The following is a 576,716-nucleotide window of genomic DNA, read 5'->3' on the forward strand; positions in this document are numbered from 1 at the left end:
GGATGATTCCTTTGTGCAGCATTTCGTCCACCTGTTCTAGAATTATCTTGCGCTCTGCCGGGGAGACTCTGTAAGGATTTTGGCGAATAGGGGGTACGCTTCCTGTGTTAATTGTGTGCTGTAGCCGAGAAGCTGGGAAATGGCTACCCGATCCATTTGAGGCAAAGTCGAACACTTGAGCAAGAGTTGTGAAAATGTCTTGCAGAATACGACGTTCACTAGATGGGAGGGATTTGTTGACCATGCCTTCAAACTCAGCACAATATTCAGACTTGTCTTTCGCGGCTCCTCTGAAATGGGAAATAATTCCAACGGTATGAGTCACATAATTCTCAAATCTCGCGAGTGTCAAATCAGAAGGAAGACGAAACGGCTCTTCTGACACGTTCACAGCCCAGAGGTATGCGCAACTATCCTCCGCCTCCACGACCGGAGCGTGGTACCAAAATATTTTTTTTCGCTCTATTCGAGACGTCTGGCTCGACGACTATTGAATGTTTACCCGTGAAGGATTCAGATGACTTCACGGAGAGAAACGTCGCCGTCATCGCAGGCAGCAGCACATCTTCCTTCAAGGCGAGAATTCCTTGATGAGTCTGAGGCATGTTATCTATTAATGGGGGGTAATGTTTGGCTGCAAACAAATTTCACTGGCACTAAAGTCTAAAGTCGCACCACACTCGCGCAAAAAGTCAACACCCAAGATAACGTCATGAGTGGCACGTCTCAATACAACGAATTCTGTCCTATAGCACTCGTCACCAATTACAACTGAAACTGAGCACAGGCCAACCGGAACTAAAGTTTCACCCCCAACTCCACAAAATGTAGTGTTTTTGTCCCACACAAACATAACTTTCTGTCGAAGGCGCTTCTTAAATGAAAGACTCGTAACTGACACAGCGGCATCAGTGTCAACCAAAGCATCCGTTTTAACATTGTCTACACACATTGACACATTGTTCTTTAGCATGACGATAGGTAGAGGTATGCGTGCAATTGACCATCCGGCGACCTTACCTCCATCGGTCGCACCACCTAGTTTCTCAGCGGTGGAGAGACAAAGCGGCGACGTGGGGATGGCGAACGGGGTTGTCGCTGCGGTGGGGTAGTGATGCTGCGATCGGACACAGGGGAGTCATTCCGTGCATGGCGTTGAGGGGAAGAGGGCCGATAAAAGGTAGCGGGTGGCTGCGGCTCCCACTGGACACCATTCGTGAAGCGCGGTGCTCGTTGGACAGGGGGTCGGGTGAATTGACGACGTGTGCAAAAGCGGAAGATATGTCCGCTGCCCCCACAGCCGTAACATACATATGAATAAGCTGCTTCACTGTGGAAGCCTTGCCGAAAATCATGCTGGCTTTCAATAAAAACCGCTTCCCTCTAGGAATGAGCTTATGTGCTTGAAAATAAAATTTTCTAATACCTTGCTGGACGTACACAAAGAAATTGGCCTGTAATTCTTCACGCAAAGCTTGTCTCCTGATTTGTGAATGGGTATCACCTTTGCTGTTTTCCAATCGTTTGGAATTTCTCCTGTCCTGAGACTTTCAGTAAAAATAATGAAAAGGTATTTAGCGCACCACTCAGCATATCTTAGAGAAAAGCATCAGGGATATCGCCTGGTCCGGAGGATTTTTTTCACGTTCAACTGCAATAGAGCCGAAACAATACCCTCCACGTTAATAATTAGGTCTGGCAGATTGAGATGGCTAGTTTGAGATTCGGAGACTGAGTGGCTGTTACTCAGGAATACAGAAGAAAAGTGCTCATTGACGGCAGTCGCTAAGAAGAGGGAGTCGGTAACAACTGTGTTGTTAAGCAGAAGTTTGTTAACCGGGTCTTTTTTTTCTGTGAAAGGTGCCTACAGAACTTTTGGGGGTCAGTGTTTAGAAAGTTGTGCATCTTGACATTAAAAAAGTGGTACCGGGAATATTTTATTTTTGAACACAGTTTTGCCCGAAGAGCCAGCAAAGCACCATCAACTTTATTGCTTGACCTTGAAAAGCGCTTCACGCGACGTTTTAACTGTATGATCTCGCGTGTTATCCAGGCACATGCCATTTCCAGCTTTTTATGTTTAAGCTTCCCGTACTTGTTGATACATTGATGAACCGTACTTTTGAATTCTAACCACAAGTCGTTCACACTAGTACGCCCATCAGTGTATTTTTTTGCAAAGGATTCATACGTAAGTTCAAGCAGGTCCAGAACGCTTTCATCCTGAGCATTGTTAAAGTCGCGAAACGCTTTCCCTGCCTGATGAACAATTACTGGTAGCCGCAATTCGCTTTTAAAGAGCACCGCTTCATGGTCTGATATTCCGGGAAAGACATCTGTCGAAAAGCCCATTTGACTAACAGGGTCCGATATAAATACCAGGTCAAGAAGAGAACTCGTATTTGCTGCAATGCGGGTAGGTTTCTGAACAACTTGGCTTAAGTTATAGTTGAAAGCAATGATGAGCAAAGCATCCAAGTTAGCACACAAAGTTTGAACGCACAAAGAATCCCAATAACGTTAGGAAAGTTAAAATCGCCGCAAACAATAACATGGCTATAGCGCTTTGTATGTTCATTTAAAAAGTCGTGCGAGTTGTCCAGTACAGAAGTGTCAGCATTCGGTGTACGAAAAATAGCACTAAGCTGAAAAAGACGGACAACAACCTAAACCATTTCAGTGTAGGTGTGATGCGGTATCAGCGTATAGTCAATGCCTTTATCAGAATAGTGACACCGCCCCCTCTTGAAGTGCGGTCGCGACGGACGATTTCGTATTGATCGGATGTGATAACTGCATTCGGAATTTCATCATGAAGCCAAGTTTCTGTAAGAACAGCGCCGTCAGGATCGTGAGTGAAGAAGAGGCTTTCAAGTTCGTCGAATATATTTACTATGCTTCTAGCATTAATATTAAGCATCGAAAAGGAATCCAAGGATGGGTGTGCTCTTAGTGATCTTGAGCTCTGTGTGTTACTTTGTGCGGACACGGTTTGGAAACAGACCACCACTTTGAAGCACAGGGAACTCTTTCATTCCGATCATCGTCCCTTCGATACAGTTTGCAGTTTATTTTAATTTTGTCAAACTTGAGCATCACCTTTTCATCTTTCAACCTTTGATTTTTCGTACTTTCCCAAAGCTTCTTTCGTATTGACTGAACGCGAGGGGAGAAGACCTTGGATATACTATAGCCTCTGCCTTTCAGATTTTTGCAGCTCTTGAGGATTTTCTCTTTGACCCTAACGTCAACTAGTTTAAAGATCTAACTAGTTTAAAGGACAAAAGTCAACTAGTTTGTCCTAAGATGGCTTCCCTATTCTGTGGATACGCTCGCATAGCCACATCCGAAGTTTTACACCGGCCCAAAAGAACATCCTAGCAGACCATGCTCTCAAGGTCTTGGGGCGTTTCGTCCTCGGTTTCCTTAACGCCAAACACAATTCGGTTGTTCCGCCTGCTTCCATTCTCTAGGTTGTCTACCTCCATAAGTAGACTGTCGACAGTTGTTTGAAGTGAATCTACTTTAGAGGTGTAGTCAGTAACCGTTAAGGAAATATCGTCTAGCTTCTTTTCGATAGCAGACAGTCTGGTGTTAGTAGGGCTTGATTTTGTTTCAGCTGTTTCAGATCTTCTATTAATGTTTGAAGCATTTCCTATTTTAAAGGACCAGGGTTTGGTTCCACGTCACCACACATACCAAGCACGTCAACAAAACAATGGTAGATTGCTGTAAGGAGCGGAACTAACGACTGTAGGCACGGCAGAAGCAGTAGGCACACATTGTCACTACGGTAAGAGTAAACAGGCTGTTAGTCTCTCACAGCAGAAGCTTCTCTTTTATATGATGTGGCTGGTAACGTAGTCGATGGTGGCGTGCGATGCGCATGCATTAGTGGTGTCCGGTTGCGCAGTTCTATTAGTTTGATGGTAGCGATGGATTCCGGTGAACAAATCACGCCGGAAACATGATGGTCGGTGCAGTTTCCAGCACTCTCGTAGTAGGCCCTCTCTGATGCTAGTTCCACGTTCACGAAAAACACGGCCTGGACAAAAAACAGGAACGGATTTGTTAGCTGCAAGGTTCCAACGCCGTGCCCACTGGCCGCGAGTCGGGCAGAAGCTTCTTTTTTATATGCTGTGGCTGGTGACGTAGTCCATAGTGGCGTGCGATGCGCATGCAGTATTGGTGCCCGGTTGCGCAGTCCTATAAGTGTGGTGGTCGCGATGCATTCCGATGAAGAAATCACGCCGGAAACATGATGGTCGGTCCAAACTCCAGTGCTCTGGAAGTATGCCCCCTCGGATGATGGTTCCACGTTCACGAAAAACGCGGCCTGGACAAACAACAGGAATGGATTTGTTAGCCGCATGGCTCCAACGCCTCTTCCGTGCCCGCTGGTCGCGAGTCAGCCAGAAGCTTCTCTTTTAGATGCTGCGGACCGCGTTGCCATCGCTGACGTTTCCTGGCACCTTCTAGCGAGGGTATAAAATCTAGCTTCTCGAGAATAAAACAGTTCAGCGCCGACCACAGTCTCTGATGCAGCCCATGGCGCGCCGGGGTTACCATATTCACATGAAGCGCAATGCCAGCCAAGCGATATGAGGTGAACGAGATGGTATGAATCTACGGCAGGCTGCGTGACAATAAAGACAAACTCTGAACACGTTTTACTTTCAACAATACTATTGGGAAGCCTATTCCTGTGTGCGGAAGCATGCGGAAAAAATGAATTACAGTAGGCATCAGTTCAACAGCGCATTTCAAGAACTTTCAACTCGTAACCTCATAGTTTAGAGATGACGTGGGGAGGGAAAAGGTACAAGTTCTTACTTATTCCTGAGACCAGAGTAAATCGGTTTTGTGCTAGTGTTTTCCAACGAAGGTTCTATATACTGCTGCGGAAGTTATAATTACCAGAAACAAATCTTGCAGCGTGGTTTTGGATGCATTCAAGCTTTTCTGTAAGATTAGAGTTCCGAGGGTCCCATACCGCGGAAGCCTATTCGAGTACTGGATGAACAATTTTATGTAAAGCCGTTTTTTTACTTTGTGGTGTGCTTTATAAATGTTACTTCGAACGAGATGACTTTTAGGTTAATTAATCAATATGGATGTTTCATGTTAAATTTTCTGAAATATAGACCAACAGATGTTTCTAATGTTGGACAATTTCAAGAAGTGGCGCGTCAAAATTATAAACTGATCTCCCAGGAAAGCGTTCACGGGTAAATAACACAAGTTGACACTTAGCACTGTTCAAAAACCTGCCCCACTTAGTGCACCCAGCAAGAATTTTGTTGAGATTATTCTCCAAGCTGCTAACATCAGAATCATTTTCTACATTCCTGTATATGGCACAACCATCAGCATATAACCTCACTTTGTATTCTAGACTTTGCATAATATCATTTATAAAGACTCAAAAAGCGAAGGCCCCAGAACAGACCTTTGGGGCATACCAGATGTTACGGTGACATGTGTTGATTTAGTGATGTATATTATAACGTGCTGTGTTCGCCCTGACAGTTAATTTCTAATTCAATCCACTATTGCAGGGTGTAGACTGAGACAAGGTAATTAATGTAGTAGCAATGCATCAGAAGCGGTGTTAAAAGCTTCCCGGAAATCCAAAAATGTGCAGTCTAAATGAAATGCAATGTCAAAAGAGTAAAAGACATCGTGAGAGAAATCTACCCGTTGAGTCGTACATGATGAGCCAGGCCTGAACCCATGTTGAGTATTTGAAATGAAATTATTGCTTTGAAGCTGTTTCATCACACCATTTTATATAATGTGTTCGATTGTTTTGTAACATGCGTAAATTGGCCTGAAGTTTTATAGCACACTTTTGGGATCGTTTTTATGAAGGGGAACGACGTAGGCCACCTTCGAGTTTGCAGGTAATGAAATGGTATTTAATGAATTAATAAACAGAGTTTATTGTTTATTGTTTAGTAAAACAATGCACTGAAAATGATTTTCTTTAAGCGCACAGAATATTGGCCTGGTTTACAGAGTTCGGCGTCCGAACAAAGATCGGGCTACGTGGACGTCGTATTGGCGAACTCCGGAATATACGATCAACTGGAGCTCTTTAACGTGTACTTTGAAACTGAAGTTTCACAGTATACGGCAGTCTAGCTTTTCGCTTCCATGAAAAATGTCATGGTGCCAGGATTTGGGTCAGCGAACTTGGATTAGGCAGTCTAGCGACCCGACCGGTGCAAAACCGTGACTAGTCCCGATGAAATAAACTGAAATAATTGGAACCGAGTGTACCCAAAAAGTTGTGAGGAGGAAAGAAGTGTTGTCATTATTGTTTGAATAGATAAGCGCCCACACAATTCGTCGTATTGGATGACTCCGGAAAATAGGAACATCTGGAGCTCTTTAATCTCCACTGACATTGCACAGTAGACGGCCGTCTCCCTTTTTGGTTCTATCGAAAAAAGCTCGGCGGCCCGGATTTTACCTCGCTTACTAGGGTTAAGCTGGCGATGGACTGGCCGATGCACAACCATCGCTGTCCCCCGGAAAGAGACTGAGATAATTGGCTGTGGACTTTTATAGTCCCCCGTCATAGCTACAGCCGTGAACCGCACGAAAAGAAACCCAGATAGTTTGCTGTGGATGCTGACCTGTCATGGGGAAGGCACTAGCCTTGTCTTAAGGAATTCTAACTGGTTTTGCACTGCTTAAAATACGCAACAACGCGCTCCCGAATAGCTTGCGACAGACCTCATGCCTTCGAAATACAGGCACGTCTGGAATCGTGCCTCCAAAATGCAGGCATGCTACTTTCAGCACACGCTGAGTTATTTGTCTTGGTTAAAGCAGACATATCTATGTCAGGTGGTTTAACAAGTGGGCGTGGCTTAGGACTATATGCAAGTGAGTACGTTTGAGGTAACAAAGAGGAAGGTAAATGAAATATTGAATAATCGAGTAGCAGGTTGTTACGAAGAAAGGAGCCATTAGCACGGCCGCGTTGCGCTATTAAAGGCGGAGCTAAAGTGCCTAAACTTTTTTTCACACACAATAACTTTCTGCCTTTGCCTTCATCATCATGATGTAGGTCGATTTCGAGAAGTCGAAAGAAGACTTCTCGTCATTGTCTTCTTTTATGTTTTTTTTAACGGTAAGCTTTAGTTTTGTGCAAACGAAAGCCGCTCACTTGAAAACATATGATAAGGCAATGCATTTACCCGACGTATCAAATATTCCCGTACGTTTAAGCTCCCCGTTTGTAAGATGTGGCAGTGTTAATAGATATACCGTCTGCTGCCCGCTCCCGGTAAGGAACCCCTCCCGCGTACGTGTACTGTGATGCTCGCTTATTCAAGACTATTTTTAATTTGTGCGTCAGTTTTCTCAAGTTTACTCATTAGCGTAGAGTCATGAGATACTACGTTAAAGAGAGTCCCGCATAGAATAAAGCATTGCTTTAACCAAGTCGCACGAACGTGGCTGCCTTGTCTAGAAGTTATGCGTCTGACTTGGCTTCCAAAGTCGCCGATAGATAAGATCCTAATCTCCGGTTTCGAATTTCAAATCAACTAGCTCGTGACCGCGGAACCTACCAATTACGAACTATCAGAAGCATGATCGTTATATACCTTTCTGAAGAATGGTGCTTTTTCACGCTGTCTCTTTGTTAGGCGACGTGATGAGCCCAAGTGTGCATACAATCGACCAGGTAAAGAGTCAAGCGCTTACCTATAGCACCTTACCTAGTAAGCAGGTTTTTCAATTGACTGAATGTTTACAATCGTCATAAAACAAATTGTTTTCGTAAATGCTTGGCTCAGCTCAAATCAATCATTGCTTTCCATCTGTTTAAACTTCAGATCTCATAAAATATCTGGTCACGACGGAAATAATAGGTGATTCAATCAGTAAGACCCAATCGTGTCAAAGAATACGCGAGTAGTGATCACTGCATCCCACCCTTCCACCACGTGGTCTCTGAAACAGTGGCACCTGACGGATTTCCAGATAGTATGCCCTCTTCTTGTACCCATTTAAGGGAAATGAAGAGAAAAACGTTCTTACTTCTCGCGATAGCCCTTGCGGGCCAGAAAGATGGAGTCGGCAACAACGCGCTTTCCACCTCCGGCGTCGCTTTGGGGCCCTGTTGCCGCCGCATCTTCACCCTCCGGTGGAGCGGCCTCCTCGCTCCCCTCTTCCGCGTGGACTGGCGCTGTCTCCCCAACGCCTCCTTCCTGGCCTTCTTCCAGATTCTTCTCCGCCTCATCGTCAGCCATCTGCATGTGCAAGAAGCATTTCAATGGCAAATATTTTGATGTCGATTATATGAGAACGTACTCGTTGCTGCCGGGGCGCTGTTGTCTACGAGGCAAGATACTCATGTGATGTCGAAGTTGCGCTGACCACTTCCTCACGAACGTTGAGCAAGAATCTTTGCAATGTGCGCACCGAATCTGAGCACTGAATTTTCGAGTCAACTAGTGCCTCGAGCTATACGTACAGTCTTTGTCAAAAGTGTAGAGCCGAGGGGTTCTGCTTTTTGGGCCACTTCGTGCGGCTTGTAATGCATTTCCAGGGTTCTGAATCTCTTGATGATAAGAAAATTTTTGTCCTGCCCTCTCCAATCGAAAGGACCTGCACTAACGCTAAATCAGCGCCTCTGCATGGCTCAAAAGCAGACTCTCCGGGCTCTACACATTTGACAAAGGCTGTACGTAGCCTGAACCGCACTGGAAATAAACTATCAACGGGGAACTAGTGGTTACACAACAAAATTTAAGTACTTGTAGCTCTAAAATGACTAGCGCCATACGTTTTGCTGATACCAGTAACCATACATCTCAAGGAAGACGGCGACCAAATACGGCAGGGTGCACAATTAACAGCTGCCGTAACTGCACTATTCCAGTAGCTATACATCATAACTCACAATTAACTTCCTTCGACAGCTATAGAAGCCACAATGGGAGCACTGGGTCACTTCATTATATCTCTTCTTGAAGCTGGGAAGTCCAATAAGGAGCAGCAGAAATCAGGTCTCTTTCACCAACACAGGCCGTGTCAAAATGTTCGTTCGCACAGTTCTTGCCCTGAGATGTATAAAAAGCGGGACGTGCCTCGAGATCAGATAGCAAGCAAACTCACTTGTGTACTCTGGTTGCCTTTGTCGATACTGGAAGAATGTAGCGCGGTCAGGTGTGATATGGCTCCTGCATTTAATTGTGCAGTGGTGCACGGGCACTTCTTCTTTTACGGCACTCGCTCTATGATTCTATACCGTGCGTTTGGCAACACGTCATCTTTTTTTCGACGCATTCAGAAACAGTTTCGAGTGAGAAAGAGGAAAAATCATTTACAGAACTAAAATGAATTTACCACAGCTCGATAGTCGGTTCCGCCCATCAGGGCTGCACTTGCTGCAGCTCACTTGCTAACTAGTAGACGATCCAGAAGTGCAAAATGCCGGGCTAGTTGGTATTGCATAATGAAATAAAACAGCGCAAGGAATGGGACGAAATACGAAGGAAAGGAAACAGACATGGGCGCTGACTAACAACTGAAATTTTATTCCGATGCAGGACACATATATAAGGTACAAAGAGGAGGGTGTAGCCAAGGCAATCCTGCACAATCACCGAAACAGTGCAGTCACGTCAAAGAGTAAAAACGATAAAAAGGCGAAAAGGCCGACAAGACTAAAAGCGATAAAAACCACGGTGTGAGAGGCCGGGACAGAAAGTAAAACCGGTAAAAACAGATATACACATAGCAAAAAAGGCAAGTAAAAGCATCACAATAAAACGGTAAAAACTCGGGACTAAAATCTAGGCACAAAGTGATTAACAAAAGTGGCAGAGAGGGGCATTTACGAAAACAATTATACATTTAACCTGCCTCTCAAATTCCAATTCTTTTTGCGACAAGAACAGAGAGGGTGTACTCACACATTGTTCCTTTGCGCTGTGGATTTCGAACGCTTCAGCGATTTCCCTGGATATCCTATCCCATCCTCTAGCAAGAATTGTGCAGCGAATGAAATCTCGATAACAGATTTCGTCCGGATCATGATCGTTACGTTTGCACTTTTCGCAGTGCATGGCGAGGTGCCCGGAAATTGCAATGCTGTTTACGTTGTTCCTGTGCTCTTGAAGCCTAATGTTGAGGCACCTGCCTGTCTGGCCAATGTATCTCTTCCCACAGGATACGGGCAGCGAGTAGACGACGCCGGTTTTGCAGGGGACGCGTTGTTCCGAATGAGTCAGCCCACATACACGGGCGCCCAGAGGTTTGTTTACCTTCGCGCAGAGGGCGGAAAGCTTATTTGGAGCTGAAAAGACGACGTCAACCCCTGAACGTTTCGCGACTTTTTTGAGGCGGTGGCTGACCTCATGAATGTAGGGTATTACGACCACTCTTCTGTGTTCCCTGTTGGACGCCGCCTGTGCGTGATATCGCCCTTGTTTCTTGGCCGCGGAACCAGCCGCGGACACCAGAATGTTCAATCTGGCGGTTGATAGGCGCTCGACCTGGTTGCTAAAACTATCCTGGAAATGATGTTCACAGGTCTTGTGAAGCGCATTTTGAAAACAAAGTCTTACTATCCCTCTCTTAACGAGTTTTGTATGGGCAGACATAAAAGGCAGAAGAGGTTTCTTACCCCTGCTTACCTTACGTTTCTTACCTTACGTAAACAGCATTGCAATTTCCAGGCACCTTGCTATGCACAGCAAAAAGCGTAAACGTAACGATGATGATCAGGACGAAACCTGTTACCGAGATTTCAATCACTGCACAATTCTTGCTAAAGGACGGGATAGGATATCCAGGGAAATCGCAGAAGCGTTCGAAATCCACAGCGCAAAGGAACAATATGTGAATACACCATCCCTGTGCTTGTCGCAAAAAGAATTGGAATTTGTGAGAGGCAGGGTAAATGTTTATTCTTTTTCATAAGTGCCCCTCTCTGCCACTTTTGTTAATCACTTTGTGCAGCGATTTTAGTCCCGTGTTTTTACCGTTATATTTTAACGCTTTTACTTGCCTTTTTTGCTATGTGTATATTTGTTTTTACCGGTTTTACTTTCCGTCCCGGCCTCTTACACCGTGGTTTCTATCGCTTTTAGTCTTTACGGCCTTTTCACCTTTTTGTCGTTTTTACTCTTGGATGTGACTACACTGTTTCGGTGATTGTGCAGGATCGCCTCGGCTGCACCCTCCTCTTTTGTACCTTATACCGGGTGTCCCAGCTAACTTGAACCAAGGGATACAAAATGATACACTTGAGTTAGGTCAGTGAAACCAATTGCATTCAACTGCCAGCCTCCTTGCGCACTACAGGCAGTTTTTTGTTTTGCAATGACTTAATTAGCTAATTATGTTAACTTTTCTAATTTAATAAATATCGACTTTAGACCAAACATGTGAATTGGAAACTTGTAGAGCACTTTCAGAAACCCCCATTCCATTAATTGCGTTAAAGAAAGTCTCACGTGTATCTTTTTTTCTGGGCTCAAAAGAAAGCCCGCGAAATACAAATAATACCACGTGACTAGCGCATTTGTGCGCCGCGATTGTGGTGCTCTCAGTCGTGGTTTGAGCGAAGGAAATTAGCGGCGGCCGTGTCTTGGCCCCGTTAAAGCGGCAGGCCGATCTGCCTGCAATGGCTTCTTCGCCTGCGTCAGACAGCCGGCCCACGTGACGATGCAAGTAGCGGTGAGAGCGGCGAGCCGACACCACGGAATTCTAACAAGGCCTGCTTCTCTCCCATCAGCGAACGTCACGACAAACGGATGAGCGATACGGTATCAGCCACTGAATCTGCGCATACAGGCTTGGGTAAAGGGGCGAGATGACATCATGTGACTCGACTAAAATTAGCGCTGCATCTTCATTTGCCGGTTCTTTATCGTCATCCGCTTGTCGTGATGTAAGCTGCTGCGGTGCGTAGGGCTGGCCAAGATGGCGACGGGCGAGCTCGAGCTCGCTCGAACCATCGCCAAACTTTCTGCCTGCCGCTGCAACGGGACAATCGGGTCACGGCCGCAGCTGATTTCGTTCGCTCAAACCACGACTGAGAGCACCACAATCGCGGCGCTCAAATGCGCTAGTCACGTGGTATTATTTGTATTTCGCGGGCTTTCTTGTGAGCCCGGAAAAAAAGATACACGTGAGACTTTCTTTATCGCAATTAATGGAATGGGGGTTTCCAAAGGTGCTCTACAAGTTTCCAATTCACATGTTCGGTCTAAAGTCGATATTTATTAAATTAGAAAAATTAACATAATTAGCCAATTAAGTAATTGCGAAACAAAAAATTGCCTGTAGTGCGCAAGCAGGCTGGTAGTTGTATGCAACTAATTGCACTGACCTACCTCAAATATATTATTTTGTAACCCTTGGTTCAAGTTAGCTGGGACACCCGGTATATGTGTCCTGCATCGGAATTAATTTCAGTTGTTAGTTAGCGCCCGTGTCTTTGTTTCCTTTCCTTCGTGTTTAGTCCCGTTCCTTGCGCTGTTTTATTTCATTAGACGATCCAGGCTCGTTGCTTAAGGTTATTGATGTGCAGGGGTGCCTCCCGCTTTTCGTCTATCGAGTATGACGTTATTAAGGATTTGACAGCTTGTGTTAGAAAGCTGGACGTGCTATGCACGGATGAGAGCAACCTGGCTATTGTGTGGGAATAATCTTGTTTTGATTTGCGAATGTTAGAAATTTTGTTTATATTGGCATCGTGCATTCTTTGCCTTCCCTATGCGCTGATCGCGAGCGTGTGCCTCCTCGAGGCGAAGGAACCGAAGTTTTCCTGTTGAAGCGGGCCTGCTAGTTTCCTGCCGCTCTGTGCCCTGTGACTTCTGTGACTCCTCTGTCGCGCCGTAACTTCTGATAAAACTTCACACCGTGACATCTGATTGAGTTGCTGGGTGCGCAACCCATGCTCCGAACACCTCCAACCAGCCGAGACTCCAGCCCTCAGGGATCTCCTACCATCGAGATTATGCCTACCCATCAGAGTAGCCGACGGCTTCGAGGTCTTGATCTCGAATTCGCGCCTCTGAAATTTTCTCGTACTGCGAGGCCGCAATCATCTTCTCTAGCACCACCTTCGGCGACAACAAAACCACCCACAACCACCCAATGGTTTTTTAGAGCTTTTATCTTGTTGCCTGACGTCTACTTTTGTTACTTTTGACAAAAGCATTTACCTGCAAAAGCAGGGTGTTTGCATTGGTTCTTGTATCGCACCGATTTTAAATGAATTATTTTTGGCTCGTTGTGACAAAGCTCTTTTTGAGCGGCTGGATGATCTTAAGATTTCAAAAGTGTTTCGTTATGTTGATGATTTTTTGATTTTGTTGGATACTTCTGTTTTTATTGACCCGTTTGACAGCAGCCATACGGAAGAGTTTATTGCTCTCGGGGACCCTATTGTCTCGCGGATTTTAGCATCTTTTGATGCATGTTTTAAACCACTCACATTCACCACCGAATTGCCCAAGCAGAACAGCATTAGGTTTTTGGATTTCCGATTGTATTTTAAAGATCACGCGTGTTGGGTGTATGAGCCAAGGGCCAACAAGCCTCCCCTACAGTATAGTTCGTCGCATTCTAAGCTGGTCAAGAGGAATATCGTGCTGTCCTTTTTGTCGAGTGCTATTAGAAAGTCATGCCAACACACCGTTAATGAGAGTCTTAGCTCACAGGTGGCTCGATTGGAGGCGGCAGGTTACCCCAGGCACGTGATAGTTTCTGTAGCGGAGGCCCTGTATCGCAAACGGAAATCAGAGGCGAGCCTGAGTAACGAGCAGACAGCAGAAAATAGAAAAGAAAGACATGATAAAGAGAAGGTAGCTGTCATTCCGTACGTGCATGGTTTCTCGCACAATCTGAAGAAATTTGGGCAGCGATCCGGAGTAAAAGTTTTGTTTTCGGCACCAAAGAAGCTGATGAGCCCTTGTAGGTTAAGTTGTCCCACACGTACGCAAAAACCAGCATGCAATATCAAACATAGGGATCCCTTGGTATCTTGCTAGAAGGATGTTGTGTACAAGATCCCGCTTTCGTGTGGTAGACACTACATCGGCCAAACTGGAAGATGTCTGAACGTTCGGCTGCAAGAGCCCTCTAAAAAGGTCGGCAATATTGCCATAGACGGACAGTTAGCTGCGCATTGCAAAAAGTGTGACAGCGAGACACCTTGCCAGCCTTTGTTTGACAGAACTATTGCTTTGTATCGCCACCGTACCAGCCTAACTAGGGAGATTGTGAAAGCTTCGCAGATAGCACGATCAGGAGATGAATGCGTCAGCAAACCGTCCGTGGCTCTATCAAATACTGAGCTGGATTTCTTAGCTCAGGCGGCACGTGCAGATGTTTTTCCTTCTTTCTTTTTGTGATTCTGAAGTGTATATATATATATGCTCCGCACCGCAATAAAGATTTGTAGAAAGTGCGCTATTTTCCTGTCCCCTCCTCGTCCTTTGTGATTTTGAGCGCTTCGCTGTGTTGACGATGAACCGACACGCCCAAACATTTTCCCTTCTGGAGTATATCGGAGGTTTTCGGAAGTGATCCCGTTAAAAACGGATCAGCTTATACGATCGAAAGTGAGGATAAGCTATTACCTCGTTTTTAAACTACGCGGCCCGCCATAGCATAAATGTGCGCAATTATCACGCGAGTTTCAGCTTATTTCTTGTTTTCACTTGTTTGCATATGCTACAGACTGGGTGCAGTGCTTTTATTTTTAATTTTTACTCCTGTGCTTATACACGCAGAGGGCCAAGCCAAGCAAATGGGTTAATTCAAACGAATTATGATTAGACTATAGAATGGCACTATCCTACACGCCTGCCACGCTATTTAGCAATTTTTCATTAACTTTCAATGATATGCGAAACTTATCAGAATATTTTTGGCACTAAACATCCGTCGGTTGTAATGATACTAGCCACTTTCTGAACAAAATTACGAGGCAAACACTGTGAGCAATTTAAAATAGACATATTTCCTTATATACAAAATTCATGAGGTGGACAAAGAGAAAAACAATATGGGCAAGCACAATCAAGAAGTGCACACAAACATTTCGTTATTTACAGAGTTCAATCACCACATGATGAATACTTGCGTAGTTTTCTATTCGCAAAGATAAAACTCGCCAGACTAAACACGCAACTCCTATCTTGCTCAGCAGTTTTTCTTTTTTCTGGTAAGCTGCTTGATCAATTACTATTTTTCCTGCGTTGATAAGCTGTGGCCTAAGCAACTTTTCTATGATTATATTCGTTGTTTCAGTGGCGTGGTCCTTTCTTTCTGCACACAGCTAGAAGAGAGCACCTCTTGAAGTAAGCAACATAAGCTAGCGACAAGTACGCTACACATGGAATGCAGCGATGTACGCTCCACTGGAATTTGTTATATTTACAAGCAAGCGCAGAAGCCTTAGGATTAAAAATGGGGAGGAAAACGAATGTCTCATCAGTTCACCAAACTGCAACAAGACCTTGCAGCTGAGAAACATGCATGCCTTTGACCACTCGAGCATATGCTCGTAACGTTGATTGACTACCGGCTTCACGAGTGGCCGTTAGGCCCTCAAAGATTACCACCTACACGAGGTAGTCTTGACGAGTAACTGTTTCACAAGAAAAGAAAACTATCTACATGAGCACAATGCGTAAATTCTAAGTAGAACGGAACGCATTATGTGAACGCAGCAAGAACATCAACACTCCGCTTCGGTAGTAAACACAACACTTAAATTGTGAAACATTTCGGACACACCTTGCGGTCAGTCTTTGCTGGAAAACCAGCTAAAAATGAAAGGCTACGTGACACGCTCGTAACAAATTTTTCGTCAATGTACACGCGAAAAAAACGAGAGAACCGCCAGCAGAGATACGCCGTGAGCGGGCTGGACGATGCATCGATGGATGGATGGATGGATGGATGGATGGAATATAGGAGCGTCCCCTTTGAAACGGGGTGGTAGCAGTAGCTATCATGCTCATTTTTCTCCCTATATCTTAATTATTGATTTAGAATGGTTAACTAGACCATCATTCTATTTATTAAATTTTTGTTCCTACCTTACTAACATTATGTCACTTCTCTGCTTTTAAGCCACCAATATTCCAGTCGTTTTTTGCTAGTTTCCACCGCCGGTTTATTCACCCGGCCACTGTTATCTATAAACCCCAGAGCTTCAGGAATGATTGCGCCTGCATCAACGTCCGGATGGATACCATTACATTCGAGTATAATATGCTCAATTGTTTCACTGGAGTTACCACATACAGCACATGCATCATCTCCATTGTTAAATTTCTTTTTGTAGTTGCGTGTTCTAAGTCACCCTGATCTAGCTTCAGAAAGTAGGACACTGCCTCTTGAGTTATCAAAGAAAGCTTCCTTCCTGATCTGCATTTTCCACTTCCGGTATAATTCCACACTCTGTTTGTTTTCCATCGAATTTATCCAATTTTTACCTTCTGTGTTTTTCACCTGTTGCTTAATGCTCTTTATTTCTCCGTCCTTGTGACTAGCATACTTACTAGTTAGTTTCCTAGTTCTTTTCCTCCATTGTGAGTCAACGTTTTTTAAGTACAGGTATTTAAATACTTTAGCTGCCCATCTGTTACTGTCCAATTTCCTCAGGCGCTCCTCATAAAATATTTTACTCTGAGCTTCCCGTACTTCGAAAGATGCCCAGCCCATATCTCCCTGTACCGCCTCATTTGTAGTTTTGCCGTGGGCACCTAGTGCTAACCGTCCAACGTATCTCTGATATATTTCTAATGTGCACTATAGGCGACGCATAGGCGTGCACTGCCGCCTGGTGGCGTCTGGAGGAACTGACAAACTTACAACATTTGGCTGGGGCGCGCGCCGGAGAGCGGCCGGAGAGAAACGCGCGCGAGGGTGATCTCGGAGGCCATGGCCAACCCACGGCCGGTCTCGAGGGAGATAGCGCGCTCTTTCTTACGGCCTTCTCAATCGCCGCGGGAGCAATGGGAACTTTTCTCCTTGAGTTACGCTCTCCGCCGCCACAAGGGGCCCGACCTGCTCACTGTTCACTCCGCATCTGCTTCAGCGGCGGCGGGTGGCTTTTGCCTGGTTTCGCGTTGTCGCTCGCTTGTTTCGTGGTAAGTGCAGTCCCGAATTGAAATAACACGGAAGGTAGATACTGCAGCAGCATGTCGTCAGAGTAATACACATGTGAATCGTATAAACGATGTGTATTTGTATAAACCATAAGGGGTGAAATGTCAGGACCTGCCGGTTGCAACTGACGCGGGCGGAGCGGAGAGCGAGCGCGCGTTTCCCCTGCGCGTGAACGGCGGTAGCAGAGGCGCAGCAGTGGGGCGGTGGCGACTCCACCGAGGCGCGGCGGGCGGTGGAAACAGACCGCATTAGCGAGGCCGTATGAGAAGAGAAGCACTCTCTCTCTCGAGACCGACAATGGCCAACCCACGGCCGGTCTCGAGGGAGAGTGCGCTTCTCTTCTCGTACCGTAAAGAGGAGGTGCGAGGACGCAAACTGGCGGAGCTTGTGTCCACACTGGCCTCACCCTCCACACCGACCCTGTTTACCCAACACGCGTAGGTAACTCCGTGACGCGGGACACGTGTCCGGATCTTACCTTCACTCGCAACATACGACCCGAAACTGGTTTAACACCGAGGAAACCCTCGGCAGCGACCACTGCCTTCTTAATACCGCGATCTACACACGCCCCCTCAAGCGTCCTACCACACAAGCCCACATCCCTAATTGGACTACCTTCCGACAAAATTTTCCCGCCACTACCAACATTGCCATAGCAGAGCAAGGGTACACCAACTGGTCCCGGTCACTAATGTCACACCTTCGCACACATGAAACGCAGATTCAGCTCACAGAGGCAATAACGGACGTGGATAATCACCTCATTCACCTCTGGGAAGCTCGCCGCAGCCTTACACGCCGCTGGCGTCGCCAGAAACACAACCGCAAACTTAAAGAACGTATTGCCGATATCACCCACCAAGCCGCCGAGTGCGCGGCCCAGCTCGCTGACTCGAACTGGGTGGATCGTTCCAATACAGAGGCCCGACAAATGTCTAGCCGTAATACATGGAGGGACTTTCGAGCTCTCATCGATCCTACGCAGACCCACACCGAAACCCAAAAACATTTACACCGAGCAATCCACTCTTTTAAAGGCGACACTATGCAGCTGGCACAATCGCTCCGGGACCGCTACTTGTGCACAGCTCGAGACCCCTGAGGATCGGTCTACTCCTACGCAGGCAAGGAGAACTCGGAGCTGGACAAACCTTTCCAGCTTCACTATATCCGGGCCAGTCTAGTCAAAATGAATAGAGGCACAGCGCCTGGTCGGGACAAGGTCACCGTCAAGCTTTTGGCGAATCTGCCTGAATCGACGTACCAGTGCGTACTCGAATACATTAACGCAATCTGGACAGGGGAAACCCCCTTACCCATCGATTGGAAAACGGCACTTGTGACTTTCATCCCGAAAGCTGGCAAACAAATAGACACGGATAATCTCCGCCCCATCTCTCTCACCTCCTGTGTGGGCAAACTAATGGAGACTATGGTGCGCGATCGGCTATCCGAGTATCTTGAACACAGGCACACTTTCGCGGACACCATGTTCGAATTTCGCCCACACTGATCCACACAGGATGTCCTTCTCCAACCTAACAGAGAAATTCTCAACCCATTCGAACGCCCCCACAATGACCGGGTTGTACTCGCCCTAGACTTAAAAGGCGCTTTTGATAACGTCACACACGAAGTCATACTGACCCATCTAAGTGAAACACACTGTGGCCGCAATACGTTCAATTATATAAGACAATTCCTTACAGACCGACAATCATACATCAAAATACAAGACAAGAAGCACGGACCATTTATGCTCGGCGCGCGGGGCACACCTCAGGGCGCAGTTCTCTCCCCGCTGCTTTTTAACATTGCCATGATGCGTTTGCCGGCCCAGCTGGCTGAGGTCGAAGGCGTGCAGCACGCGTTCTACGCCGACGACATCACCCTATGGGCAACGCAGGGCAGTGTGGGCGACATTGAAACCTGCCTGCAAACAGCGGCGAGCATAGTGGACCGCTATGCCCGGCGCTGTGGTCTTCAATGTTCCCCCCAGAAATCACAGTTTGTGCATCTCCGCCCCTCTCGGAGATGTAGTACACAAATCTCGCTGTCGCTTGCGAGCGGTCCAATTCATGAATCAAAAGAGATCAGAGTACTCGGCCTCTTCATCCATCACCAAAGACGCCCTGACACAACACTAGCCAAGCTCCGCCAGGTGGGGGACCAGGTGGGCCGCATGGTCCGCCGGGTGTCTAACAAACGCGGGGGGTTGCGAAGTAAAGATGCCTTGCGGCTGGCAAACGCCTTCGTAACCAGTCGAATCCTGTATTCGACTCCTTACCTCCACTTGCGGAATCAAGAGGAGGATACCCTCGAGGTGATCTTCCGAAAAATTATGAAACGTGCCCTCGACCTCCCAATCTCCACCTCCAACAGTCGGCTCATGGCCCTAGGGGTGGTGAACACTTTCAGGGAGCTTCGGGAAGCATATTTGATGAACCAATATACCCGCCTCACACAGACAGTGTCGGGTCGCCGCCTTCTTGCCCGGCTGAACATTCAACATAAACAATTCACAGAGGAGAGGCTCCGCATCCCAGAACTCTGGAGACGCGCCCTCAGAGTGCGGCCTCTCCCTGCCAACATGTCACGAGAAGACCATAATGGGCGGCGCCTGGCGCGGGCGGAAGCTTTGGCCCGTCATTATGGCAACAAATAAGGTGTGTTCTACGTGGATGCCTCGGGCCCCCATCTTGGGGGCTGGTACACGGCCGCTGTCGTTCACAACGGGAACACAGTCGATGGCCTTACATTCAAGGCCAAATCTATAACACACGCTGAAGAGGTAGCCATTGCACTCGCCGGCTCAGACCACACTTTTAAATATATCATCACCGACTCACGAGGGGCTTGCCGGAACGTCGCCCAAGGGTGGACCACCCCCTTAGCCTATAGAATATTTCAAAATTGCTGTCGGGACACGGACCCCGCGTGCCGATATCTCGTCTGGGCTCCTAGCCACCAGGGTCTTGCAGGGAACGAGGCAGCTGACGCAGCCGCCCGCGCGCTTTCTCTCCGGGCAGTTTCCTCGGGACTCGAATCGGCTGAGGACATCGATTCCAATCCGGCCTACACATTCAAAGATATTGTAATTTTTTATCAAAACTCGCATCGCAAATACCCTAACCCCTGCAAAGGGTTAGGAAAAGCGAACGAGAGGCTGCTCCGGCGCCTCTTCACTAGCACAATGCTGTGCCCGGCAGTACTTAAACATTTTGACTCACAATTCACTGGACAGTGCCAGTACTGTGGGGAGGTGGCTGACACCTACCACATGGTATGGGCCTGCCAACCAAACCCATCCCTTCCCCCCATCCCTAACCCTTCCCGGGAGGACTGGGAGGCGACCCTGTTCGGCTGCTGTGACCTACAGGCCCAAAGGGCCTTAACGCGGCGTGCGCGGGCGGCGGCAACCGCCAATGGGGTCCCTGACTAGGGTCTCCACCCATTATTATAAGACCGAAGCCCTTAAGGCTCCGCGTCAAACCTCCCAATATGAAATAAACGTTTTCACCACCACCACCACCACCTGCTCACTGTTCGCTCCGCGTCTGCTTCAGCGGCGGTGGATGGTTTTTGCCTGGTTTCGCGCTGTCGCTCGCGAGTTTCGTGGTGAGTGCAGCCCCGAAATTAAAGAAAACAGAAGGTAGATGCTGCAGCGGCATGTCGTCAACGTACTACACACGTTAACGGATATAAAAAAACACTGTCGTTCAGCAAACGTTCGACAAGCATGGCACACATTGCGGCATGGTAGCTACTTTTGTCTATTTTAATCCGAATTTTTCCCAAGCCTGTACAAGAATAGGAACAAAAAAAAAAACTGAATGAGAAGTGATCACATCGAAGATTGTTCAAGGCTAACATGACAGCAACTCGTCTGCTACAGCAAAACCGTCTTTAGCGCTAGATGAGAAACCATTCATGTAACACCGAAGATGAAAATAATTTCATAAAAATGTAATGTAAATTGCAAAATGCTTGCATGATATAAAGTATTAGTATAGCACTCAAAGTAAACATTGCAGGGTTGAGTTTTAAATGTTATTACACTTCATATATATTAGCCAATGTGTTGTATTATCAACATTATTTTAATTTTGCAAATAAACATTGTTTTATTGAAATTTTTACATGATATTAAGCTTGTTATGAAAGCAATAAAAATGGTTTGATATTCATGACACCACTTGTGCCCAAAGTGGTAAAACGAGGCCAATAAATGACGAAGGTGATACTCGATGCAGTGATCTACAAATGAGTTCACCTGCTATATCGAAAGTATGCAAGAAACTTCTAAAGCGTTAAAGAAGGACACTCTCACTGAACACTCATTTCAAGCCTTATATAGCGACCCATCGAGGCTCTTTTCGGGAAAGTAAGGTTAATGTGTGGAAGGGAATGACATATGCTACATGCGAGGGCCGTAACAGCTAGCGGCACATGACTACATTGTCAAGACGGACGTTTCATCTGAGAGCAAAATCAAGGCATTGAAGGAAGTGATGGCATTTCCTACTATTACATTTCCCACTGTCACATATTCCGGTTTACCTTAGGCCAGTGGATATATCGTTTAGTTCATCAACTTCGGGTGTGACGCTTGCGCTATTCGTCTTGAAACTAGCGAAAAAAGCAGCCCCATGTAGTACGCTCTTCTACGAGCACAATATTCTAGTGAACTGCATTATCCGAAACAAGAGCTTGTTGCCCTATTGGACAACCTTCTTTTTTTTTTTTTTTTGAAAAAGCTGTCGTGCACTTACTATACACACAAATGTTCTCGAAGTACTTATGATCCTGATTCAGTCAGCATTTCAGAATTCAACCCTGAGTTGCCCGAAAGGAATTGACAACAGCTATGTTATTGGGTCCGCTTCTTTGATATTTGAAACATTTCTCAGAATTCTTCTTTTCAATTAATTATACCAGGAAAGTGACAGAGAAGACAGAGAGGCCAACTGCTTTTATGTGCACAAGCCGTGCTGGAAGATTTTGAGACTGGATTTTCTAGACGCAGGTCGCATTTTGATGATTTGATGAACATATAGTGCAATGTGTAACTTTGAAGGACAATTTTTTATTGTTTGCCGCTCTTTTTGATTCTGCGTAACTGCTTATGCCGATTTCCTTGATTAAAAGTAGTCGCGAGACTACATATACATCTTCGGTCTTTCAACCGATTGATATGTTTTGAACAAAGCTAGAACAGCGCACTCCACTAGACAAGTGAAAGTTTTAGTATATGAGTAAATTGTGTTCTTTACTCTGAATCTGAGACGCGCCATGAATTTTTGCCGGTGCCTCTTCTGATCTAAACAAAAACGGTAGCGGTTGACAGAAACTCCACCCAACAGTTCACCATGCACTGACGTCAGGTCGCGCTACACCTGCTTAAAACATTCAAAGGCACATTGCATAGCCTGGTAAATTTATTTTTATACAAAACTTAGGGGTAAAAAATGTAGGTGTCCGAAGCTTCATTCGACCGTGCACGAACGCATCGACGAAGGAGCGCGCGCATGAGTGGATTGTTGACTGTAATTTTCTCCTCGTACACGATAAATGTTCGATGTTGATTACGGACTTTGTATAAACCATAAGGGGCGAAATGTCAAGACCTGCCGGTTGCAACTGACGCGGGCGAAGCTAAAAGCGAGCGCGCGTTTTTTTTGCGCGTGAACGGCTGTAGCGGAGGAGCAGCAGTGGGGCGGTGGCGACCCCACCGAGGCGCGGCGGGCGGTGGAAACAGACCCCATTTGAGAGGCCGTAAGAGAGAGAAGCGCTCTCTCTCAGTGATTCCAAAACAGCCGTACGGAATTTCGGGAGGGGCCGTCCGTCGGCTGCCGCCAGGAATATCTTTAAAAGCTACCGTCCAGTCCCTGGTAGGACGATAGGACTGGTATGGGTTCCGGCTCACTCGGGCAATCCCGGGAACGAGAAGGCTCACGAATATGCCCGAGGTTTCGTCGGCCGGGCGGTGAGCACCTCGTTTCCCGCGGGCGCGAGGGAGGGCTTGCTCTCGTTCCATGGTATAACTCGCCATTTTAGCCTGGGAAGGCGCATCTTCCCTCCACCACAAAATTCATTAAGCAAGGCCCAGGAGATACTCTGGCGCCCGCTATAAACCCGCTCCTTCCCCTGCCCCAAAGTTTATTCATATATATTCAAAGAGCAGGTTGACCCTGAATGCAAAGAGTGTGGCGTCGACGCTACTTTAGACCACATTACATGGGGGTGCGCGGCCTATCCGCCACCTGCCGATTTGCTGCCAGCTCATCTCTGGAGGAGTGGGAGGCCGTGCTGCGCTGCTCGGACACGGCCATCCAGGCTCGGGTCACTGAGTGGGCCGAAGAGATCGCCGACAGGACGCAACTGGCGGCCATCTGGCGCGGCCAGCAATCAAACTGAACCTCTTAAAGCCGATGAAATAAATGTTTTCCCATCCATCCATCCATCCATCTCCCTCGAGACCGGCCGTGGCCAACCGGGCCAGCTCCTGCTCCTGCCGCGCGCGGCGCGCCTAGCGGTATGACGTCATGCCATCTGCGTAAAGCGGGCGCGTGGCGCGCCTTTCAGCCACACCTTGCAATGCCGCCTGCCGCGAAGGCCGCTCGCCGAAATGAGCGGATGAAGCAACGGCGAGCTGCGGAGACCGATGAAGAGCGTGAAGAGACTGGCTAAGCAGCGTGTTCAGTATGCGGCTCGACGACAACGTGCAGCCTCTACTGCCGAAGCTACTGAAGAAACTTTAGAAGTACGCCCTGACTTGATGAGTATGCTTAACGCTACGGATAGTGATGCTGAAATGAGTAGTGTATCTGTGTCTAGTGCTGAACGTTTGAACGCGACTAAGCGACAGCGACGTGCCCAAGAAACCCCTGAATAGCGAGCACAGCGACTTGAGAAGGAACGTTCATGGCAGGCCCGTGCAGCGGAAACAAAGACGAAAACGACGTGCACAAGAAACTGCTAAACAGCGAGAAGAACGTCTGTTGAAGAAAAGATAAGTCGTTGATTGATGCTGCCCAGATGCAAGCTAATGGTGATGTTGAACAAGAGCGTCGAGAACAGTATTAAAGACGAGTGTTTCAGTCAGCCACGAGGGAATTCAACAGACGTTTCACGAATAACCCGCTTGTAAAACGAGTGTAACCAAGCTCCGCCTCCAGCCACACCCCCAGCTGAAGCAGGGTGTAGCCACAGGGTATTGCTTTCGCAACTACCAGGCTTAACCAAGCTAAGCCCCAGCTAATTGTTTTCGCTGGACGGTGCAGCTCGCACACGGTTTGAAAATCATGAGACTACTATCACAAAGTGGAGTTCCTTGAAGGACCAGTTGCTGCAAGCTTTCACCACCGTTCTTCGCAAAGAACGTGCCGAGCTGCTTCTACAGACGAGAGTTCAGCTCTCTAACGAGAGCGTCCTCGTTTACTTCAAGGACATGGCTGGGCTATTCCGTCGCGCTGATCCAAACAAGTCCGAAGAAAAAACTTTGCTATCTCATGATTGGAATTAAAGAAGAGATCTTCGTTCAATTAGTGCGATGTCCCCCAAGACCATCGGGAAATTTGTGTCCCAGACCACTACCATTGAGAAGGCGCTAGAGATGCGATCTAAGCCCTACGAGCGGCCGTCCATCCCTATTGCTGCCACCATCGCCGACACTGGTAGCACTGACGTGCTCCGCAAGACCATACGGGCCGTCGTACGCGAGGAGCTGCAAAAACTATTTTTGATGGCAGTACCCCCTCAAGTTTCCTGCCTTTCTCAGATGGTTCGGGAAGAGGTCAACCAAGTCCTCAATCCACCCGAGCTACTTCAGACAATGCCACCACTGGCCATAACCAACGCTGCAGTCACTCGTCGTGCCTTTCCACCTCCGAGTCAGTACCAAGCCGCCCCTGCATGTATTCGTCAAGCACCTCCCGCTCGAAGTTCTCTGGTGCGTCCATGCAAAAGCGACGTCTGGCGCACTCGCAATAATCGCCCGCTGTGCTTCCACTGTGGCGAAGCTGGTCACCTGTTCCGCGATTGCTATTACCGACTAATGGGTCTGCCGGGATTTAGCGCGGACGCGCGACAGCCGCAGCGTGGTGAACGGCCCCCTGCCAGTGACGCGTACTTGGCTGAAGCATCCGGAACGCCCTATGACAACTCGCGGTCGCCTTCACCGCCCCAATACTCCTCGCAGACACCTGCAAACGCCGGCCTGACGCGGATCCGCTCCCCTAGTCCCCGTCGGTAAAACCAGAAGCGGCAACCTTTGGAGGGAAGGTTGCTCATCGACGAAATTCTCAAGCTCCTCCAGCGCTGCAACCGGATTGTCACTCCATTTCACGACGACACGACGCGCCCCACAATGAACCGCTGCCTCGGCGCTCCAGTTCTCCGACGACACGAAATCAGCTAGTACCATACCGCAGCCGTGACCGGACCCCGCGACGTTCCGGCAACACCACAGCTGTAACCGCCGACCTGAATATTTCAGTGGACGGAACCGACGTGACAGCGCTCGTGCATACCGTGGCCGATTATTCTGTGATTATTGGGCCTTTCGTCGCCACTCTGAAAAAGGTGACTACACCCTGGACAGGCCCACAAATTCGTACTGCCGGCGGCCACTTGATAACGCCGACCGGTACCTGCACTTTTAGGGCAGGGCAAGAATAAACGTACTTGGCAACCTTCGTCGTACTTGTCCAGTGTTCCCGCGACGTCATCCTTGGCATGGATTTCTTAGCAGAGAATGGAGCCGTTATCGACCTGCAGACTAAGTCAGTGACCTTATCGACAGAGAACGCAATACACAGTGTTTCAGAGCTACCGACAGCACTGCACATTCTTGATGATTGCTTCATTATTCCGCCCCGTTCCAGGGTGATCACGTCTGTGGCTGCGAAGACACTGCGAAACTTTGAAGGTGTCGTGGAGAGCAAACAGATCTTGCTTTTCTAACGCAGTCTTGCTGTAGCCAGAGGAGTCGTTCGCCTCGAAGACGGCAAAGCAGATGTTTTTGGCGGTGAGCACCAGCATTTAAGCGCTGGGATTGTAGTGGCCCATATTTGCGGTATCGCGCATGTTCGAAAAGCCTCTGGACTTGCAACGCTGTCATTGACCGAGATGGAGAGGCCTACCACAGATTTACACTTCGATATTAACCCTGCGCTTTCTCAACTGCAGCATCGCCAAGTGTACGAGCTCCTCCAGCGCTATCGGGCGACCTTCTCCAACTCTTCAAGTGTTGGCACAACCGATCTCGCCAAGCATGGCATTATTGCGGATGATACCGTGCCACCTCTCACCGAGTGTCTCCGACTGAACACGCCGCTATCACCCGCCAAGTGAAAGAAATGCTTCGCGACGATGTCATCCAGCCCTCGCGGAGTCCATGGGCTGCACCTGTCATTCTTGTGAAGAAAAAGAATGGTACGCTGAGGTCTTGTGTGGATTACCGCCGGCTAAACAAAGTTACGAAGAAAGACGTCTATCCCCTGCCACGTATCGACGATGCTCTGGATCTACTGCAAAATACTGGCAAATAGAGGTAGATGAGAGGGACCGCGAGAAACCGGCGTTCTATTACTCCGGATGGGCTCTACGAGTTCGAGGCCTTTGGTCTCTGCTCTGCGCCGGCTTCTTTCGAACGGCTTATGGACACCGTACTTGCAGATCTCAAGTGGCAGACATGTCTCGTTTACCTTGAAGGCTCCGCCTTCTAGAATACGGGTCCGCGAGCGATGGTCTCGCCCGACGAGTGGAAAACCAAGTTTTTCTTAAAAACACCGGTATATTCCGGATCAACAGAAAAGTATAAAATAGAAGAGAAACAGCATTGGTCAAAACTGCGCTGGAAACATGCCGTCAAAGTGTGCGACAATGGACTATGCAGAATAAAACGGAACATGGGTCAGGGCTTCACCGCGACAACACAAAACACACTGCGGCGCGGATAGGGCCAACGCGCTGATGACGGTACAAAAGCATTGCTACTCGCCTGGCAGCACTCACGCTAACACTCCTAAGGCTTTCTTGTAGGCGCCGCTTCCATCTTCGTCTCGCAGAACTCCGCTCCATCGTTCGTGTACATCCCGCCGGCTTGGGACGCTCCCACGCTGCCCTTCTCTGGCCGGCCGCCCGGCGAAAAAGCCCCGAGCCATGCTTCCGACACGCTTATCTACCCTCTGTCTCGCGCCGATATCATGCCGCCACCGCTCCGGGCAGCTCGCTCATGCGTACTCTCGCTGCCCGGGCGGAAACCAACACAAAAAGAAAAAAAGCGCGCGCGGTTCGAAACGCTAAAAGGGGCTGTGGGGCCCCTCAACCTTGACGACGTTGTGGTCTTCGCTCCAAGGTTCGAGGAGCACCTTAGGCGTCTTGAAACTGTTTTGCAAGCCATAACATCCTCTCGCCTTACGTTAAAGAACGAGAAGTGTCATTTTGCTTATACGGAGCTCAAGTTAATGTTGCACGTCGTAAGCTACTCTGGTGTCCTGCCGGATCTAGAGAAAACGACAGCTATTGCTAAATTCCCTCCGCCCCAAGACCAGAAAGCTGTTCGACGATTTCCTGGCTTATGTGCCTACCGGTGCTACGTCTAGATTTCGCTCGACTCGCCGAGCCCCGTCTGACGAAGACAGACACGCCTTTCACTCGGGACACACCACAAGAACAAGCATTCAAAGAGCTTCAACACCGCCTACAAACCCCTCTCATATTTGCTCACTTCGGCGAAAACGCCGACACGGAGCTTCACATGCACCGATGCAAGCAGCATATAGGCCTGGGCGCCGTTCTAGTTCAAATCCAGGGCGGCCAAGAACGTGTGATCGCTTACACCAGTCGCTGTCTATCTAAAGCGGAATCGAACTATTCTGCAACAGAGAAAGAATGTCTAGCCATTGTGTGGGCGACGTCGAAATTCCGGCCATACACACTAAACCATTTCTCACCCTTAAGTGTGGAAACTGGCTTGTCCCCAGACTCTCACCCTTTCTTGCCTAAAGGGTGCAACCAATAGGGTGCAAAGAATAGGGTGCAGATACCGCCCCCTTAAAGAAGAGTGCCCAGATTAACATTTTAGAGGGTGCGGTGGTTGCACCTTTGTCTAAGGGTGCAGTTTTTCCTTCGCACCCTAACCAAATGGGTGCTAAAAGGGTGCTCCACATAGATTCAAAATTAAGCAGAAGCCTCGGATCGATGCGTGGTGGAAAATGTATACACAAATATAGAATTCTGTTGGCCCATATTCTTAGTTGGCATTGCCAAACTAAACTTATTGGTAAACTCCTCATCTATGCTGACTGGCAACCGAACACACATCTCTGCAATGCTTTATTTAGCGCAGCAGAAAGTGAAAATGACATTTCGGACAGGTCAGGGATGCATTAAAGCTTTGAATATAAGTTTTCATGCACCCCTGACCTGTCCGAAGTGTCATTTTCACTTTCCTCGGCACTGGGTAAAGCATTGCCGAGATGTCTGTTCTGTAGCATTGACGAGCAGTTTCTGTGTTTGTACCAATAAATTGTGGGCAAAAAGAATGCAAACTAAGAATATGCGCCCGCAGAATTCTATTGTGCATATACAATAATCCCAGGCTTCTAATTCAGGACGAGTCCACGTGTAGCACCCTATAAGTATCTAAAAATAAATATTTTCCATATATATAATGTTCTAGGTATATGCAATTTTGTGGAGGCAGAAATAAACATGTATACTGCTCCATTTGAAGGCCTATCTTTGCGTGCCATGGAGATGTTTGGCACCTGTTTGGACAAGTGTGCTGAGTAAGAACATAACAGGGCAAGGCAATTCCTGAAAACTCAAGTGAAATTGAGTGCAGCAAATGCAAATACACACCTGACAACATTTTAAGTTCTTCAGTCACATACAAATGACACCTACAGTTTTGGTAGTAAAGTTTATTCATACTATAAGCTAACTATTTGGTTGGTTTATAGGTTTGGAAATTTCAAATTACTTAGGATGGAGGAATGTTTGCAATTTATCCTAGTTTATATCACAACGTAAATTCATATCAGAGAAAAATAGTGCATCAATTATTTAGTGAACTGCAATATCTCCAACAAAAATGGCTAGAAAATGTGTAGATATACAAAAAAAAAGTTCATGAAAAAGCAGCACTACATACAACTCCTAGCACTTAAATATTTGAATGCATAATGAAACAAGAGGCGTTCTAGAACAAGAGTTAAATAGCCGGCAGTCATACTAGGTGTTAAAGATCATCTTGGTAGACAAAACAGCTGCCAGTCCTCTTTACTTGTCACAGAGAACAGCTTTTCACGGTCCACCTGGATATGCAGGGGTCGACATCTTCAATGTTTTCCCCAGAGTATATGCTGACAGGAGTAGCTGGAACGTGAGTCCTGCGGTAGCAATAAATATTGCATCGGTACGGATTGCTGAAGAGGTATTTTTTCAAACTCGCTCTTTTTAATGCTGCTGAAATGCTATCAATTATTTCATTGTAATACAAAGAATGTTAAATTTACAAATGGCTTGTTTGACATTTATGCACGCAATAGTTGTTTAAGCCAAATTTAAGTTTTTGGCAAAGGCCAGCATAACTGCAATTTCTAAATTGGCAGCTCACTTTTTCTAATTATTTCAAATTCTTTATTCTTTATTCAATGATTACCCCGCTTAGCCCGAGGGCGCTACAGCAGGGGGGTTACAGAGTGGAAAAAAACACATCTTCATTTATGGAGCACACGTGATGACCTGAAAGCCGGTTCCATTCACTGATGGATCGAATAAAAAGGAACTGGCATACATGTTAGTTCTGGCACGGTATTCCAAAATTTTAAAACAATGATCTGTGCGGGCAGAGAGATAATGTGGCCTATTTACTCGTCAATGTGGTTGTAATTTAAATTAAACGTTGATGAAAACGAACACGACACAATTACCTTGCCATCAGTAATCCGCAAGCTATTTAGAGATGTCACTGGATATTTGTTCTAGAGCAGAAAGGTTGCATGAGTGCAGGTGGAATGCTGGCAAATATGTATGCGGGTAAATAGTGCACATTTTAAAATTAACCTTTACTTGAAAGCAGAATTTCGGTTTTTTCATGTTGCATGACAGGAAAACTACTTGACCCGCAGATAACGTATGCCACCCGCTTTTGCTAACAGTTCATAGGCTCTTTGGCGCTTCTCTTGCTCATTATTTTGTCACCATAGCTCTAAAGGAAATATTTTCTTCTGCACAATACAATTTGAAATACTAGTGATGGCAAAGCTGATAACAAACCCTGAAGACAAAATGCCACTGAACCAAATGACGTTCAGTACCTCTCCATGGAATGTTTTCAGGCATTTAGATCAGTTTTTATTTATTGCTTTACTTTGCATGTAGATTAATAAGACTACGGTTAGTTTTTCGGATTACAGACTGCCTTTTGGGTGGTAATGGCCCATAAAGTGTGGCCATTACCTGCACATCTACATACTACTTATTTGTTGCAAGATGATCCAGTGTAGAACAAGAACCAGGTGGCTACATATCATGAAAGAGAATTGAAAAAGGGCCGCAAAAAAGCCTCAGTTTGCAAGCCAAGCCAAAAGTTTGACAAGAGGCTCGTATTCATCTGGACAGCATAGCATCACTGGCAGGGAAGAAAGAATCTTTTGCTTCCCAATAAGAAAACTGAGGAAGGGAGGTGAGGGAAAGAGGGGAGAACTAGGAGTGAAGAATGCTCGCTTGGGTATTATTTTATATCACCTTGGCATGGACCGACCCATCAGTCGAAAAACAAAATGAAAAAGTGACAGCAGCAGGGAAAACTACAGTATGGGGTAGATAATAACTCGACATCTAAAGCAGGTTCAATGCTGTCATGTTTCTAGAAAGGAACAGCTAATACAGCTGCAGTTAAATATTCAAGAGCCATCTAGAAATGCTTAAGTACTTGAATTGGTTAAGAAATTTACACACTTAATTGCAAAACTGAGCACTGCTTTTGAAAACTGTCAATATTCATCCCTACATTCTGGCACGACTTAATAAAGTGTTGCAAATAAACTTCGTATTATCCAAACAAGTTCTCTATTACTAAGAAAATTTGAAGCTCTAGGCTCGTTTGTTCTTCCTCCATATTATCTTAAAACCGGCCAAAATTCAAAATTATAAAAAAAGCACAACTTTGACTCCAAGTTAAAGAACTACAGCATCTCCCTTGTTATCAAAGTCGCATAAAAACAACCAAAATTACTTCATAAACCTCAGGTTCTGAAATAATTGCAATATGTAAACTAAAGATATAAAAATAAATAAACTACATAACACACGTTGTTTCTCTATAGAAGTGCTTATGGCTTCCCCATAAAGAGTAGGCATCAGAAGTCCGATTTAGTATTTGCTGAATTTAGGTACATTTTACCTCATGTAATATCCATTGCCTTATCAATGCTCGTAAAGCAGTTTTCTACTTGTTGGTAGTGTTGATGAATGCTTAAAATAAAATAAATTCGCTATTTCTGGCAATTTCGAGGGAGAACACAAGTGTCTGTTGATCTATCTCTATCCTGCATTTCTTTTGTTGCAAAGAGCTCTGCTATTCAATCTAGGTCTCAATTATATTATTTCATTTCTCCGTTATGACAAAAGTTGACAATACTCTATTCTTGAATACTATTTTTCTAATGGGCACATAGTTGCAATCATAACAAAGCACTTTGAAGCATGATAGTATAGCTAAAAGTTTATATTTTATTATAGCAGCGCGCGAATGAGCCGAGAAGACATGCATTCTTGTCGACAGAGCCATATAGCCCAGAAATAAAAGGCCAGACAACACGGAGCGAACCCGCCGTCCACCTAACTTGCAAAGCGTACGCAACCTGCAGTTTAGGTGGACGGTGGGTTCGCTCCGTGCTGGCTCGCTTTTTTTCTGGTCTAGATGGCTCTGCCAACAAGAATTCTCATCATCTCTTCTTATTCGGGTTGCTGCTCTAAAGAATTGTAAAATTTCACCTAAACTGTCATGCTGCAAAGCGTTTTGCTTACGATTGTAATTATGTGCACATTAGAAAAATGGTCATCAAGAATAGAGTATTGTCAGTTTCTTTTATAACGGAGAAATTAAATAATATAATTAAGAACTGGATTGAATAGCACAGCTCCTTGCAACAAAAGAAATGCAGGATAGAGAAAGAGTTCAGCAGACACTTGTTCTCCCATGAAATTTCCAGAAATAGCGAATTTATTCCATTTTAAGCATTCATCAACACTACCAATAAGTAGAAACTACTTTACAAGCATTGAGAAGGCTCCGGATATTACATGGGATAAAATGTAACACTAAATCGGACTTTGAATGCCTACTCCATAAGGGATAGCTTTAAGTGCTTCAATAGAATAGCAACATTAGTTCAGGTATATATATATATCTTTTATATCTTAAGTGTACATAGTGAAATATATTTTAGTACCTGACGTTTATAATCTACCTAGGATGGCTTTGAAGAGCATTTGATAAATATGCAGGCTGCGGTAGTTATCAAATTAGAGTGAAAGTTGTCATATTTTGATAATTATGAATTTTTGCTAATTTAATATGGAGAAGGAACTAACAAGTCTAGAGCTTCCAATTAAGGCATAAATCGAGAGGTAGTTCTGGATAACAAAGAAAAAAGTTTCAGCTGCAACACTTCATTAATAAAGACGTGCCAGAGTGCAGGGCTCAATATTAGTGTCCACCACAAAAAAGCTAACAGCCGAACATATCTTCAATATCTCTTAGAGCAGGAAATAAGAGTGAGTTAAGCAAGGATGATGTATTGTGTAAGTTCCAACTGCAATAAACTTTTCCAGATAAATTCCAAAAAATGCAGGCAGGCTCCTATGTGCGATCCAGGGTTTAGTTCGACGTCTACTGACATGCCATGTAGATGTATTAATTATGATAATCGGCAACAAATGTCACTGTCAAAAGAACTGATATAGAAAAATTAAGAATTGTTTACAAGTGTAAGTTTACTAACCTGAGTTGAAAAGCGTGACTGCATGACTTCTTGCACTCTGGTTGCACGTCCCAGGCAGTGGCAGAAGGGTGATGGCTTGCATAATATACCAGAGCTCAGAGGGTGAGCAGCAGGGCAGTTGACAGGCAAGAAATGGTCTGAAGCTGGATCCACAGCATGCCCTGCAGCTACAGCCGCCTTGTCCTTGTCAGCGATGAGTGGTAACATAGCAGCTCCAAAGTAGCTACACGTGAAGTAGACAAACCCGTATTAAAGAAGAGTAATCGGCAGTAACAATGGCACTGGCATGCCCTGAAGTGCAATCAGTTTGGCAAAAGGTATTTTGAAAAACATAAAAGTAACAATTACATATTCTGTTCAATAAGCAGTGACAGAAATATACTACAAGAGTGCGAAAAGAAACTGGAGCACATTATACAAATATTGATGTACCATTGTACACAATTTGCTCCATTTGCCGAATTCTTACATGAGGTAGATTTTTGCGTCTCAGAAACAAAAGTCAGAAATGGTATTGGCCACAATGCCTGCAAACGTTTAGCAGACATTTTTCAATGCACTGAGTGCCAGATGACACAGGCATTTCCAGAGTTCTAAATCATGCAGATCTTAAAAAAAAAAAAGAAGCCTGTTGAAGAATTGGTGTTTAAGAAAGCTGTTTTTTTGAATATCTTGGCAGAAACTGTGGAAGGAAAACAACTGATGAGATTTCATTTGCTAGGTTCATAAAACAGCATAAAATTTAAATGTCAATATGTTCTTTAATGTCCATGAGGGTGTCGCTGTGGGCTAGTCGATTGAACATTGCGCAGTTCACCTTTTTAGCAATCTTCAAAAACACCAGACGACATCTAGCATACTGAACCCATGATATTCAGACGAGTGAACATGGTTGTGTAGAACATTTTGCTTAGGTGTAATTACTCAAGTTGGGGAAGTTGCATGAAAGAACACTTGCCTAAGACAGAGTGGGACTGGTGCTTGTCTCATCCCCTCTGTGTGTTCTTTCAATGAACTTTCCCATGTATGAAGAGATGAGTTTGCCAGTTGTACAAGCAGGGATGCAACAGCTGAAATTGAACTTAGCAATTTTTGGAGTAGCGAAATTGTTTTGTAGCTGTAAAATGTATATTTGGAGGATCTCGCAGGAAAAAAATAAACTCCCTTTTGCAGCACGAATTCAAATTTTGGAGCCACTAAACAGGCCGGAAACCTTACTTTTGGCAACAAAAAAAGTGTGAAGGTGTGAATATTGGACCGTATGAATGTGATCCAAACGAAATCTAGCAAGAAATCTGGCGTGTACCTATTTTTGTAAATAAGCATTTTGTATTGCAAGGCATGCTATCATACAAAAAAAAAAGAAAAAATAATGTGAGCCACAAAACCAAGGAGGTCAAGATTTTCAAAATTTAGGGACTGAAAAAAGTAATAAACTTCATCCTTAGGACTATACCCACTGCAGGGCGAAGGCCTCTCCCATATTCCTCCAGTTAACACGAGAAAATTCCAAATAATGTGCATTCTTTTTTTCTATATCTAAAGCGGTTTAACAATTTTAAAATATCTCATCTTGCTCACAAAACTCATAAAACAATGTTTTACTGTCTACAAACTCCTCAGCTTGAGTCGTGCGAAGGCAGCTCCAGAAGAGCTCAATTTGAAGCCACGTCTGCGATCAACCTGAGCCCAAAGCAAGCGCAGTATGAAAAAAAAAAAAAAGAAATTGGATTCAAAAGCATACGCAACAGAAAAAAAAAACTCACTGCCTACAATATGGCCATTGTAACGAGCAAATAATTACAGTACTGAAACATGGGAGCCAGGTTCTTAGAACTGCTCCATGCAGTAGATGTAAGGAAAAAGAGCATAGAAACTAAACATTTGGCCAGAACAAGAAACAACAATATTGTCACAATACCTTACTGCATGCTGTTTGGCCTAGAATACAAGCTTCCAGCTTCTACTTGAATGCAGAAGCACCACCTGCAGATATCCATTCATTTTATTCCCCAACCGACGACAACACAAAATCTAAACCAATGAAAGCAAGTGTACAAACCACAAGATAAGCATCACAATCTAAATGCAAGAATTTATTTCCAGGCAAGCGGATACAAGACCCTCACGATAAAAACAGCTCATATTGCGATTCAAATGTAAAATCCTGATGCGGGAAATTAACACCGATTGGGCATAGTAAGAACTCAAAATAGTGCTTTGTAAATTATGCAGTTTAACGGCAGCAAAGGAAAATGGACTATGACCATACAGGATCGCTCAATAATATTTTTAGACATCAGTTAATCCGCTACGTGAACTTCAGCGTATTCTTTTGCAGATCCCATTCTTGCAGATCCCAAAGAATGGGATCTGCATAGGATCTTGCATCGCCCCAGTACTAAGCGACATTTTTCTTGCCAAGCTTGACCGGACACTCGAGCATTCGCTCATTAGCTCTACAGTTGCAAGAGCGTTCCGATATGTTGATGATTACCTTATTTTATTAGACTGTGACCCGGCTAGGTTCGCTTCAGAAGTGAATGACTTGTGCGCGATATTATCTGAAGTGCTTTCGCCGCTGGAAATTACGCATGAAGTGGCTGTGAACGATCGCATTAAGTTCCTTGATCTAACCTTATATTTTTCAGACTTCCATGGCTTTTGAACCTAGGAGTAAAAACCTTTACTTCCCTATAGCTCAGCCCATTCGAAGCTCGTGAAAAGAGGCATTGTGGCGTCATGCTTTCAAAATGCCATGAAAAAATCCTGTCCACACAAGATTGATTATAATTTCTCTAATCAGGTTGATAGACATGCAGACGCAAAATACCCACTTCATATTCTGGCGTCAGAAGCAGGACGGATTTCGAAAAAGCTAAAAAGGGGGGGGGGGGCAACGATATCCCTCATTCCGAACGAAATCTGGCAGTAATACACTATGTCCATGTTGTATCCCACAATTTGAAGAGAATAGATAGAAAGGCTGGAGTTGATGTTGTTTTTTCGGCACCCGTAAGACTGAATGGCTTGTGTGCGAGGGTAAATGGCCCAGATAAAAGATCAGAATCTGGTCATGAATGCAAGAAAAACCACAAGATGAAGTATGTATCATGTCAAGAAAACGTGGTGTATTCAGTCCCGTTGACGTGTGGTGGTTCATACATTGGCCAAACTGGCTGTTGTATAAATGATAGACTTAGGGAGCATGGAAACAACGTTAAGAACGCGGCCTGCTACATAGGTACTCACTGTCGTGATTGTTCATGTTTCCCAGTATTCAAAAACAGCCAAGTAGTTACGCACAAGGATAAACTTACACGAGAGTTTATCGAAGCATCTGAAATCATGAAGCTGGGTGATAATTGTATCAGAACTCCTTCCATAGCCACCTCGTCGAAAGAGCATAACTATTTCATATCGTATAATCGTTGTACACGGAGAAGCTGTTGCATGCGCACAGTGACTGGGTTGATTCTTTCCGCTCCTCTCTGTTTCCTTGTTTTTTCGATTGTGCTAAAGTATATATATTTATGCTTAGCATCCGGAATAAACATTTGTTGTCAGTTCAGCGCTGTGTTTGTCCATTTCTTCCTCTGGCCTTGCGCTGTTGCGCTGCTTCACTAGATATATTGGCGATAGCAAGGTAGCCTGGGAAACTACCGCCGGCCGCCTGTCGGTGAAAGGGTGAAAGCATAGAGTAACAGAAAGTTTGTTTCGGTTTCAGTTTCGTTACAAAAAAAAAGGAAGCTTGAGTGTATTCTGAGTTTATTGGTTTTTCTAGTGATGTATTTGACATAAAGGCATATTGGCGACAGTACAAACCAGAGAAATATCCAGGAAATTGCCAGTTGCGGATAATGTCGAATAACGACCTGCTGCCTGCTTTGCACTGAGTTTGAAAATTTTACGTGTGAGTTCAGATTGCAGCATTAATACCATTCTCACTTTTCAGTGATGGTTCAGCGAAGCCGAACAAAGTACGCATGAAATTTGTCATAGAACATCAGCAGTTTCAAAAACGAGGCAACTGTCTCAAATTTGTGATCGACAGCATGACAAATGAAGCGGCAGAGTTGGAACCCGAGTTGGAAGTCCGTTGTGCGGAGCAGTGTACGAGACAGTACGGGGCTGACAACGCTGCCTGTTAGATGTCCCGAGAAAGATCAGACGACGCAGAAAGCATTCTCTCTTTCTCCTTTCTAATTAGGGCTGCGCGTTTTAAAAGGGCTGTATTGAATGTGGTGTAATGAAATCGAATGCGGTACTTTAAAAACATCTATGAAATGCGTAATTCGAAGAGGCGCCATGCTAAGATGCACAGGCTGCAAGCTCTCTGCGTGTACGCACTCAATGTTCCGATTACATGTGACATTATCGGTGGCAAACGTGTATTACCGAGAACTTCGCAGAATGCCCATACCCAGTTGAATTAAGGCAATATCAAACCATGTTTGGAAGTGGAGGGCCCGGTACGCACATGCGCCTGACAGTTGCAACAGTAAATGTACAAACACGTAATTATACATATCAGTCACCTGACTTAATTTTAAGAGTAGCTTCATTCATTGTGTCGTATCACCCTCCAAGCTGTGGTTCATTCATTGTTCATTCTCGCCCAAATCTAAGAACTCAAAAACCTCACATTTTCTGGAATGAATGCAACATCCCTCCAATGTTATCTATTATTATTTCCATTCTCCCTAAGACATTTCTCACACTACGGTCAATTTTATAATCAGTACAGTTTTTATGCACTCTCTAAAAAGTATCGATTGCATTTAGCTACTGCAAATGCTTATGTGAATATGTGCATGCTAATTGCAATGCATTTGAAAAAAAAATTGAACGAAATACAGCTTTGCTGAGAAAATAAATATCCTATTCAAACATTCAATATTTTCTCTGGTTCCCGTCGTTGTGTCAATTTTACTATTTTATTTTTTTCGCGAAACATATTACAATACCGCTTCGTGATGAGTACAGCATTAGAATATATACTATGCTTTCAGCACAGATTTGTTGCCGCGCCCTTTCTGCGTCGTCGTTCGCACCCTTCTGGTAGGTGCCCTCATGTGCACCCTTACCGTAGGGTGCTTCCACGAAATAAGCTGCAAATTTGTGGCGCACCCTTTGTCGCACCCTTAAAGGTGAGATACTGCCAAAGTTTTGACTCCCGTTAATTTGGAACTGGGGTAATTTGAACTAGCTGCATGGGCCCGACCACTGCTTGTGTAAAGGGGATACATGTTCAAAAAGTGACTGTGTGGCGTACCGGTAGAACATCCGCCTCGCATGCAAGAGGACCGTGGTTCAAATCCCGGTGCCGCGCAATTCTCCACCGGAAGAAAAAAAAATCTGCGTGTCGATGGAATTGCATAAACAGGTTTGGGATGCGACCTGATGCCGGTGAACACCTCGGGCAACGCACTCCCTCACCAGAACACGAGTTGGCCACCCTGGTGCAGTAATTTGCCGCAACCTCTCATTATAAGCTCCACAAAACCCCGGCCTTCAGTCACCAGCGGCTGCGGAACCACTGACCACGGCTGCGGTCAGACCTGTGATGCCGCAGGGGGTGCTAAGAATTCCTGGCTCCGCTAGACAGGCCGCCATTGGAAAAGGACCCTGGCAACGTTTAATGCTAGAACCCTAGCTAGTGAAGCTAGTTTAGCAGTGCTGTTAGAGTAACTAGAGGGCATGAAATGGGATGTCATAGGGCTTAGTGAGGTTAGGAGGCCAAATGAGGCATTTACAGTACTGAAGGATGGGCATGTACTGTGTTATCGAGGTTTACCAGAGAGGCGACAACTAGGAGTAGGTTTCCTTGTCAATAAGTATATAGCGGGTAATATAGATGAATTCTATAGTATTAATGAGAGGGTTGCAGGCATCGTAATTAGGCCTAATAAGCGGTATAAACTGAAGGTTGTACTGGCCTATGATGACCAGGGAGTTGAAAGCTTCTACGAAGAGGTAGAATCGGCAATTCAAAAAGTAAAGACGCAGTATACTGTACTAATGGGCGACTTCAATGCCAAGGTAGGGAAAAAGCAGGCAGGGGACAAGGCATTAGGTGACTATGGCATTGGTTCTAGGAATAGCTGTGGGGAGTTACTAGTTGAGTTTGCAGAGCGCAATAACTTACGAATCATGAATACTTCCTTCCGCAAACGGAAGAACCGGAAATAGACATGGAAAAGTCCTAACGGGGAGACTGAAAATGAAATCGAGTTCATAATGTGTTCAACCCCCGCCATTATGCAAGATGTAGAGGTAATCGGGAAAGTGCGATGCAGTTACCACAGGATGGTGAGGTCCCTAATTAGCCTAAATCTGAAGAAGGAACGCAACAGGTTAGTAAGAAAGAAACCCGTCAACAAATTAGTGGTGAGGGGGAGGGCAGAATATTTCAAGATCTCGCTACAGAATAGGTATTCAGCTCTAAACGAGGATGGCGACATTACCCTAGAAGCAAGGAACTATAATTTCAGAGATATCATTACTGAGTGCGCGGTAGAAGTAGGCGGTAAGACAGTGTGAGAGGATACCGGTAAGCTGTATAAGGAGACGAAAGATTTGATTAAGAAACGCCAGAGTATGAAAGCTTCCTATCCAACAGACCAGATCGAATTGGCCGAGATATCAAAGCTAATCAATAAGCGCAAGGTGGCCGATATAAAGAAGTATAACATGGAGAAAATAGAGCATGCTGTAAAGAACCGGGGAAGCCTTAAAGCGGTAAAGAAGAAATTAGGTATACGCAAAAACCAGATGTATGCGATAAGGGACAAGGCGGGCAACGTCATCACAAATATGGACAAAAGAGTCAAAGTAGCCGAGGAGTTCTATAGACATCTCTAGAGTAGCCAAGGTAGTCAGGACCGTATTGAGACTGGCGGTAGGGAAGAACAGTCAGACGTTCCACCAGTGACGAAGGAGGAGGTCAAGAAAGCACTAGGAACTATGAAAAGGGGGAAATCAGCTGGAGAGGATCAGATAACTACAGATTTGCTGAAGGACGGGGGGGGGGGGGGGAGGGATCTTGTGCTAGAAAAACTGGCCACCCTGTTTACTCAGTGCCTGGTGTCATCGACGGTACCGTAATCATGGAATAATGGAAACATTATCCTCATTCATAAGAAAGGGGACTCTAAGGACCTTAAAAATGACAGACCAATCAGCTCACTGGCTTTTACGTATAAGGTATTTACTAAGGTAATCGCTAATAGAATCAGGACAACCTTAGACTGCAATCAAGCAAAGGATCAAGCAGGGTTTCGGAAACGGTACTCTACTATCGATCATATCCATACCATCAATCAGGTGATAGAAAAATGCTATGAATATAACCAGCCCTTATACATAGCATTCATTGATTACGAAAAAGCATTTGACTCAGTTGAAACCTCGGCGGTGATGCAGGCGTTGCGAAATCAGGGGGTAGACGAGCCGTACGTGAAAGTGCTGGAAGATATATATAGTGGCTGCACAGCAACCATAGCTCTGCATAAAGAAAGTAACAAAATTCCCATAAAGAAAGGTGTTAGGCAAGGGGACACAATCTCCCCAGCACTATTCAGGGCTTGCTTAGAGGAAGTATTCAGACACTTGGAATGGGAGCAGTTAGGGATAAGGGTAGATGGAGACTATCTCAGTAATCTGCGATTTGCTGATGACATTGCCTTGCTAAGCAACTCGGGGGATGAACTGCCAATAATGATTGGTCACCTAGACAGGAAAAGCAGAAAGGTAGGCTTGAAAATGAATATGCAGAAGACTAAGATAATGTTCAACAGCCTCGGGACGGAACAGCAGCTTACATTAGGTAGCGAAGTACTGGAAGTAGTAGGCGAATATGTCTATTTAAGACAGGTAGTAACCGCAGATCCGGACCATGAAAAGGAAATAACCAGAAGAATAAGATTTGGATGGAGCGCATTTGGCAAGCACTCGCAGATTATGACTAGCAGCTTACCGGTATCGCTCAAGAGGAAAGTATACAACACTTGCATCTTGCCTGTACTCACCTATGGGGCTGAAACGTGGAGGCTAAGCAAGACAGTTCTACTTAAGTTGAGGACAACTCAAAGGGCTATGGAACGAAACATGGTAGGGGTAACATTAAGAGATAGGAAGCGTGCAGTGTGGGTCAGAGAAATAACTCAAGTTACCGACATTCTAGTGGAAATTAAGAAGAAGAAATGGACATGAGCAGGACATGTAGTGCGAAGAGAAGATAACCGATGGTCGCTGAGGGTAACAAACTGGATTCCAAGGGAAGGAAAGCGTAGCACAGGGCGGCAGAAAGTTAGGTGGGCGGACGAGGTTAAGAAATTCGCAGGGGTCAAGTGGATGCAGCTAGTACAGAACCGGGTTAAGAGGAGAAATATGGGAGAGGCCTTCGCCCTGCAGTGAGTATAGTCAGGCTGATGATGATGATGATGACTGCCAAATAGGGTGTTCTAAGGGTGCGTTATGGGGTGCAAGTTCGCGGCGCACCCTTTTTTGCCCCCTTAAGGGTGAGAAATTATTTAGTGTGTACCTTTATGGGAAACCGTTCAAACTATTTACTGACCACCATTCCCTATGTTGGCTTTTAACCCTGAAGGACCCTGCAGCCCGTCTTGTAAGATGAAGTCTCCGACTACAGGAATTCGACATAACTGTCACGTACAAGTGTGGCCGCCTGCATTCGGACGCCGACTGCCTCTCGCGAGCCCCTGTAGATCCCCCCGCAGATGAAATTCCTCATGATGCCATACTGTGCCTGTGTTCAGTATGTGTTCAGGCCAACAGCACAGAGTGCCTCGCTGAAAGACAGTCTGCCGATCCCCAACTTCGTCACATCATGGAATATCTAAACGGTGCATGTAAAACCGCTCTGAGAGCTTTCAAGTGTGCTCTGTCATCGTTATGTGTGCGCGATGGTGTTCTCATGAAGAAAACCTTTTCCGCCAGCCAAACGCCGTTCCTGATTGTTGTACCTATGTGTCTATGTGATGAAATTTTACAAGCTTGCCACGATGAACCAACTTCTGAACATTTGGGAGTGATCCGCACGCTTGCAAGGCTCAAGGAAAAGTACTACTGGCCTCGACATAACTCAGACGTTTCACACTAGGTGAAAACGTGTCGCAGCTGTCAGCGTCGTAAGACGCCGCCGACTAAGCTCACCGGATTCTCGAAGCCGATAGACCCACCATTGAGGCCTTTCCAGCAGATTGGCATGGACAAGCTTGGACCATTTCCCCTTTCACACTCCGGTAACCAGTGGGTCATCATTGCTACGGATTACCTTACACGATACGCGGAAACCTCCGCTCTACCCAACAGTACTGCTTTAGAGGTTGCAAAGTTTTTCATCAATTGCGTTGTCCTGCATTATGGCGCACCGGAGACTGACAGAGGAGCCGCATTTACAGCCCGACTGCTGCAGCCCATTATGATTCACAGTCATACTGAACACAGGAAGGCGACACTTTACCATCCTCAAATGAACGGTTTGACCGAACGCTTGAACAAAACACTCGCTGACATGCTCTCAATATACGTCGACGTAGAGCTCAAAACGTGGGATGAAGTGCTACCACACGTTACATTTGCATACAATACGGCGGTCCAGGAAACAACGAACATGGCACCTTTCCGTCTGGTCCATGGCCGTTAGGTGACCACGATGCTTGATGTCACGTTACCACATCTAGACGACAACAGCAGACAAGCAGATGTTCACACCTACCTGCACCTCGCCGAAGAGGCCCGTCAGCTGGCCAGGCAGCGAATTCAGAATCAGCAACGCCGCGATGCCCAACGATACAACCGCCGACACCGTGACGCCCGGTACACAGCTGGAGACCGTGTCTGGGTTTGGGCTCCTGTACGTCGACGAGGCCTCAACGAGAAACTCCTGTGTCGTTACTTTGGCCCGTATAAAGTGGTAAGACAAGTTGGGGACCTAATCTATGAGGTCGTTCTTAATAGATTTAAAAAGCGCCGACGCTCTGCGCTCCCGGACGTGGTCCACGCGTAGTCGGGTCAACTCAGCTCTAAAAAGCAACGCATGCTCTTTGGCTGCCAAGGTCAAAAAGTGCAGAACGGCATTCACTGCGAGAGCATTTGCAGTCGAGCTGAGGATCTATGGCTGGTGCAAACAAAGCGACAGCTTCAGCAAAATGTTCGTTTTAATTTCAGCTGCTGCTAGTTTGCACTGCTCGCTGTACATCAACAAGCATGGAGTCTGTGTTTACCCATCGTTTGTGTAATTTTCTTGAGTCTGATTGTCTTGGAAGGAACAAATACCTCTTCAACTTCAAATCGAAATATCTCGGCAACAAATGTGTCTTGCTGCCGGATAAGCGACAAGACATGAAATGCTGCAATATTGATTTTTGCAACAACAAAAATGTGTCGCATACTCCAGAAAATCTGGAAACTATGGAATAATTTGGGCATGTATCTAACAAGCGGCAGGAAGGTGATGCAGCACTGCAATGACTGTCCGTCAGGTCACAGTGACATCACAAGGCCACATGATATGACAAAGTGCAGGTGCTGCCGCAGGGCGCGTTTCATGATATCAGGTTAAAAGGAAAACAACGAGAGCATTGTGTGACGAAAATACGCACCACAGCTTGCCTCTTGCAGTGTATAAGGGCTACCTGGAATCACTTGAGGCAAATTCTTGAAGCCTTTGCAATGAAAGATTAAAAAATTGCAGAGGTTCAGCTCTATTTGAACCAAGTCAAGATCATTAGCCATCGGCCGGTGCCGTATTTTTTGCTGCTGCTTCGATCTGAGCTCGATTCAGCACTTAGTAAGCTTCTCGGCGGTGGGCTCGTCTGGCTTCACGTTCGATGTCTCGGCAGCCCGTCTGGCATGGTTGCAGTCTCTGCCTTTAATGCAAGTGGCTTCCTCTATGCCCCACACTAGCCCAGAAATGTTATAAAGCAACAACCATAATATGGATGCACAAAACACAGAAAACAGCAGACAATGATTTGGCGCCGCGGCAAACGAAAGAACAAGATTATGCAATAGCTATCAGAAATGACATCAGTGTCTACTCTGCTGCAGAAATGTTGAGCGAAATTTTCTTATCAATTGGCCTTAATTGGCTATAAAGGGCATGTGACGTTTTCCCATGAAATAAGCAGTGACTGAAATTTCTCAGTGCTGTAGCGGTGGCGTAGCGGTAGAACATCCGCCTCGCATGCAAGAGGACCGGGGTTCAAATCCCGGTGCCGCGCCATTCTCCACCGAATAAACGAAAATCCGCGTGTTGATGGAATTGCATAAACAGGTTTGGGGTGCGACCTGATAACGGTGAACACCTCCGGCTACGCACTCCCACACCAGAACAGGAGTTGGCCACTTTGGTGCAGTAATTGGCCGCAACCTCCCATGATTAGTCCTATCAAACCCCGGCCCTCAGTCACCAGCGGCTGCGGAACAACTGACCACGGCGGCCGTCAGACCTGTGACGCCGCAGGGGGTGCTAAGAATCCCTGGCTCCACTGGACAGGCCGTCATTGGAAACAAACCCTGGCAACGTTTAAAGCTAGAACCCTAGCTAGTGAAGCTAGTTTAGCAATGCTGTTAGAGGCAGTAGAGGGTATGAAATGGGATGTCATAGGGCTTAGTGAGGTTAGGAGGCCGATAGTGGCATATACTGCACTGAAGGGTGGGCATTGTACTGTGGTATCGAGGTTTGTCGAGCTAAACTCTTCTTCCCCTTCATGGATCACTGCCTTGTCGTGGCGGAGGGGCTTGCGAAACTCGATGAAGTCGTAAGCTCTGCTGTGTAGGGCCAACCAAGATAGACAGGTCACGGCAGAGAGTTCTGACAAAATGTGATTCACTGGAGAAGGTAATGGCAACCCACTCCAGTATTTCCTGCCAAGAAAACCCTATGGCCAGTCACAATACCATTAAAGATATGGCGCCGGAAGATGAGCCCTCGGGTTGGAAGGCGTCCCACATGTTACTGGGGATGAACAAAGGACGATTCCTAGTAGCTCCAGGACGAATGAAGCGACTGGGCTAAAGCCAAAAGGACGCTCAGTTGTGGATGTGTCGGGAAGCGACCGGAAAGTCCGATGTTGCAAGGAGATATATCAAATAGCAGCATGGAATGTAAGATCTATGACGCAAGGTAAACTGGATGTCGTCAAGCGAGAAATGAACAGATTGAACATTGATATCTTGGGTATCAGCGAGCTCAAGTGGACCGGAATGGGGGAATTTAACTCCGGCGACCATTATGTCTTTTATTGTGGGCACGAATCCAAGACAAGGAATGGGGTCGCTCTCATAGTAAACAGAAGAATGGGTAAAGCAGTGCTACGGTACAACCCCGAAAACGACCAAATGATTTCACTTCGGATCCAAGGTCACCCTTTCAACATAATAGTTATGCAAGTCTATGCACCGACCACTACTGCTGAAGAAGCTGACGCTGAGAGATTTTATGCAGACCTACAATGCCTTTTAGACCGCACCCCATCATCAGACGTCGTTTTTCTCATAGGAGACTGGAATGCTAAGGTCTGGAGTGAAGAAATATCCGGAATTGTAGGGAAGTTCGGTCTTGGCGAGCCAAATGAAGCTGGGCAGAGGCTAGTAGAGTTTTGTCAAGAAAACAACCTGACCATAGCGAATACTCATTTTCAACAACACAAGAGGCGCCTGTACACATGGACTTCACCGGAGGGTCTGTACAGGAATCAGATCGATTATATTCTTTGCCGGCAGAGATGGAGAAGCGCTATACAAGCAGTAAAAACAAGGCCTGGGGCCGATTGTGGCACCGATCATCAGCTTCTTGTTGCCAAAATTAAGCTTCGATTGAGGAAAACGCAGAAAACTAGAAGGCCTTTCAGGTATGATCTGGATCAAATTCCATTAGAATATGCTGTGGAAGTGAGGAATCGATTTGAAGAATTAGATCTAGAAGACAGAGAGCCCGAAGAGATGTGGACCGATGTTCGTGATATAATACAAAAAGTTGCTACTAAGGTAGTTCCAAAGCAAAAGAAATGCAAGAAAGCAAACTGGTTATCTGAGGAGGCTTTGGAAATAGCTGAGGAAAGGAGGATGGCAAAAGTTATGGGGGAAAGAGAAATATACAAGGTTCTCAATGCGGATTTTCAGAAAATGGCAAGGAGAGATAAGAATGCCTTCCTGAACATACAGTGCCAAGCAGTTGAGGACAACAGCCAATTAAGGAACACAAGAGCTCTGTATAAGAAAATCAAAGATATCAAAGGAAGCTTCTGTGCTAAGCTGGGCGTGATAAAGGACAAACGAGGCAAGGACCTCATTGAAGTCTCAGAGATAAAGAAGAGGTGGCAGGAATACACAGAAGAACTGTACACGAAGGACCCGAAAGTGCAAACCTAACATAAGACAGTTATGATTACTGATCTCGAGCCGGGCATCCTGAAGAGTGAAGTTGAATGGGCCTTAGCCAGCCTTGCTAAAAATAAAGCTAGCATAATTGATGGCATTCCAGCTGAGTTGCTTCAAAACCTCAACCATGACGCTGTTAACATTCTGCATACATTATGTCAGAAGATTTGGACAAACCTGCAGTGGCCACAGGATTGGAGGAGGTCAGTTTACATCCCCATCCCAAAGAAAGGCAGATACAAAGATTGTTCCAACTACCGCACGATCGCGCTTATTTCGCATGCTAGCAAGGTGATGTTGAAAATCCTGCAAGGAAGGCTGCAGCAGTATGTGGATCGGGAGCTTCCGGACGTGCAAGCTGGGTTTCGCAAGGGCAGAGGAACTAGAGACCAAATTGCCAACCTTCGCTGGATCATGGAAAAAGCAAGAGAGTTCTAGAAACCCATCTACTTCTGCTTTATTGATTATGCAAAAGCGTTTGACTGCGTAGATCTCAGCAGATTGTGGCAAGCTCTCCAAGAGATGGGAGTTCCAATTCACCTCATCTGTCTCCTCAGGAACCTGTATGAAGGGCAAGAGGCCACAGTCAGAACTGGGCATGGTCTTACTGATTGGTTTCCGATTTAGAAAGGAGTGAGGCAAGGCTGCATACTGTCGCCCTGCCTATTTAACGTATATGCAGAGTGCATCATGAGGAAGGCCGGTCTGGACGAGTCTTCAGCTGCAGTGAAGATTGCTGGAAAACGTATCAACAACCTTAGATATGCAGATGATACCACTTTAATGGCAGAAAGTGAAGTGGAACTCAAGAGACTTCTGATGCGCGTACAAGAAGAGAGTGAGAAGTTTGGGTTTAAACTGAACATTAAAAAGACAAAGATCATGGCGTCTTGGCCTATCAAGTCCTGGAGCATCAATGGACAAAAAGTGGAAGCTGTGACAGATTTTCTCTTCTTGGGCTTCAAGATTACCTCGGAAGGAGACTGCAGCCATGAAATTAGGAGACGCCTGCTTCTGGGAAAGAGAGCAATGGTTAGCCTTGACCGCCTAGTAAAAAGCAGAGGCAATAGTCTGCCAACCAAGATCCGTATAACTCGTGCTATGGTCTTTCCAGTTGTGATGTATGGATGCGAGAGTTGGACTGTGAAAAAGGCTGACCGCCGAAGAATCGACGCATTTGAATTGTGGTGCTGGCGAAGACTCTTGAGAGTTCCTTGGACTGCCAGAAGATCAAATCAGTCGATATTGTCGAACATAAACCCTGACTGCTCATTGGAGGGTCAAATTCTAAAGTTAAAGCTCAGCTTCTTTGGTCATCTGATGAGAAGAGAGGAGTCGCTGGAGAAAGATTTGATGTTGGGAAAGGTTGAGGGTCGCCGTAGAAGGGGTAGGCAGCGAGCGCGATGGTTAGATGGCATCCTCGAGGCACTGCGGATGAAGTTATGTGATGTTAGGAAGATGGTGAAAGACCGGTAAGCATGGCGTGACATGGTCCATAGGGTCACGAAGAGTCGGACACGACTGAACGACTGAATTGAACTGATCGAGGTTTACCGGAGAGGCGAAAACTATGAGTAGGTTTCCTTGTCAATAAGTATATACCTGGTAATATAGATGAATTGATAATATTTATGAGAGGGTGGCAGACATCGTAATTAGGCTTAATAAGCGGTTTAACCTGAACTTCAATGACAAGGTAGGGAAAAAGTAGGCAGGAGACCATGTGACTATGGCATTGGTTCTAGGAATAGCAGGGGGAGTTACTAGTTGAGATTGCAGAGCGCAATAACTAAAGAATCATGAATACCCTCTTCAGCAAAGGGAAGAACCGGAAATGGTCATGGAAATGTCCTAACGGGGATGCTAAAAATGAAATTTACTTCATACTGTGTTCAGCCCCGCCATTATCCAAGATGTGGAGGTTATCGGGAAAGTGCGATGCAGTGACCATAGGATGGTGAGGCTCCGAATTAGTCTAAATCTGAAGAAGGAACGCAACAGATTAGTAACAAAGCAGTTCATCAACGAATTAGCGGTGAGGGGGAGCGCAGAAGAATTCAGAATCTCGCTACAGAATAGATATTCAGCTCGTACCGAGAATGGCGACATTACCCTAGAAGCAATAAACAATAGTTTCAGAGATATTATTACTGATAGTGCTCTAGAAGTAGGCGGTAGGATAGTTCGAGAGAATACCGGTAGGCTGTCTAAAGAGACGGAAGATTTGTTTAAGAAACGCCAGAGCATGAAAGCTTCCAATCAAAGAGACCCGATAGAATTGGCCGAGATGTCAAAACTAAGCAATAAGCGCAAAGTGGCTGATATAAGGAAGTATAACATGGAGAAAATTGAGCATGCTGTAAAGGACAGGGAAGCCTAAAAGCGGTGAAGAAACAATTGGGCATAGGCGAAAATCAGATGTAGGCGCTAAGGAACAAAGTGGGCAACGTCATCACGAATACGGACGAGATAGTCATAGTAGCCGAGGAGTTTTGTACTGAACTAGTAGCCAAAATAGTCAGGATCGCAGTGAGATTGGGAGTAGGGAAAACAGTGAGACGTTCCACCAGTTACGAAGACGAGGTTAAGAAAGCAATAGAAACTATGAAAAGACGGAAAGTACCTGGAGATGATCAGATAACTATAGATTTGTTGAAGGGCGGGGGGGATATCGTGCTAGGAAAACTGGCCACCCTGTATACACAGTGCCTGGTGTCATCGACGGTACCGGAACCATGGAGGAACGCAAACATTATCATCATTCATAAGAAAGGGGATGGTAAGCACCTTAAAAATTACAGACCAATAAGCTTACTGTCTGTTACGTCTAAGGTATCTATTAAGGTAATCGCTAATAGAATCAGGACTACCTTAGACTGCAATCAAGCAAAGGACCAAGCAGGTTTTCGGAAACGGTACTCTACTATCGATCACATCCATACCATCAATCAGGTGATAGAAAAATGCTCGGAATATAACTAGCCCTTATACATAGCATTCATTTAGCATTCATTGATTACGAAAAAGCATTTGACTCAGTTGAAACCTTGGCGGTGATGCATGCATTGCGAAATAAGGGGGTGGAAGAGCCGTACGTGAAAGTGCTGGAAGATATATATATAGTGGCTGCACAGCAAGCATAGTTCTGCATAAAGAAAGTAACAAAATTCCCATAAAGAAAGGTGTTAGACAAGGAGACACGATCTCACCAGTTCTATTCACAGCTTGCTTAGAGGAAGTATTCAGAGACTTGGAATGGGAGCAGTTAGAAATAAGGGTAGATGGAGAATACCTCAGTAATCTGTGATTTGCTTATGACATTGCCTTGCTGAGTAACTCTGGAGATGAACTGCAAATAATGATTGGTGACCTGGACAGGACAAGTAGATAGGTAGGCTCGAAAATCAATATGCAGAAGACTAAGGTAATGTTCAACAGTCGTAGGAAGGAACAGCAGTTTATGATAGACAGCGAAGCACTGGAAGTAGTAGGTGAATGTCTACTTAGGACAAGTAGTAGCCGCAGATCCGGACCATGAGAGGCAAATAACAAGGAGAAAAAGATTGGGATGGAGCGAATTTGGCAAGCACTCCCAGATTATGACTTGCAGCTGGCCGGTATCACTCAAGAGGAAAGTATCCAACAGTTGCATCTTACCTGTACTCACCTATGGGGCTGAAAATTGTTGGCTAACAAAGAGGGTTCTACTTAAGTTGAGGACAACGCCAAGGGGTATGGAACGAAAAATGGTAGGGGTAACATTAAGAGATAGGAAGCGTGCAGAATCTGTGAGAGAAAAAACTCAGCTTACAGATATTGTAGTGAAAATCAAGAAAAAGAAATTGGCTTGGGCACGACATGTAGTGCGAAGAGAGGATAACCGATGGTCGCTTAGGTAACAAACTGGATTCCAAAGGAAGGAAATTGTATTAGGGGCGGCAGAAAATTAAGTGGGCGGATGAAGTTAAGCAGTTCGCAGGGGTCAAGTGGACGTAGCTAGCACACAACCGGGTTAATTGGAGAAATATGGGAGAGGCCTTCGCCCTGCAGTGGGTGTAGTCAGGCTGATGATGAAATTTCTGATACTCTAGGAGTCATATTTCAGCAAATAAAGAGCTTCTGATGTTACGCGCTGCATGTGCTGCAGTGTTAACGAATAAATTAGAATGCTGTTTCGACAGCAAGCGACTGCAGGCAAGGGACATGTCTGGGTGATATTTTGGGGGGTATTTGTGGAAACCATATACCACCCATTTTTCCAGGGCAAAGAAATCGTGGCGTGAAACTTTTCCTAACAAATATAAGCAAATTACTTTGCTGGGCGTTTATTCTCGGCAAATAATACTAAAAGAATGTATGGAGCAGATCAGAACATGATTTCAGGCCGGGCTGAAAACCTAAACCATGCTGGAAATTACTGTTTTGCTGGGCTTGGGCCTGGCTCGGGCTTTACGTCGCAGGCCTAGGGCAGGCCCAGGCTTTCAGTGGCGAACCCAGGCCACGCTGACTAAAGCTGTGTATGTCTTCTCTCGGAGACTAGGAAATTCCAGCGCTAAAATCATTCCAATAGTTTATGAATAAACCACTAATTGTACATTGGTTGACAAACAATCAGAGAAAGCTCATTTGTAAACAGAGTTTAATCAGCACCACTCAGTACTTTGTCCAAGTAACTTAGAGTGAACACGCCGGGCAGCATTCAATGACACAAGCGGAAAACTTAAAAAGAAAAAGCCCAAAACATGTCGTGCATGGCACGGCCCGTTGGCAGGAGCACGTTCCTACTAAAGTACTTGACACCTCCTGCTTAGGATTTCTTCGCAATCAGTGAGCGAACGGGTAGCTTCTAGCCTTTGTGTTACCGCTGACGGTTGCCCATTTGAAGCCTCATAACAGCCCCATGGAGAAAGACCATCGATTGACAGCTCCACAGGCAGCCGTCTGTTCATACAACATTTGACTGCCCGCCTTCGCCCCCCCCCCCCCCCCCCCCCAAACAAAAAGGAATTTTTCTACGCTACAAGAAATGCCTTAAGGTAAAAAATTACTGCTTTAGGAATCTTCGGATATAGATTACTGCCTTAAGAATCTTCATAGACGCTACTGCTTTTCGTCTCCACAGACATGTGGCGATGCGGCCGTGATTTCTTCAATGAATATGTGAAATATTCTTCACCAAGCCTTTGCTTCTGTCTGTAGTCTAACTGTGCCCTTCTCTACCAAGAATATTTTGCAAGATTTGTCTCTCATCTTAATTTATTGTTATGTGCTAGTTAAGCAATACATTTTTAAGGCGTCTGCTCAGACTTTGCAGGTTTTGCGCGGGCCCTGTCATGGAAGCGCCGTCCGGGTCCGGGCCAAGTAATCATTACCAATGGGCTTGGAACCATGGACCTGGTTCAAACGTGAGCCAGGAAATGGGCTGGCAATTCCGGCCCGTGCAGGGCTCTAGTATAGAGTGTAAAAGACTAAAGGTACAGGAGAAAAAAAAGCACATATAAGGGGAATTCAGTAGCGAGTCGATTACTTCAGAGCACCACTACATGGCCGCCGTGCTAGTGTGGAGTTATCTAAACGGCATTTACGTCATCATTTCTGCTGTCTCAACAGACCTTGTCCTTTTGTCGTAACTGACGCAAACAAGGTAAATTTTCGTCAAGGGTACGCAGACTATCATCCATACAGCTGCCGCTTTTGTTTGCATGGCTGTACTGAACCTTGTGGATTGTCTTTCTTTGGACTTCCAAGGTTCTCGCTAAGAGAGAGGGGGTCACAAAGGTTCTGTGCTAGTTTCGAGCTTGTGCTGCTCAATCTGTATCACTAGTTTCAAGCTCGGGATGCTCGAGCCGTATCATAGCTAAGTAAGAGCTTCATCCCGAGGTGACTAAAACGAACAGCCTCTGGAGAAGTGGGCCAAGAACTAAAAAAGAATAGAATGAGCTTCGTCGCCCTAAGCAGCTAATCGATGGCTCTTGCCGTGAGTGCACTCCTTAGAGAAAGACTAAAGATCAAGCGCCAAATAGTCAGCAGCACCATAAGACATTAATTGTGCCACAGTCCAGTGCTCATCTTCAACCGTGCTAAATTGGCGCGTTCTGTAAGTGCATACCTCGGCACAAATTCCTGCAGTATGGGACATATAAGAACGGTAGGCCAACAGCCATAGCCTCCTCTATTCAACAGCACATAACCAAGAACATCGCACGCAAAATGGGCAGCTATAAATTTGAACATGGCGGCCCCTTCACTGGCAGGCTTTGTCCCCAACTGGACAAATCTTTTCACAGACCGGGTACTAGCCTTTCTGTACCGAAGCCGCAGCAGGTGTTCCAGGGTTGTTCATGATGCGTACGCCACAGTTAGTTCGATCGAACCCGTCCTCGCAACAGCAGCGCAGTCTCATTTACTACAACCAACGCCACGGCACAACCAACCACCGCAGGATGGGTGACGGGCAATGAGCGGTGGACCGCCGTGCCCCTAACCAGGGACGATCCAACCTAGATATTGCTTGGGATTCAGTGTGGCTGTCGAGCAAAAATCCAGGCAACACTGGAGTTATTCATGGCGAGTTTTAGTTGCTCTGTTGATGCTGCGATGCAGCAGTGTACAAGTCATATTTCGCGTTGCTCGTGAAGCCTATCCGACAGCTTGGTGCTATTTTGTGCGTTGTTTGAGCGCGGCAGCAAACCGCATTCCATCCGTTTGGCATAGCGGCAGCTGTTGGAAACAGCATTAGCGGCCAGGGTGGCTGCAAAGGACTGTACTCCGCTTCCGCAGGCTGAACTCAGGCACGGGGAGCTACCGAATGCGAAATACAGATTCTACAAAAGATGCTTTCGAGTCCTCGCCGCATTCATTTAACGTGAAGTGCGACCCATTTCATGCCATGTATTAACGCGGTAGCGTTAAGGAGCTCGTGTCGCAGAAAAGCCGGTGTCGTCGGCGGCGTTGGCCGTGAGCGATATATCCCGGCATGCACTTCATAAATAAACATGCACTTCATAAATAAAAAGCAACTTCCAAGATGGGCTGGGTGGGAATCGAACCAGGGTCTCCGGAGTGTGAGACGGAGACGCTACGACTAAGCCACGAGTTTTTTTTTTCTTTATTTCCGAAGTATACATGAATAAAAAATGGTCACACTTAATAAAACACTTCAGCTGCCCTTGAGCTGACGCGTGTGAGGTTAAAATTGCTTCAATTTTACCAGGTCATCCAGAACTTCTGCCCACTGTGGTGGGTCAGGGAGCGCGCAGATACATTCCCGTAGATAAACAGCACTTTCAAGAAAATTTTCACGCACACTGCGAATGTTAATATCTTTATGCCTTACTTGCATTCGTGTTTTCCACAAGCTGTGGAGGCCCAGAAGCATTATTAAATCATAGGGTACGTCTTCGTTCTCCACCGGTAAAATCCGGATGCCATAAGGGTTTAGTGGCAGCTCTTTTTTAATTGTTCTTTGTAGCACGTCCCAATAAAATACTGCATCCCAGCAGTCTAAGATTATGTGTTCGAATATCTCTGGCTTCTTGCACAGCTGGCAGTTTGTCATCCAAGGGACATAGATTCCTTTTTCGTGAAGCCAGGTTTTGACGGGTAGAGTGTTCGAGTGCAACTTAAAAAAGAACGTTTTTGCAGCCGGTCGAACTGGCATCCTCTTCACTCGTTTTAAAATATCCTGCCCTGGGCCTCCACGGTAAGGCTCCCGATACAAAGGTGCCGGCAGCATGATTTCCACTAGGTCCTTATACAGCTTTTTCTTGCCAACATTGTACAAATATTCACGGGAAAAACGCACTTCTAACAACTTGTAAGAGAGAACTACCTCGCGCAAATATCCTGTGACAGCACCACGCATGTTTTCACTCGAGGAGACAACAAATCCGGGTAACAGCCTTTGCAGCCGCACTTGCATGACTGTTCTTAAAAAGGTGTCATTTTGGTCGCGAAGAAAAAAAAAAGCGCGATACCACTTGGCGCAGAAACAAATGAATCAAACCGACTCCTCCGCTTTTTAAAGAAAAAAATAAATTCGTTCGCCTCGTCTTTTCCCAGGTCGAAGTCCAAAGAAAAACCGCAAACACACGATGAATTTTTTGAATGGCAGTTCGTGACGCACATAGAACATTCATTACATACCATATCTTACCAAAACATACCATACCAAAACACATTGCAGATGAACGCGCGTGAAAAGATTGACAATTGCCTTCCCTGCCATGCTTCCGCTTTCTCTCGCACTCTTATTTGTTTCTTCCTTTCAGTGTAAGCTAGGATCGCGGTAACATTGTAGGGGCACACCCAGATACTGCAATGGCAAGGAAGACCATTGCAATCGGGAGAAAGAAGCCGGTTCAGCATCCCCTAAGCCGTGCCAAAATCCGGAGCTTTTTTCCCAGTTAACCCGACATCTAGTCTGGTCACAAAACTTTTCAACAACGTTAACCACCTCACAAATGCTCTCTCTGTTTTTACAAAATACTGCAATGTCGTCCGCGTATGCAAGTAGCTTCACATGCACCGACTGAAGCTTGAAACCCGAGATGCATTCATTATTGAGAATGGCCAAGCATAATGGCTCGAGAAAGGCTGCAAAAAGCAGAGGAGAGAGTGGGCATCCTTGCCTCACCGAAGAACGCACTGCGAGACTGTCAGTGAGATCGCCATTCACTATAACACGCGTCGATCAGTTTGCGTACGCCATTCTCACTCCCTCCACGATTACCGAACCCAGGTTACAATGCTCTAGAATGGAGAAAAGGATGTCGTGTGATACGTGATCGAACGCTTTTTCCAAATCCAGCTGAATCATGGCAACCTGACTTCCAAGCGTGTCTACACATTCCAGCACGGTTCGTGCCACATGTATATTTGTGGCGATGCTGCGACCTCTCATGCCGCACGTTTAGTGCGGTCCGACTAATTTGGCTATTACACTCTGCAATCTCTTCGCTAAAACCTTCATGAAGATTTTGTAATCAACATTTGTCAGTCTTATTGGCCTATAGGACTTCACCAACAGGCTTTTCTCTGGATCATCACTTTTTGAAATAAGTACGATGTGTGACGTAGTAAATGATAATGGCACTAGATTGACTTCGTAGGCTTCTCTTATCACTTCCAACATAAGGCTGGAAAGATGGTTTTTAAATGCTTTGTAAAAGGTGGCGCTCAGCCCATCTGGTCGTCCAGGGGCTTTCCCACATGGGAGGTCATCTATGGCCTTTTCTATCTCTTGCATTGTAAAAGGCATTTCAAGGCTCCCTTTCACACGATCTTCGAGCGTTGGCATTAGCCGTAAATATTCTATTGGAAGCCCTTCGCTATGTTCGCGCGTATTACTCAGAAGCTCAGCAAAATGTTTCAGAATCGCACACTTTATATCTTTAGCATCGTTTGTAATCTGCCCTTCATGTCTTATTTGCCTGATTTCCTTCTAGCAAGCATACCTTTTTTCATCTGATAGCGCTCGCTTTGTCGGCGCCTCGCCAGCCCACAGTTTATCGCTTCTTGCGCGTATAACCGCGGCTCTGTACCTCTCATCGTCGATTCTTTCTAAATGAGATTTCACATCTCTTATTTGCTTAGTGAACTTTCCTGGCGCACAGCTTTCCATGCACAACAGCCACTCAAGTTGTCCATGAAGTTCCTTTTCTGTTTCTTTTACCGAATAACACTGCTCTTTTCTATTGCTTTTATCTTCACCTGCTCTTTAAATATTTCCCATTTATCTGCATGGCTTTCTTCATGCACCTTAAGACAACATTCCAAATCGTTCGTGATTGCCTTAATAAAATCTTCATCCTCCAAAATTTTCTCGTTCAGTTTCCATAGATGCCAGTTGAAAACAGATTTCTTAACCTTCATTCCAAAAGTCGCACTAACAAGGCAATGATCACTAAACGAAATAGGCTTTACATTATAGTCAGTACAAATTGGAACGAGATCATTAGATACGTACAGCCTGTCTAGTCTCGCATGGCTATCGCGTTGAAAGTGCGTGTATTCCGGACGGATTCCAGCAGAAAACACATTTCCAATGTCTTCCAAGCAATAGTCATGCACAAATACATTCAACAGTTCAGCGCCCTTGTCTTTCACTGATCTAATCTTCACTCGATCAGTAGCAGCACACACACAGTTAAAATCGCCCAATACAAGCAAAATTTTGTCACATTTCAAGTACGGCTCGACTGAATAAAAGAAGTTTTGACGATCACTTTCAACATTGGGGGCGTACATACAGACAGCACACCAAAATAAATTTGAGAACAAACAGTCAACAACCAAGAGTCGGCCACTTTCGCATGCAAATACGCAGTGTACGCTTATACCCACAGTATTGCGAATGAAAAGAAGGCATCCGCCTGATGCCCCCACAGAGTGACAAACACACACATCAAAGTTTGCATGGAAAACAGACACCATGCGGTCTGCATGGTCCTGAGATTCTATCTTCGACTCTTGAACGGCTAATAAGTAGATTTCATTATCTAGCAGCAGGCGATTCAATTGGCATTGCCGCCTTCGGGCTCCAAGCCCTCTAACATTCAAGGTTGCTACACGTAATGGGACATCTAGCTTAATTGCCATGCGTCTAGAGAAAAAGGCGCCCGATCCATGTGATGCCTACCTCAGTCGTCCATGTGGCTCTGCTTGTCCGAGGTTCCGAAGCGTACGCGCTCGTATCCGGCCTCCCAAAGGGATGTCTGAATGCGTACTGAGGCGTGCCTGACCACCGTACTTGCCAGCTTCCATAAACACAGTCAAAGAGCCACAGCCGAAAACAGGCTATGACGGCTGACGCACCCCCTGCACTCACATGCATTAGGTCACGTCCAAACTACGGAGGCGGTTTTCCCGCCTGCCGCGTCTCGGACGAAACGTTCAGCCGAGGCCTCAACGTCGAACGTCGAACCCCAGGTGCTTTCGATGGCGGCTCGTCACTGCCACCACCAGGCTGCAGATCCTCACCGGCGCTCTCATCATGGGGCCGCTTCCCAACAGGTAGGCCGCTTACTCCTGCGTTGAAGTCCATAACGTCGGAGTTAGGAGACTCCGCGTTGCCTTGGCTTTCGAGCACAGGTTCTCTGGCGTCCGCCACGCTGTTACTTGCGTCCAGCTGGGAACCATTCTCCACTGGTGCAGAATCCGCTGTCGCAACGGCCGTGGACGTCCTCCTCATTGTCAAAGGGGTCAACACCGGCCCATCATTCTTGCCGGTTGCCCGGTTGTTTTGGCTGCCTCTTCCGCGTCCGCCTCATCCATCAGATGCTCAGAAAAATCTTCGCTGTTACCAGGACCAGCGATGCTCGCGTAGCTGCGAGAACACTGCCCTTCTTCGTGGCCAAAACGACGGCATGCACCACAACGCGGAACCTTACACTCTCGGCGAATGTGGCCGGTACTTCGACACCGGAGACATAACGAAGGCCTTCCAGGTACTACGACGAGCGCCAACTCACCGCCGACGTTCAGCTGGTGCCGCAAGTCGTCAAGTTTGACCCCACTTTCATCTTCAAGGTGACAATCCTGGTAGTTGAACCCTTATCCGATATTTAAGCAACACTTGCTGTTGGGCTAGTTGGTTCAAATCCATATTTGGGAACACAGCGCGGAACAGGACGCAACACAAGAGAACGAAGGTAGACAGGACGGAGCGCTGAACTGACAACTTTTATTTCAAAAGAAAGAAGGTGACCTTATCCGACATGCCATGCGCGCGCCAGCGCTCCCTGGCCAATTCGGAAACCTTTCCATACGGCGCGAAGGCCACACGCACATCTTCATCCGGAACGTTGTGAAGTAACCAGTGGAGCTTCAGCCTCACATCCTGGTTGGCGGGATCAATAACGAGGCAGCGAAGTTGCTTCACACACAAGTTCAGCGTTTGTCCCTTGTCTTTCTCCTTTAGTCCTGTCTTTAATTTTACGCTGCCAAAATATGCACTCACCCACTCCAGCAATCTTCTTCAGAGCGTCCGCGTCTTTCAGGGTGATGGCCCAGACGTGGCTCATGCGATACGCCCCCATGGCGATAACGTCAGGGAGCAGCGAACGCTGAGCCAACGCGTCTCGGAAATCTTCCACCCGGTACGGGCGGGCCCTGATATCCGCGTGCAAAAAAACTGTTTAACACAAAATGCCTTGTTGGAAGACTTGGCAGAACAACCTGGTAGTCATTATCCTGTTCCATAGCCCCGTTACCGCGGCCAGACATGGCCGCTGAAGCCGCTCCTGCGGAGCCCTGCATCCTGCGTCCGTTCACTGGCGTGGCCGGAAACAGAATTTGATGCTTGAAAGCGGTACAAAAGCGCTTCTAGTGAATGCAGTGTTGCTTTAGAAACGTGCCGTAGAACGTTATACTGGGGTGTATATCGGTAATTATGAGCATGTTACTTACAGAAGTCGCAGTTAGTAGCGAAGTACGTTTCCGCTACATTTCTTCTGCGCTCTGCGCACATGCTGAGCCATCTTGCGGCAAACACAGAAGACCCCCTCCTCGCAATGTGCGGCGCTGCCCCGATACGTGGCGCGCCACTCGCCCTTGACGTTTCACCGGGCACCCTCACGGGTTGTAGAATCAAGCATCTTTCCTTTCTTTAGATCACTATCTTCGCTCACCCGCTTCTCCCCTTCAGGCCGCGCGGGTACCGGTGCCAGGATGCCCCAATACATTTGCCTTTAATAAGTTTTCTCGACGAGGTGCAATAACGCTATCGCGTTCCACTCTTGAAGGCGAAGCTTAAGCGTCCTCCAAATTTTTTCCTCTCGAGAGTGCATATTTAAAATTAACGTTGCGCAGCTTGCCTTCGCATTAAGAGCACGGGCAGCGTCCACCGCGGTTAGGGCGCTAACCACTGCTATCGCGTACCGAGCTTGGCTAGTGCATGCTTGTCAGTGGTGCCCCGGCGACTTACGGCGAAAAGCATACGATCAAGCTGTTCAGCTTCAACAATGTATACATTCAAAGTGGAACCACGGTTCAAGAACAGCACATAAAAGAAGTAGTGTCTAAAGTACCATCTGTCGACGTTTTTATGCAGACTTGGTGAATGCCCGGCGGCGCAACAACATCGTATCCCCGTACCGTCATAGCAGCATCATTTACACGACGTCATCACCATCAGCAGCAGCCTGACTATACCCACCGCAGGGCGAAGGCCTCTCCCGCATTTCTGCAATTAACCCGGTTCTGTGCTAGCTGCATCCACTTGACCCCTCCGAACTTCTTAACCCCATCCGCCCACCTAACTTTCTGCCGCCCCTGCTACGCTTTCCTTGCCTTGGAATCCAGTTTGTTACCCTAAGCGACCACCGGTTATCCTCTCTTCGCACTACGTGTCCTGCCCATGCCCATTTCTTCTTCTTATTTTCCACTAGAATGTCAGTAACTTGAGTTATTTCTCTGACCCATTCTGCACGCTCCCTATCTCTTAATGTTACCCCTACCATTTTTCCATTTTTCGTTTCATAGTCCTCTGGGTTGTCCTCAAGTAGAATCCTCTTGGTTAGCCTCTACGTTTCAGAACGATAGGTGAGTACAGGTAAGATGCAACTGTTGTATACTTTCTTCTTGAGCGATACCTGGTTATAATCTGTGAGTGGTTGCCAAATGCACTGCCTCCCAATCTTATTCTTCTTGTTATATCCTTTTCATGGTTCGAATCTGCGGTTACTACCTGTCCTGAGTAGACATATTCGCCTACTACTTCCAGTGCTTCGCTACCTAACGTAAACTGCTGTTCCTTCCCGAGGCTGTTGAACATTTCTTAGTCTTCTGTATATTGATTTTTAAGCCTACTTTTCTACTTTTCCAGTCTAGGTCATCAATCATTATTTGCAGTTCATCCCACGAGTTACTTAGCAAGGCAATGTCATCAGCAAATCGCAGATTACTGAGGGATTCTCCATCTACCCTTATCCCTAACTGCTCCCATTCCAAGTCTCTGAATACTTCCTCTAAGGAAACTGTGAATAGTACTAGGGAGATCGTGTCTCGTTGCCTAACACCTTCCTTTATGGGAATTTTGTTACTTTATTTATGCAGAACTATGGTTGCTGTGCAGCCACTATATATATATTCCAGTACTTTCACCGACGGCTCGCGTACTCACTGATTTTGCAATGCCTGCATTACCACCGAGATTTCAACCGAGTCAAATGCTTTTTCGTAATCAATGAATGCTATGTAAAAGGCTGGATATATCCCGAGCATTTTCCTATCACCTGGTTGATGGTATGGATATGATCGATAGTAGAGTGCCGTTTCCTAAAACGCGCTTGATTCTTTGCTTCATTGCAGTCTGAGGTTGTCCTGATTCTATTAGCGATTACCTTATACTTAACAGACAGTAAGCTGATTGTTCTGTAATTTTTAAGGTCCTGAGAGTCCCCTTTCTTATGAATGAGGATAATATTTGCATTCTTCCATGGTTCCGCTACCGTCGATTACGCCAGGCACTGCGTATGCAGGATGGTCAGTTTTTCTAGCACGCTATCCCTCCCATCCTTCAACGAATCTGTGCTTATCTGACCCTCTCCAGCTGATTTCCCCTTTTCAATAGTTTCTAATGCTTTCTTGACCTCGTCTTTTGTCACTGGTGGAACCTCTGACTGTTTTACCCTATACCGCCAATCTCATCACGGTCCTGATTACTTTGGCTACTCTAGAGATCTCTATAGAACTCCTTGGCTACTTTGACTATCTTGTCCATATTCGTGATGACGTTGCCCGCCTTCTCGCTTATCGCATACATCTGGTTTTTGCTTATGCCCAATGTCGTCTTTACCGCTTCACTTCAAGGCTTCCCCCATTCTTTGCAGCATGCTCAATTTTCTTTATGTTATACTTCCTTATATCGGCCACCTTGCGCTTATTGATTAGCTGTGATATTTCGGCCAATTCTATCTGGTCTGCTGGATTGGAAGCTTTCATATTCTGGGTTTTTTAATCAAATATTTTGTCTCCTTAGACAGCTTATCCTTATCCTCTCTAACTATCCTACCGCCTACTTCCACAGCGCACTCAGTGATGATATCTTTGAAATGATTGTTCATTGCTTCTAGGGTAATGTCGCCATCTTCGGTTAGAGCTGAATATTTATTCTGTAGCGAGATCCTGAACTCTTCTGCCCTCCCCCGCACCGCTAATTTGTTGATGGGTTTCTTTATTACTAATCTGTTGCATTCCTTCTTCAGATTTAGGTTAATTCGGGACCTCAGCATCCTGTGGTCACGACGTATTGTTGAGCAAAATGTCGAAAAACGGGCGCTCTCAGCTGCGCCGTGAACTAAGACGACAAATTCGCAGCACATACAGCAGTGCTTACGAAAGCGAGGCTGCCTGCTGGTGTGGCGAACGACGGCACTATCGCCGAGCGCTATATACTCCATAGTCGTCGCTGGGACTAAATTGCTTCGCATCGAGGGTATGTGCATCCGACAGCGCTTTGTAATTGCTCAGCGCTGGAGTAAATGGTTTCTCGTGGAACTGCCTTGCTGCCGATCCCATTTTATGAGTAAAAGAAAGATGTATATTTCGGTGACGCCTTAGCAGCGGAGCCAGAGTGCAGACGATGAGTAGCGCACCGCACCAGCGGCAGCTGGCTGTGTTGAAAACGTGTTTGTATTGCAAATATCAACAGCACAGTATGGGTCAGAGATCCACTAGAAACATTGTTTGCGGTCGGCTTATTCTTTAAGTGAAGAACAGATTATAGCACGCATTTTTGGCGCTGGCGGAAGAGATCCACCGTATCATTGGCGTGGAGGGCTTGCGGGAGGCACGGCCTGCCCGGCGTGCATGGTTACTACGGCGGAGGAAGTAAAATGGGCATCAAATGCGTGAGCCCGTCATTAGTATTTAGTCTAGCTGGCTTACACAACACCTTCATAGGCTAAATAAATCAGGTTAGACTGGCAAAAGGTGAAGAATAAACATATCACGGCCACACTCGGACTGTCGTTGCATGCTTTCCGCATACGCTCTCGACAATCATCTTGCGAATTCTTTGTTTGTGCAGTTCTCGATCACGCATTGCTGTACCGATGACACTACCCCTAAAAGGGCCGCTAAAAAGGTATTTAGATCTTTCAAACGACAATATTCTGAGGTGCAAGACCACTCTGCTATGCATGAAGCGTGCGAATGCACAGCCCACTCGGTTCCGGGAATCTAGTTAGAGAGCATTTTTCTCCTCTCTTTTGCTCTCAGTAAAACGGTCTATAAAAGGTGGAGATGAAATAGGCGTGTAGACGATTGATGTGGTTGACACGTGTATACCAGCCTACGGTACAGCGTAGAGTTGTGTGTGACTGGCCGATTTGAACAGGAAACAGGAAACTCATAGCCAGTGTATGAAACAAAATTGTGCCCTTAATTTAGCTTCTGGCCCTCACGCCCAGACTACACGAAGGGAAACTACTGCAGACCTTGTATTCCAAACATACCAAATCGAAATACTGTATAGAGAAAATTGAGAACGCTGCATGCTACTTCACAGATCATAGGGCAGTCTTCGATTTTGTCAAGCAAAATGAATAAAGAATGTGTATGCCCGATGTCTCTCACTTCTTAAGATACAGTGACCACTAGCTCCGCCAAAGAAACGTACCACTCACTACGTATATCCTGGCATAGCCGAGCTAAGCCACTGTCAGTTCTTCTTCACTTTTTTGCAATCATATGGCAGTGCGTTTTCTTATTCTTTTTGTACGGGACGAAAAACGAGGACCAGAAAACAAACACACACATGCAAACGAAACGCTTAGTTTATCTATGTGCGTTTCTCCCACGGACTTTGTTTTTCGCGCTGTGCAAAAGTCCTAACTCCCACCAACTTGCCCAGTATTCAGTTTGTTTTTTCTTTACTTTGTTATGTTGCCCGCCAATACTGCTTTCCCGCAAAAAGTATATTCCCACTTTGCTAAAATCGCTTCTGTAAATAAATAAATAAATAGACCTTGACCTGGAGCCAAACAATATATCGGCACGCAGGATCTGAGCCTGGGCTACAATTTCAATAGATGCGCGGTAACCTTTGCGGGATGTTACGACAACCTCTCGCGAGTCTTGGCATTTTGAGAAGGAGTCAGAGGCTGCGAAGGCGGTGGCAACCTTCTCATCGTGAGTTGGTGACCTTGCCGCCTACTGTTTTACCCTTGTAGGTGACCGAGGCTGTGTACCAACCTCTAAAGTTCGGGTCCGAGGCGTCCACGTAGACGACTCCTAGTTTGATTCCCTAATGGCGGCCCATGGCTTCCGCTCGCGCCAGGCGCGCACCATTCTGGTCCTCTTTGAACATGTTAGTGGGAGAGGCCGCGCGTGGAGGGCGCGTCTCTACCTTGCGGGATTGCGACATCTCCCCTTTCTGAGTTCGGTGTGTTGGATGTGAAGTTGGGCTAGAAGGCGACTACCCGACTCTGTCCTTGTGAGATGCCAGTATTGGTAGGTGAGGTGGGCCTCCCGAAGTTTCCAGAAAGGATTCAACCCACCTAGTGCCATGAGGTGGCCGGCAGAGGTCGAGACAGGGAAGTCCAGTGCTCACTTGATGATTTTACGGATGATAACTTCGAGGGCGTCCTCCTCCTGTTTCTGCAGGTGGAGTATGGGAGTCGAATACGGGATTCGACTGGTCGTAGATACGTTCGCCAGACGCAGGCCGTACCTGCATCATAACCCACAGTGCTTGTTTGAAACCCGGCGGCGCATGCGCCGCCGGGTTCCACCTGCCGAAGCTTGGCGACTGTTTTGTCGCATCGTTCTTGGTTGGGTATGAAGAAGCTCGGATTCTCCGAGATGTTTTAAGGAGGCCGCTTTGCAAAGAGAGATTTATATCGCTTGATTGTGCGCGATAGGCGCAGATGCAGGAATTCCGATTACTGCGGATAGCATTGGATTCTACGATTCAGTTTAACCATGGCGTCCTGTACGGATCTGTGTGGTCGTAATCCGTACGTGGTGCTCGCGAAAGTAGTGTGATAATCGAGATATTGAGACAACCGATCCTGCACCATCGTCTTTAACACTATTCCCATGCAGGTTCTTCTGCGTTTCCGTGCGGGTCTGTTTTGGGTTGCTGGGTTCCGGCAGAATAATAATATTATTATTTACATTCGTTGTTTCCCGCTCCAAAGAAACTGTTGACAACAGCGCCTGCGACTCACTATATCTCTCATCTTTATAATATGCAAAACCAGCTACAGCGACAGCATGCCCATTTGTTGATCGCCAACCGCCGAGCCCATTTCCTATTATAGCAGCCGCCTGATTGGTGCTTTATCTGGAGGCGGAATTCAGCTCACTGAGGCGTTTTTTAGGAAGCTCTTCATTTTCTTCCCATCACGACTACTTGACAATATGCTTCATGTATAGTGCACTTGATTTTACCGTTGATAAGTACACTGCGGCTACAGGCTCCTCCATAGCCGAGTAAGCGGCATTCAGAACTTTCTGTAATGTGGTCTGAAATTCTCGTTCAGGCCAGTTAGGATCGCTTGCTCTGCGTGCGCACCATACTAGACGTCAGCAGTAAGAGTGAGCACGTGCAGAAGCGTTACTTTATTCAGTGTTCGCCATCGCGGTGACTCCAACGACCCATCATCACGCAGCCCGTGAAACGGCCGGATAGGCACCATGGTAGTCCTTGACTATTGTGATCTCGTCCAGCAGCTGCAGGCCCTGCACGTTGAATGCGTATAGATTATTGGCGAAGCCGCTTTTGGCTCGTCAGTGGCTCGAGCAGGTACTAAGGGGCAGAAAAATATAACATGAAAATATAACATCCTTTCGGGCAGTGCCATACCATTTCGCTTTCCATTTAGGGGAGCTAGATCCTAGATTCATTTAGAAATGCAAAGAAATCCGCAGAACTACTATCTGGAGGATAACAGAATACACAAGATATCTGCAACCACACTTTGCAGGTAGCACTTCATAATGAGGTGCCATGCAACAAAATCAAGGAGCTATTTCTTATTTCATAGCACCCGGAACTAACACGCCCAATCCTAACCGTCTAGCAGAACGATTCGTTTCAAAGCGCTTGCATTTAGGAATAGTATATACGTCCTCTTGACAGGTAAACTAAGTTTCCAAAACATAACACTGAAATGATTTTCAGGCGTACTAAAGTAATGATCAAGTTCGTCGTTCTTATTCCGACCAGCCCTGGTATTAGATAGATGCAAATACAGCACTGCAATTTGTCATTCGTACTATAATTGTTGAGTTCACAAAGATTTAATACAAGAAATGATTTTCAGTGTTGAACATTTTCAAAAACGACGCTCTCTCCCAATGACGAACTCACGTTTTCCACAGAGAACTGCTGCAGGGTAAGGTGGGTGGCATTGTGCAGCTTCATCGCCGTGTAGCCGTAGTCGGAGAAGCGCACCGCGCTCCAGGCAGCCGGGTTCTTCACGAACGGGTCGAGCTTCTCCTGGCAGCCCTGCGGATTTTGATCATTATTGCCAGTGTAGGGAAAGCGGCAGTGATTAAAAGCGGTTACACGGAGTTTGACGAGCGACAGCTCACATTTGCCTCGTTTGCTAATACCACGTGCTCAGCTGAAGTCATCGCGCGCCCATCACGTGATGTCTGTTGTTATTAGCATTAATTACCATACAAGGTCAAATAATTCATGCGCTCATGCACAAACATAACAAGGTCACCCATACGGAGCCAAGCTGTCCTCTGGTCTATGCATGAGACCTAGCATTCGTTCTGAAAATGCAATAAAAACTAAACGTTGGAGCCCAAGAACCCCAACAGTGCCACCAGTCGCTGCGCCGGTGATTTCGTGCTAGCAGCATAGAACCTCAATCACTTCAGCTCAGGGCGTTGTTTAAAGGTCCACAGAAACGGTCACCAAGAAGCCACTGATAAACGTGTTCAGTGTGTAGAACGACTCCTTTTGAGCATTAATTCAAAGTATAACGCCTTGGAACAAAGCCAGCGATTTATTATTAATTTTTAAAACAACATTTTTTGAAATTCGCGCATGAAACTATTTTCTTAAACCGTGACGTAACGGGTGAGTTGACTGGCAAGGCTTGCTAGAAGCTGCCATTCGCTGCGGCCACTGCAGCCATGACGTCACGGACACACTTCCGGTAGCAGCGGAAGTCGTCTGCTTGTGCGCTCTGCGAGCTCTTTAGGCCTCAGGCGCCTCCTCAGGCGGTCAAGCACCGCACGATGGCAGCACCTCCTCGACAGCCGTAAACACCGCCGCTGTGGCCCCTCCTCCCGCATACCAACGACACAGCAGATCGTTAGCGCCGATGTCCGAAATAAAGCGTGCTAGGGTTTGTTGGCGTCTGGAATACTTAGCCGAATATCAAGTATGAAGCCCTGACCAGCCGCAAATTGCTGGTAGGAGCGATAGCCCTGATACAAGCAAGTTTCTGCTCAAGCCAGCTGCCGCTGGTACATTCCGGCTCATCCGATCTGCTCGTACTAGCTCTGCGATTAATGCGTCGGCAGAGTTAATCCTATAATTATTTTACTATGGCAGGATAGGAATCACTATAAGGCAGTTTCAGAAGTAGACGATTTACGACAGCGTTGATCATGTTATAAAGCGCCGACCGCCGCGGCTTCGAAGCGAAACAATTTAGGCCTAGCGACGACTAGGGACGGTCACGCACGGCGCCTTCGTTCGCCGCGCTCGCGCGCCCCACCCCCGCGGTAAAGTGTAACGTACCTCAGCCTGCTCGCGGCATCCCGTGCTGCAAGCGTTGCAAGCTTTTGTACTTTCATTACAGCTAAGGCCGCGCATTTGTTGACGTTAGTGTTCTTGCTGAACTTAAGAAATTGTCAGCCGGTCAAGGCCAAATACTCGCTGATGTACAGGAACTCAAAGATCAGATGCATTCTGTCGACCAAACCATTTCCGATCTGAGTAAGCGCCTAGCAGACCTGGAATGCCTCTTTCAGGACATTCCTACTCTAAAACTTGGCATAGAATCCGCCCAAGCCGTTGCCGCTGAGACTGCTGCTCTTGTTACCAACCTTGAGGCTCGAATAGACGATACAGAGAACAGGTCACGCCGCAACAACTTGATATTCTATGGCCTTCCAGACACCAATCCCCGCGAGTCATTCACAGAATCTGAAGAAATACTAATTAAGCATTGTCAAGATGTCTTAGAATTTACCTTGGAGCCCAGTCAGATAGAGCATCGCTTGGGACGCCATAACAAGGACCGTCAACGTCCTATTATAGCAAAATTAGCCTCTTTTAAAACAAAAGAAACCATTCTTTTCAAAGGCCGTATGCTGAAAGACACGGACTATAGTATTGGAGAAGATTTTACCCGCTCTGTTCAAAAAGCCCGCAAACATCTTGTCGCATTTGCAAGAGCAGAAACCGGACCGTTTTCTTTGCGGTACAAGACCCTATTTCTCGGCAAGAAACGCTACACTTTTGATGATGCTACTGAAACTGTTAAAGAAATAGCATAGCGCTTTCAGCACCGTCAACACTTATCTAATCCTCGCCATAACTCCCCTCGACAGAATATTTCGTTTTCGGTTATCTATACTAACATACGCAGTCTGCTCTCTAAGTGCGATAATGTATCCAGCCTTGTTTCTTCAACGGGCAGTAACCTGCTTGTACTGACAGAGACTTGGCTGACCGATAACGTGAGCGACACTGAAGTTCTGTACAACTTACCAAATTTCAACCTTTTCCGAGCTGATCGCAAAGGCCCCCGAGGAGTAGGCGTTCTTATCGCTACCAGCAATCAACTACAGTGTTCCCACATTCACATAAAATCCGACCCCGAAATATTATGGCTGCTTTGTCGCGCCACACCAGTATCTATACTAATTGGTGTTTGCTATAGACCCCCCCACAGTAACCCCGAATTCCCTCGAAAGCTGCACAACATCCTGAACAAACTTACAACAAAACACCCTAATGCACACGTTTTACTTTTTGGAGATTTCAACTATCCTGGTATTGATTGGAATAACCCTCATCAGCCTATTTTTAGACAAGATGAATCACGGGAATTCATGGATGTGTGCTTAAATTTTAATCTAGCTCAATTAGTAACCCAGCCTACACGCATCGCAGGAGATACCGCTAACATTCTTGACCTTATACTTTCTAGCCACCCTGACAGCCTCAATTCCATTACTTATCTTCGGGAAATTAGCGATCACAAAGTTATCCATGCGTCCTTCTCCTTCACTCTAACAACAAAAGAAACTTCCAAAAAAACAATCACCCTTTATAACAAAGGAAACTACGAAGCCATAAATAGGGAACTGGAAGCTTTTTTCCCAACTTTTCAGCGCTCTTTCCAAGAACAAACAATCCACGAAAATTGGTTGATGTTTACCGATAAAATGAACGAACTTACTAACAAATATGTTCCCAAATGCAGCTTCCGCGCGAATAAACAGAAACCATGGTTCACCAAGGCTCTGGGGAGATTAGAAAACAAAAAGAAACGTTTGTTCCGCAGGGCCAATCAGACTGGACAGGACTGCGCATGGGAAAAATATTACACCGCTGAAAGGACATACCTGGTTGCAGTAAAAAACGCCAAACGCTCATTTTATCATATTGACCTGCCCAACATACTAAAAGATAATCCAACTAAATTCTGGCAGCTTTTAAACCCGCCATCTATACGCACTGTTACCCTCACTGATGATTCCGGACGCGCTGTTTCCGATGATGAGTGTGCCAACATCTTTAATTCTGCTTTCGCATCTGTATTCACTAAAGAACAAGAACCGCCTCCCCTCACGACAGCAAATGACCAAAGAACTTCAATGCTTGCCGTTACTTTCTCGGAAGCCGGCATAACATGTCTTATTGATAAACTAAAATTGTCATCATCCGCCGGCTTTGACGAAATTAACACAAAGGTTCTAAAAAATGCTAAGATTTTATGCTTGCTTTTCTCGCAGTCGCTCTCTACAGGTGCCATACCCCATGACTGGAAAGTGGGGAAGGTCGTTCCGGTCCACAAGTCGGGTAACAAAGATTCACCACTTAATTATCGGCCCATATCACTCACCAGCATACCATGTAAACTTATGGAACACGTTATTTACTCTTTAACGATGAACTTTCTGGATTCAAATAATTTTTTTCATTCTTCGCAGCACGGATTTCGCAAAGGATACTCCTGTGAAAGTCAACTAGCACTTTTCATTCATGACTTACATGCTAACCTTGATGCTAACCTCCAAACTGACGCTATTTTCCTCGACTTCGCCAAGGCATTTGATAAGGTACCTCGTAACCACTTATTTTTGAAACTTTCTCGCCTACACTTGCATCCCGATATACTAGCATGGATAAAATAATTCTTAACTCACCGCTTCCAATCAGTCATCGTCAATAATCAAATGTCTAACCTCCTACCAGTCTCCTCGGGCGTGCCCCAAGGATCCGTCCTTGGGCCACTTTTGTTTCTAATTTATATTAACGACCTTCCTGAGAACTTAGATGGCCGTATTCCGATGTTTGCTGACGATTGTGTTATTTACAGAACAGTCACTAACACTTTTGAACAACAATCCCTTCAAAATAATTTAACTCGTGTGAAAGACTGGTGTAATGAATGGTTAATGACACTTAACACAAGTAAATGTAAATATAGGTCGTTTCATCGTCGCCATTACCCCCTCCTGTTCAGCTACAGCATATCTAACGTCCCTCTCGACCTTATCCAATCATACAAATACCTTGGTGTTCATCTTTGTCAGGATCTTACGTGGAATACGCATATCTCAAACATCATATCATCCGCTAACAGAACACTAGGATTTTTAAAGCGTCACCTACGCTCTGCACCTCAGCATGTCAAGCTCCTCGCATACAAATCACTAGTTAGATCAAAATTAGAATATGCATCTCCCATCTGGTCTCCGAAACAAGCATATCTGCGTAATTCAATTGAAGCAGTTCAAAACCGAGCAACTAGATTCATTCATTCAACGCATTCTTTTGATATCAGCATATCATCCTTAAAATCACAGTCCAACCTATCTACCCTTGCTCATCGTCGCTACATTGCTAGTTTATGTTTGTTTCACAAGCTTTTTTTTACTCCGAGCTACGACAGGAACCTTACATCTGCGCACCCCCACCACGTATCTCCCTCCGCACCGGTCATCAGCAGCAAGTGTCCCGACATCGCGCCCGCACCGCTACATTTTCTTCATCATTCTTCCCCCGGACTGCCAACGACTGGAACGGCCTTCCCCGAGAACTTGCTGCTATCACATGTCCATCTTTATTTCTTGAACAAATCACACGTGTACTTGCGCAGTGAAAATCTTGTATTTTTATAACTTACTTACTCATATATGTTACCAATTCTGTTTTTCATTTCTGTGCGCCCCACCCCTTATGTAATACCCTCTAATGAGGGTCTTTAAGGTATTAAAGTGATGATGTGATGTGATGTGATGTTCTGCTCAGCAACAAGCGGTTCAAACGATACTGCAGGCAGGACAAGGCTTTAGTACGCAGTCGCTGCGCTGTCGGCCGTAATCGAAGACGTCGGGCGGCACAGTAGACACCGCATATTCTATTCATTGATCTTTGATTGTGATACAGTGGGCAAATGAATAACTTTGTGAAGCAGAGCCGCTCGTATGTTTCGCGCACTCGGGCGCCGACGAGTAGCCTTCGTCAACAGACGCCGTCATAACCTCGAATAACGACGCAAACCGAGGTTGCCAAGCTCGTTTTGCGATAACCGCGGTTCGTGGTGTAACCATGGTTTGGTCCGCCGTGTAACATGGGCTAACCATGCATGGTTTCGCGTAACCGCGGTTACGCTGCGCGAACTGGCAAACTTCTCAGTGTGCGAGCGAGGACGGGCTGACCCGAGTACGCCAGCGAACGAGCGCGCGGCAACCGGAAGTTCGTCGAAGTGACGTATTTCTAGGCGGAGCTTTGAACTTGCTTGTGTTCTTTGTTTTTTTAGTACTCCCTTCGGCGTGCGAGTTGAGAGGGAAACTAGCAGGGGTAATTTTAGTCGCCGATATCTCTGGTGTTGCAGGCGCTAGATCGAAAATGTTTGCGGGAGAATGATGGGTGGTTCAATATCTATCAGTGTTATGGTGTTGTTTACCCTTCTTGGTGACCCATTTCTTTGGACCTTTAACGTACGGGGGAGGGGGGGGGGCGGCAGTGGAAAATAACACTACGGAAATAGTATGATCATTATCGTAGCTGCTCTCCCTAAAGCTTAAAGTCAGAAATGTCCACTGGCAAGGTTACTCGGACGCCGAATGAATGCTTCTCTAAAGTACAACGTGAAAAATTAACTGCGTGGTACAAACAGGCTAACTTAACAATAAACAATTGGTCTCTGTGAGATGATGTTTCCATTTAAGGATACAAACGTTGAACCGCGCGCTCGAAAGGAGGCTGCGCAGATAAGAATAGCAAGATCTCAATTGTTCGAGTCTGAATGCGGAGCATAGCGCTCCCGTTCAACGGAGATCCTGCCACTGGTGTGCAGACAAACTTAATTCGCTACATTGATTGCTACAATTTTGGATCCATCAGGTAAGTATTTATTGATACCTGCACTCCGATAGCCGGAACTCGGCGCAGACACTACAAGGATGGTTCAGCATCCCCAATTTAAGCGCCGTCGTTGTTGTTGTTGCCCTCATAAAAATTGGTCATAAAATATACGGTGATTGCAGTTTCTTAGATTTCTGAACGCAGAAATTAGATTTTAGAAATTTGAGCAAATTATTTCAGTGATGACATAGTTGAGGGGTAGTGCTAGGGCTTACTGAGCTTTATTTTAATATAATTATTTTAAATAAATTAGAGCACACGACTTCGTCGTTCACGCGTTCCCCGGTCGTGGGCATCTTCGAAAGAACACCACTTCGTTTTAGTGAGTTCCGCGGTTATACTATCCCCCTCGGCAAAGGCAACATCCCGTTGCGTGTTAGGCGTGAGATGTGGAATGAGAATAACACGGTTTAATGCGGGCCACGTGCACTATTTTGGAGGGGGCGGAAAATTTGGGTGCAGCGGTGTAATCGCATAGCTGGTCACTGGGCGTAATTACAATGACGACGTACGAAAGGTTTTCACGCAATCCCACACGGTGGCACGGGAGCCAAGACAAGAGGTCCAGGAGGATAGCGAGTATTACGATGGTGAGCGTCGTAGCGGCATTTTTGAGCTTCTTGGGAGCTTGTGACTAGCAATCTAGCTGGTGGAATCGGCTCGGGAGATGCTATCACTGGCATAAGTAGTGTCGAGGCCGGCTGCGGGAAGCAGTGTCAAAGGTCAGTACTCTAAACAAAAAAGAGAGAATGGAGTATACCCAGCAGTACCTAACGCGAAGAGTTTATGCCAATGTGAGAAATAGCAGGCTAATGTACCAGTCGCGGGGATCATTGCGGATACATTCATGACCCGCATGTCCGCGAGTGTGCGGTTGAGACGTTCCGCAAGGCAATTCGTCTGATTGTGATAGACCCTGGTTAATTTGTGACGAACAAATCAGGAACGAACTATTTCGTCAACACTTCGGGAGAGGAAGCAGCGGCCGCGGTCAGTAGTAGTTGACAGGGAGCCCCACGGGGGATTATGACATCGTGCAGGAAGGAAGTCAGCAACGTCGAATGCGCAGGTGGTTGGAGTGGCGTGCGTTATCATGTACCGCGTGGCATAGGCGGTGGCTGCAAGGGTCCGGAAGGCAGAGCGGGGGCTTCTTCCCGCGTTAGCAGAGGTCATAAGCGGTCACATAAAGTTGGACGGAGAGATAGAGTCCCAGCCAGAAGAAACGCCCGCGCACGCGGCTGACTGTGCGTGAGAGGTTAAGATCATCATCTGCAGGAACGTCATGAATTTGTTCGAAGATGGCAGAGCGTAGATGTTGGCGAATGGCCAGTAAGTGCACTGCGCCATCAGGTCGCATGTTGCGGTGGTATAGCGTTTTCTCATGCAGCAGAACAATGCCAGGGAAGAAACACGGTGGTCTGTGCTGAGGTGTTCGATGACAAAGCTGAGGCTTGGGTCCGCTGGTCAGCAAAGTGGGGCAAGTCAGATATACACACATGCCATGCGTACGACTCGTAGTCTGTAGAGGAAGGCGGATCGATCGGATAACGTTATATGTAGTCTGTATCCAGGTGGAGCCCACCGAATTTGTGGACAAGGGAAAATGTATACTCCTGCAAGCACAATGCCCAGGGGCCGAGGCGGCCAGCGGGGCCCTTGAGAGAAGGCAGCCGGCTCAAGGCGGATTGGTCGATAATAACAGTGAAGGGTCGACCAAACAAGTAAGGTCGGAATGGCCCAAGCGAGAACCAGGCACTTCCGTTCTGTAACCGAATAGTTCTGCTAAGCAAAAGGATTAAGACGGCTGGCAATCACGCAGTGTTGGCCGCGTTGTCGCGGTGCAAGAAGAGCGCCAATCGAATGGCCACTTGCGTCGATGCTATGTTCCATAGGGAGTTGAAATTGGCCAAAGAACGAGAGTTGCATGAGGCTAGAAAATGTGCTGGCCTGTCCCCAAGAATGGAACGCCTCTCTTCAGCAAATTGATGACGGCGTCAGTGATGGCAAGGAAGTTCGGAACGAACACACTAAACACGAAATACGAAAAGGGAGCACTAACGGCGTCCGCTTTATAGGTCATCGGAAAGAACTTCGGCTAGACGGAGCACTGAACCTTGTCAACCTCGAATCCACTCCGTCTGCTCTTCCGCGGAGCTCTGGCAGAGCTTTGACGGAGCTCTGAATCCACGATTCTAACGGTGTATAAAAAAAGAACGTATGGAGTTGAGATCGAGAAAGGCCGAAGTGTCGCTGTGTTCGGTAAGCATACGCCACTGGATAGTACGCTTCATTGCGTATTTGTTTTATCAGTTTCGCTTTCGAAGCGGCAAGTTTTGTTTTCAGCGAGAGATACACTCAAAAGCAGACGGCGCAAGCATCGTGTGGCGCAGCGAGAGAAGCCGATGGCGCCGACGGCATGCAAGCAAGCAGCAAGCAACGTAAGCCTAACATGTTCAGTTGCGCCGCTGAATGGAGCCCGGCCGACTGCGCGGTTTCATTGCAGCCTGTGTTGAAACAGTTATCGTGAACAGCGCCTTCGTGTTTTCATCCGAGTTCGACGTGAGACTGGGCGTGTAAAGACGCCAGCGCGAGTGACGCTATAGATCGTGTTTGACCGCCTGATGCGGACGCTGCTAGGGGCAGGCCTAGCGCCCTCAAATTGCTCCTTCATGGCGAGCTCGGCTAACCGTCCGAATTCTCAGCGGTCACTTTTGAAATAGATAGGCGAGCGGCGGCACCTTCGCGTCAGCCTCCACTGGTTTCCAAGTGCGTCTGCGAATGACAAGGCGCCTGCGCGATTTGTTCACTTGTGTAGACGTTGTGAACGGTGTGTTGGCTTTTGCTTCGCTCTGACTCCACGTCGTTGTGTGGGCATCGGTAAAAATTCTTGTGCATGCTTTGTCGCTCTCCTGACCTGCGGAATATTTCTGCCTTGATATGGCAGCCCTGAAGGGTATACTTTAAGCACAATCTTTTGTCTTTATAGGCGGAAAATATCATCGTAAGTGTTTTTGCATTTGTCTGCTTGGGCGGGAAATTTTTTTATTTATTTATTTTTTCGTTTTGCGTCCTTATCACGTCGAGCTGGCAGTCAAGGAACGCTTGAGGGTGCTACGGAACAAAGAGGCGTATTAGAGCTCGTATAATGTTTTAAGGACACGTTGCTTTTGTCATTTGCGTGATTATACGCCTGCGTTCAAACGAAACATCGTTAGGGCATTGTCATAGAAGTACGTACCTGCGTTAAGTTCTGCTGTGTACAACTCGCGCGCTCTGTGTAAGTCTTCTCATATGTCTGCACTGATGTGTGCTGTTGCCAGTGGAGATGGCGTTTTGGCATTTTTATTCAATTAAGCTATCTCAGGATTAATTATTTTTGTTTCCATGCATACATGTAAAGCCGCGTTCAGACTACGTGCGCAACGTACGTATCGTTCGTAAGGATCGTAAGCGTAAGCGCAAAAAACGTAACGTGTCTGTTCAGACTACTGTCGCATTGAGCGTAAGATGCGTAACGTCCGCAGCCAGCGTGGGCGTAAATGTCGGAGGACCCGCGACTTTTACGATACGTCTGTTACATGCGACCAATGCGCACAGCCGTTTCGGTTTTCCCTTTCCGGCCACGGGGCTTCCGGTCTCCCCAGATTTCGCGCGCAAATCAGCTAGTAGGCGACATCATCCAACGATGCTACTCTCCTGCAGTGTCTCGGCTCGCCGGTGTTATTGATGTTGTGTCAGTGATTGTGTCTCTCCGCAGCTTGATCATGTGCAGTGCGGAATCTTCTTCGCTGTGGAATTATCAGCCTCTCATAAAAAAAAGTTCGGCATAGGCTGGCTCTCTACTACCAGCTGAAATCGCACAGAGAAAAGTGAAAAACGATGCCTGGCTGCAAATTGCCAGTGCGCTGAGTCAAAGCAGTGAGTGGTTTATCAATCCGTTTTTTCATGTGCGAACAAGCTCTCAACAAGCAAATGTTTCCTCTAGTTTAGAAAAGTGTGGTTATGGAGGCGGGGGATGCCCACTTCATCCCCGTGCATTCTCGCAGCCATTCGGCTCCGTTGACAAGTGAGGGAACAGTTGGCCTGCAGGGAAAGGCCGATGCGGGGCCACGTTGTCGTCGGGCCGCAGAACGGAGCTGGAGCGGACTCATCGAAGTTTGAAAGAAGCTCACCATAAACAAGAAAAAGAAAACAGCGTCTTCTGAGGGGGGACGAGGTTCCGTGGACGTTGCCGTGTTTGCCGTGCTCCCCGGCTCATTGTTTGTAGTCAGTAGTACGACTTTTGAGTCACCGCCCCGGCCCTTCTCCGAGATCGCTCCGGGGCACTGGTAAAATCGCAAGTAGGGATGCAGGCGGACCACACGCCGGAACAACGTGCGAGCGGGGGTTGTCGAAAAAAAAATGCTGCTTTGCTCCTTTGACCGAGTGTTGCGGGGTGGCGGCATCAGACGTTTGCAAAGAGCGCGAGGACGGAACCTAGCGTGCAAGACCACTGTCGGACCATGCGGACAGGCATGCGCTATCGAAGATTTGACAAACCCATAATAGTCTTGTATTCGCCGTCTACGTAGGTTGAGCGCACAGACGATGATAAGCTCATTTTGAGCTTGAAGAGCCCCGACCTCCACTTCAGCCGCTTGCCAACCGGCGCCATGTTGAAAGCGGTGATTGGCCGGTCCTAAAGAACGTATCTTACCGAACGGCCCAGTGTGAACATGCGTGGTCTCAAGCTACAGAAACTGGAGTTCCAGCCGCTATGCGTACTGCGATAGATGCGATACTTACGACGGATGCGCACATAGTCTGAACGCGGCTTAACATCTGCAGCCATTCTCAACCTTCTTGCCTGATCGCCTAACTGGGTGCTCGCAATTGATTTGAACTGATCGCTGTTTTTTTAAGCTGCAGTCTTCGGGAAAAAATGTTTCTTCTGTGTGCCTACCCGAACTGCTTTTTGTCTCGCCAGGTGTTTCTGAAGCGTTTTTTTTTTTTTTTTGTGGCTTTCAAACCCATGGGTGGTCAAATTCAATTAGCTTTTTATTTATCATAGTGACTGTTTCCCGTGGAAAATTGCTTTTGCGTATGACACATCACTGAGATGAATTAAAATGATAAATGTCTTAGTTTTCTATCAAACAACATTGCATTGTATCGTCCTGCCCCTTCACACTTTTCTTTGTTCCATGTTAACTTACTGTGTTGGTGCGGAAGGTAAGGGGAGTTAGGCTTTGATTTTTTTTTTCTGAAATGCAAGTCCACAGTCCCGAGCATAAAATTGTCGAACACATTTTAGCTATCAAATTGTTATTACGCCTTTCCGAATGATAATTACAAAACACTTCATACATTTGTTACCTCATGCGGCTTGTACATTTGCGCGTGAAACAAAATAACAGTCGTATTTCCTGTGCGGAATGCATGAGAAGGTTTCGAATGACAAAGCGCGATGGCTAAAATTTTCACAACTTTTCATGCTTGTAAGGTAGTAGGGTTGAAAGTTGGACAAGTTGAATATGGTTCATTTTGTTTGCGTGTGCTTTCTGTATTCTCATTATTTTATTCTTGTGTTCTGAATACTGTTTGAAATGAACGGCAAATGTGTCTTTTTCTGAGTCCTGCAACTTTATCCTGAGCCCGGCCCTGTGCTTATTCTGTTTGCTGGCTTTTGGTTTACATTTTTGTGAACGCATGTTTAAATAAAAGCGCTTTTTACTTGATTTCTAATGGTATTTCCGCTGTTCCTGTTTTTTTTTTTTTTTTTTTTTTTTTTTTTTTTGCAGCCGGGCAGTAAGCTTGGTAGAGAGGGATCGTTAATATGGGATATTTAGACGGCAGCCATTGATACTACTGTTAGGTTCGATTGAATTTCGTAATTACAAAGCGTAAACTGCCATCATGGGCCTCGATTTGTTTCCGCTGAATACGGCGATAGGCTGCGCGTGGCTACAACGTCGTGGGTATGTACGGCATAACAATAGAGCAAAGCCAGCATTCAGGAGGATGTAAAGGCAGCAATCTGATGCTCTTTTTCGCTCTGTTCCTTGCACCACTGCCTCTTAAAGACGTTGGCAAAATATATCGAGTTGACATAGCGTACCTTCTAGGTTCTTTTGCGCATACCAAGTCTTACCAAATAGCGCAGTTTCGCCTATAATTTGCGAACAGCATGAGAACGCCAAGCGCATCATATCGCTGCCTACCTCTTTGAGGACGTCGGTGAGGCGAGATCGTGGCGCCGTGCATATACACGAAGCTGTCATGCACAGCGTATCCCTTACTCGACAGAAATGAACCCTTACACGTATCGGCTATGTGCTCTCTGCAACTGCGAAATTGATTCGAACCTAATAGCATTGGTGAAAGCCGCGGTAAAAACGTCTCATATTAGCAGCAAATGAACGTATTTTTCGGAGTGAACATCTGCTCTCTATACGAACCGTAAGTGCTCCGTATATTTGGCAGTAAAAATCTACCCCACATCACCTGCCAATGCATGCCTGAACTGATCCGACTTTGCAGAGTGAAAATCTACCCCAACTGAACTCCCCCGACCATCCGCAAGTGCTCCGTTTTTATTGGGGTAAACTTTTACTTTAATCCAGTGTTCTAAACCGAACCTCGTTTAGGGAGGACGTTAGAGGACAAGCCATTTACTCCGGCTTGGGTGGATTCGTGTTTAGTGTGAACAGAGTTCTATCCCAGACGGCCACTGACGTCCGACGGACAACCGAACTCGGCCGCAACTCGGCGGCCGATTTCGGACGTCCGCCGGAATTCCGGCGTACGTACGAAAACGGACGGTCGAATCCGTTCGCCCAGCGGACAGCCGCCGTACGTCCGCCACTGGATTTGCTTTTACACAGCTATGATATAGTTTGTAGTCGTCGTGCTCGTCTGAACTGCGTATAAATCAGTAATGCCGTCAAGTCTGCATTATATGATGCCAGAGCGAATCGATGCGATAGAAAGCGTTTCCATTAAACAGTTCTTTTTATTTTCCGCATGTTTCATCGTTGAATTCTTCCATCAAAAATTTTTGATTAAAAGTTAAATGACCATTAAACATGTTTCTATCATGATGCTTCGGTGAAATTTTAATCAGTGGCTGAATAGACGCAGCAAGCAGCAAGCTCAAAAAGAACGAAACCGAACCTATCCTCAAAAAAATCTGAAATGAGCCAATCCAATTCACCTGACAAGTTGAAGTTTAGTCATGGAAGATGGCTTCACGTTTACGTGTTCTGCTTTCTGCGCAGTTACAAATACCTACGGCTGTAATGCACTGCTAGCATTGTTTTTGCTGTGGCTTGGTGCGGCTGGCACACTTTGTTCACCCGCCGATTCCAAAGTAAGTATTTCACCGAACTTTTGTTTCTTTAGTGGAACTTTTCGATGCACCGATAATGGTGAGCTTTTGGGTAAGGAAACAGCTCTGTACAGCAGCCGAACGGTCGAGTGTTTTAGGCGAGACTGACAGGATGACTCCGCGCCGACTAACTAAAGTGCAGTCAAGTCTGAGGGCCATCTTTCTCGGCATTACTGGACGCTGCGCCAGTAAGCCGCGCAACTTCTCTGTCTCTGATGAAGGAGTGCCTGCCCGAGCTTTAAAGGAGTTAATTTGTTAACCATGCGCAACGTGCTGAGCCTATCGTGCGACATGCCTACACTTGTGAAAACGTCGCGTTTTTTTTTTTTTTTTTTTTTTTTTTTAATGGACAGCCGCTGATCTTTCTCTCTCGAGCTTTACGGCAACTACAGTTTCTAGAAGGAACGGCTGTAGCTACTAAATAACTAAAGGTTAGTACTCAGGACAGCACCTTGCGCATGTTGGTTATGCATGTGGGACCGAACCGCGCAGAACAACCGGACAAGGAGATGAGAGAAAAAAAAAGTCAGCACTTGTCTTTTTCTTGACCCGTTCTGCGCTGTTCTGGCACGAATTTAACATACCGCCGCCGCGATACAGTTGGGCTGTGAGCTCGCAACGCCTTCTTTTATGCAAAACAGGCATACTGGGAGGCCATGCAAGTCGCGGGCTCAAAAAAGAAACAGGAGTTCAGCAAAAGTGAGATGAAAACAAAATTGTTGTTGCTTTGTCCTGACAGATATTCAAAGGCTCCTCAGAACTTCGCTGCATTATTGACAGCGAGATAATGCCAAAGCTACACTAGAGCCATGCAGCACCTTATAGTGCACGATACTGAGCTTATGTCTCGCACTGAAAGTTCTTACCATGTTCTTAGATTATCATATTAAAGTAGCTTTAAACCCATGCTTGTTAATACAGTGATAGCCATAAATTGAATCTAGGGCATCATGCTCACATACAAGGCTTCTGATAACCGCTGGTCACATGATGTGGGCTATAGCAGAAACCTGTACCTGGTCATCTTACAAGCATTTGTGCAATTGATGCTTTTAATGTGTTGTAAAAGTTTTTGTGTTCTGTTTCTGTATGGGAATGCTTTCCTTATTGAAGGCTAACATTTGGCTTGCTACAGCAAAACCTCTACCTAGTCATCCTAAAAACAGCACCGCAGTTGGTGCTTTTAGTGTGTTGTAAAAGTATTTGTGTTCTGCTTCTGTATGGCAATGCTTTTCTCGTTGAAGACTAGCATGAGGCTTCCGAAAATTTTTCAGATGCCATTTGCTGTAGCCGATTTCGTTGGCCAACAGGAAGCAGCACTTTGAACATGGAAAACTGTCATCCACGGGGGAAAAACAGCAACATCCCTTTGCATTCTCATTTCTTTGGTATGGCTAAAAGTGAGTATTGTATCATTATCTATATTATTAATATTGAATCATGATTGTCAGTGTTGAAGTTGTTTGAGCGTGATGATTTTAAACACACAGGACATCCCTTCGACATTAAGGTTATAGCTTGTTTACATGTAGGATGTAGAACTGGTTTCAACAAACTTTATGCAGCAAATTCTTTTTACATTGTCCACCATGTTACTTTTTGTCATTGGACACAGTCGTCCACTCTTAGCTTGAATGGGAATGTGTGGCATGCAGTTTGCAAAATAGCAATGCATCCGTCACAGCCATGCATCAAGGCTAAGTGGCTTGTGCGTAGAGGGACCAGCCGCTCCAGCTTCACGTCATCTGCCTCTTTGCTCCGGTGTGCAGACGTGCATTGAAGCAAAGTGGTTTATGTGTAGAGAAACCAGGAGCTTCTTTGTCACATCTGGCTGTTTGTTACGGTGTGCAGATGCGCATTGAGGCAAAATGGCTGATGTGTAGAGGGATCAGGAGCTGCTGCTTAACGTCCTTCGCCTCTTTACTACAGTGCACAGCCGTGCATTGATGCTAAGTGGCTTGTGCATGGAGGGCCCAGGAGCTGCAGCTTCACGTCTGCCTCTTCGCTCAGGTACGCAGGTGCGTATTGAGGCAAAATGGCTTATGCATAGAGGGACCAGGAGCAGCTGTGTGGCGTAGTGTGTATATTTGCTATGGTGCGTATCGAAGTACAATGGGGGGCTCATGTGTAAAGGCACCATGAGCTGCTGCGTCATGTCGTCTGCCTCTTTACTATGGTGCGCAGGCATGCATCAAGGCAAAGTGGCTTATGCATAGAAGGACCAGGAGCTGTTGCTTCACATCTGCTATGATGCGCAGCTGCGTATTGTGGGTGGTGGTGGAAAACATTGCCATCAGATACAAATACAGGAGGTTACTCACTAGCTGACCCTGAGGGGGCCTGTCCTGACAAAAACAAGGGGTCCCTAATTTGGGACCCCAGTAGTGGTAGAGGGACTAGAGGCTGGTACTTCACGCTGTCTGCCTCTTCGCTACAGTGTTCAGCTGCGATGGATGCAGTGGCATCTCAAAAAGTGCATGCCACGCACTCGCATGTTCCGCCTGAGTGGACGACTGTGTACCTGCTATAGCTTTGTTATTCATAGAATAAACCTAGGACAAGTTGGATAAATTATAGCTCACCTCATATGCGGTCAGCAAAGAAAAGCCACTCCAGAAAATCTGATGCATTTACTGTCATAGGATTCTTATTCATATACATGCTACTGACAAGTCAGATTCTTCACCCTCAGAAATGCCAGAAAAATAACCAAGGGTGCGTCTGCAATAGTCTAGCTTGCTCTTTCTCTGCAGACTTGAGTCAGATGTGTGTTCCATTGCTGTGGGTGGGACAGGTGTGAATCTTTGATTTTAAGCTTGCAACAAGTATGTTATTGTAGTTTAAAGGCAAAACGGTGCTAATAATCGTAGCCCCCCGTGGCCTTTATCCCCTTTTAATAGTGTTGCTAGACACTGAATTATTAGTTTACTCTGCACTGTTTCTGTGTAGTTAATGTGCAGAGATGTACATATATTTATATGACTTGGAGTTGTCGAATTTGCACTTAGAAACATTGTAGCGTTATCTTATGTGTTGCTTTCATTTCTTTAATGATTTCTGTAAGGGATCGGTGGGTATGCGAGGCACCATTATTAGTCTGCTCTTTTTGGGTCACCTGTTCAATGCCCAGCTGTGGCCGTCTCCCACTTGCCCTCGGACAGGAGGCGGAGAGACGCGCACAGAGAGGCAGCTACAGCAGCTACAGTGCTTAACGGAAACGTAGGCAGAGAGGGAAAGAAGTCCCCTCTTCCGAGGACTTTGCTGTCGCAGTCGAAGACGCGGGGACAGGCAGTTTGTTCTCGTTGCTGTGTCATGTAGGGGGCTCATTTTTATTTAAGGAGCTTTACGAACAGTATACAACTAAGGGGTCCTTAGTACGCTGACTGGACCCATCACCCGGAGGCAGCACAGCTTTGAAACGAGCACCTCTTTTGGAAGAACTGCTTATCGTTCAAAGAAAAAACACTGTCAGGTTGAAGGGTGTAAGGCCCTCTTCCTTGTTGGGGAGCCCATAAAAGTGACAATTACTCAGTGCAGGCGCGCTGAGTGGGGTCTCGTTGAGAATTCTAACCCTGGATGTCAACAATGGTGGGAGATCGCGGTGTTGAAAAAGGGCAAGTGTGTAACAGTGACGGTATGATGCGGAGTGGGAGGATGTGGGTTGACTGTTCTGATGTGGTCCGCAATGGTGCTGACTCGGACGCCAATAATTGCCCTGTAAAAGGAGCCGCCAAGGATGCAAGCTTTGGGCAATGGTTGCGCACGTGGGACACCGTTTTGATGGGTTCTAATTTTTTTTTCTTTTTTTTTCCTAGGGGAGAGAGTCTGGCATGTGACCTAGTGAGCCAATCATTTCGAGGTCCATTCTCTAAATTCCGTTTGTTGTGAAACGAATTTGTTGTCCCTTTTGCATTGCTTGTATTAGGGAGAGGGTGAAGAACTTATGAAAGTGGAAAGACATGCCAAAATGTTTGTTAGCCAGTCATGTGCGAGTTCGTTGTCATCGGGGAGAAGAAATGTGGGCGGAGTCCCGAAGTTAATGAAACGGCCCCGCGGCCTGGAGAACTCGTTCTGAGCTAGATTTTGATCTCTTTACTCTTCGGCATAGATCATGGTTTTAAATACGTACATTCATGTATAAAATTTTCAGTTCATCTTCCTCTCCGTGTGCAAGTTGTTGTGGCCAGATGCAGTAAATTCACTATTTTCATTTCTATATAACGTGCCTTTCTGAAGATGGTGAGCTCTTTTGTCCAATCCTGTAAGAAAGCTGCAAAGCGCTCCCAAATCTTCCACAAAACTGTGTGATATCTTTAATACTAACTGCGGCTTGGTGTCACTCAAAACATGTAATTGGGGTAGATTTCTCCCCCCCCCCCCTCTCTTTTTGTTCATTCAAATGAGGACCAGCGGACACTAACTCTTGCTTTTGTAATGCCCTAGGCCCCGCCTTAAGGTAGTACTCCAATGTCAATACCATTTTTATAGCTATGGCTGTCCAACAGCACTAATGTCTTTTATACACTTCTTTTACTAATCTCTTACCCAAGTGGTGGCTTATACTGCGGGGGCGAAAGTCTGGACAGTATGTCTGTAGATTTTGGACTAGAATCGCGATGTAAACGAATTGTGACCTTATTTCTCTTGCACACATGAAAGAACTAACGTTCAACTTTCACATCTACAAGTATGGTCCGAGTTTCCTGGTCGATGTGAAAGTTATGTGCTTTGATTGCAGTTTGTGTAGTCCACACACTTGTCCCCGATATTACATAGGGGCAAATTAGGTGCCTATACAGGGGCAGTTTATTTGGCGCCCACTACCTTCCCCATAAAAACGCTACACTGTTTCTTGTGAACAGCTGGCTGCATTTATAAATACCATTATTTTTTTTGTAATTTGTTGTGCGTAGTTGAGAAATCCATGACATACATGCACAGCTGGTTGCCAGAATTATGCAACCATATTTCAGTAACTAACATCCATGCTGCATGCTGCCGGTAATACATCAGGAGCTTGTGGTTGTCAGCTTTTTGTGTTTTGTGTAACTATAAGCCTTATTATTGTAATGTCACATATAGCGCTGTGGGTAAATAAATAACTTTACTTTTAACTCTTGTAGAAGCATGAACACTGCGCAATCACTGCGGCGGGCTATGCTTCCACATTGGGCTTTAGCCACATGTCAAATGTCTATCTTTATTCTGCTGCAGCAGCTTGCATGTTATCAGATAAGTTACTTCGTCGCAGCTGCTCTAAGGAGACGCTTTCTAGACGCTTGTAGCCTAGATGTTGATGTCGATATACCCCCGACACGCCCAGGGAATGTCTTCAGTAGAGGGTACATGGAAACCAGCGAAATGTGCAGTTTACAGAACAAAAAGGTAACAATTTTAAATGATGTTATTATTGATCACTTCTTTTTAGAGCAGGAACAATGACTTTAGAAATCTGCCTGTTAAACCGCTCAAAATGCAGGTTTCTGCCGCCAATGCGTACCTGTGTAATACTGCAATGCTCTGGCTGTGCTTTATGTTCATATACAGCATCCTTTATGCTTAGTTTCTCTGCATGTGCACTCCATGACTTGGGCATTGCTGAGGGCGCATAGCAGCAAGCATAACATGCCATGTTTGGTCAGAGTGGCATGTTCAAAGAGTCAACATAAAAACATTGAAATACTGAATGCCAGGTTCTGGTCAAACTACGTTTGTGTCTTTTGTTATTCTGCATGGGTTTTGCTGCAGTTATATGACCTTTCTATATAGTATGTGACAGTTCTGAATGGAGATGCATGCGTTCAGTGCCATCTGGAAAAAGCAATTGAGAGAAACTGGCAGTTGCCCTTGGAGATGTGTAATCAAAGTTCAGCACAGATAACGTGAATTTCATTTTCCCTTCTATTGCAGGAGGAGCCCAACCTGCTCTTTCCATCTTAGGCCTGAAAGACCAGCAACAGCTGATCGAGCAAATGCACAGGATAGTAACTGCTCCTGGAATCCCGGCCTGCGGAGGCCGCTGTTACGACCGTGCATCCGCATTTGCGCGCTCTATTGTTCGCCTGTGGGCATGAATAAGTGCTGAGGATATGTGGTGATGGTCCATTGGCTCTAAGTGAGCCTGTTTCCAGGAATCCTGTTTTGTAAGCCTGTTTTGCTTTGTGGACAACCTGCAAATGCCAAATTGACCCTGTCAAGAGAACGTCTGGAAAAACACAAAGAAACGTCCCCCTGCGGGAAATAGCAGGAAGTGCTTTCTTTCTTTTGTTCACCCTTCCAGTCGAGAAGTGCTATCCTCCAGTGATGAATGCCTCCTATCCAAAGGAGACAACAGAGTGACATGTCCGCTGACGTGCAGGACAAGAAAGGAGCATGACTCATACGGCCATTAAGTGATTTCCCGGGAATGCAGGAAAGATTTGCAATTGTCGAAAAGGGACAATGCTGGGAGCCCTATGCGGCGCGCATGTGTACTTGGGTTTCTGAGAAGTAAATCCACTTGCCGGAACCAGCTGCCTATCGATTCTTGGCTGAAGAATAGAAATGTACCTCCTCGCCGTTCCCAAGCTTTTCCCGCCAACAAGTGACCAGGCTCAACGAAACAATGCCGGGCCAGTCAGTGCTTCAGACCATCAGTGCAGTGATGTGTTCGATTGGATGCCAATATCTGAGGGGCGTGCCCTGGATTTGGTTGGTCAGCATCTTCAGAGAGGGGCTGGACATAGGGGGTTTTAAGGACGCTGCAGAGCACGAAATGTCGCTCTGGGCCCTGGGTAAACGGCTCATCCAGTCGCTTCTCGCTATGAACTCTTAACGCTTGCCATTTTGCTGATGTACCCTTCTTTTTCGTGTAAATAATCTTGTAAATAAGTTTCTCAAAGTGCCATTAAACCTGCTTGTACATATTTCACCAACTTCGAAGATTCAATCCTACTTCAACCCCGAGTCTCTGCACGCTACCAAGTGAAGGCCGGGTCGACGTAGCCCCAGCGTCACGACAACTGGTGACCAGCGTTGGGATCTGAATCTACAAGCCACAACATCTGGTGATTCGAGGTGGATCAGAATCTACAAGCCACAACATCTTGTGATCGGAGGTGGCATCTCAAGCAACAAGCAGGAGCAACAATCGGCCAACAAGAAAGCAGCTCGGAACATCGATCGCATGTGTGGGTGAGTGCTTGGCTTTTCTTCTGATGTGGACCAGGTTCTAGAACAGGGTTAGATTTTAGAACTGGTAAAAAGTGTTGAAACGCCTTTAGGTTTGGTAGTTTGCACTGTTGTTTTGGAAGTAGCCGACACTCGGAGCGATCATGGACCTACAAAAGCTGCAGAAACCGGAACTGTTGCAATTGTGTGAGGAATTGGGAATTGATACAAGTGGTTTGGCACGAAAACCTTTGATTATAAAGGCAATCACAGATTTGGGAACCGATGATGAGGAGCTCAGTGAAGCATGGAACCTCATCGGTCAAAAAAAGGAGCAGCTCAGACAGCAGAAAGAGCGGGAAAAAGAGGAAAAGGAGCGCGAACGTGAGAGGGAAAGAGAGGAAAAGAAGCTAGACATTGAGCTCCGGAAATTAGAACTAGAGTTGAGCAAGAGGTCGGGCGATTGTCCCCAGCTAGCGGTACCTCGTCTCAACAAGGAGGCAGATTTCAAGATGTCAAAGTACATGCAGCCATATGTGATATCAGGGGATATCGGTCTGTATTTGGCTAACTTTGAGCGAACCTGCGAAAAACTGTCCTTCCAGCGAGACACGTGGTCTCAGAGATTATTGACGGTTCTGCCCTGCGAGGCAGCGGAGGTTGTCGCGCGGCTAAGCAAGGAGGACGCGGACAACTACGAGAAGGTCAAAGCTTGCCTTCTGAGAAAGTATAGGCTTAGCGCCGAGGCGTTCAGACAACGTTTTCGGAACGCTACTAAGTCCAGGGACGAGAGTTACCCTGAATTCCTGTACAATTTAAGAGTAAATTTGGGCGAGTGGCTAAAGAGCACAGATTCCTACAGTGATAGGGACGCTGTAGTCGAGCGAATTCTTTTGGAGCAGTTTTATAACTGCCTCCCAGAAAAAGAAAGAAATTGGTTACAGGACCGAGGCGAAATTAAGTCGGCAACTGAAGCTGCCGAACTTATTGAGGAGTATGCTTCGCGCCGACAATTCAGCAACCCAGCAGTGGATAGGCCCCGCAATCCCAAGTTCAGTGTGAAAAACCGTCAGGAAAGGCACTTTGCTAGAGTTGGAAACGAAGAAATGAAGGTTTCTTCAGGCAAATTCCCTAGAAAGGACGGCAGTGAGAAAAGTGGGGAAGTGACCAACGTGCAGAACACAAAGAATAAGCTTGAGGCTAGGAAGCCGCTCACATGCTTTAGGTGTAATGAGCAGGGTCACATTGCCGTCAACTGCCGGAAAGAAAAGATTGCTTTCTCGTATGTCAGGGACTGCGATGAAAATATGCAGCTTTTAGAACCCTACCTGCATGACCTAGTAGTCAACGGGAAGCCTTGCAAGGTACTGCGCGATTCGGCCGCAACGATGGATGTTGTCCATCCGGCGTATGTGTCGCCTTCCGACTATACAGGACAGTGTGCGTGGATCCGCCAGGTAGTGGAGGAACAGAGTGTGTGCTTGCCAATCGCGAACGTGGTCATCGAGGGCCCTTTCGGCAAATTGACAACCGAGGCTGCCGTTTCAGGAAAGCTTCCTAAGTGCTATCCGTATTTGTTCTCCAACAAATCGGACATGCTACTGCGAAAGAGGGGCATCCTTTTCGGAGACAGAGTTGTGCAAGCCTTAACACGTTCAAAGGCGCGAGAACTAGCTACACTGCTCATTCCAGAAAAATCCACAGCGGAGGAAACGGCAGTTAAAACAGTGGTAGATGCGGAAGATAGCAGGTCAGAAAACTTTGAGAGCGAGGCATCTCAGATAAGTCTACTTGAAAGTGAGCTTGATGAGACGCGGAATGAGGACGTTCTTGAGAGTAACCTCTTGCCGCCAGTGTCTAGTAATCTCACGAGACTTTTAAGTGGAACTCGAGAGGACTTAGCTATGGAGCAAGCCAATGATCCCAAGATACAGGAGATAAGAGAGCGCCACCGCGCCACTAAGACAGCAAAGAACATTTCTTTTGAGATGAGAAAGGGAGTGCTGTATCGCTTATTCAAGGATAAGCGCGGAGTAGAGCGGGACCAATTAGTCGTTCCCCAAAAGTACCGCGGAGACTTACTGCGACTTTCCCATGGCAGCTCGTGGTCATGTCACCTTGGAATAAGGAAAACAAAGCAGAGGCTGTTGCAAGAATACTATTGGCCTGGATGTTTTAAGGACACGGAAAATTTTGTACGGTCATGCGACACGTGCCAGCGGGTTGGAAAGGCGCAAGATAAGTGGAAAGCTCCGATGGTGTTAGTACCAATCATTACCGAGCCGTTTCACCGGTTAGTAATAGATGTAGTTGGGCCACTTCCTGTGACAGAGTCAGGGTACCGTTATATCCTCACTATGTTATGCCCAGCCACAAAGTTTCCAGAGGCTGTTCCGCTGCGCGAGGTGACGTCCGAGAGTGTAGTGGATTCGCTGCTGTCAGTGTTTGCACGAGTTGGATTCCCTTCCGAGGTCCAAAGTGATCAGGGTAGCGTTTTCACGAGTGTCCTCACCACCTCATTTCTCGAGCAATGCGGCATTAAGGTAGTGCATAGCTCGATCCATCATCCGCAGAGCAACAGCGTAGAAAGATGGCACTCTGTTCTCAAACGAGTCCTGAGGGGACTGTGCTATGAAAACAAGCGCGAATGGGATACCTGCCTGCCTGCAGCGCTTTTCGCTTTGCGGTCAGTGCCGCACGAATCCACTGGATTTAGCCCAGCCGAGTTGGTGTACGGAAGGTCACTGCGCTCACCTTTGCGAATGGTGCGCGAAGCCTGGGAGGGGCGCGGAGAAGACCCAACAGTAGTAGAATTCATTCTGAACCTCTTGCATCGCTTACATAACACTAAGGAACTCGTTGAGGCCAGCATGAAGTCAGCCCAGGCTCGTTCCAAGGTGTACTATGATAAGTCAGCCCGTCAAAGGACGTTTTGTATCGGGGACCAGGTGATGTTGCTGAGAAGTTCAAGGCAGAATAAGCTCGAAGTACAGTGGGAAGGACCGGCTGAAGTCGTTGCAAAGCTTTCTAACACTAACTACGCAGTGAAAATTCCCGGTAGGCGTAAAGAAGTGCGCATTTATCATTGCAATCTTATGAAGCCTTATGTGCAGAGGGAAGCCGTGGTAAATCTAACTTTAAACCTTCCCGAGGAGATGGGGGACAACTTGATTTGCCTCAGCGGAAAAGGAAGCAACGCTCAGGAGCTTCTCAAAAAGACGGAGCAGAGAGGAGAACTAAAGAAATCCCAGCTGTCCGATCTGGGCGAAATAATAACAGAGTTTGAGGCCTGTTTCGTGGACAGGCCAGGCAGGACTGATTTGACTGAGCACGATATTGAGCTGACTTCAGACGTGCCAGTGCGATCAAGGTGCTACCGATTCTCTCCAAGGCAAAGAGAAATTCTGGATAGGGAAGTAACTCGCATGCTGGAATTGGGAGTAATAAAACCCTCGGAAAGCGATTATGCTTCGCCTATGATCTTAGTAGAAGCTCCAGGTAAAGACCCTAGGCCTGTGGTAGACTACCGAAAGCTAAATTCTCTCACCAGGGATCAAGTGTATCCTATTCCGAATATTGAGGAGAGAGTAGAACAGGTCAGTAGAGCGGCATATGTGACTACGCTGGACCTTACTCGAGGATACTGGCAAGTACCGCTCACTGAACGCGCCAGCAGATACGCGGCTTTCGTCACTCCGACGGGCAGCTACCAGCCAACAATGATGAGTTTCGGGCTCAAAAATGCTCCATTTTGTTTTTCCCGACTCATGGATAGGGTTTTAAAGGGGTGTGAAACATTCGCGGCGCCTTATTTAGATGACATTGCGGTTTTTTCCGACTCATGGGCGGACCATATGGTACATCTAAGAGCTGTACTGAGCCTTTTGCGTCAAGCTGGACTAACCGTAAAGGCCGAGAAATGTTGCCTGGCAAGGGCGACCGTGGACTACTTGGGTCACAATGTAGGTCAGGGTTTCAGGAAACCCAGCGAGATTAAGATTTCTGCGGTAGCAGACTACCCGCGGCCGAGCACGAAGACGGAAATTCGAGCATTCCTAGGTCTGACTGGGTACTACAATCACTACATCCCTAACTATTCAGCTTTGGCTAGCCCTCTGACCGACGCTCTCCGCAAGACAGAACCGACAAATGTAGTCTGGGACGAACAAAAGGAAGCCTCCTTCGTAAACCTGAAGGCTGTGCTGATTAGCCGTCCGGTATTGCGAGCTCCAGACTATGACCGAGAATTCACGGTCCAGTGTGATGCCAGTGATCGAGGGCTAGGTGCTGTTCTCTGCCAGAGAGATGACGACGGTAATGAGCACCCGGTGCTCTACCTGAGCAGAAAACTGAGTTCTAGAGAGAGGGCTTATTGCGCGTCAGAGAAAGAGTGCGCTTGCATTGTATGGGCCATTCAAAAATTGCAGTGCTATCTTGGAGGGGCCAAATTCACCGTAGAGACGGACCATTGTCCCCTGGCTTGGCTGCAAACTGCGACATCGAAGAACAGTCGCCTTCTTAGGTGGAGCTTGATTTTACAGCAGTACAATTTTGAAATAAGATACAAAAAGGGGAAGTTAAATGGGAATGCGGACGCGCTTAGCCGCTCTTTCTAAGCGGTCCGAGATGTTCCTCACCATGTATCCAAATTGATAATCAGGTTTTTTTTTTTTCGTGCGCTTGTATATGTGTGACTATGTAAAGCAGCACGTTTGGTTTTCTAGGAATACGTGGGTCCTGAACGTCTTGAGAGTGGGCTTTTCTCGAACAACAATGGCAGTTTTCTTTTGACCTGGTCTCTTCAGACGGGAGCCGAGTGCTTGTTTAGACATGTGGTTGAGTTTCAGACAGCTCGAGCAATTTGGCCTACAACAATCAAGACAACGCGACAAGCAACAGCGAGCTTCAAGCGTTCACGTGCAGGCCATTAAGTCGTCTCTTCATGCAGCAGCGGCGACTGCTGCCCTCCGTGACTCTTCTGGCGGGGGAGGAGGCTGTTACGACCGTGCATCCGCATTTGCGCGCTCTATTGTTCGCCTGTGGGCATGAATAAGTGCTGAGGATATGTGGTGATGGTCCATTGGCTCTAAGTGAGCCTGTTTCCAGGAATCCTGTTTTGCTTTGTGGACAACCTGCAAATGCCAAATTGACCCTGTCAAGAGAACATCTGGAAAAACACAAAGAAACGTCCCCCTGCGGGAAATAGCAGGAAGTGCTTTCTTTCTTTTGTTCACCCTTCCAGTGGAGAAGTGCTATCCTCCAGTGATGAATGCCTCCTATCCAAAGGAGACGACAGAGTGACATGTCCGCTGACGTGCAGGACAAGAAAGGAGCATGACTCATACGGCCATTAAGTGATTTCCCGGGAATGCAGGAAAGATTTGCAATTGTCGAAAAGGGACAATGCTGGGAGCCCTATGCGGCGCGCACGTGTACTTGGGTTTCTGAGAAGTAAATCCACTTGCCGGAACCAGCTGCCTATCGATTCTTGGCTGAAGAGTAGAAATGTACCTCCTCGCCGTTCCCAAGCTTTTCCCGCCAACAAGTGACCAGGCTCAACGAAACAATGCCGGGCCAGTCAGTGCTTCAGACCATCAGTGCAGTGATGTGTTCGATTGGATGCCGATATCTGAGGGGCGTGCCCTGGATTTGGTTGGTCAGCATCTTCAGAGAGGGGCTGGACATAGGGGGTTTTAAGGACGCTGCAGAGCACGAAATGTCGCTCTGGGCCCTGGGTAAACGGCTCATCCAGTCGCTTCTCGCTATGAACTCTTAACGCTTGCCATTTTGCTGATGTACCCTTCTTTTTCGTGTAAATAATCTTGTAAATAAGTTTCTCAAAGTGCCATTAAACCTGCTTGTACATATTTCACCAACTTCGAAGATTCAATCCTACTTCAACCCCGAGTCTCTGCACGCTACCAAGTGAAGGCCGGGTCGACGTAGCCCCAGCGTCACGACACCGCCCACAGAGAACTCGATCATCTCCTCGCTAATTCCGAAATATTAGGTTTCAATAAATACCTTTTCCTCCACCACCTCCCCAAGGGAAGAGCTGTCACGGCCCAGGATAATTAAAAAAAATTATTCAAGTAGATTCTTAATACTCCAGTTGGCCTGCATTTTACCATGCGATTCCTTAACATAGATATTTTTTTAGTGTAGACTATTTATGCATGCAGTTTTTGCAATAAAGGCAAAAAAATGCTTTTTTTCAACCTCGCATGCTGGTATGCCTATGCACTTAGCATGTTTTCAGGAATGGTGCATTTGTGTAAAGCTCAGCTAGCATATGTGCCTCTTTGATGGAAGTTTTAATTGCACACTACTGTTCAGTGCTTTGTGTGTGAAAGTAATATTCTATTGTCTGCTTTACTCTCACGACAAAGGCATTGAGCACTAGTATGTGACTGAAATTTCCATGGCACATGCTTGCTGAGCTTTACACGAATGTTATTGGCAAGTTTTTACACGAATAGCGGGCCCTGCAAGCATGTTCCGGGAAACGTCCGAATGTCCGCCTCCGGCTGCCCGTCGGACGTCCGTGGGACGCGATCCGGATCCACGAACGATAGTCCGACGGACGTCCGCTGTACGTATATCGAACATAACCGGACTTCCGTCGGATGTCCGAAGGTCCGAAAACGGACGGCCGTCGGTCGACCGTCGGACGTCTATGGCCGTCTGGGATGAAATAGGTGACATCACGGGTGAACAGGGAGATGGAAAAGCACTTACAACGCGAACTTTCTCGGGATGTTGCTGGACGCAGGTGGCATTCCCAAAATGGCCAAACAGTTTAAGTTCTAAAAGAACGTTCATTTGAGTTAGATAGAACAGATAAAGCACAAGTAAAACCTACGCAAGACAATCGCCAACTTCATCTGGTTTTACTCAGTAACAAGGTAACGAATACAAAAAAAAAAAACTCAAAAGCATGAGCAGATTGCAAGAACACGTACTTGGCATCAACCAAAGCGTCCTAGATATGATACCTCGATTTTAAAAAGGCGTACCGAAGTATCGCTCACACACTCTTTTCCCTTCCTTTTATGTAGAACACTTCCAAAACATCCTGTGACTTCGTATCTTTGCTCCTGCCCAGAATCTTTATCTCCCTATGTCGTGGTTCACAGTTCTGCAGTGCAAGCATTTTTTTTTTACCCTCGGCACATGTTCTGTTGCTTGGTTATACACGAAGTATTCAGAACAATACTGCGCAAGATGCACACCTCCTAGTTCGTTTAAAGATCGGGCATGTTCAGCCGTGCAGTCATTTACGCACCATCGAGTCTGTTCCACATAGGCTTTTCCGCATGTCACCGGCACCTCGTATACCCCACCAGCACAGCACATGACGAACTGCTCTCCATGCTTTTTGTTGCAAGAGCTGTTCTTATATCCCGCAACGCGCACCCATAGCTGTGCAAGCTTTCGTGGGGCAGAAAACACGATTGACACATATTGACATATTGACACGATTGACACGCCGTGTAGATTCGCGACTTTCACATTGTGGGCAGCTCGGTGCCACTTCTATTTGCACGTTTTGTTTCTTGGCTCGCATGACATTTGAAACATGGCACATTTGAATTTATCGCGGCGACCAAAACTGCTTTAAGAGAATTTGTACTTGGGCTAGTTAGTTACAGTGCATTATTAATATTAAGGGCACGAAAACCCAGGGACAAACATTGGATACGATTCGTCCCCTCGTCGTCATTGTGTCGTCAGGTGTTTTGCGCGCCTTTACACAAAACCGCATTTCTTTGAGCTCAGTTGAAATCTGCCACGGCGGAAAAGTCCCATGATAGAAGAAAAGCGAGGGAGAGGTCTTTCAAACGAGGACGAGAAAACAATCTTCTTATCCAAGTAACATAAACAAGTGATCCACTTGAAGCAGTTGAATTCCATCATCCGATAAATATGACAGGATCGTTACAATGTCCAAAAAGAATTACCTTAAATTGGTTGCGAAGAAAGCACGCTTCGCAGTCTTATTTATCAAGAGAGCTTTGCCACTAGCCGCTACGAAGGCCGATGGAGGACGAGATGACGACCGCTGCGGAAATCCGGCGTGTTGTCGGCTCGAACCGGCGACCTCTGTTAAAGATGTTACTACTCGGAAAACATTATTTGAGACCTGCACTGCAATGGGCGGAACTTGACGCATACATTTTAAAGGCGGTCCAGGATCCAAACTGTCAGTGTCATCGTCGTCATGCCACTATCCAGTGGAAACAAAACACTGTACAGCAAATCATGTACGTGGTCTCACCATTACGCTCCGTATTTTTGGGTCTGCCAGCGCTTGAGGCTGTGAAAGTTATTAAATTTGCGGACTCGATCGGTCAGTAGCGCCGCAGCTGTCGAAGCTTCCTACCCGCAGCTTTTCAGTGGTCTAGGAGCGATAAAAGGAGAATACAAAATTAGACTAAAGCCGAACTCGACACCTTTTGTAATTCATGTTGCGCGTCGCATAGCCTTACCCTTGCGTGACTGAGTTAAGCAAGAGCTCGAGTGTATGGAGCGAGATGGCGTGATCCGCAAAGTAGAAGAACCAACAGAATGGTGTGCAGGAATTGTGCCAGTACTCAAACCATCTGGAGCGGTTCGTATTTGCGTTGACTTGACTCAATTAAACAAAAGCGTACTTCGCGAACGCTATGTCATGCCGACTGTGGATGATAGCCTCGGTCTTTTAGGTGGTGCGTCTTTGTTTTCGAAGTTGGACGCCAACTCTGGCTTCTTTCAGATTAAGTTGTCGCCCGAATGCCAGTTGTTAACTACGTTCATAACGCCAGTTGGGCGATACTGTTTTCAAAGACTGCCGTTTGGAATAACGTCGGCACCCGAGATCTTTCAGAAGAAAATGTCGCAGATACTTGAAGGAATTCCGGGCGTGATAAACCTGATGGATGATGTGCTCATTTTTGGTAACGACAAGGCTCAACATGACGAACGCCTGCGTCTAACTTTAGATCGTCTCACCAGTGCCGGTGTTACGCTAAACAAAGAAAAGTGTTCCTTTGGGGTAACTGAGATAAAATTTCTTGGCTGTGTGCTTAGTAAAGATTGCATCAAGCCGGATCCTGAAAAAGTTCGTACTATCAAAGAACTGGCGACGCCGACTAACGTGTCTGACGTTCGACGGCTGCTCGGTATGGCTAATCATCTGGCAAGATTCATACCAGATTTGGCTTCGAAAACGGCGCCTTCACGTCGCTTGCTTTTGAAGGGTTCCGAATGGAAGTGGGGACCAGCCCAAGAGCAAGCGCTGTCGTACGTCAAAGACGTTCTCTCTTCGAAGCGCGTCATGGCTAACTATGATGTAAAGTACCCTACGGTTCTTGCCGCTGACGCGTCATCATTCGGTTTGGGGGCCGTATTGATACAAGTTCAACCAAACAATGAAAAAAGACCTGTTGCATTTGCGTCACGCTCGTTGACGCCTGCCGAAACCAGATACTCTCAGATTGAGAAGGAAGCGTTGGCAATGACTTGGGCGGCAGAACGATTCGAAGGGTACATCAAAGGTCTTGAAATTTTGTTTCAAACCGACCACAAACCACTTGTAACGTTGTTGGGAAAATCACATTTAGATGTTTTGCCTCCTCGTATTCAGCGCTTTCGCATGAGACTTATGCGGTTCAGCTTTACGGTTGTGCATGTCCCGGATAAGTGCCTCGTTACTGCAGATGTATTGTCTAGAGCCCCGATTCAGGGAAACCAAATTGATGCTCATGCGCTGAGTATTGGCGAAGTCGCCAAATTCGTTTCGGACTGTTTGACAAATGCCGTCCAGGCTAGCCTTTTTGAACGAGTCAAAGCTGAACAAGCAGCCGATGAAGTCTGTCAAGCTCTCACAAAATTCAGCCTGGAAGGCTGGCCCAAGTTCTCATCGCTGTCGATGGTCTTGCGTCCATACTGGCAGGAAAGAGCAACGCTAACAGTCGCTGAAGGCGTGCTACTCAAAGGTGTGCGACTGGTGATTCCACAAAAATAACGCGCGGAGGCCTTGACGCGCTTGCACGAGTCACCAAGGAATCGAGAAATGCAGACCTCGAGCCAAAGAGTCCGTATGGTGGCCTGGGTTGAGTTGCCAGCTGAGAGCTTTGGTAACTGATTGCCCAGTGTGCGCGGAACACAGGCAACAAAAGTCGGAACCAATGATTCCGACAACCACTCCACAGCGTCCTTGGCAAAAGCTAGGTGTTGATCTCTGTCATATTGAGGGAAAATGGTATTTGGTGGTAGTAGATTATTTTTCTAGATACCCAGAGGTAGCCTTGCTATCTTCGACAAAAAGTGTCACTGTCATTATGCACCTTAAACGTTTCTTTGCAAGACATGGCATACCAGAGGTTGTCATCTCGGATAATGGAACACAATTTGTATCTCAGGAATTCCAGTCTTTTGCTCGCGACTATGGCTTCCGCACTGTGACGACGAGCCCCAGATACCCTCAGGCAAATGGGGAAGTAGAAATGATGGTCTAAACAATTAAACGGCTGATTATAAAAGCTAAGGACCCCTATCTTTCGCTTCTAGCGTACAGGGACACCCCAGGGCCACTGGGAAAAAGCCCTGCAGAGCTTCTGATGGGCAGGCGGCTACGCACAAGAGTCCCTGTCCCTCCCAAGAGTCTTCTGCCCCAGAAGGTGAGCCTGCAAAAATTTAGAGATCGCGATGTCACCCTCCGACAGCGGCAGCGTAGGTACTTCAATAGTCATCATAGGGCTCTTCCCCTGCCAGTCCTCAAACCAGGAGCGGAAGTATGGGTGACAGACTGCAAAGTGAAAGCGCGAGTCTTACGTCCTGCACAACGTCCGAGGTCGTATGTGTTATGTATGCGCACAACTGCAACTCTGCTTCTCATCCTGTAGCGCCATCTCTACGTGGCCGCCTCAATCCTAACAAGGCTCCAGACAGCGCCACCTACGTAACCGCGACCCAAGTTCAAATCCTGAATAAACCTTAGTTCCTTTTCTGTTCACAACTGGGCTGGTCCGTGTCGTCAGTCTCTAAGACAATAACCAACATAACATGGTGTCAGAATAACCTAGAACCCCGCAAATATGGCCAGTGTGTTTCTGCAACCACCTCCTCACTTCGAGCCCGGCGACAACCCGCACCAGGCATGGGAAGACTGGAAAGACGCCTACAACATCTACGAACTCGCATGTGAGTACGCCAGCAAGCCTCCCGCTACTCGCAAGGCCCTACTCCTCCATGTTCTCGGACCCCGCGGCCGCCGCGTCGTCCAGACATTCCCCCCTCAACCTCCGAGCGCCGACGGCGCGCAGACGCCGGATCAAGTTACGTACCTCCTCGAGCAGTTCGACGCTCTGTACAAGCCATACAAAAACGTAATACAGGCGTCGGCTGTCTTCAACAGCATGCAACAAAAAGCAAACCAACCGTTCGACGACTTTGTAACTGACCTCCGGAGGCAAGCAGAAAAATGCGACTTTGGAGAAAAAGCAGAGAGGCTCATAGGGGACCGCATCGTTGTCGGAATTAGAGACGCAGCATTGAGGGAGCGACTTTTCCGTGAACGGGACCTCACGCTTGACAAAATAATTACAACGTGCAAAGCAGCAGAGATTTCTAAGAAGCACGTAAAAGACCTGCAAGAGCCCAAGCTTGAAGTGCAAGCCATAAACAATCAGAAAAGATGGAACTCGTCAAAACAACCAGCTTCGAGGACCCCGCATTCGATCCCGCAGCAGAAGCAGCAACGCAAATGCTCGCGCGGTGGAACAACGCACAAGCCGCGCGCCTGCCCCGCTTACGGTCACAACTGTTACGCCTGCGGCAAATTCGGGCATTTTTCGAGCATGTGTAAACAACGCCAACGAGGCAGCAACTCAAGTCAGCGAATCGGGCTCCTTGAAGGTCCTCAGCAGCAGGATCAGCAACAAGAATTATTCCTGGAGAGCCTCGATCTCCTCAACGTAAACAGTGCCTCAGAATGGTTCGAAACAGTCTGCGTGAATGGTCACAGCATCATGTTCAAGTTGGACACCGGCTCCGACGTGAACATCATGCCCATGCATCAAATCAGAAACTGGCGTATGCAATCAGACATGAAGCCCACGCATGCACGAGTGACGACGTACAGCGGGCAGGAACTTCCTATATATGCTGAATGCCAACTGAAATGCTCAGCGGGCGAAAACTCCTGCATCTTGAATTTCCTCGTCGTCAAACAGCCGCTAAAGCCAATCTTAGGCGCCGACGCATGCAAGGCATTGCAGCTCATCAAAAGAGTACAGCCGCAGCTAACAACTGTAGGTGCATGCACAGCAACCCAGACCATAAAGAACGTACTCGACGACTTTTCTGATGTATTTGAAGGCATTGGGAAATTGCCTGGGGTGTGCTCTATACAACTGAAAGAAGGAGTGATTCCTACGGTGTCAGCTCCACGCCGAGTACCCTGCGCAATAGAGCACAAAGTGAAGGCCGAACTGCAACGGATGGAAGAGAACGGCATCATAATGAAGGTGACAGAGCCTTCCGAGTGGGTTCACCCGGTTGTCATTATTCACAAAAAAGATGGCAACGTAAGGCTGTGTTTGGACCCTCGCAACCTTAACGCAGCTGTGAAAAGACAGCACTATCAGGCTCCAGTCCCTGAAGAGTTATTCGCAACGCTGAATGGTGCTAAGATTTTCTCCGTTCTCGATGCTAAAAGTGCATTCTACCAGCTGGTCCTAGACGAGCCAAGCTCGCGCTTGTGCACTTTCACGACGCCCTGGGGACGCTATCGTTTCCTTCGGGTTCCATTTGGCCTTGCAACAGCTCCTGAACTTTTCCAACAAGCCATAGACAGGGTGTTTGAGCAGCAACCAATTGCCAAGCCCTATTTTGACGACATCCTTGTGGCATCAAGAAACCTTGAAGAGCATGCGGGCGACCTGAGACAGGTGCTGACCATCGCCAGAGCCAACAACCTGAAACTTAACAAGGAAAAGCTCCAGCTGGCTTTGACGTCCATTACATACCTTGGACACCAACTATCATCCCATGGGATTGCTCCAGACCCAGCAAAGGTGACAGCCATCGAGTCTATGCCACTGCTAACAAACAAGCAAGAACTGCAGAGATTTCTTGGAATGGTTACCTACTTGACGAAATTCATTGCCAACTTTTCGGAACTCACAAGCCCTCTTCGTGAACTACTGAAGAAGGATGTTCACTGGCACTGGACGCAACAACATACCGACATCGTTAAGCTCGTGAAGTCAAGGTTGATTACGGCACCCGTTCTTCGCTATTTTGATCCATCAAAGCCCGTGACAATTTCTACGGACGCCAGCTCCTACGGAATGGGATCAGTCTTACTGCAAGAAGGCAGACCCGTGGCCTACGCTTCAGCAGCTCTCACAGCCACCCAGCAGCAGTATGCGCAAATCGAGAAAGAACTGCTAGCCGTCGTGTTTGCGTGTGAAAGATTTCATTACTACACGTTCGCACGAGAAGTGACCATACAGTCGGATCACAAACCTCTGATCGGCCTGCAGAATAAGGACCTGAACAAAATGTCACCCCGACTTCAAAGGCTACTACTGCGCCTCCAGCGGTACACCGTGACTCTGAATTACGTACCGGGAAAACAACTAGCAGTTGCAGATGCCTTATCAAGAGCTCCCGATGGGTCAAAAAGAATGGAAACAGCAGATCACGACCCGGGACTTGATGTTTCAAGTTTGGTTCAAGCAGCTCCTAGCAGACTTCGCGAGATCGCTGAGGAGACATCACGAGATTCGACTCTTCAAACAGTAGCCAAATACATCAAAGAAGGATGGCCTCAAAAACTCGCACAGGTAGACAACAAAGTTAAACCATTCTACCATGTGAGAAGTGAGCTATACACAACGGAAGGCTTCGTGTGCTACGGCCAACGCTTGGTTATACCAGCCGCATGCCAGGCAAATGTGCTTCGCACGCTCCACCAAGCACACCGCGGAATCGTTGCGTGCAAGGGTTTGGCAAGCCAGAGTGTGTATTGGCCAACTCTAAACCAGGACATCGAGACTTTGGTCAAGAGCTGTTGCATTTGTCAATCACATCAAATTGGCAATCCACACCAGCCTCTATTGGACCGAGCCCTTCCTGATCGACCTTGGCAACAACTCGCCATGGACTTCTTCCATCTGCAGGGAAAGACATACCTGCTGATTGTCGATTATTTTTCCAAGTATGTAGAGGTTCGGCAGATGAGAACAACCACAGCAAGTTCGCTGATACAGGTACTGAAGGAAACATTTGCCAGGTTTGGCATTCCTGTGACAATCGTATCTGATCAGGGACCACCCTTCGACAGCGACGAGCTTAGAAAGTTCTTCCGTGAGTGGGACGTGACACACCAGCCGTCTTCTCCCTTGTAACCCCGTAGCAATGGTCAAGCGGAAAGAACAATACAGACCATCAAGGCTATGATGACTAAAGCAGCCGAGGAAGGCAACGACCTAGCAGTAGTGCTCCTTAACTACCGCTCCACACCAATACCAGGAGCAAAATCACCGGCTGAGCTCCTGATGGGTAGAAAGCTTCGCACATTCCTACCAACACTACCAAGTGCCTTGAAACCAAGCTTTCCAACTGAGGCTCACCAGAATCTTCTGCAAGAAAGGCAGAAACAACAACACAAGCATGCTGACCTGCACACAAGAAACCTTCCTCCGCTTGTTCCTGGCCAACCCGTATGGCTCCGAAATAGCCGCAACTGGACAAAAGCCACCGTGGTAAATGTGGGCCCAGAGCCTAGAAGGTACGCCGTGAAAACAGACACCGGAGGCATTTTTGTAAGAAATCGAATCCACCTGCGACCTCGAACGGCGGAACGTCCTACTGCCCAAACTTCGCCGGAAGACTACGAGGTGATCGACTCAAGCACTCCTCAACAGAACCTAGAATATCCGGTCCTTCCTACCCAGCCACTTCAAGTACCTTCTCGCCCACCTCATACTACTCGATCAGGAAGAAGGATCAAGCCTCCTGTACGTTATCCGAGCCCAATCAGTGACTTCAGATAACCAGGATATTCCGTGTGCAACCTTCTCAATTTTTTGTTAAAGAAGGGCGTGTTATGTATGCGCACAACTGCAACTCTGCTTCTCATCCTGTAGCGCCATCTCTACGTGGCCGCCTCAATCCTAACAAGGCTCCAGACAGCGCCACCTACGTAACCGCGACCCAAGTTCAAATCCTGAATAATCCTTAGTTCCTTTTTTTGTTCACAACTGGGCTGGTCCGTGTCGTCAGTCTCTCCGACAATAACCAACATAACAGTATGTAGTTAGAACTTCTACAGGTGCAGTTCTAGAAAGAAACAGGAAATTCCTGGTTCGCTTTGTTTCCCAGCAGAATGACTGCGAGGAAGAAGGAGAGAGAGAGAGAGAGAAAACTTTATTTCAAAAAGAAAAAGAAAAGAAGAAAAAAAAAGGGGGGGGGGCAGTGAGTGGACACACTACACAGACATATGCCCTTGGTGCAATGACCAGCCCACCGCCTACCATGTCACATGGGGGTGCACAGGCCCCAAACCTCCACACATAAACATGCATCATTCGGAGGCGCAGTGGGAGGCCACTCTGCAATGCTCTGATCTAGAGACCCAGCGTAGGCTGGTAACTCAGGCAAGAGCGGCAGCCCGGGCCACTGGGGTCTTGAAATGAAGGAAGAAGGAGGTAAATATGAGTTTCCACAGGCATATGATAGAGAGGTAGAAATGGAACAGGAAACTAATCCATCTAAGCCGAAGGCACCTGCCGATCCATCTAATACCTCCTTGCCACGAACTAGCCCTCCTGGATATAGAACACAATTTGGCCGTCATGTCCGACCGCCAGGCCGATATGGGTTCAGTAACTGACTGTTATTTTGTTTTGAGCATTGGTTGCATCCATTAAAAAGTGTTCATCCTTTGTTGGTGGCAGTGCTAAGTTTGTTGCAAATGCCAGTGTATCTTTTCAGAGAAAAGGGGAGATGTGCTGATAGCGCCTGTGCCGCGTCTGTAACATTGTCTGTCCGTGACGTCACTGGTCACATGTGTGCTTGGTATATAAGGATGCTGTTCGCGGGAAATAAAGGGTTGTTGTTATCGTGCCGGGATCGGGGCAAGTCTCAGTTCCTTTCTGCCCGCTGCCCGGCCGCGCTCGGCGTCCGGCAAGGGACCAAACGCTACACGGCCGCGCTCGGCGTCCGGCCAGGGACCGAAAGCGACACACTATACTCGACCGCAGCCCTCACGATGTGATCCTCGGCATCGACTTTTTAACGGCCCACTCTGCCCTGATTGATTGTTCAAGTAGCCTCCTTCGCTTAGACCTGCCTTTCTGCTCCAACCACACACATATCAAGCCACGCCTCCGCTCCGTCGACTTTGTTCGCCTACCGCCCGAAGCTGCCATGTATGTTCCTTTGGCCCCGTTTCCTGCTACTCCTGATGGAACATACGTCCCTTGTCCAACCACCGATGCTGTTCTCCACTGTAACGTCATCCTCCCTCACACTGTCCTGACCGTCACGGATAACAGAAGCTATCTTTCCGTCCTTAACTTCAGCTGCTCCGTCCAATTTTGCCCCATGGCATTGCACTCGCTGACTTGTTTCCGTTGGCTGACTGCGAAGTTTTTGTCCTCAAGCCTGTGCCTCTGTCTGAACCTTCCTTATCAGCTTCTCGTTGTATCCTTTTTACTTCCATGATAGCAGCGGATTTGACACCTGAGCTAGCCAGTGCTCTCTCCAATCTTTCGTTTTCGTACAGCGACATTTTTGATTTTGGGGACCGACCTTTGGGCCAGACATCTGTCGTTACCCATTGCATCAATACTGGTGATGCCAGCCTCATTCACAGAAGGCCTTATCGAGTCTGCCTTGCTAAGCGCCACGTGATACAGAAAGAGATCGACAAGATGCTGACCAACAATATTATTGAGCCTTCATGCACTCCCTGGGCGTCCCTTCTCATTTTAGTCAAAAAGAAAGATCAAACTTGAAGATTTTGTGTCGACTACCGCCACCTCAATCAGATAACTAAAAAAGACGTTTATCCGCTCCCGAGAATTGACGACGCCCTCGACTGCTTGCATGGTGCAAGCTATTTTTCCTCGATCGACCTACGTTCCGGCTACTGGCAAATAGCTGTCGACGAACCGGATCGAGAGAAAACTTCATTTGACACCCCTGACGGGCTATACCAATTCAATGTCATGCCATGTGGCCTCTGTAACGCTCCTGCAACCTTAGAGCGCATGATGGACTCGCTTCTCCGTGGCTTCAAGTGGACAACATGCTTATGGTTTTGTTTGGTTTGGTTTGTGGAGTTTAACGTCCCAAAGCAACTCAGGCTATGAGAGACGCCGTAGTGGAGGACTCCGGAAATTTCGACCACCTTGGGTTCTTTAACGTGCACTGACATCGCTCAGCACACGGGCGCCTTGCTTTTCGCCTCCATCGACAAGCGACCGCCGAGGCCGGGATTCGATCCCGCGTCCTTGGGAACAGTAGTTGAGCGCCGTAACCACTGCGCCACCCCGGCGGGGTCAACATGCTTATGCTACTTAAATGACGTTGTCGTTTTCTCTCCCACGTTCAGAAGTCCCCTTCAACGGCTTTCTACGATACTTGCAGTCTTTCACCACGCCGGTCTTTAACTCAATGCTAAAAATGCAGCTTCGGCCGCCGCCAGATCCAAATACCGGGACATTTGGTTGACGCAAATGGTGTGCAGCCCGACCTTGATGAAGTTCGTGCAGTCCGCGACTTCCCTACACCACGCAACACAAGTGATGTGCGAAGTTTTTTCGGGCTCTGCTCCTACTTCCGTCACTTCATTTGGAACTTCGCTGACCTAGCACGTCCACTTACCTCCCTTCAGCAGAAAAACGTGAATTTCTCGTGGAGCCGTGAGCAAGCTCAAGCCTTCACAATGCTCATTTCCGCCCTCACAGCTCCGCCTGTCTTGGCGCACTTCTACCCGTGTGCACCTAGAGGCGCTCTTCGTCAACAGCTCACCTATCGCGGTCGCTGCTTCCTTTCTAAAGTTGTTCATGACTTTTTCCGCTCATGCGCTACGCGCCAGAAACTCACAACGGCCTACCATCCACAAATGAACGGTCTCACTGAGCGCCTTAATTGTACACTGGCCGCCATGATGTCAATGCATGTTTCTGACCATCACCGTGACTGGGACATCTCTTTATCCTTCATAACGTTCGCTATAACTCCTCACGGCATGATACCGCCGGATACTCTTCCTTTTATCTACTCTTCGGCCGCGACCCTCTACTACCCTTCGACACCTGTCTCTTGACGATTCATCCTGCAGTTACGCTCCTGCTGCCCTCTCCCGTGCCGATGCCGCCCGTCATATTGCTCGAGACCGGCTTGGTGCATCTCAGCGTTCTCACGAGTACCGTTACAATCTCCACCAAGTGACGCATACTACCCTCCTGGCTCCCTCGTACTCCAATGGCTCCCAGCCTGATGTGTAGGCATGTGCGAGAAACTTCTGCCCCGCTACGCGGGTCCTTGCCGCGTCTTGCGGCAACTTACCGACGGTGCGTACGAGATTATGCCTGTGAACCTCAAGTCTCCTACAAACCGTCATCCAGAAGTCGAGCATGTCGCCCGTCTCAAACCTTATATCTGGCACTCACCTGTGCAGTCTACGCACCGAGACTGCGCTTCTTCTGGTGGGGGGTGGGGGGGTATTGTTACGGTGCACAGTCACGGAGACGATCACGAAGTACTCGGATAGTGCAGAAAGACGACGCTGCAGCTAGGATCTGGTGGTCCTGTGAGTGTGTCCCTGTATTTGAACTGTTGCGGCTACGACGTATCATCGCCTCGTAACATCTCGACGTGCCTCGTAACAATATATATATATATATATATATATATATATATATATATATATATATATATATATATTGTAGGGGTGTGTTTATTCGGTGAACCCAGGTGATTCCAGCCGCTCAGGGGAGACTCGCAGCGAAGCGTCAGGCGTGGCGAAAGAGCAAGGCAGCGAACAACTTCTTCGTCCTTGAGAGCGGCAGCACGCGACGCATGTCAGTGGTTATATCGATGAAGATTACCACACTACAGTTTCCCCCCGGGCAGAGAAGGAGCCATCCTGGCGACTCATGGTGCCGAAAGGACAGACGGATCGTAGTAGGGCTTGATTCGGTCCACATGAACTATTTCGCGTCCACGGTGACGCAAGTCCGCAGATGGCGTAACCGGCTCAACTACGTAGTTCACAGGAGATGTTTTTTGAAGGACTCGGTATGGACCGTGATACCGGGCAAGGAGCTTCTTTGACAGGCCGGCGGTTGTGGCAGGAACCCAGAGCCACACCAGGGAGTTGGGCGCATATGAAGGCGCCTCACCAGTGTCACGATGGTGTTTTTGTTGCCACTGATTTTCCTTTGTAAGCGAACGAGCGAGCTGACGGCATTCTTCTGCGTACTGGGCGGCGTCCGAGAGTAGCGTCGATTCAGAAACATCAGGGCGGTAGGGAAAAAGCGCGTCCATTGTGCAGGTTGGCTCGCGCCCGTAAAGAAGAAAAAAGGGAGAAAATCCGGTGGTGGTCTGTATCGCAGTGTTGTACGCGTAGGTTACGAAGGGAAGAACGTGGTCCCAGTTGGAATGAGCGTCGTTGACGTACATGGCCAGCATGTCACTCAGAGTACGGTTGAAGCGTTCTGTCAGGCCATTCGTCTGAGGGTGGTAAGAAGTAGCGGTGCGATGAATGATGCGACATTCTTTCAGTAGGGCCTCGAGGGCGTCGCACAAGAAAACGCGTCCGCGGTCACTGAGCAGTTCCTTCGGAGTCCCGTGGCGAAGAATCAAGTTGTTGAGAATGAACAAAGCAACGTCTCTTGCAGAGGCAGAGGGTAACGGTGATGTTTCAGTGTAGCGAGTCAGATGGTCTACTGCCACAACAATCCACCGGTTTCCAGCAGGAGTAGTCGGAAGAGGGCCATAGAGATCTATGCCAACGCGGTCAAACGGACGAGCAGGGCAGGGTAACGGCTGCAACGAAACAGAGGACTTCTGAGGAGTTTTTCGGCGTTGACAAGATTCGCAAGCGCGCACGAAATGTCTTACGAAGCGGTACATTCCACGCCAGTAAAATCGCAGACGTAGGCGCGTGTAGGTTTTCAATACGCCACCGTGAGCACATTGTGGGTCACCATGGTACGCAGCACAAATGTCGGCACGGAGATGACGCGGGATGACTAGAAGCCACTTCCGTCCATCAAGTAAATAATTGCGGCGATAGAGAAGACCGTCACGAATGGAGAAGTGGTGGGCTTGGCGGACGAGCGCTTTGGATGAATGACCGGGAGTAGGACTTGAGAGAAAATCCAAAAGTGCATTGATCCAGGGGTCATTCCGCTGCTCGGTAGCCATGTCGATAGTTGTAAGAGTCGACAAATCGTAGGCACAGACGTGGTCAGACGAATTATCTCTAGGCAATGGCGAGCGGGAAAGAGCATCCGCGTCCGTATGCTTCAGGCCTGATCGATAAATGACATGAATGTCAAACTCCTGGAGACGAAGAGCCCAGCGAGCAAGGCGACCGGATGGGTCTTTCAGAGAGGCAAGCCAGCACAAAGCGTGGTGATCCGTCACAACGTAAAACGGTCGACCATACACATAAGGACGAAATTTTCCGATAGCCCAAATAATGGCCAAACATTCCCTTTCTGTGACTGAATAATTAGATTCTGCCTTTGTCAATGTTCGGCTGGCGTATGCCACAACATACTCGCTGTAACCAGGCTTACGTTGGGTAAGGACGGCACCAAGCCCAATACCGCTGGCATCAGTGTGGATCTCCGTAGGCGCAGCCGGATCAAAGTGGCGTAGAATGGGCGGCGAAACCAAAAGGCGGCGTAAAGTGTCGAAGGCTTTATCGCAGGCTGGAGTCCAGGCGGAAAGGTCGGAGCTGCCGGCAAGGAGCTGGGTCAGAGGAGCGATGATAGAGGCGAAGTTCAAGATGGAACGTCGAAAGTAGGAGCAGAGGCCGATAAAGCTCCGAAGCTGCTTCAGGGAGGTTGGCTTCGGGAACTCTGCAACTGCGCGAAGTTTGGTGGGGTCGGGAAGAATGCCGTCCTTAGAAACTACGTGGCCTAAAATTGTGAGTTTTCGGGCGGCAAAGTGGCACTTCTTCAAATTCAACTGAAGCCCAGCGCCGGCGAGACACGTGAGGACATCCTTTAGGCGGAGAAGGTGAGAAGAAAAGTCGGCAGAAAAAACTACGATGTCGTCCAGATAACAAAGACAGGTCTGCCACTTGAGTCCACGAAGAACAGTGTCCATCAGGCGCTCGAAAGTAGCCGGGGCATTGCAGAGGCCAAAGGGCATAACGTTGAACTCGTATAATCCATCCGGTGTTATAAAGGCAGTTTTCGAGCGGTCATTATCAGCCATCGGTACTTGCCAGTAGCCGGAGCGCAAATCCAAAGAGGAGAAATACTCGGCTCCCTGTAAACAGTCCAAGGCGTCGTCGATTCGCGGCAAAGGATAGACATCTTTGCGCGTGATTTTGTTAAGCCTACGGTAATCGACGCAAAACCAGATGGAACCATCTTTCTTGGTGACCAAAACAACCGGAGAAGCCCATGGACTGTTAGATGGCTGTATGACGCCCCGGCGAAGCATGTCGTCCACGTTGTCAGCAATGACTTGGCGCTCAGAGGCCGACACGCGATAAGGACGCTGTCGTAAAGGTGCGTTTGTACCAGTGTCGATTGCGTGCGTAACGACAGACGTGCGACCCAGAGCAGTGTGAGGAAGGTCGAAGGCAGAAGTGAAGTTCTGTAGAAGAGCAGCGAGTTGATCGCGTTGTGCGGGTGGGAGATCTGCGTCAATAGCTTGTTGAAGAACATCGGGTGGTGTCGAAGCGGTCACTGTATCGCAAGAGCTGAGCACATTAACGTCTAATGAAGTAGGCGTTGCAGGAAGAGTATTTACAAGCTCGGGATCAAGTTCTTCAATACGACCGAGACACTCGCCGCGTAGCAGGACGGACGGGCACGAAAATGGATTTGAGACGTACATTGCACTAAGGCCATCTTCGAACTTTAGGACAGCAAATGGAAGCAGGAGGCAGGGATGGCGTGAAGCGGCGTCGGAAGGTGTGAAGAAGACAGTCGAACTAATAACGCTTTCACAGGAGAGTGGAACGAGGGCAGCAGAAAATGGAGGAATGTCTGTGTCACTGGCGACGAGGAGTTTTGCAGGCCGGGTAGGGACGTCACACAAGACGGTATCACAAAGAGGTAAAAAGGAAACTTCCGCGCGGGCGCAGTCAATAACGGCATGATGAGCGGAAAGGAAATCGTAGCCCAGGATGATGTCGTGTGAGCAGTGAGCCAGTACAATAAACTCGATGGTGTATAAGACGTCTTCGATGAGAACACGGGCTGTGCACGCTGCTGAGGGATGAATGCGCTGGGATGAAGCGGTGCGAAGCGAAAAGTCGGGTAGTGCGGTGGTCACCTTGCGAAGACGACGGCAAAGAGATTCACTGATGACGGATACGGCAGCGCCCGTGTCAACAAGAGCGAGTATTGCGACACCGTCGACGAACACTTGTATTACGTTTGCGGGAGAAGACGGAGGACTTGAAGAGTTCGAACCAAGCGCAGTTCTTGCCCCGGGAACTGCGACTGTTAGTTTCCCTCAACAGCGCCGGTAGAACGTCGGGGAAGCGGTGATGGTGAACGGCGACGAGGGGAAGATGATCGGCGAGAGGTATACGTTTGATTGTCCCGAGGAACGAACTCGGAACCGGGTTGAGTTCTCGGCGAGGGCTGGTCGGCGTCGTACGTGTAGTTCCAGGGGTCAGGGCAAGAAGGTGGAAGGCGTTGGCGGCAAAGACGGGCTACATGGCCCGGCAGCCCACAAGAGTAGCAAATTGGCCGGTTGTCTGTGGTGCGCCAAGGGTTCGTAGGGCGTTGGCGTACCCTTGGAATACGGACATGGAACGCCGACCCAGGCGATGGTGAAGGATGGTTGGAAGGGGCGGCCTGGTAGGAAACAGGTGCGGTTGGCATTAGCGGCCTGGCCGCAACTTGGGCGTACGTTAGTGGTGCCGTTACTTGCGGTGGCACGGGGCTGGTCGGAAGCACTGGGCTGGGCGAGAGCACGGAACTGGGCGAAAGGACATCAGCGATATGGTCTTGCACGGCACGCCGTATGGTAGGGGCCAAAGACGGAGCCATGTCAGGAGCCATGTTATATCGATGAAGATTACCACACTACAATATATATATATATATATATATATATATATATATATATATATATATATATATATATATATATTGCAGGGTGAAGGCCTACCACTTAACTCGGTCTTGTTGTAGATGTATCCAATTAACCTCATCGGCCCACCTAACTTTCTGCCGCCCCTGCCACGCTTTCCTTGCCTTGGAAGGCAACTTGTTACCCTAAAAGAATATGTTTTGCAATCTTTACGCACTACATGTGCTCTGACCATGCCCATTTCTTTTTCTTGATTTCCACTATAATGTCGTTAACTCTAGTTATTTCTCTGAACCTATCTGCGCGCTTCCTATCTCTTGATGTTACACCTGTAATTTTTTGTTCCATAGCCCTCTGCGCTGTCTTCAACTTAAGTAGAACCCTTTTCGTTATCCTCCACGTTTGAGTTCCACAGGTGAGTGCAGGTAACATGCAACTGTTCTATACTTTCCCTGAGCGATACCGGTAGATGTTAATACTTTACGGGTACTTGACAAAAGCGCTCCATCCCAATTTTAATCTCCTAGTTATTTCCCTTTCATGGTGAAGATCTGTGTTCACAACCTGTCCTAAGTAGACGTATTCGCCCACCACTTCTAGTACTTCGCTACCTATTGTGAACTGCTGTTCGTTCCCGAGGTTGTTGAACATTACCTTAGTCTTCTGTCTATTGATTTCAAGACTGTTCCTCAACACAGGAAGATTAGCCGCCTGGTTGCTTTTTTGAAGCCTGGAAGCCCCTCTCGAACTTACCTCATACCGGCCAATTGCCCTGGCAAGCTATGTTGGAAAAGTTATGGAGAGAATGGTGCTGGCAAGACTTGAGTGGTTTTTAGAGAGTAATGATCTTTATCCGAATATGATGACAGGATTTCGCCGGCGACGCTCTTCTATCGACAGCGTCATCGACTTTGTGGCGACAGTAGAACACGAAAAGCGTCACCATCGACTAGTAGGTGCTGTCTTTTTAGATATAAAATGGGCGTATGACACCGTCCTCCATGATGCTATTCTTGATGGACTTGACGACGTGGGAGTTGGTGGCCGGCTTTACTTGCGGATTGTGAGATATCTCAGTGGCCGGTCTGTTTACATGACTACGCCTGAGGAAATACTACACGCTATCAGGTCGGTCGTGGTGTTCCACAGGGAGGAGTCCTCAGCCCAACTTTAGTTAACGTTACGCTAATTGGCTTCGTGAGTGAACTACCAAATAACATTCACATCAGTGCATATGCTGACGACATCTGCATCTGGGCTTCTGGTTCGACGCGCCCACAAATACGTGCAAGATTGCAACGATCTGTGTCATCGACATCGATGTACTTACGGCGTCAAGGTTTACTTTTAGCGGCAGAAAATAGTGAAGCGATCGCATTTACGGGAAAATGTGTTAGCCGCTACCCCATTACTCTTCATGGAGTCGTGATACCGTACGTATCCAGGCACAGATTTCTGGGGGTAATTATCGACCACCGACTATCTTGGTCGAAACATATTACTATGGTGAAGAAAAGGCTAATTAATTTTCGCCATGTACTTCGTTTCATAGCTGGCATGAAATGGGGACCAACTGAGCGCTCCTTAATACGGCTTTACGAGACTGTTTGTTGGCTACATCCGGTACAGTCTCCCAGTACTCTCTAGTATCAGCATTTCCTGCTTGCGGACTTTAGAGAGCGTGCAAGCGCAGGCACTGAAAATATGCCTTGGACTGCCCAGATGCACCTCTAACAAAGGCACACTTGAAGAGGCACATGCTCGCCCGTTATCCGTATACTTGTCACACGAACCACTTCGTGTATATTTACAAGCACTTACTAGACACCGTTTTCACCCACTCAGCAAGATTCTGGATGTGCGGCCGGTCTGCAGTTTTACAAGTGCACGCCGCTGCCATCAGTTGCAAGTACCGACAGGATATGCCCTCCCATATCGTCCCGCCCAACCACCATGGACGATGGATAAACATTTGGTGCGCCTTCGTGTTCCCGGAATACTAAAGAAATTAATGGTGCCACTTAGTGGGCTCAAACAACTTACTCTGGCGCACATCGGGTCAGAATATCCTAATTATATTCACGTATACACCGATGGATCTGTGTCAGCACAGGTATCCGCTGCAGCTGTGGTCATACCAGCTCAGCAAACGACACTACATTTCCTTTTGGGACATACTTCAACATCAACCGCTGCTCAACTTGTAGCCATTCGGGAATCTATTCGCTACATATGTGGGGAGACACCTAAAAAATGGTGTATATTCACGGCCTCAAAGACTGCACTGCCAATTTTGGATAACTTCTTACACCGCACTGCCTACCAGTCCCTGGCAATAAACATTATGGAGCTCCTCACATCTGCCCAGCTCCAAGGTCACAGGATAATGTTTCAATGGATCCCTGCCCACTGCGGGCTCCATGGAAATCAACAGGCCGATGGTGAAGCGAAACGCACACTCAGCAATGGCCTCCAAACAGCTGTGCCTTTTTCAAGAGCGGACGACATGCCTTCTTACGAGTTGTACGAAGAATTTTACAGCAGCTTACTGGGCCCAGCCAGAAGCCCGACACATTCGTCTACAAAGGCTCGATCGAACATTGAAATTTTACGTTCCGCGTGATATTCCGCGTCATCAGAAATACATGCTTGTAACATAGACTTCGTTTAAATGTGGCTTTCACGCGCAAGTACTTGCATTTAATTGGACAGGTGGACTCGCCGGAATGTTCAATATGTGGCATCCCAGAGATTGTGGACCATATATTATTGGTGTGCCCAGTGTATGCGGGCGAAAGAAGTGTGCTAGCCGCTTCATTGAAGCGTTTGGACAAGAGGCCTTTGTCGGAGGAACTGCTGCTGGGAGCTTGGCAGGACAAGGGGAAGCGTGTCCAGGCAGTGCGTGCGCTTTGCCGTTTTTTGTGCGCCAGCGGGCTTGATTCGCGCTTGTGAGGCAAGCTACGAAGCCTGTATATATATTTCATATGCCTTCTCCCACATCGTCACCCATCATGGTCTTCTTTCTTCTCCCCTTCCCCCTTCCCCAGTGCAGAGTCGCAGGCCAGATTTGAATTATTCCGGCCAACCTCTCTGCTTTTCCTTGTAATAAATCCATCTATCTCGATCTTCAAGTCTACGTTTCCGCTTTTCCTATCTATCTTATGAATCATTATTTGCAGTTCATCCCCTAAGTTATTTAGCAAGGCAATGTCATCAGCTAATGGAAGATTACTGCTGAGGTATTCTCTATCGACCTTTATATCTAACTACTCCCATTCCAAGTCTGAATATGACCGGGAATATGGTGCCTCCTTGCATAACACCTACTCTCCTTATATATATATATATATATATATATATATATATATATATATATATGCGAGAACATTTAACGTACTTGGCTGCTTGAAAAATTATAGAGCGAAGGGTACGCTTCATTTAAAGATTAGAAGATATATATATATATATATATATATATATATATATATATATATATAATATTGTCACACACTCCCGCGTGACAATACGGGAAACTAGTGAGTGCGGTCAGTGAAAGTGAGATCGCAAATGATTCTAGCTTTCCTATGCCTCTGCCCGTTTCGATGTTAAAGAACCGAACTGAAGTGTTTGTTGACGGTGTACGTACTATGGCGTTGTTGGACACAGGTGCAACCATTTCTATATAAGCTTCGCTTTTAAAAACAGCCTTAGTCGTAAAATTATGTTTGGTTGTGATACTGTGGCGACATTGTGTGGGGTTGGTGGCGAACCGCTTAACGCACTTGGAGTCATGTTTCGTGAATCTTGTTATCGCCGGCCACACATTCCGAACTGAATTCGCAGTACTTGCTCGATCAACGCATGACGTAATTCTTGGACTCGATTTTCTGGAACAATGTGAGGCCACTCTCGACTTTCGCAACGGAGACATTTCTGTAAGCACTCGAATTGAATCTGCTTTGTGCGAAAATTCGCGGACCAATCCCAGCACGCTTTCGGTTTCGGACGACATAGTTATTCCTGCAATGTCAGCAGAGTTTATACAAGTTGTTAGTTCAAGCTGTGGCAGTGATGAGTTCGACGCTGTGGTTGAACCAGTCACCCTCAACTGCACGAAAAAAAGTATTCTTATTCCCCGCTGCGTCATATCCGTCATGAATGGCCATTCTTCTTTGTGGACGACTAACTGCTCTAACGAACCTTTTGTATTACCACGTGGTCTAAAACTTGCCAACTTTGACGAAGACGCTTTTAAATCAGTGGCACTGCTCAGCACAGACATTTCCCAGCCTACTGCATGCTCGGAAGTAGACAAGACAAAATTTCTTGCCATGATTAACAAATCCCTGCCAACAAGTGACCGTTACAGTTTAGTAGTAGTTCTGTCGAAACATACTGCGGCTTTCGATTCCTCTCGGGACTCACCACCACGGATTCCTATTTCCCGTACTCAGCACCGAATCAATACTGGGACTGCTGATCCAATCCGCCAGAAACCTTATCGTGTATCCCCATCAGAGCGCCAAACAGTCGAAGAACAAGTTAGTGATATGCTGCATAAGGGCATCATTCAGGAATTGTCTAGTCCGTGGGCTGCCCCTGTGATACTAGTCAAACAGAAAGATGGCACACGGCGATTTTGTGTTCATTATCGACGGCTGAATACTGTTACCAAGAAGGACGTGTATCCCCTGCCACGTATTGATGACGCCACTGATTGTTTACATTCGGCCTCCTAGTTTTCTTCAGTTGACCTACGATCAGGCTATTGGCAGATCCCCATGCACCCGGAAGATAAAGAAAAGACGGCATTCATCACCCGAGACGAGCTGCATATATTTAATGTGATGCCGTTTGGATTATGTAACGCTCCAGCCACGTTCGAAAGATTCATGGATACAGTTTTGCGCGGACTGAAGTGGCACATTTGTATGTGTTATTTGGGCGTTTAGTGATATTCGGGACTACTTTTTGTGAACACAAGTCGATTAGAGATTGTCTTGGAGTGCATTGAGAAAGCTGGTTTGGTACTCAATTCCAGGAAATGTCGTTTTGGAGAACGCCAGACTGTGGTACTTGGACATCTCATAGACAAAGATAGAATCAGGCCTGATCCGAAAAAGACCGAAGCTGTCACTTGTTTTAAACCCCCGAAATCGTTAAAACAGCTCAGGAGTTTTTGGGGGCTTTCCTCATATTTCCGGCGTTTTGTTCCGAATTTTACTGACCTAGCATATCCTCTTACTTGTCTTCTGCAAAAAAATGTACCTTTCAAGTGGACTGCCGAATGTGACTGCGCCTTTCATCAGTTAAACTTTATTTTGACATCAGGACCTGTACTACGCCACTTCTGCCCATCAGCTCCAACAGAACGTCACACTGACGCTAGCGCAGTCGGATTTGGTGCGGTCCTCATACAGCGCCACAATGGCAATGAACATGTCGATGAATATGCAAGCCATTCTTTAAGCAAGGCTGAGCGCAATTACACAGTAACTGAACAGGAATGCTTAGCTGTTGTTTTCGGTGTGTAACGGTTTAGGTCATATCTTTATGGATGCGCATTTAAAATTGTGACGGACCATCATTCCTTATGTTGGCTTGTAAACCTTCGTGACCCCTGTGGACGCCTTGCGCTGTGGGTTTTGCGCCTGCAAGAATTCAATTTTACTGTCTTTTAAGAGTGGTCGTAAGCACGGTGATGCTGACTGCCTGTCATGGTTGCCGCTTGAAACTACTGATTGCGTTGCGACAATGAGATCTTGGATGAATATATAGCTGCTACCTCTACAAGCTTCCACGATGTTGGTGAATTCAAGATTGCACAGAGAAACGATAGCGACTTGGCATCGCTTTTTGATGCAGCAAGTTCCCGGAACCCTCCGTTTTCATTCTGCATTCGTGACGGTCTACTATACAGGAAGAGCTACTCGTCAGTAGGTGCGCGGTTTCTTCTGGTAGTTCCTACAAGTCTTAGGTGTCAGGCTCTTCGGGTAATGGACGACGATGCCACAGCTGGACACTTGGGTTTCGCCAGGACATTGCACAGGACTAAGGAACGTTTTTATTGGTCGAAGATGCGTCAAACTACTCAACGTTATGTGGCCAGCTGCCTCCAGTGCCAGCGTTTCAAGCTTCCAACCTGCTCTCCCGCCAAGCCTCCTCTTCCTCTAATACAGGAACGCGTGAGTGGTGCGTGACACTATATATATATATATATATATATATATATATATATATATATATATATATATATAGATAACATGCGCTCATGATTTAGCTCAAATTGCAATTCAACCTACTCGTCTACAAGGTCTATACTAGACCTAGTTTTTGCGAGCCGTCAATATTATATGCACACTATATCGGTTGAAAAAGGCATTTCACACCATCACCTGGTAAGCGTGTCGATAGATTTAGTTAAGTTCACTTCCCTCAACAAAAAGTTAGCTATGTACGTTCTTTCAAGAATAATTCTAAAGCTGACGATGTTGCAGTGGTTGAACATATGGAAACATGTTTATTCAGTTTTGATGAAAATGATGATGTCTGCAAGCTGTGGGAGCGATTTGCGGGAATGTGTCAGTACTGTCTAAATACCTTCGTTCCAGATAAATGCAAAAAGGTTCACAAACACACCTTGGATGACGCGGAAGATTATTCAACTCAAGCGAAAACTAAAAAGTTTGAAGAAAAATAACCGCTAGTTAAGTCTAATTGTAATGCTTGCAAATAATCTTGAACATGCGGTTCGTGAGTCAAAGGACTTGTACTTAAACATAACGTAACCTAGTTTTGTTAAAAATGACCCAAGTACATTTTGGAATTTCCTGAGTGATAGCAAGAAACATATCTCAAAAATAACAGTGGGGGGAGGTACACGAACTGATCCGATTGACATTCAGCGAAGTTTTAATTCTATTCTCACTGTATATTTTCTGAAGCAGGTTTACAATACGCACAAAGCACGTCCTATTTTCCTGCATTGGAGGTGGACTTTGTTAGCCTCCCTGGTGCATTTGCTTCGGTTTTAGAATTAAAGCCTAAAACTTCTTTTGGTCTTGATAATTTAACGTTCAAGTCAAGTTAAGTCGTTTGATTTACATGAAAACAAAGTGGGTAGACCCGGACAAAAAAGTGGAAAAGATTTCACTTGAAGGCAGTCCGAGCCTCAGTGTACAAGGCAGCACAAAGGAAAGACAGCACAAAACTCTGGATAACAACGTTGATGTTAATTTGTTAGGAACAGCATAAGATGAGCTAATAAAATAGTTAGGTTACATTGTTTACAAGATAAAATATAGCAGCATGTACACATAAATATAAAAGAAAACTAAAAGAAAGATTTCGCGGACTGGCATGCTAAATCAGGAAAACAGAAAATTAGTTAACTTTGATGGAAACAATAATAGAATAACAAGACCCATGAGCATTATACAAACAGAAACCAGCAGACCAGCACAGACGCCGAAGGCATAAATATATATCCTTCAAAGCATTACGAATGTCACGCAGGCTGCTTTCTTCTGCACACATTCCTCTACCTAGTAATTTATTTAGTGTCTGCGGAACAATGAAGCCCAGCATTGAGCGTCCGTATTCGGTGCTGCAGAAATGAATGTACCAATGAAAATGATTACCAATGGAATATGTACGGACATTTATTTGGAGACTGAATAGGTCTAGGAATTTCTCTTGACAATTACGGATAGAATGTTTGTGCTTGATTGCCACATAATACTCCTAAAGTTTATGAATTGTTGAAATATTGAAATGAATAAATAGTTTCTTGGTGTGTGCATGGTAGTTTGCATTTGCTATGTGTCGGAGAGCTTTCTCTTGAAGTATGTACAGCTGTTCCAAATTCGGTTTCGTTGTATCGCCTCACAGCAAAAAGCAAAAATTCAAATGGGGTAAAACAGCGCATTTTATATTAAACGTTTTATGGATGGAGGGAGGAAATACCGAAATTTTTCAAGTATACCAACACATATTGAAAGGCGACATAAACCCACGTTAACGTTGGCGTCCTAGCTCATATGTTTGTTGAAATACACGCTAAGCGTTTTACAGTGTCCACAATTTCTATGCATGAATTGCCTATATTTACCTGAAAACCTGACATGATCACCCGATTGCGCGCATGGAAAATTACGGCTTTTTTTTTCGTGTTTAAAATAAAGAGTTTGATTCACTCTAGTGTTTCAATCCATCTAGAGTGATGTTTATTACGGGGGCTAAAGATTCATTACTGTTGCCACTGAAAAAGATACTAGCGTCGTCCACATAAATTATAAATTATAAATGTGTTTTTCCGAAGATATGCCGAAATAATTGCGAAGTTTCTTTTTGTGCTTGAAAAATCTCTGCTGTCATGAAAACTTCCGTTTGAATGGAAGACTGCTCGAAATGTTCCGGTCTTTAAAAAGGGGACTGCACAATAATACAAAATTACCGTCCTATTTTTTAACTTCCGCATGCTGTAAAATGATTGAACACATTATTGCCAAACTTATTAACAAATTTCTTGAAGAACACTCTGTATTAAGCGACTTTCAGCATGGGTTTAAAATGGGCTATTCTACAATAACACAATTAGTTATAATAGCACATACTTTTGCTAAAACACTGGATATGAATCATTGTGTCGTATTCCATATTTAAGAATTTTAGCAAAGCATTTGATGAAGTTCAGCGCAGAAAACTGATTGAAAAACCTAAGTATATTAATATTGCTACGGACGACAAGGAAGAAGAAGCGGGCAGTGGCGCGGGCAGGAGCGCTCGCGCTAGGCCCGCGAACATTCATTAAGCGTCATCTACCATCGCCATCGGTCATGTTCTGTCTGCTGTCTTCATCGGCTTACCGCTTCGTAACAATATATATGAAATATTATTATTATTATGAATTTATATTATCTCATCAATAGAGCGCAATTTGTTTCACTCGACGGGTGCAGCTCCAACTGACTCCGAGACACCTCTGAGGTGCACCAAGGAAGTGTGTTGGGGCCATTCCTTTTTCATATTTATATTAATGACATTGTTAATGCGGTTACTCTAGGAACGCATATTCACTTTCTTGCTGATGACTGAGTCGTATTCCGTCAAATTACATGTACGAGAGACCGAAATGAACTCAACCGGTGGCTTGAAAATGTTCATGTTTGGTGCAGTGAGTTTGCCATGGTTCTTAACATGAAAAAATAGTTTCTATGCAAATAACACATAAATAGAACCCGATTAACCACGTGTATACTCTTCGATCACCGACAATAAAGCAGGTTAATATCTGCAAATATCTAGGTGTAACAATAACCAGCAATCTTTTCTGGAACACACACGTGGATAACATATGCTCCTCTGCATTTAAAAAGCTGTTTTCTGAGGCATAAACTTAAAAATTCTGCTTCTCACGTAATACTGCTCATATATACGCTTACATCAGGCCAAAGCTTGAGTATGCTTCGGTTGTATGAGACCCATTTACTAAACTTAACATCTGTAAATTAGAAAGGGTTCAAAGAAAAGCTGTTAGGTTTATCTATTCGAAATTTAGAATCACCGATTTCCCCTCTGAGCTCATGAAGTTTTGCTAACAATATTGCCGCCAAGCCTTCAAAACTGTATTTGTTGTTTAATAATAATAATAATCTTTATTTAGTATATCGAAAACAGGATACGGAAACGGAAGCGCCGAAGCCACAAGTGGGCTTGTGCGGCGACAACCGGCAGCCGCGGCAATGCACGCGCTACATCCCTACTCCGTCAGAGGCAAAAAAAAAAAAAATAATAATAAAGGATAAAAAAAAACAAGGAAAAAAAAGATACATTTAGCACAACATATTATTAAAACTGCACTGATAACATTAACTTATTAAAGGTTCTCTAACGCTTGAACAGCAACTATCAGTGTTTTTCGGGTGGTCAAAGAAAATACATCGTCCGGTAGGTCATTAAAGATAGCTGGAACATAATAGCGTCTTGTTGCTTTACCGTAGTGAGTGCACACTCTCGGTTTAAGATAACGAGGAACATGTCTCAACGGTACCGGTTTCGTTTTTATGTGCCTGTATGCACTGGTCTAAAATATTTCAGTACTACAATTTGTTTAAAAAGATTGTCAAAAGAAGGCAAACCGGCTGTTCTAAACACACTGCTGGGCAAATTCTCCTGTGGCATGCAGAGGACGCTTGTAGAGATGTTTTTTAAAATCCTATTTACTCGACATTTCTATGTGAAAGAGCAGTTATAAAAACAGCACATACCGTAGCAGCCGCCGGCATGCGGCCTTATCACTTTGATTCTGGTAAGCATATCGATTCTGTATTTGTTTGTCAATGCTCGATGTCGCGAAATGCACTTTTATCAGTTTCTTTGTCGCGCAAGATGCGAAGAGATTTGTCTCCAAGATTACGGCCACTCGCGTATGTTTCTACAATGTTCCAGGTTGTTCTATTCACAGTTTGCGACGTTATCTAGATGGTGCTGAGCCGTCTTTAATTTGAACGGTGACGTGTGCGACACGCATTCTTAGTTCGACGATGGACGAGCACGTTTGTTGCTATCGCCGCCGCCGAGATGCTTAGTTCTTTTGCGGGTGCAAGTCAGCCCGATAAAGAGTTCGTTTCAGTACTATCCAGCCTGTGTTCTCTTCTGGTGTATACGGTCTTGTCACCACTACGTGACAATGTTGAATCACTTCGAACGCGCCGAGAAAAATATCGCCTTTAGTTTCTTTATTGGTTACTTAACCTCTCGAACATTTCAGTCAGCGGCATTGTTAACCCTGCGCGTCTTCGACCTGAATCTGTCTACGGGCTGTGCTTGCCGCTGATCTTCCCAGTCACAGTACCATCAAATGAACACCCATCCTACATTGGGTGGAGGCGCTGCTAACAAACCACAAGTTAACTTTGGATTCTTCGCAGTACTCATCCCCTCTATCCACACGCCGTACCCGACATCACATTCCCTCATTGATACCCTTTTTTGCGAAAACTTAGTTTTAAATATTAGTTTTTTCTACGGAGAACATCCAATTGGAATCGTGTTATGGCACTGTCAAAGTTTCGCAACCCTTGTATGCTCATTTTTATGCATATTTCTTTTGACTGTGTTCAGTATCTTTTGAATTTTCTTACTGATATATGCCTGTCCAGCTTAGACCATGAAAAGGATCTGCAGTATGTACTAAATACATAAATAAATAATTAAATAAAATAAATATCGTCTACATCCTGATTTCGCAATGCCTGTATGACGGCCGAGGTTTCTACTGAGTCAAATGCTTTTTCCTAGACAATGAATGCTATGTATAAGCTCTGGTTATATTCCGAGCATTATTATATCACCTGGTTGATGGTATTGACATGATCGATAGTAGAAAGCCCCTTCCGAAATCATGCTTAATATTTTGCTTGGCTGAAGTCTAAGAATGTCCTGATTCTGTTAGCGATTACCTTAGCAAACACTTTATAATGTGTTTGCTCAGTTATTCGCTGTTACACTTTCTGTTACACGAATAGTGTAACAGATATATGTAACAGAATATGGCATTCATGTAATTATTATGTATACCCCGTTTCATACATCAGGTGCAACGCAGCTAAAGCTACGCAAGTAGACAACGAGAAAAAAAAAAAGGCGTATCACTACGCGCTCGTTTTGTGACCCTGTGGTTTCTGCGGAAGCGAGCTCTATTCCGAGCATACACGTTTGCAATAACTTGCTTCGCGTGCCTGGACATCTTCGGAGTGCGGATCTAATAGAAAAAATCCGCTCCGAAGGGGCGCCTCCGACGACCTCCGGCACTGCATGGTTATACACAAAAAACAATACACACACAAGAGAATTAAACCAAGACGTTAACACGGATGATGCGCTTGGTCTTGGTTTAATGCTCTTGTGTATGTATTGCTTTTGTGTATAACCATGCAGCGCCGGAGGTCGTCGGAGTCGTATAGTCAACTAGCCCGCGGTCGCTGCACTACGCAGAGTGGAGGGCGCAGCTGGCAGGTTTGTGGGGCAGCGAAAACGTGACACGAAAGAAATTCACAAACAAAACATACAAATTCTCTGGAACCGATCCTTTCTCCCTAAAAAAGGTGCTTTTTATGAAGTTGATGGCAAATCTAAGATGTATTTAGCTTGCAGACAAAGCAACTATTATTTTCTCTCATCAAGAGCAAACACTATCTTTCATCGCGGACGCGGGAAGCGCTAACAAGAGCTGCAGCTTTGGAAGTTTTGCACTTGATGTATGAAACAGAGTATAGTTATTTCAAACTTTACGGCTGGATTCAAGTTAACGTGGATGCTGGAAAGTTTTTTTTTTTTCCATGGTCTATCCTATCGCCCCCGTTGCGATAGTGAAGATATGTCCGCCTGTTTAGCCATCGGCTGTCAACCTCCTTGCTGGTCCGTCGACATCATCAACTATCGCTGCAGGCAGTAGTCAGGCGACGTCCGTCGTCGTGGCTATAAAAGCACCGCACCTGGATCTCATCTTCAGTGGGCTTGGTGGCAGCGGCAACAACACAATGCTTAGCCGATGCTTGTTTTTGTACAGGCATATAAATGCCTCATACCGATCGGTCGATCGCTTCCTGTTACCTTGCCCACGTAGTCCCGCTTCACTTTCGTACGCTCTGCGTTGTCTTTGTTTAAGTGGCGATATAGAGCTTAACCCTGGCTCCCCGCTGAAAAATACTTATTTTGCCAGGATAGGAGATTGCCCGGTAACATGGTCTAGAAGCGGTTCTAGTGGCTCTCCAAACGCAGAAAATAATGTTCTCGGCGCTGTTGGGGTTGATGCTGCTGAAACCACCTGGGTTGTTGCCATGCTTTCGCAATTGCTTGAAAATCAGAAGAAACTTTCTCGTGATGTATCTGACACCAAGAAATAGTTTTTAGCACGTCTTGAAGATTTAGAATCTCGCATATCTGTGCTGGAGTTGTGATCCAGTAGTCACGGCCCTGAGGAGCCACGTTCTGAATTTTCTGTAACAAATGGTATAATGACAAATCTAATTGATAAAATACAATACTTAGAAAATCGTTCGAGACGTAATAATAATAATGTACATGGCCAGCCTAAGACAGAAGTGGAAACCAATGACACTTTGCTTGACAGTGTTCCTCAGCTACTCACACATAAACTGAGAATTGAATGCCCTCAGAACGAACGTTGCCACATGATAGGCAAAACGGGCAATGGTCGGGTTCGTCCGGTTGTCTTGAAACTCCAAGATTTTCGTGATAAAATTAGCGGTATGAAGAATGCCTCGAAACTAAAAGGGTCTAAATTTTTTATAACCGAGGACTTTTTACCTAGAGTGGGCGCCATTCGACAAAAACTGTGTTCCTCTTCGGCTTCCTAGGGCAGTAACGGTTCTTGTGTATGGGTACAATTTGACCATTGTTACGTTTCTCCACCGAGAAGTGGGACAGCTGACGCGACAACCGAATAGCAACAGGCAGAACCGCGAGCGGATCGGCCATTTCGACGCCGTTCATCGGCCGCGCAACGCTTCCTCCCGTCGACAAGTCTCAGCGTGTTCCTGCCACGCGCCAAATGTGTGTGCGTGCGTGTGTGTGCAAAAGCTGGCCAAGCCTGGAGATCGAGGGAAAGTGCGTCGCCCTCTCCGTTTCTCCACCGAGAAGTGGGACAGCTGACGCGACCACCGCATAGCAACAGGCAGACCGCGAGCGGATCGGCCATTTCGACGCCGTTCATCGGCCGCGCAACGCTTCCTCCCGTCGACAAGTCTCAGCGTGTTCCTGCCACGCGCCAAATGTGTGTGCGTGCGTGTGTGTGCAAAAGCTGGCCAAGCCTGGAGATCGAGGGAAAGTGCATCGCCCTCTCCTGTCTGCAGGAGGTGGAGGAGATGAGGTCGGAACACCTGCGATTGAGTCATTCGTCGTGAACCAACATGTTTGGCTCTCCTTTCATGTGAGGGTTTACCCTTTCCCTGTGAACTGGAAAAACTATAAAAAGCAGCGGCCAACTCCGCTGAGATAGAGACTACTTTGACGCGCCGTTGAGTCGACGCTAGACACCAGCTGTGTGAGAGTGTCTGTAATCTCTCCGGGTCAGCTTCACTGCCCGTTTCTTCATGATGTTGCAGTAAAGGTTGTTTCGTTAAAAGACGCCTCGTCTTTGCTGGCACCTTTGATGCCGTCCGCCGTCCACGGAGCCGCCAGGCCAACGCTACCGAGAGGCCGCGCGCCGCAGCGGTACGCTACCCAGGCACGCGACCCAAATGTAACAATTGGTGGCAGCGGTGGGATGACGACGACCAAGCCGTAACCGTGGTTGGAGGGACGAGCCAGGCGATACCGTCGTCCAACAACTGGTGAACAGCGGAGGAACGAGGACGACCAAGCAGTGACCGTGGTCGGTGAAAGGAGACAGGCCTGACCGAGGTGCAACATCTGGTGGGAAGAGCGGAGATGTCCCAGGCGTGACCCGTGAATCAAAGCAGCTCAGCGGAAAGTCGGAGCAGTGCAACGAGCCCTGTGTGATGACTGGTTGCCTGCAGCGGAACGACTGCGTTGGATTCTTGGCTGCGAGGTTTGGTGAGTGCGGGACTTTCTTCTACTGAGTTTTGCCAGGCTTTTGTTAAGTAGAGAACAGAGCTTGGTAATTGTGTTGTCGTTGTTGCTGGGTTAAGTGCAGCAAGGCAATAGTGGGCAGTAGAGGAGGCAGCACTCGGAACAGCCATGAATTTGGATTTGAAGTCGTTGCGCAAACCGAAATTGCTGGAGCTTGCGGAGGAGTTGGGTCTGAATTTGTCAGACAAACTCAGAAAACCAGAACTGTTAAAGGCTATTCTTGCGTTAGGAGCTGAAGATGACGAGCTTTTGGAATGCCTTGAGATCATTGACGAACGTCAAGAGGAACGTGAACGTAGAAAACGTCACGAGAAAGATGAACGTGAACGTCACGAGAAAGAGGAACGTGAACGTCACGAGAGAGATTCGTCAACGTAGAGAACGCCACGAGAAAGAGGATCGTGAGCGTAGGGAACGTCGCGAGAAAGAGGATCGTGAGCGTATGGAACGTCACGAGAAAGAGGACGCTCGCGTAAGGAAACTGATGCAGCTGGAGATTTCAGCACATGGAATGAGCGTGGAAAAGATTAAAGCTTTTAATGCCATTCATTGTAACAGTTCAAAACCGCGAGACGGTCCACCACCGTTCCTCATCGCCGAGGATATGGCAGAGTATTTGACAGACTTTGAGAGTGTCTGTAGACGTAAACGCTTCGAGCGAGATAGTTGGGCGCAGAAGTTGGTAGCTCTTCTCTTCGCTGAAGCGTCGGAAGAAACCAAGCGATTGGTTGGCAACCACTCTACAAATTATGATCAACTAAAAAAGTCGTTGCTGATACGATATCAGATAACGCCTCATGATCTTAGGAAGAGGTATGAGAGCGAGAAACATTGTTACAAGTCGTACTTTGATTTGGCGTACCAGTTGAAAGCCGCTGTAAGCGAATGGCTAGACAGTGCGGAAGTTCGGGAGCAAATCGAACTTGCACCGGAGTGTGAGAAACAGCTTGGGGAAGCGGCCGAGCAATGTGACCGCAGTAGCGAGCCGACCGAGCCTCGAACGGAAGAGTATCCTGTTACCTTGGTCGAGCCACTAGCTGAGACGGTTAGCACATGCTTAATCGGCGAGAAGTCCGAAGTGATGCCGTTAAGCGAGGTGAACTGCATGCCGACCCAAGTAGCTGTAGGAGATACAGTTCCATCACATGAGAGTGGGGAACTGGTAATAACTGAACCGCCTCTCAATGCAGAAGCTTGTGTAAAGCGTGGCGGAGAAGGAAACCAGCTAGAAAATGACAGAATTTCGGTTTCCGAAATCAGCTTCGTCGTAGAGCAGGGCACGCAGAAAAACGAAGTGCCGATCAGGGAAACTGCGCAGCCCGAGAGTTGTGATCAACCAGGGCAGACCGACGAGGAGTGTGCGTCCGCTGTAGAGAGCGAGACTTGCGAAGGCGACAGTGAGCGACCAGAGCAGAGTCAAAATAGTTCGTGCTCCGAAACCACGCTAGGTTGTATTCGCGAAGGCAACCCCAGTGCGAACGCGGACGTGGCACACATGACCCTCACGCAATCCGAAGCGCCCCAGCTGTCGAAGGAGCTTGATCGTGCGCCGGTTAACGCTGAGCGATGCGGCTCATCGGAGGACCCGTGTAACGTGAGTGGCGAGCCAGAGGAAATGCCTAGCTTGAGGGCTGGCATAAGCGGTTGTTCGGATTTGACTGAAAGTGAGTCAAGCGATGCAGGCGCGGCGCTGCCAGAGGAAATGCCTAGCTTGAGGGCTGGCGTGAGCAGTTGTCGTTCGGACTTGACGGAAAGTGAGTCATGCGCTGCTGGCCGCGAATCAGACGCGGCGCCGCACTTTGACCACTTTGACGACACCGGTGTCCTACTAGCTCCGGTTACCGCTAGCTTGCCAGAGCTCGCGCCGAAAGAAAGTAGGACTAGAGTATTCAAGTGCTGCCACCGAAAAACGCGGAAGGGCAGGCACGAGAAAGATTGCTGCCGTCGTAAGGAGAGCAAGCTCAAACGGTTGCAAAATGAAAGCAGAAGGCTAGTAATCCAGCGCTGCCGACGAAAAACGCGAAAGGGCAGGCGCGAGAAAGAATGCTGCCATCGTAAGGAGAGCAAACTCCAAAGATTGCGAAAAGAAAGCACAAAGCATGTGTTTCAGTGCTGCCGTAGAAAAAAACGGAAAGGCAGGCGCGAGAAAGAAGCGAGAAAGTTGAAGCTATCGCGAAAGAGAAAGCGACTATCCCAAAGGCACAAATGCGCCCCTGCAAAGAAAATGCGTGATTGGTGGGCCACACGTAAGGAGAGGGATAGATTGTTTAGAAAAATGAGCGACTCATGCTCATGCGTTTCTTCGCACAGAAACAGGAAGGTAAGGTTGCTCCGTGAAACGGACAACCGAAGTTTTAGTGAAAAAGGTGATCTCAATGGTAACGCCGATGGCTTAAGTCGGAGCCCATAACGTGAGAAGAAGCCTGTATTCACTTGTTGGTGCTTTTCTTCCTGACATAGGATTTTGAAGAGATTGCATTACATTATTTTTGTTTGAAGTGGTGTTTTTGAAAGCGCAATTTTCAAATTTGTGGACGCGTTCCAAGTGCTGCTAAGCTGCCCTGTAATGTAGATGGGGGCATAAGAGGGAAATAGTCTGGCAAAACTTAGTGAAGTTTGTGCCGTGCTTGCTGGCTGACCGGTTGAGTTTTTAGCGTGGTTGTGACGTTGTGGGTTGCCAGAAATCTCTTCTGAAGACAGGTTGCAGAGTGCCTTGTAAACACGGACTTGCCAAGGAATTCTTCAGGCTGTTTGGCTCAAGAGAAACAGAGTCGGATGACCCCGGCTAGCAGCAACATCCCGATCCCTCCGGACAGCGGATGCAGTCCCCTGCCCTTCGGGATCTCCCTCCCCCGGCGGGGCAGTCTGTTACGTTTCTCCACCGAGAAGTGGGACAGCTGACGCGACCACCGCATAGCAACAGGCAGAACCGCGAGCGGATCGGCCATTTCGACGCCGTTCATCGGCCGCGCAACGCTTCCTCCCGCCGACAAGTCTAAGCGTGTTCCTGCCACGCGCCAAATGTGTGTGCGTGCGTGTGTGTGCAAAAGCTGGCCAAGCCTGGAGATCGAGGGAAAGTGCGTCGCCCTCTCCTGTCTGCAGGAGGTGGAGGAGATGAGGTCGGAACACCTGCGATTGAGTCATTCGTCGTGAACCAACATGTTTGGCTCTCCCTTTCATGTGAGGGTTTACCCTTTCCCTGTGAACTGGAAAAACTATAAAAAGCAGCGGCCAACTCCGCTGAGATAGAGACTACTTTGACGCGCCGTTGAGTCGACGCTAGACACCAGCTGTGTGAGAGTGTCTGTAATCTCTCCGGGTCAGCTTCACTGCCCGTTTCTTCATGATGTTGCAGTAAAGGTTGTTTCGTTAAAAGACGCCTCGTCTTTGCTGGCACCTTTGATGCCGTCCGCCGTCCACGGAGCCGCCAGGCCAACGCTACCGAGAGGCCGCGCGCCGCAGCGGTACGCTACCCAGGCACGCGACCCAAATGTAACACCATGTGTTTATTGATAACGTTCGATGCGACTGAGATCATGCTTTCAATTGCTTGGTTGGGCCCTTTTCTACTCCAGATAACGTTTCTGTACAAAATGCGCTTCATCATCCTCGCCTTCAGTCAGTCCGTCTACTCATTCGAAGACCTCCCCACCAACCAGCCCTTCTAAATGACTCCCTCGTAATCCGGCGGATATTCCGGCGCTCTGGACACGCAAGCGCACTCACAAGACAGATATAGCAATCTCAGTAGCAGCATCGCAATCTCTCGTAATCTCAGTAGCCAAATCGCAATCTCAGTAGCCGAATCGCAATCTCAGTTGCTGTATCGCAATCTCAGAAGCCGTATCGCAATCACAGTATGAGAAGGCCGCCCCACAAAAACGAACGCGGCGCAACAAACACTCAAGAGGCTATAAAAACAAGGCATAGAAGCGAGTAAAAACAAAATGCAGCATGATAAATAAAAAATGGCAATGAAGAGTCAACAATGAACAAGGCAAAATTATGAAAAGGTGAAGATGCATGGAAAAAATCCAACAAAAAACAAGTCAAAACCATCAATGAGGCGAACTATAAAAGCAGGTGAAAGTTCATCAAAGAGGAAACAATTAACAACCAAAAATTCAATGTGAGCTAAAAACAGGTGAAAAAAATGACGTCAGTGAGGTGAGAATTAACAAAATGAGGTAACAATTAACAGCAAAAACTCAATGAGTAGCTGAAATCAGGTGCATGGATATCGTAAATGAGGCGAAATCAGTAGGTCAAAAAAAGAAACAGAGAAGTAAGAAAAGTCTTACATGGCTTGGGATGCCGAAAATATAGACCCGGAGAAGAAAGCGATCTCTTCTTCTAGGAGGGCTACTGAAGGCACGCTGATGCAATCTGCTGTTGGCTCTTAATTTCCATTTTTCATTTATCATGCTGAATTTTGTTTTTACTTGCTTCTGTAGTTCGGTTTTATAGCCTCCTTTGCGCCACGTTTGTTTTTGTGGGGCGGCCTTCTCGTACTGAGTTTGCGATACGGCTACTGAGACTGCGAGAGATTGCGATGCTGCTACTGAGATTGCTATCTGTCTTGTGAAATCGCTTCTGTTTCCAGTTCCTTCTGTCAAATATAAGTGCGCTGATCAAAAGCGTCCAGAATAAAGTTGAAAGTTCAGCGCAGTAATGTGTGTCCCTCGTTCTTTTGTCCTTGTTTGCCAGCGCTGCGACGCCATAATGCTTCACAACTACCACCAACTAGCCCAGCCGCATACCCTACATAGGAAACTCAAGTCGCATAAGCATGTATGATAAGCTGCAAGGCTCGACAATGTCTATATAATGCGCAGGTTTACAATGAGATATTGAATGGAAGAGTCTATGATAGGCCCAATCAGGAAACGCCACAGGTTTCCTAACCTTGGAAATTTTGAATGGATTAAGAAGGTTGTGTATATAATCTATTATGAAAACTTCAACAATAACCTTTTACTGGTGGTGACAAACTGGCTGTATAATGAAGCGATAATGGCCTGAACTATGGTCTAGCATTGAAAATTTATAGTAAGCGTGCCGAGGACCCAAGCAGAACCGATATTAGTGCCACTGCGTTCTAGCATTGTGCCATTGTCGGTGTGCTGCTTGGCATATAAATAGCGTTTTAAGAATCACTGATGATTCCCATTAATTCAAACTTTTAAGTTTCTGGCAAAGAATATAATGGCATATAGTGTCAAATGCTTTCGAAATATCTATATATACACCGATTGCTATGCTCTTACCAATAGCCTCGTCGGTATTTTAAGACAGGGATATATAGCAGTTCCTAACTTCGAAAACTGTGGTGATTACAGTGTCAATCTTTTCCAAGAAAGTTTTTATCCGACATGCTAAGAATTTCTCGAACAGGGTATAAAGGAATTGTGAGCAAAGATCGGTGTGTAATTTTCGAGTTTATCAGGGTTATCACCTCTATTCATTGAGATCACTTTACCGACATTAAACGCAGGGTAAGCAGCACAGTAAATTGCTTTGTTAATCAGGAAGGCCAATCCTCATGCCAGTCTACCGCTTAATAAGGGATATAGAAATTTCATCGACGCCAGGAGCTTTTCTTGACTGAGTTCGAGTTTCACAATAACTATGCCTTCATCAAGTGTAACATCTTCATACATGAAACAATATTCCTGTCGAGTTGGCAAGGTAAAATATTATTTATAGTCATGGAAGTTAGTTTCCTGCCAACGGCGCAGAAATGAGCGTTGTCGTGATTGGCTACAAGAGGCCGACGTTGTAGGTCATCGGGTGCGGGCAACGCCCGTCTTGTGGCGTAGGGTCAAAAAATAGAATTTATGGTATTCCCGTCCTTCTTGCAATACAAGAACTCCTACGATTTTAAGAAATGATTCTACGTCACAGATAGGATTGCAACACGTTAAAGTGTATAGAGCATCACCCAAATTTCGATTGCATGTGCGGGATTCGGGGCTTTTGAGCCACATACGCTACCTGACCCGCAGTAGGAATCCTTTTTTACTTCAACGTGGAATTCATAACTGTGATATAACGCTATTTTTGCAATAACTATGAGAAGTAAGGGGGCAAAAGAGCGCTAAGGGTTAACAGGCCACGAAAAGTGATATTCCGCTTTGAAGACAATCTGTTGTATACTTCATGGAGCAGAAAAGTAGAAGCTAACGAAAAAGGTATGAAACAGAAAATGGTGGATGGAATTTAAAAGGACCATAAAAATCGGAGGAAACGATACGTAGAAAACGCTCACTGGAAATAGGCACCCCATAAAATCTCACTGCGCGGCAACAATCTTTAAGCTGCCTTTATGAGCACTGAAGATATGACCGTTCAAAAATGATCCTTCTGCTCTCCCCCTGAACTCAGGCCACTGCGGCGTGCAAGAAAAAGAAATTACAAGAGTTCAACGCTGCTGAACTAAATATTGAGCGAAAGCATTAGCTGCGGGTGACCGAGCGTTCTTCTTCTTCTCTTTTTCTTCTTCCTCAGCCCACATATAAAGCTCCGCTTTAACCAAGCCGTATGAACGTGCCTTAGTGGCCTATAGAGGTAACGTGAATGCCAGGGTCCTAGCAGGCTGATTCTGACATAACCGTCCCGTGTGAAACGAGAGACCCATGTTGGCAGCTCCTGCCAGCCCATCTCTCGCTTTTGTGTCAAGTGGGGTGTGACGTCACGCGCTGCGCCGTGGCTGCGACCGGGCTACGCCGACCGCTTGAGTTGGTCATCATCAGCCTGACTATACCTACTGCAGGGCGAAGGCCTCTCCCATATTTCTCCATTTAACTCGGTTCTGTGCTAGCTGCTTGAGTTGGTATCTCAGCTCTAACCCTAGTGTCACGTGGGGCGTGACGTCACAGCATCACATGGGTGCGGCCGCTACGCTGACCGCTTGAGTTGGTAGCCCAGCTCTCACCCTAGTGTCACGTGCGGTGTGACGTCATAGCGCCACGTCGGTGCGGCCACGCCACGCTGAAGGCTCGAAACCTAGAGTAGTATTGCCAGGGGTGTGAAACTCCCTGTACCTCCCAGCGGCCACGAATTACAGACGGTAGCGCCAAACTTCCCATTATAGCGGGAGGGGGCGCGCAAAAAATGGACTTGACGGGGGAGGCCGTATAGAGGAGCGGTCCAAAAAAACGGTGCGCTGAAGGGGGTGTCGGTAGGTTGCTTCAAGCAGCGCGGGTCGCGCGCTTCGCCCGTGCCCGGGAGAACGCTCTGCCCGTGGATTTTCTACCGTATCGTCATTCTGCCGCGGCGCGACCGGCTCGCGGCAGGAACAGTGTGATGGAAAGAAAAACCACAAGCATAGCGCTCTCGAGGGCACAGGCGCTCGCGAGCAAGCATACCCGACCGCAGCAAGAAATAGCACAGAGAACCGCAGATATTGTTTCACTTTTTTATTAACTGCACGTGAAATACAAAATCAAAAGATGCGACGAGGTATCCCACACACACACACACACACACACACACACACACACACACACACACACACACACACACACACACACACACACACACACACACACACACACACACACACACACACACACACACACACACACACACACACACACACACGCACACGCACACACACACACACACACACACCCCGCCGGGGTGGCGCAGTGGTTACGGCGCTCGACTACTGTTCCCAAGGATGCGGGATCGAATCCCGGCCTCGGCGGCCGCTTTTCGATGGAGGCGAAAAGCAAAAGCGCCCATGTGCTATGCGATGTCAGTGCACGTTAAAGAACCCCAGGTGGTCGAAATTTCCGGAGTCCTCCACTACGGCGTCTCTCATAGCCTGAGTTGCTTTCGGACGTTAAACCCCACAAACCAACCAACCAACCAACGAACACACACACACACACACACACACACACACACACACACACACACACACACACACACACACACACACACACACACACACACACACACACACACACACACACACACACACACACACACACACACACACACACACACACACACACACACACACACACACACTTCACATAGCCAAAAGTTTACAGTAGTGTTCTGGGCTAACATTGTAATCTTGCATGCTTGCTTTATCACTACAAAAGAACCCAGTTTGCCGGGACTGCTTCTGTCAGCATGCGTACAGTTGATATGAAATTAAATAAATAATGCACATATTCATTCTACGCATTCCATATCATCAAAGCAATGTAGAAACATGGAGCAAATAATTGCGTTCTAGCTACCTAGTGGTTGGTATTTAATGCAAGTAGTCACATGTGCTATACATAACCAAAATGCACGATTAAACATTTACACACCCTTCCTGGAAGAATCGTCTTCTTCGAAACGCACTTACGTCCCTCCACAGCACATGAAGGTAACAAGTTCAACAACACGAACTACAGCGGATATCGCCGACTGTAATGGCCAGCACAATCAGCAGACGAGATGGGTCCATGGAAATGGATCTGCACGCAGACAAGTCTCTCGTCTCACGAAGGGGCGAAGAGCCAGCAGGAATTAGATGTACAGAGTAAAACAACCGTGACGAAAAATCGCGACTTTGGCCGATAAGCCAACACGCAAAGAATTCATAGCGCTAGGCTATGCAGACGACCGACGCAGACGAAGGTTCGAATTCAAATCGAGCGGAGTCGTAACGGTTGCAGCGGTTCACGCGAGGACGAAGCAAGCTACGCAGCGGAGTCGGCGGCGCCGTCACTGCGACGGGAAAATTTAGGCGCGAGGGAGAAGTCCTCCTCCCAGCTTTTTTTTTCCTCCTTTCGCCCCCGCTTGGGAGAATTAGACGGGACGGAAGTGCCCCTGAAGAAGTTACCAAGATGCTTCGACGCCTCATGAAGCCCCGTCCACCCTGATAACTGCAGCGGCCAATCAGCATGCACACGCAGCAAGCCCATGTAACGTCACATGAGAGATTTGCTCACGGTGCGCGTGTGAACGTGTCGCCCCAAATATTCGCGAGTGGTCGCCAGGAGCGATGTTTAAATACTATATGTGAATTATGCGTTACACGCAAATCCTTCAAATTTGACTAGAATAAGGACCACTTATATAGATTTATTGCATTATATTATCCCTGCAAGTAGCATTCTCAGGGGTCTTTTAGGAGACTGGAAGCTAGCAGAGTGGGTCAGGGAACAAGTGCGAGGTAATCATCAAGATGATGAACTGGTCATGTGTGGGACATGTACGGCGAAGAGAGGATAACCTATGGTCGCTAAGGGTGACAAATTGGATTCGAAGGGAATGCAGGAATGGCAAAACGTTAGGTGGATTGATGAGATTAAGAAGTTTGTAGGGCTCTAATTGCGACAGCTAGCACAGAACAACAGAACCGACTTAATTGGAAGCATAAAGGACAGGCTTTGCCCTGGAGTAGGCGTAGTCAGGCTGATGTTGTCCTCGACACATGGGGTAGATGAGTGAAACGATGTCTCTTTAAAGAGTTGGTCAAAAGCCTCCTCCTGTTTGAGGACTGCAAAACACTCGCACAGAGTGCTAAATGCAAGGCCGTGCAGCTGTGTCATGTGGTCTTGGACATTATGCATAAGATGGACGCTAATGAGTATGGGTCATATTCTATAGGAACAAACCAAATATGAGTGGTTTAATGAGTAGATGTGTACGCGAACGATGCCGCTGGAGAAAAAGAGCTCACAGGGACCAGTAGACGTACTAGCGCAGAATTAAACTGGTCTACGCAATTGCCAAATCTCGCTCCAAGCCTGGCATTGAACGCGCGCAGGAGTCGTTCGGCGAACTACGTCAGCACACATCCGCTATGTTACAAGTAGGCGCAATGGCGCCTTGTACACCGTATTTTCACTATAGAAATTTTTAAACGAGCAGACACCGTGTTCGCGATGAAACATCAGGTCTCGATTAGTTCCGGTGGCCGCCACATGCTGGCTCCAATTTCGCCTCCGGCAAGATTATGTTAATTTTCTGCGGTTTTTCGTCGAAACTAGCTCTGCCCGCCCAAAAGTCTTAATAGACACCTTTAGGAGACCGTGCTTCGTGCTGCAGTCTGCGTTACTGGAGTTGCGGAGATCCTACCTACAGAAACTCGCTAAGCTGACGGGCAACTAGCGCCATCTGACATCCCGGAAGCCATCTGCCACGCGTCGGGACCAATGAAGCGTGTTCGCACTGCCGGTTGGAGGGATCTCGCAACTCCAGTAACGCAGACAGCAACATGATCTGCTGAAGGTGTCTATTATCGCTGTCGCGTCATACTTCCACTGCGGTGTCCCCAATGTTCTCTTGGAACCCTCGAGGGCAAGGAGGAAGGAGTACGCTAGGTGTGCTTCCCTTCTTTCGTCGCTTTTGCCCACCTCTAGGCAGAGCCTCTGCAACAGGGGATCGTTTGCGACATATGCTTGTTTTCATGATCGGCGTTCCAGCTGGGGTTCCTGATGCTCCTGCTTAGGTAAGCGACTTCCTGAAGCCGAGCGGCTGCCGGCGGGCTGTTGCGCCACATGACAGCTGCGCACTGAGGAGAAGCATCGGCGTCGGACAAGTCTGAACCAAGGAGGTTATTAAAAAATTAAATAGCATTGTATAATCTGCGTTGGAGTAATGCGAAAGCACTGATGCTGCTCTTGGTTGTTTCTGGTTGCTTAATTCACTTCTTGTTTACGCATTTTATTCTTTGGTACGTTCAAATTGCGCTCCATTCTTTTCCTATGCACTTTTTCGGCTGTACTTCCGGTTGCGTGACGTCACATCCTTGACGTAATGTTATTTCACTTCTGTTTACCCATTTTAGTCTGATACTTTTAAATTGCGCGTCAATCCCTTCCTACGCCCTTTTTCAGCTCTACTTCCGGTTGCGTGACGTCACATCCTTGACCTCACCGTGATTGACATGTTTAACTATTTCAGTTTTTGGTCGCTTCAAATTGCGCGCGAATCCCTTCCTATGCCTTTTTTTAGCTCGACTTCAGGTTGCTTGACGTCCCATCTTTCACGTCACCTTATTGACTGATTTAATTAACTATTTTTGTGCTTAATACATTCATCTTTCATCATCATCTTTATTTACACTGTGAGGTACATGTACATGGATTATTAGTATTACAGAAGGAGGTCCCGAAGTATAAACTGTCCGGGGGACCTCCTATGACAGAATGGATAAGATTAGCAGGTAATATACTAGGCAGTAAAAAGAAGAATATACAGGCGTGCAGGGAAAAACTATAATAGAATACTAACAAGAAACAGTGCAAATAAATTCTAAATAAACAGGAACTTCAAAAAAAAAAATGCACAAATTACAGAAATTAGCGCATTATTGGTACAGGAATAAATAAAATGTAAACACGGAAACTATGATCCAGACAAAACATCTTTAGTTGGTGGAACAAAACAAGGTTGAAAATAAATATGTTTTTAATGAACGATAAAATGAATGAATAGTACGCTGTGCTTTAATTTCAGGAGGCAGTGAATTCCAAACAGATATGCCTGAGAAGTATGCAGTTTGTTTCCCATAATTGGTCCTCATTTTCGGTAGTAGTAGATTATGCTGTTCAGCAAATCTGGTGTTATTTTTGTTAAAAAGCTTGGATGACTCAAAACCACTAAGGACGACATGTTTATTACGCGTTTTGAAGATGATTGATGCCAACCTAAAATTAAGCTGTAGCGACAATGGAAGTATGTTAAGTGCGCGATAATAATTGAAAACGGATGCACGGTAAGGGCTGAAGGTAAGTATGCGGAGTGCTTGATTTTGAAGGTGGCGAACACATGAAAGGTGAGTGTTGTATGTGTTACCCCATGATGATATGCAATACGAAAGGTGGCTATGTATGAAGGAGAAATACAACATGCGAAGTGTAGGTAGGTCAAAGTAATGTCGGGCTTTAATTATTACGTGAATACCGAAGGCTGCTTTAGATTTAATGAATTTGGTATGCTGATGAAACTTTAGTTGATTATCTAGGACGACACCAAGAAATGTAGTAGATTCTGACGGGTAAATTGTGTCCGTGCCTAAATGTACCTGAAGAGCAGGAACTGCCTCTTTATTGCGTGAGTGAAAAATCATAAAGGTGGTCTTTTTTGGATTAATTAGGAGATGGTTATTTTGGCACCAAAGGTGAATACTCATAAGGTCAGCGTTCAAATTGGCGGTTACAACAGAAACATCGCTAGCGTGAGAAAAAATGGTAGTATCGTCAGCGTAAAGAATTGAACTAGAGTAGTTGAGGCATTTTGGCAAGTCAATAATATAGATAAGAAAGAGAAGAGGGCCTAAAATGGATCCCTGTGGAACACCGCGGTTAATTAGCTTAGGGTCAGAAAATGTGCCACTGAATTCCACAACTTGAAGTCGGTCAGTGAGATAGCTACGTATTAGTTTAAGAGCAGGACCAGAAACGCCAAGGCATTCTAATTTTTGAAAGAGAATGTTATGGGTAATTGTGTCGAATGCTTTTGTGAAATCTATAAAAAGGGCGCCAACAACGTAACCACGATCAAGGGAATGTTTAATTTTGTCAGTGAATTCTATTAATGCAAGTTCGGTGGAGTAGTTCGGAGGAAATCCAAATTGGTATGGAGTTAAGAGATTGAATTTAAGAAGATAATTTGTTAGCCGAATGACAATTAGTTTTTCAATCAGTTTACTGAAAAACGGTAGTATAGTAATGGGACGGTAGTTGGTTATTATACTGCGGTCGCCTTTTTTGAAAACTGGTACCACTTTTCCTCGTTTCAGCTGATTAGGAAAACTACCAGTTATAAACATTGAGTGAATTAAGTGAGCCAAAACAGGTGAAATGTCCTCGGCAATAAGCTTCATTTTAGCTGGGACAATCCCATCTATCCCGGGGCCTGTATTTTTTAATTGCCTAATGGTTAAAAGTACTTCGTTAGCAGAAGTTGGGTATAAAAAGAAAGAATGGGGGGTGCGGGTACACACTGGTGACTGTGAGTTAACGACAGCTGTGTCAGAACTGAAGATACGATTAAAAGCATTGGCCATATCTATAGCATTTGAGAAAGTGTCGATTCCATCGCTAAGGTTAGTCATGGTAGGTTCACGGGCAGCCAGATTTAAGCACTCTTTAATTAGTTCCCAGTTTTTACGCGTGTTGTTTCCATTAGCTTTAATTTTGTTTTGGTAATAAGTACGCTTGGCAGTCTTAAGCACAGCTGTTAGAGTGTGACAATACTTTTTGAAGCGGTTACGAAGTGCGAGGTTAAATGGCTGCTTTTTAAGTTTTTTCCTAAGATTATCTTTTTTGCGAATGGAACGCAATAACCCTCCCGTAATCCATGGATTTCGAGGCACGGAGAATTTCTTCTCCTGATTAAAAGTCGTTGTAGAAGAGCTAAGGCATTCTGTTATTAAACTGATGAACTTGTCAAACGCTGCATTAGGACAACTTTCATTCAGGACGTGGCTCCAGTCTGCGAGAGTTATATTCTGAGCAAATTTGATGTTATCAAGTGACTGTCTCGTAAGGAATGTTTCTTTAATGTTCCGAACACCATTTAGTATAAGAAAAATAGGAAAATGATCAGTTAAATGAGTATCAACCACTCCAGCAATATGAGATGAAATAATGTTCGTTAGAATGTGGTCGATAAGTGTGGTTGAGCCGCCTGGAATAATGCGCGTAGGTGAACTGATAAGTGATTGTAGACCATGACCAAGGAAACAGTTGCTATAATTCACGCTGTAGACGTCATTTTCGTCAATAATGTTTATGTTGATGTCTCCCATAATGATAATGTTTTTGTTTTCGTGATTTAGCATGGTAGGTATTCGGTCAAGCTCAGAGCAGAAATCAGAATAGGATGAGGAATGAGAGCGATATACTGTTCCGATTATTGTGTTCCTGTTGGAAAGGAATGGTTTGTAAACTTCTATCCAAATCGATTCACAACTGTCAGTGGAAAATACAACGTCATGCCGGCGATGATATGTTAGATAACTAGAAATGAAAATGGCAGACCCGCCATAACGGCTATCATGGCGATGGGCGTATTCTTCTCGGTAATTTTGAATATGAAAGAGTTTATCAGTAGCGGGCGAGAGCCAGGTTTCAGAAAGACATATAAGAGAAAATGCATGATCAGTAAGCGTTAAGAAATTTATTAAATCATCGTAATGACAGGGAAGGCTGCGTATGTTCAGATGGATAATAGATTCCGAAGAAGGAGCGGCGTCACGAAGAAGTGATTTGAATTCTTCGAGAGAATAAGATGCCGTAGTTAAGGGATGAAAAGCTAGATAGATTAGGTGAAGATAGAAAGGTCACTGTGGCTGGATGTACGAAAAACGCGACTATCTGCTGTCTTTCGGGCCTTGATCCGGCAGTTGTCCACCCAGACAAACTTCCAGTCTTTCTCTTTCTTTAGTTCACGTGCTTTTGCCAGCAATCGTTTTTTGTGAGGGGTCAGGTGGTCGTTAATAAGATAGGGTTGCTCAGTTCAGCGCTGAATCCAAAAGATTGTTACATTCAAAAGTAATTTTGCCTCTAGTTATTACCCTAATTAACTAACTGAACTAATTGTTTTTTCGGACACATTACTTCACCGTATATCAATTGACACCGCTCATTAACCTCATTTCACCATGTCACCGTACCAACTCGCCCAGATGTCTCTTCTATTACAGTAAACCTTTACCACTTCGCAATTTCTCACAACTGCTACGCACACTATTTTGCAGACACGTTCGGCGGACGCGGTCTGCGGACAGAAATCTGTGAAGTAGCGAAGTAATGCTTTCGCAATAAGAACTACTGGAGTGTCTCCTACACCAGCCAATGGTCTGAGGTGAAGCCTGCGGCGGCCATCTTGAGAGGAGCAGGAAGCGGCCAGCGAAGAGCTTGGGAGCGCTATTCGCTGGCGTTGCCGGTATGTTTGAAGTGCTTAAAGGATTTTTATTTTCTGATGCAACGTTACAGAGCACTACAGCAACATTGTGGGCTATCAGCTGAGCATTACTACACCCCTCTAAATTGATTTTACCCTCCTGGATACTTAAAAATCTCGCCGATATCAGAGCTGTGTTTGTCCCTTTCTTCCCCTGGCCTTGTGTCGCTGCGCTGCTTCATTAGATATGTCAGACCAACTCACCCACCAGTTCATATTGTACCAGTGAAACAATTCTGGAGTAAAATGAACGGAAGCCAAACGGTTTCCGCGTTTTGCTTGCCAACCCTCGCTACGAACAGCTCGTTGCCAATGTGTTAGAGCCTCAGGAGTCTTTGGAAACCAGGCAGAAAATAAACAGCCGCTATATACCCGCTTGTACACGCGCCGCAATGCAAGTAGTCGTAGACCGTCGACAGCGTCCTTCGAGTGCAGTGCCTTTCAGAAGGAGCGGTGGAGGTGACAGTCGCGTGTAGCTGCCAAATCCCGAGATTGTCTGTGACTGTAAATAATGTGTAAAGTCGCCTTTTGTTTACCGCATGTCGTGGACCATGAGACACCCGGAAGCGAATTGCCACATTCTGTCTTTGCCCCCTCTGCTTGCAGCGATTTTCCACTGGGCTAAGCGGCGTTCACTCTGGCCCTAATCCAAACTGATAGGCACAACGGTCTAAACATGTCTTCACACAGCAAAGCACACTTGCAAACTCACACCGATTATCAAGCCTTGATGCCACCTCTTTGTAATGCACTTAGATTTTTCGTGATTTTTTCCTTGCAAATAAGGCCGCCATTGGCAGGGCTACAATCTTTCAATGATCAGGTTAACAATAATGGAAATATAAACTATGTTGCAATAACATGCGCCCTGTACCACAAAAGTGAAGTAAGTTTTAGAAATCAAAATTGCTTACAGCCGATCCAGTAATGATGTGGACAGGAGCCCGAGGATTTGTGTATGGTTGCTCTGTACTTCCGTTGTACACCTGCGCAAAAAACAGTAATTCCTCCTGCTTACTTGATTACATCACGAAACATTACAAGGGTAATATCACTTCAAATGATGCCACCTTCTAGCTGGTCAAACCTGGCCTCTGCTTTGGAGACTAAAATACATCATCATCATCATCATCTTCAGCCTGACTATGCCCACTGCAGGGCAAAGGCCCCTCCCATATTTGTCCAATTAACCCGGTTCTGTGTTAGCTGCATCCACTGGACCCCTGAGAACTTCTTAACCTCTTCCGCCCCCCTAACTTTCTGCCCCATGCTACGCTTTCCTTCCCTTGGAATCCAGATTGTTACCCTAAGCGACCATCGGTTATCCTCTCTTCGCACTAAATTTCCTGCCCATGCCCATTTCTCCTTCTTAATTTCCGCTGGACAGGCCGCCATTGGAAACTGACAGTGGCAACGTTTAACGCTAGAACCCTAGCTAGTGAAGCTAGTTTAGCAGTGCTGTTAGAGGAACTAGAGGGTATGAAATGGGATATCATAGGGCTTAGTGAGGTTAGGAGGCCGAAGGAGGCATATACTGTAATGAAGGATGGGCATGTACTGCGTTATAGAGGTTAACCAGAGAGGCGACAACTAGGAGTAGGTTTCCTTGTCAATAAGTATATAGCGGATAATATAGGTGAATTCTATAGTATTAATGAGAAGGTGGCAGGCATCGCTATTAGGCTTAATAAGCGATATAAACTGAAGGTTGTACAGGCCTATGCACCTACATGTAGTTATGATGACCAGGCAGTTGAAAGCTTCTACGAAGATGTAGAATCGGCAATGCGAAAAATAAAGACGCAGTATACTGTACTTAATGGGCGACTTCAGTGCAAAGGTAGGGAAAAAGCAGGCAGGACACCAGGCAGTAGGTGACTTTGGGATTGGTTCTAGGAATAGCAGGGGGGAGTTACTAGTTGAATTTGCAGAGCGCAATAACTTAAGAATCATGAATACCTTCTTCAGCAAACGGAAGAACAGGAAATGGACATGGCAAAGTCCTAACGGAGAGACCAAAAACGGAAAACACTTCATAATGTGTTCAACCGCCGCCATTATGCAAGATGTACAGGTAATCGGGAAAGTGCGATGCATTGACTAGGATGGTGAGGTCCCGAATTAGCCTAAATCTGAAGGAACGCAACAAATTAATAAGAAAGAAGCCCATCAACGAATTAGCGGTGAGGGGTAGGGCAGAAGAGTTAAGCATCTCGCTACAGAATAGATATTCAGCTCTAAACGAGGATGGCGACACTACCCTAGAAGCAATGAACAATAACTTCAGAGATATCATTACTGAATGTGCGGTAGAAGTAGGCGGTAGGATAGTTAGAGAGGATACCGGTAAGCTGTCTAAGGAGACGAAAGATTTGATTAAGAAACGCCTGAGTATGAAATCTTCCAATCCAACAGACCAGATCGAATAGGCCAAAATATCAAAGCTAATCAATAAGCGCAAGGTGGCCGATATAAGGAAGTATAACATGGAGAAAATTGAGCATGCTGTAAAGAACGGGGGAAGCCTTAAAGCGGTAAGGAAGAAATTAGGCATAGGAAAAACCCAGAATATGCGATAAGGGACAAGGAGGGCAACGTCATCACGAATATGAACAAGATAGTCAAAGTAGCCGAGGAGTTCTATACAGATCTCTACAGTAGCCAAACTAGTCAGGACCGTAAGGAGGTTGGCTGTAGGGAAAAACAATCAGACGTTCCACCAGTTACGAAGAACGAGGTCAAGAAAGCATTAGAAACTATGAAAAGGGGTAAATCAGCTGGAGAGGATCAGATAACTACAGATTTGTTGAAGGACGAGGGGTATATCATGTTAGACAAGCTGGCCACCCTGTATACGCAGTGCCTGGTGTCATCGACGGTACCGGAACCATGGAAGAATGCAAACGTTATCCTCATTCATAAGAAAGGGGACTCTAAGGACCTTAAAAATTACAGACCAATCAGCTTACTGTCTGTTACGTATAAGGTATTTACTAAGGTAATCGCTAATAGAATCAGGACAGCCTTAGACTGCAATCAAGCAAAAGGTCAAGCAGGTTTTCAGAAAAGGTACTCTACTATCGATCATATCCATACCATCAATCAGGTGATAGAAAAATGCTCGGAATATAACCACCTCTTATACATAGCATTCATTGATTACGAAAAAGCATTTGACTCAGTTGAAACCTTGGCGGTGATGCAGGCATTGCGAAATCAGGGAGTAGACGAGCCGTACGTGAATGTGCTGGAAGATATATATAGTGGCTGCACAGAAACTATAGTTCTGCATAAAAATCGCTTCTCGGCCTTTTGGCTAAGATCAAAGTGTAGTATAGTTCTGCATAAAGAAAGTAACAAAATTCCCATAAAGAAAGGTGTTAGGCAAGAAGACACAATCTCTCCAGTACTATTCACAGCTTGCTTAGAGGAAGTATTCAGAGGCTTGGAATGGTAAAGAATAGATGGAGAATACCTCAGTAATCAGCGATTTGCTGATGACATTACCTTGCTAAGCAACTGCGGGGATGAACTGCAAATAATGATCGATGACCTAGACAAGAAAAGTAGAAAGGTAGGCTTGAAAATCAATATGCAGAAGACTAAGGTAATGTTGAACAGCCTCGGGAACGAACAGCAGTTTACATTCGGTAGCGAAGTACTGGAAGTAGCAGGCGAATGTGTCTACTTAGGATAGGCAGTAACCGCAGATCCGGACCATGAAAAGGAAATACCAAGAAGAATAAGATTGGGATGGAGCGCATTTGGCAAGCACTCACAGATTATGACTAGCAGCTTACCGGTATGAGGAAAGTATATAACAGTTGTATCTTACCTGTACTCACCTATGGGGCTGAAACGTGGAGGCTAACCAAGAGAGTTCTACTTAACTTGAGGACAACCCAGAGGGCTATGGAACGAAAAATGGTATGGGTAACATTAAGAGATAGGAAGCGTGCAGAGTGGGTAATAGAAATAACTCAGGTTACCGACATTCTAGTGGAATTAAGAAGAAGAAATAGGCATGGGCAGGACATGTAGTGCGATGAGAGGATAACCGATGGTCGCTTAGGGTAACAAACTGGATTCCAAGGGAAGGAAAGCGTAGCAGGCAGAAATTTAGGTGGGCGGATGAGGTTAAGAAGTTCGCAGGGGTCAAGTGGATGCAAATAGCGGAGAACCGGGTTAAGTGGAGAAATATGGGAGAGGCCTTCGCCCTGCAGTGGGTATAGTCAGGCTGATGATGATATTGACACGTGCATTAGAGCTAGAAGAAGGAGCGAAGTGGGACGAAAAAGAAGACGTTAAAGTGCCCGCCCGTTCCTGTTGCCCGCGTTCCTGACTCAGCTCTCCCGGTGCCTTCGTTCAGCGGTTACAGCAATTCTTTAGTGTAGCAACCGTTACACATCTGGTGGAGTCGTGCTGGGCATACGCTTCCCGACCTGCGTACGCCTACGAGATAAGAACACGGAGCTCACAAAGGTTCATCTGCGCCCTAGTCGCCGTCTCCGGGGCCAGTCACCTGAATTCGGACCTCTCACCACCCCGACGAGGTCGACGCAGCCTCGACCGACGGTCCCACCGGAAATGGCCACAGATAGTGCGTCCCCAACGCCCATCCTCTACCACACGCCGAGAACACCGCCATCTTTTCACGGCGATGTATACGAAGATGCGGAGGACTGGCTGAACACCTTTGAGCGGGTCGCCCGCAACAATGGCTGGTCCGACGGCTGTAAGCTCCATAACGTGTTTTTTGCGCTTGAAGACTCCGCTAGGACATGGTTAGAGAACCACGAGAACGAACTGTCCACCTGGGAGACATTTGGCATAAATCTCCTAGCTACTTTCCCCAACGCAGACCTCCTGGAGAAAGCGGAAGCTGCGCATCACACCCGCACCCAGCGCACTAACAAAAGCGTCCGCATCTATGTGGAGGACATGACGCGCCTCTTCAAGCGTGCTGACCCCTCCGTGGCCGAGGAGACAAAGCTTCGCCACCTCATGCGCGGGGTCTAGCAGGAGCTCTTCGCCGTTCTGGTGCGCAGTCCACCGCATACTGTTGCCGAATTTCTCACTGAAGCGACCACCACGGAGGCGACGCTCCTGCAACGAGCCCGGCAATACAAGGAGATGTTAGCACCCTTGGGCTCGCTATTTCTTCGATGCCGCTAGGGACTGACGCAGCCGTTTTACGTGACCTAATCAGGTCGATCATCAGGGAGGAATTACAAGCCCTCCAGCTGTCTCCCAGCGCGCCGTCTGTTACATCGCTATCTGAAGTCGTCCGGGACGAGGTACGCCTTGCATCGCAGCAGCAACAAGTCTCTGAGATTCCTAGAGAGACTGAGGTCACACCTACATATGCAGCTGTCCTCTGTCAGGCGCCACCACGTCTACGACGTGAACACCTCCACTCAAGCAGTGCAGCAGCCTGGTCTTTCCCGTGAGCCTGCTCGACCAGTCTATCAGCGGCCACGGAAATGTGATGTGTGGCGTACACCGGACCGGCGGCCCCTCTGCTACCACTGTGGTGAGGCGGGTTATCTTTACAGGGCCTGCCCATATCGCCAATTGCTCCTGCGTGGTTTCGCGCCCGACGATCCTTGCCCAGAGAACGGCGAACAATCATTCGAAATCGAAGCTCACCTGTCGGCTCGTCAGATGCCTAGAACATACGGCCGTTATCTGAATCAGTGACTTGTTTTTTTTTTCATGTGGTAATGTGGTTGCGCGTTCCTTTTTGTGTTTTTTTTGTTCTTCTCTCTTGTTATTTTTCCTTTATATTGCTGCCTCACAGGTAACAATAAATCATTTGGTTGTTAGTCAGCGCATGTCTGTCGTTCACGTGTTTCTCTCCCCTAGCGCTGTTTTACTCGATTCTTAAGAATGTACCAACCAGCCCGTATTTGTCCTCTTCTGACTCTAGATCATCGTCTCCTCGGCGTTATCGTTACCCAAGTCCTCGCTGAGACGCCGGCAATCCTGAGCGGCGTTCTCCCAGTCCAGGTCAGGAAAAATAATTCCAGCGGTCTCCGGAGGCAAGGCTGCTACTGTCGGGAAAACCGAAGGTCCTCCGTCGCCGATACGCCGAAACTCTGATTTCTTACAGTGGCAGGGTAGCGACAGCATCCGACCTGCTACATCTGATCTGTGTGTTACAATTGACGGTACTGAAGCTGTCGCTTTACTTGATACTGAGGCAGATTATTCGGTGATGAGCCAAGGCCTCGCCCAGGACTTCAGCAAAGTTTTGACGCCGTGGGTGGGCCCTAGCATTCGCACGGCTGGAGGTCACCTCATTTGCCCGGCCGGAAGGTACACAGCCCGAATCAGCATCCGCGGTTTCGTGTACGTCGGTGAATTCGTCGTCTTGCGCGAGTGTTCAAGGGATTTGATCCTCGGCATGACTTTCTACAGGCAAACGGTGCTGTGATCGACTTACACGAGGCGTGAGTCACATTTTCGGCAAAGCAATCCTTGGCGCATAGTGATAAAGAAGACCCAGGAGTGAACGCTCTGTGTATTGTCGAAGACGACTTAATCCTGCCACCATGGTCCAGTGTGCTGGTGTTAGTTAGGAACGACTGGTTTCACGACTACGAAGGTATTGCGGACAGTAACCCTTCGCTGTTGCTCGAGAAGGGACTGGCTATTGCGCTCGGTCTTGTCGACCTGAATGAGGGCTGTGCGACAGGTTTCCTGACGAATTTCACCAATGAAATTCAACACCTCGCGAAGAGAACGGCTGTCGCCTTCCTCCACGATGTAGATGGCTTACCGCATCTGTGCCCCGTGGAGATGAATCTTCATGACGATGGCGCAGCACACAACGCCCTTCAGAAGGTTAAAATCAACCCGGGTTTGTCACCTCATCAAAAGAATCTTCTGACGTCCCTGATACTTGATTTTAAAGATTGTTTCGCGACGAGCTCCAAGGTCGGACGTACGCCGGTAGCCAAGCATCACATCGTCATCGATTCAGCCACGCCACCAGTTTGTCAGCGTCCATACCGTGTTTCGCCTAAAGAGCGGGAGGCTATTTGAGTGCAAGTTGATTAAATGCTTGCAGACCATGTTATACAGCCGTCAACAAGTCCGTGGGCGTCGCCGGTCGTCCTGGTGAAAAAGAAAGACGGCACGTTACGATTCTGCGTTGATTACAGGAAACTGAATCAGGTTACACTAAAGCACGTGTACCCACTACCCAGGATCGATGATGAGCTTGACCGACTCCGAGACGCCAGGTTCTTCTTTTCCTTAGATCTGAAATGCGGATATTGGCAGATCGAGGTGGACGAGCGAGACCGCAAGAAAACAGCTTTCGTGACGCCCGACGGTCTGTACGAATTTAAGGTGCTCCCGTTTGGGCTCTGTTCTGCGCCGGCCACGTTTCAACGCATGATGGACACTGTTAAAGCTGGTCTGAAATGGCAGTTATGCCTTGTGTACCTGGACGACGTGGCCATCTTTTCGTCTAGTTTCGAACACCACTTGCAGCGATTGCGCATTGTCCTTCAATCTCTCCAGTCTGCGCAATTAACTATCAAGCCAGAGAAATGTCATTTCGCCTTCGAGGAGCTCAGTTTCTTGGGACATGTGGTCAGCGCACAAGGTGTTCTCCCAGATCCCGACAAGATTTCCGCCGTCTCCAGTTTCCTACGCCCAACCGACAATAAGGCCCTCTGACGTTTTCTGGGCCTCTGCTCTTATTACCGCCGCTTTGTTAAAGATTTTTCTCGCCTAACTGAGCCATTGATAGCCTTGACTCGAGGTGACACACCCTTTTTATGGGAGAGTGCCCAAGACGAAGCCTTCAAGGAACTCCGTCGCCACCTGCAAAGTTCACCGATACTAGCTCATTTTGACGAGAATGCAGACACAGATATCCACACTGACGCCAACAATGTCGGCCTCGGAGCGATCCTCACACAGTGGCAAGATGGTGCAGAACAAGTCGTCGCCTACGCGAGCCATACACTTTCTCGTCTGGAAAGGAACTATTCGACGACAGAAAAAGAGTGTCTTGCTGTCATCAGGGCTCTGAGTAAATTCCGACCGTACATCTACGGGCGACCGTTTCGTGTTGTCAGTGATCATCATTCGCTATGCTGGCTAGCCAGCATTAAAGATCCTTCTGGGCGTTTGGCCAGGTGGAGCCTGCGGTTACAGGAGTACGACATGACAGTCGTCTATAAGTCGGACCGGCAGCACCAAGACGCAGACTGTTTATCACGAGCACCCGTGGAACCGGCTACGCAAGACATCACCGATGATTGTCGTCAGCATCTCCCGTATGGCGCAACTTCAACGGACTGACTCAGAGTTGTCGCCACTCATTGAGTACCTGGAGGGTATTAATGCTAGTGTACCCCGTTTGTTTCGTCGTAGGCTGCGGTCCTTCACTCTACGGCGTGGAGTGCTCTACAAGCGCAACTTTGACAGAACCAGGGAGGCGTTTCTGCTTGTGGTGCCATCCCAGTTATGGCCCAAAATCTTGAGCGCTTGTCATGATCCGCCGGCCACTTGGGGATCAGTCGCACACTGGCAAAGATTCGGCTGAAGTACTACTGGCCCAATTTACTACCATCAGTGAGCAAATATGTACAAACATGCCGTGATTGCCAACGGCGCAAATCTCTTCCTGTGAGACCAGCTGGCATTCTGTAGCCTATAGCACCCCTAAAGACCCCTTTCAGCAAATTGGCATAGACCTCCTCGGCCATTTTTCGAAGTCGTCCACTGGAAAACGGTGGATTGTGGTCGCGACGAATTACTTGACGCGTTACGCTGAAACTGCGTCACTTGGAAGCGGTACAGCTGCTGAAGTCGCCGAATTCTTTGTCCACGACATAGTCCTGCGTCATGGGGCTCCTGCAGCTATCGTTACCGACCGTGGAGCTGCATTTACGGCTCGCTTCACTCAAGCTGGACTGAAGCTCACGCACACCAGCCATAGACGTACAACAGCCTACCACCCACAGACAGATGGCTTGGTGGAACGCCTCAACAGGACCTTGACCGACATGCTTTCTATGTATGTTGATGTCGAGCACAAGACAGTGAGACTGAACTTGACGTCACTGTCGCCACTTATGTTCAGCGCGCGGAAGAAGCGCGGCAACTGGCCACACAGTGTATTCACCACCAGCAGCAGCAGATCGATGCTGACCGCTACAACCTTGGGCGCCGCTACGTTACCTACAACCCGGGCGACTATGTGTGGATCTGGACGCCCGTTCGTCGCCGCGGGCTGTCCGAAAAGTTACTGCGCCGCTACTTTGGCCCTTACCTTGTTGTCCGCCACCTCAGCGACGTAACGTATGAAGTTGTACCAGCCTCGCCGGCTCATTCATCGCACAACGGCAAGCGCAGTGACGTTGTGCATGTGGTGCGAATGAAGCCCTACTACGAACGAACCTCCGACTGATTTTAAGTGCATGTATTCTACCCCGTGATGTCAGACTATTGGTGTAACTCTTGAACGCTTTCTCTTCCAGCTCTTCTGTCTGACAGTAGCAGCGCATCGGGGCGATGCTCCAGAGAGGGCAGTGACACGTTGACAAGTGCATTAGAGCTAGAAGAAGAAGGAGCGAAATGGGGCGAAGTAGAAGACGTTGAAGTGCCCGCCCGTTCCCGTTGCCCGCGTTCCTAACTCAGCTCTCCCGCTGCCCTCGTTCAGCGGTTACAGCAATTCTTTAGTGTAACAACCGTTACAATATTCTGAGCATTTTTCTAGCACCTGGTTGATGGTATGGATATGATCGATAGTAGAGTACCGTTTCCGAAACCCTGCTTGATCCTTTGCTTGATTGCAGTCTAATGTTGTACTGATTCTATTAGCGATTACCTTAGTAAATACATTATACGTCACAGACAGTAAGCTGATTGCTGTATAATTTTTAAGGTCCTTAGTGTCCCCTTTCTTATGAACGAGGATAATGTTTGCATTCTTCCATTTTACCGGTACTGTCGATGACACCAGGCACTGCGTAGACAGGGTGGCCAGTTTTTCCAGCACGATATCCCCCGTCCTTTAACAAATCTGTAGTTATCTGATCTTCTCCAGCTGATTTTACCCTTTTCATAGTTTCTAATGCTTTCTTGACCTCGTCCTTCGTCACTGGTGGAACGTCTGACTGTTTTTCCCTAAAGCCAATCTCCAAAATACATAGGCGCAGTTAAGCATTAAAGTGCCTTTCTCTTCTTTAAACTTAGCCAAAGAGGCGGGTTCGACGCGCTCCCTGGAAGCTCTAAGACAGGCGGACAACGCACGACTGCTGCAACATATATATATATATATATATATGTCCCAATTTCGGTGATACGGTGTGATGTACATGGATATCATATCCGATAAGGTGCGGTGAAATCGCTCAGTAAGACCGTTAGTCTGGGGATGGTAGCTTGAGGTTGTCTTATGAAGAGTGGATGACGCATGAAGAACTTCGGCAACGACTGTCGATAAGAAGGCCGTCCCGCGGTCACTTAGAAGGACCCGAGGAGCGCCATGACGCAGGACAGTTGATCGCAAAAAAAAAGCTACCTCTTCGGCAGAACCAGTCGGTACAAGGGCTGTTTCAGCGTAGCGTGTAAGGTGTTCAACGGCTGTTATAATCCAATGGTTACCCCCATCGGAGAGAGGTAGGGGATCATATAAGTCGATGCCGACTACGTCGAATGGCGTGGCGGGACATGGAAGGGGCTGTAGGAGGCCAGCGGGCGAAGAAGTCGGCCGCTTGCGTCGTTGGCACAGATGGCAGGAAGCGACGTATTTAGCTACGGTAGAAGATAGGCCAGGCCAAAAGAATCGTCTTTTCACGCGGTCATATGTTTTGTCAAAACCAAGGTGACCTGCAGTAGCGTCATCGTGGAAAGCCGCCAGGATACGTGGGCGAAGCGCACGCGGCACGACAGGGAGCCAACGGGTTCCATCAGGGCAATACACGTAGCGGCATAGTATGCCATCTTCGAGTTTCAAATTGCGAAGCTGTCGGCGAAGCCTAGCATTGGGCGGGTTGGAAGCGCCATTAAGGCGGTCGATGATGGGCTGACAGTAGGCATCAGCTAATTGCTGCGAGCGGAGTGCGTGTTTGTGCTCAGAATCGTCAAAAGAAACTGTTGTGATATGCGTCGGGGAAAGAGATGGTCGGCTGTGGTCAGAGGTGGAAATTCGTTGCGAAGAAAAACAGCAGGCTGATTCCGTAAGTGGGCAGCGAGAAAGAGCGTCGGCGTCTTGGTGTTGGCGACCCGATTTATAAACGACGTCGAAATTATATTCTTGCAGGCGTAGAATCCAGCGGCCAAGTCGGCCTGTTAAATTTTTCAGTGAAGACAACCAGCAAAGAGCATGGTGATCGGTCACAACTGTGAAGTGCCGACCATAGAGGTAGGGGTGAAACTTTTGAACAGCCCAGACGACGGCAAGACATTCCTGCTCGGTAATGGTGTAGTTTTTCTCAGCTGGAGTCAAGGTCCGACTGCGAAGGCAATGACTTTCTCACGCGAAGTTGCATCGCGCTGCAGAAGGACAGCGCCAAGACCGTGACCACTGGCATCAGTGTGCAGGATGGTAGGAGCACTGTCGCTGAAGTAGCCAAGAACGGGATCTGATGTGAGGGCGTGCTTTAGGTAGGTAAAAGCAGTGTTGCACTGTTCAGTCCACACGAAAGAGCTGCGCGCTTTAAGTAGTTCATGAAGTGGCGCAGCAATAGTTGCAAAATGCCTTATGAAACGCCGGAAATATGACGCCAGGCCGAGAAAACTGCGCAAATCTGCAGTCCGTTGAGGACGAGGAAAGTTCAAGACCGCGCTGATTTTATCTGGGTCTGGACGAATGCCCTCACTGCTAACCAGATGTCCCAATATTTTAATTTCCTTTTGTGCAAAGTGGCACTTCTTGGCGTTGAGCTGAAGGCCCGCTGAAGAAATACACGTCAGGACTTCATTTAGGCGCGTGAGATGGTCGTTAAAAGTTGCCGAAAAGATAACAATGTCGTCCAAGTAACATAAACAGGTTCTCCATTTTAGGCCCCGAAGTACCGTATCAATCATTCTTTCAAATGTCGCTGGTGCGTTACACAGGCCAAAGGGCATAACATTAAACTTGTAAAGTCCATCGGGAGTTGCTAAAGCGGTTTTCTCTTTGTCGCCTTCGTGCATTGGTATTTGCCAATAACCTGAGCGGAGATCCAAGGTCGAGAAATATTCGGCGCATTGGAGAGAGTCAAGGGCGTCATCTATTCGCGGCATCGGGTAGACATCTTTACGGGTAATTTTGTTTAGTGCGCGATAATCAACACAAAATCATACCGATCCGTCCTTTTTTTTAACTAATACTACTGGGGAAGACCATGGGCTTGTTGATGGACGAATAATATCGCGACGGAGCGTGTCATTCACATTTTCTTCGATTACTTTTCGTTCCGAGAGAGAAACCCGATAAGGTCGTCGGCGTACGATCGAGTTACCTTCAGTAATGATGCGGTGGTGTGCAACACTAGTCCGTCCCAGCGGAGGGAAAGTGGCATCAAAAATGGCTTGATGGGCTTGACGCAATTTCCGCAATTCTTTGCGTTGGTGCGGCGTGAGGTCCGGACTGATTGTCTTCGACAGGATCGGAAGAGAGACGTGCGATGAATCACGTTGCTGAGGTAGCGGGGCGGTGAGCACCATAACGGACTTAGGGTGAGCATCCACTATGCATGGCAGGGAAGTTCCTTAAGTCAGGACGATGGATTCACGGGATGTGTTCGTGGCAGCTACTATCGCTGAGCAGCTGCGGAATCGTACAAGACTTGATGGGAAGGCGATTCCACGTGCAAGATGACGATGAGATGGTGCGATAAGTACATCCCCGTCAGTGATGTGTTCCGAAACAACGGTAACAAGTTTTTCGCAATGTGGAGGCAATACAGTGTCAACTGCGGCAATGAGGGAATTACGTCCTTGAGACATGTCAGATGAAAAATCACTGTCTGTCATATGAATGACACGGTCGCCACAAGAAATTAACGCTGACGCGGTCGACAAAAAATCCCAACCAAAAATCACCTGATGCGCACACGGTGAAAGCACAGCAAACTGCACATGGTGGCGGACTCCGTCTATATCAATTCGAACTGTACACTTTGCTGAAGGATGTAGAGGGACATCATTTGCTCCACGAAGTTCAGGTCCATCATATGGTGTCGTTACTTTCCGCAAACGGTGGCATAAATCAGCGCGAATAACAGAAATTGCAGCCTCTGTGTCAATCAAAGCTTCGACCGGTAATCCTTCAGCTAAAATGTAAATCATATTGTACGGGAGATGAGGAGGACTTTTGGTAAGTTCGCAGAGTGCAGTTTCACCTCCGGAAATTGCATCGCTTAGTTTTCCGAATGACGGACGGGAACAATTGTTGCTGGTCGAAGTGGAGAAACAGAGCGGCGGTTTGGGGAAAGGGACCGGCGTCGGGAAACATGGGCGCCGCTTGGTTCAGACGAGGATACCGGTGGTGGAGAGGATCGACGAGGTGGGCTGTGAATAGATCGTCGCTGATAATATGCGGGTACGTCACTTTCGAAGGCGTCGTAACCACGCCGCTCGTTCTGAATGCGTCGACGACAGAAGCGGGAAATATGTCCTCTGATTCCACAGTAGTAGCACACTGGGCGAGAGGGGCGCCAAGGTGCGTAATAGGGCGGCGTAGGCTGAACCGTCATCACGGCGTTGATGTTGTTGTAGGGCGGTGCTTGTCGTGAGGGGGGAGCAAAAGGAGAAGAGGATGCAGCAACGTGAGCATAAGTCGGCGCTGTATGAGGTGCAGGAGGGTCAGGTGCGACAGGGTGGGTGATAGTTGCCAATTCTTCTTTAATGATGGTGCGGAGGCTGACGTCATTAGAAGAAGAGTGATCACACCCGTGCCGGCAGAAAGGGCTCAAGGCTTGGAGCTCTTCGCGGATTATCGCTCGAATTAGGGTTCGTAGATCGAAGTCAGTAGAGGGGGGGGGGCCAGTAGAGAAGTCGGGCTGCAATCTGGAGGACTGCAGCTGTTCGAGTCGTTGACAGGTCGTAATAATGGAATCAACACTTGATGGGTTCTGGGCAAGTAGGGTGTTATAAGCCACAGAATTGATTCCTTTCATGACATGGTGCACGCGTTCAGGTTCAGGCATGGTGGGGCTAATACGCCGGCAAAGTGCAAGTATGGCCTCTATGTAAGAGGCATACGACTCATCGGGACCTTGACGACGGGAAGCGAGCTTGTTCCTCGCGATTTCAGTCCGAACTGCGGGGTCGGCGAAGTATTGGCGGAACTGCTGTTTGAAGGTGGGCCAGTTAGTGGTGTGGGGCTCGCGGTTTTATAAACCAATTCCTGGCGACCTCAATCAGGTAGAAGGAAACGTTGAGGAGTTTTAAAGCGTCATCCCACCGGTTGTAGGCACTGCAGCGTTCATAAGTGTCAAGCCAGTCATCCACGTCCTCGTCGCGACGACCGGCGAACAGCGGCGGGTCGCGTTGTCGTGTGGGCACAGTGGGAGGCGGCAGTGTAGCCGAGGTAGAGGGTCCGGCCGGGTCGGGACTGCTCTCGGTTGACATAACGATGGTGGTTATTGCCAAACGGCGACCGGAACGTAGCTCCAGCGAAAGGCAGGGCACAAGGCAGTAAGGGGATCAAATTTCACCTCCACCACGTGTGAAAGAAGGCCAGGTCGAGACGCCAAAGTCGTGACGGCAAGGCAAGGTACGCCGTGTCAGCGTTTTAATCTGATGGAGAACCCAGACGCGTGCTGGAGCCGGCGCCGCGGGACGATGACGATGGAATGTACAAAAGAAAGAAGAAGATTATGGTATGTACAAATGAAAGAAGATCCGTGGAAGGCTCACAATATATATATATATATATATATATAGCTGATGGTGAAACGTCCATAAATGTTAAGACCGGAATAAAAGCAACATGTCACATTTAAGTAGTAAAACAGAAAGAACGACTGCAGAAGAGTTTGAAATCAGTTATGCCTGGACCAAAATGTGTATCACCAATGTAGCCCTCTCACGGCCTAAGAATGAAATTGAGGTGCTCCAGCTATCGCGATGAGTTTGTACAGACCAGCGGTAGAGCTTTTGATTTTTCATTTTGTGAAATCAATTTTTCGCACGTTCCGTGTCCCAGAGAGCGCATGTTTCTTCTTAAAACAAAACTTGTTTCACCCTTGGAACATAGTCAATTAAGACTGTTTTGTGTCTCCAACCCTTTCCGTAAAACCATCAACGCCATTACTCACCGAACTAAGTCTCGTCACTGGAATTCTTGAAGTTTATTTATTTATTCAACATACCCCTAAAGGCCCTCATTTGAGGGTATTACATAGGGGGAGGGGGGGGGGGGTCCGTGTAAAAACAAAACATGTAACAGGAACATTATAAAAAGCACGTGAGCAATAAACGGGCTAAATATAACTTGGGAAAATAATTAAGCACCAGAGGATACAGAAAGAGGCTATAGAAAACAATAGAATACAAAGTATAGGTTTAAGAAAAAAATAAGGCATAACAGAAAGGAACGTACTACAGCGTGTACGTATTGGCAAAAAAAGTACATTTCAAATGTCAACGTCGCTGCGGATGAGATCATGAAATATGGAAGCGTTAGATTCAATGGCTATGTGTGCTGGTAGATCGTTCTACTCTATGATAGTGTGTGGTATGAATGACTTCGCAAGGTTAAACCGTGAACCTACCTTGCGGTCGTACACCGGCCAAAGACGCTCGTACGAGTGTTCGTGGGCCCAGAACTCGAGATCGACTCCGTACTTGTAGAACAGGTCCTCCAGGCCGTACAGGTGGAGCAGAGGAATGCCCTTGCGCACCTGCAAGCACACACCCCGGCATAAACAAGGGTTCGACAGCTTTCTGCTCTAGTGGGCTTACTTCAAATTTCGCCACCGCAAATGCGACTTCGTAAATGAGGAAGCATTGCACGGGAAGAACGGAAGACGACGACGGGGTGGAAGAAGCGCTAGCTTTCAACAAAGCGCTTGGCCGATGAAGTCAGTGCTTGTCCTCGTACTCCGTTCTCCCTGCGCTATGCTTTCCCACTTGCGATGATTTACTAACCTGGCCAAGGCTATCCCTTCTAAATACGACTTTCACCCACGGTGCCACCTTTTATGCCAGTTATGATACAAGGTCCGGTCAGACATATAGCATAATGACATCTGTGCTTTCACGCGCTCGCACAAGTTCACGACGTCCTAGAAATACCTTGTGCAATTCTCGCCAACCTGCTGAGACGACACACGCAAGCGCTGTTCAGAGCGGAGTTTTCTCACAGCCGGACGGCCGATAACTTCAGAGAAACTGGCATTGAACACGGACCATGATGGAATTCCGCTTCATGGTTCCGAAATCATACATTTGCTACGCCGGTGATGTAGAAATCTACTTGTTTAGCTTGGTTTCCGCGTCCCATTTGTTGTAAGCGCTCATCCGCTCATAGGACTGAGCCAATTCTCGACGTTATGGTCGTTAGTGCCGCTGAAGATGGCGGGGTCTCGGTGTCTTCAGGCATCGCAGGAAGCGGTGACATGCGGCTGTGGAGGTTCAGGGTGAGAGAATAGATCTCACCAAGCACCGCCACCAAATGTAAGTTGGGGCTTTATTTTTAGAAGAACTGAACTTTAACAACTGACGCAGGCGTAGCTGCAGTCGCAGATCAACGAGACCCAGGCGAGTGAACAGGATAAGACCACGCGGTGCGAGTACAAGGTCGTCTTCTTCTTTACAGGTGTAATAAAAAGTACACCACGTTGGCTGCTTTGGCAGAAACAAGCGCCGATGTCTCCACATATCGAGTCAAATAGTCAAAACCTAAGATAATTCAGCAACGACCAATCAGATGAATTCCAATGTTGCCAAAAGGTTATGAAGGTGGCTTGACCGGCTGAAGAAGACCAGCCAGTGATGCTTCGCTTCAGATCGTTACCAAGGGACACAACTTACTACGTAGCGCTTTGTTGTGTGCAACCTTGGACAATAAAATAGTTGTCGGGCTCTCGCGACAGCAGAACAGCAACTTGGGCGAGCTGGTACTCATTCTCTTATATAATAGTGTATGGACACGGGACTAAGAAGGAAACGTCATGTGTATCTTTTCCTTTTTCTTAGTTCCGAGGCCATGCGCCGTTTTATAATAAAATCTCGCGAGAGTGCGAACTTCATCTGAAGTTGTCGTCATGCATCGCATGTTGGACGGCGCCACGAAGAGAAGCCGGTACGACAAGCAGCAGACGGGCACCACCAGCTGCGTAGTTCGTTTTGGAAGTGTTGTTGATTTTGAATAACGAATGATATTGTAGGTGCAGGTTTCCGGACGCTATCAAACAGCGGAACTAGAGCGCGGTCCTGACATTCGAGGTCAGGCAATAATTCGGTCACAGGCACCAGACAGTCGCCTAGATCATCTTCACTTGACGCCGTACCAGGAAGAGGAAATCGAGACAAACAGTCAGGGTCAGCTTAGCGGCGACCGCTCTTAAAGGACAGAAAAGTTGCATTCTTTTAGTAAAGCCTAACAACCTAGTCGACCAGAAGTGGCATGCAAGCTAGGGATTGACGGTAGATAATTATGTTGATGTGGCGACCGTAGAGATAGAGCTGGAACTTGTCAACAGCGAAGTTGCTTTCGGTTTTCGTGAAAGTGCGAATTGCATACGCGATAGCATGTTGGACCCCGTTTTGGAGCTGGACGAGCACCGCGCGGACGCCCGCGCCGCTTCATCCCCATGGACCTCGGCGGTAGCCGCTATATCCAAATGATTGAAAAACTACTGCGCAAAAGAGACATTTGGGTTATTGCACCAAGACCTCCTTCCGTCATTAACTAAGCGCATGCGCACCAATACACAAAACCAAAACGCAAAATTATCTCATCAGCCCGATTAATTCTAGCTTCTTGCGGAATAAGTGAATGGATGCTTCGCTTACACATTATCAGGAAATAATCTCGCTTCCCGCTCTTTTCTTTTCTGCGTTCATCCAATAATCTTAATCTGCCCGAAAAGCAGCGTATATTATTAATGCACCATGCTTGCAGGCCCAGCATTGTTTAGGTAAATGCTGTCAGCGTGCTGCATCTAAGGACCTGGTGTGCTCCAGCAATCTTTAGTTAATAGATTGGCCCGTCTGACCGACATACATCTTGCCATAGCTGAACGAAATCTCATAAATAACGTCCGATTTGCAAGGCACAAATTTATTCCTTTGGTTAATAAAAAGGCACTCAACAAGGATAGATTGGGGATGCCTCAGTTCGCAAGTCCAGTCAAGGTTTCAACAAGAGGGCTTGTCTTCGTCTGAGCCCAGACGAAGACAAGTCCTTTCGACAAAACGTTGGCTCGACCTGCGAGCTGAAGCTTCCCCCCTTAACACTTGTCCAGTTCTTTTTTATATCGCGTAGCCATCGTCTCCCTCTCGTTGTACCTGGATCTCGTGTGGTTAATGCCACACCTAGATTTGTCTTCACTGGCTAAACTGCACAAATGTGACAGCTAGCAGGGCGCAGAGAAGAGGACAACAACGGCAAATTTTTCACCAACTTTCTTTAAGCTGTCCGAGACCCTGTGAACATAGAGGAGAACTTCAATCTTCGTTCTCTCTGTGTATCCGCCTCCAGAAGTTTAGATTTGGGACGTAAGGTCTTCAGTAAGGACTCAGCCACTGCCCGAAGAAGGGCAGTCGGAAACCACGCAGACCGCAGGTGAACAATTTTAGCATTGAAGCTGATCTGCATCTTATGGGAACTAGACTCGGCTAACGAAGCCCTGAGACAAGTAGACACATTCTGCTCTTAACCAGCTTCGAATTGCACGAGTTAAAGAGCAGGAGTGCCTTTTTGACCTAGGAATGTGCTTCGCATGCGCACGCGCTTTGTTGATGAAGAAAGAAGGCGTGGGGGAAATACTCCAGTTATTTTGCGCTCGTCCTGGGCTCTTCTCTTGTCCCATCCTTTTCTTGCGCAGTAGAACATTGAAAATCCGATTCTCTACTCCTCTGGACACAGTGTCAGACTACGCGACGTATCGTTGTTTCCGGCCACTTTAATGCGTATACACTGACTCCAAGAGCAATGACACGTGCCGTCATCTCAGCGCACCATGACACCATGGCAAGAGGGCGCATGCAAAATATTGATCAGCTGGACGTTATTAATGTGTGGCCATCACCTACCAGTTTCAATGGACACAGGATGACATTGGCCCCTCATGTTATACTTTTCTTGCAGATTTCTCGCGAGTGGCTTTGCTTCATCTCGACAAGGCAAGTCAAATCATTGGACGCTTGACGCACTGACCTTCTACACAATGCACGCACAGGCGTAGGCAGTGCTTCAGGCCCGTTCATTGCGTATATAAATGGAGCAACGGCACAGGCAGCTATCTTTTTGTGCACCACCCGGAAGAACCAAGACTGAGGACGCTTGCCAAGGATTGATAAGCAGGACGTTATAAATGTGTGGCCATCACCTACCAGCTTCAATGGACACATCATGACTTTGTCACCTCATGTTATACTTTTCAAGCAGGCTTCCCGCGCGTGGTTTTTCTACATCTTGACAAGGCAAGTGAAATTATTGGACGCTTGACGCACTGACTTTCCACACAATGCCCACACAGGCGCAGGTGTTCTCTCAGGCCCTTTCATTGCGTATATAACTGGAGCAACGACACATGCAGCTATCTTTATGTGCACGCCACCTAGGAACCATGACTGAGGACGTTTGCCAAGGATTAATAAGCAGGACGTTATAAATGTGTGGCCATCACCTACCGGGCTCAGTGGGCACACTATAACATTGTCACCTCATGTTACGCTTTTAATGCAGGTTTCTCGCGCGTGGCTATGCTTCAACTTGACAACGCAAGTTAAATAATTATTTGCTTGACGCACTGACTTTCCACACAAACGCTCACACAGGCGTAGGCGGTGCTTCAGGCCCGTTCATTGCGTATATAACTGGAGAAACAACACATGCAGCTGTCAAGATACTTTGTTGGGCGAGTTGGTACTTATTAATCATTAATTTAAACAGCGCGAACACGAAGACAAAGGACAAGATAAAAGAAAGCCACAGTACAAGCCAGTACAAGCGCTGACTCACAACTATGCCTAAGCCCTTTACTCCAAGGCCCAGAAAAAACAAATATGAAGAAAACGAAACAATCACGTGAAACAACCCCTGGGTTTACCTGCTGCACAAAAAGTCACTCAAAAAAGACACCTCTTTGCTTGAAAGAGCAAGAGAAGTCTTGCTGACACATTCATTGCCCGTTGAAATAAAATATTGTGACATATATGCCCTGCATCGCTGGACGTTAAAGAAGACAAGATCAGCAACAGTGACACAGAAGACGAGAAAGTGGTAGCAACGTTTAGTTAGAAGAAGGTTGACGCTGCTGTGCTTCTGTGCTTTGTTTGCTGTATGTGTCATCCTGTACTAACCTTCGTGCACTAACCGTGCCACGTATCATCTTGGTGGAGGTGACTAAAGATACCCCGTGTGCAGACATAAATTCCTTCAAGCAGCGGAAAGCTGGATTTGCGCAGTGGCCGCCACCTACCTGGGATGACAACGTCAACAACGGCTACTATGACCTCTGAGGCAGCTCCTACCACCGCAATAACATTGGCGCAACCACTCGTCCTCACAAAAATACGCCGTCCTCCCATCTTCAATGGCGAAGACAAGACAGGTATTGACAACTGGCTGGATGAATACGAGAGATGCAGCAGGAACGATCACTGGGACGTGACCATTATGCTGGCCAATCTGATTTTCTTTTTGGCGGGAACCGCTCGCACATGGTTCCGAAATCACGAGCACGAGCTGGTGACCTGGGAAATTTGCAAGCAAAAGCTTCACGACTTGTTTGGGAAGCCCATTGGACGGGCTCTCGCAGCCAAAACCGAACTTTCGTCTCGCGCCTAATCCACCATGGAGTTCTACCTGGCCTACATTCAAGACGTGCTCGCGTTGTGTCGCAAGGCGAACAGCTCCATGCTGGGGAGTGAAAAGGTAGGGCACATCCTCAAGGGCATCGCAGATGATGCGTTCAACATCCTATTCTGCATGGATTGCTCTACCGTCGAGTCGGTGCTTCAAGTTTGCCGAAGATTCGAGCAGGCTAAACAACGACGCCTGCTACATCGCTTTGAGCACCTTCCGAACACGGCAGCTACATCATCCTGCGATGATCTGGCTCCTCTGCAAAAGCCTTATAAGTCCACAACAATGACTCGGATCGTCAGGCAAGAACTCGAGGCCTTAGCTCCTGCACCATTCCCATCTCCAGTGCCTGACATCGTGGCCATGATACAGGCTGTTGTCCGATATTAACCTGCCAACGTCGGTCTTTCCTCCAACCCCGTACCGCCCTCGTCACCATCGCATCCTGTTCCTGTAGTGGCTGCTGCAACCACTAGCCAAGCTCCCCAACGTCGCTACGTTGGTCGCAATCCTGCAGAGTGGCGCACCTCAGATGACAGGCCAATTTGTTTTATTTGCTGTCGAGCCGGCCACACTTCCCGTTATTGCCGCAGTCGCACCTTCCCCACTCCTCGTTCTTACTACAACGCTGACCGCCGGTACTACTACGGACCTCGACGCTTCCCTGCCCTACCTGAACAGCTCCGCCCCACATATGATGGACCTGGACACTTAACTCCTCACCCAGATGAACCTCACACCGAAGCCCTCTCAAGTGTCCGTCACTCCAGCCGATCTAAATCTCCACGGTCTCGTCGATCTCGTTCATCGCCGCCTCGTCGCAACTCCTCCCTATCATACGCCGGCGCCTACTCGGGAAACTAGCGCGTGCAGCGCCCGGGAGTGACGCGCATTACCGACCCGGACTGTCAACTCGGAACTGACCCTCGCACCCAGACATAACCTCATTGACATTTTTGTGGATGAAGTCTCGGTTTCTGCCCTTATTGACACTGGCGCCCAAATTTCCGTCCTCAGTTCCTCGCTCTGTCAACGCCTCAACAAAGTCCTCACACCCGCTTCCTTATCTACCGTTTGTGTTGCTAATGGCAACACAGCTACTGTAATTGGTATGTGTACTACGAGAATTACCATTGCCGACCGTCATATCCCTGTGCTATTTACAGTCCTCACCAGTTGCCCTCACGACTTTATATTAGGACTCGACTTTTAAACTGCACATTCCGCGCTCATTGACTATTCTGGACTGCTTCTGGACCTGCCACTCTGTCTTGACAAACAGGCCTGTGATACTTCAACGCTCCGTCTCCGCTCCTCTACATTTACTCGTCTGGCACCAGAAGCTGCAGTGTATGTGCTCATGTCGCCTTTCCACTCCGTTCCTGATGGCGACTACGTTGTCTTCCCCATAACCGACGTGACAATGCAGCGTAGAATCGCTCTCCCTCATAACATCGTGCACGTAGAAAATAACGTTTATATTCCAGCTTTGAACTTCGGCCTTTTTGTGCACGTTCTTCCTGAGGGCATTAGTCTCGCCGAACTGACCCCACTGTCTGACGTCACAGTTGCGGCTCTTTTCCTGACCTTACTGCTAAAGTGTCGACACGACACCTGCACCGTCCCCATCTCTGGAGGCCCGCATATCAGGAATGGTTGCACCTAATTTGCGCCCTGACCGAGCTACAGCACTTGCCAGTCTTCTAATTCGTACAGCGATATTTTCGATTTTGGTGACCGCCCCTTAGGACAAACGTCCCTCGTTACACATCGTATGCACACCGGAGACGCCCGCCCAAGTCACAAAAGACCTTATCGAGTCGCCATTTCTGAACGACGCGTCATTCAAGATGAAGTGGACAGGATGTTAGCAAAAAAACAATATAGAGCCTGTGGGATTCGGACTTGCTGCGGCTGCCCTTTGCGCGGCCGCCGCCCGCTTCCCAGTTGTTCTCCCCGTTCCCTTTCTCCCGCCTGAGGCGGCGGAGAGGGGCTCGGACGACTTGTCACTGTCGTTCGGGCCACAGCTCCGCCCTGGCGTCCCAGTGGCTGTCCTCATTGGCGCCTTTTGGCGGGAACACGGCACCGCTTCGACAGCCGCGCTCGCGCGACTGTCCGAGCGGAGCTGAGAGGGAGACCCCTCCGAGACATCGCAAGGTGCGTACGCAACTGTTCTTGTCTGCCGGCCTTTGTCCGCGCAGACCAGTGTGTACTCGAGTTCGTCAGCTCCGGGTCTTACCTGAGAGCGAAGCTCGAGCCTGTCGATCGTGATCCAACGATCCGCGACAGGCGTACCTTGCGGTGGTTGCCCAATCTCTCTCAAAGGAGCCCTTTGGTTACTGCGAGAGAGAGATCACAGCACGCCCTTGCGTGCTTGCGGCGCGCACTCCGTGTCACTTCGTGCGCGCAGGGGAGCCTAGCTCCTCGCGCGCTCCCTTGATACGGTGACTGCGTATGTGTGTGTATGTGCGTTTTGCATATATGTGTATGTGTGTGCGTACGTGCGTGTATGTGCGTTTGTAAATATGTGTGTGCGTATGTGCGTTTGTAAATATGTGTATGTGTGTGCGTGTGTGTGTGTGTGTGTGCCGCTGGAGGATGGCGTTTCAATAAACGTCTCCTTTGTGAACTTGGAGGTTGGTGTCCTTGCAGCGAAGTGCTCTCCTCCCGGTGGAGGTTGAGTGCGCGCTGCAGTGTTTCAGTGCGCGCGCGGTGACGGCTGATTGGGGCTTCGGCTCGCGCGACGGTCGAACCCGCGGTGGTTGGTGGCCTATGACCACGTAGAAACCACAACTGGCGCCCAACGTGAATTGTCCCTGGCTCCATGAGTCGTTGGACAGCACATCGGCCGAGCCGGTCGCCTTGACGATCAAGCTCATGCGCCATGCCTGCCGCCCCCTGCGCGGCACTCGGCAAAGGCACTGAAACACGAACATGGTTCTTCGGACCACCCTGCGGTGGGACCGTTGACCATATGCCTCCGCTGTTTCAGCTTTACGCCGTTGCGGAAGCAATGTGCGCGACGCCGCCACTGCCGGCATCTCCGCACAACAGCACCCGTACCCCGCTTGCAGTCATTTCTGTTCGGGGAACGGCGAGGCGTCGGCCGGGCTCCCTCTGGAAACCGCACCGACAGCGCGCTCAGTTGGCTGATGCGGCTCCGCGAGCTTGCGAGCCGGCTGGCGCGCCATTCTCTCTTGGTACAGCATTTCAACTTTTCGGTGCAGTATCTACAGGGGAGAACGAACGTGGTAGCTGACGCGCTATCCCGTGCCCCACTCGCCCGCGGCGGCGTCTTTACGGACGGCGGGCGAAGGGGGCGAAACAGCGGACGAGCCGCAGAGCGGCACGGAGGGGACGCCCGCAGACGGGTTCCCCATTCCGCTATCCGGGTAAGCAGCGCTTCGCAAAGCAGGCGAGGGTGAAAGCTCTTTGTGAGCACATCTGAGACGCCGATGCTAGCGGAAGTTTTGCTGCGAACCTGCGGGGGGACGAAACCAGGCTCTCCTTTGAGATGACTGGGATCGTTTTCGGCCATGAAGAGCTACGACGGTCCAGCAAAATGACCCGTTTTTGTCGCGATGTCAGCGACGGTCTCTGGGAGACGAAGCGCCGTTACGCTGCTTGTATTGCAGCGGGCGCAGCGCCGTTACGCTACTTGTATTGAGCGGGCGCAGGGGGGCACGAGCCAGCGTGTGTCGCGGCGTGCCCCGGGGATTCATGTTTGCTGGGCCATGACGGGCTCGCGCTGAAATACATAGCCACGGATGATGAGTCCATGAACCATTTGAAGTGGCTATTCCTCAATGTCTGAGCGGCGCTCTGTTGCGTTTTCTCACGACAAACCATTGGCTGGTCATCTGAATGGCTCCAAGGTTTCAAGAAACTGAGTCAATCGGTGACTACAGCCCGGCATGAAGCGCGACATTTTCCGCTGTTGCCGTTCCTGCCATGTCTGTCAAATGGAGAAGTCGAGGGGTGGCAAGCCACCGGGCATGACGAAACCAACTGACAGTGTGCGTCCGTGGCAGATGGCCACCTGCGATTTCATGGGGCATTTCCCCAGTAACAAGCAGGGGCTCATTGCTGGAGAATCCCCCTATGGGGAAAGCCAGCCGTGCCTACATTGCAGACCTGAAGGCCTATGCGTAACGGTCTGCGCCAAGGCACACCCGATGCGGTGGAACGCAGCCGTGCCCCGCACCGGTACAAGGTGAGGCGACGTTCACCTGTGTGATTGATGCCGGACGACGGGCCTTTTCCGCAACCGAGGGCATACCGCCTCACCGAGCGAGCTTGCTCGTTTAACCCTACCCGGAAGCAAGGTTGGTCTCCCCCTTTTCTGGCTCGCTCAGTTCCAGCCTGTGTGCTTTATTATTTTTTTGTTTTGTTTTGTGTGCCTCTGTTCCCATTTTTCGCTTTCTTCTGTTTCCATTCTTGCTTCTTATCTTGTAAATATCGTACAGTGAGTGCCTTCTTTTGTACAGCGCGTCTTCTCTCCTCTTTCTTCTTGAAATTGCGAGGGCTGCTCATTAGGCAGCCCCGACGCGCGGTTTTTTTTCGGTGTGTGTGGAAATGAAGTTGGGGCCGTTTGGGGACGGGGAGCATGCGATGCCCCTTTCACCCAAGGCCGCCGCGGTTGCGAAGGTGCTCGGGACAGGTTCGCCGCTGAAGGTCGGCATCACCCTTTGTTTGGTGTGTGAGTGGCTGTGCGTGTGCGTGCCTGGGCGTGGAGGCGACGACGTCGCGCCATGTGTGTTTGCCGGCGTGTGCGGAGCGCGGTGGAAAGGAAGCCCCGCGCGGTCTTTCCATGTGCGTCTTGGATCGCCACGGAGTCACGTACTTTCCACACCCGGGGCCCCTTTGGCGTGTTCGCTGTCCCTGCACCTAAGTGTACCACCACCGACCGAGATCGTTTGCAGCCAAGGATGAACGTTGGCCACCCAGAAGTCAACGAGCGGTGAGTCACCGCAGGCTCCCTGAGCTGCACCGACGAACTTTGGAACTTCTGTACATAGTTGTGTTTGTACATAGTGTTCTGTACATGATTGTGTTCTGTACATAGCCGTTGTTACTTAGCCTCCGGAACTTTGTACATTATTCTTCATGTCATCTTGTTCATTTTTTTTTGTGCGCCTTGCTAATGTTTGTCTTTCTTGAGTGTCTGTCTTTTCGAGATCTTTCTTGCTGGAACTGAAGTGTAGTTGACTTGTTGCGTGAGGATAGCATTCTTTTTGCTCATGCTTGGGACCTGCCGCGTGCTTTCACTGATGGGTAGGAGGGCAATTAAGGAGAGGAGGATGTGGGATTCGGACTTGCTGCGGCTGCCCTTTGCGCGGCCGCCGCCCGCTTCCCAGTTGTTCTCCCCGTTCCCTTTTTCCCGCCTGAGGCGGCGGAGAGGGGCTCGGACGACTTGTCACTGTCGTTCGGGCCACAGCTCCGCCCTAGCGTCCCAGTGGCTGTCCTCATTGGCGCCTTTTGGCGGGAACACGGCAGCGCTTCGACAGCCGCGCTCGCGCGACTGTCCGAGCGGAGCTGAGAGGGAGACCCCTCCGAGACATCGCAAGGTGCGTACGCAACTGTTCTTGTCTGCCGGCCTTTGTCCGCGCAGACCAGTGTGTACTCGAGTTCGTCAGCTCCGGGTCTTACCTGAGAGCGAAGCTCGAGCCTGTCGATCGTGATCCAACGATCCGCGACAGGCGTACCTTGCGGTGGTTGCCCAATCTCTCTCAAAGGACCCCTTTGGTTACTGCGAGAGAGAGATCACAGCACGCCCTTGCGTGCTTGCGGCGCGCACTCCGTGTCACTTCGTGCGCGCAGGGGAGCCTAGCTCCTCGCGCGCTCCCTTGACACGGTGACTGCGTATGTGTGTGTATGTGCGTTTTGTATATATGTGTATGTGTGTGCGTACGTGCGTGTATGTGCGTTTGTAAATATGTGTGTGCGTATGTGCGTTTGTAAATATGTGTATGTGTGTGCGTGTGTGTGTGTGTGTGTGCCGCTGGAGGATGGCGTTTCAATAAACGTCTCCTTTGTGAACTTGGAGGTTGGTGTCCTTGCAGCGAAGTGCTCTCCTCCCGGTGGAGGTTGAGTGCGCGCTGCAGTGTTTCAGTGCGCGCGCGGTGACGGCTGATTGGGGCTTCGGCTCGCGCGACGCTCGAACCCACGGTGGTTGGTGGCCTATGACCACGTAGAAACCACAAGCCTTCGAGCAGTTCCTGGGTGTCGCCTGTCGTCCTTGTTAAAAAGAAAGACAATACCTGGAGATTCTGCGTTGATTACCGACACCTCAACAAAATTACAAAGAAAGACGTTTACCCGCTCCCCAGGATAGACGATGCCCTCGACTGCTTGCACGGTGCCAACTATTTCTCTTCCATTGATTTTTGTTCCGGTTATTGGCAGATCGCAGTTGACGCACGGGACCGAGAGAAGACCGCCTTCGTCACTCCCGATCGCCTGTATCAATTCAAGGGGATGCCTTTCGGCTTGTGTAATGCGCGCGCAACATTCGAGCGCATGATGGACTCTCTCCTGCGCGGCTTGAAATGGACGACGTGCTTGTGCTATCTCGATGACGTCATTGTATTTTCTTCTACATTCAAGAGCCATCTCCATCACCTTTATGCCATTCTTGGCGTCTTCCGAAGAGCTGGCCTTCAACTGAACTCGAAGAAATGTAGCTTCGGCCGACGTGAACTCAAGGTGCTCGGTCACGTGGTCGATGCCCGTGGCGTTCAACGCGATCCAGACAAAATCCGTGCTGTAAGTGCATTTCCTACACCACGTTGTACCAGTGACGTGCGTAGTGTTCTTGGGCTTTGCTCCAATTTTCGGCGGTTTGTACCCAACTTTGCGGAGACGGCTCCTCCAATCACCAATCTTTTGAAGAACGACGCTCCATTTTGCTTGGACCAAGAACAACCCCAAGCATTTTCTGCGCTCATTGCAGCCCTCACCAACACGCCTGTCCTGACACACTTCAATCCTTCGCCACCAACGGACGTGCGCACCGACGCCAGTGGTCACGGTATTGGTGCCATACTCGCCCAACAGCAGATAGGCCGCACTCGCGTAATTGCTTATGCCAGTCGCCTCCTTTCTGCGGCTGAACGGAATTACTCGATCAGAGAACGCGAGTGCTTAGCCCTCGTGTGGGTCATTACAAAGTTTTGTTTTTACTTGTTTGGCCACCCATTCGCCGTTATCACCGACCACTATGCCTTATGCTGGCTTTCTACGCTGAAGGACCCTACTAGTCGCCTGGGCCGTTGGGCCCTCCGCCTTCACGAATACACTTTTTCTGTCGTCCACAAGTCTGGCCGACTGCACGCTGACGCCGATTGCCTGTCCCGCAACCCGGTAGATCCCCCACCTGAGCGAGTGCGACGATGACAAATATGTGTTGGCCATCTCTGACCTTTCAACATTCGCCATGAGCAGCGCTTAGACCCCAAGCTTTACAGCATTATCAATCGCCTCAGCACTGATTACCTTGATGCTACCCTCGCTCTGTTTGTGCTCCACAACGGCACCTTATACCGACGGAATATGCGACCAGATGGCGCCGAGCTTCTGCTAGTAGTCTCCGAACACCTGCGTACCACCGTCGTTCAACAGCTGCACGACGCACCCACAGCGGGTCATCTTGGCGTATCTCGTACGTACGATAGCATCCGCCGCAGCTTCTTTTGGCCAGGCCCCTATCGCTCTTGTCGTCGTTACGTGGCTTCTTGTGAGCGGTGTCAGCGACGGAAGAAGCCCTCGGCTATGCCTGCTGGATCCCTGCAGCCGATCTACATCCCAATAGGCCCGTTTTCCCGAGTTGGCCTTGACCTCCTCGGGCCTTTCCAACTTTCTGTGTCGGGAAATAAATGGATTGCGGTGGCCACGGATTATACTACGCGCTACGCTGTCACCCGAGCGATACCAAACCAGCTGTGCAACTGACGTGGCTGCGTTTGTTCTCAACGACGTCATCCTGCACCATGGTGCTCCACGCCACCTGCTCACTGACCGTGGCCGTTGCTTTCTTGCTCGAGTAGTGGACGAAATCCTTCGGTACTGCTCCATTAAGCACTGTTTTACCACCGCTTACCATCCACAAACGAACAACCTCACCGAACGCCTCAACCGCACGCTCACGAACATGCTGTCAATGTATGTCTCGGATGATCACCGTGACTCGGATATTAATTTGCCGTTTGTAACGTTTGCGTACAATTCCTCTCGTCTCGATACAATTGGCTACTCACCGTTTTATCTTTTATACGGCCGCGACCCTCCCCTTCCGTTTGACAGCGTATTTCCTCCCACCGCTAACGCCAGTTGGTACGTTCGTGACGCCATCTCCCGAGCAGACGCCGCCTGTATTATTGCTCGCCGCCGACTGGCCTCCTCCCAAAATTCTAAAAAACGGCGCCATGATTCTCGCCACCGGGATATCCACTACTCTCCGGGCTCTCTCGTCTTGCTCTGGACTCCCGCTCGTAATGTTGGGCTGTGTGAGAAGCTCATGCCACGAACCGAGATTGTTCATGTCGCCAGAATAAAGCCATGCTACCCCTGCAGTAGTTCGTCCTAGTGCGCACCGGGACAGTTTTTTTCGTGGGGGGTCATCATCATCATCAGCCTGATTATACCCACTGCAGGGCGAAGGCCTCTCCCATATTTCTCCGCTTAACCCGGTTCTGTGCTAGCTGCATCCACTTGACCCCTGCCAACTTCTTAATCTCATCCGCCCACCTAACTTTCTGCCGCCCCCTGCTAGGCTTTCTTTCCCTTGGAATCCAGTTTGTTACCCTTAGCGACCATCGGTTATCCTGTCTTCGCATTACATGTCCTGCCCATGTCCATTTCTTCTTAATTTCTACTAGAATGTCGGTAACTTGAGTTATTTCTCTAACCCACACTGCACGCTTTCTATCTCTTAATGTTACCCCTACCATTTTTCGTTCCATAGCCCTCTGGGTTGTCCTCAACTTAAGTAGAACTCTCTTGGTTAGCCTCCACGTTTCAGCCCCATAGGTGAGTACAGGCAAGATGCAACTGTTGTATACTTTCCTCTTGAGCGATACCGGTAACTGCTAGTCATCATCTGCGAGTGCTTGAAAATGCGCTCCATCCCAATCGTATTCTTCTTGTTATTTCCTTTTCGTGGTCCGGATCAGCGGTTACTACCTGTCCAAAGTAGACATATTCGCCTACTACTTCCAGTATTTCGCTACCTAATGTAAACTGCTGTTCCTTCCCGAGGCTGTTGAACATTACCTTAGTCTTCTGCATATTGATTTTCAAGCCTACCTTTCTACTTTTCCTGTCTAGGTCATCAATCATTATTTGCAGTTCATCCCCTGAGTTGCTTAGCAAGGCAATGTGATCAGCAAATCGCAGATTACTGAGGTATTCTCCATCTATCCTTATCCCTAACTGCTCCCATTCCAAGTCTTTGAATACTTCCTCTAAACAAGCTGTGACTAGTACTGGGGAGATTGTGTCTCCTTCCCTAACACCTTTCTTTATGGGAATTTTGTTACTTTCTTTATGCAGAACTATGGTTGCTGTGCAGCCACTATATATATCTTCCAGCACTTTCACGTACGGCTCGTCTACCCCCTGATTTCGCAATGCCTGCATCACCGCCGAGGTTTCAACTGAGTCAAATGCTTTTTCGTAATAAATGAATGCTATGTATAAGGGCTGGTTATATTCCGAGCATTTTTCTATCACCTGATTGATGGTATGGATATGATCGATAGTAGAGTACCGTTTCCGAAACACTGCTTGATCCTTTGCTTGATTGCAGTCTAAGGTTGTCCTGATTCTATTAGCGATTACCTTAGTAAATACCTTATACGTAAAAGACAGCAAGCTGATTGGTCTGTAATTTTTAAGGTCCTTAGAGCCCCTTTTTTTGTGAATGAGGATAATGTTTGCAATCTTCCATGGTTCCGGTACCGTCGATGACACCAGGCACTGCGTATACAGGGTGGCCAGTTTTTCTAGCACGATATCCCCCCCGTCCTTCAGCAAATCTGTAGTTATCTGATCCTCCCCAGCTGATTTCCCCCTTTTCATAGTTTCTATTGTTTTCTTGACCTCGTCCTTTGTCACTGGTGGAACGTCTAAATGTTTTTCCCTAACGCCAATCTCATTACGGTCCTGACTACTATTGCTACTGTAGAGAGCTGTATAGAACTCCTCGGCTACTTTGACTATCTTTTCCATATTATGAATGACGTTGCCCGCCTTGTCCCTTATCGCATACATCTGGTTTTTACCTATGCCCAATTTCTTCTTTACCGCTTTAAGGTTTCCCCCGTTCTTTACAGCATGCTCAATTTTCTGCATGTTATACTTCCTTATATCGGCCACCTTGCGCTTATTGATTAGCTTTGATATCTCGGCCAATTCGATCTCGATATCTCGGCCAATTCGGATTGGAAGCTTTCATACTCCGGCGCTTCTTAATCAAATCTTTCGTCTCCTTAGACAGCTTGCCGGTATCCTCCCTAACTATCCTACCGCCTACTTCTACAGCGCACTCAGTAATGACATCTCTGAAATTATTGTTCCTTGCCTCTAGGGTAATGTCGCCATCCTCAGTTAGAGCTGAAAACCTATTCTGTAGCGAGATCCTGAACTCTTCTGCAATCCCCCTCACCGCTAATTCGTTGATGGGTTTCTTTCTTACTAATCTGTTGGGTTCCTTCTTCAGATTTAGGCTAATTCGGGACCTCACCATCCTGTGGTCACTGCATCGCACTTTCCCGATTACCTCTACATCTTGCATAATGGCGGGGGTTGAACACATTATGAAGTCGATTTCATTTTTAGTTTCTCCGTTAGGACTTTTCCATGTCCATTTCCGGTTCTTCCGTTTGCTGAAGAAGGTATTTATGATTCGGAAGTTATTGCTCTTTGCAAACTCAACTAGTAACTCCCCCCTGCTATTCCTAGAACCAATGCCATAGTCGCCTACTGCCTTTTCTCCTGCCTGTGTTTTCCCTACCTTGGCATTGAAATCGCCCATTAGTACAGTATACTGCGTCTTTACTTTTCGCATTGCCGATTCCACATCTTCATAGAAGCTCTCAACTGCCTGGTCATCATAACTACATGAAGGTGCATAGGCCTGTACAACCTTCAGTTTATACCGCTTATTAAGCCTAATTACGATGCCTGCAACCCTCTCATTAATACTATAGAATTCATCTATATTACCCGCTATATACTTATTGACAAGGAAACCTACTCTTAGTTGTCGCCTCTCCGGTAAGCCTCGATAACACAGTACATGCTCATCCTTCAGTACAGTATGTGCCTCATTCGGCCTCCTAACCTCACTAAGCCCTATGACATCCCATTTCATGCCCTCTAGTTCCTCTAACAGCACTGCTAAGCTAGCTTCACTAGCTAGTATTCTAGCATTAAACGTTGCCAGGGTCAGTTTCCAATGTGGGGGGGTAATGTGACATATATGCCCTGCATCGCTGGATGTTAAAGAAGACAACGATAAGCAACAATGACACAGAAGACGAGGAAGTGGTAGCAACGTTTAGTGCTAGAAGTAGGTGGACGCTGCTGTGCTTCTGTGCTTTGTGTGCTCTACGTGTCATCCTGGACTAACCTTCGTGTACTAACCTTGCCACGTATCAATATGATTCCACTATCTCTCTCTCATCTTCTCTTTGCGGCGATACAAGATGCTTACCTGGTCAAACTTAGGAGTGCACTTCTTCTCCTTCTTCATTATTTCACGTGAATGGCAATGTGATACTAGAAACGTTTTGTCCTTGCCACTTTCCACGTTGTTTCGGTTTTCCTGCAGTCTCTTATTAATACATCGTCCTGTTTGTCCTATATAACAGGCTCCACAAGAGAGTGGAATCCTGTACACAACACCTGTATTGCAGCCAACAAATGAGTTTCTATGTTTCACCCCACATTCTTTCTTCTTCGATTCTCTTTCCCTCTGAATAGTCGGGCAAATCCTCTTCATCTTGAGCGGGGCAGTCAATGCGTTATGGACACCATACATCTTGCCTACATTTTTGAGACCATGTGAAATTCTGTGCACATACGGTACCACCGCGACCTGCCCCTTCTCACCCATGCTGGACAGGGATTTCAGCCTGTGCGTTCTTTTAAGGCTCTTGAGTCCCCGGCAACCTCCCTTATCAATAACCGACTCCCGATAACCACCCTTTGCAATTCTTGTCACTTGTCTTTCAAAACTCTTGCCCATGCCATGGTAACAATATTTTTTCAACGCATTTAATACACATGGGTTGATCATCCCATTCTTCCCTAATTTGGAATGCCCCGAATTGGAGCTTAGCAATAGATTCACCGATCTCGGGTTGTATTCCCAACAAACATGATCATCATCGAATTGAATCAACAAATCTAAATACTGTAACCGATCGTCAACTGGTTCTTCAACTGTAAATTCCAGCCCGGGTCCACACTCAGTAAAAACATCCACAATGTCCCTCATTCGTTGATTGATCCTTCACATTCTAAAAAGTCGTCCACATACCTGAAGGTGGAATGATGTAGGCCCTCCAAGTTATCCTTCAGGTGTCTGTCCACGTACATTAAGAAGATGTCACTCAAGACCGGTGCAACACTCGACCCAATGCATACTCCAGCCTTCTGCGTATACAGCTTGTCCTTCCAGCCTATGAAGGTGTACAATAATGAATGTGACTTCATTGACGCCTCAGGTGTATGTGTTGGAAGTTTCGTTGAACTTTTGAGGTTCTACCTGGAGTCCACCTTCATAGGCTGGAAGGACAAGCTGTATACGCAGAAGGCTGGAGTATGCATTGGGTCGAGTGTTGCACCGGTCTTGAGTGACATCTTCTCAATGTACGTGGACAGACACCTGAAGGATAACTTGGAGGGCCTACATCATTCTACCTTCAGATATGTGGACGACGTTTTAGTATTCACAGACCGTGAAGGATTCAATCAACGAATGAGGGTCATTGTGGATGTTTTTACAAGTGTGTATCCGGGCTGGAATTTACTGTTGAAGAACCAGTTGACGATCGGTTACAGTATATAGATTTATTGATTCAATTCGGTGAGGATCACGTTTGCTGGGAATACAACTCGAGATCGATGAAGCCCTTGCTAAGCGCCAATTCGGGACATTCCAAATTAGTGAAGAATGGGATGATCAACGCAGGCGTATTAAATGCGTGGAAGAAATATTGTTACCACGGCATGGGCCAGAGTTTTGAATGACAAGTGACAAGAATTGCAAGAGACCGGTTATCGGGAGTCGGTTAATAATGAGGCCAGGCCGGGTACTGAAGAGCCTTAAAAGAACACACAGACTCAAATCCCTGCCCAGCATGCGTGAGAAGAACAGCAAGGTTGCGGTGGTACCGTATGTGCACAGAATTTCACATGGCCTCAAAAATGTAGGCAAGAAGTATGGTGTTGACGTCGCATTCACCGCCCTGCTCAAGATGAAGAGGATTTGCTCGGCTATTCAAAGGGAAAGAGAATCGAAGAAGCAAGAATGCGGGGTGAAACAATAGAGACCCATTTGTTGGATGTAAGACAGGTGTTGTGTGCAAGCTTCCACTCTATTGTGGAGCCTGTTATGTAGGACAAACAGGACGATGTATTAATAAGAGACTACAGGGACACCGGAACAACTTGGAAAGTGGCAAGGACGAAACGTTTCTGGTATCACATTGCGGTATCACATTGCCATTAATTTGAAATAATGAAGAAGGAGCAGAAGTGCACTCCTAATTTTGACCAGGTTAGGATTTTGTATCGCCACAAAGAGAAGATGACGAGAGAGATAATGGAATCATATTTTATTTCAATGGACAATAAGTTTGTCAGCAAGACTTCTCTTGCTCTTTCAAGCAGAGTTGTCTTTTTTGAGTGACTTTTGTGCAGCAGGTAAACCCAGGGGTTGTTTCACGTGATTGTTTCGTTTTCTTTATGTTTGTTTTTTCTGGGCCTTGGAGCAAAGGGCTTAGGCATAGTTGTGAGTCAGCGCTTGTACTGTGGCTTTTTTTTTCCATCTTGTCCTTTGTCTTCGTGTTCGCGCTGTTTAAATTTATAATGAACATGCAGCTGTCTATTTGCACCGCCCGGAGTAACCATTACTGTGAACGCTTGCCCAGGATTGACTGCCTGCACGTATTAAATGTGTGGCCATTACCTACCAGCTTCAGTGGACACACGATGACATTGTCACCTGAAGTTACGCTTTTCATGCGGGCTTCTCGCGCATGGCTTTGGTACATCTTGACAATGCAAGTGAAATCATTGCCTTTACCAACTTTGAATGTCCTGAACTGTAGCTTAGCTGTTCTTGAGTTATACTCCCAACACACCCCTGTCTCATGGTATATGACCTTCAAATCAAGAAACCGCGTAGAACCAGTGTCCGGTAGCTCAAAAGTGAAGTGAAAAAGGGTTGGGACTATAACCCAAGAACTGCTATGCCGCTCCTAAGCTACAATTCAGGACATTAAAAGTTTGTAAAGGCAGGCATAGCGACTTCTTGTCTCAAATCTTCATTGGTGAAGTCGTGCTCTCATAGGGTTGAGGCCAGCTTCCAGGGGCAAGTTAAAATGCTTAGAGACGCTGGGTTTTCGGATTAGTGTAATAAAGTAAGAGAGCAAGCAAGAATAGTGGGGATTCCGTACTTACACGGAATTTCACACCATTTGAAAAAGGTTGCCGCAAGATATGATTTAAAGATACTTTTCACAGCAAAAAATAAGCTGGGCAACATCTGCAGTGCAGTACGAAGGAAGCTGGATTCCCGAGGCGCCCAGGCGAGGATGAAGTGCACGGTATCGCAAAGAAAACCGCTCATCGACTGCGGCACGGCTGTGGTGTATTCCATCCCGCTTTCGTTTGGTAAATCGAACATTGGCCAGACAGGCCGATGTATTTGTGGCCATATGACGCTGTCATCTCGATAGCGCCCCGACTGCTAACACGTGACGTCTACGTCACCCATTCCAAGTGTACTTATATCACTCCTTCCCATGAATAAACGGCTCTTGTTATCGGACCGCCGGCCTGCTTACACGGTGGCAGCGGTGCCCAGTTGAGATGTCGACGACACCGCCTCCGCCTACGACGCTGCCAGCTCCATCGACTCTCCTGCCGGCGCCGAAACCCCTGGATACGTCAGACGACGCCTGGCTTGGTTGGCGAACACAGAAGTGTGACGAACTTTGCCACTGCTACTCAATTGACCAAGCAGCCAGCCGATGTGCAGGCAGCAACATTTCTCGTGGGCATAGGCTAAGAAGACAGGAAAGCATTCAGCACTTTCAAGTTTGAGGCGGACGAGGACAGAAATGACGTCAAAGTTTTGATCAAGAAATTCGAGGACTACAGGCCAGCAAACAACTTAACCCTCCACGAATTCCGTTTTGGTTCGAGGGACCCGAAAGAAGACGAACCACTTAATGACTGGTTGATCGAGATGAAAATTTCAGCTAAGAACTGTGAATTTGGACTTCTAGAAGACCGCATGCTATGTAGCCGTATCGTTCTAGGTGTCCGAGACAAACGTTTGTAGCAGAAACTGTTAGCGGAAAACCCTTCTTACCAAAAAAACGGTAGAAATTTGCCGCATTGAAGAGCAAGGACAGCAGCACTTCCAAGAGATAAGCGCAGCAACGGGCGGAGCGCACACTACGATAGTGAACTCGGTTGCGACAGAAAGGAAGCTGTGCAGTAGGTGCGGCTACCAGATGCATCGTGGTGGAAATTGTCCAGCGAGAGGAACGATTTGCAGGAAGTGCGGTGCACAGAACCATTTTGCCCAGGTTTGCAAATCAGTTGGTGCCACGCATAACGCCAGCCGTCGGAGGAAAGAGCTGCGAGAGGTACGGGCCGAGATGGACGATTTTTTTCTTGCGGCACTAGCGATAAAATCGCTTGAAGTTGATAAATGGACAGCAACAGTTTACATTGAAGGCCAACATTTCACGTGCAAACTGGACACAAGAGCAAACTGTTGCGTTATCTCGAAAAACGAGCTGGAAAGATCACCTGCTAAGCCAAAGGAAGCCTGCAAGGTGACTCTAACAACATTCTACAGCACAGGCAAAAATCAAGCTTATGCTTCACGCTAACAACAAAAAATGCGAAGAGCAATTTTTCGTCGTCCAGCACTATGTTCCAGTCACGCTCAGCGGGGCAGTTGCAAAACTCCTGGGGTTTATATACCGCATACAGACAGTCGCCAGTGAAGAACTATATCCCCCAGCCCTACCTTTCGCAGATGCTTTCAGTGGGCTAGGACAACTGAAGGGCGTGGAGTACTCGATGGAGCTGAAACCCGGTAGCGCGGGAACCGTCGTGCTTGCTAGGAGGGTCCCCGTGACACTGCAAGTCAAAGTTCTGGCAGAACTGCAGCGCATGGTGCAGCTGGGCATCATTACAAAGGTAAATGAACCAACCGAATGGTCTAGTCCCATGGTGACCGTGGTGAAAAACATAGTGCGTATTTGCCTCGATCCAACCGCTCTGAACAAACAGTTGCTTCGAGAAAATTACCCCCTGCCAACTTTAGAAGATAGTTCCGCGGCTGTCTGGGGAAGATTTTTTTCTACGCTTGATGCAGCATCCGGATATTGGCAGATTAAGCTAACGGAAGAAAGTTCAAAAATCTGCACATATCAGCACGCCATACGGGCGCTATCACTTCCTCAAAATGCCCTTTGGAATATCGGCAGCCCCAGAAATTTTTCAAGCTCCAATGCATCGCTTGTTAGATGGTCTACCAGGTGTAGCAGTTGTAATGGATGATATACTAGTCTGGGGCACGGATAAAGATGAGCATGACCGCAGTATGACACTCTTGCTGACGCGCTGCCGCGAGTACAATCTGCGACTTAACCTTAACAAATGCACCTTCCTGCAGACGGAGGTTCGCTACTTGGGACACATCCTGACTACGCAAGGCCTGCGCATTGACCCGGAGCTTATCAAGGACATTCTGGAAACACCCGAGCCTAAAACCAATCAGCAACTGCACATTTTTCTCGGCACAATGAACTATGTACAGCGTTTCATTCCGAACACGTCTGTCCTGACGGAACTGCTGAGGGAACTACTGCGAAAAGATAACGCATGGGTTTGGGCAGAAAAACAACAGGCCAGCAATCTCTTTCTCTATGGAAGCACTGCGCCAGGCACTGATAGCAGCGCCGGTTCTTTCCTACTTCGATCCGAAGAAAGCAGTCACGCTTTCAGTCGATGCTAGCCAGTCCGGTGTAGGGGCTGTTTTGATGCAAGATGACCATCCCGTAGCCTTCTCGTCCAGATCACTAACAGAAGCGCAACAGCGTTATGCTCAGATTGAAAAAGAAACACTTGCGATAGTACATGGGTGCACGAAGTTCCATGATTACATTTTCGACCAAGCAGACGTCATTGTCCGAACGGATCACCGGCCTTTGATACCGATCTTCACCAAGCCCTTGAATCAGTGCCCGCTTCGTTTGCAGCGAATGCGCCTCAGCTTGCAGCGTTGCGCAATAACTTTGCAATACAAACCGGGTAAAGAGCTTTTCCTTGCGGACGCGTTATTGAGGTTTCCTAGTAAAAAGGCACTGTAAGAAGAAACCGAGCAGTTTCAAGTGAATGTGCTTGATTAGGTTTCAGCGTCGGAACACCGCTTGAAAACCTTGCGGGATGCTACAAACGAGGATCCGGCACTTACCATCATTCGTGAATACGCAGAGACTGCGTGGCCGAACCACAAGCAGGGAGTCCCAGAGCCGGGAAGGCCATACTTTACCAACAGGGAAGAAGTGCACGCACAAGATGGGCTAGTATTCCGAAGCAACAAGGTAATTATACCGAAATCGAAACGGGCAGAGATCATGCAGCTCCTTCACACAGCGCATGCTGAGCCGATAAGATGAAAGCGAGGGCCAGCAGTGTCATGTTTTGGCCAAATATGTCCGCAGATATTAAACAATTTTGCAAGACCTGCAAGGTAGGCCAAATGCACCATCCACGAAACTAGAGAATGCCTCTTTTGAGCCATGATGTTCCGACCCTGCCATGGGAGTCCGTAGGCGTGGATCTGTTTCATTATGGCGGCCGTGAGTTCGCCGTCATTGTTGACTTCTATTCCTTTTTCTTCGAAGTCCGAGAGTTTCGCAACACCACGTCTTATGCGCTGAAGACTTGGTGTGCACAAGTTTTTTCGGTGCATGGGCTGCCACAGAAACTGCATAGTGACAACGGATCCCCTTCAGTAGCTCAGATTTCAAAACTTTTTTTAAGAAAACTAGACATTGTCCATGTCACGTCACGTCCATATAATTCGCGTTTTAATGGTATGGAGGAAAGAGCTGTTCAGGAGACTAAGAAACTGCTCAAGAAGTGCTCCTTTCGCACACCAGATTTTGAAATTTCTTGCTTGAGTGGCGTAGTACCCCCCAGGGACCCGGTTCTCAAGTCTCTGGTGCAGAGGCTCATGGGACGGCAGACCCGGACCCTTCTGCCGATACCAACAGCTCACCTAGAGCCAGAGGTCATACCCAGCAAGGATATCCACGACCGTCTCCAGGCGATCCGGCGTGGACAAAAGATTCACTACGACCGCAGCGCCAGGGAATGTTCCCCACTGACGCCGGGACAACGCGTAACGACGTACGACACTCTCCAGAGAACCTGGTCTCCAGCTATTGTTCTAAAGCCAGCCGCGACGCCAAGATCTACGATTTTGAAGACTGAAGACGGCTGTGAAATCCGTCGCACAAGAGAGCACCTACGGGAGGCAGCACCCCAACCGGAGCCAGAATCAACCTCGCAGGGGCCTTCAGAAGCCGACCTCCAGCCTGGACAACAGCAGTTACGCAGGAGCACATGATTGCGTTGGGAACCCTGTTGATACCCGTTGCCCGATGAAACTTCTGGACTTTCTCATCGTTAAAGGGGAGCCCCGACTGCTAACACGTGACGTCTACTTCACACATTCCAAGTGTACTTATATCGCTCCTTCCCATGAATAAACTGCTTTTGTTATCGGACCGCTGGCCTGCTTACAGTATTAATGAGCGCTTGTTCGAACACCGCAGATCAGTAAAAGGAGCTGTGTCATCCAACCTTGAGAAATAAACAGTGCTACAGACTTGGACGGAAGTCAAGAACAAACAGGACTAGGACCTCCGTCCTAGTCTGTAGCGCTGTTTATTCATCATGTCACCGTGCCAACTCGCACAGATGTCTCTTCATTCAACCTTGCTGCTCATTTCCGGGAGTGTAAAGATTGTTACCCCCTTTACACATGACCAATATCTTATTCAGTCACCCAGATCGGATATGCAGAAAGCTGGTCGAGGCGTTTCTGATAAGTAAAGAGTTTGACGCGTGCGTAGCTACACCTTCTGTTACTCTTGTAGAAAAAGAGATTCACGCTCTACGTGAATATTTGGCGACGAGGTGTTAGCGGGCTCTTGTCCTGTAGGAGGTTGATCATTTTGTTGTGTTGACGTGTTTAGTCCTCACTTTACGCACGCGTACTGCTTTTAAAGGGCAACACAATGTGTTCATGTGTCTCGTCTTGATTTTATCTGTGTGTTTGGTTCGTAGAACTATACCTTTCTATGATTAAAAATTGAGTTGTTATACACTGTTCGTGTCGTCTCCTGCTCTTTTGTCTTGTGTTTCGCGCTGCTTTAAGATGAATCCAATCCACTCGCCCAGTTTTCTATACTCGTGAACCACGAGTATGCATATATTTCAAAACTCGAAAGAAAGCTTCAAGCCGTAGCATATACAAAGTATGAAAGCAACGCAGCCGTATTCTACGATGTGTCCCCCGATAAAAAGATCTACTTTCCCTTGAATATATGCTGTATTTCTTCCGAGAGTGACTCTAAATATTCCGCTAACAAGTAAAAACTCTAAAATGATACAATGCTTAAGGAGCGCTAAAACTAAAAATTAAAACTGAATTTGAAAAGTAGGGAAGACAATATTATTAAACAGGGACTAAAATTACAGCCCATTGTTGCTCAAACCCTAATTAGCTCTAAGCCCCAAAATGCAGGTTCTTTTCTTATTTTTCAAAACCCATTAATCCCAATATCATCCTTTAAAATAACTTTTGTTAGACATGCGACATATCAGTTTCTGTGTCATTAAAGAAAAAAAATGTGATGCTTGAAAACAAATAGAATAATGTGAAAAGACTGGTTAGTTCGTATTCGTATCATAATAATAAAAATTAAAGACCACTTCAGAATCTGCACTGGAGTAATGCGAAAGCACGGATGCTGCTAATGGTTGCTTCTGGTTGCTTCTAGGTACTTAATTCACTTCTTGTTTACACATTTTAGACTCTGTTACTTTCAAATTGCGCGTCAATCGCTTCCTATGACCTTTTTCTGCTATACTTCTTGCTGCGTGACTTGACATCCTCTACGTCACATTAATTTCTTATTTACCTATTTTAGTCTGGTACTTTCAAAAAGCGCGCCAATCCCTTCCTATGCCCTATTTCGGTGCTACTTCCGGTTGTGTGATGCCATATCCTTGACGTAACATTAATTCACTTCTTGTTCACCTTTTAGTCTTCGGTAGATCACTGCCTTGTCGTGGCGGAGGGGCTTGCGAAACTCGATGAAATCGCGAGCTCTGCTGTGTAGGGCCACCCAAGATAGACAGGTCACGGCAGAGAGTTCTGACAAAATGTGATTCACTGGAGAAGGTAATGTCAACCCACTCCAGTATTTCCTGCCAAGAAAACCCTATGGCAAGTCACAATAGCATTAAGGATATGGCGCCGGAAGATAAGCCCCCCAGGTTGGAAGGCGTCCCACATGTTATTGGCGATGAACAAAGAGCGATTCCTAGAGCTCCAGGACCAATGAAGCGGCTGGACTAAAGCCAAAAGGACGCTCAGTTGTGCATGTGTCGGGAAGCGACCGGGAAGTCCGATGTTGCAAGGCGATGTATCGCATAGCAACATGGAATGTAAGATCTATGACGCAAGGTAAACTGGATGTCGTCAAGCAAGAAATGGACAGATTGAACATTGATATCTTGGGTATCAGTGAGCTCAAGTGGACCGGAATGGGAGAATTTAACTCCGGCGACTATTATGTCTTTTATTGTGGGCACGAATCGAAGAGAAGGAATGGGGTCGCTCTTATAGTAAACAGAAGAATGGGCAAAGCAGTGCTAGGGTACAACCCCAAAAACGACCGAATGATTTCACTTCGCGGATCCAATGTCACCCTTTCAACATAACAGTTATCCAAGTCTATGTACCGACCACTACTGCTGAAGAAGCGGACGTTGAGAGATTTTATGCGGACCTACAATGCCTTTTAGACCGCACCCCCTCATCAGACGTCGTTTTTCTCATAGGAGACTGGAATGCTAAGGTCGGGAGTGAAGAAATATCCGGAATTACAGGCAAGTTCGGTCTTTGTGAACCAAATGAAGCTGGGCAGAGGCTAGTAGAGTTTTGTAAAGAAAACAACCTGACCATAGCGAATACTCATTTTCAAGAGCACAAGAGGCGCCTGTACACATGGACTTCACCGGACGGTCTGTACAGGAATCAGATCTATTATATTCTTTGCCGGCAGAGATGGAGAAGCGCTATACAAGCAGTAAAAACAAGGCCTGGGGCCGATTGTGGCACTGATCATCAGCTTCTTGATGCCAAAATTAAGCTTCGATTGAGGGAAACGCAGAAAACTAGAAGGCCTTTAAGGTATGATCTGGATCACATCCCATTAGAATATGCTGTGGAAGTGAGGAATCGATTTCAAGAATTAGATCTAGAAGACAGAGAGCTCGAAGAGATGTGGACTGATGTTCGTGCTATGATACAAGAAGCCTAGATAAACGTGCTTAGGGAGCTCGTTGTAGGAGAATAATTGATCTTTGTACTCGATATGTGGAGTAGCAGGGTGAAACCGGAGGGACGCAGTCGATGAGTCCTCAGGCCGCCTCGTGTGCGATCTCATTGAGATTTCGCAGGCCGCCCCCTAAGCTGCCCATGTGTGCCGGGAACCATATGATGGAGTGATCGGTGATGTTTCTTCTGCCTAAGATCCGTAGCGTCGTCCTGTCTATGCCTCCCTTGGCGAAAGCTCGAGTGCTGCTCTAGAGTCGCTGTATACAGTTGTGAAGGTCCAATCTTTTAGAGCTAGTGCTATCGCTGCTTGTTCAGCTACCTCTGGCTTCTTGGTGTAAAGTGTGAGTGAGTTGCGCGGACGCCCGTGTCCGTCGACTACTGCTACCGAGTAGGCATGCTTTCCCGGTACGTACGCTGAATCCACGAAAGCTGTCTGGTCGGGAAACTGTGCCGCGTCCGTAGCGAGGGCTTTGGCGCGGGCGAGCCTTCTTCCTTGATTGTGGATTAGGTGTACGTTTCTTGGGAAGGGGGACACTTTGATTGCTTCTCGCACGACTTTAGTAACTGCAGGACATTGTCCCTTTCTCTCATGGTGTTCAGGCCGAGCTTGGCGAGAATCTCTCTGCCCGCTTTGGTGCTTGACAGGCGTGCAATCTGTGCCGTGTGCTGTGCCTCGATGATTTCGGCAAGGGTATTGTGCACTCCTAGCTGTAAGAGCATTTCAGTGGAGGCATTATCGGGGAGCCCCAACGCTGTCTTGAAAGCTCGGCGTATGTGTACTTCAAGCCTTCTCTGATGTTCCTTTTTCCAGTTAAGGATAAGAGAATGGACCATTTGAATAGCGTTTTCCTCGCTCGGTACCCTGTGCCTATCCATTGTTAGATTCGGTCGCGAGTGCCGGGGTAGCGTACCGCTGCGGCGCGCGGCCTCTCGGTAGCGTTGGCCTGGCGGCTCCGTGGACGGCGGACGGCATCAAAGGTGCCAGCAAAGACGAGGCGTCTTTTAACGAAACAACATTTACTTCAACATCATGAAGAAACGGGCAGTGAAGCTGACCCGGAGAGATTACAGACACTCTCACACAGCTGGTGTCTAGCGTCGTGCCAACGGCGCGTCAAAATAGTCTCTCTCTCAGTGGAGTCGGCCGCTGCTTTTTATAGTTTTTCCAGTTCACAGGGAAAGGGTAAACCCTCACAAGAAAGGGAGAGCCAAACATGTTGGTTCACGACGAATGACTCAATCGCAGGTGTTCCGACCTCATCTCCTCCTCCTCCTGCAGACAGGAGAGGGCGACGCACTTTCTCTCAAGCTCCAGGCTTGGCCAGCTTTTGCACACACACGCACGCACACACATTTGGCGCGTGGCAGGAACACGCTGAGACTTGTCGGCGGGAGGAAGCGTTGAGCGGCCGATGAACGGCGTCGAAATGGCCGATCCGCTCGCGGTTCTGCCTGCTGCTATGCGGTGGCCGCGTCAGCTGTCCCACTTCTCGGTGGAGAAACGTAACACCATGATGCGCCCAAACATCCGGATCGCGTTTGCGATCTCTATCGTGATGCTGTCAAGCATCGCCCAGGTGGACCCGTTGCTTTGGATGATTATTCCTAGAATTCGTATTTTGTCGACCGTAGGTATGCGATTTCCATCCCTGTCGTGTAACTCTATGCATGGTGTGTGGTGTCGGCGCCAGTCGTTGGACGGGCGCCCTGGTCATGGGGGGTGGTAGATGAGTAGCTCGGATTTTCTGGAAAAGCAGCGAAGTCCCATTAACCACTCATTAACCTGTATATAGCGCTCTAACTAGTACAACTTCTGCCCCGCCGGGATGGTGCAGTGGTAAGACGCCCGACTACTGTGCCAGAGCACCCAGGTTCGAACCCGACATCGGCGGCTGCGTTTGGCTGGAGGCGAAACGAAGAGGCGTCCGTGTGCTGTGCGATGTCAGCGCAAGTTAGACTCCCGGGTGGTCCAAATTACTCCGTAGCCCTCCACTAACGGCTCGTCTTTCTCTCTTTTGCACTGTAACTCCCACCTTCCTCCCTTCCCTTACGGCGCGGCCAGGTATCCACAGAAAGAAGTGCGACAAATATAGGCGCCTTTCCTTTCTGTGAACCAGTTAATAGTATTACGGCACGGCACCGTCTCCGTGGCACAACGCTCAATCGTCATGTATACTTCTAGGTTTTGCTGATCACTGTCTTGGGTGGCCTGTCGCCTGCTGACACTTTCTGGCTCGCCGAGCCACCTCCCGAAGAACCGGCTGCCTTTCTGGACCAGCTATCAGCAAACTACAGCCTCCCATCAAGCCCGCTGCGTCAGCTCCCGCCAAGTCTCGCAAAACTGCTCGCTTTCGGCTGGCAACTGGGGACAGCATCGGCTCGCCCTTTCCCGCCTCCATATAAGCGCGCTCACTTCAACGCGCCTTCGGGTCACGGCACCGTCTTCGTGGCACAACGCCCAATCGTCATGTACTTCCAGGTTAGTTACAATGATGCTCAGTGTTATCGAGACGACGACGTTTATCTTGTAGCGGTGTCGTGCCCCCCCCCCCCCATTGTTTCAAGCGCTTCCGTGCTCTTGTTGGGTACCTTCGGCGTCTCTTGCTACTTGGCGGCGATATTGAGGCTAACCCCGGACCTATGACGAAAGCTCAGGAAGACAAGCTTGACTATCTTGCGGAAGTAGTTACGCGTAGAGGCGCTGGTCATGCAAGCATCCTCGAAACTGTTAACAAGGCTCTAAGTATTCATATTACGCTTAATACCGAGATGGAAGCCCTAAGCAAGCGAGTCCAGGAACTTGAGTCGAAGGTCGAATCGTCGTCAAATGTCCCTGCCGCCAGGAATGTTGATCAAGGAATTTATAAAATGCAGCACAAAATTGACAACCTTGAAAACCGCTCTCGTAGGTCAAACGTACTTTTCTTTGGTATCGAGTATTCTGATGAGTGAAAAATGGGAAGCCTCGGAACGTCTCGTTAGCGTCTTTTGTACCGAGATGCTTGGTGTCACTGCTTCTTCCATCGATAGAGCTCATCGGCTGGGTCGTTTTTCGACTGACAAATGTCGTCGTATAATTGCTAAATTTTATAACGACAGGAATGTAGAAGCAGTCATAAGTATGGGCTTCAAACTAAAAGGCAAAAATTTCAGCATTTCGCGGGACTATTCCGAGGCCGTCCGTTTCAAACGTCGCAAGCTACTGCAGCTTAGTAAAACGGTCACAAAAGAAGGCGACAAATGCGTCTGAGTTTCAACAAGCTTTTTATCAAACATGACATGTATGAATGGGACACTGATACTAATCATGCTGTGTGCGTCTCGCGGCGCAGTGCGGATTGACATTGCTCACGTAGTCAGTCGCTCGGCAGTTCACTACATTCTTCAAGCCAAAGTCCACCTACACGTGTGAACACTGTGTGCTTTCTTTACACTAACATCCGAAGTGTTTTGCCGAAGAGAGTTGCGCTATCATCACTCATTGATTCATGCTCCCGACATCTGGAGCCACTAGTTTTATCCAGGTGGGCCTCAATTTCACCGATTAGGGGCTGAGTTTCACCCGTGCATTGAGGCAGCGGCACTAAGCCTAACGACTGCGCCGCTCCCCACCGCCATGGGTTGCTCACCCCTTTTTCTCCAATATGACTTCTACCTTGCAACGCGGCTATGATCCGTCCGAAATGTCATGGTCCACCATTTCGACGGTCCAAGATACTGGTTCTTCAGTCTCACAGCCTCTAGAGAACGAGAACCTTTTCAAACTTGTACAACGAAGCTTCCAGTCCAGAAGCGGACGCTAGATGGCGGCCGACACGTCCGCGGCCTCCCAACCTCAAGCCAACAAGGAAGCTGGTGCGCAGCCCCACGCCCGTCCTGTCCAAACTGCTGACCAACCGAAAATTGCAGCAGGCATGCAATGCCGTCCACGACCCATGCCACACCCGCACCCCCAAGACATTGTTGTAATCCTCAATCCCCGCATCACGGCGAACTTGCGGAGTGTGTTCCAAAATGGCGAACTGGGAGCGGCGCTCCCCGCCTACCTTGGCAAGCAGGCGGGAGCCACTCTCAATATAATCCCGGCATGGGACCAAAATCTTGTAGTAGTGGGAACCCAGGACCCACCCACAGCGGACCGCCTAATTCGCGACTTCAAGTTGGATACCGACAAGGGCACCTCCCTATGCGTGGACATTTAAAACAGACCGCCGAAATCTGCCGAGGTGTGATCTCTGTGGCCAGCCAGGAGACAAGCAACACCCTGGAAGAGAAAGTGCAGTGGCGAGCTGGCGAGCTCGCAGAAGTACACAAGCTGGGAAAGACGAACATCGCGGTTCTCACTTTTGTGGGGAAGGTGGTGCCGCGTTTTGTGCATTACAATTCGGAACTGGCTGTCGTACGTGAATACAAGCGTACTGTGCCGGCGTGTGGGAGGTGCGGTACTATCGGACATCGGGAAAACACGTGACCTGCCCCGAACCCCTCAAAGTGCGGCCTGTGTGGTCAATGTGTGGAGCTTACTCAAGAATGTCCAGCTCCACATGAATGTAAACCGTCGTGTGTAATCTGCGGCTTGGCCCACCCCAAGGGCTCACAGGATTGCACGGCAAAATTCCGAAGGCTTCGTACGCCCAGAAACAAGCCTCGGCAACGTGGCGTCTTGAAAACGGACACACCTGGCAAAAAGCAAGGTCACGCCACTCGCGGAGCCAATGACAGCGCGGAACGCGGCAACCGCGCCGCCGGCTCACGTGACAGTGACGTCAACGATTCTTCCTCCCGTAACCTGACGTCATCAAAAGACAAGAAGAAGGCGCCCCCACCGCCTCCAAGCGGCAAGATTGACAGACACTTTCCGGCACTTCAGACAACCTCCTTGCTTCAGACGGACGGCGCTGCCGGCGCCCATGCCTCCGTGCCGCAACATAAGCAGGTCAGCAGCTGAGCATGGGTTACCTCCTCTACTATCCTTTCCTCAACTTCCTTCCCTCCCGCGGTCACCGGCGTAGACGCCGAGAGTCGCAAACAAATCGAGCTGCTCAGGGCACAGAACGAGCAATTGCTCGCTAAAATTCAAAATTTGGAAGCCAAACTCACAGCCGCGTCGAGTCCCTAGAGCTCAGACGCCATGGAGAGTGAGCCGGAGCTGCCGACCGCGTTCGCGTCAGCTATGGCCGCTATGGAGGCGCGTCTCGCCTCCCAACTGCAAAACAAGGTGGAGGCCGCCATGGACCGCGTCGCAGCCAAATTCTCGTCAATGGTTCCCGAAACTGTCCCCAAATATATGCAGGATCATCCCACAACAAGCCGTCGGGCTGGGAACCTTAAAAACACGTTCCGTCTTACAAAACCAGGCCGTCGAGCAGGGAACCTTAAACATATACCCCGTCTCTAAAAATACTCCCGCATTATTGCGGATCGGATAAGGAGGACTTCAACCCCGCACCTACTTCAGGTGCCGGCTCCGGGGTGGCGTCTGTACCAGTCTCACTAAATATCACTCATGGCGGGACAGCCTAACCAGCAGCCCCTCCCCCCCCCCCCCAAATCATGCCAATCATTATTGGTAACGCAATGGAACTGTAGGGGCTTCAGGATCCGCGAAAAACGCGCGAGTCTACGCCTCTACTTAGAAACACTCGAAACTGCCCGGCGTGGTCACCCTCCAGGAGCCAGGAGCGGCGGCCAAATTAAACAAACTACACGACGTTCCAGCGAGACCCCTCGTCCTGTCTGTTCGTACACAAATCATACACAGCCACAGAAGTGGATTTAGACCTAACATTCCCTATTTGTATGTCATGGTAACGATCTTACCCCTCCGCCGCTCAGATCCTCCCATGCACATACTGAACTTATACTGCTCCCCCAAACTAAAGCGAGTGACGTTCGCAGACATCTTTAGCCGTGCGCTGAAGACAGCGGGCCGAGACCCCCTCCTGATATTGGGTGACTTTATTGCCCACAGTCAGCTGTGGGGGTACTGTAAAGAGGAGGTGCGAGGACGAAAACTGACGGAGCTTGTGTCCACACTGGGCCTCACCCTCTACACCGACCCTGTTTACCCAACACGCGTAGGTAACTCCGTGACGCGGGACACGTGTCCGGATCTTACCTTCACTCGCAACATACGACACGCAGACTGGGTTAACACCGAGGAAACCCTCGGCAGCGACCACTGCCTACTTAATACCACGACCTACATGCACCCCCTCAAATGTCCCACCACACAAGCCCACATCCCTAATTGGACTACCTTCCGACAAAATTTTCCCGCCACTACCTAAATCGCCATAGTAGAGCAAGGGTACACCAAGTGGTCCCGGTCACTGATGTCACACCTTCGCACACATGAAACGCAGATCCAGCTCACAGAGGCAATAACGGACGTGGATAATCACCTCATTCACCTCTGGGAAGCTCGCCGTAGCCTTACACGCCGCTGGCGTCGCCAGAAACACAAGCGCAAACTTAAAGAACGTATTGCCGATATCACCCACCGAGCCGCCGAGTACGCGGCCCAGCTCGCTGACTCGAACTGGGTGGATCGTTGCAATACAGCGGCCCGACAAATGTCTAGCCGTAATACATGGAGGCTCTTCCGAGCTCTCATCTATCCTACGCAGACCCGCACCGAAACCCAAAAACATTTACACCGAACAATCCACCCCTTTAAAGGAAACACTATGCAGCTGGCACAATCGCTCCGGGACCGCTACTTGTGCACAGCTCAAGACCCCCGAGGATCGGTCTACTCCTACGCAGGCAAGGAGATTTCGGAGCTGGACAAACCTTTCCAGCTTCACGATCTTCGGGCCAGTCTAGTCAAAATGAAGAGAGGCACCGCGCCTGGTCGGGACAAGGTCAACGTCAAGCTTTTGGCGAACCTGCCTGACTCGACGTACCAGTGCCCAATCGAATACATTAACGCAATCTTGACAGGGGAAACCCCCTTACTTATCGATTGGAAAACGGCACTTGTGACTTTCATCCCGAAAGCTTGCAAACCAATAGACACGGATAACCTCCGCCCCATCTCTCTCACCTCAAGTGTGGGTAAACTAATGGAGACTATGGTGCGCGATCGGCTATCCGAGTATCTTGAACACAGGCAAACTTTCGCGGAGACCATGTTCGGATTTCGCCAGCACACATCCGCACATGATGTCCTTCTCCAACTTAACAGAGGAATTCTCAACCCATTCGAACACCCCCACAATGACCGGGTTGTACTCGCCCTAGACTTAAAACGCGCTTTGATAACGTCACACACGAAGTCATACTGACCCATCTAAGTGAAGCACACAGTGGCAGCAATACGTTCAATTATATAAGACAACTCCTTACAGACCGACAATCATACATCAAAATACAAGACAAGGAGCACGGACCATTTATGCTCGGCACGCGGGGCACACCGCAGGGCGCAGTTCTCTCCCTGCTGCTTTTTAACATTGCCATGATGCGTTTGCCGGCCTATCTGGCTGAGGTCGAAGGGGTGCAGCACGCGCTCTACGCCGACGACATCACCCATCACGCAGGCCAGTGTGGACATGGAAACCTGCCTGCATACAGCGGCGAGCATAGTGGACCGCTATGCCCGGCGCTGTGGTCTTCAATGTTCCCCCAGAAATCAGTTTGTGCATTTCCGCCCCTCTCGGAGATGCAGTACACAACTCTCGCTGTCGCTTGCGAGCGGTCCAATTAATGAATCAAAAAAGATCAGAGTACTCGTCTCTTCATTCATCACCAAAGACGCCCTGACACAACACTAGCCAAGCTCCGCCAGGTGGGGGACCAGGTGGCCGTATGGTCCGCCGGGTGTCTAACAAACGCGGGGGGCTGCGAAGTAAGGATGCCTTGCGGCTGGCAAATGCCTTCGTAACCGGTTGAATCCTCTATTCGACTCCTTACCTCCACTTGCGGAAGCACGAGGATACCCTTGAGGTGATCCTCCGAAAAATCATGAAACGTGCCCTCGATCTCCTAATCTCCACCTCCAACAGTCGGCTCATGGCACTAGGGGTGGTGAACACATTCAGGGAGCTTCGGGAAGCACAATTGATGAACCAATGTACCCGCCTCACACAGACAGTGTCGGATCGCCGCCTTCTTGCCCGGCTGAACATTCAACATAAACAGTTCACAGAGGAGAGGCTGCGCATCCCAGAACTCTGGAGACGCGCCCTCAGAGTGCGGCCTCTCCCTGCCAACATGTCACAAGAAGACCATAATGGGCTGCGCCTGGCGCGGGCGAAGCCTCGGCCCGCCATTATGGCAACAAATCAGGTGTGTTCTACGTGGATCCCTCGGGCCCCCATCAGGGGGCTGTACACGGCCGCTGTCGTTCATAACGGGAACACAGTCGATGGCCTCACATTCAAGGCCAAATCTATAACACACGCTGAAGAGGTAGCCATTGCATTCGCCGCCTCCAGACCACACTTCTAAATATATCATCACCGACTCACGAGGGGCTTTATTATATTAATATTTTTTGGTTTTTCATTCTTTATTTTTTATGTTTTATTAGATTTGTTATTTTTTATATTTTTAGTTATCTACAATTAATCAATCAAATATTGTTTTGGCCTTAATCACCAATCGTGCATCACACTTCCCATCCATTACCTATCACTTATCGATCGACTACAGTCCTCCGTTTTTCATGCCACGTTCCGAATTCTTCCGGCAATTCGAGATCAGCCGAGCCGCCTGTATTTTTTATCAAAACTCGCATCGCAAATACCCTAACCCCTGCAAAGCGTTAGGAAAAGCGAACGAGAGGCTGCTCCTGCGCCTCTTCACTAACACAATGCTGTGCCCGGCAGTACTTAAACATTTTGACTCCCAATTCACTGGACAGTGCCAGTACTGTGGGGAGGTGGCTGACAACTACCATATGGTATGGGCCTGCCAACAAAACCCATCCCTTCCCCCCATCCCTAACCCTTCCCGGGAGGACTGGGAGGCGACCCTGTTCGGCTGCTGCGACCTACAGGCCCAAAGGGCCTTAACGCGGCGTGCGCGGGTGGCGGCAACCGCCAATGGGGTCCCTGACTAAGGTCTCCACTCAGTATTATAAGACCGAAGCCCTTAAGGCTCTGCGTCAAACCTCCCAATAGAAATAAACGTTTTCACCACCACCACCTGCATCACTGGTAGCTCTTACCGAAACGTGGCTTAATGATACCGTTCATGATGATTGTATTTTAGTACAGGGGTCATTCTTAATTTTTTTAGGTGCGATAGGAACTCTCGTAGGGGAGGTGGCGTCCTTGTCGCTATCAGAAAAGAATTTATTGTTGTTCCAGTCACTGTTACTTCATTTCTCGAGTGCGTTTTAGTCTCAGTGCGGTGCGGAGCAACTAACATAACAATCGGTGTTTTTTATCGTCCCCCCGATCTAGTAACTGGCTTTTCGCAAGAATTTTCTCGAATTCTGAGTGAGATATGTACGCGTTTTCCCAACAGTAATTTGATCATCTTCGGCGACTTTAACTTTCCAAGCATTAACTGGAACTCATTAGCCGTCCCTCCCAGTAACACTGAAGCTCATACTTTTCTCCACTCCTCTCTTGATTTTTCGTTAACGCAACTCGTTCATTTGCCTACGCGATCCTCAACTAGTTCTGCTAACATTTTGGACCTTGTGTTGTCAACTGATCCAGACATCTGCTCCAACTTAAATCACCTGGATGGGCTTTCTGACCATGCCATTATAACTGGCAATCTTTCTTGCTCTTTCAACGAAAAGAACATAAAAATTAAACAAGTCCGATGCTACAATAAAGGCGACTATGTGTCTATTAATAATAAACTGTATTTTTTTTCCCTGGAGTTCTTGGATGATTTGGTATCTCGCTCTGCTGAACAAAATTGGACACTTTTCAAAAATACCTTCAGTGACCTTATCAATAACTTCATCCCAATAGTTACAATAAAAGAGAATAAATTGCACCTTGGTTCAGCCAACCGCTTCGCCGTCTAAGTAATAAAGAGAACCGCCTTTACAGGCAAGCAGATAAAAACAATCTTTCGAGTGCGTGGAAAAAATACAAAGAATGCGATAAGCTTTACCAAACGTCTCTCAAGTCAACGAGGCGCCACTTTTTCATTAAGGACTTATCATCTATGTTAGCAAATAACTCGCGCCGTTTCTGAAAAGTTATAGACCCAAATAGCAATCCCGATATAATTCTTACTGATAATGATGGGATTCCAGTTCCTGAAGCCCCCTGTGTTCAGTTATTTACCGACGCGTTCTCTTCCGTTTTTACTAATGAAGAAACCTCGTCAGCGCCCAGCTTAAATAATTTTCCTCACATATCAATGTCCGAAATATTAGTCAGTCAAACTGGTATATTATGTCTACTTAATAGTCTTAAGATTTCTACCAGTTCTGATCAACATGGCTTCAATCATATAAATACTCAAAAGCACATCCCACTCCATTTGTTCAATAATACCTGCTCTTTTCTCTCAATCATTATCATCTGGTCTCATACCTTATGACTGGAGGGTTGCCAAAGTAATACCGATCTTCAAAACCGATCATCGTTCTTCTCCGCTTAATTATCGCCCTATCTCAATAACGAATACTTTCTGCAAACTTCTTGAACACCTCATTCACAGTCAAATTTTTAGGTACTTGGAAATCAATAACATAATTTTCAAATACCAGCACAGTTTTCGCAAGGGCTTCTCTTGTGACACACAACTCACCGGATTCGTTCATGATTTACATTCATCCATTGATGTTGGTGGTCAAATTGATGCCGTTTTTCTCGATTTTTCAAAAGCTTTCGACCGTGTTCCTCATAATAGGCTTATACTCAAACTCAGTTGAATATTCACCCTACTGTTGTTACTTGGATTGCCGACTTCCTCAGCGCTAGACTTCAGTTCACCTCCATTAATAACTACAACTCCACTCACTCTAAAGTCACTTTTGAGGTACCACAGGGCAGCATCCTTGGCCCATTCCTTTTTTTAATATATATTAATGATCTACCCAACTCTGTCTTCTCGAATTAGGCTCTTTGCCGATGACTGCGTAATATACCGAAATATTTCTTCTATCACTGACCAACAATGTTTGCAAACTGACCTTGATGCAGTAACCGCATGGTGCACAGCTTGGCTTATGCCACTTAATACTTCCAAAACTAAGCTTCTGTCTTTCACTCGCAGCGCTCGCATTCCCACAACTTATTTTCTAAATAACAACTCTGTCGAACTTGCTACTACCTACAAGTACCTTGGAGTTCATCTGCAATCTGACTTAACATGGCACAACCACATTAATATACCTTTAGCATCCGCCAACCGCTCACTCGTCCTTCTAAAGCACAGCCTCAGACAGGCTCCCCTCCCCCCCCCCCCCCCCACCTGAAGAAATTAGTGTTCCTCACACTCATTCGTCCGAAGATTGAATATGCATCAGCCATCTGGGATCCTGAACAAGCCTATCTCATAGCTAACATTGAGTCCTAGCAGAACCGTGCTGCGCGTTTTATTTATTCTGACTATTCACGTACTAGCAGAGTCACTGCCCGAAAAAATCGCGCCGAATTAGAAGGCTTGTCTTTCCGCCGCAAAGTGTCCCGGCTAGCACTTTTCCATAAACTGCATCACCATGTATCGCTCCACCACGTGTTTTTCCTATCACCATCAGCCTTCTTTCCACGGCTCGGCCATCCGCACAAAGTTAAGCGCATCGCGTGTATTTCATCTGCATTTGCGAAATCATTCATACCACACACTATCATAGAGTGGACCGATCTACCAGCACACATAGCCATTGAATCCAACGCCTCCACATTTCACGATCTCATCCGCAACGACGTTGACATTTGAAATGTACTTTTTTTGCCAATATGTACACACTATAGTACGTTCATTTCTGTTATGCGTTATTGTTTTCTAAAACCTATACTTTGTATTCTATTGCTTTCTATAACCTGTTTCTTTATTCTCTAGTGCTTAATTATTTTCCCATGTTATATTTAGCCTGTTTATTGTTCATTTGCTGTTTGTAATGTTCCAATTACATGTTTTTTTTTACACGGAACCCCTACCGCCCCCCCACCCCTATGTAATACCCTCGAAAGAGGGCCTTTAGGGGTATGTTGAATAAATAAATAATTAAATAAATTATTATCCCCCGCCGGGGTGGCGCAGTGGTTACGGTGCTCGACTACTGTTCCCAAGGACGCGGGATTGAATCTCGGCCTCGGCGGCCGCTTTTCGATGGAGGCGAAAAGCAAGACACCCGTGTGCTGTGCGATGTCAGTGCACGTTAAAGAACCCCAGGAGGTCGAAATTTCCGGAGTCCTCCACTACGGCGTCTCTCAGCCTGAGTTGCTTTGGGACGTTAAACCCCACAAACCAAACCAAACCAAATTATTATCTACAACTTCTCAGTTACAACTGCTGCGGACACGATTTTTCGGACACGGTCTGCGGACAGAAATCTGTGAACGGAGTAAGTAATGCTCTCGCATTCTCACTTACAACTGCTGCGGACACGATTTTTCGGACACGGCCTGCGGACAGAAATCTGTGAACGGAGTAAGTAATGCTCTCGCATTCTCACTTACAACTGCTGCGGACACGATTTTTCGGACACGGTCTGCGGACAGAAATCTGTGAACGGAGTAAGTAATGCTCTCGCATTCTCACTTACAACTGCTGCGGACACGATTTTTCGGACACGGTCTGCGGACAGAAATCTATGAACGGAGTAAGTAATGCTCTCGCATTCTCACTTACAACTGCTGCGGACACGATTTTTCGGACACGGTCTGCGGACAGAAATCTGTGAACGGAGTAAGTAATGCTCTCGCATTAATAGAAGGCGCCGCACGGAGGCCTGGATCGGACTCCCAGCGGGGTCTGCTTCGAATAGGCGTGAATCGCCTGGTGACTTCATGACCGGTTGTGACTTCATTGTGAAGTCACATACTTCTTGACGTCACGACTTGTCATGACATCATATTCGATCATCTCTGTCGTTATCTTCATAACTGTCACTAAAACCTAATATCATTATCGATCACTATCTACCACTAACTAGCACTGGCGGTCTCAATGGATTGCGCGCTTGCAAGACGCTAGACGCAAGATACGCTTCTCATGTGCCCGGCGTGGCTGTTAGGATGAGACAGGTATAGTGGGACAGGACAGACGCCGAACACCGCATGAGGCATTGAAGGTTTTGGCCTTAAAAGGAGAGGCGCAGTATCTGGCAGACTTGATAGAAGGGAGATGGGAGCGCAAGCGCAGCGAAAGAGGTCCCGTATTGAAAAGCTACGGAGTAATTTGGCCACATTGTGGCCTTTAACGTGCGCTTACATCGCACAACCCAGGGCTGCCTCTTCGCTTCAGTTAGGTTTCGCGGAAAGGAAGGCGCAGTATACATTTTGGTGAACGCAACAAAATCGTGGGTACACACACTTATGTCAAGGTCACTTGAAGGCCAAATTTAGTGTCACCTGCTATACCTAGCGTAGTGACTCTTTAGCTTTCAATTATAAAGTGGTTTATAACATAGAGTTTCTTACTCTTACCTAGAGGGAAAGCTGTGCTGCCGTCTATCGGCGTTTACATGGAGTTTCCAGACGGCCAGTTCAGCCACCATGGGCGCTCAAAGCATCATGGGCCGGTGAGCTACCGAGTGCAGAACAACAACTTTTGGCCAAAACTAATGCAAAGATAAACGTTGTTCTACCGTAAATAATGTCCTAAGATTGAATATTGTGACTATAAATTATAAAAAGAGAGAGAAACAGAATGCCAGTGTAAGATTTATCCAATATAAGCGATGGCCCTTTCTCCTATTGGCTTAGTTTTGAGCAGCACAAATACCAATATTTCACACTTAATAGGCAAACTTTGAAATAGAAAAATGTTATGAAAATATTTATCGTTGTGCCATCACTTAAGGAAGTTTTTAGTGGCATTTCGGGAAACAGAAACTATTTATTGGCGACGTCTGCTTTTGCGCCTTCGCTACTATGGCTTTCGCGGTCTATGTACGCACCTTCAGATGATGATGATAACGAAAAAAAAAACATTGCAGTAACGCCACTCCACGTACTCGAGAAAAACCGACTGTCCCGCAACAAGTAGCACACCGGCCCATGATTCTTAGCGCGCCCATGGTGGCTCAAGTGCAGCGCCCTCAGCTTTCCCTCTAGTTAGTGTAAGGAATTCTATGGTTTATAAGAAAGGAAAGGCACTGCAACTGTCAAGGTGACTTGAAGGTGTACACTTAAAAGTCCGCGACTGCTGCCAGAGGTAGCGTAATGACGCTTTCGCTTCTAAAAAGTATGCCAGTGTAGAACTGGCTTGATTTGTTTATACGAAGAGAAAGGCGCGGTAACTATCTCACTTTGTTTCTTGTGGACACCTCAACTGCGCCGTAAAGGAAGGAAGGAAGGTGGGGAACTAATTTCTTTATAGGAAGGGAAAGGCACGGTAACTGTCTGACTTGTTTTTCTGTAGATCCCTCAACCGCACCGTAAGGGAAGCGAAAGTGGAAAGAGAGAAAGGGGAGCCGTAGTGGAGGTCTACGGAGTAATTTCGACCACCTGGGGATCTTTAACGTGCGCTGACAACGCACAGCACACGGAGGAAGGTGGGGACAAACGCGATGTCATCGCATGGTGAAAGAGAGAGGGAGAACTTTTTCTCCTACAGAGTGACTATATTCCTCTGTTGGGGGTTAGAACCGGAAGGTCGCACAGTCGCCTTAGTTGCAGGCCGGTAGTTCTTGGACCCCGGCGTCATCTTCGGCCAGTCGAACGATTTCTCTTTGGGCTCTTGGGTCTGCGCTTCGCAGAAGGGTCTCCCAGGTGTATAGTTATGTTTTAGCCCTGCATGGTGACTTCGCGCATTCTCAGATTATGTGATCTAGTGATCCCCTTTCCTTACATAATGAACATAGGTCTGATCGTATTTCCGACCATATATGGTTGACTAGAACTGGGTTCGGATATGTATTCGTCTGTAGCTTTCTTCATGCTATTGCTTCCTCTTTGCTTAACGTGGGGGCTGGTGGTGGTAGAACCGGCCTGCTCAGTCTGTAGTGCGTGGTTATATTTGCTATATAGTTCATCAAGTCCTCTTGTTTGCCATGCTCCGGTGGCGCTCCTCGAGTCGGGCGTGTGAGATCTCGAACTAGTTTGTGCGCCGCCTCTTTTCCGGGCACGCCTGCGTGTTCTGGCATCCAAACAAGGGTTACTTCTCTTTCTATTGGCTTTTGATCAAGGATTTTAGCCGCGGTCGTCACTATGACTCCTGCGGTGTAGCTCCTAATTGAGCTTTCGCTGTCACTGACTGTATTTTGCCTCGGTCTGAGCAATAGCCAGTGATATTGCAGCCTCTTCCGCTGCCTGTATAGATCTTGTTTTTAAAGATATTGCTGTGACAATTTCGCGCTTGCCATTGACTACGACTGTATTCATTTTTTCTTTCCCGCACTATGCAGCGTCTACATATACAATTCAACCTAGAATTTATGCCTCGAATCTCCGTGTATGCGTTTCTGCCATTTTCTCTCGTCTTTGCTTATTAAATTGAAGGTGCATGTTCTTCTGTAAGGGGGTATATGGAACCGTTTACGGTCATCCCCTCTCATTTCCTCTGCATTGCCCCAGTATTCCTTCGGTTGTATATCTATTTCCTTCAATATGTTCCTTCCACCTTTAGTTTTCTCTAGCCTTCTTTGTTGCGTAGCTAGTGTTGCCTCAATTATTTCATCTGATGTGTATTCCCAGCAAAATTGGCCTGTCCGTGGATGTACTTGTCGGGAGGTGTAGTGCTCCTTTAATGCTCTTTCTAATAACGCTATCGATCCTATGTTTTTCGGCCTTCTTCAGGTCTAAGCATGGCATGGCATACTTGACCCTACTTATTACGAAAGCTTGTATGAGCCTTAATAGGTTACTTTCCTTGAGACCTCCTTTTATTGCGAAAGCAATACTACTTTCACTTTCAAGCCGTTGCTGTGCGACGGCGGTGCACATGAAATGACCTTTTGCATGACCTCTGTGTGATGTCACGCCTCAAAGCTGGGCGACCAACTCGCGCCGTCCGTGAGAGACAGCGGTGCGCATTAACGGCGGCCTAACTCCCGCTCTCTCCGCCAGGAGCGCCACAGATGTTGTAACGTTATACAGCTGTATAATGCGGCTACCGACTCGCGCCCTCCGTGAGAGACGGCGGTGCGCATGACCACGATGCCGCCTACTGCTAAGGATGCTTTCGCAACCTACCGGGCTTAACCAAGCTTAGCCTCTGCCAACGTTTTATTGACTATTCTCCTTATAAGGTTTGTTGTTTGTATGACCTGTCCTTCCAGTTTCTTTATCGTTGCTCCGTTGTATCCGTTTGTTTGGAGGATCATTCCTAGCACCCACATTTGATCGACTTTCAGGACCGCTTGTCCCTCATCCTCTATATTTACGTCCACTTGTTGTTTTTTTTTTTTTTTGCCTTAGGTCCTTCGGATTGTATACAAACAACTCGGATTTTTCTGAAGAGCATTTCATGCCCCTCTCTTTTGCATATTGCACAGTGTTGTTTGCCGCCTCTTGCAATTTGTGCTTGATTTCCGCATCGCTGCCTTCCTTTGGTTGTCCAAACGGTTATGTCATCCGCATATAGGCTGAATTTTACGTCTATTTTCCTTACCTTTTCTGGGAGTCCACGCTAGCTATGTTGAAAAGTGTGGGCGATAGCACCGATCCTTGTGGTGTGCCCCTGCTCCCCGGTTCGAATATCTGAGATTATATCCCTGGTATCTTATTTTTGCTTTTCTGTCTGTTAGAAAGTTTCTTATATAATTATACGCATACATCCTTTCCTGTACGTTTAGTTTCACGAGGACCTGTGGAATAGCATCGTGTTTTACACTGTCAAATGTCTTCTTCAGGTCCAATCCTAAGATAGCTTTACCATATTTTGATATTGTTTTACTATATAATAATGTATCCTGAGCATAATATATTGCCTACTAAGATGTTGCCTGAACCCTATGACCTTCCGAGGCCTTAGCTCACTCTCCTTTATATATCTGGTCAGTCTTCTCTCAATCACATGCTCCAATAGTTTACTCACACGTGATGTGAGTGATATTGGTCTCAAATTATTGACCGTCGAAGGTTTTCCGGATTTGGCTATTAGCACTATCTCAGGAAATTTCCACTGTTCTGGGATTTCCCTTGTTTCCCAGACTCTCTGCATGAACTTAGCTCCACTAACGAGTCGTTATCCAAGTTCCTTAGCATCTTGCTAGTTATTCCATTCAGCCCTGAGGCCGAATTTGTCTTTAGTCTACGAATTTCTGCCACCACTTCTGCTGCCGTTATGGGGGCACCTAGTCGCTGATTTGAGTGTCCTTTGTAGTTTTCTAGTTTATCTTTCCTTACGTCTGCGATATATTTGCCTTTTAGTTCTTTAAGGAAGTCATCATCGCTGCCTCCATGATGGTGCCTAGCCCTTATCAACTTAATAGAAGTTGGCGTTTTAGTTTTCGCTGGCTCTAGCAGGTGTCGCATTATGCTCCATGTCTTAGCCATACCCATTTTATTTTCCATTTGATTGCATCTGTTTCCTCAGTTTTGCTTGCATAGGTTTTGAGCGTAGTGTCCTATTTCTTTGTTAAGCTTCGCTATTCTCCTTCTAGACACCGCTCTCTATTTTTGTTTCTTAGGTCTTTTTTCGAGACTCTGTTTGGCTTCCCACATGTGCAATAGCCGGCTGTCTACCACCTCTGGAGTCTCCCCCCCCCCCCCCCCCCCCCTGTTTAATTTTGTTGCGCTTTGGACGTCTCGTTTATGACTGTCACACCATTCTTCGATGCTGTTTATGGGTGGAAGTTCCGCGGCGGTTCTACAGTCTCCAAACATGTCCCACTCACTGATTTTGTTTTTATTAATTTTTCGCGCTTTCGGCCTTCCTTTTATATTATTTACTGTGATATATTGGTTGCTGCCTAGGTTTAATTTCAGGTTGCACCACTCTAGACCTTCTACTTCTTGGACAGTATGAGGTCCGGAGACGTGTTCTTGCTGACACAGAACTGTCTGCTGATTACACGAGCTGTAGCTACGTGTCTCGACATTTAATAGTGTGATCCCTTTTCAAGCATACAAAACATGTATCATAATATTGCGGTACGTCGGAGAGGATGGATGGATGGGTGGATAGGTGGATAGATGTATGTATGTATGTATGTATGTATGTATGTATGTATGTATGTATGTATGTATGTATGTATGTATGTATGTATGTATGTATGTATGTATGTATGTATGTATGTATGTATGTATGTATGTATGTATGTATGTATGTATGTATGTATGTATGTATGTATGTATGTATGTATGTATGTATGTATGTATGTATGTATGTATGTATGTATGTATGTATGTATGTATGTATGTATGTATGTATGTATGTATGTATGTATGTATGTATGTATGTATGTATGTATGTATGTATGTATGTATGTATGTATGTATGTATGTATGTATGTATGGCATCTGTTTCCGAGATTGTAGAGCACGTTCCGCTCGTTCGCGCCTATCCAGGCTGACATACGCCTCTAGGATAAGACGGCGGAACTGAGGCCATGATGTTAATGTGCCTTCCGGTTCTCATACCATGTCAAAGCATGGTCTTCCAGGCAAAAAATGGCATTCCGTAGCTTTAAGTTGTCGTCTCACTGAAAAAAGGTTGCGACTCGTTCGAACTGAGTTAGCCAATCCTCAACGTCTTCATGCGCAGTACCATGGAACGATTTCGGCACTCGGTGGTTTTGAAGGTAAACAGGAGTACCTTGCATGACCAACGCAGTGCTTTGCGTGGCTGGCCGGAGGCTCGTTGTTGAAGTGGACCGCAAGGGCCGGTGTTCGGGAGGAAGGCCCAGGTTCCTCCGGCTGACGCGATGAACTGGCGTGTCCACAGGCAAAAGCTCGGTGTCATTGGTTTGCGGAGGGGTGTGCGACATTGCGAGGACAATTACCCAGCGGCTCCACCAAAACTGTCACGAAGACAGGGGTTTATGGGAATTGGCAACAGGGCCAGATACACACAGTCAAGACAGAGGTTCACGGGAAACGGTGACACAAAGACACAGGCACAAGAGTCCACAGTCCTAGCTAGCCGAAGCGCGCGAGAGTCTCTAACTTTTTCGTCTTTCAAGCGCTACCTCAAACCGTCAGGTGGCAGTATGTATGTATGTATGTATGTATGTATGTATGTATGTATGTATGTATGTATGTATGTATGTATGTATGTATGTATGTATGTATGTATGTATGTATGTATGTATGTATGTATGTATGTATGTATGTATGTATGTATGTATGTATGTATGTATGTATGTATGTATGTATGTATGTATGTATGTATGTATGTATGTATGTATGTATGTATGTATGTGCAGCGGTGGCGTAGCGGTAGAACATCCGCCTCGCATGCAAGAGGACCGGGGCTCAAATCCCGGTGCCGCGCAATTCTCCACCGGATAAACAAACAGCAAAAACAACGCGTGTCAATGGAATTGCATAAACAGGTTTGGGGTGCGACCTGATGCCGGTGAACACCTCCGGCAACGCACTCCCTCACCAGATCAGGAGTTGGCCGCCCTGGTGCAGTAATTGGCCGCAACATCTCATGATTAGCTCCATAAAACCCCGGCCTTCAGTCACCAGCGGCTGCTGAACAACTGACCACGGCGGCGGTCAGACCTGTGACGCAGCAGGGGGTGCTAAGAATTTCTGGCTCCTCTGGACAGGTCGCCATTGGAAACTGACCCTGACAACGTGTAAAGCTAGAACCCTAGCTAGTGAAGCTAGTTTAGCAGTGGCTGTTAGAGGAACTAGAGCGTATGAAATGGGATGCCATAGGGCTTATTAAGGCTAGGAGGCCGAATGAGGCATATACTTTACTGAAGGATAGGCATGTACTGGGTTATGGGCGTAATCTGAAAGATCGTGACTTGGCAGATCACTTCATCCACTACTTTGTAAACGCTGCACTACCAATTTGTACTGCATCAGATGCAGTTTCCCTAGCTTATAACAGTGTTGAAAGCATATTTCTTGATCCTACTAATGAAAACAAGATGCACAACACATTCATGGCCCTAAATAACAGTAGGTCGTTAGATGCCGACGATATTCAAATTAAATCCGTTAAATACGCATTAGAATTCTGAACATCTCATTTAGTTCATATTTTCAATCTGGTACATGAATCTGGTATATTTCCCACTGCTATGAAATGTGCAAGGGTGTCTGTATTATTTAAAGGAGAGGCTCATAATCTTGTATCTAATTACAGGCCAATTTCCATACTCCCAGTGTTTTCTAAGGGATTAGAAAAGCTAATTTTTTCTCGTATCGCAAACTTTTTTGACAAGAAAAGAATTTTAACAGACTCACAGTTTCGTTTTAGAAAGGGTCGCTCCACTGAGGCTGCTTTGCTAAGCCTGAAGGAAATAATTTTGGCAAATATTGATAATAATTTACTGACAGCAGGCATATTTATCGATTTCAGCAAAGCGTTTGACTCCATCGATCACAGTATTCTCATTAATAAACTTTCATCTTATGGAATTCGTGGAACAGCTTTGGTTCTACTGCAATCTTACCTGGTAAATAGGCACCAGTGCGTATGCATCAATAACGAAAGGTCATCTCTCTTACCAATAGTATGTGGCGTACCACAAGGAAGTGTTTTGGGCCCCCTTTTATTTAACACTTATATAAATGATATTGTCAACATTGACACCTCAGTTCGATTTGTGATCTATGCTGATGATAGTACCCTACTTATTGCTGCGAATAATATCAGCCACCTAGTGTTAAAATCTAATAATGTCCTTAGTAAACTCTCAGCCTTGACCAAAGCAAATAAAATCAAGGTAAACCCAATTAAATCCAAAGCCATTATATTTCGAGCTAATAATAAAGTAGTTCCTCCCCTAGATCCATTCATGTTTCAAGACCAGCACATAGAGATAGTTCACGAGCATAAGGTTCTAGGTGTATACTTTAGATGGGACGCTCATATAAACGATTTTCTAGAAAGCACTCGACTGTTACTGATGTAATTTCACGTTGTCACACATTGCTCCCCATAAGTGCTAAACTACAAATTTACTATGCTCTGTTCCTTTCTCATGTTAACTACTGTACTCTAGTATGGGCAACAACAACTACAACAAATATGAACAAGCTTCTTGTGTTGCAAAGAAACATTATTCGTCTCATCGTAAACTTAGACCAACATCAAATGTTCAACCCTTAACAACATCACTTAATATGATCCGCGTGGACAATATTTATGAATATCGTTTGTTACAATTAACATATTTCGGTTCGACAGGTATGGGTAATTTCTTGGTAAAACTTGCATCTCTTGAACACCGCACTGCAATAGTAAACACTAGATGCACTGACACGTAGTCTCTAAAACATTTTAGAACAAACTACAAAGTACAATCCTTGGCTCATAATCTTCCCGTTTTTCTGAACAAACATAAAAACACAGTTGGTTTTAGTCCTAAGCAGTTAAGAACCTACTTCGTGCATATATAATCTATTCATGCATGTGTTCTTTAAATATCATACTCACTTTTACGAACTTTCTGCATTGAGCTTGTTCCATTGTTTTCATCATTGATCAACTTTTATGTTTTGTTTTCATATCGTGCTGCAGAGATATACATTGTATAATACTTTTGATGTCATGGTCATATTGTTAACGAACTTTTGGAATCTGCTGTTTGCTCCTGCTCTGTTGTGTACCAGTTTCCTGGGCCTCTGTCAAGCTGTTTGTAAGACTTTTAGCCCAGGCTAAATAAATATGATTTGATTTGATTATTGAGGTTTACCGGAGGCGAGAACTAGGAGTAAGTTTTCTGTCAATAAGTATATTGCGGGTAATATAGATTAATTCTATAGTATTAATGAGAGGGTGGCAGGCATCGCAATTAGGCTTAACAACCGGTATAAACTGAAGGTTGTACAGGCCTATGTACCCAGATGTAGTTATAAGGACCAGGCAGTTGAAAACTCATACGAAGATGTAGCACCGGCAATGCGAAAAGTAAAGACGCAGTATACTGTACTAATGGGCGACTTCAATGCCAAGGTAGGGAAAAAGCAGGCAGGAGACCAGGCAGTAGGCGACTATGGCATTGGTTATATGAATAGCAGGGGGGAGTTACTAGTTGAGTTTGCAGAGCGCAAAAACTTAAGAATGATGAATGCCTTCATCAGCAAACGGAAGAACCGGCAACGGACATGGAAAAGTCCTAACGGGGAGACTAAAAATGAAATTGACTTCATAATGTGTTCAACCCCCCCCCCCCCCCCCCCCATTATACAAGATGTAGAGGTAATCGGGAAAGTGCGATGGAGTGCCCACAGGATGGTGAGGTGCCGAATTAGCCTAGATCTGAGGAAGGAACGCAACAGATTAGTACGAAAGATGCCCATCAACGAATTAGGGGTGAGGGGTAGGGCAGAAGAGTTCAGCATCTCGCTACAGAATAGATATTCAGCTCTAACCGAATATGGCGACATTACCCTAGAAGCAAAGAACAAAAATTTCAGAGATATTATTACTGAGTGCGCTGTAGAAGTAGGCGGTAGGATAGTTAGAGAGGATACCGGTAAGCTGTCTAAGGAGACGAAAGATTTGATTAAGAAACGCCAGAGTATGAAAGCTTCCAATCCAACAGACCAGATAGAATTGGCCGAGATATCAAAGCTGATCAATAAGCGCAAGTTGGCCGATATAAGGAAATATAACATGGAGAAAATTGAGCATGCTGTAAAGAACGGGGGAAGCCTTAAAGCGGTAAAAAAAAAATTGGGCATAGGCAAAAACCAGATGTAGGCGATAAGGGACAAGGCGGGCAACGTCATCACTAATATGGACAAGATAGTCAAAGTAGCCGAGGCGTTCTATACAGGTATTTGCAGTAGCCAAAGTAGCCAGGAGCGTAATGAGATTGCGGTAGGGAAAACCAGAACCAGAAAACCAAGAAAGCATTAGAAACTAGGAAAAGGGGGAAATGAGCTGGAGAGGACAAGATAACTACAGATTTGTTAAAGGACGGGGGGGGGGGGGGGGGGGATAGCGTGCTGACCACCTTGTATACGCAGTGCCTGGTGTCATCGACGGTACCGGAGCCATGGAGGAATGCAAACATTATTCTTATTCATAAGAAAGGATACTCTAGGGGCCTTAAATATTACAGACCAATCAGCTTACTTTCTGTTACGTACAAAGTATTTACTAACGTAATCGCTGATAGAATCAGGACAACCTTAGACTGCAATCAAGCGAAGGATCAAGCAGGGTTTCGGAAACGATACTCTACTATCGATCATATCCATACCTTCAACTAGGTGATAGAAAAGTGCTCGGAATATAGCCAGCCCTTATACACAGCATTCATCGATTACGAAAAAGCATTTGACTCAGATATGACCTACAATTAGCTGATCTACAATCTACAATTTGCTGATGGCATTGCCTTGGTAAGTAACTCGGGGGATGAACTGCAAATAATGATTGATGACCTAGACGGGAAAAGTAGAAAGGTAGGCTTAAAAATCAATATGCAGAAGACTAATATAATGTTCAATAGCCTCGAGAAGGAACTGTAGTTTAGGTTAGGTGCGAAGCACTGGAAGTAGTAGGCGAATATGTCTACTTAGGACAAGTAGTAACCGCAGATCCGGAACATGAAAAGGAAATAACAAGAAGAATAAGATTGGGATGGAGCGCATTTGGCAAGCACTAGCAGATTATGACAGATTGTGACAGATTTTCTTTTCTTGGGCTCCAAGATTACCTCGGAAGGAGACTGCAGCCATGAAATTAGGAGACGCCTGCTTCTGGGAAAGAGAGCAATGGTTAGCCTTGACCGCCTAGTAAAGAGCAGAGACATTAGTCTGCCAACCAAGATCCGTATAACTCGTGCTATTGTCTTTCCAGTTGTGATGTATGGATGCGAGAGTTGGACTGTGAAAAAGGCTGACCGTCGAAGAATAGACCCGTTTGAATTGTGGTGCTGGCGAAGACTCTTGAGAGTTCCTTGGACTGCCAGAAGATCAAATCAGTCAATATTGTCGACCATAAACCCTGACTGCTCATTGGAGGGTCAAATTCTAAAGTTAAAGCTCAGCTACTTTGGTCATCTGATGAGAAGAGAGGAGTCGCTGGAGAAAGATTTGATGTTGGGAAAGGTTGAGGGTCGCCGGAGAAGGGGTAGGCAGCGAACGCGATGGTTAGATGGCATCCTCGAGGCACTGCAGATGAAGTTATGTGATGTTAGGAAGATAGTGAGAGACCGGAAAGCGTGCCGTGACATAGTCAATAGGGTCACGAAGAGTCGGACACGACTGAACGACTGAACTGAACTGAACTGGGCAGATTATGACAAGCAGCTTGCCGGTATCGCTCAAGAGGAAAGTATACAACAGTTGCATTTACCTGTACTTACTATGGGGCTGAAACGTGGAGGCTTACCAAGAGAGTTCTACTTAAGTTAAGGACAAATGAGAGGGCTATGGAACGAAAGTGGTAGGGGTAACATTAAGAGATAGGAAGCGTGCAGAGTGGGTCAGAGAAATAACTCAAGATTACTGACATTCTAGTGGAAATTAAGAAGAAATGGGCATGGGCAGGACATGTAGTGCGAAGAGAGGATAACCGATGGTCGCTTAGGGGAACAAACTGGATTCCAAGGGAAGGAAAGCGTAGCAGGTGGCGGCAGAAGATTAGGTGGGCGGATGATGTTAAGAAGTTCGCAGGGGTCAAGTGGAGGCAGCTGGCACCGAACCGGGTTAATTGGAGAAATGTGGGACAGGCCTTCGCCCTGCAGTGGGTATAGTCAGGCTGATGATGACAATGATGTATGTATGTATGTATGTATGTATGTATGTATGTATGTATGTATGTATGTATGTATGTATGTATGTATGTATGTATGTATGTATGTATGTATGTATGTATGTATGTATGTATGTATGTATTTATGCATGGATGGATGGATGGATGGATGGATGGATGGATGGATGGATGGATGGATGGATGGATGGATGGATGGATGGATGGAAGGAAGGAAGGAAGGAAGGAAGGAAGGAAGGAAGGAAGGAAGGACTGATGGGCGGTCGGACGGACGAATGGATGGATGGATGGATGGACGGACGGACGGACGAATGGATGGGTGGATGGATGGATGGATGGACGGACGGACGGATGGACGGACGGACGGACGGACGGACGGACGGACGGACGGACGGTTGGGTGGGTGGATGGACGGATGAATGGACGGATGGATGGATGGATGGATGGACGGACGGATGGATGGATGGATGGATGGATGGATGGATGGATGGATGGATGGATGGATGGATGGATGGATGGATGGATGGATGGATGGATGGATGGATGGATGGATGGATGGATGGATGGATGGATGTATGGATGGATGGATGGATGGATGGACGGACGGGCGGACGGACGGATGGATGGATGGACGGACGGACGGATGGATGGATGGATGGATGGATGGATGGATGGATGGATGGATGGATGGATGGACGGACGGACGGACGGACGGACGGACGGACGGACGGACGGGTGGATGGATGGACGGATGGATGGATGGATGGATGAATGGATGGATGGATGGATTGATGCATCGAACTGACAGTGGAGGGATGGATCGATGGATGAGTAAAGCCCGGAATACATGGAGCGTTTTTGCCTCGTCAAGCCAGCTTTTTTCGCCTGACATCGAGAAAAACGCGCGCCACCGCCGATCTGGCCCTGCCAGATATTTGACGCGCGGGCAGTCCGACGAACCGGAAGCTGCTTTGGACGCGAACCGATAGGAGCACGGAAAGCTGGCATTTTCGGTTTCAGAGGCCGCTGTCAACATGGCCGCCATGGCCAACAATGTACGCGGTGGTTTGGCTTTTTGGTCAGTATAAAACATACTCTTGGATTATAATGTATGAGTCCCTGAAGCGAAATGTGTAAAAAAAAAAAAAAAAAACCGTGCTGCTGGTATCCGAGCGGGCATTCCGAGGGATTTTCGTTTGTTCGAGCTCGCCAAATCCTTGTGCGACCGTTACAGTAGCGTTGGAATAAGCCCTTTCGCGATTATAACACAAAGGACAGCGTCGCAACACTGACATACCTCGCTGTGTCGTTATTTGCGGTCGCTAATGGATTTGCTTTCGTATCGAGGGATCCGCGGCGGCGCTCACGCCGCTTCTTCGTTCCCTGTATCTCGAGTTGGGCATCGCATAGACGCGGCAATTTTCGACACGCGAAAATTGGGGGGGGGGGGGAGGGGAAATGCCGCATATATTCTGGGCTTAATTGGCAGGGTGGGTGGGTGGGTTATTGGATGGATCGTAAGTGTCCCTTTTCAATAGGGGTGGTTATTTCTTCCGCCACAATGTTCTTTCTTTAGTTAAAACTGCTTATAGACACGGAACGGCAGCCGACCGGTGTATCGCATAAAGGACTGGTATATCGCCTTCGTGTCGTCACTCCTGCTTTGGGCGTTTCGCATTAAGTCGGAACTTGCGCCAGGTGCCGCTTCGATATCCGTCTAGCTTGCGCCCCAGCACTGCGATGGGTGAAAAAAATTGCGTGCCGCCTTTCGCGGCGCTACGACTGCGTAACGCAAGGGGGCTGCAGTTATGTTTACTCTTCCTGTTGCATTCATCAATTTTTAATGCAAGCATGCCAATTGAACGTACTAGTAGAGTGTTCTAATGTTACTACAGATATTCCTGTTCCTACAGCAGGTTTACTGTCAAACACCGCACAGAAAATCTGTTGTGACAACAGAAACCTTTCTGTAGTTTTTGCCGACTAGGAAGAATTAAAGAGCCAGCAGTGAACTGGGTCAGTGAACTGTAATCCTGGATGCTCTGATAGCAGGGCTTCTGTGTGTGGAAGCGGGCGTGGGCGAGACTCGGTAAGGTGGGCGTAAAGGTGTGCAGAAATGGACAGTATATAGCGGGGAGGGGAGGAGTCTTGGCTTTTATGGAAGGTGACATGGGTCGGTAGGGTAAGAGCGCGGGCCATACCAGGGCGACACAGCAAGACACAACATGAAGAACGAGGACACACAAGCACTGAACTGACATTTAATGGGTGAAAATGTACTTATAAAACTGATTTCCCAACAACAATATGATTTATTTGCTTGTCACTTTTTAAATAAACTCCACACTTGTGAAAGCGATTGAAGACACGCTAACAAAAATATCTTGCATACTGGCTATATATGCAGCCTCTTTGATCCCGGCACTATCTGACCCAAGCGCCTGCTCATTACCGAACAGCTGGTAAGGTACGGAGCGCACTGGTATTTCCCGGAAGTATAGTGGGACAGCACCCTACATAGCAGGTGAGAGGTGGCAATTCAGAAGGTGATGGTGGGTGGGGACGTGGGTACAAGGAGGCAGGAATGTGTAACTTGTGTAGCGACTCACGACGCTGGGAGGGGAGGGCTGGTGGTAGGTAGAATTACCGGTAGGGGATATCACCTTATGTAGCGGAGTGGCATGTATAAAAGTTGCTGTTTTGTACAGTATCCTTGGGTGGGCTGAAGCAAACTGCACCATATTTAGTAGGAAGATGTCAATTTCTCGAGTCGTCGGGAGGTTCATACTGGTGATGCAGTAAAACAAACATGGCCGCCAACGATATGCTTTATCCATCGCAGCGGCTGGGGAACACGTTCACTAGATATCGATCGAGTCCGCTGCACGGAAGGTAGCGATGTCTGCGATAGGCAATAGATCGGGTGACTGCCATCGGATGGCGCAGATTGAAGGTCTAAAATGCTCTTCACGCAATATTGTGATCGTAACATTATAGGAAAACCAGTCACTTGCCGAGACAAATCTTCATGGTAATTTCTCAGCCTCGGAAATTGCTGGTAATAAATTCTAGCTCTGGCCCTGTGGCAATAAGCCTTCTCTTATCGGCAAGCATTTTTCTAAAATTTAAGCCAGGAGCGTAGTCATTGCTATATTATGTTCCGTGTTTTTACATGCAGCATTGGTCTGTAATGTAAACATCGACCTTCAGTGGGTTTTCTGCTATGGTTACTTGCACTGTTTTTCGAGATTCTTCAAAGCAAAGGTAATTCACAGCCATAAGTTAGGCTGTGATGAGAAAGCACTCACGATGCTCTCGTTCATGGTGCAGTCATCGCGATCATTGTTGCTGCAGTACATGGGCCGGTGCCCGATGGTGATGATCCAGGGTCTCTCGCGGCGACGTTCGGGTCGAGTGGCTTCCTGCAACGAGGAAGCATCATGAGCAGCGATGAGTGACTCGGGCGAGCGGAACAAAAATATACGCAAAGCGTGTGGCCCAGCTTGAATATCCTAAAATATTTCACAGACTCGGAAGGACGTCACAATGTTTCACGCCGTATATGAACTTTCTTTTTTCCGCTTTCGCTGTTTTACCGGCTGCTGCTGCAGGATGACATCTCAGAAGGTGAACTTTTTGGTACGTCGCTGACCTGACGCCTAAGTCATTCTAAGAAACAGCATCGCGAAAAGTCTGAGTCATTTTGGACAGTAAGGGCGCAATTAATCTGAGCACAGCTTCCTTGTCGGCAGGCTGTGGAAACTCTAGGCTCGCAGCTGTGGTGAACACCATCCTTGCTAACTATGTGACCTAGGAACAGCAGATTCTAATAGGCACAATGACGCTTCTGTGGTTTTAACGTTAGACCTGAGGACTAGATTGTTTCGAGTACTGTCTGAAGCCGTTACAGGTGGTGGTCAAAGCTTGAGAAGGCAAAAATATCATCCAAGTATACTAAACAAATTTGACATTTGAAGCCCGCCAGAACAGTGCCCATAACGCGTTGAAATGTTGCTTGCGCGGAGCAGAGACCTTGAACTCAAATAGGCCTTCTGGTGTGATGAATGCGGACTTCCCGCGATCGATTCAATTACCCAATAACCGATCTTCAGTTCCATCGGTGTGAAATGTTTAGCGTTATATAATCGCTCATGTGTCTCGTTGATTAGGGGGAGGTGGTAGACGTATTTTTCGTTGTGCTGTTCAAGCGGCGGTAATAGACGTGGAAGCGAGACACGCCGCCTTCTTGACAATGATGGCTGGTGCTCATGGGTTCTTTTATGGCTGGATCATGTCGTCGTGAAGTACTTCTACTTGACCGCGGATATCCAGGTGCACTCGCGGAGATACACAGTAGGAGCTTCGGTGAAGATGTTGAGTGTGTTGTAGGTGACAATGCATTGCCTGGACAACCCAGTTTCACGCACCTGTGGAGCTGACGAAAAGTACATGCTTAGCCTTCAAGAAGGGTTCGTACCTGATCCTGCTTGACGCTGACTGGGCAGCGCTGGGTTGATGTCGAACTTTGGATGGTAGCCTTATTCAGGTGCATCAGGTTCGCGTTGGGTAGGAAGGCATAGATGTCTTGGATGTCTTCTAGATTTCTGTACTGGTCTCATTCTCCCACAAGTATACCGGCACCTCAACAGGGGCACGGTGATCACGTTTCTAGGTCGTCTAGAAACGTGATCACCGTGCCCCTGTTGAGGTGCCGGTATACTTGTGGGAGAATGAGACCAGTAGAGAAATGGACATACCTCTTGCGATGCTGAGTCCTCGTTACAAGAAAAACTTTGTTAATTCTAATTTATTTTTATTTACATGAAGCTGCGGTCCTCATGTGGTCCAAGCAGGAAGGACAGATAGCGAAAAACTTTCAATAAGCCATAAAATTTGTATAAGAAGAAATGCTATAACCGATCACACAAAAGAGTCAACAAAGTCACTTAGATATCAAGCATTATGGTGTCGCAGCGCTGGCAGACAAGGACAAAAGGACGAGGGACACACACAACTGCGCTGAACTTCCAACTTTATTTTGGACGCTTTTGATCCGCGCATTTATAATTGACAGAAGGAACTGGACACGCAAGCGTGCTCACAAGACAGATGTAGCAATCTCAGTAGCAGCATCGCAATCTCTCGCAATCTGAGTAGCCGAATCGCAATCTCAGTACGAGAAGGCCGCCCCACAAAAACGAACGCGGCGCAACAAACACTGAAGAGGCTATTTCCATTTTTCATTTATCATGCTGCATTTTGTTTTTACTTGCTTCTATGCCTTGTTTTTATAGCCTCTTCAGTTTTTGTTGCGCCGCATTCATTTTTTGCGGCGGCCTTCTCGTACTAAGATTGCGATTCGGCTGCTGAGAATGCTATACGCGATGCGCAAAACGCCGACAACGTCGCCTGTCGCCAAAGCCGCAAAGCGTAGGCGGGTTCGGTCGTGCGCTGTTCATGTCAGCGTCTATAAAACCCCTCAATAATTTGAAAGTAGCGACACTCTCCTCCACTCCGACGTTTTCCTCCTCGAATATCCTCGCCCGCCGGCTGCGCGCGCTGCACACGGCACGCTTTTTTGGGCAGCGCTCTCGCGCCGTCCGGGCTGTTGGCTGGCACATGCGCGCGCTCTTACGTTCGCGCTTTTTCCACACTCTGTGATTGAATAAAATCACGAGTAAGACATGCGACACGCTTGATTACCGCGAGTCACATAAGTTAGCGTCTCGTACGCGCAATGAAAGTGCCAAATAAGAGCGCTTGCGGCACGAACAAAACTACTTGCTGCATACATCTCACATTCCTTTTGACTTTTCCATACCGTCTGTCTCAACACGGCATAGTATATGAAGCTTAATATTTACAATATATTTGAACATTCCAGAATATTTTTAGCATACCAATTGTAGGTAAATTTAGATTCACCTCGAACTAATTTTCGCGGAAGTACAGTTTATGAAGTTGCTCACGAGTGGAGTTTTAGTAGTGGGATGTTTGCTGGGAACAAGCTGGGACATTTGCTTTGATGGCCGTCCTAACATTTGTTATTAAGGTTCAGTCTGAGTTTGGCACTGCGCAGTGCACATCATCATCATCATCATCATCAGCCTGATTATACCCACTGCAGGGCGAAGGCCTCTCCCATATTTCTCCACTTAACCCGGTTCTGTGCTAGCTGCATCCACTTGACCCCTGCGAACTTCTTAATCTCATCCGCCCACCTAACTTTCTGCCTCCCCCTGCTACGCTTTCCTTCCCTTGGAATCCAGTTTGTTACCCTCAGCGACCATCGGTTATCCTCTCTTCGCACTACATGTCCTGCCCATGTCCATTTCTTCTTCTTAATTTCCACTAGAATGTCATTAACTTGAGTTATTTCTCTGACCCACTCTGCACGCTTTCTATCTCTTAATGTTACCCCTACCATTTTTCGTTCCATAGCCCTCTGGGTTGTCCTCAACTTAAGTAGAACTCTCTTGGTTAGCCTCCACGTTTCAGCCCCATAGGTGAGTACAGGCAAGATGCAACTGTTGTACACTTTCCTCTTGAGCGATACCGGTAAGCTGCTAGTCATAATCTGCGAGTGCTTGCCAAATGCGCTCCATCCCAATCTTATTCTTCTTGATATTTCCTTTTCATGGTCTGGATCTGCGGTTACTACCTGTCCTAAGTAGACATATTCGCCTACTATTTCCAGTATTTCGCTACCTAATGTAAACTGCTGTTCCTTCCCGAGGCTGTTGAACATTACCTTAGTCTTCTGCATATTGATTTTCAAGCCTACCATTCTACTTTTTCTGTCTAGGTCATCAATCATTATTTGCAGTTCATCCCCCGAGTTGCTTAGCAAGGCAATGTCATCAGCAAATCGCAGATTACTGAGGTATTCTCCATCTACCCTTATCCCTAACTGCTCCCATTCCAAGTCTCTAAATACTTCCTCTAAACAAGCTGTGAATAGTACTGGGGAGATTGTGTCTCCTTGCCTAACACCTTTCTTTATGGGAATTTTATTGCTTTCTTTATGTAGAACTATGGTTGCTGTGCAGCCACTATATATATCTTCCAGCACTTTCACGTACGGCTCGTCTACCCCCTGATTTCGCAATGCCTGCATCACCGCCGAGGTTTCAACTGAGTCAAATGCTTTTTCGTAATCAATGAATGCTATGTATAAGGGCTGGTTATATTCCGAGCATTTTTCTATCACCTGATTGATGGTATGGATATGATCGATAGTAGAGTACCGTTTCCGAAACCCTGCTTGATCCTTTGCTTGATTGCAGTCTAAGGTTGTCCTGATTCTATTGGCGATTACCTTAGTAAATACCTTATACGTAACAGACAGTAAGCTGATTGGTCTGTAATTTTTAAGGTCCTTAGAGTCCCCTTTCTTGTGAATGAGGATAATGTTTGCATTCTTCCATGCTTCCGGTACCGTCGATGACACCAGGCACTGCGTATACAGGGTGGCCAGTTTTTCTAGCACGATATCCCCCCCGTCCTTCAGCAAATCTGTAGTTATCTGATCCTCTCCAGCTGATTTCCCCCTTTTCATAGTTTCTAGTGCTTTCTTGACCTCGTCCTTCGTCACTGGTGGAATGTCTGACTGTTTTTCCCTACCGCCAATCTCACTACGGTCCTGACTACTTTGGCTACTGTAGAGATCTGTATAGAACTCCTCGGCTACTTTGACTATCTTGTCCATATTAGTGATGACGTTGCCCGCCTTGTCCCTTATCGCATACATCTGGTTTTTGCCTATGCCCAATTTCTTCTTTACCGCTTTAAGGCTTCCCCCGTTCTTTACAGCATGCTCAATTTTCTCCATGTTATACTTCCTTATATCGGCCACCTTGCGCTTATTGATTAGCTTTGATATCTCGGCCAATTCGATCTGGTCTGTTGGATTGGAAGCTTTCATACTCTGCCGTTTCTCAATCAAATCTTTCGTCTCCTTAGACAGCTTACCGGTATCCTCTTTAACTATCCTACCGCCTACTTCTACTGCGCACTCAGTAATGATATCTCTGAAATTATTGTTCATTGCCTCTAGGGTAATGTCGCCATCCTCAGTTAGAGCTGAAAACCTATTCTGTAGCGAGATTCTGAACTCTTCTGCCCTCCCCCTCACCGCTAATTCGTTGATGGGTTTCTTTCTTACTAATCTATTGCGTTCCTTCTTCAGATTTAGGCTAATTCGGGACCTCACCATCCTATGGTCACTACATCGAACTTTCCCGATTACCTCTACATCCTGCACAATGACGGGGGTTGAACACATTATGAAGTCGATTTCATTTTTAGTCTCTCCGTTAGGACTTTTCCATGTCCATTTCCGGTTCTTCCGTTTGCTGAAGAAGGTATTCATGATTCGTAAGTTATTGCGCTCTGCAAACTCAACTAGTAACTCCCCCCTGCTATTCCTAGAACCAATGCCATAGTCACCTACTGCCTTGTCTCCTGCCTGTTTTTTCCCTACCTTGGCATTGAAGTCGCCCATTAGTACAGTATACTGCGTGTTTACTTTTCGCATTGCCGATTCTACATCTTCATAGAAGCTTTCAACTGCCTGGTCATCATAACTACATGTAGGTGCATAGGCCTGTACAACCTTCAGTTTATACCGCTTATTAAGCCTAATTACGATGCCTGCAACCCTCTCATTAATGCTATAGAATTCATCTATATTACCCGCTATATACTTATTGACAAGAAAACCTACCCCTAGTTGTCGCCTCTCTGGTAAACCTCGATAACACAGTACATGCCCATCCTTCAATACAGTATATGCCTCATTCGGCCTCCTAACCTCACTAAGCCCTATGACATCCCATTTCATGCCCTCTAGTTCCTCTAACAGCACTGCTAAACTAGCTTCACTAGCAAGGGTTCTAGCATTAAACGTTGCCAGGGTCAGTTTCCAATGGCGGCCTGTCCAGCGGAGCCAGGCTTTCTTAGCACCCCCTGCTGCGTCACAGGTCTCACCGCCGCCGTGGTCAGTTGTTCCGCAGCCGCTGGTGACTGAGGGCCGGGGTTTTATGGAGCTTATCATAGGAGGTTGTGGCCAATTACTGCACCAGGGTGGCCAACTCCTGTTCTGGTGAGGGAGTGCGTTACCGGAGGTGTTCACCGGCATCAGGTCGCACCCCAAACCTGTATATGCAATTCCATCGACACGCGGATTTTTTTTTTTTTTTTTTTTTGTCATCCGGTGGAGAATTGCGCGGCACCGGGATTTGAACCCCGGTCCTCTTGCATGCGAGGCGGATGTTCTACCGCTACGCCACCGCTGCACCTTCCGCTGCACCGCTGCGCAGTGCACAAGCAACGGCTTAATCGTTTTTTAGTTGAGAATTTTCGCGGCGGCTTGAAATCGAATATGAGCTTTTTTCTATTAAGCATGAAAGGCCTGTAGGTCCCGCTGTCGGTGACCTTGAGGTGATGTCGAGCCGAAATCGAGAGCCAAAGATCCGCGCACCGATTTCCCGTCATCCAAGAAAAGTGTCCGTACCCCAAAGCCCTCTCGACAACCGTAATTTGGATTTGACTTCACTGAATTCGCCATACCCAAATTATAGGTTAGACATCGATTTTAGCCACATTCGAATGAGGTCAAATTCAGAGGGTTCCTGGGGCTGTATTTTGCGGGAGGTCCCGAAATTACGTAACTACTGAATTCGCCATATTTAAGTTAGGTTAGACACCAATTTTCGCCAGATTCGGACAAGGTCAAATTTTAAGGGTTTAAAGAGAAATTTTTGCTGTGCGGATATATAGTTTTGCGGACACGGTCTGTGGACGAGTTCTCTACACGCTTTCCTGCGACATAAGCCTATTAATGCTTAACAATCTCCCTCATTGCACGCGCTATCGTTGAAAAGCGAGACCTAGGTTCAGAAATTACAGCGGGTGTGAAGAGGAAGAAGTACACGAGGGTACTATATGCGAATGTTTGCGCATTGTATGCATCAGCCGTCGCTATTATAGCACGTTGAGCGGAACCAAGAAGTGAAAACAATAACACGCATAACGACGCAACATGATAAGAGAATTAAGTGAGATTTTCAGATTAGTGATGCGCTTGCATGCAGTTTCAGTATACACAGTCGACTGTACCTCGCAGAGATTCTCAGAGATCCTCGCAGAGATGGGCAGTGTGCGTCGGCGTAAAGTTCTTGCGGCCGATGTTGTGCAGCCACTTTTTTCTTCTAACGGTGTCTTCCTTGCCGCTCGGAATTGCGAAAAGAACAAAGCCATTTTCATGCCAGCTTGTGCACTGAAATGCGCAGCAACTGGGCATAGTGCTGCACTAAAGGAGCGCGAATAACGCGAAGTGCAAGCGCGCAATGTCAGGGAGCTCGGTCGTAGCAGCGGCGGCTGCCCAAAAAATGTCGCCGACGAAAAATGAAAATACAAAAAGAGCGAAGTTAACGCGCGCTTTTCCCGAAGAGCGCCCGCGGAGCCAATCACCGTCCGATGCGAGAGGTGAGAGAGGAGGATCGGCGAGGGTGCGCAGCGCGGCGGCATAGTTCACAGAAAGTCGCTACTTTCAAATTATCAAGGGACTTTAAGCGTCTATGCATGCGCGCGCGTCGTGTTTTTGTCTTTAAGAGATATAACGCCACTGTCAACCTTTAGCAATGTCCGGGAAGAATTGCTGGGTAATATTGTTTTTCTAACACACACAAAATCTAGCCAGGAGCAGGTTTGTATAACTTTTCAGCGATGCTTCACGAGAATGACGGCGGCCGTGAATCGCAGCTGTTCGACGCAGAAAGCAAGCAATCGCACCCAAATGACATTTGTTCAGATTAATGTCATTTTTAGATGCTCTGCTACACGACCAAAGCTAATGCCATTTCAAAATTATGGTAACTGCGATTGATATGCAAATGTTGGTGTGCCTTCAATACGTTGCGAAGATGACTACGCTGTAAACGAAAGCAGCCTATCAATTGACATTCGTGTCTTGCATCTCTTGTAAACAACCTGTTGATTAGGGCTACCAATTACGAAGTTAGGGGCAGTGTCGGCGGTGTTTGCTTGCGAAATGGTACGGGAGGTGCGCACGTCTGCGCTCGACTGCGAAACGCTTACGAGTTTCAACAACATACACTTTGCGCACTAAAGCAAGTGTCAAGAGCAACACGTAAAATAGGCAGTATGTGATGTACTGTCCGACGGCGCTTTTATTGAACCTTCGAGTATTACCCTACGGAGCAGCATACTACAGCCCCGTTGACTTCCGTACGTTTTCGCCAGATCGTTCGCTCAGCATATTAAGCCCCGTCGAAAAATGCCCGAGCTTGGCCTCATCAAGAAAGCATACGGCAAATTCGTAACGCTTGTCACATCGGATACCGCGAGCTTACCGCGACCACACTGCCCGCGAAAGCGGCCGACGACGGCGCTGTGGCCGTGTGCTAGGTCCTGGTCGTTACTAGGCCTAAACGCCTAAACGATTTCGCTTCAAAGCTGTAGCTGGAAGCGCTTTGGAAAAACTAAATTTTACATTCAGAAAACTGCCTTAGTATCAGTTCAATTGTCTCAAAAATTGTCCTGCAGTAAACGGAAGGTTTAACTTCGGCGACGTCTTAGCAGCGGAGAACGAAATCGGATGAGCTGCATCACACCAACTACAGCTGCTAATGTGAGCAGATATTTGCTTTTATTGCTGTTATCACTTCTTCCAAAATCTCGCTACATTGCAGCGATGCTCAGTAAAGATATTTTTTTTTTTTTAGATTCCTTCATCAAATAAGCGCGTATTATTTAAGATCGAGAGACATGCATTTCTGATGGTGGCGAAAGAAGTCCATAGTGCCGGCGACTCGGCGCCGACGGACCGCGGCAGCAGGAGCGACCTGTTCTGCCCGCGCTGAGTGCGGTGGCTACGGGTTGGCTGGCAGCGATGGGGTCCTGTTTTTTTTTTCTTACGATGCTTTTTGGGCATATTTTACATAGGCGACAAGCTGCAAAATTATAGGAGCAGAGTATTATTTAATGCAGGTGGCACTTTTGTATTTTAATTTGGGTGTAGTATATTCTCACCGAGTCACTGGTGCCGAGATAACACATTTCCTCGTTGATCGCAATCGGATGAGTACCTCAAACTCTTTCAATACCTAATGTCGTTTTCATCGAATGTCATTATATTTTCTCGTGTAGCAGCAAACAAATATAATTTTGAACAATTCTCATTCGATGGAAATAGCATTAAATTTACCTTGTGGCAGAGCTGAGTGATAACTATGTTTTCAGTGTTTTCTGCTTGCCATTGCACCTTCATTGAACACTTCTTGTTTAAACCTGGTCGCCTCCGCTAGCCGGGAAGATACAACACGCATTATATTTGTGAAACGCTTAGCCAGACGATATTTAGCGTGCAAATTGACAACTCTAACGTCCCATTAACTCGATCCTCCTCAGTAGCGTGAGCCACTGCGATGGGTTATTGAGCAGGTATTTGCCAATATTCGTTTTGAAACTTGCCATGCAATTACTTGGAACACCAGAGCCAGTGTTCCTGTTTTCTGGAAAGAATACGAAAACATATAACATGTCGCTGCACTTACTATTTAGACTAAGGGCTCTAGAACTGGTTATAAAGCGCTCTGTAATTCTGCAGTTGGGCGCGAGGGTGATACAAACGAAATGAATATGATGCAACAATAATAAAATACGATATAAAATTTAAATCTAATATGCTCTTGGCTAACCTGTGATGCAGCTTTTCGGATATTGTCTCTGCTGATATCTCACTCCCCAATGTAATTATCTACCCGCTCTGCCTTTTTGGCAAAGAAATTCGTGAAATCCATGCTGTACAGGTAGTGGGTAAAGCACAAGCATGAAAAATTTTAACTCTTGCTACAGGAGCCCAATATGCGCTATTTTTCTGATGCTCAGAATGCTGGTTTGCAACCTCGCTGGCGTTTCCTGCGGTCGCACCGGTACGAAACAGCTCGCAGTTCCGACGACACTGCTTAGTTTACTGTAGCAATAAATTGCATGTAAATTAATCAAGCGTTGTATGATTAAGCGAAGAAAGAACATTGGTTCATAGGTCAAGGAATGAACGAATTAGCGTGGCGTTGGAATGAAAGCGCGGCACTCAAATTGAGCTCCACTTCGTACGCAACCTTGTTGACGCTCGTATGCAGGAGACACTTGCTGCATAAGGAGACGATGTAGACCCAGACGGCCCTGATATCGAACACATGTCCACTATTATACAGTGCGATCCCCTTGCGCACACTGTCATCGCGGAAGTGCCCGCGAGACGCGTACAAACGACACATCGCACGTGCGCACCACGGCCATGCTTGCCGCATCAGGCCCGCCTCGGGTTCCGACGGCCGCCGCTACGAGGCTTTCAGTGGTGCCCCTATAGGCACTGCGCAATGCCGGGATAATGAAGTATAGGGCATTGTGGGGATACAACAGGTATGAGGTTTTAAGGGGTATTTGGAAAGGAATTATGGTGCCCGGACTTACTTTCGGAAATGCAGTTTTGTGCCTAAAATCAGAGGTACAGTCGACATTAGAAATAAATCAGAGAGCCGTCGGACGATTAGCACTAGGTGCCCACGGCAAAACCACAAATGGGGCGGTACAGGGAGATATGGGCTATGCATCTTTCGAAGTACGGGAAGCTCAGAGTAAAATATTATATGAGGACGCCTAAGGAAACTGGACAGTAACAGATGGGCAGCTAAAGTATTTAAATACCTGTACTTAAAAAGCGTGGACTCACAATGGAGCAAAAAAACTAGGAAATTAACTAGTAAGTATGCTAGTCACAAGGACGGAGAAATAAAGAGCATTAAGCAACAGGTGAAAAACACAGAAGGTAAAAATTGGATAAATTCGATGGAAAAGAAACAGAGTGTGGAATTATACCGAAAGTGGAAAATGCAGATCAGGAAGGAAGCTTTCTTTGATAACTCAAGAGGCAGTGCCCTACTTTTTGAAGTCAGATCAGGGTGCCATAGAACACGCAGCTACAAAAAGAAATTTAACAATGAAGATGACGCATGTGCTGTATGTGGTAACTCCAGTGAAACAATTGACCATGTTATACTGGAATGTAATCGTGTCCCTCCGGAAGTTGATGTAGGCGCAATCACTGTTCCTGAAGCTCTGGGGTTTAGAGATACCAACGGCCGGGTGAATAAACTGGCGGCAGAAACTAGCGAAAAACGACTGGATGATTGGTGGTTTAAAAGCAGAGAAGGGACATAATGTTAGTAATCTAGAAACAAAAATTTAATAAATAGAATGATGGTTTAGTTAACCAATCTAAATAATTAAGATATAGGGAGAAAAATGACCATGATAGCTACTGGTACCACCCCGTTTCAAAGGGGACGCTCTTATATTCCATCCATCCATCCATCGCTTGGCGTATATCTGTATTGTGAGTGCGCTGGTGTGTCCAGTTCCTTCTGTCAATTATAAATGCGCGGATGAAAAGCGTCCAAAATAATATTGAAAGTTAAGCGCAGTTGTGTGTGTCCCTCGTCCTTTTGTCCTTGTATGCCAGCGCTGCGACATCACAATGCTTGACAACCACCGCCAACTAGCCCAGCAGCATACCCTACTTCACTTAGATACATTGCACTACATTGCGTTACATTTTATCTACAATACAGTGATCAGCGCCCTTTCAAAATGTTACTCAGCAAGGAGAAGCTGCAATATTCAGACGCATCTAAACCGTCTCCTCTCTTTCTTGCAGGCTTTTGTTGCGTGCGGCGGTCCTTACCATGAAGGCACAGCTGAGCCAGAATCACCATGAGCTGTGTGTGCCTATCGTTGATCGTCAAAGCTCAGCGTCAAATGCCAGTGATGTGAACTTGCACGTCACTGGCATGCCAGCGTGACATCGGCATCGTTGGACGTGTCGACACACACCCCCAAGCGTTCATCACCAGTGAGCAAGGGAGCAAGATGAAAACGCATCTAAACCGTCTCCTCTTTTTCTTGCAGGCTTTTGTTGCGTGCGGCGGTCCTTACCATGAAGGCACAGCTGAGCCAGAATCACCATGAGCTGTGTGTGCCTATCGTTGATCGTCAAAGCTCAGCGTCAAATGCCAGTGATGTGAACTTGCACGTCACTGGCATGCCAGCGTGACATCGGCATCGTTGGACGTGTCGACACACACCCCCAAGCGTTCATCACCAGTGAGCAAGGGAGCAAGATGAAAACGCATCTAAACCGTCTCCTCTCTTTCTTGCAGGCTTTTGTTGCGTGCGGCGGTCCTTACCATGAAGGCACAGCTGAGCCAGAATCACCATGAGCTGTGTGTGCCTGTATTGCCTATCGTCAAAGCTCAGCGTCAAATGCCAGTGATGTGAACTTGCACGTCACTGGCATGCCAGCGTGACATCGGCATCGTTGGACGTGTCGACACACACCCCCAAGCGTTCATCACCAGTGAGCAAGGGAGCAAGATGAAAACGCATCTAAACCGTCTCCTCTTTTTCGTGCAGGTCAGTTCGGTTGTTCTTCCTTGCTCAGAGAGTGATGGCGGGTTCTTTTGAGTCATTTTGCCTCCTGATGGTCTTGATAAGTGGAGACGTAGACACCATTACAGGCCCCTTGACTATGTCTGAACAGATGGAAACCATTATTGAAAATCAGAAAGTATTATCTGGCGAGCTAAAATGTGTCAGGGAGAAGTTAGTGGCCCATATATCAGAGTCAAACAAAGTCTGGCTGCCATTGAAGAAAAAATAAGCCCCTTCGCTCCAACAATAAAGACGGTAGAAGAAGTGAAAGTTCAATTCGAGAGCTACAGGAGCGGATTTCATCGCTTTGTAGCAAAGTTGAAGACCTAGAGTATCATCCTCAGCGTGATAACTTGATTATTTTTGGGGTTAATGAGCACAGCACAGCAACTCCGAACAGCCTGAAGGATGCTGTGTTAACAGAAGTGTTTGAAAAAAAAAAGGAATTCGAGTCGGAAGCGCTGAACGCACACACCGTCTCGACAGGCAATCTGACGATAACAGCCGGCCAGTGATAATGCGGTTCTCCGACTTTAATGAAAAAATGGACCTCCTTAAGAATTCGAAAAAACTGAAAGGTTCAGGAATGCCATTATCTGAGGACTACCCTCTCCGAATTCAAAAAGTACGAAAACTGTTTTGGTCTACCGTTAAAGAAAGTTCAAATCCCGAGGACAAGGTATACCTAAAACTTGACAAGCTAGTTATAGACGAGAACGCGTATGTGTGGGACGAAGAAAGAAAATACGAATGCTTGCTATATCGAATGAATTTAAAGATGATTCTGGTGTCCAAACTGGTGACAGTGACAGTAATGCCTTATTATCGAGACGTTACTCGGCATCAGAAACGAAAAAAATTTAAATGACGGGTCGATAAGAGAAGACAGTTGCGAATCATTTCTCTCAACCCACAAAGCATCGCAAATAAGACAGCCGAATTCGAAGCGCTCCTTTGTGAACTGGACCCTCACGTTACCTTTGCGACAGAAACCTGGCTACATTCTGACATCCCTGTCCCCGCCTACAAAATTTTGCGAAGCGACAGGCCGACCCGCGGAGGAGGAGTCGCGATAGTACTTATAAGGAAAGTTTACCTTTCGTACTCCTGCTAGGGATTCTCAATAATGAAAGTCTGTTTTTGTAAAATTAATTTCTGTGGCAACACTATTGTATTGGGTGCAGTATATCGCCCTCCTAACGCGGATGTAGCTTTTCTCTAATACCTGTGTGATCACGTTCAACGCTTTCTTGACGATCGAGTGAAGTTCATTATATGTTGTGACTTTAACTTGCCTGATATCGATTGGTCTTGCAAGGATCCTATGGGTGCCAATTCTGGTCATTCTGAGCTTCTTTTGCATATTGCCTTTACATGTAATCTGACGCAGATAGTTGAGAGACCAACAACAATCTGTACCTCTGTACCCCATATTCTTGATCTAGTGTTCAGTAGCCATGCCCTTAAGTGCATTTCTGCTGAGGCCTCGAAAGGTGTATCTGATAATAATCTCGTTTCGTGTGCTTTTTCCCTGGCAGCTTATGTTGAATGTGAAAAATGACCCATTGTCGTGAAAATTTTTATTAGAGCTGATAACGTGGGAATCCAGCATTTTCTATAGACTCATTTCGATAGTTTTAAGGCTGAGGAGAATGTAAACGTATTATGGTGCATCTTTAAAAAGATATGCCTTGATTGCTTGACAAGTATGTCTCTAATATACTCTAATAATCCCCACTAAACGTAAATTAAAGCGGATGCGGCGTTCTAGTAAGCGGAATAAGGTGTGAGCATGTTAGGCAGCTTATTAAGAAGTAATATCAAACAAGCTAGGGACTTTGTTTTACTGATACGCTTGGTCGTTATCTTAGTGAAGCTTCGGAAAAGTCCTGGCGTTATATAAATGGCACACAACAACGCAATATGTCGCTAATAGTTAACGATTAACCTCTCATAGGACCAAGCAACATTGCTAACGTATTCAGTGAGTATTTTAAATTTGTGTATGCTAATAAAAACTCCAGCTTTCCTTCTAAGCCAGGTGACTATTCTTCTTTAATGCCAGATGTTGTCTCCCGCGAGGGTATTTTTAACCTGCTTTTAAAACTTCGCGTTTAAACGCCCAGTGGGCCTGATAACATTCCACCAGCTTTTCTTCGCCGTTATTCAGAATGGTTGTCCCATTATCCCTTTGTTCTCTTCAATGCCTGTTTGGCTCAGTGCGCAGTACCGCCAGAATCAGTGTCGTACCAATCTTTAAGGGAAACTCCAGGACGGAGAGGGCACTTTTAGGCAGTGGACAGGACACCCAGGTTGCTCCTTACAGTCTTGTACACATTATTTGAGTGTTTTCTAAGAGGTTATTTGAGGCAGCGCCTGGTTTGCCCCACGTAGGTCTTGCCACAACTCGGAGCAATTTTATAAACCGCACCAACTTCGGACGAAACAAAAGGTGACTGGTGCCTAACAGGACAGGCTGGCTCTCGCATAGCTGGGGCATTAACTCTTTGACAAAGCTTGGATAGCTTGTCGGGCGTCGAGACTACAGCACCGACACCAGCCTTTTGGCCGATCTTTTTGACCTTTGAGAAATAGTGTGCTGGAAATGCACCACAGCAACCTTGTGTTGGGGGCCAGGAGCAGCTAACACTGGAATTCCTTTGAGTTTCTTCGACAAGGAGCCAGCTACTGAGATCAACAGGTGCTCAGGGTAGCCAGCTTTTATCAGCCGCTGAATTTGCTCTTCGAAGTTATGGCCCATAGTGTGGATACTAGACCTCATTAGGGCATCTGTAAAACATAGGTTCACAATGCCTCTCTTAACGATCTGTAAGAGACACAACTGTAGGGCAACAATGAATCGCCCCCTCTCGGCTCATACCACCAGCACAGGTGGTTTTCTGCCCTTAAGTCGAGAAAGCGTAAATACCCCTTATCGGGTAATTCATTGGTCAACACGAGATTCGAAAGGCACTATTCAAAGGAAAAAAGCACTTCTGAAAATAAGCTCTTGAAAGCACATTCGTTAGAATCGTAACTCGCTAAAATTATTAAGCAATCATCGAATCTGAAAGCCTTCACAGCAGCTGACGAAGATAGCTGCTGTGAACAGTCGATCATGATGGGCGAGATAAATATCGCTTAAGATTGGGGCAATTTGCATGAGCTGATGTACACTCCGCTTTTTCTAATAGCATCACTTTCATCCCATGAAACAAAAGAAGCCGCCCATCGAGATGCCACGCATCCGAGCGCGTCAGTGTAACTTTCAACACACAAACGTAGCTTGTTGAAGTGCGTCCTTAAAGGCATAAGAGCACCACTGCTATCATTCAGAAATTGAAAAACCTGTCTCAAATCCTTCAACAAGAAAGAATCCTCGAGTGTCAAAGCTTTGAGTTTGGTTTGAAGGAATACCCCAAGGATTTCTGCCAAGTGCCTTTTTCCGTGACGCTTTCCCGCAGTCAGCTTTACACGTCTTCGCAGCGAAACATAGGTCCAAGCTTTTCTTGTTTGCTGCATCTATCTTGCAACCAGTCTGTCAACATTTAGGCGCTTGCAAACTTGCTTAGCCTTTGATTTTACCCTGGAAAGGGCAACCTTATCACGCCTTACGAAACCAGATGCTACAGCTTCAGCAGCTTTTTTACTAAACAAATCTTGGCCAGAATAAGAAAGCCACCCTCTTCGTCTGGAACTAAAAGCGAAAGCTAAAGTATGCTTAAAAATGAATATATGTGATGGGCCCAGTTTTGTCCTTTACCGCGTAGCGCTACATAACATGAACGCCTTCAGAAAAGCACCTAGAAAAATCAGAGTCAGGAGCCCGAGTTGCCACTTGCCTCATCATGCTAAATACTTCCCGAGATGATTTCTTGATTGGAAATGATGCGGACACCCTCGATTGCGCTAACGAAACGTGAGTTAGACTATTTGAGCCATGCATAGTGCAGTTTTAATGTTTTAGAATTCCGGATTATACATCTTTTAGCTCTTAGTGGGCTTTTGGGATTGGTTGAGTTATGTATTCAGCTTTTAATGCCCCTATTGGCTTCTACCGCTTTAATTTTCATTCCCCATTTAACGGTCTTTTTGGTTTTTTCTGCATTGTGTTTTCGTGTCATCGCATAATGTTATTTGTTATTCGTTTTTTGCCTATTGACTTCGTAGTTTTATTGCACTTCCAATAATTTATCCAGCCTGTGTCGCTTTATCATATTCAGCTTTGTTAGCTCGCGTCTTTTCAAGTTTTCGTACGTTATCTATCTGTCGCGTGTAAACTCAGCATCTGTTACCGATAATTTCCCGCCCACTTTTCGAACATATATATTGTGTTGCTCTGCAATAAAATAACCAATTGAAGTCAGCGCTCTGTTGCAGTCTCTCTCTTTGTTCGTGCGTCAGGAGTGCGCAGTTTTGTTTTTCTCAGATGAACAAACAACTATCCTGTTCTTCCATCCTTGCAAGCTGATTGAATTTCTGACCCAAGCATGCGTAACAGCTTTTACTTTAAAGAGATAAGAAAAGGCATCAGAAACGTACGGCACTTGGGGTAGCGCTCACGTTAGGAATTAGGAAATGTTTTCTCCTGGGAACTGTGGTTTTTTTAGAGAAGAACGATGGGTTAAATATTCTAGCAAGTGCGTGAACCAAGTTATGCAGGCAAACAAAAGTGCAAGTGGCTACAGATGTTACATGTATGCACGAAAAGCAAAATTGGAATTACCCTTGAGAGCACGTAATTGACTAAGAATGTCCAATCAGTGTAGACATAAGGCAGAGCGCGAGCTTAGCTCTTTTTTTTACGCCCTGTGTTTTTTTCTTTAATTCCTGACTTTTGCAAGACATAACAAACACACACAAGACATTGATATAATAAGACTGCCAGGGGCTGGCTTTGGCGTTCTAAAATTCCTTTAGATCCATCAAAAGGCTCATCAATTTATCGCAGGTAAGTCACTGAGAATGCAGTAATGATGATTCGTTAGAACGTAGGAATATAATCGTACAAATGGTAAAAGCAACGTGTCCTCAAAACGCGTACCTGCTCTTGTATGGGCCTTGTTCTGCAACATAGAAAAGCGCTCTTGACTGCCGGCAGGAGGCTATTAGAGGCAAGACGCAAAATACTTACGTTGACGTTTTCTGCGCAAACGGACACAAGGCAAAAACACTTACGGTGCCAATTTCCTCCCAGACAGACATAAGACTGGTTTTAAATCATATACTTTACGTTTGCAATATCAAGGCACAAATATTCCGCAGGTCAGAGGGCGCTACAAAGCAAGCACAAAAATTTGTATCGGTGCGCACACAACGCCGTCGAGTTAGAGCGAAGCAGAAGCCTACACACCTTTCGCAATGTCCACTTCAGTGAACAACTTGCGCAGTCCATCTTGGAAACCATCGGTGGCAGACGCGAAACTGCCGCTGACGTATCTATTTCAACAGGGAACCCGTACGGTTCGCTGCGCTCACCATTGAGGCGAGTTTGAGAACGTTAGGCCAGCCCACTGTAGTGTCCACCTAGCACTGTGAGACGCGATACTTGGCATCAAATGGGCAGCTGTCTTTTCGCTCTTAGGTGCTGGTCAAACTAGCGCGAGAAATACGCGAAGGCGCCCCTCACGATAACCGTTTCGTCTACACTCCTCTCACGAAGAGCAACAAAGAGTTCATCGCCGCAAGTCTTCAGCAGCACTGCAACCACTTGGTCCGCAGTGCCGACTTTGTAAGAGGATTGGGCATGAATGTGGGACAAACAAACTCCTAACAAACTCAAATAGCAAACTGAAAAAGCAGAGGGCATCTGCCTTTTGCCCTGTCATCCAAGATCAATGGTCTGAAAGAATGCTACAAATAAACGAATAAATAAAAGTCTGTGCAAACGCGTTAATGAGAATGGTGCAAAAAAGAAACATGGCTTTACCGTTCAGCACAGAACCCCGTTTGTAGAATGTTCCATAGGCCTCGTTTATTCGTTTCCAGTGACATGTGGGAAAGAGTACATTCGGCAGGCCGGCAGGTAGATGAATGAGACTTGTAGAACATAAAAACGAATGTTGAGCTAGCGTGCAGAAACCTGGGGATTTATTGCAAAGACTGTCCCTCAATACCTTGTGTACCTCAGCTCAGCAAATGCAAAGCAATTGTCAGACACAAAGAACAGAATTATCGAGGCAGCTTCGAAAGCGAGGCTGCGTTTCACCCCCAAAACCTTGACAAGGCCTACCCAGCAGCCTACGTCACGACAAACGGATGGGCGATAAAGTGGCCGCAAATGAAGGTGCGAGCGCAGATCTGAGTCGAGTCACCTGGCGTTCTCTCGCTACTTTACTCAAGCCCGTAAGCGCAGATTCATTGGCTGATCCTTCATCACTCATCCGCACGTCGTGACGTTTGCTGATGGGAGAGAACGTCATACAACGGCCTTGATAGAACCTCGATGGTGACGGGTTGAGTGACTGTTGCATCAGCAAGCCATCTGCTGGACTAACAGACGAGGAAATTGACATATGAGGAATGTGTTTCGCGACTTTGATTAGTAGACTTTGCTTGTCATTTGAGATTGCTTCAATGATATTGTTGTGACGCATGTGATTGGAGGTGCAGCGCAGATGCGAAAAGAAGTAGTGCTTCTTGCAAATAAAGACTGTTGCAAGTCAGCGCGTGTGCCTTGTCCCGTTGCTAGGCGCTCTTCTCTCACAAATGGATAACCAACTAGCCCACGCTGCTGTCCTTGCTTTATATGTTAGAAGCACCTTAAAACCAGCCAAAAGACACAATAAAGAGAAGACGAGGCTGGAACAAAAACTAAAACAAGAACGCAAACTCCCACTCCCGTGCGCGCGCAAAACCAAAAGCAGTTAAAAGGCAGAAAAAAATGGAACGTCATCGTTGTACTGGTCAGTTGGCTTAAAAGGCAAATTTCTTACTGTGAAGGTTCGCCGATGGCTTAGCTACAAACGTGCCCTTAGTCTTCGCGATGTATAAGCCTCAGTTACCTCCCCAGAAATTTGTTTACCATTTTCATAAAGCAAAGGCACGAAATGAAGCATTCACCAGATTGTACGTGTTATGCCAGATTAGAGTGCGTACAATGACATCCTTAAAATAGTGTCATCAAAACCTACTCATGCCATTTTTACACATTAAATATCCTACCTTAGTTTCCCCGGAAGAACTTTTATGAGACAATTCGGTAGAGTAACAGCTCGCTTCCGCCCGCGCAGAGAACATTTATTAATTTGTGTGCGCAAGGATTAGGTTCTGTAATAATATTCACAGCGTAGAGATATTCACTGCGACAATTGACTACCTGTTCCCTCACAATTCATTTGCAAGTTTTTCCGAACCAAGTCCAGTGTCCGTACGTTATACGTTCGGACTCTAGACTTGGTTGAAAATGGCTCTAAGCAAGCCACAATTAAAGCCACGATGCACCCTGCACACGGTACAGCGCGTATCCACGGTGCCTGTGGAGGTGAGGCCAGTTTCTTTAAAAAAAAAAAAAAAGAAGGCTGTCTTTCAGGGTTCTTTACCTCCTTTTTTCACCGTCTGAAGTTGGGAGTTCAGATAAAAATTTTGTTTGCTCGAGCCGCGGGTACGCCTGCAGCGAGTTCATATGAGTCACATTCATTCGCTAATAAGATACGACTCATCAATTTCGCACGCTTTACCTTGAGGTCTTGCTCCAGCCACTCGTACTGGTGCTTGATCTGCAGGAACCCGTATTCGACGAAGAAGTAAAACTCGGTAGAGAGGCTGACGATGTGCGCTGGCCCAATGTCAAAGCTGAAAACAAGACTCAGTTTATTTATCCTTCACAAATGAAAGAGGGAACTTTGACAAAAGGCGGTCAGGCCTGACTTCGCAACACTTCCCTGGTAAGGCCTAAGAGTGCGTGACATAGAAAATAAAAATTAAAGGGACATTACAGTAACATGGGACAGAATCAAAGCGCAGGAACTACATGCATGAATGTAAACTACCTTACATTCTCAAAGCAAACTATAAATATTACACAAAAATAGTGAACAAAATTTGTACAATGCCAGAAGATAGATACGCATTGACTAAAGGCACAACAAAAAAAGATAATTAATGTAGATTAGATTGTATTTTCGCTTTTTATTTCTGAAGCTTGCAATTAATTACGAGATGAAACAGGAAATTTAGTGGTGCGTTAATGAGAAAAGCTGGAATCTGCTAATCTAGCTTTCTGCTTTCCCTAGTTTGCACTTGTGTTAGAGACCAGATTTCTGTTATTCCTGAAGGAGTTAACTAGGAAGGCGGAAGTAAAACATGGAAAACAGCCTATTGCTAAGGATATGCTGTAGCAAGCGACATATGGAGACCCGGCTGGGTTTGAGTACATTGGGCTTTTAGTATTGGGGAGATGTTCATAAGTTTCCTCCTATGCCTTTCTTTTACAAAATCGAGAGCTTCTGATAATTACTCGAAGTTATGGCGCCCCAGAGTAGTGCACAATAAGATAAAATTAGAACAATTAGCTCACAATACATAGATACTTTAACGAATCCTGTCGCTAATCCTACAGGAACATCCAAAAGCTTTTCTAAGATCCAAGGCAAGCTTTAAATTGAATCTATGTGTGTGTTCCAAGGTAATGGTTCCCTTAAACGAACACCATAATGTTCTGAGTCATTACCTGCTGTATTGCTGTAGTTTTGTTTGCATACTTTACGTCCGGGTGTAGGTAAAAACGTCCCCGGAAAAAAAGGTACCCGGAAGATACGGCCCCGGATAAAACGTCCGCCGCAGCAACGGCCCCTGAAGAAGCGGTAACTAGGAAAAAACGTCCCCAAGGCAAAAATTGTTCCCATGAATGGCTTCATCCGGACCTCCCACGAAAAAAAAAAAAAAAAACATAATGATACACATTTTATGCCATTATTTCTTGGCTTTGGGGTTAAATGTAATCATTTGAAACCTGTGTCCTCAGGGCGCCCGATATATTTACAAGCACTGCGTAAAAGCACGGTGAAAGAGCCATCTGGCTCTTCATACGTTGCGTGGTTCTGAACTGATCAGCTCGTTAAGCAATCATTAATACAGGTCTAATCGGCTTTGTAATGTTGGCCACTGAGAAAGGTACCTGCTGAACGGCACGTGGTAGTCTCGGGGAACCACCCAAAGACGAACGCGTCTCTAGATTTGCCTGCCAGACCTTCTGGTGACGAGGTTCAAACATTTTTCTGATGACGGTATAGCATCGCGATAAGGGTAATGATGGTGTAAGCGGGACAAGGCTTAACCGGTCGTGCACCATGGCCACCCTAAAACATCGCTCCAAGCTTCTGGTCCGGTAAAGCCGGTGGTCAGCTCGCCTTTTCCTCACAAAGTGAATACGAAGCGCTGTCACTGTATTATCGCTTCCATAATTTTTTTTTTTGTTATGAACGCCCGCATCAGTTCGATGTTCGAGGTCACTTCCACGCCGAGAGGTGGAACAACTGTAATGAAGTTAACATACATCATTCATTATTGCAGCTCGCCACGGGGAAACGCTGCCTACGTCCTATAGCGCAGACTCCTGTTCCCGTTCGGGAACATTTTGTCCTACTTCGAAAATAGGGACATCTTTTCCGGGGACGCTTCTTTCGGGGACATTTTTTTTCGGGGACTTCTTTTTACCCGATATCTTTCGTACCAACCCACGTAAGTTCTGGAAATGTATCAACCCAACAAGGTAAAAAATTTCACAGTGTGCGTTGACGAAAATAATCAGATCGTGGATCGCGTTGTCGCGGCACTTTTGATTTTAACTCTTACCTATCTTTTAACTCATAAACCAAATGAACAACTTCCCTATTTTCTGTACTTTAACTTCACAGCTATGCCGGATGTCACCTTTGGGGCTAACAGTATTGACAAATTAATAGACTCTTTCAAGTTAACATCATCGGCTGGCAACGATGGATTCAATGCTAAAATATGGAAAAACACGAAACATACAGCCATCGTTATTTTGGCTTATATTTTCCAGCAATCACTTTTATCAGGTGTAATACCCCACGACTGGAAAACAGGCAAGGACATTCCGGTACCGAAAAAAACATTTGCCCATCATTGTCACAGAATAGGCGGCATAAATTAATTTCCCCATGTTGCCTTTATACACACGCGGAATTGCTGTTCTGTAAACCCCATATGTTTACGGAACCTGTATATGTGACCATCAGTCGGGCGCGCAAGAATGCGTACGTGCACGTTGCATCGGTACAGCTCCAACTCTCTCCATGCTCGAGCAGAAGAGTGCTGCCTGCGTCGTACGTTGCCCACTCAAAGACACTACGCCCAAAGTATAGAGCTTCCTTTGTATTTCCGTATATGCTTATTTCCCTGAATGTGGCCCCCAGAGAAACTGAAGTTGGGGGCGTACGTGACTGTTGTTTTTGTTATGCGTTATGTTTTTCAAACCTATGATGGGCGGTCATGGAGTGCTAAAGTGTGGTGTGTCTACGTGCGCCTTCCACTGTGAGTGAACAACTTTTGCCCTCTAAGTGTGTGTTTTGTTTCGGACTCCGACCCTGCGCACAAGGCATCGTCGACAAGGGTTTAAAAAAGAGCCGCCGAGGCCCCAAAGTCAGTCCGCCCAGTTCGCTCCCGAAGAAGAAAACCCGAGCTGCCGTGTGCTCAAGGGGCGTACCCGAGCGCCGCCGCAAGCTGCATCGGAAGGACCGTCGCCTTCGAGTGCCGCCTGTCTGCGTCGTCCCAGTCATGGACTGTCACCGTGTTACCCGGTCAATTGTATATTCGAAACTGCTCTGAACTTTATTTTCCTTGCTGTTACTTGAATTGTTACTTCCATCCCGAAAAAGCACGACCCTGTACACATAATTCCGAGTATTTAATTCGATTGTTTCTTCACTCGTGTCGTTGCCTTTTAGAATGTTAATTGCTGCACTCTAAATGTTTTGTGTATTCCTCGTTCTGAGCTTATACACGTCTTCTTATTGTTGTTTCAAGTCAACGCGTCTTCGTCTCATTCTCCACGTTTGCTTACCGGCTACGCCGGGCATCGAACGACCACCGCGCTTTTTGTCATATCTTGGTGATGACCTCCGGTGATTAGCGAGCGCGCGACAATTAAACTGGCGTCCGCGAACAGGACGTTCGATGCAAAGGGAACGTGGCAAATGGAAAGAGAGACGTGTTGATTCTTGAGGTGTGCCTCCGTAGATTGGAGGAGTGTTGTGCATGAACAGGATTTTTTTGTGGCGAGCTTCTATTTGAATTGTTGGAAGTGGTTCCGTAGATAGATGCATGGATTTTGAAAAGTTGATGCCGATGGGTAGCCAGCTTGGCTTGAGTGGCACTGAGCTTAGGAAATGGGTAGAGGATAAGCAGCGTGAGGAGCGAGCGTTTGCTAGACAGGCAGCGGAGGAAGAGCGTACGGCCGCAAAGGAACTGACGAACGTCAGATTGAGATGATGCGTTTGAGAATACAGTGCCAGCAACTGGAGAAGGAGACCAGAGAAAAGGAAGGAAGCCGAGAAAAGGGTGAACTAAAGCTAAACGCAAGTAAACTCCTTATCCCATTTGACGAGAAAAATGGATGATTTAGACGCATGCATAAGACATTTTGAAAGCCTTGCGAAAGATCAGAAGTGGCCAGAGAGCCAGTGGTCGACGGTTCTGGCTACTTGTTTGAGTGGAGAACCACTCAGCGTTTATCGGCGTTTGCCACCGCGGGATGTAGCCTACAACATCACAGTTAAAACGGCCCTTTTGAAGAGATTTCTTTTCACGGCGGACGGCTTCAGAGACAAATTAATTTCCGCAAAACCGGCAGATGGAGAACCCGCAGCTCTGTTCTCAGCTCGTCTCAGCCACTATTTTGTTCGCTGGATCGAGCTGTCATGTACGAAAACGGAATTCAAAGACTTGCGAGAGCTCCTGATTAGGGAAAAGTTTCTGAATGGATGTCATTCCCACATGGCGCTGTACCTGAAGGAAAGAAAGGCGAAATCGCTTGAAGAGATGCTGGATTTAGCTGACCAATTTTTAGAGGCTCAGGGAAGTCTAAATCCCACCAATCAAATAAAGACGGCCCAGTTGGTACCGGGAGGCCCGAGGCAGACAATAAATCAGGTTAGTCATAGGACAGCTCCCCGATGTTATCGTTGCATCCGCACTGGGCATCAGGCTTCACAATGCCGGACTCACGCCACTAACAACTACAGCCCCACCTGCTTCAAGTGCGGGCGAATAGTTCACAAGGCGGACGCGTGCCATCATCATCATCATAATTATCAGCCTGATTATACGCACTGCAGGGCGAAGGCCTCTCCCATATTTCTCCAACTAAACCGGTTCTTTGCTAGCTGCATCCACTTGACCCCTGCGAACTTCTCAATCTCATCCGCCCACCTAACTTTCTGCCGCCCCCTGCTACGCTTTCCGTCCCTTGGAATCCAGTTTGTTACCCTCAGCGACCATCGGTTATCCTCTCTTCGCACTACATGTCCTGCCCATGTCCATTTCTTCTTCTTAATTTCTACTAGAATGTCGGTAACTTGAGTTATTTCTCTGACCCACTCTGCACGCTTTCTATCTCTTAATGTTACCCCTACCATTTTTCGTTCCATAGCCCTCTGGGTTGTCCTCAACTTAAGTAGAACTCTCTTGGTTAGCCTCCACGTTTCAGCCCCATAGGTGAGTACAGGCAAGATGCAACTGTTGTATACTTTCCTCTTGAGCGATACCGGTAAGCTGCTAGTCCTAATCTGCGAGTGCTTGCCAAATGCGCTCCGTCCCAATCGTATTCTTCTTGTTATTTCCTTTTCGTGGTCCGGATCTGCGGTTACTACCTGTCCTAAGTAGACATATTCGCCTACTACTTCCAGTATTTCGCTACCTAATGTAAACTGCTGTTCCTTCCCGAGGCTGTTGAACATTACCTTAGTCTTCTGCATATTGATTTTCAAGCCTACCTCTCTACTTTTCCTGTCTAGGTCATCAATCATTATTTGCAATTCATCCTCCGAGTTGCTTAGCAAGGCAATGTCATCAGCAAATCGCAGATTACTGAGGTATTCTCCATCTAACCTTATCCCTAACTACTCCCATTCCAAGTCTCTGAATACTTCCTCTAAACAAGCTGTGAATAGTACTGGGGATATTGTGACTCCTTGCCTAACACCTTTTTTATGCGAATTTTGTTACTTTATGCAGAACTATGGTTACTGTGCAGCCACTATATATATCTTCCAGCACTTTCACGTACGGCTCGTCTACCCCCTGATTTCGCAATGCCTGCATCACCACCGAGGTTTCAACTGAGTCGAATGCTTTTTCGTAATCAATGAATGCTATGTATGTATGTATGTATGCTATGTATGTATGGACGCGTGCCGTGCAGCGCTAAACGATAGGACACAGGCGTCATGTGTTTACTCGCCCGCCTGGGAAGTAAATCGGGAAAGCATTCGCGACGACTATGTGGAGCTCAGAAACGGGGAGAGAATTCCTGTCATGAATGTAGTTATGATGACGCGACGAAAGTTTCTGGTCGAAGGACTGCCGGTGGGGGCGGGCACGTATGAAGATAAAGAAATTTCCGTATTACGGGATACCGGATGCAATACAGCCATCACGAGGAAAGAGCTCCTCCACTAGTTGAAAGAGCAGGCCTGTAACCTAGTCGACGGAACAGCGAAAATGCTGCCCGAGGCGCGGGTTGAGGTTGACAACCCGTATTTTTCGGGGATCATTACCGCTCTCTCCTTGGAGGAACCTCTTTACGACTTAATTCTGGGAAATATAGAGGAGTAAGGGCACCTGATGATTCGAAGAAGGTGGTTGAAGAACCAGTTTGTAGCGAGCCCGTCGACAAGGAAGCTGTAGCAGCAGTTGTAACTCGCGCACAAACCAGGAAGCAACCAAAAGAGTTCCAAGCGCTCAAAACGCCCGATGTCGCGGAGGAGCCGAAAGGAAAGAGTTACGCGGATCAACAAGCAGAGGACAAGTCGCTCGAGCCTTGTGTTTCCCAAATTGGAAAGAAGCTCACGTGCCGGGACGCGGAGCGCAATATAGAATTCAGGCGGGAAGATGGGTAATATACAGAAGCTACACAGAGAAAACTAGGCAGATGCTGAGTCAGCTGGTTGTCCCAAAACGCCACCGCGGAATAATGGCCGGGCATTTTGGCGCGCAAAAGACCAAAGAAAGGACGTTCGATCCTGGAGACAAGGTCCTGATTTTGCTGGCTACCGACAGCAACAGGCTATTACTTCAGTGGATGGGGCTCTTCGAGATCAAGGAAAAGAAAGGTGAAGCACACTACGCAATCTAGACAGCAGGAGGGAGAAAGATGTTTCATGCCAGCCTACTTAAAAGATACGAGTAGCGAGAAAGCCAGCCAAGAGAAAGGCTATGCCACGCGGTCTGCGGCATCACTGAATCGGACAGCGATCGGGCTATTCCTATTCCGGCTTGTCAGAAGACAGAGGGTGAAGAAGACGTGAAGCTTTCTGATAGCTTGATGATGGATGAACGACAGCAGCTTCGAAATGTAATTTCAGAACACGCTCGCATTTTCTCTGATGTTCCGGGAAAGCCGGACTGGGCGGAATGTCGTTTAGAGCTCACCACCAGCACTCCGGTGCACGTAAGGCAATATCCCCTTCCATTCGCGACGAGACAAGATGTCGAAAGAGAGGTGCAGCAGATGGAGAAACTCGCAATAATCGAGAAATCGCAGTCCCCTAACAATTCTCCAGTCATTTTGGTGAAGAAACCGGACGGCACGAACCGGCTTTGCATCGATTTCCGGTGCCTTAATGACGTCTTGGTCGCCGCTTCGGAACCCATGCCCAGAGCTGACGCGGTCTTCGCTACAGCCGGAGAGAAGAAATACTTCTCCAAGGCGGACTTCGTCAAAGGATATTGGCAAATTCCGTTGACCGAAGAATCCAAGCCCAAACCTGCGTTTTCAACAACTGCGGGACTCTTCCAATTTTGTTTTATGCCTTTTGGCATAAAGACAACCCCCTCAGTATTTTCCAAGTTGATGCAGAGAGTTGTGGAAGGACTTCCGGAAGTACAACACTATAATGACGATGTCCTGGTTGCCAGTACTACGTGGGAAGACGATGTCCTGGTTGCCAGTACTACGTGGGAAGAGCATCTCTCTTCGCTAAGACAGCTGTTTGGAAGGATCCAAGCAGCCGGTCTGACAGTGCGACCCAGCAAATGCGAGTTCGGGATGAAAAACATCGTGTTCCTCAGGCATCGCATCGGTAGAGGTGAACTGGCTCCACTTAGGTAAACGCTGGAGAAGATTCAGGTGGCACCAACCTCTCGAACAAAGCGTCAGGTAAGAACATTCCTCGGTTTGAGTAGATTTTACCGCGACTTCATTCCAGACTATGCTCGAATAAGCGAACCCCTCACTCAGCTCACGAGGAAGGGTGAGAGCAACGTCGTAAAGTGGACCCCGGTCCACCAGAAAGCCTTTGAAGAACTCAAGCGGCGAGTTTCGACCCCTCCCATACTACGACTCCCAGACTTTTCCAAGCAGTTCGTGCTGCGCACGGACGCCTCTGACACCAGCCTCGGCGTGGTGCTAATGAAGAAGCATGGCGGGGCACTTCACCAAGTGGCTTACGCTAGTAGAAAGTTGCTTCCCAGGGAAGCAGCATACAGCACAATCGAGAGTGCTTGGTATTGGTTTGGGAGGTTCAGAAGTTTTCCACCTACCTGTACGGGGTGCTCTTCTTTGTTCAAACGGACCACGAACCACTGAGCTACATGCAGCGGGCCAAGCAACTAAACAGCAGGGTCCTGCGCTGGAGCTTGCTCCAAGAGTATCAGTTCAGAATCGAGCATATAAAGGACAAGGAAAGTGTGGGAGCCGATTATCTTAGCAGGCTACAGATTCTTTCGCATGATATTCACTGTATTGACATTCAAATGCTGTATCATACGTGTAGGTTGACGTATGTGCTAGTTTTATATAACGGATATGTTTGTCTTACTTGTGTATAATATAGGCCCGTGTGCCGCCTTCTATGTGTCTAGAATATTATGCGATAATATTCCGAAAGTGGGGCCCGTGTCACAGAATAGGCGGTATCCATTATTGTGCCCATGTTGAATTTATACACACGCGGAAGTGTTGTTCTGTAAACCCCATATGTTCACGGGACCTGTATATCTGACCGTCGGTCGAACGCGCAAGAGCGTGAACGTGCACGTTGCCTCGGAACAGTATAGCTTCCCTGTGTTAGCTCCAACTCTCTCCATGCTCGAGCAGAAGAGTACGTGCTGCCTGTGTCGTACGTTGCCCACTCAAAGACATCCCTACTACGTCCAAAGTATAGAGCTTCCTTTGTATATCCCTATATTCTTTTTCCCTGGAAACGTGACGCCCAGAAGAACCGAAGTTGGGGTCGTACGTGACTGTTATTTTTGTTGTGCGTTATGTTTTTCAAACCTAAGATTGCTGCCATGCAGTGCTAAAGTGTCGTGTGTCTACGTGCGCCTTCCTCTGTGAGAGAAATACTTTCTGCGCTCTAAGTGTGTGTTTTGTTTCGGACTCCAACCCTGCGCACAAGGCATCGTCGACAAGGGTTTAAAAACGAGCCACCGAGGCCCCGAAGTCAGTCTGCCCAGTTCCCTCCCGAAGAAGGAAACCCGAGCTGCCGTGTGCTCCCGGGGCGTACCCGAGCGCCGCCGCAAGCTGCACCGGAAGGACCATCGCCTTCGAGTGCCGCCAGTCTGCGTCGTCCCAGTGATGGACTGCTGCCGCGTTCCCCGGTCAATTGTATGTACGAAGCTGCTCTGAACTTACTTTCCCTTGCTATTACTTGAATTGTTACTTCCCTGAAGGAAAAGCATGACCCATTACACGTAATTTGGAGTATTTAATTCGATTGTTTCTTGACTCGTGCCATTGCCTTTTAGAATGTTATTTGCTGCCTTCTAAATGTTTTGTGTATTCCTTATTCTGAGCCTATAAACGTCTATACTTATTATTGTTTGAAGTCAACGCGTCTTCGTCTCATTCTCCACGTTTGCTTACCGGCTACGCCGGGCATCGAACGACCACCGCGCTTTTTGTCATGTCTCGGAGATGACCTCCGGTGATTAGCGAGCGCGTGACAATCACTTTCTCATAATTATCGTCCTCTATCTATCACCTGCATAACTTCAAAACTAATAGAACACTTCAACTTCTCTCAGGAAAAAAATTCCTAATGACTGTCAAGTTTTTTCACCGTGACCGACATGGCTTTCTAAACGATTTTTTGCAACACGCAGTTGGTTCCATGCACTAACGACGTAAGCGCCAGCATACCTTAACATTCCGACTGACGCTATCTACCTCGATTTCTAAAAGACCCTGATAAAGCTCCCCTCAAATGAATCATTCTGAAATTCTGGTATCTAAATCTTAATGTTTTCTGGTTATCATTGGATTTGCAGCTCTCTCACTAATTAAAAACAGTTTGTACACGCTATTACATGTTGATCTCCTTATTCCTCTGTTATATCTGTACAACGCCAGGGCTCCATACTAAGGCCCCTCCTTCTCCTTAAATATCATCATCACCATCATCATCATCATCATCATCATCATCAGCCTGATTATATCCACTGCAGGGCGAAGGCCTCTCCCATAACTCTCCACTTAACCCGGTTCTGTGCTAGCTGCATCCACTTGACCCCTGCGAACTTCTTAATCTCATCCGCCCACCTAACTTTCTGCCGCCCCCTGCTACGCTTTCCTTCCCTTGGAATCCAGTTTGTTACCCTCAGCGACCATCGGTTATCCTCTCTTCGCACTACATGTCCTGCCCATGTCCATTTCTTCTTCTTAATTTCCACTAGAATGTCGTTAACTTGAGTTATTTCTCTGACCCACTCTGCACGCTTTCTATCTCTTAATGTTACCCCTACCATTTTTCGTTCCATAGCCCTCTGGGTTGTCCTCAACTTAAGTAGAACTCTCTTGGTTAGCCTCCACGTTTCAGCCCCATAGGTGAGTACAGGCAAGATGCAACTGTTGTATACTTTCCTCTTGAGCGATACCGGTAAGCTGCTAGTCATAATCTGCGAGTGCTTGCCAAATGCGCTCCATCCCAATCTTATTCTTCTTGTTATTTCCTTTTCATGATCCGGATCTGCGGTTACTACCTGTCCTAAGTAGATATATTCGCCTACTACTTCCATTATTTCGCTACCTAATGTAAACTCCTGTTCCTTCCCGAGGCTGTTGAACATTACCTTAGTCTTCTGCATATTGATTTTCAAGCCTACCTTTCTACTTTTCCTGTCTAGGTCATCAATCATTATTTGCAGTTCATCTCCCGAGTTGCTTAGCAAGGCAATGTCATCAGCAAATCGCAGATTACTGAGGTATTCTCCATCTACCCTTATCCCTAACTGCTCCCATTCCAAGTCTCTGAATACTTCCTCTAAACAAGCTGTGAATAGTACTGGGGAGATTGTGTCTCCTTGCCTAACACCTTTCTTTATGGGAATTTTGTTGCTTTCTTTATGTAGAACTATGGTTGCTGTGCAGCCACTATATATATCTTCCAGCACTTTCACGTACGGCTCGTCTACCCCCTGATTTCGCAATGCCTGCATCACCGCCGAGGTTTCATCTGAGTCAAATGCTTTTTCGTAATCAATGAATGCTATGTATAAGGGCTGGTTATATTCCGAGCATTTTTTCTTTTTTTTTTTCTATCACCTGATTTATATATATATCACCTGATTCTATCACCTGATTAAATATATATATATATATATATATATATATATATATATATATATATATATATATATATATATATATATATATATATATATATATATATTTAAAGAGAAGGAGGGGCCTTAGTATGGAGCCCTGGCGTTGTACAGGGCTCCATACTATATATATATATATATATATATATATATATATATATATATATATATTGTAGCAATCCCGAAGACGAGGAAAACACATAGATGAAGAAAGGACAAAAGGAAGTTGAGAAAGACGAGGAGACTCGTGCCCATGCCCGGACTCGCAGCCGTTCACCAACTGAGTTCTCTGCCTCCTATACCTGTGCAGCGCTCCGGCGTCAAACCCCCGTCGCAACAACTTGGTGGAGGTGCTGGGTACGAATACCCTCACGACGCATCCTCAATCGCTGGAGCTTCGCCGGAGCCGTCGCCTCACTGGTCTTCCTCCCATTCCTCTGAGAATGCAGCAGCCAACTGAGCAGTCTCGAACATCGCGAAGCATTCTGTCCCCGTCTGGTGATGTACCAACCACTGCCTCAAATGCGACGCGGCCGCTTCGAGAGCCTCATTCTTTTGCCGGTCAAGCAGGGGAAGCTGTTGATGAGTGACTCACTCACTTTTAACGTGTGAGCCGCTTCAACCGCTGGGATTCGGCGGCGAAACTAGCGAATGTGGTATTCTTCTTAACGCAGACCGCCTTGATGTGGTACGAGAACCACGAATACTCTCTGACCACTTGGGAGGGCTTTGTGGAAGCTATCAAAAATGTTTTGGCGACCTGACTGCAAAGAGGAGGCAGGCTGAGCAGATGCTTTCTCAAAGAGCCCAGACAGCAGGCGAGACTTGCATAACGTACATCGAGGCAGTGCTTAAATTATGCAAGACCGTCGACAGTCGGATGACCGAGGAAGACAAGGTAGGCTATCTGCTCAAGGGCACTGCAGAAGACGTCTACCACTTCCTCATTGCCAAAGACAACTTGAGTTCAGTCACCGACGTTATTCGACACTGCCGGACATTCGAGGCCGTCAAAACACGCCGCATTACACCTAAGTTTGGGCGACTGGCAAATGTCACTACCATGGCCAGCGTCGAAGAATCTCCATCCCCAAGTCTCCTGTGCGTCATTCGTGAAATCGTAAGGGATGAAATTTCCCAACGTGAGCTGCTTGCCCGGCCGCCCTCTGGCTTTGCGGATGAAGCATACGCTTTTCCAGCCTATGCTCGTATGTGTCCACCAACGTCCAGCTATACACCAGCCAATGACACCGACTTCGCCTTCCGCGAAGACCTGGGCACCCCGCGACCAAGGCCGAAGCAGATTTACCGGCAATTCTTTCATCAGCGCAGAGACACTCGGTCCTACTCAAACCGTACACCGCGCCTACCGCGGGAAAGGTACGTCGACCCGGAACCTACATTTCAATATCCGTCGCGTCCTACCTCTCAAGAGTCCACTGAAGCGCAGCTGTTTGATCACCCTATGCCCGTGTGCTACCGGTGTGGTGTCGCGGGTCACATTTCCCACTACTGCAATCGACGCGCACAGTTCAAGAATCCTGCGACGGCATCGAACCGACGAACCGTCCAGCCCTACATCGACAGCTATCGGCTAGAACATCCATCCCAAAGGGGCCGTTTTCAAAACGAAGGACTTCGCAGCCAATCTCCAGCGTCTGACCGTAGTGTCACACCACCTCCCTCATTTCGTGTGCGCCGTTCCCCGTCACCACGGCGCCGATCTCCACCGCCAACGCAGGAAAACTAGCCAGCGCGGCCAATGGAAGTGAGGTCGCTGGACAATGTGCGCTGCTACATTATTTTCCTCCGTCTGTGTGCATGTTAAAGAACAAGGTTAATGTGCTTGTTGATGGCTTACCTACGATGGCGTTGGTAGACACTGTTGCTACTGTCTCGGTAATGAGTTTAGATTTTAAGAACCTTTTGAAGAACAAAGTTATGTTTCTTTGGGACAAAACTGCTAATTTTTATGGAGTAAGTGGAGAGTTATTGTGTCCGGTTGTGGTATGAAGCGTTAAAGATTCGTTGGGGGGTACAGTATTTCCCGCGGAATTTGCAGTACTGCCCCGATCCACTCACGATGTAATCTTGGGAATTGACTTCCTGCGTATGTGCGGCGCTACAGTTGATTGTCGAACTGGAGAGCTAAGTGTTAGTGGTTCGCTTCCTCGTAAACTTTTGGGAGAGACGTCAAATTATGAAGACGTTTTGTGTGTCTGTGATGAAATCGTCGTACCGCCACATTCTGCAGTGTGCGTTCAGGTGTTTTATTAATGACTGTCTTGAGGTTACTGTGGCGCCTGTTATTTACAGCGGGTGAAGAAAAATGTATTAGTGCCGCATTGTTTGGTTTGCGTAAAAGAGGGCCGTACCGGAGTGTGGACTATAAATTGCTCCCCGGAACCGGTTGGTTTTCCAGCTGGCTCTAAGCTAGCTTCATGTAGCGCAGCTCTCCCGAATTATGTGACTCTCCTTACTTCTTCCTTTGATAACCCCGTCACTGCCTCACCTGCTGATAAGAAGCTTCTTGCGATGATCAGCGCATCATTGAACACCGTACAACGACAGATGTTGAAGAACCTATTGTCCCAGCACATGTCCCTCTTTGATTTCGCGCAATCCGACAGCTCTCAACGTTTTCCGTTGTCGCGCGCACGCCACAGGATTAGCACGCGATCTGCCCATCCGATACGCCAAAAGCCGTACCGCGTGACGCCGTCAAAGCGCAAGGTGATCACCGAGCAAGTTAAAAACATGTTGAACAGGGGCGTAATTCAGGAGTTCTCCAGTACTTGGGCTGCTCCCGTGATATTAGTAAAAAAAAAAGGACGGAACATGGAGGTTCTGCATCGACTACCGCCGCCTCAACTCCATCACTAAAAAGGATGTGTATCCTCTCTCGCGCATCGACGATGCCTTAGATGGCTTTTTCTCTGCATCTTATTTCTCTTCGGTTGATTTGCGAACGGGGTATTTGCAGATTCTGATGGACCCCTCTGACAAAGAAAAAACTGCAGTTGTTACTCCAGACGGCCTATTTGAATTCAATGTGATGCCCTTCGGCCTTTGTAATGCGCCGGCCACTTTTAAAAGATTTATGGACACAGTACTGACTGGCCTCAAGTGGGAATTCTACATGTGCTATTTAGACGACGTTGTTATTTTTGGCCGGACTTTTACAGAACATAACACGCGACTAGCTATTGTTTTAGATTTCCTGCAGAAGACTGGACTTTTCCTGAATTCTAAAAAGTGCCGTTTTGGAGAGCGTCAAGCGCTGGTACTCGGACATCTCGTTGACCGCGATGGAGTTCGGCCAGATCCACAGAAGACTGCAGCAGTTGCAGCATTTGAAAGACCCCAGAACTAAAAGGAGCTCCGCAGTTTCGACGATTCATCCAAAGGTTTGCCGACGTCGCTTACCCTCTGATGTCCCTTCTACAAAAGGACGTCCCTTTCGACTGGACCTCAGATTGTGACGCGTCTTTCCACCGGCTAAGTTTCTGCTCACGTCCCCCATCCCATACTACGGCACTTCAACCCCTCCGCTCCGACGGAAGTGCATACTGATGCAAGTGGGATCGGTGTTGGGGCTGTGCTTGTGCAACGTTCGGCAACCGGAGGGCATGTAGTTGCGTATGCAAGCCGTTCCCTCAGCAAACCTGAGCGTAACTACGCTGTTAGTGAGCAAGAGTGCCTCGCTGTAGTTTTCGCTGTTCAGCGGTTTCAGTGCTAACTATATGGATGCCATTTCACGGTTGTGACGGACCACCATGCCCTGTGTTGGCTCGTCAACCTTCGTGATCCATCTGATCGTCTGGCCCGCTTGGTCCTTCGTCTGCAGGAATACGACTTCACTGTCTCGTACAAGAGTGGTCGCAAACACGCCGACGCAGACTGCCTATCACGTCTCCTCCTTCCCACGGCCGAATGTGACTCTGCTGACTTCGATCACTACATCTCCTCCGTTGTTCCCGAGTTTCCTGACGCTTCGGTTCTGCGGACTGCGCAAGAGACCGACATAAGCCTTGAGCCACTGCTTGCGGCTGCGCGTGATTCCACAGCTCCCAGCCCATTCTGTCTCCGTGATGGCCTTCTGTACAAAAAGACTTATTGCAGCACCGGCACGAAATTTTTACTTGTGGTTCCCGAGAGTTACCGCTCGTGCATTCTGCGTGCAATGCACGACGACCCCACTTCCGGTCACCTGGGCTCTGCACGAGCCCTCCACCGTGCCCGCGACAGGTTTTATTGGCCGAAGATGCGCCAGACGACTGAACGATATGTGGTGAGCTGCACTGAATTCCAACGGCACAAGCGTCCTACATGCACGCCACAGGGCCTGCTGCATCCTGTGACTTCACCACATGGTGCATTTGAGAAAGTTGGAATCGACCTTATGGGTCCCTTCCCGACCTTATGGGTCCCGAAATCTTCAGATGGAAATCGCTGGATCGTGGTTTCTGCCGACTATCTCGCCCGCAACTGCGAAACGGCCGCTCTTGAAAGCCACCGCTCACCACGTGTCCCTGTTCTTGCTCCGTTCCGTCATCCTGCGCCATGGACCTCCGCGAGTGATAATCAGTGATCGAGGTGGGCAGTTTACGGCAGGTGTCGTGGAAGAGCTTCTCCGTTTGTATCGTCACATTTTCGACACACCACCCCACATTACCCTCAAACCAACGGTTTGACGGAGCGCACCAACCGCACACTCGTCAACATGCTCTCTATGTACATTGCATCAGACCACAAGAACTGGGATACAATACTGCCATTTATAACGTTTGCCTTCAACACTGCAACGCATGAGACGGCCGGCTACAGCCCGTTTTTACCTCTTTATGCCCATGAACCTCAGTATTCCCTCGACGCGATTCTTCCCTATTCCGTCCATGACGAACCTTGCATCGCCGAAACTCTTTGTCGGGCCGAAGAAGCTCGCCGTCTCGCCCGTTTGTGGATTCTGGCTTCGCAAGAGCGTTCCAAAGCTCTGTACGACAGACAGCATCGCCATGTGTCTTACGCACCTGGAGACTTAGTATGGCTTTGGCGACCTCTACGAAAACGTGGTTTAGCCCAGAAAATGTTGGCGCATTACGCTGGCCCTTACGTTGTCCTCGACCACGTCAGTGACTTGAATTACGAAACGCACGCATGACCACAAGGGGTCGTCGCTCAGCTACAAAGGAACTCGCTCCTGTCGTCCGGATGAAGCCGTGCCAATCCCGTGGGAACGACTAACTCCCTCGCCCAGGGGGGCTTCGGCTGTACCGGGGGAAATGTAGCAATCCCGAAGACGAGGAAAACACATAGATGAAGAAAGGACAAAAGGAAGTTGAGAAAGACGAGGAGACTCTCGTGCCCGTGCCCGTACTCGCAGCCGTTCACCAGCTGAGTTCTCTGCCTCCTATACCTGTGCAGCGCTCCGACGTCAAACCCCAGTAAAACAATATATATAGAAATAACTCAAGTTACTGACACTATAATGGAAATTAAGAAGAAAACATGGGCATGGGCTGGACATGTAGTGCGAAGAGAAGATAACCGATGGTCGCTTAGGGCAACAGGTTGGATTCCAAGGGAAGGAAAGCGTAGCAGGGGGCGGCAGAAAGTTAGGGGGGCGGAAGAGTTTAAGAGGTTCGCAGGGGTCAAGCGGATGAAGCCAGAACAGAACCGGGTTAATTGGAGAAACATGGGAGAGGCCTTCGCCCTGCAGTGGATATAGTCAGACTGATGATGATGAGGATGAGGAAAGATCTAGATAAAGCCGACAAAGGGGACTAGCCTGACCTGAAACATTGAGAAGTCCAAGCGAGCGGCAGGAATCTTGGAGATTCCTGCCGGAGAGTCCGGACGCAAAGAAAATGATTAAGCCTCGTCTCGAGATAACCAGCATGAATAAACACGGAATACAGAATCGATCCGCGTGCTAGAATCACAATGATAAGGCCGCATGGCAGCGGCTGTAGAAAAAGAACAAATAAAGATTGAACTAAAGATTTAAAATAAGCAGATATGAATTATCATCAACATACTGAAGTAAACATTAAGAGCCTTTGGCGCGCGTAATACGGCTTAAGGTGTGCAACATGCACACTCTATGGGTGCACTCGGTGCTGCTGAGATACGGTCGCGCCGTCGGGAACGAGCTCGGTGAAGCACATTGTGCGGGCCGAAGTGTCGGCGTAAAAGCTTTTTCCTCAGTCCGCGCCGGCGAATCGGCGTCTAAACCCAGATTTGATCTTCCGGCTTGTGCTCAGAAGTCGTAACGTCGGGCATTGGTTCTTTGCTGGTCTTTATGCGCAGCCGGGCGAGTCGTCGCGCTTCCTCGCGTTGAAGGTGGGTGGCGACGTCCAGTTTCTCACTCGTCCATTACGTGCGGCAGTATTGCGTCTAGCATGGTCGTGGATTCCCTGCCATACACAAGCTTAAACGGGGTCGCTCTCGTTGTCTTCTGGATGGCTGTGTTATAGGCTAACATCACGTATGCTGTTGTATGTCGGTGGCTTGCATGACTAGGTCAAGGTGGCTTGCGTGAGCTCTGCCGTAAATGGTATTCCCCTGTCCGTGATGAATACCTCATGAGCGCCATGTCGCAGTAGAATGCGCTCGACGAAGATCTTGGCGGATTTTGCCGTGGTACCATAAGGTAGTGCTTTCGCTTCAGCGTAGCGGGTAAGGCTGCCAGTGGTCATGATGGTCCACTTGTTACCCGCAGATGAAGTTAGAAAGCTGCCGCGGAGATCCCAAGGTAACACATGCGACCGGCCCGATGTTGGAAATTGATTCGCGACGTCTGGTTCACCAGTGGCCCGGCGTTGCCAATGCACTACCAATAATGGCACAGCTATGCGATAACATTCACCAGTCTTAAACCAGTGATATATATGTTCCCCCATGGTTGGCATTCATGGGATATCAACGGGCAATAATGACTTTGCGTATAGAATTGTTGCCAAAATTGTATACACAATGATATATGATGGCCAATATTACCCAGCCATCGGTAATGCCTTGCCCATAATTCGCGAATCATGGCATACATTGGACCCTTGGCTTCTTGCTCTTCCTAATCTACATTAATGATCTGCCTAGTAACATTGTTTCTAACATCCGCCTATTTGCAGATGATTGCGTCATCTACCGTCCCATCCATAACAGTTCCGATTCTCGCATTCTTCAAGAATACCTTAAACGCGTTGAAGCCTGGTGCGACAAATGGCTAATGTCTTTAAACACGAATAAAACGTCATTACCCTCTTTTCATCGACAACAGCACTATCAAACCTCCAAGTATATCATCTGTGGCTCCGAAATTTCATCTGTGCAGTCATACAAATACCTTGGCATCACAATTTCTAACACGCTTAATTGGTCTGCCCATGTAAAGAACATTGCTCACAAAGCCAATCGCACTCTTGTTTGCCTCCGTCGAAACTTGTGCCTCGCCCCTGCCTCGAGTAAAGCACTAGAGTAAACGTTCGTTCGATCTAAGCTAGAATATGCATGCTCAATCTGGGACCCTCATCAAGCTAACCTTTGTACCATCCTCGAATCAGTTCAAAATCCCGCAGCAAGATTTATTCTTTCAGACTATTTTTATCACTCCAACGTAACTGCTCTTAAATCTAAGGCTCACCTTATTAATCTCGATTTGAGACGTTGCATCTTTAGGCTTTGCCTTTTTCATAAATTTTATCACACACCACTTGATGTTTCAGTGATATTACCAGCTCATCGCTTCTCAAACTGCACCAGCCATCCCAAAGTTGTGTACCCTCCCCCAGCGCAAACTACAGCTCATCTTCGCTCGTTCTTCGTAAAAACTGTTCGGGACTGAACAATGTGCCAGTCGACTTCGTGCAGCCCTCCAATCCATCTCAATTCAAGGCAGCCATCGAATCTATTTTCAAATGAAATAGCAGCCCATCCCTCATGTAATACCCCATTCCTGGGGCATCTGAGGTATTGCTAATAAATAAATAAATATTTTCCTGCCAGTATATATATGGCTTGTCGACGTTGAATCAAGCTTGGCATTCTTTGGCCAATATCATCCCACCAGTCTTAGTGGCCTGCCAACATTGTATGCATCTTCAGTTCCAGTGGCCAATATTGCCCAACGAGTGGTGGCCACTGGCCTACATTGAACATAGCATGGCATCCATTGGTAAATATTGTCCAGCCACTATTGGCGGCTTGTTAACATCGAATATATCTTGATATACATTGGTCAATATCCCCCTGCCAATCGTGACGGCTTCCCAACATTGTGTATATCTGCAGATAAAATGGTCGATGATGGCATAAAATAATAAATATTGTCCTGTCAGTATTGCTGTCTTGTCCACATTTAATATATCTTGGCAAATATTGGTTAATGTTATCCCACCGGTCTTAGTGGCTTCTCAACAATGTATACTTGTTGGTTCTAGTGGGCAATATTGCCCGATGAGCAGTGGCGACTGGCCAGCATTGCACCTATTATGGCATAATTGGTGAGTATTGCAATGCCAGTATTGATTGCTTGTCAGCATCGAATGTATCTTGGCATACATTGGTCAATGTTCTCCCGCCAGTCGTCTAGGCTTCCCAGCATTGTATATCTGCAATTGCAGTGGTCGATGTTGCCTGACGAAGTGTAACGGCTTGCCAAAATACCATACATCTTTGCATAGGTTAATCAACATTCTCTTGCCATCATTGATGGCCTGTCAACTGCAAATATTTACTGCCATACGATGGCCAATATTTTACTATTAGTTGAGATGTTTTCTCAATGGGTTATAGGTCGATATTTTATGGGCAGCTGCGATGGGCTCGCCAACATTGCACATGCATTGATTGACATGATCCTGTTAGTATAGCTGCCTTAGTATAGCTACGTTGAATACATTTTGGCATACAGTGGTCGATGTGGCACGGTCAGTTTTGAGGACGAACCTATGCGTGCCAATTTCCTCTTGGGCTGCTTCGGTTGACGCTGCATGCACGGCTGTGCTGGACGACCGGTAAGATATCCATTTCTTATACAGTGCGGCGTATTCATCATCATCATCAGCCTGACTATACCAACTGCAGGGCGAAGGCCTCTCCCATATTTCTCCACATAACCCGGTTCTGTGCGAGCTGCATCCACTTGACCCCTGCGAACTTCTTAATCTCATCCGCCCACCTAACTTTCTGCCGTCCCCTGCTACGCTTTCCTTCCCTTGGAATCCAGTTTGTTACCCTAAGCGACCATCGGTTATACTCTCTTCGCACTACATGTCCTGCCCATGTCCATTTCTTCTTCTTAATTTCCACTAGAATGTCGGTAACTTGAGTTATTTCTCTGACCCACTCTGCACGCTTCCTATCTCTTAATGTTACCCCTACCATTTTTCGTTCCATAGCCCTCTGGGTTGTCCTCAACTTAAGTAGAACTCTCTTGGTTAGCCTCCACGTTTCAGCGCCATAGGTGAGTGCAGGTAAGATGCAACTGTTATATACTTTCCTCTTTAGCGATACCGGTAAGCTGCTAGACATAATCTGCGAGTGCTTGCCAAATGCGCTCCATCCCAATCTTATTCTTCTTGTTATTTCCTTTTAATGGTCCGGATCTGCGGTTATTACCTGTCCTAAGTAGATATATTCGCCTACTACTTCCAGTACTTCGCTACCTAATGTAAACTGCTGTTCCTTCCCGAGGCTGTTGAACATTACCTTAGTCTTCTGCATATTGATTTTCAAGCCTACCTTTATACTTTTCCTGTCTACGTCATCAATCATTATTTGTAGTTCATCTCCCGAGTTGCTTAGCAAGGCAATGTCATCAGCTAATCGCAGATTACTGAGGTATTCTCCATCTACCTTTATCCCTAACTGCTCCCATTCCAAGTCTCTGAATACTTCCTCTAAGCAAGCTGTGAATAGTACTGTGGAGATTGTGTCTCCTTGCCTAACACCTTTGTTTATAGGAATTTTGTTACTTTCTTTATGTAGAACTATGGTTGCTTTGCGGTCACTGTATATATCTTCCAGGACTTTCACGTACGGCTCGTCTACCCCCTGATTTCGCAATGCCTGCATCACCGCCGAGGTTTCAACTGAATCAAATGCTTTTTCGTAATCAATGAATGCTAAGTATAAGGGCTGGTTATATTCCGAGAATTTTTCTATCACCTGATTGATGGTATGGATATGTTCGATAGTAGAGTACCATTTCCGAAACCCTGCTTGATCCTTTGCTTGATTGAAGTCTAAGGTTGTTCTGATTCTATTAGCGATTACCTTAGTAAGTACCTTTTACGTAACAAACAGTAAGCTGATTGGTCTGTAATTTTTAAGGTCCTTAGAGTCCCCTTTCTTATGAATGAAAATAATGTTTGCATTCTTCCATGGTTCCGGTACCATCGATGACACCAGGCACTGCGTATACATGGTGGTCAGTTTTTCTCGGCGGCGTATTAACTGGAAATAATCATTTTGGCAGTCATTGGCACATGATAATTAGGGTTAACAGAATGTGCTCATCTGCTGTTTACGTACTCCGAGAGTAAGAAAAGCTTTTGCTTCAACTCTATTGCACAAATAAAAAAGATACACTCTTCATGAACTCCAATTTCAACACACTGACTTGTACAAACTCATTTTGTAGCAGTGGCAAATTTTACTGCTCATGAACAGCTTGCCCAAGCTGTACTAAAAAAGAACAATTCAGCATATTATTGCCCCTCATTTTTGTTTTCGCTTGGAGATGTTTGTATGAAAGTGAGATGGTGACATGCAAGCTGCTTGAGCATATATCTGCAATGCTACTGAAAGCTGCTGTCTTTAAACCCGAGAGCAAAAGGCGCATGCTAGAGATGCTGGCTTGGTAGACACCTGAAGCTGCCTGTAATGCGGCGTCTTCCTACAACCTCGGATCTGCTCACACCTTGTCAATGGACCTAACTAGAGTTGAAGTCCTGGAAGTCTGAAAGAATTCTGCCTATTGTCTTTTTTTTCACTCTGTACCACGTGCGCACCTAATAAATATCCATGAAACGAACAATTCTGGCTTTTTTGTGTGAATGCATGTATACTTTCAGGATGCTGTATATATATATATTATTAGCAGCATGTCAAATACCTGCACAAAAACAAACTGAATCTCGTGTTTGTCGCGTGATGGCCTTAGCTGCCTCTGCGCCGTAACACTCATCACATCAAAAAATAGCCACAAAAAACATTAAAGAACAACGGGATTTCCTGGATGGCAATGATGCAAAGCTTGGGTGGGCAATGTTGGGCAGCCGATAAGCCTAGCTGGATAGCAGTTATTAAACGCCAGTGAGTAAGCTTGGTTGTAAGCATTGGATAGCCAGTGAGAGTGGCTGGATGTACGTTATATAGGAGCCAGTGGGTATGCTTGGGTGAAAGATATTGGGTAGCCGTTGAGTGAGGCTGCATGTCAATAAGTATCCTAGTCTCCCATTGGTGGTCATTGTAGGAAAGCCAGTCTAGTAGATTGGATCAAATCTGGGCACGGGTAAGCACCCCAATGAAACACCATTATTGGCCCCAATATTGGGACTGGTTTCCCCAAAAATTGGGCTGGTGGCGGTCCATTGATGTCGTGCTACTTGGGTCCATCCCAATTTATTTAAAGGGTTTTGTCGGGGATGGTATGGGGTATGGGGGTAGCCCAGCTGGTCAGATCCGGGGTGTATTCCGTCGATGGCACTCATGGCACGTTTTCACGTAATGGGCAACGCCGGCAGGTAACCATGGCCATTATTACCTCTCTTGGATCTGATGCAACATGCGTGTCATTCCGAGATGCCCTGCTGCTGGCTCATCGTGGAACGCCTACAAAATTTCCTTTCGGAGTTCCTTATGCGATACAAGGTGGTTTGTGGTCTTGTTGGGCGCGAAGTTCTTCACGAGGCTGTCATTGCGCAGTGCGATGGACGACGACTGACATCTGAACACAACAGGAGGAAAAGAGATTTTTCCTTCTAAATCCTTGCCAGCTTCTTCATTTCAGGGTCCGGCTGATGCTGTTGAGCCAAACTGCTGGTGCTTATCGGTCCCAGAAGGCATCATCGTCGTCTTGTGGAGGCGCGTCCCCAGGGGCTCGGGACAAGTAGTCTGCGTCGGAATGCTTGCGACCAGATATGTTGACCACTGGGATGTCGAATTTCTGGAAACGAGAGCTCCACTGAGCAAGGCGGCCGGAGAGATCTTTCAAATTGGCGATCTAACTGAGCGCATAATGATCGCTTACTACCTTGAATGGTCGACCGTATAAGTACGGACGGAACTTTGAGGTGGCGCAGATGATAGCGGGGCACCACTTTTCGGTCTTGTAGTAATTGGCTTCGACGTTTGAGAGGAACCTGCTAGAGTAGGCGATTACGTTTTCCTGTACGGCATTCTTCTAAACGAGAACGACGCCTAGACCCACACTGCTCACGTCGGTGTGTACCTCAGTCTCGGCGTTCTCATCAAAGTGGCCTAGGACAGGAGGGGACTGTAGGTAGAGCTTAAGTTCCTAGAAGGTTTCCACTTGCGGTAATTACCAGTGAAAAGCACGTCTGAATTTGTAAGCTGCGTTAAAGGTTCGGCGAGGAGCGATAAGTCCTTGCAGATCGTCGGTAATACGCGCAAAGTTATAGGAATCGGCGTACAGCTTTCTTGTCACCGGGCTGTGGAAACTGTGCAATCGCAGTTCTTTTCTGTGGGTCGGGGCGAACTCCTTCCTTGCTAACTTATGACCCAGAAACATCTCTTCGTAGGAGAAGCGACACTTCTCTGATTTCAACGTTAAACCAGACAACTTGACTGTGTCAAGCACTATTCGAAGCCTTCTCAAATGGTCTTCAAAGTTTTGCAGAGAAGGCAACAACTTCGTCTAAGTATGTCAGGCAAATTTTTCATTTCAATACAGCCGCTACGATACCCTCAGAATAGATATCCTCACGAACGCGGTGCTTGAGTGACGCAGCCGCAGGTTGCGTCACTCAAGCACCGCGTTCGTGAGGAAGTACAGCAAGCTTCGGGCGTTCCTCAAGCGATGGCTCCAGCACAAGAAGCAACAGCTATACACTACGCTGCTGCATTACGTCGCCCTTCGCCTCGGTGTGACTTTCACAAGCCCTCGACGCTACCGCCCTGTTCTGAAAGCGGCCCCTTGGCGGCTTTGAAAGCCGGGAAGGCGCTGCTTTGAAAGCCGTCCCTTGGCGGCTTGACAACCGCCCCGCCAAGCCTACCAACGACCTCCAAGCCCCCGGAAGGGCGACTGCGAACAACCGGCCATTATGGTTCCACTGCGGTGATTCGCTGGACTTCCTCACGAACGCGGTGCTCTAGTGACGCAACCTGCGGCTGCGTTGCCGATGGTAAGAGTCGACTCCGCTCTTCGCGAATGATTTGACGGATGATTAATGGAGGCCAGCGGGCTTTACGCCGGCAGTTTTTCTCCACGGACATGAGCTCCGGTTTCCTAAGTAGCATGTCTTTCCACATCCGTGTGAATTACAGGCTCGCAGTTATTCCAGGTTCACCCAGGATCTCTCCAGTCGTCTCGCTGGAACCCTAAAGGAGGCCAGGGAGAACTTGGACCTCACTCGCCTGGAGCATTGAGGCCAGTACAAGGGCAGGCGTCCTTTACAGTTCGAGGTTGGGGATAAAGTACTCCGCCGCACTCACCCAGTAAGTCATGCCGCAAAAGGGTTTGCTGCCACTTTCGCTCCTCGGTGGACTGGCCCTTTCGTTTTTCGCGGCTCGCTTACACGCTTCGTCATGTGCAGGGTGGACGGGAGACCGGACCAGTCAACGTTGCCGACCTCAGAATGTACTACGAACGGGCAGAAAGTACTTAGAGGCACTCGGCCTACCAGATGTGAGCCACCTGGGTCATCGTCTGCTGAATGTCTCCAACCCACTGGATGCCTTCAAGCGAGCAGCTCGTCAGCAGGAACATTGTTTTTGTACTCCTCCCAGTCCCCTTCTTTTTTTCCTTGGTTGACGTCTTGGGAGGTGTCTCGTCTTGAGATGGGAGGGGGGGGGGAGTGTGGTGCCCAGTGGCCCCTTTTATTGCTTCAAACCGCGCGCGCTTTTTTTTTTTGTTTGCATTAGTGCTTTCCCGGGCAGCGCGAGTACGCATGATCGAGTTGATAATCGTGGGGCGGAATGTTATCCGCAGGGGAAACGAAGGTGGATAAGCGCTTCAGAAGCAAGGCACGTGGCTTGTGTGCCCGGTGGGAGAGACCAGCGTGGGGCGGCCAGCGTGCATCAAGGGCCAGCGGAATGTGCACGGACGACGATACGAAGATCTGCGAGAAGATGAAAACAGACTGCAAGAATGACTTAGGCGCATTTGCGTGAGTTGCTCCACGCGAGGAGCAATGTTTCTTGTGCCGCCGTTCGCGCTTTGGCCCTATTGTTCTCCATATTCGCTCCACAGTGTGTTTTGTCTCGCCGCGTAAAGCCTTGACCCTCGGTATGCTTTATCGTTGGTGTTCTATTGTCGCGCGCATAGACAGCCTGTTTGCAGCGCAGTAGCGCCTGGATTTGTCACTCGTTGAGTGAGACCATCGCGGACCCATTTTTTGAAGGCGAGGCCTTCAACACATAAGGAGATCTGTTGCTCAACTAATATCTCAGCAAAATACCCCGTATTCCATAGCCACCCAATTTGAAATTTACACTAGGCCATCATTCATAACGGCACACTTGGAGTGAAGTTTTGATGGAGCTTGTTATAATATATCCAGAGCGCCTGGTTCGACTTTACGAACTCAGGCAGCACACTGATACAGCATGTTTTAATATGGGAACCATTCCCATATAAGCAGCTACCTGTGTTTCTGTCTAATGTTCCCAGGAAAAGTCCTGTCCCGACACGAAAGTCACAGCTGCGCAGTAGAACTCCAAGAACCACCGACACACGCCAGTGCCGTCTAGATCGACACAATTAACACGTTCACTGCGTCGTGGCCTACCGGTGGGTCACGCAACGCAGTCCAGCCGTGCTGGCGCAAACAACGAGGCGTTTCTTGCAGTGCGGCGACGATATGTTTCCAAAAATGCATGAAAATGAGTGTCCACTATCATATCACAGATGGCGGTATAGATATAACAGATATAACATCTCGCAGATAACGAGGAACCCAGCGCACAGCAGGATCGTCTCTATCGTATTCGACCCTTGATGGATAAAATGAATCGCAATTTCTGCTCAGTGTTGGAGCCAGGCAAAGAGATTGCCATTGACGAAACGATGATTCCGTCGCGTGGGCGCATCGCCTTCAGGCAATACATCCCAGGTAAAGCCCACAAGTATGGAGTCAAGCTATACAAGGCCTGCACGAAGGAAGGCTATGCATTGAAAGTGCAAATATATGCCGGAAAATCTGACGCCATAGCGGGCATGGGGCATGCCGAAGAAGTAGTAGTAAATTTGATGGCTGGCTTCACCGGCTGTGGTCGCACACTTTTCGTAGACAACTTTTACGCGAGCATGCCGCTTGCGTCACGCCTGTTGAAGGATGATACATTTTTATGTGGCACTCTCCGATCGAACCGCAAGGGGCTTCAGAAAGAAGTTACAGAAGCTATAGTAAAAAAAGGAGACGTCGTTGGTCTTGAATCCCACAAAGGCGTAAAGGTGCTGAAGTGGTTGGATAAACGGCCCGTTCTCATGATGACAACGGTTGTTGAGCATGACGCCAGCCTTGTTGATACCGCAAAAAAAAAAAAAAACGAGAAAGGGTGAGCCGATCATGAAACCGCGCACAGTCCTGGACTACAACGCGGCGAAAAAGGGCGTTGACTACAGTGACCAAATGACGTCCTACTACTCCTGCCTACGGAAAGGGCTCAAGTGGTATAGGAAAGCTGCGGTGGAGCTCATCGTTGGAACTGCAGTTGTGAACGCATGGGTTGTCCGTTCAATGGTGGACGGTAAAACATCGCCAATCATTGAATTCCGCGAGGACTTGGCACGCGCACCTTTCGCCACAGCTGAGATTGAGAACGAAAGGACACGCGGAACAAAGCGCGCCCATACGCTGGAACAGGCCGATGGACCTGTACGGTCTGTCTGAAGGAGATGTACTGGATGCTACGCATCGCTGAGAGCTCGCAGAAGCCCAGAGCAGGCAAGGGTAATGGCGAAGAAAGTTGTTACATTCTGCGCAAATTGCGAGGGGAGGCCATTTATGTGTTTGCCATGTTTCAATCTTCTGCACTAGTAGAACTCCTAAACATAGACTGCGTTTTAGACATCGTGAGCTGGTGGCACGTAAGACATTTAGTTGCAAAGGCTGTGACTTGAACTGTTTTTTTTTTCTTCGGAAAATTATTCTGGAAATATTTCAATAAAATGTCGAGTTTGAGGTCTAATTATTGTGTCTTGGTGCTTAGTGAAGGCTGAAACGTGGCGTTGCCCACAAAGAGGAGCTGTTAGGTGAGTAGTAAACGTAGCAGGCAACGGCTTCAAAACGCAAACTCTTTATGGTGGAAACTCGTGCATGCCCAGTAAAAGAAAGAAGAATCGAGGGCGCGAGAGCAACAAGCGCCTCTGGCACTTGTTCGGACCAGAACGACCGAAACTCTTGGCCGCGATCTAATTACATAAAGCAGAAATTTTGTCAACAGAAAGGGCGCCGTTTTTGAGACATTCTTGAGAACTTGCTTCAGTCACGTTCATTGGGGATGAAGCGAGCAGAGTCGCGGTAATAAATGACTCGATAAATTCTCCAGGTGCCGTATGCTACAAAAATCCCTGATCCATTTGGTTCTTTACATCAGGTCATTTTTGTTCGATGACGTAGCCGTGCTATTCAAATGTTCGTGGGAAGCGACCTGACTATTGGTTCTTTGGCGACCGGACCTCGCCATTGGACACACCTTGCAGCCAATATTGAACCACAGCGCACAACGAATGGCGAAGGCTATCGTCAACGCAGGTACCTGCTGCTTTTCATTTCTGTGATTGGTCGATCGTCTGTCAGGCTTAATTGCGTCATGCGAAACAGAGTGGAAAAGGGGCAATAGATTCTTATAAAATGCGGCCCCAGAGGAAGCAACTTCCTGGAAATGCACGGGCCAAGTGAGCCACTTGATGATTTTCTATGCTAGCACACATGATTGAAGTAGCCCGCGCAAACTGCGACTGAAAATGCCAATACAGCCATATTTCAGCAGGCGGAAAAAACAGCCTCATAAGTGTGCCCCACCGGTGTATCACGCCGCACCCGCGGAAAGCGTCGGGTGATCCACCGGCGGGCCACAACGCAGAGATCAAAACTATGATAAGGGGCTACGCAGAGAACGTGTTAAAAGACGCAATCATTGCGGCATCACCAGACAGTCTGTGAAGATCGAGCGACTGCCACTACGGCTCGAGAGCCGTGGTTCTGAAAGAAAGCTGGGAGAAAACTGGTGCTAGGTTCTACCGGTATCAGCATTATAGTAGATAGCAGGAGCGTTATATTTCAACATGAAGCCGTCCTATTGTGCCACCCTACTTTCCCAAAGCTGATAAGCTTATACTTTACTTCACATTCACCGGTACTACAAGGTGTTGCACAGTTAGAGGCGCGTTGTAGAATGCTTCTCCCAGCTAAACCGCGGAATCCTTGCAGTTCAAATTTCGCACAGAAATCACATTTTGTCGCTAGTATTTTTTTATACTAAATTTGTTTGGGGTACTTGCCTGATTCGATCAGAAGAAGTCAGATGTTCCCATCGCCTGCGGCGGCGGCGACGCCAGACGAACCGCTGCCCCAGCAATGGGACTGGTGGCGCCACCTCATGCTGCTTACAACAACTCTGTAGCAGGAAAAGAGGGGGCGAACGTTTCTGGCAGAAGGTTTGAGTTGTTGTAAGCAGCATGAGGTGGCGCCACCAGTCCCATTGCTGGGGCAGCGGTTCGTCTGGCGTCGCCGCCGCCGCAGGCGATGGGAACATCTGACTTCTTCTGATCGAATCAGGCAAGTACCCCAAACAAATTTAGTATTAAAAAATACTAGCGACAAAATGTGATTTTTGTGCGAAATTTGAGCTGCAAGGATTCCGCGGTTTAGCTGGGAGAAGCATTCTACAACGCGCCTCTAACTGTGCAACACCTTGCCCCAGCGATGGGACTGGTGGCGCCACCTCATGCTGCTTACAACAACTCTGTAGCAGGAAAAGAGGGGGCGAACGTTTCTGGCAGAAGGTTTGAGTTGTTGTAAGCGGCATGAGGTGGCGCCACCAGTCCCATCGCTGGGGCAGCGGTTCGTCTGGCGTCGCCGCCGCCGCAGGCGATGGGAACATCTGACTTCTTCTAATCGAATCAGGCAAGTACCCCAAACAAATTTTGTATTAAAAAATACTAGCGACAAAATGTGATTTCAGTGCGAAATTTGAACTACAAGGATTCCGCGGTTTAGCTGGGAGAAGCATTCTACATCACGCTTCTAATTGTGCAACACCCCTTACAAAACAAATTCCTGTCATATTATACTAAAATACCAAATCGATCTCACGGAAGAAACACTGGTGTTACGTCGCGTAGTAGCAAAGAGCATATGCATATTTGCTTTGGCACTTTTTACAGCTCTCCAACAAAGTTTCCGAGCCTGGGAATGTTGTTCTCGACGCATTCTAGTCGAGACGAAGGGTGCGACGAAATGGCGCGACAATCTGGCTCTGAACAGTTGTGTTGACGGTGTTATCAGCATTATTCAGGAAAAGAGAGAGATTAGCAGGAATATGAGAGCGTTTGCGGGTTCCTATAGGTGTCTGCACAAATTATCAATAGATAAAACCATTGCTTCGAATAGGCTTCGAAACCGCGCCGGAACGAACAAGACACGTGAGCCTATCCCACCTTGTGTCTGCCGTGAACATTGACGCCGCAGTCAAGTTCCGCTCCTTCGTTTACTCTAGGCAAATAAATCTGGGCAATTACGGGCGAGGAGCGTATTGTCGGGCGCATCCATGCGATGTGACAACTACCAATATTTCACATTGCTCACACAAGAAAGAAAACCGAGCGGTTGTGAGAAAAAACATGGTAAGCGGTTTGTCGACTGCTGCATGGAGGTCGTATATGAGATCCCGCTGACCTGTGGGAAGGCCTACATTGGCCAGGCCGGGCGCTGTATTAAAGATCGAGCAGGGGATCATTTGCGGGCTTTAAGGAGTGGAGGGACAAATTTGGCAGCGCATTGCGCGAACTGCACTGCGTGCGAGCCGCGACTGGCTGACATTAAGATTCTGGGCAGAGGCCGTGATAGGACAGCGCGTGAGTTTTTGGAGGCTTTTCATATCGGGAAAAGGGGAGCGATACGTCAGTGCGGCTCTGGAAGGCAGAGATCAGTTTTCTTGATCGTGTTTTGTGATATTCCTTGATCATGTTTTGTAATATTCCTTATTTTGACTCTGTCTTTATGCTATTGGTATGTACTGCGCATGACCCCTTTTGAGCATATATTTGCTGCTATTGTTGCAAATAAACCAGATGAGAGTTAGAGCGTGTCCTGTGTCTTCTTCTCTTGTGTGTGTCTTCCTGTCGCTTTATCTTCAATCAAGAAAAATAATAGCACCCCTGTACTTTTTTCATTCAGTGTGGTTCTTGCAACCCTATAATGCATACCAATTTGCCAGTGTCCCGACTGCAGCACTGACTGTCCGATTTTGCGCCGAGAGAACAATTGTGGACGCTCCACTCTAGGCGTTGGGTGAGACGAGTACAGCAGCGACGGTCGTGTCTGTATCGTTGGTTTGAGGGATGGTAGGGCTGAATAATTAGAAATTGAGCGAGAATTTCCAGCCACGCAGACTCCTTTGTCGTCTCTGATAGTCTATAAGAAATTCTGGTTGATTACTCCAGTACTCTGCAACAGGAAACAAAGATGCTAGCGCCTTTAATTCGCATTACACGTATCTAAATTTTCATGTGCGCTGTTTCAGACATTTTTGTATCGCCAAAGCGATATATAACGCGGATGTCAAATTCCTGAAAGCGGAGAGCCCATCATGCGAGGCGGCCGGACGGGTCTAAAGGAGAGGACAGCCAACATAACGCGTGGCGGTCCGTGACGACATCAAATTGGCGACCGTAGAGGTAGAGCCGCAACTTTGTCAGTGCCCACACAATGGCCAAGCACTCCTTTTCCGTAAATCAGTAGTTGCATTCAGCTTTGGAAAGAACACGACTCGCGTACGCATATTCTTGAAAGCGATTTTTCCGTTAAGCCAAGACAACTCCGAGGCCAACAGCACTCGCATCAGAATGGACCTAGGTGGGTGCTGTGGGGTCACAGTGACGAAAGATTGGTGGCGAAGTCAAAAAATGGCGCAATGCGGTGAACGCTTCAACGCACTCGGCCGACCACGCAGTTCAGTCAATGTTTCCCCAGAGTAGCTTCGTCAGGAGTGCAATTATAGAAGCGAAATTCCGTACGAAGCGCCGAAAATAAAAGCACGGACTTATGAAGCTTCGGAGTTGCTTGAGTGAGACCAGTTTAGGAAACACTCCCCCACTTCACGAAGCTTGGCTGGATCATGGCGAACCCCTTCTTTACAGACGATATGCCCCAAAATGGTCAACCCCTGGGCACCGAAGTAACAATTCTTGAGATTCAATTGAAGGCCGGCGTCAGTAAGACAAACCAAAACTTGCCAGAAGTGCTCTAGGTGTATGCAAAAATCGGTGGAAAGGACAATGTCGTCCAAGTAGCAGAGGCAGATGTGCCACCTAACTTCCGCAAGATGCTATCCATCATCCTCTCGAATCACGTGGGCGCGTTGCACAGATCGAAGGGCAGCACATTAAATTCATAGAGGCCATCCGGCGTAACAAATGTGGCCTTCTCTCTGTCACAGCGGCCATTGGCACTTGCCAGTAACCGGAACGTAAATAAAAAAAGACGAAACGTACTCAGCACCTTGGAGGCTATCAAGAGCGTCGCCTATACGCGGAAGGGGGCAATTGTCCTCGTTGGTAATTTTGTTGAGGCGCCAGAATTCATACAAAATCTATTCGAACCAACTTTTTTCTTTCCTAGTACCACTGGTGAAGACCAGTGGCTTTGAGACGGACTGATTACACTACGCTGTGGCATGTCCTCAACTTGTTCTTTGATTACGTGACGCTCTGCCGCGGACACACGATAGAGTCGCTGTCAAAAAGGCGAGTGAGAGCCGGTCTGAATGTGATGCCTGACTGTGGAAGTGCGGCCGCGAGGTGTGTGGGCGTCGTCGAAAGCGAAGCGAAACGTCTGTAAAAGGGCGCACAATTTGCGTTCGGTGGGTGGACGGAAGAGCGTCATCGGTGGCTGTTCTAAAGATCAGGCGTAAGATCCGACTCCAGGGAATTGATGTAGTTGCTACGGTAGGTCTCGGATGCGTCAAGGTCATAGAGGAGGCGGGCTGGTTGAATAAAACAGGGATATTGACCACGTAGCATAGTAAGCGGGCGCGGTGATGGATTATAGACGAGTAGCTACGCGAAGCCACAGTGAACATCGAGAACAGCAAACGGCAGCGACAGGTGCTTGCGGTGGATGAAGGACGAAGACGGCATAAATAAAACAATAACGGCTGACATGGCAGGACACCAAAGAGACACAAGGGCACAAATTTGTTGTGCTGCGTCGCCGTTTTCATCCATGGTGAGCTTTTGAGGATACACTAAACGGTTGTCGTCGGGCAGTGCGTCGCACAGTGAAAAACATTCCAGTTCAGCTCGGGCGCAATCGATCACGGCGTTATTTTTGGACAAAAAATTTCATCCGAGCATCACGTCGTGGGAACAAGACAAAACTATCAACTCGACAATGTAAAAAAGACCTTCAATGACGACACGCGCTGTACATGCTGCTAAAGGTGCAATCTTCTCTTCACCAACACTGCGGGGCGACAAACCGTTGAATGACGTCGTAACATTGCGTAATCATCGGCAGAGTCGCTCATGAATCACTGACACTGCAGCACCCGTATCGACCAGCGCATATGCAGACAGACCATCGATAGAGGCCACTATAACGTTCGTGGGCAAAATATGAGGCCTTGAGCTTTTCTGAGAGCACGAAGTTCTTGCCTCAGAAACCGCGCAACTTAGTTTTCGTCGCCAGCAGGTGTCGGTCAAGGTCGAATTGGCAATAGTGACCGGCTACGTGGGGAAGGAGAACTATGGGTCGAATACGGATGCTGTTCGGAGGCGTACGTATGAGAAGACGGAGAAGAACGAAGCAGCGGTGGCGAGTAATATGAAGACGCAGGCTCTGGAGGTGCGGCCATGCGACGACGACAACGACGGACCACATGTCCAGGGCACCCACAGTAGTAGCAAATTGGGCGATTATCCGATGTGCCTCAAGGGTTGTAATAGCGCGGAATGGGAGGATGAAGCGGAGACGTTTGAGGAAGCGGTGCTTGGCGTAGGACATGCTGTATGGGTGGTAACGGCTCAGGCGGAGGCTGCGCAGCCACTGCCGCTTAGGTTAAAGGCGCCGAATCATAAGGTTGGCTATACTGTACTGGTGCTCCCACGTATATCAAAGGAGCGACAGAAAGAGCTTCAGGAACCGCGGGAAGTGCTTCTGCGATTTGTTGGCGAATGACCTGCTGCCACTTCGGCACCAAAAGAGAGGGGACGTCAGGACGCTAGTGAACAAGGGGTAGCGACGGGCAACACCTTCTCGATCAAACTGCTTTATTTATGGCAGCAAGTACGACTGTTCTGAGTCCGGTGTTAAAGCTGCAAGAGGCTGCGGGACGAGAGAGAATAACGAATGAGGTTATGGCGCTTGCCTAACTCATCAATGTTTTGGCATGCGTTGATGCCGTCGACGAAGGTTGCTCGGTTTCTGGCCAGAAGCATCTGGAACGCCTCATCGTCAATTCCCTGCAAAATGTGGTCAATCTTGGCACGTTCCGGCATTGAAGCGTCCACGTGCTTGCACAGGTCTACAGCATCTTCAATATAACTTGCAAAATTCTCGCTAGGAAACTGTGCACGGCCGCGCAGGCGTTGCTTAGCGCGCAGCTTTGTGCACTGCAGGCTGGCTGAAGATATCGGCAAAACTAGTCTTGAAAGCAGACCATGATGTGATATCGGCCTCGTGGTTGCGGAACCACAGCTTTCAACGTCCGTTAGATAGAATATGCTGCTGGGGCTCTCCAGGGCGGCATGAAATCTTCACCTCCACCAAGTGAAAGGATTTTTATTGAGTGCTTTAACAGCGGCAGCGAAGCCGGCCGCCAGTAGCTGTGTTTCGATGGAGGCGAAACCAAGAGGCGTCCGTGTGCTGTGCGATATCAGTGCACATTTAAAATCCCCACGTGGTCGAAATTATTCTCTTCTGGGCGGAATACACTTTCGTACACTGCGCATGTGATGCCGGCAGACGCTTTATTGCTCCACCCGGTCCGCTCTCCGCGGCGGGGCGAGCATCTGCTGGGATTTGGAATGCCACTACGCTCCTTGTTCTCCCCTTCGCTTTAGCGAGCGCAGCGGAGGAACACCTGCGGTAAAATTCTAGAACGCTTAGTGCGTTTCAATACCCCCTAGTTGTGGTCTACTTAGACTGCTAGCCGGACAGCCGTTTTTTTTGAGGCAAGTTCCAGTTCACATGAAGACTGCTTAGCCGAAGTCAACATCGGGGCAGGCTACTTTGCTGTCTAAACATGGCTGACAGCGCGCAGATCACGCTGAGCGAGCCGTACTTGCGCTGGTTACAGTGGCAGGACTGTGGTCGAACCGGAGTATGCATATGAGCTATGTTTCAAATGTGAATCCTTAGCCTAATGCGTACGCTAGCTAGAGGCTAACTAAGCTGCTGTCACGGGCGTGAAATTCGTAGCACTGCAGATTTTTTAATCACGCATGAGGAAAGCGCGCGGTTCCAAGTTTTGCTAAAGATTTGGATGCTGTTGTTCTGTTTACATGATCGCATTTTAATTTGGCGATAACTATTATTTGACTCTTGTGTGCTATCTACGACGTCGTCGCTTCCTTGGCACGCATGGGCTGTAGTAGCCGTGGCAAACTTTCACATGTATTTTTAGTCAGTCTAGGAAGAACGAGCACACCGGACAATACCGGCTTGTTTCGCAATGATTTTAGCCCCATGTACGATTTTAGCCTCAGTTGCTGTGTTTAAGTTTCCTCGACTAGTGACAGCAGACAACAGGTCTAGCGGCACAAAGGTTTTCTTTTGCTGTAGCCGGATATCACTTTTTTTTTCGCAATCCTCTGAAGTTTACAGCATTCTGCATTTTTTCATGCACAGAGCTGTGTGCATGAACACATCCGAGAACATTTGCACTTCAATATGAGTGAACAAAGGTAGAAACGTCGCTAACGCTATCTTCTATTAAGCCGTGAGCGGGCCTTTGCATGAGAAACACGGTCCGTACGGTCTGCTAAAAGGTGACCGCCCAATAGCCAATTTGCGCTGGACGATTACACACGCAATATTATTGCTGCAAAAAATCGGTTAACCGTTAAAGACTTGTTTTTCACCTGTATCATTATAAAGTGTAAAACAGCAACATTTTAGCGGTTATTCAAACGGTTTAGCTTGTCTTTTATGCCGCGAGGTGCCACAAAGCGTAGACAGGTAGACGCGTTATTTTACGCAAACGTGTAGACGTCTACGATGACATCTACGACGCTGTCTTGCTATACGTCTAGGGAATTCGAACACATCCACTATACCCGTGGAACAGCGCAGCTGGTTGTCGTGGTTACGGCGCATGCGCAGTCAAGCTTGTGCTACGTCATGCGCCGCCCAGCACCGGAGCCAGCGGTCGGGCGGCCGTCGCGCTCGGCTACTGCTGTACCGGTTGCAATGGTAACTGCGCATGCGCAGTAGCGGCCTTTCGGAGGCACCGGCGACAAGCGCAAACCTACCCAGTGGAGCTCACCTTCCAGCTATGCTAAACTTTCGCTACACAAAACCCGATGAAGAGCTAGCTGCACGCTTCCGCACTGAGTCCCCACGTGCAGACTGTGGACCACATCGGCAGCAATTGACACCTCTTCGCTGTTTCCGGTTGTGTTGATTGAGCGCACTCGGAAATATCCCGCAGCAGCAAACACAATTTACGAGGAATACGCGATAGCCAAAAGCGACTGCTTTCCGCTTGCAACTGAAATTCATGCCTGCTGTGTTTCAAGCCTCGCTACAGCAAGACGTGTAAATATGCAGAAACCATATAGCATGATGGACAATCAGTTATATGTGTCACAGACTTGCAAGAAGCGCCCTGATAGCCTCACGCCCGCAGCAACAACTATGCACTTCAGCCTGCTGATATCGTGTTGTCGACGTCAGTAAAGTCAGCCAATGGGAGCAATGAGCTCGCGAACTGGGTCGCTGATGTATACCAAACCTAGATTATATAACGGCCTTATGCGGAATAAACTATTTCATGAATACCATGATTCAGCGAAATCATAAGAAGACCGCTGACATCTTAATTCATATGAAGGTAGACGTTAAGAACTTGAAAATTAGACCAATCAGCTTACTATGCGTTACGTAAATGTTATTTGCTAAGGTAATCCCTAAAAGAATCAGGACAACCTTACACTTCAATCAAGCAATGAATCAAGCTTGTTGTATGAAAGGGTATTCTACAATCGATCATATTCATATCATAAACTATGTGATAGAAAAATGTTGGGAATATACGCAGCCCTGATATATAGCATTAATTTATTACGAAAAAGCATTTGACTAAGTAGAAACATGGGCAGTAATGACGACATTGCGAAATAACGGTGTTAACAAGCCGTATATGAAATAACTGAAATATATATATATCATGGCTGCACAGTAAGCACACTTCTGCATAAAGTTACAAAATTTTCATAAAGAGCGGGGTCAGGCAAGGAGGCATGATCTCCCCAGTACAATTCACAGCTTGCTTAGAGGAATTATTCAGACACACATAATGATCGAGCAGCTAGGACTAAAGTTGAGTGGAGAATGCATCTACTAAGTGACGACATCATCATCAGCCGCAGCAGGATATACCCACTGCAGGGCGAAGGCCTCTCCCATATTACTCCATTTAACTCGGTCCTGTGATAACTACATCCGCTTGACTCCTGCGTACTCTTGACCTCATCCGCCCGTCTAAATTTCTGCCGTCCCCTGCTGCGCTTTCCTTCCCTTGGAATGCAGTTTTTAACCCCAAGCGACCATAGTTATAATTTCTTCGCAACCCATGTCCTGCCCATGCCCATTTCTTTTCCTTAATATCCACTAGAGTGTCAGTAAATTGAGTAATTTCTCTGACCCACTCTGCACTCTTTTTATCTCTTAACGTTACCTCTACCATTTTTCTCTCCAAAGCCTTCTGCGTTCTCCTGAACTTAAGTAGGACCATTTTCGCTTACTAATCTGTTGCGTTCCTACTTCAGATTTAGGTCCCGAATTAGCCTAAATCTGAAGAAGGAACGCAACAGATTAGTAAGAAAGAAACCCATCAACGAATTAGCGGTGAGGGGGAGGGCAGAAGAGTTCAGGATCTCGCTACAGAATAGGTATTCAGCTCTAACTGAGGATGGCGACATTACCCTAGAGGCAAGGAACAATAATTTCAGAGATATCATTACTGAGTGCGCGGTAGAAGTAGGCGGTAGGATAGTTAGAGAGGATACCGGTAAGCTGTCTAAGGAGACGAGAGATTTGATTAAGAAACGCCAGAGTATGAAAGCTTCCAATCCAACATACCAGATCGAATTGGCCGAGATATCAAAGCTAATCAATAAGCGCAAGGTGGCCTATATAAGGAAGTATAACATGGAGAAAATTGAGCATGCTGTAAAGAACGGGGGAAGCCTTAAAGCGGTAAAGAAGAAATTGGGCATAGGCAAAAACCAGATGTATGCGATAAGGGACAAGGCGGGCAACGTCATCGCTAATATGGAAAAGATAGTCAAAGTAGCCGAGGAGTTCTATACAGGTCTCTACAGTAGCCAAAGTAGTCAGGACCGTACTGAGATTGGCGGTAAGGAAAAACAGTCAGATGCTCCACCAGTGACGAAGGACGAGGTCAAGAAAACACTAAAAACTATGAAAAGGGGGAAATCAGCTGGAGAGGATCAGATAACTACAGATTTGCTGAAGGATGGGGGGATATCGTGCTAGAAAAACTGGCCGCCCTGTATACGCAATGCCTGGTGTCATCGACGGTACCGGTATACGTGTAAGGTATTTACTAAGGTAATCGCTAATAGAGCCAGGACTACCTTACACTGCAATTAAGCAAAGGATCAAGCAGGGTTTCGGAAACGGTACACTACTATCGATCATATCCATACCATAAATCAGGTGATAGAAAAATGCTCGGAATATAACCAGCCCTTATACATAGCATTCATTGATTACGAAAAAGCATTTGACTCAGTTGAAACCTCGGCGGTGATGCAGGCATTGCGAAATCATGGGGTAAACAAACCGTACGTGAAAGTGCTGGAAGATGTATATAGTGGCTGCACAGCAACCATAGTTCTGCATAAAGAAAGTAACAAAATTTCCATAAAGAAAGGTGTTAGGCAAGGAGACACAATCTCCCCAGTACTATTCACAGCTTGTTTAGAGGATGTATTCAGAGACTTGGAATGGGAGCAGTTAGGGATAAGGGTAGATGGAGAATACCTCAGTAATCTGTGATTTGCTGATGACATTGCCTTGCTAAGCAACTCGGGGGATGAACTGCAAGTAATGATTGATGACCTAGACAGGAAAAGTAGAAAGGTAGGCTTGAAAATCAATATGCGGAAGACTAAGGTAATGTTCAACAGCCTCGGGAAGGAACAGCAGTTTACATTAGGTAGCGAAATACTGGAAGTAGTACGCGAATATGTCTACTTAGGACAGGTAGTAACCGCAGATCCGGACCATGAAAAGGAAATAACAAGAAGAATAAAGTTTAGATGGAGAGCATTTGGCAAGCACTCGCAGATTATGACTAGCAGCTTACCGGTATCGCTCAAGAGGAAATTATACAACAGTTGCATCTTGCCTGTACTCACCTATGGGGCTGAAACGTGGAGGCCAACCAAGAGAGTTATAATTAAGTTAAGGACAACCCAGAGGGCTATGGAACGAAAAATGCTAGGGGTAACATTAAGAAATAGAAAGCGTACAGAGTGGGTCAGAGAAATAACTCAAGTTACCGACATTCTAGTAGAAATTAAGAAGAAATGGACATGGGCAGGACATGTAGTGCGAAGAGAGGATAACCAATGGTCGCTGAGGGTAAGAAACTGGATTCCAAGGGAAGGAAAGCGTAGCAGGGGGTGGCAGAAAGTTAGGTGGGCGGATGAGATTAAGACGTTCGCAGGGGTCAAGTGGATGCAGCTAGCACAGAACCGGCTTAAGTGGAGAAATATGGGAGAGGCCTTCGCCCTGCAGTGGGTATAATCAGGCTGATGATGGTGATGATTTTCGCGAGCCTCCATGTTTCAGCTCCTTAGATGAGTAGAGGTAAGATGCAACTGTTGTATACTTTCCCCTAGAGTGATACCAGTAAGCTGCTGGAAGTATTATTCGAGTACTTGCCAAATGCTCTCCATCCTAATTTTATTTTCCTTGTTATTTCCCTTTCTTCGTCTGGATCTGCGAATACTACATTTCTTTTGTAAACATATTCGTCTGCTACTTCCAGTGCTTCGCTAGCTAACGTAAACTTGTGTTCCGTAAGAGACTGTTGAACATTACCTTAGTCCACTGCTTATTATTTTAACATTGCCGATCTTCACAACCCTGTGTTATTACCAGTCCTTACCAGTCGCCCTCAAGACATTATATTAGGCCTCGATGTTTGAACTGCACACTGCTCTCTCATTGACTATTCTTCTGGACTGCTTCATCTAGACCTGCCGCTCTGTCTTAACGAACAAGCTCCTGAAACGCGGCTACATTCGCCTTCTTGCCACTAGTAGGCGGTGTGAATGTGCTCATGTCGCCCTTTCCCCCTGTTCCTGATGGCGACTACATAGGTTGCTCCATAAACGGTATGACTCTGCATCGTATAATCGCTCTCCCTGACAATACCGTGCACGTAGCAAATAACCCCTTATATTCCAGGCCTGAGCTTTAGCTTTTTTGTGCAAGTTCTTCCTGAGGGCATTTCTTTCACCGAATTGACCCCATTGCTAACCTAAATGTGCTCTTTACCTGACCTTATTGCTGAAGTGCCGACACGAACTGCATCGTCCCCACCTCGGAAGCCGGGATATCAGGACTGGTTGCTCCTGGTCGTGCTAGAGCACTTACGAGCCTTCTGACTTCGAGCAGTGATATTCTTTATTTTGATGAACGTCCCTTGGGTCAAACGTCTCATTATTCATCGCATCGATACTGTAGACGCCAGCCCAATTTACAGCCAACCTTACCGAGTCGCTATTTCTGAACGTCGCGTCATACAAGATGATGTAGAGCAAGATGTTGGCAAGAAAAATGAAACTTCGAGCAGCTAATTACCGACACCTCAATCTAAATTACAAAGGACGTTTACCCACTCCCCAGGATAGATGATGCCCCCGACTGCTTGCATGGTGCAAGCTATTTCTCTTCGATTGATATTCGTTCCCGTTATTCGTTCCCGGGAGAAGATCGCAGTCGACGAACGGGACCGGGAGAAGACCGCCTTCGTCACTCCCGATGGACTGTACTAATTTAGGGTGATAGTTTTGGTCTGTGTAATGCGCCGGCGACATTCTAGCGCATAATGGACTCTCTTCTACGCGGCTTCAAATGAAAGACATGCTTATGCTACCTCGATGACGCCATTGTATTTTCCTCGACATTCGACAGCCATCTCCATCGCCTTGATGCCATTCTTGGAGTCTTCAAAAGAGCTGGCCTTCATCTGAACTCCAAGAAGAGTAGCTTTGGACGACGTGAACGCAAGGTGCTCGGACACTTGGTCGAGGTACGCCCATGACGTTCCAATTTGCTGAACATAAGAACAATCTCCTTTTCCACGCTCACTGCAGCCCTCACTAAACCGCCCATCTTGGCACACTTCAACCCTTCAGCACCACTAAAGGTACGCACCGACGCCAGTAGTCTCGGTATTGGTGCCATTCTGACCTAATAGCAGACGGGTCGCACTCGCGTCATTGCTTATGCCAGTCGCCTCCATTCTGTGGCTGAGCGGAATTATTCGGTCACATATCGTGAGTGCGTAGCCCTCGTGTGTGTTGTTATAATGTTTCGCCTTTACTTGTTTGGCCGCCCGTTCTTCGTCATCACCGTCTACCACGCCTTATGTTGGCTTTCTAGACTGAAGGACCTTAGTGGTCGCCTAAGGCTTTGGGCCCTGCGTCTTCAGGAATACACTTTTTATGCCGTTCACAAGTCCGGCCGGTTGCACATCGATGCCGATTACTTGTCACACAGCCTGGTAGACCCGCCGCCTGAAAGCGAGTGTGACGATCACAGCAGTGTGTTGTCGATCTCTGACCCTTTTAAATATTCGGCGTGAGCAGCGCTTAGATCCCTGATCTCCCTGACGCTACCCTTGCTTTGCTTGTGCTCCACAACGGTCCCTTATACCGGCGGAATATGCTATTAGATCGCGCCGAGCTTTTGCTCGTAGCCCGCGAAAACCTGCGCGTGTCACGGTTCTTGAACAGCGGCACGGCGCAACAACTGCGGCCATCTTGGCGTATCTCGTAACTACAACAGCATCCGCCGGCGCTTCTTTCGGACAGACATCTACCGCTCTATTCATCGTTACGTGACTTCTTGCGGCCGGCATCAGCAACGGAAGGAGCCTTCGGTGGTGCCTGCTGAATCTCTGCAGGCGATCGGCATCCCAACAGACCCATTTTCCCCAGTTGGCCTTGATCTCCTCGGGTCTTTCCAACTCTCTGCTTTGGGGAATAAATGTATTGACATGGTCACGCACTATACTTCGCGGTACGCTGTCAAACGAGCGACAGCCTCCAGCTCGGCAACTGACTTGTCTGCGTTTCTTCTCCACGATGTCATGCTGCTACATGGGCCTCTGCGCAGGCTGCTCACTGAACGTGGCCATTCCTTTCTTGCTCGAGTAGTCAACGAAACTCTTCGCTATACTGCTTCATTAAGGACTATTCGATCGCTTACCATCCGCAAACGAACGGCCTCACCGAACGCCTCAACTGCACGCTCACGGACATGCTGTCAATGTATGCATTGGATGACCACTGTGGCTAGGATATTACTTTACCATTGTAACGTTCGCGTATAATTCCTCCCGTACCGATATAATGGACTACTCGCCCTTTCATCTTCTATTCTGTCGCGATCCTTCACTTCCATTTAACAGCGTACTGCTTCCCATCGCTAATGCCAGTTTCTATGTTCGTGACGCGGTATCCCGAGCTGATGCCTCCCGTGTTATTTCTCGCCGCCGATTTGCTTCCTCCCAAAACTCTCAAAAACGACGCCACGATTCTCGTCATAGGGATGTCCACTACTCTCCGGGCTCTCTCGTCTAGCTCTGGACTCCCGCTCGTAGAGTTGGGCTGTGTGAGAAGCTCCTACCGTTATTTACGGCCAGTCACGTCCGACACATACGAGATCAGCCCTGTGCCTCCGCCACGACAGTCAGCTATGCCATGTACCGAGATCATTCATGTCGCCCTAATTAAGCCGTACTGCTTAAGCTGTAGTTCACCGAAGTACGCATCGGAACTTTGCTTTTCGTGAGGGGTAATGTTACATGTACGCCCTGCGTCCTGAACATCCATTTAAGAAGACCAATAACTACAGAGAGACAGAAGACGAAGCTGTAGCAACGGTTGGTGTTAAGAAGGTTGTCGCTTCATGGGGCATTTGCGCAAGTCAACGGCTGTTGTGTTTCCTGAGCTAGCCTTCTTGCCACGTATTAACATCAAAACGTTAAAAATCGACTTTGTTTACAGTAAATAAGAGTAACACGCGCCCCTCATGTCATAGTTTTATTTGCCTATACGTAGTAACGGCAAGGTCCTCGCTGGAGGACCTTGCCCGTAGAACTCCCCTTTCCTAAATTGTGTTTGACTATAATATACTATTATCGTCTCGTAATTCGACTTACCTGGTGAACAAATCCCAATCGCATTCCTTTTGTGATGTTTCAGCTTCAAATAACCGATGATGGTTGTGACATTACAGGTGGCTTTATGTATAATATAATGCGTGGAAGGTCCAGGGCAGAACGAGAGAAAGAAGGTGGCTACAAGGTCTGAAAGAGCACTGAACAAGGATAGGGGGGGGGGGGGGAGCCTCAGTTCGCAAGTCGAGCCAACGTTTCGACAAGTGGACTTAGTAGTTCGCAGCAGTCAAATGGATGCAGTTGGCGTGGGGCCGGGTTAATTAGAAGAATATGGGAGAGGCCTTCACCCTTCAGTGGTTACAGTCAGGCTGATGATGATGATGTTTTTATTCACTGCATTGACTAAACCTGCCTGTTTGAAGAGGGAAATAAAAATAAATATGGGTGTGTTCACTTAACAACGCTAATCGAGGTCAAATGACTATTTTTTCTTTTCAATAAAATGTTTATTTGGGGTTGGCTAATGTCTCGACACAAAGGAACGACGCATAATTTTGCAAGATACAGCGTAGTTTTCTGGGAAAAAATCGTACATCACTAGAGGTGGAAAACGCCGTGTTTGCCATTTCAAAAAAGTTGCAAGATTGGAAACCTGCTGAGCTTGCCCACCAAACTGTTGTCATCCATTACTGTTTACCCACTCAGTCTAAGTAAACTTTACATTTATACCAACTATTAAACAATTCCTGTGTTAATGCAATTGATTTCGTAAGCTATCGCGAAGAGAAAGAGCAACGCTCTACAAAAATATTTATTTTCAACCTCGCAATATAGGCATGATGAGTTACAATTGTGAGACAAGCGTCCAGCGCACGAAAAAGACACGGACGAAGGTAAAAAGGAAAACACGAACGCCGGAGTTACGTTGATGAGTTATGCTGTTAGCGCTTGAACTTTTTCTTTATGACGCAGGTTATATTGTTAATTTAAGGCTGAATTTGGAGCTCTACACCACTAGGTGCGTTCTCTACAAGGCATCAAAACAGCCCAAGATTCTAAAACAGCAAACGAAGGGCAATTTTGATTGCAGTTCTAAAAAAAAACCTTTCGATTTTTACTCAAATCCCTCTCTTGAACGCTGAGTACTTCAAAAACATTACGAATTTAACAAGTGTGGCATTATATCATTTATAAATATAAACGTAAATATATATCTGAGCTCTATAGTCGTGAAAATTTCTAAATTCAGCCTTGCGTTCTGGCACGATTCAATAAAGCTTTGCCACTGAAACTTCCGGATATCGTTTCCAGAGATTTCGATAAAAATCGCAGGTGTAGTATTTGAATTCGAATCAATGTTATCAATTTTTATTGTTTAAATGTTGGCCGATTTAATATAATAATATGATATAATAACACGCATGGATACTATTGGGAAAACGTTACAGTGGTACCACTTTATGGAGTCGTGCGGAATGAGGGTGAATATCGACAATTGTCAGCACTAGCGCTCAGTTTTACATGGATTTTTATAATTTAAACAATATGATGAAATACTTTCTTAGTTTAGTATAATTTCTGAGGTATTGATGATTCTTGAGCAAGATCTTATAAAAATAAAAAATGATGTTTTTTCTTGAATCGGTATCGAAGCTGCCCTTTTCGTGCTGATTTGGAATTTGGGGCTTTTTGGGCGAAGCTGTGAATAGTACTGGGGAGATCTGTGTTTCCTTGCCTAACACCTTTCTTTATGGAAATTTTGTTACGTTCTTTATGCGGAACTATGGCTGCTGTGCAGCTACTATATATATTTCCTAGTACTTCCATACATGGCTCTTCTATATGGCTCCTTCCATACTTCCATATATGGCTCACCCTGATTTTGCAATGCTTCCATGACTGCCGAGGTTTCTACTAGCCAAATGATTTTTCGTAATCAATTAGTGCTACGTCGAAGTGCTGGTTACTTCCAGACCACTGTGCAGAACATTGTGCGTGCGGTGTAGAACAATCTACAGAACTTATTACACTGTCTTATGGGCAGAGGACAAGAGTGTGCGTGCATACATTAACGCCGCACAAGCACTACACAGCTATATTTTGACCATTGTGCAGAAAATTGTGCGTGCTGTGCAGAACAATCCATAAACTTCTAAACAATGCCTTATGGGCAGGGGACAACAGTGTGCGGTGCATACATTAACGTCGCACAAGCACCACACAGCTATATTCCGACTATTGTGCAGAAAACTGTGCGTGTGGTACAGAACAATCTATAGACCTCTAGGCAATGTTTTATGGGCAGGGGACGAGAGTGTGCGGTGCATACATTAACGCCGCACAAGCACTACACAGCTATATTCTAACTATTCTGCAGAACATTGGGCGTGCGGTGTAGAACAATCTATAGAACTCTAGACATTTTCTTACGGACAGTGGACGAGAGTGTGTGGTGCTTACATCTAACGTAGCGCAAGAACTACACAGCTTGCCCTTGTGACCTCAAATCCACTGACGCAGGTACGCTCGATAATGTGTCTGTTTAGAAATGTACTCCCAGGTCAAGTGCGAGGAATAGACACTAACACTAATCTCCATGCAACTGGTGCCTTCCCATTTTGTTATGGTGGGGACTTTCTCCTCTCTCGCTCCTGAGTGACATCAGCGTATGACTGAAACTTAGTTCGCGCGAGGAGAAAGGGGCATTAGCGAGGAGTCCAGGGAGAGTCTGATATCATCTTCCAGCAAGAATTATTGATACAGTATACGTAGCGTCAGAAATATCGAAGGATAAAGACAGCCTCCACATTACTATCAAACCATGCGAGGAACATTCTAGGAGGCACTTAAATCTGATAAGGCGAAATCTTTGGCTGCAGTTTTATTTGACAAAACTTGTTAAGTGTCGCAGCACTACTACCAGCACTGTCGCAACAATCAAATGTCTGAAGCCGATTTCACCTTTCACAGCGACTTAAGACATTCACAGAAAGGAATGTGACACTGTGGCTTTCTTTTTCTGTAAACCAATTTAGAACGTAGGCGAAATTTATTGCGTTCAAAGGAACGCATTAAATTAAAAAATAATTAAAATTAAAATTAAATATATTTTCATTATTAAAATTAATTAACGCATTAAAAAAAAGGAACGGCGTTTGTGTTAGAAAAAGGGCGGGCGACGTTCAGTGTGCAGCAGAAAGACCCAGGCTTTCGCATATCTCCACTGCAGATTATGGACGGCTTTGAGAAGATTTAGTATAACATGGAGAAAATTGAGCATGCTGTAAAGAACGGGGGAAGCCTTAAAGCGGTAAAGAAGAAATTGGGCATAGGCAAAAACCAGATGTATGCGATAAGGGACAAGACGGGCAACGTCATCACTAATATGGAAAAGATAGTCAAAGTAGCCGAGGAGTTCTATACAGATCTCTACAGTAGCCGAAGTAGTCAGGACCGTAATGAGATTGGCGTTAGGGAAAAACAGTCAGACGTTCCACCAGTGACGAAGGACGAGGTCAAGAAAGCACTAGAAACTATGAAAAGGGGGAAATCAGCTGGAGAGGATTAGATAACTACAGATTTGCTGAAGGACGGGGGGGATATCGTGCTAAAAAAACTGTCCACCCTGTATACGCAGTGCCTGGTGTCATCGATGGTACCGGAACCATGGAAGAATGCAAACATTATCCTCAATCACAAGACAGGGGACTCTAAGGACCTTAAAAATTACAGACCAATCAGCTTACTGTCTGTTACGTATAAGATATTTACTAAGGTAATCGCTAATAGAATCAGGACATGCAAAGATCAAGCAGGGTTTCGGAAACGGTACTCTACTATCGATCATATCCATACTATCAATCAGGTGATAGAAAAATGCTCGGAATATAACCAGCCCTTATACATAGCATTCATTGATTACAAAAAAGCATTTGACTCAGTTGAAACCTCGGCGGTGATGCAGGCATTGCGAAATCAGGGGGTAGACGAGCCGTACGTGAAAGTGCTGGAAGATATATATATAGTGGCTGCACAGCAACCATAGTTCTGCATAAAGAAAGTAACAAAATTCCGATAAAGAAAGGTGTTAGGCAAGGAGACATAATCTTCCCAGTACTATTCACAGCTTTTTTAGAGGAAGTATTCAGAGACTTGGAATGGGAGCAGTTAGGGATAAGGGTAGATGGAGAATACCTCAGTAATCTGCGATTTGCTGATGACATTGCCTTGCTAAGCAACTCGGGGGATGAACTGCAAATAATGATTGATGACCTAGACAGGAAAAGTAGAAAGGTAGGCTTGAAAATCAATATGCAGAATACTAAGGTAATGTTCAACAGCCTCGGGAAGGAACAGCAGTTTACATTAGGTAGCGAAATACTGGAAGTAGTAGGCGAATATGTCTACTTAGGACAGGTAGTAACCGCAGATTCGGACCTCGAAAAGGAAATAACAAGAAGAATACGATTGGGATGGAGCGCATTTGGCAAGCACTCGCAGATAATGACTAGCAGCTTACCGGTATCGCTCAAGAGGAAAGTATACAGCAGTTGCATCTTGCCTGTACTCACCTATGGGGCTGAAACGTGGAGGCCAACCAAGAGAGTTCTACTTAAGTTGAGGGCAACCCAGAGGGCTATGGAACGAAAAATGGTAGGGGTAACATTAAGAGATAGAAAGCGTGCAGAGTGGGTCAGAGAAATAACTCAAGTTACCGACATTCTAGTAGAAATTAAGAAGAAATGGACATGGGCAGGACAAGTAGTGCGAAGAGAGGATAACCGATGGTCGCTGAGGGTAACAAACTGGATTCCAAGGGAAGGAAAGCGTAGCAGGGGGCGGCAGAAAGTTAGGTGGGCGGATGAGATTAAGAAGTTCGCAGGGGTCAAGTGGATGCAGCTAGCACAGAACCGGGTTAAGTGGAGAAATATGGGAGAGGCCTTCACCCTGCAGTGGGTATAATCAGGCTGATGATGATGATGATGAGTGCAGCAGCACACATGCAATGTGTGGTCTGCGATTATGGCCGCCTGATTGTCCCACCAAAACAACGTCCAATAATTGAGACACAATTATGTCAAACAGCCTTACTGCTACGCGATATTCCGTGATTAACTGAGTTAAACCATCTGTATCTGTAGACACACTGAGGCAATTTGTTAACTGCTCTGCCGTCCTCAGATAAGAAGAGGACTTGGCCCCCGGAAGTGCTGCGTCCCAAAGGTCACACATAAACCAGTGATCATCCATCAGATTCCCAAGGCGAGGCGCCATCCTCTCCCTTCCAGGTGAGTGAAGGTGCTGCCCTCACAAGGGCCGCGAGACACCGCAGCGGCTTTTTGCCTTCTGGATTAGAGGTCAGCAGCTCCACTCAGCGTGGATGGCGCGCGCTCGCTGCGCTGTTTGGTTTTCGGAGTGGCAAGATATGGCGTGCGGCGGTGGTCAATACGCGACTGTGGCCGGCCGCACATTCTCTTCCCTCATCGACATTGGCATCCACTTCCCTCTTTGTCTTTTATCCTCCGGCGAGTGACAGTGGCACCCCTATGTTGCCATTGAGACGGCAGGCTCGCTATACAAGGAGAATTACAATTTGTTATTAGGGCCCGGCGTGGTGTAGTGGTTTGCGCGCACGGCTGGGGATGGCAGGGATAGCGGTCTGATTCCCGATGGAGACATTCCGTTATTTAAGTGCCTCTACGGCAGACACTTCACGTCACTCATCAGCCAAGATAGGTAGAACACGCCGAGCACTCTTTTTAGAAGCTTAACACATACCACATTTTCCCCCTCCATGACTTGATGCAAAACGATCGACCAGAGCTGAGTGTGCCATTCCACATTTTTTGCTGCATTTTGGGAGAGCCAAAGACGGCCTCTTTCCATCGACGTCATGGAGACATTTATGCACAGAGGCGGAATTCTTGCGAATGATGAGCGCCAGCGGTCTGTAAACGAGCCGGGTAATTTTAAAAAAACAATGCTCACCTCAGAGGCCCGCTTGTACACGAAACACGCGCTCACCAACGTTGGCACTACCCAATGCAATCATTCAGCAGACATTCGTGCGTGAGTCAGGTGCAGCTCATCCGGCAGAAGAATTTTGCTTCAAACGAGAAGTCGTACCTGAAAAAGTGGTTGTTCACTCGTCCATTCCTGTCGACCATGGAGAACCGGTTCACATAGTTGGAGAAGTTGCTGGAAAAAGGATGAAATTGGTCTCGTTTAGGGTGCTCTGGTGATTTTCAAAGCCTGCATGGTGAGAAATTCTAGCAGCAAAGACCAAAATTTCTTCTTCTAAAAACGACCTCCAAAAAAGCTGAGTTGCCACTAAATGTAGCTGCTTTGCTCGAAGTTTTCGTGGGATCTTAGCCTCCTTGGTTTGCGCGTATCTGCGCTTGCGCTTGCATGCCCATCTAGATAGCTTTAAGCCAGCAAGAAACAGAAGGAACTGATGTCGCGCGAAAGGGCTCATGTATCGTTTTGAAAGTAGTCAATAAAGTTTTTGGGGAAAGAAGAGCTTCGAGTCAGCCCGAATTATATGTAATGAGTCGAGTTGACTAGAAAGGCACTCGCGGAACATTTTAATGAGAGTTTCACTCAGTTCATACCAAGGGAGAATAAACCAGTAAGCTTGAATGCTTCTGTCCATAGTGTCTCTGAACGTGGATCCAATAAATCAGCTATCGACACATTTCTTCAACCCCGCCGGGGTGGCACAGTGGTTACGGCGCTCGACTACTGTTCCCAAGGTTGCGGGATCAAATCCCGGCCTCGGCGGCAACTTTTCAATAGAGGTGAAAAGCAAGGCGCCCGTGTGCTGTGCGATGTCAGTGCACGTTAAAGAACCCCAGGTGGTCGAAATTTCCGGAGTCCTCCACTACGGCGTCTCTTATAGCCTTAGCTGCTTTGGGACGTTAAACCCCTCAAACCAAACCAAACCAAACATTTCTTCATTTTTACAATTGATCTGCAGTAAATGTGAATAATATACAAATAAAATTACTTATGCATTTTAGTTTATTCTTCCTGTTATAACAGATATCTATAATTTAGTACCCGGGATGAGTGTATTTCTGGCTGCTATGAAGAAACCTAGCTTAACTACCTTGTACAAATGAGGCAATATAAATCTCATCTGGATTTAGTCCGACATTTGTTATGCGTGTATATTGAAAAATTTATGAATATTTTATTTTTAATAAATCTTTAAAATAATTTATAACTGAGTGACGCCTGTCTAGGTAAGCATAAAGCACTACCGATGCCCAACATGGACTCAAAAAAAAAAGATAAACAGGCACGGCCTTATTGACTCTGAAAGAAAATATACCGCACAATATCAAAAAAATATGATTATAATTTAGGTTAATTTGTTGATTTCACGAAAGACATTGATTGTCCTAATCACGAGTTACTGCTGCACAAACTCTCACTTTACGGAGTTTGCGACATCCCTTGGAAATTCTTGGATCGTAAACAAGTGGTAGAGCTCAATGCGCATGCGTCTATTGCGAGCTGTGACATTTTAAAACTTACACATGGTGTGCCGCAAGAGAGTATTGCGAGAACATTATTATATATGAATGACATTGTTGCGCTAGTCAAAACGGCGAAGTTGATAACTTATGCAGATGGCTAGCTGTACTGTGTTATTTTCCGGTCCATGAGTGCCTAAATTGGTGAGAGAACGTGATGCTTGCTTGACAAGGTCTTCTTCTTGAATGCAGAAGATATTATATTACCATAGAAATTAAAGAACATCTTCGTGCATCTAATAACTAATAACTTCATGACATCATTAGGTTCGCTGGTGGTGAAATAGATGTGTATGAGCACAAAACTTTAGGACTTGTTTTCTGAGCTAATCTGAACTGGGATGCACAAGAGAATAGCATTTGTAAAAGCTCGCTATGACAACTGCACAACCACAGCGGGGCCATGCCCAAGGATGAAGGATTGAATCCCGGCCGCAGTGGCCGCTTTTCGACGGAGATGAAGAACAAGGCGCCCGTGTGCTGTGCGATGTCAGTGCACGTTAAAGAACCCCAGTTGGAAGACATTTCCGGAGAGCTCTACTATGGCGTCTCTCATAGCCTGAATCGCTTTGTGACGTTAAACACAACAAAGCAACCAATGAGGGCGACCAATAAAGGACAATTTATACAAAAGTAAGTCTCGCGGGACAATGTTAAGCGGCTTTCGAAAATACTTTAAAAAAATGCATCTATCTGTGTACTATTTGTAAAGGCATATGTCAAAGAGAATGAATTCCGTAAGTTGAGTGCTACAGGATAGCCACAACTGCGAAATCCATATTGGGTTCAGATGAAAAACATTACATCCATGAAGGTGCTAATAAAGCCAGAATAAGCGATGTGTTCTAGTGTTTTCCAATAAGCAGATATCACAAAGCGCAGTCGTAATTACTGTACCACAAAAACTACTTTTAAAATAGGAGTTAAATAGCGATTTTCCAGTGACTAGGCAGTTTTGGGAAATTTATTTAGGTGTTCGGGTGGTGTGTTTTTAGTCCACGTTCTCTCGCGCGGTTCTTTTTTGTCTATATGATTTCAGCCATATGATGACCGCATTCATTGCAAACAAGCGTGATATAGAGCCCGCTGTTGAAAAATCTATAAAACACGTAGTTAAGAACGCTGTATACGTGAAGTTTATTTTTCGCATTCAGTGCGAAATGAGCGGGATCGAAGCAACACTTACTATGCGTTCTCGTGGTTCCCCACGCAGGTCATGTACGGCACGTAGGCAGCCACCGGTTCAATCTGGCGCATGAACTCATCGCCGACCCTGGCGTTGTCCTGGGAGAAACAAATAAATGGCTCTTAAATCTAAAACATAAAAGTCATCTATGATGGCAGCGGATGATAAGAAACCATAGGGAGACAGATTGCGAGAGCTAGCCATCGCATCGGGGACGCTTCAATAACACTGGTTCTGCCATCATTGCGACTGCGTTGAAACAGCTGTGCTCGCAGTCTCGACCGACAAAGTGGCAATAGCATAGCACCGCACCTGCAGCTGTATTAATAACCGTACTCCTCTTTCTACAGGTTACCGATTACACTTTAATGTTCTTATTTTTAACGGTTCGGCGCCGCCATCCTGTGATCACATCCGCAAACTTTCCGCATACCATTAAGCGTTTATGCCATCGAGGAAGACGTTGATTGAAACGACTGCGAGTGCAGATAACCCACCAACAAATGCGCTTCAATTTTAGACAAGAAAGTGGGCAGTTAATAGTGGAAGGAAGGGTGCCTACTACAATCTAAGTACACTGCAGAAGGCACTATGTTTTTAAACTGGTGAAAAGGAAGAAAATTGAGCGTGTTGGTACGGATCCCACATGTGTGATCCCACCACAAAAACGAGGACGGAGATGAAGGCAGACAGAACTAGGGCTCAATGACAAAATTTATTGGAGCGTGCAAAATATGTAAAAATAAAACACAACTAAAGGAACAAGGACAGCGCGATGTACTGTGTCCAGCAGCAACGTTTAGCCTTTCGCATTTCTCCACGGCAGACTGCAGTGCTCTAGAAAGGTTTTCACTCGAGCATTGAAAAAATTTATTTGTTTATATCTTTTCAATCAGAGATGGAGTGGTTACAATGTTCTTGATGCCGCGCCGAGTCGCATTTTAATGGCAGGGGAACAAAGCACATGGTTGACATACAAAATGGACATAAAAAAAGTCGAAAGTTCGAAAGGCGCCTAGACAGCGAAGAAAAATGAAGCATCGCTACAAAGAAATACCTGGTATCACAGATAAGGTGTCAAGGCCATTAAAAAAGATTCAGCGGATTCACATCAACAATATTGTAAGATAAGGCGTTCCACTCCCCCCCCCCCCCCCCTTCCCCCCTAGAAATAGTTCTAGAAACGAATAGAAAGTGGTAGGCATTCAGTTTTAATTGGCGGCATTACAATTGTCTTACGGTTCAAGCATAATGCAACCAGCGAACAAAACGGAACACAAGAAGAAGGAGTGCACAGGACAGCGCTGGACTAACAACTGAAGTTTTATTGGAGAGTGGTAAATCCAGGAAGCCAAACGACACACGCGTATCAGCGCGTTACACCCACGTGCTGAGACCCCCTTACACGCTCAACCAACAGCCTACCCCCCCCCCCCCCCCCCAACCAAAATGCATCGACACAGGGAAACTTCTTTTTACTTTTTCCGCCTACACGCGTACACATTTTTTTATCAACCTATATTATTTATCCGTAAGGAACAGAGATGGAGCGCTAACGCACTTATCACTGCCTTGCAACCAAATTTGAAAGGCTTCCAGTATTTCCCTTTCCTATTTGCTCTTTCATTTTCCTAGTATGGAAATCTTGTATAAAGCCGGCACGCAGTCTTTACATTGTCTACAGTGACGCGGAAGGTTATTTGGGTCTGACACACTTTTCAAGGAATTATTGTGTTCGTCGCGTGCCCGGTCATTCACACATCTACCGGTTTGGCCGGTGTAAACTCGGCGGCAAGAGAGGGGTATCTGGTGAGGAGGCATAAGCCAAAAACGCCTTCTTACTTCTGGGTGAATAGCTCCAGCAGATGTGGCCTTCGTTAAACGTGAGTTTTAAGGCTAAAAAAACGAATAAAATTGTCACTTGGCAGTTCATGGGTGAAATTGAGAGCCCCACCACACGCATGAAAGTCATTCAACACATTACTGACAGTAGTTTGGAGCGAGTCACCAGGTGCCAGCTTCAGGTTGATTAGAAAATCGTCTACGTACCTAAACACACGAAGAACGCACTTGTCTGTTAGTCTGCCTTGAAGAGAGTTGTCAAACTTAGCTAAAAATATTTGGCACAAAATCGGAGCTACACTAGAACCAATGCAAATGCAATTCTTTTGCACAAATTTCTTCCCCTGGAAGTTTACAATGGTGGACGACAAATAGAACCCCGAAAATGCGAGGAAAGAGTTCACATTCAGTCCGCTGTTGGTTGAGCGTGCAAAGGGGTCTCATCACGTAGGTGTAACGCACTGATAAGCATGTGTCGTTTGGCTTCCTGGGTTTACCACTCTCCAATAAAACTTCAGTTGTTAGTCCAGCGCTGTCCTGTGCACTCCTTCTTCTTGTGTTCCGTTTTGTTTGCTGATTGTATTATGCTTGATTCAAACCAACTAGCCCGCATGACCACCCTGTTGTCTTACGGTTGTTTCCCTCATTTTTCAGTATTCATTGAATTGCATGTAAGTGTGAAAATTGATTGTAACATGCGTTTTTATGATATTGTACATCGTTTGCAGGCGGTGTAGTTTGCGACGCATTTCTAGCGTTGGGAGCCCAGCACTTATTTTAAAGTCCCAGACAAGACATACTTCTGATTCTAAATGTTGTGATGAGCTCGCCAACATGAAAAAGTGTTCCCCTAAAATGTCTGCTTGCTATTGAATGCTTCTCTGGACATTTGGGCCTGTAAGGACAGGAACTTAAATTTGGAGTACCTACCCTTCAGATTGTTTACTTTCGCCCCCATGTGTTGATATCTTATTTGAATATCTACAGATACATATATATGTATATATATATATATATATATATATATATATATATATATATATATATATATATATATATATATATATATATATATATATATATATATATTGTCAGGGGGCGCTCGGAGGAAAAGGACGAAGTGAATCGGCTCCGGACTCGCTGGACGTACCAAAAGCTTGGACCGTGTAATTCCACCTGCACCGGCTCTGATAGCCTAGCCCTAGTCGCCAATACCGTGACAAATCTGGGGGAGGTCAGGTCTGATGCCCCGTACCCCTCCGCTAAGCAGGAGTGCTGGTCACATATTCGAGGAAACGCCTGTTCACCGCACCAGCCGCAGGCAACGAGGCCTACCACTTGAGTTTTCCCCATCGGCTATGACTACCGGCAGCCACGACGTCGTCGCAATGCCTGGAGCGGCCCCTACTTACGTGACGTTTCAGAACCCCCGCGTCCCAAAGACCTTTCACGGGGACACCTATGAAGACGTCGACGACTGGTTGCAGCACTACTAAAGGGTAGCTACCTTCAACCTCTGGGATGACGCCTCCCGGCTTCGCAACGTCTACTTCAGCCTTGAAGATGGCGCTCAGACATGGTTCGAGAACCATGAAGACGAGCTGTCTTCCAGGAGTGCGTTCAAGCGTCATCTTGCGGCTACTTACGGTAGCTCAGATCGCCGCGAACGGGCCGCACGCGCTCTCCAATCTCGGGTTCAAATGCCTAACGAAACCGTCGCGGCATATATAGAACACATGACACGACTCTTCAAGCGGGCAGACACTACAATGTCCGAGGACAAAAAGCTGCGCTACCTCATGCTTGGCGTTAAAGAGCAGCTTTTTGCTGGTCTGGTGCGCAGCCCACCGAAAACTGTCGCAGAATTCCTTGCGGAAACATCTACGATAGAAAAAGTGCTTCAGCAGCGAACTTCGGCACAGAATCGTACCGTACACGCCACCTCCGTCTCTGCCGAGTTACCATCGCATGGCATGGACGCATCGGCGCTACGTGAGCTCGTACTTTCGATTGTGCGCGATGAACTCAGACTGCTGTATGGCGCACCTCAACCAGCTTCTACCTCCCTTGCGAGAGTTGTCCGCGACGAAGTGCAGCAAGCGCTCCGGCCTCCGTTTCCAAGCGGTGCACCTCACCCTGCTCCTCCTCTTACGCCACCTGAGTGTCAGCGTCCCACATACGCCGAGGTGCTACAATACTCTCCACCCCAGTCGCCGACCCTCATTCCTGCTAACGTAGCTGCACCAACAGCACCGGCCCCCGTGATCCAGTACGTAACGGATTCCCGACCGTCTAGACGGAAAGCAGACGAGTAGCGTGCCCCCGACCGACGGCCTTTATGCTTTCACTGCGGCGAACCGGGTCATGTCTATCGGCGCTGTCTCTACCTTCGACTGGGCGTCGAAGGTTCTTCCGCCGATTCTCCGCGGCCTCGCTACGGCGAACGGCCCCGAGCCGTTGAAGATTTCCTCAATGACCAGCACCGTGGTGTTCCGTCTCGTCTGCGGCAATCTCGATCACCGTCGCCCAGAGCTCGCCCTTCGCCATCTGCTTGCTGCGAGGTCCTCATGGGCAGCGCAGGGCCGATTGCCCAGCCCCCAGCGGGAAAACTGAAACCAGCGACCTTTGGGGGTAGGCTCGCTGCACATCGCTGCGCGGGAGACCCCCCATCGACGCGGACACGGAAAGACTACGAATCGACATTGGAAAAGTCCGCAGTTGCCGATTATAACACTACCCCGACGCCACCACGACGCACCCGCAACGACGACTAATTACCGGTGGAACCGACGACGCACCAATGCACCCGCAACAACGACGAATTGCCGGTGAAACAGACGACGCAGCATTACACCCGCAACAACGACGAATTGCCGGTGGAACAGATGACGCGACAACGCACCCTCAACGATGACGAATTGCCGGTGGAACGGACACCGCGACAACGCGCCCGCAACAACGACGAATTGTAGGTGAAGCATACCGCGTACACCGACGCAGAGCACTCTAACACTCAGAAGCCTGATATTCGCGAGCAGCTGTAGTTAGACATACCAGTAATACTGGATGGTCGCCATGTTCGAAATTTGTTGGATACTGGCGCTGATTATTCTATTTTGAGCAGCCAGTTTGCCGCGATTATCAAGAAGGCTTTGACTCCGTGGGCTGGCACACACGTTCGCACTGCGGGTGGTCATCTGGTTACTCCTCTAGGCATGTGCACGGCCAGGGTTCAAATTCAAGAGTCGACATTTTTGGTAAGCTGCCTCGTCCTGAAAAGCTGCTCACGTGACCTAATTCTGGGCGTTGATTTTCTTCGTGAATATGGCGCAATTATTGACCTCCGGGATTTCAAGGTCTCGTTTTCTACTGAGAAAGCAGTGGCCCTCAGCAGTGCACAGCGACCACTCAATGTGCTTCGAGTTTATGCGGACAGTGTCACGCTGCCACCCCGAACCAGCACCTTCGTTAATATCAAATGCAATGCACTTCACGATGGTGATGCAATAGCTGAAACTAACCTCTCGTTACTGTTGACGCAGGGAGTCTGCGTGGCTCGCAGTTTGATCAATCTTAACTGTGGTCAGTCCAAGGTGCTTGTTACCAATTTTTCGCACGAGTATCGACACCTTTTTTCGGAATACTTCCGTAGCTTTCGCGGAACGCATATCTGAAGTCTCCGAGTGCTTGTCCACAGAAACCGTGCCACCGCCCACATCCCTCGTCAACCTCGATATTAGCTCAGAGCTATCGGTGAGCCAGCGTGAACAGCTGTTTTCATTGTTACTCGAATTCAGATAGTGTTTTGCATCATCGTCAAAAGTGCATCAGACTCCCATTGCCAAGCACCAGATCGTGACGTTCGATGATCTGCGCCCAATTCACCAGCACCCCTACCGCGTCTCTTCGACCGAGCGCGAAGTTATTAAGTCGCAAGTTAAACAAATGCTCGAAGATGATGTTATCCAGCCTTCAAAAAGCCCATGGTCCTCCCCAGTCGTTCTAGTTAAAAAGAAAGACGGCACGTTACGTTTTTGCGTCGATTACCGCAAGCTGAACGCCGTAACCAATAAGGATGTTTACCCCTTGCCGCGGATTGACGACTCTCTCGACCGCCTTCGGCGTGCGAAGTACTTTTCGTCAATCGATCTGAAAAGTGCCTACTGGCAGATTGAGGTAGATGAGCGAGATCGTGAAAAAAACGGCCTTTGTCACACCCGACGGACTTTACAAATTTAATGTTCTACCTTTCGGACTTTGTTCCGCGCCGGCTACATTTCAGCGGATGATGGACACTGTCCTCGCCGGGCTTAAATGGCAGTGTTGCCTAGTCTACCTAGAGGACGTGGTGGTCTTCGCAGAATCGTTTTCACAACATCTTAAGCGCCTGCGGTCAGTACTCGAAGCCCTTCGATCCGCGAACTTGACACTTAAGCCACAGAAATGTCACTTTGGCTACCAAGAGCTTAAATTCCTCGGTCATGTCGTAAGCGCTGCCGGCGTGAAGCCCGACCCTGACAAGCTTACTGCTGTTGCGGAATTTTCGATTCCACGTGACAAGAAAGCTGTTCGCAGATTTCACAGCTTGTCCAGTTATTACCCCCGTTTTATCGATAATTTCGCTGATCTTGCTGAACCGCTGACTCGGCTCACCAGGGAAGACACCCATTTTGTTTGGAGTCACGAGCAAGAAGCTGCTTTTGCCGAGCTGAGTCTCGGTCTCCAATCGCCGCTTGTTCTAGCCCATTTCGATGAGCAGGGGGAGACAGAAATACACACCGACGCCAGTAACATTGGCCTTGGGGCGGTTCTCGTGCAAAGTCAAGAGGGTGTGGAACGAGTCGTCGCCTATGCCAGCCGCAGTTTATCCCGCGCCGAGATGAACTATTCAACTACTGAGAAGGAATGCCTGGCCATTATTTGGGCTGCTGCGAAATTTCGCCCCTATTTTTATGGTCACCCATTTAAAGTGGGCACTGACCACCATTCCTTGTGTTGGCTGGCCAACCTGCGTGACCCATGCGGCTGCCTGGCGCGATGGAGCCTTCGCCTACAGGAGTTCGACCTCACTATAGTCTATAAGTCCGGACATAAGCATGAAGATGCTGACGCGCTCTCTCGTGCACCCGTCGAGCTCGCTTCACCACACACGGGTGACTCTGGCAGTTTTCTCGGAGCTGTTGATGCTTCAGATATGTCTCATCAGCAGCGTGCTGATCCAGAGTTACGAGCCCTGATCGATTATTTAGGTCAGCCAGCCACAATACCTCAGTGCTTTTCTCGGAGCCTCTCAACTTTCTGCCTCAGAAGGGGTGTACTCTATAAGCACAGCTCTAGATCCGAGTCGAGAACCTACCTCCTCGTGGTGCCCGCAGCTCTGCGAGAGGAAATCCTTTCCGCGTGCGACGATGAACCAACTTCTGGCCACTTTGGTTATACTCGCACACTTGCTAGAATACGAAAGACATTCTACTGGCCCAACCTTGCCGCTGTTGTTAAGCGCTATGTTAAGAGCTGTCGGCAATGTCAGCGTCGGAAGGTTCCGCAATCAAAGCCTGCAGGCCTTCTCGTGCCCATAATACCACCACGCGCACCGTTTGATCAAGTCGGCATGGACCTTCTCGGTCCTTTCCCTCGATCCTCCGGGGGCAACCGCTGGATAATCATCGCCACAGACTACCTGACTCGATATACCGAGACCAAAGCGTTACCTAGTGGTACAGCATCTGAAGTTGCCCATTTCTTTGTACACCAGATCGTGCTGCGGCACCGTGCTCCGACCTGTATTATTACTGACAGAGGGACTGCCTTTACTTCACAAATGATGGCCGAAGTTTTTTATCTCAGAGGTACGGCGCATTGAAAAGCTACTGCTTACCATCCGCAGACCAACGGGCTCACGGAAAGGCTTAATAAGACCATTGCGGACATGCTGGCGATGTATGTCGACGCCCAGCACAAGACTTGGGATGCTATCCTACCATATGTGACATTCGCGTACAATACGGCAGTCCAAGAGACGACACGCTTCACGCCGTTTCGCCTAGTGTACAGCAGGGAGGTTCGGACGACGCTGGACGCAATGCTCCCTTGCGAAACAGATACCGAGCTTTCTACCGACGCCGAACACTTTGCCCAAGATGCTGAGCAAGCACGCCAACTAGCACGCGTCCACATCGCCCAGCAACAGGACAAGGATTCACGCCGGTACATCCTCCGCCACAAACAAGCTTCCTACAACGCCGGGGACCAGGTGTGGGTGTGGACTCCTGTTCGACGCCGTGGCCTATCAGAAAAGCTGATTTGCCGTTACTTCGGGCCATATAAAGTCTTGCGGCGCCTCAGCAACGTTAACTATGAGGTCCTCCCAGATGGCACAGAGCAGAGAGGCCGTCGGCTACCTCGTCCAGAGACAGTTCATGTCGTACGCATGAAGCCGTATTTTACGCGGTAACTGAAAGGTTTGCTTTTGTCCCCCTGTGTGCACGTGTGCCGTGTGCGTCACGCTTAAGGAGGGAGGAATGCCAGGGTGCGCTCGGAGCGAAAGACGAAGTGGCGCTCGGAGAAAAAGGACGAAGTGAATCGGCTTCGGACTCGCAGGACGTACCAAAAGCTTGGACCGTGTAATTCTACCTGCACCGGCTCTGATAAACTAGCCCTCGTCACCAATACCGTGACACTATATATATATATATATATATATATATATATATATATATATTGTAGTATGGTAATCCACATCGTTATTGCCACTGACATGCATCGCATGCTGGCGCTCTCGAAGACGAAGAAGTTGGTCGTTGTCTTCCTGATTCTGTGCGCCTGACGCTCCGCTGCGAATTAATCCTGAGCAGCTGAATCCCTCTGCGTGGACTGAATAAACACACCCCCTACAATTGGTGCAGGTGCTCCTGGGTACGTTCCCGTCCACCCTGAAACTAAGAAGCCGCACATTGCCATCTGCGTCCACCATGCCGGATGGATGATACCGCCTCGACATCGCCACCCCTCCCAACCACGGTCCTCTGTTCTGGAGCTCTACGGCAGCGTGACTGATGCCTGTTCAGTGGCACGGCCGATCAAGACGTCGACGATTGGTTGTCGACGTACGAGCGTGTCAGTAGCTACAACAGATGGGACGACACTACCAAACAAAGTAATGTAATCTTCTATCTGACTGACGTGGTGAACCTCTGGTTTCGCAACCATGAGGTAGACCTGCTATCTTGGTCTGCATTTAAGAAGAATTTTTCGGAAGTGTTCGGCCGCCCTGCAGTTCGCAAGCTCCGAGCGAAACAACGCTTGCGCGAGCACACTCAGCAGGTCGAAGAGTCGTTCACGAGTTATATAGAAGACATCGTTGACGTCCGCAAACGTGTCGATCCCCTAATGTCCGAAGCGGATAAGATCGAAAACATCCTAAAGGACATCTCTCAGGACGCGTGCCAGATGCTGTGGGTGAAAAGTCCTGCCACGGTCAGTGACGTGATCAAACTTTACCAGAGCTACGACGAGCTTCGTAAAAAGCGCGCTTCTACCCGGCGGTCCAGTGGTAGAGACGACGGCATCTCTGCACTAGCGCTGGGCGGTTCTACTCTATCAGAGGACAGCCCTTTGCTTCAACAAATCAAAGCGTTCGTTCGAGAAGAGGTCGCCCGCCAGCTATCACTGGTCCCTCAGTTACAGGATACTGACCGCCTTGTTCCTGACATGGCTCCGTCTTTGGCCCCAACCATACGGCGTGCCGTCCAAGATCACATCGCTGATGTTCTTCCGCCCTGCTCCATGCTCCCGCCCAGCCCTCTGCTGCCGCCCAGCCCCGTGCCGGTGCAAGTAACGGCACTACTGACTTACGCTCAAGTTGCGGCCAGGCCGCTAATGCCATCAGCATCTCTTTTTTACCAGGCCGCTCCTTCCAACCTTCCTTCGCCTTTGCCTGGGTCTGCATTCCATGTCCCTTTTCCAAGGGTACGCCAACGCCTTACGAACCCTTGGCGAACCACCGACAACCGGCCAATTTACTACTCTTGCGGGCTACCGGGCCATGTCGCACGCCTTTGCCGCCAACGCCTTCCACCTTCTCGAGCTGACCTCTGGAACTACTCCTACGATACGGACCAGCCCTCGCCGAGAACTCCGCCCGGTTCCGACTTTGTATCTCGCGGCAATCAAACGTATGCCACTCGCCGATCACCTTCCCCTCGTCGCCGTTCCCCATCCCCACTTCGACGTTCTACCGGCACTGTTGAGGGAAACTAACAGTCGCAGTTCCCGGGGGCAAGAACTGCGCTTGGTTCGAACTCTTCAAGTCCTTGGTGTTCTCCCACTAATGTAATACAAGTGTTTGTCGACGGCGTCGCAATACTCGCTCTTGTCGACACGGGCGCTGCCGTAACCGTCATCAGTGAAGCTCTTTGCCGTCGTCTTCGTAAGGTGACAACCGCGCTTTCCGACTTTTCGCTTCGCACCGCCTCATCACAGCGCATTCATCCCTCAGCGGCGTGCACGGCCCGTGTTCTCATCGAAGACGTCTTATACACCATCGAGTTTATTTTACTGTCTCGCTGCTCACAGGACATCATCCTGAGCTACGATTTCCTTTCCACTTATCATGCCGTTGTTGACTGCGCCCGCGCGGAAGTTTCCTTTTTACCTCTTTGTGATACCATCTTGTGTGACGTCCCTACCCGGCCTGCAAAACTCCTCGTCGCCAATGACACAGACATTCCTCCATTTTCTGTTGCCCTTGATCCACTCTCCTGTGAAAGTGTTATTAGTTCGACTGTCTTCTTCACACCTTCCGACGCCGCTTCACGCCATCCCCGCCTCCTGCTTCCATTTGCTGTCCTCAAGTTCGAAGATGGCCTTAGTGCAATGTACGTCTCAAATCCATTTTCGTGCCCGTCCGTCCTGCTACGCGGCGAGTGTCTCGATCGTATTGAAGAACTTGATCCCGCGCTTGTAAATACTCTTCCTGCCACGCCTACTTCATTAGACGTTAATGTTCTAGCTCTTGCGACATAGCGACCGCTTCGACACCACCCGATGTTCTTCAACAAGCTATTGATGCAGATCTTCCACCCGCACAACGCGATCAGCTCGCTGCTCTTCTACAAAACTTCAATTCTACCTTCGACCTTCCTCACACTGCTCTGGGTCGCACGTCTGTCGTTACGCACACAATGACACTGGTACAAACGCACGTTTACGACAGCGTCCTTATCGCGTGTCATCCTCTGAGCGCCAAGTCATTGCTAATACCGTGGACGACATGCTTCGCCCGGGCGTCATACAGCCATCTAACAGTCCATGGGCTTCTCCGGTTGTTTTGGTCACCAAGAAAGATTGTTCCATCCGGTTTTGCGTCGAATACCGTAGACTAAACAAGGTCACGCGCAAAGATGTCTATGCTCTGCCGCGAATCGACGACGCCTTGGACTGTTTACAGGCAGCCGAGTATTTCACCTCATTGGAATTGCGCTCTGGCTACTGGCAGGTACCGATGGCTGATGATGACCGCTCGAAAACTGTCTTTATAACACCGGACGGCTTATACGAGTTCAACGTTATGCCCTTTGGCCTTTGCAATGCCACAGCTACTTTCGAGCGCCTGATGGACACTGTTCTTCGTGGACTCAAGTGGCAGACCTGTCTTTGTTATTTGGATGACATCGTAGTTTTTTCCACCGGCTTTTCTTCTCCCCTTCTCCTCCTAAAGCATGTTCTCACGTGTCTCGCCGACGCTCTGTTTCAGTTGAATTTGAAGAAGTGCCACTTTGCCGCTCGAAAGCTCACAATTCTAGGCCAGGTAGTCTCTAAGGACGGCATTCTTCCTGATCCCACCAAACTTCGCGCAGTTGCAGAGTTTCCGAAGCCAACCTCCCTGAAGCAGCTCCTGAGCTTTATCGGCCTCTGCTCCTACTTTCGACGCTTCATCTTGAACTTCGCCTCTATCATCGCTCCTCTGACCCAGCTCCTTGCCGGTAGCTCCGACCATTCCTCCTGGACTCCAGCCTGTGACAAAGCCTTTAACACTTTACGCCGCCTTTTGGTTTCGCCTCCCATTCTACGCCACTTTGATCCGACTGCACCTACGGAGATCCACACTGACGCCAGCGGTATTGGGCTTACACAACGTAAGCCTGGTTTCAGCGAGTATGTTGTGGCATACGCCAGCCGAACATTGCCGAAAGCAGAGTATAATTATTACGTCACAGAAAGGGAATATTTGGCCATTATTTGGGCCATCGGAAAATTTCGTCCCTATGTGTATGGCCGACCGTTTTATGTTGTGACCGATCATCACGCTTTGTGCTGGCTCGCCTCTCTGAAAGACCCATGTGGTCGCCTTGCTCGCTGGGCTCTCCGTCTCCAGGAGTATGACATTCATGTCATTTATCGGTCAGGTATGAAGCATACGGACGCGGATGCTCTTTCCCGCTCGCCATTACCAAGTCATACTTCGTCTGACCACGTCTGTGCTTACGATTTGTCTACTCTTGCCACTATCGACGTGGCTGCCGAACAGCGGAATGACCCCTGGATCAGGGCACTTTTGGATTTTCTTTCAAGTCGTACTTCTGGTCATTCATCCAAAGCGCTCGTCCGGCAAGCCACCACTTCTCCATTCGTGACGGTCTTCTGTATCGCCGCAATTATTTGCTTGATGGACGGTAGTCATCCGCGTCATCTCCGCGCCGAAATTTGTGCTGCGTACCATAAAGACCCACAGTGTGCTCACGATGACGTATTGAAAACCTACACACGCCTACGTCTGCGACTTTACTGGCGTGGAATGTACCGCTTTGTACGACATTTCGTGCGCGCTTGCGAATCTTGTCAACGCCGAAAAACTCATCAGAAGTCCCCTGTTTCGTTGCAGCCGTTACCCTGTACTGCTCGTCCGTTTGACCGCGTTGGCATAGATCTCTATGGCCCTCTTCCTACTACTGCCGCTGGAAACCGGTGGATTATTGTGGCAGTAGACCATCTTACTCGCTACACTGAAACATCACCGTTACCCTCTGCCTCAGCAAGAGACGTTGCTTTCTTCCTTCTCCACAACTGGATTCTTCGCCACGGGACTCCGAAGGAGCTGCTCAGTGACCACGGACGCGTTTTCTTGTCCCACGCACTTGAGGCCCTACTGAAAGAATTCGGCATCATTCATCGCACCGCTACTTCTTACCACCCTCAGACGAATGGCCTGACAGAACGTTTCAACCGTACTCTGAGTGACATGCTGGCCATGTACGTTAACGACGCTCATTCCAACTGGGACCAGGTTCTTCCCTTCGTAACCTACGCGTATAACACTGCGATACAGACCACCACTGGATTCTCTCCCTTCTTTCTTCTTTACGGACGCGAGCCAACCTGCACAATGGACGCGCTATTGCCCTACCGCCCTGATGTTTCTGAATCAACGCCACTCTCGGACGCCGCCCAGTACGCAGAAGAATGCCGCCAGCTAGCTCGCTCGCTTAAAAAGGAAAACCAGTGGCAACAAAAACACCATCGTGACACTGGCGAGGATCCTTTTTATGCACCCAACTCCTTGGTGTGGCTCTGGGTTCCTGCCACCACCGCCGGCCATTCAAAGAAGCTTCTTGCTCGGTATCACGGTACATACCGAGTCCTTCAAAAAACATCTCCTGTCAACTACGTAGTTGAGCCCGTTACGACCTCTGCGGACGTGCGTCGCCGTGGACGCGAAATCGTTCATGTGGACCGAATCAAGCCATACTACGATCCGTCTGTCCTCTCGCCTCCATGAGTCGCCAGGATGGCTCCTTCTCTGCCCGGGGGGAAACTGTAGTGTGGTAATCTTCATCGTTATTGCCACTGACATGCATCGCGTGTTGGCGCTCTCGAGGACGAAGAAGTTGGTCGTTGTCTTCGTGATTCGGTACACCTGACGCTCCGCTGCGAATTCATCCTGAGCAGCTGAATCCCTCTGCGTGAGGTGAATAAACACAACCCCTACAATATATATATTGGCGGCAGCAACGCCAAAATGAGCATCACCAACCCGTTCATTTTTCTCGTACAGATTGTGCTTGGATTGCTGCTGATACCAGAGGCTCCGCCGTTGACATATGTCATCCGACGGGGACCATTCTTTGGAATCCTGGCGTAAACGATGGGAAGCAACTACTTCGACCGGCAGTATTTGACCAACGAAGCTTCGACGTCCCCTACGGCGCCATGATGGTATCAACAGAAACATTCAACGCATCGTCACAGGCATTACGGCTGCCCAGTATAAAATGGGACCGCCATGGATTGCTCGGCAGTGAGCGCGGCAGCAACGCCAAAATGAGCATCACCAACCCGTTCATTTTTCTCGTACAGATTGTGCTTGGATTGCTGCTGACACCAGAGGCTCCGCCGTTGACATATGTCATCCGACGGTGACCATTCTTTGGAATCCTGGCGTAAACGATGGGAAGCAACTACTTCGACCGGCAGTATTTGCCCAACGCAGCTTCGACGTCCCCTACGGCGCCATGATGCTATCAACAGAAACATTCAACGCATCGTCACAGGCATTACGGCTGCCCAGTATAAAATGGGACCGCCATGGACTGCTCGGCAGTGAGCGCGGCAGCAACGCCAAAATGAGCATCACCAACCCGTTCATTTTTTTCGTACAGATTGTGCTTGGATTGCTGCTGATACCAGAGGCTCCGCCGTTGACATATGTCATCCGATGGTGGCCATTCTTTGGAATCCTGGCGTAAACGATGGGAAGCAACTACTTCGACCGGCAGTATTTGACCAACGAAGCTTCGACGTCCCCTACGGCGCCATGATGCTATCAACAGAAACATTCAACGCATCGTCACAGGCATTACGGCTGCCCAGTATAAAATGGGACCGCCATGGATTGCTCGGCAGTGAGCGCGGCAGCAACGCCAAAATGAGCATCACCAACCCGTTCATTTTTCTCGTACAGATTGTGCTTGGATTGCTGCTGATACCAGAGGCTCCGCCGTTGACATATGTCATCCGACGGTGACCATTCTTTGGAATCCTGGCGTAAACGATGGGAAGCAACTACTTCGACCGGCAGTATTTGACCAACGCAGCTTCGATGTCCCCTACGGCGCCATGATGCTATCAACAGAAACATTCAACGCATCGTCACAGGCATTACGGCTGCCCAGTATAAAATGGGACCGCCATGGATTGCTCGGCAGTGAGCGCGGCAGCAACGCCAAAATGAGCATCACCAACCCGTTCATTTTTCTCGTACAGATTGTGCTTGGATTGCTGCTGATACCAGAGGCTCCGCCGTTGACATATGTCATCCGATGGTGGCCATTCTTTGGAATCCTGGCGTAAACGATGGGAAGCGACTACTTAGACCGGCAGTATTTGACCAACGAAGCTTCGACGTCCCCTACGGCGCCATGATGCTATCAACAGAAACATTCAACGCATCGTCACAGGCATTACGGCTGCCCAGTATAAAATGGGACCGCCATGGATTGCTCGGCAGTGAGCGCGGCAGCAACGCCAAAATGAGCATCACCAACCCGTTCATTTTTCTCGTACAGATTGTGCTTGGATTGCTGCTGATACCAGAGGCTCCGCCGTTGACATATGTCATCCGACGGTGACCATTCTTTGGAATCCTGGCGTAAACGATGGGAAGCAACTACTTCGACCGGCAGTATTTGACCAACGCAGCTTCGATGTCCCCTACGGCGCCATGATGCTATCAACAGAAACATTCAACGCATCGTCACAGGCATTACGGCTGCCCAGTATAAAATGGGACCGCCATGGATTGCTCGGCAGTGAGCGCGGCAGCAACGCCAAAATGAGCATCACCAACCCGTTCATTTTTCTCGTACAGATTGTTCTTGGATTGCTGCTGATACCAGAGGCTCCGCCGTTGACATATGTCATCCGACGGTGACCATTCTTTGGAATCCTGGCGTAAACGATGGGAAGCAACTACTTCGACCGGCAGTATTTGACCAACGCAGCTTCGACGTCCCCTACGGCGCCATGATGCTATCAACAGAAACATTCAACGCATCGTCACAGGCATTACGGCTGCCCAGTATAAAATGGGACCGCCATGGATTGCTCGGCAGTGAGCGCGGCAGCAACGCCAAAATGAGCATCACCAACCCGTTCATTTTTCTCGTACAGATTGTGCTTGGATTGCTGCTGATACCAGAGGCTCCGCCGTTGACATATGTCATCCGACGGTGACCATTCTTTGGAATCCTGGCGTAAACGATGGGAAGCAACTACTTCGACCGGCAGTATTTGACCAACGCAGCTTCGACGTCCCCTACGGCGCCATGATGCTATCAACAGAAACATTCAACGCATCGTCACAGGCATTACGGCTGCCCAGTATAAAATGGGACCGCCATGGATTGCTCGGCAGTGAGCGCGGCAGCAACGCCAAAATGAGCATCACCAACCCGTTCATTTTTCTCGAACAGATTGTGCTTGGATTGCTGCTGATACCAGAGGCTCCGCCGTTGACATATGTCATCCGACGGTGACCATTCTTTGGAATCCTGGCGTAAACGATGGGAAGCAACTACTTCGACCGGCAGTATTTGACCAACGCAGCTTCGATGTCCCCTACGGCGCCATGATGCTATCAACAGAAACATTCAACGCATCGTCACAGGCATTACGGCTGCCCAGTATAAAATGGGACCGCCATGGATTGCTCGGCAGTGAGCGCGGCAGCAACGCCAAAATGAGCATCACCAACCCGTTCATTTTTCTCGTACAGATTGTGCTTGGATTGCTGCTGATACCAGAGGCTCCGCCGTTGACATATGTCATCCGACGGGGACCATTCTTTGGAATCCTGGCGTAAACGATGGGAAGCAACTACTTCGACCGGCAGTATTTGACCAACGCAGCTTCGACGTCCCCTACGGCGCCATGATGCTATCAACAGAAACATTCAACGCATCGTCACAGGCATTACGGCTGCCCAGTATAAAATGGGACCGCCATGGATTGCTCGGCAGTGAGCGCGGCAGCAACGCCAAAATGAGCATCACCAACCCGTTCATTTTTCTCGTACAGATTGTGCTTGGATTGCTGCTGATACCAGAGGCTCCGCCGTTGACATATGTCATCAGACGGTGACCATTCTTTGGAATCCTGGCGTAAACGATGGGAAGCAACTACTTCGACCGGCAGTATTTGACCAACGCAGGTTCGACGTCCCCTACGGCGCCATGATGCTATCAACAGAAACATTCAACGCATCGTCACAGGCATTACGGCTGCCCAGTATAAAATGGGACCGCCATGGATTGCTCGGCAGTGAGCGCGGCAGAAACGCCAAAATGAGCATCACCAACCCGTTCATTTTTCTCGTACAGATTGTGCTTGGATTGCTGCTGATACCAGAGGCTCCGCCGTTGACATATGTCATCCGACGGGGACCATTCTTTGGAATCCTGGCGTAAACGATGGGAAGCAACTACTTCGACCGGCAGTATTTGACCAACGCAGCTTCGATGTCCCCTACGGCGCCATGATGCTATCAACAGAAACATTCAACGCATCGTCACAGGCATTACGGCTGCCCAGTATAAAATGGGACCGCCATGGATTGCTCGGCAGTGAGCGCGGCAGCAACGCCAAAATGAGCATCACCAACCCGTTCATTTTTCTCGTACAGATTGTGCTTGGATTGCTGCTGATACCAGAGGCTCCGCCGTTGACATATGTCATCCGACGGGGACCATTCTTTGGAATCCTGGCGTAAACGATGGGAAGCAACTACTTCGACCGGCAGTATTTGACCAACGCAGCTTCGACGTCCCCTACGGCGCCATGATGCTATCAACAGAAACATTCAACGCATCGTCACAGGCATTACGGCTGCCCAGTATAAAATGGGACCGCCATGGATTGCTCGGCAGTGAGCGCGGCAGCAACGCCAAAATGAGCATCACCAACCCGTTCATTTTTCTCGTACAGATTGTGCTTGGATTGCTGCTGATACCAGAGGCTCCGCCGTTGACATATGTCATCAGACGGTGACCATTCTTTGGAATCCTGGCGTAAACGATGGGAAGCAACTACTTCGACCGGCAGTATTTGACCAACGCAGCTTCGACGTCCCCTACGGCGCCATGATGCTATCAACAGAAACATTCAACGCATCGTCACAGGCATTACGGCTGCCCAGTATAAAATGGGACCGCCATGGATTGCTCGGCAGTGAGCGCGGCAGCAACGCCAAAATGAGCATCACCAACCCGTTCATTTTTCTCGTACAGATTGTGCTTGGATTGCTGCTGATACCAGAGGCTCCGCCGTTGACATATGTCATCAGACGGTGACCATTCTTTGGAATCCTGGCGTAAACGATGGGAAGCAACTACTTCGACCGGCAGTATTTGACCAACGCAGGTTCGACGTCCCCTACGGCGCCATGATGCTATCAACAGAAACATTCAACGCATCGTCACAGGCATTACGGCTGCCCAGTATAAAATGGGACCGCCATGGATTGCTCGGCAGTGAGCGCGGCAGCAACGCCAAAATGAGCATCACCAACCCGTTCATTTTTCTCGTACAGGTGACCAAACCCTACGGGAAGTCATTTCGAAATAACAATGTCTGCTTACTTTTGCTGCCGTGCCCACAGCCAGTTTGTGAAATGTTCTCGATTGTGATTGTCTCGCTTAGGTATTTGCTTATGCTGAGCGGTGATATAGAGGCGAATCCGTGCCCCAATGATACACAGATTGCAGAACAACTGAAGTTAATTGCGGATGACATTCAGGAAATTAAGAAAGGAAAAGTTCTAACCAATCAAAAACTGAACGCAATAGAAAAGAACCTTGAAAATATAAGCGGGCTCGAAAAACAAGTGACAGAATGCACCAAGAGAGTCGCTGAGTGCGTAACCTTGCTATCATGACGAATAAAACCGAGTAAAGACGACTAAAAACCACCCGGAAGAAGAATCCCTGGATCACGCGTGACATAATACACGTAAAACGCAAAATTAAAAAACTACGCAAATCTAACAAGTCGTGACCTGTCCCAGCCTACTCATCCTAGATAAGTGCTTTAAGAAGGTCTCTAAAGAACAAAATTTGTTGCGCGAAAGAGCTCTTTTGCAGCACCACTTTTAATAACTTCATCAAAAGCGCACCGCAAAAATTTTGGCTGTATATTAATGACCATCGTCACCCTTCTCCAGCACTTTCTCAGCAGCAGAACAGAGAAAAAGCAGATTCATTTCACCGATACTTCCAATCTATTTTTACACCAGACAATTTTCATCTTGATGAAAGCAGGCTGCGCCCTTCTAGCCATGAAAAACTGTCAGGCATGCCTATCATATCTGAGGCTGGACTGTTATCACTGTTGATAAACTTAGATGAGAAGAAAAGCAACGGACCGGACGGAATCCCGAACTGTTTTTTGAGACGGTACGCTGAGCCAGTCAGTAGGTTTCTTTTCCTTATATTTTCAAAGTCGCTCCGTGAAGGCCGCCTGCCATCGGAGTGAAAAATTGCCAAGGTAACCCCCGTGCACAAATCAGGTAACTTATCCACGCCGGCTAACTTTCGTCCTATTTCCCTTACCTGTACTTGCTGTAAATTACTAGAACACATCATTTTAAAATATATTACTAAGTTTGTAGAAGAACATAACCTACTCAGTTCAAATCAGCACGGTTTCCGACCCGGTCTCTCGACAGTAACGCAGCTCATAGAGACTGTTCATGACTTAACGATTGGCATAAACAACCAATCCCAAATTGATATATTATTTTTAGATTTTTCAAAAGGCTTTGATTGCGTGTCGCATACTAAGTTGTTATATAAACTTAAGAATGTATTTGTAGATGGACCGATTATTTGTTGGATTAAAGATTACCTTACAGATCGTTACCAGTTTGTACAACTAGATAATTGCACTTCAGACACTGTTCCCGTTCTCTCCGGTGTCCCCCAAGGCTCAGTGCTTGCTCCGCTTTTATTTTTGCTGTTTATCAATGACGTCACAGAGGATATGAATTACAATGTTCGCCTATTCGCGAATGATTGCGTGATTTACACCGAAGTGAAAAGCTATGAGGACCAAGTAAATCTGAGCAATGCCCTAAACCGCATCGCGCAGTGGCGCCTGAAATGGCAAATGGTTATCAATACAGAGAAAACAGTGAGCATGACAATTACCAAGAAGAAGACACCTTTAAGTTTTGAATATTGCCTTAACGGCGTCGCACTACGCAAAGTTCAGGAATATCGGTACTTAGGCGTATCAGTCACGTCGGACGTTAGCTAGTCATCGCATGTTCACAATGTCGCTAAAAAAGCTACAAACTATTTATTATTTTTGAAACGCGTGCTCCGTCATTCTACACCCTCCATAAAGCAACTTGCATATGTCACTCTTATCCGTCCATGCCAAAATAGTGTGGTTCCCGTACGTGAAAAACGATGTAGCTGTCTTAGAAAGCGTCCAGCGCAAGGCTGTTCGATTTATATTTAACAGTTATCGCCGCACTGGCTCGCCTAGTGAATTACTACGTCGCGCCTGCCTCCCCACACTGTCTGATAGAGCAAAGGTGCACCGCCTGAAGTTTTTATTCCAACTACTCCAAAATACTTTTAAGATGGATCCCTAAGCCTTCATCCAAGTCAATCATTCAAGAAACACCCGTCATAAACGCGCTCTCACGCTTCAGGAATTCTTATGCTCCAACAACACGTTCTTTTATTCCTTTTTTCCACTCGCAGTGCGCGAGTGGAACGCGCTTGACCCAGAAGTAACACAGCAGAAATCACCTGAAAAGTTTATCGAGCTATTGGAAAAGTCGTTACTCCCGTCGAACACACCAAGAATCTATCTTCTGCTAAATGTATTTCCTTGTGCTGTCTTTTTGGTTTCCATTGTTGCTGTAACGCGTGTGTACCATTCTTTGTATACATTTATTTTGAAACTCTGAGTGCTGTATAGCTTTTTTCTTTGTACCTCGTCTTTGTTTCGAATTTCAGTGATGTGAGGTATCGATTCTGCCGCATTAAGTCCTATGGTATATTTGTTTACTTTTTGCCCTGTTAAACCACACTGTACCATTTTTTTTTTTTGTGTGCGTGCCCACCCCTGTTACAATCCCTCTAGGGATTGACAGCATTTTGAAATGACATAAATAAATAAATAAATATATATATATATATATATATATATATATATATATATATATATATATATATATATATATATATATATATATATATATACATATAATGTTACGTGCTTTGTGCGCACGGGGGTTTATTTACAGGGATCGGTCCAAACAGGACTGCGGCGAAGCGTACAAACGTCCCTCTGCCCTTGTTTTTCTTTCTTCTTCACCGATCTACCCGACCGCTCTTCTTCATCTTCCGTCGACGTTCTACGAAGGCGCGTGACATTTCCCTCCTCGCAGACGAAGCCCGTCGGGCGAGTTACAGAGAACCTCTGGAATGAAATCGCTTGAGGCGGGCTACATGCACCACCTGAGACTGCCGTTACCGTCTACCATTCGCCGTTATGCGTGCTATTACGTAATTCAGGTCACTGAAGCGTTCTAACACAACAAACGGTCCGGTGTAGTGTGACAGCAGTTTTTGACAAAGACCACGCTTACGGAGAGGTGTCCACAACCACACATAGTCACCCGGAGCATAAGAAACTTGTTGGTGTCGGGCGTCGTAGCGGTTCTTACAACGTTCTTGTGAAGATAAAATTCGAACTCTGGCCAGCTGGCGGGCTTCTTCAGCTCTGCAGAGTGTGCTAGCAAGAGAAGGTTCGTCATGAATGAAAAATGGCAGTATGGTGTCGAGGGCACAGCGAGGCGTGCGAGCATAGAGAAGGTAGAAGGGACTGTAGCCTGTTGTCGCATGTTGCGCTGTGTTATATGCATGAGTAATCAACGGTAGAACGCCATCCCAGTCCTTATGGTCTGCAGCGACGTACATAGCCAACGTGGTGGTAAGCGTCCTATAGTTCGTTCTACCACACCGTTCGTTTGGGGATGATATGGCTTGGAGTGGCGAAAACTGCAGGCGCTGAGGCGAAGAAGTTCTTCGACAATGTCCGCTGTGAACTGGCGTCCACGGTCACTAATGATGACTGCAGGAGGGCAGTGCCGACTTCAGACGCAGTAGCGGATGGTATCGCGGCTGTCTCACAGTAGCGGGTTAAATAATCAACGCACACAATAATCCATCTGTCTCCTTTAGAGGACCGTGGGAAAGCTCCAAGAAGGTCAATGCCAACTTGCCCAAACGGGGCTGTTGGAGGTGTGACTGGCTGCAGTTTTCCATGTGGGCTTGAAGTCGACAGCTTAAAGCGCTGGCATTGTACACAGCTGGCTACATATGGCTTGATCGTTGAACGCATCTTCGGCCAGTAAAATCGCTGCTGTGTGCGGTGGAGTGTTCGGGCCACTCCCAGGTGACCAGACGTGGTGTCATCATGCATCATTTCTAGAATTGTGATACGTAGGCTTTCCGGAACGACAAGTAGCATACGTGCTCCCTCAGAGGCGAAATTTTTCTTCTATAGCACTCCTTCGCGAATGCTAAATGTGTTCTTCTAGGATCATTGGCGGAATCAAGCAGTGAAGTTAATGTTTTGTCTTTGCGTTGCTCGGTTCGAAAAACTCGAAGATCGGGGAAGGTTTGTGAAATTTGAGCCAAATATTCATCGAAATTGTCTGAGTCGGTATCAGTCGTTTGAAGCGGCAAACGTGAAAGACAGTCAGCATCTGAGTGTTTATGGCCGCTTTTATGCACCACAGTAAAATTAAACTCTTTTAGGCGTAAAACCCATCGAGCGAGCCGCCCACAGGGGCCACGAAGACTCACAAGCCAGCAAAGGGAATGGCGGTCGGTCACAATCGTGAAAGCATTCCCGTACAGATAGAAACGAAAGCGCTGTACAGCGAAAACAACGGCTAGACATTCTTGCTCCGTAACCGAATAATTTCTTTCACATTTACTCAACGAGCGGCTGGCATACGCTATCACGTGCTGATCGCGTCCATGGCGTTGTATAAGTACAGCACCGATACCGATACCACTTGCGTCAGTGTGTACTTCAATTGGAGCTGATGGGCAGAAGTGGCGGAGGATTGGACCCGAGGTCAAAAGAAACTTCAGATGACGGAAAGCTGAGTCACATTCGCTGGTCTAATTGAATGGTGCATTTTTATGCAGTAGACTCGTAAGTGGGTAAGCGATGTCTGCAAACCTTGGTATAAAGCGTCGGAAGTACAAGCATAGCCCCAAAAAGCTCTGCAGCTCTTTTACTGATTTGGGCACGGTAAAACTTTTGATGGCTTCAATTTTCTTGGGATCTGGTCGAACACCTTCTTTGTCAACTAAGTGACTCAGGACAATTGTTTCACAATCGCCAAAATGACATTTCTTTGCATTCAGTACAAGACCAGCTCGTTCCATGAAATTAAGTACGATATCCAGACGGCTGTTGTGCTCACTAAATGTTTTGCCAAAAATTACAACGCCGTCCAAATAACATAAACAAATTTGCTGCTTTAGTCCACGTAGAATTGTATCCATGAACCGCTCGAATGTGGCAGGTGCATTACATAATCCAAAAGGCATAACGTTAAATTCATAAAGTCCGTCTGGTGTTACGAATGCCGTTTTTTCTTTATCTGCAATGTGCATGGGGGCTTGCCAGTAACCGGATCTCAAGTCAATAGAAGAAAAGTATGAAGCTGAGTGCACACAGTCAATTGCGTCATCTATACGTGGAAGCAGGTAGACATCTTTCTTCGTGACTGAATTTAAATGGCGGTAGTCAACGCAAAACTTCCATGTGCCATCTTTCCTTTTAACAAGGATAACTGGAGCGGTCCATGGACTACAGGATTCTTGAATAATGCCGCGCTTTAGCATGTCTTGAACGTGCTCATCTATTACCTTACGTTCAGTTGCTGAGACTCGATAGGGCTTCTGACGTATTGGAGGTGCGGACCCAGTGTTGATCGTGTGATGAATAAGACTGGTAGGCAGTGGCATTGAGTCATCCGAACACTGTCACGTGTTTCAGTAGTAGTTCCACTAGAATACGACGCTCAGTTGTAGAAAGAGACTTACTAATCATAGCCGTAACTTGGGTCTCCATGCCTGGTCGCACCTGCTGCTCAGTGACAGAGCTATTTAACGCCACGACAGAACCGGATATGCCTTCCTCGTAACGGGCGAGTTCTAGGCACCGAGGCAACACAGTTGGCTCTTCGGAGTGGTTTACTGTCCACAGCTCAGTGCGGCCTCTAGTCACGGGAATGACGCAACGAGGCACAAGGATACTCTTCTTAGAGCAGGTGAATCTCGTAGGTTCTACTATTGCCTCAAAAGATTCGCACTGGTGCCGAATAGAGAAAACCCGCACGAATGCTGCAGATAACGCTGGCACAATTGTGTCTTCTTCCACAGCAAATGCTCCAAATTCAGGTGTCGAGTCATCCACAAGAACCGAAAGTAGTGAAGGATTCAAAGCAATCTCTCCCGTACCACAGTCTAAAGTTGCACCTCACTCTTGCAGAAAATCAATCCCAAGAATCGCATCATGCGTTGACCGAGGTAGTACTGCAAATTGTACTCTAAACTTGAGGCCGCCAATAACAACATCTGAAGCACACCCACCAAGAGGAACTAAAGGTTCACCACCGACACCACGGAATAACACTGCACGGTCACCACTGAACATTACTTTTATACCTAAACGGTTCTTAAAACTCAAACTCATAACAGATATTGTGGCACCAGTGTCCACAAGAGCCATTGTTTTCACACCATCAACAAATATTTCCAATTTGTTCTTTAACATAAACACGGGAATAGGTATGGACGTCATCGACTCGCCGGCGGCCTCACCTCCATCGGCCGCGTCTCCTAGTTTCCCTGAGGCGGAGGGGAAGAACGACGTCGAGGGGAAGGTGACCTGCGCGGGCGCTGGGATGGCGGCGTCACACTACGATCAGATGCAGCAGATGAATTCCGCAAATATGTCGAATGGTATGAGTCTCCAGTAGGCATAGTCGGGGATCGCTGTTCGGTGTGCAGCCGTCCGTGAATGTTCGCGTGGGGTCGGTAATCTTCGACAGTTGGAAAACGGCGACGGCAGTATCTAGCGATATGCCCCGTAATGCCACACCTGTAGCACACAGGTTGACGGCGCCAGCGATCAGCATAAGAGTCCTCACTAACAAAGTCGCGACGTTGGTTGTAGCGAGGCTCTCGCTATGCGAAGCGCCGCTAGGTTGAACCCACGGAGTGGACAGGCCGCAACATTTGCCTTAGGTGCACAACTCTGCCGCACATATTCTTCACTACAGATGGCGTCCCTAGATATTGACAATTCCTCGCGTACAATCTCTCGTATCATATCAGCCATGGAAACTGAAGGACAGGCTTCAACACTGGCTACAGAGGTGACATTGGCCAGTCTTCCGAATTTAGGTGTAAATCGTCGCAGCTTGAGAGCCTAAAATGTTCTACAATGCTTTATAACATCAGCGGTGGTGCTCAGGTTCTCTTCGCTAATAAGAAAATTATAAACGTCTTCCGCTATTCCTTTAAGGAGGTGACCGACTTTGTCTTCTTCAAGCATAGTGGGGCTGACGAGTTTGCATAGCTTTAAGATGGCTTCGATATATGCAGTACAAGTTTCTCCGGGTACTTGCGCCCGGTGAAACAAAGTTTGTTCAGCGCGCTTCTTCTTTGCAGGTTCATCCCCAAAATTTTTCTTGATTTCGCTTGTAAAGATAGCCCATGTGCTTATTGAATCCTCGTGATTATTGAACCAGTCAAAGGCAGTGGCGGCAAGGAAGAACACCACTTAGCCAGCTTAGTAGCGGCGTTCCAGTGATTGTATTTACTCACTATTTTGTAGTGTTTCAGCCACTCATCAACGTCCTCCTCAGGTTTTCCGGAAAACGTACGCGGCTCTCGATAATGGGGCCAGTTGTTAGCCGTGGATGATCCTGGCTGTTCGATACTGCCGTCTTCAGTCTTGTCTGATGGCATTGGTGGTAGGCCAGCAAGTTTACGGCTTCTTCGGTAGATGGAACGCTCCGTGGTCGCTACCCAAGCACCTCGCACCTCTCGCCAAGATGTTACGTGCTTTGTACTCACGGGGGGTTTATTTACAGAGATCGGTCCAAACAGGACTGCGGCGAAGCGTACAAACGTCTCTCTGCCCTTGTTCTTCTTTCTTCTTCACCGATCTACCCGACCGTTCTTCATCTTCCGTCGCCGTTCTACGAAGGCGCGTGACAATATACCTGTTATACCCAATACCTGTTTTACAATATATATATATATATATATATATATATATATATATATATATATATATAGACGAGGTGTACTGTAGCCATGATGCTTTTTAAGCATTGCGACGCACATAGCACGCATTAGCTCTGGCCTTTTTGAAAGTTATGAGATTTTCTCTGTGGGTACTTACGAATTATACCCCATGCCTTATTTTGTTCTTTCTTCGCCACACTGCAGTTTTGCGTCCGCCACACATTATGGTTCGCTCGCACTACGTCGGATGACTGAGGGATGGCTGGGCGTGCGCAAGCTTAAATAGTAGTGGTAAAAAATTTATACGGTTCGTCAAAGTTAAGGTGTTTCTCTGTATGGTGCTTCGGCCTCATCAAGCCTCATCACTGGATTTTTGCCGGCGCACCAAGTATCCTGATGATGCCGAATAAAAAGTATTGTATTGTATTATTGTATAACGTTTAGAATGAAGTTTCCAGTCAGCTAAATGGAGCTTCCAACGTCACGGTTTAGTTTGAATGCTAGACGGTGTGGTTGTTGGGCTGATTGCTGTAGGCAGATGATTGCTCCTATGTAAATTATCCGAGCCATCGCCTTTAATATCGCTAAAAACAGATGGAGAACAGAAAGATAAATCATTAGAGCTCATTTGCCCCAAGCTGCGCGAGCAGTATGTGGGGTTTTTCTGCCTTAAGAAAACATTTGTATTACAGACAATGAAATCCTCTAAAATCTAGCCTCTTGTGCTAGTTTTTTCGCTGTCCGAGAAAGACGAGTGGGCGTTAAAATCTCTTACTATGAAACATGTATTGACTATTGGTTTAAAAAGTCTTCAATATTATGAACAGTTATTTGAGATGTGGCTCCAAGTAGACACTGCAATTGTGATCGCTTTGAAAGTGAGAAGTGTGGCAGCCACTTTTGCTAACCGACGTTGCAGCCTGTAGCTTAGAAGTGCAGATGTTGGGCCAGTTGGGGGATCGACATATTCAAGAAACCTTACGCAGAATGTGACAGGACACAAAGGGAGATACATGCACACAGGTGTCAAGTTCACGAGCTGCGATATGGTTTTGAAGTATGATAGGGACACCATCCGAGAGCCTGCATGCATGCTATCAGTCGCGGCGGTTCAGCACGTTCGTGTGTTGGGACTCAAGTTGGTTTTCTGTAAGCACAAGGCTACAGGTGGGTCTGTTGCTAATATGTTCTTTGTCACCTAAGTTATTAAGCAGTTTCCTGCAATTCCTGCTTATTACAAAAGTAATCTTATTTTACACGGGTGAAGCAGGAGACTAGGTTAATCTTCTCCCCGTGATTCGGGGTTCGTCCTTTTTTGCACGCTCCAAGGAGTCCCGCCGCCTTCCAGAAGACGACGGCACAGGAGTGCATTGGGTTGTCGTTTTCAGCGCATCCTCCGATGTGCTGAAGTAGGCCTCGTTTGAAGTCAGCCTCGCCGTGTGAGGAGAGGCCCTTGACCTCGCTGACCTGGAGAGTCGCGAAGCCTGTTTTGGAGGTGGTGGAGCAACGCCAGCTGCATCCGCCTGGGGCGCGGATGACCCTGCAGCAGGATCACTGGAAGTGCCCTGTGCAGAAGCTGAAGTCTGGTGTGACTCTTCCCCTTGTAGCATCACAATTGAGTAGATTGGATTTTGGACTGGCGAATGCCGCTTTCTCTCCTGTCGGAATGTAATGTTCTAAGTTAGTTTTAATGTTATTACCTGTATTTCTTTTTTTTTCCATGCTGGGCAAGATCAAGTGTAGGCTGGGTGTCTGTCCTCACAATATACGCAGTCGTGTAGCCCGGTTCGACGATCATCCATGGCATGTACATTGGAAGAGCATTTGGCACCGGTGAGTCGGCTTCGGCAGCTATGGGAGCTGTACCCATATCTTGGACAATTGTAACCAGCGAGGATTTGGGGTGTAATGTCGGAGTTGGAGTTTTGTGCAGCCTACTTTAACTGATTCGGGAAGAGTGTTCAAAGCAAAGGTTAAGACAATGCGTTTGGTTTGGATCCCACTGTTCTTAATGTCGATAGCTGGGTTGTGAGGGAACGTACCGTTTCATTGCTTAACGACTGTAATCTAGTATCACTGGCGACATGCGGTTTTCAAGGACGAAGGTGATATGTTGGATATGCTTTCCGCGGCAAACGCCATAAAATTAAAGTTTCATACAGAGCCATTATTTAAGAAGCCGGAACTTGGCAGTACAAGGTGTCAAGTTATTTTCAGAAGCACCTTTCACCATTTTAGTGGTTCCTGATCCTTTTCTAACTAAAAAAAAAGAATCTAGTTCATTTCCTCAAACACAACAATCCGGGACTGTATTCAAGGTTCAGTATCGACATAGAGGATGTGTACTATTCTATACCACATAAGGGCATCATGTAAGCTGTATAAAGTTTCAAGGTTGAACAAAAGGATGAAGCTGTTTTTTTGGGTCAATGCGGAATACCACTGAATGCGTTTCTTGAACTCCTGTGTTTTTACTTGCAATCCAGATATATAGGATGGCGAGAAGGTGCGCATGTGCAACAAAGCGGCATATATGCATTGGGTCAAATTTAGCACCAGTACTCAGCAATATTTTATTAAGTCAAGTCGGCAAAGCAATCAACACAGCCCATCAATGAACTAGCAACAGACAATACTATAAGTAGATTATTTTTTATTTTAGTTGATCTCTACATCTTGCATAATGGCAGAAGTTGAACACAGTAGGAAGTCAACTTCATTTTTAGTCGCCCCGTTAGGACTTTTCCATGTCCATTTCCGGTTTTTCCGTTTGCAGAAGAAGGTATTCATGATTCTTAAGTTATTGAGCTCTGCAAACTCAACTAGTAACTCCGCCCTGCTATTCCTAGAGCCAATGCCATAGTCACCTACTGCCTACTTTTTCGCTACCTTGTCATTGAAGTCGCCCATCAGTACAGTATACTGCGTCTTTACGTTTCGCATTGCCGATTCTACATCTTCATAGAAGCTTTCAACTGCCTGGTCTCATAGCTACATGTAGATGCATAGGCCTGTTCAACTTTCAATTTATACCTCTTATTAGGCCTAATGTCGATGCTTGCCACCCTCTCAATAATAATATACAATTCATCTATATTACCCGCTATATACTTATTGACAAGGAAACCTACTCCTAGTTCTCGCCTCTTCGGTAAATCTCGATAACACAGCACGTGCCCATCCTTCAGTACAGTATATGCCTCATTCGGCCTCCTAACCTCACTATGACATCCCATTTCATGTCCTGTAGTCCTTCTAGCAGCACTGCTAAACTAGCTTCACTAGCTAGGGTTCTAGCGTTGAATGTTTCCAGGGTCAGTTCCCAATGGCGGCCTGTCCAGCGGAGCCAGGAATTGTTAGCATCCCCTGCTGCGTCACACGTCTTACCGCCGCAGTGGTCAGTTGTTTCGCAGCCGCTGGTGATTGAAGGCCGGGGAACTAATAACTATGGAACTAATCATGAGAGGTAGCGGCCAATTATTGCACCAGGGTGGCCAACTCCTCTTCTGGTGAGGGAGTGCGTTGCCAGAGGTGTTCACCGGCATCAGGTCGCATCCCAAACCTGTTTATGCAATTCCATCGACATGCGAATTTTTTTTTTTCTTAGTAGCTGCTTCTTAGTAGCTGCTTCTAAATAACTCTGTTGGTTCAGATCCGCCTGACCTACTTTGCTTATGCCTTTCATGCCAGTGCTGGTCCCAGCCACGTGGCCCGCACTGGAATGTCTGTCCTCGTTGTTTCCAAGGGCAACGTTGGCCATTTTTTTTCCCCATTTGAGAAAGCTGTCTCAGCAGTTTCTGATTTTCTGCCCTTAATAAATCAATTTCATTTTCTAAGGCTTCCAGACGAAACACTAAAGCGCCCTTTTCTAGTTCAAATCTATCTAGACGCGCACTCTGCACGCAACACCGGCACAGAAAGTCACTTACCTTCCGCTCCCTCTACCGAGCCAAAACGAGTTTCCTTGAGATTAACTTGCGCCTCACTTTACCTTCCTTTGATTGAACATCTTCACACTGTTAAAATGTCAACAGTACTTCGATTCTGCGACTCTAATAACAATATACTTTTCTTTATTTCACAGTCACCTGTCATGTTGTGTTGAATCTTGGGGCCATACCTATCCGACATATTTAGAACCACTTTTCAAAATTCAAAAAAGAGCAATTCGGTTCATATCATATTCCAGTTACTGTGAAAATACGACGCCTCTCTTCAAATTTTTAAAGATACTTCCTCTTCATCTAATAATTCAGCATAAAACTGCAATAATAGTGTACCGTTCGATCACCAGCAACTATCCTTTACCCTCATCTCACTTTATCTCCTCACACGAAGCGCAGCAAAAAAAAAATTTCTCATCCCGATTAGCAAAAATGTGTATGGAAAAAGAACTCTTCTGTGTGTAGGGACTAAAATATGGAATGAAATCCCTATAGAAATAAAGCAAACTGCCAACTTCTCTGCACTACTAAAGGCGTACTATTACAATAGATTGTGACTTTTTTACTCCTTTTGAAATTTTGCCAAATGTCTGTGCTGTCTGCTAAATAATTTCCTTTAAACATTTTGTGTATGGATCCCAACTAGCCTGCGAGCTAGGGATCTAGATGCTTGTTGCAATGTTCCTTGTGTTGGTGTTGTTGTGTTTTAAATAAAAAAAAAAAAGCATGTATCAAATGAACTATTTCTACTACGAATTCTCAGGATATACAAACTGCAAAGGAAAGACACGAAAACGACTACCAAACACGCGTTAAAATAAATTCTGCTAATTCCGATAGCCTAGAAAAAAGAATAATTACCTAAACAAAATAGTTAAAGAATGAACGCCGAGAAAACCTAGCTGCCGGCACGAAAAACTAGGCTACTAGGACAAAGAGCTAAAATCTATTCTTTAGGCTGCCCCTAACCTAACTAGCTGAAAACGAAATAAGGTTAATAAAAGGAAGAACGCATCTATTTGACGGTTTCGGAAGCTACCGCTATCGCCAGTCGGTCCGTTTCCGGTAGTCACGTGCAATCGGAGGAGCGATGGAACACGCGTCCGCACCACACGGCTGTCAACTGTTGACACCAGGCGCCACCTGACGGGAGCACGCGGCCAGGGGACTGCGGGTCGCTCGGTTGCTCCGCGTTGAATGCGTGTTTGCGAGCGAGGGTTCTTCAATTGTGTCGTTAACGCGCTTTACCACCTATGCATGTAGGTGTGTGCAGTGCATCGCCATTTACACTTGCCCCTGTTCCAGAGAGTACTACAGCGATTTGAGGCGTGCTGTTTCCTCGATGACGTAATATACGAGGGTAGTCTACCATGCAGGTAACGAACTGTAAATAGCCGTTTATGCGCAGCAGTGGCGCGCTTCTTTTTCTTTGAGGGGGGGGGGGGGGGGGGAGGGAGGTCGAAGCTGCTCTTCACATGTGAGAAATCCAAACGTCGTTTTCTCACTTGTAGTTTTTGCGCACGAGGGTGTAGGTATTTGAACCTGACTCCATGGTGCCACCTTCAAACGGATCGACGAGCCTCGAGCTTAAGTTTGCTTAGGCGAAACATGTTTTTTTCTGCCAACAGTGTTTTGTATTTGGCTTCCGTTTTTTCTTTAAAAAAATCAAAGTACGACAATCAGGACTTCGAATTCTTATTTCCTCATTTCAGAGATAACTCAGTTTCAAAATGGTTGAGCGCAGTAGCTTTTTATTGCTAGTATTTACCTCGGACGCATCACGATTTCATTACGTGTTATGACCTACCCCAAACGTCTAAGCAGCGGTTTAACACCACCGATAGCTTCTAAATTAAATATACTCGTCTTGTCGCTGCAAAACTAGGGACAGCTGGCTGCTGTGTAAATATCTGTTCACGGATTAATACAAATAACGAAACAGCGTTATGCCCTCCAGCGGTGGCCCTGTTGTTAGCACGCTTGACTGCTGAGCCCGAATACATATGTTCGATCACAGAAGCAATGGCCGCGTTTCGATGAAGATGAAACTGAAGCCTCTGTGTAGTGTGCAATGTCAGTGCACGGTAAATAACCACAGGCAGTCGATAAAGTTCCGGAGCACTCCACTATGGCGTATCTCATAGCCCATGTCATTTTTGGATGCTAAAGTTCATATACCATATGAAAACTGAGTCTTATTGTTCCAGCTAGTATTTATTTGCTGCTGTTTCTTTGGCATGTACGATAATGTACAGGTGCGGCCATAAGTAAACGAAGCACGCTTTTCCAGTCGAAATAAAATCCCGCCTTTTGCACTTGAGATAATTAAATAATGCTGCCCTAGTGAAACGGCACTGGCGTCTACTACCGGGTGGTGTATACAAGACCGCTAGTTTCAGTTATGCAACACGTGAAAATGGTAGAAGAAAAAAAAACGTGCTTCGTTTACTTTTTGCCCGCACCGAAACGTGCAAAATATAAAAAGATGCATTATGCTTGACATGACAGCGCAAAATTTTGATAGGCGATATAATGTTCCAGGGATAAAAAGAAATGATCTTAATGCAGCGGTGTTCATAAGCAAAGCGCTACAAAAGTTTTTCTGCCGCTAGCTTGTCAAATCAGATGAACACAAATCGATAATTTGTTGATGTTACTGGCACACACCACGCGAACGGCAACGCAGCCTAATTACTGAGGTTCGAAATGGCTGGCAGGAAGGAAGAAGAGCGCATTGGAAGTGGAATTATATGCGAGTCATACGCAGGAGTAATGTTTGCAACTGTTCAAAAACTTTTTATCCTCAGTAAGGGACCGAAACGGCATTATTAGCGCCGCAGTGTGATGAGCCCCAGCACAGATTACGTGAACGATAAACTAAATCCCATGAATAACCAGTCGATTTTAACTCTACGGCAATGCAAACAAACTTGCTCCAACACAACCGTGCGGTGAAAATATTTTCGGCGATATTCTCTAGCGCACGAAGGCTAGCTAAACGCGGCTGCTGTGCAGGCGTGGCCCGGCGGTACCGAGGCCTCGCAGTCGCCAAGGGAGCGCCCGCGCGGCGGCGCGCTGGTCGGCAGAAAAAGGCCGCGGTCGAAAGCGGCTAAAAATTCTGGTCTATATGTTATGTTATCCGAAGCAAGAGCTATAATAAGAAAAGATGGCTATGTCGTTTATTTTTTACCTTTCACGCTTCAATTCAGCAAGGCGGGGGCTCTGCTGCCGGACATCGGACAGGCCCTCTAAAGAACGACATTTCGGTGTTCCGAGCGGGAAGGAGGTCGGCCGCATGCCCGTTCCCAACAGGTTTTTACTCAGCGAACAACGACGACCAAAATTAGCTATACTTCGAATTTAAGTTCGAGAGGTCCCCTGAATGGGTGTGTCGATCAGAGAGGGTGTCACACATTACCTCCTCCTAGGAAACAATGTTCAGTATGGCCTGTGAAAAGCCCCCGCCTCGAAACACTTGCAGCAAAACAGTACACATATGTGGCAAAAGAAGGCACAACCCTTATACAATGACTGTGATTGCGGCATTCACCTGGCTGCAACACTAGTTATGACCATTTGTCACAACACAATAACACCCAATGAGTTGAAAACCACTACGGCTCAAAGAAAACACAAGAAAGAAAAGGGCACCACAGGTGCATGCGGTGTCCTTTTCTTTCTTGTGTTATCTTCTTTGCACGCAGTGGTTTTCGATTCATGAACCAATTCGCTCCACAGGTCGTCATTGTAACACACCCAGTGAGATTCATCGTTATATAACAGGACATAGTTGTGCACTGAATGCAAAAGCAGGAGGGACTTGTACAAAGAAGGGAATATGAGTAAAATCCCGGTGATCCGGGAGGGACTCGTTCATTACCCGCTTTATAATGTCTCTATGACTAGTCCATCTGTCGCGGAGCGCTCAGTCGAGACTACAGTAGAAAAAAAATGTTTTGCCATCGTTCACTTACAAACTACATCTGGTAATCTGCGGTACATGAGAGTGGTTTCCGCTGACGCGTTGGACGCCCACAGCAGCTGACAGCTCTCTGCTCAGGGAAACCAAAGACGCTGATGTCTTCTGTGAATTAGTTACCACTGATAAAGTAGGTGGGCGGTTCGCGCTCAGTGCTGCGGCTGATTTCGGCTGACTTTAACGAACTGCAATCTTCCCCTGCTCGCTGCGCGAATCATCCAAGGTATCAGTAACAGTAGGCAATATGCTTTCAGGCAGTGCTGCACTTGCTTCAGCTCGAGCCTTATTTTTGGATGCCATCATTGCATTCTCAGTAGGATGTGACGGTTCGATTGCAGTTTATCAGCCGAAATCACTGGGTAAGCCTGCGCAGGAATAATCTATGCCTAGCGGGCTCAGAATATTTTCTGAAGGGGACCCTGCCTTACCCAATTTGGAAGCATTCCAGACTTTAACATCACTAAGTTAGACAGTGATTCGACCAAGCTGTCGCTGCAATGTATTTCGATGGACCTGCTCTGAATAATTGCATCTTTACTATGTCATCGACTTGTAAAGCGCCCCTACACCTATTTACATATTTTTAATTTGTTGCTGCTTATTTTCAACCCTACGAAGAATGTGTGTTTGATCCGAAGATGCATGTTGCAGAGACGCTGCAGCAGCGGGAAATCGAAGCACTCTGCAGGTGTTTGGCTCCACATTATGGAAGGAATTACAGGTGATGTCGAGTTTCGAGCGTGGTTTAAGACCATGCAGCAGGTCTACTGGTGACACGCCAGTAGTTGAGTGGAGTGTGAACAGGCACGACCCTAGAGGCTGAAGAACAGCTTGTTCAACGGGTTCTCCTTGGAGCTGAGCTTTCTGAATGGCCTTCTCTGTTCAATCTTTCTGTTCAATATTTTAATAAGGCCATTATTGCTTGAGAGTAGTAATTTGACAACCGCAAATGTCGCATGCCTCTCCTTTAGGAAGTCTTCGAATTGCCTCGAAACAAATTGCAAGCAAGCCATTTTCTGTAACGATCGACACTGGAAAACTCTATCTGCTAAAAGCAAAGATCAGAAATTCTATATCTTGGGCTGTTACTGAAAGACTTAAATAGATTTCTGGCCACCTGCAATAATAGTCCATTAAAGTTATGGCATACGCTGGGATTGGTGGAAAGTTCAAAGACCCCACAATGTCCATGCCCCTGCAAGGAGCGATTTGGCCAGGGAACTGGCTGTATGGTAGTGAAGGAGAGCTAAACTGCTTTATCATCTGCTTGGCATATGAGGCAGTGTTTTATGTATTGCATTGCCTGTTTATCTAGTTATGACCACCAGTATCATTCTCTTATGAGTTATTTTGTGCGAATTATGCCCGGATGCGATTCATAGGCCAACTGCAGGAAAGTGGGACAAAGTAGTTCAGGAATCACCAAGCGACCTGGTAGCATTGGCACACCACCTGCTAAGGATAATTATTCTTGGATATCGAATATAGGAAGAGATTGGATGATATAGCCTTCCTGTGCAATGTGTCCTTGCTCAGCTGACTGAAACAATCTTGCAGGGTAACATCAGAGGCTTTCGCACTTTGTACACTTGCCCTGCTTGCTTACTGGTGTTACCAAAGAAACGATTTCTTCCTCCCGTTTGCCAAACGTTTCTTCCAAGGGTAGCCTGAATAACGATTTAAGAAATCGTTAAGGTTAACAAATCGAAGGCAGGCTAGTCAGTATTAAGGAATATGTATTAGATATAGAACCGGTTTCTCGTGGTGTGCCTCAAGGTAGGATATTGAGGCCTTTCCTTTTTAATATCTTTATCAATGATATTTCGCAGGTATTTGCTCCTGCAAATCTCAATGCGGATTTTCAGAAAATAGCAAGGAGAGATAAGAATGCCTTCCTGAACATACAGTGTCAAGCAGTTGAGGACAACAGCCAATTAAGGAACACAAGAGGAACACTCTGTATAAGACAATCAAAGATATCAAAGGAAGCTTCTGTGCTAAGCTGGGCGTGATAAAGGACAAACGAGGCAAGGACCTCACTGAAGCCTCAGAGATAAAGAAGAGGTGGCAGGAATACACAGAAGAGCTGTACAAGAAGGACCCGGATGTGCAAACCCAACATAGGACGGTTGTAATTACTGATCTCGAGCCGGGCATTCTGAAGAGTGAAGTTGAATGGGCCTTAGCCAGCCTTGCTAAGAACAAAGCTAGCGGAATTGATGGTATTCCAGCTGAGTTGCTTCAAAACCTCAACCACGACGCTGTTAACACACTGCATACATTATGTCAAAAGATTTGGACAACTCTGCAGTGGCCACAGGATTGGATGAGGTCAGTTTACATCCCCATTCCAAAGAAAGGCAGTGCCAAAGATTGTTCCAACTACCGCACGATCGCGCTTATTTCGCATGCTAGCAAGGTGATGTTAAAAATCCTGCAAGGTAGGCTGCAGCAGTATGTGGATCGGGAGCTTCCGGACGTGCAAGCTGGGTTTCGCAAGGGCAGAGGAACTAGAGACCAAATTGCCAACCTCCGCTGGATCATGGAAAAAGCAAGAGAGTTCCAGAAACCTATTTACTTCTGCTTTATTGATTATGCGAAAGCGTTTGACTGCGTAGATATCAGCAGATTGTGGCAAGCTCTCCAAGAGATGGGAGTTCCAATTCACCTCATCTGTCTCCTCAGGAACCTTTATGAAGGGCAAGAGGCCACAGTCAGAACTGGGCATGGTCTTACTGATTGGTTTCCGATTGAGAAAGGGGTGAGGCAAGGCTGCATACTGTCGCCCTGCCTATTTAACCTTTATGCAGAGTGCATCATGAGGAAGGCCGGTCTCGACGAGTCTTCAGCTGGAGTGAAGATTGCTGGAAAACGTATCAACAACCTTAGATATGCGGATGATACCACTTTAATGGCAGAAAGTGAAGTGGAACTCAAGAGACTTCTGATGCGCGTACAAGAAGAGAGTGAGAAGTTTGGGCTTAAACTGAACATTAAAAAGACGAAGATCATGGCGTCTTGCCCTATCAAGTCCTGGAGCATCAATGGACAAGAAGTGGAAGCTGTGACAGATTTTCTGTTCTTGGGCTCCAAGATTACCTCGGAAGGAGACTGCAGCCATGAAATTAGGAGACGCCTGCTTCTGGGAAAGAGAGCAATGGTTAGCCTTGACCGCCTAGTAAAGAGCAGAGACATTAGTCTGCCAACCAAGATCCGTATAACCCGTGCTATGGTCTTTCCAGTTGTGATGTATGGATGAGAGAGTTGGACTGTGAAAAAGGCTGACCGCCGAAGAATTGACGCGTTTGAATTGTGGCGCTGGCGAAGACTCTTAAGAGTTCCTTGAACTGCCAGAAGATCAAATCAGTCGATATTGTCGACCATAAACCCTGACTGTTCAATGGAGGGTCAAATTCTAAAGTGAAAGCTCAGCTACTTTGGTCATCTGATGAGAAGAGAGGAGTCGCTGGAGAAAGATTTGATGTTGGGAAAGGTTGAGGGTCCCCGGAGAAGGGGTAGGCAGCGAACGCGATGGTTAGATGGCATTCTCGAGGCATTGCAGATGAAGCTATGTGATGTTAAGAAGATAGTGAGAGACCGGAAAGCGTGGCGTGACATGGTCCATAGGGTCACGAAGAGTCGGACACGACTGAACGCCTGAACTGAACTGAACTGCTCCTGCAAAGTATATAATATATGCTGATGATACGAGCATATTTTTTTCAGAAACTGACGTAATTGATTTGATATAGTAAATTCTGCACTCTTCCATCTTTACGATTGGACAGAAAAAAACGGCTTACAAGTTAATGCCACAAAAACTAAAGCAGTCATTTTTTGAGGAAAGAATAATACAGTTGAAATTAACAAAAGTTATTTACTTCAATAGCGTTCCTTTAGATATAGTACCAACATTTAAGACGCTGGGCGTCGTATTCAATGAAAAAATGACCTGGGATGATCACATCTATTTTATTGTAAACAAACTCTCGCAGATAATTTGATTGCTATATCGCCATCGTCACATCTTGCCTTCAAAAGCAATGCTCGCAGTCTATCATTCATTATTTAATTCTCGCCTCAGCTACTGCAATTTAGTTTGGGGTAAAACATCAGAAGAAAACTTAAGAAAGTTACATATCTTACAAAAAAGCTTTTTAGGAATACTTGAAAATGTCCCTAGAACATACCACACTATAACTTTTTTATAAGCATAAAATACTTTCGATTACTAAACAGTATAACTTTCATATACGCCGCGCTCTAAAACGCGAGAATACTAATAACACGTCTTTTTTTTTCATAAACTGGCTAACACTGAACTCAGCTACAAAGTCTACGAAACGAGAAACATCGATAAGTGGCATATTAAAACATACAGAACAACATACGGCTGTCAAACACTGGAAAATACGCTGCCACGACTCCTGAATTCCCTTCATTTCAATAATGTCCCACTAGAATATACCTCATACAAAAAACTGCTTGAATATTTCCTACTGAACGACACTCCATTATGAAAGTAAAAATTCTGCATGGTGATTTTATTTTGCATGCGAATAATTATGTATGTGGTTTTGTTTTTGTTTTTGTGACGAATACTTTTCATGTGGTTATGTAGTTTTCTGTGATAAATGTATTGTTGTTTTTCTAGATATGATGCACTACATTTGCTGCCAAAGTAAACGGCTGGGTGCCTGTGGCCTTGTCAAGCTGCCCAAGAGGCAGCTTTTACTGTAGGCATCCTGCAACCATGTACGTTGTGGTGGTGAAATAAAGTTATTATATATTATTAAAAGTGTCTGCAACGTTATTTTGAGTGCATTTGCAGTACTCTAATTGAAAATTGTAGTACAGCAACCAATCTATCCAGCAAGAGTTGGGTAGGCTCTACGACCCAAATTGCCGGCCGAAAGTAAGGCACTAATATCTGATGTCGGCTCTCAGTGTAAAGCATGTACCCCATAATATGCATGCTGCAAAACAAGCAAGCTAGTGAATAACAGCTTCAGGGGCGAGTTACCGCTGCATAGTACCCAGAACTACGGCGCAACATACACAAACACGTGGACAGAAACACAACACAGGCGCATACTACGAACTGTAATATGAAATAGAGCACACATTTTCTCTTCAACACTCAGCCAGAACTTCCTCTTCTACTGCCAAGTACATCACACAGGAGTTGGCCACCCTGGTGCAGTAATTGGCCGCAAACTCCTATGATAAGCTCCATAAAACCCCGGCCCTCAGTCACCAGCGGCTGCGGAACAACGGACCACGGCGGCGGTCAGACCTGTGACGCAGCAGGGGGTGCTAAGAAAGCCTGGCTCCGCTGGACAGGCCGCCATTGGAAACTGACCCCGGCTAAGTTTAATGCTAGAACCCTAGCTAGTGAAGCTAGTTTAGCAGTGCTGTTAGAGGAACTAGAGGGCATGAAATGGGATGTCATAGGGCTTAGTGAGGTTAGGAGGCCGAATGAGGCATATACTGTACTGAAGGATGGGCATGTACTGTGTTATCGAGGTTTACCAGAGAGGCGACAACTAGGAGTATGTTTCCTTGTCAATAAGTATATAACGGGTATATAGATGAATTCTATAGTATTAATGAGAGGGTTGCAGGCATCGAAATTAAGCTTAATAAGCGGTATAAACTGAAGGTTGTACAGGCCTATGTACCGACATGTAGTTATGATGACCAGGCAGTTGAAAGCTTCTATGAAGATGTAGAATCGGCAATGCGAAAAGAAAAGACGCAGTATACTGTACTAATGGGCGACTTCAATGCCAAGGTAGGGAAAAAACAGGCAGGAGACAAGGCAGTAGGTGACTATGGCATTGGTTCTAGGAATAGCAGGGGGGAGTTACTAGTTGAGTTTGCAGAGCGCAATAACTTACGAATCATGAATACCTTCTTCAGGAAACGGAAGAACCGGAAATGGACATGGAACAGTCCTAACGGAGAGACTAAAAATGAAATCGACTTCATAATGTGTTCAACCCCCGCCATTATGCAAGATGTTGAGGTAATCGGGAAAGTGCGATGCAGTGACCACAGGATGGTGAGGTCCCGAATTAGCCTAAATCTGAAAAAGGAACGAACAGATTAGTAAGAAAGAAACTCATCAACGAATTAGCGGTGAGGGGGAGGGCAGAATAGTTCAGGATCTCGCTACAGAATAGGTATTCAGCTCTAACTGAGGATGGCGACATTACCCTAGAGGCAAGGAACAATAATTTCAGAGATATCATTACTGAGTGCGCGGTAGAAGTAGGCGGTAGGATAGTTAGAGAGGATACCGGGAAGCTGTCTAAGGAGACGAAAGATTTGATTAAGAAACACCAGAGTATGAAAGCTTCCAATCCAACAGACCAGATCGAATTGGCCGAGATATCAAAGCTAATCAATAAGCGCAAGGTGGCCGATATAAGGAGGTATAACATGGAGAAAATTGAGCATGCTGTAAAGAACGGGGGAAGCCTTAAAGAGGTAAAGAAGAAATTAGGCATAGGCAAAAACCAGATGTATGCGATAAGGGACAAGGCGGGCAACGTCATCACTAATATGGACAATATAGTCAAAGTAGCCGAGGAGTTCTATACAGATCTCTACAGTAGCCAAAGTAGTCAGGACCGTAATGAGATTAGCGGTAGGGAAACACAGTCAGACGTTCCACCAGTGACGAAGGACGAGGTCAAGAAAGCACTAGAAACTATGAAAAGGGGGAAATCACCTGGAGAGGATCATATAACTACAGATTTGCTGAAGTACGGGGGGGGGGGGGGGATATTGCGCTAGAAAATCTGGCCACCCTGTATGCGCAGTGCCTGGTGTCATCGACGGTACCAGAACCATGGAAGAATGCAAACATTATCCTCATTCACAAGAAAGGGGACTCTAAGGACCTTAAAAATTACAGACCAATCAGCTTACTGTCTGTTACGTATAAGGTATTTACTAAGGTAATCGCTAATGGAATCAGGACAACCTTAGACTGCAATCAAGCAAAGGATCAAGCTGGGTTTCGGAAACGGTACTCTACTATCGATCATATTCATACCATCAATCAGGTGATAGAAAAATGCTCGGAATATAACCAGCCCTTATACATAGCATTTATTGATTACGAAAAAGCATTTGACTCAGTTTAAACCTCGGCTGTGATGCAGGCGTTGCGAAATCAGGAGGTAGACGAGCCGTACGTGAAAGTGCTGGAAGATACATATAGTGGCTGCACAGCAACCGTAGTTCTGCATAAAGAAAGTAACAAAATTCCCATAAAGAAAGGTGTTAGGCAAGGAGACACAATCTCCCCAGTACTGTTCACAGCTTGTTTAGAGGGAGTATTCAGAGACTTAGAATGGGAGCAGTTAGGGATAATTGTAGATGGAGAATACCTCAGTACCGCTGATGACACTGCATTGCTAAGCAACTCGGGGGATGAACTGCACATAATGATTGATGACCTAGACAGAAAAAGTAGGAAGGTAGGCTTGAAAATCAATATGCAGAAGACTAAGGTAATGTTCAACATCCTCGGGAAGGAACAGCAGTTTACATTAGGTAGCGAAATACTGGAAGTAGTAGGCGAATATGTCTACTTAGGACAGGTAGTAACCGCAGATCCGGACCATGAAAAGGAAATAACAAGAAGAATAAGATTGGGATGGAGCGCATTTGGCAAGCACTCGCATATTATTACTAGCAGCTTACCGGTATCGCTCAAGAGGAAAGTATACAACAGTTGCATCTTGCCTGTGCTCACCTATGGGGCTGAAACATGGAGGCTAACCAAGAGAGTTCTACTTAAGTTGAGGACAACCCAGCGGGCTATGGAACGAAAAATAGTAGGGGTAACATTAAGAGATAGAAAGCGTGCAGAGTGGGTCAGAGAAATAACTCAAGTTACCGACATTCTAGTGGAAATTAAGAAGAAATGGACATGGGCAGGACATGTAGTGCGAAGAGAGGATAACCGATGGTCGCTGAGGGTAACAAACTGGATTCCAAGGGAAGGAAAGCTTAGCAGGGGGCGGCAGAAAGTTAGGTGGGCGGATGAGATTAAGAAGTTCGCAGCGGTCAAGTGGATGTAGTTAGCACAGAACCGGGTTAAGGGGAGAATTATGGGAGAGGCCTTCGCCCTGCAGTCGGTATAATCAGGCTGATGATGATGATGACATCACACTCGCACACGGCTTCTTTCTTAAGCAGATGTCTAGCCAACAATAAACGTTAGCAGCCCAATCATCCCAGTCCATCACTCATAGCGTCGAAGCATGACCGCCACAACTTCTACCACATAGACACAAACTAGAAAATCCACCACACATCTGCAGCTGCAACATATAATGTTCACGCTCACTCCAAGAACATTTAAACGAGTCCAGTTCATGAGATTTTAACGGCCAAACACATCAAGGCAACCCTTCTTACAAACATTGAAAGCCTTGGTCAATCTGACCAGCAGCAGTTCATTACATACAAAGATGTCTTTTTTCTACACAGACACAAAATCTTTCCTAAATACCTGGCTCACCTTCTCTTCATAGAGGCCAATCTTCCGAAACGTCTTCAGTAAGACATCAAGTTCATAGAAAAGGACTTCTAATAAACACAAATCCCTCGCAACAACTCAGGAGCATTCCTCAATAAAGGAAACTTCTTTTCGGCGTAAAGACAGTGAGTCTTCACTCTAAAATTTCCCGGGCAATATTGTCCCGATACTTATCTAAAATCTTGAGCCTACTACGGAATAGCTCACACTTGCACTTTTGACAATGAAGGGGTAAATTATACCTGTTCCCATTCTCTAGAGATTTCTCATGCTCCCTTGTTCTATCATTGATGCACCTCCCAGTCTGGCCTAAATATACTTTTCCACACGTCAGTGTAATCTCATAAACCACTCCCACCACACAAAGCGCTTGAAATGCCTCTTATGGCATTGTGCTTTCTTACTCTTCCCTATTCATGAACACGAACCACCTAGTTTATTTGGACAGAAAACAGGCAGGAAGGTATGATATTCCGGTTGTGTTTTCTGCGCCGAGAACACCAAAACTCATCTGAGCTTCCACCGTGCGTTCGAATGATTGACCTTGTTGTAGCATTTCCCGCAACAGCTCCAGTAGGTCTGCATGATTATGCAGGAACTTGGCACAGTATTCAGTTGGATCTAGGAATGCCTGCAGCCACTTCACACTCCTGGAGGAGGTGGATCGACTATTGCTTTTATTTTGAGTTGTAAAGTGAAATATCATGAGCCCACAAATCATGCCCCAAAATATGTGTCCCCTTACCGAAAAGACATTTCTGATTCACTTTAATTCCCATTTTTGAAATACGAAACGGCCCTTCTTAAATTGCGATCGTGCTCAGACGTCGTCCCCACACCAAAATTTCATTACAAGAGTGCACTGCGCCCGTAAAACATTTCAACACTTATGACATAAGCTTTTGAAATGCTGCTGGAGAAGAAGTGAATCCAAAAACACTCTTTTAAATCTTAATCTGAACAAGAGGATAAGGAAAAGGGTTATACCTAAATTGAGGACAATGCAGAGGACTATAGCAAGAAAAATGGTAGGTGTAACGTTAAGGGATAGGAAGCGTGCAGAGTGGGTAGAGAAATAACTCTAGGTAATGACAATCTGATGAGATCAAGAAGAAGAAATCGGCATGAGCAGGACATGTAGTGCGAAAAGAGGATAACCGATCGTCGCTTAGGGTTACGAAATTGGATTCCAAGGGAAGGAAAGCGTAGCAGGGGACGGCAGAAGGTTAGGTGGACGGATGAGGTGAAGTAGTTCGCAGGGGTGAAAGGGATGCACCTAGCACATGCCTGTGTTATAGAAAGAATATGTGAGAGGCCTTAACTCAGCAGTGGATATAGTTTGGCTGCTGATGATGATGAGTCCTTCGAAGGATATGAACGTTGTCAACTCACGACTTGTTTCCTGATGGCATGCTGGTGTCAAAGTCCAGCTTTGTAAACCACGTAGCTCCTGTCAGCAACTGCAAGATCCCTTCCGTACGCGGAAATGGGTAGTCGCTTCGATGACGATGACTTTCTTGGGCTCCCGCAAGTCCATACACAGGCGGAGGGAGCCATCTTTTTTTTTTTTTTCGCAACCACCAGTGGAGACATACACTTCATGCGTCAACGCGTTCGATGATGTTTTCGCAATAATGCGCACAATTTCGTCGACCTTTTGTCGAAGTCTCAGTGGAAGGCGTCTCTGCTTATCACTGATGAGAGGAACATCTGTTGGGCAGTTGATTTGATCAGCATAGTCCTTCACAAAGCCGTGCTCAAATGAAAACTAAGCTTTAAATCCTGGTGGTGTGTTCTGAACCTCGAACGGATTACAAGTGGATTGAAGACAACTCAGGATTGACCACCATCACGTTGATCTGCAGAGTCTCTATGGCGTCAAGGCCAAGCATGAAAGTAACTTGTCGAGGGACATGAAAAGTCAACGATGCTTGAGTATCGTTTTACAATGTGTCAGCTGCGAAAGAAAATGCCCATAGTAGAAATCAACTTGCCAGAGTAGTCCCCAAGCGCCAGGGTTGACGACGACAAGGTGCAAAAGCATGCAAAATATATTCGAAAATCAGCATTGTTCACAACAGAGACAGAAGCGCCTGTGTCGATTAGCAGAAGGACTGAGCTCTCTTGAAACGTTACGGTAACAATACTTCTCTTTTGCGCACTTCTATGCCCAGAATGCTTCTATGCCCAAAGTAGAGGCGGTGCCTGTGACGCGCGAAGCCCCGAGGATTGATGCTGTAGGCGGCAAACTACTGTGAGGTGTCCATTTGTTCCACAGTTATAGTACAGTCGATTGCGGGCTTGACAATTTCTTGCGTTTGCATTATGTTTCGGTGGGCCACGACGGTAGCAAAACGGTTGACGACCCTTATCCTTACATCCTCGCTCGAACTCCGGGCGCCGTCCATCTTGGCTGCTTTCCCATTCTTCATCGGCTCTGGAGCCGCTATGTCGGAAACCCGACGCTGTGTTATTGTGTTGTACGTCATCTTTCTCACGAGCGGACGCTCGAAGTCCTAAGCTGCTTGACGGACGCACTGTATACCGAACATTTTTCCCGTAGACACAAGGTCAAGTAAAAAAAAAAAAAACAAGAGCAAGCGCTAACTCACAACTGAAGTTTTTTCAAGACACATGCTCAAATAAACAGAAAAAACCTACCAAACCGAAACAATGCAGACATCAATAACATCACGTGTTTCCCCGGATATCCCAGTGATTCAGCCAAGAACAAATTCCCTATCAGAGAAGCGGAGGGAGTCTGACTTAGGCACTTAGCTTCATTGATACGCATAGCAAGTCTTCCATAACCTCTCGCAAAAGTTGATCCCAGCCTGCATCTGAGGTGGCAGCACTTATCCCCTCACTTGCGTGTCGGGGGGTGGGCAGATCACCATGTCCATTGGACGTTAAAGCTTAGTCTACCCATCTATCTCTGTGCCAAAGCATAACTGTTGTTTTATAGAAGAGCAGTTCGCTTCGGATCTTCTTTTTGTTGTCGTTCATGCCACACCAGCGGCAATGCTTAGGGAGGTTAACAAGGAAGTCTCCCTCGTGTAATCTCTGACGTTCACCCAATATTTTATTAACCCATAGTCCGGTTTTTCCGATGCACAGTCCACCACAGGATAACGGCAACTTCTAGACAACTACCCTGGCACAAGTAACAAATTGAGCTTTATGTTTGATACCATGCTCATTTTCGTCCTGTTCTTCTGCCGCCATCATTCTTACGGCTCTGCACCTGCAAATAAATTTCTTCTAACGTTTTGTTTTTTTTTGGGGGGGGGGGGGAGGAAATCACCACCGGAACTTCGCAGCGCCCGGCTACATTCATTAGTCCGTGTGTCAATTTATGGACGTAAGGTATTATGGCAAAACTTCGGCGTTCTTTTTCTCGAGGCTTTGGTTGTGGCCCTGCCTTAATTTGCTCGCCAACGTCCCTCAAGCTCCCATGATTACATGCTAAGAGTACCCACTTCTTTCAGCCTTTCCAACAGATGCGCAACACTTTTATTGATCGCTTATGGGCAACACTTGGCGAGGGCAGCTTTAAGGCATGGAGTGACTAGAAGAAGGAAGGCACACCAGCTGATGCTAGCCGTGCTTTACTGACGTCCAAATCCCCACATGGCGCCTACTCTGCTCCTTAAGCCCCAAGCTCTCGCTTTTCGTCTTCCTTTTTTGTCCTTCTCAATCATCAGGCTCTAATCTTCAATACACTCCGGGCCCCGAAATAACAACTGCTTATGGATAGGGATGTTAATACGCCTAACTACCTCCCATTCTTGCTGTAAACGAATTCGGCACGAGCAGACTGTCAAATCCTTACCCATCATACGCGTATATTCCACGATGATACCAGTCGGCCAAACAGCTTTCGTACATTGTTCAGAGTGACAGATTTAGAACATAATTTTTGGGGGGTTCATCATTACTTTCTAGCGCAGAGAAGTGACAACATGTCAACAAGGAATGTGACGGACACCTGCCTCATTAAGACTGGGGTAAATTAAAGTGATTTCTAAGGAATCGGTGATATTTTGAGTCACTTGTTAAACGCCCAGCTGTGGCCGTCTGCCATTTACCCTCGGGCAGGAGTCGGGAAGAAGCGCACGACGGAAACGTAAGCAGAGAGGGAAAGCAGCCCCTCTTCCGAGGACATTGAGGTCCCGCTTGAAGGCGGGCGGACAGGCGGTTTGTTCTCGTCGCCGCTTCGCGCGGAGGGCTTGTTTTTTAAAAAGAGCGTTACGATCTTCAAACACCGCCGACCCCGTAGTGCGCCGACTACACCCATCGCCCAGAGGCGGGACAGCGTTTAAACGAGCGCCTCGTTTGGAAGGGCGGCACATCGTTCGAAGATCAAACGCTGCCAAGCTGAAGGGTTTAAGGCCCTCGTCCTTGACGTGAAGCCCATAACAGTGACACTTAGTCCATGCAGGCACGCTGAGTGGGTCTCGGTGACGATTCCAACCCTGGATGCCAACAATGGTAGGAGACGCCGGCGCTGAATGGATGTCTGAGCGTGTGTAGCAGTGACGGATAAGATGCGGAGCGGGAGTGCGCGGTTCGGCTCATCTGATGTGGTCCGCAATGGTGGCGCTCGGACGCTGATAATTGACCTGTGGAAGGAGCCGCCAAGGGCGCAAGCTTTGGGCGATGGTTGCGCTGCACGTTGGACTCAGTTTTCTATGTGTTTTACTGTGTTCACGTTTTCTTTCCAGAGAGAGAAAGTGTGTGTAACACTTTGAAAGCATGGGACGTGGCATGTAACCTAGTGAGCCAACCATTTCAAGACTCATTTCTAAATTCAGTTCGTTAGGAAACGAATTCGTTGCCTCTTTTATACTGTTTGTTTTAGGAAGAGAGTGATGAACTTTACGGAAATAGAAATAGAAGACATGCCAAAGTGGTTGTAAACCAATCATTGTGAGTTCTTTGTGATTGGGTGATCAAAAATGTGAGCCGGGCCGCGAAGTTAGTAAAACCGGGTCCCGGGGCCTGCAGATATCGTTATGAGCTAGATTTTGATCCCTTGCCACTTCGGCCATGCCGGACAGTTTAGCCAGTTCCATGTTATCATGCTCGCTGTTTCACCTGTTGTAAATATGTACATTCCTGTATAAAGTTTTGAGTTCATTTTCCCCTCAAGTCAAGTTGTTGTTGGCAGTTATGGTCGCCAACCGTCTCAGACGGGGTGGCACCCACGACAAGGTTTTGGTGCAAAGACCCCTATTCACAGCCAGGCAAGAACCTTTTATTAACTTGATCGGTCTTGAACTAACAAAAACTTCAGTTTCAGATAGTAATGTTCCCAGCTGCGGCGTATCAAAATATATACGAGCCTTGGGCTCGGCAGCACTTCCGGCATGAGGGTCACCAACTCGATTGTCTTTTTTGCACAGGTGACCGCCACTACGCTGCTTTTACCGGCGGTTCAGCATGATCCGCTACGATGGACAGCGTCGCGTAGAATATGGCTCCCCCACGATAAAGATCGGCACGAGGCAGATAGGCCGCAGCTATAATTGCTGATTTCTAGCGGATTCAACCAGACGTCATCTCGGACGATTACATCAAGCTACGGAGACAGCGCCATCATGGCGTCGGATCGGCCGCTGCTTGGTATAAAAGCAGCAGGAAAACCTGGACGACTCCTTGGGCTCGGCAGCACCTCCGACATGAGGCTCACTAACCCGATTGTCTTTTTCGCACTGGTGAGCAAACGCTACGGCAACTGCTATCGAGCGAGCGGCCTTTGCCTCGTAGTGCTGCCGTGCCCAAGCTTGATCTGTCCAGTGTTATGTAATATGCTTTATTCTATGAAACGCTTGCTGCTCTCAGGAGACATTGAAATGAACCCAGGACCCGATACCGATCAGCTCATGGTTCAACTCCAGGCTATAGCAGATGACATTAAAGAAATAAAGGAAGAACGCCTAGCCTCCATCGATAAAAAATTGGAAAACATTGCCAAACTTGACAGGAAAATATCATGTCTCCAGGAAATTGATGTCCTTAGGGAAACAATTACTGCCTGGAAACTAAAATAGGTGACCTGGAGAACCGCTTTCGAAGGTCAAAGTTAATAGTTTATGGTATTCCGGAGGACAGTGAAGAAAACAATGAATCACTGGAAAAAACCGTAAATGAGGAAATTGTAAAAGATATCCTAAAGATTGACCCTGTTACCATGGAACAAATTCACAGACTGGGTAGGGCTAGCACTGAAAAGAAAACTATACCAGTGATTCTTAAGCTTCTTGATTCTCGTGACAAAACAAGAATACTTCAGAACTGCAGCAAACTAAAAGGATCGAAATATTCCGCGAGGAATATTTCTCTGCCCGCGTACGGGGCATTAGGAAAAAATTGTGGGACGCTGTGAAAGAGTACAAAGATAAGGGTGATAAAGTTGCACTAGCTTTCGACAAAGTGCGCATTAAAGGTGAATTTTTCTGCTGGGACAATGAGCAGAACTGCATTAAGCTAGTGGAAACCACGCCCCCTTGCACCGTCGCCCCAAAAAATAGCCAAAGCGAAAGAGTAACATTACGACCGCGCTGTCCTCACAAAAAATCCAAATAACGTCGTTAACATATGCCCGTAGCATAATGAACAAGGCTGAGTCCTTAGAAAGTATACTCATCGGCATTAAACCAGACTTTATGGCAATTACAGAAACCTGACTGACATCTGATATAAAAGATGCTGAGGTTACTCCTCCCAAATATGCTATCGTTCGAAAAGATAGAGGAACACGTGGAGAAGGGGTTGCCCTCTTCATAAACAAAAAAGTTCAATTCATTGTACTTTCAGATATTGAAGGTTTGGAAGCAATCTTTGCAAAACTGCTACTGGTTCTTGCTCTATTGTAATAGGCTGTATTTACCGCAGCCCGTCAAGAGATCTAGACTTCATGTTAGCTCTACATCACTATTTGGAACATCATTTTTTAGCAGCCAGACTAATCTTGCTCGGTGATTTTAATGCTGAAGCAGGACTTTTTGACGGGTTAGTTGGTACATGATGTTGATTTTTATAGCGCTGATTTTTTATTTTGATTTTGATTTTTGATTCTTGATTTTTATAGTGTCTTTCTTCCTGTGGTGTTTCTTCAGCGCTATAAAAATCAAGATCGTGATTTTAATCTCCCAGATATTGACTGGTACACAATGAAACATCACAGTGCTTCTTCCCATGCTCTTTTTTTTTTTTGATACTGTGAATCCCATCAGGGATTGTAACAGGAAGGGCTGTGAGCATATTATACTACAGCATAAAAGCTTACACAATAATACATGGTGTCGAGTGTTACATGCAGCTTACAACAATCGAATAACACAGATAATATCACTTATATTAATTACATGATTACGGATGATACAGCGAGGGGATCAGTATTAGTTGTAATTGACATTCAAGGCACAATCAAGGTTTGAAATACTAAAAAAGAGAAAATCGACTATAATGAATTCACAAATTGACTCAGGCACAACAGGCAAGAAAAAATACCAAGAGAACAAGGAAGCATAAAAATAAGGAATACAATTGTTACTGCAATGGGTATAATTAATCTGCAACAAGGGAACAAAACTCAGCTAAGGACGAGGTGTTAGTAATGCGCGTGTGTAGATTGTTCCATTCTCGAGTTGATTGTGTATTATCTGGTATATGATTTTAAGTCTTGCAAGATAGGCTCTGTTTTCTAAGGTTAGTAATTCTGCATGTTTAAGTAATTCTGTTGGTGAGTCTGTAATGGAGTGTTTATTGTATATAAATCTTAGTGCCTTTCTTTGTACTGCCTCCAGTTTTTTAATGAGCTGTTTAGTAAACGGGAACCAAACGGTATTAGCGTACTCTAATACCGGTCTTTATATGCAAGTAACTTTTGATATCATGCTGCAATTTAATCGAACCCAGATGGTAAACCAACCAACACGTGAACAAGGATCTGCCCTTAACCCTCTTGATCTGGTTTTTATTAGCGATCACTTTCCTCTCGATGACTCTAAAATAGATATACTTGAAGGAATATCTGATCATAAACAAACCATGTGCAGTGTTCCTCTTACTGGCGCATATTCCGTCTCACGCGCACATACTATCATTCTCGATTTTTCCAAAGCAGATGATACTAGCATCCTAGACCATCTTTTCTACGAGTTCGACTCCTTCAATAATCTTTCACTAGATTCTTCCAGAGATATTAATGCGCTATGGAACTATAGCGAAAAGCAAGCAGTGCTGAAGAACGCTAAAAAACTGAAGGGAACTAATGTTTTAATTGAAAATGACTATTCACGCTGCACACTTCGAAGGCGGAGATTACTTTGGGAAAGTGCTAAGGGCGAAAAAGACAGTGGGAAAAAGGTGTTTTTGCTGAATGATAAGCTGCGGATAGATAACGACATATTTGTATGGGACGACCAAAGTAACACTGGGGTAAAAATTTCGCGCTCACCTGCTTTAACGGAACACGCATGACCAGTCCCTTCATCTGCACCAGACTATCTGCGCCTTCTAAACGTTAACGCTCGAAGCATAGTAAATAAAACTACTGAACTTGAAAGTATTCTTTTATGCTATGACCCTCATGTGACCGTAATTACTGAAACGTGGCTTCACGAAGAAATAAGCGACCAAGACGTTGTCCCGGATTCATATTCCATTTTTAGACGAGACAGACCTTCTCGTGGTGGTGGGGTTGCTGTCATACTATCCAATGGCACAAAAGGTACATTGTTAGAGCAAATAGATGATCACGAAAGTCAGTGTCTTCGAGTTGACTGCTATGGAGATTCGTTTATATTGTTCGCGACGTACCGCCCTCCTTCCGCCAGCATTAATTTTCTAACTAAAATGCATGACTTTCTTGTGATGTACAGCAGAAAGTGTATAATAATTGCCGGAGACCTTAACTTACCTTGGCCCAACCTTTCATCGAACTCACCTCATGAAAGCGTTGTCTCGGACATTATGTTGGCTTGTGATCTCACACAAGCTGTTAATATTCCAACGAGAGTACAGGGCACATCATCCTCAGTATTAGATCTGATTTTTCACAGCCGATCACTTAGTGATGTTAGTGTTGAAGTAGCAGATGGCATCTCCGATCACAAGTTAGTACTGTTTACATGCAACATGCGTATAGCTAATTGCCCACCAGTTCGGTGCAGGAAGACCGTTAGGGATTTTACCAGGGCTAACGATGAATCTGTTCTTGATTACCTCGAAATGGCCCTAGATAATTTTTCTGAGGGCGATGTGAATGACCTATGGAACAAATTTAAGTCCCATTGCCATTTTTGCATAGATAACTTCATCCCAAGTAAAACTAAAACTGTTCGCCGAAAAACTCCGTGGATTACCTGCGAAATAATTCATTTAATTCGCAAAGTCAAACGGCTTAGAAAACGCAAGACTAGTAAAGTACACAACCTAAGGCGTGCATTGGCAGAAAAACTTCGTGTCAGCAAACAATATTTTTATTCCAATACATTAGCTGAATTCATCAAAAGTAACCCTGCCAAATTTTGGCGCCACCTTAATCGTGAAGGACGCAGAACCGTCGATCGTGTCAAAGTCGGCGAAAACGTTGTTCGCGACAGGTCACAAATGGCCAAGGAGTTCAATCATTTCTTTCAGTCAGTTTTTTCGAATCCCCGTCCCCACCCTAGTTCTTACAATAACACGACCAGCGTTAGCCCGGAATTCATAACATATGAAGGAATTTTTTCAATGCGTCTCAATTTGAAGCCAAAATCGTCTTGTGGCCCTGATGGCATCCCAAACGTATTCCTGCGACGTTACGCTGAATCACTAGCACACTTTCTTGTTATTATATTTCGTTCATCACCTTCTACTGGCGATGTTCCATCTGACTGGAGGCTTGCCCGTGTTGTGCCTGTTTTCAAGAAAGGCAACCGCGATCAGTTAACCAACTACCGCCCGATATCTCTCACCAGCACTGCATGCAAACTTATGGAACATATTATTTCGAACTACATATCTGAGTTCCTAGATAAGAACAACGTTTTCTCCCCATTTCAGCATGGTTTTCGCAAAGGGTTGTCGACAACTACTCAACTGGTTTCCACAATACATTCCTTTTCTTCGGTACTCGATAATGCTGGCCAAATTGATGTAATATTTCTCGATTTTAGTAAAGCATTCGACATGGTTACGCATTCCGGTCTATTATATAAACTTGACTAGATGGGTATACCTCAAACTGTGCTTAATTGGATTTCATCATATCTAGACAAGCGCCAGCAGTTATTCGATTTTGAAGGCCATTATTCAGACTGCCTTTCCGTAACCTCCGGTGTTCCGCAAGGAAGCGTGATAGGTCCTCTTCTTTTTTTAATTTATGTGAATGACTTGACTGCCTCTATCCATGAAAGCGTGAATATTCGTTTATTTGCGGACGACTGCCCGCTCTTCAGGGCTATTAATAATACAAGTGATCAAATGGCTTTAAATAAAAGTATTAACGCTGTTTCTGACTGGTGTGAAAAGTGGGATATGAAACTTAACGTCAATAAAACCGTGTTCATGCGCATCACGAACAAAAAATCGTACCATTCTTACCGATACACTATCAAGGACACCCTTATAACTGAAACCGACAGCTTCAAATATTTAGGAGTTACAATTAACAATCACTTGAACTGGTCCCCCCATATTCAGAACATCTACTCATCTGCCCATCGCAAACTAGGCCAACTGAGACATAGGCTCAAGCACTGCACCTCCGATGTAAAGCGTCTAGCATACAATTGTTTAGTCCGTTCCAAGCTAGAATATGCCTGCGAAGTCTGGGATCCTTATACAAAGCAGGATATTAATAAGTTAGAGCAAGTACAAAGATCAGCAGTACGCTTCATATATAACCGCTTCCGCAGACATGATTCACCATCACAGTTGATAAGAATAAATGAAATCGAATCATTAGCATCTCGGAGAAGGCTAGCAAGAATAAAATTCCTCTTCAACATCTATTACCGCACGCTCCGTATGAATCCTTCGTTGTATTTTCAACGCTCATCGTCCAGAATTACGAGGCGTCGTCATCCTCATAAACTAACTCCTGTATTTGCCCGCACAAACCAATTCAAATATTCATTTTTCCCAAGGACTTTAACCGAGTGGAATGGTTTGCCTTCGCATGCGTTTGAAGGTCCAAATGTCGTCTCCGCAATTCAGCAATTTTTGAAGCAATAACGTATATTTTTTGTAATATATCAAAATGTGTTCTTGTTCTTTCCTTCTGCTATCTTCTTTCCACGGAAAAATGTACTGTACATAGGTGTGTATAACGATGCTCGATTGTGCCCCGTTCCTGCCAGGGCCTTTTATGGCCTGCAGTATTGTATGAATAAATAAATAAAATAAATAAAACTATCGTATCTTACTGCATTCATAACTTAGTGCCACGGAAAACGAAAGCCATTAGAAAACGCAACCCCTGGATTACACGTGCTGTAATTCATACAAAGCGCAAAGTTAATCGTCTTAAAAAATCATTGAAGATAAAACCTTGGTCTGGAAAAAGAAGTAAACTATCTCGAGCAGTACAAAACCTAAAGGTACAAATAAAGGCAGCTAAATTACACTACTTTTCCTACACTCTACCCAACTTTATAAGAACTGCTCCAACAAAATTTTGGTGTTAGCTTAACCCCAAGACTACCAATGATAATCCAGTCGGAGAAGTAGATAGCACTAAAAAAGCGAATACATTGAATGATTATTTTGCTTCGGTATTCACCAAGGATAATGGTATAGTTCCTCCTCTGAGTAAGAAGACAACAAAAAATATTGAACCTCTAAATATAACTGAAAATGGGATACTGAACTTGGTACTAAATCTGGACACTAAGAAGGGGCCAGGGCCAGATAAAATCCCAAATTCCTTTTTTCATATAGGTACGCCGAGTGGGTATCCAAATGCTTACATATAATATTTATTAAATCCCTCTCAACTTGTGCTCTGCAAAATGAATGGAAAATACCCAATATAATACCGGTACACAAATCAGGAACCAGGTCAGATGTTACTAATTACAGGCCCATCTCTATCACCTGCACCGCGTCTAAAATCCTCGAGCATTTATTCCTTAAAGGGCAACTCCGGTGGTTTTTCAATCATTTTGTGTTTTTAATTGAATTACATTCCTCGGCACGTCCTGACTCCAACACAAAAAACCGTTTTCCAAAATTCCAATTAGAAGTATTTTTAAAAAAGAAAAACAGCAAATCGAAACCGAAACTGCTTTCACGGTCAGAAACGACGTCCCATTTGACGGAATAGTGACGTCACACTCAGTACTAGAAAAACATTCCTACGTGCGTTGGATGGTGAAAATAAAGTATGGAAATCATGATGCACTGCATAAAATGTCTCAGGTAGTTCAATATAAGTCCCACAATTTCATAATCACGCGGGAAGTGAACAGTAACGCCGGTATACTGTTTGTGACGTCAGAAACTCAGTGTTGCCTGCAGAAATACTCTCAACTTAAGCCATGAAAACGGCATATTTTAAAACCGTATTGCGCGTGAACGGATTATCGTACGGCGCCCAAATTTTGTAGAATGCGCCAGGACGAAGAGGAGAACCTGTGGTAAAAGTTTCACTACAATATTCGAGTGTCAAAAAACCCCCGGAGTAGCCCTTTAAGCACATAAATGTTTTTCTCAAAACTAACAACAAGTTGTCTTCATTCCAGCATGGCTTTCGTCAGGGGTTTTCAACCGTAACTCAGTTATTAGAATTAGTGCACAGCTTAGCTCAAACCGCAGACAACCAGAAACAAACAGACCTAATACTGTAAGATTTTCAAAGGTGTTTGATCGGGTGTCGCACACTAAGCTTGTTAACAAATTACAATCGACGCTAGGCCAAGGCGATATATTTAACTGGATTAGTAACTACTTAACCGACAGGACACAGTTTGTACAAATCAATGATCAAACGTCTAATATAGTTCCCGTTGCATCAGGCGTACCCCAAGGCTGCGTCTTGGCACCTGTATTATTCTTAATCTTCATTAATGATATAATGACTAATCTTAATGTTAACATACGGCTTTTCGCCGATGACTGCATTATATATCGAGAAATCAACTCATTCGATGACCACAGAGCTCTGAACAGTGCACTAGAAGCTATTAGCAACTGGTGCACTGACTGGCAGATGACACTTAATGCAATGAAATCTGCTGTCATGTCAATAACTAGAAAGAAGCATACATCAAGATTTCAGTACACTATAAATGGCACCTCTATCGCTGAAGTTAATGAACATAAATACTTAGGCCTATTATTAACCTGTGACCTCAGATGGAACGCCCACATCAATTATATAACCTCAACTGCACTAAAACGACTATTTTTTATCAGACTTTTACCAATCAAGACATAAATAAAATTGAAGCAGTACAAAGGAAGGCAGTAAGGTTCATATTTAATAAATGCAGAATAACGGACTCACCAACTGAAATAATGAAGAGACAGGGAATAAAAACACCTCAAACCCGAGCTAAAATCGCACGCCTCAAACTCCTGTACCAACAACTTTAACTTTATCGACACTTAAAAGTGGATCCTGCTAAATACATCGCTTTCTCTGCAACTAGACCGACACGTAATAAGCATTCAAATACGCTAACTGAATATCACTTCCACACTGACTGCTTCAAATACTCATTCTTCCCTTTAGCCACAAGAGAATCGAACAGCCTGAGTTCTTCTATTACTAATTTATCTTCGTTCACTAAGTTTGCAATCGCAGTGGAAAGATATTTAACTTATTAACATAAAGTTCTTTTATGCTCATATTCTCGGTATGCCGCCCGTTCGAGTCTGTTCTTGCTCTGTTCCTTGTGATTTAAGCGTATACATGTGAAAACAGTACGTTTATGTTTTTTTCTTCTCTTAGTGTAGTGTCGTAACACATATATAATTCTCGTTCATATCTGCCTCATATCTGTTTTTGTTTGTAGGATATGCTTCACCATTTTTGTACCCTATGCATTTTACATTCTTGATTTGCTTTGTACATATGATCATGTCACTGTGTGTTCCTTATATGCTCTATATACACTTCTTGGTACTAACATATGCCCAACTGCAACAATCCCGAATGGGACTAGCAGTATCTGTAAATAAATAAATATATTTCCAAAGTTTTTCCGCAGGAACAACTTTAAAATTCTGATCAATCTTTCCCCTCCCAACCAGGCAGCGCTCTAGGCATTAAACTTCCACGTTATATTATCACTAGCACGATAGTCTTTCACATGTTGCGGTCTAATAGAAATTTGAAGCTTCTCAGCGTCCCTACATGGTCGTTTGACCGGTCAGGAAAATCAACACCTCTGATTTCGAACGTTCAAACGTTCTGCAGCCTTTCGCATCGAAGAGGTTCTGTCGGAGCAGCAGATGCTTTCAGCCGAAAACGCGCACACACCACATATTTCGCCAGGACACATTTAAAACACTGACGCGCTCACGTCATCCGGATCCTTCTTCGCGGTTCGATTAGTGGGTCACCCACACCGCCACGGAGAACATGTGACACCACAAGTCGCGTTGACAGATCTTCAACACAAGCGCTACTTCAGTGGATGCCACTAGAGCATTCTGAAGACGGCTGCTTGTTCTGGTCACAACGGGTGAAGAGCGAAGATCATGTATCTTCGAGGATCCGTCAAAACGTTTTCCTTTCGTGTGTTGAAGGAATAACACCATAGCAAAAGAAGCTTTCTGAACTTGGTTGCACCAGACAGTCTTGGCGTCGGTTTTTGTGCATCAAGGGGACCGGTATACGACAATCGGTGAACTACAGTTATTGATGTAGCGTGAGATCCGAGCAGTTACTCGAATAATTCTGCTTGCAATGCTGAACCGATATAGTCGAAAAAGTGGCTCCCTGGTCGGCCTCACTAAAGTCATCACGCCGCTCTTCATCTTGACACAGAACGGGCATAGCCATCCCAACGGATCGAAAAGGTGTGCTGAAGTCTGTAAAACGTAATGTTTCGTGTTTTCTTTGCAAGATAGCAATTATAGCATTGCGTCGGCAGTTAGATGAAGCCGGTAAAAATTAGTGTTCCAGAAGAGGCCAAGAACCTTCGTAAGTACCGAAGGTGAATCTGGTGATGCATCTTTATCGATGTGTTCTTGTGCTGGGTCATTCGTAGCCCAATTTTTTAGCGTCATGTAAGCACCGTCGTTAATACTGTACGCTTCTTCGTATAACTCAAACGCTTTGGAACTCGAAATACTAGTAATGAGGTCAATAAGTATAAGCATGTGGAGAGGAGCGCAGCTGTACGCTGTAAAGAGGCCTCAACATGTTATAAATGAGGAAGTAATGTTGCGCCCAAAAGAAACGGGCTTGCAGTCGTCCCGAAGGACACACGCGTGATTGTGTGCTGCAGAATGGCCGGCAAATGACTCGGGCAGTAGTGCGTGCAGAAGCCATAAGAAACGTAGAGCATCTTGGTCACGCCGCTGAAAAGGGAACTGCAGGAACCCCTGTAGCACATTCGTGGTGAGGCCTATCGGATGCAGTAGGAAAATAACTAGCATCGTCACCATATCGTTTCTGAGGTAAGCGGCCTAGCTGTGGTTCACTGGTGAGAATCCATGCGGGTTTGACGACGCATTCAAGACGGCTCGCAGCCATATTCTTGTAGATGATTCTTAAATCGCACCCTTGTGATGCATGTTTTAAATATTCTCTTCGAGATACGGCTCACATGGTACGTTTCCTGTATTACCGTCCACTTCATAATGCCTGACTGCTGCGTCGTACAGCTGAAGCAAGTCGGCACCGACGCCAAGGCATTGAACCTGACTGTACAGTAGAGTGAGCACCACCGAACGATTATCACCGAGGCTAACATCCAAGGTCTTCTCAGGACGTGTGACTTTATATCACACGTTTCGCAGCTGGGTGTTCTCGGGAAAGCTCTGTAATAGTACGCTGTCTTGGCAAGCGCTCGTTGAAGGGTCACATATGTCAATGTTAGCCCAGAAACGATGGAATGTATTCGAAACTTCTGAGTTGACAGAGCTCGTTCTAAGCACGTAGACTGTCCCGACGTGAGATACATTGCTTCCATTACATGAGACAGGGCCTTGCAAAGTCGAACCAAGTCTTGTATTGATGGCTGCGATGCTATTTTCCTCTTCATTAGAACAGATTTCATAACAAAAGTACTTGGAAATTTGGTCTGCCCCGATAAGCAAATGGATTTTTTTGCCGACATTCAAGCCTGGAAAACCATCGCGTCAGCAAGAAAATTAGTTTCCCCAACCAACTGTTTAAGGAACACGTGTGCACTGGAAAATTCAGCCAGAGCATCGCAAATAGACGAAACTTCGGTAACGTCAATTTCATGTTTGATGGTCCATATTGGCTTCGTAGATGCAGGCGCACCTAATTGAAAGTGCGTGGTGGTGACCCCGCAGCTGTCCCGAACAGACGTCGGTTCTAATGAAAGTCCGTTGGCTGCCGTTATCAAACATACCTCTGATATACATCAACTGGCTCTCTGTGATCAACCATGCCCTAAAAGTTTACAATAGCAGTTGTGAGTGCATGTTACTTTTCGTCGCATCATCAGCCACAGCATGCAAGCTGACGCTGTTTACAGTTGTAGCTGTTTGCCGTGAATGATCGGCTTAATTACAGATTGAAGTCCGCATGCCTGCCTCACCACTGCTAACAGCAAATGTTACGACGGCAATGATTTGATCTATGCCCTGGATTCGTGCATCGAAAACAACTACAGGATCTGGCTAAGAGGCTTCACCGCTCTGGCAGACTCATGTCGCAAGTCCAACATTGCGTTGAGTCAATCGTCGAACAGCAGAAGCACTGATCGCCTTGACTAGACGTTGCGCTGTGTAGAACAGAAGCCGAAGGCAAACTGCTCTGAGGCCAGCCGCATGCTTTATCTTTGCCACTAAGTGCGGTCACGACTGGCGCGCCATGACCCACCTCTTGACTGCTCGATCGTCCCTATTTTTTGAGCTTTCACCTCGATTCGTTTGCGCTGTGGCAGCCGTTGAAGCTCCGCTTCTGCCGACTGCCGTTCGGTTCGATACTTGGCCGCTTATGGTAGTCGACTTTACTCTGTATTACTTTCACAAGAGTAACACAACAGCGAGCGCATGCAACCCTCTTATGTTGATGGTGACGTAGTCGAGAAGGCTGCGTAACGCAACCACGTCGGCAGGAGACCTGACGGGCTTGAGTGCCCGGAGGTTTGCCAAGTGCTGTTCGATAATAATCTGTTAGTTTCCGAAACGGGTCTTTAGTATGCTCATGGCGTCATCGTATGACATTTCTCTAACTTGAATTCCCTCGACTGCTTGCACCGCTATTCTTCTAACCAGGCTCTTCAAGTAATGAAAGCGATCTATATTGTCTGCCTTAGTGTGGAAGGCATGGCGGTACATGTCCCGAAGGACTGGCCAGTGGGGCCTGTTGCCGTCGAAGCAGAGTAAGTCAAACTTTAGCAGGTGGTAATCAACTCGGCCTGATCGTTCAGCAGCCTCACCACAGTAGGTTGACTGTCTGCCGTCGGTAGTTCAATAGCAGTGTCGGTGGTATGATAAGAAGCAAGCACAGCAGGAGGTGGCGTTTGCAAACCCTCGATATGGCGACGGAGTAGAGTCAAAGTTTCTGCGGCGGAGCCTTCGTACTGTAAAACTAATGCAAATTCTTCTCCCACCTCTTCGTCCGAAAGAAATGTCACGAGCTGTTCGTTGAGGGATCGCAGGCCATCGTTGCACAAACTGAGTCACTCATGGAACTGCCTAAATGCGAGCAGAGTGCCAGCACCCGATTCGATTAGTTGAGCAACTTCATTCCGCAGCCGGCTATTTAAAGCCCGCTGGGCGGTGCGCTTAGTTTTAACCCGTTCCATCTGAAGTCGGAAAAGCCGCTGGTGTCCTGAGGGCGTTCCTCTTGGAGGTTCGCTGGCAGAGATCCTCGTAGCCTTCCTGGACGGCACATGCGTGTTTGCTGGTACCCTCCAGGAAGGATCCATAAAGTACCTCACAATAGCCTGCCGAGTTTCGGCACCATAAATTGTAGAAGAAGGAAGGCACACCAGCCGATGCTAGCCGTTCTTTAATGAGGCCCAAATCCCAACATGGCGCTCACACTGCTCCTCGAGCACCACGCTGCCGCGCTTCTTCCTTTTTGTCTTCAACCGTCAGGCTCAAATCTTCAATAGTGACAATTCCATTCTTTATACTTTTGGAATGGCAGGTTGAGGATTCGAAGATTCATTTTGACCTTGGGGCGGGAAGTCCAACATATATGTTTTGAGCGATAATGTAATAACAAATCATGAAACTTGAGCTTTGCATGTCTGGTAATTTCTACTGTGAAACTAAAGGCCAGGCGTACACTCTTAAAATCGTCTGAGTGCGTTCACGACAATCTGTTGCTGATTCAGTTCGGACGACAACACTAATAGTCGTCAACATATCTGCATACCTTTAATATGAGCCCACATGAATTTCGCTCCATGGCGCTGTCTACCTTGACTAAAACATTTGTGCCAGCTTAGCTTGGTTAAGCCTGCATATCAGAAGCGAAAAGGTTCGGCAATGCCATGGCTTAGCTTGTAGTTACTTGGCGTAGTTGGCCCACTACACACACTTTCAAATGGATTGTCTAGGAAGCGAGGCTGAAACTCACGAGTAGCATAGCCAAGCTCACTCACCCGAATGTCAAGGTCCACTTTTCGTAAACGGTTAACCTCATCGCCACATCCAGGGTTCTTCTCAGCAGTAAAAGAAGCCCGTCTTGCTGCGTCCCACATAGGTTTCTCTTTAACCGCTCGGCGCGCTGTTCTTCACTATCCTCGGCCCGCCGCCTCCTCTTGTTTTCATTCCGCCGTGCAGCAATGGCTTCGGCCTGAGCAGCAGCGCCCGACACCTTGTCTCGTTTCATTCTTCTCTTTCCCGGCATACGGTGTCACGGTGCCACGCCGACGGCTTGAAAACCTAGCGCAGTACATCATTCTTCTTCTTCTTCTACTTCTTCATCTTTTTCGGCTCCTCTGACGTCACGTGGTTTGCGCATACGCAGCTGTGGCTTTTTCTAACGACGGAGCACACGCGAGACTCTGCGTTGACTAGCCTAGTGAAGCTTTTCGCTTCAAAAGATCTCCCTAAGGACGAAAGACACGCGTTACCCGATAAAAACACGAGTTTACTATACGAAAAATTTCTCTTCCACCCTATGACCGTAGACTTAGCCTAAAAGGCGAGTATTTCTAAAAACGACACAACCGATACACCAGACCTGGACATGAATGCACTCTCATTGTACTCCGAAATGCATTCCCGGACTTTTTTTCATTACCTCATTATTTGGCATGGTGTAGAAGAAGTCCTAATCTCCACACTGCAGCCCAGGGTTCCTGTTGCTCAGAAGACTCACCCCTGCATCATAAGTTGGAGCGATGAATGGGTCATCCACCATCAGGCTGCCCAAAGTGTGTCTGAATGCACCGTATTTGCCAAAAGTAACCGAACAGCCCAGCCGGCCGACGGAGCAGGCGGTGGGCCGAGCAGCGGCGTGGCGGTCGCCGTAGGTGGCCGCTGCTCCCCGGCTCCGGACTTACTATCGAAAATGCGGTTTTGTGCCTAAAATCAGAGGTGCAGTCGACATTGGTAATAAATCAGAGAGGCGTTGGACGATTAGCACCAGGTGCCAACGGCAAAACCATAAATGGGGCGGTACAGGGAGATATGGGCTGGGCTTCTTTCGAAGTACGGGAAGCTCAGAGTAAAATATTATATGAGGAACGCCTGAGGAATTTGATGAGTAACAGATGGGCAGCTAGACTATTTAAATACCTGTACTTCAAAAGCGTTGACTCACAATGGAGAAAAAGAACTAGGAAACTAACTAGTACGTATGCTAGTCACAAGGACGGAGAAATAAAGAGCATTCAGCAACAGGTGAAAAACACAGAAGATAAAAATTGGATAAATTCGATGGAGAAGAAACAGAGAGTGGAATTATACCGAGAGTGGAAAATGCAGATAAGGAAGGACGCTTTCTTTGATAACTCAAGAGGCAGTGTCCTACTTTTTGAAGCTAGACAAGGGCGCCTTAGAACACGCAGCTACAAAAAAAAATTAACAATGAAGATGACATATGTGCTGTATGTGGTAACTCCAGTGAAACAATTGACCATATTATACTCGAATGTAATGGTATCCATCCGGAAGTTGATGCAGGCGCAGTAACTGTCCCTGACGCTCTGGGGTTTAGAGATACCAGTGGCCGGGTGAATAAACCGACGGTGGAAACTAGCAAAAAACGACTGGAAGATTGGTGGCTTAAAAGCAGAGAAGTGACATAATGTTAGTAATGTAGAAACAAAAAATTTAAGAAATAGAATGATGGTTTAATTAACCAATATTAATCAATAATTAAGATATAGGGAGAAAAATGAGCTTGATAGGTACTGCTACCACCCCGTTTCAAAGGTGACGCTCCTATACTCCATCCATCCATCCATCCATCCATCCATCCATCCATCCATCCATCCATCCATCCATCCATCCATCCATCCATCCATCCATCCATCCATCCATCCATCCATCCATCCATCCATCCATCCATCCATCCATCCATCCATCCATCCATCCATCCATCCATCCATCCATCCATCCATCCATCCATCCATCCATCCATCCATCCATCCATCCATACATCCATCCATCCATCCATCCATCCATCCATCCATCCATCCATCCATCCATCCATCCATCCATCCATCCATCCATCCATCCATCCATCCATCCATCCATCCATCCATCCATCCATCCATCCATCCATCCATCCGAGGGTGAGCTTGCTGACGTAAAGGTGCTTCCTCACTATCTTTCGTGGGATGATAAAATGTAAGCGGGTAGCATGTGCGTCATATCTATTTGTACCTTTAGAGCACTGTACTAGTGATTGAGGGCGCTGTGCATAGCAAAACTCGCTCAACGCTCATTTTGGGCTCGCGCCGTGAAGCTGCGCTTTCGTTGGAATAATTGCAGCCCGAAATCCCAGTACACAACTCCCTGTAGATAAAACGATTTCGAAAATAGTTGCTTTTCTCTCGCTTCAAATGTTAGCTCAGCGAGATAGTGCACGGATATCTAAACCTCGGTCTAGTTTTTCCCGCCAGTTTAGTCTTCGATGCTGACGCATCATTGAGCTGGACAGAAACAAAACCGAGGCAATATTTTCCGCTCTTTCAAGTACGGCAATTCCAATTTGTGTAATCTGGCGAATCCGCCAGTGACGTATTTGCCGCGGCTTGCTCACACACAGAAGTGCGTAACAGTTTTCGCTGTTGTAACGCCAAACTGAATGCCGGAAAATGTGAGCATAGATAGCCACGGCCTCAGGAATATTAGGCAATGGCGAATGAGTGATGTAAATGTTCCCCTGCATTGATCCCCCAAAGAACGCCTTGCTGTTACGAAGCGTGCCTATGAAGTTTTTCATCTACTTGAATTGAAACTGCCTCTGTTCCTGCAATAAAGTTTAGCAAGGGCAGGAGCCTCAGGTTTGCGAGCTTGATCTTGCATTGTACTTGCAGGATTCATTTCATTATCTTATTTACGAGTTACTGATGACACCACTACTGACATTTGTAGGCCGTGAGCTCGTAGCTACGCGTGGTGAGCAGAACGTTCCTCTCTCCTTTTCGCACGGGCGCTGCTCGGACCCGGCCATCCAGGCTCAGGTCACTAAGTGGGTCGAAGAGATCGCCGACAGGATGCAACTGGCGGTCATCTGGCGCGGCCAACAATCAAACTGAACCGTCGCCTCTTAAAGCCGATGAACATAAATGTTTTCCCATCCATCCATCCCCATTTTGGAGGATTTTTATTTCACCCTCTTACTCGAGCAGCACATTCGCTCGATCGGTGGTTTCTTCTAGAGCGCTGTACTTTGCCGTGTACTCGGGCTGAATAAAGCCTGTTCGAGTATGCAACTCGTGTTTGTCCTCTCTGGCTTGAACCCATCACAGTGGCTGTTGCGTATTATAACCAGCAGGTGGCCATGGTCATCTGTACTCAGCGCCACCACAATGATATAAATAGCCTTCCCAGGTAGGGAGACGCGTTCTTTGGTGTTGCGTGTGTGTACCGACAAGCTGTCGACAATAAACCCGTCCCACCGGCGTCTCGACTCTAACAATGGCGACGAGGATGCTACGAACTTGCCGGGCCAGACTAAAGCAGCAAGACACAGCAGCCGTCATGAACGCCACACAAGAATCAGCACCGTTCATCGGGCGTCTGTCGGAATTCTGCTCCCGCGACAGGTAACATATGCCTATCTACCTTGAGCGATTCGAGGCCTTTGCGAGAGTGAATAAGCTCGACGAGCAAAGCAAGACGGACCTGTTTATTACGTACCATACTGGGTGACGGCGCATATACCACTTTGCGGAAATTGATGTTCCTGGACGCTCCCGAAAACAAAATTTATCAAGAAATAAAACAGGCTCTTCTCAACCTATTAAGGTGGTAGTTTGTGATTGTTGTTAACACATGTCAACAAAATAGCGCAGGGACAGAACAAAGAACAAGCAAGGACACACACGAGCGCTAACTTCCAACAGTTTATTACGAAACCCAGGGTGGTAAATATACACGGCGTGTCAATGCATTGAGCAGACTCAATACGCAGACAGGAGGACTAACAATTTTCAATGGTTTCTCAGGTAATTTAGACCTTTTTGCGACAAACCTACAGACCGTTTTGCAATGCACATGTCACCTAAGCTATCTATGGCTTCAGGTTCGATGATTTCGCTGGTAGGTTTGCTAGGGTTTTTGGTGATTCCCTTCAGTTCAGTTCAGGCGTTCAGTCGTGTCCGACTCTTCGTGACCCTATGGACCATGTCACGCCACGCTTTCCGGTCTCTCACTATCTTCTTAACATCACATAGCTTCATCTGCAATGCCTCGAGAATGCCATCTAACCATCGCGTTCGCTGCCTACCCCTTCTCCGGCGACCCTCAACCTTTCCCAACATCAAATCTTTCTCCAGAGACTCCTCTCTTCTCATCAGATGACCAAAGTAGCTGAATTTAACTTTAGAATTTGACCCTCCAATGAGCAGTCAGGGTTTATGGTCGACAATATCGACTGATTTGATCTTCTGGCAGTCCAAGGAACTCTTAAGAGTCTTCGCCAGCGCCACAATTCAAACGCGTCAATCCTTCGGCGGTCAGCCTTTTTCACAGTCCAACTCTCGCATCCATACATCACCACTGGAAAGACCATAGCACGGGTTATACGGATCTTAGTTGGCAGACTAATGTCTCTGCTCTTTACTAGGCGGTCAAGGCTAACCATTGCTCTCTTTCCCAGAAGCAGGCGTCTCCTAATTTCATGGCTGCAGTCTCCTTCCGAGGTAATCTTGGCGCCCAAGAACAGAAAATCTGTCACAGCTTCCACTTCTTGTCCATTGATGCTCCAGGACTTGATAGGGCAAGACGCCATGATCTTCGTCTTTTTAATGTTCAGTTTAAGCCCAAACTTCTCACTCTCTTCTTGTACGCGCATCAGAAGTCTCTTGAGTTCCACTTCACTTTCTGCCATTAAAGTGGTATCATCCGCATATCTAAGGTTGTTGAAACGTTTTCCAGCAATCTTCACTCCAGCTGAAGACTCGTCCAGACCGGCCTTCCTCATGATGCACTCTGCATATAGGTTAAATAGGCAGGGCGACAGTATGCAGCCTTGCCTCACCCCTTTCTCAATCGGAAACCAATCAGTAAGACCATGCCCAGTTCTGACTGTGGCCTCTTGCCCTTCATAAAGGTTCCTGAGGAGACAGATGAGGTGAATTGGAACTCCCATCTCTTGGAGAGCTTGCCACAATCTGCTGTGATCTACGCAGTCAAACGCTTTCGCATAATCAATAAAGCAGAAGTAAATGGGTGATGCCCTTGCATGCCTCAAAGACGGGTACACAATCTTCACAGTGTCTGCAGTGCATATCAAATAAACCACCTCTTTTTTCTTTAACATTGTAGCGATGTTCGCGAAGGCGTTCATTCAGGCACCTTCCACTCTGACAGAGATATTTCTTTCTGCCTGCCAATGGAATGTTATACCCAATTGTTTCCTTATGCACCTTCACGTGCCTGGGGTAACCTGCTGCTTCCAATCGAGCCACCTGTGAGCTAAGACTCTCATCAACGGTGTGTTGGCATGACTTTCTAATAGCACTCGACAAGACGGACAGCACGATATTCCTCTTGACCAGCTTAGAATGCGACGAACTATACGGCAGGGGAGGCTTGTTGGCCCTTGGCTCATACACCCAACACGCGTGATCTTTAAAATACAATCGCAAATCCAAAAACCTAATGCTGTTCTGCTCGGGCAATTCGGTGGTGAATGTGAGTGGTTTAAAACATGCATGAAAGGATGCTAAAATCCGCGAGACAATAGGGTCTCCGAAAGCAATAAACTGTTCCGAATGACTGCTGTCAAATGACTACTGTTTTTTGAGCGGCTTGATGATCTTAGGATTTTAAAAGAGTTTCGTTATGTTGATGAATTTTTGATTTTGTTGGATATTTCTGTTTTTATTGACCCGTTTGGCGAGTTATTTCAAGAGTAACCTCCATAACGTTGACATTTGTTGAGCCTGCAAAAAGCAGGTCCAAGCTCTCAACTATGTATATTCATCCATAGTCGTTGCTTCCGTACGACGCTCAGGTGATGAAGCCGGTACATATAATACCAGAGATTGCGTAGACTGTGGGACTGTTTCACCCGTTGTAAGACAACTGCGGCCACTTGACTAGTTCCTAATTAATTGAAATATCAGTGTGAGATGGAGAGCCGCTTTGCGCTGTGGTGCCCAGTAGCTAACACCGGCCGACAGAAAAAGTGTGAACCATCATTTTCGTGACACTGCAGGCGAACCGGGCGCAAGCAAGAATGGCGTGGGAGCGAGGCCTGACGCCATGCTGACGCAAGTGTCGTACAGGTTGCAGGTGATGGAGAAGCTAAGCAGCGAAGTCAAACGTACGAATGTCATTCACTTGGTTTTTCTTTTTGCCATTATGCGGTGTGGTTACGCAAGGCAAGGACGGCGGCCGGACACCGGACAGGCCCTTTAAAGAACGATACTTCTGTGCTGTGAAAGGAAGAAAGTCGGGCTCGCACCCGTTCCCAACATTTTCATTGAAACAGCGAACAGCGACCAATCAGAAGGCCCCATACCCAGAGCGTCAAAGTTATTCGACATTCGCAGAATCAGCTAAGTGGACAATTTAGGTCCCAAAAGGTTTCCTGAAACACTGCTTGCAAGGCGCGCACGACAAAAATTGCTGCCCACCATGAATGGGTGGGGAGCAGCGCGCACATGCGTCTGCATCGGACGCCATCGGGGCGCTGTGCCAATGAAAAGTGTAATGCAGCGCTTGGTGCGCACCGAAGAAAACGAAAGAAATTAGAAAAAAACGCTGATGACAATCCCCTGTGACATGTGACATCTACACTTTAATATAAGAATGAATCAAATGCAAACAATAAAGCTTGATTTGTTCTTCACTTGTGTGGAACGAAATATTGAGATGAATGTATATGGAATATATATTGCAGCTGAGGTACGCAACAAGAAGCTTTGTTTTAATGGGGGTTGATCCAGAAGGCCCTGGAGAGCAGGTCAGAGTGCCGAGAGACGGTAAGCACCAAACTTCAGTATCTTCGAATCGAACGTCACGGGACCACTTCTTCAAGTCAGAGCATGAGATTCGCGTTGAGCAGCCGCCTAGCGGCTGCTGTTGCACACGCTCCCTTACACCCTTGCAAAACAAAACGTCGACCCGATGCATTCGAAAGGAAAAAAAAATAGAGTAAGCAAGAAACGTGCGGTAAGGCGCTTTGTTAATCTTCTAGGGCAGTTCTCGCGAAAAGCACGACTTCATGGATACGACGTGAGCCACCTCGGTATTCTGCTGGCGATGAGTAACAGAAAATTCGTCCGGAAATACTTTGTACGTGACGTCACTCAGCTGAAGGAACACTTTGTATGGGCCAAATTAGTATTTCAGAAATTTCTCGTATAGTCCACGACTTCGAATAGAAGTCTAGAGTCACACTCTGTCGTCCGGTTTGAAAGTCACTACACGGTGGCGGTGATTATAACGCTGGGCGTCTCGGCCTTGCTGCTTCCGGATGCGTGCCCTCGCCGGCTGTCGCGCTTCTTCTGCGCGCTGAGTAAACTCCTCGGCGCCAACTTCGAGGTCGTAGCCATCATGAGGCAACATGGCTTCCAGCATTGTCCAAACTTCGCGGCCATACAATAGGGAGAACGACGCCATTTGTATTGTTTCCTGATGCGCCGTGTTGCAAACAAATGTGGCGTATGGCAGGACGTCATCCCAAGACCGATGTTCAACATCCACGTACATAGACATCATGTCGGCAAGAGTTTTAAGGCGAAATTCTTTATAGCCTCATCTTTGTCGTCAGCAAAAGTCACGCTTTTGCTGCGGCGTTTGGTCGAGAGGAGATGACGCCATGGAGGTTTCGACCAACAACAGAGCACCACCAGACTACGCGCGTATGCCTGCCTTATATGACCATCGGCAATTAATGATTAATTACTATTTATTGACTACTTAGTAATTACTCATTAGTGGTAGTTGCGCAATAAATAATAATTGCTAATTACTCGACACGGATTACTAATTGCTGCTTGCTGATTATAACTAATTAGTAATTACTAACGAAGGACAGTTGTGCAATGAGCTAATTATTACTAATTAAAGTCGCGCACCCATGACTACAGTATGCGCGAATGCGTGCCTTATAAGGTCATATACAAATCAATGCTTATTTAATACTAAATGAGTAAATAATTATTTTCGTAGTACTAATCGTTATTGAATTGCTTATTCCTAAATAATGCTTACTAAATTATTTATTTATTGACTAACTATGTAATTAGTGATTGATGATAAATCAGTTATTATTACTGATTAGTGGCAGTTTCGTAATTAATACTTAATAACTGCCGCCTTATACGGTCATATGGCAAGCAATAAGCAATGACTAATAATGACTAAATAAATGACCACAGAATAATTACAAATTAACTAATAAGTACTAATTAGTGGCAATTGCGTAATTATTAATTATTAGTATTTTTTTATTTAAAGATACTGCCAATCCCTTCAGGGATTTTTACAGGAGTGAGTTTGCTTTTGTTTCAGATATGTAGTCGACAAGGCATAACTTTGTGAAAAAAATATAAGAACACGGAAATATTCACACATGTGACAATGCAGTGGAAAAAGGAATACAACGAATACAAAAACGCATCAAACACCATCACCCTTTCACATTGTACATGTTCATGAGATTGCAAAAATACGGAAAGCTCCCGGAATGGAAAAAAAAAGAGAACATTAGGTCTTGTTTTCTGACAACACACTTTTGCCAACCATTTCTAAGAATTTATCGACTGTTAGCTGTGCAGTCACCGTACCACGTAGGGAGTTGCACTCTCGTACAGCTCGCGGGAAAAAGGAAAACATAAACATGTTATTTGCACACAAATATTCTGCTAGTGTGAGTTTATTCTTTTGAACTTTAAACTTGTTATGCAAGAGCATATACAGAAGCTTCAGGCTGTGAAACGTCGCACGAATAGCTAGCGTATCAAACCCGATTTAAGACAGCATCTGCGTCGGTGAGTCGGTACGCCTATATCTGTTGTAGATAAAGCGCACACCTTTTCGCTGGACAGCCTCAAGCGTGGTTATGTGATCTTGCGTATGCGGGAACCACCGCTATATGTCGCCTTAAATGGCCATATGGCTATCAATAACAACTTACTTATTAATGACTATTTATTCAATGTCTAACTGAATAATTATGAAATAATAACTGAATAATTAAGAATTATTAATCGGTGACAGTTGCTTAATTCACTAATTTATTACTAATTAATGCCGCGCACCCGGTAAAATCGCGAGCAGAATGCAGCACTCAGGCTTTCGCCTTTCAGTCATCAGTGTCCTCTAATTTTGTTCAGGCGATCTGTCAAGTCATTAGTCTGGATGGTAGGTGGTTGACCTGCGATGAGCAGTGCCGCTCAGCTGCATGACAGATTCCAGTAGCCTGGCAGAGAAAGCAGTTCCTCGGTCCGGCATTATAACTGTCGGGGCGCTGTGCCTCGGGACGATGCGTTCGATGAAATATTTCGCTGCTTCGATTGCCGTGCCGCGCCGGAGGGCATTTGCTTCAGCGTAATGCGGGAGGTAATCTGTAGCGACAATTATCCACCAGCTGCCCGAAGCAGAATTTGAAAAAAGACAAACAGATCCATGCTAACTTGTTCAAATGAGTATCTTGGCACTTGAACAGGATGCAGTATACCGGCCGGTTTCACAGGCGGTGTTTTCCGTCGCTGGCAATCATGGCATGTTTGCACGAAATCTACTGCGGCCTCAGACTCAATTCAGGCCAGGGTTCGAGCATACCCCATGTGACCTGCTGTTGGCTCTTCATGACATGCCTGCAACATTTCTTCGCGACGACCCTCTAGCACGCCGAGATCTCTTCCCGTCGGCGCGAAGTTGATCTTGTATCACACAGTTTCGCATGCAGAACAGTGACTGCGCTCTTGCGAAAATACGGAGATTTTCTGTTTACGCACTTCCAGAATATCGATGAGTGGTGCGATAGCTGGGTCGTCACGTTGCTGTTGCGAAACAGTGATCGCGTCGACGGCTGCGATAAGGGTTCTTCGTCTCCACGCGTAGCCTCGACAGGTGAACGGGACACGCAGTCGGTATCACTGTGCTGACGCCCAGACATACACGATGGTCACGTGAACTCCTGTAGCCGTAAACTCCATCGTGCAAGGCGTCCGGAGAGATCTCGCAAGTTCGTTAGCCAGCACAGACAGTGGTGGTCGCTCACAACCCGATTAGTGCCCGCCACCGCCCATACAACATCCAGACATTATTTTTAGACTGTGGAATAGCTCGATTCGGCACGGTACAAAGTCCGGCTGGCGTATCTGATAACTCGCTCGGCACCGTATTGCCACTGAACGAGTACAGCGCCTAGACCTACGTTTGCTGGCATCTGTGTGGACCAGTCTCGACACGCGAATCGATGTGTGCAAGCGCAGGTATTGTCTGCAAGTGGTGCCATAACTCGTAGAGTGCCTTTTGCAGTTCGTCTGTCCTGGTGAAGGTGACATCCTCTCGGGTGAGATATGTCATCATCATCATCATCAGCCTGATTATACCCACTGCAGGGCGAAGGCCTCTCCCATATTTCTCCACTTAACCCGGTTCTGTGCTAGCTGCATCCACTTGACCCCTGCGAACTTCTTAATCTCATCCGTCCACCTAACTTTCTGCCGCCCCCTGCTACGCTTTCCTTCCCTTGGAATCCAGTTTGTTACCCTAAGGTGGTGGTGAAAACGTTTAATAAAATATGGAGTTACATGAAGGTTGCTTTGGGGTCAGGCTTAGTGCCCTTCCCCTCACAAATACTAGGTGGAGTCCCTAGTACGGGACCCCTGTGGCTTCCATTGCCGCCATTGCTCTTTTGACCAAGGCCTTTAGGGCTTTCAGGTCGGAGCAGGCGAGTAGGGTCGCCTCCCAGTCCTCCCGGGTGGTGTTTTGGTTAGGTGCAAAGGCAGGGTTGGAGGGGCACGCCCACACCATGTGGAAAAGGTCCGAGGACATTTCCTCGCAGTGTGGGCACTCCCCGGAGAAGGCACTGTCAAAATGTTTAAGTGACGCCGGGCACATCATGGCATTCGTAAGGAGGCGAAGAAACACGCGTTCCTCCGCTCTTGTTAACCCTTTACACGGGTGGGGGTAAATATTGTTCCTGTCATGGTACAGCTGCGTAATTTCTCTGAAAGTGTAGGCTGGTGTAAATTCTTCTTCTGAGGAAGGAGACGACGTTGCCCGGTTAGAAAGCGCGCGGGCGGCGGCATCTGCTGCCTCGTTTCCTTCTAGCCCAGAATGGGCCGGAGCCCAGACTATGAAGCGGCGGGATGGACTTTCCACGTACGAGCTGTTTTGCAGTAGTCGGTAGGTCAGGTCCGAGCTGTTTTTTAGTAGCCGGTAGGCGAGGTACGGGACCCAGCCCTGTTGAAAGTTCCTACACGCCACTCGCGAGTCCGTTATGATTGTTTTGGAATCAGAATGTGTTGCTGCTAACGCGATGGCGACTTCCTCTGCCTGTGTTGCGCTTCGGGCTTTAAATGTGAGCCCGTTTACCGTTTTGGACTCGTGGATCACTGCCGCCGTGTACCACCCGCCTTGGTGCGGGCCGGAAGCGTCCACATAGTACACTCCGGGTTTCCCTTCGTAGTGATGAGCTATGGCCTCTGTCCTGGCCATGCGCCTACCCTCGTGGTCGTGCTTGGACATATTAGTGGGGAGTGGTTTTACTTGCAGGGCGTATCGCCACTCCTGGGGAAGCCTTACTCTTTCCTCGGTTACAGTCGTGTGGTGTATGTGTAGACGGGTTAATAGGCGACGCCCCGACGGTGTCTGTGATAGTCGCGTGTATTGACTCGTGAGGTGGTCTTCTCTCAGCTCCTCGAACGAGTTCGTCATACCCAGACCTTGGAGTCTCAGGTTTGACGTGGTTATAGGAAGGTCTAGGACCTTCTTCGCTATTTTGCGCGTCATCACCTCGAGGATGTTCTCGTCGTGTTTCTTGAGGTGGAGATAGGGGGTCGAGTACAGGATTCTGCTTGTTACAAAGGCATTGGCCAGCCGTAGAGCATCTTTGCTTCTCAGTCCCCCTTTTTTGTTTGAGACTCTGCGGACCATTCGGCCCACCTGGTCTCCCACCTTTTTTAGCTTGTCGAGCGTGGTCGTCGCTTGCTTACGCTGGTGAATGAAAAGGCCCAGTACTCTAATTTCCTCTCTCTCTGGTATTGGGTCTGATCCAAGTCGCAATACTATCTTGTCTGTGCATTTTTTGGAGGGGAGAATATGGACGAATTCGGATTTTTTGGGTGAGCTCTGAAGGCCGCATTTTTTCGTGTACTCATTTACAGCGGTGACTGCCTCCTGCAAGCTGGCCTCCATTTTTCCGAGAGAGCCCTGCGTGGCCCATATGGAGATGTCGTCCGCGTACAGCGCGTACTGCACACCCGAGACTTTCTCCAGGTGGACCGGGAGATTTTTCATTGCCATGTTGAAAAGAAGCGGGGATAGCACCGCTCCCTGTGGTGTACCTCTCGTGCCTAATAGAAAGGGACCGTGGTCTGCGTTCTGGATCCTCACGTAGGCCTGTCTGTCTGAGAAGAAGCGTTTTATGTACTCGAACGCGTTCTTTCCACACCCCGTCTCCGAAAGGTGTGTCAGGATGGCCTCGTGCGTCACATTATCGAAGGCTCCCTTCAGATCTAGGGCCAGCACTATCTTATCCCCGTTCGGATGTTCTATTTGATTCAATATTTCTCTGCTAAGCTGAAGCAGGACGTCCTGAGCCGATTTATTTGGCCTGAAGCCATACATCGAGTCGGCGAAGACTCGCTTATTTTCAAGATACTCGGAAAGTCTGTCTCTGACCATTGTTTCCATCAATTTGCCTACGCACGACATGAGAGAAATGGGCCTGAGGTTGTCCGTATCTATGGCTTTGCCTGCCTTTGGGATGAAAGCTATGAGTGCCGTTTTCCATTCGGTGGGAAGAGGAACTTCGCCCGTCCAGATCGAATTGAAATGTTCTAGCAGGGATTGGTACGCGTGGTCTGGTAGGTTTGCTAGGAGTTTTACCGTGATCCCATCCCTTCCTGGCGCAGTCCCGCGTTTCATTCTCGCTAGGGCTGCCTTGAACTCGTATAGTTTGAAAGGTTCATCTAGCTCAACATTTTCGTCTCCACTGTACCTGTAAGCTTCTCCCCTTGGGTCTTGGGTCGTGCTCAAGTACTGGTCTCGGAGCTTCAGCGCTAACTGGGCCGTATTTCCTTGAAAGGCGTGTATTGCTCTCTGCAGGTGTTTCTGCGACTCGGTGCGCGTCTGGTTTGGATCTATGAGAGCTCGGAAGAGACGCCATGTGTTTTTGCCAGACATCTGCCTAGCTGCCGCGTTGCACCTCTCTACCCAGTTAGTGTCCGCGAGTTGCGCCGCGTATTCTGCCGCCTCTTTTGTTATAGCCGCGATCCGGGTTTTTAGCTTGCGGTTATGTTTCTGTCTGCCCCATCTTTTAACCATGCTGCGTCTGGCTTCCCAGAGGTGGAGGAGGTGGGTGTCCACATCCGTCACCGCCACAGAGAGCTTTACCCGCGTTTCCGTCGAACGGAGACTGGTCAGCAGCTGTTTGGTCCAGGCTTGGTATCCCTGCTCCTGGATAGAACTAACATTATATTCTTTTCTAAATTTTGCCCAGTCCGGCATCCTAGTCTATCCCGTCGGTCTGGTAAGGGGTTTAGTGCGGATCGTTATGTTAATCAGACAGTGGCCACTACCGAATGTTTCCTCCGTATTCGTCCACTCCACTCGCCTAGCGTTTTTTGAAAAAGTTAAATCCGGACAAGTGTCCCTCTGCGCGGAGTTCCAAATTCGCGTGGGGTAGGCCGGGTCGGTGTGTAGGGTTAGGCCTAATGTGGACGCTGCCTCAGATAGCTTCCGTCCTCGTACGTCCTCTCGGTTGTAGTCCCATGAGAGGCTTTGCGCATTGAAATCTCCTAACACTAGTAACGGATCTTGTCCCGCTTCCCTGACAGCCCTATTCAGGAGTGTGGAGAAGGTTACAATTTTTGCTTTAGGTGGGCAGTACACATTCAGGATGTGGAGCGGCGGATCATCCTTTTTTATGGGCAGGAGAGTCACCATCACGTATGAAAAGCTGGCTTGTAATTCCAGATCTACCAGATTTGCTGTGAAATTTTTGTGCACGAAGATGCATGTCAGGGGGTCGAGTTGGAACGTTTTGTAGTTTGTGAGGCTAGCGTTCCCGCCTGGCTCCTGTACGGCCACCACTGCCGGAGTATGCTCGTACGGGGAAAGGTACATCCTAAGGTCCGCTCTCTTAGTCTTTGATTTAAAGCCTCGTCTATTCCACTGTGTTAAAATTATAGGATTCTCCTTAGCTCGTCCCGCCATGTTGTGCCTGAAGATTGTTATTCTGGAGGGGGAGCTGCTGCAGCTTCTCACCCTCACTGATCACCCTACGCATCTTGTGAGTTACGGGATTCGTGGGTCTCCTTGTGTTAGCATACTTGCGAATCGTCATCGCTTTCGCTATCTGTCGTGATACTATGGAGGGAATGGATTCCTGTATCTTCCTCATCATAGCTTCTAGTTTGTTTTCCATACTAGGCTCTACGTCGCTTTTCATCGCCTTCTCTTGCTGAGGCGGCTGAGATTTAGCTAGTGCAGTTTCTAGTTTGCTGGTTAGTAGCTCTATTTGAGCTTTTAGGGCTGCTATCTGTTTCCTTAATTCAATTTCTACCAAATTTGGTGTAGGTGGAGAGGTAGTGTTGGGAGGAGGAGGGGCGACCCCACTCACCGGCTGCTTCCCGTTCTTGACCATGCTGGCCCAGTTCCTCTCTTGATTGTTTTGTTTAGAATTTGGCTCCGTGTTATTCGAAGGGGGCGGGAGATTCTCGCTCCTTCTTGTCTTTTTCTTCTTTTTCTTGTTCTTGTTACTGGTTTGTTGCGGCTCGTTCCTTCGGAATTTCGCAGTGCAGTCTTTAGAGTTCGTGGCGTGTTCGCCGCCACATACCGCACATTTTGGATTGCACTCGTGAGGGGCCCGCACCCCCTCCACAAACGGAGCTTGCGTTCCGGAGAGTCCGCAGTTTTCTTGCCTCGGTGTCGGGCAGGCGTCTGCCCTATGTCCCACCGTGCCACACAGGTTACACGCTGGTATGGTGCGACGGTAAGTGGCTACCGGTATAACTTCCGCGTTATACAGCACAGCTCTGGGCTTGCACTTCCCTTCGAAGGTGACCCTTGCTTTGTTCGAAGTGCCGAACTTTCGGATCTCCAGGATTTTGCTCTCTCCGCGAAAGCTTCTCACCTTCCCTCGCAGGGATTCGGTGGTCTCCAGATTGGCCACAGTAATGACTCCGTGTACCACGTTGTCCTCACTTTGCTTTACGTGTCCACCCTAAGCGACCATCGGTTATTCTCTCTTCGCACTACATGTCCTGCCCATGTCCATTTCTTCTTAATTTCCACTAGAATGTCGGTAACTTGAGTTATTTCTCTGACCCACTCTGCACGCTTTCTATCTCTTAATGTTACCCCTACCATTTTTCATTCCATAGACCTCTGGGTTGTCCTCAACTTAAGTAGAACTCTCTTGGTTAGCCTCCACGTTTCAGCCCCATAGGTGAGTACAGGCAAGACGCAACTGTTGTATACTTTCCTCTTGAGCGATACCGGTAAGCTGCTAGTCATAATCTGCGAGTGCTTGCCAAGTGCGCTCCATCCCAGTCTTATTCTTCTTGTTATTTCCGTTTCATGGCCCGGATCTGCGGTTACTACCTGGCCTAAGTATACATATTCGCCTACTACTTCCAGTACTACGCTACCTAATGTAAACTGCTGTTCCTTCCCGAGGCTGTTGAACATTACCTTAGTCTTCTGCATATTGATTTTCAAGACTACCTTTCTACTTTTTCTGTCTAGGTCATCAATCATTATTTGCAGTTCATCCCCCGAGTTGCTTAGCAAGGCAATGTCATCAGCAAATCGCAGATTCCTGAGGTATTCTCCATCTACCCTTATCCCTAACTGCTCCCATTCCAAGTCTCTGAACACTTCCTTTAAACAAGCTGTGAATAGTACTGGGGAGATTGTGTCTCCTTGCCTAACACCTCTCTTTATCGGAATTTTGTTACTTTCTTTATGCAGAACTATGGTTGCTGTGCAGTCACTATATATATCTTCCAGCACTTTCACGTACGGCTCGTCTACCCCCTGATTTCGCAATGCCTGCATCACCGCCGAGGTTTCAACTGAGTCAAATGCTTTTTCGTAATCAATGAATGCTATGTATAAGGGCTGGTTATATTCCGAACATTTTTCTATCACCTGATTGATGGTATGGATATGATCGATAGTAGAGTACCGTTTCCGAAACCCTGCTTGATCCTTTGCTTGATTGCAGTCTAAGGTTGTCCTAATTCTGTTAGCGATTACCTTAGTAGTTGACATATCTGTTACGAGATATGTCAACGTAGTGGCAATTCGCGAAACGGGTTCATTAAATCTGCGGAAATAGGCGCAGAGGCCCGAGAAACGGTGAACTGTATTCTTGTCGGACGGAGTAGGAAATGTGGTGGTGGCTGATTTTGCCGGGATCGGGCTGAACATCTCGATAGGTGACGACGTGGCCCAAGGATAGGAGCTCTTCATAAGCAAAGTGACACTTTTGAGGTTTCAACGTGAGGCCGGCAGATCTGATAGCCCGCAGAACAGCGGTGAGACGTTGGAATTGCTCCTCGAACGTTGGCGAAAACACAATAACGTCGGCCAGGTAGACTAGACACATCTGGTATTTAAGACCAGATAGAACTGCGTCCATCATTCGCTAAAATGTCGCTGGAGAGAAGCATAATCCGAAAGATAGGACCTTGAACGCAAAGTCCATCGGACCTGACAAACGCTGTTTTCTCGCATTTATGTCTATTGACTTCGATCTGTCAGTGATTGCTCTCAAAATCAACCGGTCAGCAGCAGGTCTAATGAGTCATCAGTGCGTGGGAGCGGGTAGGCGGCTTTTTTGTGACCTAATTGAGCTTACGGTAATCCACGCACAATCCTAAAATTACGTCTTTCTTCTTAACGAGAACAGGTGAAGCCCAGGGAGTCCTCTATAGCTGCATGACACCGTCATTTAACATCTCGTCTACCTGCAGAGCAATGACTTCGCGTTCCCGCGGTTATACTCGGTAGGGGTTCTGTCGGGCTGGTCGGGTACGGTCGACCGTTATTATGCAGTGCTTGCTCGAGCGCGTCTGTTAACCGCGGAGGCGGACGAAAAGCAGTCTTGAAAGTGAGAGTGTAGCCCGACGAGTCTGTCCTTTACTAAAAGTTAGTTTTTAGAAAGCGCTTAAAGAGTGTGTGTTTTATTCTTATCGCCTTCAGGCATTTCCTTGTTATCCATGGCTTGCGTGCCTTTGAAATTCGTACCTTGTCTTGTAAGGAACGCATTCACAATACAGCTGTTTATAAATGGAAATAAATATACTGTATGCTTCCTCTGCCTCATAGACGCTGCTCCAGTTTACTTGCTGTAGTTTATCATAAAATGTCTGTAGTGTGGTCTGGTTAATGCGTTGAATATGAATAGAATGCAATGTTCTCGCTAGTTTACTCTGGGTTGCGAGTGATTCAGAAACGAGTAAAATCAGCTGCCAGTACACCGGCGGACATCGGCGACTGATCGCACGCATTAGTGAGTAGCGTTGAAGTTGCACTCGAAACGTCGTGTTGGCTGGTCCATAACACTTTATAACGAATCAAACTCTCAAGCTCAAAGAGGGAGCTACAGGAGCCATGAGATGAGGTCGTCGCTTTACAAAGCGCGTCGTCTGCTTTCGCGCATAACAGTTGGAGGAAAAGTAAAAAGTTCTCACCGAATCCATGTTGTAGGCGAAGTCACCTGCAGGAAAGACAAAAGACGACGATGAGGATATATTCGCTTCAGGACGTTAAATGCCATAAAGCAAAAAAAGCAATGCGCTTATTTTGTTACCGCAACGAGGCCCTGAACCTTTTTTTTCATCGCTTCTTTTCACGGATGAAACGAAGTAGAATGCGCCAAGGGGCAACTGTTTTGACGGAGCCTACGCTGACCGTGTAGCGCGGGGATGGTTTAGCGTCACGATGAAGCGGCACGGTGCATGAGTAGAAGCTGCGAAAGCCACTGAATGCTCGCGGTCAACAAATCCTTGCCCCTCTTTAAAACTGCTCATGCGCATCAAGTACACCATGCTGGCCCGCGAACTGCACAACCTCAGATGCAATGATGCCATCGTTGGGGATGAGACACCGATGTTAATTTTGGGACAATCCTGTGTTTCTCCTTACGTGATACATTTTATTTATTATTTATTTATTTATTTCAGGAATACTGCCAGCCTTCACAGAAGGCCTTAGGCAGGAGTGGGATTACATGCATTGTTAAAATACACAGCAGAAAAGAAAAACCAGCTTAACAAGATGAAAAACCTAAAAAATAAAAAATGATCTCGGTGTCGACCTGCCACCAAAAAATGGATTAAAATACTAACACATCAACACGCTGTTCGTACAGTGGAATTGACCACAAAAACAAACAAAAAAGATACATTAAAAGCAGACATTGAAACCACATGCGCAGGGGAATGGTAGGAGCAATACAGGAGCAAAATACCCGAAAAGATAACCAATGGCAAACCACATGTACTAGAAACGCCAACAGTAATAAAGAAGCACTACACGTGAATATATCAAGAACAATTTTTCAATTTTGATAACATAGACTCGACGGTCGGGCATTCCGCAATATCAGCAGGAAGTGCGTTCCACTCGCTGACTGTTCTAGGGAAGAAAGAATTTTTAAACACGTTGATTTTGCAGGTGTACTCTTTCATTTTTTTAGAGTGATGTGCACGCGTATTGCGCCGAATAACAGGTTCGATAGCTTATAGCTTCTGGTTTATTCCTAGCTTAGAATAGTAGAGAAGATGCATGTACTCATGCATCTTCTCTACTGCATGCACTCATGCATGCATACGATGGTGCACCAACTTGCCCCTCAAGCCGTTATTTTAAGATGCATGTACTTCAGTCGTTCATGAAAGCGACGTAACTGCAGAGGATCTAAATTAGCTTTTTGCACTAGAGCGGTTGCTGAAGTGTGCCAACTGTACGAACTATAAAGAAACCTTGCTGATTTTTTTTTGATGTTTTCGAGTTTGTTAATATTCATCTTAGTATAAGGATCCCATACTACTGAAGCGTATTCAAGAAGTGGCCTGATAAATGTTTTGTAACCTAGAAGTTTTAATTCTTACATTATTTTATTATAAATAAATTCCTTACATCCCCCACTTTCTATATAATCGTCACATGTTTCTAATTGGACTTTTAAATGAAATATATTGATGTTTATTATGTCATCACTTAATCGTCATTAGAAGGTGGACTAAAACCCCTGCAGGGCAAACGCTTCTCCCGTATTTAATAACTATCTCCGTTTCCAGCTGCATCAATTTGATCTATGCAAGCTTGCGCATCTCAACACCATCATCATCATCATCATCATCAGCCGGATTATACTAACTGCAGGGCGAAAGTCTCCTCCATATTTCTCCACATAGCCCGGTCTTGTCTAGCTACATCCACTTAATCCCAACTAACTAAGCATTATCCGCCTGCCCAACTTTTTGCCACCCCAGCTACGCTTTCCTTCCCTTGCCATACAATTTGTTACCCTAAGCGACCATCGGTTGTCCTTTCTATGCACTATAAGCCCTATACATGCCCATTTCTTCTTGTTTCCTACTAGAATGTCTTTATATCGAGTTATATATGTTACCAACCCTACGCGCTTTCTAACTCTTAAGGTTATACAGCTACCATTTTTCGTTCCATAGCCCTCTGCGTTGTCATTAACTTAACTAGAAACCTTTTCGTTAGCCCCCATGTTTCGAGACCATAGGTGAGTACAGGTAACGTGCAACTGTTGTGTACTTTCATCTTGAGCGATACCATTAAGCTGCCAGCCATAATCTGCGAATACTTGACAAATGAGCTCAATCTTAATTTTCTAGTTACTTCCTTTACGTGACCTGGATCTGCGGTTACTACCTGCCCTAAGTAGAAATATCCGCCAACCACTTCCATTACTGTGCTACCTATTGCGAACTGCTGTTTCTTCATGATGCTGTTTCTTCTGAATATTGATTCTCAAGCCCGCCTTTCTGCTATTCCTGTCTAGGTCATCACTCATTCTTTGCAGTTCATCCCCCGAGTTACTTAGCAAGGCAATGTCATCAGCGAATAGCAGCTTACTGAGGTATTCCCCATCGGCCCTTATCCCCAACTGCTCCCATTCCAAGTCTCTGAATAATTCCTCTAACCAAGCTGTGAATAGTACTGGGAAGATCACGTCTCCTTGCCTAATACCGTTCTTAATAGGAATTGTGTTACTTTATTTCTGCAGAATTATAGTTGCAGTAAACCAATTATAAAAATCTTCCAGAACTTTCACATGCGGCTCGCCTTCACCTTGAATTCGCAATCCCTGTATGCCTGCTGTATGACTGGCGGGGTTTCTACTGCAGGCCTTTTTGACGGGTTAGTTAGTACATGATCTTGATGATGCACTTCTGTCCTTTTGTCTCTTTCTACCTGTGGTGTTTCTTCAGCGCTATAAAAAATCAAGGTTTTTACAGAGTCCAATGCTGTTTCGTAAGCAATGAAAGCTGCCTATAAAGGTAGGTTCTATTCCGAGCATTTTCCCATCACCCTGTTTATAGTATGGAGATGATCAATAGTAGAGCACCCTTTCCGAAATCCTGCTTGATCTTTCACTTAATTGAAGTCTAAGATTGTTCTTATATTGGGAGGGATTAGAGTAGTAAACACCTTCCCGCCCGTCCTATCCGGCAGCAGCCGTACGCTATCTAAACGACGGAACGTGAAGAGATTCAGACACAGGTTCAGGAGATGCTTTCTGACGGCGTCATACAATCGTCCAACAGCCCGTTGTTGTCCCTTATCGTGCTGGTGAAAAAAAGGATGGGACCGTTCTCTTCTGTGTTGATTATCGAAAGTTGAACGACATCGCTAAAAAAGACGTCTACCCGCTGACCCGTATCGATGAATCTCTCGACAGGCTTCGTCGCGCCCAGTACTTCTCCATTGACTTGAAGAGCGGGCACTGGAAGATTTAGGTCGGTGAGTGGTCCGCGAAAAAACAGCTTTCGTCACCCCAGATGGATGGTACGAGTTTAAAGGGGTGCCTTTAGGCCAATGTTCGCACCAGATACGTTTCACCGCATGATGGGCACGGTTCTCGTCTGCCTCAAATGACAAACTTGTTTAGTTTATCTTGACGACGAGGTCGCGGTCTCTGAGACCTTTGGCAAACACTTTGAACGCCTGCGCGCCGTATTAGATGCCCTCAGGTCAGCTGAGCTGACGCTCAAGCCCGAGAAATGCCACTTTGGCTACAAAGAGGAAGTTTTTCGGTCATCTTGTGAGCACCGTGGGTGTTAGACCATACCCCGACAAAACTGCTGCTGTTGCCAATTTTCCCGTTCCTGACACGAAGAGGAGTTTAAAACGCTTCCTGGGTCTGTGTGCGTACTACCGCCGCTTCATCGCCGACTTTTCCAAGCTAGCCGCACCCCTGACTTGCTTCACGCGGGATGATACACAGTTCGTGTGGGCCGTGGAGCAAAATGAGGCTTTTGCGGAGCGGCGCAGACGACTGCAAACTACTCCTGTTCTTACGCACTTTGATGAAGACGCTGCTACCGAAGTTCAAACCGACACCAGCAACGTCGGCCTGGGCGCTGTACTCGTTCAACCTGGCGTGGAAAGGGTCATTGCGTATGCCAGACGCGCGCTCTCCCACGCTGAAACAAACTATTCCACTACGGAAAAGAATTCATCTCGGTTTTGTGGGCAACCATGACATTTAGGCGTTCACTTTATGGCCACCCGCTTAAAGCGATTACCGACCACCGTTCCTTGTGCTGGCTGGCCAATATCCGTGACCCATCGGGGTGACTAGCAATAAGAAGCCTTCGCGTTCAAGTATTTGATTACAACATTGTGTACAAATCTGGTCAGAAGCACGAAGATGCTGACGTGCTCTCGCGGGCGCCCGTGGGATTAGTCGATAACGTCACGGATGATGACAAGTTTTCTTGGACTAGTGAATGCCTTAGACATAATGATCCGGCACCGAGCTGACCCAGACCTGTAATAGACCCCCTAAAGGGCAGTGCTGCTGACGTCCATCGCCAGTTTGGTAGGAACCTGTTTAAATTCTGTCTGCGGAATGGCGTTCTATTCAACAAAATCTCCAGCTCTATTGACCGAGAGCACCTACCCCTCGTGTCGACCAACATCCGCGCCGATATCGTTTTGCTTGCCACGATGAGACCACTTCCGCCCACTTGGGTTTGCACCCAAAATGGCTCAAATCGTCCAGGCTTAATATTGTCATAAACTTTCTGACACCGCCCATCAATACGTCAGAGGCTGCCGCGAGTGTCAACGTTGAAAGGCACCGTTTCTCAAGCCCACGGGTTTCCTCCAACCTATTACACCGCCTCAGACGCCGTTTGACCATGTCGGCATCGACCTTCTGGGCCCATCTCCACGGTCATCGGCCAGTAACAAATGGATTATAGTCACGACCGACTATCTCAAACGGTGTGCGGAAACCAAGGTGGTGCAGCATGGCACATCATTTGAGATCGGTCAGTTCTTTATGCAGCAAATCATGTTGCGTCATGGAGTATCGTCCCTAGTCGTCACCGACAGAGGCACCGCATTTACGGCACAGATAATGCATGACGTGTTTGAGCTTAGTCATACGAGCCTTCGCAAAACCACTGCCTATCACCTACAGACGAATTGCCCCACGGAGAGACTCAACAAAAACATCGCCGACCTGATCGCAATGTACATAGACTCGCAGCACAAAACCGGGGGTGAAATTCTACCCTACATCACACATGCCTACAACACCGCCATTCAAGAGACGACACGCTTTACACCATTTCGCCTGGTTCAGACGATGTTGAATGCCATGTTTCCGTGCTGCACTAATAATCATCAACTCACGCCAGACGCCGAACAGCTCACTCAGCGTGCCGAGGAAGCACGTAAACGTGCCCGCATTCACATTCAGCAACAGTAGGGCACGGATACCAGCCGCTACAACCTCCGTCATCGAGACGTCACATAGCATCCTGGGTTTGGGCGGGGACCCCGCTGCACCGGCCTGCTTTGTGTGACAAACTGATCTCACGTTACTTTGGACCTTACGAAGTTTTGCGCCGTGTCATGGGAGTGACGTACAAAGTCCTCCCAGCTGGCACTGTGCAGCCCTCGCGTCAGCAACCACTCGCCGGATCGTGCACGTTGTCCGCATTAAGCTGTATTTCACGCGGTGAAGTGCAATATGCGCTTGTACCGGCCATTGCTCGTGCTCAGGCCCAGCTTTTCTTTTTTTAGGAAGGGAAGTAATGCGACCGGGTGTTCTCAGGTGGCGCCTGAAAGAAAAAGACGAAGTGTGTTCGCGCGCTGTCGGAGAAACGCTGCTTGTTGACAAAGCCTCGCCTGCCTTTTTCGTGAAGTGTAGACCTGCTTTCCGTGACAATATGTGACTGATAGTGAGCTGATTCGCCTGTAATATTTCAAGTCCTTAGCGTTTGCTTTCTTAAGAATATCATGCGTGCACCTAATTATTTTCCGCTCCGTGCTACTTTTTCCATTCCGCAGAATGCAGTCTGTCACTTCTAGAGACTTGAAAGAAGGTTCTGCTGGCCTAGTTGGTAACAGTTCCTCAGGATGGCAGCTTGGGCGAGTCGGTGAGGGTTTTCTTGTCTGTTTAGCGCTATGTTGCAAGAAAACAGTTCCTCGTAAGTGCACGGCGCAAAAGCACATACGAACACAAGAAAGGTAACGGGACCTTTCGTATATCCGTGTGTGTTTTCGCACCTTTATCTTATGCAGACCCCTTGGAGACTATCGGTTGTCTTCCCTTGGCATTGCATGACCTGCCTGAGCTCATTTCTTGATTTCTTCTACAGTCTCATTAACTTGCGTTTCTTCCCGGACCCCTTCCGCATGGTTCCTCTTTTCAAGTTACCATTTTACATTACATACCTCTACAGGGCCTTATAAATTGCATGTAGAGGGGTAGTACTTTTCCGGCCGAACGACATTAGCCACGGCGCCTGCCGTTATGTTCTGCAAGGCATTCACTATCGTCATCAGCCGGACTATACTCACTGCAGGGAGAAGGCCTCTCCGGGTTCTGTGCTATCCGCATCCTCTTGACCACTGCGAACTTATTAATCTCACTAACCCACCTAACTTTTTGCAGCCCCTTGCTACGCTTTCCTACACTTTGAATCTAATTGGTTAACCTAAGTGACCATTTTACCCTCTTCGCACAACATGCCCTGCTCATGCCAATGTATTTTTGATTTCCACTAGTATGTTACTAATTGGACTTATTTCTGCGACGTCTGCACACTTTCTAACTCTTAACGTTTACACCTACAATTTTTTGTTCGATGACCCGATGCGTTGTCCTCAAATTAAATAGATCCCTTTTCATTAGCTTCCAAGTTTCAGCCGTATAGATTAGTACAGGTAAGATGCAACTGTTGTATACTTTCCTCTTGAGTGATACCGGTAAGCTGCTAGTCATAATCTGCGAGTGCTTGCCGAATGCGCTTCATTTCAATCTTATTCCCCCAGTTATTTCTCTTTCATGGTCCGGAGCCACAGTTACTACTTGTCCTAAGTACACATATTCACTTACCACTTCCAGTGCTTCGCTGCCTATGGTAAACTGCTGTTCCTTCGCGAGGTGGTTGAACATTACCTTATTTTTCTGCGCATTCATTTTAGGCCTACCTTGCTGACTTACCTGTCTAGGTGATCAATCATTCTTTGCAGTTCATCCCCTGGGTTACTTAGTAAGGCAGCGTCATTATCATGCGCTATACGTGCCGCCAGCCACAATAACTATGGCGGCACACAGTGCAAGCAAGGCTTCACTGCAGCGTCGTAGAAATTTGGGAGTCAACGTATGTGCCTAACCGACATGCAGTGCAGCGTCGATGGTGCCTTTCTGGGCCTCTTCCTGGAGGAAGGGCAGCGACTGTGCGTTGACGTTTCCCATGTCCCCAAATACTGCCAGCCGGGGACTCCACTGGGCGCTGGCGTTTTTAGACCGGAACCAAAAGGTGGCGCTCCAGCCCATCCGGGAACCGCAATGGTACACTGCGCACAGCGAAAAAAACAGCAGGTGTAAGGCGCCAGTCACATCATCACGCCCATTATGTACTGATTTGCTACATTCTATAAATGCAATTCGAACGCTCTCGTCAGCAATGCGCTCAGGTTTTTCGACCATCTGAAATAAGCATACCAGCCTCGTTAACATTTTTTGCCGCTTTGTTAGGCACGTACATGGTGATATAGTCCGTGAAAATATATTTGTCTCCTTTATCCCTAAAACTAGGAGCTTCGTGGCCTATCCTTGCATTGCCTTCGCAGGATAGATAGGTTTCAGTTACTTTATTCGGTAGCGATGCGAAATATCGTGGTCAACTCAGATTATTCTCTCGTACCACGAAGAATGGAAGAACAGACTTCCGTGATGATTCCCCAGAGGTGCATCCACAAAGAACTGAAAATCTCTGTTAGGGGGGGGGGGGGGGGTTGGGGGCGGTCGTCTATGAACAGATTTCCTCAACTCTAGAGCACTCTCATCATTTCATCCTTTATTTTCCCTTAAGGAGCCCTAGACGGGGCATTACATAAGAGGGGAGCAAAAATAAACGACATCACAAACAAAAGGAACATTTGGAAAATAGCAGTGAAGAAGGCAAACATAATTATTAAAAGAACAATATAAAACGGAAGAGTGAACAATCATAGATGCATTGGGGTCATCGCGCTATATAAATAAGAGGAAAATTGGAACACTGTTTTGCATACAAAGGTTCAGCAATATTTAAAAAAAATACAACACGTGCAGAGGCGGTACTCAAAAGTGCGACTAAGGTGGAAGATAAGATAAAAGCAGGGTTTTGAATTTAATTGGGTCACTCTCATTTACAATGGCCTCAGGTAGACCATTCCACTGTTCAATGGCGGATGGCAAGAAGGATTTATGAAATGCATTGGTGGAACCATGTAGACGCTGTAGGCTCAGACTGGTAAAAAGGTGACACGATGTTCTATTGAAAGGGAGTAGGAGAGTGCAGTGCAAATGAGGAATACAGTAATATAACTTGTGGAAAAGCCAGGGTTTGGCAATTGTACAGCGAGAAGACAGTGGCGGTATGTCAAGCGATGATTTTATGCCAGAAACACTGCTCCTACGGTCGTAACATGAAGTAATAAATAGGGCTACGCGACTCTGTACTGATTCTTATGCGTCAATTAAGTATGTCTGGTGTGGATTCCAAATAGGTGAGGCATATTCAAGTTTAGTGCGAATGAAAGTTTCGTAAGAAAGTCTGCAGATAAATGGAGGGGACGCGGCTTGCAGCCTTCTAAGTCGGTTGAGCAATTTCGAACTTTCGGCTACAATGTTTAAGATGTGCTCGGACCATGAAAGTTTGCTAGCAATTGTTAATCCTAAGTACCGGTAGAACTCGACTTGTGTTAGGGGGATTGACCTTAAAGAATACTGATAATATAAGCTATTATGTTTACGTGATACTGTCATAAGTTGCCTTTTGAAACGTTTGGTGTCATCAGCCACCGGGTGCACCAGTTAGTTATTTCGTTGAGGTCATTTTGGAGGAGGTATTGGTCGTTGTTCGATGATACGCGTCGATACAGAGCGCAGTCGTCTGCGAAAAGGCAAATTGATGACGAGATGTAGCAAGAAAGGTGGTTATTAAGTACCAAAAAAAGAAGAGGACCGAGCACAGAGCCTTGAGGAACACTCGAAATGACGTTTGTGACTGAGGAATGATGGTTATCTATTAAAGTGGCGTTGCCAACGGTTAGAAAGGAAATAGTGGATCCACGATAAAACCAGGGGGCCAAGACAGAGGCTCGAAAGTTTAGCCATAAGGCGATAATGGAGTACTCAGTCATATGCTTTAAAAAAATCCAGATAAATGGCGTCAGTTTGAGAGCCAGAATCAAGATTAAGGTGCTCTCCTTAAGATTAGGATTACTCTCGATTTGTAGCTGGCACAAACATCAGCAGGGGTTTAGCATAGTAAACTTGGTATTCAGCGAACTCTTCACAGCATGACTAAGCTTCACAGAACTGTCTCGTAGGCCGATCTAACAGGCATCTGCAGAACACGCTAAACTCCGCATCATCACCGCTGGCGTTCATGGCTGGTCTGAGCAGAGGCGCGGTTGCGCCCTGTACTTCCTCCACATTCTGCCATGTTCCTCGTACCTGAGGTCTGCCATGCCCACAACATGGACGTGTCGTAGCCCACAATATAGCCCTTGGGCAGCCCCAACAATTTTTTTATTTTGGAGTATATATATATATATATATATATATATATATATATATATATATATATATATATATATATATATATATATATATATATATATATATATTTAAACACTCCATCCGCGGAAATTTGAATTGTGACTCCAGGAACATGGTATATATGCTCGAGTGTGGCGAGTGTCAAATGCAATACATAGGGCAGACCGAGAACCCCTTCCGAATTCGTTTCAACAACCATCGCGCACACACCAAATCTCTCCCCCACCTTCCCCTGTCCAAACACCTGCAACAAAAAAGTAACGAATTCGACAAACTTAAAGTTTTCCTGCACCAGAGCGGCTTCCATAGCAACCGCGAACGGGAAATGCGAGAATCGTACTTTATATTTAAATTTAATGCCCTGCATGCCGGTATAAATGAGAGCCCTGGTATTCATCTCCACTTCAAAGTTCAGTTACCCCGTAAATTCCTTCCTCAAACACACCCAAAACGGCCAAGTCAAGCTTACTGCAGGTGGCCCAAAGGAATGTCAGCCTCCCCCACCATACACACAATGAAGGTCACACAATTCCTGCTTTTGTCGCCTGGGGTCATGCCTATTACTGTGCTTCCTTCCATGTGCCGGGTTTTTTTTTTTTTCGCTTTCCCCACCTGCACTTTCTTCCACTCCCCGCCTGCACCTGCTTTTTACCCAACCCATCACTACAATGCCATTCTACTCAGCGCACCTGTCGCTCTTTCCACTCTTTGCATATAAAACCTACCCCCATCACTTGCATTCACACTCCTGATGAAGGCCAGCTTCCGGTCGAAACGTCGAGCCAATAAAACGTTTGTTTAAATGAAGCCTACCCTTCGCTCTATAATTTTTAAGCCGCCAAGTACGTTAAATGCCATCGCATCATATATATATATATATATATATATATATATATATATATATATATATATATATATATATAAAGGAAAGAAACCAACAGTCGGCGAGGCCAAGAAAAGCATTGGGGATGTGCTTTGTCTTTTTTTTTAATTTTTACTTTGATAATCACATAAATTAGTAATGCAATCAGTTTAGGGGCAAGAAAATTAAACACAAAGTAGAAGAAAAAACAACTTGCCGATGCTGGGAACCGAGCACACGACTTCCGAATATTGCGTCCGGTGCTCTTCCAATTGAGCTACATCGGCCGCCGTCCCCCCTGCTGCTCTCTTGGGTATTAATGTTGTCTGTATACGAATCTTGAGAGAGTTAAAAAAAGACAAAGTACAATCCCCAATGCTTTCCTTGGCCTCGCCGACTGTTGGCTTCTTTCCTTCATGTATTATAACGAGCACCCTCATTTCCCTTCATTTATCTGCTTGTACCTTACGGGGGTCTCGGTTCTGACAGTCGTGAAGCCATAGGTGGCGTAAGAGGGTTCTAGGGGGCGCTGGCGATAACACAGGACGTTCCACGTCCACCGCCATGGTTGAGGGCGGCGCTGGAGAACACTTTCAAGTTTCGTATACAGACAACAATAATACCCAAGAAAGTAGCAGGGGGTACAGCGGCCGATGTCGCTCAGCTGGAAGAGCACAGGACGCGATATTCAGAGGTCGTGAGTTCGGATCCCACCACCGGCACGGTGTTTTTTCTTCTACTTTGTATTTATTACCTTTCCCTTAAACAGATCGCATTACTGATAAATGTGATTATCAAAGTAAAAATAAAAAAAAAGACAAAGTACAACCCCAGTGCTTTTCTTGGCCTCGACGACTGTTGGCTTCTTTCCTTCATGTATAATAACGAGCACCCTTATTTGCCCTTCATTTATCTGCTTGTAGCGTACGGGGGTCTCGGTTCTGGCAGTTTTGAAGCCTTAGGTAGCGTAAGAGGGTTCTAGCACAGTTTTCGCCCTCGCTCTTGATCACGTTCTACGTGACGCTGGCGGTAACACAGGACGTTACACGTCCGCCGCTATGGTTGAGGGTGGCACTGGTGAACACTCTCAAGGTTCGTATACAGACAACATTAATACCCAAGAAAGTGGCAGGGGGGGACAGCGGCCGATGTAGCTCAGTTGGAAGAGCACCGGACGTGATATTCAGAGGTCGTGAGTTCGGTTCCCACCATCGGCACGTTTTTTCTTCTACTTTGTGTTTAATTACCTTTCCCCTAAACAGATTGCATTACTAATTTATGTGATTATCAACGTAAATATAAAAAAATGACAAAGTACAATCCCGAATGCTTTCCTTGGCCCCGGCGACTGTTAACTTCTCTCCCTCATGTATTATAACGAGCACCCTAAGTTCCCCTTCATTTACCTGCTTGTAGCTTGCGGGGGTCTCGGTTCTGGTAGTCTTGAAGCCATAGGTAGCGTAAGCGGCTTCTAGCACACTTTTCGCCCTCGCTCTTGATCACGTTCTACGTGACGCTGGCGATAACACAGGACGTTACACGTCCGCCGCTATGGTTATAGGTGGCGCTGGTGAACACTCTCAAGGTTCGTATACAGACAACATTATTACCCACGAAAGTAGCAGGGGGACAGAGGCCGATGACCCTCAGTTTGAAGAGCGCCGGACGCGATATTTGAAGGTCATGGGTTCGGTTCCCACCACCGGCACGTTGCTTTTTCTTCTACTTTGTGTTTAATTACCTTGCTCTTAAACAGATTGCGTTACTGATTTATGTGCTTATGAAAGTAAAAATTTAAAAACATTTACAAATTACAATCCCCAATGCTTTCCATGGCCTCGCCGACTGTTGGATTCTTTTTGTCACGTATTATAACGAGCACCCTCATTTCCCCTTCATTTATCCGCGTGTAGCTTACGGGGGTATTGGTTCTGGCAGTCTTGAAGCGATAGGTAGCATAAGAGGGTTCTAGCACAGCTTTCGCCCCCCCCCCCCTCTTTATTACATTCTACGCCACGCTGGAGGTAACACAGGATGTTCCACCTCCTCCGCTTGGTAGATGGTGGCGCTGGTTAACACTGTCCATGTTCGTATACAGACAACTTTAATACCCAAGAAAGTAGCAGGGGACACAGCGGCCGATGTAGCTCGGTTGGAAGAGCACCGGACGCGATATTCGGAAGTCGTGGGTTCGGTTCCCACCATTAGCACGTTGTTTTTTCTTCTACTTTGCGTTCAATTATCTTTCCAATGAACAGATTACATTACTAATTTATGTCATTATCAAAGTAAAAATTAAAAAAAACACACAAATTACAACCCCCAATGCTTTCCTTGCCTCGCCGACTGTTGGCTTCTTTCCTTCATGTATTATAACGAGCACCCTCAGTTTCCCTTCATTTATTTGCTTGTAGCTTACGGGGACTCGGTTCGGCAGTCTTGAAACCATAGGTAGTGTAAGAAGGTTCTAGCACAGCTTTCGCCTTTGCTTTTGATCACGTTCTACGGGACGCTGGTGGTAACACAGGACGTTTCACATCCGCCGCTATGGTTGAGGATGGCGCTGGTGAACACTCTCAATGTTCCTATAGAGATAACTTTGCTACCCATAGAAAGTAGCAGAGGGGACAGCGGCCGATGTAGCTCAGTTGGAAGAGCACCGGAAGCGATATTCAGAGGCCGTGAGTTCGGTTTCCACCATCGGCACATTGTTTTTTCTTCTACTTCGTGTTTAATTACCTTTCTCCTAAACAGATTGCATTACCAATTTATGAGATTATCAAAGTAAATATTAAAAAATGACAAAGTACAACCCCAAATGCTTTCCTTGGCCTTGCCGACCGTTGACTTCTTTCCTTCATATATTATAACGAACACCCTAAGTTCCCCTTCATTTACCTGCTTGTAGCTTACGGGGATCTCGATTCTGGCAATCTTGAAGCCATAGGTAGCGTAAGAGGGTTCTAGCACAGTTTTCGCCCTCGGTCTTGGTGAAGTTCTACGTGACGCTGGCGGTAACACAGCACGTTCCACGTCCGCCGCTATGGTTGAGGATGGCGCTGGTGAACACTCTCAAGGTTCGTGTACAGACAACTTTAATACCCATAGTAAGTAGCCGGGGTACAGCGGCCGATGTAGCTCAGTTGGAAGAGCACCGGACACGATATTCGGAGGTCATGGGTTCGGTTCCCACCACCGGCACGTTGCTTTTTCTTCTACTTTGTGTTTAATTACCTTGCTCTTAAACAGATTGCATTACTGATTTATGTGCTTATGAAAGTAAAAATTTAAAAACATTTACAAATTACAATCCCCAATGCTTTCCATGGCCTCGCCGACTGTTGGATTCTTTTTGTCACGTATTATAACGAGCACCCTCATTTCCCCTTCATTTATCCGCGTGTAGCTTACGGGGGTATTGGTTCTGGCAGTCTTGAAGCGATAGGTAGCATAAGAGGATTCTAGCACAGCTTTCGCCCCCCCCCCCCTCTTTATTACATTCTACGTCACGCTGGAGGTAACACAGGATGTTCCACCTCCTCCGCTTGGTAGATGGTGGCGCTGGTTAACACTGTCCATGTTCGTATACAGACAACTTTAATACCCAAGAAAGTAGCAGGGGACACAGCGGCCGATGTAGCTCGGTTGGAAGAGCACCGGACGCGATATTCGGAAGTCGTGGGTTCGGTTCCCACCATTAGCACGTTGTTTTTTCTTCTACTTTGCGTTCAATTATCTTTCCAATGAACAGATTACATTACTAATTTATGTCATTATCAAAGTAAAAATTAAAAAAAAACACACAAATTACAACCCCCAATGCTTTCCTTGCCTCGCCGACTGTTGGCTTCTTTCCTTCATGTATTATAACGAGCACCCTCAGTTTCCCTTCATTTATTTGCTTGTAGCTTACGGGGACTCGGTTCGGCAGTCTTGAAACCATAGGTAGTGTAAGAAGGTTCTAGCACAGCTTTCGCCTTTGCTTTTGATCACGTTCTACGGGACGCTGGTGGTAACACAGGACGTTTCACATGCGCCGCTATGGTTGAGGATGGCGCTGGTGAACACTCTCAATGTTCCTATAGAGATAACTTTGCTACCCATAGAAAGTAGCAGAGGGGACAGCGGCCGATGTAGCTCAGTTGGAAGAGCACCGGAAGCGATATTCAGAGGCCGTGAGTTCGGTTTCCACCATCGGCACATTGTTTTTTCTTCTACTTCGTGTTTAATTACCTTTCTCCTAAACAGATTGCATTACCAATTTATGAGATTATCAAAGTAAATATTAAAAAATGACAAAGTACAACCCCAAATGCTTTCCTTGGCCTTGCCGACCGTTGACTTCTTTCCTTCATATATTATAACGAACACCCTAAGTTCCCCTTCATTTACCTGCTTGTAGCTTACGAGGATCTCGATTCTGGCAATCTTGAAGCCATAGGTAGCGTAAGAGGGTTCTAGCACAGTTTTCGCCCTCGGTCTTGGTGACGTTCTACGTGACGCTGGCGGTAACACAGCACGTTCCACGTCCGCCGCTATGGTTGAGGATGGCGCTGGTGAACACTCTCAAGGTTCGTGTACAGACAACTTTAATACCCATAGTAAGTAGCCGGGGTACAGCGGCCGATGTAGCTCAGTTGGAAGAGCACCGGACACGATATTCGGAGGTCATGGGTTCGGTTCCCACCATCGGCACGTTTTTTTTTTTTCTACTTTGCGTTTAATTATCTTTCCCATGAACAGATTACATTACTAATTTATGTGATTATCGAAGTAAAAATGAAACAACTAGAAAAAGTACAATCCCCAATGCTTTACTTCGCCTCGCCGATTGTTGGCTTCTTTCCTTCACGTATTATAACGAGCACCCTCATTTCCCCTTCATTTATCTTCTTGTAGCTTACGGGGGTCTCGGTTCTGGCAGTTTTGAAGCCTTTGGAAGCGTAAGAGGGTTCTAGGACAGCTTTCGCCCTCGCTCTTGATCACGTTCTACGTGACGCTGGCGGTAACACAGGACGTTACACGTCCGCCGCTATGGTAGAGGGTGGCACTGGTGAACACTCTCAAGGTTCGTATACAGACAACATTAATACCCAAGAAAGTAGCAGGGGGGACAGCGGCCGATGTAGCTCAGTTGGAAGAGCACCGGACGCGATAATCGAAGGTCGTGAGATCGGTTGCCACCATTGGCACGTTGTTTTTTCTTCTACTTTGTGTTTAATTACCTTTCTCCTAAACTGATTGCATTACTAATTTATGTGATTATCAAAGTAAATATAAAAAAATGACAAAGTACAACCCGAAATGCTTTCCTTGGCCTCGGCGACTGTTGACTTCTATCCTTCATGTATTATAACGAGCACACTAAGTTCCCCTTCATTTACCTGCTTGTACCGTCTTTGCCAAAAGTAACCAGGCTGCTCCGAAGGCTGCCGGAGCAAGCGCGCGGCCGTGTGGCGGCGTTGCGCTATCTGTGGCTTATCGGTGCTCGTCAGCTCCGAGGGTACAACAGCTGACGTAACTTCGCACCCTCACTCTCGCCCGTTGGATGATAAAAACTAGGCGCGTATGATGAGCGGGCTGCTCTTTCACGCGTGCGATGCCTGGTTTTGCCCAGCGAGGGCGCTCAGTGTAGCGACGGGGCTATTAGCTCTTCTCGGCAACTGCAGAAAACAGAAAAGCAGGTGATAGTAAACACGGTGAGCTCTTGTTCGTTTCTAGGACGAATATGTGCTAGATTTGCCAGACAATGCTGCTCTGAAAAAAGGGTTCCGCGAACGAGAAAGCAGTCATATGCATATAATGGCTAAGCGTGAGGAAGCTTTCATTATCGTTTGTTACCTATACCAAAACTTACCTACAAGAAAATGCAAGAATTTGTTAGAATCAAATATTGATCTTATTTATACACAGCCTCCCCAAGGGACTAGCACAATTTTGCAAGCCTAAAAGAGAGATAAGGTGGCTTGGAAGGGTTCACAAGCTTTCCTCTAACTTTGTACCGGAGTTACGGTCCGTAAAATTGCAGTACGCAAGGCACCTCGGGGAAAGCATGTTGAAATTTCAAGGTGCGTTATCATTCTTTATGTACAGGCGCATCAAACACGCAGGAAAGCGCAATTCTGCTGGTGTGTTTCAGTAGCGGATTGGAGAACACAAGCACGTATAATTATATAGCGAGAAACGCGACATCTTCTTCAGGGCAGTTGCCGAGAAGAGCGAATAGCCCCGTCGCTATACTGAGCGCCCTCGCTGGGCATAACCAAGCTTCGCTCACGTGAAACCGCAGCCCGCACATCATACGCGCCTAGTTTTTATCATCCAACGAGCGAGAGTGAGGATGCGAAGTTATGTCAGCTGTTGTACCCTCGGGGCTGACGAGCACCGATAAGCCACAGGGAGCGCAACGCCGCCACACGGCCGCGCACTTGCTCCGCCAGCCTTCGCAGCAGCCTGGTTACTTTTGGCAAAGACGGTACCTTACGGGGGTCTCGATTCTGGCAGTTTTGAAGCCATAGGTAGCGTAAGAGGGTTCTAGCACAGTTTTCGCCCTCACTCTTGATCACGTTCTACGTGACGCTGGCGGTAACACAGGACGTTTCACGTCCGCCGCTATGGTTGACGATGGCGCTGGTGAACACTCTCAATGTTCGTATACAGACAATTTTGATACCCATAGTAAGTAGCCGGGGTACAGCGGCCTATATACTCAGTTGGAAGAGCACCGGACGCGATATTTGGAGGTCGCGCGTTCGGTTCCCACCATCGGCACGTCGTTTTTTCTTCTACTCTGCGTTTAATTATCTTTCCCCTGAGTAGATTAAATAACTCATTTATGTAATTATCGAAGTAAAAATTAAACAAAAATTACAAAGTACAATTCCCAATGCTTTCCTTGGCCTCGCCGACTGTTGGATTCTTTCCTTCACGTATTATAACAAGCACCCTCATTCCCCTTCATTTATCTGCTTGTAGCTTACGGGAGTATCGGTTCTGGCAGTCTTGAAGCGATAGGTAGCATAAGAGGGTTCTAGCACAGCTTTCGCCCTCCCTCTTTATCACATTCTACGTCACGCTGGCGGTAGCACAGGATGTTCCACGTCCTCCGCTGTGGTTGAGGATGGCCCTGGTGAACACTATCAAGGTTCGTGTACAGACAACTTTAATACACATAGTAAGTAGCCGGGGGACAGCGGCAGATGTAGCTCAGTTGGAAAAGCACCGGACACGATATTCCAAGGTCGTGGGTTCGGTTCCCACCATCGGCACGTCGTTTTTTCTTCTACTTTGCGTTTATTTATCTTTCCCCTGAATAGAATAAATTACTCATTTATGTAATTATCGAAGTAAAAATTAAGCAAAAATTACAAAGTACAATTCCCAATGCTTTCCTTGGCCTCGCCGACTGTTGGATTCTTTCCTTCACGTATTGTAGCAAGCACCCTCAATTCCCCTTCATTTATCTGCTTGCAGCTTACGGGGTTCTCGGTTCTGGCAGCCTTGAAGCCATACGTAGCGTAAGAGGGTTCTAGCACAGCTTTCGCCCTCGCTCTTGATCACGTTCTACGTGACGCTGGCGGTACAGGATGTTCCACGTCTGCCGCTATGATTGAGGGGGGCGCTGGTTAACACACTCAAGGTTCGTATACAGACAACATTAATACCCAAGAAAGTAGCCGGGGAGACAGCGGCCGATGTAGCTCAGTTGGAAGAGCACCGGACGCGATATTCGGAGGTCGTGGGTTTGGTTCCCACCATCGGCACGTTGTTTTTTCTTCTACTTTGCGTTCAATTATCTTTCCAATGAACAGATTACATTACTAATTTATGTGATTATTGAAGTAAAAATGAAAAAGAAAGACAGTACAATCGCCGATGCTTTCTTGGCTTCGCCGACTGGTTGTTTCTTTACTTCATGTATTATAACGATCACACTCATTTCCCCTTCATTTTTCTGCTTGTAGCTTACGGGGGTCTCAGTTCTGGCAGTCTTGAGGCCATATTATCGTAAGAGGGTTCTAGCACAGCGTTGGCCCTCGCTCTTGATCACGTTCTGCGTGGCGCTGGCGTTAACAAAGGACGTTCCACGTCCGCCGCTATAGTTGCGGCAGGCGCTGGTGAACACTCTCAAGGTTCGTATACAGACAACATTAATACCCAAGAAAGTAGCAGGGGGGACAGCGGCCGATGTAGCTCAGTTGGAAGAGCACCGGACGCGATAATCGAAGGTCGTGAGATCGGTTGCCACCATTGGCACGTTGTTTTTTCTTCTACTTTGTGTTTAATTACCTTTCTCCTAAACTGATTGCATTACTAATTTATGTGATTATCAAAGTAAATATAAAAAAATGACAAAGTACAACCCGAAATGCTTTCCTTGGCCTCGCCGACTGTTGACTTCTATCCTTCATGTATTATAACGAGCACACTAAGTTCCCCTTCATTTACCTGCTTGTACCTTACGGGGGTCTCGATTCTGGCAGTTTTGAAGCCATAGGTAGCGTAAGAGGGTTCTAGCACAGTTTTCGCCCTCACTCTTGATCACGTTCTACGTGACGCTGGCGGTAACACAGGACGTTTCACGTCCGCCGCTATTGTTGAGGATGGCGCTGGTGTACACTCTCAAGTTTCGTATACAGACAACTTTGATACCCATAGAAAGTAGCCGGGGGACAGCGGAATATGTAGCTGAGTTGGAAGGGACAGGACCCGGTATTCGGAGGTCCTGGGTTCGGTTCCCTCCATCAGCACGTCGTTTTTTCTTCTGCTTTGCGTTCAATTATCTTCCCCCGAACAGATTATATTACTAATTTATTTAATTATCGAAGTAAAAATTACAAAAAAAATTACAAAGTACAATCCCCAATGCTTTCCTTGGCCTCACTGTTGGCTTCTTTCCTTCATGTATTATAAGGAGCACCCTCATTTCCCCTTCATTTATCTGCTTGTAGATTACGGGGGTCTCGGTTCTGGCAGTCTTGAAGCCAAAAGTAGCGGAGGAAGGTTCTAGCACAGCTTTCGTCCGCGATCTTGATCACGTTCTATGTGACGCTGGCGGTAACAAAGGACGTTCCATATCCGCCGCTATGGTTGTGGGTGCCGCTGGTGGACTCTCTGAAGGTTCGTATACAGACAACATTAATACCCAAGAAAGTAGCAGGGGGGACAGCGGCTGATGACTGATGAAGAGCACCAGACGCAATATTTGGAGGTCATGGGTTTGGTTCCCACCATCAGCACGTTGCTTTTTCTTCTACTTTGTGTTTAATTACCTTTCTACTAAACATATTGCATTACTAATTTTTGTGATTATCAAAGTAAAAATTAAAAAAAAATTGCAAAGTACAATCCCCAATATTTTCCTTGGCCTCGCCGACTGTTGGATTCTTTCCTTCATGTATTATAACGAGCACCCTCATTTCCCCTTCATTTATCTTCTTGTAGCTTACGGGGGTCTCGGGTCTGGCAGTCTTGAAGCCATAGGTAGCGTAGCAGGGTTCTAGCACAGCTTTCGCTCTCGCTCTTGATCACGTTCTACCTGACGCAGGCGGTAAGGCAGGACGTTGCACTTCCGCCGCTATGGTTGATATATATATATATATATATATATATATATATATATATATATATATATATATATATATATATATATATATATATATATATATGCCACCAGATGGTTTGAGGTAGTAAAAACGGCGGCTCCGAGGGGCCCGCCAGACGTCCGCTCGTCCAATGTTTGACCGCGGTGGCCGCACGTACTGCGTTGGCTGCTGGACGGGCACGCACTGGGTTGGTAGTAACGCAGACAGCGGAGCTTGGACGGGAACTGGGCGTCGGAGAATGTCAGCGTAAGTCGGACGGGAATAATCAGGAACAGGGGTACTTTGAGCTTCAGCAAAATGCAGAGATGGCCGCGTGACTTACTGAATCTCTTCGCGGATCATATGTGCGAGAGAATCACCCCTGGGTTGGAACGTGCCACAAACCTCGTGCAATTCCTCGCGTACAATTGCACGAATAAGATCTCGCAGGTGACCAGTATTGCTTACAGCAGCTGTAAGAGGTTGTGCAGCAGTCGCAGCGAGAATTGGGCTGTCGTAGACCGACGAGCGCTGGTAGGAGCTTTTCCATGGTGACCGCCTCTGTTAAAAATGAGGTAACTGTAGTTAGTGGGCTACGTACAAAACTAGCAAAAAGCTGTTCTTTAACCCCACGCATCAGGTGGCGCAGCTTTCTGTCTTCAGACATGTTGGGATCCGCACGTCGAAATAGTTTCGTCATGTCCTCAACATACATTATGACGGACTCGTTTGGCATCCGTTTCCGAGATTGTAGAGCACGTTCTGCTCGTTCGCGCCTATCCAGGCTGACATGCGGATCATCATAGAGGCGTCTCTATGATAAGACGGCGGAACTGAGGCCATGATGTTAATGTGGCTTCTCAGTTCTCATACCATGTAAAAGCATGGTCTTCCAGGAAGAAAATGGCGTTCCGTAGCTTTAAGTTGTCGTCCCACTGATTAAAGGATGCGACTCGTTCGAACTGAAATAGCCAATCCTCAACGTCTTCATGCGCACTGCCATGAAACGATTTCGGCACTCGGGGGTTTTGAAGGTAAACAGGAGTACCTTGCATGACCGACGTAGTGTTTTGCGTGGCTGGCCGGAGGCTCGTTGTTGAAGTGGACTCCAAGGACCCGTGCTCGGGAGGAAGGCCCAGGTTCCTCTGGCTGACGCGATGAACTGTCGTGTCCACAGGCTCGGTGTCGTTGGTTCGCGGAGGGGTGTGAGACATTGAGAGGACAATTACCCAGCGGCTCCACCAAAACTGTCACGAAGACAGGGATTTATGGGAATCGGCAACAGAGGCAGATACACACAGTCAAAGCAGATTCACGGGAAACGGTAACACAAAGACACAGGCTCAAGATTCCACAGTCCTATAGCCGAAGCGCGCGAGAGTCTCCAACATCTTCGTCTTTCAAGCGTTACCTCAAACCGTCTGGTGGCACTGAAATTCACACCGACGCCAGCAACGTCGGTCTGGGTGCTGTTCTGGTCCAGCACCAGCAAGGCGAGGAAAAAGTGATCGCTTATGCCAGCCGCACCCTTTCTCGGGCAAAATCAAACTATTCAACTTCTGAAAAGGAGTGTCTCGTCGTCGTTTGGGTCACAATTAAATTCCGACCTTACCTGTACGGCTGTAAATTTAAAGTTGCGACAGACCATCATGCTTTCTGTTGGCTGGCAAGTCTTTGAGATCCATCAGGACGTCTTGCACGGTGGAGTCTTCGTATGCAGGAATTTGATTACTCTGTCGTTTATAAATCTGGACGTAAACATGAAGATGCTGACACACTTTTTCGATCACCCGTGGAGTTGGCCCATGAGAGTACGGATGAAGACGCCCATTTTCTTGGCATTATTAGTTCCCCTGATTTAAAGGCCCGGCAACAGGCTGATCCAGACCTCAAAACTGTGATCGATCATCTGGAGGGTTTCGATTCTACAGTATCTCGACTGTTTGCTAAGAACTTGTCATCCTTCTGTACGCGCGACGGAATCCTCTACAAGAAAAGCGCCGGCAACAGTGACCGAGCCTATCTTCTAGTCATCCCTACTGATCTCCGCGATTAAATCCTTCATGCTTGACATGATGAACCCACCGCTGGACACTTGGGCTTTGCACGCACTCTTACCAGAGTGCGCCAGGCCTACTACTGGCCCACACTTACCGCCACCGTTCATCGATATCTTAGAGGTTGCCACGAGTGCCAGCGACGCACGACACCGCCATTGAAGCCAGCGGGTTTCCTGTAGCCTATTCCCCCAGCGCTAGTACCATTCGACCAAATTCGTATGGACTTTCTCGGCCCATTTCCTCTATTGTCAGCTGGCAATAAGTGGATTATCGGGGCTACAGAGTATCTGACACGTTACGCGGAAACTATGGCGGTGCCACGTGCAACATGCTCCGAAGTGGCACAATTTTTCATGACGCAGATTGTCCTCCACCATGGCGCCCCTTTATACGTCCTCACTGATTGTTGCAAAGCATTTACAGCGCGTCTTCTTGAAGAAGTTTTCCAACTAAGCCAGACACATCACCGAGAGACTACTGCTTACCATCCTCAGTCTAATGACCTTACTGAGCGAGTAAACAAAATAATAACGGGCATGCTCGCCATGTACGTAGATGTGCGCCATACAACATGGGACGAGATATTGCCTTATGTCACATTTGCATATAACACGGCCGTCCAAGAAACAACTCGATTCACTCCGTTTCGCCTAGTATACGTACGCGATGTACAGACCATGCTCGACGCTATGCTGCCATTTGCGGCTGACGAACAGCTGCTTACCGCTGACGCAGAAGAATTCACCAAATACGCTGAGGAAGCTCGCCAACTCGCTCGTAATCACATTACAAAACAGCAAGCAACAGATGCACGCCGATATAACGACCGTCATCGCTATGTCGTGTTCCGGCCTGGTGACAAAGTCTAAGTGTGGACACCTGTCTGGCGCCCAGGCCTGTCAGAAAAACTTCTCAATCGTTACTTCGGACCCTACAGAGGGCTGCGTCGCCTCTCAGAAGTTACGTACGAGGTTATTCCAGACGGAACTGTACCGAGTTCTAGTCGGCAGTGCTCGTCTGACCTAGTGCATGTGCGTCGCATGAAGCCGTATTTTACCCGCTGAAAGTCGTATTTGCCATCCGGAGCAATTTTTTCTGTGAGCTTGCTGTTTTTGTCTTCGAGGGGGGGGGGGGGGGGGATAATGCCACCAGACGGTTTGAGGTAGCGCTTCAAAGACGATGAAGTTGGAGACTCTCGCGCGCTTCGGCTAGCTAGGACTGTGGACTCTTGAGGCTGTGTCTTGTCTTTGTGTTACGGTTTCCCGTGAACCTCTGTCTTGACTGTGTGTATCTGCCCCTGTTGCCGATTCCCATAAATCCCTGTCTTCGTGACAATATATAATTGTCGGTTTAAACTGCATTGTATGTATGTCTATTTTTCAATGGGTCTGGTTGTAGCCCGGCTATATATGGCCTCGGGCCACGCTGAGGTTGAATGAAAATAAAGGTAAGACAGTTGTACCATTTTTCTCGATGCTGATCCAGTGCTGCTCCAACGCTGTTGGGCTGCATGGGGTGGTTCACACCACCAAGACAGTGGCAGGACTCACGTTCCACTCCCGCAACACAACGCACGCGGAGAAAATCGCGATTGCGATCGCCCTCTCCCACAAAAAGTGAAACACATCTTTATCCACTCAAGGGAGGCCTGTCGGAATTATTGCTGGGTTGGATACCTCCTCTTCTGGGGGCATCCTAAAGAAATGTCCGCCCAACCACACTCCAAATTGCAATCTCATCTGGGCTCCCGGCCATCAGGGACTCCTGGGCACTCTGTTAGTTGATCAGGCGCCCCGCCTGCTCTCTCTCCGGGTACTTAAACTTGTTCTAGAAGTTCATTACTAATTATCTTTCATTAACTCAATAATCATTATTTATATGAGCGTTTCATTATCATCATCATTAGCCTGATTATACCCACTGCAGGGCGAAGGCCTCTCCCATATTTCTCCACTTAACCCGGTTCTGTGCTAGCTGCATCCACTTGACCCTTGCGAACTTCTTGATCTCATCCGCCCACCTAACTTTCTGCTGCCCCCTGCTACGCTTTCCTTCCCTTGGATTTCAGTTTGTTACCCTCAGCGACCATCGGTTATCCTCTCTTCGCACTACATGTCATGTCCTGCCCATGTCCATTTCTTCTTCTTAATTTCTACTAGAATGTCGGTAACTTTAGTTCTCTGACCCACTCTGCACGCTTTCTATCTCTTAATGTTACCCCTACCATTTTTCGTTCCATAGCCCTCTGGATTGCCCTCAACTTACGTAGAACTCTCTTGGTTAGCCTCCACGTTTCAGCCCCATAGGTGAGTGCAGGCAAGATGCAACTGTTGTATACTTTCCTTTTGAGCGATACCGGTAAGCTGCTAGTCATAATCTGCCAGTGTTTGCCAAATGCGCTCCATCCCAATCTTATTCTTCTTGTTATTTCTTTTCATGGTCCGGATCTGCGGTTACTACCTGTCCTAAGTAGACATATTCGCCTACTACTTCCAGTATTTCGCTACCTAATGTAAACTGCTGTTCCTTCCCGAGGCTGTTGAACATTACCTTAGTCTTCTGCATATTGATTTTCAAGCCTACCTTTCTACTTTTCCTGTCTAGGTGATCAGTCATTATTTGCAGTTCATCCCCCGAGTTGTTTAGCAAGGCAATCTCATCAGCAAATCGCAGATTACTGAGGTATTCTCCATCTACCCTTATCCCTAACTGCTCCCATTCCAAGTCTCTGAATACTTCCTCTAAACAAGCTGTGAATAGTACTGGGAAGATTGTGTCTCCTTGCCTAACACCTTTCTTCATGGGAATTTTGTTACTTTATTTATGCAGAACTATAGTTGCTGTGCAGCCACTATATATATCTTCCAGCACTTTCACGTACGGTTCGTCTACCCCCTGATTTCGCAATGCCTGCATCACCCGAGGTTTCAACTGAGTCAAATGCTTTTTCGTAATCAATGAATGCTATGTATAAGGGCTGGTTAAATTACGAGCATTTTTCTATCACCTGATTGATGGTGTGGATATGATCGATAGTAGAGTACCGTTTCCGAAACCCTGCTTGATCCTTTGCTTGATTGCAGTTGCTTGATTGCAACCTCCTATGATAACTTCCATATGAGCGCTTAACAGCAAACAAACCCAAGGAAATGGGGGTCTCGTTACGAGAAAGATACAGAAGGCACCAACAGTCAGAGACAGCTAGAAAAGCTTAAGGTATATATACTTTTTATATTTCCTAATTATAGTGCTACCATGGAAGTACTTTGTTAAAATGTAGATGCAACAAGGTGCTTTGTATGCGGGATTTGTGTTGCCATCGCGAATACCAAGGCGTCATCCACTTTGCACGCGGGACATAGACCCACAAAGAAAATGACACTGCAAGCTCCGAGCTAATAGTCACCATGAAAGGTTCCTGGCCTGAGGTCCTCCAGAAGAACCCTGTGGATGAATATGAGCCTGCGCTCAGATCCGCCGTCGTAGAATCTGGAGCTGTAGCCAGTGGCGCGCCGGTCGAGGCCATCCTCACCAAACTCCACCACCGACTCGTTGGTTGGATCGAAGGTCGTCCACGTCACCACCATCTGCGTAGGGAGCGCTGTATGCGCCGCAAGAAGATGCATTAATTTCAACCGATTATGAGAGCGTTGCTTCACAATTAGGGCGGATAATTGTTCACACAGAAGGGTAGCCTTCGTTTTAAATCAAAATTAATGGAGCAGCAATCTTTTCTCAAATTCGTGGGACGCTTAGGCTTCGCCTCAAGCGTAGACAAGAAGCGCCTTCAACAGCGCCTTTTCGTTCCGCGAATACTTTGCTTAAGTTGGTGTTTTGGTTAAAGGAAGGCGCAGTGTCTGTCGCCCGTCTTAGTGGACACCTACACTTGTCAGGGGTCCATACGTCATCGGTTCGAACCAAGGATTCTAGGGGGCCCTTTGGACCTCTGATTTATGATGAGGCGAAAGCCGATATTGCCTGGTGGTCCAATGCTCTCCACTACCTGCACCTGTTTCTCTCTTTTTTTGCGTACACATCCGTCCTCTTCCTTGCGGCTCAGTTATGTTATGTACGAAGAATTGTCACAGACACTCCGCCTTTTATTGCGAAAGCAATGCTACTTTCACTTTCAAGTCTTTGCGGTGCGACGGCGGTGCACATGAAATGACCATTCGCATGACCTCTGTGTGACGTCACGCCTCAAAGTTGGGCGACCAACTCGCGCCGTCCGTGAGAGACGGCGGTGCGCATGAACGGCGGCCCAACTATAGTGCTCTAGAATATTGGGCAGTGTGACGATCGGCGCCGGAGAGCGGGCCGCTTTTGCGATGACAAGAACCGATTCCCGCGAGAGGGCGCGACGTGCAACAGGGGTGCCACGTTCGCCGCTCGGCGCGTAGCGGCCGCGGGATAGCGGGGGTACAGAGGAGGGTTGCGGTTCTCTTTGGAGCGATTTTCAGACGCTACGCAATTAGTGTGATAAATAATAAAGAGGCTACTTATTCCAGGTGCTTAAACTGATCCCTGCCATTCTTTTACGTCTATCGGGAGACATCGTGACATCGTGCACGCTTGGGTAGTCCTTCGGAGCAGCGCGCGATGTTTGAATCGCTATCTGAAACTCAACATTTCTTCCTGCAGAGAGTTACATATCGTCCAGATGAGCAATTTGTACTTAATGTTTGCAATGAAGCGTGGTGTTTTGCATTCGTTCTTCCCGTAAGGGAATAAAGGCTGCTGCCCAGGAGTGGTATTAACACGCGGAGAAAAACAGTGTACATGCGAATCAAAGCTTGTGCTTCGTAAGGCCTCTTTAGGAACACCTATTTTTTACAAACCTTATTTACGAACTCCTGCTTACATTTTGCAGCTTGCGCTTATTAATACATAACAACGTTTATCTTAAATCACCAGTAATAATATATCTCTTTAATAGGTGCTCTTTATGTGCCCTAATCACCGTTTATAGAAATTACAAATACAGAGTGCGAGCAAAACACATTTATTCACTACCGTACTAATTTAAAGCACTGTGGTATTTACCGGCAAAAAAAAAATAAACAAGGTATATGCGACTCAAGCATTTATTTTTTGTTCGTGATTAACAATTACTTATATCGTGGACATTTGTTTGCGTGCCACTAACCAAAGGGTGAACCAGCTGCTTAGATGAAAAAAAAAAAGTCAAGTACAGCTAGGCCATTACTTCAACTAAAATATGAAAAATTAAACCCGTCACATACGTAATACGTTCATAGTGGGCACTTGAGTGCGGACGCTTTACTGGCATCAAATGGTACAGAGCAAACAAACAAAAATAAAAGCACTGATAATTGCGCGTCGAATTGGCAGGTATGATGCAGTTCTTGGCGCGCACCGAGAGAAAGCGGAAAAATGCGAAAAAGATGAGGAGCACCTAATGAGTACCTAATATGAGTAATCGACTGGATATACTTGCAACTACTGCTTACCAGACTATATATAATCGGGCTACTTGCCGCGGATGCTCTTTGCACTATTAACCAGACTATAATTGTTAACAAGGTTGACATTACACGTGATTTACTTCCAAGGGAATTTAATTATTTTCCCTTTGGGAACTCTTGTCGTGATTCGCTTACTTCGGAAAGAGCGAAGCCGCAAAAACACGTTAAATTTCATGGCTTCAAGTGGAAGCATTTCTGGAGCTCCAAGTAGGTAAACGTTTTGAACCTTCACATTTTACGGGAAGGTTGCAAAAATCTGAAGTGCAAAGCAGTCGAAAAGGACCGTGCATCCGAGCCAAATTTTTGAGTAAAGTGCGACCTAGTTTCGAACCTATGGCGCTATTTTTGTTCGTGGTGAGAAACCGTGCCAGCCTCACAACCTCTCTTTCGCAGAAGGATGATCTAGCGAAAGCGAATTAAGCGTACCCTATAGCCTTCGCGTCCGCTATTTTCCGTCATTTCTTTTTCAAAGCTATTCTTTTTTTTTTTTGTATGTATACATAAAACAGGACGAGAGCGATCTTCTGGAGGCAATGATTTGCATATTACCGGTGGATTGCGCACCCTAGAATGGAAACATTTTCTGGAACAATTAGGTCATTGTTAAACTATAACGCATTGAGATTAAATGTTTAAAGTATAGCGCACATCTATGGGTATTTATAAAGCTACCCGTTACAACAATGTTTCAACTTATGGAAAGAAAAGAAAATGGTGTGTTCTTAGATTAGTGTACAGTTTCACGAATTGTTGTCTCTTAAATTTCGACGCTTATATCTTTATACGCGTTCGATTGCAGCCTGTTTGTGCACTGCTTTCCTCTTCCCGGGCCTTCATTTGGTTCTTATGCTCGGTTGTTTCCTCTTTTTTTTTATTGTTTTTAATATCTGCATTTTTCTTCGTCTTTAGCTGCCTGCTTTCTTCGTCGTGCGTTTGCCGTGCCGCACGAATATTCTGAACCTTTATTCACATTCGCGGTCGCTCTTTTCACGGCGCTGCATGCCTTCTACCAACCCCTTTCTCCCTCCCTGGTAGGCGACACGTTTCTTTTTATTTTCCTGTGAAACCTTTACCTCCCCCTTCTTCCACCTTTCGTGACCCACTGTGTTCTGGTATTCAGTAGCCAGTTGGCGTGGTGTCGTTCGTTGTTCATGTCCTTACTTTACTGTATCTCTACCTCCATGCGGGGTAGTCCACATTTAATTCATATCCAACTGAATGCCGATTCCTCTAGTGGCTTCAGTGACGTGCTGTAGTCGGCATAGTTGGCATGAAAAACAACGGAATATACCATTTTGGACTGTTTTGATAATGGGGTTACTGTGACCAGTTTTAGACAGCGCTCAAACGCACGTGTTGTATGTTTCACTTCTTCATACATCCTGCCTCCACACAGCCCTCTTTTCAAAACGACTACATTTCTGGACGTGAATTAGGTGCTTTAGTAATGCTAAAGCAAGTTGTACGGCGAGTGAAGCGTGCTGTGCGAGTCGTACGCCGGCCCTCTCCAAGCTTTTTTCTTCGGAGCCAACTTCTGTCATGTTACTTCCTCGAAGTGTTGCCGACGGCCAAAATGGAAAATAAATTAGGTGATTGCTAACAGTACTGAGCACCGGTAACCAGCATGTTTGTAAGATCTTGTCGCGAACAGCTCGAGACGACGCACAAGCAAACAGGAACGTACAGTCCGCGCGGTATCCGCCCCGCCTCCATGCGCATACGCGGGCGCCCGGACGGGTGACACACCAGTTGCTGGTGGCGCCCTCTGCGGTGCGGCGCCTCCGTCATCGCAAAAGCGGCCCCTCGCTCCCATGCATTGTGCCCTCATCTTTCCCCTTCTGGCCTCCTTCCTCCGGTGCTGTGGCGGAGAGGGCGGTAGTGAGAGAACGGCCCCTCTTTCCTCCTCCCCTCTCATCTCGCGGACAGCAGCTTCACCCGGGAGGCGACGCCGCGACGCCGTAGCACGCGGATGTTGCTATGACACCGAGGAAGAACAAGCTACTGCCAGTTGCCTACGCTACCCCCCTTACACCCGCTCGGGAAAGCCGGCCCGTTGGTCCAGCTCACGATAAGTGCCCATTTGCCTACCTCCGCCCAGAACCGCCGATGCGGTAAGTCCGTTTTGCCCGTTGGCTCAAAACCGCGCTGTCTGTACAGCGGAGAATGCGGGTAAGAGCGCTGCCGAAGCACGCCGAGTACAGGTTCACCGGCTCAGGAGAGTCGAGAGCCAAGTTTACTGGAGCGGCGTCGCATGGATATGCGGTGAGGTCACTCGCATTCGGCAGGTCAGTTCACGAGCAGCCAAATGCCGTTCGGAAAGGGAGCGTGAATTATAGTCGCCTGTGCGATGTCACTAGGAGCCGTAGTACACCAAATTTGCGGAAGGAGGTCGCAGCGGGGAGCGCCCTACTGCGAAAACCTCCAAAGCACGTGCATCTCGTAAGAGTGGGGACACCCACTTGAGCTTGCGTTCAGCAGTTAAGAGCTGTCAGGGGTTAGTAGGAAGGCTCATATTTTTTTAATTTTGTCGTAAGAGGGTCGCTAGTCTTATTGAAGAGACAGACCCCGCGACGATGCAGGCCAAATTGCGCTGTGAAGCCACTTGTACTGTGGTTGGCGTTAGTTAACTCTAGTGTAGCTGGTATTGCTACGAGTGAGTTGGAGACTTCCTGCTGATCTATGATTAAGCTTTGATACATACGTGCTAGGCAGTGACGCCTCAGATGAGGGCAGAAAAGCCGTTATTCGCAAAGGAGCGAGCGACGATATCGGAATATAGAGCCGCTTTAGGGTGAATATGCGCAATCGCATAACTACCGGAATGTGCCAACTGGCACGCCATTTCCTTAGCTCTGCGCATGAACGCAAAGGTCGAGACCAATGTCGACGACTACGCAATGTGATTGCGCGAGATTGTGGCCAATGCCAATGGGAAGGCGAACCGCAGCCGCGGTAAGAACATTGGAAGTCCGATGGCTAGCTATGCTTACGCACTCAGCGACGTGAACGCGAGATCGCGACGAGTCGAGCGCCCAGATGGGTTGTTTCGCGGCTGCAAGCTGAAAGACCCGAGGTCGGGCGGAATCGGCGGATCCATGCCAACAGTACTTCCTTTGAAAGTAACTGTAGAAGCGGACCCTGCATGCGCATAACAGCGCGTAGGCAAGCGATCCCGAGAGCGGTCTCTACGGGCACCGCTGCAAAACCCGAATCCAGCGCAGTCGCTGCGACAACGGGAAAAATGCCGCGCAAGTGCAATCACTCAAGCAGCGGCTCTGTAGCACCCACAGCCAGCGAAATCGTTGAAGTACTGTCAAATGCTGCGCATGTGAGATCACGCGCACAGCTACTCCGCGGGTACCGCTACATCACCCTCCGTCAGCGCGATAGCTGAAAGAAGGGGGAGTTGCTCCGAGCGTGGAGGTCACGCACGCAGAGCAGCGCCGGCGGCGTCGGCTGCCTGTGCAGCTTGAGCTGACTACGGACAAACGCCAGAAGCGCGAGTTCGCGCGAGCGGATATAAGGGAAGGCAGTCCTTTCCGCGATGATACAGTGCGGAAGGTAGGCGCAATCGCCTAATGTCAACCGCAAGGGCACGAGAGCCCTCGTGTGAAGTTATCCGGCACGTGTCGGTACACAAGCCGGCAGTGTTCCTGTACGCGAAGCCTATGCTGAGCACGTTCAGAGGGACCTAGCCCGCCGACTGGCCTTATTTATGACACCGGCACTCCGGGCGCATGGGCCACGCTGTCTGCATTCAGGCGGCGGGGAGCGGCGAATCAGGTGATGTTTAGTCTACCAGCCCAATGGCTGCTCAGGCATACAGTGGTCACCGAAAAAGGCTCGAATTCGAGCTCGTTCATGGAGCAGCTCGCATCCGAGCTCGAATTGGAGAAGAACCCGGCCCGTGTAGATATGCAGGCCGGAGTGGTTCCTGTACGCGGAGGGACGGAGCCTGCTGCCCTGATTGACGACCTGCGGGGAGTCGGCGCGGTCGTAGGCGATCAGCGCACTGCGGGCGTGCCGGCGGCCCGCAACCGGATGGCGGGCCAGCGGACTTCGCCCCCTCTTCATCCCCGTGACTGCAGCGGCGGGGATTCGTGCGGCCTGCACACGGAGCCAGCCCGACGCGGGGGCGGCCGTTCCTGCTTTGGCCGCCTGTCCTGCGGCATGGACCTGCTGAGGGATCAGCCGTGCAGCCTCGAAGGGGAAACGGTGCCCAGGTGGAGGTCAGGATTAAGGGAGGAAGGGTGTGGAAATTCAACATTTCCCTCGCCCGCACGCCGCGGCGAACACCCTCTCTCTCTCTCGGGGTGCCCTCATCTTTCCCCTTCTGGCCTCCTTCCTCCGGTGCTGTGGCGGAGAGGGCGGGAGTGAGAGAACGGCCCCTCCTTCCTCCTCCCCTCTCATCTCGGCGGACAGCAGCTTCACCCGGGAGGCGACGCCGCGACGCCGTAGCGCGCGGATGTTGGTATGACACCGAGGAAGAACATTGGGCGTTCCCAATAAACAACTTGGCCCGCTGGCTATGTTTGCCCCGGTGTGTCGTTCTTCACGGCCACTGCTGTGGTCAGAGCTGGCGGTGTGGCCTCGGTTCTCAGAGCGGAGCCGCAGCCCCGTGAGAATCCCCACAATGTCTTGGCTTAGTCTGGCGGTCATTAAGTACCTGTAGCCTATTTTGGACGACAGATAATCGAAGAGGGAAAGAGTGCTCGACAGCGTGACTCCCTGATAAGAATTCTGAGCACAGCGTTGCCACTCATCAAGATAGGTGAGGAAGTCACGAAGTCGCCGAGCTTTCGCAGAGTTCGGGCGGAGGGCGGTGGCTGGAAATCTTGAAGTCATGATGCTGATGATCTCCTGCATCAATTTGACAAGTTCATCGGTCGCGTGAACTGAACCGTGGTTGTGCTAAATCTGCTGTCTATACGTGAAAAGACCACGCCGGACATCATCAGAGAATAAGCGAAACGCATAATTTACGCGCATCTTCTCGAATGTGTCGGGCCTTACAACAGCTTTGTGCACCCTGGGCATTGCCTTCAAGCCGACATGGCTACGTTGATCTAGCTGCCATGTGGCATCAATGTGACGGATGGATGCCACGCCCTGAGGAGTTGTTAAAGGGTGCTGGAGCAAGCTGTTTCTTACATTCTTCACCAAAAGGGGAAAATCGGAGACGAAGTGCAAGGAGCGGTTCTTGTCCACAGGGTGCGGCGACTTGCAGACAACTTGTGCTGCTTTCCCAGAAATTCCAAAAATATGCCACATGGAACGATTCCAGCTAGCAGCGTCTGTTGTTATGAAATCCACAAAAAGTGAGGCGTTTTCTTCCATTATCACACCCTCCACCGTAATTTTTGCTAGCACATCAGCTGTCACGTTCCCCTTCGAGGCGAAAACGCCAAGCACCTGGTGCCACTTTCCCGTGAATGGTTGAAGAGAACAACTAGGGCGTGATCCGCCAATTCTGAGCTGGAGCTAGATGAAAATTTTTCAAGGTCCACCAAACCGTTCACTTTCCCGTAATGACTGACCGTCAGGTTCTCGGAAAGTTTAATTTCATCCATCATAATGCCGCCATGACGTTGCTGCTCCGTCATGCATATGCATTTTTCCTTCAAGGCAGCAAACACCCATTTGTTGAAGCCGAACCCGCTTCGAAATCCGCGCAGGTACCGTTGGAGACACGTTCTGCCGGGCAGCAGCGTGATCTTCTCCTTGCGCAGGTGCTCATAAAGCCGTTTGCTCCTCATCCGCATTATCAAGCATTCGAGCAGCCACTCGCGCTGGTACTTAAAACACTTAAAACCCTTCGTGTTTTTCAGCTTTGAAGCATTTGAACAGGCCATGACTTGTGACTGTTGTCTTACTGGCAAATTTTCTATTCTTGACATGAGCGCGCAGCTTTCTAGTTTTGAGTTCTTCCTCCTCATCTCTTCCAGTTTTGTCTCAAGAGTAAACATATTTCGCTTCAGTCTCTTGAACTTTGCGGTTACAAGCTTTCTCTTCTTTTCGCGCTCCCTCGACCTCCGGTCCTTTGTTCTTTTGTACGACAGCTGATTTAGGAGCAACTTTTTTGCGTATCGGCAATGCAAACAGGAGTCTCCTTGACTTGCGGCGATGCCGACGCATTTGGAGCTGAATGTTGTGTTTCCGTGGATTCTTATATTCTTGGATTTCGCGAGGACGGTGTCAAGTTGGTCATTGCATTTTATGCCCTGACATGGAATCATGGCATCCACGTCAGTCAAAAGGTCCCCAACCTGTTCACGAGTTTCCAAATCCAGCTTCTGTGTTACGGCGCCTTGCACGGACACGGTGGCTCGCAGTTTTGACGCACAGTGCTCCAGGAGTATTACTTTCACCAGAACGATGCTCTGTCCGCTTCTTCTGCAAGTCGAGAACGCAGAGGCGCCAGAATCTTCAATAGAGTGATGTGTCCAGCCGCTGTGGGATACCGTGCAGGTAGTGAAGTCAATGTCAACCGGACGAGGTGACACTTCGGTTACAGACGTAGAGATACGTTCACTGGAGCTTGAAGGTACTGGATCATCCGGCACTGTCTCAAGGTCGTGGCTGTCATTTCTGGCAGCCTTGGTTGGGCGGCAGCCTGTGGAATTCTTCCTCTTTCGTTTCGCGGTCACCTTTCTTGACAGGTAACCAGGAGCATCGGGCAGGGCAGAAGGCACGGCATCTTTCGTCAATCGTGGGTGAGAACGTGGGAGGCTAACAACGTTGCCTTCTATCATAAATTTGTAATCCCGTTCGATACACTCTTGGTCAAAATGCCGCTCACACACAACGGAGTGTGGCTGCAACCTCTTGTCGGCAGGATGAAAAGCAAGCTCCCACCTTTTGAACAGTTCGGGATCCCGCGGCGCCGAAAACAGCGAGACTTTCAGTCCTTTTCTCGATGACTTGTAGCCGGATTTGCAGAACGGTGCGAAACAAGTTGTGTCCTTTTTGGTCTTCATTCCGATCACTTCTCACAAAAAGCGCAGCGCGTGCTCCGCTACGACGCTTGCATGTGGACGATGACAGACAGCAAACAGACGAGAAAACAGGTAGCTAGTGTCGTCTGTTTATTGTTTTAATGCCAGACAGCAAAAGTCTCAGTTTCAGCTACTATTTTGACTGATAACGCAAGTAATAAGTAATGTTTTTAAACAAAAATGAGGTTAACAAAACGCGCGATGCGATTGCGACAAGTAGCAGATGATCCGCCGGTGAGCACCGCGGGCGGAGAACAGCAGCGCCAGTTTCGTCGTCATGAAGCGGAGGCACGCGGAACTACGCTTTGTGCCCTGCCGGTCGGCACACCTACCCATCTAGCCAGCGTACATAAAGTCTCAGTTTCATCTACTATTTTGACTGATAACGCAAGTAATAAGTAATGTTTTTAAACAAAAATGAGGTTAACAAAACGCGCGATGCGATTGCGACAAGTAGCAGACGATCCGCCGGTGAGCACCGCGGGCGGAGAACAGCAGCGCCAGTTTCGTCGTCATGAAGCGGAGGCACGCGGAACTACGCTTTGTGCCCTGCCGGTCGGCACACCTACCCATCTAGCCACAAAAATGAGGTTAACAAAACGCGCGATGCGATTGCGACAAGTAGCAGACGATCCGCCGGTGAGCACCGCGGGCGGAGAACAGCAGCGCCAGTTTCGTCGTCATGAAGCGGAGGCACGCGGAACTACGCTTTGTGCCCTGCCGGTCGGCACACCTACCCATCTAGCCAGCGTACATATACGGAGCAGACCCCAGCAGGCGTCCGATCCAGGTGTCCGGGCTGCGGCTTTCATTTGGCGCTTTCTCGAACGCCGCACCACGCACTATACAAATGCAGCAGGAATCAACGGCGTTAATAATAACTGCTTAACAGGAAATGTAAGGTGCACTATCTATCACAAGGTTTGTGTACACACCTGGACCGCGCCGTAAGGGAACTGATGAAACGAGAAAGAGGTGCCGTAGTGAGTGAGTTAGTGAGTGAGTGATTGTATTGTATTGTACTGGGGTTTTATGGCGCATAAGCAACTGAGGCTATCATGCGCCAAGAGCAAGGTTAAAATCTGTTCTTATTTGAAAAGGGAAGAAGGCTCGTTAATGTTTACAGTTTATTCAGAACGCCTGCTTCTTTTAAAAAACTAAGAACACATGTTAAGTTTATTATTGCTCTTTCTCCTAAAAGTAATTTGGGATGGAAAGGGATGGCACGATCATACAAAATAGTGAAATGCTTTCTCCGTAGTGTCTCTAGTTTTGGGCATGTAATCAGGATGTGGTTGACTGTGAGTACTTCTCCGCATTCTCCACACGTAGGCTTATCTTGTTTCATTAGTAAAAAATTATGTGTGAGATGTGTGTGCCCGATACGCAGACGGCACACTGTAACCTCCGTGAAGCGTTCTTGATGGCTGCATGATTTCCATTCTTTTATAACTGGTTTTGCTAGGTGTAGCTTGTTATTAACTTCGTTATACCATGCAGCCTGCCACTTTTGTCTCAGTGTTCTTTGTATAAATTTTATGGCATCATTATGTGGAATTTTCACCTTCTGTACTTGAGCAATGGAGGCTGCCGCGGCACATGCATCAGCCCTTTCATTACCGCTGATTCCTACGTGGCTTGGCACCCAGTAAAATTTGATATTAAGTCCTTGTGTTTTTGCTATCACTACATAATGGACTATGTCCCCTATTAAAGGTTCTGTAGCATTTTTTTGATGTAGTGATGCGAGTACGCTCAGAGAGTCTGTATAGATGATACTGTTTTTGATGTTTTTGTTGACTATTTTATCTATTGCTAGGGATAAGGCGTAGCATTCGGCAGTAAATATTGAGGCACACTGTGGCAACCTTACTGTTTTTTCCTGTTTGTCTTCTATTACTGCCCTGCCTACATGAAATATTGTCTTTGAACCATCTGTATAAAATGCCTTGTGATCACTGTATTTCTCATTTAATGCCAAGAACTCTTGTATAATGTGTTCATGTGGTGTTTGTGATTTGCGAAATTGAGTTAATGTGAAGTCACACACAGCAGTGAAGTTGTACCAAGGTGGCAGTGGGTCAGGTCTCCGTGCAATATCAGGAAGTGCATCCAGAAAGTTGAGTTCCCGGCACTGCTCTTCAAAACGGAGTATGAGAGGTCTGATGGATCGAGGTTTATTGATGTACAGTGTTCTTGAGGGGCAGTTTGTAAGTATGGAGTAACAAATATGTTTTGGTAACGAGCGAATTTTCAGGACGTATGAAAGTGTAAGCATGGTCCTCCTGTATTTTAGTGGCGGTTCGTTTGCTTCTACATACAGACTTGCCACCGGCGATGTCCTGTATGCACCAGTTGAAAGACGCAGACCCAGGTTATGTACTGGGTCCAGCCCTTTAAGGTATGACGGTCTTGCTGACCCATAGACCACGCACCCGTAATCTAAACAGGAGCGTACCACTGAGCGATAGATATGGAGAAGACATGTCCTATCAGAGCCCCAGTGTCTCCTTGAGAGTACTTTAAGGATGTTGAGAGCTCGAGAGGCTTTGACTTTCAGGCTGTTTATGTGTGGGAGGAATGTGAGCTTCTTGTCAAACGTTAGTCCTAAAAATTTATGTTCTTGCTTTATCGGGAGTATGGTTTTATTTAGGTGCAGGGTGGGATTGAGCTGTAGGCCTCTCCTCAGAGAGAAAAGAACTGCAACTGTTTTCTGAGGCGAGAACCTAAATCCATTTTTATTTGCCCAATTACTCAGTTTCTTTAATGCTAGTTGCATCAGTCGTTCACACGTCGATAGGCTGAATGATGTGCATGCGATTTGGAGGTCATCAACATAAAGAGAGTACATAACAGACTGTGGGATTACTTTGGCTATGGAATTCGTTTTTACAATGAAAAGTGTAGTACTTAATATGCATCCTTGCGGTACTCCGGTCTCTTGTGTAAAGTTCCTAGAGAGTGTAGAACCGAGGCGTACTTGGAACGAGCGGTTGCACAAAAAATCTTTTAAGCAGTTCAACATTCTGCCGCGGATTCCAAGATCTGCCAGATCGCGAAGTATCCCCTATCGCCAGGTGGTGTCGTACGCTTTTTCCATATCAAAGAAAACTGCGAGACAGTGCTGTTTATGTATGAAGGCTTCTCGGACTGTGTTTTCAAGCCGAACTAGATGATCCAGTGTTGAACAAGCTCTTCTGAAGCCGCACTGGTGGGTGTCAAGGAGTTCACGAGCTTCAAGAATGAACATTAACCTGGTATTGACTATGCTTTCGAATGATTTGGCAAGGCAGCTAGTTAGGGCTATTGGCCTGTAACTAGTAGGAGAGTTTGGCAATTTTCCAGGCTTCAGGAATGGTACAATGACAGCCTTCTTCCAAGCATCAGGCATTTTGCCTGACACCCAGATTTTGTTAAAAAATTTCAGGAGTGCTTCTACTGCAGGTTCGGACAGATGGGCTAGCATTTCATAGTGTATTTCATCGGGGCCTGGTGCGGTTTTCTTGCCATTAGTTAATACTCTATGGAGTTCCTGAACTGTAATTAAGTTATTGTAGGGCTCGTTGGTATAACCATTCGTAGGAAGTGTCTGTTTTTCTGCTGTGTTTTTATACTTTAGGAAGGAGTCTGTGTAATGTAGGGAACTAGAAACATGAGAGAAGTGTTCTCCCAATAGGTCAGCCTGCTCGAGTATACTTGTCTGTGCATCAGGGGGTGTAAGGAAAGGAACTGCAAAAGGAGAGAATTTGCCATCGAGTTTGCGAACTTGCTCCCACATTTTCTTTGCTCTGACGGAACTGTTTATTGAAGACACATAACCTTGCCAAGATCTTTTTTCAGCATCACGTCGAATATTTCGAGCCTTAGCCCTTGCCTTTTTATATTTAATTAGATTTTCCTGTGTAGGGTATCGACGAAAAATTCCCCAGGCTTTGCTCTGCTTCTTTTTGGCCTCTCTACATTCCTTTGTATACCATGTCTTTCCATTCCTTCGTACAATTCCCGAAGTCTGGGGGACGGCTAAATGAGCAGCGGCAATGATACATACTGTGAACTTTTTATTTTGCTCGTTGACATCGAGGCTGTCTGAAAAGAGTTTTTCTAAAGCGGCATGTTTTTGAAAGAGTGCCCAGTCGGCTAGGTACAGTTTCCAACGCCGTGGTTTAGTAAAGGTGATTAATGGTGACGATGTTAGACTGATAATGATGGGAAGATGATCGCTTCCATAAGGGTTGTCAATAACATTCCATCTAAAATCAGTGAAAAGACTAGGTGAACAAAAAGACAAATCAATGCAACTCATTTTTCCAGAGCTTGAAGAACAGTAAGTGTGTTTGCCAGTGTTCAGGAGGCAAACATTGTTGTTGAGAATAAGATCTTCTAAAATCCGACCTCTGGCGTCCGTTTTTCGCTTCACCAAATGGATGATTGAGCATTAAAATCCCCTACTAAGATATATGGCTCCGGTAGTTGCATTAAAACTGCTTGTAAATCATTAAGTGTGATAGTGAAATGAGGTTCGATGTATAAAGAACATATTGTTATTGTTTCAAAATGCACCACGGTGACTGCAACAGCTTCAATTGAGGTTTTAAGGTTGATTCCTCGTGTCGCAACGCCACCTTGGACCACAATAGCAGTGCCTCCGGAGAGCCTGCTTGAATTCTGTCGGTCACAACGGAAGACTTGATATTTTTTAAGAAAGTTTTTGTTCTGTGGTCCGAGATTGGTCTCCTGGAGACACAACGCAACTGGAGAAAATGAATTTAAAATGTCAGCTATATCAGTGTAGTTGTGTAAAAGCCCGCGACAGTTCCAGTGAACTAGAAATGCCATGGTGGCGGATTAGTTGGGGATAGGGTTGAAAATCTATGTTGTTGGGTCTTTTGGGCCCGTTATTGGGACTTTGTCCCTTCTTTTACGCTCGAGAGAACTTTGCCGCCGCTGCTGCGGGGGCGAGGGGGGCGATGTGTCCATCACATCTTCAGATGTGCTGGACCTTCGTGCAGAAGGCACGGATACACTTGTTTTTGACCTTGCCCCTTGGGACAAGGCCTTCGGGCCCGCTGACCTCGGGGTCAGCGCAGCCTGTTTTGGGGGTAGTGGAGTAGCACCAGCTACTTCCACCAGGGGCGCGGATGGCACCACCCCAGACTCATTTTTCGTGGCCTGGGTAGGTGCTGAAGACTCCTGTGGTGCCGCGCCCTGCTGCGCCACAGAGGAATAGGAAGGGTGTTGGATTGAATATCGTTTGCGTGCTTCGGTGAACGTGATGTTTTCTGTTACCTTTAGAGTGACTATGTCCTTTTCAGTCTTCCACACCGGACAGCTACGCGAATAAGCAGGATGGTTGCCCTGACAGTTTGCACAGAGATGGGGTTGAGTTTGGCAGTCATCGGTTTGGTGCTCATGTGCAGCACACTTTGCACAAGTGAGTCGGCCTCGGCAGCTCTGAGCACCGTGACCGTACTTCTGGCAGTTAAAGCAACGTCGTGGGTTCGGAATGTATGGTCTCAGGTTGAGTTTTGTGTACCCCACCTCCACAGACTCGGGGAGTACGCTCAGTGCAAAGGTAAGGACAAAGTGTTTAGTCTCGATTTCTTTGTTGTCACGTCTTATTTTTATTCGGTATACATTTGTCACGTGTTGCTCTTTCAGCCCTTCCAGCAGTTCCTCCTCTGTCATGTACTTTAAATCTTGGTCAGAAAGAACACCGCGAACAGTATTCAAAGAACGATGTTGGCTAATCACAACAGGAATGTCACCAAAAGCGCTGACTCCTGCGAGTTTCTCATACTGATGATGATATAAAAGTTCCAACAGCAGGTCTCCATTTGCAAGCTTCTTGATCTTGTAACCCTTGCCTATAGCTTCAGTCAGTGTCTTTGCAACAATGAATGGTGAGGCTTGTCTTGCTGTCTTTTCTGAGTGCTCACCATGAACTACATGAAAGTGTGGGAAGGTGCTCTTTGTTTTCAAAAAGAACTGGGCAGTTTGGTCGGTGCGCCCTCGTTTCGAAGGAGGGCGATCAGTTGTAGAAGAATAGGAAGCCATAAAAAACGTATATTGTTCGGCTGCGGTGTCAGCCACCCACCATGGAGCCCAACGAGGGGACGGGACAGGAATTGGCAATCAAGTCCAGCCCACGCCAGCTGTACACCATAACTATAACCCAATATGGCGTAACTCAGGGTGGTTAGCCACACAAGGTTAACCCTCGCCGCCTGGAAGTAGGAAGAAACGAGGAAGGTAAGAGAAGACAGGATAGTTATAAGAGAGGGGATAGGAAAGTGAAAAGATGGAGGGGAGGACAGGAAAAGGCGACTGCCGATTTCCCCCGGGTGGGTCAGTCCGGAGGTGCCGTCTGTGGGAAGCGTGGGCCAAAGTGGTGTGTTGCCTCCGCCGAGGGGCCTTAAAGGTCCAAACACTCGGCATCAGCTCAACCACCAGGATCCCCTTTTTCCCAGACACGGCGATGCCACGCACGGCTAAGCGTGGGTGCTCGGGGTCCGTGGTGTCGCACACTACACGCAAACACCTGCTTTAACAGGTGCCCCCTGCGGGGAGTGAGTGAGTGAGTAAATTTTATTAAATGCTTGATGGTCTTTTATCTTCGCCTCTTGGAGAAATTTGTAAATTTTGCGGCCACGTGGCAACATTAGACCACATAATATGGAGATGCGTTCGTGCCCCAGGGCGCAACGCGATTAAAACTAGTGATGAATGGGAGACCACGCTAAGAAGCTCCGACGAAAAATCTCAGCGATTCGCCGTCCGCCTGGCGGCCGAGGCTGAAGACCTCTTCTCCTAGACGGGGCCGGGTGTCCTCTGGCCGTGGTGCGACAGACTGCCTTCCTGGACGCCTGCGTGCGGACCCGGAGGTGACTGCCGCGCTATATTCGGCGGAAATAAATGTTCTTCCTCCTCCTCCTTCGCCTCTTCAGCCGAGGCTGGCGACTGGTTGGCGCCCCCAGTGTGAAGGCTACAGAGTAATTTTGACCACATGGGGATCTTTAACACTGCTCCTGACCCTACGAGGCTGGGAATGGTGGCCCCCACCCTATGCGGTGGAGGCTCGCCTACCATTCGCGGTTGTGCCCGTTGTAGGCAGTCAGTGCACACGTCAGCTCTTTGGTAGCGGAGGAAGGCTATTGCGACACGCGTCTTTCCCTTTGCCTCTCTTTTTACCTTCTCTATTTTCCCCTCTGTCCGCACGGCGCGCAGCGGTGGTGCCTCAGTTACAGAGCCAGTAGCAGACCCGTGCATTTACTTTTCCTTTTTCCTGCAGACACAACCGCAGCTGGTAGTAAGGTTGAAAGTTGGGCGAGTTGAATCTGGTTCATTTTGTAGGTAGCGCGCAAAACGAGGACCAAGAGTAGAAGGACACAACGCAAGCGCTCGTGTTGTGTCCTTCTACTCTTGATGCCCGTTTTTCGCGCTACCTACAAAATGAACGCAGCAGCTGGTATTGCACAGCATACGGATGTCTCTCCGTTCCGCCTCCATCGAAACGCAGCCACCGGAGATCGGGATCGAAATCGGTTACTCCGGCACTGTAGTCGAGCCTCTTAACCACCTTGATTGATTGATTTATAGGAAGGGAAAGGCGCGGCAACTGTCTCACTTCTTTTCTGTGGACACCTCAACCGCGCTGTAAGGGAAGGCAGGAAGGTAGGAGTGAAAGTGGAAAGAGAGAAAGAGGAGCCGTAATGCAGGGTTACGGAGTAATTTCGACCACCTGGGGATCTTTAACGTGCGCTGACATCGCACAGCACACGGACGCCTCTTCGTTTCGCCTCCGTCGAAACGCAGCCGCCGAGGTCGGGTTCGAACCCGGGTGCTCCGGCAGAATAGTCGGGCGTCTTACCACTGCACCACCCCGGCGGGGCCATCTGATTGCTTTATAGGAAGGAAGAGGCGCGGTAACTGTCTTACTTGTTTTCTGTGGACACCTCAACCGCGCCGTAAGCGGGACCATCTTAACCACTTAATCACCACGGTGAGGTGAGTGAGTGAGTGAAAAACATCATTGCATAAAACTTTTGGATTCGCTCGGGTGGTGCCTTCAGTCTAGGAATCCAGTGACCTTTGCTATATTGCGAACGCGGCAGGATGATTCAGAGGTTTTTCAAATTTGGTTTACAGGAAGGGAAAGCCGCAGTATCTGTAACACTTTTCCACGGACACCCGAACCGCATCGTAAGAGAATAGAGAAAGGAGGGAGTAAAAAAGGAAGAGGTACCGTAGTGAAGGGCTTCGCAATACTTGCGGCCACCTGGGGACCCTAACTATATGCTACACCTTCAGTAAACATCGCACAAAAAAAAAAAAAAAGCCATCCCGCTATAAAGGATTTCGCCTCATCGCGCTTTAGTGATCCAAAGTGCTCCCTAGGATTTTTCTCAATTTACGTTACAACGGCTTCTCCACAGAACGCACTGTAAAGGCTTCGCGTAAAAGGTGGGCAATTTAATTGGGTAGCTTTTTTCGACTGAACCTAAATCGGCTAGTTTGCTGCACATTTAAGGTAAAGAAAATACCTTGCGCGCCACGTGCGGCTAATGTTTGGTGTTTTTAGGCTTGAAGACATAGTGCGAATTAGGTTTTAAACCTAGCATGACGCGTCCAGCGGCGCCAGTTCTCAGTCGGTAAACGCGGGCATGTCGAGAGGCCTAGTGCACTGCATTGCGCAGTAACAATGAAATCCGCTCTGAATGTAACAAATCCAATCACTGCACGACCAAACAAACTGTGAATATTTAGTCAATATAATCAGTAGCGTTATCAATAGCTGATTATCAATTTCATAAGTTTCGTCACGCCGTAGTGGAGGACTCCGGAAATTTCAACCACCTGGGGTTCTTTAACGTGCACTGACAAGACACCCATGTGCTGTGCGTTGTTAGTGAACGTTAAAGAACCCCAGGTGGTCGACATTTCCGGAGTCCTCCACTACGGCGTCTCTCAAAACCTGAGTCGCTTTGGGACGTTAAACCACACAAAACCAAACCAAACTAAACTTTCATTCTTGGTTTCCCCGTTAGGTCTTTTCCATGTCCACTTCCGGTTATTCCGTTTGCTGAAGAAGGTATTATGATTTGTAAGTTATTGCTTTCAGCAAACAACTATACATCCCGCCTGCTATTCCTTAGCCCAATGCCATAGTTGCCCATTTCCTGCTCTCGATCTAGTTTAGTTTCTGCCTACTTTGGCATTGAAGTTGCCCGTACAGTATACTGTGTTTTCATTTTCCGTAGATTTGATCCTACATCTTCGTAGAAGCTTTCGACTGCCTGGTCATCATGACTACATGTAGGCGCGTATGGTGTACAACAATCCGTTTATGGCCCTTAATAAGCTGAACTACGATGTCTGCTATTGCTATATAATTACATGTGTCAACTTCTTGGCTGAATTCCTTTTATAGCTGTGTATTCCAAGGCACTCTGATCTACCTTCAAAAAGTAGGGCACTGCCTCTTGAGTTATGAACTAAAGCTTCCTTCTTGATCTGCCTTTTCGAAACCCCTTTTGGTGTAGTGCTACGCTCTGTTTCTTTTCCACAGAATGTATCCAATGTGCTTAACACTATTTCTTCGTCCTTGTGACCAGCATATTTACTGGTTACGTTCCTAGGTTTTGTTCTCTATTGTGAGTTAATGCTTTTAGGTATAGGTATTTAAATACTTTAGCTGCCCACCTGTTACTGTCCAATTTCCTCAGCCATTGTTCATATAATATTTTACCCATAGCCATCCGTACTTCGAAAGAGGCCAAGCACATATCTCCCTGTACCGCCTCATTGGGGGTTTTGCCGTGGGCACAGAGTGCGAATCGTGCTACGGCTCTCTGATTTATTTCTAATGTCGACTGTACCTCTGAGTTTAGGCACAAAACCGCATTTCTGAAAGAAGCCCGGACACCATAATTCCTTACCAAATACTCCTCAAAACCTCATATCGGTTGTAGCCCCACAATGCCCTATGCTTCATTACCCCGGCATTTCTTCGCCCGTTTGCCTTAGGTGATTGCTCATGCTTTTCATTGTATGTCAATCCTTCGTTTACCCATACCCCGAGATATTTATATTCTGCCGCTCTGGGTATTTCATGGTGTTGAATTTTAAGACCCCGATCAGTCGAACCGTTGAATATCATCAGACCCGACTTAACTGCGCTGAAACTGAAGCCTAGAGCGTCCCCTTCGTCTCCGCAATACTTAACTAGAGTTTGCAATTCTTCCAGACTCTCGGCTAGCAGCACAATATCGCCTGCATACATTAAACCGGGGAGGCGCTGCTATAGTACCTTTCCGCCTAATCTATATGACTGGTTAAAACCTAAGTTGCTTTCTTGTAGCTGCCGTTCATATTTATCACCGCTGCATGAACAGCAGCGGTTATAGAGGACAGCCTTGTCTTAATCCTTTGCATACTTTGACATCCTCCGTACTTCTTATCCCTTCTCATGTAATTTCTACTTTGTTGTCCCGGTATATTTCCTGTAGGAACTCTATTATCTCATAACCGCTACCTTCTCCTATTAATGTGTTCCACAGGAGTTCCCTGCTTACGTTGTCGTGCGCCCCGTTTATGTCCAGGAAGGCCAAATACAAAGGTCTATTTTCCACTCTAGATATTTCGACGCATTGGGTAAGCACGAACAGGCTATCATCTAAGCGCCTGCCATTTCTAAAGCCGCTCTGAAGTTCTCCAGTATCTTCTTGGTTTATACCCATGATTGTATTTTAATTTCACCGCCTGTATGACCAACCTGTAAATAATAGATTTTATGGTAATCGGACTGTATTATTTTATGCACATCCTATCTCCTGTGCCTTTATAAATAAAATTCATATTACTCTGGCGCCAGTTGTCCGGAATTTGCTTGTTTGTTATGTCTGTTCCCAAAGCTTTTAACAGCGTTTCCTTACTTTTTGGACCAAGGCCATTAATCAGCTATATCTGAATTTAATCTATTCCTGTAGATATCCTTTTAGGAACATTTTTTGCAAGCTATTTGTAGTGTAGATTGGTCAGTTCTAAGCTGCTTTTTATCCGAATATCTTCTGTTGCTCCCTGAATTGCGGAGATTACCCTATCGTGGCTCCTAAATGACTCGTCTATAACAGGTGTAATGTAGTTCACAGAGTTGTCTCCCTTTAAACAATTTCCCACGTTATCTTGAGTCCGTTCCTGCATTTTTTAGTTCTTTTTGGCTAGCCAGCTTATATGGTTCTTGTTGATATGGCTTATATGGTATGGCGGATCCCCTAAAAATGCTAAAGCCCTGCCCGCCAGGCACCAGAAGATCTCTGCTCCCCCCCTCCTGGTAAAATGGATGCCATCTCGTTGAAAAGCTCTGCCAAAACCTGCTCTACCCACCTCCCCATTTACTTCGACGACTTCCAAACGCTTCTTCGGGCTTAACTTTCATGCGTGATGATTAACTGTCACCACTTCATTTTCAAGCTTGCCGTTCATTCCTAGCACCTCGCTGCCGTGCACAGAACAATCTGAGCTTGCTGTGCTATCGTCGAGGTATCGTCAACTCTCTGTGCTAAACTTTCCACCACTCCTTGTTTCCCCCTTTATTGCGCGCGCATCCGCTTCTTTGTTGTGTTCACCCACCTTTTTGCGTTCGCGTGCCTGCGAAATGCCCCTAGGATTTCTGTTTCTTTTTTTTCCGCCCCTCTTGCCGATTTTCCCGTTCATTTTCTCTTTCTCTGCCTTCTGTCGCTGTCATTGTAATACCTTTAAGAAGGCGCCTGAGCGCACTGTAAACCATACTTCAAAAAGGTCGTGCTACGACCGAAACGTCGAAATAAGTGCTTTAAGTTTTTCAATGTGACCCGTTGAACGTGTGTGTGTGTGTGTGTGTGTGTGTGTGTGTGTGTGCGTGTGCGTGTGCGTGTGCGTGTGCGTGCGTGCGTGCGTGTGTGTGTGTGTGTGTGTGTGTGTGTGTGTGTGTGTGTGTGTGTGTGTGTGTGTGTGTGTGTGTGTGTGTGTGTGTGTGTGTGTGTGTGTGTGTGTGTGTGTGTGTGCGTGCGCGTGCGCGTTGAAAAGCTTACTTGAGCTCGGTTGCAACTATATGCAAAAACTACAAGAAGCCATTTGTGGCTCGGAACAATTTAATTGACGTTTCGGCCACGGGACCGGTCTTCGTCAGACAATTTCAAGTTTTGTTATTATATATATATATATATAGCATCGTCATCATCAGCCTGACTGTACCCACTGCAGGGCGAAGGCCTCTCCCATATTTCTAGCTGCATCCACTTGACCCTACTTCTTAACCTCATCCGCCCACCTGCTACGCTTTCCTTCCCTTGGAATCCAGTTTGTTACCCTAAGCGACCATCGGTTATCCTCTCTTCGCACTACATGTCCTGCCCATGCCCATTTCTTCTTCTTAATTTCCACTAGAATGTCGGTAACTTGAGTTATTTTTCTCTGACCCACTCTGCACGCTTCCTATCTCTTAATGTTAACCCTACCATTTTTCGTTCCATAGCCCTCTGGGTTGTCCTCAACTTAAGTAGAACTCTCTTGGTTAGCCTCCACGTTTCAGCTCCATAGGTGAGTACAGGTAAGATGCAACTGTTGTATTCCTTCCTCTTGAGCGATACCCGTAAGCTGCTAGTCATAATCTGCGAGTGCTTGCCAAATGCGCTCCATCCCAATCTTATTCTTCTTGTTATTTCCTTTTCATGTTCCAGATCTGCGGTCACTACCTGTCCTAAGTAGACATATTCGCCTACTACTTCCAGTACTTCGCACCTAACCTAAACTGCTGTTCCTTCTCGAGGCTATTGAACATTACCTTAGTCTTCTGCATATTGATTTTCAATCCTATATTTCTACTTTTCCTGTCTAGGTAACAAATCATTCTTTGCAGTTCATCTCCTGAGTTACTTAGCAAGACAATGTCATCAGCAAATCGCAGATTACTGCGGTATTCTCCATATACCCTTATCCCTAACTGCTCCCATCCCAAGTCTCTGAATACTTCCTCTAACCAAGCAGTAAATAGTACTGGGGAGATCGTGTCTCCTTGCCTAACACCTTTCTTTATGGGAATTTTGTTACGGTCTTTATGCAGAACTATGATTGCTGTGCAGCCACTATTTATATCTGCCAGCACTACGTATGGCTCGTCTACCCCCTGATTTCGCAATGGCTTCAAGACTGCCATAGGTAGCGTTCTACGTGACGCTGGCGGTAACACAGGACGTTCCACGTCCGCCGCTATGGTTGAGCGGGCGCTGGTGAACACTCTCAAGATTCGTATACAGACAACATTACTACCCAACAAAGTAGCAGGGGGGACAGCGGCGACAGCGGCCGATGTATGTCAGGTACGGGAAGAACTACGTCACACAAATCCTTGTACAGCTTCTTCCTGCTAACACAAGATAAATATTCATAAGAAAATCGAACAGGCAGGAATCGCACACGTTCGCGAGAACTTCTCTAAAATAACCAAAAATGCGTCACGATACACTTTCGGTCGAGACAACAAAGTCCGGCAGTGCATTTCCGAGCCTTAATTGGCACACAGTACGCAAAAATAGATCTCTTACATCGCGAACAAAACGAAATCTGCTGACAATCTGTCGTAGAAATAAATGCCCCAAACCCAGTCCGCCGTCCTTCACCCGCCTAAACAAACTGGTCCGACTACATCGTTTCCATTCTGCTGCCCACATAAAAATGGCAAATATCCGGTGCAGTCTTTGTACGTTCATCCTTGCACAATGCAACACTTGCATTCGTACCACAGCTTCGACATAAAAAAACATATTGCGCTGGAGGACCAGGACGCGACGTACTTGAGCGGGTGAAGGCGATGCAGGTGCCGTCAAATGCAAAAACTTTTTTCTTTAAGTTACACACGGAAACACTGCCAGTAAAGAAGTTCTTGGAAGGGAAGAAGTTATTTTTACCTTGGGGTTCGCATTTCTTAATTTGTAAACAGCCAGAAACTATAGACAACGTTTTCTTACATTGTTGGGAAGGGGTATACTTTTGGGATATTTTACAAAGGACTTTAAAAAAGGAATTTCCTTTAGACTCGCATGGTATTAGGTACTTGCCAGTAGAGAATGAGGATGGGGTGCCATCTGACCTTATTATGCTAATGGCCCTCCACTGTATTTGGCGCTCGAGAATGGCAGGATACCATTGCGATCCTGACGCATGGCCAGCACGGATCTATTTTCGGGAAGGCATGAATAGATATATTGAAATTCAGAAACTTGCTCCTGAAGCTCCCGAGTGGCTCGGCAGATTGGAGCTATTGGTGACACTAGAAGAATTTTTAGCATGACGACGCCACAACCCACCTGGCTGATTGTTGTATTAAGGATTGCTCATTGTGCCCTGTAAGTGGTTTTGTGTATTGTGATTCCTGCCGAAGTCAGGCAATAAGGAAAAAAAAAAGCCGATGTAGCTCAGTTGGAAGAGCACCGAACGCGATATTCGGAGGTCGTGGGTTCGGTTCGCACCTTCGGCACGTTGTTTTTTCTTCTACTTTGTGCTTAATTACCTTTCTCCTAAAACAGAATACATTACTAATTTATGTGATTATCGAAGCAAAGATTAAAAAAACAACATAAATTACTATCCCCAATGCTTTCCTTGGCCTCGCCGACTGTTGGCTTCTTTCCTTCATGTATTATAACGAGCACCCTCATTTCCCTTTCATGCATCTGCTTATATATATAGGTGAACACTCTCAAGGTTCGTATACAGACAACATAAATACCTAAGCAAGTAGCAGGGGGGACAGCGGCCGATGTAGCTCAGTTGGAAGAGCACCGGACGCGATATTCGGAGGTCGTGGGTTCGGATCCCACCATCGGCACGTTGTTTTTTCTTCTACTTTGTGTTTAATTATCTTTCCCCTAAACAGATTACATTACTAATCTCTGTGATTATACAAGTCAACATTAAAAAAAAAAAAGAAAAAGAAAAAAAAAAGAAAAAAAAGACAAAGTACGATCCCCAACGCTTTCCTTGGCCTCGCCGACTGTTGGCTTCTTTCCTTCATGTATTATAACGAGCACCCTCATTTCCCCTTAATTGATCTGCTTGTAGCTTACGGGGGTCTCGGTTCTGGCAGTCTTGAAGCCATAGGTAGCGTAAGAGGGTTCTAGCACAGCATTCGCCCTCGCTCTTGATCACGTTCTACGTGACGCTGGCGGTACAAAGGACGTTCCACGTTCGCCGCTATAGCTGAGGGCGGCGCTGGTGAACACTCTCAAGGTTCGTATACAGACAACATAAATACCTAAGCAAGTAGCAGGGGGGACAGCGGCCGATGTAGCTCAGTTGGAAGAGCACCGGACGCGATATTCGGAGGTCGTGGGTTCGGATCCCACCATCGGCACGTTGTTTTTTCTTCTACTTTGTGTTTAATTATCTTTCCCCTAAACAGATTACATTACTAATTTCTGTGATTATACAAGTCAACATTAAAAAAAAAAAAAGAAAAAAAGACAAAGTACGATCCCCAACGCTTTCCTTGGCCTCGCCGACTGTTGGCTTCTTTCCTTCATGTATTATAACGAGCACCCTCATTTCCCCTTAATTGATCTGCTTGTAGCTTACGGGGGTCTCGGTTCTGGCAGTCTTGAAGCCATAGGTTGCGTAAGAGGGTTCTAGCACAGCATTCGCCCTCGCTCTTGATCACGTTCTACGTGACGCTGGCGGTACAAAGGACGTTCCACGTTCGCCGCTATAGCTGAGGGCGGCGCTGGTGAACACTCTCAAGGTTCGTATACAGACAACATAAATACCTAAGCAAGTAGCAGGGGGGACAGCGGCCGATGTAGCTCAGTTGGAAGAGCACCGGACGCGATATTCGGAGGTCGTGGGTTCGGATCCCACCATCGGCACGTTATTTTTTCTTCTACTTTGTGTTTAATTATCTTTCCCCTAAACAGATTACATTACTAATTTCTGTGATTATACAAGTCAACATTAAAAAAAAAAAAGAAAAAGAAAAAAAAAGAAAAAAAGACAAAGTACGATCCCCAACGCTTTCCTTGGCCTCGCCGACTGTTGGCTTCTTTCCTTCATGTATTATAACGAGCACCCTCATTTCCCCTTAATTGATCTGCTTGTAGCTTACGGGGGTCTCGGTTCTGGCAGTCTTGAAGCCATAGGTAGCGTAAGAGGGTTCTAGCACAGCATTCGCCCTCGCTCTTGATCACGTTCTACGTGACGCTGGCGGTACAAAGGACGTTCCACGTTCGCCGCTATAGCTGAGGGCGGCGCTGGTGAACACTCTCAAGGTTCGTATACAGACAACATAAATACCTAAGCAAGTAGCAGGGGGGACAGCGGCCGATGTAGGTCAGTTGGAAGAGCACCGGACGCGATATTCGGAGGTCGTGGGTTCGGATCCCACCATCGGCACGTTTTTTTTCTTCTACTTTGTGTTTAATTATCTTTCCCCTAAACAGATTACATTACTAATTTCTGTGATTATACAAGTCAACATTAAAAAAAAAAAAGAAAAAAAGAAAAAGAAAAAAAAAAGAAAAAAAGACAAAGTACGATCCCCAACGCTTTCCTTGGCCTCGCCGACTGTTGGCTTCTTTCCTTCATATATATATATATATATATATATATATATATATATATATATATACCGGGTGTCCCAGCTAACTTGAACCAAGGGTTACAAAATAATATATTCGAGGTAGGTCAGTGCAACCAATTGCATACAACTGCCAGCCTGTTTGCGCACTACAGGCAATTTTTTGTTTTGCAATTACTTAATTAGATAATTATGTTAATTTCTCTAATTTATTAAATATCGACTTTAGACCAAAAATGTGAATTGGAAAGTTGTAGAGCACCTTCAGAAACCCCCATTCCATTAATTTCGATAAAGAAAGTCTCACGTGTATCTTTTTTTCCGAGCTCAGAAGAAAGCCCGCGAAATACAAATAATACCACGTGACTAGCGCATTTGTGCGCCGCGATTGTGGTGCTCTCAGTCGTGGTTTGAGCGAACGAAATCAGCTGCGACCGCGACCCGATGGTCCCGTTGCAGCGGCAGGCAGAAATGTTGGCGATGGTTTGAGCGAGCTCGAGCTCGCCCGTCGCCACCGCGATTTTGGCCAGGCCTGCGCACCGCAGCAGCCTACATCACAACAGGCGGATGGCGATAAAGAACCGGCAAATGAAGGTGCAGCGCTAATTTTAGTCGGGTCGCATGATGTCATCTCGCCCCTTTACCCAAGCCTGTATGAGCAGATTCAGTGGCTGATACCTTATCGCTCATCCGTTTGTCATGACGTTCGCTGATGGGGGAGAAGGAGGCCTTGTTAGAATCTCGGTGGTGTCGGCTCGCCGCTCTCGCTGCTACTGCACCGTCACGTGGGCCAGCTCTCTGACGCGGGCGAAGAAGCCATCGCAGGCATACAGGCCTGCCACTTTAACGGGCCAAGAAGACACGGCCGCAGCTAATTTCGTTCGCTCAAACCACGACTGAGAGCACCACAATCGCGGCGCACAAATGCGCTAGTCACGTGGTATTATTTGTATTTCGCGGGCTTTCTTCAGAGCCCGGAAAAAAAGATACACGTGAGATTTTCTTTATCGCAGTTAATGGAACGGGGGTTTCTGAAGGTGCTCTACAACTTTCCAATTCACATGTTTGGTCTAAAGTCGATATTTAATAAATTAGAGAAATCAACATAATTAGCTAATTAAGTAAATGCAAAACAAAAAAAATTGCCTGTAGTGCGCAAACAGGCTGGCAGTTGCATGCAATTGGTTTCACTGACCTACCTCAAATATATTATTTTGTAACCCTTGGTTCAAGTTAGCTGGGACACCCGGTATATATATATATATTCACAATTCTTCACAAAACTGCTTATTTTTTTCGTGCTGATTTCGGTTATTATGCTGCCATACGTAAAAGACGTTTATGTGGTAGACAAAAACGAAGTTAACAGGTGAGTGCTGCCATCTGTCGAGCAAAATGCCATCTAAGCCACAAACGAGCGCTGCTCTTTCGAAACGCTGAAGGGAAGAACCTATTCAGCGAGGACGAGCTATAGTCGTCCAAAACGGTTTGGGGACGGCTTTGCAAGGACGAGCGCAGCTCGGGCTGCGACTATAAACGTCCTTCTGCCCCTCTGTCTTGTTCTCCCTCTACCGATCGTCCGACCATTCATCTTCCTCTTCCGTCCATGTTGTCCGATGGGGCATGACATTTCCCTTCATCGCAGTTGAAGCCCGTCGGGCGAGTTGAATAGGTCATCTGAGGTGATACCTCTTCAGGCGGGCTACATCCACCACCTGAGACTGGTGTGACCGTCTGCCATTTGCAGTTAGGCGTGCTATAACGTTGTTCAGGTCGGTCGCATATTCAAACTAACACAATAAACGGTCCAGTGTAATGTGACAGCAATTTCTGATAAAGAGCACGCTTACGTTGGGGTGTCCACAACCACACAATCACCAGGAGCATAAGAACGTATTGGCGTCGCTCGTCATAGCGGTTCTTAGAACGCTCTTGCACAGATAAAATTATAAACGCGGGCGAGCTGGCGAGCTTCTTCAGCTCTCATCAAGTATGAAAAAACGGCAGTATGGTTTAAAGGCTACAGCGAGGCGAGCGAGCATATAGAAGGTAGAAGGGGCTGTAGCCTGTTGTCTCATGTTGCGCTGTGTTGTATGCATGAGTAATGAACGGTAGAACGTCATGGCAGTCTTTTAAAAGGAAAGGAAAGCAGCGGTATCAAAGCTTTGCCGAAAAGTTTTGGGGGAGCGGGAGGACGATGTTGGCATTTGGGGCCTGTAAGGCCGCGGTGGTCCTTTCTTTCGACGCGCGCGCCGCAGAAAACGGCGATGGAATGTTCTCCAAGCTACGAGAAAGCGACGCGACCGATTACGTCATCTCGGCCACCGCGCTGCGCCTTCTCGCCCTCGTCGCCAAGCGCGGAGTCAAGCGTGCATTTCCCCGCACGGTCCCGGCCCTCCTCCTCGCTTCGCGCGGCAGGGCCGCGCGTGCTGACCATGTTCCAGAAAATTCGAGACCTCTCCAGAAGGCCAAGGGGGGAAGGCATAGCTTTGGCAGCGCTAAGCTGTTTTCCGTTCCTCCTCCGCGCCTAGAAGGTTCGGCGCTGGCTATTTAAGAGCGCGCCGCGCAGTTACTGACGGTTCTGGTTGTTCTGACTTTGGTTTGATTCTCGCTGGGAGAAGACAGCGTAGCAGGCAGGCCCCGAGTGAGAAGTCGTAAAAAGAGCTATGCGCTCGTTTTGCTGTTAGTTATTGGCTCAGTCTCTTTTGTAAAGTGTGTCGCCTCACTGCCACGTGTAAATAAGTTTGCTGTATCTTGTGTTTGTGTCGTATAAAGTTAATTTTCGTTTTGTTACTGGAAGTTCTTTGGCCTTCGTCTCAGTGTGTTTGCGTGTGAACTACACGTCGCCCGCCGAATCGAGGAGCACTTTGGAGAGGTGCGGAAGATTTGAAGAAGAACGAGAAGAATGTGACCGTTTACTGGGCCGCTACCGCACTCCCTGTAGCAGACAAGCGCGCGCGTGCAAACGGTTCTTTTGTTCCCCACTTGGCTTGCGGCCGTATCGTTGGTGAAGGTGGCGGCTGTGTTTGGTTTCTTCTCGGCCCCCGCATTAAAGGGGTATCTGAATGCGTTCTTTCCAAAAGGAACGTGCGTACAACGTTGTGGGAAGGCACGCGATACCGGCGAGACAATCTCCCCGCAGGTGCTGACGTGTAATTTGTAAGTTTGAATTTTAACTAACCTTTGTCATTGGTTTCGTGAAGTTCTGTTTCTGATTGGTTAAAATTTGTGCCTACAGATGTAGGAAAAGTGACGTAAACGCGTGTTCAGACGTAAAACGAGAACTCGGGGTAGAACTGGTCGGCTGGCTGCCGGACTGGGCTGCCTAATTCGGGAATGGTCTCACTGGGGTGAGCACTAGTGCGGCGAAGTGTTGTGAGGCCAGAATGGCGCCAGTACCACTCCCACCTTGTGTATCTTCCAGTTAAGTCCATGTAATAAAGTTTCCCTAAGGCCCGAAGGGTTGTCCAGTCCGTTTCCTGCAACATTCCGCCTGGACGGACGAACCCAGCGTGAACACCCAATCAATCTCTGATGCAGCGGATCCTTCATCAAGAGTAGTTTACTGTTGTGAGCACCAGCAAATCATAAAAATGGTTACTCGCTTAAAGAGGAGGAGATATGAGTGTCCCTCGCATTACCGGTATATGTTGGTTTACAGCTGTTATAGTGTGGAACTGTTGAAAAGTGCAAGCCATCTAGGAAGGAGCGTATCAGCCACAATGTCACAAGCTGCCTTACATATAGAGTGGAAGTTACGGGATCTCCTGCCTCACATATAGAGCGGAACTTACGGGATCTCCCTGCTCGTCCGAGTAGCTTCGACAGAATCTCCGGGGCAGCGACAAGCAAGCGCGCGTCGTTGACGATGGGCTGCAGCGCTACAGCCGATAGTATAAAAAGGCAGACCGCTGCACGCCCACGGCTGCTCGCTCTGAGAAAGTGTCATATTTTTCAGTGAGCCCGCGATCAACTCATCGTTTCTCATCATCTTTTACGGCCGCCGCTACCGAACAACTCTGCGACTACGACGCTTCATCGAACAAGAAAGCCGTGAGAATTCCTTTTTGCCACAGACTGTCGGTTAATTGGATATTGTTTTCGCCTTTGTTTAAACCTTGATCTGGCTTAGGTTTTTACGCCGTGTTCTCTGTGTAACTCCTGTCCCTACTTGCACTATCTGGAATACTTGCTTTGTTGTCTTTATAATCTTCTTTTATCGCAGTGTTTTGTTAAATTCCATTTTGGCATTTACCGAGCCGTCTTTTATCACAAACGTGTCGTGGCGTTTTTATTTGTGTATTTGATTATTATGCTGTGTGATCTGGACTACAAGCTATAAATATTCAATTGTTTGTAAACAAAAGGTGACTTTCTTGAACGTATTCCTCAGTCACACACCGACACACGTTCTTCACGGGTTGACCGGCCTAACCTTTAACTGTGCCCTCAAACCTCATAGAGGTACGGCGGGTAACCGTAAACGGGAGCCCCCGACTCTGTTGATCGTAAAGGCGGGGGTTTGTGGCCCACAACCAGCAATTGTTTTTCACCTCTCAGGCAGCATGAACATTGGGCCCAGTGTTTAATTGGCAATGTCTAGCCCAATGTGTGCCGGGACCATACCATCACAGTACTACATCTGGGCTCAAGATTTGTGCTCCCTGGAAGGTGAAAGACGATTAGTGATTGTAGCTGATACGCTTCTGCCTAGATGGCTAGCACTAATAAAAAAATTCACCTTCGTGACATTTCTTCAACCTTTTGTGACATTTCTTGGAAGCTGCTTACCCCATTCCCACTAGGAGCAACAGCTCCTTGAAAGACATAGGACCTGCAATGCATTCCGGAGACCGTAAATTGGTCTGGCCCGCCTTCCACAACACCGGGTGATCTGGGCCGATGCATTTATGTTTAGCCGAAGCGCGAATGAAGCGCGGAGCCACATAGATGGTTCGAGAACGTTGGAGATGTTTCCACTTGTGGAGATTTGCGTCAACCTCTCGCTGTCGCAAGGAGGCGGCGGTGACTCACCTGCAGAGAAGCCGCTAGTACGGCGCGAACTTCGGCGGGTGTAAGAGGGTCACGTGTTGTAAATTTTGCGTGTATGAGCGTAGTGTAATAGACATAGGCAGTGCGCCCTTAAATTGAGATCGGGTCGTAGAAAAATTGGCACACATAAATAAATATTTATTAAAAATGTGTTACTTGACGTTGCGCACACTTCCGTTGCATTACACCGCGCAAGCGACGATGTGCTCACAACCGCTCATTTTCCAGGCTGCTGTCTCATGGGTGGTGCGCCCCGGGCTTCTTGGTTCCTGTCAGCTCACCACGGACATCCCATTCCCGCACTGGCCTGCCTTGAATCACTTTCCACCGCATCTGGTCCCAACTGGCTCTTCAATATGGCAACCAACGTCGACTTCGGCAGAGGAAATCAGCACAGCATATAAACGCGCATCAGAGGCCTCAGCATTCGGGCATGACACCGCGCAAGCGAGGATGTGCTCACAACCGCTTGTTTTCCAGGTTAGCTACTTGAAGTCTGCATCATGTATTAGAAGCAGCAATTACTGCCTATTCGCGGTGTCTTGTCCACCAGAACTTCTTGATCTGTCTAAGTGGTTATTTCGTCTGTCAAATTGTCTCTGGCGCTCATTGACTGAAGTACTTCTGATGCTTTCGGGTGACATTGAATCTAATCCCGGTCCAATGACGAAGACTGAATCTGAGGCATTTGCCTTGGTCTTAGAAAGATTAGATGAACTTAATGAGGGATACAACTCGGAAGCTGGAAGAAGGCCGGGCTGCTTTGCTTGAGGAACTGAAATGTTCCAAAGAGAGGGAAGATGCCAAAGAAAACGCAATTAAGCACCTGACTGAGAGATTGGCTATACTTGAGGCGCGCGAGACTGTAGGAGGCGAAGCACAAATAGCGAATGAAAAGGAGGCAGCCTCTAAAAGGGAAGTAAATCTTTTGAATGGACGGGTAGCGACGCTGGAAGCAGCCTTCGCTAATCAACGTTCAGATGAAGCAGAAATCCCTGGACACGCTCTTAGCTCTGTCTCGGAGCAGCTATCGTTCATCGCATCCAGATGCGATGATGCAGAGAATCGGTTGCGATGATGCAATCTTCTTTAGAATGGAAGATGATCCTGAAGAAGATTGGGCAGCTTCTGAAGAAAAAGTTATCCAGTTTTGTTCAGAAAAGCTCGGGGTAGCAACAACAAGTACACAGTTCGAACGGGTACATAGACTAGGAAATTACGACAATGATAAACGGAGGGCCATAATTCATAATTGCAAAGATGACGTTTTCCAAAGACAAAGTGCTCATTCTTTCATGTGCACGTAAATTAAAAGGAACTTCCTATTCCGTCCGCGAAGACTTTTCGCTGACAACACGATGGGCAAAAAAGAAGCTGTTTGAATTTTGAATTTGCTAAGGCACAAAAAAAAATCCCTTCAAACTATATTTTGATAAACTGCACATGTGAGCTAAGACATACACATATGACAGCACTACAGACAGTGTTGTGCCATTGAACATATAACTAGATAACAGTACACGTGCTAATGATCCCCATCAGTCGAGTGCACGGAACAGTCATTCACTATCGTTGTCATATGCCAACATCCGCAGCCTCTTGCCTAAACGCGATCTGCTCTCTGCTTTTCTAGACGATAGTGAATCTCACATCATCATTCTTACAGAAACATGTTTCAACTTGAACATATCAAACCATGAAATTCTTCTTGGCGGGTTTTCATACAACATATACGGGCACGATCGTACTGATAGAAGAGGTGGTGGCGTCACTCTGTGAATAAAGAAAACGATAGCATCACACGTTATTAATACCGATTCAAGCCTGGAAATTGTGTAGGCCGCCTGCTTCATATCTTCCTTTGGAATTTTGATGGGCACTTGTTACCATCCACCAGAATCTAGTCATTCTTTCATCCATGAGCTGCGATATAATATTACTAAAGCAACTGAGCTTTATGCTGATGATAGCATCTATCTCATCGGAGATTTTAATTACCATTTATTCAACTGGGCTCAAATATCATCATCTTGTCATATTTCAACTGAATTCTGTAACTTGACGCTTCATTTCAACCTGTCTCAACTCGTCGACCAACCTACACACGACACTAACATATTACATCTGATACTCACAACGGTGCCAGATACGGTAAAAGAAATAACACATTTGTATGGTCTCAGCGATCACCACTTACTTCAGTTAAGTATTGGCATTCCAGTTCCGTTTATGGGCTATGTGACTAAAAAGATTCACGGTTATAATAAAGCAAATTTCACAGCTATCAACACAGAACTTGAAATACTTTTCTATAATACATTTCTACCGTACATCAAGAGCCGGTGTGTTGAAAACTGGGTACTCTTTAGAGATAAGGTTTCATCTCTGGTTGGCCAGTTTGTTTTTGTAATCAAAATAAGTAAAGGTAAATCCAATCCTTGGTTTACCAGGAGGCTTAAGCAACTGCGAAATAAGAAAAAGCGGTTATATAAAACTGCTAAGCGTGCGTGCACCAGATCTGCTTCGAATAAATACAGTGACACACTAAAAACATATTGCTCCGCCTTATCCTTCGCGAAAGATAAGTATTTTTCCCACGACCTTCCTTCGGGTATAAAAACTTTTCCCAAAAAGTTTCGGAAACAGATATGTCCAGATCGGGCTGGAGGTTCCATATCTCTACAACGTAACAACATTCCAGTTTCAGATATTAAATGTCCAGAAATATTCAACACATACTTTTCATCTTTATTCCCTTCCGAAGATATCTCTAACCTACCGGAGGTACCTGACCTTAATTGCCACTGCATCACACCCATTGAAATAACTGAGGAAGGTATCACCTCTCTCATAAATAACCTTAAGGAATCTACTTCAGCTGGTGTTGATGGCGTTAATTCTAAAATTTTAAAGAGCACCTTTTCAATCTCTGGTAAATTTTTATTTCATATTTTTCAGTAATCTTTAATTAGTGGATTGCTGCCTGCGGATTGGAAGTTGGCTAAAATAATACTGATTTTTAAAGCAGGAAACAAAACTTCGGCTGAAAATTATCGTCCAATATCTCTCACATGCTTCCTCCACTACGGCTCCCCTTTTTCTCATTCTACTTTCACTCCCAACGTCATCCGTCATCGTGTTAAAGTAATATCTGGTCCAATCTGTAAGCATTATCATTGACAATTGATGCAAAATGTTGAGGCTAAATAAAATCACGGCCTACTTAGCAATTCATAATTACATGACCAAGGTGTCGTGCAGGAAGAGCATAAAGCTTAAATGGAGTTTTATAATTTTTTGTAAGGTTAGTTTGCCAGTAATCAATGTCGTTTACATAGATGCTCAAATAAGAGAAGAGAAAATCACTGCGTGTCTCATGAAAAAGAGGTAATAGATTGAACATATTATTGATCCTTGTTTATAGGGGCCTTTGAAAAAATGGTAATGTATGTGTCCTGAAACTTACTCAGTTCTCTTTTCATTTGCTGCGTGTTTCTTTCTCTGATCTTTGTATTGCTGAACCAGACTTGACAAGGTCACTTTTCTTGAAATAAATGTTTTGAGTTGGGGCACTAGATTAGTATACAAAAATGTTTGTTTTGTACCACTCACAGGATTCACCACTCTTCATACAAGGGAAAGGTGAAGGTGCGTGAAAGAACACAGAGGACATGGAGTATACACGACGAGCACTCTGTCATACCATATATTGTATGAGCGTTTTTTATGCAGCCCTCTAAAACGTATTGAATTATAGCTTGCCAACAAATGCTGTATAAGCTTCACCACACCTCTGAATACAAGAAATGCAGCCCACTAGATGTCTTCCAGTGGCTTTCAAGAACTTGTGCACATTTAAATTTTCTGCTGTTTTTTTTTTTGTTTTTTAAGTCAATGAATGACATTGATAGGTTGTTCTGCTTGCAAGGTCTTTCTCAATATATTTAAAAACTCTTGCTATCTTATACACAACATTTCTTCAATATGCATTTTGAAATTATTCTGTGTGTCAATACACGAAGATGTGCATGTTTTTGAACTACGAAAGTTCCTCTTTCGTCTATAGTGGCACTCACTGCAGCTGCAAAGTGGCTACTTAAAGGTTATGCTTAGAATATTTGGCCAGCACCATTTCTGATTTTTTTTTTTGAGTAACAAATAGCTACCTCTTTTAAGAGTTCAGCAGATGAGGTATTATTGTGAAGAATGCTGCAACAGTATCTCTGTAATGCGATTAAGTTTCTTTTCCTTGCTTACTATGTCTTGGATGACGACTGGTAAATTCTAGGCATTATTGCATTCGTTGGATTTCTGCACAAGGAAGTTTTAAGTTTTTCATATTTCACAGAGACCGTGCGTGGTGTTGGGAAAATAGACTTAATTTTTAAGACTGACAGGTAAATGTAATGCTGCTGTGTTGATTATTTAATGAAAAGACCGATTGGAATGATTCTTATCCCACTGCCATACATAAAGATGTAGGCAATCTAGCAAAGGTATATTGGTGTTCTTTTTTTCGGAAAATAATTTGGTATTCTAGATTTGAGAACTCCTGTGAATATATTAGCATAAGTCTATGTCAATGAAGGGCTCATGCAGGTTCTAAATATCTGCAGGTAGTAACATCAATCAAACTCGAATTAATTTAAAGTGAGCACTTGTTTAAGGAGCAATAGACAAACTTTCGGCTCATGAGGTTGGGGGATGTTGATTAATATTTGAGAAAGGGCATCAATACTTTCGATAGAAATAAGATAGAAAGTGTAGTGTGTGCCATGACAGCGTGTCAAGTATACATACATTGGACGTGTTATTAATAAGTTCAATTATTTGGAGGATGTGAAGTTTGTCCTGTACGAATGAAGAAAGCTGGTAGGAGTTCTACTGGGTTTTTATTTAGGTATACTGACAGGTATTCTGTGGCCGTATTATTGTTAGAAACAATGGGCCTTCCCGGGATGTCTCTAGTAAACAATGCCTCTGTGGAAACCTTGTGAACCTCGGGCAGCAGGCAAAATTGACTTGATTGTTTGTTTGATGGCTTAAAGAATTTGTAAGGAATCTAGGTAATCAATTCTGTGCCATAAGTTTGATGAAATTAAATTTATTTTCCAGTCAGGCTTTAAATCTTTCAGGGAAAATATATAGGGAGGCATATAATCCATGACTTATATTCCCTCTGAACCATAACTAGTCGAGGAACAAATCCCATACAGCCTTAATTGTACAGTTCACAGCACATGTACACTGCCCCCTCCCTCAGAAATAACATAAGCTGCATGTGTTTTTCCGAACATCTTTACATCTTATCACTTATTACTTAATATAGTTCCCACTTGGATCCTTTCCTTCAGATAATGTCTTACTTGGCAGTTATGGTTCACTGTGATATGTTATTATTCTGTTTCTCTGTCCTTTTCTCCTCCTCTTAATAACTATTTCCTTGTAGCAGAGTTGCTTATCAGTACCTTTTGGATTTGCCTGTCCCCTTTCAAGTACTGTGCATCCGCATGAAACCTGCTTTGGGTGCTCACTCATCATCCACCCTGCATTGCACCTTTTCTGCTGCTGCTTCCTTTTATTTTTTTACGGTCAAGGAATCACCGGTTCCAGGTTCATAGACATTTATACCGAAGGAAACATCCATTCACTTCTTGCCCTGTTTCTTTCTCCCCACCTGCCTTTTCTTCTTAAGAAGTAAAAGCGAATTTAAACCCCATCAGTCATGATTGCGCTATCCAGAGAGACCCCTTTTCAAAATGTTGGCTCGGCTTGCAAACTGAGGCTCCTTTCTACACTCGTTCAAGTTTTTCATTACCTGCAAATAGAGAAGGTAGATGCAACTTAATGCCTGTGCTACTGACATATAACCACTTTGGAAATATTAGTTTGATATTTCGTTGTACTTCATGAAGGGAAATGGTTGTTCCTCTTTGCATTTCTCGCACAACAGCCATCCCAATGCTCTTTGTAATGTATGTGTTGAAAGCACTTTATTGATTAAAGGGCACAAAAAAAAATTTTGACTTTCATATGCTAGCGATGCATGTCTGTAAAGATTGTTTCTAAGAATTGAAGCCTATTTTTCAAAGCTGAGCGTGGACCCTTAGTTTAGAGATATATTACATATTTTATTTCCATTCAGCTGTGTGCCGAGTTGAGGGGAGGAGGATCATAATTTTTGCTCGGTTATTTTTTATATTAGACCTAACCTAATATTGCTTGCAGTCTGGTGATGAGTGGCAAACTACTGATGGTTTCTGCAATTTTCTAACCTTAGTAAATATTTGTATTTGCTATTTGTAGATGTCAGTTTGTTTTCAGATATGCACAAAGACATCAATTGCCTTAGCTTGGACAATGATTTTTAATATTCAGTTACTTAAAGCATTGAGTAAAATGAATTCTTTGTGGCTACCATTCACACAAACGTGCAGTTCTTACGACTTCAACATGCTGATCAAGAAGGACGGCAAAGAGGCAGTTGAAATTGGCCTTAACAGGACACTTGGCTTGGTTTTGAAGGACACCAGACGTACAAGAAAGAGAACATTGTCCAGGTGCTCGAAGTACCTTCTGAGGGAATAAGTGAAACGAGGAAGAAGCGTAAGTGTTAAGCTGTTTACTTCTGTTTGCTGTATGTGCTATCTAGTTGGCAGTTTTCTGCTAATAGCCTACATTTTTTGCCATTTTGCATTGCCTTATAGATATACTAAAAACATGGCTAAGCATCAGAAAGAATAATAAAACCATAAACAGCCTGTGCATTTCTTCATATGTAACAGTGTTTGCATTATCTAAATTTAAATTACATATTGTTCTTCTCCATTGTAATGGTGCAGCCTTTTCGAATCTGTTCATCTAGTAGTAGAGAATTAGGTGATACCTCATTCAAATCTTTACAAGCTTTACTAATTTCTGCTGTAAGATGTTTAGCTTTCAGTTCGCGGGCCTCTACACGTTTTCAATTTTGTTTAGTTGCATTCCTAAATTAAAAATTAAATTATCGCCTCAAAACTTGGCTGTCTCTTTCTACCTGCAAGGAGGTACACCATTGTTGTGTTGCGTATTTCTATTGTAGATGTACAGAGAGTATGCATTCTGCAACTCTTGGCAAACATTGGGAACCAGCCGGGGGCCCTGGATGTTATGTTTGTACCATTTGTAATTTTTCTCTTTGTCATTTGAATATTCAGGAAGCCTACTTGAAACCGACATTATTAGTCAATTTTCTTTGTTTCTGAAATGGCTAACAGTATAACTTGTAATATGCATTAGTGATTCATAACTCAATTAGAAATAATACACAGGGTTTCATCACAACTGCGAATTCTTTCTCGTGAAAGGATTATTTGCACTGTAAGTACTATCAAAAGCACTTGTAAGAGACCCCTGCCATCGTGCACATGCTTACCACGTCGTATTGCATACAAGTCTCCTGATGAAGCACTAGTAATGTCAAGATTGGTGCAGTGTGCCATTTGACTAAGCACTCTGCTGTAGTGGACCAGCAGTGCTTTATCAGATGGCTCTTGCAGGCAGCTTGGTGGGGTTCAGCATGTGCTGGAAAAGAATCTTTCAACCTGCTTATGCATGCTAGTACCTAGCATATTCTTAATGTTTGGAATATATAAATCTGAGACTGCTCCAAAAGAAAAATTTGTCATATTGTCTTATCCTACAGGCTTCTGAATTGGGGTAATGCAGTTTAATAGTACTTTAAAAAAATGCTATAATTTGCAAGCGAAGTTTGAAATGATGCAATAATTTTAATGCTTCTAAGATTAGGTTTACCACATTGGGTGGGAGAAAATACTGCTGTGTTTCAAGGTTCATGCTGTATGAATGTAATGCCTTTAACTACAGATGCTAACATTTCAAGCATTAACCATGTGGAACTGTCAGTAGACATTCTCATTTACAGTAGACAATCTCAATAAATCCAAATTGTTATTTTCGCATTTCAAGTTAGTCAACATATTTTTAGTATTCGGCCCTTTAGGATTTCAAAGTGCTCAGATCAGATCGACTGCCTGCTGCTATAACGATTACAACTTCTTGAACACTGGAGCTTTCTGCCGCCTCTTGAGGCTCACCACTGATGTTCTGAATGTCTATGCGTGCAATGTGCTGTGCGTGGAAAATGTTTTAACATGCCATGCTTCAGTGTTGACATTTTTTGGAGCTTCTGCTGTTTGGTTGTTTGATAATGCTCTGCTGTTGCACACATAATTGTCACTTAACTCAAATCTCCAGTGTACACTTTCAATGCATAATATGTGATGGAAGTTTCAGAACTGCCACATAGAGCAGCGAGAACACTTTTTTCTTGTAACTAAAACTTAAATGTAAACACTTCAGGAAGCATGCAATGACTATAGGGCTTGGCTCGTTCATACTTAACACAAGAAGTAGTGCAAAAGTTCAGAAACGCATTATGTATTATATATTACATGCAGCTTGTTTTTTTTTGTAGTGCCCCATCGCTAAGTACGCTCTTTCCACATTTTTTGTTTGGTTCTGCAGTATCTACTTGGCCAGTGCAGGGTATGCTGTAGGCCTTGTGTGAAACCTTCAATTCAGCCAGCTGTTAATATTTTAGTAGTAAGCACTGTGTTCCAGTGCTGTCAACAAATCATTACAAATTTTGAAGGTAGCCTATAACTAATTTCATTTTCAGTGGGTAATGTGAAGATCAAAACTGTGCCAATCGTGGTTGCTTAAGAAAGATGCTCTCCCATTAATGCTAAAAAAGAAACTGCCTTAAATTTATATTCAAGTGCACATTGAGTTCCAAGAAAACAGTGCTTACTGGGGCACTGTTATTCATTTGCCCCATTTCTCTGCCTATTTCTAAAATAATGCTGGGACCTGTGCAGCCCCAGCATCCATTCAGCACTTGTTTCAGTGCATTGTGGGATACCAGCAATGCGCCTGCATCGTTGTAAAGTAAATGTCAGTATTTTCTCCCATCATACAAGTGCAACTAGTGTCTTCGCGCCACAGCTTCGCTGAATGTGTGACCACCAGCGTACCCAACAGACATGTGTGAAAAAGAATTGGTTTCGCACTGGAAGGTGCTGGTTTTTGTAATAGGGTATTTCAATTTACAAATGCTGTTAAACCTTCATGTGAAATACAAGGCAGTATTTTTGCCTTTTGGCATGAATTACCAATTCAGAATAATTTAATTCATCATTTTTGAAATAATTTTTTCCAGTTCAAAAAATGCGAATGCTGCTAGGAGTGATAGAAATCCAGATGGTATTTTTTCCTTCTGCATATTTTAACAAGCTATTGGTTATTTACATTTTTAACTATCACAATAAATATTTCAGTTCATGTGAAATGAAAAGTTCGTGGGGCAGCGTGGAAGTTCTTTAACCCAGGTACTTTTGAGGAGTGTAGCCATTTATATTTGACAAAATAGCTTGCATAATCTAAAAATACCATGCAAGAGCATGCTGCATGAATAAAAATGGGTTGTTATTACATGCTCTCATTCATGACTTGATCAAGGACTGCCAGCTTTGTGCCTCCTGAACCAACCATAACAGTATACTCTGCATTGTTAATTGTGAGATAACCAACAGTGGTTTCCGATGGTGCCCTTTTCCAGCACACTGCTGTACACTAAGGGGGCATTAGGGTATTCTAAATATAGAGTCGAAAATATGTTGAATTGGCTTTTTGCCAGGCGCAGTGCACATTTATTCAGCTGCTCTCTTATGCACTTCGTTCACAATTTTCTCAAGGAACAGGAAGAAAAGCCTGCCACGCCGTGCGTCGGATATACTGGGAGCAGCATCAAAAAAGCTGAAGATCATTTCGCCTTCATTGAACAGATGTTATGTCGTTTGGGTCCCATATGTATGTGCAGAGAAGGGGCATTTGTATAGGGTCATGTGTTGCCCCAGTTCTATGTAGCATCTTTTTATCCTCGGTTGACAGAGCAATTTATACATCTCTTAATGCTTCAGGTTTTAAAATATTTAGATATGTTGACGATTTCTTAGTCATTGTGGATAAGGGCTCTGCAGTGAATCAAAGTGTGGGAAGTGTTCTTTCTATTTTTAAGCTACAAGGCTAAAAACTTACGTTTACTCATGAGCTACCAATGGACAACAAATTGCAGTTTCTTGATTTAAATATGAGAACTTGAAATGGGGAAGTGTGCTGGAAGTATTTTCCCAGGGCTAAAAAGGAGCTACTTCCATATGGTTCAGCCCATTCAAAGACTGTTAAAAGAGGGATAGCGTCCCTTTGTTTGGAGTCGGCCTTGTTAAAATGATGTGTACATATGGCAGAGGAAAGCTTCAATAATCAATCACAAAGACTAGAGGTGGCTGGTTTCCCTGTTATGATTATTTGTGGGCTAGCAGAGTCTCTGCTTCTGAAAATGAAAGGGAAAAAAAGAACGGCAGATATGTTGAGAAATAAACGACCACAAGTGATCCCTTATATACATAGAGTTGCACAGTGCCTGAAAAAGTTGGCAGGTAGGTTTGAGGTGCCAGTTGTGTTTCCTGCCCCCAAGAAACTGGGTGGGTTATGTGCATTAATAGGGAGGAGAAAGAAAGGACAATGCGATAAGAAGCATGTAAAGAGTTTTATTGGATGTCGGGTGGGAGTGATTTATGAAATTCCTCTGACGTGCGGTAAAGTATAAATAGGGAAAACTGGAAGATGTATCAATGATAGAATGAGGGAACACGAGAAGTCCATAGAAAATAGCAAGGGGTCAAATTTACCCTTGCACTGTCAGAAGTGCAAGTGCGAGCCCTTGTTTAGCAGGCTTAACATTTTAGGAAAGAGTCGGGATAAGAGGGCGCTCGAAATTTTAGAGGCGTACTGGATACAGAAGAAAGAAGACAGATGTATTAGTGAAGCTTCGTTGAGTTTACGTGGAAAAGAATTTACTTTTATTGAGCAATCCTCTTGAGTAATGCAAAGAACGAGATTATTATCGGGCCTCAAGCTGTTATTCTTGGCCTAAAGCTGTTATTCTTGGACACCGCTTACGTTTTGGGGCCATGGTAGTTTAAAGAATCTTTTTCCCTCAAGTACATGGGCTTCGTGGCTTCGTAGACGTTGGCAGGTTAGAGTTTTTCAATACATAGGGACTACACAAGTGATGTGGTGTGGATGGACCTGTCCTACTGTATATGTGTGGCGGTGGTTATTAGTCTGTGACTATGTGACTGTGTGGTGATATTTGCTTGTCCAGCGTGGTGTGAGTTTCTGGGCAAACCAGAGGTGTGGAGTAACAAGTCAGTGTAGAATTGGTGACTGCCATGCTTGGACGATGTTTATGGTCTGCGAGGAAGAAAGTGCCACTATCCCTTTGGTAAAGAAGAAGAAGATGAGAAGAAGAGGAAGATGAGATGTACCTGAGCGTGACCTGCTTGCTTGGTCCCTACCTGAGCCACGGCATGGAAAGTAACCCCCCTCTGTTCTTCCCGGATCGGATAATGCTTTCTGGCCTTATCACCCCAGCGTCACTGGTTTCCTTTGGGGCGCTTTCGTCAGGACTACCACATCAGCCACATCGACGAGTGCATCACCAGCGCCGGATATAAGAAGCCACTGCATGGGCAAAGCTTCAGTTTGCCGGGAGCGGCATTCGCGCTGACATGGCTGACGCTTCATGCTTCCGCTTTGTTCAGGTGGTAACCTGCTTGCTTGGTCCCTATCTGATCCACGGCACGTCTGTTCTTCCCGGATCGGATAATGCTTTCTGGCCTTATCACCCCAGCATCACTGGTTTCCTTTGGGGCGTTTTTTTCAGGACTACCACATCAGCCACATCGACGAGTGCATCACGAGCGCCGGATATAAGAAGTTACTGCATGGGCAAAGCTTCAGTTTGCCGGGAGCGGCATTCGCGCTGACATGGTTGACGCTTCATGCTTCCGCTTTGTTCAGGTGGTGACCAGCTTGCTTGGTCCCTATCTGAGCCACGGCATGGAAAGTAACTCCCCGTCTGTTCTTCCCGGATCGGATAATGCTTTCTGGCCTTATCACCCCAGCGTCACTGGTTTCCCTTGGGGCGTTTTCGTCAGGAACTACGACATCAGCCACATCGACGAGTGCATCACCAGCGCGGGATATAAGAAGCCACCTCATCTGGCAAAGCTTGAGTGGGCACGGCAGCGGCATTCGCGCTGACATGGCTGATGATTCATGCTTCAGCTTTGTTCAGGTGGTGACCTGCTTGCTTGGTCCCCATCTGTGTCGCGACATGGAAAGTAACTCCCCGTCTGTTCTTCCCTGATCGGATAATGCTTCCTGGCCTTATCACCCCAGCGTCACTGGTTTCCCTTGGGGCGTTTTCGTCAGGACTACCACATCAGCCACATCGACGAGTGCACCACCAGCGCGGGATATAAGAAGCCACTGCTGGCCGAGCTTCAGTGGACCCGGGAGCGGCGTTCGCGCTGATATGGCTGACGCTTCATGCTTCCGCTTTGTTCAGGTGGTGACCTTCCTGCTTGGTCCCTATCTGTGTCACGGCATGGAAAGTAACTCCCCGTCTGTTCTTCCCGGATCGGATAATGCTTCCTGGCCTTATCACCCCAGCGTCACTGGTTTCCCTTAGGGCGTTTTCGTCAGGACTACAACATCAGCCACATCGACGAGCGCATCACCAGCGCGGGATATAAGAAGCCACCGCATCTGGCCAAGCTTCAGTGGGCCCGGGAGGGGCGTTCGCGCTCACATGGCTGACGTTTCATGCTTCCGCTTTGTTCAGGTCTGTAGCTCCGTCTCACTCTTTGCAAAGCACACTAGTAACCGGTGCTTAGTGCTGCTCCCGAGCCCATGCGCTTTGTGTGACATTTCGGAAGATTGCATTGACGTGATTAGCAAATTGCTGTTGCGTCCTGTTGACATTGAAAGCAATCCTGACCCGAACAAAGATAACACTGCTGTAGCAGACTGCTCGGCTTGGTGAAATTCTTGAGAGCCTCCAAATGCTAACAGAGGGGCAAGCTAACTTGTTGGCCGTTGTTAATGACATTAAGGCCTCTCAGCAATCACTTGAATCAAAAATTGATCACTTAAGTGGTCTCCTGTCAAAGGTGGAGGCTGCGACTGCTGATCTTGATGAATTTCAATACTATTTACAAACTGCTCAAGAAATAATTAGCGGCGTTTTTCAGCAAAGCGATAGCTTGCGTTCCCGTCTCGATGACCTGGAAGGCCGAGCTCGTCGCAACAATCTTGTGTTCCATGGCGTTGAAGACAGCTCTGAATCATGGGAACAAACTTAGGAAAAGCTTGTTGGCTTGCTTACACAGACTTAGAAATACAGTGTGACAGAAATACAGAAACACAGTGTGTAGGAATTAAAGCAAAGAATTTCGCCCCACCCAGACAAACAATAGGCTAACATAAGCAGTGGACCGGCTTCGAATACTCGATCGCATGCAAACCAGGCGACGACGTCTTGCGCGTCCTGTCAGCAATCTTCGTCCTAACAATCAAAGTTAACTGGCAGCGAGAAGCACGTTCAGGTGCTGTTTACTAACATACGCAATCGACTTAATGCTCTTATAGGCTCCACTGACGCAGACCTAATCATTATAATGGAGGCCTGGTTTAGCGCAAGAATTGAGAGCAGCAAGACGTTCTATGCGTGGTCTTAAAACATACGATATCTACAGTTCCGATAGAGAAGCCAAATATGGTGGTGGAACGCTGATTGCGATATCACCAAGCTTCCACTCTTGCCTGATATCGCATGTTTTCGAATTAGAAATGGCATTGGTCTGCATCACGCTGGGTCATACGAGAATCGTGTTGGGTGTTTGCTACCGCCCCCCAAATTCTGCAGCTGCGTTCTTTGACAGTTTGCATGACGCCCTGAATAACATTGTCGTTTCTTATCGCATCCGGTTGTCCTAGTAGGTGACTATAATCTCCCTAATATTACATAGTCTGGCCAGATTCCTGTTGTAAAACCAGCTTCATCACATTGTCAGAAATGTTTAGACCTGTGCGCGTGCTTTCATTTAAATCAACTTCTCACTTCACCGACCAGAAAAACAGCAGATTCTGCTAACAAGCTAGATTTGATCCTAACGACCCATCCGGAACTTGTATCTCCCATTATAAGTGATCATTCCATGCTGCCCTTCGAGCTAACAGTTTCATTCCCACGGGCCGTTTGGCGTCAGAAAGTCTTTCGTGACTACAGTAAAGCAGACATCACTGTCATCAACAAAATCGAGGCAGGTATTTAGACATATCTGGAAGGCTTCGAACTACGTAGCGAACAAGGATAACTGGGAATTATTAAAACAAAAGTGCAGGAACTCCCCGAGGCACATGTGCCTGTTCGACGCATTTCATCTACTACTAGTACTCCATGGCTTAATCAATCACTTAAAGGTGTCTTGAGTAAAAAGAAGCGCAGGTTCGTTCTGCAAAGGCAAATAACCGAAGTGACCACTGGGAAGCCTATTTTGCAGCTGAAGCTGATTACACGAAAGCTGTACATGACACAAAAATTTACTTATTTAATTTTACCTTGCCAAACATGCTATCAAGTAACCCGAAGAAATTCTGGAGTGTTGTCAACCCCAATAAAAATAAGGCTATGTCACTTCAGGACGGCTCTGAGCCTCTCCACCCAGCAGAATGCCCCGTTGAGCTTAACAAAGTATTTTCACTCAGTTTTACCTCGTTTAATATGAATACGATATGCACTGTGCCGCGCAATAAGTTTTGCTGCATTTTTCCTGTTATAATTGGTTCTGGTGGTATTTGGAAATAATAGATTCACTAAACATTTATATTCATGTGGCGTCGACGGTATTCATTCAAAGTTCTTGAAACAAACTAAGATATACTCATCCCTTTATTTAACAAAACTTTTTCAGCAGCCATTGCAGAATGAAACGCTGCCCTCAGACTGGAAAATAGGAAAGGCGGTTCCCTTACACAAATCAGGTAACCGATATTCACATTTGAACTACAAACCCATTTCACTAACAAGCATTCCCTGCAAACTAATGCTACATATTGTGTATTCTAACATATTCAACTTCCTGGAATCAAACTCATTTTTTACTTCTGCCCAGTATGGTTTCCGGCGAACTTATTCTTGTGAAATGCAACTCCTTCTTTACACACATTCCCTGCATGTAAGAATCGATAAAAAATCCCAGGCCAAATGCATATTTCTAGATTTTGTAAAGGCATTTGATACGGTGAACCACAAACTACTCATGCTTAATCTTTCTGCTCTAAACCTAGATCATAATGTTTTAGCCTGGTTTGAATGTTTCTTGCTAATCGTTCACAGTATTTAACGCTTAATGACTACGATTCGCCTTTAACTGAAGTAGCATCAGGTGTCCCCCAAGGTTCTGTACTAGGCCCACTTCTTTTTTTGATACACATCAATGACTTGCCTATTTGCGCTTCTTCTAACATGCACTTATACTCGAATGACTGTGTATTATATCGTGAAATTTGCACCGAAGACTACAAACACTACCTTCAGACTGACTTCAATAACATTTCTCTTTGATGTAAAAAATGGCAAATGCAACTAAACCCTGGCAAGTGCGCTTTGATGAGAATTTCCAGACAAAAAACTACCACCTCCAGTTACGCTTTGGCCTCATTAACTTCATACTGGCACTTGAGTGTACTCACCTGTTCGTCACTAACCTGGAAACCGCATATCAAGCTAATTATTACCAGCGCTAACCGCATGCTAGGGTACTTACGTCGTAACTTCATCAAAGCGTCTGTTTCTTTAAAATTACTACTTAATAAAACACTTGTTATTCCTAAATTAGAATATGCCACCCCCCTTTGGGACCCTCATCACCGTCTCGCTTAGCACTTGACTAGAACTTGTTCAAAATAATGCAGTTCATTTTACACTTTCTACTTTTAACCGGACCGCGAGTGTCACAGCTATGAAATCTAATCTTTTCTTACCATCTCTCGCACAACGTAGAAAAGTTTTACGCCTATGCCTTTTTTCATAAAATTTATTATCAACAGTTACTGCACTCGTTTTATCCCTACACCCCCCTATCGCTCTTCTCGTGTCGACCATCAACATAAGACTGGACCTATTTTTGGCCGTACTGATACTTTTTTGCATTCTTTCAGTCCTCGCACATCGAAAGCGTGGAACCACCTTCCCGCTGCCGTTGCTTGTATGCGGGATTATGCTGCCTATCGTCAGTCTCTGATGACGATGCTTTTAGCTTATGCTAATAGTTAGTTTCTTTGTGCTTTGTTATTTACTACGTTTTTTATTATTTTTTTCTGCTATGTTTGTTCAGTTTCTTGCATTGCATTTGTTACAGTTGTTTCTGTACTTTTTGGGGGTATTTCCTTGACTTTAATGCCTCGCCACATGAGGGTATCGAAAGTAAATTAAGAAAATAAATAAATAATTAATATCGTCCGCAAACAGGACACTAGGTTTCTTAAGTGCCATTTTCATCATGCTCCCGAACACGTTAAGTTATCAGCTTACAAATCATTCGTCAGGTCCAAACTAGATTTTGCATCGCCCATTGGGAATACTCATCAAACTTACCTTATTAGTGCCCTCGAATCTATTCAAAATCGCGCCGCTCGTTTTATTCATTCATCGTATTCATATGACAATAGCGTTTCCTCCTTAAAACAGCACCCGGATAAAGCGACGACGGAGCGATAAGGGGGATAATTGGTTTGGTTTGGTAAAACTTTATTTCCCACAGTAGGGGTCCTGAAGGACACTCGGCTTGGCGCCAAGTGTAGAGGGCAGCTCCCACGTCGGCGGTAGCTGCCCTCTACACTTGGCGCCTAGCCGAGTGTCCTTCAGGACCAAACCAAACCACTTATCCCCCTTATCGCTCCACCGTCGCTTTTCCAGCCTATTTTTTATTTCACAAACTTTTTCCCAGCCCTATGCGAATCACACCTTATATTCTTCCCCCGCGCGCATATCTCATCGCACCAGCCATCAGCTACAAGTTGCCTGTCCACGTTCACGTACCGTCACGTTTTCAAATTCCTTTTTTCTTCGAGCAGCTGCAGACAGAAACGGCCTTCCGGACAACACTGCTTTCATCACTTGTACACCACAGTTCAATGAAAACGTCAAAACTTTTCCGTTATTGTAATTATGTATTTTTACTCTTGCCACCCCTTATGTAACACCCCTTTTTAGGGGCTTTTAAGATAATAAAATGAAATGAAAAAGTGCTTCACGGCTGAATATATTGCTAGCAGTTCTCGGTTTCTTTTTAAACGTTTTAACCGCTTTTGCGGCTGTAAATCAGAGCCCTTAGTTACAATGCAACATGCATATTTTGGTCTTATGTAGTCGCTGTAGCTTTAAATTCCAAAATTATGAAGTGCATTCATTTAAATCTGTAGCGGATTGAATTTTTCTGCACTTTTGTTCTGTCCTCTTTCATTTTTCACCATCCCATGCCACCGCTTTATATAAGAGATGCTCAATGTACGGCTGCTTCAATTATTTGAAAACCTAGTTGTTTGAAACTTTATGGTTGGATTCATTTCAGTAATGAAACCGAAGCTGCCCACGATTCAGAGCAGAAGCTCTCGAATTATTCATGTCCAACTATTTTCAAGGCATTAGCCCGCTATCTGAAACATGCCAGTCTGCCGTTTCACCGCTATGTCATGATTATAGCTCAACACAGGGGTAAAATACTTTTTACTTTTTAAATAAATATGTTACAATAAATATGTTTGGGTTAATGAACCGTGCTTTTACTACTGGACTCATTAGCTGCATTTACATGTATGCTATCATCTTCTGCTCGTCTGTTTGCGTAAACGTTGTTTCAGTGTCCTGAAGTAAGGCTTTACAGCGGTTTTTACAAATGCCATATGTAAAAAAAGGGAGTTCTTTTTGAGGTATCATTCGCTAATGATTGACGGGTCGGTTAGAGCAAGATGGCGGCAGAAATAACATAGATCCTGGTGCCGTGCTCCTCACAAACCTATTGGATAAATAAAACTTTCCTCGGAATCATTTTGCTTGCTTCTTTAGATACATACCGGATCACTGCTGGAGAACAAGTTCAATATCAATATGGCTTGCTGCTGTCAAATGGAAACACAATGCATCAAAATAATGTGTTCTTGCGTAAAAGCAAATTTTGAGTGATGGCAATAGATTACACAACCATGAGCAAGAACCCCACTACTTTGAAAACAAGGTCGGAACTCCAACTGCATGCAGTAATTTCTCACTGGTGTTTCAAAGAGAAACCCAATGCCTTGCTGTATTGGAAATGCAAGAGGGCCGCCAGATTATGCCAATAAGTGTAAAATCTCTGTTAATCCATTTTGGACCGAATACTGGCGATGTCTATTGTGGCAGATTATTGTGGCAGATCATTATCCCTGTACTGGCTGGAATCTTGAGCGACACTCACAAAAAGTTGTGTTTTTCCCAAATTACAAGCTAGGACCCATATTTCCGACAATTGTTGCTGCTGTTCCGCCCCTATAGGTTCCTTACTGGCGTGCTGCTTGGGTGGCGGTTGAGCCCCACCGCCCGCGACGGTCGCGAATAAAAATGGTAATCACCAACGCGAATCTAATGAGTCTACACACAAAGGATTCATTCAGGGCGCTAGATGGTCGACGCAAGTCGCACAGCGAACCCGAGCTGCGGCTGTGTCACGAGATATGGACAGATTTCTAACCTCACAGACACAAAACCAAACACTGCTGTAGTTGTCGTTGCATTGACATGATGAAATTATGAGCACGTAAAGGAGGCAACACCGGCAAAGCGGTTGGCGGAGCTCTCGAAGCACGCACCATTCAACTGATGAGCGGTGAAACGGTCACGGGGTGACGGCGGCGCAGCATTCGAAAATTCAAACGGTGTAGACAGAAGGGACGGCAACGAGGTGGATCGAGAGAAAAGAAGAGATTTTTCTCCTTGTGCATATACCTTGGCCTCCAAGACCGGGACGAAAGTGGGCCGCACTTTTCTCCCCCTGGCTTTCGCTCCGCAATCGATTCAGCAGCATTGAGCCCCTTGTGTGTGCAAGAACCGTGCATTGAAGTGATAAACGCATTCCTGCTCTTTCCCTTCGAATATGGGTAAGGAACCAAGGGCAGCCATGTCCACAAACGAGGCTGGGGCCTTTCCGCCCCGGCTAAAGAGACAAGGCTCCAGACTTCCTGGTTTCAAATGACTACAACTGACTTGAAGCGAATATTCACCAATGGTTTGAGGGTCAGTAATACCCTGGGTAGATGAAAACAGCATGTCATGATGTCATTTAACAACCCAGGTAGCACAAAGTGGGCTTTGCAAAACGTACCCAGAGGGGGCCCGCGCGGGCTGCCCAATTTTGCCGCGATTGGTCCCAATCCGTACCCGTGTGGGCAGCCCAAATAGGGCTGCCCGCACTCAGCCCAGATAGCCGAATGTGGGCTGCATACCAGAATCATTATTGGGTCCTACGTTTGTGAGGCAGTGCCGCCCTATTGATCAACGTTTTATTTATTAAGTCGATTAATCCCTCCAATACCCGATTTGTACCAGCGCAAGCTTTGCAAAGGCCAGTCCGTTTCGGGCTGGCCCACGGGCAGTCCTCATGAGTTGAATCTGGCATTTTCGGGCTGCCCAAGTTCCATTAATCATCAAGTGTGAAGCATTGAGCACTACTATTTCGTTACCTTGTGTTCGACACTCGGTAACATAGGAGAAATTTATTCCCAAAGCTACTATGATGTAGGCTGGCCCACATCATCTCCTAAATGTAGATCTGAATATTTATTTCGCTGTTGCGTGCCGAATATTAATGGCGCAAGAAAAATTTTGAGGTAGTTAGGCACATTACTGCTGCATATGTTCCGCCAATACTGCATAATTAACGTAGTTTTTGAGTAAAATTAAATAGTCTTTATTCAGGGCATTCATATGCATAAAATAGTTATGTGAAAAATCCAGAGGATGTTTTAGCGGCCAGTATAAGATGAATCACATAAATAAAATGGTGCCTGAAAGATACAGTGAAGGCGTTTCAGAGCGGTAAGCCCGCCTACAGCCAATTTGGGGCCCACTGCGGCCTTTCATGGGCAGCCCCAATAGGGCTTGTCTTATTTTTACCGTATGGAGTACGAATATAATGTTACGGACTACATCAAGGAAGAAGAAGCGGGCAGTGGCGCGGACAGGAGCGCTCGCGCTAGGCCGGCAACATTTTCATTAAACGTCATCTCACTGTCATCAACCATCTCTCTGTCCTCTGTTCTCCTGTTTTCATCGACTTGCCGCTTCGTAACAATATGTTGCATTTTCCCACAATTAACCCAAGAAATACCCGTATAGGCAGCGTGGAGGCATGCCCGCTTTTCATCCCGGATGCAAACCATGCGTGACCTATTCAGTTTCTTAGTGGGCAGCCCCATTTTGGCTAGCCTGTCTACTGTTCACTTTAGGCCCACATTTTGCTTTAGGGCACTTCGAATGTGCCCTAAAGTGCCCCGCAAGAGACCGATGCGGGCAGAAGCGGGTAGAAGCGGGAAGGAGCACTTTCCTGCCCGGCTACAGGCCATGCGGAAATTATGTAGGTTTGTTGTGGGCAGCCCCATTTGGGGCAGCCCAGGAATTTTCTGCATGAAGCCTACATTTCCGTTTGACCTTCCCTCGAAAACCCATCAAGAGTCCCATGTAGGCAATGCGCGGGCATACCCATATTTAGCCCCGCCGCGGCCCATGCGAGACCTATTGCGCTTATGAGTGGGCAGGCCCAATTAGATCACTCCAGGCTTTTTCTACACAAAGCCCAAATGTTCTTTGCGTCGGCCCTAATATTCCCCAAGCGGGACCCTTGAGGGCAAGATGTGGGAATATGCACTCAGTTAGCCCTTTCCACGCCTATATGATGCCCAGATGAAAAAAACAGGGGCAAGCCCAATTTGCTTGATCCCTCATGGGTGTTATCGTGGTTTCCTAAGCCCAACTTGCCCATACGGGCCCCAGGCGGGTCACGTAATATTTGCCACTTGGGAAATAATCAATTCGACATGAAATAAAAACACCTTATGGTCAGTCTGATTAAAGAAAGAACTAAAAATGTCCCCACGAAGCAGTTTCTCTAAGATTTCGTACTGTAAACCTGTCGTGATAATAGACATTCCTGTAGTAATATTAGAGTTTTGCGTAATTGTAGGAGCAAAGTACTAGAGAGGGACCGAAAACTACACACAAAACATTTGCTGACTACGAAGAACTGTACAGATCCTCAGGAAAGGCTGACGTTACGAGGAAACTGCATAATATTTTCTCATATATTTTACAGAGTATTTTCTCATTCTGTAGGCGAACTTACCTCCGTAAGAGAGGTGGACCTGTTCGGGCTCCACGTAGAGGACGGGGCTGCCATTCGCAGCGGTCAGAGAAGACAGCCAGAGCACCCAGAGCATTTCGTGCTTCCTTTCTTCGACCACTTATCACGCACTGAGAAGAGCTGCCTGCATCGAGTGTCGCCCACGTGACAGCGAGGAGATCGCGTCACGGAAGAAACGATAGCCGAAACCTAATCTCTTCTCGCTCGCGTAAACAGCTCCGCGCGAGCGGCGATGAGGCAAGCAGAACAATGACTTCAAGAATTAGGTCTAGAAGACAGACAGCCCAAAGAGATGTGGACTGATGTTCGTGACATAATACAAGAAGTTGCTACTAAGGTATTTCCAAAGCAAAAGAAATGCAAGAAAGCAAACTGGTTATCTGAAGAGGCTTTGCAAACAGCTGAGGAAAGGAAGATGGCAAATGTTATGGGGGAAAAGGAAAGATACAAGGTTCTCAATGCGGATTTCCAGAAAATAGCAAGGAGAGATAAGAATGCGTTCCTGAACATACAATGCCAAGCAGTTGAAGACAACAGCCAATTAAGGTACACAAGAGCTCTGCATAAGACAATCAAAGATATCAAAGGAAGCTTCTGTGCAAAGCTGGGCGTGATAAAAGACAAACGAGGCAAGGACTTCACTGAAACCTCAGAGATAAAGAAGAGGTGGCAGGAATACACAGACGAACTGCACAAGAAGGAGCCGAATGTGCAAACCTAACATAAGACGGTTGTGATTACTGATCTCGAGCCGGGAATCCTGAAGAGTGAAGTTGAATGGGCCTTAGCAAGCCTTGCTAAGAACAAAGCTAGCGGAATTTATGGCATTCCAGCTGAGTTGCTTCAAAACCTCAACCATGACGCTGTTAACATTCTGCATACATTATGTCAGAAGATTTGGAAAACCCTGCAGTGGCCACAGGATTGGAGGAGGTCAGTTTATATCCCCATTCCAAAAAAAGGCAGTGCCAAAGATTGTTCCAACTACCGCACGATCGCGCTTATTTCGCATGCTAGCAAGGTGATGTTGAAAATCCTCCAAGGTAGGCTGCAGCAGTATGTGGATCGGGAGCTTCAGGACGTGCAAGCTGGGTTTTGCAAGGGCAGAGGAACTGGAGACCAAATTGCCAACGTTCGCTGGATCACGGAAAAATCAAAAGAGTTCCCGAAGCCCATCTACTTCTGCTTTATTGATTATGCGAAAGCGTTTGACTGCGTAGATCACAGTAGATTGTGACAAGCTCTCCAAGAGATGGGAGTTCCAATTCACCTCATCTGTCTCCTCAGGAACCTGTATGAAGGGCAAGAGGCCACAGTCAGAACTGGGCATGGTCTTACTGATTGGTTTCGGATTGAGAAAGGAGTGAGGCAAGGCTGCATACAGTCGCGCTGCCTGTTAACCCTATATGCAGAGTGCATCATGAGGGAGGCCGGTCTGGACGAGTTTTCAGCTGGAGTGAAGATTGCTGGAAAACGTATCAACAACCTTAGATATGCAGATGATACCACTTTAATGGCAGAAAGTGAAGTGGAACTCAAGAGACTTCTGATGCGCGTACAAGAAGAGAGTGAGACGTTTGGGCTTAAACTGAACAATAAAAAGACAAAGATCATGGCGTCTTGCCCTATCAAGTCCTGGAGCATCAATGGACAAGAAGTGGAAGCTGTGACAGATTTTCTCTTCTTGGGCTCCAAGATTACCTCGGAAGGAGACTGCAGCCATGAAATTAGGAGATGCCTGCTTCTGGGAAAGAGAGCAATGGTTAGCCTTGACCGCCTAGTAAAGAGCAGAGACATTAGTCTGTCAACCAAGATCTGTATAACCCGTGCTATGGTATTTCCAGTTGTGATGTATGGATGGGAGAGTTGGACTGTGAAAAAGGCTGACCGCCGAAGAATTGACGCGTTTGAATTGCGGTGCTGGCGAAGACTCCTGAGAGTTCCTTGGACGGCCAGAAGATCAAATCTGTCGATATTGCCGACCATAAACCCTGACTGCTCATTGGAGGGTCAAATTCTAAAGTTAGAGCTCAGCTACTTTGGTCATCTGATGAGAAGAGAGGAGTCGCTGGAGAAAGATGTGATGTTGGGAAAGGTTGAGGGTTGCCGGAGAAGGGGTAGGCAGCGAACGCGATGGTTAGATGGCATCCTCGAGGCACTGGAGATGAAGTTATGCGATGTTAGGAAGATAGTGAGAGACCGGAAGGCGTGGCTTGACATGGTCCATAGGGTCACGAAGAGTCGGACATGGCTGAGCGACTGAACTGAACTGAACCGAAATAAAAAAATAAATGTTTATTCAGAGCAGCTGCCCGAATCTATCTGTATCTGTAAAGAGAGGTTTAGATGGCATAATAATTCTGTCGTTTTTTTTTCTCAACGACCAACACACAGCGCTAACCAACGCACAGGAAGTTCTGAAGGTATGTAATACAGTTTTATACACTGTTTGCCTGTTTCACCTGCAGCTGTTTTTTTTTTTTTGGCAGAGCTTGCGCTTTTTTCTTTTCAGGAGTTACCGTGAAGGTTCAGAAGCTTTTCAAGGACGCTGGGATTCAGCTCAGCGCGAATGACATCTTCAAGCAAATACAGCTAATAACGGTTGCAAAAATCATAGATGAAAGTGGTTTCTCTGCTTCACTAAGGCAGCGACTTGTTTCGCCCGTTTTGTCCACATAGGAATTTATGCTCCTCAGTGAAAGGGAGACTGCAAAGAAATTTGCAAATTAGCAGTTCCCCCAAGACATCCCATGCGCGCACGGCTGCGGCGAAATAGGCAGGGGCGAACGAAATGACGGAAATGTTTACGACACGGTTAATAACTCATATTTCTGGCCATCAAATAGCACGTTGCTCTTTGCAAATCATGCGTAATTGCTTCTCAAAAATGCTCGACAAGTAAGATGATTCTAATAAAGTTTTATTCAGTAGCCTCTTTTAAATAAAAATCCGTGCACAAATTTCACAGCGCGCAGTCCATAATGCGCGCTCTAAGCAACGTCCACAGCAAAACGGTACAAATTTATCGTGTCGCAGGAATGTAGACCTATCTTCATGGTTGTATTACATTCGTAATACAATCATGAAGATAGTGACACCACGCACATCATCAGTTTCAAGGGACGACGCACGAAAGGCTGCTGCCGCGGCGACGGCACCAGCTGCGCCCGTCGCGGCGAGCGCTCGGGCACACGCGAGACTTGCGCTCACCGCGACGAGCCCATGTTTCGTGTTTTGAAAGCAGGAGGAATCATGATTAAATACTTTTTTTTCCCTGACACTCGATCGGTGCTGTCTGCGTTGTTCATAACGCTGTTGTTATGAGAACAACCGAGGCCGCAGACTCGAAGCTACGCGGCAACCCGGAGAAGCGAGAGCGATCGGCGCAAGCAGTCCTTGCCGTGACGTCACGTCGGGCTGACCGCCAGAGGGCGCCACTCAAACTTCTCGGGGCTAATACTGTACGTTGCTAGACCCTAGCTAGTCAGGCTAGTTTAGCAGTGCTTTCCGTGGAACTAGAGTGTATGAAATGGGATATCACAGGGCTTAGTGAGAGTAGGAGATCGAATGAGGCGTCTGCTGTACTGTAGGACGGCCATGTACTGTGTTTTCGAGGCTTCCGGCAGAGGCTTAAGCAACTACACGGCGTCATGATGGCCTGGCAGTTGAAAGCTTCTATGAAGATGTAGAATCGGCAGTGCGCAATAAAAGACGCAGTATACTATAGTCATGGGAGAATTCAAAGCCATGGTAGCGAAAAAACAGGCAGGACATCAGGCAGTCGGTGACTATGGTATTAGTTCTAGGAATAGCAGGGGGAAGTTACTAGTTGACCTTACAGAGCACAATAACTGAAGGATCACGAATACCTTCTTCAACAAACGGAAGAACCAGAAGTGGTCATAGAAAAGTTCTAACGGGGAGACTAAAAATAGAATTGTCTTCATACTGTGTTCTAATCCCGTCATTACACATGATGCAGAGGAAATCGGGTAAGTGCGATGCAGTAACCACAGGACGGTAAGGTCTCGAATTAGGCTACATCTGAAGAGGGAACGAGACCGATTAATAAGAAAAAAGTCCATCACCGAATTAGCGGTGAGTGGAGGGCAGAAGAGTTCAGGGTCTTGCTTCAGAACAGATATTATGTTCTAACTGGGGATGACGACATTAGCATAGAAGCAATGAGCAATAATTTCAGATATATCATTACTGAATGCACTGCAGGAGTAGGTCGTAGGGTAGTTAGAAAGGGTGCCGTTAAGCTGTCTAAGGAGGCTAAAGGTCTGATTAAGAAACGCCAGAGTATGAAAGCTTCCAATCCAAGGGACCAGAAACACCTGGCAGAGATATCAAAGCTAATAAATAGGCTCAAAGTGGCCGATATAAGGAAGTATAACATGTAGAAAATTGAGCGTGCTGTAAAGAACGGAGGAAGCCTTAAAGCGATGAAGACGCAATTGGGCACAGGAAAAAATCAGATGTATGCGCTAAGGGACAAGGCGGACATTGTTTATCACGAACATGGACAAGATAGTCACCGTAGCCGAGGAGTTCGATACTGATCTGTGCAATAGCCAAAGTAGTCAGGCAAATAATGAATTTGGAAGCAGGGAAAATCAGTCAGAACTTCAAATAGTGACGAAAAAAAAGAGGCTCAAAAAGTTTTAGAAACTATGTAAATGGGGAAAGCCGCTGGACAGAATCAGGTACCTGCAGATTTGTTGAAGGAAGGGGATATCGTGCTAAGAAAACTGGCCATTCTGTATACGCAATGCATGGTGTCATCGACAGGGCCGGAACCATGGAAGAAAGCAAATATCATCCTAATTATTAAGAAACGGGACGCTAAGGACTTGAAAAATTACAGACCAATAAGCTTAGTCTGTTCAGTTCAGTTCAGTCGTTCAGTCGTGTCCGACTCTTCGTGACCCTATGGACCATGTCAGGCCACGCTTTCCGGTCTCTCACTATCTTCCTAACATCACATAACTTCATCTGCAGTGCCTCGAGGATGCCATCTAACCATCGCGTTCGCTGCCTGCCCCTTCTCCGGCGACCCTCAACCTTTCGCAACATCAAATCTTTCTCCAGCGACTCCTCTCTTCTCATCAGATGATCAAAGTAGCTGAGCTTTAACTTTAAAATTTGACCCTCCAATGAGCAGTCAGGGTTTATGGTAGACAATATCGACTGATTTGATCTTCTGGCAGTCCAAGGAACTCTCAAGAGTCTTCGCCAGCACCACAATTCAAACGCGCCAATTCTTCGGCGGTCAGCCTTTTTCACAGCCCAACTCTCGCATCCATACATCACAAGCTTAGTCTGTTACGTATAAGGTATTTACTAATGTAATCAGGACAACCTTAGCCTTCAATCAAGCAAAAGATCAAGCAGATTTTCGGAAAGGGCATTATCGATCATACCATGGCATCAACCAGGTAATAGAAAAATGCTCGGAATATAAGCAGCCCAATTATACATAGCACTCATTGATTACAAAAAATGCCTTCGACTCAGTAGAAACTTCGGCGGTCATGCAGGTATTACGAAATCAGGCTGTAGACCAGCCGTATGTGAAAGTGATGCAAGACATTTATTTATTTATTATTTATTTATTTCAAAATACTGTCAATCCCTAGAGGGATTGTAACTGGGGTGGGTACAAAGAAAATGGTACACTGCGGTTAAACAGAGCAAAAAGTAAACAAATATACCAGAGGACCTAAGGCGGCAGAATCGATAACTCACATCACAAAGCTTCGAAGCAAAGACTAGGTACCAAGAACAAAGCTATACAGCACTCAGAATTTCAAAATAAATGTATACAAAGAAAGGTACACACGCGTTACAGTTAGCAACAATGGCAACCAAAAGGACAGCACAAGGGACCACATTTACAAGAAGATAAATTTATGGTGTGTTCGACGGGAGTAACGACTTTTCCAATCGCTCGGTAAACTTTTCAGATGAGTTCTGTTGCGTTATTCCTGGGTCGAGAGTGCGCGAATGGAAAAAAGGAATAAAATAATGTGTTGTTGGAGCATGAGAATTCCTGAAGCGTGAGAGCATGTTTATGACGGGTGTTTCTTGAATGATTGACTTTGATGAAGGCTGAGGGATCCATCTTAGAAGTATTTTGGAGTAGTAGGAGTAAACACTTCAGACCTTTGCTTTATCAGACATTGTGGGGAGGCAAGCGCGACGTAGTAATTCACTAGGCGAGTCAGTGCGGCGATAACCGTTGGTAGTGGGGGTGAAAGCGTTTAATAAAAATAGAGAGTTACATAAGTGTTGCTCTGGGGTCAGGCTTAGTGCCCTTCCCCTCACAAACACTAGGTGGAGTCCCTAGTACGGGACTCCAGTGGCTTCCACTGCCGCCATTGCTCGTTTGGCCAAGGCATTTTGGGCTTTCAGGTCGGAGCAGGCGAGTAGGGTCTCCTCCCAGTCCTCTCGGGTGGTGTTTGGGTTAGGTGCAAAGGCAGGGTTAGAAGCGCACGCCCACACCATGTAGAAAAGGACCGAGGACATTTTCCCGTCGTGCGGGGACTCCCCGCAGAAGGCACTGTCAATGTGTTTAAGTGACGCCGGGCACATCATGGTATTCGTAAGGAGGCGAAGAAACACGCGTTCCTCCGCTCTTGTTGACCCTTTACACGAGTGGGGGTAAATATTGTGTCTGTTTTGGTACAGCTGCGTAATTTCACTGAAAGTGTAGGCTGGTGTGAATTCTTCTGAGGAGGAAGGAGACGAGGTTGCCCGGTTAGAAAGCGCGCGGGCTGCGGCATCTGCTGCCTCGTTTCCTCCTAACCCCAAATGGGCCGGAGCCCAGACTATGAAGCGGCGGGATGGACTTTCCACGTACGAGCTGTTTTGCAGTAGTCGCTAGACCAAGTTTGAGCTGTTTTTTAGTAACCGGTAGGCCAGGTACGGGACCCAGCCCTGTTGAAAGTTCCTACACACCCCTCGCGAGTCCGTTATGATTGTTTTAGAATCAGAGTGCGTTGCTGCTAACGCGATGGGGACCTCCTCTGCCTGTGTTACGTTCCGGTCTTTAAATGTGAGCCCGTTTATCGTTTTGGACTCGTGGATCACTGCCGCCGTGTACCACCCGCCTCGGTGCGGGCCGGACGCGTCCACATAGTACACTCCGGGTTTCTCTTTGTAGTTGTGAGCTAAGGTCTTTGCCCTAGCCATGCGCCTACCCTCGTGGTCGTGCTTGGACATGTTAGTGGGGAGTGGTTTTGCGTGCAGGGCGCATCGCCACTCCTGGGAAAGCCTTACTGTTTCCTCGGTTACAGTCGTGTGTTGTATGTGTAGACGGGTTAATAAGCGACGCCCTGACGGTGTCTGTGATAGTCGCGTGTATTGGCTCGTTAGGTGGGCTTCTCTCAGCTCCTCGAACGAGTTCGTCATGCCCAGACCTTGGAGTCTCAGGTTCGACGTGGTTATAGGGAGGTCGAGAGCCTTCTTCGCTATTTTGCGCGTGATCACCTCGACGGTGCTCTCGTCGTGTTTTTTGAGGTGGAGATAGGGGTTTGAGTAAGGGATTCTGCTTGTTACAAAGGCATTGGTCAGTAGTAGAGCATCTTTGCTTCTCAGTCTCCCTTTCTTGTTTGACACTCTGCGGACCATTCGGCCCGTCTGGTCTCCCACCTTTTTTAGCTTGTCGAGCGTGGTCGTCGCTAGCTTACGCTGGTGAATGAAAAGACCCAGTACTCTAATTTCCTCTCTCGGGTATTGATTCTGATCCAAGTCGCAATTCTACCTTGTCTGTGCATTTGTTGGAGGGACGAACATGGACGAATTCGAATTTTATTTGGTGACCACTGAAGGCCGCATTTTTTCGCGTACTCATTCACAGCGGTGGCTGCCTCCTGCAAGCTGGCCTCCATTTATCCGGGAGAGCCTCTTGTGGCCCGTATGGAGATATCGTCCGCGTACAGCGCGTACTGCACACTCGAGACTTTCTCCAGGTGGACCGGGAGATTTTTCATTGCCATGTTGATAATCAGCGGGGATAGCACCGCTCCCTGTGGTGCACCGGTCGTGCCTAGTAGAAAGGGACCATAGTATGCGTTCTGAATCCTCACGTAGGCCTGTCTGTCTGAGAGGAAGCGTTTTATATACTCGAACGCGTTCTTTCCACACCGTCTCCGAAAGGTGTGTCAAGATGGCCTCGTGCGTCACATTATCGAAGGCTCCCTTCAGATCTAGAGCCAGCACTATCTTATCCCCATTCGGATGTTCTATCGGAGTTAATATCTTTCTGCTAAGTTGTAGCAGGACATCCTGAGCCGATTTATTTGGCCTGAAGCCATACATCGATTCGGCAAAGACTCACTTGTTTTCAAGATACTCGGAAAGTCTGCCTCTGACCATTGTTTCCATCAATTTGCCCACGCGTGACGTGTGAGAAATGGGCCTGAGGTTGTCCGTATCTATGGCTTTGCCTGCCTTTGGGATGAAAGTTATGAGTGCCGTCTTCCATTCGGTTTGAAGAGGAACTTGGTCCGTCCAGGTCGAATTGAAGTGTTCTAGAAGGGATTGGTACGCGTGCTCTGGTAGGTTTACTAGGAGTTTTACCGTGATCCCATTCTTTCCTGGTGCGGTCCCGCGTTTCATTCTCACTAGGGCTGCCTTGAGCTCCTGTAGTTTGAAGGGTTCATCTAGCTCAACATTTTCGTTTCCACTGTACCTGTAAGCTTCTCCTCTTGGGTCTTGGGTAGTACTCAAGTACTAGTCTCGGAGCTTCAGCGCTAGCCAAGCCGTATTTCCTGGAAATGCGTGCACTCCTCTCTGCAGGTGTTTCTGCGACTCGGTGGGCGTCTGGTTTAGATCTATGAGAGCTCGGAAGAGACGCCCTGTGTTTTTGCCAGACATCTGCCTAGCTGCCGCGTTGCACCTCTCTATCCAGTTAGCGTCCGCGGGTTGCGCCGTGTATTCTGCCGCCTCTTTTGTTATCGCCGTGATCCGGGTTTTTAGCTTGCGGTTATGTTTCTGCCTCCGCCATCTTTTAACCATGCTGCGTCTGGCTTCCCAGAGGTGGAGGAGGTGGGAGTTCACATCCGTCACAGCCTCAGAGAGCTTTACCCGTGTTTCCGTCGAACGGAGACTGGTCACAGCTGTTTAGTCCAGGCTTGGTATCCCTGCTCCTGGAACTAACATTATATTATTTCCTGAATTTTGCCCAGTCCGGCATCCTAGTCTGCCCCGTCGGCCTGGTAAGGGGTTTAGTGCGGATGGTTATGTTGATCAGACAGTGGTCGCTACCGAGTGTTTCCTCCGTATTCGTCCACTCCACTCGCCTCGCATTTTTTGAAAAATTCCGGACAAGTGTCCATCTGCGCCGAGTTCCCAATTCGCGTCGGGTACGCCGTGTCGATGTGTAGGGTTAGGCCTAATGTGGACGCTGCCTCAGATAGCTTCTGTCCTCGCATGTCCTCTCAGTTGTAGCCCCATGATAGGTTCTGCGCATTGAAATCTCCTAACACTAGTAATGGATCTCGTGCCGCTTCCCTGATAGCCCTACTCAGGAGTGTGGAGAAGGTTACATTTTTTGCTTTAGGTAGGCAGTACACGTCCAGGATGTAGAGAGGCGGATCATCCTTTTTTATGGGCAGGAGTGTCACCATCACCTATAAAAAGCTGGTTTGTAATTCCAGATCTAATAAATTTGCTGTGAAATTTTTGTGCACGAAATGCATGTTAGGGGGTCGAGTTGGAATGTTTTGTAGTTTGTGAGGCTCGCGTTTCCGCATGGCTCCTGTGCGGCCACCACTGCCGGAGTATGCTCGTACGTGGATAGGTGCATCCTAAGGTCCGCTCTCTTAGTCTTTGATTTAAAGCGTCGACTCTTCCATTGTGTTAAAATTATGCGACTCTCCTTAGTTCGTCCCGCAATGTTGTGCCTGGAAATTGTTATTCTGGAGTGGGAGCTGCTGCAGCTTCTCACCCTCACTGATCTCCCTACGCGTCTTGTGAGTTATGGGATCCGTGGGTCTCCTTGTGTTAGCACACTTGCGAACCGTCATCGCTTTCGCTATCTGTCGTGATACTATGGAGGGAATGGATTCTTGTATCTTCCTCATCATAGCTTCTAGTTTGCTTTCTATGCTAGGCTCTGCGTCGCTTTCCATTGCCTCCTCTTGCTGAGGAGGCTGAGATTTAGCTAGTGCAGTTTCTAGTTTGCTGGTTAGCAGCTCTTTTTGCGCTTTTAGGGCTGCTATCTGTTTTCTTAATTCAATCTCTACCAAATTTGGTGTAGGTGGAGAGGTATTATTGGAAGAGAAGGGCGACCCCACTCACCTGCTGCTTCCCGTTCTTGACCATGCTGGCCCAGTTCCTTTCTTGATTGTTTTGTTTAGAATTTGGCTCCATGTTAATCGAAGGGGCGGGAGATTCAGGCTCCCTCCTTTCTTTTTTAATTTTCTTCTTTTTCTTGTTCTTGTTACTGGATGGTTGCTGCTCGTTCCTTCGGAATTTCGCAGTGCAGTCTTTAGAGTTCGTGGCGTGTTCGCCGCCACATACCGCACATTTCGGATTGCATTCGTGAGGGGCCCGCATCTCCTCCACAAACGGAGCTTGCGTTCCGCAGAGTTCGCAGTTTTCTTGCTTCGGTGTCGGGCAGGTGTCTGCCCTATGTCCCACCGTGCCACACAGGTTACACGCTGGTGTGGTGCGACGGTAAGTGGCTACCGGTATAACTTGCGCGTTGTACAACACAGCTCTGGGCTTGTACTTCACTTCGAAGGCGACCCTTGCTTTGTTCGAAGTGCCGAACTTTCGGATGTCCAGGATTTTGCTCTCTCCGCAAAAGCTTCTCACCTCCCTTCGCAGGGATTCGGTGGTCTCCGGATTGGCCACAGTGATGACTCCGTGTACCACGTTGTCCTCACTTTGCTTTACGTGTCCACGTAGATAGAGGTCTTGCCCTTGCGTTCGGATTGCAATGTCGCCGACCAGTCTGTCTGCCGCGTGAATGCTCGACGTGCCCACGATGATCAGGTTTTGGTCCGGCGCCACTGTGAAGTAAAATTTGTCTGTTTCGGCCTCCCCGACTCGTTGTCGTAGGGCTAGGCCCAACTCGCTGTGTTGCAAGTTCTTCAAGTTTGTGGCGGTTAGTGGTTTGATGATTAGCACCACGTCGTCTGGTCTGAATTTGCACAGAAACTTGGGCTTCCATGCAGCTCTGACTTGCGTGGGGCCTTCGGTTGCGCGCTCACCGGCTTCTGAGTCGGGTTGCGCGTGGCGGCCTCCGTGTGCTGACATGGCCTTCCTTTGCGGGCTGGCTTGCAGTTTCTGGGCTCGCTTTTCAAAAGCCCGGATCACATTTTCACTGCAGGCTTGCTCTCGGCTGGTCTGCGGCAAGGTTATCCATGTCATGCCTTCCGGGTCGTAGCCGCTTTGCTGGTTGGTGTTTGCCATGTTCGCCGAGCGGCCTTCTCGCCGTGGGACGCCGGCGTTCAGCCGATAGGCTGAGCCACGGCTCCACAACGGATGGGAGCAAAAGTGTTCCAAAAGTCGAAAACTCGGTCCACCGAGTTAAGAGTGGTCTCCCTGCGTTCCGGATGACTTGATGGCCCTTCAAGGTCCAATAGTTTAAATATAAATCGAACAGCTTTGCGCTGGACGCTTTCTAAGATTGCTACATCGTTTTTCACGTGCGGGAACCACATTGTATTGGCGTATTCAAGTACAGGATGGATAAGAGTGACATATGCGAGTTGTTTTATGGACGGTGTAGAATGACCCCAGCACCTGTTCCAAAAGAATAATTTGTTTGTAGCTTTTTTAGCGACATTATGAACATGCAATGACCAGCTAGGATCCGACGTGACTGATACGCCTTGGTACCGATATTCCTCAACTTTGCGTAGTGCGATGTCGTTAAAGCAATATTAAAAACTTAAAGGTTTCTTTTTCTTGGTAATTGTCACGCGCACTGTTTTCTCTGCATTGATAACCATTTGCCATTTCAGGCACCACTGTGTATCGGGCATGCTCTGTCTGCCTTATCGTGTCAGCGCATTATCTTATCAGTGCTACCGCAAACTGTACGCTTGGCACTGTTACTGCCCCGCCCCCCTCCATCGCCTATAAAAGGGCGTGCTAATAAACCCTTCTGGTTCTTCTTGTTCCTGCCGCCATGTAGTTGCATCTATCCTTAGTGCGACACACATCGCGATACACACTGCGCGATGCAGTTTAGGGCATTGCTCAGATTTACTTGGTCCTCATAGCTTTATACTTCGGTGTAAATTATGCAGGCATCCGAGAATAGGCGAACATTACAATTTATATCCTCTGTGATGTCATTGATAAAGAGCCGAAATAAACGCGGAGCTGCACTGAGCCTTTAGGGACCCCGGAGAGAACGGGAACCGTGTCTGAAGTGTAATTATCTAGTTGTACAAACTGGTAACGATCTGTAAGGTAAACTTTAATCCAACAAATAATAGGTCCATCTACAAATACATACTTTAGTTTATACAACAACTTAATATGCAACACGCAATCAAAGGCTTTTGGAAAATCTAGAGATATCATATCAATTTGGGATTGGTTTTTTATGCCAAGCGTTAAGTCATGAACAGTCTCTATGAGCTGCGTTACTGTCGAGAGACCGGATCGGAAACCGTGCTGATTTGAACTGAGTAGGTTATGTTCTTCTACAAACTTAGTAATATATTTTAAAATGATGTGTTCTAGTAATTTACAGCAAGTACAGGTAAGGGAAATAGGACTAAAGTTAGCCGGCGTGGATATATATAACTTACCGGATTTGTGCACGGGGATTTCCATAGCAATTTTTCATTCCGATGGCAGGCGGCCTTCACGGAGCGATTTTGAAAATATAAGTAAACGAAACTTACTGACTGGCTCAGCGTACAGTCTCAAAAAACAGTTCGGGATTCCGTCCGGTCCATTGCTTTCTTCTCATCTAAGTTTATCAACAACGATAACAGTCCAGCCTCAGATATAACAGGCATGCCTGACAGTTTTTCATGGCTAGTAGGGTGCAGCCTGCTTTCATCAAGATCAAAATTGTCTGGTGTAAAAATTGATTGGAGGTATCGGTTCAATGAATCTGTTTTTTCCCTGTTCTGCTGCTGAGAAAGTGCTGGGGAATGATGACGATGGTCATTAATATACCGCCAAATTTTGTGCGGATCGAGTGCTTTTGATGAATTATTCAAAAGAGTGCTTTCGCGCAACGAATTTTGTTGAATATAGGGGCTGCAGAGCAACGACAGTTCTGCACAAAGAAAGTAACAAAATTTCTATAAAACCAGGTGTTAGGCAAGGAGACATGATCTTCCCAGTACTTTTTACAGCTTAGTTAGAGGAAGTATTTAGAGGCTTGGAATGGGAGCAGTTAGGGATATGGGTAGATGCAAAATACCTTAATAATCTGCGATTCGCTTATGGAATTGCCTTGCTTACTAACTCAGGGGGTGAAGTGCAAAGTATGATTGATCACCTAGACAGCAAAAGCAGAAAGGTATATATAGCCTGAAAATCAATATGCAGAAGACTAAGGTAATGTACAACCGCCTTTGGAAGGAACAGCAATTTACGTTATGTAGCGAAGCACTGGAAGTATAGGCGAATATATCTACTTAGGACAGGTAATAACCGCAGATCCGAACCTGAATGGAAATAAGGAGAATAAGATTGGGATGGAGCGCATTTGCCAAGTACTCGCAGATTATGACAAGCAGCTTACCGGTATCACTCAAGAGGAAAGTATACAACAGTTGCCTATTACCTGTACTCCTCTATGGTACCGAACATGGAGGCTGACGAAAAGGGTTCAACTTAAGTTGAAGACAACACAGAGGGCTATGGATCGACAAATGGTCGTTGTAATTTTAAGATATAGGAAACGTGCAGAGTGGTTAAGAGCAGTAAATCAAGTTGCTAACGTTCTAGTGGAAATCAAGAATTTGAATGGGTAAGCCCAAATAAATATGCGCATAAATACATAAATGGGCGCTTAGGGTAAAAACTGAGTTCCAAGGGAAGGAAACTGCAGCAGGGTGCGGGAGAAAGTTAGGCGCATGAGGTTAAGGAGTTGCTTGGGGTCAAGTGGATGCAGCTATCACAGGACCGAGGTAATTGAAGGAATATGGCAGAGGCCTTCTTCTGCCATGAATGCCTTCGTCTGCCACTGGTATGAGTCTGGGCGATGATGATGATGACTGTACGCTTAAAAAGGACTATCGTAATGTCCGTGTTCTGCCTTGTCCCCAGCAGTGCTTTCAAATTGCATTCGACGTGTGTATAGTATTTCATAGCGAGATTGTAGCGCAGAGTAGTACCGGACATATGATCAAATCAAAAACACGACCAACACATGTCTCCTCTCCCACTCTGCGCTACAATCTCGTTATGATCTGCACCAACAAGCCCAGAAAGACACGCTTTTTGGTTAGATTTCAAGCACGTCAGTTGATGTTATTGATGTCGAGCTGAATCCCGTCCCCGACACAGACTCGGGCAGTGTGAACACGCGGGAATTGTTGAAGCAAGTACCTCTTGGAGTCGAAAATCGACCGAAGAAATGACTACAATAAGAAAACAAATTCTGAGATAGAAAATCATTTAAGCGAACACAACCTACAGATTCATCTTTTGGTAGAGCAATCGGCCCGTGTTGACAACTTGGAAAAAACTGTCAGGTTCGTACGCGAAAGAATCACCGACTTAAAGCATCGAATTAATCATTCTAATTCAGTAGTGGTCGGAATGCCAGAACATACTGATGGATTAAAATCCGACCTTTGGAACAAAGTTATACATCTGAGGCATTTCAATTCAAGCTTAGGATGGCATGAAAAACAGTCGCCTGGATCCATCGCATCGGCAAACTTGTAAAAAAGTGACCTCTTATGCCATTTTCCAAGACGCTATGAAAAATGTTCGCAAACTCAAAGGTACAAATGTTTCTGTCCAAAACGAATATTCACTGGACACTCTCAGAATAAGGAATCTTTAATGGGCCAGTAATTAAAGTGAAAGGTAATAATGCAGCCAACCGGATCTGCCCAATGGGCTACATAAAGACGCTACTTAATAATCTAAAAATGGATTTTGGCGGATTTTTGTGTGGGGTGAGGCCGACAATTGCAGGTTCAAGGTAAGCGATGAACAGGGTAATGAGTGACCCGGATTAACAGGTACAGCATAACTCAGGCTTCGGAACATAAATGCGCTCACCGTGGTTCATAAGAGCGATCGTCTTGAAATCATAGCTTTAGGTTATCAGCCCCACGTCGTTGCTATCACTGAGACGTGGTTGCCAGAAGAAATTGACGATGAAGATGTCTTCCCTCCACTTCATCGGATGTTCCGTCGTTACTGGATGTGCAGAGGAAGTAGTGTTTCATTTTAATAAAACATGGAGTTGACGCCTTCTTTATCAGCTCAAATCGAAGCTCCTGAAAGCCTTGCAATAAAACGTTCCTTCTAGGGATGTTCTTTTTTACTAATTGCAGTTTATACAGCTCCTGAGTACACCACCGCAGTTCGTGCATGAACTTTCCGATATCATAAATGGTATGCAACACAAAGGAGTCCTATCATTTATTTATTTATTTACGAATACCTCAAAGAACCCACTTAAGGAGTATTGGGAATACAACATTCCCCTCGCACGCCCAAGGCGGCGACCACACTCCCTTTCTCTCCCTCTCTCGGAGAGCCCTCATATTTCCTCTCCTGGCCTTTTCAAACGGAGCTTTGTTGGAGAGGGCGGCAACGAGAGAACTGGTGTAGCACGCCGGGCGGGCCCTCCTTCTCCCTCCCGTCTCATCTCGGCGGACAGCATTACATCCGGGGAAACGACGCCACGACGCCGGAGCGCGCGGATGCTGTAACCGAGGAAGAATGTTGGACGCTCCCAATAAGCAGCTTGGCCCGCTGGCTGTGCCTCGGTGTATTGGTCGTCACAGTCATCGCTGTTTCCCGTGATAGCAGCGTGGCTCTCGTCTCTGAGAGCAAAACCCGAGTTCCGTGAGAACTCCCTCAAAATGGTGCACCAACTTGGGGCCCCACTGGCAGTCCAATTTGCGAAGCTAGCTCACGACGAATAGTGTAATTTGGGTGCAGTAAGTCATCCGATCAGTCTGCTGGAAGTTCCTGGCCCGTGTGCGAAGCCTAGTCAGGTGGCAGCCGCTTCCACCGCTACTCCGATACGCCTCAATTGAAACCGTAGCATTCTGTTATTTTGCGCCAAAAACACGACACAAAGAAACGAGGTAGACAGGACAAGCGCTTGTCCTGTCTACCTCGTTTCTTTGTGTCGTGTTTTTTGCGCAAAATAACAGAATGCTTAGGCACCAACTAGCCTGCAAAAGCGTACTCGCATGAAACCGTAGATGTGGTCCGCCGAACGCGTCATTCTCAATAAGATCCTGAGCTACCCGTCAAGCTACTGCCAATTGGCGACGCTACCACTTACACCCGCCCGGGAGGCCGGCCAGCTGGTCCAGCACTCCATAAAGTGAGTCTTTGTCTACCTCCGTCCAGGACCGCAGATGCGATAAGTACGTTTTTCCAGTTGGCTCAAAACCATGCAGTCTGCAAGGCAGAGTATGCCGGTGAGAACACTGCCGAATAGAGCCGAGAGCAGGTTCAAAGTTCAGCGGCTTAGGAGAGGCATGTTGACTCGAGCGGCATCGCATGGAAATGCGGTGAGGTCACTCGTATTCGGCAGTTCAGTTCACGAGCGGGCAGATGCAGTTCGAAAAGGGAGTGTGGAAATGTATTTGGTCACAGATGCGATGTCAACAGAGCGGTTGATCAGCAAATGTATTGAAGGGGCTGACAGCGGGAAGTGCTCTCTGCACGTGCATCTCGGTAGAGCGGGGATGACCCCTTGAGGTCGCGTTCAGCAGTGAAGAGCTTATCAGGGGTTAGCAGGAATGCTCATTTTTGTCATAAGGAGGCCGTAAGTCTTGAGGAGACAGAACCACCTGACAAGGAAAACATTTCCACCATTAATATACCAACTAATAACAGACACAACGATGAATTCCTTTCGTGACGCCCTGTTGTCAGCAGAATGGCACATGATCACTGATCGTACAGATGCCAGTGAAGCGTACAATAAGTTTATGGATATACTGACCCAGCTATACCACAAAAGTTTCCCGTTAACGACACGCAATAAAAGTAAAAGAACATGTAAACCATGGCTTACACCTGAATTACGAAAGGAAATGAAAACAAGGGACAAGCTATATCAGCATTTTCTTCATACGCGATCAGCAGAGGATCTTGTCAAATGTGAGAAACATTGAAGTGGATTATGAAGACGGCGCGAAAGCGACGAGGACAAAGAAGGAACACCAAAGTAACAGGACAGGAGCCAACTTTCAACTGATGTTTATTCGCTCAAACCCTTTCATATTTATGAAGCACCCAAACCGTATCACAAAGGCCTATCACAAAGTGATCCACGTGGAGCACTCAGATCACCGGCGATAATGGTCACAGACAAGAAAACCTCACAGTGTAATCAGCCAGTAAACAAATAATAGCAATTCATCACAGTAAAGCACGCTATCCAAAAAATATATAAAAGCAACCTGTTCGAAAGAGTCCTAAGATTATCGGAGTGTACAAACACACAAAATAAACATATCAACCACAAATTGAAATCAACCACACAATGCAATACGCTCGTGCCCTAGACAAACACGGCACGTGTTTGTAAACCTCCCTTCGACCGCAATAACAAAAACAGGTGACAAAGATTATCAGAAAGACCAACAGAAACGCTTGAACAGGTGACAATGGAAACAAAAATGACCAACAGAAACTCGGAAAGAACGTGCAAAGAAGTTAAAAAGCTAAGGGATTCACCTCATCGTCAACGTAAAACTAAAACAACCGACAACACCTATCAAGAATAAATAAAACCAAAGTATAAAATCTACAGGAATCCTTCAAGAAAAGCCACCTCAGAGTCGCTGATTGAAATGGACGGCTTGCTAACGCACAAACTTCCTACTTTCTTGATGAAATAAGCCTCTACTACTTCTCGCTCAACTTTATCTCTACCAGATTTCAAAAAAATCGTCTTTTCTAGTTCCGGACGACACCCTTGGCAGGCTTTGCAGTGGTCTGCTAGGAAGCTTCCATGCTGATTGCGAACATTCCGCATATGTTCACTTGCACGCTCATTGAAACAACGACCGGTTTGCCCTATGTAGACCAAACCACAGCTCAAAGGAATCTGATACACAACTCTTGACTTACATTTGGTGAACTTATTTTGATGTTTAATAGCGCAAACCGGTCGTTTATCTGGCTTATCCATTGAGCAAAGCTTAGAAAGTTTTGAAGGCGCAGAAAACACAACTTGAACCTGAAATTTACTTGCAACTTTTTTGATGCCATGGGAAACTTTATGGATGTAAGGAATAACTGGCATAGGCTTCCTTCGTACTTCCGGGTTTCTTTCAACATTTTTTCTCTTCACTTTCTTAAGCAACATTTCAGAAACAGGCAACATTAATGGGGGCGGGTAGCCTGCTTTTGACAGTGCCCACTCGAAGCTGGTCAAAAGAGCTATAATTGCGAATTCCCTTCAGAGCGCTTTAGGAAAATCATGCCATCACATGATGTCGGTTAGCTTTGGCGCCCAAGTAAAAAGGCTGGAAGAAGCAGGCTACCCGCCCCCATTAATATTGGCTGTTTCTGAAATGTTGCTTCAGAAAGTGAAGAGAAAAAATGTTGAAAGAAACCCGGAAGTACGAAGGAAGCCTATGCCAGTTATTCCTTACATCCATAAAGTTTCCCATGGCATCCAAAAAGTTGCAAGTAAATTTCAGGTTCAAGTTGTGTTTTCTGCGCCTTCAAAACTTTCTAAGCTTTGCTCAATGAATAAGTCAGATAAACGACCGGTTTGCGCTATTAAACATCAAAATCACCAAATGTAAGTTAAGAGTTGTGTATCAGATTCCTTTGAGCTGTGGTTTGGTCTACATAGGGCAAACCGGTCGTTGTTTCAATGAGCGTGCCAGTGAACATATGCGGAATGTTCGCAATCAGCATGGAAGCTTCCTAGCAGACCACTGCAAAGCCTGCCAAGGGTGTCGTCCGGAACTAGAAAAGACGATTTTTTTGAAATCTGGTAGAGATAAAGTAGAGCGAGAAGTAGTAGAGGCTTATTTCATCAAGAAAGTAGGAAGTTTGTGCGTTAGCAAGCCGTCCATTTCAATCAGCGACTCTGAGGTGGCTTTTCTTGAAGGATTCCTGTAGATTTTATACTTTGGTTTTATTTATTCTTGATAGGTGTTGTCGGTTGTTTTCGTTTTACGTTGACGATGAGGTGAATCCCTTAGCTTTTAAACTTCTTTGCACGTTCTTTCCGAGTTTCTGTTGGTCATTTTTGTTTCCATTGTCACCTGTTCAAGCGTTTCTGTTGGTCTTTCTGGTAATCTTTGTCACCTGTTTTTGTTATTGCGGTCGAAGGGAGGTTTACAAACACGTGCCGTGTTTGTCTAGGGCACGAGCGTATTGCATTGTGTGGTTGATTTCAATTTGTGGTTGATATGTTTATTTTGTGTGTTTGTACACTCCGATAATCTTAGGACTCTTTCGAACAGGTTGCTTTTATATATTTTTTGGATAGCGTGCTTTACTGTGATGAATTGCTATTATTTGTTTACTGGCTGATTACACTGTGAGGTTTTCTTGTCTGTGACCGTTATCGCCGGTGATCTGAGTGCTCCACGTGGATCACTTTGTGATAGGCCTTTGTGATACGGTTTGGGTGCTTTATAAATATGAAAGGGTTTCAGCGAATAAACATCAGTTGAAATTTGGCGCCTGTCCTGTTACTTTGGTGTTCCTTCCTTGTCCTCGTCGCTTTCGCGCCGTCTTCATAATCCACTTCAAACATGAACCAACTAGCCCAAAGCAAAGTACTTCTTGAGAAACATCGTAATCAGCTAACAAAAAAATTGCGAGATGCACGCGCAGCATATTACTCATCATTTCTGGATATTGGGTGCCGTCAAGTCAGCCTGTTATGGTCGAGGTTGAACACTCTCTTTAATCGTGGTCACTCTCATAAGCCTATATTGAAATTACAAATTGATGGAAAATAATTATCTGGTGCTGAACTAGCTGATGCTTTTAACAATTGTTTCACAAGTATCGCTACTGCTCCTTCTACATCATCCCATGCTAGCAAATATGTTTCTAATCATATTAAGCACACAATATACCTTCAGCCCGTAACACTAGATGAAATCGTGTCATTTATACAAGCCTTAAACAATAGTAGCAGTTGTGACATCGATAGTTTGCAAGCATGTAGTTAACAATATTGCCCCAATACTCACCTATATTTTTAACATGTGTTTGAAATCGGCAATGTTTCCAGCTAAAATGCAGTGTGCAAAAGTTACTGTTCAGTACAAAAAAGGAGATCGTAATGAGCTAGGAAATTACAGGCCCGCAGCTACTTTGCCGATCTTTTCAAAGCTGTTTGAAAAAGTCTTGCATTCGAGGATGGCAAATTTCATTGAAAAACATAATCTGTTAACGCATACCGGTTCGGTTTCCATAAAAACAAATCAGCTGAGTTAGCGCTGATAGAGCAGAAAGAATATATATTAACGGCGTTTGAAAACAAAACGTTAGCTGTTGGCATTTTTGTGGACTTTTCTAAGGCCTTCAATTTAGTGGACCATAACATTTTGCTTAAAAAATTAAGTTATTATGGCATACGAGGACAGGCACTAGCTCTTATTAAATCTTATCTAATAGAACTCAAGTTGTGAAAATAGGTACTTTTACATCGAACGCTAAAACCGTCCATTGTGGAGTGCCGCAGGGAAGCATTTTCGAGCCTTTACATTTTAATCTATATCTGAATGATGTCATCAATATTAACTCCGAAGCAAAATTTATTATCAATGCAGACGACACTAGTATTTGTTTCGACGGCAATTATAAAAATCCCCTTGTTGAACAATGTAACAGTGCAATGAAATCGCTAGAGGAATGGTCGAGAGTGAATGCAATGAATTTCAAAAGCTTTGGTGTCACCTTTTCCGCTAACCTGTCCTAGGATAATCATGCAAGTATGTTCTCAGCAAACAAAGGCAAATAACTGGTCGTTTAAAATATATCCTTCCCACACGCATCAAACTTTTGTTTTATAATTCACTTTTTCAATCAGCGTTGAACTATTGCCAGTTACTATGGGGAAACACAACATCCACTAATATAGGACACATCCACCTGTTACAGAAAAAGTATCTCCGACACACATACAATGCTTCTCGTACTGCTTTGGAATCAATTTTCTTTAAGAACTCCGGTGTAATTCCAGCTGACAATCTTTATCATTTAAGTCATATGTATAAACAGGAAACCCACAGGAATGTAAACAATCTACGTAACCTATCCCAAATGCAGGACAGAACTCAAAGTTACATCACGAGACATTTCGAAGAATGGTCAGTACCGACGTCGCGTTCAAATTACAGGAGACCCAATATGAACAATTTCAAATTACTATAATTCTGTCCGTTTTGATCTTTTCACGCCGGTAGATGTAGTTGATTTCTGTGTAGTATTGTCTAGCCATACTGGTGTTTTTATTGAGTTCCTATGTTGTTTTTGTTTAATTTTCTACTAATAATTGCTATGTTTACATAATATAAATATGTATGCGTATGCATGTTTTAATGAAGAGTATGTGTACATATGTGATGCTGCCATGCTGCCGAAATAAAGGATTGATTGTGGACCCGTCAAGCTGTCCATGGAGAGATTTTTTTTCTACAATCCCCCCATCTGTATTTCATGGCAAATTCATTTCATTTCAAATAGCGCTGTGAAGCCACTTCTAGTGTAGTTGGCGTTAGTTAACTGTAGTGTAGCTGGCATTGCTACGAGTAATTTGGAGACTTCCTGCTGGTCTATGTTAAGCTTTGCTACAATACGTGCTAGGCAATGACGCCTAAGACGAGGGCTACAAAGCCGTTATTCCGCAGAAGAAGGAAGTGCCGAGATCAGAATATAACGCCCTTCTGGGGTGAATATGGGATATCGCACAACCACAAGAGTGTGCGCCAGCATGCCATTTCCTTAGCTCTGCGCATGAACACAAAGGTCCCGGCAGATGTCGACGACTAGGCAAAGCTTTTGCGCGGGATTATGGCAAATGCCAATGGGAAGGTGAACCACAGCCGAGGTAAGAACATTGCAAGTCCGGTGGTTAGCTACGATTACTCCCTCAGCAACGTAACCGCGAGATCGCGACGGGTCGTGGTCCCGGATGGATGGGAACGTTAGAGGTTGCTGAGGTTGTTTCGCGGCTGCAAGCTGAAAGGCCCGATGTATGCCAACGGTACTTTCTAGTGAGGGTAGCTGTGGAAGCGGAGACTCCATGCGCTGAATGGCGCGTAGGCTAGCGAAAACCAGGGCGGTCTCTACGGGCACCGCTGCAACAATCGGTGCCAGTGCAGTCGCTGCGACAAGAGGAAAAATGCCGCTCATGTGTACTCCCTCAAACCATGGTACTGTACCACATACAGCCAGCGAAATCGCTGAAGACTCGTCAAATGCTGCGCATGTGAGACCATGCGAACAGCTACTTCGTGAATACAACAACCTCAGCCAGTGCGATTGGAGCCAGAAGAATCTGTGTGAGGGGTCCGGTAAGTAAGCGTTTGGGCAGTGCGTCAGCGGCTGCGTTGCCTCGCAAACTGTGGTGGCCCGGAGTCCAAATGATGCCTTTGGGTGCCTGTCTCAGAGCCTGTCTAAGAAGGTGGCAGGCTAACGGTGATACCTCGCCGGCCACATAATGCTACCAGGCTCGTCGTGAGTGTTATTGTTCTCGAATTCAGATCCGCGGCGGCCAACAAAATGGCGACCTTTTCTGCCTGCGCCGAATTTCAAGCTCGATTGGAGAGCCCGTTCCCGTTGAGGTCCTGGTGAACTATACAGCTGCCGTATAGAATCCGGAAGGCGACGGCCCTGCCACGTTCACGTAGTAGAACCCTGTGCCAGTACCGTGTTGATGTTCGAGCGTCCAAGCGCGTGCTGCTCGCGTACCTTTATGCGTTTGCATACTCGTATTTCAAGGGAGCGGTTCTTCCTCTGTATAGGTTGGCAAGGAAGGTTGATGTGGCATCCGCGTGGAGAATCAGTCCTCACTGAACCGCCAGGTCGGAACTGGGCAGACAGTTATCCCACTGGTCCTCAAGGATGTGTGTTGTGATGTGAAGGGTTTGTGTCCCTTACACCCTGTGGTAACGTAGTAAGTAGTAGGGGTGTCATCACACCACGGACACGAGTCTAAATACTTGGTCGGGAACATGAGGTGCAGGTGTGGAGGTTAGTTTACGTGTTGGTCTGGAGGCGGCGCGCGTTTCTAGCCTCCTCGCCGTCAAGTAGGGTGGAGGGAATCGTGTGCGCTGCATCTACATCCGGGGAGATGATGCCGCGACACCGCAGCGCCCGGATGCTGCTACGACCGAGGAAGAATGTTGAGCGCTCCCAATAAACAGCTTGGGCTGTCCTCGGTGTGTCGTTCTTCATGGCCATGGCTCTGGCCCGAACTAGCAGCGTGGCTCTCCGCTCTGAGAGCCGAGCCCATGAGAACCCACACAGGGTATTTCATGGGGGAGTGGTACATTCATCAGATAAAATTTCGGTGGATGATATGAATGATTATCGGTCGGCTTCGTCCACAATGGCATTTGACAGGTCATTCCAATCCTTTCCTTTTTAACATAGACGGATGATAAACGCAGAGCTATACTCTCACGAAGCAACTAAATAAATATTCTGAACAAATATATAGATAATGAGAAATCGGTTGTTGATGTTTGTTCTTTTTTGTAAAAGTGATATTATGCTATGTATCACTGCAATGCCTCTGTAGGGTGTGTCGGCCTCGTCAAGCCTTTCCACTGGCTTTTTGCCGGCGCAACCAACATCCTCAGGATGTTAAATAAACATTTTATTATTCTTATTCTTCTTATTCAGATGTCCGGGAGGGCGAGGGTTGCCAGCGTCCCCGTGGTTTGTGCGGTCAGAGAAGTGATGGGCGGAATTGATAATGAAGTTCAGGAAATGATGGTAGTAAACCTTATGGAACAAACAGAGTCTAGCCATCTTTCGGGTTTTAGCTAAGGTTGGCAGGTTAGTATTGCGCTTTAGTTCAGAGATCAATCAAACAACAGAATTTTATTTCCCAGAAATATCTGGATGGTCACCCCGGGATAAAAGCTGTGCATACAGCTTGACAAAGGCCCAGGGGACCAATATATGACAGTAACGAATATATGAAAAACAAGTTCTCATTGTTGCACAACATGAAAGGTACATCAAATAGCATAACACATTTCAATCGCTTGCAATAAAGAAAAGAGAAAGAAACAACACCCTAACAGCATATTTATAGTATCAATGTTACACTATAATGCATACTAAAATTAAAACATAAGCACTTAAATATCATATTCAGCATTATGACTCGCAATATAACAGCACATAACAAGGTGAAGGAAAAAATGAAAATTAAAGTGGTACAAGCAGATTAAGTGATTACATTGACACTTCCGCAAAATGAGTTTTCAGCTCCTTGGAACTAAAATAGGTGGTGTGCTTATATTTATTCAGTACATGCATATCGTAGATTTTGAGCCAGTAACTGCAGTTTACAGTTTGTTCTGAAATGTGGTATTTCCCATACACCAGTGCTCCTGGTGTTAACAATTGTATTTCTTTAGCCCAAGGATACGAGATTTTCTAGGATGTTTTAGCACTATAATCCGTTTCATACTTAGCTGTCAACGCAGCCAAGGTTACGGTGATTGTTTGAGATCATCATCCGCATCATAATCTGGTGTGTCAAAAATAAAATAGAAATTCATTGACAACCAAAGTGAACATTAGTTGATATTATAGTAGATGATGTGTTTTATTTCGCTAATAGACTGATGTGTCTTTTACGTTCTCTAGAACTGAGTGACGTATATTTTTCGTTTTCTTTGGCGCCTGTTGTATCAAGTTTTCTAAGCTGAGTTTTTGAAATCGCCGTGCCTGTCACCTACTCGCTTTGTTTCTTCCCCCGCTGCGACTTCGAAAACATCGCCTGCTCGCCTCTTTTCCGAGGTGAAATCTACAATGTTTTCTAAAGAACACAAGGCGGTGATTGTTAATGTCTACGCAAGCATAAGGAAGCGCTGCCCTTCAGAATATTGTGCGTGACGTTCTCGCAGTTGTGGGCAAGATGACCCGGGTTAGCCCTCGGACAGTTGCGAGATTTAACAAAGAAGGTCTCTCTGGTGGAGCGAAATCACCGCAAACAAAACCGAAAAGGATGGCAATACTCGCAGTGTGAAGTACGACAGCTTTACGGTCGACGCCATCCGGCAGAAGTTGCATCGTATGTATACCGAAAGACAAATGCCTACTTTGGACAGTATCCTGCATGAAGATAACGGAGGTGCCCATTTGCCGGATATTATCAAAGGCACATTGTGGTGGCTGCTGAAAAAGATGGGCGTCAAATTCGAAAGAAGGAAGCGAACTCTCGCACTCGTCCAGCGATCCGACATAGTAGACTTGAGGCGCCGGTATCTCAGAGCTATCAAAGCATAACGGAGCCAAGGGAGGTAAGCGCTTCGTTTTTAATGATAGTTTAGAGAGCGACATATACATTATTTGCCTAACCTTATTACACCTGTGTATGTCCTGTACTCGTTTTGTGAAATCATTAATACTCTTTTTACCACAGCCTAAAATACGAATCAAATAGCGATGACACTGAATCGCGGATGTTGCACCGATTATTCGAAAGCATTACAAATATAATTTGTTTTGATCAAACACTACTCAGTTCGAATGACGAATTGAAAGGCCATTCAAATGTTTGCAGTATTTGCATGCACAATGTTTTATATTTCTATGACGAATACTTTGATGACAAAGCTCAATCGATTTTTTTTTACCTGCCTCCCCGTGCAGGTGCACCATGTAAACTCAAGCGATATTTTATCTGCCCCCCCTCCAGGTGCATCATATACCTCGATCAGACGTGGGTGAACGCTGGCCACACCAGGCAACAGGTGTTGAACCACAACACTGTCAAGTCATCGCAAGATGCCTTTGTTAGGGGCCTGACTACAGGTCTACCAGCGCCATCGGGGAACGGAGGCCGCCTGATCCTCGTTCATGCAGGCAGTAGCCTCACAAGCTTTGTGGGCTTTGATGCCAGTTCACTGGCATCAAAACATAAACAATTTACTACGTTTCTTGACGAATTTCGGTTCAGGAATCATGTCGTCATGATAACGGAAACATGGTATCATGAAAAAAGCCTGATGTTAACATTAGCAGGTTACAAACACTATTGCCAAAACCGAACTGAGGCACGTGGCGGTGGCGTCGCCATGCTTATCAGAGATGATGTGTGCTGCGAGGTGATGCACCATTTCACGCATAGTAATACTGACCTGGAGGCGTTGTATGTTTCTAGCGGGAAAAATATATTGGCAGTGGTATATCGCCCTCCTTCTGGAAACAAAAATCATTTTTTTACCTTCATCGAAGAACTGTTGGAGCATGCTTCCTTTCATGAATACCGTCTGCTATTAGGAGGTGTCTTTAATATTAACTTAGCTGGAAATGACTGTCATTCTCTTCATTTCAGTAGCAAACTGTTGCCGTCTGTCTTTCATTCTGTCATCAACACACCAACGCGAGTAATCGAGAATGGCGAATCTGTTTTTGACCTTTTCATTGTCAACCAAGACACCGTCGTACACTCCGCTGGCACCATATGCTATGACTTAAATGACCACTGTCCAATATTTATTGTGTATTCCAGCTTTAGGTCACAAAAAAAAAACGAGCAAGGACGAACCCATGTATAGGAGCATATCGAAAAGTAATCTGGAATCTTTTCCGGGACGCCTACTATACAACGACTGGTCTCCTATTTACAATGAGAATAATGCCTCTGAAGCTTACAACAAATTCCTAGTCTTGTTCTGTGACCATTACAATAAATGTTTTCCATATAGGAAAGCAAAAGTAAAGAATAAAATAAGAAAGCCGTGGATAACACCCGATCATTTGAAGATGATTAAGGAGAAACAAAAACTGGTCCAAGACTTCTTGCGTGCCAGAGAAACAACAGTACTAACAAACTTCAAGAAGTATCGAAATAAATTGACTGCAGAGTTAAGGAAAGCAAAGTTTGCTTACTATAATAACATCCTATCTGATGCGTCAAGAAATGGTCCTCAGAAAGTGTGGAAGGTCATTAACGAAATTCTTCAAAGACAACATCGCAAGTGCAGCCCTCTTGAGATGTCAAAAGATGGCAAATGTATTTCGGGTGTCGATTTAGTCGAACATTTCAATGCCCATTTTGTAAACATGATGAGACTAACCTGCGACGAAACAGGGTCAACGACTAGGTACAAACTAAATCCAACCGTATTCCTCGAGCCAACGAACGAAACGGAAATTTGTAGCACGTTTCTTAACCTGAAAAATACCAGCTCAACAGATGTCGACGATATTCAGATCAAGCCCGTCAAGTTCGTAATTGGCGTTATCTCGCCTCACCTAGTATATATTTTCAACCTGGTCCTCACAACTGGCTGCTTCCCAAGTCGCATGAAAGAAGCAAAAGTATCGGTCATCTTTAAAGGCGGCAAAGAAAATGACGTTACGAACTACAGGCCGGTGTCTATACTGCCAGTATTTTCAAAGGGCTTAGAAAAAATCTTGTTGGTACGCATAGAAAAATTCTTCACTTAACATAATATACTACGAGAGCATCAGCATGATTTCCGTCGAGGAAAATTGACTGAAACAGCACTGTTAACGATGAAAAAACTTGTCATCAAAAACATTGAATGCAAAATGCTTACTTTGGATATTTTTGTGGATTTCAGCAAGGCCTTTGATTTCCTGAACCACAAGCTTTTGTTGAAAAAGCTGAGTGCTTACGGTATCCGCGGTGCATCGCATGTGTTGTTTGAATCGTACTTGAGTGATCGGAAGCAGTGTGTCAGTATTGGGGACCACTCCTCATATTTTAAGAGTATTTCTTCTGGTTTACCACAAGGCAGTCTACTGGGGCCACTGCTTTTCAATGCATATGTAAACGATATTGTTCAACCGAATTCTGATGCCTGTTATGTTCTTTATGCCGATGATACCAGCATGTCTGTTTCTGATCATGATATACAGGAAGTAGTTGCAAAAGCGGAAACTGAGATGTCTAAGATAATCAATTGGTCCAACGCCAATGGTCTTAAGATCAACGCAAATAAATCTGAAGCCATAATTTTTAAACCAAGAAACAAACAGGCTGCAATAGATCGTCCTTTAACGCACGGTACAGCTACTATTGAAGTTGTTAACCAACATAAGATTTTAGGAGTGACATTTTCGGCTGACCTGACATGGTCGCACCACATTGATTGTTTGAGCAAATCACTGTCATCAGCTGTGGGAGTACTTGCTAGATGTCGTTATTATCTGCCTGAAAAAGTAAAAGTTCACATTTACCACGCATTATTCATATCACATTTAAACTATTGTTCGCTCGTTTGGGGAACAACAACGATCGGCAACATTAACGCAATTTTTCTTTTACAGAAAAAAGCTCTTCGTAATATTGTTATTGTATCGTATTACCATCCGACAGAAGCACTGTTTCTCAAGTATCATATAATAAAAGCACAATATTACCTACAATATCGCTTAATATATACTTTCTTTTTTGCAAACAATGTTCTTCAAACGTTTTTAAAGAGCTCCGCAAGTTTAAGCAAACAAAAAAGCGACGACCGCCCCCGCAGCTGTGACAAGTGGTTTGTTCCGCATCGGCGTACCGAATATCTCTGTCAATCCTTACAATACCAACTTCCACTTCTTCTCAATGACTATGAAAAGAGGGCAATATATTTCGAGACTTTCAATAAAAAAAGATTGCGACATTATTTTGTAAACAAATGAACTACTTATGTTTGAATAACCATGCTCACTTTGTGATTAGTGTTGTACTGACATGTTAGAATTCTGTAGGGCTTTATAAGTTTCATTGTGAATTGAGGCATAACGCAAATTTCTTATACTTTCCGTGAATAACTACTGTTTTGTTAACTACTGTACTTTGAATTTTTGTTAGATTTTGTTCGAACGGATGTTAAGTTGATGTGAGTCTACACTGTAATTTACTGTGGGACAACTGCTGCCATGTTTGGGCCCTCAGGCACCCTTCAATCTATTCTAGAACAGCTTTTTTCGCCTGAGGGCATTCAACCTCGAGTTGAAAATAAATTGAATTGAATTGAAATTGAATTGAAAAGCCATCAACGGCATCAACTCGGAAGATTCAAATCCCGGCATTGCTCACAAAGAAGGGCATATCCTGGTCAGCAGACATGGTGCGAGCCGAGCTGCTCGATTTGTGCAAAAGAATGACGAGAGGACACACCGTGTATACGATCGAGACACTTGCCGCAAAACATGGCCACAAAGTGTTGCGTCTGCCTCCGTACCATTGCCAGTTTAGTCCCATTGAGCAGGTGTGGAGCATGATGAAAGGATTCGTAGAAAAGAAAAATAAAGCTTTCACCTTAGCTGAAGATGAGGAGCTTCTGCCTCAGACTTTAGCACATGTGAAATAACGGAACGTAGCCGGCGGCTGGAGGCCAAAGGACTGCCCCTTTATTGATAGGTGTGCTTGGTTTTATAACAGAACCGCACTGATTACAGATCATGATACGCAAGAATGCGGCACGTGTAAACAGTCAAGCTTATGCTATACATCAGCACGCGTACCTGATAACACTGCATCCCCTCCCCCTAAGCTGGAGTACGTAAGACGATCTGGGGGCTTCCGCAGGCGAGTCGAACGACGTGGTGGTGGTGGTTGTTGGTCTTCGGCTTGAGAGCTGACTTCCGGTGCCTCCGTACCTTGGCGAGTTTCTGCCTCCCCGGAACTAGGCTGAGCTCCGTCGTTGGTCCGGTCAAGGCTCTGCTTGTTAGGTGATGAACCTGTGACTAGTCGTGGCCGGAGTTGGTCTACGTGGCGTCGTTGCTGTCCCTCAGGTGTTTCCAGTGTCACCATGCGTGCTCCCGTTGTGGACACTACGGTTGCCGGCATCCATCTCCGGGCAGACTGAAACTGGCGCGACCATACATGCCTGCCAGGTTGAAACCGGGCCGGTACTTCTGCTGCTGCTGGAACCGCTTCGCTCGAACCGTCATGTCTTATCACCTTGGTATCCGTGATAGAAGCTGTCAGCCGGGTTCGGGGACGGAAGGCCAACAGCCGTTCCGCTGGCGATTTTCCTCCTTCCAAAGGTGTCGTTCTATAACGGAATAAAAACTTGATTAGTCGTTCTTGCAGTGTACCTGTTGGATTCTTCCGAAGCCCTTCCTTTATTGTTCGCACGGCCCGTTCCGCCAACCCATTTGACTGGGGATGGTATGGGGCGGTTCTTATGTGTTTCACTTGGTTTTCCTGCAAGAAACTGGACATGGCGGAGCTTGAAAATTGTGGTCCATTATCCGATACCACACAGAATGGCAAGCCAAAGCGTGCGAAAATACCTCGAAGTACTTGAATGGTGACCTCCGCTGTGGTCGTTTTCAAAGGTATGGCTTCAATCCACTTTGTCTCAGCATAAACCAGCACAAAAATTTGGTAGCCCTTGATGGGGCCTGCAAAGTCCATATGAACCCTGTACCAGGGCCTGTTGCTCACCGGCCAGGGACTGGGAACTTCCGCAGCCGGCATGGGCCAGCATTGTATACATTGCGGGCAACTTCGAACCAACACTTCGATGTCCCTATCTAACCCAGGGTACCAAAACAACGCCCGAGCCGTGCGCTTCATGGCACTGATACCGGGGTGACTGTCGTGCAGTTCCTTTAGCATGCTTTGTCGCGCCGCCTCCGGCAACACTACTCGATGACCCCAGTAAATCAGGTCGTGACTGGCCGCGAGCTCGTTGCGGCGAGAAAAGTATGGCATCAGGTGTTGCTGTGCTGCTGATAAATACCGTGGCCAGCCATGTGCGATCCACCACCTGATCTGATGAAGCGTATCGTCCGAGCCGCTTAGGTCCACTAGCTGTTGAGCGGAAAGGGCGGTGGAATTGAGGCTCTCCGTATAAAGTACGTATTCCATGGGTTCTTGCCCTCCTCGGTCTTCCATGCACGGCAGTGGAAGGCGACTGAGAGCGTCTGCGTTAGCATTAAGCTGTCCTGGCCGATACTCCAGATCATACTGGTAAGCCGCCAGTAACAACGCCCACCGCTGAATTCTTCCTGCTGCCATTTGCGGAATCGGCTTTTCCGGGTGGAACAGACCTGTCAGTGGCTTGTGATCCGTCACCAGAGTAAAATGTTTCGCCAACAAATAATCTCGAAACTTGGTAACGCCGAAAACCAAAGCCAGCGCTTCTTTCTCCAGTTGCGAATAATTCCGCTCCGCAGGTGTCAGTGCTCTTGAACGGAACGATATGGGATAGTCCCGGTTTCCAATTCGGTGTGACAACACAGCGCCGACCCCCACTGGCGAAGCGTCGCATTCAAGCCGCAACGGCTTGTCGGGGTCGTAGTGTACGAGAAGCTGTGCTTTTGCCATAGCCTGCTTTGCTGCCTGGAATGCTTCCTCATGCTCGCATCCCCATTGCCATCGCGCTCCTTTAGTCAACAGCCTATAGAGTGGAACCAGCGTAGTGGCAAGGTTGGGCAAAAACTTGGCGTAATATGTGATCAATCCCAGGAAGGATTTAAGCTGGCTCACCGTCTCCGGTCTGGGTGCGGCTGTGACGGCTTCCATATTCTCAGGGGGGTGTAGTCCAGTTGCATCAATCTTGTGGCCCAAGAACGAAACTTCCTTCTCGCGGAACCTGCATTTGTCACGGTTCAGCTTGAGCCCATTATCACGCAGCCGCTCGAAGACTTGCCGGAGAGTTGAGTTGTCGTTCTGTTTTTCGGCAATAATGATGTCATCTAAGTACACCTTGACGCGAGGGATGCCTTGTAGAACGGACTCGAGGCGACGCTGGAACAAAGCTGGAGCCGATGCGATGCCGAAAGCGAGGCGGTTGTATGCAAACAACCCTTTGTGGGTGTTTAACACGGCCATTTTTCGTGCGTCGTCGTCCAGTGGAAGTTGATTATATGCGTGCCGTAAATCCAGAGTGGTGAACACCTCCCCTCCGTACAGAGATGCGAAGATGTCCTCGATTTTTGGTAATGGGTACTGTTCCAAATGTGTCGCCTGATTCACGGTTAGTTTGAAGTCACCGCACAGTCTAATTTCACCGTTCCGTTTTACTACGGGCACGACAGGCGTAGCCCACTCGGAAACTCTCACTGGTGAAAGCACTCCTTCCTGTACCATGCGGTCAATTTCTGCCGATACCTTTTCCCGAAGCGCGTAGGGCACTGGTCGAGCCTTGAGAAAGCGTGGTACCGCGGCCTCTTTTTTGTGTAGTTTCACGGGCGGCCCCTTACAACGACCCAAACTATCCTCGAAAATTTCCGGAAACTCCGCCAAAAGTTCGACTGTCGCTGCGTCACCCTGAACCAGATGTACTTTCTGCGGCGCACATTCTTCCAGTAGTGCCATGCCCGCATTCTGGAAGGCTTGGATGGTGTTCCGGCCGCACAACAAAGGCCCGTCGCAATCCACAACCACGAGCGAGCTGTCCACTTGCGTGTTACCGCATTCGACTTTCATGGCCACTCGGCCAAGGACCGGAAGCGGCCCCAGGAAGCACGATAAGCGCAGTGCAGTCTTCTCCAGTGTCGGCCAAAAGTCGCGGTGGTTCTCGAATACCTTCCTTGGAATGACGCTGACAGTAGACCCTGTATCCACGAGCATGCGCAGGTTCCGACCTTCCCAGATGAAATCCCTTTCGAATGGCCGTACGGCCTCGTTAGTACTGTAGCTGTGAGCCACCAAAGCGTAGAGCATATCTTCTTCACTGCCGTCGCTGCCGTCTGCCTCCTTCACCGCGTATGTTCCTGAAGGGTTAGCGCGACCACTGGAGCACATCCGTGCTAGGTGTCCTTTCCTACCGCACTTGTGACACGTCGCTTTCTTGTGTCTACACACTTCTGAAGCATGGTTCGAGCCACATCTCCCGCATTGCGAGGACTCGGTCGTGGATCCTTGCTTGCGTCTGGATTTCTGCGGATACCGGCTGTGCTCCCGTACGACGTTGGCAGCCGCCCCGTTGTCATTAAAGCTCCTTTCTTGCATCACCCGGACATTCGCCTCGGCGGTTTCCGCGGCTAGAGCAAAAGCTTCTGCCTCCGCCAGGCTCAGCTTCTTTTGCGATAACATATGCCGTCGAGCTTGTTCGTCACGGATTCCGCAGACAATCCGATCCCGCAACATGCGATCCAAAAACTTATCAAAACTGCAATCCTTGGCGAGACGCCTCAGGTCGGTGATGTAGTCCCGTACCCTTTCGCCGTCCGCTTGGTTCCGCATAAAGAAAGCGTAGCTAGCTGCTATCTCATTGGCTTGGGGATCAAAGTGATTGTCCAGGAGCTGTACGACGGCTTCGTAGCTCAGACTGTTCACCGATTCCGTCTGGCACTGGCCTTGAAGCACGCGCACCACGTTGTCACTCAGGGCCGACACCAGAAGCGCACGCTGTTTTCCTGGATCTGTGATGCTGTGGCCCTCAAAAAAGGCCTCCAAACGAACACGGTAAGTGCCCCAGCTACTAGTCGTGTCGTCGAACTCGGGTGGCCTGGCTGCCATCGTGCAGCAACTATCCCATCCTCGTCGCCACTGAAATAACGGAACGTAGCCGGCGGCTGGAGGCCAAAGGACTGCCCCTTTATTGATAGGTGTGCTTGGTTTTATAACAGAACCGCACTGATTACAGATCATGATACGCAAGAATGCGGCACGTGTAAACAGTCAAGCTTATGCTATACATCAGCACGCGTACCTGATAACACTGCACATGTGTCAAAGGAAGACTGGCAAAACTTTTTTGTACACGCTGAGCAAAACAAAAAACGTTATACCTTGCAACCTTGTAGAAACGTACTCTTCCATGACCGGTAACTATGAATTGTTGACAATGACGCTATTTTTAGTGTTATATCGACCTCCGGGCAGCTGCATGGCGCTTTTGTTCACGTATAATCTTGATGTGCTTCTTAGTTGGGCGAATGACAATGCCTATAAACTAATACTGGCAGAAGATTCAAATATAGTTTTACTTTGGACATCTGCGCAACAAACCAAACTGTGCCGCTTACTAGAAATGAATGGATTTAGAAATGTAATAAATGTTCCAACGCATATTCAGAGGAATGTATCAACATTGTTAGATGCTTTTGTTACGAACATTGATGATCCGAACCCAGTTTCAGGAGAGTTACCGCACATATCAGTGATCATCTTCCAATATTTCTGCTCATTAAGCTCTAAACCCACACACCGAAAGTCATAGGTAACGATCCGATACATATACGCGACATAAATATCGCCAGTTTGGAATCCTTCCGTCACAAAATCTCGCTGGGTAACTGAACTGAAATTTTGCGTATCACAGATCCGGAAGCAGCTTATGACTGCTTTCATACCACGTTCAAACTTGTTTATGAAAACTGTTTCACACTCAAGACTTTCAAATCTACACGAAAAAGGAAAAGGTCATGGATAACCAAGAGGTGTTTAAAAGAAATTCGTAAAAAGAACGAACTATACAGATAGTTTCTAATAAGAAAAGATGCCAATGCTTTAAAAACATATAAAGCACATAGGAACAACGTAAACAGCCTCATAAGGTATAAAAAAGACGATATTTGCACACATTGTTCGATGACAATGTTATGAAAAATTCAGAGTTGGCTTGGAAGCTGTTAAAATACATCTTGGGTCGTGACCTGAATGACACATCTCTAATAACAGAAGTCACAGTGGCAGGTAAAACTATTTCAAATGCAGAACTAGCGAACTGCTTCAACGATCACTTTGTATCTTTAACAAACAGCAGCCATGATCCCAACTGCATGCAATACTTGAAACCTACAAGCAAATCAAACAGTGCATTTTGTTTTCCAAGCACTGCAAATGAATTGTATAGCATTTTTGCATCTATAAAAATAGCAACTGTTATCATGCATACGGATTTCAAATTAGACCACTAAAACATGTATTAGACATCATTGCGCATGTACTAGAACATATTTTTAATCTAATTATTAGTAATGGTACTTTCCCCATGAAATAAAGTTTGCAAAAGTTACGGTTTTGCATAAAGGTGGCGATATAAATAATGTTTCTAATTTACAGGCCTATCTCGATACTTATCTTCTCGAAAGGGCTAGAAAAACTAATACACTGTGGGATGATGTTTTATTGTGAAAAAACTTAATATTATTACTTGTGCTCAATTTGGTTTTATGAAAGCTGTATCGACTGAAACTGCTCTTCTAACACAAAAGGAAATTATCCTAGACTCTTTTTAACGCCTATGCACATTAGGCATATTCATAGATTACTCGAAAGCCTTTGACCATTTTAATCCTATTACACTACAGTGAAAAAGTTAGGGCACTATGGCTTTCGTGGCATTTTTCTAAAGCTCTTAAAATCGTACCTAGAATCGCGTCAACAGATGGTCGCCATTAATAATAAAAATTCTGACATGAAGCCAATTTGCGCTGGCGTACCACAAGAAAGTATCTTGGGGTCTGTTATTTTGTCTTCACATTAATGACCTCATTAACATTACCAGTAAAGTAAAGTTTGTCATCTATGCTGATGACACCACTATGCGTATTAAAGGCTCAAACCCAGCTCATATAATTAAAGACGCCAATCAAGCACTCATACAATTATCATCCTGGAGTTCAGCAAATCCATTGAATATTAATATAAACAAAACAACAGCCGTCTATTTTAGGTCAATGAACAGTAGTGTAGGCCAACTACCTGCTTTAAAACTAAACGATTCAGTGGTTCATGTTGTGCCGGCACTTAAGTGTCTTGGTGTACTGTTTGACGAACACGACATGGAACCCGAAAGTGGAATAAGTGGCAACAAAAGCTTCTCGTGTGTATGGTATTCTTTCAAAATTACGATTTTATTTACCAAAAGGTGCTAAATTTCTAATTATATTTCACTATTTCTGTCAAGCATAAATTACTGTCAGTATGGGGCCTTACAACTGTTTCAAATATTAATAAACTCTGTATTCTGCAAAAGAAAGCAATTAGTGCTATCATGACTATGCCATTCTATAGTCATACAAAACCCCTTTTTACTGAACTAAAATTACTACCCCTTCCAGACATGTACAAAGCAAACTTGTTAAAATGCTACAATGTCAGAGTGAAAGAAAATAATACCACCTTAGTTAATATTGCTAACATGAAACCTAAAATATATGTTCGTACAACCAGACATTCCGAAACCTGGGAAATACCACACTCACGTACAAATTACGGCTTTCAAATGCTGCGTCATCTCCTGCCTTCATACCTAAATAAATATTGTACTGTGATAGTCAGCACTTCAGTCGGAGCAGGTGGGATTGAAAATCGGTAGAAAAGACTACGATATCATCGAGATAGCAAAGACAGGTTCGCCACTTGAATCCACGAAGCACAGTGTCCATGAGGCGTTCAAATGTGGCCGGGGCGTTGCAAAGCCCAAAGGGCATGACGTTGAATTCATATAATCCATCTGGTGTGATGAAGGCAGTTTTAGAGCGGTCAGCGTCATCCATTGGCACCTGCCAGTAGCCAGATCGTAAATCCAACGAGGAGAAAAACTCGGCGCCCTGCAAGCAGTCCAGTGCGTCATCGATGCGTGGCAGAGGGTAGACGTCCTTGCGCGTGATCTTGTTGAGCCGGCGGTAGTCGACACAAAACCGGAAGGAGCCATCTTTCTTAGGTACCAACACAACTGGAGACGTCCAGGGACTGTGGGATGGCCGAATGACACCACGACGGAGCATGTCGTCCACATGATCAGCAATTACTTGGCGCTCCGAAGCCGACACGCGATAGGGGCGCTGGCGCAAAGGTGCGGTTTTACCGGTGTCAATGGTGTGCTCTACGACAGACGTGCGGCCCAAGTCAGTTTGAGGAAGGTCGAATGAAGAAGCGAAGTTCTGCAAGAGGGCGACAAGTTGATCACGTTGCGCAAGTGGAAGGTCAGCATCAATAGCATGTTGGAAAACGTCGGAGGGCGTCGAAGCCGTCGCAACATCGTAAGAGCACAGGCTAACGTCGAAGGAGGGGGTTGAGTCAGCAAGAGTGGTGATATGACCGGGATCAAGCTCTTCAAGACGTCCAATGCATTCGCCACGGAGCAGGACTGCTGGGCAAGAAAATGGGTTCGAGGCGTAAAGTGCGCTCTTGCCGTCTTGAATTTCGAGAACTGCGAACGGAGGGTCCTCCAGCAAACATCTGCAGTCAACTACGTAGTTGAGCCCGTCACGCCCTCTGCGGACTTGCGTCGCCGTGGTCGTGAAACAGTTCACGTGAACCGATTGAAGGCGTTCTATGACCCCGCTGTGCTTTCCGCGCCATAAGTCGCCAGGATGACTCCTTTTTTTACCCGGGGGGAAAATGTACTGTGATAGTCAGCACTTCAGCCATCGACATGCACCAGTGCGTTGTGCGACGAAGACAAAGAAGGATTACGCTGGGCTCGCCGTTGCAAGGTCCTCTCCTCACAGCTCTCCATCTGAGCGTCAATAAACGCCCCATTACAATATATGTACAAGTTCAGTTTTATTCTGTTGATATGTGTTACGAATGTGTGCGTTCGCACCATGTATTTTGTATTAAATAGACATACTTGTTCGCATTCCATACATTTATCCTATCCCATAAACGCCAGCGTTATGCAGTGTTCTTTTTTCTTTTTGCTCTTCTTTTTTTGTTATGCATACAACTATAGCCTCGTTCAACTGTGCTTCGTCGCTACACGTGTGTGAACGTTCATATATGGGCATATATTTTATTTCTTTTTGTTCGTACTTCTGTACATCTAACCGGCAAAAAAAAAAAATCAATCCTTGCTGTATGCCCCGCTGCGATGTAATGAAGGGTCGTGGACCTAGTCAAGCCCAGTCAGAGGATTTTGGTCCATGGCCCTCAGCATCCCTGATGTTGAAATAAAGATTTGATGGATTGATTGAGGATAAAGCCTGGGAAAAGGATATAATTTTTGATGACGAAATTGACCCAGTAGTTTTCGCCATTGGCAGTTGATGCCGCTCGTCTGAAGAGCTCAGCTCTGAATTGTGTGGCATTGAGGATCTAGAATACTGCTGCTTTTTCCAGATTTTTTTTTTTCATTTATTGTTTGTTGGTTTGTTTAGGGGTTTAGCGTCCCAAAGCAACTCAGGCTATGAGAGACGCAGTAGTGGAAGACTTCGGAAAGTTCGACCATCTGGGGTTCCTTAATGTGCACTGACTTCGCACAGCACACGGGCGCCTTGCTTTTCGCCTCGATCGAAATGTGGCCGCTGCGGCCGAGATACGATTCAACATCCTTGGGTACAGCAGTCGTGAGCCATAATCTGTGCGCCCCCGCCGCGGGTTTTTCACTTAATGTGAACATTACTCGAGTCCTTTGAGGGTATGTCCGAGTGTTGCTACGGCATATGGTTAAGGCTTGGATGCTCGTCACACTATCATCGAAAGTAATTGAGAAATAGGCTCTGCCCGAATTTTCACGTGACAGGTGAAAGACGAAGACAGGTTCTCTTGTCGAAACGTTGCTCGGCTTGCGAACTGAGGCTGCGGCTGAACCTTTGATCGGTGCTCTGTCATATTGTGCAGCCATCTTCCTATTTTTCTACCATGCATGTGTTCAATGCCACGGATTTGCATTAAGTTTTTGTTGGAGGAGAAACGGAGTGGCGTCCGTGTGGTGTGCGATGTCAGTGCACTTTAGATATCCCCAGGTGGTCAAAATTTCCGAAGGCCTCCACTACGGCTTCCCTCAAAGCCTGAGTTGCTTTAGGACGTGAAACCCCACAAACCAACCAACCATTAAGCAAAAGTGCCCGTTTCGAAGAACTAAAGCAATATTTAACGTACAGATTATTGTTTGTACTTTCTTCGTCTCTACTATGAGGTTCTCCGTGCGCAACATTGATTTTTTTTGGTCCTTTTTTATATTATAGTACTCATGTCTGCTGGGTTATATGCCATGTTATGCGTTGCTTTCGTTTGAATGTCACATCTACTGTGTGAATACCGGGACTACGTTTCACTGTAATAGCGCTACTCCACATGTATAAAATGTGAGAAAGAAAATTGTGTGCTAAAAAGAGATAGGGGATGCTTTATCTTTTTTTCCTGAGCAGCGTTAGACTTCTCCATGTTACCAAATGAAGAAGTTATCATCATGTTTGAACTTTTTCTTACTTGTTCCTTAATTGTTCCTGCCTAATTGGGCTGCAGTTGGTATTTTACTTTATTTGTGACATTATGATAGTATGATCGTATTATTCAGTTCGAATGTCCTAAAGCGACAAAGCCTATGGCGACACTAGCATCGTAGCCGCTGAGCCACTTGTGATAGTAAGATGCCATATATGTTGTATGCAGTATAAGCAACTGCCATCGTTCCTAGTCATGTGTTCAAAGCCTTCATAATTGTGATAATTTTCTCCCTTGCGCATATCGTGCTTTGTGCCTTGTTTCATTGCTCTCTCAACTCGCATTATGATTTTCTGTTATGTTTAAATATTTCGAGGTTTTTAAGTGCCTTGTGGCCTCCCCTCTCTAAGACCACAACCCATATGATTTAATACTCTGGAACTGGCAACACAGACAATTCTTCACAAAAGATTCATTTAGTGTGGCATTTATGATTAGCCTTGTCCTTTGTGTCGTTCACTGTATAATTTGTGCTCCTATATATGCTATTTTCACCACGTTGTTGGCGACATTGCTCTGCTAGTCTTTGATTGTGTATGCCAAAGTCTGGCAGCTTTCATGCTTGCTCCCTGCTGAAGTTATATAGTATTGACCCCATGCTCCAGCTTTGAAATTTTGGCCTACTACAAAACTGCGAGAGCAAATGACACGCAAGAGACTGAGAGGGTGCCATGTAATAAAAAAAAATGAGCAATTGGTATTTTTGGACTTGTGGTATTTGGGGAAATATGCTTCAGTGGCTTACTTGACATCTAGCCTTTCTTCAAGGGGGGGGGGGGGGGGGGGGAGGAGGGGTGAATTCACTTTCTCAAGCATCTAAAAGAAAAAAACCAGACCTGTCAAGAGGATTCTTTAACTAAAATACAGGCCGTACGAACAATGACGGCCATTCACACGACTTGCATAGCAAATGTCTATGTATAATATTCTATAATCTGCAACACCAGTTCTTAAAACCTTGTAAATTTGGGCAGCAGTCAAAAACTAGAGTAGCTCCAGATCGTGTACAAACTGTTATCTCCAGTTACAAAAATCCTTTCTATGATTGCTGATATCTACAAATGTTACAAACATGCGAGGTGATGTTAATTTTAACTGCCACCACATTCATTCACTCTGTACTTACACCTCCTTTGAGTAGAAGTCCGAATTTTCGCCGTTGATATTGTTACCACGAGAATACGACGACTAGCTGCCGGGGTTTGTGAGGATGACGAACAGCGAGCTTTGGGGCGTTGGACCCCATTAACCATAAATCCAAAACATCAACAATATAAACCGCGTAGCCTCCAGACGACGCTGACCCGAATAATTGAAGCCGCACTGAATTTTATCACCACGTAAATAATGATTGATTGTGTGCAGCATGCGAAAAATACCTAAACGCCGAAAAACAGGGCCCCTCATAACGTTCGTTGCCAACTCTCTATTCACTTGCTTTTCCCTGCGGAAAAAGTTAACTAGCAAAGAACTAATTTCATTTTCATAAAAAAAACGGGCCGTTATATATTGCTCGCATTTAGACTTTTTATCTAGAAATTCGATGAACAAAGAAAAAACACCTGCGTCAAGGATCGAACCTGGGACACTCATACAATAAACAAACATGACAGCGCCTGGTACCACTGATCTACGACGCGTTTCTTTTTCTTTATTGCCTGGCTTTCGTATACGACATAGCATGAAACTCCGATCAAAACATGAAAAAGACACGCAAGGCTATATACATGAATGAATGTCATGATCAGCAAGCGTTAGACTGGCCTCGTCACATTAAAACTCCCGCAGCGACAACAAAGGTTCTATCCTTGAGAGCTATTCAGGAGGTTCTGCAGCCTCTTTTTGGATGGGAATAAACCACTCCATACTCTCTCGAAAATAAATTCGAGCAGGTCTGGCATCCCTGCCGCAGTGATAACCTGCCATTCTAGAGCGCCATATACAGTGGAGGCCCATAAGCATAATTACGTCAGATAGAACCCCATCCTCATTATCTATTCTTAAATATCGAATGTCGTTCGAGTCTGGTGCAAAATCCTTCTTTTGGTCCGTTGTAATACATACCAAAAATATACCCCGTCCCAACAATGCAAAGAATATGATCTGTTGTTTCCGGCTGCTTACAGATTAAACAATGTGCTTCCACGCAAAAAAAAAGCCCCTTCCCTCCAGAAACTTCTTTACTGGTAATTTTCCAGTATGTAATTTAAAAAAAAAAGATCTTAGCTCCTGCCGAAAAAAAAAAGATTGAACCACAACGCGTGGTGGAGGGACACGCTTTGTTTGTTTTTTGACGGACTGCTTCTGTACCTTTAGCTACGTTGACTGCTATGTATGTAACGGAGTATAGATGTAGAAAAATACATAACCGGTAGTAAGCGAAATTCATACATATATATGACCAGCACGTATCATGTTATAAGTATGAATAACATGCCTAGCTGTGTGCGTTGCATGTATATTCGCTACGTGACTTATAGCTTTTTTTTTCTTAAGTAAAAGTTTATTTATGTTTGTCTTAGTTGCCGTAGCCTAAACCAACCCGCAATAATTTAAAAGTGAAAGAAACAAAGCGTAATATATTTGGAGTTAAGCAGGTTTAGGAAGCATCATTCGGCAACACGATATTATTCCAGTAATAGCTGAAAGCTCCTTTCGCAGGTAGTCCATATGGTTGTCCCGCTGTAGATGGCAGGATAAGTGTACGCCATGGTTTTATGTGTGTTTATCACTTCTGCGTTTTGATTTTCATATCGCGAAGAGTAGCCGGGCGGAGGAATTTTATTTTTTGCACGAAAAATAACAGCTGTAGTTTTTCTTGGGTTAATCCTTAACCTTCTGGAGGACAGAAAGCTGGGCGAGCTGGTTTCGATACGAATCAGACATGGTCTAACAGCGCGAAAAACCACGGACAGGCAGGGTAGAAGTGAAACGACATGGCCCCGTGTTGTCTCAATTCTTCCCTGCCTATCCGTGTTTTTTCGCGCTTTTAGACCATGTCTGATTTCAATCCTTGTCCTGTTTGCTTCGGACCAAGATGAAAGCTTTGGGAGGACGCCGTCGCTCTTTAGTGCGAGCTGATCCATTCTACAATCAGATAGCAGCAGGGTGCTATAATCAGCATATATCACATGAGCAGAGGGGCTATATTAACAATATCATTTATGTACGTGTGGAATAAGTGGAACTACTTCCCTGTGGACACCACACGTGATTGGTAAAAGAGTCGAGCTTTGGTCTCTAATGGAAACACACTTATTTCTGTTCTTGAGATAAGTTTGAAATAAAGATAAAGGTGTCCTGCTAATATCTTAAGAGTTGAGTTTACTGATAAGGATATCATGATTTATGCAACCGGACGCTTCGCTGAAATCAATAAAGATGCCGATTGTTAACAGGTTGTCCTCAATGTTTTGTAAAATCGTTTCCTTAAGCACTAGCAGGGCTACTTCAGTCGATCGGCCTTTCCTAAAACCAAACTGAGAGCCAGTTAAAATAGCTTTCTTGTCAAATACCTTTGTAATACGAACAGAAATCAGCTTTTCCGACTCCTTCAAAAATACAGGAAGTACATGAATCGGCCGATAATTAGACGGCAGATTACGATTGCCGCCTTTATAAATCACAGACACCCGCGCATTTTCATGCCATCCGGGAACTCATCAGACACAAGTGATAAATTAAATATGTGAACCAGAGGAGAAGCTATGAATGGTAACATGTACTTTAATGGCTTCCTCTGTATGTTATCGATATCAAGTGGTCTGCAATTGCGTAAGCCCATAAGCGTGCTGACTACATCTTATTCGTCAGTTGGCGCAAAACACAATGTGTCAGCGCAGGTAGACTTGAGAATGGCTGGGTGCAGAGCACTTTTTTCTGTAAGGTTAACATTTACAAAGTGATTGTGAACGTGATCTGCTAATGTACAGTTAATAAGTTCACAACCATTACCAGTAATTGTATTTGCAATACAAGAAATGCTTTCGCGACCGAGCACAGTATTTAAAACGTTCTACGCTGTACTATGTCTTTCTGTTGATACGGGATAAAATGCGTTGATAATAGCTAATTTTTGCCCCCCACCCCCCCTCTTTGCTCACCGTTTATTTGATTTCTCAGCGTTGTTAAAGCTTTGAATGTATCTTTCGTCTGGAGGAAAGAATGATATAAATGGTTTTTGTTTCTTTTCTTCTTGAGGTGTTCCTTGTTAATCCACGGTTTCCTTATATTCTTTGACGGACTAAGAATCTTGATTGGAAAATATTTTGAGTATATACGCACACACATGTGAATAAAATCACTGTACACATCCCTTATACTTGTTGCACGAGGTTCAATCTTTTTTGAACTATTCCAGCCAAGCATCTGTGACATATTGTACAATAACCGCCTCCAGCCGTTCGCAGGGATGGTTGCGTTAAATTATGAATACAGGACAGTGGTCACTTATATAATATGAGAGCGTGTCGGTTCTAACGACTGCAGTTTCGACATTTGCCAGAATAAGGTCGAGAACACTCGAAGCAGTAATTCTGGTAGGTGTAGGGATCGAGTTCACAAAACCATTAAATTGAAACGTTATAAGAATAGGCCGAGAAAATGAATCGAACACCACGATTTTGTACTATCCTGGCAGCACAAGAGCCCGGGTCAATATTGTCAGTGAGCTGGCAAAGATCAGCCCCATGGAAGCCCAGCGCTACTATCGTATCGCTGGTGTTGGTTGTGCCATCCTATAACACGTCTAACACTGGTCCTGAGGATTCCATTGGTGAATAATATTGCCCCGTCATATCCTTATACATGTTTTTAATGAAAACAACATTGGCCCGTAATATCTAATGCTCTCACAATATCGGTGGTGCCATTATATTGTCAAGATGTTGATGACTCGGGCTAGCTTAACAGAGCCGGTACAGGTCAAATTCCACGGTCCGAGTTCTAGGTCGTCCTGCGAGTGCGGAGGCAATTCACATAAACGTCTTTCGCTCTGAGCGCAACTTCATTGTCTTTCGTTCCGAGCGGCCTCTGGCATTCCTCCCTCCTTAAGCGTGACGCAGGCACACGTGCACACAAGCGATCAAAATCAAACGAAAAAAAAGTTTGCAGATATCGTTTTTCAGTTACCGCGCAAAATACGGCTTCATTCGCAAGACATGAAATGTCTCTGGACGAGATAGCCGTTTATACGGTCATAAGTAGCGGCAAATTAGCTTTTCTGATAGGCCGCGGCGTCGAACAAGAGTCCACACCCACACCTGGTCTCCGGTGTTGTATGAAGCTTGTCTGTGGCGGAGGATGTACAGACGTAAATCCTGGTCCTGTTGCTCGGCGATGTGGACGCATGCTTGTTGGCGTGCTTGCTCAGCATCTCCGGCAAACTGCTTGGCGTCCGAACAAAGCTCTGTATCTGTTTCGCAGGCATCATCTGAACCTCCCTGCCGTAAACGAGAAGAAACGGCGTGAAACGTGTCGTCTCTAGGACTGCCGTATTATACGCGAATGCCACATATGGTAGGATCGCATTCCATGTCTTGTGCTGGGCGTCGACATACATCGCCAGCATGTCCGTGATGGCCTTACATAAGCCTTTCCGTCATCCCGTTGGTCTGCTGATTGTAAGCTGTCGCTTTTCAATGCATCGTACCGCTGAGATGAAAAACTTCGGCCATCATTTTCGAAGTAAAGGCAGTCCCTCTGTCAGTAATCATGCAGGTCGGAGCACCGTGCCGCAGTATGATCTGGTGTACAAAGAAATGGGCAGCTTAAGATGCTGTACCACTAGGTAACGCTTTGGACTCGGCATAGCGGGTCAGATAGTCTGTGGCGATGATTATCCAACGGTTGCCACCGGAGGACCGAGGGAAAGGACCGAACAGGTGCATGCCGACTTGATGAAACGGTGCGCATGGTGATATTATGGGCATGAGGAGGCCAGCAGGCTTTGATTGCGGAACCTTCTGACGCTGACATTGCCGACAGCTCTGGACATAGCGCTTAACAACAGTGGCAAGGTTGGACCAGTAGAATGTCTGTCGTATTCTAGCAAGCGTGCGAGAATAGCCCAAGTGGCCAGAAGTTGGTTCATCGTGGCACGCGGAAAGAATTTCCTCTCGCAGAGCGGTGGGTACCACGAGGAGGTAGGTTCCCGATTTGGATGTAGGTTGTGCTTATAGAGCACACCATTTCTCAGGCAAAAACTTAAGAGGCTCCGAGAAAAAGCCCTTACGTATGGAGGCTGGCCGACCCTCTAAATAATCTATCAGGGGACGACGATGCAAAACACTCTCTGAATTCGAGTAACTATGAAAACAGCTGTTCACACTGGCTGACCGATAGCCCTGGCTAACATCGAGATTGTCGAGGGATGTGGGCGGTGGCACGGTTTCTGTGGACAAGCACACAGAGACATCAGAAATGCATTCGTCGAATGCTACGGAAGTGTTACGAAAAAGATGCCGATACTCGTGCAAAAATTTGGTAACAAGTACCTTTGACTGACCACAGTGAAGATCGATCAAACTGCTGGCCACGCAGACTCCTTGAGTCAACAGTCACGAGATGTTAGTTTCGGCTTTTGTGTCACCATCGTGAAGTGCATTGCATTTGATATTAACGAAGGCGCTGGTTCGGGGCGGCAGCGTGATACTGTCCATATAAACTCGAAGCACATTGAGTGGTCGCCTTGTACTGCTGAGGGCCACCGCCTTCTCAGTAGAAAACGAGACCTTGAAATCCCGGAGGCCAATAATTGCGCCATATTCACGAAGAAAATCTACGCCCAGAATAAGGTCACGCGAGCAGCTTTTCAGAACAAGGCAGCTTACCACAAATGTTGACTCTTGAATTTAGCCTCTGGCCGTGCACACGCCCAGAAGAGTAATCAGATGACCACCAGCAGTGCGAACGTGTGTGTCAGATCACGGAGTCAAAACCTTCTCGAGAACTGCGGCAAACTGATTGCTCAAAATTTGAATAATCAGCGCCAGTATGCAACACAGCTCGAACATGGCGACCACCCAGTATTACTGGTTCGTCCAACGAAAGCTGCTCGCAAATGTCAGAACTCTGAGCCAGTGTTCGGCGTCGGTGTACGCGGTCTGCTTCACCGGCAATTCATCGTCGTTGCGGATGCGTTGTCGCGTCATCTGTTCCTCCGCCAATTCGTCGTCATCGCGGGTGCGTTGTTGCATCGTCTGTTTCACAGGCAATTCGTCGTTTTGCTGGTGCGTTCATGCGTCGTCGGTTCCACCGCCAATTCGTCGTTGTTGCGGGTGGGTCGTGGGGGCGTCGAGGTGGCGTTATGATCGGTAACCGCGGACTTTTCTAATGTTAATGCGTAGTCTTTCCGTGTCCACGTCGACGGGGGGTCTCCCGCGATGCGATGTCCAGCGAGCTACCCCCGATGGTCGCTGGTTTCAGTTTTCCCGCTGGGGACTGGGCGATCGGCCCTGCGCTGCCCATGAAGACCTCGATGCAGATGGCGAAGGGCGAGCCCTGGGCGACGATTATCGAGATTGCCGCAGACGAGACGGAACACCACGGCGCTGGTCATTGACATAATCTTCAACGGCGCGATGCCGCGGATAATGGGCGGAAATACCTTCGAGGCCCAGTCTGGGGTAGAGATAGCGCCGATAGACATGACCCGGTTCGCCGCAGTGAAAGCATAAAGGCCGTCGGTGGGGGGTACGCCACTCGTCTTTCCGTGTAGACAATCGGGAATCCGTTACGTACTGGATCACGGTGGCCGGTGTTGTCGGCACAGCTACGTTAGCCGGAATGAGGGTCGGCGACTGGGGCGGAGAGTATTGTAAACCCTCGGCGTATGTAGGGTGGTGACACTCAGGTGGCGTAAGAGGAGGAGCAGGGCAAGGTTAACTGCTCGGAAACAGAGGCCGGAGCGCTTGCTGCACTTCGTCGCGGACAACGCTCGCAATGGAAGTAGGAGCTGGTTGAGGTGTGGCAAACAGCAGTCGGAGTTCGTCGCGCACAATCGAACGTACTAGCTCCCGTAGCGCCGATGTGTCCATGCCGTGCGATGGGCAGCGACGGAGGCGGCATGGACATTACGATCTTGTGCCGAAGCTCGCTGCTGAAGCACTTTCTCTATTGTAGACGTTTCCGCAAGCAATTCTGCGACAGTTTTCTGCGGGCTGCGCACCAGATAAGCAAAAGCTGCTCTTTGACGCCACGCATGAGGTAGCACAGCTTTTTGTTCTCGAACATTGTAGAGTTCGCACGTTTAAAGAGGCGCGTCATGTCTTCTATATACGTCGCGACGGTTTAGTTAGGCATTTTGACCCGAGAATGGAGAGTGCGTTCGGCCCGTTCGCAGTGATCTGCGCTACCGTAAGTTGCCGCAAGATAACGGTTGAACTCACTCCAAGAAGACAGCTGCTCTTCAAGCTTCTGGAACCACGTCCGTGCTGGACAGTAACATAAGTGCGCTACAGAGACGAGACAAAGAGGAGAAGTGGACAGCGACGGCATGTATGTTACTGTCCATCATGGTTCACCAACTTGCCCAATCAGCCGTTCTTCTACACGTCCGTGCGCCATTCTCATGGTTTAAGTAGACGTTGCGAAGCCGGACGGCGTCACCCCAGAGGTTGAAGGTAGCTACCCTTTCGCAGTGCTGCAACCAGTCGTCGACGCCTTCATAGGTATCGCCATGAAAGGTCTTTGGGACGCGGGGGTTCTGAAACGTCACGTAGGTGGGGGTCACGCCAGGCATTGCGATTACGTCGTGGCTGCCGGTAGTCATGCCTGATGGGGACAACTCAGGTAATAGGCCTCGTTGCCTGCGGCTGATAAGGTGAACAGGCGTTTTCTCGAATATATGACTAGCAGTCCTGCTTAGCGGAGGGGTACGGGACATCTGACCTCACCTCCAATAGATTTGTCACGATATTGGTGACTGAGGCTAGCTTAACAGAGCCGGTACAGGGGAAATCCCACGGTCCGAGTTCTAGGTAAGTTCTGCGAGTGCGGAGCCGATTCACTTCAACACTTTTCGCTCCGAGTGCCACTTCAATGGATGGATGGATGGATGGATGGAATATAGGAGCGTCCCCTTTGAAAAGGGGTACTAGGAGTAGCTATCATTCTCATTTTTCTTCCCTAATCGTATTTATTGTTTTATATTGGTTAACTATGCCATCATTCTATTTATTGAATTTTTGTTTTTACATTACTAACATTATGTCGCTTTTCTGCTTTTAAGCCACCAATCTTCCAATCGTTTATTGCTAGCTTCCATCGCCGGTTTACTGACCCGGCAACTGGTATCTCTAAACCCCAGAGCGTCAGGAACAGTTACTGCGCCTGCATCAACTTCCGGATGGATACCATTACATTCGAGTATAATATGGTCAATTGTTTCACTGGAGTTACCACATACAGCACATGCGTCATCTTCATTGTTAAATTTCTTTTTGTAGCTGCGTGTTCTAAGGCACCCTGATCTAGCTTCAAAAAGTAGGACACTGCCTCTTTAGTTATCAAAGAAAGCTTATTTCTTCCTGATCTGCCTTTTCCACTGTCGGTATAATTCCACACTCTGTTTCTTTTCCATCGAATTTATCCAATTTTTACCTTCTGTGTTTTTCACCTGTTGCTTACCGCTCCTTATTTCTTCGTTCTTGTGACCAGCATACTTACTGGTTAGTTTCCTAGTTCTTTTCCTCCATTGTGAGTCAACGCTTTTCAGGTATAGGTATTTAAATACTTTATCTGTCCATCTGTTACTGTCCAATTTCATCAGGTGTTCCTCATATAATATTTTACTCTGAGATTCCCGTACTTCGAAAGATGCCCAGCCCATATCTCCCTGTACCGCCTAAATTGTGGACTTGCCGTGGGCACCTAGTGCTAATCGTCCGACGGCTCTCTGATTTATTTATAATGTCGACTGGAGCTCTGGGCACAAAACCGAATTTCCGAAAGTAAGTCCGGGCACCATAAATCATTTCCAAATACCCCTCAAAACATCATACGTGTTGTATCCGCACAATGCCCTATGCTTCATTGTCTCGGCATTTCTTCGCCCTTTGGCCTTAAGTGATTGCTCATGCTTTCCAATGTATGCCAATCCTTCGTTTCCCATATTCCCAGATATTTATATTCTGCTACTCTGGGTATTTCATGGCCTTTTATTTTAAGACCCTGATCTGTTGACCCGCTGAAAATCATCAGACCCGATTTAACTGCGCTAAAACTGAACTGGCGTCCTCTTCGTCTCCGCAATACTTAACTATAGAGTTTGCAATTCTTCCAGACTCTCGGCTAGAAGCACAATATCGTCTGCATACATCAAACAGGGGAGGCGGTGCTCTACCGCCATTCCACCTAATCTATATGACAGGTTAAAACCTAGGTTACTTTCTTGTATCCTCCTTTCCGGGTTGATTATATAAAGCATGAACAGCAGCGGTGATAGAGGAAAGCCCTGTCTTAATCCTTTGCATACATTGACATCTTCCGTACTTCTTATCCATTCCCATGTAATTTCTACTTTGTTATCCCGGTATATTTCCTGTAGGAACTCTGTTATTCTTCTTCTTTTAATATGTTCCACAGGAGTTCCCTGTTTACGTTGTCGTTATGTCCAGGAAGGCCAAACACAAAGGTCTATTTTCCACTCTAGATATTTCGATGCACTGGGTAAGCACGAACGGGCTATCATCTAAGCGCCAACCATTTCTGAAGCCGTTCTAAAGTTCTCCGAGTATCTTGTTACTTTCTACCCTTGCTTGCACCTTTATTTTCACCGCCTGCATGTCCAACCTGTACATAACAGATGTTATGGTAATCGGCCTGTAGGATTTTATGTGCATCCTGTTTCCTTTCCCTTTATAAATCAAATTCATTTTACTCTGCCGCCAGCTGTCCGGAATTTGCTTATTCGTTATGACTGTTCCCAAAGCTTTTGACAACGTTTTCTTACTTCTTGGACCAAGTTCATTAATCAGCTTGATCGGAATTACATCTATTCCTGTAGATGTGTTTTTAGGAATATTTTTGCTGCCTTTTTCCAGTTTAGATTGGTCAGTTCTAATCTACTTTGTATTCTACTACCTTGTGTTGCTTCCTGATTTGCGGAGATTACCCTATCGTCGCTCTTAAATGACTCGGCTATAACTGATGCAATGTAGTTCGCTGCGTTGTCTCCCTTTAAACAATTTCCCTCGTTATCTTGAATCCAATCCTGCTTTCTTTGATTCTTCTTCACTAGCCAGCTTATATGGTTCCAGAATTTTCTTGCTCCGCCTCTAGAGGCATCGTGTATGCCAGCCATCCAGCGATCGGTGGAATGCTTTATTTTACTTTGGACGAGGGTCTGTACATCACGTTTCTTTTGCCGATATGATTCCCATTTCTGGTCGATTTTCTCCTGAGATACCTGTGCTTTCTTTGCCTCTCGGTGTTCCCATGAAGCAACCCGACGTTGTTCAATTGCTTCCCTGATTTCCTTATTCCGTCAGCTCCGTGGCTTCCTTTTTCCATTCCAGCGGTTTGCTACTTTAACGTCCTTAATTTTTCTCCCTATGAGTAGTTCTACCGGTTCATAATCCCAGTCTTCCATGGGGCTTTTCTCTACTGCTTCCTCTATTGTCTGGTGCTATCTGCGCTATTTGATCGTTGTTTAATTTTGCGTTTACTTTTTGTCTAAGTTCCATTTCTCTTTTCATGAAGGGCCCCATCTACAGACTAAACGTTTATGATCACTTCCCAGACTACACTCCCCTTCTTCGTCTATTTCCATTTTTGTGACCTTGCTATAATTTCCCTGCGACATTAGACAGTAGTCAATGGTCCTCTGCCTGTTGCGAAATTCCCAAGTGATTTGACCTTCGCATTTTGTTTCTCTATTTACTATAACTAGGTCGTGTCGCTCACAAAAATCTAGCATTAGCTTCCCGTTACAATCCGTGTATCCACTAGATCGTCGATGCGGCCGTTCATGTCCCCCAGCAGAATAATATAGGCCCCGTCTCCAAACTGGCCTATATCGTCACTGACACATTCAACAAGATCCTTGTTTTCTTGCCTGCATTGGTGTCCTGTTCCTAAATAAACTACCCCTAGCCATGTCCTAATGCCGGCAATTGTTCCTGGTAACCAGATATGTTCTTCACAAGATGCTTTTATCCTTTGCCAATTTGTTCCCTGGTGTATCATCATATGTACCCCTCCACCCTTTTTTTCCGTTCTCGTTCTGTTGTACCCTTCCCAGACGTAGCCTTCTGTAAACGGCGGATCTTCTAGATCCCTGAGATGAGTCTCGCATAGAGCGTACACACCTATTTTGTCATCCTTGAATTGCTGTTCTATCTCTAGCCATATCGCTCTTTTTCTACCTCCTTGCATGTCTATGTAGCTGATCCTAGTGGTAAATTTCTTTTTTGTAGTTTTCTTTCTCGACCTGCTCCTTGCCATTTTTAGGTTCTCGGCCTCCGTTATTACGCTTTCTTCTGCTTTACTTCTAACTACCTCTGTGCACGGAGTCATCGCGGACCCCCTAAAAAAGCTATAGCCCTGCCTGCCAGGGGCCAGCTTCCGATCTCTCCTGCCCCTCTTCTGTTAAAATAAATGCTACATAAACCTGCTTTATGTCTCTCTCTGTTTACCTCAACGACTTTGAAACGCTTCTCCCGGCTTAACTTTCTTATGTCCTGATTAACTGTCACCACGTTCTTTTTCAGCTTTCCGTTCAATCCTAGCACCTCTGGTACTGTGCATACAACTATCTGCGTTTGCTGTGCTATCTCCCTGATCTCGTCAACTCCCTTAGCTAAACTTTCCACCACTCCTGCAGCGTGACCAATCAGGACATCGTTTAGCCCCGCCGCTACTATTACCATACTGCGCTCTGCGGAATTCTTCAACAGCCTATTTTTACTCTCTTTCAGTACTGCCCTCATTGTTCTCCCTGGGAAGGTTCCAACTAACACTCGCTTATCACCCTTTACACGTTCCAAGGTATCTAGCTAGCCCCTGCTCATGTTAGAATCTCCGGCGATCAGCACCTGGGCCTTCTCTCTCCCTCTCCCAACTGTTGGCTCCTGCTTTCGGTTATCTGTGTCCTTATCTCTGGGATTTTCATTCTTCCTTACTTCTTCCTTTTTTCCTAACTTCTTAGCAGCTGCTTCTAAATAACTCTGTCGGTTCAGATGCGCCTGACCTACATTGCTTATGCCTTCCATGCCAGTGCGGGTCCCAGCCATGTGGCCCGCACTGGAATTTTCGTCCTCGTTGATTCGAAGGATAAATTCGGCCATTTTTTTTTCTATTTGAGGAAGCTGTACTAGCAGTTTAAGATTTGCTGCCCTTAACAAACCTACTTTCTTTTCTAAATCATCCACACGAGACACTAAACTGCCTTTTTCTCGTTCAAATCTATCTAGGCGCGCACTCAGCACGCAACACCGACACAAAAAGTCACTGAACTCCTCTCCATCTACAGAGTCAAAAGGCGTTTCCTTGAGATTAACCTGCGCCTCACACTGAGTACACTTTACCTTCTTTTGATTGCACATTTTAAGCATGTATCAAATGAACTATTTCTATTAAGAATTCTCAAAATATACAAACCGCAAAAGGAAGACACAAAAACGACTAACAAACATGCGTTAAAATAAATTCTGCGAATGCCAATAGCCTAGAAAAAAGAATATTTATCTAAACAAAATAGTTAAAGAATGAACGCCGAGGAAACCTAGCTGCCGGCACGAAAAACCAGGCCGCTAGGACAAAGAGCTATTATCTATTGTTTAGGCTGCACCTAACCTAACTAGCTGAAAAAGAAATAAAGTTAATAAAAGCAAAACTCATCTGTTTGACGCTTTCGGAAGCTCCCGCTGTCGCCAGGCCGTCCGTTTCCGGTAGCCACGTGCAATCGGAGGAGGGATGAAACACGCATCCGCATCACACGGCTGTCAAATGTCAACTTTCGTTCCGAGCTCTCCCTGGCAGTTGAGGAAAGCTATGATGGGTCTGGATATCCGGCGTGTCACCTCTGTTGACGTTGTCATTTTATAAGAATGGCTATAACGGACAGTGTTAGCCGTCAGTCCACTGACGTCGGCCAATATATTGTTAAGGGAAACTTACACAGCGGTAAAAGCCAGATAACTCTCAGAAGCTCACACCACCAGCACAAACCCAGCTTAGCTTGAGCGTCCTCTTCTTCACAACACCACACCAGTGCGTCGTCGTCATCTAGATATTGCGCACCGTAACAGTATTCCCCGCGCGGGAGAAGCACCGTCCCGGTGCTGCCTACACAGAACTTGAATAGTACGGTTTCAGACGGGCGACGTGCACAATTTCTTGATGAGGGGTTGTGGAAGGATACTTGGGCTGTAGAGGGGCGATCTCATAAGTCACATCGGTGACTTGTCGCAGGACGCAGTAAGGACCTACGTAACGAGGCAGAAGTTTCTCGCGCATCCCCACACGACGGGCCGGGAGCCAAAGAAGCACGAGGGAACCAGGAGGGTAGTGGACGTCTTGGTGATGTAGGTCATAACGACGCTTTTGTAAGCGCTGAGACGCGCCAAGCCGGTCTCGAGCAATGTGGCGGGCGGCATCAGCGCGGGCGATGGCGTCCGAAGCGTAACTACAGGAAGAGTCCTCAATAGGCAGCAAGGTGTCGAAGGGGAGTAAAGGGTTGCGGCCGAAAAGTAGATAAAAGGGAGAGTATCCGGCGGTATCATGGCGTGAGGAGTTATAGGCGAACGTGACGAAAGGTAAGGAGATGTCCCAGTCACGATGGTGATCGGACACATACATAGACAGCATGTCGGTCAGTGTGCGATTAAGGCGCTCAGTAAGACCGTTCGTTTGCGGATGGTAGGCCGTAGTGAATTGGTGACGAGTAGCGCATGAGCGGAGAAGGTCATGAACAACTTTAGAAAGGAAACAGCGGCCACGATCTGTGAGCAGTTGACGCGGAGCGCCATGAATCAAGATTACGTCATGCAAAAGAAAGTCAGCAACGTCGGTGGCGCAGCTGGTGGCCCTGGTTACAGCATATCGGGTAGTATAATCAGTCGCCACAGCAATCCATTTGTTTCCAGACGTCGACGTCGGAAAATGCCCAAGAAGATCGAGGCCCATACGAGAAAACGGTTCAGTCGGCACTGAGATTGGTTGCAGGGGCCCACTAGGTTGAAGCGATGGTGTCTTACGGCGCTGACATAGCTCACAAGCGGCGACGTAGCGACGGACAGAGCGGTAAAGACCAGGTCAAAAAAATCGTCGTCGCACACGGTCGTACGTGCGTGATACTCCCAAGTGTCCTGCTGTAGGGGCGTCGTGAAGTTGGGCGAGGACAGTAGAGTGCAGATGAGCCGGAACAACCAGTAAAAGGTCGGCGCCATCTGGACGCATGTTGCGTCTGTATAATGTCTCGTTATGGAGCACAAACATGCTGGCGGAAGAGTCGGGGTGGTTGCGCAGCTGGTCTATGATTGGTTGCAGGGCAGGATCCCGACGCTGTTCTGAGGCGATATTTATAAAGTCCGAGATGGACAAAACGTAGTCGTCAGCAGTATGGTCGGACAAATCGGGAGGATCTACGGGATGGCGGGACAAGCAGTCAGCGTCTTGGTGTAAGTGGCCGGACTTGTATAGCACAGTAAACTCGTACTCTTGTATTCGCAAGGCCCAGCGACCTAAACGGCCAGTGGGGTCCTTAAGTGAGGACAGCCAACACAAAGCATGATTGTCTGTGACTACACAGAAGGACCGCCCAAACAAATAAGGGCGAAATTTGGTCAGCGCCCAAACGAGTGCAAGGCATTCCCGCTCTGTAATTGAATAATTGCGCTCAGAGGACGAAAGCAGGCGGCTGGCATAAGCAATGACGCGGGAGGACCCATGCTGGGATTGGGCAAGGACAGCGCCAATACCATGGCCGCTAGCGTCGGTGCGCAGTTCGGTAGGTGCAGAAGGATCGAAGTGCGCCAAAACAGGTGGTGTAGTGAGGGCGGAAATAAGCGTCGTGAAGGCATATGCTTGGTCAGAACCCCATGTGAAAGGTACGTTTTTCTTCAGAAGAGAGGTAAGCGGACGAGCGATGTCTGCGAAGTTCCGAATGAAGCGGCGGAAGTAGGAGCAAAGGCCAAGGAAGCTTCGCACGTCACTTGAGCTACGTGGGGTGGGGAACTCGCGCACGGCTCGAACCTTGTCAGGGTCGTGCTGTACACCATTTGCATCAACCAAATGACCCAGGACTTTGATTTGGCGCCTACCGAAGCTGCATTTTTTGGCGTTCAGTTGAAGACTGGCGCGGCGAAAAACGGCCAGGACTGTAGAAAGTCGATCAAGGTGGGTTGCGAACGTGGAAGAGAAAACTACGACGTCATCTAAGTAGCATAAACATGTTGTCCACTTGAAGCCACGGAGGAGTGAGTCCATCATGCGCTCGAATGTCGCAGGAGTCCAAATGGCATCACCTTGAATTGATAGAGTCCGTCAGGGGTGACAAATGCGGTTTTCTCGCGATCCCGTTCGTCGACAGCAATTTGCCAGTAGCCTAAAGCATGTCGATAGAAGAAAAATAGCTGGCACCATGCAAGCAGTCAAGCGCGTCGTCAATTCGTGGAAGAGGGTAAACATCTTTCTTTGTTATTTGATTAAGGTGGCGATAGTCCACACAAAACCTCCAACTTTGGTCTTTCTTTTTGACCAATACGACAGGGGACGCCCAGGGACTGCAGGAAGGCTCAATAATGTTTTGCGTCAGCATCTTGTCAACTTCTTTCTGTATAGCATGTCGCTCAGTAAGGGAAACACGATAAGGCCGTCTGTGGATGGGGCTGGCATCCCCCGTATTGATTCGATGGGTCACAACGGATGTTTGGCCCAATGGTCGGTCCCCGAAACCAAATATATCAGCGTACGACAGCAAAAGGTCGGAGAGAGCTCTGGCTTGGTCATCTGGCAGATCCGCAGATATCATGCTTGAAAAGAGGTTCGAATGTGAAGAAGCTGATATATGCTGCTCCGACAGATGCTGAGGCGTTAGAGCAGCAACTTCGCAGTCCGCCAATGGAACCAGATCAGCAAGTGCGATGCCATGGGGTAAAACTTGGGTCAAGCGGCTGAAGTTAAGGACGGGAAGAGAGGTGCGGTTAGCAGTGACAGTCACAACGGTATGAGGGAAAATGATGTTGCGACGTAGAACAACATCGGTAATTGGGCAAGTGACGTATGTGCCGTCAAGAACTGCGGGGAACGGGGCCAGCGGAACATAAATAACAGCTTCGGGTGGTAGACGAACAAATTCGGCGGATCGAAGGCGGGGCTTGACATCGCTGGTTTCGGGGCAGTATGGCAGGTCTAAGCGAAGAAGGCCAGTTGAGCAATCAATCAGGGCAGAATGGGCCGTTAACAAGTCGATGCTGAGGATCACGTCATGAGGACAGCGGTCGATAACAGTGAAGAGGACAGGGGTAGTGCGACCGGAAATACTGACGCGCGCAGTGCACAGTCCCACGACGGCAGCGACGCTTCCATCGGCGACACGAACGGCGGATGAAGCGGCGGGTGTGACAACCTTTTTGAGACGGCGGCGAAAGGATGAGCTGAGGACTGAAATTTGGGCACCAGTGTCAATGAGGGCAGTAACAGGGGCACCATCCACACAGATGTCTAGAAGGTTGCGGCGATTAGCGAGGGTCAGCAGAGGATTTTCGGGCCGGGTCGTCAATGCAGCATCACCTCCGGGAGCTGCATTGGTTAGTTTTCCGGAAGAGAGCCAGAGAAGTGAGGAGATGGTTTACGGTGAGGTAGGGGTGAGCGGGACCTCCGGGTCTGAGGCGACGGTGAGCGGCTGGACATGCGCGGAGCTGGCGAGTTAAAGTCACGAGAGCGAGTATCCCGGAAATGGTTTGGGTGTGGATATTCGGCGCTGCGATCTGGAAAGTATCGGGGTCGAGGTGGCGGAATCAAACGGCTGCGGCAATGACGAGAAATATGGCCGACACGTGAACAGGTGAAGCAGATCGGTCGGTCATCCGAGGTTCGCCATTCGTCCGGATTGCGGTAGCGGTAGCGGTATCGCGTCGGCAAGGGCGCAGTTGGAGCCGCAGCTGCTACCACCGGAACGGTGGGTTGGACAGATGGCTGTGCATTAGGTTGGAACGAGGGGTGTGCAGAAGACTGGCCAGAGTTGAAGCCCACGTTCGCGTTGAGGCCCACATTTGCGAACTCCTGGCGAACGACAGATTGTATAAAAGCTATAGTAGCATCTGCCAGCTGAGGAGCGAACGCAACGGGCGCCATAGCTTCTATCTCTCGGCGAACAATTCTGGTCAAGTTTGAAGGCAGCGATGGCTGCTGCAGTGTTGGACTGTCTTCGCACGAAGGCGTAGCAGCTGTATTTGGCAAGCGGTCGAAGCGGGGAGTAATGCGACGGTGTTTTGCTTGCTCAAACTGCGGGCAAACTTGGATGACTGAGTCGACCGTCGGACAGTCTTTGCAAAGCAGCAGATTGTAAACATCGTTTGCAATGCCCTTTAATATGTGACCAACTTTGACTCGGACATGGCGCTGTCCACTTTTCGGCATAAATTTAGAATATCTTGAATATACGACAAATATGATTCCGTGGAAGACTGGGCACGGGATGCGAGGTCCTTTTGTGCGCCGAGCTTGCATCCGATCGGCTTGCCGAATAGATCGCGAAGTTTCTCTTTGCACATATCCCAGGATGTGATATCATCTTCATGCGTCTCAAACCAGACGCGCGCCGTACCCGTCAGATAGAAGATGACGTTTGCGAGCATGAGGGTCGCGTCCCAATGATTGTGCTTGCTTACTCGCTCGTACATACCGATCGAGTCTTCTACGTCGACATGGTCGGTGCCGCAAAAGGTGCCCGGATCACGAGGCTGCGTCATGACGACTATGAAAGCCGGTGGTGCAGCTGAAGCTGATGTCGCGTCGGATGGCATAGTGATGGTACCAATCTGGCGGCCACTACGGAGATCCAGGTTTCCTACAGGTGCACTCCACCAAATGTTAAGGGAAACTTACAAAGCGGTAAAAGCCAGATAACTCTCAGAAGCTCACACCACCAGCACAAACCCAGCTTAGCTTGAGCGTCCTCTTCTTCACAACACCACACCAGTGCGTCGTCGTCATCTAGATATTGCGCACCGTAACAATATGACATATTGTAGCAATCCCGAAGAAGAGGAAACGCATAGAAGAAGACAGGGAAAGGAAGTTGAGAAAGACGAGGAGACTCTCGTGCCCGTGCCTGGACTCGCAGTCGTTCACCAGCTGAGTTCTCTGCCTCCTATACATGTGCAGCGCTCCGACGTCAAACCCCCGTCGTAACAACTTGGTGGCAGGCGCTGGGTACGAATACCCTCACGACGCATCCTCAACCGCTGGAGCCTCGCCGGAGCCGTCGCCTTGCTGGTCTTCCTCCCATTCCTTTGAGAATGCAGCAGACAACTGAGCAGTCCCGAACATTAAGGCGAAGCATTCTCTCCCCGTCTGGTGATGTACCACCCACTGCCTCAAACGCGACGCCACCGCTTCGAGAGCCTCGTTCTTTTGCTGGTCAAGCAGGGGAAGATGTTGATGAGAGACTCACTAATTTTGATCGTGTGAGCAACTTCAACCGCTGGGATTCGATGGCGAAACTCGCGAATGTGTTACTCTTCTTGACGCAGACTGCCTTGGTATGTTACGACAACCACGAAGACTCTCGGACCATGATGGACTTTATTTTTCTTTCCTTTAGCATACCTCAGCATAATATATGTAATATAAGTGCGCAACAAAAACGTGACAAAGAGAAGCGTACGAACGACGGCGCAGATCTGCATCGTCGCTTGTCCACTTCTCCTCTTTGTCACGTTTTTGTTGCGCACTTATATTACAGTTCATCATGGTTCACCAACTCGCCCAATCAGCCATTCTTCTTCTCTCTGACCTCTTGGGAGGACTTTGTAGAAGCTATCAAAGAATGTTTTGGCGATCTGGCTGCAAAGAGGAGGCAGGCTGAGCAGACACTTGCTCAGAGAGCTCAGACAGCAATTGACTTGCACCACATACATCGAGGTAGTACTGAAAATATGCAAGACTGCCGACAGTCGGATGACCGAGGAAGACAAGGTAGGCCATCTGCTCAAAGTCACTGCGGAAGACGTCTACCTCTTTCTCATTGCCGAAAGACAACTTGAGTTCGGTCACCGATGTTATTCGACACTACCGGAAATTCGAGGCCTTCAAGACACGTCGCATTACACCGAAGTTAGGGCCACTGGCAAATGTCCCTACCGTGGCCACCGTCAAAGAAACTCCATCCCGATGTCTCCTATGCGCCATTTGTGAAATCGTTAGCTATGAATTTTCACGGCGTAAGCTGCTTGTCCGGCCGCCCTCTGGCTTCACGGATGAAGCATACACGTTTCCAGCCCATGCCCTTACGTGCCCACCAACGTCCAGCTATACACCAGCCAATGACACCGACTTCGCCTTCCGCGAAGACCTGGGCACCCTGTGACCAAGGCCCAACAGATTTACCGGCAGTCCTCTTATCAGCGCAGAGACCCTCGGTCCTACGCCAACCGGTCACCGCGTTTACCGCGGGAAAGCTACGTCGACCCGAAACATATATTTCAATTTTCGTCGCGTCCTACCTCGCAAGAGCCCAACGAAGCGAAGCTGTTTGATCAGCCTATTCCAGTGTGCTACCAGCGTGGTGTCGCGGGTCACATTTGCCGCTACTGCAAACGACGCGCATCGTTCACGAATCCTCCGACGGCATCGAACCGACGCGCCGTCCGGCTCTACATCGACAGCTATCGGCCAGAACATCCCTCTATGAGGGGCAGTTTTCAAAACGAAGGGCTCCGCACCCATTCTCCAGCGTCTGACCGTAGTGTGACACCGCCTCCGTCTTTCGCGTGCGCCGTTCCCTATCACCACGGCGCCGATCTCCACCACCAACGTAGGAAAACTAGCCAGCGCGGCCAATGGAAGGGAGGTAGCTGGACGATGTGCGCTTCTACCTATTATTCCTCCGTCTGTGTGCATGTGCTTGTTTATGGTTTGCCTACGATGGCGTTGGCAGACACTGGTGCTACTGTTTCAGTAATGAGTTTAGATTTTGAGAACCTTTTGAAGAACAAAGTTATGGTTGTTTGGGACAAAAGTGCCAATTTTTATGGAGTAAGTGGAGAGGTATTGTATCCGGTTGGGGTATGCAGCGTTAACGTTTCTTTGGGGCGCATAGTATTTCCGGTGGAGTTTGAAGTACTGCCCCGATCGACACATGATGTAATCTTTGGAATTGACTTCCTCTGTATGTGCGGCGCTACAGTTGATTGTCGAACGAGAGAGCTAAGTGTCTGTGTTTCTCTTCCTCGTTAACTTTTGGAAGAGACGTCGAATTATGAAGACGTTTTGTGTGTGTGTGTGATGAAGTCGCAGTAACGCCACATTCTGCAGTGTGCGTTCAGGTGTCCTGCTCCCGTCCTAATAATAGCTCTTTTGAGGTTACTGTGGTGCCTCTGAAATTACAGTGCGTAATAAAAAACGTATTTGTGTCGCATTGTTTGGTTTGCGTGAAAGAGGGCCGTACCGGATTGTGGACTATAAATTGCTCAACTGAGACGCAGCGCTTCCGAATTATGTGACTCTCGTTACTCCTTCCCTTGATAACACCGCTCCTCCGCTGACGAGAAGGTTCTTCAGATGATCAGTGCATCGTTGAACATCTCACAACGAAAGATGTTGAAGAACCTATTGACCCAGCACGTGTCCCTCTTTGATTTCGCGCAATCCGACGACTCTCAACGTTTCACGCTGTCGCGCGCACGCTACCGGAGCTGCCCATCCGATCCGCCGAAAGCCGTGTCGCAGTCAGAGCGCCGAGCACGTCATTGACATGTTGAACAGGGGAGTAATTCAGGAGTCCTCCGTTCCTTCGGCTGCTCCCGTGATATTGGTAAAAAAAAAGGACGGAATATGGAGGCTCTGCATCGACTACCGCCCTCTCAACTCCATCACTAAAAAAGATATGTATCCTCTCCCGCGCATCGACGATGCCTTAGATTGCCTTTTCTCTGCATCTTATTTCTCTTCGGTTGATTTGCGATCGGGGTATTGGCAGATTTCGATGAACCCCGCTGACAAAGAAAAAACTGCAATTGTTGCGTCGGACGGCCTATTTTAATTTATTGTGATGCCCTTCGGCCTATGTAATGCGCCGGCCACATTTGAAAGGTTCATGGCTACAATACTGCGCAGCCTCAAGTGGGAAATCTGGACGTGCTATTTAGACGACGTTTATTTTTCGCCGGACTTTTACAGAACATAACACGCGACTAGCTATTGTTTTAGATTTCCTGCAGAAGACTGGCCTTTTCCTGAATTCTAAAAAGTGCCGTTTTGGCGAGCGTCAAGCGCTGGCACTCGGACATCTCGTCTGCCGCGATGGAGTTCGGCCAGATCCACGGAAGACTGCAGCAGTTGCAGCAATTGAACGACCCCAGAATTAAAAGGAGCTCCGCAGGTTTCTGGGGCTGTTGTGCCCCTACTTTCGACGATTCATCCCAAGATTTGCCGACGTCGCTTACCCTCTGACGTCCCTTCTAAAAAAACGTCCCTTTCGACTGGACCTCAGATTGTGACGCGTCTTTCCACCAGCTGAAGTTCCTGCCTACGTCATATCCCATACTACGGCACTTCAACCCCTCCACTCCGACGGAAGTCCTCACTGATGCAAGTGGGATTGGTGTCGGTGGTGTGCTTGTGCAACATTCGGCAACCGGAGAGCATGTAACTGCGTATGCAAGCCGTTGCCTCAGCAAACCTGAGCCTAACTACACTGTTACGGAGCAACAGTGCCTTGCTGTAGTTTTCGCTGTTCAGTGTTTTCGGTGCTACTTATATGGACGTCATTTCACGGTTGTGACGGACCATCATGCCCTGCGTTGGCTTGTCAACCTTCGTGATCCATCTGGTCGTCTGGGACGCTGGGCCCTTCGTCTGCAGGAGTACGACTTCACTGTTTCGTGCAAGAGTGGCCGCAAAAATGCCGATGCAGACTGCCTTTCACGTCTCCCCTTTCCTACGACCGAATGTGACTCTGCTGACTTCGATCACTGCATCTCCTTCGTTGTTCCCAAGTTTCCTGACGCCTCGGCTCTGCGGACTGCGAAAGAGACCGACATAAGCCTCGAGCCACTGCTTGCGCCGTTCGGACTTCCACAGCTCCCAGCCCATTTTGTCTCCGTGATGGCCTTCTGTGCAAAGACATACTCCAGCAATAGCACGAATTTTCTACTTGTAGTTCCCGAGCGTTACCGCTCGTGCATCCTGTGTGCCATGCACGACTCCACTTCCGGTCACCTGGGCCCGCTTGCGCGAACGTGAGGGTATAAGTCCAGTCTTAAGACCGAGTCTAGTCCTATCCGAATCTAAAATTAGACTGGGCTTCCCGGCGGCCGCCGGGCGCTTTCACGAACCGATAAGACTGAACTACAGTCCAGACTTATTGGAGACTGTAGGTACTTTTGGTCCCTAGGCGAGTATTTTAGCCACCGGCAGGAAATGAGACGGGCAGCTGGCGGAAGTCGGCCGCGAACGCGGTCGGCATTCGCGCCGACCAATAGCTGATCACAGTTCCATGTAAACATCCGGCTGGTTTTCTTGCGCGCGCTTTTCGAAAGTTGAAAATGGAACATTTTGACAGCGCTGCCTGTCTGATCATGTATAAACTTTATATAAGAGTGCGAGACACTGGCTATGAGGTTTCGCTCAATTGCGTTCTACATTTCCCTGATCGATTCCAACACTAGGATAATGTATTTAATCCGAGCTGAAATGCAGAGCCGAAGCGCAGAGAGTGAATAGATGTCTCCAGCGCTCACCGACCTCGAGTTCGGTGAGCTCCCCTCGTTTATTCTCAGGCACTTACCTCCGTAGGTAATAGAAATTAAAAGCAACAGCACACTCTTCAAAGAAAGCCCCCCCCCCCCCCTCTCCCGTGCCCACATTTTAAGCATCGTAACTTCCTTTCTTCCTGCTCTGTCCTGAAGGTTTGCTTTGAAGTCAAATTCGCTCTGCACTCAACCACGCAGTGCAAATGAAGTAGCATTTTTTTTTTCTTTTTAACACTATGACGCAGCAAATCGTGTCAAACGGCTGGTAGCAAAACATCATATCAAAAGCACATATTTCCAAAAATGCGGTGGGCGTCTCCAGGCTCATATTTTTAACCATTTGTAATTTTAACAATGACTTTGCCTTTTCCGAGAAAAAAAAAAAGGTAACAACCGCGTGAGCACCCTTGGGTACATTTGCTCTCAAATCCTCTTTTAAAGCGCCTGGTATTGCTAAAGGCGTCCGTCTAGTTATTATTATATATTTTATTTCTAGACGGCGAGTGGTGTTCAGACCAATTGCCATTCCATTGAGCAACAGGCATCCCGTGCGTTTCGGCGTTTTGAAAGTGCGAGGCATGCGTGACTGCGCCGAGGAGCGAGAGAGGCACAGGATCGAGATAAATGAAAAAGACAAAAGACTGCTGGAGGGTCCTCTCTTGGGAAAGGAGAGTGAACTGCACATACACAGAGGCGATGCGGCGGCGCGGCCGCTGACGAGTGTCGTCTGACACGCTCCCGCGCTGGTGTTTGCGATGGGTATCAGGTTAGATGTTTCCAGAGTACACGCACGTACACAGGCCCGGTCCAACGTCAAAATCCGCACGTGAGTGCCGTCGATCGCACCCACAACGCGCGAAAAACTGGCGACCGCGTAGAGATCTCCTTGTACATCTCGCAGCTCGTTCTGCGACGGCCAACTGGAAAAAAAAGAGCGTAGTGATGTTTAGTTCTCCGGCTATGTCATGCTCAGGCTTGCACACCGTCGCGCGCGCACACATGATGAAAAACACGTCGGCCGAACTAAGTCGCGAAATGTGCACGGTGAGTGATACCTTCGCGTTACTCTGCGCGTACATATATACACACTTGAGAGATCCTACGTACAGCACGCATGCTCAGCTGCTCCGACCGCAAGGTAACGCGCCGACTCAAGATAAGCAAGCGGCAATGAAACAAGCGAGGGAAGCAGATAAGGAGGCTTACCGGATCCAGTCTTTGTTGCGGTGGACGAGGACGAGAAGAACTCGACATACTATGCGGCTTGCTGCCGATTCATGGGCCCCGATCATATACCCAGCACTAATCAACCGGAGGAAAAAACTTTGAGCGCCAGCATCCCTGCAGCTCGGCGCTCAGAGCACCGCGTCGGGCGCTCGATTTCAGGGCGAAGCATGTCGGCAATGAGCCGCCCCGGCCGAAGCGTAGACGCCGCTGCTCCTCGCTGAACGTATCGAGGGGATTCGCGCTGTCACGGAACACACACGTTCGCGGCGCAACGAGCATCTCGAGGCAGACCAAGCGCAGCCATGTTGGACTGACTATAAGACTGGATAATCTATTTTGTTTCGTGCAAGGGTCTTATCGGCTAGGGAACGTTTAGACTCCAATAAGATTTGATTACGCCTGAAGATCGGAATAAGACTACACTTAAATGTTTCGTGCAAGCGGGCCCTCGGCTCTGCGCCAGCCCTCCACCGTGCCCGCGAATGGGTATATTGGCCGAAGATGCGCCAGACGACTGAGCAATATGTGGCAAGCTGCACTGAGTGTCAACGGCACAAACGTCCTACGTCCACGCCTCAGGGCCTTCTGCATCTTGTGACTCCACCCCATGGTGCATTTGAGAGTTGGAATCGACCTTATGGGTCCCCTCCCGAAATCTTCCGATGTAAATCGCTGGATCGTGGTTTGTGCCGACTACCTCACTCGCTGCTGCGAAACGGCCGCTCTTCCTTCAGCCACCGCTCGCCGCGTGTCCATGTTCTTGCTCCGTTCCGTCATCCTGCGCCATGGACTTCCGCGAGTGATCATCAGTGATCGAGGCCGGCAGTTTACGGCAGATGTGGAAGACCTTCTCCGTTTGTGCACATCACATTTTCGACACTCCACGCCATACCACACTCAAACCAACGGTTTGACGGAGCGCGCCAACCGCACACTCGTCAACATGCTCTCTATGTACATTGCATCAGACCACAAGAACTGGGATACAATACTGCCATTTATAACGTTTGCCTTCAACACTGCAACACATGAGACGGCCGGCTACAGCCCGTTTTTTCTTCTCTATTCCCGTGATCCTCGGTATTCTCTCGACACGATTCTTCCCTATTCCGTCCACGACGAACCTTGCATCTCCGAAACTCTTTGTCGGGCCGAAGAAACTCGTCGTCTCGCCCGTTTGCGGATTCTGGCTTCGCAACAGCGTTCCAAAGCTCGGTAAGACAGACAGCATCGCCTTGTGTAGTACGCACCAGGAGACTTAGTGTGGCTTTGGCGACCTCTCCGGAAACGTGGTGCATTACTCTGGCCCTCATGTTGTCCTCGACCGCGTCAGTGACCTGAATTACGAAATCGCACGCATGACCGCAACTGGTCGTCGCTCAGCTACTACGGAACTCGCTCATGTCGCCCGGATGAAGCCGTAACAATCCCGTGGGAACGACTAACTCCCTCGCCCAGGGGAGCTTTCGCTGTCCCGGGGGGAAGTGTAGCAATCCCGAAGAAGAGGAAACACATAGAAGAAGACAAGGAAAAGAACGTTGAGAAAGACGAGGAGACTCTCGTGCCCGTGCCGGACTCGCAGCCGTTGGTGAGCTGAGTTCTCTGCCTCCTCGACTTGTGCAGCGCTCCGACGTCAAACCCCCGTCGTAACAATATGTTACACAATACTGTCAGCTCTGTTACAATCGCCCGCAAATGTCAGATGTACAATCGCATACCTTACCACCGGTATTGTCGTTTCTATTTCATAAGGATGGCTATATCGAACAGCGTTAGCCATCACTCCACTGACGTTGGCCAATATGGCATATGCTGGACAATACTGTCTGTCTACTTTGTTACCATGTCCCGCCAAAATCAGATATACACTTTAGTCAACATTGTCTTGTCTGTTTCGGCTACTGGTCAATATTAGATGCAAATTAGCGTGTGGCTGGAAATATATATATATATATATATATATATATATATATATATATATATATATATATATGTGAAGGGCCGCCCGTATAGATAACAGCGAAATCGCTGAACGGCGAAAACTACCGCGAGGCATTCTTGCTCAGTGATTGTGTAATTTCGTTCAGGTTTGCTTAAGGAACGACTGGCGTAAGCAATAACGTGTTCCTTGTCGCCGTAACGCTGAATCAGCACAGCACCAATGCCAACACCACTGGCGTCCGTGTGCAGTTCCGTTGGAGCAGAAGGGTTGAAATGGCGGAGAATCGGATGTGACGTTAGTAAAAACTTGAGCTGGCAAAAAGAAGAGTCACACTCTGATGTCCACTCGAAGGGAGCGTCTTTGTGGAGAAGGCACGTAAGCGGGTTAGCAATGTCAGCAAAACGGGGAATGAAGCGGCGGAAATATGAGCACAGCCCTAGGAAACTTCGGAGTTCCTTCACGTTCTGAGGTGTTGGAAACGATGCAACGGCCGCAGTCTTTTGAGGGTCAGGTCTGACGCCTTCACGATCGACGAGGTGTCCTAGTACCAAAATCTGGCGCTCACCGAAGCGACACTTCTTCGAATTAAGTACTAGACCGGCGTTGTTGAAGCAGTCAAGCACGAGAGCGAGGCGTTCGTTGTGCTCTTCGAATGTCCGGCCAAAAATGACGACATCATCGAGGTAGCACATACATATTTGCCATTTTAGTCCCCGTAGGATAGAGTCCATAAATCTCTCAAAAGTTGCAGGAGCATTGCAGAGCCCGAAAGGCATTACACTAAATTCAAACAGGCCGTCGGGTGTGATAAATGCCGTTTTTTCCTTATCGTCAGGGTGCATAGGGATCTGCCAATATCCCGATCGCAGATCGACGGATGAAAAATATGATGCCGAGAACAGACAATCTATGGCGTCATCGATCCGCGGAAGGGGATACACATCCTTCTTTGTTGCAGCATTCAGACGGCGATAGTCGACGCAAAAGCGAAATGTACCATCTTTCTTCTTCACCAGAATTACAGGGGCGGCCCAGGGACTGCATGACTCTTGAATAACACCCTTTTCCAGCATATCCCGAACCTGCTCACTGATGACCTGGCGTACTGTTGGTGACACTCTGTACGGCTTCTGTCGAATTGGGTGTGAGTAGCCTGTGTCAATGCGATGCCGGGTACGTGTCACGGGAATGCACCGCGAGCCGCTAGGCTCGGAAAAATCAAATATGGAAGAATACTTGACCAGTAAGGCCTCCAAAGCGTCACGCTGGTCCCTGGTTAGAGAGCGGCTGATCATCCGATGTAGTTGCGAGTCAGGGGCTGGAGCGGCAGCACTTTCGCCGGGTGCATCAGTAACCAAAGCCACCGACGGGGCGTCGTCTTGGCTACAGGTCGCTATCTTCATATTCACAGGCAACACTACTGGTTGCGAAGAACAATTAATGGTCCACAGCCGTGAGCAGCCCTTGACCACCGACAGTAGGCAATGAGGAACCAGAATGTATTTCTTTGCACAGTTAGAATGAAGCGGTGCCACTGTAGCGTCGAAGGTGTCGGAAGCACGGCTGGGGCACAAAACTGGGACGCACACCATAGACAAGGCTGGCACATTGGTATCCTCTGTTACACAGAACACATCTTCACGGACAGGCGGCTTCTCTAAGAGTCCGGAAGGAAGGGAACCATCAACGCAGAGTTCCCCAGAGCGGCAGTCGACCGTAGCGCCACACATTCTCAAAAAGTCAATACCTAGAATTATGTCATGCGTGCATCGCGAAAGCACTGCAAACTCCGCTGCGAATACCGTTCCACCCAGGGACACCGAAGCACTACACATTCCCAGGGGACACAACACCTCACCACTCGCGCCATGAAAATTCACATTTCTGTCCCAAACAAACATAACTTTGCGTCCTAACCGCTTCTTAAACGATAAACTCATTATTGAAATGATTGCCCCGGTATCCACTAAAGCCATTGTCGCCACACCATCCACAAGCACATAGACCGTGTTCTTTAACATAACAACAGATGGAGGAATTTCTTCAGGCAGCGCACAGTCTCCAGCGGCCTGACCTCCAGCAGCCGCGCTGACTAGTTTTCCGGCAAAGGCGATGCCGACCGCCTTCGTGGTCGTGGTGACGGAAAGCGGCGCGCAGAAGAGGCAGGTGGTGGTGAGACACTTCGTTCGGAAGCAGGGGAGTTGTTGCGCGGTCCATTGGTCTGGGGATATTCATACGAAGATGGGGGCCATTGCCAATTAGAGTCGTAGAAACGGTTACGTGGCGGAGCATTTTGGACGGGCCTATCGTAACGGGTGAGTGGGCGGCTGCGGCAGTATCGAGCTATGTGCCCCTCAATGCCGCAGCGTCGGCACACGGGGGCTGTGCGACGAAAAACTTGTTCCCTGGAGGGCTCCGAGGAGACAGGGTGCATTGGGTAGCGAAACTCATCTTCAGGTTTTCGGGTTGGACGCCGGAAATAGCGAGCAGGTGGTGGTTGAGGATGGTACTCATAGTGCTGATCATAGGGCGACAAGAAGTTAGTAGGGCGCGAGTCGTAGCGAGCTGGGCGACCAGGGCTATCGAACCTTGGCGTCGGGCTGTTGGAGTAAGCGTCCGCCTGTGCCGTATTGATAGAATTCACAATGGGCATCGACGGGAGCAGGGAGGGAGGCCCTCGAGAGCCGACAACGTCAGAGGGCAATGATGATGGAGACCGCACAGGGGGCTCGAACCGCTGCAGTTCCTCACGAACTATTTGCCGGATCGTCGACGACAAGTCCATGAAGTTGTCTTCAATGCTCGCCACAGATGGAACGTTGGCGAGCCGCCCAAATTTTGGCGTTATGCGACGAGTCTTCAATGTCTCGAATGTGCGAACATGTCGAATGACATCACAGACGGCGTTCAGGTCACCTTTGGCAATTAGAAAATTATAAACATCATCTGCGATGCCCTTCAGAAGATGTCCTACTTTATCTTCCTCGGTCATATTAGCGCTTGCAGTTTTACATAGCTTCAGGACCTCCTCTATGTAAGTTGTGCATGTTTCCCCAGGTAGCTGAGCTCTGTGCGTAAGCGTGTGTTCAGCTCGCTTCCTTCGTGCAAGACAGTCACCGAAGCACTGCCGCAATTCAGTAACAAAACGGCCCCAGGTGGTAAGAGAGTCTTCGTGGTTTTCGAACCAAACAAGAGCGGTATGGGTTAGGAAAAAAACCACGTTTGCGAGTTTAGCGGCGGCGTCCCATCGATTGTAGCGGCTCACCCGTTGGTAGTGGGTCAACCACTCGTCAACGTCCTCGCCTGCCGCTCCCGCGAAAGCCCGGGGCTCCCGATAGTGATGCGAAGAACTGTTCGCTGCACCCGCAGGCCGATCTTCAGCCTGGATCACCGCGTCACCTCGGGCTGCTTGCGGGTCATTGGCCGATTGCATGGCGCTGGTTTGCGGTTCGAGGCCCGCAAGGCGACGACTCCGGCGAGGCTCCAGTTGTGTCGGTGCTGTCTGTAGCGCCAGGGATCGTTACCCCGCACCTCCACCACAATGTTACGCCCTTAGCGTCGCGACGGAGACGTTCTAGTTGGTTCAGTAAGCTGGGCACACACGGTTAGCGGGAACGACACAAGTGCCACCAGACAAAGGTCGAACGGGCGCGCACACTTCTTCTTCCTCTTCCTTCTTTCTTCCTCCGTGCTCTGTTTTAGAACAAGTCCGTAACAATATATATATTGAGGGGGTTGCAGCTCGAATGGGTCCGGTAGGGCATGGACTTAAAGTAGGTGACACACGGTAGAAAAAACAACACTTTATTCCGACGTTTCGGCCGGGGTCCGGCCTATGTCAAGGAATGTCATTCCTTGACAAAGGCCGGACCCCGGCCGAAACGTCGGAATAAAGTCTTGTTTTTTCTACCGTGTGTCACCTACTTTAAGTCTATATATATATATATATTGTGAGCACTGTGTGGCCCTTCATCGTCCATACGGCTGAACGTGCTGCTTCATCTTCATCCTGCTTTCTTTTGTAGATACCCATCGTCCTCGCGGAGTGTGGTTGACTGCAGTGTGCGACCAAGGCTTCAGGTCTGCAATAAAACCTGATCCCCCAAGTCCGACCTTCGCGTTACCTTACACGCCGTGGAGGTGCGCCTTGATTTCCCCGCTGCTTCGTCACCTGCATCCACCTGGAGCTCCGTTCTGGCCGCCGCTTGACCCCGACCACCATCGTCATGACTCAAGAAGGCCACTCCCCTATTCCGGCTTCTACCAACTCGACTCAAGCTCCCCTTGCCACTTGGACTGTCAGTAGCCGTCAGCGCGACCCGCAGATGTCCGCCGGTCTCCGCGGCGACAACGCTGATGACTGGCTCGACAGCTACGACCAGATCAGTGTTTTCAACCGGTGGGATAATTCTCTTAAACTAATTAATGTGTCCTTTTATTTGCCGGATGTGGCCAAAACGTGGTTCCTAAATCATGAATCGACAATTCCGGACTGGGTTACCTTTAAACAAAAGTTACGCCAGATTTTCTGCGCCCCTACTGTTCGCACGGAGTCCGCCAAGAAGAAGCTAGAAGCCCGACTTCAGCGGTCCAATGAGACCTATACCTCTTATATAGAAAGTGTTCTTGCACTTTGCCGGCGCATAAATGACACCATGCCAGAGGCCGAGTGAGTTCGGCACGTCCTTAAAGGTATTGGGCAACTCGCCTTTAACGCCCTGGCTGTGCAGAATCCTGCCACTATCCCAGAACCACGCCAACTAAAACAACTAAAGCCATCACCTATAAAATATTTATCTAAAGAAGTATCAACTGCTGTTAAAAAGATGTCACAAAGGACCGGGTCCACGCAAGACCCTATACAAATGCCGTTGCGCTGCAGATAAGGCAGATTATTAAAAAGAGTAAACGTAGAGCTTAAGTAAAATTGCAATAAATAGATAAAATTATCCACCGACAATCCTGAAGAATTCTGAAAAGGCACCCCACCGTTTGCTTCAATACATTCCTTTACAGCCAACAAAAGCTGGTCTTGAGGAATAGAGTAAAACAAGTATTTCACATCTACTGAAAACCCAAAGCCAATATCGTCAGTACTCTGTAGAAAATCAACATCAACCGATTTTTTTGTCAGGGTAGGGTCGTCCAAAACATGTGATTTTAGATGCTTCTGCCAAGAGCCGCTGACGTTTTTTTTTTTTTTTTTCATGTACCACTCTCGCTGATAATAGTTCGGGATGGTATTTCTGGCTTGTGGGTCTTGGCTGTAAAGAAAGCATTTGGGCTATTACCTCGACTTATTTGTATCCCTAACAAGCGCGTCCAGGTTTGAATTTTTGCAAACGTTGATGAACTTTGTCTTAACTACAACAGCACTTTTTTTACCTGTATATCGTTTTGAGCGCAGCACGTGCTTTCTGGTTATACATTTTTGTCAGGCAAAATAACAAACCCCGTCTCTTTGTCAAGTTGAACAAGCTTAAGGCTTTTCTGCCTAAAGAAGGTAACGACCCCTTTCAACACTCGATCAGTCTGCACACTTTCGCGGTTTGATGAACAGTTATGCAAACAGTCCACGCCTTCTAGAAGGCAATGGTCTTGGTCCTCTGCATCTTTTACTTTAAGGGCCATTTTTCTGTTTGCAGCGATCAGCTCATGTGCCGGAATAGCAAGCTCCAAACTGTATTTGAGTAATTTTTTAAGAAGTCCTATGACGGGTTGTCTGGCACAGAGAGATCCCCAAGGACTGTTACATTTCTCTTAATATGTGGTGTCCTCTTCTCCCCCAACTAGAATAGCAGCTGGTTCTAGATCCCTCTCCAATGAAATTCTCTGAGTTGAGCAGCTGTTTTCTTTATGGAAGATAGCCTTCTCACGGCGAATCAATCAGGATGATCATGTTAGCATACCATCCGCAACCTGTCTTGGAAGAGACAAATTTGTCGCCAAAGTTCTGAGCGCATAATGTGCATACTCTTTTGACATGTCTCCACGACGGTTTGACAGAGCCGAAGGCAGCACTTACTTCTTCGGGAATGAGCCCCTTGCGCCTGCAGAAAGCACACCGACTTGCCTGGCAAGTTCCGCACACGATGTGCGTCGATAAAAGGCCCTTAGTTCGAAACCAAAGCCGAACACAAAAGAAAGGGCCCATTACATAAGAAAGATACTGCAGGAAAGGGAAACTGAAGCGTTTGCTGAGAAATTCGGGTTTAGGATGATTTTGGAATTTTTCTGTACCCTGAACTAAAATATCACATTGCAATTGAGCGTAGAAAACGCCGAATAACCTTTTTTTTTGCAAAAATACGGGCTGGGCGCCGCAGGCAAGCTAAGCGAACTAAGTCGCTTCCGGTGATTGGTTTAAAGATTCGTGACGTCAATATTGGTGTGGCTCTCTGTGTGCTGCTGCAGCTACCACGACAAACGCTGCAACGCAGGAGAATAAGATCGTGTGTTCGTGTTATCGCCGATCTTGATGCAAATATTTGTACGTATGGATGGCTTTCATCCTACCAATAAGCTCAGTTTTCCTCTTTAATTTTTCAACCTGAAGAATCGCTACATTTGCGCTCTACTGCACCCCCGGAGAGCGTCGGTTCGTTCTTGACTGCCAGCGAAAGCGAAGTGGAATTTTCAAGCAAGGGGAAGTGAAATGGTACGTATCTCGATTTGATTTTGAGTTCTTGGGTGCATCGATGCTCGGTGTGCGTGGTAGTACGCCAGACGACGGCTGATAGAGCTCGCGCAGGTGTCTTAATTATCACGCTGTTTCCTTGTTGCGTTGTGTCGATCGAAGCGTGCGGGTTGTTATGCAGGCATTTGGCTGTCAGACTTTCGAGCTAGCTAACGGTCGCATTATTTCTGTCGCAAGTGCAGTTATCGGCAAACTATTTCAAAGAATAGGCTACTGCTGCAAAATTTAAGAGCACTGTGCAACAGCGCGATCGACATGCAACCGTGGCCGTAATCATTCATCTTCCCGTAAAGGTATAATTTTTTTTCGATATCCGCACGTTTGTTTTCAGTATTTTCTGAATAATGCTGTACACCTTTTCAGATATTTGCGTATAGTTTTGGTATGGGAGCATTATCACAGCGTTTTGCTTGCAATCTTTTGTGCTCGTGCAGGCCCTGCGTCGCAATCTCCGAAGAAGACTGGCGCTCTTAGTAATACCAGAATAATAGTAATACCGGCACCAGCGGGCCCGATGCGTAACAACAACGAATACTTCAAAGGTGCCTTAATGAAAAAATGATTGCTCATAGCTGCACTGCCACGGAAAAGAAGCTGTGAATCGTTAGGAAACAACGTTATTCTTTAAACCGATGAGTGACGTTGGTGGTAGTTTGAGCAGTTTGGTAGATTTGCATTTTTCGTTTCTCAAGTGGATAGAATATAATTAAGGTGGAAGAAAAAAAGAAAACACAAAGTACGGTACACAACACAAACGCTCAGGAGTGCTTGTATTGTGTGTTGTTAGTGTGTTTTTTCTTCGCGGTCTCACTATAATCTACAATATGCACCAACTCCCCCAGAAATAAGTTTTTATGAAGGATGAAATATGCATGCTCTGCATTTGCAGTTTTCATACATTGTGTGGAAAAGGCTAGGCAGGCACCGCAGACAAATCATGCTGAGCTTTGTGCTGAATACTGCAAGTAAAATTACCTTACTGCAGAAAGGAATTACATGGGATTAATGCATTCTTACACTTGCTGAGGTTAAGTAAGTCCCTGTAGCACAGCCCAAGGGATTTGCATTTTTATCCCTGTTATGGGAGATCTGGAAGTGCTCTTGAATACCTAAGCTCGGGAATAGGGTGACAACGAGACTTGTCGACACTGCAAAACTGTGAATACTTGAGGCGTGCAACACGCCTGCTCACAAGACATGAGAGCAAATCTTTAGGCTTTGTAAAAGCTATGCAGGATGTGCAACTATTCCTACAAGATATGTGTTTTACGCATAATTATTCCTTTTTTTTTCATGCATAATTATTCATGCATAATTATTCCTTTTTTTTTTATTCATTTATTTCATAACTGAAATAAATTTTTGTTCTTGCCTCATGGTAGCCAAATGATGTGTAAAATGCCTGAAAAATGAGCACATGGATATACACACAAAGCAAAATAGTCAGTGAGTTGAAAATTAGCTTTATGCAAATCTGTTGGAATTCAACTAACCTGTAAAGAGCAAATGAGACAGTACTCTTTTATTCTGAACAACGCAATATTTTCAACCAGTTTTATTAGTGGCTTACTTTTTACATTTGTAAAAGCCATTCATGCAATCACACTGATTTGCAGTGTTTGAAATTTAATGAAATTGTTTTCCACAAATCTTCTAGAAGAAAAGCCAAGAATAATGTTTGTAAGAACAGCCCTAAAAATCTATCCGCAAAGGAATGCAGTGAAATACCCTTATGAAAGCAAAGCGGTTTCCCTATAGCATGAGATAGCAAATACGGCAATGCTGGAAAGCGACTCATAGGCACAAAAAAACATCAGTATATCATTGACGGAGCGGCTTCAATGGTGTTACAGGAATGCGATCAGTTTGAAAAGTGATGTGCACAACGTTTCAGCAATGTTCAAGCATACTGCTTAATACTTAGTGCGCTAAGTCTAGTAGAGCATATTTCGACAAAAGTGTTCATGATTCCTGCTGTGAAATGGACGACTGTTAGTACAAACGTTTGCCAAGTGGCGAAGGTAGTTGGTATTTTTAACTGTTTCAGATTAGTGTGCATCACTCAATCACAATGTGAAAGAGCATTGGACTAGGGTAGAGGGGAAGCCTCAGTTCACCGGTCGAGCCAACATTTCGACAAGTGGACTTGTCCTCCTCTGGGCCAGACGAAGACCACTCCACTTGTCGAAACGTTGGGTCGACCTGTAAACTGAGGCTTCCCCCCACTTCCATTGTTAAATGTTCTATCCATACTGTGTGGCAATTGTCTTCCTCTCGTTCTGTCTAGATTACTCATCTCAAGTGATACAGGCGAAAAATTTTAAAATGAGCGCAAACGTGCCATTTTCGGTGCTGCTTTAGTTCATCAGCAGCATCGGTTTGTGCTGCGCAACAATTTATTTGTACTGAAGGGAAGCCTTGACAAATTTCTCCAGAGACAAATAACCATCCTCAATTCATGACTACATTCATCTGATGCTCTGAACTACGGTTCAGAGGTATAGAGTGAATGCATAATGATTTTGTTTGTGGAGGCATATAAGAAATACTGTAAGTACTACTAAATGTACCATATGCTGCGTATTCTTCACAATTTCCTACAGAGCTGAACAATTTTATAATATTTGTATTGTCTCACTGAACCAAGAAAACTATTTTCTGCAATGCATGGTGTGATAACGTGATAACATGGCGATGCGGTCATTTGGTGTACCATGTTGCTGCCATTTATTTTTATTTTTATTTCACAAATTACACGAGACAAAAGGGAACCAGGGACTTCTCAGACTACAGATCATTACAATCTTGTTTTTCCATCGACTCACCTAATTACTGAAAATAAAGGCCTCTCCCAATGACCTGCAAACAACTAACCCTCTACTATGCTGGCTGTAACCACTGTACTCAAAAACCATAATCTCAGCTGCCCTTCCTGCTCTCTTTATTTTCCTTGAGATTTCCTCCTTTCTTTACCACAGTTAAAATCACCTTAAGAAATCATCCTTCCTGGTTACAGTAATGTATCTTAGCCTACAAAACATACCAGAATTGGAGCAATAAACAAACAATACTTTCATGAAAACTCAGTACCACCAAAAAAGCACTATAGCGGTGCAGTATTTTGCAAGACAGAGACAGTGCACTGCAAGGGGAGGACCTTCTAAAAATGCAGCCCACATGAAAGTATGCAAACTGTATAGTTATGTGATGTATAGACTTTTCAAACAAAGGTAAGCTAATTAAAACAGCACTCACAAAAAACTAGTTTCACAATAAAAAGCATTTTACAGCAAGACATTCGAATGAAGGCAGTGGGATTGCAAAATGTTTCTGTTCCAATTTCTATGCATAAATTGCATTCAAGACTGAGCAAAGATTCATAAGCAAGTGAAATAACACATCAAGAATAGAAACCCTTTCGCGTGCAGAACAAGGGTTCACTCGTTTACACAGAAAATATCACAATTCACCATACAAAGAATCTCTTCTATTTCACGTACGTCAGTATCCCCTTAATCTAAACCTGAATGTAAAACTATGCGTGAAATATTGTCGTAGTCTAAAGGCTAAAACAGTGGGCCTTGAAAGCTCATGTTACCAAGTGCCTTTTTTCAACGAATGCATTAATCATGAAATAAATGTCTTTCAAGACATTTTGCGTTTCAACACCTTCAAGCAGGCATCGAATAAATCGGATGAAACAAAGAAATTTACCAATGCAGACAATGGTTTGATTGCAAAGAAAACTTCAATTGCCAGCTTCACTTTAAGTTTGTGGCTAGCTGCCAGCCACAGCAAGTTTTGCAGTTTTCTTGCATTCATATACACCTCGTCGGTATCATCAGCGCAACACCTGTTTTTGCTACGCGAGGGTAGCTGCTGCTGAGTGGCGAAACGTTGGGTCGACCTGTAAACTGAGGCTTCCCCCCACTTCCATTGTTAAATGTTCTATCCATACTGTGTGGCAATTGTCTTCCTCTCGTTGAATGAATGAATCAGACCGTCATCTGACGGTCTGATTCATTCTTGACTTAGGGTTTCCAGCTTCAGATATCACATAGGCCATCAGTTTCTGCACATAATCTGTTCAGTTCAGTTCAGTCGTTCAGTCGTGTCCGATTCTGACCCTATGGACCATGTCACGCCACGCTTTCCGGTCTCTCACTATCTTCCTAACATTACATAACTTCATCTGCAGTGCCTCGAGGATGCCATCTAATCATCTAACAATTTTATAATATTTGTATTGTCTCACTGAACCAAGATAACGATTTTCTGCAATGCATGGTGCGATAACGTGATAACATGGTGATGCGGCTTGTTGCACGTCTCAAGTATTCACAGTTTTGCAGTGTCGACAAGTCTCGTTATCACCCAATTCCCGAGCTTAGGTATTCAAGAGCACATCCAGATCTCTCATAACAGGGATAAAAATGCAAATCCCTTGGGCTGTGTTACAGGCACTTCACTTAACCTCAGCAAGTGTAAGAATGTATTAATCACATGTAATTCCTTTCTGCAGTAAGGTAGTTTTACTTGCAGTATTAAGCACAAAGCTCAGCATGATTTGTCTGCTGTGCCTGCCTAGCCTTTTCCACACAATGTATGAAAACTGCAAATGCAGGGCATGCATATTTCATCCTTCATAAAAACATATTTCTGGGGGATTTGGTGCATATTGTAGATAATAGTTAGACCGCAAAGAAAAAAACACAGTAACAACACGCAATACAAGCACTCCTGAGCGTTTGTGTTGTGTACCGTTACTCTGTGTTTTTTTTCGTCCAGCTTAATTATATTCTATCCACTTGAGAAACGAAAAATGCAAATCTACCAAACTGCCCAAACTACCACCAACGTCACTCACCTGTTTACAGAATTATGTTGTTTCCTAACGATTCACAGCTTCTTTTCCGTGGCAGTGCAGCTATGAGCAATCATTTTTTCATTTAGGCAGCTTTGAAGTTTTCGTTGTTGTTACGCATCGGGCCCGCTGGTGCCGGTATTGCAATTATTCTGGTATTACTAAGAGCGCCAGTCTTCTTCGGAGATTGCGACGCAGGGCCTGCACGAGCACATAAGATTGTAGGTAACACGCTGTGATAATGCTCCCATACCAAAACTATACGCAAATATCTAAAAAGGTGTACAGCATTATTCAGAAAATACTGAAAACAAACGTGCGGATATCGAACAAAATTATACCTTTACGGGAAGATGAATGATTACGGCGACGGTTGTATGTCGATCGCGCTGTTGCAGAGTGCTCCTAAATTTTGCAGCAGTAGCCTATTCTTTGAAATAGTTTGCCGATAACTGCACTTGCGACAGAAATAATGCGACCGCTAGCTAGCTCAAAAGTCTGACCGCCAAATGCTGCGTAACAACCCGCACGCTTCGATCGACACAACGCAACAAGGAAACAGCGTGATAATTAAGACACCTGCGCGAGCTCTATCAGCCGTCGTCTGGCGTACTACCACGCACAGCGAGCATCGATGCACCCAAGAACTCAAAATCAAATCGAGATACGTACCATTTCACTTCCCCTTGCTTGAAAATTCCACTTCGCTTTCGCTGGCAGTCAAGAACGAACCGACGCTCTCCGGGGGTGCAGTAGAGCGCAAATGTAGCGATTCTTCAGGTTGAAAAAACTAAAGAGGAAAACTGAGCTTATTGGTAGGATGAAAGCCATCCATACGTACAAATATTTGCATCAAGATCGGCGATAACACGAACACACGATCTTATTCTCCTGCGTTGCAGCGTGTGCCGTGGTGGCTGCAGCAGCACACAGAGAGCCACTCCAATATTGACGTCACGAATCTTTCAACCAATCACAGGAAGCGACGGAGTTCGCTAAGCTTGCCTGCGGCGCTCAGCCCGTATTTTTGCAAAAAAAGGTTATTCGGCGTTTTCTACGCTCAATTGCAATGCGATATTTTAGTTCAGGGTACAGAAAAATTCCAAAATGCATCCTAAACCCGAATTTCTCAGCAAACGCTTCAGTTTCCCTTTACTGCAGTATATTTCTTATGTAGTGGGCCCTTTCTTTTGTGTTCGGCTTTGTTTTCGAACTAAGGGCCTTTTATCGACGCACATCGTATACGGAACTTGCCAGGCAAGACGGTATGCTTTCTGCAGGCGCAAGGGGCTCATTCCCGAAGAAGTAAGTGCTGTCTTCGGCTCTGTCAAACCGTCGTGGAGACGTGTCAGAAAGAGTATGCACATTATGCGCTCAGAACTTTGGCGACAAATTCGTCTCTTCCAAGACAGGTTGCGGATGGTATGCTAACATGATCATCCTGATTGATTTGCCGTGAGAAGGCTATCTTCGATAAAGAAAACAGCTGCTCAACTCACAGAATTTCATTGGAGAGGGATCTTGAACCAGCTGCTATTGTGGTTGGGGGAGGAGAGGACACCACATATTAAGAGAAATGTAACATCCCTTGGGATGTCTCTGTGCCAGACAACCCGTTATAGGGCTTCTTAAAAAATTACTCAAATACAGTTTGGAGCTTGCTGTTCCGGCACATGAGCTGATCGCTGCAAACAGAAAAATGGCCCTTAAAGTAAACGATGTAGAGGACCAAGACCATTGCCTTCTAGAAGGCGTGGACTGTTTGCAGAACTGTTCATCAAACCGCGAAGGTGTGCAGACTGATCGAGTGTTGAAAGGTGTCGTTACCTTCTTTAGGCAGAAAAGCCTTAAGCTTGTTCAACTTGACAAAGAGACGCGGTTTGTTATTTTGCCTGAAAAAAATGTATAACCAGAAAGCACGTGCTGCGCTCAAAAAGATATACAGGTAAAAAAAAGTGCTGTTGTAGTTAAGACAAAGTTCATCAACGTTTGCAAAAATTTAAACCTGGACGCGCTGGTTAGGGATACAAATAAATCTAGAGGTAATAGCCTAAATGCTTTCTTTACAGCCAAGACCAACACGCCAGAAATACCATCCCGAACTATTATCAGCGAGAGTGGTTCATGGAAACAAAAACGTCAGCGGCTTTTTGCAGAAGCATCTAAAATCATATGTTTTGGACGACCCTATCCTGCAAAAAGATTGGTTGATGTTGATTGTCTACAGAGTACTGACGATATTGGCTTTGGGTTTTCAGTAGATGTGACATACTTGTTTTACCCTATTCCTCAAGACCAGCTTTTGTTGGCTGTAAAGGAATGTATTGAAGCAAACGGCGGCGTGCCTTTTCAGAATTATTCAAGATTGTTGGTGGATAAAATAACAGCTTGAGGGGCAAGTTGGTGCATCATCGTATTCAGATATGTGGCGCAAATAAACACAAACACAGGAGAAGATACACAGCACACGCGCACACTACCAACTGTAAGAAGAACCGGAAAACACTTCCTCTTCTACACTCAGGCACGTCTCAACATCCTCTTCTTCTCATTTTCCTCTTCTTTGCCCAGGGGGAAAATGGCACTCACTTCCTCGCAGACCTTAACCTTGTCCAAACATGGCGGTGACCAATCTCTTCTTCCTCTTCTTCTATTCTTCCTCTTCTTTCCCAAGGGAATATTGACACTTTCTTCCTCTCAGCCCGAAAACATCAACCAATCATGACAGTCACAAAATCTATACCGTCTTGTAAATCCACACCTCTGCTTTGCCCTGCAGCTCCTACCACGCTGGACAGGCAAATATCACCAAAAAGTCACAAGTCATTCACTAAAAACACCACCACACATATACAGTAGGACATGTCCATCTACACCCCATAAACTTAAGTAGTCCCTATATAATGAGCAACTTTATCTTGCCAACATCTAAGAAGCCACGAGGCCCATGTACTTGAGGGGAAAAATTCAGTAAACTCTCATGGCCCCAAAACGTAAAATGAGTCCAAGAATAACAACTTTAGGCCAAGATTAACAGCTAGAGGCCCGATAATAATCTCATTCTTTGCATAACTCAGGAGGATTGCTCAATAAAATTAAATTCTTTTCTACGTAAACTTAACGAAGCTTCACTAATGCATCTCTCATCTTTCTTCTGTATCCAATACGCCTCTAAAATTTCGCGTGCCATCTTATCCCGACTCTTGCCTAATATGTTTAGCCTGCTGAACAACGGCTCACACTTGCACTTTTGGCAGTGCAAGGCTAAATTTGACCCTTTGCCATTTTCTATGGACTTCTCATGTTCCCTCATTCTATCATTAATACATCTTTCTGTTTGCCCAATATATAGATTACCGCACGTCAGAGGAACCTCATAAATCACCCCCACCCGACATCCAATAAAACTCTTAGCATGCTTCTTATCGCATTGCCCTTTGTTTTTTCTTCCTATTATTGCACATAACCCACCCAGTTTATTGGGTGCAGAAAACACAACTGGCACCTCAAACCTACTAGCCACCTTTTTCAGGCAGTGTGCAACTCTATGTATATAGGGGATCACTTGTGGACGTTTATTCCTCAACCTATCTGGCGATCTTTTTTTCCCTTTCATTTTTTGAAGCAAAGACTCTGCCACCCCACATATAATCATACCCGGGAAACCAGCCGCATCAAGTCTTTGTAATTGATTTTTAAAGCTTTCCTCTGCCATATGTATACATGATTTTAACAAGGCCGACTCCAAACAAAGGGAAGCTATCCCTCTTTTTATAGTCTTTGAATGGGCTGATCCATATGGAAGTAGCTCTTTTTTAGCCCTGGGAAAATATTTCCAACACACTTCCCCATTACAAATTTTCAAGAGACGGGCGCTCTAACCACTAGGCCTAGTGGTTAGAGCGCCCGTCTCGGCTGCGGGAGGTGGTCAGTTCGAAACCCACCGCCGGACACCCACCGGTAAAAATGGGTACAAGCGTCCCCCGGCCTGGTGCTCGGCTTTTACAGGGGTGTGCGTTTGGGAGAAGCTCCGTAAACCCCGCTGCGCGCCCCTCCTCCGCAGTGGGCCCAAACCCAGTTTCGAACCTCGCAGCCTGCAAAGGTGGTTCTGTTTGTCTTGCAAAGGTACTTCCTTTGACCCTCACCTGAAGTGCTCCCTTAGAGCCTCAGCTGCAGCAGTCCTAAAAAAAACAAAACGAAAAAAAAAAGGGCCACATAATGGGCTGTTGCCGCCCAAGGCGGACCTATTGTTGTCCGATGGCGGAACGAATCAATGCCACATCGGCGCAACTATTTGGGCCGTGACCCCTTTTCCCAAGCATTTCACCCCAGAAGAGCCGAGCACCAGGCCGGGGGAAAGCTTGTACCCATTTAAAAACCGGTGGGTAACCGGCGGCACCAGGGATCGAACCCGGTACCTCCCGAATGCGAGGCGGATGCTCTACCACAAGGCCACCGCGTCGGTCAAAAAGGTTGGTCGGATAAAGAAGGGGGTTTTGCTGTGATACCGGCTGGACTCTTTGAAGAGAAGGCGACAATTGCAATTGAGAAAAATTTTGTTAAAGTGAAGAAGAAAGTTTGTAGAACAAGAGCTATTGCGTTATGTAATGATATGAAGCTAACCAGGTTGGCAAAAGGGATCAGTGAATGCAAGAAGGCCTGTTTGGATGTGTTCTTCACTGTTAAGACTCATAAACCGGACTCGCCTTTCAGATGTATTGTGTCTGAACGTGATGCGTGGCAGCATCAGATCAGCCGGTATCTTCTTAAACATTTAAAAGGTTTGGAGGTTCATGATCCCTTTGCTACTAAGAATTCTTTTGAAGTGATCAATTTTTTAAAAGATCAAACCAATCTTGGGTACTTTTTTTCTATTGATGTAGAGGATTTGTTCTATTCGGTGCCACATTTTGAATTGTTTGAATCGGTGCGGGAATGCATTGAAAGTAATGGGACTATAGACTTTCAGAACTCTGCTGGTGTCAATGTGGACAATTTTCTCGCCCTACTTGAGTTTTACCTTAAGTCCACTGTTGTATCGTTTGGGTCTGATTTGTATGTGCAGAGAAGGGGCATTTGTATAGGGTCATGTGTTGCCCCAGTTCTATGTAACATCTTTTTATCCTGTGTTGATAGAGCAATTTATACAGCCCTTAATGGATCAGGTTTTAAAATATTTAGATATGTTGACGATTTCTTAGTCATTGTGGATAAGGGCGCTGCAGTGAGTCATAGTGTGGAAAGTGTGCTTTCTATTTTTAAGATACAAGGAAAAGGGCTTACGTTTACTCATGAGCTACCGGTGGACAACAAATTGCAGTTTCTTGATTTAAATATGAAAATTTGTAATGGGGAAGTGTGTTGGAAATATTTTCCCAGGGCTAAAAAAGAGCTACTTCCATATGGATCAGCCCATTCAAAGACTATAAAAAGAGGGATAGCTTCCCTTTGTTTGGAGTCGGCCTTGTTAAAATCATGTATACATATGGCAGAGGAAAGCTTTAAAAATCAATTACAAAGACTTGATGCGGCTGGTTTCCCGGGTATGATTATATGTGGGGTGGCAGAGTCTTTGCTTCAAAAAATGAAAGGGAAAAAAAGATCGCCAGATAGGTTGAGGAATAAACGTCCACAAGTGATCCCCTATATACATAGAGTTGCACACTGCCTGAAAAAGGTGGCTAGTAGGTTTGAGGTGCCAGTTGTGTTTTCTGCACCCAATAAACTGGGTGGGTTATGTGCAATAATAGGAAGAAAAAACAAAGGGCAATGCGATAAGAAGCATGCTAAGAGTTTTATTGGATGTCGGGTGGGGGTGATTTATGAGGTTCCTCTGACGTGCGGTAATCTATATATTGGGCAAACAGGAAGATGTATTAATGATAGAATGAGGGAACATGAGAAGTCCATAGAAAATGGCAAAGGGTCAAATTTAGCCTTGCACTGCCAAAAGTGCAAGTGTGAGCCGTTGTTCAGCAGGCTAAACATATTAGGCAAGAGTCGGGATAAGATGGCACGCGAAATTTTAGAGGCGTATTGGATACAGAAGAAAGATGAGAGATGCATTAGTGAAGCTTCGTTGAGTTTACGTAGAAAAGAATTTAATTTTATTGAGCAATCCTCCTGAGTTATGCAAAGAATGAGATTATTATCCGGCCTCTAGCTGTTAATCTTGGCCTAAAGTTGTTATTCTTGGACTCATTTTACGTTTTGGGGCCATGGGAGTTTACTGAATTTTTCCCCTCAAGTACATGGGCCTCGTGGATTCTTAGATGTTGGCAAGATAAAGTTGCTCATTATATAGGGACTACTTAAGTTTATGGGGTGTAGATGGACATGTCCTACTGTATATGTGTGGTGGTGTTTTTAGTGAATGACTTGTGACTTTTTGGTGATATTTGCCTGTCCAGCGTGGTAGGAGCTGCTGGGCAAAGCAGAGGTGTGGATTTACAAGAAGGTATAGATTTTGTGACTGTCATGATTGGTTGATGTTTTCGGGCTGAGAGGAAGTAAGTGTCAATAATCCCTTGGGAAAGAAGAGGAAGAATAGAAGAAGAGGAAGATGAGATTGGTCACCGCCATGTTTGGACAAGGTTAAGGTCTGCGAGGAAGTGAGTGCCATTTTCCCCCTGGGCAAAGAAGAGGAAAATGAGAAGAAGAGGATGTTGAGACGTGCCTGAGTGTAGAAGAGGAAGTGTTTTACGGTTAAGCTTCTTACAGTTGGTAGTGTGCGCGTGTGCTGTGTATCTTCTCCTGTGTTTGTGTTTATTTGCGCCACATATCTGAATACGTTGGTGGATAATTTTATCTATTTATTGCAATTTTACTTAAGCTCTACTTTTACTCTTTTTAATAATCTGCCTTATCTGCAGCGCAACGGCATTTGTATAGGGTCTTGCGTTGCCCCGGTCCTTTGTGACATCTTTTTAACAACAGTTCATACATCTTTAGATACATATTTCATAGGTGATGGCTTTAAATGTTTTAGGTATGTTGACAATTTTTAGTGCTTTTTAAAAAGCAGACTTCCATCACCTACCCTCTACAGTAGGTGATGTTTCATGCGTTTTTGACAAACATGGACTTGGGTTTTCTTTTACCCATGAAATTCTTGACACTAATGTTTTACAATTTTTAGACTTGAAACTAACCTTTCTTGAAAGACACGTTTGCTGCGGCTATTAACCGTGTGCTAAAAGGGATGTTTTGCCTTATCATTTTATGCATTCGAAGACTGTTAAAAGAGCAATAGCTTCGCATTGCTTAGAGTCGTCGCTCAGGAAATTGTGCCCGCATCAGTTGCAAGCCGGCTTTCAAAATCAGATGCGCCGGCTTTCGGCATCTCGGTTGCCTTGTTTTGTGTGGTTTTCAGGTTGCCAGACCTTCCTGCAAAAATCAAGAGCGAAACGCGAATAAGTATTGGAGAGGACCGTCGAAAGACGCAGAAGCCGCTTGTTGTGCACACAATGTTCATCTCGCACGACTTCAGGAAAGTGGCCAACAGGCATGGTGTGAGTGTCGTTTTTTCGGCTCTCAACAAGTTGAGAAAGTTGTGCCCCCGCATTTGTAACTCAAGAAAAGGGGGTTGCCACATAATGCACTGCTCTCCGTTTACAAACCGTTTTGTTGGAGTGATCTATGCAATTCCCTTAACGTGGGGAAACCTTTATGTTGGCCAAACTGGCCGGTGCATCAACGAGCGTTTGGAGGATTATACACGAAATTCATCAGGTTTAAAAGACAAGTACGCAAAATTGGTAGCGCATGTAATCAAGTGCAACGTATGCGGGGAGCGGTTGAATGAGAAGCAAATTCTTGGAAAGAGTAAGGATAAAACGGCACGTGTTAGTTTGGAGGCTTTTGTATTTGTATTTTTGCAGTTTGTAGCTCAATACAGTTTTGCCGTGGGACCGAGGCTAACGGTGACTTACAAGTCACCTGACTGGGCCTTCACATTAGGAAGTTTGGAAGCAGGTATATCAGCATCCCCTCATTTACTCTTCTTGCCTCCAAATTTAGGTTTTTCATGTCGTATATCCATTACCCGTCTTTTTGGCTGTTTCATTGCGTTGGTCGTTTCATGTTTCCGCTCTCTCCTATCCCACCCTTACCCTTCTTTCCCCTTGATACTTCCCCTATATAAGCTCCCAGGTGGTCTTCAATAAAATTTAGCTGTGAGTAGCGCCTGTGTCTCGCCTTCTTTATTTATTCTTTATTGTAGCGTGTTTCATTCGGCGAACTTTTTCAGCAATTCAAACGGTTAGGTGTCCAGAATCGCTGACGTATATAGCGAGTAAACAGCCATGCCACGGACTCGAAGTACGAGTGTTCAAACCAAGATAAACTTCTTTGGGGATCACTGGAGTCTGTTCCCCGCCGTAACCAAAGACAAACATTCTGCTGAATACAAAGCATGTGTAGCATGCATGCTCCAGGTTTCGCTTCGCGCTTGATTGAACTGAACCTAAACCACAGGCAATTATTTTTCTATTGAAAATTAAGGTGTGTTGTATTCACTTTCTTATGCCGGTTTGTTTTATGCAATACATCAAAGTATGCGTCAAAGCAGTGAAATAAGTTTGCATAATAGGGCAGATGAAAGCACGGAACTTTGCATAGGCTTCATATTGTGGAATAGCGCGAACGGAACAAACGAGAAAAAAGGGAACGAGGAAAGTCTCCTCTTTCCTCGACCCTTTCTCTCGTTCGCTGTATTCAACAATATGACCTACTTCCACCTCTCCCAATACGGCGTACTGTCCCCCTCTGTTCGACGGTTATTGAATTTAATGAGAAATATTTTCTTCAAAAGGGCGGAATGCGTGTGGGATTGTCAGTGGCACATCTGTGATGTTAATTTGGCTGCGTTTGACGAGAGCGTTGAGCAAAGATTGTCTCATCAGCAGGTTGTGCGTGTTTTTCGATATGTGGACGATTATCTTGCGTTACTAAAACTGCCCCCAGATCATAACCTGCACGAATTTGTCACTAACATTCCAGTACTATTGACGTCATCATCACGGGTTGTAACCTTCACACATGGGTTATCTACTCACAATACTCTACGTACCTTGATCTGATGCTCGAATTCACTTCTCAACACATTTGCTGATCGTATATTATAGGAACCAAAAATAACCAACTGCCGATTTTAAGCTCATACTCCAAGCTTGTAATACGGGCTAAAGTAATATTAGCCTGCCAGTCTACACTATACAAATTATGCAACCATAAAATCGAGTCAACCTTCCACCAGCAAGTTCAACGCTTCTGCTCCGCAGGTTATCCAGCCCATATGATAAGAGGAGCATGGCAAAGCTTGTTGCTGAAGATAAAAGGGCGCATAAAGAAGAATACGGATCTTAAGGAAAACCTGTTGCAGGCGATGTCCTACATTCAACGTTTTTCTCACAATGTCAAAAAAGTGGGGAACCGATATGATGTCAGGATGGCCTTCTCGGCACCTATTAGGTTGAATAACGTCTTGTATTTGGCATCTACAGGAAAGACTCGAGACTACTGGAAAACCTCAAACCGATACTCAGTGTAACAAGGGTCACGAAAAAACGTTCATCAATAGTGTCTAAGGTCTTGGGTAAAGAAAGCCGATCACATAGGTCAGATTTTATATCGGGCAAACTGGTAGACCGTGAACATAACCTGGCAACACAGAACAAGACCGGACGACATCTAGCACCCCCTTAAAAAATTGTGAAGGCAAGCGCAAGGGAAATAACAAAGTACCTTGCACACCAATTTGATTCAAGCTTTTTTATTTAAACCAAGAACTAAAACGAAAATTGATGTTGTTGAAGCTTTTCAGATTATTGAGATGTGAGATGTGTCAGCACTCATTCTACTTAGATTCCATTGAGCGAAATGACGTTTTTGGAAGCCCAGTTGTAAATTTTCTGATTTCTTCCTTGTCCCAATCATAGTTGTAAACTATTCTTCAGGCTTGGAAACGAGCTTATCAGGAATTCACAGAAAAGGTATCGAGACTGAAAGAAAGACTGTAATGGGAAATACGTATGATGAGACTCGAGGTTTTTTCACGCGATTTACCATTGTACATACAAAGGGCGACATATATCCTCACTATATCTCTGACCGCGTAGACCACAGAGTACGAAAGTTTGCCTCCAAAACTGATTATATCGATTGTATATTTTAGCAAAACAATACGCCATTGGAACAAACTGTCTTGAGATATTCAGTTCAGTTCAGTCGTTCAGTCATGCCCGACATTCCGTCACCCTATGGACCATATCACGCCACGCTTTACGGACTAACTATCTTCCTAACATCACATAACTTCATCTGCACCACCTCGAGGATGCCATCTAACCATCACGTTCGCTGCCTACCTCTTCTCCGGTAACCCTCTACCTTTCCCAAAATCAAAGCTTTCTCCAGCGACTCCTCTCTTCTCATCAGATGACCAAAGTAGATAAGCTTTAACTTTAGAATTTGACCCTCCAATAAGCAGTCAGGGTTTATGGTCAACAATATCGACCGATTTGCTCTTCTGGCAGTCCAAGGAACTCTCAAGAGTCTCCGCCAGCACCACAATTCAAAAGCGTCAATTCTTCGGCGGTCAGCCTTTTCACAGTACAACTCTCGCATCCATACATCCCAACTGGAAAGACCATAGCACGAGTTATACGGATCTTGGTGGTAGTGTGATGTCTCTGCTCTTAACTAAGTGGTCAATGCTATTCATGGGTCTCTTTCCCAAAAGCAGGCGTCTCCTAATTTCATGGCCGCAGTCACCTTCCGGGGTAATCTTGGAGCCCAAGAAGAGAAAATCTGTCATGGCTTCCACTTCTTGTCCCTTGATGCTCCAAGACTTGATAGGGCAAGATGCATGATCTTTATCTTTTTAATGTTCAGTTTAAGCCCTGCCTATTTAACCTATATGCAGAGTGCATCATGAGGAAGGCCGGTCTGAACGAGTCTTCAGCTGGAGTGAAGATTGCTGCAAAACGTATCAACAACCTTGGATATGCGGATGATACCATTTTAATGGCAGAAAGTGAAGTGGAACTCGAGATACTTCTGATGCGCGTACATGAAGAGAGTGAGAAGTTTGGGCTTAAACTGAACATTGAAAAGACAAAGATCATGGCGTCTTGCCCCATCAAGTCCTGAAGCATCAAGGGACAAGAAGTGGAAGCTGTGACAGATTTTCTCTTCCTGGGCTCCAAGATTACCCCGAAAGAAGACTGCAGCCATGAAATTAGGAGACGCCTGCTTGTGGGAAAGAGAGCCATGGCTAGCCTTCTCCAAGATTACCCCGAAAGAAGACTGCAGCCATGAAATTAGGAGACGCCTGCTTGTGGGAAAGAGAGCCATGGCTAGCCTTCACCGCCTAGTAAAGAGCAGAAACAATAAACTGCCAACCAAGGTCCGTATAACTCGTGCTATGGTCTTTTCAGTTGTAATGTATGGATGCGAGAGTTGAACTGTGAAGAAGGCTGACCGCCGAAGAATTGAGGCGTTTGAATTGTGGTGCTGGCGGAGAATCTTGAGAGTTCCTTGGACGGCCAGAAGATCAAATCAGTCGATATTGTCGACCATAAACCCTGACTGCTCATTGGAAGGTCAAATTCTAAAGTTAAAGCTCAGCTACTTTGGTCACCTGATGAGAAGAGAAGAGTCGCTGGAGAAAGATTTCATGTTGGGAAAGGTTGAGGGTTACCGGAAAAGGGGTAGGCAGCGAACGCGATGGTTAGATGGCATCCTCGAGGCACTGCACTGAACTGAACTGAACTTAAGCCCAAACTTCTCACTCTCTTCTTGTCTCGAGTTCCACTTTACTTTCTGCCACTAAAGTGGTATCATCCGCATATCTAAGGTTGTTGATACGCTTTCCAGTAATGTTCACTCCAGCTGAAGACTCGTTCAGAGATATTGCAAGTATTATAACTGTATCATATCAGATCATGGTCTTCAAGTTATCTAAATACTGGGCAGTGCCATGCGTTTTTCCTTCCCTTTTTGTGCACTAACCCCTTTACACCTTTGGGTAATAAATAACGCCGAACAATAAATGAGCACGTTCACTCTTTCTTGACAAGCTGCTTGTCTATTCTTGTCATCCCGCTCGAGGACGATACATGGTGTGACAAGTGGGATACCATGGAGCACGTATAGGCCACCTCAACCCCTGCGGTTGAAAGCCGGTGGAGGACGGAAGTGGAAGCTATTTTTTCAGGAGTTTGAATTTGTTCTTCCAGCGACAGTATGTTATGACAAACAAAGATCCGAGGCGTAAAAATGGCCCTGCTACTCAGCTTTGCGGTGGAGGAAGTCTTGGACGTTTCCAAGAACTTCGTTCTCACAGGAGATGAAAGCAAGGAAGGCTACGCTACAGCCTTTGCCAAGCTTGAAGAATACTGCGTGGTACAAAAAAACGTGGTTCACGAAAGATATATTCTCCGCTTATGTCTTCAGATTGAGGCGGAACTTCTTGAGCACTTCTTGCGAGCCTTAAAGAAGCAAGCACAGATCTGCTAGTTTGAGACTATGGTGGAATGCATGTTGCACGACCATGTTGTGTTTGGTACCAACTCAGAAAGGCTACGATAAAAGATGCTCAGGGACAAATTCCTGACTTTGGAAAAGTTTGTCACCTTCTGCAAGGCAGCAGAACCTGCAGCGCGTCAAGATGGAGTATGGCGTAAAGCCAACGAAGAGCTCGACGTAAACGCTGTCATGGCCAGAAAGAGCGCACTGACAGGTTCCAAGGAATGGAAACACAAGTTCCCGAGGTACAGCCGAAGACATGCCCTAAGGCATGCCCCAGCATACGGAAAGACTTGTTACTCATTTAATGAGAAGAACCACTTCGCGTGTTGTTGCAGCAGGAAAGGGGGCGTGTACGAACAGCATGAGGACGAAGATTTCGAGGTGCTGGGGGTCACCGTCCGCAGCACGAACAGAGATCGCGATTGGCGTGTGAATGCATCTATCGACACTAGGAACGCTAGAGTTATAGTCCATACAGGTTCACAGTCAAACGTGTTGTCACTGTCTATATTCCGAAAACCTAAGACTGCCACTCTCGTGCCAAGCGGTGCCGTTCTGACACAGTATGGGAGTAGCGTCATCAACATCGCCGTCTTCCGTTTCCGTGAAACGTGGCGCAACAAGGTGTGCGCCGATTTTTTCGTTGTCAAGAAAGATCACTGCCACTCTCGTGCCAAGCGGTGCCGTTCTGACACAGTATGGGAGTAGCGTCATCAACATCGCCGTCTTCCGTTTCCGTGAAACCTGGCGCAACAAGGTGTGCGCCGATTTTTTCGTTGTCAAGAAAGATCACAGTGCTAACTTAGGGTTGGCAACCAGCGAAAAGCTAGGAATCGTCTAGCGTGCGATAGAAAACGCGACGTCACGCAACGCTGATGCAGTCCTCTAGGATTCCCAAGACTGTTCCACAGAACAGGACGCGCCCCACGCGAGCAGAAAATTGTACTTCAAGAGGATGCCCAGCCAGTTATCCAACAAGCCCGAAGAGTTCCCCTGTCCCTGCGAGCGCCTCTTCGGGCTAAACTAGAGCGGATAGAAAAGGAAGGCATCATCCAGAACGTCAGCAGCCCAACTGACTGGGTAAGCCGACTCGTTATTGCCTTCAAAAAAAAACGGAACGTTAAGGTTTGCATGGTCTCAAGACGCATAAAGGCAAACCTAAATTTATAACACGACGAAATGCCTCGCTGAGAGGACATTGAAGCAAATTTGGTAGGAGAAAAGTTTTTTCTCGTATGGACGCAAATGCTGGATTACACCCAATACCATTATAGGAGGAGTCGTCTAACGTATGCACATTTGCTACTCCATTTAGCCGTTATCGCTTCCTCAGACTCTCATTCTGTATAGCATCAGCAAGCGAGGTATTTCAGAAAGCCCTCAACGATATTGTCAAGGAGCTGACCGCGTAGCCGTTTAAGTGGACGATGTCTTGATGTGGGGTACAAATAAGGCGCAAGACGACCAAAGATTGTGCAGTGCACTTAAAGCCGCTGAAAATCGGGCATGAATTTTAATGCGTCAAAATTCCGGCTCGGCATGCCAGAGGTACTGTACATGGAAGAATCTTTAGCCATGACGGTATTAGGCCAAATCCTGCTCCTGCTGAAGGTCTTCTAAATATGCCAAATCATCAAGGCACATTGGCGGTACAAAGGTTACTCGAGGTAGTTAACGACTATAGCAAGCATGTCATCGCTATCTCAGCGCACGTCGACCCTAAGTTGTCTTATGAAGCAGGACTATGTTTTGGATTGGGCGCCAAACCATGAAAAGTACTGGTAAGCTATATGTCAAGAGTTGAGCGAAGCGCCGCTGCTGGCCGTCTTTGATTTTAGTTTGGACACTGACGTAACTGCAAATGTTTCTCTAAGTGGAGTTCGCGCGGCACTCCTGCAATGTCAAGGGGACTGCTGGAAACCGATAGCTTACGCGTCAAGGGCACTGACGACGCGGAACAAAGGTATTTTCAAACTGACAGAGGCTTTGGCTTTAGCCTTCAGTTGCGAAAAGTTTAGCCACTTCGCTTATGGCCGGACAGGCATCCTCGAAAGCGATCACAGTCCGTTGATAAAGATATCCAAGAAAGGGGTTGCCGACATGCCAAACAGAGTTCAACGTATTTTTCTGCGATTACTCAAGTATGACTATACGTTGACGTTTGTTCCTGGAAAGAAGATGACCCTGGCTGATATGCTGTGTCGGTATCCAGTTCCTGAACACAAGACGGTGATAGAGATGAGCGATGTCGAAATCTGCGCAGTCACGGTTGTAACCGCACTCGTGAGCCGACAAACGTGTAAAGAAAACTGCTACACATACACATCCGTACCTGGGCCTGGTACGGCAAAAGTTAGCAAAAGATAAGGTAGATGGTCCAATGAAGCCTGAAGCCGGCGAACTTTCGACATCCTTTTGAAACGAGTGAAGGTAGTGATACCGACAATCATGCGCAGAGACGTACTGAACCGTATTCACGCAGGCCATTTTAGGCAGATGAAGTGCATGGTCGGAGCCAGGAAAATGGTGTATTGGCGGAACATAAACACGGACATTAAGACATTGATCGAAAGTTGCCCAACCTGCATCAAATACGCCTATGAGCAGCCATCAGAACCGTTGATTCTTCGTACAACACCGACCCAGCCATGGTACTATGTGGCTGGTGATATTTTAAAACTCTGTATAGTATTACCTATGCACACGCGATTCAATGTTCAATTTCCTATAGATGGAGTAACACGACAGCCAGTTCAGTGATCGATAGATTGGGCGCGATATTTTTAAGATTTGGTATTCCCGCGGAAGATTGCTCAGACAACGGTCCACAGGTCAGAAGCCACGAGTTCATTTTCTTCACAGCTTAATGGTTTCAACCATGCTACCTTCAGCCCGGAATATCTCCAATCTAGCGGGCTTGCAGAAAAGTGTGCGCAGATCGTGAAGCGGATTGTGATAATAACGAAAGTGGCAAATGAGTGTCTCTGGATGGGCATATTGAATTACGCGGCCAAACCTAGCGAAGATGGCCAGTCTCCAGGCGAGCTGCTGCAATGGAGGCGGCTGCGCACACCAGTACTGGGCTTTACCCTGTGCCGTCTTTGTCCTTGTCCAGGAAAACCAACTAGCCCAACAGCATGTCTTCCTCTGTGGGCTTCGTGGCTGTACCCCGATGCAGGCCACAAAATCAGGTTCTGTTTCTAATACAGGTGAGTAAACCGTACGCTTTATTTGCAAAGAAAACTAGCAATCATTTTCTGGTACAGCTTCCTAGTCCACAGTGATGTATCGACGTCGTTACTGAATGTTTTTAAACTGTTCGCTACATGCTACTGTTATCCGGGGATATGGAAACGAATCCGGGCCTGACATTACGAAGGAGGTGCTTGCTGAACTGAAGACAATGTCTCCTGGCCAGGCTACACTAATCCCTAACGTACAGGACATTAAAAACAATCTAACGAGAACAGAGAAGACTATCCCTGATTTAATTAATCGGATTGAAGCTTTAGAAGTCTACCATCAAAATCTAGTAACTTTGACAACTGGCGTAGAAAATGTTCAGAATACCGAAGAGGATCCATAACTACAGCGCAAACGACAAGACAGAAATGAAGGAAGGACACCACACAGCGCTGACTCACAACTAAAGTTTTATTGGATGCCAGCAGATATAAATACCTCCCTGGCGGCCAAAATGAATACAGTCCACACTTACATGCGTGAATGACATACTAGTATACCAGGCACGTATCACCATCTCACCATCTCAAGTTCGAAAGATGTTATCGCGTTCCTAGAAAGTAACTACAATAGGAAGCTTCGTGGATTTTCAGTCGATGTAGAGGATCTTTATTACACCATTCCTCAAGCAGAAATTTTGTCTTCCACCAATGACCTGATTGATGAACATGGTGCTGTTGCATTTCAGAATGAGAGCGGAATTTTCATTAGTGGTTTTCTTGAATTGTTGTCGCTCTATCTCGACTCAACTTTCGCGGAATAAAATGGCGATGTTTTTATTCAGAAAGAGGGGATCTGTATTGGTTCATGTCTAGCGCCTTTCCTTAGCGACGTGTTCCTAGCTGCACGAGACAGAAGGATGAAAGAGCGATTTGAAGGTTCCAGAGTTTGTAGCATGTTTAGATTTGTTGACTACTTCGTGTTTTTAGATTGGGACAACCTTGATTTCAAGCATCAATTTTCTGACGTCATTTCGGTGTTCTCAGAATGCCTCACACCATTGGTTTTAACACACGAAGTACCATTGAAAGATGTTATTAGGTTTTTAGATCTCTCGCTTCATTTCACTGCATCTCATGTTTCTTGGGCTTATGAGCCCCGTGTGGTTAAGCCCATCTTGCCTTTTTCATCACCTCACTCCAAGCTGGTGAAGAGAGCGATTGTAGATACTGTTTTTAGCAACACAGTGAACAAATCCTGTGAACACATGTTGGAGCATAACTTCAGCAACCAAGTAGACCGCCTTGCAAAGGCTGGCTACCCGCCTGAATTATTAATTTCCGTGGCAGGAAACCTACAGAAAAAGTTAAAATCAAAGGGAAAAAGTGAATGTATGAAAGAGAAGAAGAAAAGGAAGATGATGAGAAAACGGTACTTAGAGAAGCCGTTACAACAGCTGGGTCTTAATTTGAGCAGCCAAATTTTATTATCGTTCGGTGCCACCATGCTTGGGTAGAGCCACAGGTATGTTTTTGACGCCATTCAAAACTTCTTAATAGAAACAAAACGTCTGCCTGTCTAATATGCTTTGAAGTTTTAATCTGTACATATAAATCTTACTATTCTCCTACTGCGTGCGTTAGTATTTACTCTTATATATTTTGGTTTACCATAGTTACATTTCCTTTTCTATTCCCTAGCATTTATTTTTTTTCCGATGTAGTTATACATCTCAAAATCTAATATCTCTGCACCCCAATTCTTGGCCGATCCCCCTGTGTGGGTATGTGCCATCACATTAGAGGAGAACAACAACAACAACATCTTCACAAAGTGTCGCACAATCTAAAAAGAATTGGCAAACATGCAGACGTTGACGTCATCTATTCGGCGCCCAAACGATTGTCCAGCCTGATTAAGAATGTAAATTCAGAGAATAAAGATTCGCCCAAATGCGCGATAAATCACGCTAAACAATTTGTGCCTTGCCAGGAAGGGGTGGTATATTCACTGCCACTGTCTTGTGGTAAGCGATACATCGGCCAAACTAGCCGTGTATTAACGAAAGACTCAAAGAGCATGAGTATAATGTCTCACATGTCGCTATCACTGGCCACGTGGCGAAATACTGCAGGCACTGCAAAGACAATAAGGATAACGATGATACCAACGTCTATGAGCCAAACTATAAGGAATGTACAGTGTTAGGAAAGAACCGTGACCTGTTAGCAAGGGAGATAATAGAAGCTCACTTAATAATAAGGCTCTCGGAGGAAAGCATCAGTGCTTCATCTGTCGCGTTGTCAGAAAAAAAAAGACGATACCTTGATTGCGAATATTGACAAGTACCTGCTCACTGATTATGTTGTATTCACTCGCTTGTGATTTGCATGGTGATACGTTCCAGGTATACTAGTATGTCATTCATGCATGTAAGTGTGGACTGTAATAAATTGTAATTCACGCATGTAAGTATGGACTGGAATAAAAGTTTAGTTGTGAGTCAGCGTTGTGTGGTGTCCCTCCTTTGTCTCTGTCCCGTCGTTAGCGCTGTAGTTATGGATCATCAAAAACACCAACTCGCCCAACAAATGCTTTTACCGAAGAGGAGACGTCCAAGCTGGTACAAGATCTCAAGAATCGAATTGATACGCCGAGAACCGCTCACGTAAGTGCAGTTTGATTCTTATGGCCTTCCAGATCCCACGCCATCCGAAACATTTGCCAAATCTGAACAACTCATTATTCACCATTGTTCCGATGCCCTGGATTTAACATTAGACAGTAAAGACATTAAACGTCTTGGGCGTTAGAGTACGGAACGCCTGCGTCCCAAAATAATGAAGCTTGCACATTTTAAGACTAAGCAATTGATCCTCTCAAACGGCCGAAAACGGAAGCGCGCTGAATTTAGCATTGGTGAGAATCTCTTCCGCCAATTTAAAAATATAAGAGAACAACTTGTCGCATTTGCCAAATCCAAAAAGGTAAACTTATTTCTTGCTCTTGTGGGATTCGGGCTTGCTGCGGCTGCCCTTTGCGCGGCCGCCGCCCGCTTCCCAGTTGTTCTCCTCGTTCCCTTTCTCCCGCCTGAGGCGGCGGAGAGGGGCTCAGACGACTTGTCACTGTCGTTTGGGCCACAGCTCCGCCCTGGCGTCCCAGTGGCTGTTCTCATTGGCGCCTTTTGGCGGGAACACGGCACCGCTTCGAGGGCCGCGCTCGCGCGACAGATGCATGACAGATTCCAGTAGCTTGGCAGTGAAAGCAGTGCCTCGGTCCGTTATTATAACTGTCGGGGCGCCGTGCCTCAGGACGATGCGTTCGATGAAAAATATCGCTGCCTCGATTGCTGTACCGCGCTGGAGAACCTTCGTCTCATCGTAACGCGTGAGGTAATCTGTAGCGACAATTATCCACCTGTTGCCCGAATCAGAAATTGGAAAAGGACCCAACAGATCCATGCCAACTTGTTCGAATGGGTATCTTGGCACTTGAACAGAATGCAGTAAACCGGTCGGTTTCACAGGCGGTGTTTTCCGTCGCTGGCAATCATGGCATGTTCTCACGTAATGTCGTACTGCGGCCGCAAGGTTTGGCCAGTAATAACTCTTCTTAATTCGGGCCGAGAGTTCGAGCACACCCCAGGTGACCCGCGGTCGGCTCGTAATGAGATGCCAGTAAGATTTCTTCGCGAACAGACTCTGGTACGACGAGGAGGTAATCTCTTCCCGTCGGAGCGAAGTTGATCTTATATAAAACTTGTTTCGCATGCAAAACGATGAATGCGTTCTGGCGAAGAGACGGGGAACTTCTCTAGTGCGCGCTTCCAGAAGATTGATAAGTGGTGCGAGAGCCGGGTCGTCACGTTGCTGCTGCGAAACAGTGACCTCGTCGACGGCTGCGATAAGGGGGAAGTTTGGTTCTTCGTCTTCCCGCGCAGCCTCGACAGGTGATCGGGACAAGCAGTCGGCCTCGTTGTGCTGACGTCCAGACTTATACACGATGGTCATGTCGAACTCCTGTAGCCGTAAACTCCATCGTGCAAGGCGTCCGGAGGGGTCTCGCAAGTTCGTTAACCAGCACAGAGAATGGTGCTCACTCATAACCCGAAAGTGCCGGCCATAAAGATAGGGTCGAAATTTCATCACCGCCCATACATTCTTTTTCGGTGGCGGAATAGTTCGATTCGGCACGGGACAAAGTCCGGCTGGTGTATGCGATAACTCGCTCGGCACTGTCTTGCCACTGGACGAGTACAGCGCCTAGACCCACGTTTCTGGCATCTGTGTGGACCAGAGTCTCGGCATTCGAATTGAAATGGGCAAGCACAGGTGTTGTCTGCAAGCGGTGCCGTAACCCGTCGAATGCCTTTTGCTGTTCGTCCGTCCAGGTGAAGGTGACATCATCCAGGGTGAGACGTGTCAACGGAGCGGCAATGCGTGAAGTTTTCAATAAACCTACGGTAATAGGCGCAGAGGCCCAAGAAACGGTGAACTGTCCTCTTGTTACATGGAGTAGGGAATTTGGTGACGGCTGTTGTTTTAGCGGGATCGCGACGAACTCGTCGGTGGCTGACGACGTGGCCCAAGAACAGGAGCTCTTCATAGCCAAAGTGACACTTATGTGGTTTTAACGTGAGGCCGGCAGATCTGATAGCCCGTAGCACAGCGGAGAGACGTTGGAGGTGTTCCTCGAACGTTGGTGAAAACACAACAACGTCGTTCAGGTAGACAAGACACATCTGCCATTTAAGACCAGGCAGAACTGCGTCCATCATTCGCTGAAATGTCGCTGGAACGGAGCACAATCCGAAAGGTAGGACTTTGAATTCATAAAGCCCCTCGGGCGTGGCAAACGCTGTCTTCTCGCGATCACGTTCATCGACTTGGATCTGCCAGTAACCACTCTTAAGATCAAGCGATGAAAAGTAGCGCGCGTGGCGCAGCCGGTCTAATAAGTCATCAATGCGTGGCAGCGGGTATACGTCTTTTTTTGTGACCTGATTGAGCTTACGGTAGCCCACACAGAACCTTAAACTTCCGTCTTTCTTCTTAACGAGAACAGGCGAAGCCCAGGGACTCCTCGATGGCTGTATGACACCGTCATTTAACATCTCGTCTACCTGTTGAGCAATGACTTCGCGTTCCCGCGGTGACACTCGGTACGGGTTCTGTCGGACTGGTCGGGTGCGGTCGTCGGTTATCATGAGGTGCTTGGTCAAGGGCGTCTGTTTAACCGCGGAGGAGGATGGGAAGCAGTCTTGAAACTGAAAGAGTAGCCCGACGAGTCTGTCCTTCTCTGCCGGTGATAGAGCGGGATTCACATCAGGGTCGAAGTTGGCCGTTTGGCTGGCAGATGTGTTGGTCTCAAGAACAAAGCAGTCGTGGGCTGCTTCTGCGACACCTTCAAAGTAGGCTACCGTGGTGCCTTTAGCGATGCGTTGCCGTTCGTTCCCGAAGTCCGTAATCAGCACGTGAGCTAGATCATTAGTCAGATGAACTATACCGCGTGCAACACAGACTCCATGATGTAACAGAAGCTCTGTGTTCTGTTCGGCAACGCCGGCAGCACAGGACTGATCATCGCGCCAGACTATGACGAGAGCAGACGAACGTGGCGGCTGGATACATCCGCGTCAACGATGCGTAAAGGTGCGTGGCGTCGTTCGGACTCAGCGGTCATCGTTGCAGGCGTCGAAAACGTGACAGTACGGCGAGGAACATTAATAATGGCCCCATGCTCATGTAAAAAGTCCATGCTGAGTATGAGGCCCTTACAGCAGTGCGGCAGGATAACAAAAACAGCTACAAAGGCTGAATCGGCGATGGTTACTCGGGCAGTGCATCATCCGATCGGCGTCATAAGGTGACCGCCAGCCGTACAAATTTGCGGTCCCAGCCATTCAGTTTTCACCTTGGAGAGCCGACCTGCGAAATTCTTGCTTATTATTAAGAAGTCTGCTACGGTGTCTACCAAAGCGGTTGCTGGGTGTCCGTCGACGAGAACGGAAAGGTCGGCGCTAACAACGTGATCGGCTTGAGGTTGATTGGGTGTTTCGGGTTCATGCGGCGGCGGAGGCATTGTAGTCACAGCATCGGGTTGAGTCGTCACGGGAGGGTCTTCGGGACATCGATTTCGTTCGTCAGCAACCTGCCCCCCTGAGGTCGCCGCCTTCAGTTTCCCCGGTGTGGGCTTGGCGACCGGCGCCTCGGCGCATCATTAAAAGCATGGCGGCTAGGTGACGAGTAGCGCGCGGGAGAAGACTGTGTACGGTCGCTCGAAGAAGTTGCATGGGTTGCGAGGTATTCCTCAATTTCTGGAGGGCGTTCGCCGGCCCGGGGATGCGGGGAATCACGAACAAAGCCTCGAAGACCGAGTTCACGGTATGGACAACGACGGTACAAGTGGCCGGGTTCTCTGCAGTGGTAGCACAGCGGCCGTTGGCGAGGAGTGCGCCAGACGTCTGCCTTCCGAACGAGTTGCTGTATGACGGGGCTCTGCTGGGATGGCGGCTGGTAGGGAGGCTGGTAGAATAGTGGCTGAGGAGCGGACGGCTGCATGACGAGGCTCTGCTGGGATGGCGGCTGTCAGGAAGGTTGGTAGAACGGCGGCTGCAGACTGGGCGGCGGCTGTGCTTCGAAACGAAGCTGTTGCGCAGGAGGCACTGCCGGCCGGCGAAGAGCCGCTGCGTAGTTCATAGAACGTGGCTCCGACAGTGAAAATGTTTAACGGATTTCTTCACGCACGGCTTCGGTGACAGCTGCAGCAGTCGGGTTACGCGAGCCTAGATTGAACTTGAGGAGCTCCTCGCGAACTACCTCGCGGATTAGCTCACGCAGCGAGTGATCTTGAGGGGACCCGGTCAATGTGGTCACACTGCTGAAGGGCTGACCACAGGCAGACTCCGTGCGCCGGTATCGTTGCTGCAGGGCTCGCTCAATGAGGGTAGCTTCCTTCGTGAAGTCCGCGACGGTTTGAGGTGGACTGAGAACCAGACCAGCGAAGAGGGGTTCTTTTACGCCCTGCATCAGGTGGCGCAACTTCGCTGATTCCGTCATGTCGGGATCAGCCCGTCGGCAGAGATGGGTCACGTGCTCAGCGAACATGGCCACGCTCTCGTTAGGTAGTTGCACACGAGCTTCTAGGAGGCGGCGTGCGCGATCACGGTGGTCGTGGCTGGCAAGTGTCCCGTAGCTGCTGGCGAAAGGAATCCCAGCTTTGAAGACTGGCTTCCCTATTCTCACACCACGTTTTTGCGCAGTTCTCAAGGGCGAAATATACATTGCGCAGCTTCTGAGCAGGGCTCCACTGATTGAATTGCGCCACTCGCTCGAACTGGTCGATCCAGTCGTCGACATCTTCCCCAGTACCGCCATGAAAACTGGGGGGCGTGTGAGGCTGCTGAAGCAGCAACTGATGCTGACTTGCCTGGGCCATTACAGAAGTCTCAAACTGCTGGTCAGCTAGCGTCGGTTCAGGTAGAGGAGCGAATTCCGGCGCCAGACCTCGGAGGCGACGGCTGCAGCGATGAACGGGTGTCGACACGAGCGGAAGCCGGTTGGGACTCGATGAGCGGCTGCGAGAGGCCCGAGACATGTAATTCAAGGCCTCACCTCCACCAGTGTCACGTAGCCGTTTAGGCCCGTAACCAGAAGGTTGGTTTTAATAGGGGGTTGACCTAGTAGGTTCAGAAGAGCAGGTCCAGAGAGCACTGAGTGACCGCAGCCGACTTCAGCTTCTTCTTCTCGAACGCCACGGGGCCACTTCTTCGAGTCCGCGCACGAGACTCTCGATGAGTAGCCGCCTAGCGGCTGCTGTTGCACACGCTACAATATCATCTACACTAAAGTCATGCCATTTCAAGATACTAACATATCTCATTCACCCTGCGCAGCATGGATTTTGAATGATTTTGATGATTTTGTACGGACTATCTCCAGTACCTGATCGAAACACTGGGCTCCTTTGCTTAAAAGGTCCTTCTCTGGACCGTGGCCCTTTAAACCATTTGTCTGGGGTGATAAGGGGACGAATACCAGAAATCAGATGCGCATAAATGGAGAAGTTCTATTAGATCGTGGTCTTTGTCACTTATCCCTACTCTCGGGGGACAATGTCGCAAGGTTACCGAATGAAGCAGAAAAATAGACACTTGCTTGGCTGTAGCGGCGATAAGAGCAGTTGTCTCACAGTAGCAAACCAGATGATCCACACATATACAACTAACCAACGATTGACTGTTTGCGACTTTTCGAAAGAACACAAAAGGTCAACTCCGACTTTCTCAAAAGGAGCCCTGGGCGGCTCTACAGGGTGAAACATTCCGGGGGCTTCACCAGTAGGACTTTTGTGACTGACACTCAGGACAGCTGGCCACATACTGGTTAATCGTGTGCCGCATCGGGGGCCAGTAGAATCGCTCCTGGGTGCTGTGCAAAGTTCTCGCCTATCCCAGGCATCCGGAAGCTTGGTTGTCATACATGGCGCGTAAAACAGACAGTCGGAGGCTTTCAGGAACTACCAGCAGAAACAGAACGCCAGTGTCTGAGTATACCATCTTTTATAGCAGGGCATCACGTGCACAAAACAGGCTGTTTGAGGTTGGGTCTTGAGCAGGATTCAAGAACGGCTTCAGGTGCTGGTCGCTGTGTTGCTCTGTTCGGAAGGTGCGAATTTCGGGTAAGCTCGTAGATAAAGCAGCGATGTAATGCTCGACGTTTTCCGCGTCACATTCTGTTGTGGCAAGTGGTAACCGCGAGAGGCGGTCCGCATCTGCTTGCCGTCGGCCACTCTTGTATGAAATAGTATAGTCGTATTCTTGTAATCGAAGAGCCCAGCGGGCTGGGCGACCAGACGGATCACGGAGATTGAGTAACCAACATAGGGAATGGTGATCTGTTACTACTACGAACGGCTGTCCGTACAGGTAGCAGCGAAACCGCTGAACGGCGAAAACGTTCGCGAGACACTCCTGCTCGGTGATGGAGTAATTGCGTTCAGTCTTACTGGCATAAGCAGACATGTTCGCGGTCGTGATAGCGCTGAACGAGGACAGCACCAATGCCTATACCACTTGTGTCAGTATGTACGCCCGTTGGAGCAGAAGGGTTGAAGTGCCGTAAAATAAAATGCAATGTTAAGAGGAACTTCAGTTGCCGGAAAGACGAGTCACACGCAGATGTCCACTCGAATGGAGCGTCTTTATGTAGTAGGCACTTGAGCGGGAGTGCGACGTGTGCAAAACGAGGAATGAAATGTCTGGAATAGGAGCAACGCCAAAAAGAAGCTGCGGAGCTCCTCCACATTACGAGGTTGCTGAAACGCGGCAACAGCTACGGACTTCTGTCAATCAGGCCGTACGCCATCACCATTGACGATTTGACCAAGCACCAACACCTGTCGCTCAGCAAAACGCACTTTTTTTAATTCAGCACGAGGCCATCTTGGCGCAAGCAGTTCAGCACAAACACTAGGCGGTCGTTGTGCTCTTTGAACGTCCGGCCAAAGATGACTACGTCGTCCAGATAGCACATACAGACAACCCATTTCTGTCCGCGCAGTATAGAATCCATGAATCTTTGAAATGTCATAGGTGCATTGCACAAACCGAAGGGCATAACATTAAATTCGAACAGTTCACCGGGAATGATGAAGGCGGTCTTCTCCTTATCTGCTGGGTGCATCGGAATCTGCCAGTATCCAGCCCGAAGGTCCACGGATGAAAAGTATGTGGCAGAGTACCAGCAGTCAATGGCATCATCAATTCGGGGAAGCGGGGACTGAATTTTTGGGGACTGAATTGAGGTGGCGGTAATATATACACATTCGCCATGTACCAACTTTCTTTCGCACAAGAATTACCGGAGCCGCCCAAGGACTGCACGAATCTTGAATGACACCAAGCTTCAACATTCCACGAGCTTTCTGATTTGATTACCTTGCGCTTGGAAGGCGCCACATGGTGCGGCTTTTGGCAAATTGGGTGTGCATGAGGGATATACTAATCATACCACGCAGTTGAGCATTCACTGTGGATGCTGCGACACGTCGCTCGGGTACGTCCGTAACCAAGGCCACTGACTTTGCACGTCTTCTGTACAAGAGGCATTATTCATGCCAGCTGATAACGAACTGGCTGCGTGGGGCAATTAATGGTCCACAATCGCGTACAGTCCTGTTTTAAAGACACTAAACAATGTGGGATCAGGAGAGCTATCTGTAGTTTGAATAATTAGGCGTCAAGATCGCATAAAAAGCTTCGGTCAGCTAGAGAGTACGCAACTAGAACACTCTGCCCATACATCGGGGCACAACAGCGTCATCGCACATGCAAAGCACGTCATCACAAACAAGAGGGTCCTCAAAGATATCAGGGGGAAGGCAGCCTTCAACACTGATCTCGCCCGTGCTACAGTCTATGGTTGCGGCACACATGCACAGAAAGTTCGTACCGAAAATTACATCATAAGTGAAATATTCAGTACTAAGAATTCAGCCGAAAGCACTGTTCCTTTAGACACACCTTGACACTACACACTCCTATAGGGTACAACAAATCACCACTAACGACATGAAAATTTAAATTGCCGTGCCATTAAAACATTAATTATGATCCCAGCAGGTTTTTAAACAATCGACTTATAATCGAAATAGTTGCCCCCGTGCCCACTAACGCCATGGTGGAAACATCGTCAACAAACGCCCGAATATTAATTTTGAGCATAGTCACAGAGGGAGGTATTTCAGCGAGTAGCAGTCGTTCTCCGGCTGCCTCACCTAAATCGGTAGCGGCGCCTAGTTTTCCGGCGGTTGTGACTCGGAGTGATGCCGCGGGGACGGCGAACGGTGGGCACGAAACGCGGGCGGTGGAGTCAGACTCCGGTGGGAAGCCGGGGAGTGGTTGCGCACCCCACCGGGCTGAAACTGGGCTTGTAGAGGAGGTGGCCAGTACCGAGGAGTGTCAATTGGGTTATCACTCGTCTTCGTGCCTGGGTACGTGGTTCGGTCATACCGCGATGGTGGAAGACGGCGGCATGGTCTTGACATATGGCCTGGGATGCCACACCGGTAACAGACAGGAACAGGGCTGAGAAAGGTTTGGTCTTGAAGGGTCTCAATGTCAAAGTGGCGATAAAAGCCAGGGTCTCGCTGATCTGCAAGCCTGAGTGGTCGCCTAGGTCTTCGTGAGTGAAGATCGTTACGCTAATCAGGATGCCTGGAAGACACAGGGCTGGCGAAATGTTGACACGCCCACTCGTTGGAAGAGGCAGAGTGTGCTGTGCGGACAGAAGAGTATTCGGGCTGCAATTGCAGCGAGTAGGCTGTTTCGCACGGAAAAGATGAGCGGCAGGGCTCTGGTGAGGTGTGCCGGCCGTGAGAATCGAGCCGGATGAGTTCTTCACGAATTATATGCAGAATAGTCGAAGCTAGGTCCGTGGAGACATGCTCGTTAACGCTGGTGACAGTTGTCACATTGGGCAGTCTTCCAAACTTGGGCGTTATTCGGCGGATTTTCAGCGCTTTAAATGTGCGGATGTGACGCAGGACAAGAGAGACAGCCGAGATATCTTTGGCAATGAGGAAGCTGTAAACATCCACTGCAATGCCCTTCAAGAGATGTCCTACTTCGTCCTCCTCCGACATACGAGAGTCAATGGTATTGCATAATTTGAGGACATCTTCGGTATAGGCAGTACCCGTCTCGCCGGGTGGTTGGGCACGATGAACAAGGGTTTGCTCGGCCCATTTCTTGCGCGCTGACGAGTGGCTGAAACACTGTTTAAAGGCCCACTGTCCACCCTCCGGTAGAAAATATTTTCTTCCCCGGTGACTGTGAGACTTCGCCCCTAGAACGCAAGGCCGTAAAATGTTTTTGAAAAGAGTAACTAATAACGCATTTACAGCCACCGCAACCACCCGATTCTGTCATGCTTCTCTCCTTCCGTTCCCTCGCAAAGGTTTTTCACTCTCCTTCCCGAGGTCGTCTAGACTCCGCAATACAAATTCCCCTTCCTCCTCCGCATTTGACGGGAGGTGGGGCGTGGCTCTCCGCGAGCGCGAAAAAAAAAACGGTCGAGGGAGCGCGCGCCGCTGGATTCAGTCTGGCCGTGGCGAGGGAAAAGCGCGCCGCGAGCGGTAGACACCCATCCTTCTCCCGTCAGTCAGCGAGACGGACCAATGGACATCGTTCGCGGTACGTACGTCATTGCTGTGGCCCGTCGGGCCAGCGCAGGAAACGGGGAAGCTGGCTTCCCGGAGGAGAGCATGAGAGGGCTTTGAATTGTATTTTCGATGCTTTGCGGCGCGCGTGTCACTGTAGCATTTTGCACAGACTATCTCCGGTACCTGTCGAAACACTGGGCTCCTTTGCTTAAAAGGGCCTTCCCTGGACAGTGGCCCTTTAAATTCAGTGGCAAAACGCTTTCCTGTCGTCAGCTTGTCCTCGTGATTTCCAAACCAGATAATGTAATATAATATAATAAAATCAAATTTATTTTCGCCATTGGGTACAAATGAGCGAAAAGAGGTGGCTGGAGTAAAAGATGCTTTCTCTCCAGCTTGAGGACGCTCCAGCCGGCTTTACATCAGCAGCAAACACAAGGCGAAAACTACATGCGCAAAATGTTTTTACTATTAAACAGGCCCTTTGTAAACATGAGGCGAACAAAAAAGACTACATCGAAGTGGACATAAAGAGCACAGATAACATAACTAAAACAAAAATGAAGACAATTGATTGTTATACGAAGAGAATGCTAATGTGTGTATGTGACATTCCAAGAACATCTAGGCAGTGGAAATCAATGTCGTTCAAAAGGGACGGTAGTGAGTTAGTGAGTACTTTATTCTTTTAACCCCGGATCCAGTACGTGAAAGAGGAACAAACCATAGTGGTTGGTACCTAAAAGTGCAGGTTTTAGTCACTGTTTTAAGGTTGGCCATATTTATAACTGTTTTTGATGTTCCTTGCACAGTTTTTTTATAGGTACACAGTAGTTTGCACGGGTAAATATTTTCCGCCGATATGATCCTGTGTTTAAGGAAAAGTGGTAGTGCATGTTCAAACCGAGACGTATTCTCTATAGCGCGGACGGCTTTCTTTTGTAGTAGTACAAGCTTATCGAGGTATTCACCCAAACTAAAGAGCACTAGTTAATTTAAGAATTAAAAAGCGCGTTGTAAATAAGTTTCTGCATTTTTAGTGCGTAGCACTACTAGCCGCAATCATGGGTTTCGCCGGGGTCTATCCGAAGCCACTCACTCTCTCTTCGTGAACTTGAAGCGGAGAAAGCGAAGGTGGCTACGCGCGCGTCTCAGTATTGAGGAGGTGGAGCAGCCGCGGAGCTGTAGTAAAAGCTTCTCTCTCTGTCCATCCATCTCCCTGTGAACTTGAGAAAAGGAAGGGAAAGTAGCGGCGCCTACATCCCGCGATTTAACATTGAGGGGGCGGAGCGACAGCATGATGCACCCAGTTAGAGAGTAAGACTGTGAGAGAGGGGCGTGTCAGTTGCGGACGTGGCGGCCGTTCCAGGGCAGCGTTGCCCAAGCGTGTGTGCGTTTGCTTCGCTTCGCAATGGACGAAGCCGGTCCATCTGGCATTGCAGCGCAGGTTCGCCGGGCTTGACTTGCTGAAGCACTACGATGTTTGGGCCTTAGGTTTGTGTGTTGTGTGTTTTTGAAACGCAACCGCCGGCGCTGTTTGTCTTTGTGACTGCTGGCCACCTCTTGCGTGAGCTGAGGGAAGATTTTGGAGAGAGTGTAAATGGCTGAAGTGTATGCATGAAAGGTATAGCGGGTATAAGCGGTGCTACGCACCTAATTCGTATTTGATTAACTATTCAAATCGGTCATATTTTGTTTCCTCTACTTTCTGACGATATGTCCAGGTGATCTGTATAAGGCGCACCTTCAATTACTAGCCATCTAATATTTTTATTTGCAGTATAAGAGCTCGTACGGATGTACGAGTATCTTCGTCGTTGCCTCGCTGTCCTGTTGAGAATCTACATACTTGAACATATATATTGCCAAAAAATGTGCAAAAGATCTCCTTGCGTAGTAACAATGACGACGTCCAAAAGAGTGCAAATGTACACCCGACGCTATCAAAATATTTTCGGCTGTACACTCCGCGGAAGGATTCGGAGTATAGCAAACACCAAGAACCAGTAGCTTCAACAGCTTTGGGAGGTCGAAACAATCCCAAGATAGATAGATGGATTTATTGAAAGGAAAAAGCAGAGAGGTTGGTACGAATAATTCAAATCTGGCCTGCTACTCTGCACTGGGGAAGGGGAAGGAGAGAAGGAAGAAGGTCATAATGGGTGACGATGTGGGAGAAGGCATATGAAATATATATACAGACACAGCAGCTTGCTTTACAAACGTGAATCAAGTCCGCTGGCGCTCAAATAACAGCAAAGAGCGCGCACTGCCTGGACGCCCCTCCCCTTGTCCTGCCAAGCGCCCAGCAGCAGTTCCTCCGACAGAGGCCTCTTGTCTAAACGCTTCAAGGAAGCAGCTAGCACATTTATTTCGTTCGCATACTCTGGGCACACCAATAATGCATGGTCCAAAGCCTCTGGGATGCCACAAGTTGCAGCGCTTTTCGGGCTATATACCTTCACGTGTTTTTGAGTCACCATACCGCTCCACAATTTGGGCCTCAGTCATCCACTAATGTACCCAACGTGCGCACGATTCACTACACGCACACGAGTGCACAAGCATATGCGAACGCTCGAGCACACATCTAACAAGCAAAATAATATGGGAATGCAGGTTCACGAAAAACGCCTGCGCCGTCAAGAAACGCAAGGCACCCAAATGCAAAGAACCCAATAGAATGCTTCTGTCGCTTGAACGAATACGAGGGTTACGTTGGCTATACCGCAAACGCAGAAACGATTTAATATCCGGGGAATCCACATGTATCCTGTAAATTTAGTCCATGATTGGCAACACATGCGTAACATCTTTATTTCCATATTTTTTACGAGATAGGAAGGAAACCCAATATGTTCAAGCGAAACAAAGCAGAGGTGGGAGAGATCCCGCTAGGCAGTCAAACGCGCCCTGTTTCCCCATTACGCTAGCTGTTTCCGGCACTCAGCCTCAGCAACGACTATATCGCGCCTCAGTACTAGCTGGACTTGTAGACCTAGAGTTGGGCTGCTTTCAAGGCCTTTTGTGTTCTAGCATCTACTAAACACAAGTTAGCACCTTATCCTTCACGACTTCGCGCTCTGTTGAGTGGGCTTCAACAAGAGACACATACAGACGGAACCACTTCGGCCACCGGTGCAAAACATAAAATATTTCAGCTCAGATAAAAACAAAACAAGCAGCATATATTACGCTATGTCTTGCTTCGCTTGGCAAGAAATCTCTGAGATGTCCTGGAATGGTTTTTATCTTGAGGCGACACGGATCTCACACTGCCAGCAAGTTGTGTGTATGTGGAAGATCTAAAAAAATGAAGAATAACAAGCAACAAACACTGAATGTCCCAAGAAGCGGTAAAAAAAAAAAGAAAAATTTAAAACAGCCTACAATCGATGAATGCGGCCATTTTTGCGACCATATGTTGGTGTCAACCGAGCGGCTCGTGTGACACCAACATATGGTCCAAAAATTAAAATTTCGTAGTAACGATGCACTTTACGGGAGTTAATGTTTTTGAAAGCCGCAATATATAGCTGAAAGAGCTAGGTTTCAATTCATGCCTAGTATAAATGTCGATCGTCTGAAAGCGTTCTCCTACGCACTGTTCAGAAAATATTCTTCAATCTTTCATGGCGTTATTACTAAGCCATATTGTCACCGTACTGAAGGCGTTTCACTGTAGAGAATTACAACAGCTCTATCCGATCATGTCAACTAGGCAGCTAACGGCAATTCTTATATTAAAGGTAATGCGAGTGCATTCCTTATTAGTTTTTGAGCATTTCTAGCGCAGCCTGCATTCGAAACATATAATACGTGATTAAGAATAGGTTTACTTTGTGAAATATTCTGTCTTTTTAACAAGCCAGCTTCCATGGGATAAAAGTGATTACCACGCTTCTTTTTCAGGCCTATACCTCGTCCCAAGTTCTTAGATGTTTGTTTCAATGCCGACCCTTGCCTTCTTTTTATTTTTTATCTACTGCCATTTCTAGTTTTTCAAAACTTAGCTCGTCGAGGTTTTTTGCTTTTCTAGCTGTTTTATATGCCCACGCTTATGTTGAATTCCAATGGCAGATCGCGAGCTCTTGGCAGGGTCACAAATGGAGCGCATCACTCCGGCGTAGACACCTGTCTCCATATTTGCCATTGGAATGCGTTCGCTCCCGTGAGAGCATGCTTCCTGGTGGACGTAAATCAATCAGCGTGCACACTTTTTCTCGTGGCTCCACCCTCAGCAATGGCCGCCGTCGCCTTCGCTCTGTTGCGAGCACATTTTTGAAGCTGTTGGCAAAGCAAACGTATCTAATTGCGTGAACCTTTACGTTTCTGATAAAGCATACTGAAATCTTGGCTCGAAGCTGACAGATGTCTGAAGCGGCAGAGAGGCCGTTTTAAAAATGTTGCCGACGGCATCGCAAGCAACGGGAACGAAAGTTTTTCCTACATTCTGTAATTCAGGAGCTTATAATGCAAATAACTCGAAGAACGCTTAGAAACGTTGTTCTTGCGTCCGTTTAAATGCGGACATGTATAAAAAAGGTTCGAATGCAAAACAAAAATGTTTTTAATAACGACGTTGTCATGCCTGGCTGCGGGGTTTCGTAGTCTTGCTACCGCTAAAGTGTGCCGGAACAACGTTGAAAATCATGCATACAGCTCACGTGACTTGCGTTCAAGTTTATTTCCTTTTAGCAAGAAAAGGAGGGGCCAGAACTAAAAGCTGTAAAAACAGCTTGATGGGGTCCTGGCCCCCTTACAAGGTTGGCAAAGCAGCAGACAGGAGAAAAAATCAGTTCACATGTTTATAGCTAAACACGTTTATACAAACAAAAAACGAGTAAAACGTTGTACTGTTCCTTCTGTACGAACGAAGGAACGTTCTAAAATACAGCACAAAGATACAAGGAAAGAAGTGGGAAAGCACTGCTGATACAAAAAACAATGGCACACAAAGAGTAGTAGAAGTGCCATAAAATAGCCAATGTGTGCAGTTTTACAATCATATGAGCAAAAACACTAAAAGCTTTCTGAAATGTTATTTGCCAACACACTCATTCTTAATATGGATCTTGATTATTTGCGAAAATAATAAATAACTTGTTTTAAAGTGCAGTTACCCACAATTACAGATCGTTATACCGCTAATAAAAAAGAAACTTCCCTGCAATATGGCACTTTATCTTTTACGTGCACGAGCTTCCACCGTTCGCCCGAAGAATATGAATAAAAATGCTGAAATGGGGATACCCAATTTAGAGATAGCTACCGCTGTTCTTACTTACCACGTCAAATTTGTTCTCACTACCCATGTGTATTCTAGCTTCGGATTTCTGTCCATTTTTTCAGTTTGACTGTATTTCTATATAAACCCCAAGCTGCACCTTTGGCAAGTTATAAAACGTGCTGATAGCAATAGTTATGCGGTATACACTAGCTTTAGCAACCGCGGTCTAAAGGCAGTCGAAGTGGGACTTCCATTTTTGGCGTCTTTTTTTTCCATACAATTTAATTGTTGCGACAATGTAACCGAACGAAAACTAATAAATGCAAAGCTATTGATCATACAAGCATGCAGTTATGACGACGTCTTCTAGAGGTGTTCGATCACGAAGGCACTACAAGTAGAAGTGGGTAAGGTGGAGTATACCGTTTGACGAGTAGATAACTTTAAATATGATTTACGGAGAGCGCTCCCAATTCTTGGTTTCTAAATGCCATTCATATTGTAACATTACGCAGTCACGGAGACGTTGACGAAGTGCTGCTCTAGTGAGGAACGACGACGCTGAAGCTAGGCTCTGGTTGTCCTGCGAGTGTGTCCCTGATGGCCAACTGTTGCGGCTACGACGATGTGTGCCTCGTAACATCTTGGTAGAGGGAGCAGGCTACGACACCTGGATCTCCGCAATGGCCGCCAGCTTGGTGCTAGCACTATGCTGTCCGACGCAGCCCCTTCTAGAGCGGCACAGCCAGCGCCCACTGTCGTCGTGGCGCAGCCTCGTAATCTGGGCCCCTTTTGCGACCCCGATGACGTCGACATCGAAGACTGGCTCACTGTATACGAGCGAGTCGTAAGCACAATTGATGGGACGCAACATTGATGCTTGCGAACGTCATTTTCTACCTAGCTGGTACGGCGCGCGTCTGGTTTGAGACGCACGAAGATCTTACATCCTGGGACAAGTGCAAAGAGAAGCTTCGGGATCTCTCAAGCCGATTGGACGCAAGCTCGGCACTAAAAAGGACGTAGCACCTCGAGCACAATCTTCGACCGAATCATATCTGTCGTACATACAAGACGTACTAGCTCTATGCAGCAAAGTGAACTGTGCCATGCCCGAGTGAAGTGCGGCAGCCCAGGCCACTGGGGTCTTGAAATGAAAACACCACTCACTTCCCCCCCCCCCCTTTTTTTTTCTTTTTCTTTTCTTTTTTTTGAAATAGTTTTCTCTCTCTCTCTCTCTCTCTGCCCGTGTGTGACCAGGTAGGCCGCATCAAAAAGGGAATTACTGATGACGATTTAACCTTCTCTTTTGCAAAAACTGTACGATGGTCGACTGCGTCCTCCAGGTACGTCGGCGGTTTGAGCAAGCTAAACATCGTCGTATTGCTCCCCACTTCGACCGCTTGCCAAACACAGTTGCTACGTCCAGTGGCGTCACGAGGGGGCTGTGGGGGGTGCGGTCCGCACCGGGTGCGACGCTCAGGAGGGGGGGGGGGGGTTGCAGCAGTTAGATGGGTGAAAGGTCGGGGGCGAAATACATTTTGTGTAAAGACGCGAAAAGGCGCGCATTGATGTAGACACTGAATGACAAGTGTGATCGCCTCGTAGAACGAAATATTCTGATGTGAGGAGCGCTTGAAAACACATTCTTTAGTTTATGCTAGAGACTCTACGCCATTTTAACATTGGGCTGGGCCTGTGTACGTGCGTGTACCCAGGTGTTTGCACCTGTTGTGTTCACTATTTGACGAAGTTGATGCTGAGCAACTGTATATATGTGCAGACAAAAGAACTATCCCTTGACAAAGTAGCAGCAAAGTTGGAGGCCTTAAAGCTTTTTCTTGAAGAGGAACATGGTCGCCTAGCGGAAAATGCTGTTGAGTAGGCGCTCATAAAATGCAATGAACTTGGAATTGCAGTGGAGAGGCGTGTTAGGTTAAGGAAGATAATAGCAGATGAACATGCCAGAGATTCGGGAATTTTGTTGCAGGAAGAAAACAAGAGGGCGATGCTGAGTGCATTGATAGATTTTATGCCGAGCTCTGCAGAAGTTCCAAAAGCGATTCGAGAAGTGGCCACTCTCTTTGGACCTGTTGAAGCAAATAGCCTTCTTTCTTCAACTGAGGAAGGGCTCAATGTTTCTATTTCGAAACTTACCGAATTCTATGACAGATTGTCTGACACCGCTCTCATTATCGAAATTCCTAGGATGAGGAGACACATCAAAGCAGCCGGCATTGCCCTCGAAGTCATCAACAGTTGGGCAGCATTGGACGTCTAGACATTCATTACAAAGTGGGAATTTGTAGACTCCTATCCCACCCTGTCATTAAGGCTGTAGCTATTTCTCACGGTATGTGTGTCTGTGGCATCGTGTGAGAGAAATTTTTCTGAGCTGAAACTAATAAAATAACTTCTTGAGATTTACAATAGGTCAGTTTAGGCTATCAGATCTGCATTATTATTGATTGAAAATGAGCTGGCAAATGCACCGATTTTGATCACTTATCCGCAGCTTTGTAGTCCTGAAAGCCAGGAAAGCAAAATTTTAATTTGCGTTTCAATTTTTCTTTGCACTCCTTGAATATCTGCTTTTAATATAACCGTGATTTTTTTTGTCACAACTTGCATGAATAAAAGTCGTTTTTAAGTGCTCAAACTTTTTTAACAGTAGAACCTCGGTTATACGAATCTCTCTGTGTCTCGAAAGAATTCGTATCACCCGAAATTTGGTATCATCAAAACGAAAGAGATTAAGTTTTCAGAGTAGCTGTTTACGTCCGAGATCGTTTATTACGATCGCGTAGTCACAGCCCGCCACTCGCGGCGCACCAGGCAACCGCGACGTCCGCGTCAGACGCGCCACGGGCCTCCGCGGACTTCTCGCGGTGCGTACAGCATGACTAGAGTTACTATATAGGCTTAGCAGGACAAAAGATGGCATGACTTAGCAGGACAAACGATGGCGACGCGCCGCCAGAGTGGCGCCGCAGACTGCTCGCGAAGCGTAGAGCGCGACTATAGCGGTCGCGAAGTCTACGATGTGCGAACCATGCATCACCGCAAACTGCTCGCGATGCGTTCATACAGAGCGGCTGGCGATTGCGTAGTGCTCAAGGTTGCGGTCGCAGCTCGCGCGTTCGAGTTCATAGTGGCGCGAGAGAGTGACCGGAACATCCAAAATTTCGGACATTGTACACGATGCACTCCGGCCGGAGAATTGCGCAAATTCGTATCAGCCCAAAATTCATATCAACCGGATTCGCATCACCGAAATTTTGCTATATCGGTCAGTTCTTGATTGTACTTTTGCTTTCCATTCTTTGCGTGAATGTCCGCTTTTAAAATAACCGTGATAATTTCGAAATATTTAACATTAGGGGATACGTGTAGGCCTTTTAAATTTTGTATATGCGGCAGACATAATTCTTCGCTCCTTCTGACTTTTGCAAGTGTCGTGTTTTCTCGCATGTCTATTAAAGGTCCTGATTAACGGCCTGTCTGTTTTATTACTTTAGTTATTTTGTGTGCGTTCCAGTTGTCTTTGAGTTATAGATTTGCCTCTATAGTTCTCGCTTGTCATTCCAATGCATATTCCTGCGCGCGTGATAACGTGCATAGTCTGACGTTGTTTGTGTTCGCCATTCCTTTACTCTGACACATTATTACCGGCATATGAGCAGTTGTTTATTGCACGTTGGAAACTTATTCTTACGGTGAATTCGAGTACTTAGCGTAATAAGCACTACTCCGAGGAGGACACAAAAAGGCGCTTCTATACGGGTTATCGCGTTTTATTCGCTGATTCTTTCTGATAGTCTCTAAATATATATGCGAAGTTGCGTTGCTACTCCGTTATAGTCATTGTAGCATTTACCACTTCACGTCTTTGTTATATTTGGGCGCATACGGCTACAGGGATTCACACCCTTAATGTTTACACATTGCGCAGTTCAGAGGACACTTTGTTCTTACGGTCAAATACTGGGCAGTCACCTGCCTTAAGCCTCTTCCTCAGTTAAAGTTCTCGCAGCGTACATGTGCTAATGTTTCTTCCTTTTTCGAATATGGGCTTTTGATGTGATGTTTTACTGAATTATCAGTCGTGGGGCATGATCACTGCGTATAAGTGTTAAAAAGAAAACAAAATGCCACTCGCACTGCGTGATTGGGTGCAAAGCTAATTTTACTTCAGCGCAAACCATGAGTAAAGGGGAGGTAGGACGTTGCGATTCGGTGCTCAAAAAGCGGGGACAGAGGGGGGGTGGGAGGTGCATCTCCGTGCCTTCGCATCGGGTGCGGGTGACCCTAGTGACGCCACTGGCTACGTCTTCGTGCGAGGATCTGCCAACCCTGCAGCAGCCGTCCCATCAGCCAAACTTGACCAGAATCGTTCGCAGAGAGCTGGCGACAATGGCCCCCGTCACATTCACACCTCAGCCGGCGGATGGTACTATAGCACTGATCCGAGCTGTCGTTCACCAAGAATTCGCGAATGTGGGCCTCAATGCGAACGTAAGCCTCCGCTCTCGTCAGCCGTTCACACAGCCATCTGTCCAGCCCACCGTTCTGGTGTAGCTGCTGCGGCTCCGACTGCGCCCTTTCCGACACGTTGCCTCTACCGCAACACGGAAGAATGGCGACCTTGGACGACCGACCCATCTGCTCCAACTGCTGACGTGTCGGCCACATTTCTCGCCATTGCCGCAGCCGTTGGGTTCCACTACCTCTACCTCGCTACTATCATGATCGCAGCGCCGCCTACGGGCCACACCCAAACGCTCTTCTTGATTAGCCCTCTCGTGACTTTACCTCGCCATACCCGTGCATGTCCAGCCGCTCGCAGTCTCCCCAGACCCGCCATTCTCGCTCTCCCCAACCTCACCGTTCGTTGTCCCCTCAGGGGCCTTCTCCCAAAACTGATCAATGCCGCTCCCGCAGGTGAAGCTGCATTGACGACCCGACCCGAAAATCTACTGCTCACTCTCGCTCATCGCCGTAATCTTCTAGATATCTGTGTAGATTGTGTCCCTGTCACCGCCCTCATTGACACTGGTGCCAAAATTTCTGGCCTCAGCTCTTCGTTTCGCCGTCGACTCAAAAAAGTTGTCACACCCACCTCTTCATCATCCGTTCGTGTCGCCGATGGAGGCGCCGCTGTCGTCGTGGGACTTCCACTGCGCGCGTGAGCATCTGTGGTCGAACTACCCGTGTGCTCTCCACTGTAATTGACCGCTGCCCTCACGACGTGATCTTCGGCATCGACGTTTTAACGGCCCACTCTGCCCTGATTTATTGTTAAAGTAACCTCCTTTGCTTAGACCTGCCTTTCTGCTCCGACCACACAAATACGAAGCGGCACCTCCGCTCCATCGAGTTTGTTCGCCTACCGCCCGAAGCTGCATGTATGTTCCTTTGGCCTCGTTTCGTGCTATTCCTGATGCTACATACGGCATTTGTCCAATCACCGATGTTGTTCTCCACCGTAACGTCATCCGCCCTCACACTGTCATGACCGTCACGGAAAACAGAACCTATCTTCCCGTCCTTAACTTCAGCCGATCCGCCCAAGTTTTGCCCCATGGCATGGTACTTGCTGACTCGTTTCCGCTGGCTGACTGCAAAGTTCCTGCCCTCAAGCCTGTGCCTCTGTCTGAGCCCACCGTATCAGCTTCTGGTTCGACCCTTTTTACTCCCATGATAGCTGCAGATTTGTCACCTGAGCAAGCCAGGGCTCTCTCGAAGCTTTTGTTTTCGTACAGCGATATATTTGATTTTGGGGATCGACCTTTGGGCCAGACATCTGTCGTTACACGTCGCATCGATACTGGGGATGCCAGCGCTATTCATTGAAGGCCTTATCGAGTTTCTCTTGCTGAGTGCCACGTGATACAGAAGGAGGTCGACAAGATTCTGACAAACAATATTGTTACGTGGCGTCAAGCGACGACAACAGGAGAACAGAGGACAGAGAGATGCTCGATGGTCGTGAGATGACGTTTAATGAATCTGTGTGCGCGCCTAGCGCGCGCGCTCCTGCCCGCCCCACTCCCCTCTTCTTCCTCCTTCGTCCGTAACATGACCCAGGGCCACCGAGCGATCGTCCCGTCCCGATCGTAGACGAGGAAGTTTACCGATGATGATTCCATGACATGATGATGGATGTGTCTGGATGCTTGAAGAAGAGGAAGAATTAAGAGTAGAGCGGTTTGCGGTATGATGTCTGATGCGTGGGTGATCCGCCTGTCAACCATCCGTCACCAGAGTCCATGAGACCGATGACTCGAGATCACGTTGGGCAGCTTGGGCGGGTGTTGCGTGTCCATCGGTTCCTTCGTGTCATTCGGGTCTTTCGGGTCCTTCGTCTCGGTTCTGATTGGTCTCTCTGTTCTCCTTGTCTTCAGGTCCGAGCTGGGGGCTGGCCAGTGGTAGGTGGTCAGGTCTGGGCTTGAAGGGTTGGGACGAAGCCGCTTGGCGATGTCCCTGGGCCCTCGGGCGATGGTCTCGGCTTACAGATGACGTCAATGCTCCAAGGCGAGGATGGGGATGATGTACGCCGCACCTCCAATCAAATGTTACGTAGCGACAAGCGATGACAACAGGAGAATAGAGGACAGAGAGAAGATGCTCGATGGTCGTGAGATGACGTTTAATGAATCTTTGTGCGGGCCTAGCGCGCGCGCTCCTGCCCGCGCCATTGCCCTCTTCTTCCTCCTTCGTCCGTAACAATATTATTGAGCCTTCCTGCAGTGCCTGGGCGTCCCCTGTCACTTTAGCCATAAAGAAATATCAAACTTGGAGATTCTGTGTCGACTACCGCACCTCAATCAGATAACTAAAATAGACCTTTCTCCGCTCCCGAGAATGGACGACGCCCTCGACTGCATGCATGGTGCCAGCTATTTTTCTTTGATCGACATGCATTCCGGCTACTGACAAATAGCTGTCGATGAACGGGATCGAAAGAAAACCGCATTTGTCACCCCTGACAGACTATACCCATTCAAGATCATACCATTTGGCCTCTGTAACGCTCCTGTGACCTCCAAACGTATGATGGACTCGATTCTCTGTGGCTTAAAGTGGCTAGCGGGCCTATGCTACTTAGATGACGTTGTTGTTTTCTCCCACGTTCAAAAGTCACTTTCAACGGCTTTCTACGATACTGGCCGTCTTCCGCCGCGCTGGTCTTCAACTCAATGCAAAAAAAAATGCAGCTTCGGCCGCAGCTAGACCTAAAGCCTTGGACATTTCGTTTACGCAAAGGGTGTGCAGCCCGACTCTGATAAAGTTACACCGCGCAGTCCGCCAGTTCCTTACACCACGTAATACAAATAATCTGCGATGTTTTCTCGGGCTCTGCTCGTACTATTGTCGCTTCATTCGGAACTTCGTTACCTAGCACGTCCCCTTACCTCCCATCTGCAGAAAAACGTAAATTTCTCGTGGAGCCGTGAGCACGCTGGAGGCCTTCACAACGCTCATTTATGCAATCACCGCTCCTCCTGTACTGGTGCACTTCGACCCGTCTGCACCTGCAGAACTGCGCACTGACCCTAGCGGACATGGTATTGGCGCCATCCTTGCCCAGTACCAGCACGGTCACTCTCGTATGATTGCCTATCCCAGCCGCCTCCTATCTCAGTCCGAGAACAATTGCTCCATTACGGAGCGCGAATGCCTCGCGCTTGTTTGGGCGTTGGCCAAATTCCGCCCTTATTTGTTTGGGCGGCCCTTCAGCGTAATGACGGACCATCATGCTTTGTGTTGGCTGTCCTCACTTAAGGACCCTACCGGCCGCTTAGTTCGCTGGGCCTTGCGATTACGAGAATACATGTATACTGTTGTGTACAAGTCAGGCCGCATACATCAAGACACCTACTGTTTGTCCCGCCGCCCCGTTGACTCTCCTGAACTTTCTGACAATACTACTGACGACTGCGTTTTGTCCATCTCGGAATTTCTCCACAGTGGGCTGCACGGTCAGCTCGTTAGGTTTCTTAGCTTAGCGACGCAATTACCTGTCGCATTACACCGGGCCAGCACGGCAAACTTTCGCCTATCACCGTAGTGTGAGATTTTGGCCCCCACGAAGCCATCGGAACTGATCAGCGGACAGACGCCCGATCTCTTTTGTGCGCATTTGAGGCCGAGCGAGAACTTTACACTTGATGAGTTAACGCCTCAGCATATGAGGTTCCGTAGCGCACAACAAAGAAGGGACACAACACGAGCACGGGATATAAGTAGCACTCGTGTTATGTCCCTTCTTTGTTGTGCGCTACTGAACCTCACGTAGGCCTCAACAGCAGCGCTTGTCTGTAGCTTAAGCGTGTTAGATAAATTAAAACAAGCAGCTACACTTTGTATGTTCCCCCTTCTCATCAGCAATGACACTGGCCAGAAATTTTAGTCGGCGCCGACCTGCCGGCTCGTTCCGTGTCGCGTAGGCCTAGCACGAGTACGCCGGGGTTCGTTTGTACAGATTCGGCGTTTGCGGAGCGCCAATTCACAATCTTTAGCGGTTGCTTACGGCCATCGAGTGTAGTTCTGGCAGTAATGACCCCAAATTTATGATTGCTTACCTCACAAAGCGCATGCGCATTGAGCGGGAAGCGTCGATGTGGCTCTATCTGGCTAACGCAGCCAGCAGCTGTCACCGCTGCTTCTGGGAATCCAGCTCAAACAGGGGACGTAGAATCCGCGGCGTTTCCTGCAGTGCCATTGTAGTTTGTGAACAAATAAAGGTGAAAATGGTGCGAAAAAAAGCGGATAGTTCTGGTATCGCTAGCTCAGCTTGCATTTTGCGCCGTGCGAGGGAGCCGTCATTACAAAATCTATCTAAACAAACGCGCTGGGGGGGGGGGGGGGGGGGGGGCATCGTTACCCGCAAATGGGTGCATTCCAGCGGAAGCGTAGGGCTCGCACACTAAATACTAAATGGTGCATATTTGTGTTGAAGCTACCGCAAGACATCTGCTGGACAAGCACTAGAAAAACAAGCTGAAGCTCGGGAGTCGGTCGCAGTCACGTGAGTTGCTGCGGGGGAGGCGAGACGGATCGAATGCTCTTATTCGGTGCGGCCAATGAAGCGCATTCAAATCGCGCTGGGTTTCGCGATGACGGGGCTGAAGCTACACGGGCTTTCGTTCGCTGGCCGTGGCCATACTGAATATTGTTTCGCAAAAATGCTTGACCAGCCGAAAATAACTATACATTTCACTAACACGTGCATATAACAACCAGTCATGAGGTATACCTCTTCGTTGAAAAGTTTTTTCTGCTCCTCTAATGTCGCAAGCTATGCTCTCGTGTCAACGTATGCTTGTTTGAGGTTCCCTCTCAGTTTTCGGACCAAAAGAGCGACGGGCAATAGCTCAGCATTCAGCAACACAAAGCTAACCCCTCCCCCTTTTCGCGGCGCACGTACACAGTGAAAGAAAACGTTGGACATGTGCCTTTTTATATGCCTGAGCACCATCATCATCATCACCGTCATCCCACTGCACGGTGAAAGTCTCTCACATACTCCTCCAATTCACCCTGTCCTCTGCTAGCTGAGTCACACGACCCCTGAGAACTTCTTAAAGGGCCCATGAAAAGCTTGAAGTCGTGCTTAAGAAAGGCGCACGAGCGGTCGGCGTGCCTTCGCTAGTCAGCAAAGCGCAAAAAAATTTTAGGCTAACATCTTTAATAGCGCAGATATTCCATATTAAAAATGACGCTCCTCCTCTCCCGTCACTGTAGCCCTCAACTCATACACGCCGATGCGCCGGCCAAAAAAAAAAAAAGAAAATGTCCGGGCCGACGCCCCGCCCATAATGCGTCACGAAGTGACGCCACCGACTCTCGGTTTGTTTACTTCCGGTAGTGCTCCGATTTTTTCCCCTTCGTGTTTGCGGAGGGGCGGTTCGCGTGTCGGTCTCCATGGATCGCATGGATCTCGAGCTCGAAGCGAGGCTGCGTGAAGCCGCTGCCGAGCTGGACTTTGATCCATATCATTATACTCCGTTTCGTGATCCGCTAGACAGCGACGACAGCAGCACGCCATCGACTGGCCCTTCTTAACCACCCGCTGGCAACGGAGACGACGGCCTGCTATGGTGCGTTCCGTGGCGCACGCGCCACTGCACATAAGTTATTACAACTTTCTTATTTCACGAAATGCCATTTCGTGTTTGCTTCGCGGCCTTTTCACATTTTACTTATGCGCAGGTGCCGCTGCGGCCGCTGCGAAAGCATGCCCACACCTGAAGAAGATGTGTGCTGCCGCAGCATGCCGGAGGTGCTGGTGGTGTGCCAGCAGGACGGCGGCTGCATTACGATCCACCCAGCTTTCCAAAGCGTGTGCCTAACGCCCGAAGTCCTTCGGGCTGTGCACATTGCACGAGAGGAGGAGGGAGCGAACATCGATGGAGACGGAGATGTAAACAAGTATGTAGTGTGGAAGCGTCAGGTGACAGATTCGCATTATTTTTTTTGTGTGTGTATGATCCGTGTACTGTAAAGCGTGGTATTTTCAGGCAGCACCGCTTCATAGCCTACCGCTTGTTTACCAAGTGGATTTGGGGCAGGCTGGCGAAGGCAACAAGGTGGTCCTGCCAGCCTGCGTCGTTTGCCGGGTTCGGCGTGAATTTCCGTCGGCGAGCTACATGGGATTCAGGCACCCTCCCCTTTAATCTCAGGTGATTGTCGCTTCACTGCATGCTGTATTCTAAACTTTTTCACGTGTGCAGGCGCACTGCTTCGAGTGGTGCATGGAAGTGCGTTTATTTTTAAGGTGGAAAAATAGATAATGCTATTTTATGAACGCCAAGTTATGCACTGCGTCAAGTGTCTGTTTTGTGGCACTGTTTAAGAACAGACATCTCATTCCTCTAAAGTGCCAGAACTTGTAGATATCTAAGCAAGAAAGGTGTAGAACTGTTAGTCAGTGAAAAATAAAGCCTGGGAAGAAAATTCAAATCCTAGTAAAAAAAAAATACACATCCAAAAACAATCCAGAATGGAGGACAATGCCGAGCATCGCCAAGTCTGCTTGAGCACATGCTTCTAAGCATCTACCGTAAACATTCATTTATTTGGAATGGAATTTTATAGAAAAAAAAAATTAAAATCGAAACACAGAATGCTTATGCCGAGGCAGCACAAGCATTCTGTGTTTTGAATGATACCGAGTGTGTGAGTGCTCAATACTGACACAATGAAATGAGTGCTTGAAGGTTTGTTTATTGATACTCCTAGCCGTGAATACATGACAACAGATCGCAGAATACATCCATTCCAGCAGTGGAGTAATACAGGTGAAGCACAGATCAAACCACAACTCTTGTTCCTGCATTTGCTGATCTGAATTATTAATTTGAATTTATTTACAGTCTAATACGCTTGCAGAGTGTTACATTTCTTATCTCCAAGCTGCAGTAATAGCTGGTCCCTTTCAGGTGTGTTTGCCAAAGTGTAGGGGCAGCACTGCATATTTTCAAAACGTTGTGCAGGTTCAACCGTCCTTGAGCCAAATTTCATGAGCGTTAGCCATTTGCCGCAGTCACAGCTGCTGCTGCCACTTCGATCTTGGCTCGCTTGCACTCTTGCTCAGCTTTTTGGCAATGGGCTAGTCTGGCTTCTCTTTGTTCAATGGTCTCGGCAGGCTGCCTGGCACGGTTGCAACCTCCGTCTATAGTGAGGTGGCGTATGTGCATGGTGTATTTCCGTAAGTTTCATGAAGGAGAAGGAGTAGATGAAACATTAAGACGATGATCATTGTAGCGCACGAAAATGTCTTGCAATTAGAAATTGATGGAGGTGATGTTTACTGTACAGAGGAGAGTGTGTTGTAGTTTTACTACGAGGTGTGATAGGTTGTGGCAATAGCATAGTGCTCTCATGTCTAAGCTATAAAGATGACATTGTTTGCTGCACAGCGTGAGAGTTCAAAGTCAACATTGCATTCACTTTGAGGTTTGTGCACGGGAGAAGTGGAGCGAATGCTCTAAAAGCCTTATTTTAGCTGTCTCGGCTATCACCAGCTGTCATGCCTGGACATAATTCCCTATTTCTTGATTATCAGCTGTATCTAACTGTGCATTACATCGCTCTCCTTTCACAGTGAATATATGTACACCAATTCTGCCAGCTAAGGTAGCCACTGCTTCTCATTTTGTAGCCTGTACCGCAGGAATCACTTAGTTGGGCTGGGAGACCTTGTCATTGCCTGTTCTAATATTTATCCCTCTGGCATTTTATAGAGCGAGGAGCTTCTTTCATAATTCATTCATTTGGCACTGTTGATAATGATGTTTTTAACTTGTTCTCTTGCAATTTCTGGGGCCTGAACTTTGTTGACAGCTTGGCTTGTTATCTTGCTTCCTTGAGATCTGTGAATATGTTTCTAGTTTTTACTGTCGCTTTTCTATCTGCATATCTCCTCTTCTGTGGCTTCTTTTCATGGTCGCTTTTTCCAGTGTTGGTGTTTACATTTTATTCATCTGTGCAGGATAGTCAAAGGAAAACAAAAGGCAGTATAGAACAGAGCACCAGATAGAAGGAGCAGAACTGAAGAATTCACAGCTTTGCAGAAAAAGACCACGATGAAATTTGCAAGGAGAGAAGAAGGGAGCACTTATCCAAGGGGAAGAGGTCATCTGCCTTGGGGCAGAGCATTCCGACCAGTTACGTGGGTGTGTGATGGTGGGCTGTCGGCTTTGACGGTTCCAAGCGGCCTCCACTGGCTTCTGCTTTGGTTATGTGGGCTGAGGCATTCCCAGTCTACGATACGAGCAATGCACTTTGCAACACACTCTCATGCTGTGCAGTAAGCATCCTTCTCTTCATCAAGTTCAAACTACAACATACTATTCAGCTGTGCGGCAAACATTGTGATCTTCATGAAGTACCATCTGCACCACTCCTTCATTTAACCTGGGTAAATATGGCATACACGTACGCCATCTGGACTAGTGCGGCCGAGGTTTGCTAGCGTAGTGTCGGACCAATTTAAGCAGTGTGACATAATTCGCAGTGGTTTCACATTACTGCACCTAAGCAGAATTGAGTGCACTCGTGCAATTTCTTTTGGAGGGGGGGGGGGGGGAGCAGTTCTTTTCACTGCACTAGAGTATGCAGGTTGTGCCACAAATTTTTCTCATAGTTGGCAAATCCCATGAATCCTTGCAGCTCATTGACCTATTTGTAATTTTTGTAATTTTTTAGCATATGTAATACCTTTCCTGCAGTTTTGGTCTGTTTTATATTGTCACAGACCCCGCCTTAACGATTAACAGAGGCGCGGGATCCACTTTACGGTTACCCGTCGTCCCTCTATGAGGTTTGAGAACACTGTTAAAAGTTAGGCCGGTCAACCAGTGAAGTGCGTGTGTTGGTGTGTGATCAAGGAATAAATTTATGCGTCACTTTTTTAACACAATGGGAACATATATAGGTAGTAGTCCAAATTACACTGCATAAAAAAAATTAATAAAACACCAGGACATGATAGTAATAAAAAACGACTCAATAAATGACAAGAGAAAAAAACCGACAATGAACAAACGCTGCGATAAAGAAGACTATAAAATAACAAAGCAAGTATTCCAGAGATAGTAAGTAAGGGCGAGAGTTACACAAAAACACAGCGTAAAATACTAAGCCAGGTCAAGGTTTAAACAAAACCAAAAAGAATATTCAATTAACCGACAGTCTGTAGCAAAACGGATTCTCACAGCCTTCTTATCTAATGAAGTATCGTAACCGCAGAGTTGGCCGGTAGCGGCGGCCGTACAGGGAGTGGGGACGACAAGTTGGTCGTGGGCTGGGTGAAAAAAACAAGACACTTTCCTGGAGCAAGCAGCCACGAGAGTAAACGTCTTTGTATAGCAGGCCATCACATAGGCATAGGCAAAACTGGCTGTTCGAGGTTGGGTCTTGAGCAGCAGCTAAGAACGACTCCAGATGCTGATCGGTGTGTTCCTCGGTTCAAAAGGTATGAGTATTTGGAAATCTCTGAGATAAAGCAGTGACGTAATGATCAAAGTTGTCCGCGTCGCATTCCGTCGTGGCAGGTGGCAACCAGGAGAGGCAGTCTCCATCTGCGTGCCGTCGGCCACTTTTGTATGAAATGCTGCAGTCGTATTCTTGCAAGCGAAGTGCCCAGCGGGCTAGGCGACTAGACGGATCACAGAGATTGAGTAGCCAGCATAGGGAATGGTGATCGGTTACTACTACGAAAGGCTCTCCGTACAGGTAGCAGCAAAACCGCTGCACGGCGAAAACAACCGCGAGACATTTCTGCTCGGTGATGGTGTAGTTGTGCTCAGTCTTGCTTAGAGTCCGACTGGCGTAAGCAATCACATGTTCACAGTCGTCACAGCGCTAAACGAGGACAGCACTGAGGCCTATGCCACTTGCGTCCGTGTGCACTGAAGTTGGAGCAGAAGGGTTGAAATGCCGTAAGATAGGATGTGATGTTAGGAGGAACCTCAGTTGTCGGAAAGGATGAGTCGCATTACCTCACCGACTTGAACTTGTGCAATGTGCAAAATGGCTCCATTCTGCACAGCTAGTACACTGCAAGTCATGTACTTTGCGCTGTAGCCTGGTGAGTCACAGCGACCATCCCCTGCCAGGTCTGTTGTTGTCCCTACAAGCTCACTAGCAAGTTCTGCTTGCCTTTGCTGAAAAAGCTGCAAAGAAGGAGATGTTCAATTTAGAGTCTACAAACTTGCAGTCATGTGATTGCCTTAATGCATATTAGGATGAGGGGGGCAGGTTTCAAATGCTGCATTGCTTTTCACTTTTCTCACAGCACATTTACTAAAAAAAAAATATTGCAAAAATTATGCCTTCAGTACTAGAGCATGCAGCTGGTCTATTAAACATGTAGCCAAAGGCAACAGAGATGTGCAGTAGCAGGTGCATTGCACTGCAATGCCTCCGCTGTTGCACATATGCTGCATTTTATATGTTTTATATGTTGCATTGTAGCTTCAAGTTGTCATGAAAGGATGCGACATCTAGTTATTGAGTTAATGACATATACTTTGACTTGAATGTTGTATGAGAGATATCCTTATTGTCAAACCTCATTTCTGGCAGGTAGCAAGTATGCCCGTTGGTAGTTGTAGTAGGTCCTCTCTGTGATGCCTTGCACCCCAATGGATTGCAGGAACCGAAGAACTGAAGCTATACCGCAGCCAGAGAACAAGATGCCTGCAGCCAGGAGGACATTTCTTGCTGCTTTTCCTTCAACCAGTGGTTGGCTTTTTCAGAGGAAAGAATGCTGCAGTGAGCATGTCCCCTTCACAGTCACAAGGCTTCCCGCTATGCTAAAGTAAAGGGTTCTTGTTTGCCCGCACATTGTTCAGGTCTCGAGAAGCTGCCGCAGGCAACCCTCGAACACAAGGAATTTTCGCTCTTTGTAGAGGGGTTCCTCAATCGCTGACTGGGCCGTTTCATCCTGATGGTCGCTGAAAAAGAAGTGCAGTGATGTCAGCGATTGGTGCCGTGTGATTGTTAATATTATGAACTAATACGTAGCAGCCGTGGATGTTCATCTCGGAATGTCTTGGCTGTAAAATGTGCTAAATAAAGCTGCTGTCAAAGTTTATAGTAGGTATGCATTTTTTTTTTCATTCTATCAACAGGGAACAGAAAAATGCCATGGCAAATTAGGTACACTTTAGGGCTACGCAACTTATATTTTTTTCACAACAGAATCAAATATCCTTGTGCATCTTAGTGACTTGTTCAAATATTTTTGCAAAATTAAACTTCAAAGTGCATGTGATGGCTCCGTAGTAGCTCTAAAGACAGCACTAATGTACACTAGGCAGACACAGCATGACCATATTATGTAAGGAAAAATTGCCCTTTTGCTACCTGACGCAACTGTGAATAACCTAACACCACGTCCGAGATTAGTGGTGTGCAAGGTATGTATGAGGCATGGTCTCTATAGACTCATCAAGGCAATATTTGTTGACCCATTGTGAGTATTACCACATTCTTAATCATGTCAAGCCATGCATGAGAGTTATGAACGCTATCATTCGAATGGACTGTGTCACAGGGAGGGTATATTTGCAGGTTTGAATGAGTGAATATGTGACACATAGGTGACGTATTTCGTCAAGTTTTCTTTTTTTTTTTTTGCCTAATGAACAGTGCTTAAATGACAAATTTACTTGCCTGCCATAGCCAGCAAATGCACAGAAGTGGATGAAAGAAGTTCTAACGAGCGGCCAGTGATAGCAGTAACTGGCCAGTGATAGCAGCCTGCCACCGACTTCTCTGGTGGCAGGCTTCTCTGTTTAAACCTTGGTGCTGACTAGAGATTTAAATCCAATAGACACCTGTGTGCCTGGAAAAATTTCATATATTTAAAATTATTCGCAAGCACCCCATCTACGTTTAATGTAATCAATCATATAGCTCTTTAATACATTTTCACAAGACTACAACATCTTTATCAATAATGACTTACCAACAGAATGGCACTCCCACATTGTGTTGCCACAGTATGCGTGCGAGTAGTTGAAGGCCCCGCTGGTGATTCTTCCTGCAGACAGATATTCATAATTATAATGATGGTTGCAGATTTGAAATTTTTCATGCTTTCATTTTCAGGTGCTGTATAGAGAACTGCCCGTAACAAAATGCAAACATTGTCAACTTGCTACACATACACAAATATTCTGAAAGTGGAGAACTGATATGACTAAAAAATTTGCACAGACAAGCTGTAGTTTGTGGAGTTTCAAGAGCCCTGAAAAATTTGGAGGCATGTTAGCAGCACAAACAAAAGACACAGTGCAGGACCGTCGACTAATACACTGTTCCATGAACCAATCCAGCAGCTCATTATTTTTGAATGTCGGGTCTCCCATGTTAATCCAGTTAATATATGTGCTCCGAGTTTCTTTTTTTGGTGTGCCAGTGCACACCAAAGCCTTGCATCATCCACTAAACAAAATTAACTATTTGAACTCCAAAATAATCTCATCTATACAGGAAGAGCTACATTTTAATTGCTTCCAGAAGGTGCCTCAAGCGATGATCGAGCTTGTGCATGGAAGCAGACATAACATTTGCACTAATTTGCATAGCTTACTTACTCGAGCAATAGAGCCATCATATGCAATATAATACAAAGCTGTTCAGTACAGTTGAAAATTAAGTGTGTACATATGTCAAAACACTTGCATCATCCACTGGACAAAATGAACTATCCAAAATATTCTCACCTCTACAGGAAGAGCTGTGGTATTTGGATCACCTCCGGTAGGCGCCTGAAGCAATGGTTGAACACGTAACTAACTGCATGAAAGCATAATGACATAGCAACAGTTGTGCTAGTTTATATAGCTTCTAGCAATAGAGCCATCATATATGCGTGCAACATATTCCAAAGTTATATATGTGGCCTAAATATTCATAAATATAAATATAAAAGTATATATACATTGTTATTAATGCCATGATAACAGTACTAACCTGTCCATAGAAAACCTGTGTAGTGCTGAGGTCTTTCGGGCTTCCTGGCGATGATGGTTTGCCATGCTAGGAAAAGAAAGGAAATTTGTGCGTAATAAACATTGTGTTAATGGCAGTTTTATTATTCTGCACATGAATGAGAATGAAAGGAGACAAAAGTCTGCAAGTGCAAGGTCATAGGGGATACCTTCTTTTTTTTTATCTATATACCACATGTTATTTTTCCTTCCACTTGGTATTTAATCATCTTTCTGCCTAAAATCGGTACAGGACTAATTCTGATCAATATCACCACAAAAGTATTTAAAAAAAAACCTACATATACCTTGGACTCGACTGTTGGCTCCTTTCATTAATTGTATCATAACGAGCCAATTTCCCCTTCAATTTTCCGCTTCATGAATGAGAAAGACATGCATATACAGGTGTTAAAAGGCAAAGATCAAGAGCAGACTAAACGCACTGTAAAATAAGCATATCTTTAGGTGGATGGGGAGTGGGGGAGGGGGGGATGCAGTTGATCTGTATTGTTATTAGTGTGCTGGTATTTTTTTATTACAAGTCAGGCTTGGTTTATGGGGTTCAACGCCCCAAATTCGACTCAGACGAGGCGCCGCACAGCACTGAGTGACATCGCACAGCACATGTACAGGTGCGGACGTAAGTAAACGGAGCAGCTAGGCTTTTTCAGTCAAATTGCCTTCCTCACTGGAAATCAGGAAATATTTGTCCGTGAAAGGGCACTTGCGTCTACTACCGGTCCACGCATCCCACGACTACCAGTTTCAAATATGCACCGAGTGAAAAATGAAGAAAAAGCGTGCTCCGTTTACTTTTGTCCGCACCGGTACGCGGGCACCTTGCTTGCGCTTCCGTCGAAAAGCGGCCGCTGTGCCTTGGGCACAGCAGTAGACCACCACCCAGGCAAATTATACTGCGATTGTTGTGATCGCGTACACGTTAGTGTATGTTAATTCATGGTTCCATGTGCGCAAGTCGCCTTATCTTTTTTCTTTTTTTTTTTTTCCTTATCCGCCCGCCGCCGGGCGAGAGCTCCCTTTCATACATTTTCAGCGCCTTAACTTGTTGTGGTCCTCTCGCAAGAGCGGTTTGCGCGCAAGGAATCTGCGCCTGCAAAACTTGCGCTAGGCTTCATGCACTTCCATGCGAGACTCCGAGCCATGCTACGCGTTTCCACAATAACTCGCAACCCAGAAAACTTACCATTCCAGGGAGAAACTGCGTCGGCAAAGCGTCGGACTTGAGGCGTTGACGTCTCATGTTGAGGCCAGTTTGCTGCGCCAAACTGGGATTATACTGGTATGCGTCACGGGAAAAGTGGCGGCCACAAACTCTGAGCTCCTGGCGCTTGTCCGACGATGACAGCCCGACGCGTTGGAGCCAGCTTTCCCGCGTGACACCTTGCTTTGTAGGGACACGATGTCGCATTATAACATCTTTCCTGTCCTCGGCTTTACAGCCAACTACACAGCAATGGTGGTCCATTGCAGACCAGAAAAAAAGCAGCAGCAGTTGAGATCGCGAGATTTCAAGACTGACAACCGGGCAACACGTGCTTTTGCGAGCAGACGGATCTCTCTCGGCCGGAAGTGTTCCGCTTCTATCAAGATGCGCGCAGAATTCTTACCTTTCTTTAATGTACAATAATAACTAACGAATAAAATACTTCTTTCAGGAAGAATAGTGCTAATTTTAAAATCTATAATTGCAAAAATTACACGTGACGTCATATGGCCATGGCCAATGATAACGCTAACCCCAATGACGTCGCATGGGCTGGGCGGCTGAAAACGCACGGTGGTGTGTCGCCCAAATCGGCTGCCAGCGGCAATTTCCCAAAATTATTTGTAAATTACAGCTAACACGCAGAGCTTTTTGAATGTGATCTCGATGCTCACTAAGACCACCTCTAAACACATGTAGCATCAAAATACGGCCGTAAATGGCGTTTCAGGGGCCCTTTAACATCACCCCCCTCCTTCTCACTTTCTACCGCCCCCTGCTAAGATTCCCTTCCCTTGGAATCCAATTTGTGACCCTAAGCGAACATCAGTTGTCCTCTCTACGCTTTACATGCCCTCCCTATGCCCTTTTCTTCTTGGTTTCCGCGAGAATGTCATTAACTCGAGTTATTTCTCTGACCAACTCTGTGGGCTTCATATATCTCTTAAAGGGGTCATGCCATGGTAATCCAATATATTGCAGTTTTGTAGTCTGGCAGACAATACCGGATCTTATAATGTATTTCCGAAATTTGAGTGCCTTAGATGGCTTCTTTATTCCCTAATAAGCGACTGAAGTTGAGACCGCGAAGCTCCTCCCTCCAAGAGCGATTACCCTGTTGAGACGATTGGTGACGTCACTGACAGAACCTGCGTCGTCTGCTGCTGTGCCGGTGCCGATAAGCTGCCGATACACTACTGTGTTAGTGCTAGCTCAAAGAACAAGATGACTCGGAATGAGTATACTCAGCAAGTTTTTGAATACAGAACATACTCTAGTGAAGCAAAATATTTAGTTTCTGCCCAGATATCCACCCTCAGCGCGACCGCCGCCATCGTCCGTGGCAGCACTGTCCCCACCGCAGTGTAACACCGACGCGCCGGCCGTGCCCGTCGAGTCTTCGCAAGCGTCCGAGACAGCGATACGGCAGTTCTCTTGCGCCTGTGTCAGAAAAGCAAGCAAAAATTTGTTTTGTCTAAATAATTTTAGGTTTCGGAGGAGGGCATTAAAAAATAATTGCTTTTTTTAGAAATTTCGACCCTTGGACGGTAGTTTTTGCTGACAGCCGCATAGCAGCTGCCGCCGGCGCGGTACCTTGTTCTTGTACGCAAGCTCCGCTGCTAAGGCTTCGCCGAAAATAATCATTTCCTTCACTACAAAACATTGGTGTTGAGAGGGAGTTTCGTGATGGAGTGCCCCTTTTACTAAAGCGCCTTGCTGGAAGTGCCGTCCGCGTGACTTCGATGCTAAGCAATGTAGGCCTAGCAACGATTAGGAAGAAGCAAACGGCCAGGCGCCGTACGTCATTAGCCGCGCTCGCAGGCGGCCCTATTGCTGCGTGATGTCCCGGTTATAGGGCTCTTTTCGGGGTGGAGAGCAGGAATCATACGAAATAGGGCCAGTAAAAGATCTAATCAGAGCTGGATGCCCTCGCTCATCCTACAGTCTTGAGGCTGCGCCTGGATGCCACTGCGTGGATTAGGTGCTTGAGGTGGGAGATAATAAGCATCACTGCAGACAGCGCAGATGATGACGGTTGACACGGCGAAGTCAATATACGCGCTGCCAGGACTAGCGAGCCGTCTTCGTATTTTCAGGCGGTCGTCCCTCGGGAGACGAGGCTTGTCGATCTGCTCTAGCGCGTCTCTCGTTCCTCTCCGCTTTGCCGTACGTCTGCGGCTTTCCTTGTCACCTTGGGTCCTTTTTCCCTGTTCTCAGAAACATCGTCGACCTCGCAACAGCGTCCGTGTAGCCGTCATTAGCATGTCGTCCCTATCTATCCAGCGTGCCTTTCAGCGACCCTTCTTCGCATCCGGTTTTCGGAAAAAAGGCGAGGCGAGCAGGCAAATTTGTGGAGTGGTCGATGGCTCCCAGATTCCCGATCAGCCCTTATCTAAAGTTCCGGCTTAGGCAATTAGCTATCACAGCTGTAACTTTGCAGCATCATGTGCTTTATGCCTCATGAGCTTATTATCTACTTTCATGGTGCGGCTGGGGCCAGACTTTGACCTTACCATGAGTAGCATAAACGATGCGACGTGCGGGACGGGGTATTGGACACCTCGATGTAGCGCACGCACCTTGCACAGTAGGCTGCTGCTCTGTTGAGTGGTACTAAAAATCGTACAAAAGCGCTGTCGGACGGCACTCTATGCGCATTTTATGTGTAGCTTTGAAGACGTGCTTCAATATACCGTGTGTGCGTTGGTGGAACGGGCCAGATCACTTCGGCTTAATTTCGTACTTGGGCGCCGACTTGCTCCTGAATCGCACCCACAGGCGTCGCTATTGCCAACGTTAAAAGCGCTAACAGGGACCGAAAAGCAGTTTGCAGTAACTGCGGTTGGCGACTGTACTGCTGCTTGGTCCACCACATAGGCGTCGTGCCAATATATACTGCCTAGACTAGCATAACCGCGGTTGATGCTGCTCGTGCACAGAACATGCAGCAAACGACGTTTTGTCGTTTTATGCCGGCACCCGCTACACCGGTGGCCAGATCAGCAAGCTGTTAAAGGAGATGTGAAAGTACCAGTTTTAAAAATATATGCAGCTACAATGGAGCTGAAACTTTTAGTTACTTGGCGTACCGGGAATAAGACGCAATATAAAGTTTATACTCCAAAATTAGTATCATGACCCCTTTAACATTACACCTACCATTTTTCGTGAAACAGCCCTCTGCAGCATCATCATCATCGTCAGCCTGACTATACCCACTGCAGGGCGAAGGCCTCTCCCATTTTTCTCCAATTAACCCGGCTCTGTACTAGCTGCATCCACTTGACCCCTGCGCACTTCTTAATCTCATCCGCCTACCTAACTTTCTGCCACCCCCTGCTGCGCTTTCCTTCCCTTGGAACCCTGTTTGTTACCCTAAGCGACCATCGCTTATCCTCTCTTCGCACAACATGTCCGGACACTACCCATTTATTCTAGATTTCCACTAGAATGTCAGTAACTTGAGTTATTTCTCTGACCTAATCTGCACGCTTCCTATCTCTTGATGTTACCCCTACCATGTTTCGTTCCATAGCCCTCTGCGTTGTCCTCAACTTAAATAGAACCCTCTTGGTTAGCCTCCACGTTTCAGCCCCATAGGCGAGTAGAGGTAAGATGCAACTGTTGTATACTTTCCTCTTGAGCGATACCAGTAAGCTGCAGGTCATAATCTGCCACTGCTTGCCAAATGTGCTCCATCCCAATCTTATTTTTGTTATTTCCTTTTCATGGTCCGGATGTGCGGTTACTACTTGTCCTAAGAAGACATATTGGCCTACTAGTTCCAGTGCTTCGCTACCTAACGTAAACTGCTGTTCCTTCCCGAGGCTGTTAAACATTACCTTAGTCTTCTGCATATTCATTTTCAAGCCTACTTTTCTACTTTTCCTTTCTAGGTCATCAATCATTATTTACAGTTCATCCTCCGAGTTGCCTAGCAAGGCAATGTCATCAGCAAATCGCAGATTACTGAGGTATTCTCCATCTACCCTTATCCCTAACTGCTCCCATTCCAAGTCACTGAATACTTCCTCCAAGCAAGCTGTGAATAGTACTGGGGAGATCGTGTGTCCTTGCCTAACACCTTTCTTTAAGGGAATTTTTTTACTTTCTTTATGCAGAACTATGGTTCCTGTGAAGCCACTATATATATCTTCCAGCACTTACACGTACGGCTCGTCTACCCCCTTATTTCGCAATGCCTGCATCACCGCCTAAGTTTCAACTGAGTCAAATGCTTTTTGTAATCAATGAATGCTATGTAGAAGGGATGGTTATATTCCGAGCATTTTTTTATCACCTAGTTGATGGTATGGATAAGATCGATAGTAGAGTACCATTTCCGAAGACCTGATCCTTTGCTTGACTGCAGTTTAAGGTTGTCCTGATTCTATTAGCGATTACCTTAGTGAATACTTTATACATAACAGACACTATGCTGATTGGTCTGTAATTTTTAAGGTCTTTCAGTTCAGTTCAGTCGTTACGTCGTGTCCGACTCTTCGTGACCCTATAGACCATATCACGAAACGCCTTCAGGTCTCTCACTATCTTCCTAACGTCACATAACTTCATCTGCAGCGTCTCGAGGATGCCATCTAACGATCGCGTTCGCTGCCTACCCCTTCTCCGATGCTCCTCAACCTTTCCCAACATCAAATCTTTATCCAGCGACTACAAAGTAGCTGAGCTTTAACATTAGAATTTGACCCTCCAATGAGCAGTCAGGGTTTATGGTCGACAATATCGACAAATTGGATCTTCTTGCCGTCCAAGAAACCCTCAGGAGTCTCCGCCAGCACCACAATTCAAATGCGTCAATTCTTCGGCGGTCAGCCTTCTTCACAGTTCAACTCTCGCATCCATACATCACAACTGGAAAAGCCATAGCACGAGTTATACCAATCTTGCTTGGCAGTGTAATGTCTCTGCTCTAGGCTAGCCATGGCTCTCTTTCCCAAAAGCAGGCGTCTCCTAATTTTATAGCTGCAGTCTCCTTCCGGTGTAATCTTGGAGCCCAAGAAGGGAAACTCGGTCACAGATTCCACTTTTTTTTTCATTGATGCTACAGGACTTCATCAGCCAAGACGCCATGATCTTTGTGTTTTGAATGTTCAGTTTAAGCCCAAACTTCTCACTCTCTTCTAGTACGCGCATAAAAAGTCTCTTGAGTTCCACATCACTTTCTGCAATTAAAGTGGTATCATCCGCATATCTAAGGTTGTTGATACGTTTCCCAGCAATCTTCACTCCAGCTGAAGATTCGTCCAGACCGGCCTTCCTCATGAAGCACTCAGCATATAGGTTAAATAGGTAGGGTGACAGTATGCAGCCTTGTCTCACTCCTTTCTCAATCGGAAACCAATCAGTAAGACCATGCCCAGTTGTGGCTGTGGCCTCTTGCCCTTCATACAGGTTCCTGAGGAGACAGATGAGGTGAATTGAAACTCCCACCTCTTGGAGAGCTTGCCACAGTCTGCTGTGATCCACGCAGTCAAACGCTTTCGCATAATCAATAAAGCAGAAGTAGATGGGTTTCTGGAACTCTCTTGCTTTTCTATGATCCAGCGAGGGTTGGCAATCTGGTCTGTAGTTCCTCTGCCTTTGCGAAACCCAGCTTGCACGTCCGGAAGCTCCCGATCCACATACTGCTGCAGCCTACCTTGGAGGATTTCAACATCACCTTGCTAGCATGCGAAATAAGCGCGATCGTGTGGTAATCGGAACAATCTTTGGCACTGCCTTTCTTTGGGATGGGGATGTAAACTGACCTCCTCCAATCTTGTGGCCACGGCAGGGTTGTCCAAATTTGTTGGCATAATGTATACAGAACGTTAACAGCGTCGTCATGGTTGAGGTTTTGAAGCAACTCAGCTGGAATGCCATCAATTCCACTAGCTTTGTTATTAGCAAGGCTGGCTAAGGCCCATTCAACTTCACTCTTCAGGATGCCCGGCTCGAGATCAGTAATCACAACCGTCTTATGTTTGGTTTGCACATCCGGTTCCTTCATGTACTTTTCTGTGTATTCCTGCCACCTCTTCTTTATCTCTGAGGCTTCAGTGAGATCCCTGCCTCGTTTGTCCTTTATCACGCCCAGCTTAGCACAGAAGCTTCCTTTGATATCTTTGATTGTCTTATACAGAGCTCTTGTGTTCCTCTATTGGCTGTTGTCCTCAACTGCTTGGCACCGCATGTTCAGGAAGGCATACTTATCTCTCCTTGCTATTTTCTGAAAATCCGCATTGAGAACCTTATATCTCTCCCTTTCCCCATAGCTTTTGTCATCCTTCTTTCTTCAGCTATTTGCAAAGCGTCATCAGATAACCAGTTTGCTTTCTTGCATTTCTTTTGCTTTGGAACTACCTTAGTAGCAACTTCTTGTATTATATCACGAACATCAGTCAACGTCTCTTCAGGCTCTCTGTCTTCTAGATCTAATTTTTGAAATCGATTCCTCACTTCCACAGTATATTCTGATGGAATTTGATCCAGATCATACCTGAAAGGCCTTCTAGTTTTCTGCATTTTCCTCAATCGAAGCTTAAATTTGGCAACAAGAAGCTGATTATCGGTGCCACAATCGGCCCCAGGCCTTGTTTCTACTGCTTGTATAGCGCTTCTCCATTTCTGCCGGCAAATAATATAATAAATCTGATTCCTGTACAGACCGTCCGATGAAGTCCATGTGTACAGGCGCCTCTTGAGCTGTTGAAAATGAGTATTCGCTATGGTCAGTTGTTTTCTTGACAAAACTCAACTAGCCTCTGCCCAGCTTCATTTGGCTCACCAAGACCAAACTTGCCTGTGATTCTGGATATTGCTTAACTCCCCACCTTAGCATTCGAGTCTCCTATGAGAAAAAGGACGTCTGATGATATAGTGCGATCTAAAAGGCATTGCAGGTCCGTATAAAATCTCTGAACGTCCGCTTCTTCAGCAGCAGTGGCTGGGGCATAGACTCGGATAACTGTTATGTTGAAAGGGTGTCCTTGGATCCGAAGTGAAATCATTCAGTCATTTTTGGGGTTGTACCCTAGCACTGCTCTGTCCATTCTTCTGTTCATTTTGAGAGCGACCCCATTCCTTCTCCTGGATTCGTGCCCACAGTAAAAGACATAATGGTCGCCGGAATTAAATTCTCCCATTCCGGTCCACTTGAGCTCGCTGAAACCGAAGATATCAATGTTCAATATGTCCATTTCTCGCTTGGCGACATCCAGTTTACCTTGCGTCATAGATCTTACATTCCATGTTGCTATGTGATACATATCCTCACAACATTGGACTTTCTGTTCCCTTCCCGACGCATCCACAACTGAGCGTCCTTTTGGCTTTAGCCCAGCCGCTTCATTCGTCCTGGAGCTACTAGGAATCGCCCTTTGTTCATCCCCAGTAACATGTGGGACGCCTTCC

General features: G+C 46.8%; 3 protein-coding genes, 2 long non-coding RNA genes and 2 pseudogenes across 7 annotated transcripts; 4 read left to right on the forward strand and 3 right to left on the reverse strand.

Moving 5' to 3' along the window:
* Positions 1-6,562: 6,562 nt before the first annotated feature.
* Positions 6,563-27,342, reverse strand: LOC146172037 (uncharacterized). The gene is made up of 2 exons (XR_014702685.1): positions 27,178-27,342; positions 6,563-8,267 (listed from the first exon to the last, which is right to left on the reverse strand). It is a non-coding gene; the product is annotated as an uncharacterized LOC146172037 (long non-coding RNA).
* Positions 17,455-20,602, forward strand: LOC146172038 (uncharacterized; annotated as a pseudogene).
* Positions 27,343-65,141: 37,799 nt separating the features above from the next.
* Positions 65,142-439,480, reverse strand: LOC146172039 (acid phosphatase type 7). Its single transcript, XM_084586139.1, has 12 exons — positions 439,337-439,480; positions 387,263-387,457; positions 368,914-369,096; positions 361,710-361,735; positions 282,379-282,476; positions 279,781-279,852; positions 230,535-230,649; positions 210,648-210,761; positions 155,242-155,370; positions 140,428-140,499; positions 65,908-66,045; positions 65,142-65,276 (listed from the first exon to the last, which is right to left on the reverse strand). Exons 1-12 carry the CDS (start codon positions 439,428-439,430, stop codon positions 65,199-65,201), a joined length of 1,314 nt encoding a protein of 437 aa, XP_084442265.1. The 5' UTR covers positions 439,431-439,480; the 3' UTR covers positions 65,142-65,198.
* On the forward strand, positions 78,945-86,155 carry LOC146172040 (uncharacterized). The gene is made up of 3 exons (XR_014702651.1): positions 78,945-79,513; positions 80,806-80,931; positions 85,442-86,155. It is a non-coding gene; the product is annotated as an uncharacterized LOC146172040 (long non-coding RNA).
* Positions 175,442-179,519, forward strand: LOC146172041 (uncharacterized; annotated as a pseudogene).
* A 23,247-nt stretch (positions 439,481-462,727) lies between the features above and the next one.
* LOC146172042 (uncharacterized) lies at positions 462,728-473,150 on the reverse strand. Its single transcript, XM_084586239.1, has 3 exons — positions 471,174-473,150; positions 469,199-469,538; positions 462,728-462,966 (listed from the first exon to the last, which is right to left on the reverse strand). Exons 1-3 carry the CDS (start codon positions 473,148-473,150, stop codon positions 462,728-462,730), a joined length of 2,556 nt encoding a protein of 851 aa, XP_084442365.1.
* Positions 473,151-560,566: 87,416 nt separating this feature from the next.
* On the forward strand, positions 560,567-565,926 carry LOC146172043 (uncharacterized). 3 transcript variants are annotated; one of them, XM_084586138.1, is made up of 3 exons: positions 560,567-560,668; positions 560,781-560,999; positions 565,729-565,926. In XM_084586138.1, the coding sequence occupies exons 2-3, from the start codon at positions 560,806-560,808 to the stop codon at positions 565,895-565,897; spliced, it is 363 nt and encodes a 120-aa protein (XP_084442264.1). In that variant the 5' UTR covers positions 560,567-560,668; positions 560,781-560,805; the 3' UTR covers positions 565,898-565,926. The 3 variants fall into 3 exon arrangements, 1 of the variants encoding a protein (XP_084442264.1); XR_014702649.1 differs by lacking the exons at positions 560,567-560,668; positions 560,781-560,999 and adding an exon at positions 561,161-561,250; XR_014702650.1 differs by lacking the exons at positions 560,567-560,668; positions 560,781-560,999 and adding an exon at positions 563,362-563,490.
* Positions 565,927-576,716: the final 10,790 nt, after the last annotated feature.

The sequence above is a fragment of the Amblyomma maculatum genome, unplaced genomic scaffold (genome assembly GCF_055883805.1).
Source record: "Amblyomma maculatum isolate TAMU_Amacu unplaced genomic scaffold, ASM5588380v1 scaffold_15, whole genome shotgun sequence".
Lineage (NCBI taxonomy): Eukaryota > Metazoa > Arthropoda > Arachnida > Ixodida > Ixodidae > Amblyomma > Amblyomma maculatum.

What these genes read in the sequence shown, in the direction of transcription:
- LOC146172039 (XM_084586139.1), bottom strand. Translation starts at nt 439,430, where the DNA reads ATGCTCTGGGTGCTCTGGCTGTCTTCTCTGACCGCTGCGAATGGCAGC. An exon ending in GGCCGGTGTACGACCGCAAG is followed by an intron (nt 140,500 to 155,241) that starts GTAGGTTCACGG and finishes TTTTTTGCGCAG; the next exon opens with GTGTACAACGGAAGTACAGA. An exon ending in AGCAGTTCTCTGTGGAAAAC is followed by an intron (nt 65,277 to 65,907) that starts GTGAGTTCGTCA and finishes TTCAACGTGCAG; the next exon opens with GGCCTGCAGCTGCTGGACGA.
- LOC146172042 (XM_084586239.1), bottom strand. Translation starts at nt 473,150, where the DNA reads ATGGCAGCCAGGCCACCCGAGTTCGACGACACGACTAGTAGCTGGGGC. An exon ending in CCGCACCCAGACCGGAGACG is followed by an intron (nt 469,539 to 471,173) that starts GTGAGCCAGCTT and finishes CGCCAGTTTCAG; the next exon opens with TCTGCCCGGAGATGGATGCC. An exon ending in AGGGGATGCAGTGTTATCAG is followed by an intron (nt 462,967 to 469,198) that starts GTACGCGTGCTG and finishes CTCGGCTCTCAG; the next exon opens with AGCGGAGAGCCACGCTGCTA.
- LOC146172043 (XM_084586138.1), top strand. Translation starts at nt 560,806, where the DNA reads ATGCCCACACCTGAAGAAGATGTGTGCTGCCGCAGCATGCCGGAGGTG. An exon ending in GGAGACGGAGATGTAAACAA is followed by an intron (nt 561,000 to 565,728) that starts GTATGTAGTGTG and finishes AATGGATTGCAG; the next exon opens with GAACCGAAGAACTGAAGCTA.